Source organism: Coregonus clupeaformis, chromosome 1 (genome assembly GCF_020615455.1).
Source record: "Coregonus clupeaformis isolate EN_2021a chromosome 1, ASM2061545v1, whole genome shotgun sequence".
NCBI classification, from domain to species: Eukaryota; Metazoa; Chordata; class Actinopteri; order Salmoniformes; family Salmonidae; genus Coregonus; species Coregonus clupeaformis.
This window is the reverse complement of record NC_059192.1, coordinates 81,339,908-81,916,623: the sequence shown is the minus strand read 5'-3', so window position 1 is coordinate 81,916,623 and position 576,716 is coordinate 81,339,908. Positions and strand designations below refer to the sequence as shown.

The window sequence follows — 576,716 nt, the reverse complement described above, 5'->3', positions numbered from 1 at the left end:
ATATGTAACTCTGTGTTTTTGTTTTTATCGCACTGCTTTGCTTTATCTTGGCCAGGTCGCAGTTGTAAATGAGAACTTGTTCTCAACTGGTTTACCTGGTTAAATAAAGGTGAAATTAAAAATAAATAAAAACACGTTGGCGTATTGGTAAGCTGAAAGTGTGAGAGCCCAGCGCTGTATCCTTGCTGAAGCCATGGGAAGAATACATCTTGATTCACTAAAAAGGCTCATCAGGGGCTTGTGCTCAGTGCATATGGTGAAATGACGACCGTAGAGGTACTGATGAAAACGTTTTACAGCAAAGACTATGGCTAGACCTTCCTTGTATAACTGTGAATATCCATTCTCAGCGCTTCTCAGCGTGCGCATTGCGAATCCAATTGATTTTTCTGACCCATCTTCCATCTGACGAGAGAGTACAGCCCCGACGCCGTAGGATGAGGCATCACATGACAGGATGATCTCTTTGTCTTGGTCAAAGTGAACCAGTAGTTGTGCTGATTGTAGTAGTGCTTTTACTTCCTTGAAAGCTTTCTCTTGAGCTGGTCCCCACTTCCAATTACAGTATTTGTGGAGCAGCTGGTACAGTGGAGCCAACACTGATGACAGCACAGGGAGGAACTTACCTTAGTAGTTCACCATGCCCAGGAACGACCTAAGCTCGGACACGTTCTTGGGATTTGGAGCATCCTTAATTGCTCTGACTTTGTCCACCACAGGACACGGACCCTGTGCTGTGATTTTGTGACCTAGGTATGTCACACTGTGCTTGGATGGTACACTTGCTACGCTTCAGACGCAGCCTTGCATCAGAGATTCTCTTTAACACCTGGTCCAGATTGCGGAGGTGCTCCTCCTCTTTCTCCCCTGTAACCAGGATGTCGTCCAGGTACACTGCTACATGAGGGTTCCACTGCAACAGATTGTCCATTGTCCTATGGAAATTGCCCGGACTGGACGCCAACCCAAAAACCAAGCGGTTGTATTTGAACAAGCCTTTGTGAGTATTGACTGTAACATACTCTTTTGAATCGTCGTCCAGGAGGAGCTGTTGGTAGGCGTGGCTCATGTCCAGCTTTGAAAACATCTTGCCTCCTGCAAACATCACGAACAGGTCCTCCGCCCACGGCAGCGGGTAAGCGTCCAACTTGGAGGCCTTGTTGATGGTGAGTTTGTAGTTCCCACATATACATGCCGTCACTCTTCAGAATGGGAATGATTGGAGCTGCTCAGCGGAAGAACTGAATGGGTGTAATGATGTTTGTTTCCTGCAGCCGTTCCAACTCATCCTTCACTTTCTTTTTCATGGTGTAGGGCACTGTCCTGAGCTTGAAAAAAAACGAGTCTCTGCTTGAGGATCCACAAACAGCTTAACAGCAGTAACCTGCAGCGTGCCCAGTTCATCTCTGAAAACCTTCAGGGTACTTTTGAATGACATCCACAGTCACTTGTGTGTGTTTTATCTCACCCCAGTTCAGTTGTATTTTGTTGACCCAGTCATGCCCTAGCAGACTAGGCCCATTCCCTTTCACCCCCAGGACCCATGCTCTCGCTTCCTGGCTGTTGTATGAAATGTCCACTTCTAGAGCCCCCAGCAATGGTATGGTCTCTCCAGTGTACGTACGCAGTCTGATCCCTGCCGGTGTGATGGCAGGAGCCTGTTTTGAGTCCCAGGTCCTTCTGTGTGTCTCCTCACTGATGATAGATGCAGAGGCCCTTGTGTCAACCTCCAATCAACTGTTTTCCATCTACCTCCACTGTAGCACAGAATGGGTTCTCGCGCAGCTCACTCACATGAAACATGTTGTAGGAACAATCCTCTTTCTCTTCTTCTGTGCTCTCTTGGTGGTGCGCTGCTGGCTGCGGCTTCTTCGATTTGAACTTGCCCTGCCCAGTCTGCCCACCCTCTGGCTTGCTCTTAGCATCCCTGCACTTTTTTGCTAAATGTCCCTTGTGTTTCTAGCTCCAACAGTGCAGTATATCTAAAAGTAAAATAATGGAATTAAGGATATATAAATATTAGAAATATTAGGATGAGCAATGTCGTAGTGGCATAGACTAAAATACAGTAGAATAGAATACGGTATATACATATGTAAACACAAAAATATGTAAACATTATTAGAGTGACTAGTGTTCCATTATTAAAGCGGCCAGTGATTTCATGTATATGGGGCAGCAGCCTCTAAGGTGCAGGGTTACGTAACCGGGTGGAAGCCGCCTAGTGATGGCTATTTAATAGCCTTGAGATAGAAGTTGTTTTTCAGTCTCTCAGTCCCAGCTTTGATGCACCTGTACTGACATCACTTTCTGGATGATAGCAGGGTGAACAGGCAGTGGCTCAGGTGGTTGTTGTCCTTGATGATCTTTTTGGCCTTCCTGCAAACTACCTGTCCTGGAGGGCAGGTAGTTTGCCCCCGGTGATGCATTGGGCAGACCGCACCACCCTCTGGAGAGCCCTGCGGTTGTGGGCGGTGCGGTGATACAGCCCGACAGGATGTTCTCAATTTTGCATCTGTAAAGGTTTGTGAGGGTTTTAGGTCCCAAGCCAAATTTCTTCAGCCTCCTGAGGTTGAAGAGGTGCTGTTGCGCCCTCTTCACCACACTGTCTGTCTGGGTGGACCATTTGAGATCGTCAGTGACGTGTACACCGAGGAACTTGAAGCTTTCGACCAGCTCCACAGCGGTCCTGTTGATGTGGATAGGGGGGTGCTCCCTCTGCTGTTTCCTGAATACGTCTCGTGTCTGAGCCGTTGAATTGCGACTCCACTTTGTCTCTATACTATTCGGCCATAAATCCTAGTCACCTTGCCATGGTTAAATGCGGTGGTTCGTGCTTTCAGTTTTGCGCGAATGCTGCCATCTATCCACGGTTTCTGGTTAGGGTAGGTTTTAATAGTCACAGTGGGTACAACATCTCCTATACACTTCAAAATAAACTCAGTTACCGTATCCGTGTATTTGTCAATATTATTCTCAGAGGCTACCTGGAAAATATCCCAGTCCGAGTGATCAAAACAATCTTGAAGTGTGGATTCCAATTGGTCAGACCAGTGTTGAATAGTCCTTAGCACGGGTACTTCCTGTTTGAGTTTCTGCCTATAGGAAGGCAGGAGCAAAATGGAGTCGTGATCAGATTTGCTGAAGGGAGGGCGGGGGAGGGCCTTGTAGGCATCCCGGAAGTTGGAGTATTAGTGGTCAAGTGTTTATGCAGCGCGAGTACTACAGTCAACGTGTTGATAGAACTTTGGTAGCGTTTTCCTCATAAATCCCCAGCTACAATAAATGCGGCCTCAGGATATGTGGTTTCCAGTTTGCATAAAGTCCAGTGAAGTTCTTTGAGGGCCGTCGTGGTATCGGCTTGAGGGGGAATATACCCGGCTGTGACTATAACCGAAGAGAATTCTCTTGGGAGGTAATACGGTCTGCATTTGATTGTGAGGTATTCCAGGTCGGGTGAACAGAAGAACTTGAGTTCCTGTATGTTATTACAATCACAATGAGTAGTTAATCATGAAACATACAACCCCACCTTTCTTCTTCCCAGAGAGTATTTTATTTCTGTCTGCTGTATGGACAAAGACAGTTTATCCCAAGAGAGCCATGTTTCCGTGAAATGGAGTATGTTACAATCCCTGATGTCTCTCTGGAAGGAGATTCTCGCCCTGAGCTCATCTACTTTATTATCCAGAGATTAAACATTAGCAAGTAATATACTCGGAAGCGGTGGATGGTGTGCACGCCTCCTGAGTCGGACTAGAAGTCCACTCCGAATACCTATTCTTCGCCGATGGTGCTCTGGAACCAGTTAAATTGCTCTGGAGGGTACAAACAAAGAATCCAATTTGGGAAAGTCATATTCCCGGTCATAATGCTGGTGAGTTACTGCCGCTTTGATATACAAAAGTTATTTCCGGCTGTATGTAATAACACAAAAGATTTCATAGGCTAATAATGTAAGAAATAACACACAAAAAACAAAATACTGCAAAGTTGCTTAGGAGCTAGAAGCAAAGCTGCCATGTCTGTCGGCGCCATTTACTCAGTACTTTGTTGACGCAACTTCTTGGGTATGAAGCTACACGCATGGCACACCTGTATTTTGGGACTCCCATTCTTCTCCGCAGATCCTCTCAAGCTCTGTCAGGTTGAATGGGGAGCGTTGCTGCACAGCTATTTTCAGGTCTCCAGAGATGTTCGATCGGGTAAAAGTCTGGGCTCTGGCTGGGCCACTCAAGGACATTCATAGACTTGTCCTGAAGCCACTCCTGCATTGTCTTGGGGTCGTTGTCCTGTTGGAAGGTGAACCTTCGCCCCAGCCTGAGGTCCTGAGCACTCAGGAGCAGGTTTTCATCAAGGATCTCTCTGTACTTTGCTCCGTTCATCTTTCCCTCGATCCTAACAAGTCTCCCAGTCCCTGCCGCTGAAAAACATCTCACACAGCATGATGCTGCCACCACCATGCTTCACCGTAGGGATGGTGCCAGGTTTCCTCCAGACGTGATGCTTGGCATTCAGGCCAAAGAGTTCAATCTTGGTTTCATCAGAACAGATCATCTTGTTTCTCATGGTCTGAGAGTCTTTAGGTGCCTTTTGGCAAACTCCTAGCGGGCTGTCATGTGCCTTTTACTAAGGAGTGGCTTCCGTCTGGCCAGTCTACCATAAAGGCCTGATGGGTAGAGTGCTCCAGAGATGGTTGTCCTTCTGGAAGGTTCTCCCATCTCCACAGAGGAACTCTAGAGCTCTCTCAGAGTGACCATAGGGTTCTTGGTCACCTCCCTGACCAAGGCCCTTCTCCCCAGACTGCTCAGTTTGGCCGGGCAGCCATCTCTAGGAAAAGTCTTGGTGGTTCCAAACTTCTTCCATTTAAGAATGATGGTGGCCACTGTATTCTTGAGGACCTTCAATGCTGCAGAATTTTTTTATACCCTTCCCCAGATCTGTGCCTCGACACAATCCTGTCTCGGAGCTCTACGGACAATTCCTTTGACCTCATGGCTTGGATTTTGCTCTGACATGTGCTGTCAACAGTGGGACCTTATATAGACAGGTGTGTGCCTTTCCAAATCATGTCCAATCAATTGAATTTACCACAAGTGGACTCCAATAAAGATGTAGAAACATCTCAAGGATGATCAATGGAAACAGGATGCACCTGAGCTCAATTTCGAGTCTCACAGCGAAGGGTTTGAATAAATATGTAAATAAGGTATTTCTGTTTTTATATTAAATACATTTGCAAAATGTTCTAAAAATCTGTTTTCGATTGGTCATTATGGGGTATTGTGTGTAGATTGATGAGGATTTAAAAAAAATCCATTTTGTAATAAGGCTGTAACGTAACAAAATGTGGAAAAAGTCAAGGGGTCTTAATACATTCCGAAGGCACTCTAGATCAACAACAGGAATTTCTCCCAGCCTCCGTGGTGTAGCTTGTTCCTCATTAGCTTGTAAGTTTTAGCCCCACACACACTCAAGAGAATAGAGTGCTGTTTAGTCTCATCTGTAATTCCATTTGCCAAGAAAAAGTGTCCCAACCTTTCCACATATTCTGTCCAGTCCTCGTTTTCTTCCAAAAATGAATTGAGAGTCCCAAACATTGCCATTGTAACGCCAATGTCCTTTATTCTCGTTAGCAATTTTCACTTGTTGCTGCTGATTCTCACCATCCGCGATTCCCTCCGGCAGCTCCAGCGCTCTGTCGCTCAAAAAAAAGAAATAGCTAACTGGCTAACTCACTGTTTCTTGGCTAGCTAGCGCAGCATCACGTACAAGCTGACCTCAGTTTTATCCTCGTCGCCAAAAATATGTGTTAACTTTAAAAGGATTATCCACACACGTTTCAATGTTCTTTGCCTTTACTTGCAAACTACAAAATAAAGGGGTAATACCCACTTCAACATGAGATTGTGTTCCGTTGAATACTGAGCCAACCCTGGGTGATGACATCACAGGAGGGTAAAGGTCACGGTCAACACCAATGTCCATAATAACCATGCTCCCATGAATAGCAATAATACTATACTGCAGTTAAGTACACAACCTATTCAGTAGGAATAATTTATAGTGTCCACACTATAACAGCACCGATTTGCAATTGGAAAACAAGCTGCGCCAACCATAAATATAAAGTACAGGTATCATGATCGTAAACAAATTATAGTGTTCAAAAACCATATAAATAGATTGTTTTTTATTAATAATATTTTGTCATTGCATTTAACTGCTGAAAATGCTGTCATCAAGGTAATTTCCTCATTTGGTCACGTCAGAATTCAGCATGTGGGAGAAGTCGGAACACGGATGATAGACGACATTACCACTAGTAATTACGAGTTGGAGGGGGGTTTAAGTGGATTTTTCCCAGTCGTATGCTCGTATTTACGAATTAATGAGATGTCATGAACGCAGCATAATTGTGTTCATATGAACTATACTACCTGACCTCTTCCATAACACTGGTTACACGTGTCTATAACCATCCCTCAGGAGAGCTTTAGTTCACTAACAATTAATTAACCTCCTCTGATGCAGAAGGATCGTGTTTGGGAACCCTGAGCACATCCCTTCTGAATAGGCCCCTAATACATTTTAGTCTAGACTTTTTAGCACATGTAATATTCTTCAACATCACTGCCAATCAGATACACACTGATTGTATACAGTGGGGAAAAAAAGTATTTAGTCGGCCACCAATTGTGCAAGTTCTCCCACTTAAAAAGATGAGAGAGGCCTGTAATTTTCATCATAGGTACACGTCAACTATGACAGACAAATTGAGAAAAAAAATTCCAGAAAATCCCATTGTAGGATTTTTAATGAATTTATTTGCAAATTATGGTGGAAAATAAGTATTTGGTCACCTACAAACAAGCAAGATTTCTGGCTCTCACAGACCTGTAACTTCTTCTTTAAGAGGCTCCTCTGTCCTCCACTCGTTACCTGTATTAATGGCACCTGTTTGAACTTTTTTATCAGTATAAAATACACCTGTCCACAACCTCAAACAGTCACACTCCAAACTCCACAATGGCCAAAACCAAAGAGCTGTCAAAGGACACCAAAAACTAAATTGTAGACCTGCACCAGGCTGGGAAGACTGAATCTGCAATAGGTAAGCAGCTTGGTTTGAAGAAATCAACTGTGGGAGCAATTATTAGGAAATGGAAGACATACAAGACCACTGATAATCTCCCTCGATCTGGGGCTCCACGCAAGATCTCACCCCCGTGGGGTCGAAATGATCACAAGAACGGTGAGCAAAAATCCCAGAACCACACGGGGGACCTAGTGAATGACCTGCAGAGAGCTGGGACCAAAGTAACAAAGCCTACCATCAGTAACACACTACGCCGCCAGGGACTCAAATCCTGCAGTGCGAGACGTGTCCCCCTGCTTAAGCCAGTACATGTCCAGGCCCGTCTGAAGTGCATTTGGATGATCCAGAAGATGATTGGGAGAATGTCATACGGTCAGATGAAACCAAAATATAACTTTTTGGTAAAAACTCAACTCGTCATGTTTGGAGGACAAAGAATGCTGAGTTGCATCCAAAGAACACCATACCTACTGTGAAGCATGGGGTTGGAAACATCATGCTTTGGGGCTGTTTTTCTGCAAAGGGACCAGGACGACTAATCCGTGTAAAGGAAAGAATGAATGGGGCCATGTATCGTGAGATTTTGAGTGAAATCCTCCTTCCATCAGCAAGGGCATTGAAGATGAAACGTGGCTGGGTCTTTCAGCATGACAATGATCCCAAACACACCGCCCGGGCAACGAAGGAGTGGCTTCGTAAGAAGCATTTCAAGGTCCTGGAGTGGCCTAGCCAGTCTCCAGATCTCAACCCCATAGAAAATCTTTGGAGGGAGTTGAAAGTCTGTGTTGCCCAGCGACAGCCCCAAAACATCACTGCTCTAGAGGAGATCTGCATGGAGGAATGGGCCAAAATACCAGCAACAGTGTGTGAAAACCTTGTGAAGACTTACAGAAAACGTTTGACCTGTGTCATTGCCAACAAAGGGTATATAACAAAGTATTGAGAAACTTTTGTTATTGACCAAATACTTATTTTCCACCATCATATGCCAATAAATTCATAAAAAATCCTATAATGTGATTTTCTGGAAAAAAAATTCTCATTTTGTCTGTCATAGTTGACGTGTACCTATGATGAAAATTACAGGCCTCTCTCATCTTTTTAAGTGGGAGAACTTGCACAATTGGTGGCTGACTAAATACTTTTTTTCCCCACTGTATATGATGTATAATCTGTTCTTGTAACTTATTTTAGGCTACCAATGGAAATAAATACTCACTGTGCCATATGAGTCACTGATCTTGTGTTAGTGAAATGCCAACCTAATGTATTCGGTCAATTTAGCAGTAGTGTCAATTTATAAAACATATACAGTATATTTACATTTTTGTCATTTAGCAGACACACTTATCCAGAGCGACTTACAGGAGCAATTAACGTTTAGTGCTTTTCTCAAGGGCACAGACAGATTTTTCATCTAGTCGGGTTGGGGATTCAAACCAGCAACCTGGTCCAACGCTCTTAACCGCTATGCTACCTGCCGTATATGCTAGACAAGTTTAATGATGTACAGTGCATTCAGAAAGTATTCAGACCCCTTGACTTTTTCCATATTTTGTTATGTTACAGCCTTTTTCTAAAATTGATTAAATTACTTATTCAGACCCTTTGCTATGAGACTTGAAATTGAACTCAGGTGCATCCTGCTTCCATTGATCATCCTTGAGATGTTTCTACAACTTGATTGGAGTCCACCTGTGGTAAATTCAATTGATTGGACATGATTTGGAAAGGCACACACCTGTCTATATAAGGTCCCACAGTTGACAGTGCATGTCAGAGCAAAAACCAAGCCATGAGGTCAAAGGAAATGTCCGTAGAGCTCCAAGACAGGATTGTGTCGAGGCACAGATCTGGGGAAGGGAACCAAAAAATTTACGCAGCATTGAAGGTCCCCAAAAACACAGTGGCCTCCATCATTTATAAATGGAAGAAGTGTGGAACCACCAAGACTCTTCCTAGAGCTGGCTACCCCGGCCAAACTGAGCAATCGGGGGAGAAGGGTCTTGGTCAGGGAGGTGACCAAGAACCCTATGGTCACTCTGACAGAGCTCCAGAGTTCCTCTGTGGAGATGGGAGAACCTTCCAGAAGGACAACCATCTCTGAAAGCACTCAGGCCTTTATGGTAGAGGGGCCAGGCGGAAGCCACTCCTCAGTAAAAGGCACATGACAGCCCACCTAGAGTTAGCCAAAAGGCACCTAAAGGACTCTCAGACCATGTGAAACAAGATTTTCTGGTCTGATGAAACCGAGATTGAACTCTTTGGCCTGAATGCTAAGCATCACATCTGGAGGAAACCTGGCAGCATCCCTACGGTGAAGCATGGTGGTGGCAGCATCATGCTGTGGGGATGTTTTTCAACGGCAGGGTCTTCAAGACTAGTCAGGATCGAGGGAAAGATGAATGGAGCAAAGTACAGAGAGATCATTGATGAAAACCTGCTCCAGAGCTCTCAGGACCTCAAATTGGGGTGAAGGTTCACCTTCCAACAGGACAACGACCCTAAGCACACAGCCAAGACAACGCAGGAGTGGCTTCGGGACAAATCTCTGATTGTCCTTTAGTGACCCAACCAGAGCCCGGATCGAACCAGATCGAACATCTCTGGAGAGACCTGAGAATAGCTGTGCAGCGACGCTCCCCATCTAACCTGACAGCGCTTGAGAGGATCTGCAGAGAAGAATGGGAGAAACTCCCCAAATACAGGTGTGCCAAGCTTGTAGCGTCGTACCCAAGAAGACTTGAGGCTGCAATCGCTGCCAAACGTGCTTCAACAAAGTACTGAGTGAAGGGTCTGAATACTTATGTAAATGTGATATTTCGGTTTTTTTGTTTTTATAAATTTGCAAAAAAAAATCTAAAAACCTGTTTTTACTTTGTCATTATTGGGTATTGTGTGTAGATTGATGAGTGGGGGAAAACAATCTAATACATTTTAGAATAAGGCTGTAACGTAACAAAATGTGGAAGAAGTCAAGGGGTCTGAATACTTTCCAAATGCGCTGTATATGCAGGTGACTGGGAAAATAATGGAAACGCTTGAGTAAATGAGGGATACAAAGTACTGTATAATGAAAGCAGGTGCTTTCACACAGGTGTGGTACCTGAGTAAATTAAACAATTATCATCCCATCATGCTTAGGGTCATGTATAAAAATGCTGGGCAGGACATTATTTTGGCTACCATGGCTATGCCCCATAGGATGACAATGCCCCCATCCACAGGGCACGAGTGGTCACTGTATGGTTTGATGAGCATGAAAACTATGTAAACCATATACCATGACTGTCTCAGTCACTAGATCTCAACCCAATTGAACACTGGAGCGGTGCCTGAGACAGGGTTTTCCACCACCATCAACAAAAAACCAAATGTCGCATCCAGACACTTATAGAATCTATGCCAAGGTGCATTAAAGCTGTTCTTGCTCGTGGTGGCTCAACACCCTATTAAGACATTTTATGTTGGTGTTTCCTTTATTTTGTCGGTTACCTGTACATCCTTAGACATGTTCCATTTGGTGAGATGTTTGGCCTAGTGCGACTGCCGTAACCAGGGTGGATCCTCTTTGGTAGTCCACTCCCCCTCCTCTGAAGTCCTCTGTCTATGATTGAAATGTGCCCTTCCCCTTCCGAAATTCTAAAGATGACAGTTGTAGGTGCAACCCCGCGAAATTGTGATTCATCCAAATAATCAGTGACGCAAAAACCAGCACACCTGTAGGATTTTTCCTCAATCCTTTTATCCCACAGCTTCCTGACAGACATAACATTTTGTTACGGATGTTAGGAGAGACTATTTATATTTTAAATGTGTTTTTTAAAGGGGCGTCGTCCCTACCACGTCGTCCATTATTTCCAGATAACATACAGACCGTCTGGGTTTGTCCCATACCTAAATGTCACAATAGGGATACACACATTCTTATCTTAAGCACAACACAGTTGAAGGAGTGGAGTCCCACAGCTCTATTGTGCTTACGTCAGCGTTGGTAATGACAACACCTGTCGGGGCATGCTCACGCATAGAGTCAGACCCAGACACCCTGCCAGTCACAGATAAGGATAACATCTTAGCAGGGCTTGAATTTCCCAGGGTGACTCACTAGTAATGCAGCTTCAGGGGAAGAACTCTGAGTTAATTACAAAATACGTATTTTACATGGCCTAATTAAGAATACAACCACTTCCAGATTATGGCTGAACAATGCAAGATCATATTTTGTCCTTTCAGGTTCAGCATTGGGGAACCTACCACCAGAGGCATTTCAGACACATTATGAGGGTTTGGTACGAAACTTCCCACGGGGGGCCAGTATATATAAAAAAAAATAAAAAAAATATTGATTCACTAACTGTAAGTCGTTCTGGATAAGAGCGTCTGCTAAATGACTAAAATGTAAAAAATGAAACCTGTTATGTACGTACAGTGCCTTCGGAAAGTATTCAGACCCCTTGACTTTTTCCACATTTTGTTAGGTTACAGCCTTATTCTAAAATATTAAATTGTTTTTTCCCCTCATCCATCTACACACAATACCCCATGATGACAAAGCAAAAACAGGTTTTCAGAAATGTTTGCTAATTTATTAAAAATAAAAAACAGAAATACCTTATTTACATAAGTATTCAGACCCTTTCCTCAGTACTTTGTTGAAGTACCTTTGGCAGCAATTACAGCCTCGAGTCTTCTTGGGTATGATGCTACAAGCTTGGCACACCTGTATTTGGGGAGTTTCTCCCATTTTTCTCTACAGATCCTCTCAAGCTCTGTCAGGTTGGATGGGGAGCGTTGCTGCACAGCTATTTTCAGGTCTCTCCAGAGATGTTAGATCGGGTTCAAGTCCAGGCTCTGGCTGGGCCACTCAAGGACATTCAGAGACTTGTCCCGAAGCCACTCCTGCGTTGTCTTGGCTGTGTGCTTCGGGTTGTTGTCCTGTTGGAAGGTGAACCTTCAACCCAGTCTGTCCTGAGAGCTCTGGAGCAGGTTTTCATCAAGGATCTCTCTGTACTTGGCTTCGTTCCTCTTTGCCTCAATCCTGACTAGTCTCCCAGTCCCTGCCACTGAAAAACACCCCCACAGCATGATGCTGCCACCACCATGCTTCACCGTAGGGATGGCGCCAGGTTTCCTCCAGATGTGAGACTTGGCATTCACGCCAAAGAGTTCAACCTTGGTTTCATCAGACCAGAGAATCTGGTTTCTCATGGTCTGAGGGTCTTTAGGTGCCTTTTGGCAAACTCCAAGCGGGCTGTCATGTGCCTTTTACTGAGGAGTGACTTTCGTCTGGCCACTTTACCATAAAGGCCTGATTGGTGGAGTGCTGCAGCGAAGGTTGTCCTTCTGGATGGTTCTCCCATCTCCACAGAGGAACTCTAGAGCTCTGTCAGAGTGACCATTGAGTTCTTGGTCATCTCCCTGACCAAGGCCCTTCTTCCCCGATTGCTCAGTTTGGCTGGGCGGCCAGCTCTAGGTAGAGTCATGGTGGTTCCAAACTTCTTCCATTTAAGAATGATGGAGGCCACTGTGTTCTTGGGGACCTTCAATGCTGCAGATATTTTTTGTACCCTTCCCTAGATCTGTTTCTCGACACAATCCTTTCTCTGAGCTCTACGGACAATTCCTTCGACCTCATGGCTAGGTTTTTGCTCAAACATGCACTGTCTACTGTGGGAGCTTATATAGACAGATGTGTGCCTTTCCAAATCATGTCCAATTAATTGAATTTACCACAGGTGGACTCCAATATAGTTGTAGAAACATCTCAAGGATGATCAATGGAAACAGGATGCACTTGAGCTCAATTTTGAGTCTCATAGCAAAGGGTCTGAATAATTATGTAAATAAGGTATTTCTGTTTTTATTTTACATACATTTGCAAAAATGTCTAAAAACCTTTTTTCACTTTGTCATTATCGGGTATTGTGTGTAGATTGCTGAGGATTTTTAAATGTTTTATTCCATTTTAGGAATATGGCTGTAACGTAACAAAATGTGGAAAAAGTAAAGGGGTCTGAATACTTTCCGAAGGCACTGTATATGTCAGGACAGAAAGACGTGGTTTGGACGAAAACTGAGATCTTGTCTGATTCACTGTCCTAGCGTTGAACATGAGTCAAGATGTCATGCTTTGAATTTTACACATGCATTCGATGATAAAGCTCAATATTCATAGGAACCTTTTGAGGGACAAGACACAAAAAACAACATTTCTCAATGTATTAATGTCATAGATAATGGGGAAAAAACAACAACGTATAATCAGTCAACATTCATGTTTCAGTTGAAAAAGTGTATTTATTCTACAAAATGTATCCATTACAAGCCTATTATAGTTATAGTCCAAGCAAGACATCCAACTGTGCCAGAAATGTAATACTTCAGAAAATCCACTACAATCATGCTATCCAACAACCAATGCCACAGGCATCAACACAATCCTTATCTGATAATAGATAGAAAATAATAGATAGAAGTGTGTTCAATTAGTAGTGTGATGATTAATTAGAAATAGATGTTTGAAAGAACTAACGAGCAGGATCATTGTAGATAGACAGATAATCAAAAGACAAAGCAAGCTGTTATTCATTAAATAAATGTGTTCTATGTAAATAGCTTAGTAAAATGGAAATAAGGCGAGTCACTGAAATCCAGAAAGTGGACCAATTTACTGAAACAGCAGTCTGTCGAGCACACTGAGTGTCTTTGTCAGGAGTCTAGATTGTATTTTGTCAACAACAACAAAAAACATTTGACCTCCCCAGATGAGTTAATTTAACCAACTGTGAATGACGTCAAGGCCCCGTCTCTGCAAAACATTGGTAGAATAAAGGAATAGTGGTATATTGCCCATAGGCCTGCTACTGCTATAACACAGCCCACGTAGGAATTTATCCCAGGAGCTCAAGCTGTCTAATGAGTCTAGAATGCTGACGAAACTTTTTCTCAGAGTTTCTCAGAGAGATTGGATCATTTAATTATTTGAAATACATTTCAGATAAGTGTAAAATGTTCTTTTTTTATGTTTGAAATGACCACAGGAAGCGTTTTTTTTGTTTTAGGCATAATTTAAAATATAAGGTTTTAATATTTCTCAAATATTAGTTTACATTTGATGCAGTGTTAATGCTTAAACTATTTGCCTTAGTTATTTCTAAAATGCTCTATTAGCTAGGTTAATATAATTAATGGAATAAAGACCCCCCTCAGATACTTTCTATTTCTGACCAGGCACTGGTGATGAAAGACTGTGGCTGCTTGCTGTTTTCAACAGCTTTTCAGTTAGCTCCAGTTACACTTATCTAAGTGGTATGAGATCTGTCAGCTGTTCTATTTCCATTTATATTTTACCATGCTAAAATCACAAACATACAAACCAAATAGAAAACAACAGGGGCACAGGAAGTAATGCAGGACAGCTCTGTGACTCTGATTGGAGTGCAATGTTTAAAACTCATTTTCCCCTTCCACACTCCCCTTGCTGAATCTGGAGAGGCAACTTCTGACCATAATGAGATCATGTCAATACTAGCCTTATCGCAGTGTTTCTGGTTACACAAGAATGACAGTCATGTTGACTGGATTTTATCTGCTTGGGATGGGAACACATTTTTGAAATGCTTTGGATTGTGGTAGGTTTGGGTCAACAGAAACCCAATCCCTTAAAACTATGGGATACAGTGCAGGTAGACTGCAGGTAGAGCTTCTTAGTACAAAATAATAAACTCTCACAGATAGCATCGGTGATTGACACTACAAATAACATTACTATTAGTCTCAAAGTGTGTGACTGCATAAACTTGTCAAATGCACAGTAGGTGAAAAAGCAGAAACGTCCGCTCTCGTAGCGTAATAATAGTTAATATGGTAAGGAACACAGTAGGTGCTTGATATGGTTGCCAAGTAAGAGCTGTTCAGTGGAGCACATAATTGCAGTGATTATTAATCAACTAGAAGAATCCCTGATGCACAGAGAATTATAGGTAGTCTCAAAGATATAAGGAATTTAATATCCATTTGATTAATATTGTAAAATATTAAGCATTGTAAAATAACCCTCTGTTTAATTAATTTGTAACAAAGGCTCCCCCAGGCCCTATTGGCTTGTTGACAACCACACAGAAATTACTAATCGATATACAATCTGTTGGATTGCTTCAGACTTCACATGCACCACAGACTCCACATGCACCACTGGTATAAGCCTGATAATACTAGCCTACAGTATAGTGGTTATTGTCAAAATTAATGGTGGAAAATGTACAAGTTCTTCTGGATCTGGGTTGAGCAGGCAGAGTGAAGTAGAGGCAAACACAAATGGCCATTTTTGTAAGATTTTCTTTTAAGGTATGGGTTTCTCCATAAAACATTACAATAATATAATAATAATAATATGCCATTTAGCAGACGCTTTTATCCAAAGCGACTTACAGTCATGCGTGCATACATTTTTTTGTGTATGGGTGGTCCCGGGGATCGAACCCACTACCTTGGCGTTACAAGCGCCGTGCTCTACCAGTTGAGCTACAGAGGACCAATCCATATTCATAGTTGAGTTGTGCATACTTTGCTTTCACTTTATCAGTTGTTCTATTTCCATTTATCTTTTACCATGCTAAATAAAATCACAAACATACAAACCAAATCGAAAACAAAAGGGGCACAGGAAGTGGGGTAGCCCTGCAGGCAGGTGTCCATTTTCTCATTATTCATCTAAGCATAAACTCCATTTGCCATTTTCTCTCACAAACCTAGCTCTGCACAAAGGATCCAGCCACCTGGAACACAAAAACAGGGGGGTTTAATGCAGAGTTCATATGCTCGTCGAAACATTCTATTTCCTAGTTGTGATGTTGGAAATATGACTTTGTTTTATTCATTTGCATTTTGGTTGGAACAATACTTCAACCAATACGATTCTGGCTAGCTTGATAAGCTATCTTACGTTGCTAATAATAATAGTTAGCTAGCTTGCTTAACATTATGGTCAAACTAGCTACATTATCCATATTGATAAGGCTGTAGTTGTCAAAAACGGATTTGTTGTCATCTTTTGGTTGAAAAGGTGAAAGGTCAGTGGTGAAACGTCACAACTTGGCGATTCGGGCAACAACATTTTTCACAGTTTCGCACTTTCCGACTTGGAGGGTCGTTCAAGTGAAACTTCCCAGTCGGAACTAGGAATTTCCGATAACTCCGATAGCATGTGAACATGGCGTCAATACACACATCTGAAATCACATGACACATAAATTACTCAATGGGCGCTCTTGGTTGACAATGAGGGCAATTAGTCACAGCCGTGACATTATCATTTCTACTCAAGTGCTTTAAAGGATATAGGGGCTAGACATTGATTTGAGATTCAGGGTTATAATAATAATAAATAATATGCCATTTAGCAGACGCTTTTATCCAAAGCGACTTAAAGTCATGCGTGCATACATTTTTGTGTATGGGTGGTCCCGGGGATGGATCGAACCCACTACCTTGGCGTTACAAGCGCCGTGCTCTACCAGCTGAGCTACAGAGGACCACAGGGTTCAAATGTCAATTTCCTCGATGCAGTTAAGTCCTGCTTCATGGGTTCCCAGGGGGGTCTTCAGAAATCCCTTGCCAAAAACTCTACGGTAATGAGAAAAGAAGACACACGGATTTCACTCTGAAGTTTTATGAAGGATATTCTAGCAATGTGTGACTGTATGATAAGACTATGTGATGGCCATGTGTTACCATGGATATAGAAATAGTATTTTTAATTCCATGTGAAGGATAAAATACATTTACATTTACGTCATTTAGCAGACACTCTTATCCAGAGCGACTTACAGTTAGTGAGTGCATACATTTGTCATACTGGCCCCCCGTGGGAAACGAACCCACAACCCTGGTGTTGCAAGCGCCATGCTCTACCAACTGAGCTACAGGGGACTATACATGGTTTTGGGATGTTAACAATGTGTACAGTACACATATTGCACATACTAACAACTAAATATTCAGCTCTGTTTCTTGAGTATTACTTTGGACCTAATAGTGTAGGATGATTGTTTGAATGAAATAAGAACAACTGTTTGAAACAAATAGGTCAACACAGGGACAGACCGTGTGTCAGGGACAGACCGTGTGTGACATAGTTCCAGTGTTTTAGATGGTATCATCATATTACAAGGAAATTACAAAGTGGTTACAGTGTACAGATGAGATCATGAACAATGTTCCCTCAAATGTTTTGGGGCACTGAGCAAATGTTTGTCTTGTGAGCAGAAACTTGAATGTTGTGAAAATTAGGGCAACTTCCAGCGCGCATTTACAGTGAACGCTGAGGCTGTAACCTTACAGTTTTAGACATTAGCCAATAGGCTATTGCTGCTATTTGAGCATAAAATCCCATAACATTTTCACATGGAAATAGCTTTTGATTTCTATGATAGTCTACAGTAGCCTATATGTGGTGTTCAACACAGGCCTACATTGCATGAGACTTTTTAAAACGTTTTTACATTATGAAGGGCTTGACATTAATTAATGATTATTTTACTTGGTCTGTAACACCATGGGCCAAATATATGACTGTAAATCGCATTGTATTGTGTTATATGATGCAAGGAACCACTTTACAAAATACAAGTAATTATTATTACCATACAGAGAATTAAATAATGTAGGCTATTTAGATATTCAAGCCTGTCTCAAAATACAACACTGCCCCTTTAATTAAGACAATCTTTTTACCTGACTGGCTTTTCAAAGAAATGTAGCCTACACATTTTTTGCTCTTGTAGGAAGCAGTAACTCCCCATTGCTGACCTATACTTATCTATAACTGGAATAATAACTCGCTAACTAGCAAAGAATATCAACAAATGTTCACACGCGCGGCTCTGTGCTCTGATCTGATATAATTCTACTCCATTGCACTCTTGCTCTGCCTACAACAAAATCACAGACTCAATCTTGCAAAGTTAGATTTGTTTTGTTTTGTTGCATTGAAAAGGGGCTGAAATAATGTTCCAACCGGAAGTGGTTCGAGCCCTGAATGCTGATTGGCTGAAAGCTGTGCTATATCAGACCGTATACCATGGGTATGACAAAACATTTATTTGTACTGCTCTAATTACGTTGGTAACAAGTTTATAATATCAATAAGGCACCTCAAGGGTTTGTGATATATGGCCAATATACCACGGCTAAGGGCTGTGTCCTAGCACTCTGTGTTGTGTCGTGCTTAAGAACAGCACTTAGCCGGGGTATATTGGCCATATATCACACCCCCTCGGCCCTTATTGCTTAATTCGATGAAAGAAAAAACTTTGATCTATATAGTGCAAACTAATGGAGCGAACTCAGTGAAGTTCTCAATCTCTTGCGTCTGTGCAGCCTGGCATTTCCTCTGCGTGGCAGTCCTGGAGGAGGTGTTTAGAGGGAACATTGATCATGAATTGCCTCTACTCTATCTATTCAATAGCTTCTAAATTGTGTTATATTCCCTATATGCTGACCCAATGCTGGACTGGATGTCACTAACAATTTTTAGTTGAAGAATGTTCATAGGCCTACCTATCTGTTTTCTTGCATAGTTAATTATGAATAATGAGCTAGAGAACAGCTCACATCCCTATGAGTTAGAGTGGAGGAAATGGCTCATGTCTAAGTCATGAAGAACGTATAGTATTTTCACTTGTGTGAATATAAAACATATATAAAACATATTCACACATCAGACAGAACTAGTGCAGTGCAGGTGTTTTCCAGCAAGACCCAGTACCATCAATTCAGCTTGCAAGGGGGACTAAACAAAGGTAGTCAAGAATGACCTGGGTTGGGTTGTATTGTATACACACTGTCTAGACATGACAAATGCCTACATTTTATCATTTTTATTTGGTACACAAATACTCACAATGCTTATACTATATACACTGAGTGCACACAACATTAGGAACACCTGCTCTTTCCATGACAGACTGACCAGGTGAATCCAGGTGAAAGCTATGATCCCTTATTGATGTCACCTGTTAAATCCACTTCAATCAGTGTAGATGAAGGGGAGAGAACAGGTTAAATAATGATTTTGAAGCATTTAGACAATTGAGACATGGATTGAGTATGTGTGCCATTCAGAGGGTGAATGGGCAAGACAAAAGATGTCAGTGCCTTTGAATGGGGTTTGGTAGTAGGTGCCAGGCACCCCAGTTTGTGTCAAGAACTGCAATTACTGCTGGGTTTTTCACACTCAACAGTTTCCAGTATCATCGCTTTTGCATACTGGCATAGAGCAGTAGAGTAGAGGCGCTTGCAGAAGTTGCACACATGGGAAAATTTGGCCTTTTATAAACACATTTCATGCAATTCTACATCATTTTAGCAGAATCTTTTTTAATACCTCACAAATGATCGAAATGACCGGATACTTTGACACTGACAAACTGAGAATCCGAGATCAATAAAAACAACCTTATCTTGAATCCATCAACAGCCAAGGCCTATATGTGTGGAGACACATATTGTACAATATGAGGAGGAAATTAGAGTCCTAAAAAAACTCTCCAGTCTCACTGACTCAAATCAAATCAAATCAAATGTTATTGGCCACATGCGCCGAATACAACAGGTGCAGACATTACAGTGAAATGCTTACTTACAGCCCTTAACCAACACTGCATTTATTTTTAATAAAAAAGTAAAATAAAACAACAACTAAAAAGTGTTGAGAAAAAAAGAGCAGAGGTAAAATAAATAACAGTAGGGAGGCTATATATACAGGGGGGTACCGGTGCAAAGTCAATGTGCGGGGGCACCGGCTAGTTGAGGTAGTTGAAGTAATATGTACATGTGGGTAGAGTTAAAGTGACTATGCATAAATAATTAACAGAGTAGCAGCAGCGTAAAAAGATGGGGTGGGGGGGCAGTGCAAATAGTCCGGGTAGCCATGATTAGCTGTTCAGGAGTCTTATGGCTTGGGGGTAGAAGCTGTTGAGAAGTCTTTTGGACCTAGACTTGGCACTCCGGTACCGCTTGTCCGTGCGGTAGCAGAGAGAACAGTCTATGACTAGGGTGGCTGGAGTCTTTGACAATTTTGAGGGCCTTCCTCTGACACCGCCTGGTATAGAGGTCCTGGATGGCAGGAAGCTTGGCCCCAGTGATGTACTGGGCCGTACGCACTACCCTCTGTAGTGCCTTGCGGTCGGAGGCCAAGCAGTTGCCATACCAGGCGGTGATGCAACCAGTCAGGATGCTCTCGATGGTGCAGCTGTAGAATTTTTTGAGGATCTGACGACCCATGCCGAATCTTTTCAGTCTCCTGAGGGGGAATAGGCTATGTCGTGCCCTCTTCACGACTGTCTTGTTGTGTTTGGACCATGATATTTCGTTGGTGATGTCTCCCGAGTGGCGCAGTGGTCTAAGCTGTGCCACTAGAGATCCTGGTTCGAATCCAGGCTCTGTCGTAGCCAGCCGCGACTGGGAGACCCATGGGGCGGCGCACAATTGGCCCAGCGTCGTCCAGGGTAGGGGAGGGAATGGCTGGCAGGGATGTACCTCAGTTGGTAGAGCATGGCGTTTGCAACAGCAGGTTTGTGGGTTTCGATTCCCATGGGGGGCCAGTATGAAAAAATAAAAAATAATAATAATGTATGCACTCACTAACTGGAAGTCGCTCTGGATAAGAGCATCTGCTAAATGACTAAAATGTAATGTAAAATGGTGATGTGGACACCAAGGAACTTGAAGCTCTCAACCTGTTCCACTACAGCCCCGTCGATGAGAATGGGGGCGTGCTCAGTCCTCTTTTTTTTCCTGTAGTCCACAATCATCTCCTTTGTCTTGGTCACGTTGAGGGAGAGGTTGTTATCCTGGCACCACACGGCCAGGTCTCTGACCTCCTCCCTATAGGCTGTCTCATCGTTGTCGGTGATCAGGCCTACCACTGTTGTGTCGTCGGCAAACTTAATGATGGTGTTGGAGTCGTACCTGGCCATGCAGTCATGGGTGAACAGGGAGTACAGGAGGGGACTGAGCAGATGTGTTGTTCTCTACCCTTACCACCTGGGGGCGACCCGTCAGGAAGTCCAGGATCCAGTTGCAGAGGGAGGTGTTTAGTCCCAGGATCCTTAGCTTAGTGATGAGCTTTGAGCGCATTATGGTGTTGAATGCTGAGCTGTAGTCAATGAATAGCATTCTCACGTAGGTGTTCCTCTTGTCCAGGTGGGAAAGGGCAGTGTGGAGTGCAATAGAGATGCATCATCTGTGGATCTGTTGGGGCGGTATGCAAATTGGAGTGGGTCTAGGGTTTCTGGGATAATGGTGTTGATGTGAGCCATGACCAGCCTTTCAAAGCACTTCATGGCTACAGACGTCAGTGCTACGGGTCGGTAGTCATTTAGGCAGGTTATCTTAGTGTCCTTGGGCACGGGGACTATGGTGGTCTGCTTGAAACATGTTGGTATTACAGACTCAGTCAGGGACATGTTGAAAATGTCAGTGAAAATGCCAGTTGGTCAGCACATGCTCGGAGTACACGTCCTGGTAATCCGTCTGGCCCTGCGGCTTTGTGAATGTTGACCTGCTTAAAAGTCTTACTCGCATCGGCTACGGAGAGCGTGATCACATAGTCATCCGGAACAGCTGGTGCTCTCATGCATGCTTCAGTGTTGCTTGCCTCGAAGTGAGCATAGAAGTGGTTTAGCTCGTCTGGTAGGCTTGTGTCACTGGGAAGCTCGCGGCTGTGCTTCCCTTTGTAGTCTGTGATAGTTTTCAAGCCCTGCCACATCCGACGAGTGTCAGAGCCGGTGTAGTACGATTCAATCTTAGTCCTGTATTGACTCTTTGCCTGTTTGATGGTTCGTCGGAGGGCATAGCGGGATTTCTTATAAGCGTCCGGGTTAGAGTCCCGCTCCTTGAAAGCGGCAGCTCTACCCTTTAGCTCAGTGCGGATGTTTCCTGTAATCCATGGCTTCTGGTTGGGGTATGTACGTACGGTCACTGTGGGGATGACATCATCGATGCACTTATTGATGAAGCCAGTGACTGATGTGGTGGACTCCTCAATGCTATCTGAAGAATCCCAGAACATGTTCCAGTCTGTGCTAGCAAAACAGTCCTGTAGCTTAGCATCTGCGTCATCTGACCACTTTTTTATTAACCGAGTCACTGGTGCTTCCTGCTTTAGATTTAGCTTATAAGCAGGAATCAGGAGGATAGAGTTATGGTCAGATTTGCCAAATGGAGGGCGAGGGAGAGCTTTGTATGCGTCTCTGTGTGGAGTAAAGGTGGTCTAGAGTTTTTTTCCTCTGGTTGCACATTTAACATGCTGGTAGAAATTAGGTAGAACAGATTTAAGTTTCCCTGCATTAAAGTCCCCGGCCACTAGGAGCGCTGCCTCTGGATGAGCGTTTTCGTTTTGACTTATGGCCTTATACAGCTCATTCAGTGCAATCTTAATGCCAGCATTGGTTTGTGGTGGTAAATAGACAGCTATGAAAAATATAGTTGAAAACTCTCTTGGTAAATAGTGTGGTCTACAGCTTATCATAAGATACTCTACCTCAGGCGAGCAAAACCTCAAGACTTCCTTAGTATTTGATTTTGTGCACCAGCTGTTGTTTACAAATATACACAGACCGCCACCCCTTGTCTTACCGGAGTCAGCCATTCTATCCTGCCGATGTAGTGTATAGCCCGCTAGCTGTATGTTATCCATGTCGTCGTTCAGCCACGACTTGGTGAAACATTAGATATTACAGTTTTTAATGTCCCGTTGGTAGGATAACCGTAATCTTAGGTCATCCAATTTATTTTCCAATGATTGAAGATTGGCTAATAGGATTGATGGGAGCGGCAGTTTACTGGCTCGCCGTCGGATCCTTACAAGGCACCCCAACCTACGTCCACGATATCTCCGTCTCTTCCTCATGCGAATGAAGGGGATTTGGGCCTTGTCGGGTGTCTGTTGGATATCCTTTGCGGCCGCCTCGTTGAAGAAAAATTATTCGTCCAATACGAGGTGAGTAATCGCTGTCCTGATATCCAGAAGCTCTTTTTGGTTATAAGAGATGATGGCAGAAACATTATGTACAAAATAAATTACAAATAACGCGGAAAAACACACATAATAGTACAATTGGTTAGAGGGCTGTAAAACGGCAGCCATCTTCTCCGGCGCCATTCTTAATGGTGATGTCTGATTCGCTCGTGCCAAAAGCTTATCGCTCTTGATTTACTTTGTAAAACAATGCTGTTCGCTCAATAGGCCTATTTGGAAGTTGATAACTTGGTAGCCTACAGGCAGATAGATTAGTCTTCTCTTTTCAGCAGGATCCATTTGCTTTCCAACCTGTGTTTTCCTACGATTGTATTTGAAATATTGCAAAAGGCCTGTTTTGGCTGCATGCAGTACACTGACAGATTTGCAGGGCATTCCCGATTGTATAGACATGCCTTGTGAAAGGGCTACACACAATCCACAGCTAGGCTATTAAAAAATAAAATAAGCTGTTGATCCTCTGTGGCTAAATTATAGGCCAACTCCTGCTGTAGCCTAGTATTTGGAATGAGTTCATTTCTTTCTGAACAGACAGCAGTAATTCCATGACTTTGGCAAATGTGTTTCAATTTATCAGGGGTGCTGCGGCACCTCCAGCACCCTTCCCGCGGCAATGATTCTATAAGGAAATAAATTATGAAGTGCAACCCTGGAGAGATTAATGTTGCAGGCTCATGTCTATCAGAGCGGAGAGAGATCATAAAAAAAGTGAATCTCATTCTAGTTCTGGAAGAGATAGGCCTACAGATAGGCTTCTCTCTCTTACCAGAGCAATGGCAAGGCTACAATGTTACGCAAACCATATAAGCTAAACCCGGGCCGGCCCAACAGGAATCAATTCTTAGAATATCAGGCACGTTTTCACATTACGTTTTTTAGGGGGCAGGAGAATTACAGAGGAGTCAACTTGAATTAACTCTGGTTGCTTTTATTATAATTTTTACATTGCAAACAGTGAAAATTATTTTTCATGCCACGAGAGGTACTGGATCCTGGCAAATGGGTTCCGGAACCAAACAGTCCATAACTGAGATGTGCCAGATCCTGTTTTTGGCAGAATCCGGTTCAAATGAAGCACTGCCCGTGTGTATCAAGAATGGTCCACCACCCAAAGGACATCCAGCCAACTTGAAACAACTGTGAGAAGCATTGCAGTCAACATGGGCCATCATCTCTGTGGAACGCTTTCGACATCTTGTAGAGTCCATGCACCGACGAATTGAGGCTCTTCTGAGGGCAAAAGGGGGTGCAACTCAATACTAGGAAAGTGTTCCTAATGTTTTGTAAACTGTGTAAATGTCATCAAGTAAGTTAACAAGCACTGTTAAAGCTTACTTATATATTGCCATATTATATGTAAAAAGTGCAAAGCCTCCTTTAAATTTGCTAGAAAAGATAGCTGACTATCAGAACCTCCATTGTCCAAGACACAATTGAACTTTGAACTCTCATAGAAGAAGAGGTGGGTGTGGCTACCCATCTGAAACAGGTTTATGGCAGCCCCTGTGCTGTGAGCAAGTTTGAAGCCTGAGCTATTTGCATGTGAACTGGAATCCACACCCTCCATGCACAGAGTGCTTCTCATGTTGAGACACCTCCTTGTCTTTGTTACTTTCAGGTGGCATATATCAGCTTTTCCTCCAATACGGCTAAACAGTCAACAGAATACATTGAAAGATGCCGGACTGGGATTTATTGGGCAACTACAAGATCAATTTTCTATAACTCGTACTTTTAATGTAAGTAACTACGATAGAGTTTAACATTAGACTGTTGTGACCTGGAATGTAGAATATGCTTTCAAAGAATTCAGTGGAATATGAACAAATAACAATAGACATATGAGCCAATAAGCATAATAATGAGCATAATCTCTATTCATTTAAATATTTTCTCATAAAATGTAATGTATGTATGTTGAAGAAACTGTTTAAGTTGATATACAATCAACCTGTTTGTTCAAAATGACACATTGCATCATCGCACAATAGCAGTGAAAGGCAGATTCCAAAACATTGGTTTAAAAGCACAATAGGGAAAACTTTACTAAAATTACGAATAAAATACCATTTTATTTGTTACATCCTTCGTAAACAACATGTGTAGATAACAGTGACATGCTTATTTACGGGCCCTTCCCAACAATGCAGAGAGACATAATAGAAAAATAGTAAAACAAGGAATAAATACACATGGAGTAACTATAACTTGGCTATACTGTATACAAGGGGTAGCAGTACCAAGTCGATATGCAGGGGTATGAGGTAATTGAGGTAGATATATACAGTGGGGGAAAAAAGTATTTAGTCAGCCACCAATTGTGCAAGTTCTCCCACTTAAAAAGATGAGAGAGGCCTGTAATTTTCATCATAGGTACACGTCAACTATGACTGACAAATTGAGAAAAATATCTAGAAAATCACATTGTAGAATTTTTTATGAATTTATTTGCAAATTATGGTGGAAAATAAGTATTTGGTCAATAACAAAAGTTTCTCAATACTTTGTTATATACCCTTTGTTGGCAATGACACAGGTCAAACGTTTTCTGTAATCTTCACAAGGTTTTCACACACTGTTGCTGGTATTTTGGCCCATTCCTCCATGCAGATCTCCTCTAGAGCAGTGATGTTTTGGGGCTGTCGCTGGGCAACACAGACTTTCAACTCCCTCCAAAGATTTTCTATGGGGTTGAGATCTGGAGACTGGCTTGGCCATTCCAGGACCTTGAAATGCTTCTTACGAAGCCACTCCTTAGGTTGCCCGGGCGGTGTGTTTGGGATCATTGTCATGCTGAAAGACCCAGCCACGTTTCATCTTCAATGCCCTTGCTGATAGAAGGAGGTTTTCACTCAAAATATCACGATACATATACATTACATATACAATACATTCATTCTTTCCTTTACACGGATCAGTCGTCCTGGTCCCTTTGCAGAAAAACAGCCCCAAAGCATGATGTTTCCACCCCATGCTTCAAAGTAGGTATGGTGTTCTTTGGATGCAACTCAGCATTCTTTGTCCTCCAAACACGACGAGTTTAGTTTTTACCAAAAAGTTCTATTTTGGTTTCATCTGACCATATGACATTCTCCCAATCCTGTTCTGGATCATCCAAATGCACTCTAGCAAACTTCAGACGGGCCTGGACATGTACTGGCTTAAGCAGGGGGACACGTCTGGCACTGCAGGATTTGAGTCCCTGGCGGCGTAGTGTGTTACTGATGGTAGGCTTTGTTACTTTGGTCCCAGCTCTCTGCAGGTCATTCACTAGGTCCCCCGTGTGTTTCTGGGATTTTTGCTCACCGTTCTTGTGATCATTTTGACCCCACGGGGGTGAGATCTTGTGTGGAGCCCCAGATCGAGGGAGATGATCAGTGGTCTTGTATGTCTTCCATTTCCTAATAATTGCTCCCACAGTTGATTTCTTCAAACCAAGCTGCTTACCTATTGCAGATTCAGTCTTCCCAGCCTGGTGCAGGTCCACAATTTTGTTTCTGGTGTCCTTTGACAGCTCTTTGGTCTTGGCCATAGTGGAGTTTGGAGTGTGACTGTTTGAGGTTTTGGACAGGTGTCTTTTATACTGATAACAAGTTCAAACAGGTGCCATTAATACAGGTAATGAGTGGAGGACAGAGGAGCCTCTTAAAGAAGTTGTTACAGGTCTGTGAGAGCCAGAAATCTTGCTTGTTTGTAGGTGACCAAATACTTATTTTCCACCATAATTTGCAAATAAATTCACAAAAAATCCTACAATGTGATTTTCTTGATTTTTTTTCTTCTCAATTTGTCTGTCATAGTTGACATGTACCTATGATGAAAATTACAGGCCTCTCTCATCTTTTTAAGTCGGAGAACTTGCACAATTGGTGGCTGACTAAATACTTTTTTCCCCACTGTACATATAGATAGGGGTAAAGTGACTGGGTAACAGGATAGATAATAAACAGTAGCAGCAGTGTATGTGATGAGTAAAAGAGGTAATGCAAAAAAGGTTAATGTAGATAGTCCAGGTAGCTATTTGGTTAACTATTTAGCAGTCTTATGGCTTGGGGGTAGAAGCTTTTCAGGGTCCTGTTGGTTCCAGATTTGGTGCATCGGTACCGGTTGCAGTGCGGTAGCAGAGAGAACAGTCTATGACTTGGGTGGCTGGAGTCTTTGACAATTTTTAGGGCCTTCCTCTGACACTGCCTGGTATAGAGGTCCTGGATGACAGGGAGCTCAGCCCCAGTGATGTACTGGGCCGTACGCACTACCTTCTGTAGCGCCTTGCAGTCGGATGCCAAGCAGTTGCCATACCAAGCAGTGATGCAGCCAGTCAAGATGCTCTCAATGGTGCAGCTGTAGAACCTTTTGAGCATCTGATGTCCCATGCCAAATCTTTTCAGCCTCCTGAGGGGGAAGAGGCGTTGTTGTGCCCTTTTCACGACTCTCTTGGTGTGTTTGGACCATGATAGTTTGTTGGTGATGTGGACACCAAGGAACTTGAAGCTCTCAACCTGCTCCACTACAGCCCCGTCGATGAGAATGGGGGAGTGCTCGGCCCTCCTTTTCCTGTAGTCCATAATCATCTCCTTTGTCTTGATCACATTGAGGGAGATGTTGTTATCCTGGCACCACACCGCCAGGTCTCTGATCTCCTCCCTATAGGCTGTCTCATCGTTGTCGGTGATCAGGCCTACCACTGTTGTGTCATCGGCAAACTTAATGATGATGTTGGAGTCGTGCTTGGCCACGCAGTCATGGGTGAACAGGGAGTACAGTTGGGGACTAAGCACGCACCCCTGAGGGGCCCCCGTGTTGAGGATCAACGTGGCAGATGTGTTGTTCTCTACCCTTACCACCTGGGGGCGGCCCATCAGGAAGTCCAGGATCCGGTTGCAGAGGGAGGTGTTTAGTCCCAGGGTCCTTAGCTTAGTGATGAGCTTTGAGGGCACTATGGTGTTGAACGCTGAGCTGTAGACAATGAACAGCATTCTCACATAGGTGTTCCTTTTGTCCAGGTGGGAAAGGGCAGTGTGGAGAGCAATAGAGGTTGTGTCATAGAGGTTGCCTCAAATCCTGTCACATTTCCATTGACTTTCATTTAACTAAATAGCCGAATATCCATCTGTCCCACCACAGAATAATGAGAAGTTTATAACATAAATAATATGATATACTGCTGTGCTCAATTAGCTGGTCCTAGTGACCATGGGTTGTTTTATTATAGGGATTATTGTTTTATTTTTTAGTATGGGGCAGCAGGTAGCCTAGTGGTTAGAGCATTGGGCCAACAGAAGTATCTTAAATGTAATTTGATAGCTTGAGGTGAGGTGAAAATCAGAGGGTGTCAAATAAACACCTTTAATAATTTCATCACCCGAACCTTTGATGTTTCTAATCAGGCTCGATTTTGAGTTGGAATGCTTGTATTTGTCTGCTGTCAATTAGAGAATGCTGCCATGCTCTACATCTATGGTTAATAATATCTGAGTTTAAAGGAGATCTTAAAGGGACAGTTCGTGATTTTGGTAATTAAGCCCTTTATTTATGCGCTACTTCCAGTCTTTGCGCTAAGCTAATTAGCATTGGCTCACAAAAGTACCTCTAACTTCCTGCATACTGGACACAGAGACAGAAAATGGTATCCATGAGTTCATATGACTTTGGGGATGTAGAAAAAGGGCTTCATGGCCAAAATCCCAACTATCCCTTTAATGTATCACAGCACTGGTCGTTGGAAATACACACCTTTTCCTTTGACTTCATTGAACCTCTTATATAAGAAATTATATTCCGTTAAGCCAGAGGCCTGTGTGTCAGTGAATGCCACCTACAAATGACTAACAACATGGATGATATTTGTTTTCATATGATAATCCACACAATGGCATGTGTCTGCCTTAATATTGTACTCTTTGGTCCTAGTATTTCAGCATTTCTGAAGGAATCTGATTTGATTTTTTTTCTGCATAACCCTTCTTTACTTCCAACATTACTGTAGGAAACTGTGATAATATAGCCTTATTCATTTTAGAACTCTTCTTATACCAGCCCATTTAAATGTACTTGAAAGTTCACTAGGCATTGCGAATCACACTTGAGAAGCTAAATTCCAGAGTTGGCTTCCCATTATATTAATCAACAAGTCTGTACAAGCTGGGCCAGCTGCAGCTAATAGTTTAGAACACAGTGTGCTTCTGACAACATGAACACCTATTTCTGATGTGTACAGTCTGACAGCTAGAATGATGTCTATGTATTGAAATGAGCTAATTACATACTCTGAAAAGTTCTTGATTAACCAAAAAACGAACTAAGGGAAACTATTACAACAAAACATTACAAGTGTCATTCTACTAATAGAGTGCCTTTTGGGTAGTGTAACTTAAAATATATATATATATATATATATATATATATATACAGTGGGGGAAAAAAGTATTTAGTCAGCCACCAATTGTGCAAGTTCTCCCACTTAAAAAGATGAGAGAGGCCTGTAATTTTCATCATAGGTACACGTCAACTATGACAGACAAATTGAGAAAAAAAAATCCAGAAAATCACATTGTAGGATTTTTTATTAAATTATTTCTAATTTATGGTGGAAAATAAGTATTTGGTCACCTACAAACAAGCAAGATTTCTGGCTCTCACAGACCTGTAACTTATTCTTTAAGAGGCTCCTCTGTCCTCCACTCATTACCTGTATTAATGGCACCTGTTTGAACTTGTTATCAGTATAAAAGACACCTGTCCACAACCTCAAACAGTCACACTCCAAACTCCACTATGGCCAAGACCAAAGAGCTGTCAAAGGACACCAGAAACTAAATTGTAGACCTGCACCAGGCTGGGAAGACTGAATCTGCAATAGGTAAGCAGCTTGGTTTGAAGAAATCAACTGTGGGAGCAATTATTAGGAAATGGAAGACATACAAGACCACTGATAATCTCCCTCGATCTGGGGCTCCACGCAAGATCTCACCCAGTGGGGTCAAAATGATCACAAGAACGGTGAGCAAAAAACCAAGAACCACACGGGGGGACCTAGTGAATGACCTGCAGAGAGCTGGGACCAAAGTAACAAAGCCTACCATCAGTAACACACTACGCCGCCAGGGACTCAAATCCTGCAGTGCAAGACGTGTCCCCCTGCTTAAGCCAGTACATGTCCAGGCCCGTCTGAAGTTTGCTAGAGTGCATTTGGATGATCCAGAAGAGGACTGGGAGAATGTCATTTGGTCAGATGAAACCAAAATAGAACTTTTTGGTAAAAACTCAACTCATCATGTTTGGAGGACAAAGAATGCTGAGTTGCATCCAAAGAACACCATACCTACTGTGAAGCATGGGGGTGGAAACATCATGCTTTGGGGCTTGTTTTCCGCAAAGGGACCAGGACGACTGATCCGTGTAAAGGAAAGAATGAATGGGGCCATGTTTCGTGAGATTTTGAGTGAAAACCTCCTTCCATCAGCAAGGGCATTGAAGATGAAACGTGGCTGGGTCTTTCAGCATGACAATGATCCCAAACACACCGCCCGGGTAACGAAGGAGTGGCTTCGTAAGAAGCATTTCAAGGTCCTGGAGTGGCCTAGCCAGTCTCAGATCTCAACCCCATAGAAAATCTTTGGAGGGGAGTTGAAAGTCCATGTTGCCCAGCGACAGCCCCAAAACATCACTGCTCTAGAGGAGATCTGCATGGAGGAATGGGCCAAAATACCAGTAACAGTGTGTGAAAACCTTGTGAAGACTTACAGAAAACGTTTGACCTGTGTCATTGCCAACAAAGGGTATATAACAAAGTATTGAGAAACTTTTGTTATTGACCAAATACTTATTTTCCACCATAATTTGCAATAAATTCATAAAAAATCCTACAATGTGATTTTCTGGATTTTTTTTTCTCATTTTGCCTGTCATAGTTGACGTGAACCTATGATGAAAATTACAGGCCTCTCTCATCTTTTTAAGTGGGAGAACTTGCACAATTGGTGGCTGACTAAATACTTTTTTCCCCCACTGTATATATATATTTCTTTCAGCTAATTTTAATATTCTGTCATAAATAGCACATGTTCAACCTTATAACAAACATGTTTTCCCATCTCATGAGGTTAAATTAAGAAAGAATACTATAAAAGTGACTATTAAAGTGATATTGTTGATGGAAACAGGGTTGACGATTTCATCTTAAATCAGTTATAACTCCCCTTGTGATAGGGGAATGGAAGCATGTTGTGTGCAACAGGGAGGGGCTATTGAATGCATGCTTAACTTGGTAAAACATGATTAGCCTATGTATCTATCTAACAGGGTTAACGTGTTATGCCCACAAAACATCAGAAAATTGCCAAAAATTGTAGAACCAGCTCACCTGCTTTTACACTATGATTTGAGTATTAGATGTTCAATGTTAAGTTAGAAAACATAATTTGAAAATGAATAGTTTTACCATATTAAAACGAGAGTTTAGTTCACATAACAGGGTTGACCTTATTGTAAATTAATCACTAATCACATTAAATAAGTACAAATCTTTTAAAAAGTACTCAGAAATGAATTCCCCAAAACAACTATAGCTTTACAATGATGGTGAAAACTTGGGAAAATCTTTGGGTTAAGTGGGTTATAATCTTCCTAGAAGTTGGACAAACATGAACTGGGGAAATACCAAAATGGGGATTTTCAGTGAAAACACATATCATTTATTTATATGAAAACACTCGCTATCACATAGTTTTTCTAACACCTTGCTTCTTGTCCATTTGACTTCTAGCGTCCACCATCTGTAACAGGACTCGCTTAGCCACTGTGATGATGGAATCCCAACAACTCTCCCTGCTGTCCTCCTTGAAGGGAGAGTTGAAGGCTGAGGATTACATTCATCCCCACTATAAGGAGGCCTATCGCCTTGCTATTGATTCCCTGGTGAATGGTGGCAGAGAGAGCTACCAGGAGTTCCTCAAGGCCGAGCGGATAGGGAGCTTCCTCTCAGAAGATGAACTCCACTTCATCATTACAAACACCTCACAGCCATTGCATAGCAACCACACAGAGGAAATCAATGGCCCAGCTCCGGACACTCCGGTCAGCAAGTCCTCAACTGGGACGTACTGGCCTGTGCACTCAGACATAGCAACACCCGATCTGGAGTTAGGATGGCCGGAGGTCATGCATGATAGACTGCAAACTAATATAGATCTGATCTTCCATCCACCCAGACTAAACAGCCCCACCATCAAAGAGGTGATCCGTAAACAGATTCAGGATGCCAGACAGGTACTGTAATCCTGCAATGCATTGTGTCCACAACAATGGCAACGTTAATGGTTGTTTATGGAATTCAAATCACAAAATGTGTGTTTTTTTAAAGCTGCTGAAAGCACCTTTGTGGACTAATAGTAGAAAGCCTCATGTTTTGATAATATTGCCTGCTCCCCAACTGTGACTGTCTCTTTGTGTGTGAATGTGATAGCTCAAGAATCACAAATGTAAACTATTACAAGACAAAATGACAAATATAATAACCAGATTCCTGGCCCAATTTTTTTTTACAGAGCAACTCCCTTTCCTCCAAGAGAGAAATTATACACACTTTTCCTTTCCACTAGTCAAGCATGTCTGAGGTGGTGTCAGGGCGGGTCTACAAAATCAGGTTTTGCAATTTACCTTCATAAGTATAAAGTATAGGTGCCGCTGCAAATTAAACTTTAGGTTACTTGCATAACCCCGGTTCTATGAAAATGTGAGTGTGATGTGTCACTTATGGGAAACGCTTAAGGGTCGTTAACAAGCTTGAAGTATCCATTCACACTGTGTCTGTTGGTGACAGACAGATCGAGTGGCGAATGAGGTGAGCCCCTCTCCTCCATAAAGTGAGCCACTCGTCCACCAACTGTTAATTCTCGACAATGTCTCTCTTCCTTGTACTCTTGCAAGCAGGGAAAAGTGGTGACACATCTCATTCATATTCTCATAGAACCGGGGTTCCGTTTCGTTTCAATGTGTCACTAAAGGCATATGGCCAACTCCCATAAGGCAGACATGCTCTCCAAAGCCAGGGTAGTTTCAACAGCATCACCGCTCAGAGGCTTCAACACTGAGGGAGAATGCCCCACGAAGGTGCAGTGACATCCAGTCGGTAAAGACTTCAGAAACGTATGAGGGGTGGCCCAACATGCCATAGCGTAAATCTCTCATAAGGAGATGTCTTAGAACAGTGCCTAAGAGGTAGCCATACCTCTGGTGGAACGAGCCATTCTGGGCTGTAACCCTTGCTACTATATTTTCCAATAGAATAGCCTCCACTATCTCAAGATAGCCATTAATGAGGTAGGGGACCTCCCTTTGCAGGGAGGTGCCCAAAAAACACAAAGGTCACTGTCACTCGAGCAATACTCTCGCTTTTATCCAAGCAAATGCAGCAGGCACATGCTGGACACAAACGGTGGAGAAGCTCTACTTCCGTAAACTGGGTGAGAGGTGGATGTAACCACAAGCTCCAGGGCACAACAACACAGTTGTAAATGACCCTAGGCATGCAGGTGGGATTTTGGGTACGAATGTACCCAGCAGGACCCCGGTTAAACTGAAGGCATGAACGGTGGGTTGACAGTGAGTGCAGCCCACTCACTTGCTTTGCAGGCGTAGGGCAGACAGTAAAGTGGGTTAGAAACATAAGTATTATATCTCCCTGCTTTCCAGCGTCTCAAGAGGCTGCCATGAGAAAGCCTCAAGCACAATAGAAGGGTCCCAGTGACGGAGCTAAAGGCTTGGAGACTGGTTTTGTGTAAGTGACGCACATCCTAAAAGCAACATAACAGAGGCTGTTACCCTACTGTGTAACTGTCGAGGCCTGTGTGACAGGCGAGATAGCAGTTAACTGTTCCTTTAGAGATCTTCACTCTGTCCAAAAAGGTCCTGCAATGAAGCATAGAAACCTTGCAAACAGAGGGTTAGGGTTAGAAAGGGTTATGAATGATCTGTGTACGTCACACCACTTCTCCAAAAAATGCATTGTCTCTTTTTCCAAAAAGTGGACGTATAGGAGTGGCACCGGCACTCTGGATCGTGAAAGATCTTGAGTGGCCGGCTTGTCGCATTCAGATTTATCCTCCCACTGGCCATGCCCAAAGGGCCATGGCTACTGGGTGAGGGTGGTAAATCTTTCCGTACGTTTGGGTCTGCAGATCCCTGCGTAACAGTGGCTATCAGGACTGATTATAAAGCAGGAGAGTGATCACTGCTAACCAGGGCCTTCCTGGTCATCACATGCGTTTCATCCCTGTTTATCATTATAAAAACGGGGGATTGTGTCATATCTCTTCTGGCACCTGGTAGTAAGGAGGAGCTGCCCACGTGGGCTTGTTTTTACTGTGTTGCTCACGCAACAGACGGTTAGAGGTGAAAATGCCGTAAGGCGAGGGAAATGGGGGGTCATAGTAAAAGGGCAAATGGCAATCTGTCATCCAGCTTTGTATGTCCGAAGAGACCCAAGGGAGAGCGGACATGCTGACTTTCGTCCCTGCCTAGAACCTGAGAAGGTGCCGAGGGGAGAGTCCAAGGGGGTAAGAACACTTGGGGGTAACAATGCACATCCTCCATCTTCCCATGTGAGCAATGTCATGCAAGTGTGCTGTTACAAAGGGATTTTTTTTTTCTCCCACAACGCAGACGTTCCTCCCCATTGTCAGGCGAGGCGGATGGCTTATGTTAAACCAGAGAAAGAGGGTAGGGCAAGGAAGCAGTAGGCTTTGCAAACTATCCTGCTCTGCTGCTTAGGGCTGTGCCCTAGATTGGCTGACCCATCCTGCCCCCTTTAGGGTGGTTAGGAGGGCGGAACTTTGCTGCGGCCACAGCAAAGGACTGTTTAACTCCAGGTTGCCTTTGTTCAAGATCTTAGCCTGGGAATTGTCAGTCTGCTGTGTTGCCATGGGGTCTTGGGCCAGCTTGGTGCCCCCTCCCTGCTGTGAGGCTTGGGCAAGTTGCAGTGACCAACGGGCTGCCACAGGGCCCGGGTTTGCAGGGCAGGCAGAGGTTGAAGGCTTCGCCTTCTTTCTTATGCATGTCACACTTCAAATAACATTTTTAAATAACATTTTATTTTATTTGTCACATGCGCCGAATACAACAGGTGTAGACCTTACAGTGAAATGCGTACTTACAAAGCCCTTAACCAACAAATAAGTGTTAAATAAAAAATAGATAAGTAAAACATTTAAAATAATTAAAGAGCAGCAGTAAAATAACAGTAGTGAGGCTATATACAGGGGGTACTGGTACAGAGTCAATGTGCAGGGGGCACAGGTTAGTCGAGGTAATTGAAGTAATATGTCAATTTTTTACATTTTAGTCATTTAGCAGACACTCTTATCCAGAGCGACTTACAGTTAGTGAGTGCATAAATTTTTTCATACTAGCCCCCCGTGGGAATCGAACCCACAACCCTGGCATTGCGAGCGCCATGCTCTACCAACTGAGCTACAGGAGGCAGAGTTAAAGTGTTAAAGTGACTATGCATAGATAATAAACAGAGAGTAGCAGCAGCGTAAAGGGGGGGTGGGGGGGGGTGGTAGATGATCTGTTCAGGATCTGTTGGGGGTAGAAGCTGTTAAGAAGCCTTTTGGACCTAGACTTGGCGCTCCGGTACCGCTTGCCATGCGGTGGCTGGAATCTATGACAATTTTTAGGGCCTTCCTCTGACACCGTCTCGTATAGAGGTCCTGGATGGCAGGAAGCTTGGCCCCAGTGATGTACTGGGCCGTACGCACTACCATCTGTAGTGCCTTGCGGTCGGAGGCAGAGCAGTTGCCATACCAGGCAGTGATGCAATTAGTCAGGATGCTCTCGATGGTGCAGCTGTAGAACATTTTGAGGATCTAAGGACCCATGCCAAATCTTTTCAGTCTCCTGAGTGGAAATAGGCTTTGTCGTGCCGTCTTCACAACTGTCTTGGTGTGTTTGGACCATGATAGTTTGTTGGTGATATGGACACCAAGGAACTTGAAGCTCTCAACCTGCTCCACTACAGCCCCATCAATGGGAATGGGGGTGTGCTCGGTCCTCTTTCTCCTGTAGTCCACAATCATCTCCTTTGTCTTGATCACATTGAGGGAGAGGTTGTTATCCTGGCACCACACGGCCAGGTCTCTGACCTCCGCCCTATAGGCTGTCTCATCGTTGTTGGCCTACCACTGTTGTGTCATTGGCAAAATTAATGATGGTGTTGGAGTCGTGCCTGGCCATGCAGTCATGGGTGAACATGGAGTACAGGAGGGGACTGAGCACGCACCCCTGAGGGGCCCTCGTATTGAGGATCAGCCTGGCAGATGTGTTGTTACCTACCCTTACCACCTGGGGACGGCCCGTCAGGAAGTCCAGGATCCAGTTGCAAAGGGAGGTGTTTAGTCCCAGGGTACTTAGCTTAGTGATGAGCTTTCAGGGCACTATGGTGTTGAACGCTGAGCTGTAGTCAATGAACAGCATTCTCACATAGGTGTTCCTTTTGTCCAGGTGGGAAAGGGCAGTGTGGAGTGTAATAGAGATTGCATCATCTGTGGATCTGTTGGGGCGGTATGCAAATTGGAGTGGGTCTAGGGTTTCAGGGATAATGGTGTTGATGTGAGCCATGACCAGCCTTTCAAAGCACTTCATGGCTACAGACGTGAATGCTATGGGTCAGTAGTCATTTAGGCAGGTTACCTTAGTGTTTTTGGGCACAGGGATTATGGTGGTGTTCTTGAAACATGTTGGTATTACAAACTCAGTCAGGGACAGGTTGAAAACTTAGCATCTGCGTCATCTGACCACTTCTTTATTGACCGAGTCACTGGTGCTTCCTGCTTTAGTTTTTGCTTGTAAGCAGGAATCAGGAGGATAGAGTTATGGTCAGATTTGCCAAATGGAGGGAGCGAGGGAGAGCTTTGCACGTGTCTCTGTGTTTGGAGTAAAGGTGGTCTATAGTTTTTTTCCCTCTGGTTGCACATTTAACATGCAGGTAGAAATTAGGTAAAACAGATTTAAGTTTCCCTGCATTAAAGTCCCCGGCCACTAGGAGTGCTGCCTCTGGATGAGCTTTTTCCTGTTTGCTTATGGCCTTATACAGCTCATTGAGTGCGGTCTTAGTGCCAGCATCGGTTTGTGGTGGTAAATAGACAGCTATGAAAAATATAGATGAAAACTCTCTTGGTAAATAGTGTGGTCTACAGCTTATCATGAGATACTCTACCTCAGGCGAGCAAAACCTCAAGACTTCCTTAATATTAGATTTCGTGCAACAGCTGTTGTTTACAAATATACACAGACCGCCAACCCTTGTCTTACCGGAGGCAACTGTTCTATCTTGCCGATGCAGCGTATTTCCCGCCAGCTGTATGTTATCCATGTCGTCGTTCATCCATGACTCTGTGAAACATAAGATATTACAGTTTTTAATGTCCCGTTGGTAGGATATCAGTGATCGTAATTAGTCAATTTTTTATCCAATGATTGTACGTTGGCTAATAGGACTGATGGTAGATGCAAATTACCCACTCGCCGTCGGATCCTTACAAGGCACCCCGACCTACGTCCCCGATATCCTGTCTTTTTCTCATGCGAATGACAGGGATTTGGGCCTTGACGGGTGTCTGAAGAAAATATTTCGCGTCCGACTCGTTAAGGAAAAAATATTTGTCCAGTACGAGGTGAGTAATCGCTGTCCTGATATCCAGAAGCTCTTTTCAGTCATAAGAGACAGTGGCAGAAACATTATGTACAAAATAAGTTACAAATAACGTGAAAAAACACACACAATAGCACAATTGGTTATTAGCCCGTAAAACGGCAGCCATCTCCTCCGGCGCTTGGTGGCGACAGCGGGGCAGTGGGACAGTGGCGACAGCATGGCTGAACAACACAGGGTCATCCAGGAGGTCTACTTTTTCTTTGTCTGTTAAGAGCCCTTTCTCCCACCACCGCCAGACTCATGGTACGACCACAGCCTTGGATGGCATTACAGGAGGCACGGAGGTTTTGATCCGTAATCCCAAGCATCTGGATTCAGGGTCGTCATCCTCGTCATTCCCTAACTCACCTTCCCCCCTACACTGTCGTCAGAAGAAAGGAGGGGTTAGAGACAGCGAAGTGTTTTAACCTCCTTCTCAAACCCGCTCTAAAGAGCAATTTACAATGCTTACAGGACTCGGGGTTGTCGAGTGCTTCCTGAGTATGTTACCTTTCCAGGCAATTGATGCATAGAAGGTGAAAATCCTTCCCTGCAATCATGGAGCTGAAAGTACAAGAACATGGGGGTTCGAGTGCTTTTCTAGGCTCGTCTTGGGATGGGGACGCAGTGGCCATTATGCAGAACAGGGCTATGCTAAGATGGCTGTTGTAAAAACAATGTGTAAGCTCTTTGGCATTAGTTAGGTGTAAGCTAGCTACAGTGAGGGAAAAAAGTATTTGATCCCCTGCTGATTTTGTACTTTTGCCCACTGACAAAGACATGATCAGTCTATAATTTTAATGGTAGGTTTATTTGAACAGTGAGAGACAGAATAACAACAACAAAATCCAGAAAAAAGCTTGTCAAAAATGTTATAATAAATTGATTTGCATTTTAATGAGGAAAATAAGTATTTGACCCCTCTGCAAAACATGACTTAGTACTTGGTAGCAAAACCCTTGTTGGCAATCATATTGTTGAGAGTGAAAAAAACAGCAGCATTACAGTTCTTGACATAAATCGGTGCGCCTAGCACCTACTACCATACCCCCTATTCAAAGGCACTTAAATAATTTGTCTTGCCCATTCACCCTCTGAATGTCACACATACACAATCCATGTTTCAATTGTCTCAAGGCTTAAAAATCATTCTTAACCTGTCTCCTCCCTTTCATCTACACTGATTGAAGTGGATTTAACAAGTGACACCAATAAGGGATCATAGCTTTCACCTGGATTCACCTGGTTGGTCTATGTCATGGTACTGTACATCTGATGGCCAGGGTATAATATAGGGATATAACATGAAAATAATATGAAATCTAAAACAACAATTAATAAACACCTATACATTTTATAACGGTAGTAATGCATTATTCTTTAAAAAATATTTAAAACATTTACAGTGGGGAAAAAAGTATTTAGTCAGCCACCAATTGTGCAAGTTCTCCCACTTAAAAAGATGAGAGAGGCCTGTAATTTTCATCATAGGTACACGTCAACTATGACTGACAAATTGAGAAAAAAAAATCTAGAAAATCACATTGTAGGATTTTTTATGAATTTATTTGCAAATTATGGTGGAAAATAAGTATTTGGTCACCTACAAACAAGCAAGATTTCTGGCTCTCACAGACCTGTAACTTCTTCTTTAAGAGGCTCCTCTGTCCTCCACTCGTTACCTGTATTAATGGCACCTGTTTGAACTTGTTATCAGTATAAAAGACACCTGTCCACAACCTCAAACAGTCACACTCCAAACTCCACTATGGCCAAGACCAAAGAGCTGTCAAAGGACACCAGAAACAAAATTGTAGACCTGCACCAGGCTGGGAAGACTGAATCTGCAATAGGTAAGCAGCTTGGTTTGAAGAAATCAACTGTGGGGGCAATTATTAGGAAATGGAAGACATACAAGACCACTGATAATCTCCCTCGATCTGGGGCTCCACGCAAGATCTCACCCAGTGGGGTCAAAATGATCACAAGAACGGTGAGCAAAAATCCCAGAACCACACAGGGGGACCTAGTGAATGACCTGCAGAGAGTTGGGACCAAAGTAACAAAGCCTACCATCAGTAACACACTACGCCGCCAGGGACTCAAATCCTGCAGTGCCAGACGTGTCCCCCTGCTTAAGCCAGTACATGTCCAGGCCCGTCTGAAGTTTGCTAGAGTGCATTTGGATGATCCAGAAGAGGATTGGGAGAATGTCATATGGTCAGATGAAACCAAAATAGAACTTTTTTGGTAAAAACTCAACTCGTCCGTGTTTGGAGGACAAAGAATGCTGAGTTGCATCCAAAGAACACCATACCTACTATGAAGCATGGGGGTGGAAACATCATGCTTTGGGGCTGTTTTTCTGCAAAGGGACCAGGACGACTGATCCGTGTAAAGGAAAGAATGAATGGAGCCATGTATCGTGAGATTTTGAGTGAAAACCTCCTTCCATTAGCAAGGGCATTGAAGATGAAACGTGGCTGGGTTGAAAGTCCGTGTTGCCCAGCGACAGCCCCAAAACATCACTGCTCTAGAGGAGATCTGCATGGAGGAATGGGCCAAAATACCAGCAACGGTGTGTGAAAACCTTGTGAAGGCTTACAGAAAACGTTTGACCTGTGTCATTGCCAACAAAGGGTATATAACAAAGTATTGAGAAACTTTTGTTATTGACCAAATACTTATTTTCCACCATAATTTGCAAATAAATTCATTTAAAATGATTTTCTGGAGAAAAAAAATCTCATTTTGTCTGTCATAGTTGACGTGTACCTTTGATGAAAATTACAGGCCTCTCTCATCTTTTTAAGTGGGAGAACTTGCACAATTGGTGGCTGACTAAATACTTTTTTTTCCCACTGTATTTGACACTTTTACTGAGAGGGGGATACAGGTAGGTGGGAGCAACAGTGGGAATTGTGGACACGGTGATTGAACTCCCAGTTTCCAATGGGGTGTCATATGTGACATGTGCTGGGGAGTGTTACCACTACACCACAGCTCGGCACAATGCCTCATACCCTAATTCACAAAATATCACAAAATATCCAAAAGGTGGGTCCATCAACACTAAGGTGTTACAATGGTATGCTAATTATTTTAATAAATCATTGTTTTTGTTATTTTCCCTTCTTTCATTACAGGTTATTGCAATTGTAATGGACATTTTTACAGATGTGGATATATTCAAAGAAGCGGTTGATGCCTCCATCAGAGGAATTCCAGTTTATGTGCTTCTGGATGAATTTCATCTGCAAAGCTTTCTCTCAATGGCTGAGAATCAAGACATCCAAATCCAAAAACTTAGGGTAAGTTCACATACTCTCTTACAATGGTAATGCATGTACTTAGAGGTTTATATTTAAATGTGCCGACTGATCCTTCTCTCATCGTATACACAGTATTGATTTGTTATTCATTTATTTGCACCAAAGTGATTCACTTGAAGTTATTGAGGGATGATAATGTTTTGGCAATGTGAAGATAAGAATTCCAGAGTAAGGTACCTCTATATCTGATAGAGAATTTACTGTGAGGTGTGGCAGTAGGGAGGGTTAAGGTTATCGCAGTGTCTTGTGTTATATACTGTAGATGGATTTCAGAATTAACCTGAACCACTGACAGTAGGCCCCCAAAATGACAGACTGAAAACGTAATTCTCACTCTATCTTGCAGGGCGAGGTAGTTTACAGGGCGAGGTAGTTGTTACCAGAGGTATAGCTATGCTTTCTTATCATAGCATTTGTTTAAGGCCGCAATAAAGCTCTCTCGTTATTTCAGAGAGTCAATATACCTTTCATGAGAGAATACTGATAATATTCAAGCTTTGCATAAAACGGTGTGTTACCGTAGAATGGCCTTGCTAAGATGCCACTTTGACTGTCTTGGTCTACAGAACATGAGAGTACGCACAGTGAAGGGTCCGGATTACGTCTGTCGTTCAGGAGCTACATTTCATGGAGCAATGGAGCAGAAGTTTCTATTGGTGGACTGCCAAACAGTGGTGTACGGATCATACAGGTAAATGGAACTAGGAGCCCAGTGGTTCAGAATAAGGCTTTCCCAATATTGATTAAAATGTTCTTTAGCTTTAAATGCAATCCACTTTATTGAGTCATTTTGATGTTCTTTCTTTGTATTGTAATTGTGACTATTTGAACAGGCTAAGGCTTATATGGATGTTTTCTTTTAAATCCACAACTTGAATCCCTCCACAGCCTCATAGAGGATCTAGATACATTTTCTAACCTCTCTGGATTACAACCAAATTATGATAAATGTACTATATTACATATTGGATCACTAAAAAACACAATTTTTTTACATTACCATGTAGTTTACCAGTACAATGGTCTGATGGTGATGTGGATATACTCGGAATACATATCCCAAATGAAATAAATGATCTCACTTCAATACATTTTAATAGAAAGTTAGCAAAAATAGATAAGATCTTGCTACCATGGAAAGGTAAATACCTGTCAGTTTGTGGAAAATACACCCTGATTAACACTTTAGTATTATCCCAGTTTACCTATTTGCTTATGGTCTTGCCTACGCCTAGCGAACAGTATTTTAAAATTATATGGAAAAAAAATATTCAATTTTATTTGGAATGGCAAGCCAGACAAAATTAAACGGGCCTATTTATATAATGAATATGAATTCGGAGGACAAATGATTAAATATTAAAGCATTAGACCTATCACTAAAAGCTTGTCATACAAAAGTTATACTTAAATCCGAACTGGTTCTCAAGCAAATTAGTAAGATTGTCTCACCCAATGTTCAAGAATTACCTTTTTCACTTTATTCAGGTTACAACCTCTCACTTTCAATTATTTGAAAAGGAAATAATCTCCCAAATATCACTATTTCTAAAACAAGCCATAGAAAGTTGGTTGCAATTTCAATTGAATCCTCCAGAAACGACAGAACAAATAATGCAACAAATATTGTGGTTAAACTCAAATATACTAATTGATAAAAAACATATGGAAATGTCTGCTCTACCCAAAATTACAACCAAATAATTGCAGCATTACCGCAAAAATGGAAAAGGAAAGTGGAAGGGGGAAAAAGTAAGGAACTTGTCTGTCGGCCTTGCCTTAAAGAATATTATTGGTTAAAGAAAATTGTGATAAATAAAAATGTGTACCAGTTTCATTTAAGGACCAAAGGATTGACAGCCGTGTCATATAGATTGCAAAATAGTTGGGAAGAGATTTTTGACGTACCGATCCCATGGCATAGTGTTTATGAATTGATACGCAAAACGACGCCGGATTCAAAACTTAGAATTTTTAAATTTTAATTATTACATAAATTCTTGCTACCAATATAATGTTATTTTTATGGGGGATACAATCTTCCTAGCTCTGCAGATTTTCCTGCGAAGAGACAGAATCATTAGATCATTTGTTTTGGTACTGTCCATTTGTAGCTTGTTTTTGGATGCAGGTCCAGGAATGGCTAAAGGATTGCAATATTTACCTGGAGCTAACCCTGCAGATAGCACTACTGGATGATCTGAAAAGTCATAGTGAATCGATCAATAATATAATAATACTTTTAGCAAAAAAAAATATTTTCAATTTACGATCTGTAGAAACAATGAGAATAGAAAGGTTCAGAACTTTTGTAAAACATCACAGTACAGTTGAAAAATATATGGCAAATAGAAATCCAATATGGATGGTGTTAAGAGATAGATGGGAGGTGTTGAATGGAGCTGAATGATGGGACTAATAACAACAACAAATAACAACAAGATAACTAATGTAAAGCATACTGTGTCCATAATAAGTATATACAGTGGGGAGAACAAGTATTTGATACAATGCCGATTTTGCAGGTTTTCCTACTTACAAAGCATGTAGAGGTCTGTAATTTTTATCATAGGTACACTTCAACTGTGAGAGACGGAATCTAAAATAAACATCCAGAAAATCACATTGTGTGATTTTTAAGTAATTAATTTGCATTTTATTGCATGACATAAGTATTTGATACATCAGAAAAGCAGAACTTAATATTTGGTACAGAAACCTTTGTTTGCAATTACAGAGATCATACGTTTCCTGTAGGTCTTGACCAGGTTTGCACACACCGCAGCAGGGATTTTGGCCCACTCATCCATACAGACCTTCTCCAGATCCTTCAGGTTTCGGGGCTGTCGCTGGGCAATACGGACTTTCAGCTCCCTCCAAAGAGTTTATTTGGACAGTGAGAGACAGAATGACAACAAATAGATTCAGTCTCTCACAGTTGAAGTGTACCTATGATAAAAATTACAGACCTCTACATGCTTTAGAAGTAGGAAAACCTGCAAAATCGGCAGTGTATCAAATACTTGTTCTCCCCACTGTATATATACAGTGAGGAAAAAAAGTATTTGATCCCCTGCTGTTTTTGTACGTTTGTCCACTGACAAAGACATGATCAGTCTATAATTTTAATGGTAGGTTTATTTGGACAGTGAGAGACAGAATAACAACAAATAAATCCAGGAAAACGCATGTCCAAAATTTTATAAATTGATTTGCATTTTAATGAGGGAAATAAGTATTTGACCCCTCTGCAAAACATGACTTAGTACTTGGTGGCAAAACCCTTGTTGGCAATCACAGAGGTCAGACGTTTCTTGTAGTTGGCCACCAGGTTTGCACACATCTCAGGAGGGATTTTGTTCCACTCCTCTTTGCAGATCTTCCAAGTCATTAAGGTTTCGAGGCTGACATTTGGCAACTCGAACCTTCAGCTCCCTCCACAGATTTTCTATGGGATTAAGGTCTGGAGACTGGCTAGGCCACTCCAGGACCTTAATGTGCTTCTTCTTGAGCCACTCCTTTGTTACTTTGGCCATGTGTTTTGGGTCATTGTCATGCTGGAATACCCATCCACGACCCATTTTCAATACCCTGGCTGAGGGAACCCAAGATTTGACAGTACATGGCCCCGTCCATCGTCCCTTTGATGCGGTGAAGTTGTCCTGTCCCCTTAGCAGAAAAACACCCCCAAAGCATAATGTTTCCACCTCCGTGTTTGACGGTGGGGATGGTGTTCTTGGGGTCATAGGCAGCATTCCTCCTCCTCCAAACACGGCGAGTTGATGCCAAAGAGCTCGATTTTGGTCTCATCTGACCACAACACTTTCACCCAGTTCTCCTCTGAATCATTCAGATGTTCATTGGCAAACTTCAGACGGGCCTGTATATGTGCTTTCTTGAGCAGGGAGACCTTGCGGGTGCTGCAGGATTTCAGTCCTTCACGGCGTAGTGTGTTACCAATTGTTTTCTTGGTGACTATGGTCCCAGCTGCCTTGAGATCATTGACAAGATCCTCCCGTGTAGTTCTGGGCTGATTCCTCACTGTTCTCATGATCATTGCAACTCCACAAGGTGAGATCTTGCATAGAGCCCCAGGCCGAGGGAGATTGACAGTGCTTTTGTGTTTCTTCCATTTGCAAATAATCGCACCAACTGTTGTCACCTTCTCACCAAGCTGCTTGGCGATGGTCTTGTAGCCCATTCCAGCCTTGTGTAGGTCTACAATCTTGTCCTTGACATCCTTGGAGAGCTCTTTGGTCTTGGCCATGGTGGAGAGTTTGGAATCTGATTGATTGATTGCTTCTGTGGACAGGTGTCTTTTATACAGGTAACAAACTGAGATTAGGAGCACTCCCTTTAAGAGTGTGCTCCTAATCTCAGCTCGTTACCTGTATAAAAGACACCTGGGAGCCAGAAATCTTTCTGATTGAGAGGGGGTCAAATACTTATTTCCCTCATTAAAATGCAAATCAATGTATAACATTTTTGACATGCGTTTTTCTGGATTTTGTTGTTGTTATTCTGTCTCTCACTGTTCAAATAAACCTACCATTAAAATTATAGACTGATCATTTCTTTGTCAGTGGGCAAACGTACAAAATCAGCAGGGGATCAAATACTTTTTTCCCTCACTGTATATATATGTGTGTGTATGTATGTATGTATATATATATATATATATATATTTGCGAGAGAAAAAAACATATCGGGGATTGGAAGTGATGAAGACAATTACATAGATGGAAGTTACAATCTATCTGAAATATTAAAGCTGATCTACCCCACAAAAAAAAAAATTCTGGCTTTTGACCCCAATCTTAATTGTGTTTTTTTTACTTCTGTAAAGTAAACAGTGCATGGAATATAAGTATGAAAGCTTGGACAATTATATATATATATTTTTTTTTGTTCTGTTCAATGTTACTTCACAGGGCTTTCTGTAGAGACTGTATTTGATTTCTAAGTTGAACACGGAACTTCTCTTGAGATATGAAAACATTTAAGATTCGGGATTTGTCTCTGAAAGGGTTAACTTTTCAAAAAGAGCATTTCGGTGAGGTAGAAGCCTAGAATACCTAATGAGTAACAGATAAGGCAATATTAATGTTTTACTTTAGACAGCCAAAGGCTTATCTTTGATAGAAAAATGTGCCATAACTTAGAGATTAATTAGAGATGCTAAGGGTTGACAGCAGACAATTTATTGATAATGCAAAACTGTTTACCTCAGTTGACCTTGTGTATAGACTGAGCTAGAAATGTCTGTTAGAGTTTATATTTGACACTGAAGTAATTGCTGCTCTATGTTTCTTCTTCTCCACCCAGCTTCATGTGGTCCTATGAGAAAATCAACCTGAGTATGGTGCAGGTCATAACAGGCCAACTGGTGGAGTCCTATGACGAGGAGTTTCGAACGCTCTTCGCCCGCTCCTCCGTGCCAGCAGTTCTCGCCCCTCCCGAGGGTGTGTTACTAGAAAGGAATGGAAGACATGCTCTGGCAAAGTATGCTTCTCAATCCAGCCAAGCCTTTGAGAGGAAGGACCAGTTGAGACATACCCTCGACACAGTGTACAGGAAAGCCTGTGAGAGACAGACGGGCATGACGAGTCCTATCGGAGAGATGGAGGAGAGATTTTATGAGGAGGAGCCATTTGAACACAGACCCATGATCAATCATGGTGTGAGTGTTCAAAACCCCATCCATCAGTTCCAGTCTGCAGAGACTGTGAACTTCCTGAAAAGGCACAGTTATGCTGGGGAGAGACAAGAAGTCTTGTATGTTCCACACAACACAAGGTATGGGGCAAGCAACTGGAATGTGGCTGGAGATGGAGGTTATCACTGCGCCCCTGGAAGAAGCCACTTTTCCAATGCCATGGAGGACCATTCTCAGGGGGCACAGATGTACAGAGGTCACAATATTCGGCAGTCCTACCATGGGAATGACAAACAAGTCCGCTCCATGCAGCAGAACATGCCAACTTTGGAGCACACGGCTAAGTCCTTCTTGCGCACATATAGGATAGAGTCTTACCTCAATAACACTGACACTCCTATTGGGGAATCCTGTGATTATCTGGACCAGTATGAAGCTCAGGAAAACAAAGCTAGCTCATTCATTCCCTCCAGAGTTAGGTCATCTCTTGTTTTCAAGTCCATTATTCAAGAGCAACCGGAGACAAACAGTTACTCAAACAATGCTTCCATATGTCAGGTCGATCCCTCTGCAAGGCCAAACAATAAACCGTATTACTCATCAATGCAATGGAATCAAGCAACATCAATGGAAAACAGAATGAGACAGGATGAGTTTATAATGAAGAAGCAAAGTCTGCAGATTTTGGATGATCCTAGGAATAACATTGGCTATGGCCCAGGAAGAGACCCACATCAGTCTGTCTATGCCAGCCTGGGCAGAGCCAAAGGGGGACTGGTAATCAAAACCCCTGAGCTCCTCCAAGACAACTGGCACAAAAGGCACAGTGTGGCAGACCCAAAGTCCAACATAGACTACAGAAACAATAAAGAGTCCTCCAGTCACATGTATGGTGGGGCCTTTGTGAGGAAACAGGCAGATGGTGGTGGAATAAGAGTGGGTGTACAGAATGGAGGATATTCTTCAAATCTGAACAAGGATCAGATATCTGTCTCTCATTATGACGTCAAAAACACTGTGGACATAAAGAGCCATCCTGTTTCCATTTGGAAAGACCCTCCCTCCAGAACTGTGTCTGCAGCAGCCCTTGATATGAACAGCAAAGAGCCCACTTACAAGTCCACCAGTACAGCAATGAGCTCACCTCGTTTCCTCAAGAAGAGCTCCAAGAAAATCAGATCATTGCTCAACATACCAGAGAAAAAAGAGGGTTCCCCTCTAACCAAGGAAAAACGAATTCCAAAAAGGGGTGGTAGCTCAGACACCATAGTGGCTGAGGAAGAGGAACAAAGACCAAACAGAGAGACAAAGGTTGCACCGCAGATTGGCACCGCAAATCCAACCAGATCCCCTACCAGGCTAAAGATGGACAAGAACCACTTTGCTGATGATATAGGAAAATCATCAGCCCCTCGTTTTAGCACTGACGAGCTGCAGCAAAACCCTCCTGTCAGAGCTACATCCATTAGGACACAGGGGCAGCGTACTGCCATTGATGAAAGGCATGAAAGGACAAGCCTTGCATCAGGAACCTGGCGTAACGATCGGGGCGGCAGTAGTCGTTTGTATAGCAGATTTGAGCCTTTCTGCTCATTTGAGAAGAAGCAACCCCACTCCTCTCAATCTGCAACAGGCCCTGCACCAATACACGCCCCTGAGAGGACCAAGAGCATGCACTCTGCTAAAAGTAGCTCCACCAATGAACAACACAACCACACTGGCCAGCAGACAACTAGCCACCATGAAAACAAACTGGGCAAATTCATACAAAGAGTGGGGAATTTCATTCACAAAAATAAGTAGTAGAAAATAATGTTAGCATAGTGAACCAATCCAACATGGATTACTGGTCAAATTTACAATTATTTTCAAGGGGCCAATCAAATGGTAGGCAGAGTAGAAACAGTGTGCTGCACCATTTAACTTGAAAACTGTTTACATGAAGATCTGACATCCATTCATGACTATTTAGGGCAATGGCAAACTGATCATTACTTCAATTAAATATTGATGATATGATTATTGGTAACACTTTCTACGAGGCACAAACATATGGGGGGGGGGTCAATGAGCAGGGTCAAGGTGAAATCAAGTCAGGGGTCCACAGCTGAAGTAAGAACAACAGAACTGGGTCAGCAGCACGGCCAGGTGAACAGGGGACAGCCAGGTATCGTCAGGCCAGGTTGTCCTGAGGCACGGTCCTAGGGCTCCGATCCTGCGGTAGGCGAGACATAGCGAGAGAAATAGAGGGCAATAAGTGGTCAGATGCAGGGAATCCGAGTGGGGAGCCGGCCATGCAGAGACGCCAAGGGGGGCCACTGCCAGACTACGCTCAATCAGACGCTTAATCATAGGACTAACTGAAGAGATAACCCACTGGGCACAGACGTCAGTTCAATGTCTAGTTTTAATTTACATTTGGTTGAGTTGTCAACTAATATGAATTCAATGTGAAATCAACAAAACATTTCACCATGTCATTGGATTTAGGTAAAAGGTTGGGTGAATAAAATACAAAATTCCATTACGTTGATTACTTTTTTCAAATCCAATCAGTTTTCCACGTTTATTCAATGTCATCACATAGATTTTTTTTTTATGACGTGGAAACAACATTGATTCAACCAGTTTTCAGTCTAAGACCAAAAGAGATAAGCTAAAAGAGTGTGCGTGTGTGTACACTGCAGTGTGGGGAAACACTGAACACAATTTGCTAAATATTATTTGCTCCTCCATTTAATCTGTTATGAAGAAGTCATACATCAAATGCATGAGCCTCATAGAAAGTGTTATCAGATACATAAAAAAAAAAAACTCAGATCTAAATCAGCTACTCGATGGCTGTGACGAGAGCTTAAAGGTTAAGTGTGTTAAATAGGATGCATTCACTTTATAGTAGCTTCATTTCCATATAAAACACATTACATGTCATCATTCAATTTTAAAAGATGTCTGTCACAATAAAAGCTGTGACCACAGACAGTGGAAAAGAGACAACAAACCATTTTCTGTCACAATATTTGACAAACATATCCAGGGTATAGGATTTACAATGCGTACATGTGCATTGCATGAATGGGTGAATTAGTTAATTTGTCAAAACCTACTTGCAGTTTTTGGCATCATTGCAGTGTCTCGAGTGTTTTAATGAATAGCTTTCTTGGAAAAAGGCTTTGGGAAAATATGCTTGAAAATGAAGTTCTATTTTGTTCTACTGTGGCTGCACGTGCAGTGGATACAGATGTTGTGGGAAATGCAATGGTATTATGAGGGGAACGTTTTAGGGAAATGTACATTGTATGTCTTTGTAAATATAGTTGCTTTTTCCAAACAAATGTCATTGTGTTTCCTTTGATCTGTTGCTGTATGTGACATAGACCTACTGGGCAGCAAGGTTATTATAGTTTTGTGTTTTTATATTAGTTTTTACTTCTAGTAGTTGTAAGATTTTTATTAGAAATTCTGTTTAGTTTCAGTTTGTTTTCAGATCCACTTTACACTTTTTTATTTAGTTTAAGTTTTATCAAAACATTTCAATTTCGTTTTAATTGATTAAGTTAAAGTTTTAGTGTTAGGGACAGAGTGTAACCTATGTGTGGAAGGGTAGGAGCCATGTATGTGTTGTACAGGTTTTGTGTTTTTGGGGATGTCTCTTCTTGCCACTGTGGGGTAGTAATGCATAAGGTGATGGGTCAGGTCATAGGTTAAGTTAGCTTTAAAGGTAGACTAAGTGAGATGAGGTAGATCAGTGGTCACCAACCGGTCTTCAAGGCATTCCTAGTCGATCACCAAACATTTCTGTAGAAAAGCCAATGATAAATATATAAAGGCTTGCGCTCCTCTTTTTTTCGTGTTGCGCTGTTGGCGGTAGGTGCATTTGATTCAGAAGCCCTGCGCACCGGGTAGACAAAGTGTTCCCATTTTTAACCACTTAATTTGTCTGAAAATACGAACTCTGCCTACCCGGCAGACTGGGAGATCTGTGGCTAAATCGAGTGTGCCTACTGCACTTGCCAATCTGATTTTTTTTTTGCCATCAGGTGGAAGACTGGTCTCGCTGGTCAGTCTCACCGGAGGAAAGGAAGGAAAGAGCAGGGACCATGCTAGGTGTACCCCAGTGGAATGGCTCATAATAATGGCCGGAAGGGAGCAAATGGAATGGTATCAAACACCTGGAAACCATGTGTTTGATAAATTTGATACCATTCCACCTATTCTGCTCCAGTCATTATAATGAGCCCTGCTCCCTCCCTCCCTCCGCTGAGACTAATGCCATGTTCAAAACAACTCGGAACTCTGAAATGTCCAACTTCAGTGCATTGAAGACAACTGGGAACTCTGATAAAACGGAGAACCGACTGGGGAAAAGTCATCCAACTCGGAAACTCTGGCATTCTTCTAGAGCTCTGACTTTCTGACCTGAAGTTCACTTACGTCATGATTTTACCTTGTTTTTTCAGAGTTCCCAGTTGTCTTGAAAGCACCATTACCATCAGATGCAGGTACCATCAGTCCAGTAAAATAAAAAAGCAAATTATTTGCAAATTATTTCAATTTATGCTCAGCTGTGCCTCGCAAGTGCTACACCAACTGATCTATTTTGTTGTCAAAGCTCGATTTTTGAAATATAATATGGTCTGAGAATAACAATATTTGTAGGCCAGGCATATAGCCAATATGCTGTGATAATGTATTAGGCCTACTGCACAAAGATCGTTCCTACAGAACTGTTTTTATTAAGTTAAGTTAAAGTAAAGAATCTGAGCGGTAGATCTCGGCTTGCTTTTTGACTGTGAAAGTGATCTTGACTCAGAAAAGGTTGGTGACCACTGACGTAGATGTACGAAGTAAACAGTAGTAGTGGGTCAATTTCCCCAACAACCAGGAGCATTGAAGTGTGAGGCTAAACTTCTCCACTGTTTTGGTCCCATAGCTACATTTACATTTACGTCATTTAGCTGACGCTCTTATCCAGAGCGACTTACAGTTAGTGCATACATTATTATTTTCATACTGGCCCCCTGTGGGAAACGAACCCACAACCCTGGCGTTGCAAACGCCATGCTCTATCAACTGAGCTACCTCCCTGCCTGCCATTCCCTCCCCTACCCTGGACGACGCTGGGCCAATTGTGCGCCGCCCCATTGGTCTCCCGGTTGCGGCCGGCTACAGCAGAGCCTGGATTCGAACCAGGATCTCTAGTGGCACAGCTAGCACTGCGATGCAGTGCCTTAGACCACTGCGCCACTCGGGAGACACGTTGTAGCAGCGCGACGCACACCCGTGCACATTTCAGATACTCTGTGTGACTGTGTGAGAGCAAAGTTTTGCATCGTGCTCATCTCAATGGCCACGTTAGAGCTGATCACTTTTGTCAACTGTATGAACTTTACAAAAATCTGCAGTTGCTCTTCACCAACTTCATCCTACAGCCATCATTAGGGTGTTTTTGTTTGACCCACGTGAACGTGACCAAAGACATGACTGAAACAGGAACCAATTTTACCCGATATATCAAATAAAATAAAATTGCATTTGTCACATGCTTCGTAAACACCATGTGTAGACTAATAGTGAAATGTTTACTTACAGGCCCTTCCCAACAATGCAGAGAGAGAAAAAAAAAACATACATTGAAATATAATAACATGAGGAAAAAATACACAATGAATAACGATAACTTGGCTATATACACAGGGTACCAGTACCGAGTCGATGTGCAGGTGTACGAGGTAATTGAGGTAGAAATTTACATATAGGTAGGGATAAAGTTAGGCAACAGGATAGATAATAAACAGTAACAGCAGCATATGTGATGAGTGGAAAAAGGGTCAATGCAGATAGTCCAGGTAGATATTTAGCAGTCTTATGGCTTGGGGGTAGAAGCTGTTCAGGGTCCTGTTGGTTCCAGACTTGGTGCACCGCTTGCCGTGTGGTATCAGAGAGAACAGTCTATGACTTGGGTGGCTGAAGTCTTTGACCATTTTTAGGGTCTTCCTCTGACACCGTCTGGTATAAAGGTCCTGGATGGCAGGTAGCTCAGCCCCAGTGATGTATTGGGCCAGATGCACTACCCTCTGTAGCGCCTTGTGGTCGGATGCCAAGCAGTTGCCATACCAAGCGGTGATGCAGCCAGTCAATGGTGATGCAATGCTCTCAATGGTGCAGCTGTATAACCTTTTGTGGATCTGAGGGCCCATGCCAAATCTTTTCAGCCTCCTGAGGGGGAAGAGGCGTTGTCGTGCCCTCTTCATGACTGTGTTGGTGTGTGTGGACCATGATAATTCCTTAGTGATGTGGACACCGAGGAACTTTAAGCTCTCAACCTGCTCCACTATAGCCCCGTTGATGAGAATGGGGGCGTGCTCGGCCCTCCTTTTCCTGTAGTCCACGATCATCAACTTTGTCTTGCTGACATTGAGGGAGAGGTTGTTGTCCTGGCACCACACTGCCAGGTCTCTGACCTTCTCCCTGTGGGCAATCTCATAGTTGTCGGTGATCAGGCCTACCACCGTCATGTCGTCGGCAAACTTAATGATGGTGTTGGAGTCATGCGCAGTCGTGGGTGAACAGGGGACTAAGCGTGCACCCCTGAGGGTGGAAATAAATACATAAATATAAATAAATATGAGGCTTTCTCACTAATTGATTGTACAATGTACACACGTAATATTATATTATGATTTCAGTTTGTGAGTGGGTGATATGTGGGTTATTTGGACATTGTAACGAAAACAAACAATGGCAACATTGCCATGTTGATCTGAGCCTTGCTGTTGGAAAACCACAGAAGTGTACAATTTTCGGCTGTCGCGGATGTACATTCCCCGACTTCACTCATAGACTTTCGTCTACAGTCGGTTGCTTTAGCATTACCACTCAAACTTGCCCAATATCTGCAGTGCTGCTTGTGGAAAACTGAGTCTACATTTAAATTATAAAGTAAATCTCAATGTGACCAGACAGATTGAGAAGCTTGAAAACCCATTTAGAAGAAAAAAAAGATTGAAAACCCCATTAGATTTTTACCCCCCCAAAAATCTAAAACTGAACATCATGATGATTTTTATTTAGTTTTGGAGTCAACAGCCTTTTGGGGGCCCTAAGCGAGATTTGGTTGGGGGACCCTCCACCTCGCTGCAAAACATTTTAGTGGCCCCCCTCTTGGCGGCGAAGAAAGTTAAAAAAGTTAATTTCCTGCTATTCTAATCTTTTTCCATGGGGCGGAGAGAACATTTTTGCAGTTTTACAGCTAATTCCCTGCAATTCTACTCCTTTTGCCATGGGGTGTAGATAAAAAAAATTCAGCTGAAAGACGATGCCCATACCTTACCCAGGATGTTGCACAACGATTTAAGTCAATAAGTCATTGTTTTAGTTAATGTATGATATATTTGGGATTGAAGCTGGAAATCCGAATTTGGATATTTTCCTAGCCAATGCCATGTTTCCACTGTGATATGACATTTGTTGTGGAAATTCACCACAAGGACCTCAAAGTCAATCTTAAATGAATCATTGTTTATTTACAGCAAGCTGGAGAGGTCACAGTCAAACTTAGATGCATAAAGTACCGGTCTGAAGTGAGCTCCACTGGGGCAGTCCCGTTAGTTCTCTTATATACTGCTCACACAGACAACTTACATTTGCAAGATTTAGCTTATTCATTATTCATAATTAATTCATCAATAACGTTTGGTTCATGCATGTGACAGACCAATACCTCATGAGGCTTCTTCTCTCCAAGCTGAGACCTTGATACTGAGATATCCCTTTCGTTCTCAAAACAAGGTTCTGGCCGTACTGCCAAATTGCAGACACTGATAGTGAGAATTCCTCCCAGGAACGTTCAATCAGTCACTTGCATGAACACAGAAATTGGTTATTAGAAAAGCACAAACATAGAACACAGAAAGGGCTGCAGCGGTCTAAGGCACTGCATCTCAGTGCATCTCAATGCTAGAGGCGTCACTACAGACCGTGGTTCGATTCCAGGCTGTATCACAATCAGGCTGTGATTGGGAGTCCCATAGGGCGGCGTCATCCGGGTTTGGCCGCGGTAGGTCGTCATTGTAAATAAGAATTTGTTCTTAACTGACTTGCCTAGTTAAATAAAGGTTAAAAAAAATAAAAATCAATGGTTATTAGAAAAGCACAAACATAACATTTTTCATCACACATGCTAATACTTTTCAGTCTGTTTCTTTTCAGGGCTGGGTTTTATTTGAATGTTACCACCCACCAGCATAGCATTGTTTATTAATCAGAAACACCTGCAAAGTTCTTCTTCATGAGTAGTGACTGAGCTGAACAACATAATAGATCATCTTTGGCTGAGCCAAACAGCTTTTCGCTGTAGCCTACATCTGGCCGCCTGAGCCATGGAGCAAATTAAAATAGGAGGTGCAAACTTATGTTTTTGCACTTCCACTTTTTTCCTAGCAAATTATCATACTCTTTTGGATAATTTGTGAAGTTTAACAAATATTTTAGCTAGTCTGTATTTTAAAAAATTGCGTGTGATATGGGTGCATTTTGGAACCCCACTACCGCCATCGCCCCAAGATGAATGGTTTTTGACCACGCTGATTTGAATGGTGCAGCTAGAAATCACAAGTGTCTATCCTCCAATGAGAAAGCACCCACGAACAAAAAACGTTTTTTTATCTATTTTGTGCTGTTACATTTTTATTGGTGTTTCGTTTCGTGTCTGATGTGCTCAGTGTGCTGTTACATATCATTTGCGGCTTGCATCATGAGCAAAGTCATTGTAGCCTATCATTTCCCTTCCCCAAGCTCTGAGAACCATGGCATCAGCATGGGCTGACTTGGCATGGGCTGACTGCCAGGAGCCTACCAAAGTTTGCACTGTGCCCATTACATTGTAGAAAAACATGTCTCTAGTCCAAACCGTTCAATAGTTAGGCTATCCATATTACTGGAGCTTCATCTTATTCTTTCTATCTCTATGGAGGATTCGCGACCACAATTTATGGAACATGCCAAAACATTGGAGATAACAATAGATGGGCAATGTCAAAGATACTGGTTCCCCTATCCATCTGTGGCAAAGTGTTCCCTAAATGCTTATGACAAATCCAGCTCCAGAACCAGCCATAGCCTAGCCAGCTGGCTAATCTTTTGAATACGGTGTAGCAACGACAGATAACATTAGCTAGCTAGATAAGGTTAGCATGATAACTAGCTACACTGACAGCTGTCAGTGCTCTACTTGTTGTTATTTCTCCACTCCACTTGGAAATACCACAAAGTTCCCACCCCCAATTTGTGAATATGTATTAGCAGCCTGCGTCATTCTTTGGAGGTGGAACCTAAACGAGAATTTCCGTTATAGGTCAGGAATTACGTAGAAATAGGGGCAGTATTGCCCTTTGGTGGGGCCTTTAAAGCTAAATTCCTACAATTCTACACATTTTGCCATGACTTATGCCATGTTAATATGATATCTGAGTGAGATTGACTAACAAAATCAATGGGGGCCCCCTGGAGGTCAGGGCCCCTGGGCACGTGCCCGATCAGTATTCGGCCATGATCACTACAAGTTTAGATAGCTGGCTAGACTAACTACCAATCTAAAAATGTACACGGCTCATTGTCAGCTAATTGAGTGACTGACATAACAAGAGAGAAACTGCTGATGCAAAACCAAATTTCGAAATTGCACCTCATGTATTTTACTATTCTTACTCTCAATAGTAAGTTGAGACCCTGACTAAGTTCCTAAGCGACTGCTTATGTCGCTTATGCCTGGAGCTGTCCCTGGGCGTGAAAGATAGTTTCAGTATAGTTTTAGCTTTTTAAACGGTTTGTTAATTATATTTCAGTTTACAAAATAATTATTTCCATGATTAGTTTTCGATTTCGTTTCAGTTTTAGTTTACTATAATAACCTTGCTGGGCAGTGCATCCTACAGTACCACTATTGGATTAATTATTTATTTCAGTCTGTTTATGCTAGGGAATCATTTTTTGGTCAGGTTTTTTTGTTAATGTTCAACCCAATCCTCTGACAAACTAAAGACATTTTCACAGTCAACATGGAATAGAAGCATGACTTGAATTTTTGTTTTGCATTCCACTGACTCGGAATTACAGTGGGGAGAACAAGTATTTGATACACTGCCGATTTTGCAGGTTTTCCTACTTACAAAGCATGTAGAGGTCTGTCATTTTTATCATAGGTACACTTCAACGGTGAGAGACGGAATCAAAAATCCAGAAAATCACATTGTATGATTTTTAAGTAATTAATTTGCATTTTATTGCATGACATAAGTATTTGATCACCTACCAACCAGTAAGAATTCCGGCTCTCACAGACCTGTTAGTTTTTCTTTAAGAAGCCCTCCTGTTCTCCACTCATTACCTGTATTAACTGCACCTGTTTGAACTCGTTACCTGTATAAAAGACACCTGTCCACACACTCAATCAAACAGACTCCAACCTCCCCACAATGGCCAAGACCAGAGAGCTGTGTAAGGACATCAGGGATAACATTGTAGACCTGCACAAGGCTGGGATGGGCTACAGGACAATAGGCAAGCAGCTTGGTGAGAAGGCAACAACTGTTGGCGCAATTATTAGAAAATGGAAGAAGTTCAAGATGACGGTCAATCTTCATCATTCGGTCTGGGGCTCCATGCAAGATCTCACCTCGTGGGGCATCAATGATAATAATAATAATATAATATAATATGCCATTTAGCAGACGCTTTTATCCAAAGCGACTTACAGTCATGCGTGCATACATTTTTTTTTTGTGTATGGGTGGTCCCGGGGATCGAACCCACTACCTTGGCGTTACAAGCGCCGTGCTCTACCAGCTGAGCTACAGAGGACCACATGATCATGAGGAAGGTGAGGGATCAGCCCAGAACTACACGGCATGACCTAGTCAATGACCTGAAGAGAGCTGGGACCACAGTCTCAAAGAAAACCATTAGAAACACACTACGCCGTCATGGATTAAAATCCTGCAGCGCACGCAAGGTCCCCCTGCTCAAGCCAGCGCATGTCCAGGCCCGTCTGAAGTTTGCCAATGACCATCTGGATGATCCAGAGGAGGAATGGGAGAAGGTCATGTGGTCTGAAGAGACAAAAATAGAGCTTTTTGGTCTAAACTCCATTTTGCCGTGTTTGGAGGAAGAAGAAGGATGAGTACAACCCCAAGAACGCCATCCCAACCGTGAAGCATGGAGGTGGAAACATCAGTCTTTGGGGATGCTTTTCTGCAAAGGGGACAGGACGACTGCACCGTATTGAGGGGAGGATGGATGGGGCCATGTATCGCGAGATCTTGGCCAACAACCTCCTTCCCTCAGTAAGAGCATTGAAGATGGGTCGTGGCTGGGTCTTCCAGCATGACAACGACCCGAAACACACAGCCAGGGCAACTAAGGAGTGGCTCCGTAAGAAGCATCTCAAGGTCCTGGAGTGGCCTAGCCAGTCTCCAGACCTGAACCCAATAGAAAATCTTTGGAGGGAGCTGAAAGTCCGTATTGCCCAGCGACAGCCCCGAAACCTGAAGGATCTGAAGAAGGTCTGTATGGAGGAGTGGGCCAAAATCCCTGCTGCAGTGTGTGCAAACCTGGTCAAGACCTACAGGAAACGTATGATCTCTGTAACTGCAAACAAAGGTTTCTGTACCAAATATTAAGTTCTGCTTTTCTGATGTATCAAATACTTATGTCATGCAATAAAATGCAAATTAATTACTTAAAAATCATACAATGTGATTTTCTGGATTTTTGTTTTAGATTCCGTCTCTCACAGTTGAAGTGTACCTATGATAAAAATTACAGACCTCTACATGCTTTGTAAGTAGGAAAACCTGCAAAATCGGCAGTGTATCAAATACTTGTTCTCCCCACTGTACATGTATTTGAACCATGCCTTTTCATGCTTTCAGTAGACGAGGTACCTGTCACTAAGTACTTCAAGACCTCAATCTTTCACATTACCATTACATAGAAAGCTTATCATTCAATGTGAAGGTCACAGAGTGCATGCATACAGCTTCTTCTTATTCATAATAGTTGTCATTGCATCAGCGTATAAAAGCATTGTATTCATGTACTACCTGACAAATTATTTCTGACCTGAGTAGCAGGTCCAGTGACATGTCAAGTGGTCGATGGCAAACAGAGGTTGCAGAAGACTGCTTTCAGTCTGACAGTAAAAATTTACCTACTTTGTCATATTCCTAAAGGAAGATGAAAACATGAATACTGCTGTCATGAACAATCTTGAATTGACTGTTGAGAAAATAAGAATTGATTGAGATGTTGGCTATCAAAATTCTTAATAAAGTACAAATAAGACAGGCATAATACATGTTTTATCTAAATACAGTGAAAACAGATGAAATGCCATTCAGAGAACCATCTGAATACCTAACTTATAAATCAACGGCTAGTCCGATGTTGCTAGCTGTTCCAGCTTGCGGTTGCCAGTGGATACAATGGTAGTGTTAAGGTTAAGCAGCAGATCTTCGACCAAACTTTACTTGGCAATACTTCCTCAATTCCTGACATGGAAGCCATGGCTAGTTGCAGGTGGAACATAGAAATGTAGAAAATGCGCTGTTATTAAATTAAATAAATATTTTAATGCATGAAGTAATCCAACAATGTATACGCCGCCATCTTGTCTATTTTACTCTTCTCTCGATGATCGAGACAGGAGAGTGTCATTCAAAGCGACGCTTGATTTCTGAGTCACGCTCATGACAGCACTTTGAGTTTTGACAAGGTGGTATAGAGCTACGATAGGAAGTGACTTTTTCATTGCAGGTTAGGAGGACTTACGCAGAAGGTTAGGATAATGAATGTAGAAGGTTAGGAGAATTAGATTAAGGTTAGGAAAAGGGTTAGGGTTATCTAAAATGCTCTACTAACCTGCTATGAAAAGTCACTTCCGGTCGTAGCTTTACTCCATCTAGTCACAACCAGCACTTTGGGGTGGTCCCCTCCAAGCTCATCACCAAGCTCGGGACCCTGGGACTGAACACCTCCCTCTGCAACTGGATCCTGGACTTTCTGATGAGCCGCCCCCAGGTGGGATAGGATAAAGTAATCCTTCTACCCCCCCTTACCCCACCCCACAAAAAAAAAAAAAAAAATACATTTTGTAAAGTGGTTATCCCACTGGCTATAAGGTGAATGCACCAATTTGTAAGTCGCTCTGGATAAGAGCGTCTGCTAAATGACGTAAATGTAAATGTGGTGAGTGTAGGTAACAACATATCTGCCACGCTGACCCTCACCGCCCCGTAGCACTCACGTCGGTAGCCGTGAAGTGCTTTGAAAGACTGGTCATGGCTCACATCAACAGCATCATCCCGGATACCCTAGACCCACTCCAATTCGCATATCGCCCCAACAGATCCACAGATGACGCAACCTCAATCGCGCTCCACACTGCCCTTTCCCACCTGGACAAAAGGAACACCTATGTGAGAATGCTGTTCATTGACTACAGCTCAGCGTTCAACCCCATAGTGCCCACAAAGCTCATCACTAAGCTAAGGACCCTGGGACTAAACATCTCCCTCTGCAACTGGATCCTGGACTTCCTGACGGGCCGCCCCCAGGTGGTAAGGGTAGGCAACAACACGTCTGCCACGCTGATCCTCAACACTGGGGCCCCTCAGGGGTGCGTGCTTAATCCCCTCCTGTACTCCCTGTTCACCCACGACTGCGTGGCCAAACACGACTCCAACACCATCATTACGTTTGCTGAAGACACAACAGTGGTAGGCCTGATCACAGACAACGATGAGACAGCCTATAGGGAGGAGGTCAGAGACCTGGCAGTGTGGTGCCAGGACAACAACCTCTCCCTCAATGTGAGCAAGACAAAGGAGCTGATCATGGACTACAGGAAAAGGAGGGCCCAACTGGCCCTCATTAACATCGACGGGGCTATAGTGGAGCAGGTCGAGAGTTTCAAGTTCCTTGGTGTCCACAACACCAACAAACTATCATGGTCCAAACACACCAAGACAGTTGTGAAGAGGGCACGACAACACCTTTTCCCCCTCAGGAGGTTGAAAAGATTTGTCATGGGTCCCCAGATCCTCAAAAAGTTCTACAGCTGCACCATCGAGAGCATCCTGACTGGTTGCATCACCGCCTGGTATGGCAACTGCTCAGCATCTGACCGTAAGGCACTACAGAAGGTTGTGCGTACAGCCCACTACATCACTGAGGCCAAGCTCCCTGCCATCCAGGACCTCTATACCAGGCGGTGTCAGAGGAAGGCCCGGAAAATTGTGAAAGACCCCAGCCACCCAAGCCATAGACTGTTCACTCTGCTACCGCACAGCAAGCGGTACCGGAGCGCCAAGTCTCGGACCAAAAGGCACCTGAACAGTTTCTACCCCCAAGCCATATGACTGCTGAACAGTTAATAAAATGGCTACCCGGACTGTTGCATTGACCCTTTTTTGCATTGACTCTCTTACACTGAATCTATGCACACTCACTGGACTCTACCCATACACACACACACACACACTACATACACTCACACACAAAACACACACACATATGCATATTGACGACACGCACACGCACACACACACACACACAGACTCTCCACATATGCTGCTGCTATTCTGTTTATTATCTATCCTGATTGCCTAGTCACTTTTACCCCTACCTATATGTACATATTACCTCAACTACCTCGTACCCCTGCACATTGACTCGGTACCGGTATTCCTTGTACATAGCCTTGTTATTGTTATTTATTGTGTTACTTATTTTCTATTTTTATTTACTAGTTGTCTTACTTTTTCATTGTTGGGAAAGGGCTAGTAAGTAAGCATTTCACGGTGAAGTCTACACCTGTTGTGTTAGGCGCATGTGACAAATAAGATTTGATTTGACACCCACCTCTCGATCAATGAGAGAAGATTTGAAATAGACAAGATGGCAGCAAATACATTGTTGGATTACTTCATGGAGCAAAACATTTATTTTATTTAATAACAGAGCATTTTCTAAATTCCAACGTTCCACCTGCAACTAGCCATGGAAGTTTAGAAAACAGTGGTGGCTTCCAAGTTGGGAATTGAGTAAGTATCGCCAAGTAAAGGTTGGCTGAAAATCTGCTGCTTACGCTTAACACTACCATCGTATCAACTGGCTAATCTGTCTTTACGAGAAACTGAAAATTAACAGTTGAAGTGAAGACATTCAAAGAATACTTGTCTGTGTGAAAACGGACAGACCCAGTTGTCAGCAGAGGATGCTCTTCCTTTAGATCACCTCAGCATTAATGTATGCGCTCAGAGGCTCTTGAGAGGGTGTGCCAGACCCTTACCCCCAGTAAATATGGAGGAGTGCATGAGGCGATGGCCAAGTTTAATGATAGGCGCCAAACCAATGTCAACCACTGGAGTATGTGACCCCATTTAACTGCTGTAGACATTATTTGGGAGTAATTAACAGCTAGTCTCTGTCACAGTGAAGCCTCGGTGTCCGAGGCTAATGAACAACAAGTGCCAAATAGAAAAGGGAGAGTGAGTCACAGGTCAACAGGGATTGACAATTATCTATAGGATTTTCTGCCGGAATCACTGAATCACTGGACCTTAACACCGGATCATCGCAACTAGCTAGCTGCAACCGAATGGCTGTTGTCGTTGTTGGCTAATCACCACTGTCCTGAAGCTAACCCCAGTTAGCCTTGAGCTAGCCTCGAGCCAGGCCCATCTCCCGGCTATCTACCTCTCTGTCAACCGGACGGGACCTCCTAGTGTTGACATGGAGCCCCGCCGATCCATCACGACTGGTCTGCCGACGTAATCGTCTGATGTGGTTTCAACAGGGTTCCCGTTGCGACGATCACGAAGATCCATCTGCTAGCCCCAGCCCGCTAGCACACGCAATTAACAGCCGTGCCTGTAGCGTAGCAGCCACTGAACTGCTCCCGGACTGACTTATTGCTGTTCACTGGACCTTATGAACACTCAGCTACACAGCTGATGCCTGCTGGACTGTTCCTTTATACGGTACCCCATCCTGTTGATCTGTTTAGCCTCAGCTCAAATTTTCATCGCCATTACCAGCTGTTGTCTTAGCTCTCTCGAATAACACCTGTGACTGCTTTATGCCTATCTCCCATGTCAATATGCCTTGGCTATTGCTGTTTCGGTTAGTTCTAACTGTACTTTTTCAATGTAGAGCCCCCAGTCCTGCTCAACCTGTCTCAGATAGATCCTTTGTCCCACACCCCACACACGCGGAGACCGGCTCAATCAGTGCCTCCAGTGATGCTATTTCTTTCATCTTTACCCAACGCTTAGGTTTACCTCCACTATACTCATATCCTTCCATATCCTTGTCTGTACATAATGCCCTGAATCTATTCTACAACGCCCGGAAATCGGCCCCTTGTTTTCTCTGTACCCAACACACTAGAAGACCAGTTCTTAAAGCCTTTAGCCGTATCCTTATTATATTCCTCCTCTGTTCCTCTGGTGATGTAGAGGTTAACCCAGGCCCTGTAGCCCCCAGTATCACTCCTGCTCCCCAGACGCTATCATTTGTTGACTTCCGTAATCGCAAAAGCCTTGGTTTCTTGCATGTTAACATCAGAAGCCTCCTCCCTAAGTTTGAGTTATTCACTGCGTTAGCACACCCAGCCAACCCTGGTGTTCTAGCAGTGTCTGAATCCTGGCTTAGGAAGGCCACCAAAGATTCTGAAATGTCCATTCCCAACTACAACATTTTCTGTCTAACTAGAACTGCCAAAGGGGGCGGAGTTGCAATCTACTGTAGAGATAGCCTGCAGAGCACTATCATACTATCCAGGTCTGTGCCCAAACAGTTTGAGCTTCTACTTCTAAAAATCCACCTTTCCAGAAATAAGTCTCTCACTGTTGCCGCTTGCTACAGACCCCCCTCAGCCCCCAGCTGTGCCCTGAACACCATATGTGAATTGATTGCCCCCCCATCTATCCTCAGTGTTCGTATTGCTTGGTGACCTAAACTGGGATATGCTTAACACCCCGGCCGTCCTACAATCTAAACTAGATGCCCTCAATCTCACACAAATTATCAAGGAACCTACCAGGTACAACCCTAAATCAGTTAACATGGGCACCCTCATAGTTATCATCCTGACTAATTTACCCTCTAATTACACCTCTGCTGTCTTCAACCAGGATCTCAGTGATCACTGCCTCATTGCCTGCGTCCGTAATGGGTCCGCGGTCAAACGACCACCCCTCATCACTGTCAAACGCTCCCTAAAACACTTCAGCGAGCAGGCCTTTCTAATTGACCTGGCCCGGGTATCCTGGATGGATATTGACCTCATTCTGTCAGTAGAGTATGCCTGGTTGTTCTTTAAAAGTGCTTTCCTCTCCATCTTAAATAAGCATGCCCCATTCAAAACAATTCAGAACTAAGAACAGATATAGCCCCTGGTTCACCCCAGACTTGACTGCCCTTGACCAGCACAAAAACATCCTGTGGCGTACGGCATTAGCATCGAACAGCCCCCGCGATATGCAACTTCAAAGTCAGGAACCAATATACACAATCAGTTAGGAAAGCAAAGGCTAACGTTTTCAAACAGAAATTTGCATCCTGTAGCACTAACTCCAAAAAGTTTTGGGACACTGTAAAGTCCATGGAGAATAAGAGCACCTCCTCCCAGCTGCCCACTGCACTGAGGCTAGGAAACACTGTCACTACCGATAGATCTACGATAATCGGAAATTTCAACAAGCATTTTGCTACGGCTGGCCATGCTTTCCATCTGGCTACCCCTACCCCGGCCACCAGCTCTGCACCCTCCGCTGCAACTTGCCTATGCCCCCCCCCCCCCGCTTCTCCTTCACCCAAATTCAGATAGCTGATGTTCTGAAAGAGCTGCAAAATCTGGACCCCTACAAATCAGCTGGGCTAGACTATCTGGACCCTTTCTTTCTAAAATTATCAGCCGAAATTGTCGCAACCCCTATCACCAGCCTGTTCAACCTCTCTTTCGTATCGTCTGAGATCCCCAGAGATTGGAAATCTTCTGCGGTCATCCCCCTCTTCAAAGGGGGTGACACTCTACACTGTTACAAACCTATATCCATCCTGCCCTGCCTTTCGAGAGTATTTGAAAGCCAAGTTAACAAACAGATCACTGACCATTTAGAATCCCACCGTACCTTCTCCGCTATGCAATCTGGTTTCAGAGCTGGTCATGGGTGTACCTCAGGAACGCTCAAGGTCCTAAACGATATAATATCCGCAATCGATAAAAGACAGTACTGTGCAGCCATCTTCATTGACCTGGCCAAGGCTTTTGACTCTGTCAATCACCGCATTCTTATTGGCAGACTAAATAGCCTTGGTTTCTCAAATGACTGCCTCGCCTGGTTCACCAACTACTTCTCAGATAGAGTTCAATGTGTCAAATCGGAGGGCCTGTTGTCTGGACCTCTGGCAGTCTCTATGGGGGTGCCACAGGGTTCAATTCTCAGGCCGACTCTATTCTCTGTGTATATCAATGATGTCGCTCTTGCTGCTGGTGACTCTCAGATCCACCTCTACATAGACGACACCATTTTGTATACATCTGGCCCTTCATTGGACACTGTGTTAACAAACCTCCAAACAAGCTTCAATGCCATACAACACTCCTTCCGTGGCCTCCAACTGTTCTTAAACGCTAGTAAAACTAAATGCATGCTCTTCAATCGAACGCTTGCACCGGCCTGCCCGACTAGAATCACTACTCTCGGCGTCTCTGACTTAGAATATGTGGACAACTACAAATACCTAGGTGTCTGGTTAGACTGTAAACTGTCCTTCCAGACTCACATTAAGCATCTCCAATCCAAAGTTAAATCTAGAATCTGCTTCCTATTTTGCAACAAAGCCTCCTTCACTCATGCTGCTAAACATGCCCTCGTAAAACTGACTATCCTACCGATCCTTGACTTCGGCGATGTCATTTACAAAATAGTTTCCAACACTCTACTCAGCAAATTGGATGTAGTCTATCACAGTGCCATCCGTTTTGTCACCAAAGCACCATATACTACCCACCATTGTGACCTGTACGCTCTCATTGGCTGGCCCTCACTACATATTCGTCGCCAAACCCACTGGCTATAAATCACTGTTAGGCAAATCCCTGCCTTATCTTAGCTCATTGGTCACCATAGCAACACCCACCCATAGTATGCGTTCCAGTAGGTATATCTCATTGGTCATCCCCAAAGCAAACACCTCCTTTGGTCACCATTCCTTCCAGTTCTCTGCTGCAAATGACTGGAACGAACTGCAGAAATCTCTGAAGCTGGAGACACTTATCTCCCTCACTATCTTTAAGCATCAGTTGTCAGAGAAGCTTACTGATCATTGCACCTGTACACAGCCCATCTGTAATTAGCCCACCCAACTACCTCATCCCCATATTGTTATTTACATTGTTATTTATTTTGCTCATTTGCACCCCAGTATCTCTATTTGCACATCATCTTCTGCACATCTATCACTCCAGTGTTAATACTAAATTATAATTGTAATTATTTTGCACTATGGCCTATTTATTGCCTTACCTCCATAACTTACTACATTTGCACACACTGTATATAGATTTTCTATTGTGTTATTGACTATACCTTTTGTTTATTCCATATGTAACTCTGTGTTGTTGTTGTTTTTTCCGCACTGCTTTGCTTTATCTTGGCCAGGTCGCAGTTGTAAATGAGAACTTGTTCTCAACTGGCTTACCTGGTTAAATAAAGGTGAAATAAATAAAATAAAAAACATCAATATTCTGGAAAAAAACCAAATGGAAACAAAACGCTGTCAGACAATGCTGTCAGTATGCTCATACAGTGCATTCAGAAAGTATTCAGACCCCTTGACTTTTTCCACATTTTGTTATGTTACACACTTATTATGAAAATGATTAAATTGTTTTTTCCCCCCTCATCAATCTACACATAATACCCCATAATGACAAAGCAAAAACAGGTTTTTAAATTATATTTAAAAAAAACAGAAATATTACATTTACCTAAGTATTCAGACCCTTTACTCAGTACTTTGTTGAAGCACCTTTGGCAATGATTACAGCCTCAAGTCATCTTGGGTATTACGATACAAGGTTGGCACACCTATATTTGGGGAGTTTCTCCCATTCTTCTCTGCATATCCTCTCAAGCTCTGTCAGGTTGTATGGGGAGCATCGCTGCACAGCTATTTTCAGGTCTCTCCAGAGATGTTCGATCGGGTTCAAGTCCAGGCTCTGGCTGGGCCACTCAAGGACATTCAGACACTTGTCCCAAAGCCACTCCTGCATTGTCTTGTCTGTGTGCTTAGGGTTGTTGTCCTGTTGGAAGGTGAACCTTCGCCCCAGTCTGAGTATCTCTCTGTACTTTGCTCCGTTCATCTTTCCCTCGATCCTGACTAGTCTCCCTGCCACTGAAAATCATCCCCACAGCATGATGCTGCCACCACCATGCTTCACTGTAGGGATGGTGCCAGGTTTCTTCCAGATGTGACACTTGGCATTCAGGCCAAAGAGTTCAATCTTGGTTTCATCAGACCAGAGAATCTTATTTCTCATGGTACTGAGAGTCCTTTAGGTGCCTTCTGGCAAACTCCAAGCGGGCTGTCATGTGCCTTGTACTGAGGCGTGGCTTCCGTCTGGCCACTCCACCATAAAGGCCTGATTGGTGGAGTGCTGCAGAGATGGTTGTCCTTCTGGAAGGTTCTCCCATCTCCACAGATGAACTCTGGAGCTCTGTCAGAGTGACCATCGGGTTCTTGGTCACCTCCCTGACCAAGGCCCTTCTCCCCTGATTGATCAGTTTGGCCAGGAAGCCAGCTCTAGGAAAATTCTTGGTGGTTCCAAACTTCTTCCATGTAAGAATGATGGAGGCCACTGTGTTCTTGGGGACCTTCAATGCTGCAGAAATTGTTTGGTAGCCTTCCCCAGAGCTGTGCCTCAACACAATCCTGTCTCTGAGCTCTACGGACAATTCCTTCGACCTCATGGCTTGGTTTTTGCTCTGGGATGCATTGTCATCTGTGGGATCTTATATAGACAGGTGTGTGCCTTTCCAAATCATGTCCAATCAATTGAAATAACCACAAGTCGACTCCAATCAAGTTGTAGAAACATCTCAAGGATGATCAATGGAAACAGGATGCACCTGAACTCAATTTTGAGTCTCATAGCAAAGGGTCTGAATACTTATGTCAACAAGGTATTTCTGTTTTTTACTTTTAATACATTTGCGAAAAATTCTAAAAAACCTTTTTTCGCTTTGTCATTATGGGGTATTGTGTGTAGATTGATGAGGAAAACATTTAATTTAATCAATTTTAGAATAAGGCTGTAATGTAACAAAATGTGGAAAAAGGGAAGGAGTCTGAATATTTTCCGAATACACTGTATGTGTAGGGAACCATTAGTCTTTATATTAGTTCACATACAAATGTGATAGACGTTTCTCTCCTGTCAAGAGTGGTCAATTGAGATTCTCATCAAATCCTGTAATTCAAATCCAATGTCCACCTCCTGACTTTTTCTAACTTTTTTGTAAGACAATGACCTGACTTCAACTCTGGTGCTTGGTGGATCAATAAGGAACCTTGAGGAAGAAATATATGTGACTCGTTTTAGGAAACTTGGCCTATGTCGCGTGTCACTACTTCACAGGAGAGGCATTTGAACGTTTCTTATTTTTTGGGGGCCGAAATGCCTTCTGGAACATGTGAACGTTCATGTGCCTTAATAACAAACCTGTATGCCATTTGTAAATACGAATAAAAATGTAAAATTACGAGCCTAGTTGGTTTAGCCACGGAAAAAGACAGGAACCGGGCTGTACATGCCGAGAGATGCCATACTCTAGCATCGATGAGGATGATGAACTTCTGAAGTATATCTGGAGGGAATATTTGCATCCCAAGCAGTATGAATGGGTTCTTATTGCAGGATACATACTTGTGTTTTTTGTTTCTCTCATTGGAAACACACTAGGTAAGTTTTGGTGACGTTTTATTGTCACAGGCTTGATTAATTGAGACAATATAATTTCTAAAATGTCATCCTTATTTTCAAGTGCATGTAATTAGATCAAGTCTGCACAGCTATTTGGGCTTCATTGAACATAACGGTAGGCCTACTTTTGAAGGAGTTAGGCTACTGGTGAGTCGATTGTAGGTCTATATTCATGTGGTGTTCACTGATGCAGTGAAACGTATCAGTAGACTACAGTGTATTAATAAAACATGAGGTTGACACTGGCATTTATTAAGGACCTTATCCCAAGCGCCAGCCTGGTCTCATGGACTAGATGTAACATAGTAAATGTGAATCCAGGACACTCAAATCATTATGATATGTTTCATTTGGTATGGTTACATAAGACATAAGGTTAGTTAAGGGAAAAAAATGAAAGTAGGGTTGTTGGGAGAGAGCTTATAATGTGAACGTCTAGTAACACAAAGGTTACGTGTTCGAATCTCATCACGGACAACTTTCAAATGTTTTTCTTCTAATTAGCAACTTTGCAACTACTTACTACTTTTTTAGCTACTTTGCAACTACAGTGAGGGAAAAAAGTATTTGATCCCCTGCTGATTTTGTATGTTTGCCCACTGACAAAGACATGATCAGTCTATAATTTTAATGGTAAGTTTATTTGAACAGTGAGAGACAGAATAACACGCTGATATACCGTGTTTTATAGGGAAATAATGCACACTCTAGGATGCCCTTCGAGCCAATCAGAAACGAGTATTCAACATCCTCCCGAGTGGCGCAGTGGTCTAAGGCTCTGCATCGCAGTGCTAGCTGTGCCACTAGAGATCCTGGTTCGAATCCAGGCTCTGTCATAGCTGCCCGCGACCGTGAGACCCATCAGGCGGCGCACAATTGGTCCAGGATAGGGGAGGAAATGGCCGGCAGGGATGTAAGCTCAGTTGGTAGAGCATGGCGTTTGCAACGCCAGGGTTGTGGGTTCGTTTCCCACGGTGGGCCAGTATGAAAAAATATATAAAATAATAATAATGTATGCACTCATTAACTGTAAGTCGCTCTGGATAAGAGTGTCTCCTAAATGACTAAAATGTAAATAATTAAGCAATAAGGCCCACAGAGGTGTGGTAATGGCCAATATACCCCGGCTACGGGCTGTTCTTAGGCACGACGCATACAGCCCTTAGCCGTGGTATATTGGCCATATATCATAAACCCCAGAGGTGCCTTATTGCCATTATAAACTGGTTACCAGCGTAATTATCAGCATATAGGGTAATGACTGAGAAGACAATATTGACTGTATTCATATCCATTTTTATTTTACCTTCCACATTATTTAGGAGTAAATTAGAAATATGTTTATGACAGTTTTATCACAGATTTAGGCCTATTGTAGCTACAGATTGTACTCCAGATAATGTGATATAACCAAAGATTTTTAATGTCCGTTACAGGAAAGCCCCATACAAACCTCTGCCATAGATTTTTCAACTAACCTTGGCAATACTTTCTTCGATCTACACACATCTTACTAGATACAAAACATGAACTAACATGTAAAACATGTACTTCATACTGACTATCCAATTCAATTGCTACAGAGCTGCTAGCTGCTATTTAGGTGGTGTGTGTTTTATAACTTGTATTGCATTTGATTTAGACCAATCAATCACAGGAGGTTGGTGGCACCTTAATTGGGGAGGACACGCTAATGGTAATGGCTGGAGCGGAATAGGTGGAATGGTATCAAACACATGGTTTCTATGTGTTTGATGCCATTCCATTTGCTCGTTCCAGCCATTATTATGAGCCACCCTCCCCTCAGCAGCCTCCACTGCAATCAATGTCATTCATGTCTACATCATGTGTTCCTAATGGCAGCAATCCTTGGTTGTGTCTTGTTGTCAGTTTGTTTTGCAGTGTGGAAAAACCATCACATGCGCACAGTGACCAACTGTTTCATTGTGAAGCTCTCCTTTGCTGATGTCCTGGTCACGATCACCTGTCTCCCGGCAAGTCTTGTGGTAGACATTACAGAAACATAGTTCCTTGGAAAAACTCTTTGTAAAATACTGCCTTACTTACAGGTAAGAGGATGTCTCAAGGTTTTTATTTACTTTACTTTGCATTCAAGCTTGATAGTTGGTACAGAACTCCAGGATACTGAACAGTATTCTTTGAAACGCCTTTGAAGGGACCCCATGGTGATCCTTGTGCCACGGGAAAGGATTTTGCTTTCCCACCTCAACGGCCATGGGCTTTATCTTCAATAGATCAACATCATAATTCTCTGTACAGAATACAAATATTCCAAAATATGGATCCTGTGTGCAATAAGGCACTAAAGTAATACTGAAATTAACTTTTTGTCCTGAATACAAAGCATTATGTTTACACTGGGGTTGCTGTAACTAGGCCATTGAGTGGCCTAGTTACAGTTTTGACTTAAACCGGCTTGAAAATCTATGGCAGGACTTGAAAATGGCTGTCTAGCAATGATCAACAACCAACTTGAGAGAGCTTGAAGAGTAAAAAGAATATATTGTACAATCCAGGTGTGCAAAGCTCTTAGAGACTTAACCAAAAAGACTCACAGCTGTAATCACTGCCAAAGGTGATTTTAACATGTATTGACTCAGGGAGTTGAATACTTATCTAATCAAGATATTAGTGTTTTATTTTTCATTAATCACCCCAAAAAAAGGGAATCTTTCTTCCACTTTGACATTTTAGTATTTTGTGTAGATCGTTGAAAAACTAAATACAATTAAATCCATTTTAATTCCAATTTGTAACACAACAAAATGTGGAAAAAATCAAAGGGTGTGAATACTTTCTGAAGACACTGTAGGTGATTGCCAAAACATTGAGAAAATTACATTGAAATTACATGGAGAGCCTCTCCATCCATTTCTGACTCACATGATTTTGCATTCATGCTGGGGATAAATATAGTGCACAGTGTATTTTCATATTTGCAATGCTGCCTGTTAAAAAAAATATGGTGGACAGGAGACTGAGAAAAGGTTTATCAGGTCAGATCATCTTTTAACTGTATCCAAAAGCCTCGAGCCCTATCAGTAATCTCCTGGCTTGAATTACTGTGTTATCATCAATGTCTGTCTGGAAGACAGAGTTGAGAGGACTACAACTACCAACAGAGAAGAGGCAGCTGGTGCTTCATCTTCACCCCATCAAGAGATAAATTAAAACCATTTATAAAACCTTTACCTGATGAGCAGCAGAAGCAGAATATTAACTGGTTTTCTCCCCCGGCCGACTTGCAGTGTGACATTGGTGCTCTACCAAGGAAGGTCAATTGTAAATGCTGCACAAACTTAATTGACATCCCATTAGTTACTTAAAAATTTACTAAAGCTCTGTGTGTACATCTGGACTCTCCTAATGGTTGAGTGAAGCAGTGCTGAGGTGAATTGGAATAACTGTAGCAGCTGTAAGGCCAATTTGATGTGTCCATTTGCTATATGATGTTAGTTTTTATGAATCACATCAAGCAATTTTTGGAATCCATTGTAATTATCATAACTCCTCTACTGTCTACAGCAGTGATCGTCAACTGGCGGCACATGGGCCAAATTTGGCCTCCCAAAGTTGAGCAAAAGAAAATGTAATACAAACCAATTTTGGGGTCATAAAAGACTGTAAAATCACTACGAATTCAGCTCAAAATTATTTTAATTTAGGAAATCTATTCCCAAGTATTTCCACTCAATAAATAGAGAGACATACAATGCATTCGGAAAGTATTCAGACCCCTTCACTTTTTCCATATTTTGTTACGTTACAGCCTTATTCTAAAATGTATTAAATACATTCTCTTTCCTCATCAATACCCCATAATGACAAACCAAAAACAGGTTTTTAGACATTTTTGCTAATTTATTCAAAATAAAAACAGAAATACCTTATTTACATAAATATTCAGACACTTTGCTGTGAGACTCGAAATTTAGCTCAGGTGCATCCTGTTTACATTGATCATCCTTGATGTTTCTACAACTTGACTGGAGTCCACCTGTGATAAATACAATTGATTGGACATGATTTGGAAAGGCACACACCTGTCTATAAAAGGTCCCACAGTTGACAGTGCATGTCAGAGCAAAAACCAAGCCATGAGGTCGAAGGAATTGTTCGTAGAGCTCCGAGACAGGATTGTTTCGAGACACAGATCTGGGGAAGGGTACCCAAAAATATCTGCAGCATTGAAGGTCCCCAAGAACACAGTGGCCTCCATCATTCTTAAATGGAAGAAGTTTGGAACCACCAAGACTCTTCCTAGAGCTGGCCGCCCAGCCAAACTGATCAATCAGGGGAGAAGGGCCTTGGTCAGGAAGGTGATCAAGAACCCGATGGTCACTCCGACAGAGCTCCAGAGTTCCTCTGTGGAGATGGGAGAACCTTCCAGAAGGACAAGTGGCCAGACGGAAGCCACTCCTCAGTAAAAGGCACATGACAGGCCGCTTGGAGTTTGCCAAAAGGAACCTGCCAGGTTTCCTACAGACGTGACGCTTAGCATTCAGGCCAAAGAGTTCAATCTTGTTTTCATCAGACCAGAGAATCTTGTTTCACATGGTCTGCGAGTCTCTCAGACCATGGTGGTGGCAGCATCATGCTGTGGGGATGTCTTTCAGCGGCAGGGACTGGGAGACTGGTCAGGATCGAGGGAAAGATGAACAGAGCAAAGTACAGAGAGATCCTTGATGAAAACCTGCTCCAGAGCGCTTAGGACCGCAGACTGGGGAAAAGGTTCACATTCCAACAGGACAACGACCCTATGCACACAGCCAAGACAACACTGGAGTGGCTTCGGGACAAGTCTCTGAATGTCCTTGAGTGGCCTAGCCAGAGCCTGGACTCCAACCTGGTCTAACATCTCTGGAGAGACCTGAAAATAGCTGTGTAGCGATGCTCCCCATACAACCTGACAGAACTTGAGAGGATGTGCAGAGAAGAATGGGAGAAACTCCCCAAATAAATCAAATCAAATGTTATTTGTCACATGCGCCGAATACAACAGGTGTAGACATTACCGTGAAATGCTTACTTACAGCCCTTAACCAACAATGCATTTATTTTATTTTTAAAAAAGGAACAACAACAAAAAAGTGTTAAGAAAAAAAGAGCAGAAATAAAATAAAATAACAGTAGGGAGGCTATCTACAGGGTGGTACCGGTGCAGAGTCAATGTGCGGGGGAACCAGCTAGTTGAGGAAATATGTACATGTGGGTAGAGTTAAAGTGACTATGCATAAATAATTAACAGAGTAGCAGCAGCGTAAAAAGATGGGGTGGGGGTGGGGGGGCAGTGCAAATAGTCCGGGTAGCCATGATTAGCTGTTCAGGAGTCTTATGGCTTGGGGGTAGAAGCTGTTGACAAGCCTTTTGGACCTAGACTTAGCGCTCCAGTACCGCTTGCCGTGCGGTAGCAGAGAGAACAGTCTATGACTAGGGTGGCTGGAGTCTTTGACAATTTTGAGGGCCTTCCTCTGACACCGCCTGGTATAGAGGTTCTGGATGGCAGGAAGCTTGGCCCCAGTGATGTACTGGGCCGTACGCACTACCCTCTGTAGTGCCTTGCGGTCGGAGGCCGAGCAGTTGCCATACCAGGTGGTGATGCAACCATTCAGGATGCTCTCGATGGTGCAGCTGTATAACTTTTTGAGGATCTGAGGACCCATGCCAAATCTTTTCAGTCTCCTGAGGGGGAATAGGCTTTGTCGTGCCCTCTTCATGACTGTCTTGGTGTGTTTGGACCATGATAGTTTCTTGGTGATGTGGACACCAAGGAACTTGAAGCTCTCAACCTGTTCCACTACAGCTCCGTCGATGAGAATGGGGGCGTGCTCAGTCCTCTTTTTTTTCCTATAGTCCACAATCATCTCCTTTGTCTTGGTCACGTTGAGGGAGAGGTTGTTATCCTGGCACCACACGGCCAGCTCTCTGACCTCCCTATAGGCTGTCTCATCATTGTCGGTGATCAGGCCTACCACTGTTGTGTCGTCTGCAAACTTAATGATGATGTTGGAGTCGTGCCTGGCCATGCAGTCATGGGTGAACCGGGAGTACAGGAGGGGACTGAGCACACACCCCTGAGGTTCCCCCGTGTTGAGGATCAGCGTGGCAGATGTGTTGTTACCTACCCTTACCACCTGGGGGCGGCCCGTCAGGAAGTCCAAGATCCAGTTGCAGAGGGAGGTGTTGAGTCCCAGGATCATTAGCTTAGTGATGAGCTTTGAGGGCATTATGGTGTTGAACGCTGAGCTGTGGTCAATGAATAGCATTCTCACGTAGGTGTTCCTCTTGTCCAGGTGTACCAAGCTTGTAGTGTCATACCCAAGAAGACTCATGGCTGTAATTGCTGCCAAAGGTGCTTTAACAAAGTACTGAGTAAAGGGTCTGAATACTTATGTAAATGTAATGTTTGCGAAAATTGCTAAAAACGTGTTTTTGCTTTGTCATTATGGGGTATTGTGTGTAGATTGATGAGGGAAAACAACAATTTAATCAATTTTAACGTAACAAAATGTGGAAAAAGTCAAGGGGTCTGAATACTGAGTGTACAAAACATTAAGAACAGCTGCTTTTTCCATAACATAGACTGACCATGTGAATCCTGGTGAAAGCTATGATCCCTTGACGTAATTCGTTAAATCCACTTCAATCAGTGTAGATGAAGGGGAAGAGACAGGTTAAAGAAAGATTTTTAAGCCTTGAGACAATTGAGACATGGATTGTGTATGTGCGCTATTCAGAGAGTGAATGGGCAAAACAAAATATTTAATTTTGCCTTTGAACAGGATATGGTAGTAGGCCAGTCGCATCAGTTTGTGTCCAGAACTGCAATGCTGCTGGATTTTACACGCTAAACAGTTTTCCGTGTGTATCAAGAATGATCCACCATTCAAAGGACATCCAGCCAACTTGACACAACTTCGGCAAGCATTGGAGTCAACATGGGCTAGCATCCCTGTGGAATGCTTTGGACATCTTGTAAAGTCCATGCCCCAACGAATTGAAGCTGTTCTGAGGGTAAAAGGGGGTGCAACTCAATATTAGGAAGGTGTTCCAAATGTTTTGTACACTGTGTATATTACAGAGGGTATTCATCAGAGCCACGTAGGTGATACCTTTTTATAATTTGAAATTGCGAAATTATCTCTAGAAAGTGTTATGGTTAATATAAATCCATAAACCTAATTACTGAGTGGAAACTGATTTTACATGTAGTGTTATTGTCTATCAGCAAGTATCTATATTAAGTCTAGTACTTTTTTTACTGTTTCACTTTGTGCTTAATCATTTTGCATCTCCTCTTTTTCAATCTCCCAGACATTCTCTGTATCTGTGTCAGTCCTGACTCTGAGCTGCATCGCCCTAGACCGCTGGTATGCAATCTGCCACCCGCTGATGTTAAAAAGCATGGCCAGGTGCGCCCGCAAGAGTATCATCCTCATCTGGGTGGTCTCCTGTGTCATCATGATCCCTCAAGCCATCGTGATGGAGTGCAGCAGCCTGCTCCCTGAGCTCACCAACAAAACCAGCCTTTTCACTGTGTGTGATGAACACTGGGGAGGTAGGCAGGCATCCACAAAATCCCTCCTCTCAATGCTATGGAATCTCGCCAAGGCACTGTAACCCCAGATTAGACCAAGTACTAATACTCTTGCTCTGATGGATTGATTTGATTGAGATTGCCTGGAGCAATTGAGTACTCCACTGGACTAGTCCCAAAAGTACAAATCCTGCCCATTAGTGGTGCCCAGGTCAGCTGTTTGTTCACACGCCCGCAATTGCTAATAACCTATCTGTAACCGCCCGACTATACAGTATGTAATAAAGTGAAAATCTGACCCGCCAACCCTAACCCGCTAATATAGAAAATGGGCTGTAGGCTACAGTCAGAGATGGCGGAAAGATTTTTTGACAGGGGGTACAGGATTTTTTTGTTGTTGCCTGATTGAGATATGTTTCTGCTTATAATTTTCAACATTTTGGTAAGCTATTTGTTAGTCAACTTGTCTATAATTAGATACATGCAGCTTCTCCTCTGTCATTAGATGTAGCCCTAGAAGACTAAATAAACCCTTGCTCACCAGAATAATGTCATAAATCGGTAGAATGAATGCTTCAATCTAGTTGACATCGGTAAAGTTCTGTCATCCATGAAGAAAATACAATAACTAAGCAACATTTCCAAATGACATCAGTTTGACCGGTTGTAAGGAAATAGAAAGCTGTGAAAACAACCCAGCATGTTTCTGATGAGATATCATTTCAGCTTGGATGCATATTTTATGTGGTTGAAATATTATCAGCTTCTATGATGCTGATAAAGATAGCACCTTTAGAGACAGTATCTAACTACGCATTCGCATTCTCTCAAGATGCTGAAAGAAAGAAACCATATTTCTCCACTCCTGTTTCCGAGTTGAAACATAGCCTACATTTGGTATATCATTTTACTGCAAGAAATGCTTAATTCTGCAGGAGTTAATATTAAGGTTATGTGAGAGGTTATAGACCTACAGTCAGTGTCCAGATTTCATTTAACCCATCTGAACAGTAGGCTACAGTTCCCTTGATGTGCCATAGGCCTATTTGAAGTCCCCATCTTGTGACTGTCAAATTTGTATAGTGCCTCACAATCATCACACATAACATACCCCGCACTGATATCATAATCTTTTACCACTTCACCAAATCCCCAAACATTACTCTTTATTTTACTCTCAATTTTTTTTTTTTTTTTTTTTACCTTTATTTAACTAGGCAAGTCAGTTAAGAACAAATTCTTATTTACAATGACGGCCTACACCGGCCAAACCCGGACGACGCTGGGCCCTATGGGACTCCCAATCACGGCCGGTTGTGATACAGCCTGGAATCAAACCAGGGGGTCTGTAGTGACACCTCAAGCACTGAGATGCAGTGCATTAGACCGCTGCGCCACTCGGGAGCCCAATTAAACTGCAACATTGTCATTTTTGCCTCTGTGGATCAACGTTAACTTTTTCTGTCCGTTCCCAAAAGCATTTGGCAATTGGTGTGCCAGATAGCCTAAAATAATTAAAGAAAAACCTCAATGTAGCCTATAGATATAAATTGCACATGAATTATACATAATGGATTTTTTAAGTGCAAACAGAAAGCATAGGTTTCGGCGCCATGCCAACATCTACTGTCAAGCATGTAATTAAATAGCTAAAATATTTCTATCTAGGCCTCCTGCAAGTTATTTCTACATGGGCAGGTACCTTTTGAATTCTACTCAATTAATAATATACATGCTACATCCATGCTGACTCGATATAGAAAAAACTGTAATCTACCTAGACCCTATGTTTAGGGACATGCATGTTTAATTTATTGTAATTCTCTGATTTGTGTTTTTTATTTGACATGGTAAAATAACTCAAGCATAGATTGATAACTTTTTTTCCTAATTTGTCACACAGAAACTACAGGCCATGAGTAACTTGGTCCCAAAGAATGGCACCAATTGGTGTATAGGTGGCGCTATTATAACCAGTCTCACTCAAACCCACGTATCTGTCACCTAGTTTGACCTAGAGACTTGAAACTTTGTATGTAGGTGTCTTTCCTCATGCTGAACAAATTTGCCTCAAGGACCCATAAAGTCAGTCAGTCAATAGATTTTCCTCCATCTTGGAAAACCTTTGAAAAACATTCTCATGAACCATGAGTCCAAATAACACCAAATCAATCAGGTAATCTGATTTTACATGTCCATTAAAATCCTTTCTAAATCCACTCCTCAATGGCCTATTTTAAAGAATAAGGAAGCTGTTAACAATGTTTTTTAAAGTCACATTGTAACGCTAAAGCTTAAAATAATCATAGAAAGTTGTCTTCTCATGGATTAAAAGTCAGATCCAAATGTGGTCTTTGGACTCATCACCATATTCACAAATAACGTTGATGCATTCAAAGATGGCCACACTATACCAGTAGATGCATATTAGCACATACGCTAATATGTTAAATTACGCTAAAAATACTTCATAAATATTATTCCATTTAAACAACTGTAAATCCACTCCACAGTAGCCTATCAACTTGAAACGTGTCATTGATATCATGGACGTCCCTAAAATAAAGCAAACTGAATTTGGTATGGATATCTCAAAAAACAAGGAAACTATTAACAACTCATTATTTGCATGTTTTTTTATTTTATTTTTATTTCACCTTTATTTAACCAGGTAAGCCAGTTGAGAACAAGTTCTCATTTACAACTGCAACCTGGCCAAGATAAAGCAAAGCAGTGCGATAAAAACAACAACAACACAGAGTTACATATGGGGTAAAACAAAACATAAAGTCAAAAATACAACAGAAAATATATATACAGTGTGTGCAAATGTAGCAAGTTATGGAGGTAAGGCAATAAATAGGCTATAGTGCAAAATAATTACAATTAGTATTAACACTGGAATGATAGATATGCAAGAGATGATGTGCAAATAGAGATACTGGGGTGCAAATGAGCAAAATAAATAACAATATGGGGATGAGGTAGTTGGGTGGGCTAATTTCAGATGGGCTGTGTCCAGGTGCAGTGATCGGTAAGGTGCTCTGACAACTGATGCTTAAAGTTAGTGAGGGAGATAAGAGTCTCCAGCTTCAGAGATTTTTGCAATTCGTTCCAGTCATTGGCATCAGAGAACTGGAAGGAATGGCGGCCAAAGGAGGTGTTGGCTTTGGGGATGACCAGTGAGATAAACCTGCTGGAGCGCACACTACGGGTGGGTGTTGCTATGGTGACCAATGAGCTAAGATAAGGCAGGGATTTGCCTAGCAGTGATTTATAGATGGCCTGGAGTCAGTGGGTTTGGCGACGAATATGTAGTGAGGACCAGCCAACAGGTACAGGTCACAGTGGTGGGTAGTATATGGGGCTTTGGTGACAAAACGGATGGCACTGTGATAGACTACATCCAATTTGCTGAGTAGAGTGTTGGAAACTATTTTGTAAATGACATCGCTGAAGTCAAGGATCGGTAGGATAGTCAGATTTACGAGGGCATGTTTGGCAGCATGCGTGAAGGAGGCTTTGTTGCGAAATAGGAAGCCGATTCTAGATTTAACTTTGGATTGGAGATTCTTAATGTGAGTCTGGAAGGAGAGTTTACAGTCTTGTCCACATACTCTAGGTCAGACCCGTCGAGAGTAGTGATTCTAGTCGGGTGGGCGGGTGCCAGCAGCGTTCGATTGAAGAGCATGCATTTAGTTTTACTAGTGTTTAAGAGCAGTTGGAGGCTACTGAAGGAGTGTTGTATGGCATTGAAGCTCGTTTGGAGGTTTGTTAACACAGTGTCCAATGAAGGGCCAGATGTATACAAAATGGTGTCGTCTGCGTAGAGGTGGATCTGAGAGTCACCAGCAGCAAGAGCGACATCATTGATATACACGGAGAACAGAGTCGGCCCAATAATTGAACCCTGTGGCACCCCCATAGAGACTGCCATAGGTCCAGACAACAGGCCCTCCGATTTCACACATTGAACTCTATCTGAGAAGTAGTTGGTGAACCAGGCGAGGCAGTCATTTGAGAAACCAAGGCTATTTAGTCTGCCAATAAGAATGCGGTGGTTGACAGAGTCGAAAGCCTTGGCCAGGTCGATGAAGACAGCTGCACAGTACTGTCTATTATCGATCGCGATTAGAATATCGTTTAGGACCTTGAGCGTGGCTGAGGTGCACCCATGACCAGCTCGGAAACCGGATTGCATAGCGGAGAAGGTACGGTGGGATTCGAAATGGTTGGTGATCTGTTTGTTAACTTGGCTTTCAAAAACTTTCGAAAGGCAGGGCAGGATGGATATAGGTCTGTAACAGTTTGGATCTAGAGTGTCACCCCCTTTGAAGAGGGGGATGACTGCGGCAGCTTTCCAATCTCTGGGGATCTCAGACGTTACGAAAGAGAGGTTGAACAGGCTGGTGATAGGGGTTGCGACAATTTCGGCTGATAATTTTAGAAAGAAAGGGTCCAGATAGTCTAGCCCAGCTGATTTGTAGGGGTCCAGATTTTGCAGCTCTTTCAGAACATCAGCTGTCTGAATTTGTGTGAAGGAGAAGTGGGTGGGGCATGGGCAAGTTGCAGCGGAGGGTGCAGAGCTGGTGGCCGGGATAGTGGTAGCCACGTGGAAAGCATGGCCAGCCGTAGCAAAATGCTTGTTGAAATTCTCGATTATTGTAGATTTATCGGTGGTGACAGTGTTTCCTAGCCTCAGTGCAGTGGGCAGCTGGGAGGACGCCACAGGATGTTTTTGTGCTGGTCAAGGGAAGTCAAGTCTGAGGAGAACCAGGGGCTATATCTGTTCTTAGTTCTGTATTTTTTGAATGGGGCATGTTTATTTAAGACTGAGAGGAAATTACTTTTAAAGAACAACCAGGCATCCTCTACTGACAGAATGAGATCGATATCCATCCAGGATACCTGGGCCAGGTCAATTAGGAAGGCCTGCTCGCTAAAGTGTTTTAGGGAGCGTTTGACAGTGATGAGGGGTGGTCGTTTGACTGCGGACCTGTTACAGACGCAGGCAATAAGGCAGTGATCGCTGAGATCCTGGTTGAAGACAGCGGAGGTGTATTTAGAGGGTAAGTTAGTCAGGATGATATCTATGAGGGTACCCATGTTTACGGATTTAGGGTTGTACCTGGTAGGTTCGTTGATAATTTGTGTGAGATTGAGGGCATCTAGTTTGGATTGTAGGATGGCCGGGGTGTTAAGCATATCCCAATTTATGTCACCAAGCAGTATGAACTCTGAGGATAAATGGGGGGCAATCAATTCACATATGGTGTCCAGGGCACAGCTGGGGGCTGAGGGGGGTCTGTAGCAAGCGGCAACAGTGAAATACGTATTTCTGGAAAGGTGGATTTTTAGAAGTAGAAGCTCAAACTGTTTGGGCAAAGACCTGGATAGTATGATAGAGCTCTGCAGTCTTTCTCTACAGTAGATTGCAACTCCACCCCCTTTGGCAGTTCTATCTAGACGGAAAAAGTTGTAGTTGGGGATGGACATTTCAGAATGTTTGGTGGCCTTCCTAGGCCAGGATTCAGACACTGCTAGAACATCAGGGTTGGCGGAGTGTGCTAACGCATTGAATAACTCAAACTTAAGAAGGAGGCTTCTGATGTTAACGTGCAGAAAACCAAGGCTTTTACGGTTACAGAAGTCATCAAATGATAGCTCCTGGGGAGTAGCAGTGATACTGTGGGCTGCAGGGCCTGGGTTAGCCTCTACATCACCAGAGGAACAGAGGAGGAATAGAATAAGGATACGGCTAAAGGCTTTAATAACTGGTCTTCTAGTGCGTTGGGTACAGAGAATAATGGGGGCAGATTTCCGGGCGTTGTGGAAAAGATTCAGGGCATTATGTACAGACAAGGATATGGAAGGATATGAGTACAGTGGAGGTAAACCTAAGCGTTGGGTAACAATGAAAGAGATAGCATCACTGGAGGCACCGATTGAGCCGGTCTCGGCGTGTATGGGGGGTGGAACAAAGGAACTATTTGAGGCAGTTTGAGAGGGACTTGGGATTCTACAGTGAAATTGTATAATAATAACTATCTGGAACAGCAATAGGCAAGGCATATTGACATGGGAGAGAGGCATAAAGCAATCACAGGTGTTATTAGAGAGAGCTAAGACAACAACTGGTAATGGCGATAAAGTTTGGGCTGAGGCTAAACAGATAAACAGGACAGGGTACCGTGTAAAGGAACAGTCCAGCAGGCATCAGCTGTGCAGCTGAGTGATCATAAGGTCCAGTGAACAGCAATATGTGAGACGAGAGCAGTTCGAATTGGTGCTTCAGCACAGCGAGCAGGAAGCACGGTTGTTGTTTGCGTGTGCTAGCGGGCCGGGGCTAGCAGATGGATCTTCGTGGTCGTCGCAATGGGAAGCCTGTTGAAACCACAGACGATTACGTCGGCAGACCAGTCGTGATGGATCGGCAGGGCTCCGTGTCGACTCTAGGAGGTCCCGTCCGGTTGACAGAGAGGTAGATATCCGGAAGATGTGCCTGACTCAAGGCTAGCTCAAGGCTGATTAGCTAACAACAACGTTCATTTGGTTGCAGCTAGCTAGTTGCGATTATCCAGTGTTAAAGGTCCAGTGATTCAGTGATTCTGGCAGAAAATCCGATAGGTTCTGGGTTGATAACGCGCTGTGCAGACAGTGCAGACTGGCCAATAATAGTCCAGGCTAGAGCTGGCTGGTAGGTAGTGCAGGCCACGGACAATGGAGAAAATCCGATAACGGTGGCTAATAGCAAGTAGCTAGTTAGCTGGTTAGCTGGCTACTCCCGTCCGTAAGACAGAGAGGTAGATAGCCGGGGCTAGCTCAAGGCTCAAGGCTAACTGGTGCTTCGGGGGCAGTGGTGATTAGCCTACAGCAACATCCATTCGACATCCATTCGGTTGCGGCTAGCTATATCCGGTGTTAAGGTCCAGTGATTCAGTTATTCCGGCAGAAAATCCGATGTTCTGGGTGAAAACCGCTAATGGTGGCTAATAGCAAGTAGCTAGTTAGCTAGTTAGCTGGCTGGCTAGTTTCAACTGGAGATTATAGATAAAGGTGAGGCGGCAGGTAGCTTAGTGGTTAAGAGCGTTGGTTAAGAGCGTTGTGCCAGTAACCGAAAGGTCGCTGGTTCTAATCCCCGAGCCGACTAGGTGACAAATCTGTCGATGTGCCCTTGAGCAAGGCACTTAACCCTAATTGCTCCTGTAAGTCGCTCTGGATAAGAGCGTCTGCTAAATGACTAAAAAAAAAAATAATAATAATAATAATAGAATCCGTTCCACATTGAGTGAGGCGGGTTGCAGGAAAGTATATTCAGTAGAAGGATGAAAAGTGTGATAGGGAAATATATACGTAAAAAAAATACAAAAAACAGGCTATTTACATGGACACACAAGAGAACACAACCGCACTGCTTCGCCATCTTGGAACATGTGTAACGCTAATGCTCAAAATCATCTGTAATCGTCTTCTCATGAACCATACATCAGATTCACTCCAGATTTTGTATTCAGATTCATTACATTAGTCTTTAACGGTTTTGAGATAAAAAAAATTCCTGCATTCAAAGTAACGCTGAAAATAACATGAACCATTAGTCAAATTGACCCCAGAATAAAATACAATTAAATTGTATTCGTCACAGTCTTCGTAAACAACAGGTGTAGACTAACAGTGAAATGCTTACGGGCCCTTCCCAACAAGGCAGAGAAAAAGAGAATAGAGAAATAATAGAAAAGTAATAACTCATAGTAATAAATACACAAGTAATGATAACATGGGGTACCGAGTCGATGTGCAGGTGTACGAGGTAATTGAGGTAGATATATACATATAACTAGGCATAAAGTGACTAGGCAACAGGATACATAATAAACAGTAGCAGCAGCGTATGTGATGTGTCAGTAAAGTTAGTGCAAAAAGGATCAATGCAGATAGTCCGGGTAGCTATTTGGTTAACTAATTAACTAACCATTTTGCAGTGTTATTGCTTGGGGGTAGAAGCTGTTCAGGGTCCTGTTGGTTCCAGACTTGGTGCATTGGGCTTGCCATGCGGTAGCAGAGAAAACAGTCTATGACTTGTGTGGCTGGAGTCTTTGTAGGGCCTTCCTCTGACACCACCTGGTATAGAGGTCCTGGATGGCAGGGAGCTCAGCCCCAGTGATGATGAATTGGTACATAAACTCAATACATTAAGTAATGACTTTACCTGCTGCATTCAAAGATAACCAATCTACAGCACTAGACTAAACTTCACTTGAGTCATCCTTGTGGTATTGAGAGATTAACATTGCCTGTCTGATTGCTACAGACAAATACTCTCACACAGAAAACCTTTCAACTACTGGCAGCAAAATTGTTTAGATAGAAGAGAAATTAATGTGTCAAGGCTATCGATTGAATGAGTTTAAAATACTTAATCTCTCAAATTCATTTTAGGGTGGAAAACCTTTGCAGGAATGTGTCCTCATGTAAACTCTGTCAACTTCAAAGCAGGGGCGTAGGCATGGGTGGCCCTGGGTGGACACAGGCCCACCCACTGGGGAGCCAGGCCCTGCCAGGCCAACCCAATCAGATTGAGCAAAACATATATATTTTTTGCCATATGGCACTTGTCAAACTCATTCCATGAAGGGCCGAGTGTCTGCCAGTTTTAGCTCCTCCCTTGGAATTGGTTGATGAATTAAGGTCACTAGTTAGTAAGGAACTCCCCTCACCTGGTTGTCTAGGTCTTAATTGAAAGGAAAAAACAAAAACCAGCAGACATTAGGCCCTCCATGGAATGAGTTGGACACCCCTGCTATATGGGGACAGTTATATTGCCAGCAATGTGTCAAACTCATTTCATTTTTGTTATTAAATATTTCGTTTTTTATTTTCATTGTGAAGCACATTGTGTTGCATTTCATGTCTGAAATGTGCTGTATAAATAAAGCTTGATTTGATTTGATTATTTCCTTTCAATGTGCCCAATTAAGACCTACAACCAGGTGAGGGGAGTTCCTAACTAATCAGTGACCTTAATTGATCAATCAAGTACAAGGGAGGAGTGAAAACATGCAGATGCTCGGCCCTCCGTGGAATGAGTTTGACACCTGTGGTCTAAAGTTACAGTATTCCTGCTTTGCAGTTCATTCCTGTCAATGATTCAATTGTTATTTCTTAAAGTGTAGAATGTAATCTTTGTTCCGCTGAACCTTTCTGTAATAGGCCCTTTTCACGTGACGTCAGACAACTTCCGTTCTGCCGCGATGCAGGTTATGTTTACATCCGGTGTCGCTTAGGAACGCTTAGCTAGTAGCACATCATTATGGAGTTCACCCAGTCCCTTTCACATCTGCCACCAATACGACTTAACGACGTAGAACGACTTGCTGACAAGTGGTCCCTTACTTCAAGATCGAAGCTTGATAAAGGCTACAAGTTCTTCGTTGAAGGTTACCTGTTTGATTATGAAGGTACGTGTTTATCTTTATTTAGCTTAAATTAGCCCTATGCTAGCGAAGGTTATGAGCTGACGAGTTTCTGTTTTGCAGCCTCTTTTTAATATTACTGCTGTTTGTATCGACCGTAAGATAAGAGTCAGTAATGTATTAATGGCTAATGCTGCGCCCTTTCTCCCAATCACTGTATTGAAACAGTCTCAAGTGTAGTTAACGGTGAGGTGACAGTGAGAGGGCGATGTTACAGGTCCATGAAGAAAAATGAGGAGGCTCATCGGCTTCAGGTTTCTCAGATAAACAGTTCTCTAACATTATGATAAGATAGGTTAAGATAGATAAGTTTTCTTTTGTTGTGTTTTGCTGCGGTTGCAGATTTAATAAGAATGATTCCACAATGTTCCACTGTGGATCAGTTTGTTTCTCAGTCTGAGCTCTGATTTTGTATCATTAAACTTAATACACAACGAAATTCTAACAAACCGATGTGGGTTGTTGACGGCAATAAAGACTGGGAAAGATTCTGTGATAACTCAAAATGTTCAAATTTTCGATAAGTGTTGGCACTACTTGTCAAAGGTTTCAGAACAGCCAATTTTTCTTAATTAAAAAAGAAATTGGGTTTTGAAAATTGTGTACAGTAGTTTATAATGAAACGCAGAAAAAATGTTTTGTAAGTACAGCACTAATTGTTATGTCTCTATGAACAGGTTACACTAGACTCTGCAGAGGTTCCTGTGGTACTCAATCACATGTCATGTTCCTGCTCTGCTGGGAAAGCACTATGTAATCACATAGTAGCACTTCTTTTCAAAGTGCTCACTATGTTACCATGGGCTTTAAGACAGTGCCATTGCCTCTGTCATGCACCAGCGCACTGCAGACCTGGCACCGGCCTAGGACACAGGTCAGACATTATTTGTTACACTGATGCAGAACTTTGCAGTTTGTATTGACTTTTGACAATGTATTGTTCATCATTATTATATCACAGGGAATTGTACCAGAGGCCACCAATGATATGGCGGTGTGTAAACCAGCGGCTAAGAAAAAAACAAGTGTCAGAGCTGGTGTGAAGTGCACACTGTACCGAGCCTATGATGGTGAGTCTGAATGAGCCCCCGCCTGTACTAGAGCACAAAGACTTTAGTGCATTTCTAAAATAATACAAACATAAAAGTGATTATTATTTGTTACTTTTTATATAGACTTTCAGTGGATATTTTTTTATTTGTATTAGAAGCATGTACGAGACTGGATGAGTGTGGTTGTCTTTTTAGTGAAAAGATAAGGTGGCATTTAATGAAATCTAAACTTGACATATCTCACTTTCATGCCAGGGCCTATTCCGGATCCTCACGTCATGGCCAGTGCTGAGAAACTGAAAGACATCCGTCCACAACCAGGGATTTGCAAATTGCTGCACGGGCTTGAGGGCCTTAATTTGGTGGACTCTAAATTTGGCCCTGTGCCATTTGGGTCTGTGCTTTCTTACCAGTGCCCTCTAGAATTAAGTAGAGATATTATTAAACACCCTGGTGCCAGTGAGTTTCCTCAGTTGCCTATTGAAGGTTACAACTTTAAATTTCCCATTGATTTTGAGCCCAACTACATACAACAATGTCATTTGGACAGCCTGATTGTGTCAGAGGAGATGTCTGCTGCTATTGAAGCAGAAACAAGAATGCAGTCAGAATGCCAGCTGTGGAGCCAGGTACGCAAACCCCGACTGACAGCCAGCAGATTCCGTGAAATATGCCATGTTCGTGGGGAGTTGTCTGCCAAGGCTTTGGCAACCCGCATTCTGAGAGGAACTCCTCAGACAGCTGCTATGAGAAGAGGGTTGGATCTGGAACCTGAGATACTGAGGCAATATTCTGATTTTTGTGATGTCTCTCTGAAACAATGCGGGGTCATCATCCACCCTGATTCACCTCACCTTGCAGCCAGCCCGGATGCTAAAGTCTTCTGCCCAACAGAAGCACCACCATTTGGTCTTGCTGAGGTTAAGAGTTGCGATGTTGAAAATGTTACCCAAGTTAAACACCTGATCACAGTTAAAGGCCAGGCCTGCCTTAAGAAGAGCCACAAATACTACTATCAGGTTCAAGGCCAACTCGCCTTAAGCGGACTTCAGTGGTGTGACTTCATTACAGATACCCGCACTGACTTCACAGTTGAGAGAATCTTTAGGGATGAGGAGATTATCCACTCAATGCGACAGAAGCTTGATCATTTCTATTATAACATCTACATGGATGTCTTCTTAAGTTATAAAACATAAGGCAGAATTTTATGTGTAAATAGTGTTAAGGTAAATGTGGAAGGTGAACCTTTGACATTTTTTTCTTTAACTGCAAATTAACTTGTCATATACTGTATATCTCCTATGTACTGAAACACACATTTTGAAAAGGATTGTGATGTAAATGTCGACATGTTTTTCTTTAACTGCAAATGAACTTAATTGTGTTGTATATCTATGTATTGAAATACAAATTTTGAAAAGGATTGCGATGTTGTAAATGCTCTTACCAAAATCAAAAAGGATTGGAAGCAGTTGCTTGCAAACATATATTTAATAGTTCCATCAGTGCCATGACACATAAGCACATAACATGGTTAATAGTTGGATATTTTTACAATATATCACATTAGGTTCATTAATAGCTATGAAAAAGTTATTACCCTTAACAAAAACATACAGTATAACATTAGATCAATTAAATTACCAACAAAGTTAATTCATATTTACATTTTTTTGTACATACAATACAGTAATATAAAAGTACTTCTATTTACAGCCCATCTAGCTTACTCAGGAAATATACAACTTCCAGTTGACAAAAACATCAGACTGGTTTGTCTCCTTTAATGTCAAGAGGTCCCTGATAGTTCGACATGAGGCAGCAGATGGCCCACAGCTGATTCACTGAACCCACTGTGGAAAGAGGAACAAGCCCATCCCAGATATGGTACTCCTTCACCCTCCGTATGGCCCTCTCGACTAAAATCCTCAGCCGGGCGATGGCCTGGGTCTTAAGAGTGTCCTCCCTGCTGAGCTGAGGAGATTTTTACGGGAAGATACGGGAATTTCTGTTTGTTGTTTGAACAAAATGGTACACTGCAATAGCATCTTCTCGAAGATTGTGCCATGCTTCGGTGTTGGATGGGATACTGTTGCGATACAGACACCGGGAGAAAAGAAACAGCTAAATTAACATTCAGCTTTGACCAGGAATCAATATTTATCTAGCTATCATGCACAACAGTATTTGAATAGGTGAGTTACTATACATTCATGAATAAACTAACTGCCTAACAAAGGGTTAGATAGCTAGCTAAGTAAACTTGTTACATTACAGCCAGGCAGCAATGTAACGCTACCTTTTAACGTTATCGGTATCTGGTACTAAGTTGTTGTTAGCTAACGTTAGCCCACTTTTAAGTAACTAAGGCAGTGAACAATTATGAATTAACAATAACGTTAGCAAGTTACAAACCATTGCATATACGTAAACATTATTACTCTTAACTTTACTAATTTAACTTAAACGTACCTCAGAAGAGAAGTCTCAGGTTACGGGCGAACGGAAGTGAAGTTAACCTGCTACGCGGAAAGGCGGAAGTTAGATGACGTCATCGTGAAAAGGGCCTATAGGAACCATATTTCAGCACAATCTCATCATTTCCTTTGACAGGCTCTGATACACAGTTCTGTCTTGCCACTCATTTTAGATTCATGCAGTAACTACAAGCTCATGCATGTTACTGATAGATATGTACATAAATGTAGACATTGTGTAGTAAATATTTCTGTTTTTCTTTTAATAGTTTTTTAGTCTTTTTCTGTGAAGCACATTACATTTACATTTTAGTCATTTAGCAGATGCTTTATCCAGAGCGACTTACAGTTAGTGAGTGCATACATTTTCATTTTCATACTGCCCCCCCGTGGGAAACGAACCCACAACCCTGGCGTTGCAAGCACCATGCTCTACCAACTGAGCTACAGGGGACTGAAATTAGCCCACCCAACTACCTCATCCCCATATTGTTATTTATTTTGCTAATTTGCACCCCAGTATCTCTATTTGCACATAATCTATTGCACATCTATCATTCCAGTGTTAATTACGAAATTGTAACTATTTTTGCACTATGGCCTATTTATTTATTGCCTTACCTCCATAACTTACTACATTCGCACACACTGTATATATATTTTCTGTTGTATTTTTGACTTTGTTTTGTTTACCCCATATGTAACTCTGTGTTTTTATCGCACTGCTTTGCTTTATCTTGGCCAGGTCGCAGTTGTAAATGAGAACTTGTTCTCAACTGGCTTACCTGGTTAAATAAAGGTGATTTGATGTTTGTTTCCCCTTTGCATTTTACAAATTACCACCACGATTCCTACAGTAAAGCCTCCCTATCCAGCTGTCTACATCTATGTCACAATCATTTATAAGTCATATTTTGTTCTCTCAACAGCTGATGTCTACCCCAAGGTGTTTATTTTATTTTTTTATTTCACCTTTATTTAACCAGGTAAGCCAGTTGAGAACAGGTTCTCATTTATGTTTCTTCATTGCCACATACTTTGCGCCGCTCTGTCTTATGGTTCTGGCAAACATCCAAATATGTCATAAGCTGTGGTGTCAACAGGTATGTATGTAAATTCATGTTTGTGAACAATATCAGACAACATTTGCACTGTTTTTTGGCAATATGGCTATTTGTTTGTTGATTCTCCAAATGTATTTCTTGATCATGCAGTCACCAAGTTATCAGTGTCCATTATCCTTGTAGTTATTTGACAATGCATTCTCAGATCATGAACCCCAATGTTCAGATCCATTCCATTGAGCGTTTTGAATGCTTTGTCTGTCAACCAAAAGCTCTTCAATGAACACAGTCTGATGTGCTGTGGGTTGTGTGTTCTGTAAACAGATCCCTGGGGTGTCATCTGTGCTGCAGAGGAAGTGAAGATCTCTTCAGGGCTCCGCTTATCCACCAGGACCTGGGGAGTCAGTCAGGGTCCGGACCAGCAGTGTCCGCTGAGATCAAACAGGTTCTGGCCCGCAGGAAGACCGCCCGCATGCTGATGGTGGTGCTCTTTGTCATCTGCTACCTGCCCATCAGCGTCCTCAACATCATGAAAAGGTAACAAACAGCATCTTTGGGGGCTGTTACAAACCCTGTGGCTTTAAAAGGCTAGGGTGGATAGAAAAGAGACCCGTAACATAACTCATGCGAATTAGAATATTGCCATGGAACAGTGAGAACAAAAATACACCGACAACCAAAAAGCTACCGTCAAACACAAAAATGTTTATTATAAACACACGGTAAAGGTTTGGGGAAAAGGGGCTGAGCAGGACCCAAGGAATGAAACAAAGTCAACAAAAAAAACTAAGCTGAGCTTGCCTGCCTCAAGAACCGCTAACCATACAAAATACAGTGGGTGGTCCGCTCAGGTCTAACTAGTGTTTTTAGACAAGGTTTTCCTACGGGTAATGTATGCCCAAGGGCGACTTGCTAAAAATCCCCTATTCCCAGGAACAAACAAACAGTGTAAACAGCAAATGAGTGAGTACACAAAAAACAAGACACCACAGTATCCATACTCACAAACAAAAAGAGTGTCAGAAAACACAACTGACTGGCTTTTAAAGCAAGAGGATGTGCGATGTGATTAGGTATGAAAACCAGAAAGCAGGTGGTGCAATCAGGAGAAGTGGCTACTGCTTGGTCCACCTCAGCAATCAGCAGATGAACTGGTGACTGACAGGTGAGACACACCAACGACCTCCAATCAGGAACACAAGGGACACCTGTGATTAGGACAGAAGGAGAGGAAAAACACAAAAACACATACAGGATACCTGTATCCGTAACACTCCCAACCACAATGGTTTGCGATTCAAGTACTATCACAATACACAAAACAAATTCAAAGAGCAAAAACATCCTCAGGGATAGAAAATAAATCCTATATCTCTAAACACGAGACAAAGCATCTGCCATCACATTATCCGAACCCTTTTTGTGGCGGATCTCCAAATTATAATTTTGCACAACAAGTGCCCAACGCATAAGGCGTTGGTTCTGGTTGTACATACGGTGGAGAAAAATTAAGGGGTTATGGTCAGTATACACTATCACTGGTAGTGCACTGGAACCAGCAGACTTCGAAGTACTGCAGAGCTAACAAAGCTAGAGCTTCTTGTTCAATGGTTGAATAGTTAGTTTGACATTTGTTAAATTTCCGCAAAAAACAACAGACAAGATGGTCCACTCCACTCTGGTCTGGCTGCAGTAGAACAGCACCAGCACCTCTGGCACAGGCATCTACCTCAAGTTTAAACAGCCGTTCAAAATCTGGAGCAGCAAGAACAAGAGTGTTTTAGCAGTGTTGAAAGCAGTATGACAATCCGCAGACCATACACATTTTCTCGCAGGACTGAGCGAATCCGTAAATGGAGCAACTACCGCAGAGACATTTTTACAGAAACTACAGTAGTAGCCAACCATCCCTAAAAAGCGGCGTAGCTCTCTTCTGGTGGTAGGTGTGGGAAATGCAGTTATAGCCGAGACTTTGGAATCAACAGGGCGCACCTGACCATGGCCGAGATAAGTAACAGTGGCCTTCCCAAACTCGCACTTTGCTAAGTTCAGGGTTAGAGAAGCGGCTGCTAGACGTTCACACACTACCCTTAGAGGGTTAACATGATCTGACCACTCAGTTGAATAAATTACCAGATCAACAAGGTAGGCACTACAATTAGGAACTCCAGCCAATACTGTGTTAACCAGGCGTTGGAAAGTGGCTGGTGCGTTCCTCATCCCAAATGCCATGACAGCATATTGTAGGAAGTGGTCTGGGGTCACAAAGGCAGAGATGTCGGAGGCTAACGGCACCTGCCAGTAACCTTTTAGAAGATCTAGTTTGGTTACATAAGTAGCAGCACCCACAGTGTCAACAGCACCCACAGTGTCAATACAGTCATCCAGTCTGGGTAAAGGGAACGAGTCGGGCACTGTGACAGAATTTACATTTCGATAGTCCGTACATAACCTGGATGTCCCATCAGTTTGGGAACCAGAATGCACGGAGAACTCCAAGGACTTGAACTTGGCATAGCCAGGTTATTCTCCAGCAAATATCCGACCTCATCCCTCATTATCTTTCTTTTAGAGACGTTGACACGATTAGCATGTTGCTTGATAGGTGCAGCGTTTCCAACATTAATGTCATGTTCTAACACATTTGTGCGTGTAGGAACATCATTAAAAAGACATGGAAAGCTGTAATAGCCTCACAATATCATCTGTCTGTCCGTCCAATGAATCAGGCTTGACGGGAGAGACAGCAGCATCTCTGAATTGGTCAATCTAGCACACTGCTGCTGAGTATTGCGCAACTCCAAACCATCTCCGTCCACATCATTAACATGACCTCCCACTACAGCCGCAGCAGCAATAGAGACAGCCGTCTCGGCCAGTTTCTCTGGACTGTCTATCTAGGTGATGGGTCTGGTATGGTATGTCTTCAACATGTTAATGTGGCACACACGAGATTGGTGTTTTCTATCGGGAGTCTGTATCACATAATCAGTGTCACTTAGTTTCTTTTCAATTACATAAGGACCAGAGAAACGTGCTGACAATGACGCTCCTGGCACAGGCAATAATACAAGAACTTGGTCACCCGGCTGCAGCGAACGAGAATCAGCCTGGTTGTCATAGTGCTGTTTCACACATCTCTGTGAGGAAGACAGCGCTTCCTTTGCCAGAGCACAGGCACCATGTAGGCGCTCACAAAAGTGACTAATATAGTCCAACACATTTTCTTTCACACACAACTCTTGTGATAAAAACTGATCCTTAAGGACTTTCATAGGTCCTCTCATTGTGTGTCCAAACATCAGTTCAGCTGGGCTGAACCCTAGGGATTCCTGTACCGTCTCACGGACAGCAAAAAAAACTAGAGGAACTCCTTCATCCCAATCCTTCTCAGATTCCAAACAATATTTACAGAGCATAGACTTCAGTGTCTGATGCCAACGTTCAAGCGCACCCTGAGACTCTGGGTGATATGCGCTTGACACACAGTGTGTAACTGACAAGGATTTTAACACCTGTTTGAAAAGCTTAGAAAGGAAATTCGTACCTTAATCAGTTTGTACCACCTTAGGTAACCCAAAAGTTGAGAAGAATTTGATCAAAGCTTTACTCACCACCGGAGCAGTAATCCTTCGCAGAGGAATGGCCTCTGGGTATCTGGTGGCCACACACATAACTGTCAACAGAAACTGGTTACCAACTTTTTATCTTCGGTAATGGTCCAACACAATCAACAATCACATGTTCGAATGGTTCACCTATGACAGGTATGGGACAAAGAGGAGCGGGAGGAATAACCTGGTTCGGTTTCCCAGTTACTTGACAGGTGTGGCATGTCCGACAGAACTGAGCCACATCTTGTTTTAAACCAGGCCAAAAGAAATGTCGCAAAATCCGATCATAAGTCTTGGTGACTCCTAGATGTCTGGACCACTGGTGATCATGAGCGAGGGATAAAACATTTTGTCGAAAGGCTGTAGGAATCACTATTTGGTAAACAGCATTCCAATCTCCGCCAGCGTCAACATGGGATGTCCATTTACGCATGAGGAGATTACCATCAATGAAGTATGCCATGTTTTTCTTCTTTAGCTCCTCCTCTGAGACAACACTAGAGAAACGTTTAGCCAGGCAAATTTCAACCTTTTGGTTAGCAATCAGCTGCTCACGAGTGACTGGTAACTGTTTTGCATCAGCAAGAAGTTCCACATACTTCTCCCCTTCCCTGGGCTGTTGGTCAGACCGCACCACCTTACCAGAGGTAGCACACAAGCTATCCTCTGGGTCAAAACGGGGCAATGTGGCTGGAGCCTTAGCCTCGCCCTCGTCCTCAGACACTGACGGGCTTACAGGAGCAGCAGCCACATCCCCTACAGGAGCTGCAGGCTCAGGCGGCGGTAACTCAAGCACTCGCTCGTTCAATAATACCTCTAACACCACTTTCCTAACTTCCGCTTTAACTAAAACCCTCGCTATGGGTATAGAAAAGTGGGCAGCCAAAGCCTGTAGATCCACTCTACGGCAATTATCAAAAAACCTCCCACGTAGGGTTATTCAAAAAGGCATCCAAATCAAAAGTAGCCATCTTAAGCTAGCAACACGAGCCGACAAATACTGTACACGAAACCAGCTAGTCACAGCTGCCAAGCTCAACACTGAACCAGACACTAAACCAATTTGCATGAGTGGCATTGGTATCAATGAGAGATCCCAGACGAACCCCCACATTATGTTACGAACCCTGTGGATGGAAAAGAGACCTGTAACATAACTCATGCGAATTAGAATATTGCCATGGAACAGTGAGAACAAAAATACGCCGACAACCAAAAAGCTACCGTCAAACACAAAAATGTTTATTATATACACACGGTAAAGGTTTGGGGAAAAGGGGCTGAACAGGACCCAAGGAATGAAACAATAAAGTCAACAAAAAAAACTAAGCTGATCTTGCCTGCCTCAAGAACCGCTAAGCTACTGCTAACCATACAAAAATACAGTGGGTGGTCCGCTCAGGTTTTCCTACGGGTAATGTATGCTAAAAATCCCCTTTTCCCAGGAACCAACAAACAACATAGTTACCATATGGCGTAAACAGCAAATGAGTGAGTACACAAAAAAACAAGACACCACAGTATTCATACTCACAAAGAAAAAGAGTATCTGTCAGAAAACACAACTGACTGGCTTTTAAAGCAAGAGGATGTGTGATGTGATTAGGTATGAAAACCAGAAATAGGTGGTGCAATCAGGAGAAGTGGCCACTGCTTGGTCCACCTCAGCAATCAGCAGATGAACTGGTGTCTGACAGGTGAGACACACCAACGACCTCCAATCAGGAACACATGGGACACCTGTGATTAGGACAGAAGGAGAGGAAAAACACAAAAACACATACAGGATACCTGTATCCGTAACAGGTGCTCTGTCTGTCTGTCTTCAGGATCAATAGCCATTACAAGTAGGATTCATCATAGAGGTTTCAATGAGTCAGGAGTTTACTCTGGGTTTGGAGAGGAGTCATTTGACTCAAATAACAGTTGTCATTCACAGCAGTCCCTGGTAAACATTGTGTTTACAGAAAAAGGTGATCACATACTGAGAACTAATCTGTAAACATTAAATTAGCATACCTAGATCAGATATGTTCTAATCTATGTCAACGCGATAAGTAAACATATGTTTGATGTCTGACTCTCAGGATGCATATTACTTTCTAGTTATTCAAAGAATTAGGTAGAATTTAAATTTGGCTGAAATCTAATATTTGTTCCCCCTCTCCATCTAGTAAATGTATGTACACTTGCAAACATCAATAAGCTATAGCTCCATTTACAGTTTCAACACACTTCATTTAACAGCCTGGTGTCATTAATGATGAGGTCTCACTGATGTTACCTTGTCATTGCAGAGCGCTTGAGACGATTAAGAACACAAACAGCAGAGAGACTGTGTACGCCTGGTTCACATTCTCAAATTGGCTGATATATGCCAACAGTGCTGCAAATCCAATCATCTATAACTTTTTAAGTGGTGAGTTTGTGGCAGTCTCAATATACACTGAATGTACAAAACATTAGGAACACTTGCTCTTTCAATGACATAGCTTTCACCTGGTCAGTCTATGATCCCTTATTGATACCACCTGTTAATTCCACTTCAATAAGTGTAAAGTGCATTCGGAGAGTATTCAGACCCCTTGACATTTTCCACATTTTTCTACACACAATACCCCATAATGACAAAGCGAAAACAGGATTTTAGAAATGTTTGCAAGTTTAATAAAAATACAAATAAGAAATACCTTATTTACATAAGTATTCAGACCCTTTGCTATGAGACTCGAAATTGAGCTCAGGTGCATCCTGTTTCCATTGATCAACCTTGAGCCGTTTCTACAACTTGATTGGAGTCCACCTGTGGTACATTCAATTGATTGGACATGATTTGGAAAGGCACACACGTGTCTATATACAGTGGAGAAAAAAAGTATTTAGTCAGCCACCAATTGTGCAAGTTCTCCCACTTAAAAAACATGAGAGAGGCCTGTAATTTTCATCATAGGTACACGTCAACTATGACAGACAAATTGAGGAAAAAAATCCAGAAAATCACATTGTAGGATTTTTAATGAATTTATTTGCAAATTATGGTGGAAAATAAGTATTTGGTCACCTACAAACAAGCAAGATTTCTGGCTCTCACAGACCTGTAACAACTTCTTTAAGAGGCTCCTCTGTCCTCCACTCGTTACCTGTATTACTGGCACCTGTTTGAACTTGTTATCAGTATAAAGACACCTGTCCACAACCTCAAACAGTCACACTCCAAACTCCACTATGGCCAAGACCAAAGAGCTGTCAAAGGACACCAGAAACAAAATTGTAGACCTGCACCAGGCTGGGAAGACTGAATCTGCAATAGGTAAGCAGCTTGGTTTGAAGAAATCAACTGTGGGACCAATTATTAGGAAATGGAAGACATACAAGACCACTGATAATCTCCCTCGATCTGGGGCTCCATGCAAGATCTCACCCCGTGGGGTCAAAATGATCACAAGAACGGTGAGCAAAAATCCCAGAACCACACGGGGGGACCTAGTGAATGACCTGCAGAGAGCTGGGACCAAAGTAACAAAGCCTACCATCAGTAACACACTACGCCGCCAGGGACTCAAATCCTGCAGTGCAAGACGTGTCCCCCCTGCTTAAGCCAGTACATGTCCAGGCCCGTCTGAAGTGCATTTGGATGATCCAGAAGAGGATTGGGAGAATGTCATATGGTCAGATGAAACCAAAATATAACTTTTTGGTAAAAACTCAACTCGTCATGTTTGGAGGACAAAGAATGCTGAGTTGCATCCAAAGAACACCATACCTACTGTGAAGCATGGGGGTGGAAACATCATGCTTTGGGGCTGTTTTTCTGCAAAGGGACCAGGACGACTGATCCGTGTAAAGGAAAGAATGAATGGGGCCATGTATCGTGAGATTTTGAGTGAAAACCTCCTTCCATCAGCAAGGGCATTGAAGATGAAACGTGGCTGAGTCTTTCAGCATGACAATGATCCCAAACACACCGCCCGGGCAACGAAGGAGTGGCTTCGTAAGAAGCATTTCAAGGTCCTGGAGTGGCCTAGCCAGTCTCCAGATCTCAACCCCATAGAAAATCTTTGGAGGGAGTTGAAAGTCCGTGTTGCCCAGCGACAGCCTCAAAACATCACCGCTCTAGAGGAGATCTGCATGGAGGAATGGGCCAAAATACCAGAAACAGTGTGTGAAAACCTTGTGAAGACTTACAGAAAACGTTTGACCTGTGTCATTGCCAACAAAGTGTATATAACAAAGTATTGAGAAACTTTTGTTATTGACCAAATACTTATTTTCCACCATCATATGCCAATAAATTCATTAAAAATCCTACAATGTGATTTTCTGGATTTTTTTTCCTCATTTTGTCTGTCATAGTTGACGTGTACCTATGATGAAAATTACAGGCCTCTCTCATCTTTTTAAGTGGGAGAACATGCACAATTGGTGGCTGACTAAATACTTTTTTTCCCCACTGTAAGGTCCCACAGTTGACAGTGCATGTCAGAGCAAAAACCAAGCCATGAGGTCGAAGTAATTGTCCGTAGTACTCCGAGACAGGATTGTGTGCGAAGAGCCTTGGCGTGACCCTGTACAACACCCTGTCGTTCTCCGCTAACATCAAGGCGGTGACCCGATCCTGTAGGTTCATGCTCTACAACATTCGGAGAGTACGACCCTGCCTTACACAGGAAGCGGCACAGGTCCTAATCCAGGCACTTGTCATCTCCCGTCTGGATTACTGCAACTCGCTGTTGGCTGGGCTCCCTGCCTGTGCCATTAAACCCCTACAACTCATCCAGAATGCCGCAGCCCGTCTGATGTTCAACCTTCCCAAGTTCTCTCACGTCACCCCGCTCCTCCGCACACTCCACTGGCTTCCAGTTGAAGCTCGCATCTGCTACAAGACCATGGTGCTTGCCTACGGAGCTGTGAGGGGAACGGCACCTCCGTACCTTCAGGCTCTGATCAGTCCCTACACCCAAACGAGGGCATTGCGTTCATCCACCTCTGGCCTGCTGGCTCCCTACCTCTGCGGAAGCATAGTTCCCACTCAGCCCAGTCAAAACTGTTCGCTGCTCTGGCACCCCAATGGTGGAACAAGCTCCCTCACGACGCCAGGACAGCGGAGTCACTCACCACCTTCCGGAGACATTTGAAACCCCACCTCTTTAAGGAATACCTGGGATAGGATAAAGTAATCCTTCTACCCCCCCTTACCCCCCAAAAAAAAAAAAAACATTGTTAAGTGGTTATCCCACTGGCTATAAGGTGAATGCACCTATTTGTAAGTCGCTCTGGATAAGAGCGTCTGCTAAATGACGTAAATGTAAATGTAAATGTGTCGAGGCACAGATCTGGGGAAGGGTACCAAAACATTTATGCAGCATTGAAGGTCCCCAAGAACACAGTGGCCTCCATCATTCTTAAATGAAAGAAGTTTGGAACCAACAAGACCCGCCTGGCAAAACTGAGCAATTGGGGGAGAAGGGCCTTCGTCAGGGAGGTGACCAAGAACCCGATGGTCACTCAGACAGAGCTCCAGAGTTCCTCTGTGAAGATGGGAGAACTTTCCAGAAGGACAACCATCTCTGCAGCACTCCACCAATCAGGCCTTTATGGTAAAGTGTCCAGATGGAAGCCACTCCTCAGTAAAAGGCACATGACAGCCTGCTTGGAGTTTGCCAAAAGGCACCTAAAGGACTCTCAGACCATGAGAAACAACATTCTCTGGTCTGATGAAACCAACATTGAACTCTTTGGCCTGAATGCTAAGTGTCACGTCCTGAGGAAACCTGGCACCATCCCTACAGTGAAGCATGGCGGTGGCTGCATCCTGCTGTGGTGATGTTTTTCAGCGGCAGGGACTGGGAGACTAATCAGGATCGAGGGAAAGATTAACGGAGCAAAGTACAGAGAGATCCTTGGTGATAACCTAAGGACCCTAAGCACACAGCCAAGACAACGCAGGAGTGGCTTCGGGACAAGTCTCTGAATGTCCTTGAGTGGCCCAGCCAGATCCCGGACTTGAACCCGGTCGAACATCTCTGGTGAGACCTGAAAATAGCTGTGCAGCGACGCTCCGCATACAACCTGACAGAGCTTGAGAGGATCTGCAGAGAAGAATGGTAGGAACTCCACAAATACAGGTGTGCCAAGCTTGTAGTGTCATACCCAAGAAGACTTGAGGCTGTAATCGCTGCCAATGGTGCTTCAACAAAGTACTGAGTAAAGTGTCTGAATACTTATGTAAATGTGATATTTCAGTTTTAATTTGTAATACATTTGCAAAAAAAACATTGCTTTGTCATTATGGGGTATTGTTTGTAGATTGATGAGAGAAAAAACAACAATTTAATCCATTTTAGAATAACGCTGTAACGTAACAAAATGTGGAAAAAGTCAAGGGGTCTCAATACTTTCCTAATGCACTGTAGATGAAGGGGAGGAGAGAGGTTAAAGTAGGATTTTTAAGCCTTGAGACATGGATTGTGTACGTGTGCCATTCAAAGGGAGAATAGGTAAGACAAAAGATTTGTGCCTTTAAACGGGGTATGGTTTGTAGGTGCCAGGCACACCTACTGCAACGCTGCTGGGTTTTTCATGCTCATCAGTATCAAGAATAGTCCACCACCGAAGGACACCCAGCCAACTTGACACAACTGTGGGAAGCATTGGAGTCAACGTGGGCCAGCATCCCTGTGGAACGCTTTCGACACCTTGTAGAGTCCATGCCCCGACGAACTAAGGCTGTTCTGAGGGCAAAAGGTGGTGCAACTCAATATTAGGAAGGTGTTCCTAATGTTTTGAACACAGTGTACTTCATGATTTTATTGCCCCATCTGCTGGACAGTACAGCATATCACAAACTTAGTCAATCAGTCTATTGTAATGGTTAAACAGAATACTGTAGTGGTAGAATTAACAGAATTGGCTGATTGAATTAATTAACGATGTGTCATTATGGACTAACATTTTTATTGCTCTTCACATACTATATATTTTAATGAAATCATTTAAAATCCATTATTTAAATTAAAATGTGAATAACAAATACCCTTAGGCCTCAATGTAATAATTGCAGATAAAATAAAACTGTACGTACTGTCAACTGTACTTTAGAAACCCCTAGAGTCTATGTACGCACCCGCGTGGAAATCTAATTAGCATCATCAACTAAATCCCCATCAGAATCTCTGTTTAAGCTTGAGATGTGTTTTTTGCATGGGCTGCGTCTCAATCCTCCGCATCCGCCAATATTGGCCTTCTGCATCTGCAGTGGAAGGTGGCAGAGCTACAGTGGCGTTTGTCAGACCAGGAGACATCCCGAAAATTGGTCTTATCATGAAAACATCTGCAGTCCTAACAGTTTGGGCTTTTTATGTTCCCCAATAAGAAACCAAAAATCGTTGCTCAACAGAAAAAGAGAACTAACAAATGAGCCACTGACAACCAAAATGAAACAGACAGGGTTTTAACATGGGTTCTGAAAGGCATCTATGGGGGGCCTACTGAATGCTGCCCAAGCAACTCCAGTTGGTTCTTAAAAGATCCCCACCATGGACACCCTCTGGATTTGCCTGATATCAGTCAAACTAAAAGAAAAAACACAGGGAGTGAGAACAAAAGTGGTGCAAACCCAAACACGGGAAAGCAAAGGTAAAGGCTCTGTTCCACAACCTAAAGCGGAAGAGCTAAACAGAGGTGTAACTCTTCCAACATCTCTTTTTCCACCTGAAGCACTGGGCCACAGCTCTTAAATATCAGCTGTGCCAGCACATGTGAAAAACCTTCTGACTAACTTGCTGACCACACCGCTCGTGTCGCGTGAGGGGGTTGCAAAATACATGTACATATACATGTTTTTCAATCATTGCACCCACACTGCTCGCGCACATCAATGAGCGTCTGCCTAGCCAGGCGCTAAAATAGAACTTGGTTCTATTTGTGACACTTGATGCGCTGCAAGTCCCTCAACTCCCATTTCATCATTGGTTTTTAGGAGCATATACCCACTTGGGTGATTGAAAGATGAACTGAGGTTCACACTCCAGTCCAGTTGGTGGTGGTAATGCACCTTAAAGTTGGTTGCCAACCGCCACATAATGTCCAAAGAAGAAGAGGAAGAAGCCTGAAGGAGGAGTGATTACTAGAAATGAACTCGGTTTGCCCTTTTATCTGTGGATTAATTGTCAGAGTAGAGGACCTTGTGCATTTCAGGTAAAATAACAACCCAATGTTTATATCACAGGACAAATTAGCTAGCAACAGCAAGCTAGCTAGCTAAATTGACATAAATGTTTAATGCTTTTCGACCTGTCCCCAAATGAATGTAGTTGGTTCAGAGTTCGTTTTGATATTTCAACCAGCGTGTCCTGATCGTGTCTGGTGTGGGTGGACAAAATCAACATGCGCCCGAGCGGTCTGGTCAGCATGTAACGAAGACAACAGGTGCAACACATCCTGACCAACGAAGATGATTCTAATCAGTACACCACACCCAAAGAGAAACAACCACAAAATTGAAAATGAAATCGAGAGAAAAAACAAATCCTGTAACAGGCTAGAAACTAATATGACACCACTAATATGACCCCACTATGTAAAGCTGAGACTCTCACGAGCACAATGGTTTATCTCCACGACCCCCACAAGCTTCACGGGACTCGTCTGAAGTTGGTACTGCAGATGTGCCAACTTCTGTCTGTAGCGTCCAAACGGTTTGACCTATAAAACCAAATCGAAAGCTGAGACTCTCACGTTCACGAACACAATTGTTGTGCTCTACGACGCCCACAAGCCTCACAAGACTCATCTGAAGGTAAAAATGTATAGAAGTGAATAGGGCATTTCCACATCAAAGGTATACGGGTCATTCCACGATAAAAATATAAAATCCTGAGCTTTCTTATATCTCAGATATAGGACAAACACTTCAAAACATACTTACTTTTTTTACTTTCTGTTTTTCCATGTATGAATGTGTTATTTAATGTGTGTCTATGGGCTAATAGCAGTAAGGCCAAATTCAATGTTTCAACAAATAATTTGTACATCTTTTTTTTATACCTACAGGGGTCCTAAAATTCTAAATCAAATAGCTAAATGATCCTTGGTATGACCATCTTAAAACCAGTGGAGGCTGGTGGGAGGAGCTGTAGGAGGACAGGCTCATTGTAATGGCTGGAATGGAAGACTCAAAGTTGTGCTTTTTTCCACAGGGAGATTTCTAGTGGAATTCAAGGCAGCATTTTCCTGTTGGTGTTTTGGCCGATGTCACAACCAAACAGAGGGAATACGGACAAGAACAAACACTGACAGCTGTAAATCCTTGTCCACTCAAGTCAAAACATGGACAATGTCTCATGGATATCTGACCATGTGGTTTAATCCTATCCTGTGGCATGCTGGGCATTTGCATTATTGCACCATGCCACCCAGGACACACTGGCATTCACTGTCACCATTATAAGTACAAAGGTCACAATTACAATTCATACACATTGTAACCTCAAGCTTTTCATAACAGACATATTGAATGAGACCACATACTCTGAATGGCCTGGAAGCAATCAATATCCACCACCCTGTGTGAAAGCAAATCCCTCACCTGCTAGGACTTCTACCCAGGGATAAGGAAAAAATATCTCATTGTAATGAGTCATTATCTGTTACAGATGGATAACTCTTATATCAGCTCCAGTCTTTGATTATCTTCCCACCAGAGGTTGAAGATAACAAAGGTTTTAAGACAATGTAATAATTCCATGCGGAAGCGTTAAGAAATAAAGGAATTAATTGAACCGGCGCCGTTGCTGATTCTACAGGATTAGCGAGTGAATGTAGCCTGACTGGAAGGGACCTAGACCAGATGAAAGAAGGAGCACCCCATGTTGTCGTACACTTTGTGTTAATTGTATTGTATTGTGCTTTTACCTCATAATATACCTCATTTGTACATGTGCCAGGAAATAAACATAAAATTGTATAAACCTAAAAAGGAGAAATACATTTGGGAAGCATTAACTTTTCCATAATTGACTAACCAGGTTGCAATGGCTATTTTTTCAATGACTGAATATACCCACCTCTTACATCACTGTCCTTATCCCCGACCCCTAATCATAACGTTGATAAAATAAACCTGGAGACAATGCTGTGTTTTCTTACACCACTCATTTATTAGTGATGTATATATTTCACCCTGTCCTAAACATATTTTGTCATGTCAGTAACCATGAGTTTGACTTTTAACATCTTACATTACAATGAACTTACATTTGTCTCTGAGTATTCTAAATAAAAGACGTCATAGCGATTGGTATGCAACAGGGGTAATCGCTGCTGCAAAGATCGGAGCTGTCCACTTAGAGGAGCTAACCGAAAGGGAAGGGATAGTGTTACCATGCAGCGAACGACAGGTGTGAAAACTGCGGTTGTAATTGGTGAGCATTTAAAGTCTGCCGGTGATGTGAGATATTTTTTGCTTCTTTTCACTGTGCCTCAAATGGGTAAGTAAGGGACAAACTTCCCTTTATAGCAGAAACGACTACTTCTGTGATAACTGACCTATTTAGACAGTCTGAAGCTTCCTACTGAAGAGTAGCACAAGTGGTGAAGTTAAATAGAGGTATGATTATATCCATATGTTTAGTATTTGCATTTTCCAAACAAATGAGTGAGTAGGCAGCCTACATTGAACTTTGTTGAAATAATGCTACAGGATCTAGTTTTAAAGAGGAACATAAGCAATAAAGTTTTGTATTCAAAGTCCATCAGTAGCCTACTTTGCAACTTACTCTGTGTGAAATTCACTAATAAGAGAAGGATGGGGAAGGTGTTCTATTGACCAAAACATTTACATTTACATTTAAGTCATTTAGCAGACGCTCTTATCCAGAGCGACTTACAACGTTGGAGAAGAGTTAAATCCAAAGCAGATAACTTTATAATGGTTGACCTTAAAATGTTTTTGTAAATATCTTCCAGGTGTTATTGTTTACCAGATAACCAGCATCTAGATTTAATCCAGATCCACAGGCAGTTTGACTTTTATGGACACCTGCATGTCAGAGTCAGATTTCTGTGAGAAGACACCCCTCAGTAATATCTGTGATCCTAAAGGTAATTGTTTACTGTAGGGGAATTAATCTGTTTTTTGTGATTACTGGGACTTATCCATATTGCCATTATTTGAGTGAATAAAATCAAAAGCCATGCAACATAAATTAAATTACAGTAGACAATGTTCAATTCCACCTCTGTGCGATATTGAGGAAACATAATAATACTGAAGCAATAGCCTCAAGCCTATAGTCTTAGGTGAAAAATGTATTTCCCACCTGCTATTTCCTAGAGCAGATGAAATTGTTCTCTCAAGGGAGGGGTAAATAGATCCTCAATTACTGTAATTCAGGGAGCTGAAATACACTACATTGTTGTGGGAAATGGATTTGACATTTACATGTTTGTCTTTCTTTGGACTCCCACAAAGCTAAGTCAAACCTCCCCAGAAATGATTTGTGTTTATTCTGAGAAAATCAAACAATTCCTTTTTTGCCAATTACATGGTGGGTGGTAGCCCAGCCTGAAAAAAAAAAACACTTGTTGCACAGAATACATATCAGTGCAAATGTGCATCTATTTAAAAGCCTTTTAAAATCCTGCTTTCCTATCTCTTCTCATTTGTGCTTGATACCTAGATGAACGCTGCCAAATAAAAGGCTCAAAGGTCTGTAACATGACCATCCACGCTATTCTTGACCAATATCCTACCATGAGAGGGTGTCTGTGTGCATGGCAGTTACCTCTCTTGAACTACTCACTTCACAATGCCTCCCTGAGACAGGTGCACTCCTTCTCTCATACACAGTACATGTCGTTTTTAGTTGTACCATCAAGATAGGCAACACTTAAAAGGAATCAATGAAGTACAAAATGAACTAAAGTTAGTACGGTAAATGTAATACTCCTTTGGCAGTTTTTTTGTGTGTGGCTTATTATGTCTATTTACTTTTTTAATTCACAGACAGCATTTAGAAGCTCTCCTGTCAAAATGCTGGTATACTGAAGACACCATGCAGTGACTGTGCTATGGATGAATGTACTAGTCTCCTGGATTCTGCTCTTATTCTTGGACGAGATGCAGAGTGCAGAATGGCCTTGACTGCTACCAAAAATTCCAAGATGGCGTAGCAGTGCGTTCGTGTTTTCTATAGTGTCCTCATGTAAATAGCCTTTTTTTTGTTTGTCTTTTTCCTATATATTTTCGTATATATTTCTCAATCTCACTTTCCATCCGTTAACTAAATATACTTTCCTGCAACCCACCTCACTGCAATGTTATATGTCTTATGATAATACAGAACCTGTCTAATTTAGATTTGTTGGTATCTAATGGCTTTTGAAAATAATATTTTCCTCAACCTTTACTTAGTTATACTAATATGCCAAAACATGACTCAGTATTAAGATAATTTTGTGCATTTAAAACAAATGTACGGTCATAAGCCCAGGATACTTGCTTGCGTGAGTGTCAAAACACAGTGGCATAGTTCACGTGATTACTCCTGGAAAAAGCGGATAGCACTCTCATAAGTGGTGTGGAACACAGTTAGTAAGTGACATCATACAACTGGTTAAGTCAACAAGGCAATGATGGTCAAATATTGAGTCATCACTATTAAGTTATTTTTTTCTCCCCTGCCTCTATTGTCACTCCAATGCTGTAGAGCTGATTCAGCCTAATTATAAGAAAAATAATCATACTTTTTTTACAGACTTGTTTCAGCTAATTTTTACCTGGTATTTTATGAAGTAACAAGGACCTTGTAGCTTGCATTGCTACTTATTTCAAAGAGATGTGTTACGTGACGTCTTTCAAAGAAAATTAAAAACCTTGTAAGTAGCAGACTGTAGAATAAACGCTAACCATCCAATTTTCCCAAGGGAGCAAAGACAGCAAGATCTTTGTTGTATTATACAATACGTGTAATGTCTTACCATTAGTTAATTATATTTGCAAAATGCTAGCTGGCTACATGTATACAGACTGTGTTAGAGAATTGCATAATTAGGTTGATAAATGAGGGCTGATGTTGGTATGTAGCAGATGTTTATGTTTAAGGTCATGTCTTTACCCTGTCTCAAGTCTGATAAGATGCATTGCTTTGTCATGTCCCCCTTTTCATTGAACCACAACACCTTAATCCAGATGTCTACAAAATGTATGATGTGTCTCCTTAAGCCCCCATAAGCAATGGGGAAAAAATATTATATTCTAATATTCATAAAATATTTTGGTAATGCGTATTAAACAACGATTGTATGTTTTATCCTGTGATCAAGTAGATACTCTTACAGGAACATATGTAAAGGGTACTAAATGTTTGGACTTATCTTAAGTAAAATAATTATTAAAGTAATACAATATTCTCGCAAGATTACAATAACAATTGTCTTCATGTAGGGGAAAGGTTGGGCTGTAGGGGCCGTATGCAGGCAGCACTTTAATGAGAGTTTAGAATGTCATGTGTAATCTGAAACCTACAGTAATCTTGCTCTGTAAACAACTTCTGTAAACATGTTGTAAACATGTTGGATTAACAGTGGTTTACCACAACACTCTTTAGTGTATTTCTGTTGATATTTTCTCCAATCCAAGTATTGGGATACCATTATGTATGTTACCTTGGTTTGCAAAAATTATCAGACTTACTAAAACCACCTTTCTAACAATTTATTAGCTATTATAAACTGGGTGGTTCAAGCCCTGAATGCTGATTGTCTGACAGCCATGGTATACCACAGGTATGACAAAACATTTATTTTTACTGCTCTAATTGCGTTGGTAACCAGTTTATAATAGTAATAATGCACCTCGGGGGTTTGTGGTATATGGTCAATATACCACGGCTAAGGGTCCTATCCAGGCACTCTGTGTTGTGTTGTGCATAAGAACAGCCGTTAGCCGTGGTATATTGGCCATATACAGTGGGGGAAAAAAGTATTTAGTCAGCCACCAATTGTGCAAGTTCTCCCACTTAAAAAGATGAGAGAGGCCTGTAATTTTCATCATAGGTACACGTCAACTATGACAGACAAAATGAAGAAAAAAAAATCCAGAAAATCACATTGTAGGATTTTTAATGATTTTTTTTGCAAATTATGGTGGAAAATAAGTATTTGGTCAATAACAAAAGTTTCTCAATACTTTGTTATATACCCTTTGTTGGCAATGACACAGGTCAAACGTTTTCTGTAAGTCTTCACAAGGTTTTCACACACTGTTGCTGGTATTTTGGCCCATTCCTCCATGCAGATCTCCTCTAGAGCAGTGATGTTTTGGGGCTGTCGCTGGGCAACAACTCCCTCCAAAGGACTTTCAACTCCCTCCAAAGATTTTCTATGGGGTTGAGATCTGGAGACTGGCTAGGCCACTCCAGGACCTTGAAATGCTTCTTACGAAGCCACTCCTTCGTTGCCCGGGCAGTGTGTTTGGGATCATTGTCATGCTGAAAGACCCAGCCACGTTTCATCTTCAATGCCCTTGCTGATGGAAGGAGGTTTTCACTCAAAATATCACGATACATGGCCCCATTAATTCTTTCCTTTACACGGATCAGTCGTCCTGGTCCCTTTGCAGAAAAACAGCCCCAAAGCATGATGTTTCCACCCCCATGCTTCACAGTAGGTATGGTGTTCTTTGGATGCAACTCAGCATTCTTTGTCCTCCAAACACGACGAGTTGAGTTTTTACCAAAAAGTTCTATTTTGGTTTCATCTGACCATATGAAAATTCTCCCAATCCTCTTCTGGATCATCCAAATGCACTCTAGCAAACTTCAGACAGGCCTGGACATGTACTGGCTTAAGCAGGGGGACACGTCTGGCACTGCAGGATTTGAGTCCCTGGCGGCGTAGTGTGTTACTGATGGTAGGCTTTGTTACTTTGGTCCCAGCTCTCTGCAGGTCATTCACTAGGTCCCCCCGTGTGGTTCTGGGATTTTTGCTCACCGTTCTTGTGATCATTTTGACCCCACGGGGTGAGATCTTGCGTGGAGCCCCAGATCGATGGAGATTATCAGTGGCTTCCATTTCCTAATAATTGCTCCCACAGTTAATTTCTTCAAACCAAGCTGCTTACCTATTGCAGATTCAGTCTTCCCAGCCTGGTGCAGGTCTACAATTTTGTTTCTGGTGTCCTTTGACAGCTCTTTGGTCTTGGCCATAGTGGAGTTTGGAGTGTGACTGTTTGAGGTTGTGGACAGGTGTCTTTTATACTGATAACAAGTTCAAACAGGTGCCATTAATACAGGTAACGAGTGGAGGACAGAGGAGCCTCTTAAAGAAGAAGTTACAGGTCTGTGAGAGCCAGAAATCTTGCTTGTTTGTAGGTGACAAAATACTTATTTTCCACCATAATTTGCAAATAAATTCATAAAAAATCCTACAATGTGATTTTCTGGAATTTTTTTACTCAATTTGTCTGTCATAGTTGACGTGTACCTATGATGAAAATTACAGGCCTCTCTCATCTTTTTAAGTGGGAGAACTTGCACAATTGGTGGCTGACTAAATACTTTTTTTCCCCACTGTACCATACCCTCTCGGGCCTTGTTGCTTAATTAACTATTAACTCTTTATTTAATTGATAATATATGTTGCTCCCTACTTGCAAGATGAACCCATAGAATAAAGGCACTACATACAGTACCTTCAGAAAGTATTCAGACCCCTTGACTTTTTCCAAATTTTGTTACGTTACACCGTTATTCTAAATTCCTCAGCAATCTACACACAATACCCCATAATGACAAAGCGAAAACAGGTTTTTAGCAATTTTTGCAAATGTACCAAACATTAAAAACAGAAATACCTTATTTACATAAGTGTTCAGACCCTTTGCTATAAGACTCAAAATTGAGCTCAGGTGCATCCTGCTTCCATTGATCATCCTTGAGATGTTTCTACAACTTGATTGGAGTCCACCAGTGGTAAACTAAATTGATTGGACATGATTTGGAAAGACACACACCTGTCTATATAAGGTCCCACAGTTGATAGTGCATGTCAGTGCAAAAACCAAGCCATGAGGTCGAAGGAATTGTCCGTAGAGTGCCGAGACTGGATTGTGTCAAGGCACCGATCTGGGGAAGGGTACCAAAAAATGTCTGCAGCATTGAAGGTCCCCAAGAACACAGTGGCCTCATCCAACCTGACAGAGCTTGAGAGGATCTGCAGAGAAGAATGGGAGAGACTCTAGGCTGTAATCGCTGCCAAACGTGCTTCAACAAAGTACTAAGTAAAGGGTCTGAATACTTATGTAAATGTTTTTATTTATTTTTAAATATAAAATAGCAAACATTTATAAAAACCTATTTTTGCTTTGTCATTATGGGGTATTATGTGTAGATTGATGAGGGAAAAAAACAATTTAATCAATTTTAGAATAAGGCTGTAACCTAACAAAATGTGGAAAAAGTCAAGGGGTCTGAAGACTTTCCGAAGGCATTTGGTCAATATATGACTTATTATTATAGTACGTTGTCACATAGCACTTTGTCACATAATACATCATATTCACATATTTACTATTACTACTTTGTCACATAATACATAATACTCACGTAATACATATTACTACATTCATTACTATTAAAAAGCAAATTAATAAAATACTTTACTCATGGATATTGACATTTGCTCAAATTATTTGCAAGAGTAAGGCGTTTAAGAAGGAGGACTGTCTAGTGGAAGGGAGATTACATGCTTTGTTATACAGCTAAGTTAATGTAGGGATTTAATTCACCAATATTTTATATTGTTAGTGTTCTTAGAGATATGTTCAGAAGGCCTACTTCAACCAAAGGTAGAGGTTTAGAGACTTCACCAGCTAAAAAACATGTGTCCCTTCTGACTATTGCACAAACAATAGTTAAACATAAAGTCGCCGACTGCAGTCCATTTAACTCTACAGAATAAAATGAATGGTTTCGACCATCTCTATGGTTTCGACCTGATCCAACTTATGGAATGGGGTCATGCACTGGTGAGAAGGATGAAGAGAGAAAAAACATATACATATTTCACATCCATACTTCCATCTTGACAGAGCAAGGGACTTAGGAAATGAAAATACATTTTGAGGGAGATAATGATCGACCCACACTGGTTTTAAACCCAGCAGGACTCCCTTGACCCTCTCAGGTCCCCTTGTCTAATTGTAACCACATTGAGCCGGAAATGAATGGGAAGAGACCCCCACAGAAACATCATGAATAACTTTCACAACTTAGTGAGGAGTCATCTCTCTCTTTTACCTCCTATCAGACAGACTATACGTGAAAGTTATTAACCAACTTATTTGGTTTAAAAAGTTTAGTTATTTATTGAATTTAGTAGGCCTTATCCAGCAATGCTTTAATGAAGTGCCTCTGCTAAATGGCTATACATTTTTGTAAAAAAATATAAGTATAGTGCATTTTGTATAGCGTAATTTGCAATCTATATGTAGCATCAACAGGAATAAACACTGTTCAAAAGGGAAAGGTGTCAAGTTTTTATCTTCTTCATGCAGCAATGCTTGGAGTAATCGCCTCTTGCTTGGGCTACCTTGGAGTTGGTCTTGCGGTTTAAGGCTTTGCAGATGAAGTCACCTGCCTCGATTACTTTGGAGAGATCCACTCCCTGGAATGAAAGAAACAAGGGATCAAAGAAGCAAGAATGCTACCCTGCCAGCAGGGGGAGCAATTGCAAAAGAAACAGCAGGCCTACCCATACACATGAAAGTTATGAAAAAATCACTTTACGTACATCTCATTTAAACAAGACCCTATCCTATGTTTGAAGCTTTCTCAGATGAATGGGGGGGTGAGCTGTATATCACTAGGGATTACAAAGCTGTTTTAAAAGTCTATTTTCAGGTTATGTGAAGCGACACTCACGGTTTTAATGCCCATCCCATGGAGCATATAGAGAACATCTTCTGTTGACACGTTGCCAGAGGCACCCTGGGCATATGGGCACCCTCCCAGACCTGCTACAGACGAGTCCACTGTACAAATCCCCATCTGAGGTAGACATACAGACAGGAGAGACATTCAGTAACCACACGGACAGGGCAAGCAGAAGGTAAAATCCCATGCCGAACAATGTCCCCTGTTCTCCTGTATTGTAATGTGTTGGTACAGTGTGCCCTGCCAGGGTTGTGGTGATTTTTTTACGGCCAGTTAGGAGAACTGTGGCTTCGTTTCTCGGAGATGAGTGGGCGCAACAGCCTGGTGTCCCCCCACAGTTCAGCTTACTCATCCTCTTTGTCATACTAAAGCAGTGGCACATCATTTGCGGCATGTTTTTGGTAATAGCAGACTTTGTAAATGCAGAAAATTCCAGATTGTTGTGTCATGTTTTCTGATCCTCATGGTAACTTGTGTTTTTCTGCACCACCTCACAAAATATACATTTGCATACATACCTTTTTGTTACTAGCACATATCTTCATATACAACAAGTGTTACTCAATTGTAACAACACTTCTCTTGTTACAATCCATTCACTGGATAATTAGCCTTCTCCTTATGGTACATTTCTAAATGGGTAATTCCAAAGGTGTGTAAGCTTTGAAAAAGCTTTGAAAAAGGGGTTGTTTAAATTCAAGGCTATAACTCAATTTCAATGACACCCTCTGATGTCCTTGAGCACAATGTCTCAGTCTTTTCCATGTCCTGAATAAATAGAATGCACCCATATGTTTTGTTTAACGTCTCCGAGTTCAATTTGGTTCATGCAATGTCCACAATAAAAGTAATTGTCATAGAGAGTTCAACTTTCTGTGGGGAAATGCTTTTTACTGCCTGGCTACCAAGTGTCTGGCCTCCATATGAGAATTAATGATGCGTTGTGGGTTGTTCCCCTGCATGTCTGCGCTTTTGTTGGACCACGGTACCAAACAGCCAGAAAATGTTGCTTAGCAAGGGATAGGCTTACTGTTTTATGGTTGAACTTCAGTGTTGCAGAGGGAAAAAATGCTTTATCGCTGTAAAACATTCCCAAAACATCCACCTCATGTGGTCCTGGGGAGAAGAATCTGCTTGCAACATCTCCGTATAAAGAGCGCAAAAAGGCATAGCGAAATGTTGTCCCTTCAGACGTAAGCAAAGGAGACAGTAGGCCTAAGTAGAGCTGAGAGTGACAATTATTACATTCCAAGTTATGAAGACTACAAAATGGTTGAATCAACGTTGTTTCAAAGTAATTTATCAACGCATTGTGACGTGGAATCTACATGGAAAATACATTGGATTTGAAAAAAGTATACGTAAACTGTTGTTTTGAGGGTGAAATTTGAGGGTGAAATTTCAACCACAGGATTGTCATCATTGTAACCCATTTTTAACATAGACAAACCTTGAATTTGTACCTTTTAAACAACGTCAGATCTCCAAAGTTACATCCACTATCAGAAAAAAAACAATAGGCTTGGCAGCACCTCCTACTGGAAAGTTGATCTATCTACAGCTATTAATTTGGTCTCCCATCCAAAGATTTAACCCAGCCTTAGCTTTGATATTTGTCAATGACTACTACCAATGTGCTATCGTGAGAATGATTATTGAGAGATCTCTTAAAAACGAAATGTGTTCACTGTTGCTATCGAAGTCATTCCAAAGGGTAGGTTTAACAGTGCAAATGAAATGTAACCATACTTTATAAGTCATAAGTTAAGTTGAAAAGTTATCAACAGCTATTGTTTCAATTCAACCCAGGGTTCAACTAACAATAGACAATACATATAGGCCTAAGGTTTCAAACTTTGGTTGATTTCAAATTTAACCTTCAAGTTAATCATTAATATGTTGGATTCATGTCTCCATCTCCAACAGAGCGGCACGTCTTGCTCTTCATTGTAATCAGAGGGCTAATATTAATATTATGCATGCCCGTCTCTCTTGGCTAAGAGTTGAGGAAAGACTGACTGCGTCACGTCTTGTTTTTCTAAGAAACATTAATGTGTTGTAAATTCCAAATTGTTTGCATAGTCAACTTCCACACAGCACCGACACACACACTTACCCCACCAGACATGCCACCAGGGCTCTTTTCACAGTCCCCAGATTCAGAACAAATTCAAGGAAACCTACAGTGTTATACAGAGCCATGAGTGCATGGAACTCCCTTCCATCTTATATAGTGCAAGTGAACAGTAAACCTGGTTTAAAAAAACAAATAAAGCAACACTCATGGCACAATGCCTCTCCCCCATGTGACCTACTTGTTTTGTGTATGTACTGACATATATGTGTAACTGATAGATGCACACACACCCTACATGTTCATGTTTTTAAATGTATGTAAATTGTAAAGTATTTTGTCTGTAATGTATTTTTTGTTATACAGTGGGGAAAAAAAGTATTTAGTCAGCCACCAATTGTGCAAGTTCTCCCACTTAAAAAGATGAGAGAGGCCTGTAATTTTCATCATAGGTACACGTCAACTATGACAGACAAATTGAGAAAAAAAAATCCAGAAAATCACATTGTAGGATTTTTTATGAATTTATTTGCAAATTATGGTGGAAAATAAGTATTTGGTCACCTACAAACAAGCAAGATTTCTGGCTCTCACAGACCTGTAACTTCTTCTTTAAGAGGCTCATCTGTCCTCCACTCGTTACCTGTATTAATGGCACCTGTTTGAACTTGTTATCAGTATAAAAGACACCTGTCCACAACCTCAAACAGTCACACTCCAAACTCCACTATGGCCAAGACCAAAGAGCTGTCAAAGGACACCAGAAACAAAATTGTAGACCTGCACCAGGCTGGGAAGACTGAATCTGCAATAGGTAAGCAGCTTGGTTTTAAGAAATCAACTGTGTGAGCAATTATTAGGAAATGGAAGACATACAAGACCACTGATAATCTCCCTCGATCTGGGGCTCCACGCAACATCTTACCCCGTGGGGTCAAAATGATCACAAGAACGGTGAGCAAAAATCCCAGAACCACAAGTGGGGACCTAGTGAATGACCTACAGAGAGCTGGGACCAAAGTAACAAAGCCTACCATCAGTAACACACTACGCCGCCAGGGACTCAAATCCTGCAGTGCCAGACATGTCCCCCTGCTTAAGCCAGTACATGTCCAGGCCCGTCTGAAGTTTGCTAGAGTGCATTTGGATGATCCAGAAGAGGATTGGGAGAATGTCATATGGTCAGATGAAACCAAAATAGAACTTTTTGGTCAAAACTCAAAGAATGCTGAGTTGCATCCAAAGAACACCATACCTACTGTGAAGCATGGGGGTGGAAACATCATGCTTTGGGGCTGTTTTTCTGCAAAGGGACCAGGACGACTGATCCATGTAAAGGAAAGAATGAATGGGGCCATGTATCGTGAGATTTTGAGTGAAAACCTCCTTCCATCAGCAAGGGCATTGAAGATGAAACGTGGCTGGGTCTTTCAGCATGACAATGATCCCAAACACACCGCCCGGGCAACGAAGGAGTGGCTTCGTAAGAAGCATTTCAAGGTCCTGGAGTGGCCTAGCCAGTCTCCAGATCTCAACCCCATAGAAAATCTTTGGAGGGAGTTGAAAGTCCGTGTTGCCCAGCGACAGCCCCAAAACATCACTGCTCTAGAGGAGATCTGCATGGAGGAATGGGCCAAAAAAACAGCAACAGTGTGTGAAAACCTTGTGAAGACTTACAGAAAACGTTTGACCTGTGTCATTGCCAATAAAGGGTATATAACAAAGTATTGAGAAACTTTTGTTATTGACCAAATACTTATTTTCCACCATCATTTGCAAATAAATTCATAACAAATCCTACAATGTGATTTTCTGGATTTTTTTTTCTAATTTTGTCTGTCATAGTTGACGTGTACCTATGATGAAAATTACAGGCCTCTCTCATCTTTTTAAGTGGGAGAACTTGCACAATTGGTGGCTGACTAAATACTTTTTTTCCCCACTGTATGTCGGACCCCAGTAAGACTAGCTGTCGCCATTGGCGTTGGCTAATGGGGATCCTAATAAATCTAATTAAATCCATCTTAATCAAAACTCTAAGTTAAAGAATTAGACTAAATCAAATCAAACTTTATTTATAGTGCATTGAAAGTTTGGTTAGAAATAGATTTAGTCCTATTCATTAACTTTGTTTTTTTGGTTGAGCTGGAGACATGAATCCAACATATTAATTATTAATTTGTAGACCAACTGGACATTGAATTGTGTTTGGTTGTCAATGCAAACAAATGTCAACATTTCTGCTTGGATAGTTCCATCTGTGCCACTGACTTAGTCTGGCTTTAATTCCAATTTGTATACATATTAATAATTGATATGTTGGATTCACATCTCCATCTCACCAAAAATCAAAGTTAAATAATAGGACGAAAAACTAAATAAAATACAACTTTAAATGCACTTTAAATAACATTTTATTTGATTTAGCACTATTCTTTAACTTTGATTATTGGTTGAGATGGAAACATGAATCCAACATATCAATTATTAACTGGAATTAAAGCCAGACATGTCAGTGGCACAAAATAAATATCTCCTTCAAATGTTGATACTTGGTTGCGTTGACAACTAAACACAATTCAATATCACTTTTGCAATCCAGTAAATAGCCTATTGAGTTGTCAACAAGTTAACAAAGCATATGTTGCATTCACCTCTCCAGCTAAACCAAAAATAAAAGTTATAGAATAGGATTAAGCCAGTGGCTCAGATGAAACTATCCAAGCATTAGAAATGTTGATATTTGGTTGTCAACCGTATTTATTCAACCTTAAAATGAGTAACATCTATGGCCATATTTTGAAGTTAGCCTACTGTAACTATAAATGTCTTCTTATGTAATCATAGTGCATGTTCAAGATAGCATGCAAAGGTTGCAGGTCTGTGGAGATCTTTACAATTGCTATATGCTCGACCAGCATTGATCACTTGCACTATATGTAGGCTACTTTTAATTTAATGTAATCTCAACTGCAATCCAGGTCATTTGGTTGTGCTATTAGATGAAGCACAGTGATAACACATTATGTTGTTGTATACTGTAAATACAAAATATCTGACATTGTATTCCCATTTGAACTTTGTTGTGCTTTTAAATGGTTGAAAGCGCAGTGATAACACATTGGGAATTCAACAAACTTCTGGCTGATCAATGTCTCAACCAAATATTACCCCAATTTCCATGTTTAAATGATGTGGTGTGCCCATTTGCCTTCAATCCACTTTGCTAATTTGTCTTCCATTAAATGTTAACCCTGCCTTTCAGAAAAAGATCATGAGCTTGCTTCGTCCAAAATGTTGATGACATAAAAACATCTTCAGTCTGCCAGATAAGTTTAATTATTCTTGTCGAATACCTTTACGTTTCATTAAGACATTATGAACCATAGATACGTTTTACCAGATGTTTTTATGTTGGCTTTTAAACATGATTTATATGCTCCAATAGAGAACCTGAGTTTTCTACAGCTTATCAACTGCCATGTGATAAAAACGTTGTAGGCCTGCCTACACAGCTTCGCTTGTTACTTTCAGGATGGGGGAAAACGACTAATGATATGCCTCTGAGGACCTCAGGCCTCAAAGCCATCAGGTTATTTACAACAGCCTTGGAACCTTGCGTCTTCATCGGGACAAATTATGAAGCCAAGCATCTATTTTTCAGAAGCATCGCAGATAAAATTATCCAAAAGGTTTTCCACATATAACAACGACCATCAGGAGAATATTAAAGACCTTTTCCTGCTTCCGTGGCAGAGCCAGATGTCAGAGGATCCCACGGTGAGACAAAATTAACGCGCTTATCCTCCCACTGACCCTGCTGTGGCACAGGGACACAGACTGAAACCATGAAGGACTTCTCTCCCTGGGGGACAGACCCAAGCAAACAACAATAATGGAAGCACCGTTTACTCTCTGAACAATGTTCCTAATTGGTGCCTTTTCTCAGAGAAAAGGGTCTATTTCATCCTGGGCCTGTCTCAGCCGCCTGTAATTGCTGTTTGTGTTGGCTAAGGTGATCCACTCCGGTGTGCACTGCGCAAGAGATTTCCAGACCTTAGTTAACTCCAGGGCAGGATATTGTACTGGGCAGACTTTTTTTGTTGTGTAAACACAGAGTTGTAATTTACCGTGCCAAACCTCTCGCATTCTGCCGCTAACTGTGAGTGTGCCAGAGGGTCTCTGGTGGACCAGGGTACACCAAGAGCACAGCGATCCCTTTCGACAGCACGTCTGATTCCTGCTGCTCTATGGGACGCAATACGCACAGGGACTGGTGGTCAGAAAGTCCAAATTGCCAGCGTTCAATTAGCCTCTCACAGCTCAGAAACCAGATGTGGACTGGCTGTTAAAGAGCCACATTCAGTGAGCCATGGACGTATAAAAACAATGCATTCCTGGCAAAATAAACTTTATAGTGTGCTCTGGCTGTTCACATCACATGATATGGGATTATGGAAGGCAGTTTATACACTGTAAGTGAACAACTTGAGAGATGGCCACACTCTTATCCAGTATTGTTTGTTTTAAGTGTGGCCGTGCGTCAGTTGGGGCAGAAAGGGTATGTTCATTGAAGGGTTTGAGGCAGCAAGGTTTCGCCAACTCAGCCTTGACATTTCTCTACATAAACTGTGGAACTGAAGGAGATTGTATTCAATGGTAGCTTGCAAGGCTGACCCATTTTTAACCTGGAGCAGCCCTTTCCAGCAATAAATAAGTCCTGCCACTGTAAAGCCACAACCTCTTCCTTGATATTTGTGGCTAATAGGGAGGTAGACAAAAACATACATGGATTACTAAGAAGACCTTAAAGCATGAAAACCGTCTATTGTCTTGTTGGACTATGGAGGTCATTGGCCAGGTAGAGACCTCACTCTTAAAGAAAGCACCTCTTACATTAGAAACCACTCAAAGCATTTGACTACCAAGGTTTGTACAGTAAGCTGAAGGAGTAAGTCACACTAAATTCAATAAATACTAAATTCACCTGCCTCATGGGCTAAACCACTTCCTGTGCCAATCTATCCTTTGTTGTTTGTAGAGTTTACTTTAATATGCATGGTTTTTAGAATATGAAAATACACATTTTCCACCTTGGGATGCAGCAAGCACCTCATGTTAACATAATGTTGATTAATTGATAGTGCTTTACTCTTTAATAAGGCACCATTTCTTTATGTGTTCGTGCTCTAAAGAGACCATGCAGAGGGGAAAGTTGTCTTGGGGCTGGATTCAATCTGCATTACGGACGTATCGTGGAAGATCCCCATTAAAATATAAAGGTAATTTCCAATTGAGCAGACATATGCAACGTTTAGCGTGAATGCAGTCTCTGGGAACGCGGGAACATTGCCTTTAAATCTAAATTGAGCTATTAAGTGGATCTTCCTTGATACTTCTGATACGGATTGAATCCAGCCCTTGATCTCAAGCGCACATGGAGAGGAATATTTTCCACCAAGTTACTGGCTTTCATCACCTGGCACATACACTGACTCCTGCACCACGCTCTAGGGCACAGGCCTTTTCTAATAAGCTAATATCCTCAGCAGGCAATTAAATGGGAGTTCCTTGTAGTCTGTCATGTCGGCAATGTTGCCAGATCACAAGCCATTCTTTTTGTTTACCACTGACAGGTCTTTACACCCATCTCACTTCACTTTAATGACGCTCAACTTTATACCTACACAGCTCAAATGTACTGTCCTCTGGATTGTATGGGTTAACTCAAAACTATACGTTTTATTGGACAACATGCCTGTTTGATTTGTCATAACCATGGTTATGAAACATTATCATTCTAATTACAACTTTGTCTCTGTCACTAGTGGTTCTCAAACGCTTTGGTTCTGGGACCATCTAAAGCTTTGGGAGGTTTCTTGTAAACCACAAGTAAACATAAACATCTCTATCCTGGACCCTGGCACAAACCACTACCCAGCAGGAATTAGCTACAACCCATTAGTGGGTCTCTCAAGCCACCATTTGTAAAACACTCATCTAGAGTATTTAGAAGTATTGGACAAGATGGAATGGTGTCCCTTACTGACCCACTTACACCCATTATCAGAATAACATCCATACTTTCCACTAAATATTTAGAGAGAGTCACAAGATTAAAGCCCTGTCAATGAGCTTTGGCTCAGACTTGCTTTGCTTAGTGTAGAGGAGCTAACCGTGAGTACAGATGTAGGATCTTAATTTGATCTATATTGTCACAGCAAAATAATCCTGAAGAAACCGAATGTTTAGTCCATAATGTTGCTTGATCGGTGGTTAGGCTATTAGCTGGCCAAATGTAGGCTACATGAAAAGTGAAATACTGTTAATATAACCGTGTGTTAGTGTGGGTTTTCAGTGAATTTATGTAAATCCCAAAGCTCATCCGCATTTCCTGCGGTGCAGGAAAATTCTCAGCAAGATCCTACATCCGTAAGAACAGGTCTGAATTCTCAGCCAAGAGCATCTGGCTACACTGAGTTCTATCAATAGCCCAACATTCAGCTGCAGTTTACATGGAAACGTTGGGCCGGATCCAATCTATTTCCCAGCAAAGTCTGAAAAATAAAGTACATACTTTCTCATTGTGTGACCTACCAAAGGTGGGTTCGTAACAAAGGCCCCCAGAACTTCTCAAACGAAAAGTACAAAGAGCATGGAATGTCTTTATCATGAACAAAAGCAGAGGTAACAAGGGTCTGACAGGGTATGGTGGAATTCATTTCTCTCCCAGTTGGTGGTGTGGACTACTGGCACTCAGTAATGAAAAGTCTATGATAAAATCTTTCATTTCCACTGAAGTTGTTGAGATGGGAGGAGGACAAATGGTTGTCTACATATCCACGCTGCTGTTATTATTTTCAGTGGTCACTGGGCAGCTGCGATAAATCAATTTCAATGTGATCCACAGAAAGGAATTTCACCCACCCTCTGGTTCTTCTCACCACTTGTCAAAAGTGCCCAACATTAGGATCTGTTGTAACACTATTTTTAAATGAAAACCAAAAAGCTGTTTGGTGAACATGTACAATTCCTTGAACATGGAAGTAGATAAATTAATAAGTAAAGACTTTGGGTTACTTAGGGTAAGTGGGATTGCAACACAGCCATGGAAATGGTCATAGATTTTCTTAAAGTGGAAATCTGCAGTTTAAACAATAACAAAGCCACTGATTTGGTATATAGCTGAGGGACGGGGCTGAGAAATGTAACTATGTTCAAATTCATAGACGGAGCTATGGAAGCAAGGACTGACCATCCATGAAATCAAAATGATAGTTTTAACCATGTTTTGAGGCTATAGAGTGTTTGTTTACAATTACTTTGTTTACAAACAAATGAGTAAAACAAGCTTATATTTTGGGTTGTGATGAGGTAAGATAATTGAACGAAGCTCATTATGCATTTATAAGTTATATTCTTCAAGAATGAATAGCTATATATTATTCATTTAAAAATAAATCCCAAAATGGATGTAGCAATCACAGATTGCCGCTTTAAGTGAATGATTCCTTATTCTTCACATTTAGATTTTTTCTCTTTTTGAAATGTCTTACACACTTGACCGTGACTCACATATCTCAATGAATCCAGCGATAGTCACTGCATCCTGCCTGTCTCAGTTACATAGTTGCTGCTCAGGACGGGTTTCTTTCGCATTCTCCATTTGCCATGTGTTTCTTAGCGGGCCAATGAAAGGATCATTTTCCCTGTGCCTTTTAAGTGCAGCATTGTCAGATAGTTCAACAGCCAAGCGACAGATGAGTTGGGAGCCCCTCAGGGCTGGCCTGTCTCCCCCCTCGCACTCAGTACCTTTGTCAAGGCCAGGGCACTGTCATGTGAAACAGACACCGAATAGGTGAGCCTTTGTGTGGACACCCTCACATCTGCTGACCCACCCAGCCCCCAAGAGCATCCCTCCACTGCCGAGGATGACAAACTGGTAGACAGAGCACAATGGGCGCCCCAGAGAACTGATACAGCCATGTCTACATTACCACTGGTTTATGTCCCGACTGACTCTCAGGTTATAGGTTCCCTCCAGAGAGGTGGTGAAAAACACCATAGAAAGAGGACTATTACAGGAAGCTTTTGTACAACTTAATTAGATTTTGTGGTCTAAGGAAAGGATAAAGCTTTATTAATGATCCGTGAAAGACTCTTTTATTCTCTTTAATGTAGGTGCTGGTAATAGGAGAGCCCAGTAGACCTATCTTATGTTCATTATGATTCTGGGATTTTTTGGGGTGGGCAGTTTTTGTATTATTTTCCTTTGTAGGGGACTCCCAGATCATGTTCCCAATTCCAAATTGAGTGATATGTCCTCTCCTATTTTCATATGTCGTATTGTAACATATACCTTTGTTTTTGCTATTTATTAATATATTTTCAGTCACGCAAACAATGCCTCCTCAATTCTCACATAAAACTGAGCACATAAGTTTGGCACACAAAATCATTTATGATACCATCTATGGCCGACACTTGATAATGTCACATTGCCACATTGTTACTTAAAAAAAAAAAGAACGTATGTAGTTAGTTTATCAGGGTCTCCAAAAAATAACATGATTGACATAAACCATATTGCGCCTTACTGTCAGTGGTTACCTGCAGTGCAGTTAGGATGTTGGTCAGGGCCTGGCCGTAGGTGTCGTGGCAGTGAACGGCCAGAGCGCTGCTGGGTACCTCCTTCATGACGCTGTGTAACATCTTGGCCATGGAGCCTGGGGTCCCCACACCGATAGTATCCCCCAGAGACACCTCATAGCAGCCCAGTTCATACAACCTCTTCACCACCTACAGCCAAGAATAGAGCAACTTAACAAAACAAGTCCCTTGAACATACAGGAGAAACAGACAGGAGCTCATAGCTACAGCATTACAGACATTTGAATGTTTTCTCTTTGTCTAGAAAATAAAAACGATCCTTATGGAGATTTGACATTGTTTAGATTACATGTACACATATAAAGTAGGCAATGCAGAAGTTGTGTCTTACCTCTGCAACTTTAGTGGGATCAATGGGTCCCTCGTATGGACATCCTAGTGCACAAGAAACATATCTAAAAGAAAACATACATGGGTCATAAACACACATGGCATATATTAATACATGGGTCATAAACATGCAAACTTTGGCAAATGTCACAAAGTGAATTGTACTGAAATGTAATATCTCTCCTGTCAAAAACTCATAATTTATTCTGTCTGTCATTAGAATTAAGGTAGAGCATAAAATGAACAGCTCTTTTTGCTCGATTCACTAGCCACTAACTGCCAGTGCAATATAGACTTCACATTTTATATCGAATTGGTGTTGAATATTTTGTTATATGTTCCTTATGTTGTTGACAGTATTAATGAGAAATGATGCAGGGGATGAAGTCAAACTATATGTCTATTCCATATGTGTAGGAAACGTTCACCGCTTGAAATAGCGGACAACATGTGAAAAGTAGAAAATGTTTCTCTTGGGCTCTCGGTCGTTAGATGATACTTCAGTTTGCAACCGGAATTTCCAGCAAGTTCTAGCTGGACTCCAGGGAAGGGAGTTCTGCCCTAACCATCTCCAACAGCAGGCATTAAGTCACATTTGCCAGAACGCCTGTGTCAAACTGATGCGTTGTCATGTCAATGTGCCGTTGTTTGGCTAAAAGGGGTGCTACTGTACCGCTGAATTTAAACATGCTTCATGTCAGCAGTTCTGTACTGTACATCTGGACTTGTAGTTGTAGTAACACATAGAGCGATGCAGTGCACATCTGGAACTTCGCTTATTAAACTATTATTTCTGGAGTCATTTAACTCTGTGTTCCTTTGCTAATAGAGAGAGTAACAATAGGCCTATGAAACATTTTACTGTAGTTTATTTTTTCAAAGTCTCAAATTGTTAACGTAAACATACAGTATTTCAGAACACACCTGCGAAGTGAACACACATGTTGAACAAACTATTTTGTTTATCATCAACATCAACTCTTGCACAGATAACTTGATTGTAATTTGAGCAAAGGAATTGCATGTTGCATTGTTCATGGTTAACATCAGCTATATAGCCTAAGGAATTAATGTAAGATATTAAAGTAAAATCGTTTTACTCTGGTGAAGAAGTGAGAAATGATACAAACCCACGGACTGGAATCTGTTGTTGTTTGGCAGCGTAAATGACTTCCTCAAACCTCAGAATGCTCTCATCTATAGAGCAGTTTATATTTTTCCTACTGAAGGTCTCAGAGGCAGACCCAAACACGGCCACTTCAGTAGCACCAGCTGCAACCTTCAACAGGACAGAAGGAAGTTGCAACAGAGATCGATTCTGTACATGTAACATTATGCAACAAACAATCACTGTAAATCGTTTCCATTAATCTCAGGCATAAAGTGTACTCTCAGCTTTGATGTACACTACCTGTCAAAAGTTTTAGATCACCTACTCATTCAAGGGTTTTTCTTTATTTTTACTATTTTCTACATTGTAGAATAATAGTGAAGACATCACAACTATTAAATAACACATATGGAATCATGTAGTAACCAAAAAAGTGTTTAACAAATCAAAATATATTTTATATTTGAGATTCTTAAAATAGCCACCATTTGCCTTGATGACAGCTTTGCACACTCTTGGCATTCTCTCAACCAGCTTCACCTGGAATGATTTTCCAACAGTCTTGAAGGAGTTCCCACATATGCTGAACACTTGTTGGCTACTTTTCCGTCACTCTGTGGTCCAACTCATCCCAAACCATCTCAATTTGGTTGAGGTCGGGGGATTGTGGAGGCCAGGTCATCTGATGTGGCACTCCATCACTCTCCTTCTTGGTAAAATAGCCCCTACACAGCCTGGGGGTGTGTTGGGTCATTGTCCTGTTGAAAAACAAATGATAGTCCCACTAAGCCCAAACCAGAAGGGAGGTCGTATCGCTGCAGAATGCTGTGGCAGCCATGCTGGTTAAGTGTGTTTCATCATAGTGTTTGATGGTTTTTGCAACTGCACTTGAAGAAACGTTCTTGAAATGGTCCATATTGACTGACCTTCATGTCTTAAAGTAATGATGGACTGTCGTTTCTCTTTGCTTATTTGAGCTGTTATTGCCATAATATGGACCTGGTATTTTACCAAATAGGGCTATCTTCTGTGCACCACCCCTACCTTGTCACAACACAACTGATTGGCTCAAACGCATTAAGAAGGAAATGAATTCCACAAATTAACTTTTAAGAAGGCACACCTTTTAATTGAAATGCACTCCAGGTGACTACCTCATGAAGCTGGTTAAGAGAATGCCAAGAGTGTGCAAAGCTGTCATCAAGGCAAAGGGTGGCTTTTTGAAGAATCTCAAATATAAAATTTGTTTAACACTTTTTTGGTTACTACATGATTCCATATGTGTTATTTCATAGTTTTGATGTCTTCACTATTATGCTACAATGTAGAAAATAGTACAAATAAAGAAAAACCCTTGAATGAGTGTTCTAAAACTTTTGACCGGTAGTGTAGCACTATACATATTAACGGTAGTCGTATCGGGGGAGCCTGGGGAGATATCTGTTAATTTTAAAGAGTGTGATTTCTTGCATGAATAATGAAACGCTTACAGCATCCTGAAAGCCATGCATGTTGGGTGTCAGAACTGGATAACGAACATGAGAAGATCTGTGGATGGCTTGAAGTACTTCAGTGTGGTCCGCCATCTTGACAACAGACAAAAGAGGCAAGTGAGACTAGTATGTAGAACTCATATAAAAATAGAGCTAGCTGTTCCACATCATATGTCTCAATACTAAAAAAAACGTAAAGATATAACACAGTCATCTGTAGTTTATTTAATGAGGTGAGATGTTGTCACGGTTTCGGCCGAGGCAGCTCCTCCTCCTTGTTCGGGCAGGTTTCGCCGTTCGTCGTCTCCGGAGTACTAGCTGCCACCGCTCCATGTTTTCTGTTTGACTAGTTTTGTCTGATTAGTAACACCTGTCTTGTGTTATGTCTAATTAAGCTCCCTATTTAGTTTCCCTGTTATGAGTGTTGTGTTGTGTGTAATTGTTTCGTGTTGGTGTCGTTTCGTACCTGTGTTTTGGTACGCCACCTCTGTATTGCCTACTTCTCGATTTAGAGGAGTTTTGCGCGCCTGTTTTGGGCGCTTGTGTTTCACGCCTGTGTGCGTTTTGCCTCTGGCTATTTTGGATTATTGCATTGCATTTTCCAGTAAAGTATTTTGGACTCTCCTTCTGCTTCTGCACTTGATTCCACACCACACCATTTCTACACGGCCCTGACAGAATTACACACCACTTCGATGGAATCAGCAGGAGCACAAGTCGACAGCGTGGAGGGGACGTCTCCAGGGACAGGAACATCGCATTAATCGGATCGGGCACGCGTTGGAGGGCGTCATGGACACTCTTCGGCGCTGGGAGATCAGCGGTGTTCCCACAGCCCCACCGATCGCTCCATCACCACCAGAGAACCTGCCTACTCATCCACCGGAACCCAGTGGGATTCGGCTCTCGCTCCCGAGGGCGTACGACGGCTCCGCTGCCGGGTGTCAGGGCTTCCTTCTGCAAGTGGAGCTCTACCTAGCCACTATACACCCGGCACCCTCGGGATACGAGGCGTTTCCGCCCTCATCTCCTGTCTCACCGGCAAGGCGTTGGAGTGGGCCAACGCCGAATGGAGGGGAATAGACTCCGCCACAGTCACCTATGCGGAGTTCTCCCGCCGCTTTCGTGCGGTCTTTGACCATCCACCAGAGGGAAGAGCGGCGGGGGAACGTCTATTCCACCTTCGACAGGGGATGAGGAGCGCTCAAGAATTCGCACTGGAGTTCCGGACTCTAGCGGCTGACGCGGGGTGGAATGAGAGGGCCCTCATAGACCATTTTAGGTGTAGCCTTAGGGAGGACGTCCGCAGGGAGTTAGCGTGTAGGGACGCTACGTTAACTTTTGACCAGCTTGTGGACATGGCTATTCGTCTGGACAACCTATTCACGACCCGCGGACGTCCCAGATGGGGGCCTCCCATTCCACCCTCCAGCACCTCCGAGCCTAGTCCGATGGAGCTGGGAGGGGCTGGCGCTAGAACTAAAAGAGGAAGGAACCCGAGGGGAGCAGTCTCCTGCACCAAGTGTGGCCGCGGAGGACACACCGCGGCTAGGTGCTGGGGAGGGTTCCCTGAGGAGGGAGATGGCAGGCCATACAGTGGGGAGTCCACCCAGGTGAGTAGGCGCCCTACTTACCCAGAGCTTTCTGTCGTCCACTTTACATTGCCTGTTTGTTTTCCACAGGTTGCACCTCGTTCCCAGCATAAGGCGCTAGTCGATTCAGGCGCAGCTGGGAATTTTATAGATCGCAAATTTTGTGTTAAGTTAGGGATTCCCCTCCTTCCAGTCGATAAACCTTTCCCGTACATGCTTTAGATAGTCGTCCGTTAGGATCTGGGTGGATTGGGGAGCTCACAGCGCCACTTAGGATGATGACGCAGGGGGGTCATGAGGAGACGATTCAACTCTATCTGATTGACTCTCCTGCGTATCCGGTGGTACTGGGGCTTCCTGGTTAACCACCCATGATCCTACTATTTCGTGGCGAGAGAAGGCTCTTCAAGGGTGGTCTGCTCAGTGTGAGGGGTTTTGTCTGGGTGTTTCCGTAGGGGCGACCTCGGTGGAGAGTCCGAACCAGATGTCAGCACTGCACATTCCTCCTGAGTATGAGGATTTGGCACTTGTGTTTAGTAAGACCCGAGCGGCAAGGTTGCCACCTCATAGACAGGGGGATTGTGCGATAGACCTCCAGATAGGAGCAGCGCTCCCGCGGAGCCATGTGTATCCTTTGTCACAGGAGGAGAAAAAAGCAATGGAGACGTACATTGCCGAGTCTCTGAGACAGGGATACATACGGACCTCTACTTCTCCCGTGTCCTCGAGCTTCTTTTTTGTGAAGAAGAAGGATGGAGGTCTGCGTCCGTGTATTGATTACCGCGGTCTCAATCAGGTGACTGTTAAATACAGTTATCCACTCCCGCTGATTGGGACTATGACGGAGTCATTACACGGGGCACGGTTCTTCACAAAATTGGACCTCAGGAGCGCATATAATTTGGTGCGCATTAGGGAGGGCGATGAGTGGAAGACAGCATTTAGTACTACATCCGGCCATTACGAGTATCTGGTCATGCCATATGGGTTAATGAATGCTCCATCAGTCTTCCAATCATTTGTAGATGAAATTTTCCGGGACATGCAGGCGCAGGGGGGTGGTGGTGTACATTGATGATATTCTGGTGTACAGCCCTACCCGGGCCGAGCATGTAGCCCTGGTGCGCAGAGTATTGAGGAGACTGTTGGAGCATGACCTGTATGTCAAGGCTGAGAAATGTCTGTTCTTTCAGGAGTCAGTTTCCTTTTTGGGTTACCAGTTGTCTGCGTCAGGGGTGAGAATAGAGGTGGACCGAGTGTCCGCCGTGCGTAATTGGCAAACCCCAACGACAGTTAAAGAGGTGCAGCGGTTTTTGAGGTTTGCGAATTACTACCGGAGGTTTATCCGGGGTTTTGGTCAGGTGGCAGCTCCCATCACGTCTCTTCTGAAGGGGGGTCCGGTGCGCTTGCAGTGGTCGGCTGAGGCGGACAGGGCTTTTGGTAAGCTGAAGGACCTGTTTACCTCGGCTCCGGTGTTGGCGCACCCGGATCCCACTTTACCGTTTCAAGTTGAGGTAGATGCGTCCGAGGCTGGTATAGGGGCCGTTCTATCTCAGCGCTCGGGTACACCACCTAAGCTCCGCCCCTGTGCTTTTTATTCTAAAAAGCTCAGTCCGGCGGAGCGGAATTATGACGTAGGGGACAGGGAGCTGTTAGCCGTAGTCCAGGCCCTAAAGGTGTGGAGGCATTGGCTTGAGGGGGCTCAGCACCCTTTCCTTATTCTGACCGATCACCGTAACCTGGAATATATTCGGGCAGCTAGGAGACTAAATCCTCGCCAGGCTCGATGGACTATGTTTCGCCCGGTTTGTGTTTAAGATCACTTACATCCCTGGGTCCCAGAACGGGAAGGCAGATGCTCTGTCCCGCCGGTATGACGCGGAGGAGAGGTGCGTGGAGCCCATTCCCATACTACCGGAGTCGTGTCTGGTGGCACCGGTGGTGTGGGAGGTCGATGCGGAGATCGAGCGGGCGTTGCGTACCGACCCTAGTCCTCCACAGTGTCCGGTGGGTCGGACGTACGTCCCGCTCGAGGTCCGGGATCGGTTGATTTATTGGGCTCACACGTCTCCCTCCTCTGGACATCCGGGTATTGGCCGGACGGTGCACTGCCTTAGCATGAAGTACTGGTGGCCAACATTAGCCAGGGATGTGAGGGTTTATGTCTCCTCCTGCTCAATATGTGCCCAGTGTAAGGCACCCAGACATTTGCCCAGGGGTAAATTACAGCCCCTGCCCGTTCCACAGCGACCCTGGTCACATCTATCGGTGGATTTTGTTACCGATCTTCCCTCCTCCCAGGGGGAATACCACCATCCTGGTCGTTGTGGATCGGTTCTCTAAGGCCTGTCGTCTCCTTCCCATGCCGGGTCTTCCTACTGCCCTACAGACCGCTGAGGCTCTATTTACTCACGTCTTCCGGCATTACGGGGTACCCGAGGATATAGTGTCTGATCGAGGCCCCCAGTTTACCTCCAGAGTCTGGAGAGCATTTATGGAACGTTTGGGGGTCTCGGTGAGTCTTACCTCGGGTTACCACCCGGAGAGCAATGGGCAGGTCGAAAGAGTCAACCAGGATGTGGGTAGGTTTCTGAGGTCATACTGTCAGGACCGGCCGGAGGAGTGGGCGAGATATGTGCCCTGGGCCGAGATGGCACAGAACTCTCTCCGCCACTCCTCCACTAGACTAACCCCCTTTTCAGTGTGTCTTAGGGTATCAGCCGGTTCTGGCACCGTGGCATGAGAGCCAGATCGAGGCCCCCGCTGTGGATGAGTGGGTAAGGCGCTCGGAGGAGACGTGGAACGCTGCTCATGTCCATCTGCAGCGTGCCATACGTCGACAAAGACGAGCGCCGACCTACGCCGCAGTGAGGGGCCAGTGTACGCACCTGGAGATCGAGTCTGGCTCTCAACCAGGAACCTGCCCCTCCGCCTGCCCTGCCGGAAGCTGGGTCGGCGGTTTGTGGGGCCTTTTAAAGTCCTGAGGAGATTGAATGAGGTGTGTTACAGGTTAGAACTACCTATTGATTACAAGAATATTAACCCCTCATTCCATGTGTCTCTCCTCAGGCCGGTGGTAGCTGGTCCACTCCAGGACTTCGAGATTGAGGAGACTCCTCCGCCCCCGTTGGAGATCGAGGGGGCTCCGGCGTACACTGTTCGGACCATCCTGGATTCCAGACGCCGGATGGGGGGTCTCCAATATCTCGTGGAGTGGGAGGGGTACGGTCCGGAGGAACGGTGCTGGGTGCCGAGGAGGGATATTCTGGATCCGTCCCTGATGACCGAATTCCATCGTGGTCATCCTACGCGCCCGGCGCCGCGCCCTCCGGGGCGTCCCCGAGGCCGGAGTCGGCGCACGGCTGGAGCCGCGCGTCAAGGGGGGGGTACTGTCACGGTTTCGGCCGAGGCAGCTCCTCCTCCTTGTTCGGGCAGGTTTCGCCGTTCGTCGTCTCCGGAGTACTAGCTGCCACCGCTCCATGTTTTCTGTTTGACTAGTTTTGTCTGATTAGTCACACCTGTCTTGTGTTATGTCTAATTAAGCTCCCTATTTAGTTTCCCTGTTATGAGTGTTGTGTTGTGTGTAATTGTTTCGTGTTGGTGTCGTTTCGTACCTGTGTTTTGGTACGCCACCTCTGTATTGCCTACTTCTCGATTTAGAGGAGTTTTGCGCGCCTGTTTTGGGCGCTTGTGTTTCACGCCTGTGTGCGTTTTGCCTCTGGCTATTTTGGATTATTGCATTGCATTTTCCAGTAAAGTATTTTGGACTCTCCTTCTGCTTCTGCACTTGATTCCACACCACACCATTTCTACACGGCCCTGACAGATGTCTTATATTTTACACATGCAAACAAAATAAAGTGCTTGCAGAACATGTTCCGGAATAGGCCTATATCTCAAGGATTTCCCCCCCAAAACATCTGCGAGTCCAGGGCATAACTGGGATGCTGGAGGAGCAGCTTTCCCCTCAGTAGTGCTGGGGAGAACAATAAGAGCCTAATAAAATCACTCAGCACACTTTCTGGGCACACAAAGAAGAGTTATTACCTGCGGTACCCACTTTGAAGACACAAAGCTGGTGGCCTCGATCACAGGCAGGCCTGTTTCTGAGAGCATGTCTATCAGCTGGATTTTGACTCCTGTTGGAACCATTTCCTGGAAAACAATGAAATGTAGACCGGCTCTTTCAGGATCTGATTCTGATCCCCTCTCAAGATTGGAGGTATACGTGGAGTGGACATCTGGACAATTCAGCTGCAATGTCTTTGCAATCAGAGTAATTTACGGCACTCACCTGCTACGTCTGCTTATTCCAAACATATTTCCTACAATTACAGCGTGTTGTACCCCCAGAGTTTGACTTTGTCATCATGTCAATCTGTACAGCTACAGCAGACTTGAATATGGGAACAATAAAGTTGTGACATACTGTACTCATACTGAACATACAACATATGAGCCATCTGGTAAAATTATGTCATGTTTCCCATAGAATTCAAGGGCAGTTGGTGTTCATTTGATCAATCACTTTTTTGAGAAGAAAATGTGAAACACATGCCTGGGGTAATCATAGAAAAATAATCCATATGTTTAAGGGGATCATAAAATCAACCAGGAATCAATCAAAATGATTGTTACATAATACAAAACTAAATGTGGGCTTGCCACAAAGAAAGTAAGCTTTCAGCTTTCATATGTCATATTGAGTTTGTAATGGTGTAGTGTGTAGTGAACATAAATCATTTGTAGGGGAGACCGGGATTGGTTTTCACACGTTTTACACTCATGTGTATTTCTCAGCACCAGTATATCTTACAAGACTCTTTTCAATGTTAGGAGAAAGACCAAGGTCTTGGGTTGAAATTGGGACCTTTTTATCCTCATATATTATTCCAACATGTAGTTTTTAGCCATCAAACACACTCTGTCAATTTGTGACAACCAGACCCATTGCGGGGTTGGATGTCACCCAGTATGGGGTTGGTCGTCACAATGTTTGCTAGTAGCTTATTCCTTTTGCAACAGGAAATGAAGCAATATAGAAAACCGAGTCTTAGAAATAGCCTTTCTTTGATCGAACGATATTCCTAACAAAATTCTGCATTTTATGCCTTGAGAATAACATGACATTTTGAATAGATTTGTGTATGCATGTGTTCAGCTTTTATGCATGTGTGCATGTGTGGTTGTGTAACAGAAAAAATATGTGCTTGAAAGAGAGGCAATGAAGGGAGCTCTATACAGCACAAGCACAAAAAAGCTTGGGATTTATTGTATACTGGCAGTGGTAATGTTGATAGTGACAACCAACCCCATATTCCATGTGACAACCATCCCCTGAGACACAGGGCCATAACTAGGATTTGAGTTTTAGTGAGGTCCAGAAGGGGGGGACTTTCTCAGCCTCACCACTGAGCGCCACATCACTGTCTGTCTCAGGAGCCTACTCTCTGTAAAGCAAAGTTATTATTACAACTTAATAGCGTATTTTTTGCTCCTGCTGAGGTAGGCTCCGTTTAACGTTAGCTTCTTATTTAATCCTTCTAGCTTGATAAGTAATACTAGCCAGAGCCCTTCAACGTTACTGCAATATAAGTCTCTGCTGGCAGATAGCCACCTGACTGACATATCTATAAACGACTATTTACCAGTTGGGCACTCATTTATGTATGTTTGGGGGATGTCTGTAGACACGGCAGAAGTGTCAGGATGGCTTTAAAATTGCTTTTTGTCCAGCATCTCGCAAACACTCCGTCAGCAGCGTCTCTAGACTAGTTGCCTGTTGAGCTGACTGCGAGATGGGGTAGTTTGTTTCATGTCTCCCTCGGCCTGTGCCGCGAGAGGGCAGAGTTAGCCGCTTGAGATTGGTGAAAGTGCTGCTAAAAGGGCAACTCTGGGAGGCAAATATATTGGGATTTATATATACAGTGGCTTGCGAAAGTGTTCACCCCCTTGGCATTTTTCCTATTTTGTTGCCTTACAAACTGGAATTAAAATTGATTTTTGGGGGGTTTGTATCATTTGATTTACACAACATGCCTACCAATTTGAAAATGCAAAATCATTTTTTGGGTGAAACAAACAAGAAATAAGACAAAAAAACAGAAAACCTCAGCGTGCTAACTATTCACCCCCCCCCCCCAAAGTCAATACTTTGTAGAGCCACCTTTTGCAGCAATTACAGCTGCAAGTCTCTTGGGGTATGTCTCTATAAGCTTGGCACATCTAGCCACTGGGACTTTTGCCCATTCTTCAAGGCAAAACTGTTCCAGCTCCTTCAAGTTGGATGGGTTCCGCTGGTGTACAGCAATCTTTAAGTCCTACCACAGATTCTCAATTAGATTGAGGTCTGGGCTTTGACTAGGACATTCCAAGACATGTAAATGTTTCCCCTTAAACCACTCAAGTGTTGCTTTAGCAGTATGCTTAGGGTCATTGTCCTGCTGGAAGGTGAACCTCTGTCCCAGTCTCAAATCTCTGGAAGACTGAAACAGGTTTCCCTCAAGAATTTCCCTGTATTTAGCGCCATCCATCATTCCTTCAATTCTGACCAGTTTCCAGTCCCTGCCGATGAAAAACATCCCCACAGCATGATGCTGCCACCACCATGCTTCACTGTGGGGATGGTGTTCTCGGGGTGATGAGAGGTGTTGGGTTTGCACCAGTCATAGCATTTTCCTTGATGTCCAAAAAGCTCCAATTTAGTCTCATCTGCCCAGAGTACCTTCTTCCATATGTTTGGGGAGTCTCCCACATGCCTTTTGGCGAACACCAAACAGTTTTGCTGATTTTTTTCTTTAAGCAATGGCTTTTTTCTGGCCACTCTTCCGTAAAGCCCAGCTCTGTGGAGTGTACGGCTTAAAGTGGTCCTATGGACAGATACTCCAATCTCCGCTGTGGAGCTTTGCAGCTCCTTCAGGGTTATCTTTGGTCTCTTTGTTGCCTCTCTGATTAATGCCCTCCTTGCCTGGTCCGTGAGTTTTGGTGGGCGGCCCTCTCTTGGCAGGTTTGTTGTGGTGCCATATTCTTTAAATTTTTTTATAATGGATTTGAATGGTGCTCCGTGGGATACTCAAAGTTTCTGATATTTTTTTGTAACCCAACCCTGATCTGTACTGCTCCACAACTTTGTCCCTGACCTGTTTGGAGAGCTCCTTGGTCTTCATGGTGCCGCTTGCTTGGTGGTGCCCCTTGCTTAGTGGTGTTTCAGACTCTGGGGCCTTTCAGAACAGGTGTATATATACTGAGATCATGTGATAGATCATGTGACACTTAGATTGCACACAGGTGGACTTTATTTAACTAATTATGTGACTTCTGAAGGTAATTGGTTGTACCAGATCTCAGGGCTTCATAGCAAAGGGGGTGAATACATATGCACACACCACTTTTTGAAACAAGTTATTTTTTTCATTCCACTTCACCAATTTGGACTATTTTGTGTATGTCCATTACATGAAATCCAAATAAAAATCAATTTAAATTACAGGTTGTAATGCAACAAAATAGGAAAAACGCCAATGGGGATGAATACTTTTGCAAGGCACTGTATAGTACACAATAAATACATAGTACATAATAAAGAAAATCAATTAAGGGTCAACATCTAAATATTGCTCCCAGCACTGATCAAAGTGCTGAATGCTTATATTCTTGTCACGGTTTCGGCCGAGGCTGCTCCTCCTCCTTGCTCGGGCAGGCTTCGGCGGTCGTCGTCCCCGGAGTACTAGCTGCCACCGTTGTATGTTATCGATGTTCGTTTGGTTTTGTCTTTATTGTACACCTGTTTTCCATTTGGGTTGATTATGTCCCCTATACGTTTCTCGATTTGTTTGTCAAGTATTGTGTGTTATTGTTCGCCTGTCATCAGGTGCGGCTCGTCGTTTGTATTTTGTATTTCCTGTCGTCGCACTGTACTGTTTTCGTGCGCTTTGGATTACTTGTGTTTTGCGCATTGTTGCGCATAGTCCGCCTCCTATTTTGTTGAGGCCAGTGTCTCTATATTATTGTGTTCAGTAAAGTCGGTTGGACTTAGCTTCTGTGTCCTGCGTGTGACTCCTCCACCACATCCACATCAGCCACTGTGACAGAATAACACACCATATGGAGTCAGCAGGAGCAGCAGCAGCACCCGAGTCTCTGGAGGAGCGCGTCCGCGGGCAGGACGATCGGATCCATCAGCTCGGGACTACCCTGCAGGACGTAATTAACACTCTGCACCGATGGGAGACCAGAGGGGTACCCACGCCTCCGCCTACCCTACCATCACCATCGGTCAGTCCTCCCATCGGTGCTCCGGAACCCAGTGGGATTCGGCTCTCGCTCCCGAGGGCGTATGATGGCACCGCTGCCGGGTGTCAGGGGTTCCTCATGCAGGTGGAACTCTACCTGGCCACCGTACACCCGGCACCCTCGGGACACGAGAGCGTCTCCGCCCTCATCTCCTGTCTCACCGGCAAGGCGTTGGAGTGGGCCAACGCCGAATGGAGGAGGATAGACGCTGCTACCATCACCTACGCAGAGTTCTCTCGCCGCTTCAGGGCCGTGTTCCACCATCCACCTGAGGGGAAAGCGACGGGGGAGCATCTATTCTACCTCCGACAGGGGAAGAGGAGCGCACAGGAGTTCGCCCTGGAGTTCCGGACTCTAGCGGCGGATGCAGGGTGGAATGAGTGGGCCCTCATCGACCACTACCGTTGTAGTCTACGGGAGGACGTCCGTCGAGAGCTGGCCTGCAGGGATACCCACCTCACCTTCGACCAGCTGGTGGACATGTCCATCCGGCTGGACACCCTGCTGGCCACCCGCGGGACGTCCGAGTGGGGGTCGTCCATTCCACCCTCCAGCACCTCCGAGCCGAGCCCTATGGAGCTCGGAGGTGCTGGCGCTAGAGAGAGGGGGAGGAGGAGCCCGAGGGGGGCTGTCCCCTGCACCAACTGTGGTCGTGGAGGGCACACTGCGGCTAGGTGCTGGGGAGGGTCTCCTAGGGGAGAGGACAACAGGCCACGCACTGGGGAGTCATTCCAGGTGAGTAGGCGTCCCACTTACCCAGAGCTCTCTGTTGTGCACGTCTGTTTACCTGTACATTTTCCTCAGGTAGCACCTCATTCCCAGCATAAGGCGCTAGTAGATTCAGGCGCAGCTGGGAATTTTGTTGATCGAAATGTTTGTTTAAAACTAGGAATTCCCCTTCTTCCTGTCGACGCCCCATTTCCTGTCCATGCTTTAGACAGCCATCCATTGGGATCGGGGTTGATTAGGGAGGTCACAGCGCCACATAGGATGAGGACGCGGGGGGTCATGAGGAAACTATTCAGCTATATCTGATTGACTCTCCTGCGTATCCGGTGGTGTTGGGGCTTCCCTGGTTGATTACCCATAATCCTTCTATTTCGTGGCAACAGAGGGCTCTTAAGGAGTGGTCTGCCCAGTGTGTGGGGCGATGTCTAGGTGTTTCCGTGGGGGCGACCTCGGTGGAGAGTCCAAACCAGGTGACCGCACTGCACATTCCCCCTGAGTATGAGGATTTGGCAATCATGTTCAGTAAATCGAGGGCGACGCAGTTGCCTCCTCATAGGCAGGGAGATTGTGCGATAGACCTCCAGGCAGGAGCAGCGCTTCCACGGAGCCATGTGTATCCTCAGTCTCAAGAGGAGAAGAGAGCTATGGAGACTTACATAGCCGAATCTCTGAGACAAGGATACATACGGCCATCCACTTCCCCTGCGTCCTCAAGCTTATTTTTTGTGAAGAACAAGGACGGAGGTTTGCGCCAGTGCATTGATTACCGTAGTCTCAATCAGAGCACTGTGAAATACAGTTATCCACTCCCTCTGATTGCGACTATGATGGAGTCATTGCACGGGGCGCGTGTCTTCACAAAACTAGATCTCAGGAGCGCATACAACTTGGTGCGCATTAGAGAGGGCGGTGAATGGAAGACAGCATTTAGTACCACCTCAGGTCATTACGAGTATCTCGTCATGCCATACGGGTTGATGAACGCTCCTTCAGTCTTCCAATCCTTCGTGGATGAGATTTTCAGGGACATGCAGGGGCAGGGTGTGGTCGTGTACATTGATGACATTCTTGTGTACTCTCCTACCCGAGCCGAGCATGTAGCCCTGGTGCGCCGAGTGTTGAGGAGGCTGTTGGAGCACGACCTGTATGTCAAGGCAGAGAAATGTCTGTTTTTCCAGGAGTCTATCTCCTTTTTGGGTTATCAGTTGTCTGCGTCAGGGGTGAAGATGGAGGTTGACCGGGTGTCAGCCGTGCGTAATTGGCAAACTCCAACCACTGTTAAAGAGGTGCAGCAGTTTTTGGGGTTTGCAAATTACTACCGGAGGTTTATCCGGGTTTTGGACAGGTGGCAGCTCCAATAACGTCTCTGTTGAAGGGGGGTCCGGTGCGTTTGCAGTGGTCAGCCGAGGCGGACAGGGCTTTTGGGAGACTGAAGGACCTGTTTACTTCGGCTCCGGTGCTGGCGCATCCGGATCCCGCTTTACCATTTCAGGTAGAGGTTGACGTGTCAGAGGCCGGTATTGGGGCCGTACTTTCGCAACGGTCCGGCACGCCACCTAAACTCCGCCCCTGTGCTTTTTACTCCAAAAAGCTCAGCCCGGCGGAGCGAAATTATGACGTAGGGGACAGGGAGCTGTTAGCCGTGGTACAGGCCCTAAAGGTGTGGAGGCATTGGCTTGAGGGGGCTCAACACCCTTTTCTCATTTTGACTGACCACCGTAACCTGGAGTACATCCGGGCAGCTAGGAGATTGAACCCTCGCCAGGCGCGGTGGAACATGTTTTTAGCCCGGTTCGTATTTAAGATCACGTACATCCCTGGGTCCCAGAACGGTAAGGCAGACGCACTGTCTCGGCAGTTTGACACGGAGGAGAGGTCCGTTGAGCCCACTCCCATACTGCCGGAGTCTTGTCTGGTGGCACCGGTAGTGTGGGAGGTCGGTGCTGAAATCGAGCGGGCGTTGCGTACCGACCCTAGTCCTCCACAGTGCCCGGTGGGTCGGACGTACGTTCCGCTCGAGGTTCGGGATCGACTGATATATTGGGCTCACACGTCACCCTCCTCTGGACATCCTGGTATTGGCCGGACTGTGCACTGCCTTAGCGCTAAGTACTGGTGGCCAACGTTAGCCAGGGATGTGAGGGTTTATGTCTCCTCCTGCTCGGTGTGCACCCAGTGTAAGGCGCCTAGACACCTGCCCAGGGGTAAGTTACAACCCCTGCCCGTTCCACAACGACCATGGTCTCACCTCTCGGTGGATTTCGTCACAGACCTTCCCCCCTCGCAGGGGAATACTACTATACTGGTCGTTGTGGATCGGTTCTCTAAGGCCTGTCGTCTGCTCCCAATGCCGGGTCTTCCTACTGCCCTACAGACCGCCGAAGCACTATTCACCCACGTTTTTCGGCACTACGGGGTACCCGAGGATATAGTGTCTGATCGAGGTCCCCAGTTCACCTCCAGAGTCTGGAGAGCGTTTATGGAGCGTTTGGGGGTCTCTGTGAGCCTGACCTCGGGTTACCACCCGGAGAGTAATGGGCAGGTGGAACGTGTGAACCAGGATGTGGGTAGGTTTCTCAGATCTTATTGCCAGGGCCGGCCGGAGGAGTGGGCGAGGTATGTTCCCTGGGCAGAGATGGCCCAGAACTCTCTCCGCCACTCCTCAACCAATCTAACCCCTTTCCAATGTGGGTTAGGTTACCAGCCGGTTCTGGCACCGTGGCAGCAGAGCCAGATCGAGGCTCCTGCGGTGGATGAGTGGGTGCGGCGCTCGGAGGAGACGTGGAACGCTGCACACGTCCACCTGCAGCGGGCCATCCGTCGTCAGAAAGCGAGCGCCGATCTCCACCGCAGTGAGGGGCCGGTGTACGCACCTGGTGATCGAGTCTGGCTCTCTACCAGAAACCTACCCCTCCGCCTGCCCTGCTGGAAACTGGGTCGGCGGTTTGTGGGGCCTTTTAAAGTCCTGAGAAGATTGAACGAGGTGTGTTACAGGTTACAACTGCCTAGTGATTATCGTATTAACCCCTCGTTCCATGTGTCTCTTCTCAGGCCGGTGGTAGCTGGTCCACTCCAGGACGATGAGATCAGAGAGACTCCTCCGCCCCCACTGGACATCGAGGGGGCTCCGGGCGTACACAGTTCGGTCCATCTTGGATTCGAGACGTCGGATGGGGGGTCTCCAATATCTCGTGGAGTGGGAGGGGTACGGCCCGGAGGAACGGTGCTGGGTGCCGAGGAGGGACATCCTAGACCCGTCTCTCCTGACAGAGTTCCACCGTGGTCAACCCACGCGCCCTGCTCCGCGTCCTCCTGGTCGTCCCCGAGGCCGGGGTCGGCGCACGGCTGGAGCCGCGCGTCAAGGGGGGGGTACTGTCACGGTTTCGGCCGAGGCTGCTCCTCCTCCTTGCTCGGGCAGGCTTCGGCGTTCGTCGTCCCCGGAGTACTAGCTGCCACCGTTGTATGTTATCGATGTTCGTTTGGTTTTGTCTTTATTGTACACCTGTTTTCCATTTGGGTTGATTATGTCCCCTATAAGTTTCTCGTTTTGTTTGTCAAGTATTGTGTGTTATTGTTCGCCTGTCATCAGGTGCGGCTCGTCGTTTGTACTTTGTATTTCCTGTCATCGCACTGTACTGTTTTCGTGCGCTTTGGATTACTTGTGTTTTGCGCATTGTTGCGCATAGTCCGCCTCCTATTTTGTTGAGGCCAGTGTCTCTATATTATTGTGTTCAGTAAAGTCGGTTGGACTTAGCTTCTGTGTCCTGCGTGTGACTCCTCCACCACATCCACATCAGCCACTGTGACAATTCTTGATCTGACTGAGATTTATTTGCGCCTGCCTCTTTGCGAACGAGTAGAATCATGAACAGTGGTTTGTCTGTTATGTTCGCCTGCATCCCCTGGATTTTCCTCCCAGATTTGCCTTTTTAGCAGCACATTCACCACTCTCTCAAACAACTAACTATTTTATAAATTAAATTAGAAATATGTAGACAACCAACCCCAGTCTCCCCTAAATGTACATTACTTATTTGGGTGTTCATGGGTGGTGGGGGGGTTCTGTGTATGTCAGATGGGTGACTGTGATTAAAATATATACCTTTTCATTTTGAAGTCCGTCTCTTGGCCCGACTTCAACAATTTTAACATACTCTGGGTATTCATGTGTTAAAGCTCGCTAAAAACGAAAAAATGAAAATAAATAGTAATGTTAGATGTTGAACACATTATTTGATATCTGTTGTCACATACACTAATCAATCAATCAAATGTATTTTATAAAGTCCTTTTTACATCAGCAGTTGTCACAAAGTGCTTTACAGATACCCAGCCTAAAACCCCCAAAGAGCAAGCAATGCAGATGCAGAAGCACAGTGGCTAGGAAAAACTACCTAGAAGGCAGGAACCTAGGAAATAACCTAGAGAGGAACCAGGCTCCGAGGTGTGACCAGTCCTCTTCTGGCTGTCTCTTCTGGCTGTACCACTAACACATGATTATTTGCACACTCAACTCTGTTTCTCTTCTACCATAATGTGTGTTACAACCTTAAGCCCTTAAGCCCAGAACACTTCAGCTTCAGGTCACTGCTGGCACTTTAATAATGCATGAAATACGTTTTCTTTGAACAGTGAAATGTGTGTCCGTTTTGAGTATCTAAAAGTATCTACAGTCTATTTGACAGTTGACAACAAAACCAGTCCACCAACAACAATATTACAGATTTGGGGATGTTATATCTGAGTAGTAACTCATCTAACAGTGGTAGAGGGAACAGATGAGAGGAGGAGAGGAAGTAACCGGGTTCTCACTTTATGCACTCTCTCTACCTGATAATAAAAATACTTCAGACAGTGGGGGAGGAACAGGATCCTGCTTTTAGGCCTCAAGTCAACAGTGGTACAATATTAAACAGATTGGTTATTACTTAATAGGCATACAAACTATTGTATATGCTCTTATCACAACAATGGAATGTATTCAGAAATAGAGCATAGAGCATTTGCACAATGTGATGTCACTTAATATAGTGCCTGTCACAAGCATTTCGCTACACCCGCAATAACATCTGCTAAATATGTGTATGTGACCAATAAAATTTGATTTGATTTGTTTCTACGTCCCTGGCTGATTCCCCCTCTCTGTCCTTTCACATGTCCCCGCCCTTCACCCTCCCTCTATGTCATGAGTGAGTCATGTGCGCAGAGCAGCAAAATCAAGACAACGACTCCCACCTTCTCCTCCTGCAGCCAGCGTGCTAGCCATGGATAATCCTGGATCAGTTCCTCGTAGCTCAGGCAGTGCTTCACCGTGGTGGGAAAGTTGCCCATCTGAAAGGATCCCGTTAGGTTCGGCCTGTAGAGCTCCCCCAGGATCCTCTGGCTCCGACACCCGCAGCGATGGATCTTTACGTTCGACTGAATCGACTGCAACAAATGTACGTGTTGGAGTACTCTGATCAATATGCTCACGCATGCAGACAGGGTGGATGACTGAGGGCCTGGCTTCCCCCCTCACTGAAACAATCACATTAGAGGACGGCAGCTGAGAGCAGAGAGCCGGGAGTGACTCAGCAGTTGCTATGGCAGCCGCATCCCTAGCAGGGAATGGATGGAGACTGAGAGAGAGGAGAGAGAGAGAGAGTCAGCAAGAGAGAGGGAGAGATATTAAAAGAGGGGGTGAGAGTGAGTGGCACATGGATGGGATGGGAATGTCAGTGGCTAGCTAGTTCACTGGGGACTGAAGTGTGAGCAAGTGTTTTGTCTGGACTAGTCTGACAGTGTTACAACCGACTGTGTGTGAGCTGAGCAGTCAGGAAGTGCTCAAAGGGGGAAGTACTTGCCTGCCGAGTCTCTGGGCTCTAGAATAAGAACAGTCACACACTGCTTATTCTAGGTCTCCCACTTCCCCGTTTCAGGATGAAATCTAAGGCTTCAGGGAAACAGGCTGCTTTGATTGATCTCCTGTGACTGAAACAGCTGAAGGTTTTCCATTGCCAGGCGTGCCAGTAGCTGCCAATGTCAACGCCGTAGCGTAATAAAATCCCTTTGTAAAGCCGGGACACAATTTACCAGAGAAAGAGCCATTCTTTCTCACCCAGATGTTAACAATAGAGGGGCTTAATGAAGTCCTAGAACTGAACCCTTTCACCACAATAAGCTGCCCTGCGATGAGAGACCCCTACCCCCCATTCAGGGGGAGAGAGGGAACTTGTATGACCGTCCCATGAAAGGTCTCCAGGTCTCTTTGTGTCCCTGGGCTCCCAGGTTTATGTCCATCACTTGTCACCTCCGTAAATTTGAAAACTCCCTCATGGCAGATCATTTAGAATCACGCCCTCACAACCTTCTTCCGGGCCACTGAAAATAGGGAAAGGTTTCAGCAGGGAATGCCAACCCTGCCATGTTTGCAGATGGTTTCCATGATAGGTGCATAAATCACTGTTAAATAGGAAGGGAGAGTTTAAATGAAATTGAAAGGTTGCTATTGTCATTTTAGTAATCTCAATAAAAACAGTTTGGCTGAAGGTTTACTATTCTGTAGAGTTTCTGCGGCAAGAATCAGGACACATACAGTTCCTTCAAAAACTATTCACACCACTTGACTTTTTCCAAAATTTGTTGTGTTACAGCTTGAATTTTTATTTTATTTTATTGAGATTTTGTGTCACTGATCTACACACAATACCCCATAATGTCAAAGTGGAATTCTGTTTTTAGAAATGTTTACAAATTAATAAAAAGTGAAAAGCTGAAATGTCTTGAGTCAATATGTATTCAACCCTTTTGTTATGGCAAGACTAAATAAGTTCAGGAACAAGTCACATAATAAGTTGCATGGACTCAACTTGTGTGCAATAATAGTGTTTAACATGATTTTTAAATGTCTACCCTATCTCTGTACCCCACACATACAATTATCTGTAAGGCCCCTAAGTCGAGCAGTTAATTTCAAGCACAGATTTAACCACAAAGACCAGGGAGGTTTTCCTATGGATCGCAAAAAAAGGCACCTATTGGTAGATGGGTAAAAAATAAAAGCAGACATTGAATATTGCTTTGAGCATGGTGCACTGACTCATTTTATACTTTGGATGGTGTATCAATACACCCAGTCACTACAAAGATACAGGCGCCCTTCCTAAATCAGTTGTCGGAGAGGAAGGAAACCGCTCAGGGATTTCACCATGAAAATCAGTTACATAGTTTAATGGCTGTGATAGGAGATACCTGAGGATGGAGCAACAACATTGTAGTTACTCCACAATACTAACATAAATGACAGAGTGAAAAGAAGGAAGCCTGTACAGAATAAAAAATATACCAAAACATGCATCCTGTGTGCAATAAGGCAGTGCAGTAATACTGCAAAAAATGTACAGAATAATACGAAATGCTCTGAGATCAGGTTGTAAGCACAGGCAAAATCCTAGAGGAAAACCTGGTTCAGTCTGCTTTCCAACAAACACTGGGAGGCAAATTGACCTTTCAGCAGGACAATAACCTAAAACACAAGGAGTTGCTTACCAAGATGACAGTGAATGTTCCTGAGTGACCTAGTTGCAGTTTTGACTTAAATCAGCTTGGAAATCTATGGCAAGACTTGAAAATGGCTGTCTAGTAATGATCAACAACAAACTTGACAGAGCTTGAAGGATTTTTTAAAGAATAATGGGTAAATATTGTACCATCCAGGTGTGCAAAGCTCTTAGAGATTTACCCAGAAAGACTCAAAGCTGTAATCGCTGCCAAAGGTGATTCTAACATGTATTGGCTCAGGGGGTTGAATACTTATCTAATCAAGATACAGATACGTTAATGTTTTATTTTAATTTAATTTTTTAATAGACACATTATTCCATTTTGACATTACTGGGTATTTTGTGTAGATTGTTGACCAAAAAAAAGACAATTAAATCAACTTTAATCCCCCTTTGTAACACATCTAAATGTGGAAAAAGTTAAGGGGTGTGAATACTTTTGAAGGTAGATGTAGGTACAGCATCATTATAATGTATACCTGCATTAATACTCAATTTTAGATGAATGCATTAAATGTAAAGTATTCCCACAACAATGTGTTGTTGCCAAAGCAAGTTTCCTATTCTACTCTACAGTACAATGTTATTATCTGGGTCATGGACTAACAAGAATAGCCTCTACAGAGTACAATTTCAAAAGGCTGGTGCTGAATCTCTGGCAGCTGGAGTAAACTACATAAGTTCGATGTCCTTAACTGGGCATTTAATGTTTCCCTTACATGAGAGCTATGCAGCTAAAAGCACACAAATGTAGGCTCATCTTGACAAATGCCAGCTGCTGAGGGTAACTTTTAAAGGGGAAAAAAGCCCCTTAGGGGAATCCCTGCTTATTGAAAGCAATGCAGTGCAGGTGAGTGAGGAAGTTTTATGTTCAAGATGCATATCAAAGGGATTAAAATAGCTTTTAATGATTCATGCCATAATTAAGAAGGGAAATTAGACATTCTTCAGATCTATTGCAAGTGAATTTAAATCTATATCTAATTACACTTATTAACAATGCTTTCATACCAAGTATGTATATATATAAATTAATCAATGGATATGTCTGGTAACAGCACAGAAGCAAATTGGCAGTATATTAAACATTTTCTGCACTGTTGTACTGATGATTCCCTTGTGTGTAGAGGATTAATCTCCAGTTTAAACACAAGTATTATACAGAAATCCCAATACACCTCTTACCGTAAAACATAAGGCACAGTATTAATCTATTAGGGGAAAAAATATATGTTTTACCATCTCACACACTGAAGAGTAATTGATGATACAACTAATGCCATCTTGAATATTCATGCAAATGTTTGGTCTGAAAGGAGTCCTCTTTTCCAAATGCTTTAATTAATAAATGTTTCTCAACTTTTGTGCCAAAATAAAGATAATTTTCTGCACAAAAACGTATAGAAAACAAAATAAATGAATCTCACAAAACAAGATGACTTTTCTTAATTCCTACACTTATGCAACCACTCAGCACAGCATGGGCTATAACATAACATCATAACAGGAAAAATATGCATCTGCCTTCTTTTGTGTATCTCTTATGCACAATATATTTTAAGCATTAAAGTCTTGGAGAGCAAACAGATGATGAACAAATGTAGTAAAAACTATACGGTAAACGCCAACAGTTATCCTCTTAAATACCCATCTTATCTGGAAAATGTTGCTTATGAGAAATTGAGAGTATATCTTTTTATCTTCAGAAAGAAACAGATGTGGAAAAACACACTTTATAGGGAGCAGGTTTTTCACATGGCATGAAAGGGTTTTGAGCTCTCAGAAAACAAAATGGAAGAAAGAAAACAGGATCCAGATTAAATCAATTTTCATCCCTCCACCCGTCTTCAATTCTAAACCTTGGATTTTATTGAATTGCTTAAAAGCACTGGTTGCAACAGAAGAGCCTTGTTCATTTTACAACTGTGAATGCTAGAATAAGTTTCAACAATGTCCGTTATTTATGGGCAGCAGGAAAGCCTTATAAATGTACTGTTCAACCATGGAAAATTAGCACTAAATTAGCTTCCCAGTGATTATCTGGTTGCAAAGGTATGTATCAGCACAATCTGGTCAGAATGGATGGATTGAGATGTGTATGTAGGTGGCATCAGATATACTGAATAGATATAATGTGATAAAAATAAATCGATCTGTGATACATTTGTCAGAACACGTGAGAATGCATTAAAAAAACGGAATGGTTCTTAACTATTTCACATTCTACCCCGGAACTCAACTGTGTGTAGAGAGAGAGAAAAATGACCTCAGGGAAATATTATTTTTTGCAAACGTAAAAGCCTTTATAAAAACAGCGGGTTACCTTATACAGTTCCTTCAGGAAGGTCGACTGGCCGGGGCCAACTTTCCACAGCTACCCTCAGAGACAGCATGTGTGTTAAAGATTACTTTGTAGTAGTCACATTGCCTAGCACCCCTTGGTTTTTGGTTACAAAAGTCACTGACCTGTGCATTGGGGCCACTGTCCCCAAATGACCATCAAGTGCAGGGCTAAGAGGGTCACGTAGGACATTACAAAGTCATTTCTCAACAGATTTGGATGCTCATTCCACTAAGCCGTAGTTGGCTTTGAGGCCCCTCGACTGCTTGGCATGGCCTCTATGACAGCTCTATGTACACAGCAGCAAAATGTTGACTATTAAAGTACTGTTCAGCAGGTGGGAACGCAGAATAGCTTACCGTGCGTTGCATCATTAAAGCTTGGAATCGGAATTGAAGTTAATTTTTTGCTTAAATATGATGGATTGGCTGTAAGAGTTCTACAGCATGGTCGATTTGATTCCTGAGAAGACTGCTGGCTGGCTAATAAATAGAACACTACTGTAGGTAACAACAGGTTTGACATTGATGTAACTGGGCAGATGTTTTAATGCAGTTTAGGATGTATTGTGCAGATTGATTAATTGTACAGTAAAGGGTCCACTTGGGTTATAAATGATGATCTCTCAAACTGTCCCATCTCTTTGGTGGAAGAAATTATATTTCACAGCATTCTTTACAAGAAGCTGAACAGAAATGAAAAGAGTTAAATGGCAGCTGTTGATATCTCTATTTACTTTCTAAGTGACTTGAATATCTTTTTCCAAAACAAACATTTCTTCCTCAGGTGTTGTGAGAGGATGAAAAGACAGTAGAGAGCATAACTCATCTCTTCTGGTGAGGTTTAATGCATTTTACTGACCTTCGTAACTTCACAAGAAATTGACCTGATTGATGAGGACCCCAATGCACAATGTATTTTGTATCCAATGCAACAGTTTTATTCCTTGTGCCTAGAACAACAGAAGCTAGAACTCCTGCTAGCATCCCCTAGCATGGTAAATTCATTTTACTCCACCTATCTGTCTTACACAACATCGACACATTTCGGTGAAATATTTGTCTTGGCTACCACGACAGTGATGAAGATTGACTAAGGAAATGATATTTTCTTATTTTATCCAAAGACTGAAACAACAAATTCTGTTTCAATACACATCCTTTTGGGATACTGTTGGTCATCAGGTCTCTGTCTTCAAGGATGTTACTTCTGGATGTATGATCACTGACAGGCAACAGTGCTTTTTCATTTCACTTGGGCCCAGAACTAAAACCATGTGTGTTTGTCTTCTGATGGACTCTGGAAGGAGATCAGCCATCAGCTTTTGAGTCTTGATGATAAATCAGTATGATTGATACAGGGTAGCGATGTCTGGCCTCGTTTTAAACCATTTCAGAAGAAAATGGTTAATATTCTATACAGCAGATTTAGTCTTTTTTTTTTCTTACTGTCTTTTTCTTTCTAGGTATTCTCCACTGCAAAACACAAAGCTAATGGTCATGTTGTTCTGTCCTGGGGTAGTATTGGAGAACATGCATACTGTATAAAAGCCCTCTTTGACTGCAGGCTTATGACCATGGCTGATTGTGAGGTGCAGTAGCAGCCCTACAGCCTTGTGAAGTAAGACGAAAGCACACATTCTCTTCCCAAGTACCCATGATGTGGTCAGGAGCTCCGACTTTGTTCCTGTTGGAATACAGGAACAAGTGAGAGGATCCAGAGGCTAGCCTGTTTGACTTCAGACATGCACTGACCACCCTGCCTCTGATAACATTATAGAGTGAGTGTAGCATTTTTATATTTCGAAGCATTCGATGTTCCCGTTAAAAGCCTCAATGTTGGACTTTAATTTGAATGGCAGGTTTACGAGAACACGAAACAGAACAGCAGTCTACAACACCTTTACAGCATTGTACATACATTTTCATGGCATGCTTCCTGTATTTGTCTCAACAATAGTTTACTTTTATTTTGATGAAAACCATAACAAAAACACAGCATTCCGTAACTGAAAGTAAATCCCGAAATCTCCTATCATTACATGGCAGCAGAATCTCTTCAATATTGTAGTTGCCAAGGAGACTACTCTAAACATGAACCCATACAGAACATGTTTACATTTTTATACAAGCAATAAACTGACAGATACATTTGTCAGGTTCAGCTATTCAGTTTAGAGTTAAATGGGGAAATATATGGCATCATTTGGAATCATTTGGTAAGACATTCTCAAGAATAAATGACTGGCAAACTGTTGTTCAAGATTGATAGCAAGATGTTATCCGCTGATCTTTAAACAGTACTGTAGGCTGATTAACATGAAAGAAGGAAATTCACATAGAGCCTTTGTAATCCTCAATTTATGTTTGTAGCTATAGAGGGGAACCTTGAGTTTGTCCAAAATTTACAACAAGACACAAGTTGACCTTGGGACAACGCTTGCTTCTCATGAAAGGATGGCTGAAGATGAATCACAGGGCAAACATTGCCAGGGCACAGGTGTTTTATTTTACAATGATTGGAGAAGACATTTCAGGTCAAATGCAGTTTTCTGCAACTCAGGGAACACAACACCACCCCATTTTGCTAGTTCAGGAAACAAATGTGCATGCCAGCACACATACATATAGAAGTATTAGGAGACATTACTTGTGTGTCTTGCCTTGTCATACCAAACAACATGTAAAAATCTGACCCAGATGTACGTGCTGTTCAAGAGACACTGATTGAGCTGTAATGGAAGTTCCAGCCCACCCACAGAAGACAAATATGGAGAACCATATGTGGAACGATGACTAAAGTAAACTGCAAAACATTGTTATTAGATACAATTTCACCAGCCTTGTGGACAGAGTGCAAGCTGACACTTTGAAAATAAACTGTGAGGCAAAGAAAAATACAAAAAATCCTGTCGTTTACTGAAGGGAAACAGAAGTGGGAATTACCCAACAGAATGTACAATGGCTGTTGTTTTGTGGCCATTCATTTACATGTATTCATTAGATCACTGAGAAACCAGTGTTAACCCTAAAAGCGCCAACAGGGGTACATTTTGACCCCAAATGGTCAAAAATGTAATAATTTCTCAACCTTTTTTTATCCTTCAGAAATGTTGGGACTTTGTCAAGCAACTAGTTACCAACAATAATACACAACTTACAATTGTTTCTGTGTTAATATGGAGGAATTAAACAATGTTTTGTATACTAGCGGTGTGTGTCTAAACTTAAAATGTAGACTCAATAGTAAACTTTGTGATAAAAGCACCAAATTTGGCTCAGAGGTAGATGTATATAACCTGAAAATATATAGATATGGAGCCATCCCAGATTTGGCCTGGGGGCGTGGCAGCCACTATAACAAAAAAATTAAAATACATATTTAGCTTCCAGTCAATGTATTTGACCAAGTAGAGAGTATCATCTTTCAAATGCAATTGGAACTGAATTGATAGTCCATAGGGTTCCAAAGTTAGAGCTAAAAGTCTAATTGCACCGGCGCATATACCACCTATACCGCCCAAATTGGTGGCCATCTTAGGTCATACCGGTATGTCCGATTAGTTTAATTGCCAAATTCTCAGCCTCTGAGTATTACAGAAATGCAACACTCACATCAAATTTGACTATAAATGTGTGTTTCATATATAGATATATATCTGCATCTATATATACATAGAGTAGCAGTCAATAGCTTGGACAAACCTACTCATTCCAGGGTTTTCCTTATTTTTACTATTTTCCACATTGTAGAATAATAGTGAAAACATCAAAACTATGAAATAACACATGGAATTACAGTGACTTGCAAAAGTATTCATCCCCCTTGCCGTTTTTCCTATTTTGTTGCATTACAACCTGTAATTAAATTGATTTTTATTTGGATTTCATGTAATGGACATACACAAAATAGTCCAAATTGGTGAAGTGAAATGAAAAAAATAACTTGTTACAAAAAATTCTAAAAAATCAATAACGGAAAAGTTGTGTGTGAATTTGTATTCACCCCCTTTGCTATGAAGCCCCTAAATAAAAAAAATAAAAATCTGGTGCAACCAATTACCTTCAGAAGTCACATAATTAGTTAAATTAAGTCCACCTGTGTGCAATCTAAGTGTCACATGATCTGTCACATGATCCCAGTACATACAGTGAGGGAAAAAAGTATTGGATCCCCTGCTGTTTTACACGTTTGCCCACTGTCAAAGACATGATCAGTCTATAATTTTAATGGTAGGTTTATTTGAACAGTGAGAGACAGAATAACAACAAAATCCAGAAAAACGCATGTCAAAAATGTTATCAATTGATTTGCATTTTAATGAGTGAAATAAGTATTTGACCCCTCTGCAAAACATGACTTAGTACTTGGTGGCAAAACCCTTCTTGGCAATCACAGAGTACAGACGGTTCTTGTAGTTGGCCACCAGGTTTACACACATCTCAGGAGGGATTTTGTCCCACTCCTCTTTGCAGATCTTCTCCAAGTCATTAAGGTTTCCAGGCTGACGTTTGGCAACTCGAACCTTCAGCTCCCTCCACAGATTTTCTATGGGATTAAGGTCTGGAGACTGGCTAGGCCACTCCAGGACCTTAATGTGCTTCTTCTTGAGCCACTCCTTTGTTGCCTTGGCCGTGTGTTTTGGGTCATTGTCATGCTGGAATACCCATCCACGACCCATTTTCAAAGCCCTGGCTGACAGAAGGAGGTTCTCACCCAAGATTTGACGGTACATGGCCCCGTCCATCGTCCCTTTGATGCGGTGAAGTTGTCCTGTCCCCTTAGCAGAAAAACACCCCCAAAGCATAATGTTTCCACCTCCATGTTTGACGGTGGGGATTGTGTTCTTGGGATCATAGGCAGCATTCCTCCTCCTCCAAACACGGCGAGTTGAGTTGATGCCAAAGAGCTCGATGTTGGTCTCATCTGACCACAACACTTTCACCCAGTTCTCCTCTGAATCATTCAGATGTTCATTGGCAAACTTCAGACAGGCCTGTATATGTGCTTTCTTGAGCAGGGGGACCTTGCGGGCACTGCAGGATTTCAGTCCTTCACGGCGTAGTGTGTTACCAATTGTTTTCTTGGTGACTATGGTCCCAGCTGCCTTGAGATCATTGACAAGATCCTCCCGTGTAGTTCTGGGCTGATTCCTCACCGTTCTCATGATCATTCCAACTCCACGAGGTGAGATCTTGCATGGAGCCCCAGGACGAGGGAGATTGACAGTTCATTTGTGTTTCTTCCATTTGTGAATAATCGCACCAACTGTTGTCACCTTCTCACCAAGCTGCTTGGCGATGGTCTTGTAGCCCATTCCAGCTTTGTGTAGGTCTACAATCTTGTCCCTGACATCCTTGGAGAGCTCTTTGGTCTTGGCCATGGTGGAGAGTTTGGAATCTGATTGATTGATTGCTTCTGTGGACAGGTGTATTTTATACAGGTAACAAACTGAGATTAGGAGCACTCCCTTTAAGAGTGTGCTCCTAATCTCAGCTCTTTACCTGTATAAAAGACACCTGGGAGCCAGAAATCTTTCTGATTGAGAGGGGGTCAAATACTTATTTCCCTCATTAGAATGCATTTTTTTTTGTTATTCTGTCTCTCACTGTTCAAATAAACATACCATTAAAATTATAGACTGATCATTTATTTGTCAGTGGGCAAACGTACAAAATCAGCAGGGGATCAAATACTTTTTTCCCTCACTGTATACACCTGTTCTGAAAGGCCCCAGATTCTGCAACACCACTAAGCAAGGGGCACCACCAAGCAAGCGGCACCATGAAGACCAAGGAGCTCTCCAAACAGGTCAGGGACAAAGTTGTGGAGAAGTACAGATCAGGGTTGGGTTATAAACAAATATCAGAAACTTTGAGTATCCCACGGGGCACCATTAAATCCATTATTAAAAAATTGAAAGAATATGGCACCACAATAAACCTGCCAAGAGAGGGCTGCCCACCAAAACTCACGGCCCAGGCAAGGAGGGCATTAATCAGAGAGGCAACAAAGAGACCAAAGATAACCCTGAAGGAGGTGCAAAGCTCCACAGCGGAGATTGGAGTATCTGTCCATAGGACGACTATAAGCCGTACACTCCACAGAGCTGGGCTTTACGGAAGAGTGGCCAGAAAAAAGCCATTGCTTAAAGAAAAAAATAAGCAAACACATTTGGTATTTGCCAAAAAGCCATGTGGGAGAGTTCCCAAACATATGGAAGAAGGTACTCTGGTCAGATGAGACTAAAATTGAGCTTTTTGGCCATCAAGAAAAACGCTATGTCTGGCGCAAACAAAAACATCTCTCGTCACCCCGAGAACACCATCCCCACAGTGAAGCATTGTGGTGGCAGCATCAAGTTGTGGGGATGTTTTTCATCGGCAGGGACTGGGAAACTGGTCAGAATTGAAGGAATGATGGATGGCGCTAAATACAGGGAAATTCTTGAGGGAAACCTGTTTCAGTCTTCCAGAGATTTGAGACTGGGACAGAGGTTCACCTTCCAGCAGGACAATGACCCTAAGCATACTGCTAAAGCAACACTCGAGTGGTTTAAGGGGAAACATTTAAATGTCTTGGAATGGCCTAGTCAAAGCCCAGACCTCAATCTAATTGAGAATCTGTGGTAGGACTTAAAGATTGCTGTACACCAGCGGAACCCATCCAACTTGAAGGAGCTGGAGCAGTTTTGCCTTGAAGAATGGGCAAAAATCCCAGTGGCTAGATGTGCCAAGCTTATAGAGACATACCCCAAGAGACTTGCAGCTGTAATTGCTGCAAAAGGTGACTCTACAAAGTATTGACTTTGGGGGGGTGAACAGTTATGCACGCTCAAGTTTTCTGTTTTTTTTGTCTTATTTCTTGTTTGTTTAACAATATAAAATAACAAAATATTTTGCAAAATATTTTGCATCTTCAAAGTGGTAGGCATGTTGTGTAAATCAAATGATACAAACCCCCCTAAAATCAATTTAAATTCCAGGTTGTAAGGCAACAAAATAGGAAAAATGCCAAGGGGGTGAATACTTTCGCAAGCCACTGTATGTATAAATCCCAATATATTTGCCTCCCAGAGTTGCCTTTTTAGCAGCACATTCACCACTCTCTCAAGCGGCTAACTCTGCCCTCTCGCGGCACAGGCCGAGGGAGACATGAAACGAACTACCCCATCAGCTCAACAGGCAACTAGTCTAGAGACGCTGCTGACGGTGTGTGTGCGAGATGCCGGACAAAAGGCCATTTTAAAGCCATCCTGCAACTTCTGCCGTGTCTACAGACATCCCCCAAACATACAAATTGAGTGCCCAACTGGTAAATAGTTGTTTATAGATGTCACGCCCTGACTCAGGGGACTCTTATATGTTGAGTCAGGGTGGGTATATTCTATGTTGTGTTTTCTATGTTGGCCGGTGTGGTTCCCAATCAGAGGCAGCTGTCGCTCGTTGTCTCTGATTGGGGATCATACTTAGGCATCCTATTGGCACTAGTTAGTTGTGGGATCTTGTTCCGTGTGGAGGCGAGTTTTGTGTTCAGCCATGTTTCGTTTGGTTTGTTGTTTTGTCATGTGTTTATTCGTTGTAAATAAACATGTATGCATATCACGCTGCACCTTGGTCTGACCCGTCCTTAAACGAACGTGACAGAAGATCCCACCAAACACGGACCAAGCAGCGTGCCCAGGAGCAGACAGCCTGGACATGGGAGGAGATCCTGGACGGAAAGGGATCCTGGACATGGGAGGAGATTCAGGCTGGGATGGCTCGCCGTCCTTGGGAGGAGACAGTGGAGGCCCGGTATAGAGAGGAGCAACAGCAACGCAGAAGGCGCCGGCCGAGGAAGAAGCCAGAGAGACAGCCCCAAGAACATTTTTTTGGGGGCTAAAAGGGTGGTCGGGGAGCGATGGAGAAGAGCCCCGACCACTGCACTCGTGGGGGCTCAGGGTGGAGTCCTCACGGGAGGAGGACTGGGCGCGGAGAGTGAAAGACTGGTACAGTCGGAGATCTCTGACGTCAGTTCCCAGTTCGGTACACCTCGTGCCCGCGTCTCGCACCAAGCCAGTGGTGCATGTCTCTAGCCCGGTACGGCCCGTTCCTGCTCCCCGCACCAAGCCAGTGGTGCGTGTCGCCAGCCCGGTACGGCCCGTTCATGCTCCTCGCACCAAGCCAGTGGTGCGTGTTCCCAGTCCGGCCCGGCCCGGCCTGCTCCTCGCACCAAGACAGTGGTGCGTGTCGCCAGTCCGGCCCGGCCTGTTCCTGCTCCTCGCACCAAGCCAGTGGTGCGTGTCACCAGTCCGGCCCAGCCCGTTCCTGCTCCTCGCACCAGACCAGTGGTGCGTGTTTCCAGTCCGGCCCGGCCCATTCCTGCTCCCCACACCAAGCCAGTGGTGCGTGTTCCCAGTCTGGCCCAACCTGTTCCTGCTCCTCGTACCAAGCCAGTGGTGCGTGTCGCCAGTCCGGCCCGTTCTTGCTCCTCGCACCAGACCAGTGGTGCGTGTTTCCAGTCCGGCCCGGCCCGTTCCTGCTCCCCGCACCAAGCCAGTGGTGCGTGTCCCCAGCCCGGTACGGCCCGTTCCTGCTCCTCGCACCAAGCCAGTGGTGCGTGTTCCCAGTCCGGCCCGGCCCGTTCCTGCTCCTCGCACCAAGCCAGTGGTGCGTGTTCCGAGTCCGGCCCAGCCTGTTCCTGTTCCTCGCACCAAGCCAGTGGTGCGTGTCGCCAGCCCGGTACGGCCCGTTCCTGCTCCTCGCACCAAGCCAGTGGTGCGTGTCGCCAGTCCAGCCCGGCCTGTGCCTGCTCCTCACACCAAGCCAGTGGTGCGTGTCGCCAGTCCGGCCCGGCCCGTTCCTGCTCCTCGCACCAAGCCAGTGGTGCGTGTTCCCAATCCGGCCCGGCCTGTTCCTGCTCCTCGCACCGAGCCAGTGGTGCGGGTTCCCAGTCCGGCCCGGCCTATTCCTTATCCTCGCACCAAGCCAGTGGTGCGTTTTCCTAGTCCGGTTCGGCCCGTGCCTGCTCCTCGCACCAGACCAGTGGTGCGTGTGTCCAGTCCGGCACGGCCCGTGCCTGTTCCACCGGTGCCTGGTCCGGCACCAGTCAGCTGCTCCACTCCGGAGCTAGAGCAGTCCGCTCCACCGGTGCCTGATCCAGCTCCGGTCAGCTGCTCCACTCCGGAGCCAGAGCAGTCCGCTCCACCGGGGTCCAGTCCAGCTCCGGTCAGCTGCTCCACTCCGGAGCTAGAGCAGTCCGTTCCACCGGTGCTAAGTCCAGCTCCGGTCAGCGGCTCCACTCCGGAGCCAGAGCAGTCTGCTCCACCGGGGTCCAGTCCAGCTCCGGTCAGCTGCTCCACTCCGGAGCCAGAGCAGTCTGCTCCACCGGTGCCTAGTCGAGCTCCGGTCAGCGGCTCCACTCCGGAGCCAGATTAGTCCGCTCCACCAGTGCCTAGTGCAGCTCCGGTCAGCTGCTCCACTCCGGAGCCAGAGCAGTCCGCTCCACCGGGGTCCAGTCCAGCTCCGGTCAGCGGCTCCACTCCGGAGCCAGAGTAGTCCGCTCCACCGGTGCCTGATCCAGCTCCGGTCAGCGGCTCCACTCCGGAGCCAGAGCAGTCCGCTCCACCGGTGCCGAGTCCAGTTCCGGTCAGCGGCTCCACTCCGGAGCCAGAGCAGTCCGCTCCACCGGTGCCCATTCCAGCTCCGGTCAGCGGCTCCAGTCCGGAGCCTGAGCGGTCCACTCCACCGGCGCCCGGTCCAGCTCCGGTCAGCGGCTCCAGTCCAGACCCAGACGTCAGCCCCTCTCCAGGTTCAGGGTCTCCGACACCAGGGTCCAGACAGGGCTTGGAGTATCGTGGGAGGAAGGGACCAGACCAGGGGCGCAATAGGGAGGCGGAGAGTATGTGGTCGTCACGCCCGGAGCCGGATCCGCCTCCGAGGCGGAATGCCCACCCGGCCCCTACCATGTTATGTAAAGGTTGTGCGGTCGGAGTCCGCACCTTTGGGGGGGGGGGCGGGGGTACTGTCACGCCTTGACTCAGGGGACTCTTATATGTTGAGTCAGGGTGGGTATATTCTATGTTGTGTTTTCTATGTGGTTCCCAATCAGAGGCAGCTGTCGCTCATTGTCTCTGATTGGGGATCATACTTAGGCAGCCTATTGGCACTAGTTAGTTTTGGGATCTTGTTCCGTGTGGAGGCTAGTTTTGTGTTCAGCCTTTGGACTTCACGTTTCGTTTGGTTTGTTGTTTTGTCGTGTGTTTATTCGTTGTAAATGAACATGTATGCATATCACGCTGCGCCTTGGTCTAACCCGTCCTTAAACGAACGTGACAATAGATATGTCAGTCAGGTGACTATCTGCCAGCAGAGACTTATATTGCAGTAACGTTGAAGGGCTCTGGCTAGTATTACTTATCAAGCTACAAGGGGGGTGAATACTTTCGCAAGTCACTATATGTAGTAACCAAAAAAGTGTTAAACAAATCAAAATATATTTTATATTTGAGATTCTTCAAATAGCCACCCTTTGCCTTGATGACAGCTTTGCACACTCTTGGCATTCTCTCAACCAGCTTCATGAGGTAGTCACCTGGAATGCATTTCAATTAACAGGTGTGCCTTCTTAAAAGTTAATTTGTGGAATTTATTTCCTTCTTAATGCATTTGAGCCAATCAGTTGTGTTGTGACAAGGTAGGGGAGGTATTCAGAAGATAGCCCTATTTGGTAAAAGACCAAGCCCATATTATGGCAAGAACAGCTCAAATAAGCAAAGAGAAACAACAGTCCATTATTACTTTAAGACATGAAGGTGAGTCAATACGGAACATTTCAAGAACTTTGAAAGTTTCTTCAAGTGCTATCGCAAAAACCATCAAGCGCTATGATGAAACTGGCTCTCATGAGGACCGCCACAGGAATGGAAGACCCAGAGTTACCTCTGCTGCAGAGGATAAATTCATTAGAGTTACCAGCCTCAGAAATTGCAGCCCAAATAAATGCTTCACAGAGTTCAAGTCACAGACACATCTCAACATCAACTGTTCAGAGGGGACTGTGTGAATCAGGCCTTCATGGTCGATTGCTGCAAAGAAACCACTACTAAAGGACACCAATAAGAAGAAGAGACCTGCTTGGGCCAAGAAACACGAGCAATGGACATTAGACTGGTGGAAATTTGTCCTTTGGTCTGGAGTCCAAATTTGAGATTTTTGGTTTCAACCGCCATGTCTTTGTGAGACGCAGTGTGGGTGAACGGATGATCTCCGCATGTGTATTTCCCACCGTAAAGCATGGAAGAGGAGGTGTTATGGTGTGGGGGTGCTTTGCTGGTGACGCTGTCTGTGATTTCTTTAGAATTCAAGGCACACTTAACCAGCATTGTTACCACAGAATTCTGCAGCGATACACCATCCCATCTGGTTTGGGTTTAGTGGGACTATCATCAACAGGACAATGACCCAACACACCTCCAGGCTGTGTAAGGGCTATTTTACCAAGAAGGAAAATTATGGAGTGCTGCATCAGATGACCTGGCCTCCACAATCCCCCGACCTCAACCCAAATAAGATGGTTTGGGATGAGTCGGACCGCAGAGTGAAGGAAAAGCAGCCAACAAGTGCTCAGCATATGTGGGAACTCCTTCAAGACTGTTGGAAAAGCATTCCAGGTGAAGTTGGTTGAGAGAATGCCAAGAGTGTGCAAAGCTGTCATCAAGGCAAAGGGTGGCTATTTGAATTATCTCAAATATAAAATATATTTAGATTTGTTTAACAATTTTTTGGTTACTACATGATTCCATATATGTTATTTCATAGTTTTGATGTCTTCAGTATTATTCTACAATGTAAAAATAAAGAATAACCCTTGAATGAGTAGGTGTGTCCAAACCTTTGACTGGTAGTGTTATATATATATATATATATATATATATATATATATATATATATATATATATATATATATATATATATATATATATATATATATATATATATATGTATATATATATATATGTGTGTGTGTGACTAGGAAACTAGGCGGATGTCGCGCGTCACTACTTCACAGGAGAAGCATTGATAATAGATGGGCTGGACATGCCGAGGGATGAGTTCGGATTGGTCTGCCATGTAGCACACTTCTGTCTATAACATGAGCTGGTCAGTATGTGTAGGTAATCCTTTCTATCACAGCTTTTTTTTTTAAGATATCACATAGTAGAATGCAAAAGTGTTGCTCTCCACTTTCTGGAGGACCAAGTTTTGAAATCAGTGGACTGCCCGGTGGAAGCAGAGTATGATAGCTAAGGAGATGGAGAAAATTCTGGCGTTTGATTGCAAATATGCAGAGGAAGTCGTAAAGAGAACACACAGAGGGCTGTTGTATAAAACACCTGTCTCCGGATTACATCTTCAAACTAAGGGAAACCATGGCATCCGTGACATAGAGGGAGAAGTGTTCATCCATGTATATGGGTAAGAGTCTAGCTAGCTACATTTTCAGATATTATACATTTCTAATTTTGTTAGAAAGTTGTTTTCATTGCATGTTAAAGCGTACTGTTAGCTAAATAGCTAACGTTAGCTGGCTGGCTCGCTAGCTAACATTGCATGTATGATCTGTGTAGCAATATTATTTGTATCTCAGAGCCATTTGCATTGCTAGTTATAGCCTAATGTTAGCTAGCTAGCTAACATTGAACGTCGTTGGTTAGCTACCTGCAGATTAATTTGGGGTAGTAACGTTATCAAATCAAATCAAATGTTATTTGCCACATGCGCCGAATACAGTGAAATGCTGACTTACAAGCCCATAACCAACAATGTAGTTTAACAAAAAAAAAAAAATAGCTAATAATTAAAGAGCAGCAGTAAAAGAAAATAACAGTAGGGAGGTTATATACAGGGGGTACCGGTTCAGAGTCAATGTGCGGGAGCACCGGTTAGTCGAGGCAATTGAGGTAATGTGTACATGTGGGTAGAGTTAAAGTGACTATGCATAAATAATAAACAGAGTAGCAGCAGCGTAAAAGAGGGGGTTGGGGTGGGGGGGCAATGCAAATAGTCCGGGTAGCCATGATTAGCTGTTCAGGAGTCTTATGGCTTGGGGGTAGAAGCTGTTAAGAAGCCTTTTGGACCTAGACTTGGCGCTCCGGTACCGCTTGCTGTGCGGTAGCAGAGAGAAAAGTCTATGACTAGGGTGGCTGGAGTCTTTGATAATTTTTAGGGCCTTCTTCTGACACCACCTGGTATAGAGGTCCTGGATGGCAGGAAGCTTGGCCCCAGTGATGTACTGGGCCGTACACACTACCCTCTGTAGTGCCTTGCGGTCGGAGGCCGAGCAGTTGCCATACCAGGCGGTGATGCAACCAGTCAGGATGCTCTCGATAGTGCAGCTGTAGAACATTTTGAGGATCTGAGGACCCATGCCAAATCTTTTCAGTCTCCTGAGGGGGAATAGGCTTTGTCGTGCCCTCTTCACGACTGTCTTGGTGTGTTTGGGCCATGATAGTTTGTTGGTTATGTGGACACCAAGGAACTTGAAGCTCTCAACCTGTTCCACTACAGCCCCGTCGAAGAGAATGGGGGCATGCTCAGTCCTCTTTTTTTCCTGTAGTCCACAATCATCTCCTTTGTCTTGAGCACGTTGAGGGAGAGGTTGTTATCCTGGCACCACACGGCCAGGTCTCTGACCTCCTCCCTATAGGCTGTCTAATCATTGTCGGTGATCAGGCCTACCACTGTTGTGTTGTCGGCAAACTTAATGATGGTGTTGGAGTCGTGCCTGGCCATGCAGTCATGGGTGAACAGGGAGTACAGGAGGGGACTGAGCACGCAGTTTGGATTATGGTTCATTGTTTAGCGAGCTAGCTACATGTCTAAACAAAAGAGTTCACTATGCAAGTAACCATTTCACTGTACCGTTTACACCTTCTGTATCATGTGCGTGTGACAAATAAATGTTGATTTTATTTGATATAGTATGTGTTTACCAGAGACGGTAATGTGAAGAACAACATGGCCTGCACCAAACTCAAGTTAGGATATAACGTTAGGCCAACGAGACAGTGCCCAAGTTCTAAAATTCACCCTGTAGAATGCCCTGCTTTTATTTCGTCACAATCACAACCGTAAGCTATTTTCTGTAATTGGATCGCCATTAACTTATGAATAATGATCTTGTTGTGAGTTTATTTTCCTGTAAAATGTAATACAAATGAGCTAAAGTGAAAACGATGTCAGCTATACAGTGAGGTAAAAAACTATTTGATCTCCTGCTGATTTTGTACGTTTGCCCACTGACAAAGAAATGATCAGTCTATAATTTTAATGGTAGGTTTATTTGAACAGTGAGAGACAGAATAACAACAAAAAATCCAGAAAAATGCATGTCAAAAATGTTGTAAATTGATTTGCATTTTAATAAGGGAAATAAGTATTTGACCCCTCTGCAAAACATGACTTAGTACTTGGTGGCAAAACCCTTGTTGGCAATCACAGAGGTCAGACATTTCTTGTAGTTGGCCACCAGGTTTGCACACATCTCAGGAGGGATTTTGTCTCACTCCTCTTTGCAGATCTTCTCCAAGTCATTAAGGTTTCGAGGCTGACGTTTGGCAACTCGAACCTTCAGCTAACTCCACAGATTTTCTATGGGATTAAGGTCTGGAGACTGGCTAGGCCACTCCAGGACCTTAATGTGCTTCTTCATGAGCCACTCCTTTGTTTCCTTGGCCGTGTGTTTTGGGTCATTGTCATGCTGGAATACCCATCCACGACCCATTTTCAATGCCCTGGCTGACGGAAGGAGATTCTCACCCAAGATTTGACGGTACATGGCCCCGTCCATCGTCCCTTTGATGCGGTGAAGTTGTCCTTTCCCCTTAGCAGAAAAACACCCCCAAAGCATAATGTTTCCACCTCCATGTTTTACGGTGGGGGTGGTGTTCTTGGGGTCATAGGCAGCATTCCTCCTCTTCCAAACACGCCGAGTTGAGTTGATGCCAAAGAGCTTGATGTTGGTCTCATCTGACCACAACACTTTCACCCAGTTCTCCTCTGAATCATTCAGATGTTCATTGGCAAACTTCAGACGGGCATGTATATGTGCTTTCTTGAGCAGGGGGACCTTGCGGGCGCTGCAGGATTTCAATCCTTCACGGCGTAGTGTGTTACCAATTGTTTTCTTGGTGACTATGGTCCCAGCTGCCTTGAGATCATTGACAAGATCCTCCCGTGTAGTTCTGGGCTGATTCCTCACCGTTCCCATGATCATTGCAACTCCACGAGGTGAGATCTTGCATGGAGCCCCAGGCCGAGGGAGATTGACAGTTATTTTATGTTTCTTCCATTTGCGAATAATCGCACCAACTGTTGTCACCTTCTCACCAAGCTGCTTGGCGATGGTCTTGTAGCCCATTCCAGCCTTGTGTAGGTCTACAATCTTGTCCCTGACATCCTTGGAGAGCTCTTTGGTCTTGGCCATGGTGGAGAGTTTGGAATCTGATTGATTGAATGCTTCTGTGGACAGGTGTCTTTTATACAGGTAACAAAATGAGATTAGGAGCACTCCCTTTAAGAGTGTGCTCCTAATCTCAGCTCGTTACCTGTATAAAAGACACCTGGGAGCCAGAAATCTTTCTGATTGAGAGGGGGTCAAATACTTATTTCCCTCATTAAAATGCAAATCAATTCATAACATTTTTGACATGCGTTTTTCTGGTTTTATTTGTTGTTATTCTGTCTCTCACTGTTCAAATAAACCTACCATTAAAATTATAGACTGATCATTTCTTTGTCAGTGGGCAAACGTACAAAATCAGCAGGGGATCAAATACTTTTTTCCCTCACTGTATGATATGGTCATTATTTGAACTGTCTAGCCAGCCAACTAGCTAGCTAGCTAACAAACTAGAAACAAACCAAAACATTGTTTAGAAAGTTGCTTTTAGTTGCCTGGTTTGCTAGATTGACATATACTAAATTCATTTTTAAACAGGTGGGGTTATTGGTGTTAAAATACACCAGTTATGCTAATTTGGACCACCGGGCTGCTGATGTCATGCAGCCTGTAGTTTTTGTGTTTATACTTTTTCATAACGACAATGACAAGTTTGATGTCGGACAACAATAGAATGTTCATGATGTCACTGCGACAACTGTCGATAGACGTAGTATAAATCAGCCTTTAGTCTTGAAATCTTTGGTTGTTTAGTACATGGCCTCATATGTGAATCCTTAAAGACATGCGTGGGCTAAGGTGTGAACGATGCTGAATGGGTGTAGACAAAGAAGAGTTCTCCAGTAGGTGTACCAAAACATTCAAGGGCCGTTTTTTCAAAAGTGGGGTTACAAGTTTATCAACTTTCAAAGTAGAATTAGTTGTTCTTCAAATGTAGTGTATGATGCCCAATTTCTTTGCTCTGAGCCTCTACTTTTATCCAACGTATAAAACACAATTTCAAATTTTGCTACATAAGACCGAATTGAGCCGGTCACATATGCTTATTTTGGGGAACGTAAACCATTTACTTGCGTTACAAAAGGTTAAAACAATAAAAAGCCTTACTGTTTGACAGAAAGTGTATTTTTGCCATCATTTACAATTTTGGGTAAAAAATTGCGCTTTTAGGTCGAAATATGTTGCCGCTTTTAGTGTTAAGGATATACTATTTGACTCATAACCTCACACGGTGTTGTTTTCCCCTTTCCCACGTATTATTCTTCGTAACACCTTCCACCGTCTATAGAGGGGATATTACGCACCCTCCGAAATGTTTCTGCCAGCCACGTTGAGGCATTTGGTGACACTTGTTCTGTTGTTATAAAATAATGTATATCTGCATAAATAATACATTATGATGAGATTTATATAAAAAAATGATAGCACAGGCAAGAGATTACCTGTCATGTTACTACTGCACTTCACCAGGTTCAACAAGTACAATCTAATAGCATTGTGCTGTTTCACGATTCCACGATGCACAGGAAAAAGTAATCCTTCTCCCTAACGGTCTTCAATTCCAACATTGAAACTGAGGGATTGGAATTGAAACAGCAAAACAAATGTCCCTACCCTACATGCGCCTTACAAGGTTACAAAAACCCCTGTGTGTTTGTTTTCTGTGTTCAAATACATCTGTTTTGATGTAGAGACACATGCTTTCTGTGACTTATGTTTTGAACATTACAGAGAGAACCACCCAATCAACATGTAGCGCTTCAGACCATCCCCATGTGATGGATGGGCCATCTCAGGAGCAGCTTCCTCTGCTCAGTATAACACATTTGCTGAACAAGATGAAACTATGTTCCTAAACAATTGCTGGTACTGGTGGGTCTGTTTAATCTATTAAATCAACAGAGTAACCATACTGCGAGCGCTGAAACACAAAACTGACATTTCATCAGCACTCTGTGTGCAGTTCAGAATTGCTAATGTGTAGTGGCTTACATTTACATTTTAGTCATTTAGCAGACTCTTGTCCAGAGCGACTTACAGTTAGTGAGTGCATACATTTTTCATACTTACAAGGAATTAGATATAAAGGAGCTGATTGACATCTTCAAAAGCCAGAATAAGATTATAGAATAACTTAGAATATTAAACAGCAATATATTCTGTTATCCATTGTCTGAGTTATTTCAAAAGGCATAACATGCTAAATGAGGATAATCTAAGTTAACCATGACCATGAAACCATAGGAATATGAAGGTTGATTCATTATTGTAACATTCTTCGGCAAAGAAAGAAAAACACCCTACACAAACTTTAGAGGGTTGTCATGGGTTGTTTTATGGCTGTTTTCGGAGCAGCCATTTTGTGGTGTGTCTCAGAAGTAGGGGGTTGTTGATGTGATGAGTGTCAGGGCACCTCTGACTCACTGCAGGCTGTAATTCAGCAAGGGGCCCTCCCAAGGGGAAGGGGGCAGTGTATCAATCTGCCCTCAGTATGGCAACTGTTTCCCCTTCCTTTCATGTGGTCAGGGGGTTTACGCTAAGAGGCCTGTATACTTGCTGAGAGTTCCTTAAAATAGGAGCTCATTCATCCTAGCCCCATACGTTATAGAGAGGGAGAAATGTAGCTGGATTGGAAAGAATCCATGATATTAAACAGTAGATGGGATTGTAAAGTGCTAGAAGTAATCATGCCAGGCAACAGGCCACAGGAATGCAAATCATCCTCCACGCCATGAGTTAAGTTAGCAGGTGGCCTCTTATATTCATTGAATGTCAACACTCTTTTTCGATGGAGTGCACATAACATCTGGGCAGGCAGGTCACTGCTTTTAATTAAGTGAAACACAGTCACTCAATGTTCCGCCACGTGAGAAAAAATGCTATAAAAAGGGGAGGGTGAGGGAAGAAAAAGTATAACTGAGTACATATCCTGTGTTCGGTGAATGTCAACACAGTTGTGTAAATACATATTAATCTTTAACCTAATCCCTTTGGTTACCTACATTTCCAAGTTTACTGAACATCCCTGGGCAACCAAAGGACTTCTCTGAAAGTGGCACGTTCTCTCACACTCTTCAGGAAGCCCTACTTGGACTGATTTGTCAGACCAGGGGTGAATGCAAGACCTAGTCATCCCAGGTCTCTGCTCTCATTTCATAAGTGAGCTGCTATCGTGAGATCTTGCATTAGTTAGGGGAATGTATGCTCCTGTTAAAATAACCTTCTTTGATTTTACACTGGTCGGCTCACTTTAAAGGTGCAAGCTTCCAGCTTTCAGAATACAATTTCTGTGTGTGAGAAGTAGATGAAGATGACTTTATTCGTCCAGTTGTACAGAAGGTCCAACGGATATTTCACTTCCGCTTTATCCCGACCCCTCCGAAAGCCACGCATACACACACTGTACATGTTGAAGAGGTTGGAGCAGCGGGCTGCCAAAGCCTACTATGGTGCCCGTGGAGAAGTTGTTGTGGGGTTTTAAGTGCCTTGCTCAAGGGCACAACCGCATGCGATGCCATCTAGGATTTGATACAACTCTCTGGAGAGGCTCGCCTCTCTAACCGCTAGGCTACCTGCCGCTAAACTACTGCATAAATAATAAACAAATAAATATACTTTATGTATACTGCATAAACTTGTCTAAGTTTCAATGAATCCAACTCTTGGTGTGTTAGTGGTTATTAGGGGCTATTTCCTCAATGGTTAACTATGTGTTCATTTTTCAGTTTGAGCTAAGTGGGAGCTGGAATGGCAACTATGTCAAATATCATAGCCCTGATAAAAGAGGTGTTTCTCTTTTTATCTCGAAAGACTGGAGGAACTGTCTTGAACTGAATTGTGTCTCCAAAGTGTTTGTGTGTACAGATTAAACAGAATACATTTAGATATTCTCCTTCTTGGCAGTTATCGTTCTAATAGCTTGGATGTCCTAGCTAGTTGATTTAAAATGGTCACTTCCCTTTGGCAACCCCATGCACAACGGTGCTTACCAACAGCTGCTTGGCAGGGCTCAAGTACCTTTCATGATTTAGTGCTAGCAAAGATGAGCACAGCACAACAACAAGCATTGCTATCCCACCACCGTAACTCAAACCCTGATGTTACTGATATATACTATGCATCAAACAATAATGTAGCGGTAAAACATTTGGGCACTGTATGGTCTAAGCAATATATTTATTCTACATTCTCCAAAATAGGAGGAATGCCTCTTTGGTGCCTAGTGACAGTAGATCACCACACACAGCAACAAATGGGATGTTGTAATCCTCCCTGTCAGGAGAGAGCAGAGCTCTGCTGAAGCTCCCAGCACCACTAAATACTATCATTCTCTCACTACACCGGAGATTTACAGGCTCCCTGGGTGGACCCCTATGTTTAGATCATACTTGTCAAACATTTATACATCTCAGACGGTATTCCGGCAACAGTGGATAAAACATCCATAGAATTCCAAACACTAGTACACGAAGACAACCTGGAGGCCTGCAGCTGGATGAAAAAAGAGGCATTGAAGTCTATAGAATAAATATATGTTTGTCAATGGAGTTTCTATAAGGTGGGCTTGGTGTTTTAGGGTCCTTGAGGGTGGGGAAAATATGGTTATTTTCAAGTTAAAATTGAAAATATTTTAAGGAATGTAAGTTGTCTGTTTACTTTTTAAAGTGTTTTGGTTTCTTTTATTATAAAACATTGAAAGTATTTGGAAGCAATATTTTCAAAAAGATCATTTAATAATATATAAGCCACACTCTAATAATACAGTAACGTGTACTTTTCCCAAACATATATTACTCAAATTATTATGAAGCATAACAACATGACAATAATAATATAATATCCTTAATAATACAAAAATAACAGTGATATAACCACAATTGGGCAAACAATGTATTTTCTTAGGGTGGTTTCATTCATTACGTATTGAGTATGTAAAATGAAAATATATACTGGCCGTAAAGTACGTTTTCAGGGAGCTACTCCACAACTTTTGCCTAGTTTTCATATATTCCTACAATAGACTGTTATTGAACTATGACATTTCCTGGGTCTGAGAATATAGCAGGCCAGTCCTCATGTTTTTTCAGTGAGTGCTCTGGAAAGATATATTCAACAGAATGTATGACATATTTGACGTAGAGGAAGTACCTTTCAGCATAACTTATTTGATAGAAAGCATGATATATACATATATTTTATAGCCAGAAGTCTAAGGATAGGTTTTATGATAGACTGTTTGAAGCCTGTGTACAGTGTAAACATGATTAACATCAAGGCCAGAGGAAAAACCCTAGAGTGTTTTCAAGGAGTCCTATTTGAAATACTTAATTTACTATTTTACGTCATAACTTTAATGTGATTAATGTTGTGCCAGGCTGTTACTCAAATTACATGAATACAGATTCTGCTTTTAACACATCTGAAGGAGAAATCAAAGAGAGTGTTGCAAGTTGCATAGGCTAGTATAGGTTACAATGTGCTTACAAAACCATAATAATACAATGTTGATGCAATAATTGACACTATATCTAAGTAAGATAGCTATACAAAACATTTTCAACTGGTATGTCCTAAAATATGACCTCATTTAACTGTAGCAGCATTATGTAAACCTTTTTTGAGTGGTTAGAATGGTTTAAAACAATGGTTTGAAAATGAAATCCAATGTAACAGTTTGAAAAACAGTGTGCTTGAATAAAACAATATGTTGGAAAAATTGGTATACATTGTTGAACCGTATCCAATAACAATAAGATCCAATAGATCGATATTGTACCTAGAGGTTTCCTTTTACTAAGATGTACAATGAAATGCTATAACTATTGCAATGTAATTGAATATGTTCGCTATGGCCTATAGGAGAGAGTGCTAAGTGATGTCAAATATACATGGACTAATATTAATTGTACAATATTGAGTGTTATCACAAAAATAGGGGGAAATAAATAAGTTAATAAAACTAATATATACATAATACTGTACAGCACATCACACCTCAGATCTATCTATATTGATATGAACTTTTCCAGCAATACCACATATCTGAAATACAATCCCGCTTGCCCATTAATGGCAACCACATGACCTAACAACCATGTTTCTGTATTTCTTGAGGATGACATTTGAGCTGTCATCAAAGTAAAGCACAGATATAGCGTTCAGCTTGGTCGGTGCACAACATGGCTTTGGCACATTGTCAGGGAACATCAGATGGACCTGTGGAAGCAAATAGAAAGGACTGAGTATACAAAGGAGATGGGTAATTCCCGTGGAAATAGTGCCTTTTGCATCCCTTTTGATATTTTAAGTAGAAATTGTGCACCAATATTGATTTTAAAAATTCTGTTATATTAAATGAAGTGCCCTTTAATGAAGACTTGCTTAAGTGCCAACATTCTGCATTTTGACATGTCTCTCCGTGCACCCTCTGTGACTTCTAGGAAGATTTTAACCCACTTAACCCCAAAATGTCTCCAGGTTTTCACCATCGTTGTAAAGCCCTAGTTATTATGTGGCTTTGACAAAGTCAACCCTGTTACGGTCAACCCTGTTACTTTATTTGGTACTTAATTGGCACTTACTATAGTAATTTACTTTTTTCACCTCTTGAGCTGGTAAAACTTGTTAAACTTGTTTTTTATTAAGTTGAACTCTTTATGACAGAATATTCAAATTAGGTGAAATCAATTTATTTTTAAATTTTTAACAAGTTACCCTTCTCAAAAGGCACTGAATTGGTGAAATGACCCAGATAGCATCAAAGCTGCAGTTTGAGCAGCTCAGAAAATCCATATGGTGTGGAATTAATTATTACCATATTGGTAAAGCAATTCAATATGAATTCATGGGAAATAAGCAACTTGTGAGGGTTTGCACATACCAGGGTTTGCACAATGGCGTGATTTGTCGCATTCATATGTGCATTGAGTGGAAAGGAACATTCCCCATCGCAGTAAAAAGCAGCATAGCCTTCCGGTGCAATAATCCAGTCCTTCAAATAGAATAAAGAAAATACAAAATAAGCCTCAAAGTGCTCCTCTTTAAATATTGAAGACACTTCATTGACACTTGATGTGTTTTCTTAAGTCTGTCATACTGTCTGTCTGTTTCTTGTCTACTGCATTTAATACCATGGTTGAAACTAAAAGAGGTGCTTTTTACACACACATATTTGTAACACACATGTTATGACCATGCTTATGTAGAGTAGATATAATATGGTTCAAATAGTGTTCCATCTTTCCTACCTGCCATCCTAAGTCTCGGAAGCTGACGTAAAGTTCATGCTTCTTGCAGGCTTGTTTTTGCTCACTGGTGTTATGATCTGAAAACAACAAAGAATTAATTAATCTCTCAAGTCTGCAAGTTTATCATTAGGCTATTATATACTGTAGTTGTATACAGAAGACATGGGGTTTTTCTTTCATTGAGCACCTGTGAGCACTGTGGTATATTGTTTGCCCACAGTACAATTATTTTTGGACAATAGGAAATGTACACCAAATCAATTATTCATGAAATATTAACAAACTGTTAACAGCAAATGGCAGCACCAACTCATTTATGGTTATTACATTCATGTGGCCACTGAATGGGTGTTGACTGGGTATCCCTAATGCTCTGAACCACATCAGTTAAAAACAGATGCCAAGCTGAAGCAAGTGCACAAAGACTTCTATGCAATTACAACCAAATTAAAATAATTAATTAAGATGGTCATTGTGGATGTTGTGTGTAGTTTAGCTAGAGTAGTTGTATTAGTACATATTCATATCCATGTGCCATCTTCATGAGGAGCTGAAAGAGGTCATAGATTAGGCAGGTAGGTTTACTATTTTGAAAATGTATCTCTTTTATATCGATCTACATCAGGGATGGGCAGCTTCAGTCCTCGGGGCTGAAGTGGTGTCACACATTTCCCCCATCCCTAGAAAACACAGCTGATTAAACTAATTGCATTCTAAACTGAAGATCATGATAAGTTGAATATTGGAGTCAGGTGTGTTGGCTGTGGCAAAAGCGTGACACCAATCGGGCCCCTGAGGACTGGAGTTGCCCATCCCGGAGCTACATGTATACTGCAGTTGATTATTAAGACGTTTGATCCATGAATTGGAACAGCATGCAGCCAAAACAAGGCTCCTTGGCAACAAGAGGCTGCTTGAGTAGACATAACATCCTGGAGTGTGTAACATACTGTTTTAATGCACTAACAGGGAATAACAAATGGGACTGTAAGGAGTTTCATTATCTGAAGTTAAATTGCCAACTTACTCCAGTCCAAACCCAAAACAATGTCAATTATGGTTCACTCTCAGAAAACAAGGATACAGTTAAGGTACAGTATTGTTTCCTGTGGTACAAAATATCAAAATACACATAATGTACCTTCAGAGGTACACATTTGATCTCACATGGTACTGTTCGGCACTTTTTAGGGTACATGTGCAGATAATGCTACATTTTTGTACCCAATATTTTGAATATAAAAGTACAATCATTGGAGGTGTGGCTTATTGGGGTTGTGGCTTTCAGATAGTTATTTTGGGCCACCTGTGAGTGGAAGTGCTGTACCAGTTTAAGTGGTCTATGGTTATGTTAATTAAAGTTTGAGTGTGTCTGCTGCCAGTTCTGAAGTCTTTATAAAGGCTTACATATGAGCATGTGACAATAAAGGTCCTCTGTAGCTCAGCTGGTAGAGCACGGCGCTTGTAACGCCAAGGTAGTAGGTTCGATCCCCGGGACCACCCATACACAAAAATGTATGCACGCATGACTGTAAGTCGCTTTGGATAAAAGCGTCTGCTAAATGGCATATTATTATTATATTATTAAAGGAGCTGTAATTAATATTAACCCTACACTGAGTGACCTTGTCAAGTGGTACGGACCTCGTGGTGTAATGGTTAAGGTGTTGGCTTGACAGTTGCTGGATTCATGTTTGAGTCCTGGTCAGGCTACCCCCTGAATTAGCTACAATTGTGTCAGAGGTGGGTGGAGAGACGTGTACACGTGAGGGCCTTGTTATAGAAAACAAGTACATTTTTGCCACTTAAAAGGAACAAACGGCTTTGTCACTGTGGTGGTACCCTAAAAAGGCAAATGCTACCTTTTGGCTCTTTTAAGGTACAAACTGCAAGGGTACAATTATTTACCTATAACTAATGGTACAATGGATGTACCTTACAGGGTACCACTACAGTGGCAAGCGTTTGTACCCCTTTAAGTACAATTCTGTACTTTTTTTTCTGAGAGTGTAGTTTAATAAGCCCACCTCCAGTTTTGGGTGCCCGTGATGATTCCTGTTGACCACCTGATTTGTTGCGATTGTGATTCTTTCTCTTTCCACCAGCGGCCCTGACAGAGCGCAGCAACACTTCACTGGCCTTGAAGAATGACACTAGGAATGGCTGTTTGGATTGTGGCCCATTCCTTCCAACGATGCCAGCAGACTTCATGTTTATACTCCGTCCTTTTAAAACAACAAGCAATGTGAATAGCAGCAAACAGAAGCATAATTAGATACGATATAGGGGAGCAATTGCACAAGCCAAAATTGGGTAAAATGGTGTCAGTATAATATATTAATGTAAGCTTGCATTGTTGATATGAGCAAAGACGTATGATAATTTCTGTTTTCCAATTCGTATTATATGTTATGACCGGGTAAGACGTATGATACTATACGTCACCAATTTGTATGATATTGTACAACTGCTATATGACCGCTATTCCATTCATAATTTAACCTAAGCTAATGTCTCTAATTCATAGATCATCCCAAAGAACATTTCATCAATGTCTTGTGGTTTTAAAGAAGATACCAAATATCCGTCTTCATAGTATTCTTGTCATAATTGTTAAAACAGTCAGGTACTCCTTTGGGTTTTGAACTGTTTTCCTCATTTCCCCACACACACAAAAAACTTCTACCAAATGAAAAAAATGAAAAACATTTGATGTTTCTCCAATCATAGATGCAGTGATTATGGCTCAATTTATGATAGTGAGCATGCATTATTTTCCAAACAAACGTTGTAACATGAACATTATTCTTTAAAAAAAGAACAAATTAACTAAAACTGCCTTCATCGTATAAGCTCTCTATCCTCAGTTGCTTTTGACACGTGAAATATCAGATCCTGCTCTGAAGCCCCACCTCTATGAGGGATGGGCATCTCAGGATGATCACTCCTACTACGTGACATGAAAAGGTTCTGTCCTCACCATGAAGCCAAGCAACAGGTGTTCCCCTGGGCTCAGTTCTCCTTCCACTGTTGATCTCCCAGTCAGTCACTGGGCTCTGTTTTCTTTTCACAGGGCTTATCCTACCTTTGCTATGCATAGGGCACACAGCGCTGTCTGTCCTTCTCTCGTCTGACACACAGGTTATGATATGGTATGTATCTCTTCATGTCTGGTAAACATCAACATCTCAACCTCAAACCTTGACAACACAGACCTGACCTCTCCTCTATGGACAGCTGTGTCTCCCTCCAAGACGGCAAAGAACCTGGGTGTGACCTTGAAGACCAGCTTTCTCTGTCTTTCACAGAGAACATCAATGACTCTGTCCGGTAGAGACTGCCTCTAAAGCAGGGGTCCCCAATTACATTCAGCCGTGTGCAGATTTTTCCTTGAGCGGCTGGTCAGGGGCCGGAACATATCAATAATTTGTACACTGCAAATTGACCGCAAGAATCCCAAAAATATATAGTATTTGACAAAAACAGAATAATTTCAAACCTTGATTACATTGGGATACGATCACATATGCCTCTATTTATGCGTTGGAATACTTGGGAACAGATTTCCTAAATTAACATCACTTTGACCTAATTTCCTGGTGATTTTACAGTCTAAAATCACCCACGGGCAGAATTTGGCACACAGGCCGCCTATTGGGGAACCCTACTCTAAGGTATCAGTGAATATCTACTCATTCCTCACAAGCTATTAAATACAGCTCCTAGACCAGTCACTCATCATCTTGCTTGGATTACTGCAACTCTCTCCTAGTCTGGCTCCCCGCTCGTGCCATCAGAGCTGTGCCGCTCATCTAGTATAATGACAGTTTATCCAGAATGTCACCCCATTTCTCAGCACTTTCACTGGCTACAGTTGGCAGCTCACAGCAGATTTGGCCAGATGTTTTTCGGCCCTCCAGGACTGACATTGAACAGCCCTGGTCTACATTGTTTTGATGGAAATTGCTCTTTCCAATCTGTATGCAAAGTCAATTCCTGGCTTGACCAAGGTTGGTTGTTCCTTATCTGGATAAGAGTGTCTACTGAATGACTAAAATCATTTCAAGGCAAACTACTTTTGAAGCCTGAGGTAACTACAACGTTTAACCTCTTAAGGATCAGACTATTTTTTTCAATTTTCGCATAAAATGACATACCCAAATTTCCACAATCGTTAGTGAGTGCATACATTTTTCATACTCCATTTGAAAGGAAACACTTTGACGTTTGTGGAAATGTGAAATTAATGTAGGAGAATATTACACATTAGATCTGGTAAAAGATAATACAAACAAAATAACATGCGTTTCTATTTTTATTTTTTTCATCATCTTTGAAATGCAAGAGAAAGGCCACAATATAATATTGCAGTTTAGGCGCAATTTAGAGTTTAGTGTGTGTGCAAAGTTTCAGATTGATCCAGTGAAGCATTGCAATACTGGACTATTTTGTGTCAAGTCTGCCCAAATGTGCCAAATTGGTCAATTGATACATTTTCAAGTACATAACTATACAGAACATACAAAAATGATATGGTAATACAAAATGTAAGTTTACACACTCCCAGGAAATGTCATACATGATGGATCATTAGCTTATACACTAACTTTCACACATCTAGATGGCCGGGCCGGGTGGGTGTGGTGCCAGAGACAGCAGAGGTTCAAACTGTAGAACCCAGTTCCTACATTTTAATATAAAAATGGATTTTATCAAACAAAACTATGCTACATTTTATCTCTGGGACCCTCAGGATGACAAATCAGAGCAAGATTACTGAATATAAGTACATGATTTACCTTCAGAGGTGAATGTATCAAACCAGTTGCCGTGATACATTTGTTGTTGTTGTGCACTCTCCTCAAACAATAGCATGGTATTTTCTCACTGTAATAGCTACTGTAAATTGGACAGTGCAGTTAGGTTAACAATAATTTAAGCTTTCTGCCCATATAAGACATGTCTATGTCCTGGAAAGTTTGCTCTTACAACAGTCATGCTAATCACATTAGCGCACGTTAGCTCAACCATCCCATATATGGGACACCGATCCCGTAGAGGTTAATTGCTTTTCTATATTTAATTCCCTGCAACAACAAAGGCGGATTAAAAATACTGCTTCCCTTACCATCCAAAGTCTCCACAGAGAGCTGCAGACCCATGTTCTGCAGTGGGTTCAGCACCCAGTGGTTACTGGTGGCTGTGATGTCAAAGACCAGCCAGCCCCCATCAGAGGCCTTGATCTTTTTGGAATCCAACAAGAATGTCTCTGCATCCCTGTTAAGGAAAAAAAGTATATAAAATCGATAAAAAATAACAGGTGAATGCATGTGATAACTTGACACATGGCAATGCACATACATTACTATGAGTAAACTTTGATTTACTGGATAAAAAATATTTAACACAGGGGTGATATAATTGATGGATCTTACTCTCCTCTTTCAGCTCTGGAACTAATCATGAAATTCCTGTTTATCCACTTTAATGTTGTTAAAACTTGCATGGGCCACACAAAGAGAGAACACATGCTTCCTCTGGGTCGTTTAGACTTGGAAGCAGTCAAACAATTAATGAGGCCCTGACCTGCCATATTGGAAATCATTACATAAACAAAGTATCATTGAATAATCACTACAGGATGCAATTTATTCCAGCGTTCTCTCTTAGATCTGAGCCAAAAACATCCTTTGACAAAAATGTATCTTACTATTTAAATGTGTTGTTCCATGTGCTCTATCCTTTGAGCCCCATATTTTGAAGTAAATTCCTCTGAAAAATACTCCTCTCTCAAAGGAGTGCCTAGTGACTCTTTAGCCGGATTAGAGACAATCTGTTTTCACAACCGCACAAAATATGGATAAGTTGGATATTAATCAACCAGTCACGTACTCAAGGCCATAATTGCCAAGCAGTGAAAAAAACATTTAAGTAACACATTTGTCTTTACTCTACCACCCATTTTAAATCATATTTGGCTGAGCTGCTGAGCAGTTCAACACCAGCTTAATGATAGCTCCTTGGGGGAGGAGCAGAGAAAAGGGTGCTGAACTGTGAAACTCTGAATAATGTTTATCAAGCCGAAAAGTCACAGTTAGGAGCTGAGGAGCTAAATGTGTGATGGCTCCAGACCTCGGTGAGCCATAAAAGAGAACGCGATGACTGTGGCCTGGGGCTTCAGATGGGAGAGTTCAATGACTAGGACCTCCAGAAAAGCCCAAGAGGGTCATATCTCCCCTTCAATCACCCGCACACATATTTGGCCAGTGAATGTGGGCCCTGCTTTAAGTAGACCCCTGTGTGTTCAGCTATGTCACGGCTTCCAACTTCCGGAACATTGTTAAGAGAAGCAGGTGGGCATGAGGGTTACCATGGGAACCCCCTAGGCAGCCCCTAATGGGCCCACATGGCTTCTACTGAACTGGGATGCAACAAGCCGCCTGACAGGCAACACATAGACCAGGAGGAGTGATAACTGATGGACTTCCGAGGCTTCACAAGTGGTGAACTTGCTAATGGAAAAGCTTTATCCGTGGACTATATTTGTAAGGGCCTGGTGTGGTGAGAATGAGGCGGAACAAGGTTGGAGATACAAGGATGAGGTTCACAAATAGTCAGTCAGATGAAAGGAGAGCAATATAGACAGTGCTTGACTTGGAGTGAAATAGGTTCCGGTACTCATTTTGGGTGTCGGTACTGTTTATATTTTGGTGCAGGAGCTCCACAATACTTTTGAGCTAATATTCTATAAGAGGAACAGGAGCCCAAGCAATATAACATTTTAGGTGCCGGTACTCAGCTCCGGTGAGCTCCTGCCCAAGTCAAGCACTGAATATAGAACACTTGTAGACCAGGCAAAGATAAACTGTAGAATTCATTGTTGAAATCGATTTATTTAGTTAACATGTGCAAACGTTTGTTCCAAAGTTTCAATATCTTATTGAAAACATATTATTCATGCCCAAATGCAAATAAAGTAAAAAGGTATGTTTGGTCTTAATCAAAGGAAAAACATATTTGGACCAGAATGTATGCCTAACCATGTTGCTGAGTCTGTTTACACAGGCAGCCCAATTCTGATCTTTTGTCAATAATTGGGCAAAATATCAGATTTGGGCTGCCTGTATACAGCCTTATTGCCTCCTTTCTAGTTTGTTTCATTTTAAAGGATTGTTTCATCATACACCAAGCTGTGTAGGCTACTGACTGTGTTTACCACAGCTACCACTCTGATTTCCATAGAAGACATATAAGATAAACAGCACAATGGATGTTTTTAGTTAATAAAAAGTGTCTGCTAAATGACTAAAATGTAAATGTAAATGTAAATAGGGCAGAATATCTAGAAACTTCTAGATTTTCTCCCCCATTTGGAATCAAAGTTAAGATAACACAAAAGTATAGTTAATCTTCTAAATTATAATATATTTGTGACAAGCTTCCATTTTGTGGCATTTCTGCTTACTTTGTGCCACTTCGTTCTCTGCAATATCAATCTATCGCCAAAATGTGCATATCAGGTCATGATTTGATCATTCAAAGGAGACAAATGGCCTTCTTGAAGACACTTGAAATAAGCACATTAATCAGTATAAAGTCCTTCCAAACTTCCATGATGTGCTAGTGTAAACAGGATGTCCTTTATTTTATGCCTAATTGCCTGCCTCAAGTGTTTCCCAGACCGTGCAGGTTTTAAAGGGACATTTGAAAGCCTCCCTAGGATTAAGCTGACACAAGCATGTCCCCAAGGGCAGATGCTCAACTTTAGACAATGTTATCTAAAGACAGCCACTTTCAAATTTGAAGCTAATTTAAAGTGGCAATCAGAGTGGAGCTGAAGGATGGGACTAAAAACAAACAAAAGATTACTATTGTAAAATATAATGTGTCCGTAAAATAATAAGCTGGAAGCAGAAGCCTAAGTGTTGTTGTCCATTAGTTTACTCCAATTGGGGGAGGGGTGGTAGGGTTAGGGGAAACTAATAAAGGAATATATATATATATATATTTTTTTATATATATATATATACACAAAACAAATATATGGGGGATTGGAAATTATGCAGACAATTACATTGATGGAAGCCACAATCTATCTGCAATATTAAAGCTGATCTACCCCCCCCCCAAATATTTTTTTTTATATTAATAATAATTGTTTTTTTTAAAGTGGCAATCAGAAGGAGAAACAATAACAAAGCGGTATCTCCGCCTCTGTTTCGGTAAAAAGCTGAGGGATGGGCTGGAGAACTCTCAAATTCATAGACAGAGCTATGGATGCAAGAACATCCATGATATCAAAATTATAGTTCTAACCATGTTTTGAGGCTATATACATATATACATATATGTTTGTTTACATTTACTTTGTTTACAGACATTAGAATAAGAGAAGCTTACAGTGAGGGAAAAAAGTATTTGATCCCCTGCTGATTTAGTACATTTGCCCACTGACAAAGAAATGATCAGTCTATAATTTTAATGGTAGGTTTATTTGAACAGTGAGAGACAGAATAACAACAAACAAATCCAGAAAAAAACGCATGTCAAAAATGTTATCAATTGATTTGCATTTTAATGAGTGAAATAAGTATTTGACCCCTCTGCAAAACATGACTTAGTACTTGGTGGCAAAACCCTTCTTGGCAATCACAGAGTACAGACGTTTCTTGTAGTTGGCCACCAGGTTTACACACATCTCAGGAGGGATTTTGTCCCACTCCTCTTTGCAGATCTTCTCCAAGTCATTAAGGTTTCCAGGCTGACGTTTGGCAACTCGAACCTTCAGCTCCCTCCTATTTGACCTCCTCTCAATCAGAAAGATTTCTGGCTCCCAGGTGTCTTTTATACAGGTAAAGAGCTGAGATTAGGAGCACACTCTTAAAGGGAGTGCTCCTAATCTCAGCTTGTTACCTGTATAAAAGACACCTATCCACAGAAGCAATCAATCAATCAGATTCAAAACTCTCCACCATGGCCAAGACCAAAGAGCTCTCCAAGGATGTCTGGGACAAGATTGTATACCTACACAAGGCTGGAATGGGCTACAAGACCATGGCCAAGCAGCTTGGTGAGAAGGTGACAACAGTTGTTGCGATTATTCGCAAATGGAAGAAACACAAAAGACTGTCAATGTCCCTCGGCCTGGGGCTCCATGCAAGATCTCACCTAGTGGAGTTGCAATGATCATGAGAATGGTGAGGAATCAGCCCAGAACTACACGGGAGGATCTTGTGAATGATCTCAAGGCAGCTGGGACCATAGTCACCAAGAAAACAATTGGTAACACACTACACCGTGAAGGACTGAAATCCTGCAGTGCCCGCAAGGTCCCCCTGCTCAAGAAAGCACATATACATGCCCGTCTGAAGTTTGCCAATGAACATCTGAACGATTCAGAGGAGAACTGGGTGAAAGTGTTGTGGTCAGATGAGACCAAAACGGAGCTCTTTGGCATCAACTCAACTCGCCGTGTTTGGAGGAGGAGGAATGCTGCCTATGACCCGAAGAACACCATCCCCACCGTCAAACATGGAGGTGGAAACATTATGCTTTGGGGGTGGGGGTTTCTGCTAAGGGGACAGGACAACTTCAACGCATCAAAGGGACGATGGACGGGGCCATGTACAGTCAAATCTTGGGTGAGAACCTCCTTCCCTCAGCCAGGGCATTGAAAATGGGTCGTGGATGGGTATTCCAGTATGACAATGACCCAAAACACACGGCCAAGGCAACAAAGGAGTGGCTCAAGAAGAAGTGTGTGCCAGTCAGTCTCCAGACCTTAATCCCATAGAAAATCTGTGGAGGGAGCTGAAGGTTCAAGTTGCCAAACATCAGCCTTGAAACCTTAATGACTTGGAGAAGATCTGCAAAGAGGAGTGGGACAAAATCCCTCCTGAGATGTGTGCAGACCTGGTGGCCAACTACAAGAAACGTCTGACCTCTGTGATTGCCAACAAGGGTTTTGCCACCAAGTACTAAGTAATGTTTTGCAGAGGGGTCAAATACTCATTTCCCTCATTAAAATGCAAATCAATTTATAACATTTTTGACATGCGTTTTTCTGGATTTTTGTTGTTGTTATTCTGTCTCGCACCGTTCAAATAAACCTACCATTAAAATTATAGACTGATCATTTCTTTGTCAGTGGGCAAACGTACAAAATCAGCAGGGGATCAAATACTTTTTTCCCCCACTGTATATTGTGGGTTCTGATAGGGTATGACATTTGAACTAAGCTCATTAGGCATTTATAAGTTATATTCTTCAAGAATCAATAGGTACACAAAATTAATTTATAAGTCCAAAAATTGTTGTAGCAACTGCTGACTGCCCCTTTAAACTGTGTTCAATTTCACAATGTGTTAGGTTCCCTCTCATGCTATGGTGATTCGTAGATTGGTTGGTTGATTGATTGGTTAATTGATTGGCTAATTTACGTATTGATGAAATAATTAATTAATTCAATCATTAATTGATTTATTCATCCATTAATTTGAAAATACATTTACAGCCATATCACTGAGAGACTACATCTCACATATGATAAAGAGTTCTTCCATTCTCAAAATATCCCGCATAAAAACCCAAATCAGCAACCATTGTGGTTCTCTATCTGGCAATAAGGCCAGGGTAGAACAAGGCAAACTGGTTTGTAAACTCACATGGCTGCACCTTTTATGTACAGGGATTCAGGATGCCTATAAACAATAATAGGGGACATTTGAGATGACTGGTTCCTCTCAGTTAAACAGAATAAGATGTGCTTTCCCTTCCCTTCGTATAGGTTTTTGATTGAGGAATCCACCACTCTAAACCATAGAATGATCAATTACATACAAAGTTCATAACATAGTTTGATTTAGACAAAATTTACAGTGACATTCTAAAGAGGTGTAAAACTGGATGTCAAGGATACTCTACAGTATATAGTACTGTTTTAGAGAAAACAACCTTGTGGAACATAAAGAATATACAGGTCAGCTTATTCTATAGGTAACCTTCAATATATTATGTTCCTTCAGAGAGACTTTAAATGCCCATGGCTGAATTTCTATCCCATTTCAAATCAAATCAAATTTCACAAGAATTTACAAGGTGATGATGTACTTTATATATAAAAAATTGAATTGGGATGATTTGGCGGGTTGAAATGAAGGTCAGCTGGTGCTTACTTGTTTTGATATTCCTTGATGACCTGGTGGATGGTGACCTTCAGGGTAAAGTTCTCAAAGCGGGCATGACTGCCATCTTTATAGATCCGAAACTCAGCAGCAGTCACCGCCTCTCCCTCCGGGATCTGAGTCAGGTCGAAACGGAACTCCTTGAAGTGTCTTCGCTGATGGGAGAAATCTTTGTCTTTCTCCACTGAAAAAGAAGACAGGCTGGTCCATGAGGACTAAATAGAGGATTTGCATAACTGCATAATATTTAGAGAGGCAATGCAAAAACCTTATTCAGATCAGTGACTAATATTACAGATACCTTCCCTGAGCCACAATAGATACAAAATGTGTTGCACAGACAGAATGTGGTGAGCCAGCATTAACCTGCCTAACTGAAAAAAAAGGTAATTTATCAAATGTTTTCACATTCCAAAAGCCAATCCAAACATTTTGACTCCAACAAAAGCACTCTCCAGTCCATTTAATCAGTCAAGTGAGTACAGGTAGCAGTTTCCAGACAGGCCCTCCACTGTGTGCAGAACTGCATTCTCTGCCCATGATGAATGGGCTGTCAGTTAAGAAAAACAGGCTGATTTCAATTAAAGACACTTTCGTCTGCCCTTCAACGTGACAAAAAGAGACCAGACAGCCTTTTTTGACAAGATTTGAGTGACTGCTTTGACCTCATTTGCCAACCTAATGTTGACCTCCTGTAGTTCCTATACAATACATTGGCCGTGAAACCTATATTTATCTTTCTCTGACCAATTTGTTTTAACTTGTTTGATGATGAATGAGTTTATACTGAATATAAAAAGTGCACATAACAAAATATACAGAACTTATCAATACAAACACAAACAAAGAAGAGCAAAGACAAGCAGAGTGCATTTTCAACCCTGTCTGCAATCAAAGGCATGCCATTATGCAGTCAAGAAGACACAAAGTGACAGCTAACCATCCAACACTGTTGCTAAATAGCAGCATAAAAGGATTGGGGTTGAGGTGTGTTAGTGTTCTGGCACAGCCAGTGAAATCATAGAGTCAGTGAGTCCATTTCACTGATAGTTTATCTACAGTGAAAGTCTGTGGTTGCTTAACACACACAGGTCAGGGGTCAGGTCTGCCAGTTACAGATTGGGCTTGCACCATGATTAGCTATGGGTAGTAATGTGAAGCAGAAGTGAAGTTGAGTATATCAAGCATTTCAAGTGTCAGATAGCTGCAGATTAATTGGGAGGGTGGTTTGACTCACTAAAAAGTGTCTGCCACAGTTTTAGTGAATTAACTTTGTTTATGGAATTCATTTTTGATGTCAATTTGGAAGAAGAGGAAGTAGAGAAAGTATACATCTTTTGTATAATTTTTCATCGTAATGTCGACAAGAGTGAATATGCATTTTTCTGAATACCTCACATAAATGATCTAATAATCAATAATAATCACAACATTCTTCTATGCTACCACTATTAGTATTATAGGAGTTAGTGGTAGCATTAGTGTAGTGAAGTCAATTATTGCTGTAGTAGTAATACTTGTGTAAATAGTTTCATTGAACACTTTACCACTGACTGTCCCCAGAATGAGAGCACAGAGCTTTCAAGGCTGACTGTGTACATGCCATGCAGCTCTAATTGGAAACAGATGGGACTGACCAAGGTGAGGAATTTTAAATCAAACGGCACCTTCACACCCATATATTTGACATGCTCATGCTATATCTCTTATAAGCCTATTTTTTGTAAGATGTGTCCTCTGTAACTGTCGTTTCTGTTTATCATAATGGCACATGTCAGCAAGTATAACATTTCACTAGCTCCCTAACAACAGATCTTAGACTTTATTGTTTTTTACTGCTGGTGTACTAGCCCTTAAATATATATTTCACTCTCCATTGGGACGTAATGTTTAATGAAAAATGACACAAAGACGAATGAACAATGCTACTGCTTTTACATATAACTGCCCAAACCCAGTGCCATGAGGAATAAGTGCTGAAAAAGCTCAGGCCTCACTCAATCGCTTTCCTTTCTTTAACAACAGGAAATAATTAAGGTCAATTTAACCAAGGTCAGACAGTCATCTGATAAGTTATTATGAACTTCTGGGTCAAAGGTTAGAGCTACTGATGAAACATAGTGCAAATCATTCTTATCAGAAAGCCTTTCTTTACGCTACAATAAATGTTGACAATTTCAAAACATATAAATACTCCATATGAAGTATTTTGATAAACATCTATTTATTCAAAATACATGGCCTGTTTCCTAGGTAAATCAAATATGAAGGTTTAAGAGAAAAGTCATGTATTTTAGGGGAAGTATGACATGATAATATTGCAGTTTAATATTTTAAGATCTCCTTAGAGTTGAGAATTTCAAGAATGTCCATACAAACAGCTTTTTTGCTTATTCAAACCTTATTCAAAGAGCATGGATATGGTCTTCAAAATGTGGATTGTTTGTGCTTTTACCGCTGTTTTAAGGTGTAAATATGGTCCTGTATTAATATCAGGCATCTCAAAGTCTGAAATAGAATCTGATATTGAAAACGAAAAAGACTTCAAACATCAACAACAGTATCATGAAATGTGCAGCATTCAGACAAACAGCACTGTGACCTTTGAAGAGAATTTGCAAACATATTTGTGAGCAGTGTGCCACTGTTCTTGCTATAGGTGACAAACGGGAAATGAAGGCCTGCTACTATAGGGATAGCCTATAACTTTTATTAATTGGAAATGTAATTGAATATCATCATTTTCTGCAACAAAATGAATAGGCTTACATAGGCTACTGTGGAAACATTTGTTTAACATGTTTAGGGTTTTTATTGTAGTCTAATGATTTAGATCAAATTGAAGAAAAACAAATAATCATTAATTTTAATATAATCAAGGTTGTTAAATTTACATTTTGACGAATCTATCTGGTATTTTTTATATATAAAAACATGGTCTAAGCGTATGTTTCCAGCACTGAAGGAAATTGTACATGGACAATATACATAAAATAATATAATATATAAACAAATCTAAACCTTTATATATTAGTAGTGAGAAGGTCATGTGACAATTCTAAGGCTTAAAATACTGTGGTTTATTAGTGGCCACAATATTTTGGATTTTTTTGGTGCTGGAGCACATGGCATAAATCAGGCAGCTTAAAACTTTTCTCAAGTCAATTCACTTACTTACCTAAGTTGACAAAGCTCATAATCATATCAGCATCGTTGAGAAAGTTGGTGTCGTGAGATGTAGTGAGTGGAGGGCTTTGGCTCGTCAGAGGGGCCGCGCGGTAAGGTTGCGCCACACGAGTGTATCCCTGCGGATAGCCGTAGTAACCTTTACGTGAGTTTCCGTGAGCCTTCCCGCTGAAACCTTTCCCTGTAACCTCTTGTATTCCCAATCCTTCTTCCTCCTCAGTAGTCATGGCATTGTACAGGTCAAGCATGAACAGGGGTGCTGAGGATGCTTGTTTTCCTGGAGAAAAGGGCCTTGGACGATGTGGTAAACCCAAAATAGAGAGAATCTCTCTTTGAATCTCTCTCCGTTCATGGTTACGCAATCTCCTGTAAATAAAACTAGAATGCACATGGTTGTCGCCTAAACCACAATGAACGCAGTGTAGAAAACTCAAGCAGCTCCATAAAAGTCCAAATGTGGCCCGGTTCAAAGGAATGAAGGCGCTCATCTTACAAGGATGTTTTTGATGAGGATGTTACACAGGTATACAGTTGTTACTCGTGTATAAAGTGTATCTCCATTTTAATGCAAATATCACAATTTCTGAATGTTTTCTTGCAGTATAACATAAAGGTTACTATGTCACATCACTTTTTAGGAGAACGCCTGCCTGCAATGATGTTCTTTGAAGTCTCACATCAATCTATGCTGTGGAGCTGTCCCTTCTCTTCGGCGTGAGGTCCCAGTTTTCTCCAGTCCTCCACTTAAATCCAATGTCTCACTGTCACATGTTTCAAAGTAGGCGCATCAAATGTGGAATTGTGACCTTCTCTCGCACCTTAACTCCACTTATACACAATAGCATGCAGGTACGCCCATAAAAGTCGAAAAAGCCCAACACCTTCATTGAATAGAAAGATAACAACCCCTTTGAGTGATGTCGAGGAAATCAGTAGACTATATAATAGCACCCGTTGCCACTCGTTACCACAGCGCTTAACGTTTCTGGAAAATGTGTTGAAGCTTGTTGTCCATCCAATGAGTCCATCCCACCCAGCCAGGACCAAGTTTTTGCATCCACCTCTAGCGGCCGCAATAAAACTTAACCGACATGAAGACGAATGTGGCAGCTCGTATGTGTAAGGTGAGACACTTGAAATCGGAAACCTGTCTTAACGAGTCAAAGAATAACAACATGGCCATTTAATTACCTCTACAGGGTTGGCCAAATCCGTGCGTTTTAGGAGAGGACATTTGGACAAATGCGTAATTGGATTATGTGTAATTAATTGAATCTAGAAATCTATCAATCAACGTTCATATTTGACCACATACAACATTTACATTTTAGTCATTTAGCAGACGCTCTTAACCAGAGCGACTTACAGTTAGTGAGTGTATAAATTTTTTCATACTGGCCCCCCGTGGGGGAAGAACCCACAACCCTGGCGTTGCAAGCGCCATGCTCTACCAACTGAGCTACACGGGGCACATAGATCGATGTGTTATTTGGATAGGCCGATCTATTTTCAAAAGGTAACATTTTTCTGATTCCCTGAAAAAATAACAATGATGCTCGTTTTAGCTCCATGAAGTTGGGAATAATTGTTTTCTTCATGAGAAGACAATGGGCTGGTGAGGTGTGACATGTGTGCATGTTATCCTAATGCCTCAACCAACACCTGTCCTACCTGGGGCTATGGTCCTAATTACAATGGTAAATAATGGGATTCAAAGAGGATTTTTTTTCAGGCATGTGTAAGCCTGTGTATGCTGTGAGAAACGGGCTATTCATGTGCTATGCCCTTTTATTTTATATAAAATATAAACTTTTTAAGGAGTTGATTGCAATAGTTACATGCAAAAACAACCTGTAACCACTTTGTAGGCCTACCTCAGCTTTATTATTATTATTATTATTATTTTTATTTTTATTTTATTTTATTTTATTAGGCCCTCCTGTAGCTCAGTTGGTAGAGCATGGCGCTTGCAACGCCAGGGTTGTGGGTTCGATTCCCACGGGGGGCCGGTATGAAAAATGTATGCACTCACTTTAACTGTAAGTCCAGAGCATCTACTCTGCCTTCAAGTTATCATTTTTTGCTCGGCTCAGGTGCAGTAGCTGTCAATATGATCCTCAAGACATATTGCAGCATAAGGAATGTTTTATAAAGTATTTATTTTTCATTAAATCGACTAAGTATCCCCGTTGATTAAATTATTTCACAGCTCAGTTGCAGAATTATAACCGCATTGCGCCATCTAGTGTACATCACCTGTTAACACAGACGGAGAATGAGACACATACACACACCGAACGCACGCTAGCTCGCACGTACACACGTACACACGCTAGCATTTATAAGCGGATAATTTACCTCATCACTAGAGCACCCACTGAGAGTTGAACTTGCTAATTGATAGCGAAAACTTTGAGCATTAGGCTTAGATCTCAATAGCCTAGCCTAGCCTAGCCTAAATAATAGTCCTTTATGATGGCATGTTGACATTACGAAAATACTCACCATAACCTCGTTTGAGGGATTAAATTTCTTTCTATCAAACATTTTCATTTTATTTCATTAATCAACTTGTCACAAATTGGGTTGCAGGGTGTTTGATGGTAGACTGTGTCATCAGGCAGGTTTGATGGGACAGTTAATCAAGATCTTACAAAGATGTGTGGTGAGAGTTTCAGGGCCATAATTTATGATCCCTAAATACCCCAATGACAATTCTGTAATTCCACCACTTTTTAACGTGATATGAATTATCTCCAGAACCATACCAGTGTCTACATACAGTGCCTTCAGAAAGTTTTCATACCCCTTGACTTATTCCACATTTTGTTGTGTTACAGCCCGAATTCTAAATTGATTATTTTTTACACACATGCCCCATAATGACAAAGTGAAAACATGTTTTTAGAAATTTGTACTGATTAATTGGAAAATGAAATACAGAAATACCCCTGAGTCAATACATGTTAGCATCACCTCTGGCAGAGATTACAGATGTCAGTCTTTCTGGGTAAGTCTCTAAGAGCTTTGCACACCTGGATTGTACAATATTTGCACATTATTATTTAAAAAATACTTCAAGCTCTGTCAAGTTGGTTGTTGATCATTGCAAGACAGCCATTTTCAAGTCTTGCCATATATATTCAAGCGGATTTAAGTCAAATCTGTAACATGGCCACTCAGGAACATTCAATGTCATCTTGGTAAGCAACACCTGTGTATATTTGGCCTTGTGTTTTAGGTTATTGTCCTGCTGAAAGGTGAATTTGTCTCTCAGTGTCTGTTGCAAAGCAGACTGAACCAGGTTTTCCTCTAGGATTTGGCTGTGCTTAGCGCTATTCTGTTTAAAAAAGACACCCTAGTACTTGTCGATGACAAGCATACCCATAACATGATGCAGCCACCACCATGCTTGAAAATACGAAGAGTGTTACTCAGTGATGTGTTGTGTTGGATTTGCCCCAAACATAATGCTTTGTATTCAGGACATAATGTTCAGTTAAACTTTAGTGCCTTATTTTAGTCCGTACAGGCTTGCTTCTTCCACTCTGTCATTTAGGTTAGTATTGTGGTGTAACTACAATGTTGTTGATCCATCCTCAGTTTTCTCCTATCACAGCCATTAAACTCTGTAACTGTTTTAAAGTCACCATTGGCCTCGTGGTGAAATCCCTGAGCTGTTTCCTTCCTCTCCGGCAACTGAGTTAAGACGGACGCCTGTATCTTTGTAGTGACTGGGTGTATTGATATTCCATCCAAAGTGTAATTAATAACTTCACCATTCTCAAAAGGATACTCAATGTCTGCTTTTTTTGGAGGGAAAACATAATTCCACTTTGGCATTATGGGGTATTATGTGTAGGCCAGTGACACAAAATCTCAACTTAATCAATTGTAAATTCAGGCTGTAATACAACAAAATGGTGGAATTCCCCTTTAATTTGCATGACACAACACACAAGGAAATAAAACAAAAAAAACTTCACAAGTCATAAAAAAGGTTTTAATTAATAATACCAAAAATCAACGCAAAAGTCACAATTACACATACATTTTTTTATATAAAATTAGACAGCAAAAATAAAACAGACCAAGCTCTCACAGGTAAAGCCCATTAATACACAGTAAATTAGTTCAGTTTTATAAATAACAAAAAATACTTGCTTGGCTAAGGTAACATTAGGTACGGTATGGAAAGGTAAGGTAACTCAGGCACATAACAGCAAATAATTTGCAACAGACACAGCAAACTTCAGATGAAGTCGAGATGTCAACATGTTTCTTTTTGCCCTCGCTCTTTTGACAGAAAGTAGCTAGGATTTCCCAGGTTTACATTTGTTATACTAGGTATCCTTCATGTAAGAGTTAGAAAAAAAAGTATTTCTGTATTTTCATTCAATACACAAACTAGTTATTATAAAAATAAAAATAAAAGGAATATAAACTGAAATTGCAGTAATGCTCACAAGTTTATGTTTTAGATGATAAAATATTTGGCTTTTGTTTTATGTTTATTCAACAAATTGTTTTATGAACATAGCAGCCTCCATTATAGAGATAGCAAGCTCACAGATTTGCCCTGAAACTTTGTAATAATTCTTTAGACGTTGTTTACAATAACTGCATTTATCAATTTACAAATGATAATACATTACACGGGTCTTTAAACATTGCATATATAACTACAAACAAATTTGGTAAACACATTTAGGGTTGACCAATTCTGGGTGACCATTCAGAAAGTATGGTGCAACAAAGTAACAACAGGGGGCAGTATATAGCAAGAAATTGGTATAGCAAGAAATTGTACCATCAGCATTGTCCAAGTGGAGCTGCAGCCCTTTATTCCTGTGTACTTGTGTGAGCAGTGCAGAATTATTTACATTGGATGCTTTGGATCAGAGATGGCATCCATTGGTTAATCTGACTCTGGGTAAGTAGAAAAAAGTGCTTAATGTCACAATGTCCGTTTAAAGCAAAATGGAGCCTGTGACATTACAAAGCAGAATGTGAGAAGATCAAAATGAAGAAGTTTTTACTCTGAAGTCCTGTTTATACCTGGCGCTAACATTGTTCCTGTGTCCTGATCTTGTCCACATTCTGATTGTGACCAGATTTTCAGAAATGTAATTCATCTCTTATCACGACCATATTTCCTGGTCCCTCCCTTTATGCAAATGTTTTCACAGCTATTCTTTCAAAATAATATTTATTTATTTTAAGACACATATTGATGGCATAACCCACTGGGCACAGACGTCAATTCAGCGTCTAGTTCACGTTGGTTCAACGTAATTTAATTGAAATTATGTGGAAACAACATTGATTCAACCAGTGTGTGCCCAGTGGGAAGTCAATGGTGCCATCTGTCAATGATTTTAGAGGGCGGGATAATGATGATTTAAAGGGTTTCACTGTCCAGATCCATCTACACTTGTAAGATATCCAGACACAATGTGTTCCTGGCTATCTAAGGGGGTCAGGAAGATCTGAGCACAATCATATCACAATGCATCTTTTAATCGTCTACACCTGTCTAAAAATGTGGGCACAACCAGAATTTAGACAAGATCAGGACAAAGGACGCATGTTAGAACCAGGTATACACAGGGCTTGAGAAAGCTCATGAAAGGACGCACATGGATATCTTTACTATATACCGTACATGTTAAGAGGTACTTCCTGTTTCCGTGACTGAGGGGAAACACTGTAAAAAATGTGATCTTCCTGAGATTGGAAAGATTTGCTGTTTTTCTTTGAGCGCTATGCATCAACTCCAGACTGTTTGATTGCCTGCCTGCTGCCATGTTGGGTCAATAGTTTGGTCCTTTACTAAAAGGATCCCTGCTCCTCATCATGACACCGTAACACATGGATAGATGGCACACCCCTGGCTGGCCCGGGACCCCAGGGTTACCTCTCTTCCCCTCCTCCCCGTTTAGGCCAGGGGGTCCTGGTTTCCCTGGATGACCTGGTTTACTATCTCCCTGAGGACCCATTGGACCTGGGAAAGTAGACAATGACAAATTAGGTGTTTCTCTTGTGGTTCCAAAAAAATTCCTACTGGTTGCCAACAACTCCTAATCCTGTTATTTGATCAGTTTTTATTGAATAGGGGTAACTAAGGTCACAAAAGACTAGCAGTGTATTTATCTGCAGAAGAGGGAAAACAGGTTGCAATAGACATGAAATGACTCCCAGAAAGAGCTCTCAAACAACTTGGACTGAGGACGTGATTGGAGCACTGTGCAGTGACCCAGACGCATCAATATTAAGAGAATTGTCCTGATTTAATTCCTATCTTGATTAAATAACCAAATAGACATAATTATACTACATACACTGCATTCGGAAAGTATTCAGACCCCTTGAGCTTTTCCACATTTTGTTACATTACAGCCTTGTTCTAAAATGGATGAAATCTACACACAATACCCCATAATGACAAAGCAAAAACAGGTTTTTTAGAAATGTTTGCCAATTTATAAAAATAAAAAAAACGGAAATATCACATTTACATAAATATTCAGACCCTTTACTCATTACTTTGTTGAAGCACCTTTGGCAGCGATTACAGTCTCGAGTCTTCTTGGGTATGACGCTACAAGCTTGGCACACCTGTATTTGGGGGGTTTCTCCATTCTTCTCTGCAGATCCTCTCAAGCTCTGTCAGGTTGGATGGGGAGCGTCGCTGCACAGCTTTTTTCAGGTCTCTCCAGAGATGTTAGATGGGGTTCAAGTCCGGGCTCTGGCTGGGCCACTCAAGGACATTCAGAGACTTGTCCCGAAGCCACTCCTGTGTTGTCTTGGCTGTGTGCTTAGGGTCGTTGTCCTGTTGGAAGCTGAACCATTGCCCCAGTCTGAGGTCCTGAGCGCTCTGGAGCAGGTTTTCATCAAGAATCTCTCTGTACTTTGCTCTGTTCATCTTTCCCTCGATCCTGACTAGTCTCCCAGTCCCTGCTGCTGAAAAACATCCCCACAGCATGATGCTGCCACCACCATGTTTCACCGTAGGGATGGTGCCAGGTTTACTCCAGACGTGACGCTTGGCATTCAGGCCAAAGAGTTCAATCTTGGTTTCATCAGACCAGAGAATCTTGTTTCTCATGGTCTGAGAGTCTTTAGGTGCCTTTTGGCAAACTCCAAGCGGGCTGTCATGTGCCTTTTACTGAGGAGTGGCTTCTGTCTGGCCACTCTACCATAAAGGCCTGATTGGTGGAGTGCTGCAGAGATGTTTGTCCTTCTGGAAGGTTCTCCCATCTCCACAGAGGAACTCTAGAGGTCTGTCAGAGTGACCATCGGGTTCTTGGTCACCTCCCTGACCAAGGCCCTTCTCCCCCGATTGCTCAGTTTGGCCAGGCGGCCAGCTCTAGGAAGAGTCTTGGTGGTACCAAATGATGGAGGCCACTGTGTTCTTGGGGACCTTCAATGCTGCAGAAATGTTTTGGTATCCTTACCCAGATCTGTGCCTCGACGCAATCCTGTCTCGGAGCTCTACGGACAATTCCTTCGGCCTCATGTCTTGATTTTTGCTCTGACATGCACTGTCAACTGTGGGACCTTATATAGACAGGTGTGTGCCTTTCCAAATCATGTCCAATCAATTTAATTTACAACAGGTGGACTCCAATCAAGTTGTAGAAACATCTCAAGGATGATCAATGTAAACAGGATGCACCTGAGCTCAATTTCGAGTTTAATAGCAAAGGGTCTGAATACTTATGTAAAGAATGCATTTCTGTTTTGTGCAAAACATTTCTAAGAACCTGTTTTCGCTTTGTCATTATGGGGTATTGTGTGTAAATTGATGAGATGTATTATTTATTGAATCCATTGTAGAATAAGGCTGTAACGTAACAAAATGTGGAAAAACTAAATGAGTCTGAATACTTTCCCGAATGCACTGTATATCAAATTTGATGTGCAGTAGCATACCATATGGAGTAAACATATTTCATATTTATATTTTTACCTGGAGGCCCTGATGTTCCTGGATCTCCGATCTCTGCTCTTCCTTGATTCCCCTTCTCCCCCTTTATTCCTGGATCTCCTGGAAACACAAATAGAATGCAATGTGTTCCAGTACAAATCCAATGTTTACTACTACTCTACTGTTTACCGTACATACTGCACAGACTAATTGAGTCCTACCCTTCAAGCCATACATCCCAGGACGCCCAGGTCGACCTGGATGGCCCGGCTGTCCAATGGAACCAGGGTTCCCAGTAAAGCCCCTCGATCCCTGGGGCCCAACTGGGCCTGGTGCCCCCGGAGTCCCATCCCTGCTTTGGCAGTGGTCACAGTTACTCTGCTGCTGGTTACTGAGGAGTAGCGAAGGCATCTCCACTGGGATAAAAAACACAATGGAGGGGGGCACAGATATAGGTGTAGTATAAAGAATACAGCAATTATCAAACATAATCAATACTCACATCTAAGTACCTCTCTGCATATTTGCTGAATGATTTGCTTGGACATCTCCCTTCCCTGTGGAGATTTGACATAATTGATGGCATCATGCAAAATGTCTAAGTCAATTCATACAATCGGCATAGACATTGATGGAACAATTACGATGATTGTTGATCAATGTACAGTAAGAGCAGTTGAATGTGAGACCATGCATGGTGGGTGAGTGTACTCGTGGGTTACATACAGGTCTACCCTCTAGTCCAGGTGGCCCAGGAGGGCCAACTTCACCGCTCTGTCCTCGAGGCCCAGACGGGCCTGTCTGCCCTGATAATCCTGGCTGGCCTTGGTGACCTTCCAGTCCCCTCTGACCAGGGTCTCCTGTTGTCCCTTTCTGGCATGCACAAGAGCATAGTATAAGTACACACATTGCTATACTCTAGATGGGGACGTATGCTTGGCTATTCAGGGCTACAGCAACTGTCACACCCTGGCTCTGGGACTCTATATGTTGAGCCAGGGTGTGTTCATTCTATGTGTTCTGTTTCTTTGTTGGGTGTTCTAGGTTGGTTATTTCTATGTTTGACGGAATGACTCCCAATCAGAGGCAACGAGTGTCAGCTGTGTGCTGGTTGTCTCTGATTGGGAGCCATATTTAACTGTCTGTGTTTCACTTTGTGTTTGTGGGTTTTTGTTCCTTATCGGTCAGTGTCACCGTGGACTTCACGAGTCGTTTATTGTTTTGTGTAGTGTGCTTATTATCACTGACGGTAATAAAGTCAATCATGTTCGCTCAACACGCTGCGCCTTGGTCTACTCACTCCTACGACGATCGTGACAGCAACTTACAGTAGTCAATGACAGACTTACCCCCCCTTTTTGTCCCGATGAGCCATTAGAGCCCTGTCAATCAAAGTGATGGTGGCTGATTAGTAATGTTGATTAATCACAATTCAATCACAACTTTAATTTGAGAGTTGTTCCCATACTTCCACATTTCCAATCCAACTCCTGTACATGAGTGTATTAGAACATAGTCAATGCTAGTCTACAATATGAAATGAATACATTGTGACAAGAGGAAAATATTCCCAGTTATGAATTATATAGGCTATGGAATAATCACTGTAATGTGGTTAGAACAGTTTCACATAGAAAAATCCTAGCACTTGCAAGCATTAAGTACTATGTAACTGGGCTTCCGAGGCTACTGGGCAATCAACTGTCCAATTGGACAAAATACTTTAATATTTAAGCCGGAATTCATTCATTGATATACAGTGCATTCGGAAAGTATTCAGACACCTTGACTTTTTCCACATTTTGTTACGTTACATTTTTTCCCCTCATTAATCTACACACACTACCCCATAATGACAAAGCAAAAACAGGTTTTTTGTATTTACATAAGAATTCAGACCCTTTGCTATGAGACTCGAAATTGAGCTCAGGTGCATCCTGTTTCCATTGATCATCCTTGAGATGTTTCTACAACTTGATTGGAGTCCACCTGTGGTCAATTCAATTGATTGGACACGGTTTGGAAAGGCACACACCTGTCTATATAAGGTCCAGTTGACAGTGTATGTCAGAGCAAAAACCATGCCATGAGGTCGAACAAACTGTCTGTAGAGCTCCGAGACAGGATTGTGTCGAGGCACAGATCTGGGGAAGGGTACCAAAAAATTCCTGCAGCATTGAAGGTCCCCAAGAACACAGTGGCCTTGGAAGAAGTTTAGAACCACCAAGACTCTTTCTAGAGCTGGCCGCCCGGCCAAACTGAGCAATCGGGGAAGAAGGGCCTTGTTCAGGGAGGTGGCCAAGAACCCGATGGTCACTCTGACAGAGCTCCAGAGGTCCTCTGTGGAGATGGGAGAACCTTGCAGAAGGGCAACCATGTCTGCAGCATTCCACCAATCAGGCCTTTATGGTAGAGTGGCCAGACGGAAGCCACTCCTCAGTAAAAGGCACATGACAGTTCGCTTGGAGTTTGCCAAAAGGCACCTAAAGGACTTTCAGACCATGAGAAACAAGATTCTCTGGTCTGATAAACCAGCATTGAACTCTTTGGCCTGAATGCTAAGCGTCACATCTGGAGGAAACCTGGCACCATCCCTACGGTGAAGCATGGTGATGGCAGCGTCATGCTGTGTGGATGTTTTTCAGCGGCAGGGACTGGGAGACTAGTCAGGATCGAGGGAAAGATGAACGGAGCAAAGTACAGAGAGATTCTTGATGAAAACCTGCTCCAGAGTGCTCAGGACCTCAGACTGGGTCGGAAGTTCACCTTCCAACAGGACAACGACCCTAACCCCACAGCCAAGGAAATGCAGGAGTGGCTTCGGGACAAGTCTCTGAATGTCCTTGAGTGGCCCAGCCAGAGCCCAGACTTGAACCCGATCTAAAATCTCTGGAGAGACCTGAAAATAGCTGTGCAGCGACGCTCCTCATCCAACCTGACAGAGCTTGAGAGGATCTGCAGAGAAGAATGGGAGAAACTCCCCAAATACAGGTGTGCCAAGCTTGTAGCTTCATACCCAAGAAGACTCGAGGCTGTAATCGCTGTCGAAGGTGCTTCAACAAAGTACTGAGTAAAGGGTCTGAATACTTACGTAAATGTGATATTTCAGTTGTTTTTTATTATACATTTGCAAACATAAAAAAGCTTTTGCTTCATCATTATGGGGTATTATGTATATAATGCATTTTAGTATAAGGCTGTAACGTAACAAAATGTGGAAAAAACCAAGGGGTCTGAATACTTTCCGAATGCACTGTAAATAATATTACATGTAATCATAGGAAGCGCAACTTACATGATTCCCTGGAATCCCCATATCTCCCTTTTCACCTCTCAATCCCTGTAGGGAAAATTCAACTAGCAATTATGGTGTTTGTTTTTAGTTGTACAATGTTTCTGTAATTTGTGCTTGTGGTTAAACCTAAGGTCCTCAGTAATCAAATCATCGTCCTTCAGAGCAGAGTTAAAATTTGCCAGTCATGATTTTAGAATGAGATTTTACATAAAGGTTGTTGCTACGTCCATGACAGTCAGTTTAATGGATATTTTACATCCAGAGACACAGTCCAAGTGACTTCTTAACCACAGTCCTGTGGTGACATTGTCATTTGACTCGATATGCTTCCTAGTTTTTCCCACAAAGATCATTGCTGTCCCTGTTTTCCATGACATTGAATTAAGAGGTTGTTCAACATGATTCCACTCTGGCTAAATGAAAGCAACCACATTTGGAATGAGGTAGTGAGCCGAGCATCCGATTACACCCCAAGCGATCGTTTGTAAATTGAAAACATAGCATCCTCTATTTATGTTTTCCAAAGCAATCTCTTGTCCATAAGTAAAATGAAGGTTTCAATATGTTCTACAGTTACAGTATGTTCAATTTCATTCTTTGCTGTTTACCATTATTTGTTCTCTTGGACTGAGCAACATGGCAAAATACAATCAAACTAAATACTTGAAATGTCTGGAACATGAAATACCCTGAGAGGACAGACGCTCCATCCAAAGCCTCAGGTGTAGCTAATGGGTTTGAATGATCATCAGGAGTTACATAAGAAAACCCCAATTAAATGTTATGAATACCTCCCCTCCTCGTTCACCTGGATCTCCCCTTTGTCCCTGGTGAGATAGAAATGACATGTTATTGTTATGGGTAGTAGGAGAATACAGAGTTACGGTTCCAAATGTTTCAACTTCAATACCCACATACTGCACCACATCCATGACACATGCTATGGATATGACAGATGACAGTATGTTAAACATTATACAAGCCTCTTGTAGTGTTTCACTAGTTTTTTCAGATATTTTGTAGTAAGATTGCAACTTGTCCTGAAGTGGTAGAAATGAAATGAAAGGCAAACTGAAAAGTACTGTTTATTATATTTATGAAATGGTAAACTATTGTCTCTACGGTGGAACATCAAAGAATGTCTGCGAAACAAATAAAATAAAATAAAATTTTATTTGTCACATACATGTGTTTAGCAGATGTTATTGCGGGTGTAGCGAAATGCTTGTGCTTCTAGCTCCGACAGTGCAGTAATATCTAACAATTTCACAACATATACCCAATACACACAAATCTAGTAAGGAATGGAATTTAAGAATATATACATATATGGACAAGCAATGACAGAGCAGCATGGACTAAGATACAGTAGAATATTATAGAATAGAATACAGTATATACATATGAGATGAGTAGTGCAAGATATGTAAAATTATTAAAGTGACTAGTGTTCCATTTCTTAAAGTGGCCAGTGATTTCAAAAAAGTTCCTGTAAACAATACTGTTAGAGATCAATTATGTATTTTACTGCATTCGATTAACCCTCACCTGTAAATTGCAGTCCTTGGGGTAATTAATTAATTAAATCCCATGAAAGACTTGCTTGTTTGCTGTAGTATAAATTAATATTCTTTATTGAAGTTAACGGAGGTAAATCTGGAAACACAGCTCACCATAAAGTAGGTTTCTGGCTCCAAATTCTTCATCAAAATGCAACGTCAGTATTTTTCCTTTCTCATTAAATAAACAAAATGTGATCGGGATGGCAACACTGAAAACATTTGCAGAAAACATTCTAATGCTCAATCCCAGCTCAATTGTACACTACGCCTCAGATGAAGAAAACATTTACAGTGCCCTTGACTTTTTCCACATTTATATTACGTTACAGCCTTATTCTAAAATGAATTAAATAAATAAAAATCCTCAGCTATCTGCACACAATACCCCATAATGACAAAGCGTGAACAGGCTTTTAGAAATGTTTGCCAATGTATTAAAAATAAAGAACATAAATACCTTATTTACATAAGTATACACACCCTTTGCTATGAGACTAGAAATTGACTTAGGTGCATCCTGTTTCCATTGATCATCCTTGAGATAATTCTACAACTTGATCGAAGGAATTGTCTGTAGAGGTCAGAGACAGGATTGTGTCGAGGCACAGATCTGGGGAAGGGTACCACAGAATTTCTGCAGCATTGAAGGTGCCCAAGAACACAGTGGCCTCCATCATTCTTAAATGGAAGAAGTTTGGAACCACCATGAGTCTTCCTAGAGCGGGCCGCCAAGAAAACGACCCTAAGCACACAGCCAAGACAACGCAGGAGTGGCTTCGGGACAAGTCTCTAAATGTCCTTGAGTGGCCCAGCCAGAGCCCGGAATTGAACCCGATGGAACATCTTTGGAGAGTCCTGAAAAAAGCTGTGCAGCAATGCTCCCCATTCAACCTGACAGAGCTTGAGTGGATCTGCAGAGAAGAATGGGAGAAACTCCCCAAATACAAGTGTGCCAAGCTTGTAGCTTCATACACAAGAAGACTTCTGTAATCGCTGCCAAATGTGCTTCAACAAAGTACTGAGTAAAGGGTCTGACTATGCGATCACGCTCTCCGTAGCCGATGTGAGTAAGACTTTTAAGCACGTCAACATTCACAAGGCCGCAGGGCCAGACGGATTACCAGACGTGTACTCCGAGCATGTGCTGACCAACTGGCAAGTGTCTTCACTGACATTTTCAACATGTCCCTGACTGAGTCTGTAATTCCAACATGTTTCAAGCAGACCACCATAGTCCCTGTGCCCAAGGACACTAAGATAACCTGCCTAAATGACTACCGACCCGTAGCACTCACGTCTGTAGCCATGAAGGGCTTTGAAAGGCTGGTCATGGCTCACATTAACACCATTATCCCAGAAACCCTAGACCCACTCCAATTTGCATACCGCCCCAACAGATCCACAGATGATGCAATCTCTATTGCACTCCACACTGCCCTTTCCCACCTGGACAAGAGGAACACCTACGTGAGAATGCTGTTCATTGACTACAACTCAGCGTTCAACACTATAGTGCCCTCAAAGCTCATCACTAAGCTAAGGATCCTGGGACTAAACACCTCCCTCTGCAACTGGATCCTGGACTTCCTGACGGGCCGCCCCCAGGTAGTCAGGGTAGGTAACAACACATCTGCCACGCTGATCCTCAACACGGGGCCCCTCAGGGGTGCGTGCTCAGTCCCCTCCTGTACTCCCTGTTCACCCATGACTGCATGGCCAGGCACGACTCCAACACCATCATTAAGTTTGCTGATGACACAACAGTGGTAGGCCTGATCACCGACAACGATGAGACAGCCTATAGGGAGGAGGTCAGAGACCTGGCCGTGTGGTGCCAGGATAACAACCTCTCTGTCAACGTGATTTAAATTTTTAAAATTAAAAATTAAATTTTAGTCATTTAGCAGACGCTCTTATCCAGAGCGACTTACATGAGCAATTAGGGTTAAGTGCCTTGCTTAAGGGCACATCGACAGATTTTTCACCTAGTCGGCTCAGGGATTAGAACCAGCGACCTTTCGGTTACTGGCACAACGCTCTTACCCACTAAGCTACCTGGGAGATGATTGTGGACTACAGGAAAAAAAGAAGACTGAGCACGCCCCCATTCTCATCGACGGGGCTGTAGTGGAACAGGTTGAGAGCTTCAAGTTCACCAACGAACTATCATGGTCCAAACACACCAAGACAGTCGTGAAGAGGTCACAACAAAGCCTATTTCCCCTCAGGAGACTGAAAATATTTGGCATGGGTCCTCAGATCCTCAAAATGTTCTACAGCTGCACCATTGAGAGCATCCTGACTGGTTGCATCACCGCCTGGTATGGCAACTGCTCGGCCTCCAGTACATCACTGGGGCCAAGCTTCCTGCCATCCAGGACCTCTATACCAGGCGGTGTCAGAGGAAGGACCTCAAAATTGTCAAAAACTCCAGCCACCATAGTCATAGACTGTTCTCTCTGCTACAGCACGGCAAGCGGTACCGGAGCGCCAAGTCTAGGTCCAAAAGGCTTCTCAACAGCTTCTACCCCCAAGCCATAAGACTCCTGAACAGCTAATCATGGCTACCCGGACTATTTGCACTGCCCCCCACCCCCCTCTTTTACGCTGCTGCTACTCTGTTTATTATTAATGCATAGTCACTTTAACTCTACCCACATGTACATATTACCTCAATTACCTCGACTAGCCGGTGCCCCCGCACATTGACTCTGCACCGGTACCCCCTTGTATATAGCCTCCCTACTGTTATTTTATTTTACTGCTGCTCTTTAGTTACTTGCTTGTTGTTGGTTAAGGGCTTGTAAGTAAGCATTTCACTGTAATGTCTACACCTGTTATATTCGGCGCATTTGGCAAATCAAATTTGATTTCATTTGATTTGAATATTTATTTAAATCTGATATTTCTGTTTTTTATTTGTAATAAATTAGGCAAATATTTATAAAAACCTGTTTTGCTTTGTCATTATGGGGTATTGTGTGTAGATTGATGAGGGGAAAAAACAATTTAATTAATTTTAGAATAAGGCTGTAACCTAACAAAATGTGGAAAAAGTCAAGGGGTCTGAATAGTTTCCGAAGGCACTGTATATCAATTTCAAAAGGGTGTGAGACCCTCTTTGAACAGAACATTTAGTGAAAATGACTTTAATTGCTATTTCCAATAATCCAGTAATTGCTAAATAGGCCTACACACAGGTAAATCCCTATCAAACTGTTAAGACACAGTATTTTCCCAGCAGTTAAGAGTGATTTTGTAGGAGCCTGTAAATACCTTAGGTCCTGTCAAGCCTGGCATTCCTGGGTGTCCTGGCTGACCTGCTATTCCAGGGTCACCTGACTTGCCCTGGAATAACATTCATTCAATCAAGCATCATTCTGTACATAGTAAGAACATATGGTAAGAACATGGTAAGGACACTTTGTCTTTTAGACGTTCTGTAGCTTACATCGTACTGTAAGCAGATCTAAACTATGTCATGTATCACCTTTACTGTCTATTTACAGTACCAGTCAAAAGTTTGGACGCACCTAATCATTACAGGTTTTTTTTTATTTACTATTTTCTACATTGTAGAATAATAGTGAAGACATCAAAACTATGAAATAACACATATGGAATCATGTAGTAACCAAAAAAGTGTTAAACAAATCAAAATATATGTTATATTTGAGATTCTTCAAAGTAGCCACCCTTTGCTTTGATGACAGCTTTGCACACTCTTGGCATTCTCTCAACCAGCTTCATGAGGTAGTCACCTGGAATGCATGTCTTTAAGACATGAAGGTCAGTCAATACGGAAGATTTCTATTACTTTGAAAGTTTCTTCAAGTGCAGTCAAAAAAAACATCAAGCGCTATGATGAAACTGGCTCTCATGAGGACCGCCACAAGAAAGGAAGACCTAGAGTTACCTCTGCTGCAGAGGATAAGTTCATTAGAGTTAACTGCACCTCAGATTGCAGCCCAAATAAATGCTTCACAGAGTTCAAGTAACAGACACATCTCAACAGCAACTGTTCAGAGGAGACTGCATGAATCAGGCCTTCATGGTCGAATTACTACAAAGAAACCACTACTAAAGGACACCAATAAGAAGAAGAGACTTGCATGGGCCAAGAAACCCGAGCAATGGACATTAGACCAGTGGAAATCTGTCCTTTGGTCTGATGAGTCCAAATTTGAGATTTTTGGTTACAACCGCTGTGTCTTTGTGAGACGCAGAGTAGGTGAACGGATTATCTCTGCATGTGTGGTTCCCACCGTGAAGCATGGAGGAGGAGGTGTGATGGTGTGGGGGTGCTTTGCTGGTGACACTGTCAGTGATTTCTTTTGAATTCAAGGCACACTTAACCAGCATGGCTACCACAGCATTCTGCCATCCCATCTGGTTTGTGCTTAGTGGGACTGTCATTTGTTTTTCAACAGGACAATGACCCAAAACACACCTCCAGGCTGTGTAAGGGCTATTTGACCAAGGAGAGTGCTGCATCAGATGACCTGGCCTCCACAATCACCCAACCTCAACACATTTGAGATGGTTTGGGATGAGTTGGACCGCAGAGTGAAGGGCAATTAGCCAACAAGTGCTCAGAATATGTGGGAACTCCTTCAAGACTGTTGGAAAAGCATTCCTCATGAAGCTGGTTGAGAGAATGCCAAGAGTGTGCAAAGCAGTCAGGATGGATGGCTACTTTGAAGAATGTAAAATATAAATATATTTTGATTTGTTTAACACTTTTTTGGTTACTACATGATTCCATATGTGTTATTTCATAGTTTTGATGTTTTCACTATTATTCTACAATGTAGAAAATAGTAAAAATAAAGAAAAACCCTTGAATGAGTAGGTGTGTCCAAATGTTTGACTGGTACTGTACATTCACAATATACATAATCAACAGATATGAAATGTTAAATGTTGACCTCTGGTCCTGAAACCCCTGGTTGACCTGGCAGTCCACTTTCACCTTTGTTGCCCTTCATTTGAGAAAAGTTAATTAGTTGAAGGAGTAATTTTATAGTAAGAAATAGCACACAAACCACAGCAGATACTGATATGGAAATACTATTCTGCTTTGAAATCATAAAATACTGCTGTGAAATAAAAATAAAAGCTCATAATCAGCATTAGAGGTTTAGGTGACTATAGACTGACCATAATGATAGAAAAGTGTTTTTTTGCTTTTTCTAAACGAATGTGCTCCAATAACTGCTGTTTGAAACTAAACCATGAATATGAAAACACTGCTCATGTCCATAAACTACTATTTCACTCCTGTGCCATTAACCAATACACATTGGCTCTCGTTAATGCGAGATCAGCTAATAAAAAGTGACTGGGAGTCAGAGAGTCGAGACCAGAGAACCAGACCGCTTTTGATTTACATCCCAAAATTCCACTGACGAAGGCAATAGTAGTACAGTAGGCTTGGACCACCACTTCATTTGGCGTCACTAGTATAACCATGGCACTGCTCTAAACAACATACTCGCTAGAAGTTATATCACTGTAGAAAATGCTGACCCAAGCTAGGGTTGCAAAATTCCAGAAACGTTCAATAAATTCCTTAGTTTTCTAGAAATCCTGGTTGGAATCTTTCAACCCTAACCCTAATGCATCTACAATAACGCTGAGTTTTGTTGCATTTCTCAGTAGGCCTATACTGTTGCACTGTAACACCACTAGAGGAACTGATTTTACACACCAATAGACAAGGGACTGATATTCACAGCGCAACTATAAAGTCTTGCCTTGTAAGGACAGATGAGGTAATGCAGCCGGCAGCATTTGGGATTTCATAACACTGCTCAGCAGTATTTGGGATTTCGTACCACTGCTCAATGTCATTCAGGGTTTTATAGTTGCTCTGTGTGGTCATCACTGCCTCTAGTGGTGGTGTTGCAGCACTGCATGGTCTGAGGAGTACATTCCCTGACACAGTACCAGTAAGATAGGGGTCAGAACACTCAAATTGCTCCACACATACCTTTATTGGTTCACAATGTTTCAATGCTAAAATTGTGTAATAAAGGTATGTGTTGGAGCAATTGAGTGTGCAGGTCTTTACTATTGCTATTTACTATTGAGATTTTCTCAGCCCAGCACCCCATGAAAAGTACATTTGACTAATGCAAATAGTATTCACATAGACATTGGGCAAAACTAAATTGACATCATTCCTGAAAGGGTCCATTGACAGGATGTTACATTTCTTGAACAGAAGAGAAATTACTGTTACCTTAGGTCCAGGTTGCCCTGATGATCCAGGTTCACCAGGAAAGCCATTATCACCCTAAAGAAGAAAAACAAGAAAACAACATCAATTATAAATGTTCCCCGTATCTCTACACATCTGTTGTCATTGAGTAAGTGTGAAAATGACTTAGGACTATGTTCCATACATATTTAAGCCACATATACTACTGTAAGTGTTATCCTGAATACATTTGAATAAATTGAAACTGGATTTATTGACTGCAGCCAACTTACAGATGTTCCAGTTGAACCTTTGGCACCCTTCAGTCCTGACGAACCAGCTTCACCCTGTAATTATAATGATATAATTAATAACATATGTAGTAACTTTTTTTTATTGTAATTTTGTGCAACAGTTTGCCAATGATATACCAACTTTCTTAATTGATTACATGTGTTTTCTTTCTCTCTGTCACATGACAGTTTCATTAAATATTATTTATGTATTTCAATGTCAAAACTCGAACCATAGTGTATAAAAGTCTGATGTTATGGGAATAAATTAGTCCCCAGAATACTTTTGAAAATGTACTTCGTTGTGGGCTTGACTGAAGTATTTTAACATTTCAGTAATCCAAAAATAATTTGTGCATTTTCCAAAAGCCATCACAAACACTTTCTTATCTTCTTATTTATTTTAGTCTATACTTTATAACGGTGCATGTAAACTGTGGTTGAACACAGCATAATGTTCATTCATAGTTTTAGACATACAACAAGGGAATGTGAAATAAAGGAGTACAATAACATAATAGCCTTTCTTGCAAGCACAAAACGTTTGCAAAACTTGCTGGAAAGGAGATTGTGACTTTGAATCAATGTTTTTATTTAAAACACCATAATGTCAATTTAATGGACATGTCCTGATATAACAGCAGACCTTTATGAGAATAACAGGAGCTCACCTTAGTTCCACTCTGGCCCACGTTTCCAGGCACGCCAGGCATACCCTGGAAACAAAGACAGAGCAAATTAGGGTTAAGTGCCTTGCTGATTTTTCACCTTGGTTATTTGAACCAGCGACCTTTCGGTTATGGGCTCTAACCGCTAGGCTACCTGCTGCCCTTACTCTATATGACAGCAAGGTGACAGCACACGTATGTCACTTTTCATTTACCATGATCATGGTAATAGCCTATGCATTACAATTGTATTCAATGCATTTGTATTCAATATATAAATGAAAGACAGACAGTGCAGAGTTTCCTCCCCCTCTAATGTAGCTAACATACATGGTTCACAGATGTATGGTTTTGTTTTCTTGCTTCTGAGAGTCTGGATTAATCACATATAAAATGTATTTCCCCTGAGCTTCGCTTGCTTTATCAGCCAGCGGGTTTAATGGCTTCCACAGGATGTTGTTAAAACAAATGCAAATACAGCCCTAATGCAGAGAACAGTGGTACTATACACTGTATCATTGGGTATCACAATGAATGGACAGGAAGAAAGCGTCTTAAAACCATAAAACCTCATTGTATTGATAATGCATCAGAGAGATTATTGTACCAATCTATATAACATACAATATGTGTGCGTTAACCCTTCGTTTATCTCTTCATAAAATGTTGATTGATTAACTTGTTGACTCCTAAAAAATATAAATGTAATAGTACAAATAGGTTTGTTGTCCAAGAAATACACTACCTTGAGAGAAATCATAAAGTTTGAATAGAAGAAAATACACATGTTTATGTGCACCTATAAGTGTTGTCTGCACACAACAGTTTTCACTTGGATATAATCAGTCATTTCAACATGGAAAATGTATCTTGGACACTTTCAGAGTCTCATACCTCAAAGCTATTAAAGCCACTGTATATACAGTAGATGGTTTTAAATTAAGTGTGACACAGTCCCAAAAATACTTTAGACAAGTTACTACTAATTGAAATCAATAATAGGTGTTTCAAATGCTTGAGGATACGTTCCATGAAATGGAATGGATGCATTCCAGTTCCATGCAAGCTACCCATTTTATCTGACCACTCGGTGTAGAAAATCGACAGTTTATAATCAGAAGCATGTGTGTAGTGAACAAATATGCAATGTTTATGGAAATACTAAACAAGGACTACTACATTTAGTGATAGCAAATATCTCTGATAATTCACTGTGAAAGATGAGGCCAATGGCAGACTATTGTGTACAGGCCAAGGTCAGTTGATACGTCATCTTTTAGTAGTCCCAGAGACGACTATGTATCCTTTATCAAGTATGATCTACGTATGTTCATGGCTGCATGCATATTATCTGTTGAAAACATGTCCTCCTTTTCAAAGATTTTAAACAGACATCTGTCACACTTCAAACAAATAATAACTTCAAAGGCTATACGGATATGGGTGACGTAACAGGTACTTACGTAGTTGGTGTTTTGGCGGAAAATGTAGAATAACCAACAATGTTACATCCCAAGCAGGGATTGAGCGGCATTTTGCATTTAGATTTTTTTATAAACATTGAGTGATGCTCCAGAATTTCCCAGAAATCTCTTACATTTTAGTCATTTAGCAGACGCTCTTATCCAGAGCGACTTACAGTATTGAGTCCATACATTTTCATACTGGTCCCCCTTGGGAATCAACCCCACAACCCTGGCGTTGCAAGTGCCATGCTCTACCAACTGAGCTACACTGGACTACATACCTGTCTGTTTCCCTTTAAGTGATTATGTCATTCATTCCTGATCTTCCTTGCCAATAGCATCTACTTCTCCATCAGTCTCAACACTGGCAGGCTCCTTGTTTTACAAAAGAACTACCATCTTTAAAAATCATGCTTTCCTTGATTTTTCGCTGTGTGAAGGTGCCTGGACAGGGCCTTGAAATAGTTTTTCTGTTTTTTTAACACTTCCTATTCAGAGGTATGCTGCTCTGTCCTTTCTAAAATGCTTCCCTTTCTTGCCTTTGATGTTCAGTGGTAGACTAACTATATAAACAATGTTACTTGGCCATATCACTACATGCAACACTGTACCAAAACTTCTCATACCTCAGATGTTTTTCATATAGCTAGCACATTTCTTAGCATTGACTACCTCAGTGGTAATCCCCCTACGATTTTCATTATCGAACACAGGTAATCACACAACCATCAGAACATAATGTTAGCCAAATTCTGCATATTCCGTTACACCTCACAGCATAATCTGATCTCCTCATTGGTCTTGCACTCTAAAAACCTTCCCACTGGGCACACACTGGTTGAATCAACGTTGTTTCCACATCATTTCAATGAAATGACGTTGAACCAACGTGGAATAGACGTTGAATTGACATCTGTTCCCAGTGGGATAGGTCTATGTTTGGCAGTTGAGAGTCACAATATTTGTTGTTAACAGTCTAATGGGAAAATACCCCGGCAATACAAATTACTGAGCTCAACCAAGCTACTAATCCTCACAATGAACAATCACCCACAAGGACAAGGGGGGCAGAGGGAACACTTAAACACGTACTAATGAGGGGAATATGAACCAGGTGTGTGTAATTGACAAGACAAGACAAATGGAATGATGAGATATGGAGCGGCAGTGGCTAGAAGGCCGGTGGCGACGAACGCCGAAGCCTGCCCGAACAAGGAGGGGAGGCAGCTTCGGAGGAAGTCGTGACACATAGATGGTCCCAAATAGTAACTCTGTTAGTTTGTGAATGTACAGTTGAGTAAATAAACAGTTTATAATTGTTGAGCATATCCAACAAAACTACTTGGAAATGGCTCTTTAGTCGGTTTATCATGATAAACGGGTGCAGATGTTTGGCAAATGACAGAGACTATATCTTGAGGGGATTGTAAAGGAACAGGGAAACATGTTGCAAAAGAACTCCTCAAGAATTCTCAGATGCTGCAAACATATTAAAAGCTGTTACCTAGACCATGCTATTGCATGATAAATTACATCACTTAATAAAGATCAGGACAATTAGCCACATTAGTTAAGACAATGAAAATCCATTGACGTGTCATATAAGACAGGGAATCAGATGAGCCAAAAGCTAATGTATGTGTAAAACAGCAAAGACGTTCTTGGAATAGGCAGAGTAGTACATCATGGTCAACTATGGTATGTGACACGTATTCTTGGATCACTGATGGAGTATGGGGGAGATAAGTGGAGCTATTCTATGAACAGGTTGTGTCTGTGAGGCTTATATGACTCATGGCTCATTGGAGGTGATAAATACATATTTCTTCCAATGGAATTCTTTCTTTTTGGCATATTAAAGAGTTGCCTATCCATGAAAGTGTCCAAGAGCAGCCTTTGTTTCCTTCTCTTTACTTCGTTACATTGTGTTCTACTCATTTGAAATTTGACTGCAAAGAACATCAACATCCTTTCAATTCCAAACACTAAATACGCCCCGAAGGACCTTTAACACTGCATGAGCTACAGTATGTCATCTTCAAACAGTGATATGCAGTGCTTACATCCTGCTTGGTCAGCAAAATGCTCACATGCAGGTTTTGCTATACTGAATCTATCTGTTGGCATCTATCTGTTGGCATCTATCTGTTGGCATCTATCTGTTGGCATCTATCTGTTGGCATCTATCTGTTGGCATCCATCTGTTGGCTTTGGATCAGTCCTGTAAGTGATTTGGAGGGCCAATAGGAGGTGGTCATCCATCTAATCTAAAAACCCTCCAATGGCTCAAGGTGACATCTTTCAGATACAACACTCATGATCTTCATTGGTTATTAAAAATACCATGACACTTGTCTCAAGAGTAGGGGTGTTAACTCTGGTGACCTGGCTACAATTCCTTTGGTCACCCAATACAGTATGCCCATAGCCACCTAATCTTCCACAGCATCCAACTGGCTCATTCAACCCATTCCTCCTCCCATGCCATTAATGCCATTGTCACCAACACATCTGGTAAAATAATAATTAAATAAATACATTGAAAATAAATAGAGAAAAATAAAAAAATACTATCATTTCTAAAGACACTAGCTTTGAGGGGGTTGCAGGCAGCTACAACTATTGTGCGCTTTAGTCCATAAAGACAAAGCTCATTGGATGGTCTGGCAAACTAAATGGCTTACAGCCATGTGGAGCAACTGACTAATTGTAGAACATTTTAGTTCCATCACTCGGCTTCTGTGGCCAAATCGGCAGAATTGCACATCAATGGAGATTCCCTTGTGTAAAACTTTATTTTTCATATAAAAAAACATTCTGTCCCCAAATGACTATACAATGTTTGCTCCCAGCATCACATAAAGTCACGTATATCCATAATAGGGATAATATCTTGGGATGAACTACAGGGGAACCACTCCAAATGTACTAGATGTCAGAAATACTTTCATGTTCCATGGTGTCTGCTTTGATTCAAGTAGCCCAGATGACATAGACTGTCATAGACTGTTCTCTCTGCTACCACACGGCAAGCGGTACCGGAGTGCCAAGTCTAGATCCAAAAGGCTTCTTAACAGCTTCTACCCCCAAGCCATAAGACTCCTGAACAGCTAATCATGGCTACCCGGACTATTTGCATTGTACCCCCACCCTACCCCACGCCCTATTTTACGCTGCTGCTACTCTCTGTTTATTATCTGTGCATAGTCACTTTAACTCTACCCACATGTACATATTACCTCAATTACCTCGACTAACCTGTGCCCCCGCACATTGACTCTGTACCGGTACCCCCTGTATATAGCCTCCCTACTGTTATTTTATTTTACTGCTGCTCTTTAATTATTTTTTATTTTTTTTACTTATCTATTTTTTACTTAACACTTATTTTTCTTTAAACTGCATTGTTGGTTAAGGGCTTGTAAGTAAGCATTTTACTGTAAGGTCTACACCTGTTGTATTCAGCGCATGTGGCAAATAAAATTTGATTCGATTTGACCAAGACTGTTTTGGATATTCCCTGCTAAAGTCAAGGAACTTTTTGAGGGGGTGGGGGGCAATTCTGGCATTTTTCATATTTTATAGAAACCCAAGCACACAAGAAAATAGACCATTTAGAGTGCATGGAATGTAAAGTATAAATAAGCAATGGTTAAAGAAAGGAAATAAGTGTTCATGACTTACAAGATGGCCCTCCCTTCCGTCTAGACCAGGTATGCCAGCTGCTCCAACTTCTCCCTATTGATAAAAAGAATGCATCAAAATATCATAAACACAGACATCATGCCTGATGATTCAGTGTACCCATTACAGGTACAGCTCAAATGAGATAGCAGCACTCCACCATGTATTTGCTCATTGGATACTGTCGAAACTATCTTTGATACATAAAGTTAGCAGCAGAGGTGTTAGATGAGGTATCAGTGTGTTTGTATAGCTCTCCATTTATCCAGCATGTCAAGCCATGATTTGCAATAAACTGGCAATCAGATTTGCAACAAACTGGCAATCTAAAGACATTAGGAACATGCAATGAAGCACTACTTAAAAATAAAGAAAGATGCTATATGTGAAACAAAAAGAAGAATATAAATCCAGAATTTATAACCACCTAAATGGTGATGAACTGTTGTTAAGATAATGAAAACCATGTGTCAGAGAAACCTGGGAACATAAATTACTGCTGAGCTGAGAAGGAACAAGAGGAAACAATGGCGCCAACCCATTTATAGATCACAATGTGTGCTAACACCAATAATATATTTCCATTGTTGGGGAACTGCCAGACAATAACAGCAAATCCTTTGGGAGTTCAGTTCAGATCGACTATGCCAAGTCAACATGATGGTCCATGTTTGCATACATCAATCACATCCCTCAGCGAGTTAACTTTCCTTTGATTAAATAAGACATCTCAGTCTTATTCCTCCCCCTGTCACGACTTCCTCCAAAGCTGCCTCCCATCCTTGTTCGGGCAGGCTTCGGCGTTCGTCGTCACCGGCCTTCTAGCCACTGCCGCTCCATATCTTATCATTCCATTTGTCTGGTCTTGTCAATTACACACACCTGGTTCATAAACCCCTCATTAGTACGTGTTTAAGTGTTCCCTCTGCCCCCCTTGTCCTTGTGTGTGATAATTCGTTGTGAGGATTAGTAGCTCGGTTGAGCTCAGTATTTTGTATTGCCGGGGTATTTTCCCCGTGTGCATGTTTGTTCCAGTGCGCCTGTTTTGCGCACTGGACTGGTTACGCTGGATTACGGAATAAACTCTGTATACTGTGAATTACCCTGCTGCGCCTGACTCCTTCAAATCACGCATCACAGAATTGACCACTTCTGGTGCCATCTGCGGGAGGACGTCCGAAGGGAGCTAGCCTGCCGGGACACCATGTTGTCCTTCATGCAACTGGAGGACATGGCCATCCGTTTCGACAACTTGCTGGCGGCCAGAGGACGTTCTGGAGGGGGTCTGCCCGTTCCAACCCCGGCCGACTCTAATCACGAGCTGATGGAGGTGGGTGGAGTCGCGATCCGAGAAAGCGGAGGACGACAGTGCCAGTGTCACTCTGGTGGCACAAAGGGACATTAACGGCACGAAGACATCAGCGTTCTTTTGGGTCTGGAGGCGGCAGGCAGGGCACTCTCTCATCACCCCAGGTATCGAAAACCCACACTTGTTCAGAGCCCTCTGCTGCGCACTGTACCCTACCCATCCACTTTCCTGATCACATTGTAGTTCCCCAGTGTAAGGCGCTAGTCAATTCAGGAACAGCTGGGAACTTTATGGACAGGGCATTCTCACACAGTCTAAGCATTTCATTGGTTCCCCTATCCATTCCACTCCCCATCAGAGCACTTGACAGTCAACCATTAGGGTCTGGGTTTGTTAGGGAAGTTACCGCATCAATCACCATGGTTACCCACGAGACTCATTGCAAGCAAGTCACATTTTTTATCATTGAGTCTCCTGCTTTCCCTGTGGTACTAGGTATCCCTTGGTTAAAACTCCACAACCCCACATTCTCATGGCCACAGAAGGTTCTCACGGGGTGGTCGCGAGAGTGTCAGGGTAGGTGTCTCGGTGTTTCTGTTGGTGCAACCACGGTGGAAAGTCCAGACAGTACCTCCACTGTGGACATTCCCCCCGAATACCTCGATTTGGCGCTCGCGTTTTCCAAAACGCAGGCGACCAAGTTACCACCTCATCGGGCGGAGGATTGCGTGATAAACCTCCGGGTAAACGCTGTGCCACCCAGGAATCATGTGTATCCCCTGTCACAGGCTGAAACGGAGGCTATGGAAACAAATGTCACTGAGTCCCTGTGCCAGGGGTTTATACATCCCTCCACTTCACCCGCCTCCTCGAGTTTATTTTTGTGAAGAAGAAAGACGGCGGTCTGCGCTCGTGCATTGATTATCGATCACTGAACAAGGAGCCGATTAGATTTAGTTATCCTCTCCGCCTCATTCCTTCAGTGATCGAGTCAACACATGGGGCGCGCTTCTTCACCAAATTAGATCTCCGGATTGCACACAACCTGGTGCGTGTCCAAGAGGGGGATGAGTGGAAGACAGCATTCAGCACAACCACGGGGCATTATGAATACCTGGTGATGCCCTACGGTTTGATGAATGCTCCATCCGTCTTCCAGTCCTTTGTGAACGAGGTGTTTTGGGACATGCTTGGTCGCGGTGTCGTGGTCTACATCGATGACATTCTGGTGTATTCCACTATGCGCACCGAGCATGTGTCCCTGGTTCGCAAAGTGCTGGCCTGACTGTTGGAAAATGACCTTCATGCCAAGGCAGAAAAGTGTCTGTTTTTCCAGCAGTCCGTGTCCTTCCTCGGATACTGCATTACCACCTCAGTTGTGGAGATGGAGGGAGATCGCATTTCAGCCGTGCGTAATTGGCCGACTCCAACCACGGTTAAGGAGGTGCAGCGCTTTATTGGCTTCGCCAACTACTATCAGAGGTTTATCCGGGGCTTTGGCAATGTCGAATCTCCCATTACATCTCTGTTGAAGGGTGGGCCGTCCCGGCTCCGCTGGTCTGCTGAGGCGGACAGGGCCTTCAGTAACCTGAAGGATCTGTTCACCTCAGCCCCGGTACTGGCCCACCCCGATCCATCACTACCGTTCATAGTGGAGGTGGATGTGTCCGAGGTAGGGATAGGCGCTGTCCTATCTCAACGCTCGGGCACACCACCCAAGCTCAGCCCCTGTACCTTCTTCTCTTCGAAGCTCAGCCCGGCGGAGCAGAACTACGACGTTGGTGATCGGGAGCTGTTGGCTGTTGTCCGAGCCCTGACCATGTGGAGGCATTGGCTCGAAGGGGCGAAACACCCTTTCCTCGTCTGGACGGACCACCGTAACCTGGAGTATATCCAGGCAGCGAGGAGGCTGAATCCTCGCCAGGCCAGGTGGGCCCTATTCTTCACCCGGTTTGATTTCACACTATCATACATCCCGAGTACGAAGAACGTGAAGGCAGACGCATTGTCACGGCTGTATGATACAGAGGAGAGGCCCAGAGACAACACCCCCATACTCCCGGCCTCCTGCATTGTGGAGCCGGTAGTATGGGCGATGGACGCTCATATAGAGCAGGTGTTAAGCACAGAGCCATCTTCACCTCAGTGTCCAGCTGGGCTGCAGTACGTGCCTGCTCTTATCCGTGACCGTCTGATCTAATGGCCACACACGTCACCCTCCTCTGGTCACCCAGGTATTGGTCATACAGTGCGCTGCCTGACCGGAAAGTACTGGTGGCCTACCTTGGCTAAGGACATGAGGGTGTATGTCTCCTCCTGCTCGGTGTGCGCCCAGAGTAAGGCACCTACGCACCTCCCAGCGGGTAAGTTACAACCTTTACCAGTTCCACAACGACCATGGTCTCACCTGTGTTGATTTCCTTACCGATCTTCCCCTCTCCCAAGGTAACACCACCATCCTAGTCGATATGGACCGCTTTTCCAAGGCCTGCCACCTCCTTCCTCTTCCCGGTCTCCCCACGGCCCTGCAAACTGCGGAGGCCCTGTTTACACACGTCTTCCGGCACTACGGGGTACCAGAGGATATAGTGTCTGACCGTGGTCCCCAGTTCACATCCAAGGTCTGGAAGGCGTTCATGGAACGTCTGGGGGTCTCGGTCAGCCTGACCTCTGGTTTCCACCCCAAGTCAAATGGGCAGGTGGAACGGGTAAATCAGGATGTGGGTAGGTTCCTGCGGTCCTACTGCCAGGACCGGCCGGGGGAGTGGTCAGTGTTCTTGCCATGGGCAGAATATGCCCAGAACTCTCTCCGTCACTCCTCCACTAACCTATTGCCATTCCAATGTATTTTAGGCTACCGACCGGTTCTGGCACCGTGGCACCAGAGCCAGACCGAGGCTCCTGCGGTTGATGACTGGTTTCGGCGCACGGAGGAGACGTGGGACGCTGCCCACGTCCACCTATAACGCGCCGTGCATCGTCAGAAGGCCAACGCTGACCGCTACTGCAGTGAGGTCCCGGTCTTCGTACCGGGTGATCGGGTCTGTATCTCAACCCGGGATCTGCCCCTCTGCCTGCCCTGCCGGAAGCTGAGCCCACGGTTTGTGGGGCCGTTCAAAGTCCTGAGGAGAATCAACAAGGTTACCTATAGGTTATTACTCCCCCATGATTACCGTATTAACCCCTTGTTTCATGTGTTCTCCTCAGGCCGGTGGTGGCTGGTCCGCTCCAGGAGTCTGAGGTGCGGGAGGTCCCTCTGCCTCCTCTGGACATCGAGGGGGCCCCGGCGTACTCCGTCCGTTCCATCCTGGATTCGAGGCGTCGGATGGGGGGCCTTCGGAGTGGGAAGGGTACGATCCCTCCCTGTTGAGGGTTTTCCACCGTCGCCATCCGGCTCGCCCTACTCCACATCCTCCTGGCCATCCCCGAGGCCGGGGTCGGCGCGCTGCTGGAGCTCCGTGTCAAGGGGGGTGGGGTACTGTCACGACTTCCTCCGAAGCTGCCTCCCCTCCTTGTTCGGGCAGGCTTCAGCGTTCATCGTCACCGGCCTTCTAGCCACTGCTGCTCCATATCTCATCATTCCATTTCTCTTGTCTTGTCAATTACACACACCTGGTTCATGTTCTCCTCATTAGTACATGTTTAAGTGTTCCCTCTGCCCCCCTTGTGATTGTTCGTTTTGAGGATTAGTAGCTCGGTTGAGCTCAGTATTTTGTATTGACGGGGTATTTTCCCTGCAATAAACTCTGTATACTGTGAATTACCCTCCTGCGCCTGACTCCTTCAAATCATGCATCACACCCCCCAATGTTTTTTTTGTTTTTTTAATCTTGCACTTGACATTTTCTACTATCACTGACTGCTGATAAATTCTTTATTGAGGAAAAATGTACTTACTACGACTGTGATAATTGGTTGTCTCACCTAGCTATCATAAGATGAATGTACTAACTGTAAGTCGCTCTGGATAAGAGCGTCTGCTAAATTACTAAAATGTCAATCTAAAATTACACTGAAAACAAACCTTTTGACCGATTCGTCCTGGAAGTCCATTCTTTCCATCTCTTCCAGGTAAACCCTGAGTTGAAGAATGGGAGAAAGAGATGTTTTCAAACTTAAAGGCACGTCAGCTCCTGGTTTGACACCAGAGTACCTATACGTACTGGTTCTCCTGGATGTCCTGCTGGCCCAGCGTGTCCCCTGCCTCCTTTTTCTCCCTGAAATCAGCAAATCATCAAGATTACCAAGATTGAAATGACCAGTGAGGCCAATGTATTGTATACATTTGTCAATATATTTGTCAACTTGAAAGCCTAAGCAAGTGGCCAGTTAACTACTACCTAACCTATACTGTTTACTTAGCCACTATTGTATATAACCATGTGATAAATGACAGTATTGTGATATTTTTACCACTTGGCCATCTTTGCCGGCAAGTCCTGGTATCCCTGAAAGACCTAAAGAGCCCTGGGAAAGAAATGAAATATACTAAAAGTTTGATAACAAGTTATTACCATGCAACGCCCCTTGCCTACCTTTCTCTGAAAACATTTAATCAAGTGCCTCCGGAAACTGAGGCAGTGAAAGTATTTGAAACTTCACCTGTAACATCTGCATCAGCAAAATTACAAGTGATGATGTGCTGATAATAAAACAGACACTGCCTCATAAAAAGAGCTGGTCTCTTCAATTCAAATGGAAAAATGGGCTGTACTGTCACATACATTGACTGTGCATTAATATGTTCATAATATCACAGGTAAACCCTTACTGTACATGTAATAGTCATCAGATGAGTTATAGATACTATTGTATGCCTACAACATACTGTATGTGGTTCATATTCAAAGATCCTGTGGTGTACCTAGGAATGTCCTGGGAAACCATCTTGCTGTTTTCCTTATAAACTACAATGTTTCATCCATGTGATGTTCTCTCTTATTTCCTTTGGTCTGCTCTCATAAAATACAGGGCATATTATCATATTTGATGAGGGATTCAGTTCAGCAGCTGTTTATTTCCATTGAAGACAGTTCTATTAGGATACTTCAGAGAGTGCATTTATCACTATGGATTACCAATGGCTTCCTTTTCTGTTCTGGATAAGAGCGTCTGCTAAATGATGTAAATGTAAATGTAATAATTTGACTGTATGTCGTGTTGATTCATTATTTTGGTCAAATTATGAACAGAAAAGGAAGCCATTGGTAATCCATAGTGATAAATGCACTCTCTGAAGTATCCTAATAGAACTGTCATGTTGAGATGTGCTGGTTACTCTGGTAGCAGAGGTAACTCTGTTACAGGAGGGGTTCGCAGTTCCGGAGCGACCCACTAGGTGTCATCCTCTGACAGCCTTAGGCACCTCCTCACTCACAGTCTGGACTAATCATTATCCTATTGGTGTCAACTGTGTCTACCTGTTCACCTGTGTATTTATGCCCTCACTTCCCTGTGTTCCCTTGCTCTGTTTTCTCTGCTAGTTTCTCGATGTCGAACAGCACTAATCAGTGTCTGATCGTGAGACGTATGTACAGGTACTTGAGAAGTGTTCTCCCTGTTTCATTGTTGTTTTCAGTCGTAGTTAGTATTTCGTATGTTTGCTGTCAGCCTGTTTTTGGAAACCAATTTGCTTCTCCTTTATTTTATCGTGACAAGTCCGTTATTTTGTATCCTGGTTTTGGGACCACCAGTAAAGATCCTTGTTTCACCATCTCTGCCTACTGCCTACTGTATATCCTGCACCGCACCTTGGTGTCACGACTTCGGCCGAGGCTGCCTCCCCTCCTTGTTCGGGCAGGCTTCGGCGTTTGTCGTCACCGGCTTACTAACAACTGCCGCCCCAATCATCACCACATTTGTCTTGTCTTGTTAATCACACACACCTGGTTCTAATCCCCTGATTAGTCTGTGTATAAGTGTTCCTTCTGCCCCCTTGTCCTTGTGGGTGATTGTTAGTTGTGAGAGTAGTATAGCTCGGTGGAGCTACTTCTACATTTGTAGATTTTCCCTTGTGCCTATGTATTATTGGATTCTACCGTTACAGTGTATTTGCCAGGGATGAGAGTTTCCCCTGTGCCTGTTTCGTTGATCGCTATTTGAGTGCATTTATGTGTCAACGAAGGAATAAACTCTGTATACTGTGATTTACCCTCCTGTGCCTGACTCCTTTAAGTCACGCATCACAGAATCACCCACCCGCTATGGAGTCAGCGGGAGAGGAGCGCATGTCTGGAGTCGTGGCACGGGTCCAGGAGAATTCAACAATGCTAGCCAGCTTGGGAGAAGCGATGGATCGGGTTTTCCAGGTTGTCCAACGCCTGGAGAGGAGAGGACCTGATCTGTCGAGACCAGCTGGTCAACCGGATCCAGCCCCCTACACCCCAGCACCCGGAGGGATCCAGATATCCCGACCACGGGCGTTTGATGGGACGGCGGCGCTGTGCCAGGGATTCCTCCGCCAAATGGAGCTGTACTTCACCAGCATCAGGCCGGCGCCATCGCAGCGGGAGAAGGTGTCCGTCCTCGTTTCCTGCCTCTGTGGGAAAGCCCTGGAGTGGGCCAACGCGGTGTGGAACGAAGGAGGAGCCACTTTGGAGGACTACGGGGAGTTCGCTCGCCTCTTTCGGGCGGTCTTCGATCACCCGCCCGAGGGTCGAGAGACGGGCGAGTGGCTGGTCCACCTGAGGCAGGGGACGAGGACCGCGCAGGACTTCACGTTGGAGATTTGGAGCTGGCAGCAGGGTCCGGATGGAACGAGCGGGCCCTGATCGACCACTTCCGGTGCCATCTGCGGGAGGACGTCTGACGGGAGCTAGCCTGCCGGGACACCATGTTGTCCTTCAATAAACTGGTGGACATGGCCATTCGTTTGGACAACCTGCTGGCAGCCAGAGGACGTCCTGGTAGGGGTCTGCCCGTTTCCACCCCGGATGACTTGGATCCCGAGCCGATGGAGCTGGGTGGAACCGCCGGCCGAGAGAGCGGAGGAGGACAGCGACAGTGCCACTCTGGTGGCACGAAGGGACAGTACACCACACGTGGTAGTCAACGTTCTTTTGGGCGTGGAGGCGGCAGGCAGGGCACTCACGCATCACCCCAGGTATCGAACACCCACACTTGTTCAGAGCCCTCTGCTGTGCACTGTACCCTACCTATCCACTTTCCCGATCACATGATAGTTCTCCAGTGTAAGGCGCTAGTCGATTCAGGCGCAGCTGGGAACTTTATGGACAGGGCATTTGCACGCCATCAAGGCATTTCATTGGTTCCACTATCCATTCCACTCCCCATCAGAGCACTCGATAGTCGACCATTAGGGTCCGGGTTTGTTACGGAAGTCACTATACCAGTCACCATGATCACCCAGGAGACACCTTGTGAGCAGGTTATTTTTTCGATTATTGAGTCTCCTGCTTTCCCTGTGGTATTAGGTATCCCTTGGCTAGCACTCCACAACCCCACCTTCTCATGGCCGCAGAGGGCTCTCACGGGGTGGTCGCGAGAGTGTCAGGGTAGGTGTCTAGATGTTTCCCCCGAATACCTCGATTTGGTGCACACATTTTCTAAGACGCGTGCGACTAAATTAACACCTCATCGGGCGGGGGATTGTGCGATAAATCTTCAGGTAGATGCTGTACCTCCCAGGAGTCATGTGTACCCCCTGTCGCAGGCTGAAACGGAGGCTATGGAAACATACATCTCCGAGTCCCTGGGCCAGGGGTATATACATCCCTCCACGTCCCCCGCCTCCTGAAGGTGGTGGTCCTCTGGTCCTCAGCTGGTCCCGTGGTCCTCTGTAGCTCAGCTGGTAGAGCACGGCGCTTGTAACGCCAAGGTAGTGGGTTCGATCCCCGGGACCACCCATACACAAAACATTTTTTATGCACGCACGACTGTAAGTCGCTTTGGATAAAAGCGTCTGCTAAATGGCATATTATTATTATTATTACGTTTCTTCTTTGTGAAGAAGAAAGACGGAGGTCTGCGCCCATGCATTGATTATCGTTCACTGAACAAGGAGAAGATTAGATTTAGTTATCCTCTCCCCCTCATTCCTTCAGTGATTGAGTCAATGCATGGGGCGCGCTTCTTCACTAAGTTAGATCTCAGGAGTGCATCCAACCTGGTGCGTGTTCGGGAGGGGGATGAGTGGAAGACAGCATTCAGCACAACCACGGGGCATTATGAATACCTGGTGATGTCCTACGGTTTGATGAATGCTCCATCCGTCTTCCAGTCCTTTGTGAATGAGGTGTTTCGGGACATGCTTGGTCGTGGTGTGGTGGTCTACATCGATGACATCCTGGTGTATTCCAGTACTCGCACCGAGCATGTGTCCCTGGTTCGCAAAGTGCTGGCCCGACTGTTGGAAAATGACCTTCATGCCAAGGCAGAGAAGTGTCTGTTTTTCCAGCAGTCTGTCTCTTTCCTCTGATACCGCATTACCACCTCAGGTGTGGAGATGGAGGGAGATCGCATTTCAGCCGTGAGTAATTGGCCGACTCTAACCACGGTTAAGGAGGTGCAGCGCTTCCTTGGCTTTGCCAACTACTATCGGAGGTTTATCCAGGGCTTTGGCAAGGTTGTAGCTCCCATTACATCCCTGTTGAAGGGTGAGCTGTCCCGGCTCTGCTGGTCTGCTGAGGCTGACCTGATCTTCAGGAGAATGCAGGGTCTGTTCACCTTAGCTCCGGTACTGGCCCACCCCGATCCATCACTACCGTTCTTAGTGGAGGTGGATGCGTCCGAGGTAGGGATAGGCGCTGTCCTGTCCCAACGCTCGGGCACGCCACCCAAGCTCCGCCCCTGTGCCTTCTTCTCTAAGAAGCTCAGCCCGGCGGAGCAGAACTACGACGTTGGTGATCGGGAGCTGTTGGCTGTTGTCCGAGCTTTGACCGTGTGGAGGCATTGGCTCGAAGGGGCGAAACCCCCTTACCTCGTCTGGACGGACCTCCGTAACCTGGAGTACATCCGGGCAGCGAGGAGGCTGAATCCTCGCCAGGCCAGGTGGGCCCTATTTTTCACCCAGTTTGATTTTACACTGTCATACATTCCGGGTACGAAGAACGTGAAGGCAGACGCACTGTCCCAGCTGTATGACACAGAGGAGAGGCCCAGAGACAACATCCCCATACTCCCGGCCTCCTGCATTGTGGCGCCGGTAGTATGGGTGATGGACGCGAATATAGAGCAGGCATTACGCACAGATCCATCTCCACTGCAGTGTCCAGCTGGGCTGCGGTACGTGCCTGCTCTTATCCGTGATTTATTATTTTATTACGTTTGCAATCGCAACAAATAATCTGCTCAGACCCCAACCAAGGAGCATCAAAAGTCGTGCTATAAATTCTCAGACAACACAAAAATTCCTTGATGCCCTTCCAGACTCCTTCTGCCTACCCAAGGACGTCAGAGGACAAAAATCAGTTAACCACTTAACTGAGGAACTCAATTTAACCTTGCGCAATACCCTAGATGCAGTTGCACCCCTAAAAACGAAAAACATTTGTCATAAGAAACTAGCTCCCTGGTATACAGAAAATACCCGAGCTTTGAAGCAAGCTTCCAGGAAATTGGAACGGAAATGGCGCCACACCAAACTGGAAGTCTTCCGACTAGCTTGGAAAGACAGTACCGTGCAGTACCGAAGAGCCCTCACTGCTGCTCGATCATCCTACTTTTCCAACTTAATCGAGGAAAATAAGAATAATCCAAAATTTCTTTTTGATACTGTTGCAAAGCTAACTAAAAAGCAGCATTCCCCAAGAGAGGATGGCTTTCACTTCAGCAGTAATAAATTCATGAACTTCTTTGAGGAAAAGATCATGACCATTAGAAAGCAAATTACGGACTCCTCTTTGAATCTGCGTATTCCTCCAGGGCTTAGCTGTCCTGGATCTGCAGATCTCTGCGAGGGCCTGGGATCGGGAGAGACACTTAAGTGTTTTAGTACTATATCTCTTGACACAATGATGAAAATAATCATGGCCTCTAAACCTTCAAGCTGCATACTGGATCCTATTCCTACTAAACTGCTGAAGGAGCTGCTTCCTGTGCTTGGCCCTCCTATGTTGAACATAATAAACAGCTCTCTATCCACCGGATGTGTACCAAACTCACTAAAAGTGGCAGTGATAAAGCCTCTCTTGAAAAAGCCAAACCTTGACCCGGAAAATATAAAAAACTATCGGCCTATATCGAATCTTCCATTCCTCTCAAAAATTTTAGAAAAAGCTGTTGCGCAGCAACTCACTGCCTTTCTGAAGACAAACAATGTATACGAAATGCTTCAGTCTGGTTTTAGACCCCATCATAGCACTGAGACTGCACTTGTGAGGTGGTAAATGACCTTTTAATGGCGTCAGACCGAGGCTCTGCATCTGTCCTCGTGCTACTAGACCTTAGTGCTGCCTTTGACACCATCGATCACCACATTCTTTTGGAGAGACTGGAAACCCAAATTGGTCTACACGGACAAGTTCTGGCCTGGTTTAGATCTTACCTGTCGGAAAGATATCAGTTTGTCTCTGTGAATGGTCTGTCCTCCGACAAATCAACTGTACATTTCGGTGTTCCTCAAGGTTCCGTTTAGGACCACTATTGTTTTTCACTATATATTTTACCTCTTGGGGATGTTATTCGAAAACATAATGTTAACTTTCACTGCTATGCGGATGACACACAGCTGTACATTTCAATGAAACATGGTGAAGCCCCAAAATTGCCCTCGCTAGAAGCCTGTGTTTCAGACATAAGGAAGTGGATGGCTGAAAACTTTTTACTTTTAAACTCGGACAAAACAGAGATGCTTGTTCTAGGTCCCAAGAAACAAAGAGATCTTCTGTTAAATCTGACAATTCATCTTGATGGTTGTAAAGTCGTCTCAAATAAAACTGTGAAGGACCTCAGCGTTACTCTTGACCCTGATCTCTCTTTTGACGAACATATCAAGACTGTTTCAAGGACAGCTTTTTTCCATCTACGTAACATTGCAAAAATCAGAAATTTTCTGTCCAAAAATGATGCAGAAAAATTAATCCATGCATTTGTTACTTCTAGGTTAGACTACTGCAATGCTCTATTTTCCGGCTACCGGATAAAGCACTAAATAAACTTCAGTTAGTGCTAAATACGGCTGCTAGAATCCTGACTAGAACCAAGAAATTTGATCATATTACTCCAGTGCTAGCTTCCCTACACTGGCTTCCTGTTAAGGCAAGGGCTGATTTCAAGGTTTTACTGTTAACCTATAAAGCGTTACATGGGCTTGCTCCTACCTAGCTTTCCGAGTTGGTCCTGCCGTACATACCAATACGTACGCTACGGTCACAAGACGAGGCCTCCTAATTGTCCCTAGAATTTCTAAGCAAACAGCGGGAGGCAGGGCTTTCTCCTATAGATCTCCATTTTTATGGAACAGTCTGCCTACCCATGTGAGAGACGCAGACTCGGTCTCAACCTTTAAGTCTTTACTGAAGACTTATCTCTTCAGTAGGTCATATGATTGAGTGTAGTCTGGCCCAGGAGTGTGAAGGTGAACGGAAAGGCTCTGGAGCAACGAACAGCCCTTGCTGTCTCTGCCAGGCCGGTTCCCCTCTCCACTGGGGTTCTCTGCCTCTAACCCTGTTGCAGGGGCTGAGTCACTGGCTTGCTGGTGCTCTTTCATGCCGTCCCTGGGAGGGGGTGCGTCACTTGAGTGGGTTGAGTTACTGACGTGATCTTCCTGTCTGGGTTGGCGCCCCCCTTGGTTTGTGCTGTGGTGGAGACCTCTGTGGGCTATACTCGGCCTTGTCTCAGGATTGTAAGTTGGTGGTTGAGGATATCCCTCTAGTGGTGCGGGGGCTGTGCTTTTGGCAGAGTGGGTGGGGTTATATCCTTCCTGTTTGGCCCTGTCCGGGGTTTCTTCGGATGGGGCCACAGTGTCTCCGGACCGCTCCTGTCTCAGCCTCCAGTATTTATGCTGCAGTAGTTTATGTGTCGGGGGCTGGGGTTAGTTGGTTATACCTGGAGTACTTCTCCTGTCTTATCCAGTGTCCTGTGTGAATTTAAGTATGCTCTCTCTAATTCTCTCGTTCTCTCTTTCTCTCTGAGAACCTGAGCCCTAGGACCATACGTCAGGACTACCGGGCATGATGACACCTTGCTGTCCCCAGTCCGCCTGGCCTTGCTGCTATTCCAGTTTCAACTGTTCTGCCTGCGGTTACGAAACCCCTACCTGTCCCAGACCTGCTGTTTTCAACTCTTAATGATCGGCTATGAAAAGCCAACTGAGAGACCTGAGCCCTAGGACCATACGTCGGGACTACCGGCCGTGGTGACTCCTTGCTGTCCCCAGTCCGCCTGGCCTTGCTGCTATTCCAGTTTCAACTGTTCTGCCTGCGGTTATGGAACCCCTACCTGTCCCAGACCTGCTGTTTTCAACTCTTAATGATCGGCTATGAAAAGCCAACTGAGATTTATTCCTGATTATTATTTGACCATGCTTGTCACTTATGAACATTTTTGAACATCTTGGCATGGTTCTGTTATAATCTTCACCCGGCACAGCCAGAAGAGGACTGGCCACCCCTCATAGCCTGGTTCCTCTCTAGGTTTCTTCCTAGGTTTTCGCCTTTCTAGGGAGTTTTTCCTAGCCACCGTGCTTCTACACCTGCATTACTAGCTGTTTGGGGTTTTAGGCTGGGTTTCTGTACAGCACTTCGAGATATTAGCTGATGTAAGAAGGGCTATATAAAATAAAATTGATTGATTGATTGATCGTCTGATCTTCTGGCCACACACGTCACCCTCCTCTGGTCACCCAGGTATCGGTCGTACTGTGCGCTGCTTGATCGGAAAGTACTGGTGGCCTACCTTTGCTAAAGACGTGAGGGTCTCCTCCTGCTCGGTGTGTGCCCAGAGTAAGGCACCTAGGCACCTCCCAGCGGGTAAGCTACAACCTTTACCAGTTCCACAACGACCATGGTCTCACCGGATCTTCCCCTCTCTCAAGGTAACACCACCATCCTGGTCGTTGTGGACCGCTTCTCCAAGTCCTGCCGCCTCCTTCCTCTGCCCGGTCTCCCCACGGCCCTGCAGACTGCGGAGGCCCTGTTTACTTACGTCTTTACCCGGCACTACGGGGTGCCAGAGGATATAGTGTCCGACCGAGGTCCCCAGTTCACGTCCAAGGTTTGGAAGGTGTTCATGGAACGTCTGGGGGTCTCGGTCAGCCTGACCTCTGGGTTCCACCCCGAGTCAAATGGGCAGGTGGAATGGGTAAATCAGGATGTGGGTAGGTTCCTGCGGTCCTACTGCCAGGACCGGCCGGGGGAGTGATCGGTGTTCTTGCCATGGGCAGAATATGCCCAGAACTCTCTCCGCCACTCCTCTACTAACCTAACACATTCCAATGTGTTTTAGGTTACCAACCGGTTCTGGCACCGTGGCACGAGAGCCAGACCGAGGCTCCTGCGGTGGATGACTGGTTTTGGCGCGCGGAGGAGACGTGGGACGCTGCCCACTTCCTCCTCCAGCTCGCCGTGCATCGTCAGAAGGCAAACGCTGACCATCACCGCAGTGAGGCCCTGGTCTTCGTACCGGGGGATCGGGTCTGGCTCTCGACCCGGAATCTGCCCCTCCGCCTGCCCTGCCGGAAGCTGAGGCCGCGGTTTGTGGAGCCGTTCAAAGTCCTGAGGAGAATCAACTAGGTCACGTATATAGGTTATTACTTCCCCCTGATTACCGTATTAACTCCTTGTTTCATGTGTCTCTCCTCAGGCCGGTGGTGGTTGGTCCGCTCCAGGAGTCTGAGGTGCGGGACGTTCCTCCACCTCCTCTGGACATCGAGGGGGCTCCGGCGTACTCTGTCCGCTCCATCCTGGATTCGAGGCATCGGGTGGGGGGCTTTCAGTACCTCCTGGAGTGGGAGGGGTACGGTCAGTAGGAACGGAGCTGGGTCCCGGTGAGGGATACCCTCGATCCCTTACTGTTGCGGGATTTCCACCGTCGCCATCCGGCTCCGCGTCCTCCTGGCCGTCCCCGAGGCCGGGGTCGGCGCGCTGCTGGAGCTGCGTGTCAAGGGGGGGGGGGTACTGTCACGACTTCCTCGAAACAGCCTCCCCTACTTGTTCGGGCAGGTTTCTGCTATACTCATCATCACATTTGTCTTGTCTTGTTAATCACACACACCTGGTTCTAATCCCCTCATTAGTCAGTGTATAAGTGTTCCCACTGCCCCCTTGTCCTTGTGGGTGATTGTTAGTTGTGAGAGTAGAATCGCTCGGTGAAGCTACTCGTACATTTTGTTGCCAGGGTAGATTTTCCCCTGTGCCTATGTATTATTGGATTCTACCGTTACAGTGTATTTGCCAGAGATGAGAGTTTCCCCTGTGCCTGTTTCGTTGATCGCTATTTGAGCGCTTTTATGTGTCAACGAAGGAATAAACTCTGTATTCGGTGATTACCCTCCTGCGCCTGACTCCTTTCATCACACTCATCACACTTGGTCACACCTCACACCAACCCTTACATTTTTTTATTTGTATTAATCTTATCCAGAGCGATTTACAGTTAGTGAGTGCATACATAACTCTGGGTCAGTTTCATCGTAGAGCTTGATGGTTTTTGCGACTACAGTTGAAGAAACTTTCAAAGTTCTTGGAATTTTCTGGATTGACTGACCTTCATGTTTTAAAGTAATGATGGACTGTCGTTTATTTTTGCTTATTTGAGCTGTTCTTGCCATAATATGGACTTGGTCTTTTACCAAATAGGGCTATCTTCTGTATAACACCCCTACCTTGTCAAAACACAACTGATTGGCTCAAACGCATTAAGAAGGAAATAAATTCTACAAATGAACTTATAACAAGGCACACCTGTTAATTGAAATGCATTCTAGGTGATTACCTGATGAAGCTGGTTGAGAGAATGCCAAAAGTGTGCAAAGCTGTCATCAAGGCACAGGGTGGCTACTTTGAAGAATCTCAAATATAAAATATATTTTGATTTGTTTAACACTTTTTTGGTTACTACATGATTCCATATGTGTTATTTCATAGTTTTTATGTTATTATACAATGTAGAAAATAGTAAAAACCCTGGGATGAGTAGGTGTGTCCATACTTTTGACTGGTACTGTATATATTTATATTTTTTTGCTCAGTTGGGGAACCCTGTTCTACAGAGATTTATACATTTGATAACCTCATTCAGTGAAACCACTTTTATGGCGTACCTTTTCACCTGCTTGGCCCGATGGCCCAGGTAATCCCGGAACCCCTCTTTCACCCTGAAAATTCAAGAGATTTATACATAAAATGTGTGTTTGATAAAAGTGATTATAGATTATTAAAGTAGCTTTTGATCAGTTGGCTGGAATCCATTCATTGGTGATAATGCTTCAAAGCGGGTCTTCAGTGTCATGAAATAGATAATGCCGATAAAACGTAATACTAATGCCCTTTTTTGACCTTCCTACCGAATCACCAGGCCGTCCTTGTTCTCCCTTGTTACCATCAACCCCACGTCGCCCCTGAAATAGAGAACAGAAAAAGCAGCTCCATAAATTTACCATCAAAAACCCTAGTCTGATCAAAACATAATTTGTTTTAGAGTGCAACTGATACCTCTGTCCCAGTTGGACCCTGTGGCCCAGGAATCCCTCGGTTGCCAGGGATGCCCTTTAATTAAAAAAGCGGAGAGATGAGAAGTCATGAGATATTCACCCTTTATTAATGTTGCTCATAGATAAAACACATCTGTCAGCTGTGTTAAATTAAATTATTAACTTTTTTAAACATTCATACATACACCCTTCATAGGCCTTCATAAGCCCTTTTTAAGGCCTATACTGTACAGATGCTTCAGAAGTCATTCATAAGCAAATGCTATATGAAGGGTGCCAAACAGGTTTTGATACATTTGACAAAGCATCAGATGTAAGGACCTTTTACTATATCACTCTTTATATAGTATGACTTGTCTTATAAATTATTTGTACGGCTTCTATAGTGCTCTATAAAGCCTTTATAAGTTGAAACGTGTTTCTGCTATACTCAAGGTAGTTGGTATCCTGTAAAAGTAAAGGTTATAAGGTTATGGGTAAAATATACTGTTGTCCTTCTCACAGCAGGCCAACTAAAATGTATATGAGGATATGACCTCCAGCCAGCTTTCAATTGTAATCTGTTGAAAAATGCTAATCAATTTAATCAAACATCAGGCAACATGTTTTCTCCTCCAAATCGTATTCCTACATGCCCACTGGACACAGACAATTCAACGTCTATTCTGTGTTGGTTCAACGTAATTTCATTGAAATGACATGGAAACAACGTTGATTCAACCAGTGTGTGCCCAGTGGGTGAACCCCTTTTTCCATTGCTTTTAGGAGGTCTACTTTTATGTGCATGAGATGAAGAGTGGTGAGCGCTGTTGCCAAGCACTATACACTTCATAATTTCACGTCAAGAGAGCATATGAAACGCATTAATGAATTAGTGCTCATGCTCCTGCTTTGCAGCTGTGATGGAAAACTTGAGCCTCTGCCCTATATATGAAGTACTACATAGATAGCAATCTACCATTCACTGTCTAATAGCTACAATATACTGTAGTTCCATGCTGCATTTCACATGATTTAAATATCATAACCTGACAAAGGAAAGGCAAGGTCCTTTTTGGCTTATCTGCATGTCTACAGTATATTCACCATAAGAAAAAATAGTCCGGAGAAAAGTCTGCCTTCAAATCAAAATAAAATAAAATGTTATTGGTCGCATACACATATGTAGCAGATATTATTGCAGGTGTAGCATGTGTTCCTAGCTCCAACAGTGCAGTAATATCTAGCAATACACAACAATACACACAAATCTAAAAGTAAAAGAATGGACTTAAGAAATATACAAATATTAGGACGAGCAATGTCGGAGTCCAGAGTATATATATATATATATATATATATATATATACACTACCGGTCAAAAGTTTTAGAACACCTACTCATTCAAGGGTTGTTCTTTATTTTAACTATTTTCTACATTGTAGAACAATAGTGAAGACATCAAACCTATGAAATGACACATATGGAATCATGTAATAACTAAAAAAGTGTTAAACAAATCAAAATAGCCACCTTTTGCCTTGATGACAGCTTTGCACACTCTTGGCATTCTCTCAACCAGCTTCATGAGGTAGTCACCTGGAATGCATTTCAATTAACAGGTGTGCCTTCTTAAAAGTTAATTTGTGGAATTTCTTTCCTTCTTAATGCGTTTGAGCCAATCAGTTGTGTAGTGACAAGGTATGGGTGTTATACAGAAGATAGCCCTATTTGGTAAAAGACCAAGTCCATATTATGGCAAGAACAGCACAAATAAGCAAAGAGAAACGACAGGCCATCATTACTCTAAGACATGAAGGTCAGTCAATACGGAACATTTCAAGAACTTCGAAAGTTTCTTCAAGTGCAGTCGCAAAAACCATCTAGCGCTATGATGAAACTGGCTCTCATGAGGACCGCCACAGGAATTGAAGACCCACAGTTATCTCTGCTGCAGAGGATAAGTTCATTAGAGTTAACTGCACCTCAGATTGCAGTCCAAATAAATGCTTCACAGAGTTCAAGTAACAGACACATCTCAACATCAACTGTTCAGAGGAGACTGTGTGAATCAGGCCTTCATGGTCGAATTGCTGCAAAGAAACCACTACTAAAGGACACCAATAATAAAATGAGACTAGCTTGGGCACAATAAACACAAGCAATGGACATTAGACTGGTGGAAATGTGTCCTTTGGTGTGGAGTCCAAATTTGAGATTTTTGGTTTGTCTTTGTGAGACGCGGTGTAGGTGAATGGATGATTTCCGCATGTATATTTCCCACCGTAAAGTATGGAGGAGGAGGGGTTATGGTGTGGGGGTGCTTTGCTGATGACACTGTCTGTGATTTATTTAGAATTCAAGGCACACTTAACGAGCCTGGCTACCACAGCATTCTGCAGCGATGCGCCATCCCATCTGGTTTGGGCTTAGTGGGACTATCATTTGTTTTTCAACAGGACAATGACTCAACACACCTCCAGGCTGTGTAAAGGCTATTTTACCAAGAAGGAGAGTGATGGAGTGCTGCATCAAATGACCTGGCCTCCACAATACCCCGACCTCAATCAAATTGAGATGGTTTGGGATGAGTCAGACCGCAGAGTGATGGAAAAGCAGCCAACAAGTTCTCAGCATATGTGGGAACATATGTGTGCAAAGCGGTCATCAAGGCAAAGGGTGGCTATTTGAAGACTCTCAAATATAAAATATCTTTTGATTTGTATAAAACTTTTTTGGTTCCTACATGTTTTGATGTTTTCACTATTATTCTACAATGTAGAAAATAGTAAAAATAAAGAAAAACCCTTGAATGAGTAGGTGTTCTAAGACTTTTGACCGGTAGTATATACAGTGAGGGAAAAAAGTATTTGATCCCCTGCTGATGTTGTACGTTTGCCCACTGACAAAGAAATGATCAGTCTATAATTGTAATGGTAGGTTTATTTGAACAGTGAGAGATTTTGTCCCACTCCTCTTTGCAGATCTTCTCCAAGTCATTAAGGTTTCGAGGCTGACGTTTGGCAACTCAAACCTTCAGCTCCCTCCACAGATGTTCTATAGGATTAAGGTCTGGAGACTGGCTAGGCCACTCCAGGACCTTAATGTGCTTCTTCTTGAGCCACTCCTTTCTTGCCTTGGACGTGTGTTTGGGGTCATTGTCATGCTGGAATACCCATCCGCAACCCATTTTCAATGCCCTGGCTGAGGGAAGGAGGTTCTCACCCAATATTTGACGGTACATGGCCCCATCCATCGTCCCTTTGATGCGGTGAAGTTGTCCTGTCTCCTTTGCAGAAAAACACCCCCAAAGCATAATGTTTCCACCTCCATGTTTGATGGTGCGGATGGTGTTCTTGGGGTCATAGGCAGCATTCCTCCTCCTCCAAACACGGCGAGTTGAGTTGATGCCAAAGAGCTCCATTTTGGTCTCATCTGACCACAACACTTTCACCCAGTTCTCCTCTGAATCATTCAGATGTTCATTGGCAAACTTCAGACGGGCATGTATATGTGCTTTCTTGAGCAGGGGGACCTGCAGGATTTCAGTCCTTCACGGCGTAGTGTGTTGCCAATTGTTTTCTTGGTGACTATGGTCCCAGCTGCCTTGAGATTATTGAAAAGATCCTCCCGTGTAGTTCTGGGCTGATTCCTCAACTTCTCATGATCATTGCAACTCCACGAGGTGAGATCTTGCATGGAGCCCCAGGCCGAGGGAGATTGACAGTTATTTTGTGTTTCTTCCATTTGCAAATAATCGCACCAACTGTTGTCACCTTCTCACCAAGCTGCTTGGCGATGGTCTTGTAGCCCATTCCAGCCTTGTGTAGGTCTACAATCTTGTCCCTGACATCCTTGGAGAGCTCTTTGGTCTTGGCGATGGTGGAGAGTTCGGTATCTGATTGTTTGATTGCTTCTGTGGACAGGTGTCTTTTATACAGGTAACAAGCTGAGATTAGGATCACTCCCTTTAAGAGTGTGCTCCTAATCTCAGCTCGTTACCTGTATAAAAGACACCTGGGAGCCAGAAATCTTTCTGATTGAGAGGAGGTCAAATACTTATTTCCCTCATTAAAATGCAAATCAATTTATAACATTTTTGACATGCGTTTTTCTTGATTTTTTTGTAGTTATTCAGTCTCTCACTGTTAAAATAAACCTACCATTAAAATTATAGACTGATCATTTCTTTGTCAGTGGGCAAACGTACAAAATCAGCAGGGGATCAAATACTTTTTTCCCTCACTGTATATATATGATAGGATGTATAGACATTATGGACAGTATGTCGCAGTTGTAAATGAGAACTTGTTCACAACTGGCTTACCTGGTTAAATAAAGGTGAAATAAATAAAAATTAAATTAAATGTGGATAGAATATGTAGTATATCTGAAGAATACATGGATATAATAGTATACAGTGAGGGAAAAAGGTATATAGTCAGCCACCAATTGTGCAAGTTCTCCCACTTAAAAAGATGAGAGAGGCCTGTAATTTTCATCATAGGTACACGTCAACTATGACAGACAAATTGAGAAAAAAAAATCCAGAAAATCACATTGTAGGATTTTTAATGAATTTATTTGCACTTTATGGTGGAAAATAAGTATTTGGTCACCTACAAACAAGCAAGATTTCTGGCTCTCACAGACCTGTAACTTCTTCTTTAAGAGGCTCCTCTGTCCTCCACTCGTTACCTGTATTAATGGCACCTGTTTGAACTTGTTATCAGTATAAAAGACACCTGTCCACAACCTCAAACAGTCACACTCCAAACTCCACTATGGTCAAGACCAAAGAGCTGTCAAAGGACACCAGAAACAAAATTGTAGACCTGCACCAGGCTGGGAAGACTGAATCTGCAATAGGTAAGCAGCTTGGTTTGAAGAAATCAACTGTGGGAGCAATTATTAGGAAATGGAAGACATACAAGACCACTGATAATCTCCCTTGATCTGGGGCTCCACGCAAGATCTCACCCCGTGGGGTCAAAATGATCACAAGAACGGTGAGCAAAAATCCCAGAACCACACGGGGGACCTAGTGAATGACCTGCAGAGAGCTGGGACCAAAGTAACAAAGCCTACCATCAGTAACACACTACGCCGCCAGGGACTCAAATCCTGCAGTGCCAGACGTGTCCCCCTGCTTAAGCCAGTACATGTCCAGGCCCGTCTGAAGTTTGCTAGAGTGCATTTGGATGATCCAGAAGAGGATTGGGAGAATGTCATATGGTCAGATGAAACCAAAATATAACTTTTTGGTAAAAACTCAACTCGTCGTGTTTGGAGGACAAAGAATGCTGAGTTGCATCCAAAGAACACCATACCTACTGTGAAGCATTAGGTATACAATGTGATTTTCTGGAGAAAAAAAACTCATTTTGTCTGTCATAGTTGACGTGATGATATGATGAAAATTACAGGCCTCTCTCATCTTTTTAAGTGGGAGAACTTGCACAATTTGTCACGGTTCAGACAGACGACCAGAGGACCACAATTGCGTCACACCAGAAAGTTTATTAAACTTAAGGGAAAAGGGAAGTAGGGAGTGAATGAAGGCTCCAGGGGTAACAGGGATCCCGTCCAATGTGCTGGGTCTGTGCCCCCAGTGGCAGCGATGCGTCCTATGAAGCCGGTGGTGGGTGGTCCAGAAGTCCTGGGGGGAGACACAGACACAACAGGGCGGAATGAAACCAGGCAGCAGTACAGTTCAAGGGAAATCCAAAATACGTAGTAGCAAGGCAGAAGGCTGGTCAGAGTTACCGGGATTGAAGAGTAGTCAGGAGTCGTAATGGCAGAAGCAGGTCTGGATCTCCTGAGGCAGAAGAGTATCCAAAAAAACAGGCAGGTCCGGGGTCACAAAACCAGGGTGAGCCAGAAGCGCGAGCAAACAGGTTCCGGGTGTGAGCTTTGCAGACGATCTGACACCGGAGAGCTGAAAGACAGGGCCTTAAATACTGGGAGAGGTAGTGGGTAATGCAGCGCAGCTGGCAGAGTAATTAGAGCAGAGCAGAGCAGGGACAGGTGGAGCTAGTTAGGCTGAGTAGAGAGAGTGGTGAGCAGAGTGGAAGAAAATTAAGGTGGTAACCCGGTGGAGTGAGAGGCCCATGACAGAACCCCCCAAGGGACGGCCCCAGAAGTCCCAAGAGCAACACCACGCCGGGCGGGAGGAGGGGAGCCGGAGGAGGGCTAGAACTCCTCCCGAACGGTCCGAGTGAACGTCCTCATCCTCGGAGGAAGCCGGAGGGCCGTGGTCGGGGAGATGGGACAGGTCCCGAGACAGGATCAGGCACAGGACAGGAAGCCGAGCGGGCAGGACGGTTAGGGACCCTCTGGGGCGGCCCCCTACGGATTGCAGGTTGATCAGGATGCCGTTGGTGGAAAGCGGTGATGAGAGTCCTATCCACAATCCGACTAGCTGGCACCCAGGTCCTCTCCTCAGGTCCATAGCCCTCCCAGTCAATGAGGTACTGGAGACCCCTACCCCTCCGTCTGGACCGAAGCAGGCGGCGGACGGTGTAAACCAGACCACCATCGACGAGCCGTGGAGGAGGAGGACCAGGCGCAGCAGGGACCAGCGGACTCTCATGGATGGGCTTAATCTTAGACACATGGAAAGTGGGGTGCACCCTCAGGGAATTAGGCAGTTGGAGCCGGACAGCAGTTGGGCTAATCACTCTTATGATAGGGAATGGGCCAATGAACCGAGGTGCCAGCTTCTGCGACTCCACCCTGAGTGGCAGGTTCTTCGATGACAACCACACCCTTTGACCAACATGGTAGGTGGGAGCAGGAATTCTCCGACGGTTGGCCCCGGTAGTGTAGCTGGCAACGGATCTGAGGAGTGTGGCTCGGGCTTGTGACCAGGTGCGGCGACATCGACGGGCAAAAGCAAGTGCAGATGGGCAAGTAACCTCCTCTTCCTGGCTGGCAAATAGAGGAGGCTGGTATCCATAAACACATTGGAAAGGGGACATACCGATGGCAGAGCAGGTCAGAGAATTGTGTGCGTACTCCACCCATGTCAATTGCTGCGACCAGGAGTGGGGGTTGCGTGAAGTCATGCATCGCAGTGCCTTCTCGAGCTCCTGATTAGCCCGCTCTGACTGCCCATTGGATTGGGGATGGAATCCGGAAGTCAGACTGACTGTGGCTCCCAGCAGGTGACAGAACTCCTTCCAAAAAGCGGAGGAGAATTGTGGACCACGGTCAGAAACTACATCCCTAGGCAGTCCGTGGATCCGGAAGACGTGTTCCAGGACCACCTGGGCGGTCTCCTTGGCGGTTGGGAGCTTGGGGAGGGGAATGAAGTGTGCCATCTTGCTGAAACGGTCAACGATGGTGAGAATGACGGTCATGCCACTTGAAGGGGGCAGCCCCGTGACAAAGTCAAGGGCGATGTGAGACCAGGGACGTCTGGGCACAGGCAGGGGCTGCAGCAATCCGGCTGGGGGCTGGCAGGACGACTTGTGTTGGTTGCAGATGGGGCAGGCTTGGACGAATCCCCGTACATCCTTCCTCAGAGAGGGCCACCAGAACCTCTGGGCGAGCAGGTTGTAAGTGCGGGTGGAGCCAGGGTGACAAGCTAGGCGGGGAGTCATGTCCCCACTGAACGACCTGGGACCTCAGGTCTTCGGGGACAAAAAGGCGGTCAGCTGGGCAAGTGCTGGGACCTGGCTGGTTACGGAGAGCCTCCAGCACCTGTTCCTCAACAGCCCAGGTCAGAGCTGCAACGATGCAGGGACTTGGCAGAATCGACACAGGGTCCTTGGAGGGGGTGTCATCCTTCTGGAATTGACGGGAGAGGGCGTCTGGCTTGGTGTTGCGTGATCCAGGCCGGTATGACAGAGTGAAATTAAACCTGGTGAAGAACAGGGCCCAGCGGGACTGCCTGGAGTTCAACCGTTTGGCCGTGCGGATGTACTCCAAGTTCTTATGATCGGTCCAAACGAGAAATGGAATGGTGGACCCCTCCAGCCAGTGACGCCACTCCTCCAAGGCAAGCTTCACAGCCAGCAGCTCACGGTTCCCTATGTCGTAATTGCACTCAGAGGGGGGACAACCGACGTGAGAAAAAGGCACAGGGATGGAGCTTCCTATCCTCCGCAGCCCACTGAGAAATCACAGCACCAACTCCCACATCCGAGGCGTCCACCTCCACAATGAATTGCCGGTCCACATCAGGCATCTGGAGGATGGGAGCGGAGGTGAACCTCACCTTGAGGGTACTGAAGGCTTTGTCGGCTGCTGGGGTCCAGGTGAAGGGTTGCTTGGTGCTCTGCAGGAGTGAGAGAGGCTCGCCCAATCTCCATAGGCTCAGACTGATCAAGCTGACCTGGGTGAGTGGCAGTAGATGACAGGAGCCCAGTCGGATCTCTCCGAATGCCGGTAGTAGGTGGACCTTGGCGCCCCCTCTCACGACGACGGGTCTGTATCCTTCTGTCGATCCTGACAGTCAGTGCGATGGCTTCATCAAGAGTGGAAGGCAGTTCATGGGAGACCAACTCGTCCTTGATATAATCAGCCAAACTATGGAAGAACGCGTCCACCAACGATGGTGTGTTCCAAGAACTTCGTCTAGCCAGGGTTCGGAAGTCGATGGAATGGTCTGCGACTGTACGTCTGCCTTGTCGAATACTGAACAGTTCACGAGACGCCTCTGCGGTGGGTGAATCCAGGTCAAACACCTTCAGCATCTCCTCAGCAAACAGGTCGAAGGTTGCACATGCGGGGGTTTGACGTTCGAACTCTGCTGTTCCCCAGAGTCGAGCTCGGCCCGTCAGGTGAGTGATGGCATACCCAACTTTAGCCCCCTCCGTGGCGAAGGTCCTTGGCTGCAAGGAGAAGTGAAGTCGGCAGCTAGTCAGGAATGGCCGGACCTGGGTTGAATCGCCGTTGAACCGCTCGGGGTTCCCAATCTTGGGTTCGGAGCAGCGGCTGCAATGACCGGGGCAGGTAACTTGGGGGCAGGGCTGGTGGGCAGACTGGCTGGGGTAAGGTTGGTGAGGAGTTGAATGATCATGGCGAGTTGTTGTTGCCGCTGCTGGAACTGCTGCTCATGCTCCTCGGTTTCCATGTCGGGAAAGTGTGCGCTGAGTCCATAATGGTCAGATCGTACTGTCACGGTTCAGACAGACGACCAGAGGACCACAATTGCGTCACACCAGAAAGTTTATTAAACTTAAGGGAAAAGGGAAGTAGGGAGTGAATGAAGGCTCCAGGGGTAACAGGGATCCCGTCCAATGTGCTGGGTCTGTGCCCCCCCAGTGGCAGCGATGCGTCCTATGAAGCCGGTGGTGGGTGGTCCAGAAGTCCTGGGGGGAGACACAGACACAACAGGGCGGAATGAAACCAGGCAGCAGTACAGTTCAAGGGAAATCCAAAATACGTAGTAGCAAGGCAGAAGGCTGGTCAGAGTTACCGGGATTGAAGAGTAGTCAGGAGTCGTAATGGCAGAAGCAGGTCTGGATCTCCTGAGGCAGAAGAGTATCCAAAAAAACAGGCAGGTCCGGGGTCACAAAACCAGGGTGAGCCAGAAGCGCGAGCAAACAGGTTCCGGTGTGAGCTTTGCAGACGATCTGACACCGGAGAGCTGAAAGACAGGGCCTTAAATACTGGGAGAGGTAGTGGGTAATGCAGCGCAGCTGGCAGAGTAATTAGAGCAGAGCAGAGCAGGGACAGGTGGAGCTAGTTAGGCTGAGTAGAGAGAGTGGTGAGCAGAGTGGAAGAAAATTAAGGTGGTAACCCGGTGGAGTGAGAGGCCCATGACACAATTGGTGGCTGACTAAATACTTTTTTTCCCCACTGTATGTACAGCAATAGTTAAATAGGATAGGCCTTGATTAGAATACAGTTTATACATACTGTATGAAATGGGTAAAACAGTATGTAAACATTATTAAAGTGACCAGTGTTCCATGTCTATGTACATAGGGCAGCAGCCTCTAAGTGCAGGGTTGAGTAACCGGGTGGTAGCCGGCTAGTGATGGCTATTTAACAGTCTGATGGCCTTGAGATAGAAGCTTTTTTCAGTATCTTGGTCCCAGCTTTCATGCACCTGTACTGACCTCACTTCTGGATGATAGCGGGGTGAACAGGCCGTGGCTCAGGTGGCTGAGGTCCTTCATGATCTTCTTGGCCTTCCTGTGACACCGGGTGCTGTAGATGTCCTAGAGGGCAGTCAGTGTGCCCCCAGTGATGCGTTGGGGAGACCGCACCAACCTCTGGAGAGCCCTGCCGTTATGGACGGTGCAGTTGCCATATCAGGTGGTGATACAGCCCGACAGGAAGCTCTTAATGGTACATCTGTAAAAGTTTGTGACGGTCTTAGGGGCCAAGCCAAATTTCTTCAGCCTCCTGAGGTTGAAGAGGCGGTGTTGCTCCTTCTTCACCACACTGTCTGTGTGGGTGGAACATTTAAGATTGTCAGTGATCTCAGGTTTGCTTTGTTAAAGTCCCCAGCTACAATAAATGCGGCCTCAGGATATGCGGTTTCCAGTTTGCACAAAGTCCAGTGTAGTTCCTTGAGAGCCGTCATGGTATCGGCTTGAGGGGGAATATACACGACTGTGACGATGACCGAAGATAATTTTCTCAGGAGGTAATGCGGTCTGCATTTGATTGTGAGGTATTCTAGGTCGGGTGAACAAAAGGACTTGAGTTCCTGTACGTTACCACAATTCACATTCCGTGAAACAGAGTATGTTACAGTCCCTGATGTCTCTCTGGAAGGAGATCCTCGCCCTGAGCTCCTCTACTTTATTGTCCAGGGACTGAACATTAGCAAGTAATATACTCGGAAGCGGTGGAGGGTGTGCACGCCTCCTGAGTCAGACTAAAAGTCCACTCTGAATACCTATTTTTCGCCGGTGGTGCCTTGGAGCAGCCTCTGGGATAAATTCAGTCGCATTGGGGGGTACGAAGAAAGGATCCCATTCAGGAAAGTTGTATTTCTGGTCGAAATGCTGGTGAGTTTCCGCAGCTCTGATATCCCAAAGTTATTTCCGGCTGTATGTAATAACGCAAAAAACTTTCTGGGCTTCACTTAACTTCTAAGTGAAGTTACAATTCTGCATGGATCTTTGCCCTTAGTGCCATGGGAAACTAGGCTACTGTACAGGGTATGGTGCCAATTCTGTAATGCCTTTTACACTTTCACACCCATACTTGATTACACTACAAGTGGGCACTGTAAAATGTGCCATCAAATTCATTGGGGAAAATGTTAGGGTTGTCCGAATAAGATAATTATTCTCTACATAATTGCCCAATTCTATTTAATGACTCAAACTACTAGAGGACGTTTATTGAACTCAAAGATTCTTAGTTGCTAAGGACGTTAACATATGCAATAAAACAGCCCCCATGTTTTGGAATAACCCCAAATGTAACATCTGCCCTAACTTCAGTGGTAGGATGACATGTATAGGTTTCATTGTTACATAGTGTAGAATTTGAAATAAACTGATATCTTTCCTCTGATTACAAGGGATGACTTCACAAAACACTTGTGAAAGACACTCTCTCATCAATTTATGGCACTTTTGGAGGAAGATTTGCTTCAACAATGCACTGCCAGTATTCAAAGGCCACAGTATGTTCACAAAGAACATATTGTATTGTAAACTGGTCTACACTTCTCATGACCTCAGTCATCAGTAGAGATCAGTATTGAGTGCAAGTTGAACACCCCACACAGACCAATTTACGGTATTTCAAAGCCTCTAATGGAAAAAGCAATGAAAATATATGACTTCAAAATGTCATCCGAACAGCGAGTTGATACATAGTTCATTGACAGAAAACAATGAACAAATTGAAGTCATAAAAATGACTGAAACAATGGGTCTTTTATCCATGATATAGTTTAGGCAGAAAATGACACAACTTGACCTTGAATAATGATGATATTCAAAATTGAATTCATATGCCACTTGGACGAACAATACTGAAACATACGGGGCGGTTTCCCGGACACAGATTAAGCCTAGTCCTAACCTAAAAATAACTTTCAATGGAGATTCTCCATTGAGATTGCTTTTTAGTCCGGGACTAGGTTTAATCTGTGTCTGGGAAACCGCCCCTACAAGTTCAGTGTGATAGTAATAGAGCTGGTACAAGCAAACAAGCAATATCAAGGTTATTATGTGAGTATTCATACAGAGACTGTTACCTTTCATGCTGATTTCAATGAAATCTTACTGCTAACGCACAGCCTTCTAAATCAAGTTACAAGATTTATCCTGTTACAGTGACGGTCCCCTGCGAGGTACGATGTACTGTACTGTTTCATGGAAACAATGACCATGCATCCCCCTAAAACATTTGCTTCATTCATACAAATGTAATATCATCATGTTTTCATCATAGCTAGCAATCTAAACACACTCGATTCAATCAATTCTGGTAAGACAATTCTGCTCCAACACAAAGAAACCATGCACCAGCATAGAGCGAAGATATGTAGGCACTTTATCGTTAACCTACACACTCTACTGTATGTCAGAGCGACATTCACCTTTGCAAATGAAATTACACATTCCTCGCTTTTCCTTTCTGTTTGATATTAGAGAGCATCTCAGGGAGGACTTGCTTCAATGTCTATGTTCATGGTCTGTTTCATAATCATTATATTCTGACTATAGAACACTTAACATATAATCAGGTGAAGATCCAATATGTTTCAACATCTTCAGTGGCAACCAGATCACTATTTCAAAGTCTACTCTCAGTCTCTGCAGATGTATGTAAAAAAAACAGTGGCAGCAATGATTACTTACGTTTGACTACAATCTAGTCTAGATATTGTAGATCTGGACTTATTATTTTCAACACAAAGCTTTCCTGCAAAAAATGAAATATGAATGGTCTCCATCTGGCCCTCCTCGTGTGCCCAGTTATCACACCGGTAGGAGTAATAAAGTTTTTCTACTGCCACCCAGTAGGAAGCAACAGCCTTTAGAGTTAGCTAAGTGCTCTTGCCAAGTACTGTACTTTACTTAAGCAATAAGGCCCGAGGGGGTGTGGTATATAGCCAATATACCACGGCTAAGGGCTGTTCTTAAGCACGACGCAACACGGAGTGCCTGGATACAGCCCTTAGCTGTGGTATATTGGCCATATATATATATATTGCTATTATAAACTGATTACCAACTTATTTAGAATAGTAAAAATACATGTTTTGTCATACCTGTAGTATATGGTCTGATATACCATGTATGTCAGCCAATCAGCATTCATTCAATTTATAAACTGAGATATACCCTATATATGCAAAAGTATGTGGACACCCCTTCAAATTAGTGGATTCGGCTATTTCAGCCACAACCGTTGCTGACAGGTGTATAAAATCGAGCACAGCCATGCAATCTCCATAGCCAAACATTGGCAGTAGAATGGCCTTACTGAAGAGCTCAGCGACATTCAGCGTGGCACCGTCATAGGATTCCACCTTTCCAACAAGTCAGTTCGTAACATTTCTGCCCTGCTAGAGCTGCACTGGTCAACTGTAAGTGCTGTTATTGTGAAGTGAAAACGTCTAGGAGCAACAACAGCTCAGCCGTGAAGTGGTAGGCCACACAAGCTCACAGAACGGGACCGCCGATCTGTCCTCGGTTGCAACACTCACTACCGAGTTCCAAACTGCCTCTGGAAGCAACGTCAGCACAATAACTGTTTGTCGGGAGCTGCATTGAATGGGTTTCCATGGCCGAGCAGCCGCACACAAGCCTAAGCTCACCATGCGTAATGTCAAGCATCGGCTGGAGTGGTGTAAAGCTTGCCGCCATTGGATTCTGGAGCAGTGGAAACGCGTTCTCTGGAGTGATGAATCACACTTCACCATCTGGCAGTCCGACGGACTAATCTGGGTTTGGCGGATGCCAGGAGAACGCTACCTACCCCAATGCATAGTGCCAACTGTAAGGTTTGGTTGAGGAGGAATAATGGTCTGGGGCTGTTTTTTATGGTTCAGGCTAGGCCCCTTAGTTCCAGTGAAGGGAAATCTTAAAGCTACAGCATCACAATGACATTCTAGACGATTCTGTGCTTCCAACTTTGAAGCAACAGTTTAGGGAAGGCCCTTTCCTGTTTCAGCATGACAATGCCCCTGTGCACAATGCAAGGTCCATACAGAAATGGTTTGTCGAGATTGGTGTGGAAGAACTTGACTGGCCTGCACAGAGCCCTGACCTCAACCCCATCGAACACCTTTGAGATGAATTTGAACGCAGACTGCGAGCCAGGCCTAATCGCCCAACATCAGTGCCCGACCTCACTAATGCTCTTGTGGCTGAATGGAAGCAAATCCCCACAGCAACGTTCCAACATCTAGTGGAAAGCCTTCCCAGAAGAGTGGAGGCTGTTATAGCAGCAAAGGGGGGATCAATTCCATATTAATATATATATATATATATATATATATATATATATATATATATATATATATATATATATATAGCAATGCATCCATTATTGATTCATTTATTTTCTCCAAAAGTGTTGGATTCTAATGATTGTTGAGTGAGTGGATGTTTGAATATAAAACGATGGAGTACTCACAGGCTTACCAGCAGTACCAGCAGTACCAGCTTGACCGGGCCTTCCCATTGTCCCTGCTTCCCCCTGAAAGAGAACACAGCAGGTTATTGACTGGACCATTTGGACCTTTAAACAATGCAAGTGCACCACTCATGAAACCGCTGAACTACTCAGAAACCGTTTTTCAATGTCGTTTTAAAACATGTTCTTTGTGAGGAGCATCAAACAGTAATGGTTTTGACCTTTCCTGGAAAATACCCTTTAAGTCAAGGCTTTACTCAGTAAAACACATCTTTCCAAGTGCATGTCTCAGCAGGACAGGTTTAGCTTTACTTTATTCAAGATGCCCTTTATTACAATTCCTGTTAATATATCAGCCCAAAATGTCCATATGTGAACAAGCCATGCTTGTAGCATTTTGGATCTATCATTAAAACCTTTAAGAGCAATATTTTCCTGTTAAAAAACAGGATTTGTACCCATGCATGACTATGCCCTTATAAACACAAACATGCCTGCAACCTTGTACACTCTTATAGAATAAAGGGATCTGTTGCTATGGTAACATTGCTTAAAGGTAGGCTACTTCAAAGTTTTAGTGTTAGTTTTAACATCTTATAGTTCTTTGGCACATGCTCTGTGAACAATGAAATGGGTCACAGGGCATTTTATTTTGTGGCCCATTTCAGTCAATTTCATTTTGCCTAGGAGCCAGTCTGTTTCTACTTTTAGTCAACTAGTCATTCTCTTGACAAACAGTCTGGAACTAGTCCCTATTTCAATGTTTAGTTCTTTCCATCAAAAAGGACGTAGGACAGTGGGGCGGGTCTTATTGATAACATCTCCCAACCACAACCCAATCACATGCATTGCTGTCACGTGATGTACTGTAGGCAGAAAGCCACATCCGCTTGAACCTTATCTTTCTATTTGGCTGTACGTACATGGTCTTGGACGAATTTCTCATGCAAGTTGCGGAGAGACAGAACAATTTGTTACAAAACTGTTCAAAAGTGGAATGCTTTCAGAAGTGTATTTGATTTGCACAGCAGCATGTTCCGGATGGAAGGAGTTGACACTGGATTTAGAAACTGGCAAGTCTATGGGTGTAAACCTTCTGACTGACCTTCATGCCTGGAAGGCCAGGGAGTCCGGGAGCACAGGTACAGGGTTCTGGAGTGGGGTCCACGTCGATATCACCAGGGCCGTTGGAGCACTGGAATAAACAAGAAACACACCATTTACTAATGACACTTTACATAGCTTTCACTAAGCTATACTATTAATCAATATTATGTCTGATTTCCTGCTAACAGACATTCTCAGACAACTGAAGCCAAGAGAGTGCATTCAGTTCATGTCTCTTAGCAGCCGTATCATTTAGCATTTAGCAGCCCAGTAGCATTGACACAGCAGACACTTCCAGCAAAATGTCTTAGTAAACAGAATTCTAGAGACGAGGGGCTATATTGCATGTTTATAGCAAGAACAAAAACACCTTGACTGCATATTAATTCAAATATTGTTGCTTGACGCAAGCAAACAATATTAGCTTGGACTCACTTACCCTGAAATCCATAACATTCCATGTAACTACAAGTATGTGAAACCTAATGTAAAGTGTCCCTAAACGCTATTACCATGTGATTACAAAGCAGTTACTTTGTAACTACAATTATTCCTGTGTAGTTACATAGGTATAAGGGCAACTTAAAGTAAAGTGTTACTGCAAAAGACCATGCAATAAAATACAGTCTTACCTCTAGCGATGAAAATGAAACTAGGGGTTACTTTGTAATAAAGCAAAGCCATCAGCCAAAATACATACCTCTCCGTCCTGGAAATAAAAGGAGCAAGATTATGTAATGGAAGCGCCTGACAACCTGTAATCTCACACTAATTTGCTAATCCATTAAGACAATAACACTGGTTGAATTTAAGGTAAATTAAGCGTTGGAAGTCATGCCGGGAGAGACAGAAAGAGAGAGATATGTTGGCATGCGGAGGTGTATTTTCAGTGCGTCGCTCTATCTCTTTGTTTCTTCCAAAATGAAATCCAGAAACCACAGATGCAAAACAATGGTCTGGCATTGTGGGTTAGTAGTGAAAGCAATAGCCAAGCCAGTGGAGCATTTGGCCACTGCTTCACAAACAGAATTGCCGTCAGACAGTAAAATAACAGGGAGAGCAATGTGCATGAGGTAAGCAGAGGTAAAGGCGCTCCACCACAGCACACAGAAAGCAGGATGAAGCAAAAGACAAGTGATACATGTAACAATCTATAAAACAAAGGTAATATAATGGTGAATCATATTCCTGGTACCATATGCTTCAATGCACAACTGATAGAGGAAAAATAAGAAAGTAACTTTTTGACAAATGTCATCAGATTTCAAAATAAACATTTTGAATGGGGTGGCCAAGGTGGGGCACAGACCCAGTTTAGGGGGGCCATAACATTTTGAACCTTAATCGATCCAAGGTGGATTTTTTTTCCATATATTTATGATGGTTCAACACATGAAATGCTTCAGCTTAGGTTTGGTACATTTCCCTGTTCAAATAAATCATAAATCAATTCCAAAAGTTTTGTTACAGTGTTTGCATTCAAGGTAAGATTTTATATAAGGGTATTAGCATACAGCAGTAAATTCACTTGTAATTGGCATCCAGAGTGCGAATTATACCGCTACTTTCAAGGGGGGCTCAATTTTTTTAAGGACCTACTAAAATCAAAAATGTGTTATGGGCTTTATAGTAAAGACGTAATTTAACTGTAAAAATCTATTACCTTTTAATGTGTCATGAACACAACCAGTCATGATGTTTTCATCTGATTTTTAAACAAATCAATTAAAAAAGTAGGTTAAGTAGGGTACATGAGCATGTTCATCTACTCCAAAATAAGTCCAACATCTGAACAGTGCACTGTGTACCCGCCATTTGAATGGAAAGGGATATCTATCACAAACTCCATAAGTGTTATGACATTCAGCATACAAAGTGGCGTATATTAATAATAATAATAATAATAATAATAACAGGATCCAGAACCCTGTACCTATATTCATGGGTGCCAGGCTTTCCCCAAAATGTTAACAATAAAAGAAGAAGGCACAGTGATGCCGAAACGTTGGTGGTTTACCCAAAAAATTACTGGGAGTTTATACATAGAGTGTGCGACTCTCTTTGTTTTTATATCAATAAAAAAGAAACATACAGTGGGGAAAAAAAGTATTTAGTCAGCCACCAATTGTGCAAGTTCTCCCACTTAAAAAGATGAGAGAGGCCTGTAATTTTCATCATAGGTACACGTCAACTATGACAGACAAAATGAGGAAAAAAAATCCAGAAAATCACATTGTAGGATTTTTTATGAATTTATTTGCAAATTATGGTGGAAAATAAGTATTTGGTCACCTACAAACAAGCAAGATTTCTGGCTCTCACAGACCTGTAACTTCTTCTTTAAGAGGCTCCTCTGTCCTCCACTCGTTACCTGTATTAATGGCACCTGTTTGAACTTGTTATCAGTATAAAAGACACCTGTCCACAACCTCAAACAGTCACACTCCAAACTCCACTATGGCCAAGACCAAAGAGCTGTCAAAGAACACCAGAAACAAAATTGTAGACCTGCACCAGGCTGGGAAGACTGAATCTGCAATAGGTAAGCAGCTTGTTTTGAAGAAATCAACTGTGGGAGCAATTATTAGGAAATGGAAGACATACAAGACCACTGATAATCTCCCTCGATCTGGGGCTCCACGCAAGATCTCACCCCGTGGGGTCAAAATGATCACAAGAACGGTGAGCAAAAATCCCAGAACCACACGGGGGAACCTAGTGAATGACCTGCAGAGAGCTGGGACCAAAGTAACAAAGCCTACCATCAGTAACACACTACGCCGCCAGGGACTCAAATCCCCCCTGCTTAAGCCAGTACATGTCCAGGCCCGTCTGAAGTTTGCTAGAGTGCATTTGGATGATCCAGAAGAGGATTGGGAGAATGTCATATGGTCAGATGAAACCAAAATATAACTTTTTGGTAAAAACTCAACTCGTCGTGTTTGGAGGACAAAGAATGCTGAGTTGCATCCAAAGAACACCATACCTACTGTGAAGCATGGGGGTGGAAACATCATGCTTTGGGGCTGTTTTTCTGCAAAGGGACCAGGGACGACTGATCCGTGTAAAGGAAAGAATGAATGGGGCCATGTATCGTGAGATTTTGAGTGAAAACCTCCTTCCATCAGCAAGGGCATTGAAGATGAAACGTGGCTGGGTCTTTCAGCATGACAATGATCCCAAACACACCGCCCGGGCAACGAAGGAGTGGCTTCGTAAGAAGCATTTCAAGGTCCTGGAGTGGCCTAGCCAGTCTCCAGATCTCAACCCCATAGAAAATCTTTGGAGGGAGTTGAAAGTCTGTGTTGCCCAGTGACAGCCCCAAAACATCATTGCTCTAGAGGAGATCTGCATGGAGGAATGGGCCAAAATACCAGCAACAGTGTGTGAAAACCTTGTGAAGACTTACAGAAAACGTTTGACCTGTGTCATTGCCAACAAAGGGTATATAACAAAGTATTGAGAAACTTTTGTTATTGACCAAATACTTATTTTCCACCATAATTAGCAAATAAATTCATTAAAAATCCTACAATGTGATTTTCTGGATTTTTTTCCTCATTTGTCTGTCATAGTTGACGTGTACCTATGATGAAAATTACAGGCCTCTCTCATCTTTTTAAGTGGGAGAACTTGCACAATTGGTGGCTGACTAAATACTTTTTTTCCCCACTGTACGTATAACATGATTTCTCCTTCATATCTATCCAGAGTGATGTCATACTATTTTTGTCCAGACATCATCAGATACATGGGCTACACATACTAAGACAGAGGGGCGGTGTTTCGCTCGCTCGGATGCTTTCTCCAGTGATATTGAGTCTTGCTGTCGGTGCACATCTTGGTAAAAAAATAATTTATATACAAATATATTCAGAGACGACCTATTAGATAACATAATTTCTGGGGGGGCCACCAATTTTCCCATACTGAGTCCTGGTGGTATGGTGGCATATAGTGGTGCATTGTGATCAAGAACAGATCAAGAAAATATGTGATCCCTTAAAAAATAGAGCTTGGTTTTAATGTGGCACATGTACTACAAGCACAGATCCAAACAGGTGTTTGTACTCACAACTCCAGGTATTTCACAGGCAGTCTCACGGTTGTTCTGCTCGGGGTCACAGTAGATCCTGAGTTTCATGATCTCAAACTGTTAAAGATAGGAATTATCCATGAGTTTGGGGGAAAAGCATTTAATCCCTAGCAAAGGCTACTTTATCTTGCTAACAGTTTTCTAATGATTAATGCGTCATAAGTCATAAGTCTGTATCATCACCGTACAAGGAAGTTATTTCTTTAGACTTAAGCGACACCTTCATTATATTTACGATAGTTTTATGGGTTTAAAAACAAATCCAGCAGCATTCTGGTTGCACGTCTCAAATTAGCTTAGCCAAAAGTGGTTTTAATACTGTAAGATAGATCATGTCAAACAAATTAAAACACAACATCATTATGATTGATTGCAGGTTGAGCATGTTTGGCACACCAATTATCAACATGGCCAAATAAAGCAAAGACTAAATAAGACGTAGAGGACAGAGAGGATTTTCATGCCAAGATTTTCTAATTTAAGGTCAGTATGTTTCAGAGGACAATGCAGACTCTTGACTCTTGACATCCTACTGTTAAACAGTTCAACCGGTAGCTGTTCAAATGTGATCCAATATAAACAGTCGTCTTGCTCAAAGAGGCACGAACGCAGGTTATTGGTTCTGAAAATGGTCTCTGGATAAACTTACTGGTACAGTTGTCTCTTTGCTGACATACTTTCCGATCTGGGTCTTTCCATTAATGAAGATACCAACAGGAGGTTCCAACGGCAGGGTTTCAATTTCCAGGTCATCAACATACAGGATAACATCCTGCTCAGTGACCAGTAGCCTAAACTGGTGCCAGTTCTCATCAAATAGTTTCTATTTGACCAAAAAAGAGGATAAGGAATTATTATGTATACAAAGGCAGAGGTGTAGTGGGGGCTATACGCAGGAATACGTTGTATACCCACTTTTTTTCAGTGGGCTTTGCGTATAGGCCTACTCACTTCTTGCATCTTAATCCCCACTGATGCGTATCAAAATATTATAGTATAATAGGCCTACGCTGTTTCAATTATGTAACAATCATGTAGGGTGAATTCAGAAAGAATGGGACATTATATAAACTGGGACAGCTTAATCCTGAACCGTTTATTTATTGGTCTGACATGAGAAAATCTAAACTATTGTTACTAAGCCCTTGCAGAGAAACCAGATGATCAAAATCACATCACTTAATTTGTGTGACATCATAGAGGGGGGCGGAGCAAGCTTCAAACAGGAAGCTCACCCCGCGAAGCAAACGGTAAGATCAGTGACATTGCTTTTTTTTCTGTTTTGATGTTAAGGTTATAAAACTGTCATAAATAATGTACTGTGCCAAATTGTGATGTAAATGTGCATACTATGTACTGGTGCATCAAAATACATTTAGAAAAGTTGCCAATATTATGTTTACATTTTGTTGTTGTCCCACTTTACCAACCATAGCTAGCTAAAGTAGGACAGCATGGAGTAACTAAAGTGGGACAGTCTTATAGGCTTTTGCAATGGAGGAAAGAGATCCAGTTTACATTAGGGATCCCCTGTACTTAGGTTAGGCAGGGCTCTGGTTCTTGTAGTACTATATCCTGTTATTTTTTTCTTGTAGTACTGTTATTAGTACTGTTATTTGAGTGAATTCAGAAAAAGTGGGACTGTTTGCATTTCCATCTTCTGTAACCTCTTCAGACATCTATCCAACATATCAGCCCATCCCTCAGAGGAAAAAGGGAGGACCATCCTCCTCAGTGAGTTTGATTTTCTTTTTTAAATAGTGAAACATTTAAAAAGTTCTGCTTTTTAGATAAAACTATACTAAATATACTGAACAAAAATATAAATGCAACATGCAACAATTTCAAAGATTTTACTGAGTTACATTTCATATAAGGAAATCAGTCAATTGAAATAGATTAATTAGGTGCTAATCTATGGATTTCACATGACTGAAAATACAGATATGCATCTGTTAGTCACAGATACCTTAAAAAAAAGGTAGGGACATGGTTCAGAAAACAAGTAATTGACCATAATTTGCCTCATGGAGCACGACACATCTCCTTCGCATAGAGTTGATCAGGCTGTTGATTGTGGCCTTTGGAATATTGTCCCATTCCTCTTCAATGGCTGTGCGAAGTTTATGGATACTGCCGGAAACTGGAACATGCTGTCGTACACGTCGATCCAGAGCATCCCAAACATGCTCAATGGGTGATATGTGTGATGAGTATGAAGGCCTTGGAAGAACTGGGACATTTTCAACTTCCAGGAATTGTATACAGATCCTTGCAACATGGGGCCATGCATTGTCATGCTGAAATATGAGGTGATGGTGGTGGATGAATGGCACAGTATCTCTGTGCATTCAAATTGCCATCGTTAAAATGCAATTGTGTTTGTTGTCCGTAGTTTATGCCTGCCCATACCATAACCCCACCGTTGACATCAGCAAACCGCTCACCCACAAGACGCCATACACGTAGTCTGCGGTTCTGAGGCTGGTTGGACGTACTGCCAAATTCTCTAAAACGACATTGGAGGTGGCTTATGGTAGAGAAATGAACATTCAATTCTCTGGCAACAGCTCTAGTGGTTAGCGGTTATGATATGAAGGTTTGGTTTGGAAAGGTTTTTCAGACAGCTGATGTGTTGTGCACGTAGATGCGAGAAGAAATTATACAACGAGAAAAGTGACCATGCTGTTTGTATGTGGCTGTTATGAAAGTGAACTGTGTTTGTGTGTGATCAGGGGTGTATTCATTCCGACGATTCTGTTGAGAAATGTTTTTTAAATGGAAGCAAACGGAAGCAAACGGAACTAAACGGGGATAAACATACCTGAATTTGTCCAATAGAAACTCTCGTTTGCAACTGTTGGACTAATGATTACATCCTAGATCAGCTAGATGCAGGCAAGAGTGTGCGAGGCGGTATTGAATGTGTCACTGTCTACTCAACATTTTCTCTTGACCTGTGCACCTACGCTGTAAACTTTCATTTATAGGATTGGTTGTAGCAAGCTCATGATGGGTAGTAGCCTAAACCTGTCGATGTTACATTGAGCTGGGTGAATGGAATATGAAAGACAGTCATCCAATATGCTGTAATAGAAATAAGGCCATGCTCATAAAAAAAGTTTTTGTCCTCCCTCATCTTAAACGGCACCGACCGCCACTGTCCAACACATGATACATTTCTGAAATCCTCAGATTATTCCTAGTCACACAAAATTGAATTGTACAATTAGGCTATAATTTTGTCCCAGTTTATCTAACCTGCTGTCCCAGTCTACCAAATCCGAACTGAAAATATGGTTTTGACTCAGTGCACACAAATGGGTGTGTCATGCCGCCTGTGAATATGATATGGGGGGAAAATGGTGTGTGTGTGATTAGGAAACATCTTGAGGATTTTGGAACTGTATCATGTATGAAAAATGTATGCACTCACTAATTGTAAGTCAATCTGGATAAGAGCGTCTGCTAAATGACTAAAATGTCAATTGGATCACTAAAAAAAATGTGTTGGGCTAATATGTTGGATAGATGTCGAAAGAGGTTACAGAAGACCAAATGCAAAAAATGTCCCACTTATTCCTAATTCACCTCAGTACAATAGAGAAATAATGCACAAAGTAGCCTACACAATCGCAAATCATGTGAAATATATTCACATTCGCCCTGCACACATAGCTAGTTCCAGCAGAACATCAGGCAGCAATACCGCTCAGCTCATATACCTCAAGACACATGGAGCAGTTCACAGAATTTAACAACATCGGTAGCCGGTAATGTAGAAAATACGTTTCAATTTATAATATCTATCAGTAAATGCTAAGGCAACAATGGGCAAAACCAGGTATGGAAAAAGTTTTGTCTGAAAGTCTTGGTTGAATCTTTGCAAAGCACAATTCAGTCATCATGCACTGTTTGATTGAACATTTCTAAAGGCTTTCCCAAAAAACCTTCCCAATTAAATGTTGACTACAAAGTAGGCCTACCTGGCAGAATGATATCATGATGATTTGTATCAATGTGGAGGGCATTTGTTTTGCAAACTCTGCAATCACATGAAGCCTACACTGTAGGCCAGGGTTCTTCAATTCCGGTGCTGGAGGGCCGAAACACCTCTGTTTTTCATCCTCTCCTTCTAATCAGGGGCTAATTCAGACCTGGGACACCAAGTGAGTGCAATTAACTACCAGGTAGAAATAAAAAACAGAAGTGTTTCGGCCCTCTAGGACCGGAATTGAAGAACCCTGCTGTAGGCCTACATTGTACAGTACAGAAACACCGTTAGCCAAAATGGTCTCTTACTAGGTGCGCAGTTGAATTAAAGGGCAACTAAAAATATATGTATATCTTTTGACTCAAACATTGTCTCCTGATGTGGTTTAAGCATCGTTGTGGACTTAGAACATCCACATTTTTTCTTGTTTTTATTTTATTTTGAGAGTGAAAACCTGAAAAAACTATAGGGAAACTCATAAAATACTATAGGAAAATTAGAGTATACCCACTTCTCCAGGTACCACTACACCACTGTACAAAGGTCAACAAAGGACTAGGAAAATCTAACAACTTGGCAACTATTGAGTACAATGGCTATTTTAATTATTGTTGTGCAATCATTTAAGAAACAAAGAATAAAGAACTTCACATGGAACAAAGACACAGAGCGCAGTAAAGCCTCAGCTTTAGTACATCAGTTTTCTTTTTTGTTAAAATCACTAATCCATATGGTGGTCAGAATTTAAGGAATCCAAGACTCTCAGCTCAGGCAACACAATTCGTGCAAAAATGTACAAAAAGTATTTCAGCAGATTTTGTGCGTTTTTGTGTGGCTTAATTCTTGGGAAAAGACACACATTTTTGTACGACTTAATTCACAGGAAAATACACATTTTTGTGTGACTTCGTTCATAGGAAAATACATTTTGGGGGGCAAACTTCAAAAAAATAATCATTTGAAAGTTATTAGAGCAATGCATGATGGGCAATGGTGTTCTACACTGCCTTTTTTTTGTAGCCCACATTTATTTATGTAAAAAACAAACGTGTTAACAACCCAATATTGTTAATCAACCAGGTTGTCACCGAAATAATTATAATATAATAATAGCCTTACGTAGTTTATTTATTTATCAATGCCAATACTGTTTTCAATGCTTGTTTTCACTTAATACTTTGGGATACTGGTGCACTTGTAGTCAGAAAGGCCCTTTTTTCATATAGGCAACAGTAGGCCTATACGATTTTCTTCATAACGCATTTCATATTTCGTGGAGCCTACATTGTACAATTTTCTTCATAATGCATTTAGTACAAGGCTCCACTTTTTCGTGTACATTACACCATTTCTTTCATAATGCATTTTATACAAGGCTAGAGTATGTCGAATTTTATATGAGGAGGTCGTCGAAGGAGGAGGTCGTCGGGTAAGCTTGGCGTCGGGGAAGCTTGGCTTTATACATAGCTTGGGCTTTGTCGAGTAAGGCTTAAACTATGTATTTAGATTGTAGTTAGGTATTGTAGGTAGTTATCGTGGGTTGTTGTATGTAATTATTGTAGGTTAGTATTGTATTCGGCTGTGCCGGGTGTAGCACGAAGCTAGCTAGCTAACCCACCACCTGGACTAGCTGGCGAGTAGCTATTAGCAACGGTATAGTTATTTCACGCCTGAAAGTGCCTGTAATTACGCCAGCTGGCTGCCTACAATAATTACATACAATAATTGCCTACCATTCAGCTGTTTTCTAACCTCATTGTCTGAACCGTTAACGTTAGGTAGCAAGTGGCTACTGTGCTTGAAATTTAGCTAGCTTGTTGCTACCTGGATAGCTACTAGTAAACAATAGCTGGAACGACCGAGCGAACAGACGCGAACTGGCTGAGTCAATTCAGTGGCTAGCTTTGCACTTGGCTAGCTAACAGTAGCTGCTAGGGGTAAGTCATAACCTAAATTTTTTTTTTACATATTGATAGCCCGAGTCGTTCAAGGAATTTGGGACATGGGTGACTAGTTAACGTTAGTTTGGCTCTCTCTGTGTGTTCGTGCCGTGAAAGGAGGGGTTCTTCTTTGTCTGAAAGCAATGGCTAGCTAGTTTGCTAACTATTCTAGCTAACTAACTGGCTGAATAAGTTGACGACGGACTCGCTCAAGCTGTCGGGACTAACCCACAACGTTAGACACGGACACGAACGATCTGCTTGCGTGTTGATACACTGGTGGTTTGTTGTGGCCGGCATGCTAGCTGGCTGTGGCGTCTTATGACGAGGTGCCCGGACGATTTTCACGGAATAATACTGCACCTAGTTAGCTAGCTGAATAAACTAAGTTAGTCTATTCCTAGAAAACATTGAACCGCTGTAGTTTACAACAATTATAGTTTCTGAGGTGGAAGTTGGGAGAGTTATATTTGGGGGTTGTGGTGAGGGGAGGCCCCGCTCTCTCCTTTCCCAGATGTTTAGTTCATTTCATTCCGATCTCCTCTGCATTATTGTAGCCATCTGCTGCAGCCTGTCAACTATGCCTCTGCCTATCCCTGTTCTCTCCTCTCCGCACAGGCTACACAAACGCCTCACACCGCGTGGCTGCTGCCTCTCTAACCTGGTGGTCCCTGCACGCACCTCCCACGTGGAGTTCCAGGTCTCAGGCAGCCTCTGGAACTGCCGTTCTGCTGCCAACAAGGCAGAGTTCATCTCAGCCTATGCTACCCTCCAGTCCCTCGACTTCTTGGCGCTGACGGAAACATGGATTACCACTGAAAACACTGCTATTCCTGCTGCTCTCTCCTCGTCTGACCATGTGTTCTCGCATACCCCGAGAGCATCTGGTCAGCGGGGTGGTGGCACAGGAATCCTCATCTCTCCCAAGTGGACATTCTCAATTTTTCCCCTGACCCATCTGTCTATCTCCTCATTTGAATTCCATGCTGTCACAGTCACTAGCCCATTTAAGCTTAATATCCTTGTCATCTATCGCCCTCCAGGTTCCCTTGGAGAGTTCCTCAATGAGCTTGATGCCTTGATAAGTTCCTTTCCTGAGGATGGCTCACCCCTCACAGTTCTGGGGGATTTCAACCTCCCTACGTCTACATTTGACTCATTTCTCTCTGCCTCCTTCTTTCCACTCCTCTCCTCTTTTGACCTCACCCTCTCAACGCCCCCCCCTACTCACAAGGCAGGCAATACGCTTGACCTCATCTTTACTAGATGCTGTTGTTCTACTAATCTCACTGCAACTCCCCTCCAAGTCTCCGACCACTACTTTGTATCCTTTTCTGTCTCCCTCTCCTCCAACACTACTCACTCTGCCCCTACACAGATGGTAATGCGCCGTCGCAACCTTCGCTCTCTCTCTCCCGCTACTCTCTCCTCTTCCATCCTATCATCTCTTCCCTCTGCTCAATCCTTCTCCCTCCAATCTCCCGATTTTGCCTCCTCAACCCTCCTCTCCTCCCTTTCTGCATCCTTTGACTCTCTATGTCCCCTATCCTCCCGGCCGGCTCGGTCCACCCCTCCAGCTCCGTGGCTTGATGACTCATTGCGAGCTCACAGAACAGAGCTCCGGGCAGCCGAGCGGAAATGGAAGAAAACTAGACTCACTGCGGACCTGGCATCTTTTCACTCCCTCCTCTCTACATTTTCTTCATCTGTTTCTGCTGCTAAGGCCACTTTCTACCACTCTAAATTCCAAGCATCTGCCTCTAACCCTAGGAAGCTCTTTGCCACATTCTCCTCCCTGCTGAATCCTCCCCCCCATCCTCCCTCTCTGTGGATGACTTCGTCAACCATTTTGAAAAGAAGGTTGACGACATCCGATCCTCGTTTGTTAAGTCAAATGACACTGCTGGTCCTGCTCACACTGCCCTACCCTATGCTTTGACTTCTTTCTCCCCTCTCTCTCCAGATAAAATCTTGCGACTTGTGACGGCAGGCCGCCCAACAACCTGCCCGCTTGACCCTATCCCCTCCTCTCTTCTCCAGACCATCTCCGGTGACCTTCTCCCTTACCTCACCTCGCTGATCAACTCATCCTTGACCGCTGGCTATGTCCCTTCCGTCTTCAAGAGAGCGAGAGTTGCACCGCTTCTCAAAAAACCAACACTCGATCCCTCTGATGTCAACAACTACAGACCAGTATCCCTTCTCTCTTTTCTCTCCAAAACTATTGAGCGTGCCGTCTTTAGCCAACTCTCTTGCTATCTCTCTCAGAATGACCTTCTTGATCCAAACCAGTCAGGTTTCAAGACTGGTCATTCAACTGAGACTGCTCTTCTCTGTGTCACGGAGGCTCTCCGCACTTCTAAAGCTAACTCTCTCTCCTCTGCTCTTGTCCTTCTAGACCTGTCTGCTGCCTTTGATACTGTGAACCATCAGATCCTCCTCTCCACCCTCTCCGAGCTGGGCATCTCCGGCGCGGCTCACTCTTGGATTGCGTCCTACCTAACCGGTCGCTCCTACCAAGTGGCGTGGCGAGAAGCTGTCTCCGCACCACGTGCTCTCACCACTGGTGTCCCCCAGGGCTCAGTTCTAGGCCCTCTCCTATTCTCGCTATACACCAAGTCACTTGGCTCTGTCATATCCTCACATGGCCTCTCCTATCATTGCTACGCTGACGACACACAACTAATCTTCTCCTTTCCCCCTTCTGATAACCAGGTGGCGAATCGCATCTCTGCATGTCTGGCAGACATATCAGTATGGATGACGGATCACCACCTCAAGCTGAACCTTGGCAAGACGGAGCTGCTCTTCCTCCCGGGGAAGGACTGCCTGTTCCATGATCTCGCCATCACGGTTGACAACTCCGTTGTGTCCTCCTCCCAGAGTGCGAAGAGCCTTGGCGTGACCCTGGACAACACCCTGTCGTTCTCCGCTAACATCAAGGCGGTGACCCGATCCTGTAGGTTCATGCTCTACAACATTCGGAGAGTACGACCCTGCCTTACACAGGAAGCGGCACAGGTCCTAATCCAGGCACTTGTCATCTCCCGTCTGGATTACTGCAACTCGCTGTTGGCTGGGCTCCCTGCCTGTGCCATTAAACCCCTACAACTCATCCAGAATGCCGCAGCCCGTCTGGTGTTCAACCTTCCTAAGTTCTCTCACGTCACCCCGCTCCTCCGCACACTCCACTGGCTTCCAGTTGAAGCTCACATCTGCTACAAGACCATGGTGCTTGCCTACGGAGCTGTGAGGGGAACGGCACCTCCGTACCTTCAGGCTCTGATCAGTCCCTACACCCAAACGAGGGCATTGCGTTCATCCACCTCTGGCCTGCTGGCTCCCCTACCTCTGCGGAAGCATAGTTCCCGCTCAGCCCAGTCAAAACTGTTCGCTGCTCTGGCACCCCAATGGTGGAACAAGCTCCCTCACGACGCCAGCACAGCGGAGTCACTCACCACCTTCCGGAGACATTTGAAACCCCACCTCTTTAAGGAATACCTGGGATAGGATAAAGTAATCCTTCTACCCCCCCTTACCCCAATTTTTTTAATTAAAACATTTGTAAAGTGGTTATCCCACTGGCTATAAGGTGAATGCACCTATTTGTAAGTCGCTCTGGATAAGAGCGTCTGCTAAATGACGTAAATGTAAATGTAATGAGGGTTACCAGATTGGAGAAAAAATACAGTACTTGGTTTTGTGTGTGTGTGGGGGGGGGGTATTTGATTGGGGAATGGGGATACATTTTTATGACGGGAAATGATAATACACACTAAAATACACACAAACGATCTTTAACTAGTTATATGTTTGTAGTTTGCATGTTTCAGTAATGATTAACATGGTTAAATAGTCGTAAATCTGCTTGATTTAGCTTTTGGTATATTTGCCATTTTTATACATATTCTGTATTTCCACTGAAGAAAGCAATAATGAATCAACACACTACTGTAAATAAATAGACGCTACCTGTTATAAAATGGAAAATGCTCTCCATAAATGAATGGTGATAAATGCTCAGTCTGAAGCTATTCGACTATGGGTTTCACAGCCCTATAATAATGATACAAGGTATATCACCTTAAAAAGGGTTTATTTACAACCTATGGGGTATAAGATCTTGGGAATAGCGGCATAGGAGAGTCTGAAATGAATTAAATACACTAACTCTAAGCTATGTTCTGTCACGGACAGAAGAGGACCCAAGAGCGCAAGTTCAAATTCAGAGTTCTTTATTCAAGGTTACAGGCGGGAAGAGGAGTCCCAGGGGTGTCAGGGGTCTTTCAGGGTCCTCCTGTGGGTACCTGTGCTCCGGGGGTCACCAAATGTCCGGGGGTGTCCAGTCCAAGTGCTTAGTGTGTGTGTTCCCCAGTGATGGAGCGGCGTATCGGGCTGAGGGTGGTGAAACGTCTGGGCACGCTCATCTGGTGGTCGGAGACCTGGGGGAACACACACACACAACAGCAATATGAATGGCAGGCAGAAGTACAGATCAGGGCTGGGCAAATATCGTGGTGGGAGACAGAAGGCAGAAACGAGTTACCGGAGGGGCTGAAGATCGGAGAGTAGTCGAGGTCCAGAAGGCAGGTTGGGATAGACGGGGCAGTAGAACAAGGAGGCAGTCAAGAAAGGATCGGTATCACAAACAGGAGTCAGAGCGCAGACAGGCAGGTTACTGGTCCGGGTTTGAAGACGATCTGACAGGGCTTGGCTGAAAACCAGGGCTTGATATACTGGGAGAGGTAGTGGGGAAATGCAGTTCAGCTGGCAGAGTAATTAGAACAGAGTGAGGCAAGGTGAGGATGGTGAGTGGGAAATGCAGTGCAGCTGGCCAGGTAACAAGAGCAGAGCAGGGCAGGTGGAGCTAGTTAGGCTGAGTAGAGAGAGGGAGGTGAGCAGAGTGGAAGATAATTGAATGCAATTAATGTTGCTACCAGGGAGAGAGAGTGCTCATGACAGGACCCCCCCCTCCAAGGGACGGCCCCAGAAGTCCCAAGAACAACATCATGCCGGGAGGGTGGAGGGGAGCAGGCGGCGGGTCAGAACTCCTCCGAGCGGTCCGAGTGAATCTCCTCATCCTCAGAAGGAGCTGGAGGGTCACGGTCGGGAGACAGGACAGGCACTGAGACAGGAGCAGGGCGGGCCGGACGGCTAGGAACCCCTCTTGGACGGCCCCTACGGATTGCAGGCTGATCAGGATGTAGTCGGTGGAAGTCAGTGATAAGGGTCCGGTCCACTATCCTCCTGGCCGGGATCCAGGTCCTCTCCTCTGGACCATATCCCTCCCAATCAACGAGGTACTGGAGACCCCTACCCCTTCGCCTAGAGCGGAGCAGCCGCCGGACGGTGAAGACAGGACCGCCATCTACGAGGCGCGGAGGAGGTGGCGCCGGAGCTGCAGGGACCAGGGGACTTTCATGGACCGGCTTGACCTTGGAGACGTGGAAGGTGGGGTGGACCCGCATGGAAGCGGGCAACTGAAGTCGGACCGCCGTTGGACTGATGACTTTCTGCACAGGAAAAGGACCAATGAAGCGAGGGGCCAGCTTTCGTGATACAACCCGCAGCGGCAGATCCCGGGCAGACAGCCAGACCTTCTGACCAACCCGGTAAGTAGGTGCTGGGGTCCTCCGTCGGTTGGCACCGACGGCGTAGCTGGTTCCAGACTTCAGGAGCACAGTGCGAGCCTGGGCCCAAGTGCGGCGGCAGCGGCGGGCATACGCAAGAGCAGACGGACAGGTGGCATCCGCCTCCTGGCTGGCAAACAGTGGAGGTTGATACCCGTAGACACACTGAAAGGGGGAGAGCCCGGTGGAGGAACTGGTGAGTGAATTATGGGCATATTCCACCCAGAGCAGGTGTTGAGCCCAGGCCCGGGGATTTTGGGAAGCCACACACCTCAGTGCCTTCTCCAGCTCCTGGTTCATGCGTTCAGTCTGGCCGTTTGACTGCGGGTGGAATCCAGACGATAGGCTGGCGGTGGCCCCAAGGAGATGACAGAACTCCTTCCAAAAGGTTGCTGAGAATTGCGGGCCCCGGTCTGACACTATATCCTGGGGTAGGCCATGGATACGAAACACATGTTCCAGGACCACCTGGGAGGTCTCTTTAGCAGAGGGTAGTTTGGGAAGGGGCACGAAGTGGGTCATCTTACTAAAGCGGTCAACAATGGTAAGGATGACTGTGTGTCCGTCAGAGGGCGGAAGGCCCGTAACAAAGTCCAGTGAAACGTGGGACCAGGGCCTCTTGGGTATGAGTAGGGGTTGCAGCAACCCAGCAGGAGGCTGGTTGGGAGTCTTGTTTCGGTTACAAGTGGGACAAGCTCGGATGAATTCTCGGACATCCCGTCTCATCCCCCGCCACCAGAACCGCTGGCGGACCAGATGAAGGGTGCGAGTGATGCCGGGATGACAGGCCAGACGGGATTCGTGCCCCCACTGAATCACAGGTGACCTGAGATTTGCTGGAACAAACAGACGGTTGGGGGCGCTGGTGCTTGGACCTGGCTGGTCCCGAAGAGCCTCCATGACCTGCTTCTCGATCTCCCAGGTGAGGGCCGCTACGACCAAGTGGCTGGGAAGAATGGGAGCTGTCATGGCGGTGGTCTCGTCCTTCTGAAACATCCGGGGAAAGAGCATCAGGTTTGATGTTGCGAGATCCCGGGCGGTAGGAGAGCGTGAAATTGAAGCGCGTAAAGAACAGAGACCACCGCTGTTGACGGGAGTTCAGCCTCCTGGCTGTTTGGATATACTCCAGGTTCTTGTGGTCTGTCCACACTACGAATGGTTCCTTTGACCCCTCTAACCAGTGCCGCCATTCTTCAAGGGCGAGCTTGACAGCCAACAGCTCGCGGTTCCCAATGTCGTAGTTGCATTCGGCAGGGGTTAGCCGACGGGAGTAGAAGGCACAGGGGTGCATCTTGCCATCCTCAGCTGCTCTTTGAGAAAGCACTGCACCCACTCCCACGTCCGAAGCATCTACCTCCACCACAAACTGCCTTGCTGCATCTGGCATCTGGAGGATGGGAGCAGAAGTGAAACATGTCTTGAGGATATTGAAGGCCTTATCAGCAGCTGATGTCCATTGGTACGGTTGTTTAGTGCTGGTTAGCGCCGTGAGGGGTGCAGCCACTGTGCTATAGTTTCTGATGAATCTCCTATAAAAGTTGGCAAAGCCCAGGAACTGTTGCAACTTCTTCCGAGACTCAGGAACTGGCCAGGAAGTGACAGCCGACACCTTCGTGAGATCCATCTGAATGCTGCCCTCGGTCACCACATACCCCAGGAATGAAACGGTCTTGGCATGGAACTCGCACTTCTCTGCCTTCACGAAAAGAGAGTTCTCCAGCAGGCGGCGCAGGACCAACCGGACGTGGTGCGTGTGTTCTGACAGAGTCTTTGAGAATATTAAAATATCGTCAAGGTACACAAATACGAACGTATTTAGCATGTCCCTGAGGATATCATTCACTAGGGCTTGAAAAACTGCTGGGGCATTGGTGAGGCCGAAGGGCATGACGAGATATTCATAGTGGCCGGTTGGTGTGTTGAACGCTGTCTTCCATTCGTCTCCCTCCCTCATCCGCACCAGATGGTAGGCATTGCGAAGGTCCAGCTTAGTGAATACAGTGGCTCCCTGCAGCAGTTCGAAGGCAGACGAAAGTAAGGGCAGTGGGTAGCGATTCTTAACCGTGATGTCGTTCAGACCCCGGTAATCTATGCATGGACGAAGAGAACCGTCCTTCTTGCCGACAAAGAAGAATCCCGCTCCTGCGGGGGAAGACGACGGTCCTAATTATCCCGGAGGCAAGAGAGTCATTAATGTAGTCCTCCATGGCCTTTCTTTCCGGGGCTGACAGTGAATACAGACGACCCTTGGGAGGTGCTGTGCCAGGCAGGAGATCAATCGCGCAGTCATAGGGTCTGTGTGGGGGTAGAGATGTCGCCTTGGATTTGTTGAACACCTCTTTCAGGCTGTGGTAACAGGCCGGAACATTGGATATGTCGGAGGTAGCGCTAGATCCTTCCCGGTGAACGGGCAGGGTGGCCCCCCTTAAACAGGTCTGGTGACAACTCCTTCCCCACTCACGGACTGTTCCTGTCTCCCAGTCGATGTGGGGGTTGTGCTGACGGAGCCACGGGTATCCAAGAATGAGTGGTTGGCCAGGTGAGTGTAGGAGGTGAAACTGGATGGACTCCTGGTGGTTTCCTGACAGCAGGATTGTCACAGGGGCGGAGATATGAGTGACAGTGCCAAGATGATGCCCATCCAGGGCTCGTGCAGGAATGGGTTGTGTCAGTTGATGATGGTTCACGCCCAGTTGCTGTGCAAGCTCAGGGTCCATGATGTTTGCTTCGGCCCGGAATCCACAAGGGCGGCCAATGTATGAGTCTTGTCAGAAAGCTGAAGGCGGAGATGAAGCAGGGTCTTTCGGATGGAGGGAGACTGAAGGCTTGTTGAGCTCACCCGGATCTCCCCTACACCTGGTGAGCTGCGGCTTTTGCCGGACAAGTAGCGACACGGTGATTCTCGCCACCACAGTAGAGGCAAAGGTTGGAGCTTAGACGGCGCCGACGCTCCTCGGGAGTCAGAGAGGCACGGCCAATCTCCATGGGCTCAGGCTGATTGAGTTGGCTATGGGACTTGACAGGCAGGGGCTGGACAGAAGCGGTATCGACCCGAGTACGGATGGCAGGTTGACTGAGACGGCCCCTTCTCCCTCCTCCGGGTCTGTATACGGCGGTCAATGCGAACGGCAAGGTCAATGGCGGCATCAAGCGTTGAGGGCGGGTCATGGGAAACAAGCTCGTCCTTGATATAGTCCGCCAGGCTATGGAGGAAGGCTTGCACCAGTGCCTCTGGGTTAAACGAGCTTTGACTGGCCAGGGTACGAAAGTCAATGGAGAAGTCTGCCACTGTCCGATTGCCCTGACGGATGGTGAGCAGAGCTTGTGACGCTCGGCTGTTGGCGAGCCTAGGTCAAAGACCTTTAACATCTCCTCCTCAAAGGCACTGAAGGAGGCACAGGCTGGGGTTTGCCGGTCGAATTCGCCGCCCGTTCCCCACAACCGAGCTCGACCGGTGAGATGTGTGATGACATACCCCACCTTGGCTCCCTCTGTTGAGAAAGTCCTGGGCTGTAGTGCAAACTGGATTCGGCAGCTGCTCAAGAATGGTCTTACTTGCTTCTGGTTGCCATCAAAACGTTTCGGGTTCCCAATCCTTGGTTCAGGAGCGTGGGGATCTGGTGGCAGCACTGCCGGGCCTGCAGCATTGGGACCTCCAGCGGAGGGATGAAGGAGTATCGGTGGTACAGGAACAAAAGGACCAGGGGGGTGCAGGTGGAGTAGCCGGGCTTGAGAGTAGTTGCAGGGCTTGGGCTAGCTGTTGTTGCTGCAGTTGGAACTGTTGTTGCTGCTGGTTGAATAGCTGGAGAAGGGAAGCGATGTCGCCAGCCATCCGATTTATGTCTCCCTCAGAGCGTTCCAGTCGCTGTAGGGCAGTCCTCTCTGGCTCTTCCTCCATCGTGGTCAGGGAGTGCGCTGGGTCCATCGTGGTCAGATCGTTCTGTCACGGACAGAAGAGGACCCAAGAGCGCAAGTTCAAATTCAGAGTTCTTTATTCAAGGTTACAGGCGGGAAGAGGAGTCCCAGGGGTGTCAGGGGTCTTTCAGGGTCCTCCTGTGGGTACCTGTGCTCCGGGGGTCACCAAATGTCCGGGGGTGTCCAGTCCAAGGGCTTAGTGTGTGTGTTCCCCAGTGATGGAGCGGCGTATCGGGCTGAGGGTGGTGAAACGTCTGGGCACGCTCCTCTGGTGGTCGGAGACCTGGGGAACACACACACACAACAGCAATATGAATGGCAGGCAGAAGTACAGATCAGGGCTGGGCAAATATCGTGGTGGGAGACAGAAGGCAGAAACGAGTTACCGGAGGGGCTGAAGATCGGAGAGTAGTCGAGGTCCAGAAGGCAGGTTGGGATAGACGGGGCAGTAGAACAAGGAGGCAGTCAAGAAAGGATCGGTATCACAAACAGGAGTCAGAGCGCAGACAGGCAGGTTACTGGTCCGGGTTTGAAGACGATCTGACAGGGCTTGGCTGAAAACCAGGGCTTGATATACTGGGAGAGGTAGTGGGGAAATGCAGTTCAGCTGGCAGAGTAATTAGAACAGAGTGAGGCAAGGTGAGGATGGTGAGTGGGAAATGCAGTGCAGCTGGCCAGGTAACAAGAGCAGAGCAGGGCAGGTGGAGCTAGTTAGGCTGAGTAGAGAGAGGGAGGTGAGCAGAGTGGAAGATAATTGAATGCAATTAATGTTGCTACCAGGGAGAGAGAGTGCTCATGACATGTTCAATGTCAGCAGCAATTTCCAGTGAGAAATGCTCAGTCTGAAGCCATTCGGCTATGGATTTCACAGCCCTATAATAAGGATACAAGTTATATCACCTTAAAAAGGGTTTATTTACAACCTAAGATGTTGGGAATAGTGGTGTAGGAGAGTCTGAAATGAATTAAATATCCTAACCCTAAGCTACAGTGCCTTCGGAAAGTATTCAGACCCGTTGACTTTTTCCACATTTTGTTACAGCCTTATTCTAAAATGGATTAAATTAAATTAAATAAATCCTCAGCAATATACACACAATACCCCATAATGACAAAGCGAAAACAGGTTTTTATATATTTTTGCAAATTTATAAAAAACACAAATACCTTACTTACATAAGTATTCAGACCTTTGCTATGAGGCTCGAAATTGAGCTCAGGTGTATCCTGTTTCCATTGATCATCCTTGAGATGTTTCTACAACTTGATTGGAGTCCACATGTGGTAAATTCTATTGATTGGACATTATTTGGAAAGGCACACATCTGTCTACATAAGGTCCCATATTTGACAGTGCATGTCAGAGCAAAAACCAAGCCATGAGGTTGAAGGAATGGTCCGTAAAGCTCTGAAACAGGATTGTGTTGAGGCACAGATTTGGGGAAGGGTACCAAAAAATGTCAGCAGCATTGAAGATCCCCAAGAACACAGTGGCCTCCATCATTCTTAAATAGAAGTAGTTTGGAACCACAAAGACTCTTCCTAGAGCTGGCCGCCCAGCCAAACTGAGCAATCGGGGGAGAAGGGCCTTGGTCAGGGAGGTGACCAAGAACCCGATGGTCACTCTGACAGAGCTCTAGAGTTCCTCTGTGGAGATGGGAGAACCTTCCAGAAGGACAACCATCTCTGCAGCACTCCACCAAACAGGCCTTTATGGTAGAGTGGCCAGACGGAAGCCACTCCTCAGTAAAAGGCACTTGACAGCCCGCTTGGAGTTTGCTAAAAGGCACCTAAAGACTCTCAGAGCATGAGAAACAAGATTCTCTGGTCTGAGGAAACCAAGACTGAACACTTTGGCCTGAATGCGGAGCGTCACTTCTGGAAGAACCCTGGCACCATCCCTACGGTGAAGCATGGTGGTGGCAGTATCATGCTGTGGGGATGTTTTTCAGCGGCAGGGACTGGGAGTCAGGATCGAGGCAAAGATGAACGGAGCAAAGTACAGAGAGGTCCTTGATGAAAACCTGCTCCAGAGCGCTCAGGACCTCAGACTGGGGCAAAGGTTCACCTTCCAACAGGACAACAACCCTAAGCACACAGCCAAGACAACGCAGGAGTAGCTTCAGGACAAGTCTCTGAATATCCTTGAGCGCCCAGCCAGAGCCCGTACTTGAACCCGATCTAACATCTCTGGAGAGTCTTGAAAATAGCTGTGCAGCAACGCTCCCCATCCAACCAGACAGAGCTTGTGAGGATCTGCAGAGAAGAATGGGGAACTCCCCAAATACAGGTGTGCCAAGCTTGTAGCGTCATACCCAAGAAGACTCAAGGCTGTAATCGCTGCCAAAGGTGCTTCAACAAAGTACTGAGTAAAGGGTCTGAATACTTATGTAAATGTAATTTTTCAGTTTATTATTTTTAATAAATTAGCAAAAATGTCTAAAATCCTGTTTTTGCTTTGTTGAGGGGGAAAAACAATTTAATCAATTTTAGAATAAGGCTGTAACCTAACAAAATTTGGAAAAAGTAAAAGGTTCTGAATACTTTCCGACGGTATGTTTAATGTCAGCAGCATTTTCCAGTGAGAAATACTCAGTCTGAAGCCATTCGGCTATGGGTTTCACAGCCCTATAATAAGGATACAAGTTATATCACATTTAAAAGGGTTTATTTACAACCTATGGGGCCTAACTTCGTCCTTCATGACTGGGAAAGGCCTCGTTTCTAGGCTGTAGAAAATCCTACATCCATCTCATTAGATCAGAACAGGATGGATGAACAGTGATTCATATTACTGGTTGCATCCTAAAAAAAGGATAGTTGTGTTTTGCTGCATAACACACTTACATTATCTGTCTACCCATATCATGTGGATCATTGTCAGGTTATTTGATATATAAGCTTCAGTAAAAAAAAGAACAGCATGGTTATAATAACACTTTAAACAGGTAGTTTGTAAATGTGTAGAATGTGTTTGTTTTGGGTCCACACTGGTATGTTAATTTATGTAAATTAGACAGTCACAGAGTATTTTTTTCTGAATAACTGGTCAGGGCATAGCACCTTCCACTCAGCTTCAGGCAACTTTGATGTAAGGCTTGATCACACCTGTAGTGACTACTTCTATCCGTCACGCCCATTGTTGCTTATCCATTGTTCACTAGATATATCAACGTAATTACACCCAACACTAGCTATATCAATGTAATTATACCCAACACAACGTTGAAAAACAGAATGCTTCCCACCACTAGATCACATAAATCGACGTGAGCTGGACGTGATCCCAACGCTGCCACCAATGTAGTGGAAGAAAGTGAAAGCTGCAACAGGGACTCTAACCAGGGCTCATACGTGGCAAAGTGAGCTCTAACGGCCGTTGCCATTAAAGCCTAGTAGGCCTCTGGGCAGAGGCAGTAGGCCTACAATGCTTTCATATGCCTTGTTACAATAACCTAAGTATGTAACATGGCCTTGGAAGTGCTATAAGTGTAAGCCAACATAATTCATTATATTACATTAACCTGTTTAACTGCATTGATATTGCTTAATTGATCATAGTCCAGACTCATTATAGTTGCAAATTCCATGCAGTTGCACCAGCGGAATTGAAACCAAACAGATTTTCTTTGCAGGTCTTCTTTTTCCCCACATTTATTGATTAATTAATTTCCCATCATGAAAATGTATTCCCATTCCCCAATAAAATACCTTAATCGATAATCCCCCAAAAAAAAAAAAAAAAACCCAGACAAATACAGCTTTTCACTCCAATCTGGAAACCCTCATAAAATTCGACATAGCACCAGTATCCCAAAGTATTAAGCGAAAACAAGCATAGAAAACAGCATTGGCATTAATAAAAAAAAATAAAAAATTCGGTGACATCCTGGTTGATTAACAATATTGGGTTGTTAACACGTTTGTCTTTTTATATAAATAAATGTGGGACACAAAAAAAGGCAATGTAGAACATCATTGCCCAAAATGCATTGCTCCAATAACTTTCAAAAGATTGTTCCGAAGTTTGCCCACCAAAAATGGATCTTCCTATGAATGAAGTCGCACAAAAATGTGTGTATTTTCCTAAGAATGAAGTCGCACAAAAATGTGTGTATTTTCAAACGAATTAAGCCACAAAAAAACACACGAAATCTGCACATATTTGCATGAATTGAGTGTGAGATTGTGTTGGCTCAGGCATGTCAGGAAGCCATTGTAAAGTAGGCCTCGGCTAGCACATGGCCAGTAGGAAAACTTTGGATGATTTCAAATAGTCTGAAATGGTGACTGCTCTCTAGGAAGTGTGATCATCTGACCATATTCAAACATTATTATTTAAATTCTCTACATTCCATTCTCCTCATGTCTTCAATCCCCCCACCTCCCTATCCTCAGATAGTCATGCAAGTTAGTCGTTTTCTTGAAAATGCTTCATTGGAATATAACACCAATGTACAGTGGGGGGAAAAAGTATTTAGTCAGCCACCAATTGTGCAAGTTCTCCCACTTAAAAAGATGAGAGAGGCCTGTAATTTTCATCATAGGTACACGTCAACTATGACAGACAAATTGAGATTTTTTTTCTCCAGAAAATCACATTGTAGGATTTTTAATGAATTTATTTGCAAATTATGGTGGAAAATAAGTATTTGGTCACCTACAAACAAGCAAGATTTCTGGCTCTCACAGACCTGTAACTTCTTCTTTAAGAGGCTCCTCTGTCCTCCACTCGTTACCTGTATTAATGGCACCTGTTTGAACTTGTTATCAGTATAAAAGACACCTGTCCACAACCTCAAACAGTCACACTCCAAACTCCACTATGGCCAAGACCAAAGAGCTGTCAAAGGACACCAGAAACAAAACTGTAGACCTGCACCAGGCTGGGAAGACTGAATCTGCAATAGGTAAGCAGCTTGGTTTGAAGAAATCAACTGTGGGAGCAATTATTAGGAAATGGAAGACATACAAGACCACTGATAATCTCCCTCGATCTGGGGCTCCACGCAAGATCTCACCCCGTGGGGTCAAAATGATCACAAGAACGGTGAGCAAAAATCCCAGAACCACAAGGGGGGACCTAGTGAATGACCTGCAGAGAGCTGGGACCAAAGTAACAAAGCCTACCATCAGTAACACACTACGCCGCCAGGGACTCAAATCCTGCAGTGCCAGACGTGTCCACCTGCTTAAGCCAGTACATGTCCAGGCCCGTCTGAAGTTTGCTAGAGTGCATTTGGATGATCCAGAAGAGGATTGGGAGAATGTCATATGGTCAGATGAAACCAAAATATAACTTTTTTGGTAAAAACTCAACTCGTCGTGTTTGGAGGACAAAGAATGCTGAGTTGCATCCAAAGAACACCATACCTACTGTGAAGCATGGGGGTGGAAACATCATGCTTTGGGGCTGTTTTTCTGCAAAGGGACCAGGGCGACTGATCCGTGTAAAGGAAAGAATGAATGGGGCCATGTATCGTGAGATTTTGAGTGAAAACCTCCTTCCATCAGCAAGGGCATTGAAGATGAAACGTGGCTGGGTCTTTCAGCATGACAATGATCCCAAACACACCGCCCGGGTAACGAAGGAGTGGCTTCGTAAGAAGCATTTCAAGGTCCTGGAGTGGCCTAGCCAGTCTCCAGATCTCAACCCCATAGAAAATCTTTGGAGGGAGTTGAAAGTCTGTGTTGCCCAGCGACAGCCCCAAAACATCACTGCTCTAGAGGAGATCTGCATGGAGGAATGGGCCAAAATATCAGCAACAGTGTGTGAAAACCTTGTGAAGACTTACAGAAAACGTTTGACCTGTGTCATTGCCAACAAAGGGTATATAACACAGTATTGAGAAACTTTTGTTATTGACCAAATACTTATTTTCCACCATAATTTGCACAATTGGTGGCTGACTAAATACTTTTTTTCCCCACTGTAGTTTGCTGTCATCTCATTAGTATAATGTATTCTAATAGTAATATAATTACTCTATGCAATAATAAACCCTTTCACAGTGATAACTTTTCTATGAGCCCTCTCTGTGTTTTATGGACTATAGAGATTATACATCTGCCTTAGAGATTTTCATGATGATTGCCAGTTCTGATGAGAAATTAATGAATGACTTAGCCAGACTATTTTTGTTTCTCTTATCCTTTTTCATTGAGCCTTGGTAAAGTACTATCATGTCATGTGTCTGTTTTGGTGATTTGGAAGCCAATCACTCATGGTGTTCACATACCTTGGCTGGTCCTTGTTGGAAGACCACTTTCTGAGTACCACTTGGTGCTACACTGGTTGTGGTGAAAATGATATTGCGTTCAAATCCATTTAGTGTGACTGCCATTTGTGGTTTCCCATCATTGGTCTGTATCCTCCAAAGGTCCCACTCCTCCCTGAGCAGAGACCCCTTGTACCTTAGTGTGGACACAAAGACATAGGAGGGAGGCAGGCCATCTGGAAACAAGTTTCTGTGGGCCAAAAAATAAAACAATCAGTCAATCACATCACATCACTATGAAACAACCAGAGTGATGTGTACCAGATATTTATAGTAGGCTTGGCAATACAGACATGGCATGATGTTTTAAGCTTACTTTGTGCTTTCACTCAGGTCAACACGAGATGTCACCTGAAAGGCCTTGGCGCCATAAAAAGACCCTTGAGTTTTTTTTACTTTTTTGGCCAAATCCAGATACCGTAGAATATCGAAGCCCTTCACATCACCGTTATCGACTGGGATTCTGCTTGGACAAACAGTCTCTGTAATGAAGCGAATAAGAGAGTGTTGAATGAATTGTAAAGAAATAGAACATGGCAGAGTGAGTTTTTTTGTGTGGCTGGTTGAACACCACAAACACATTTTCATAGAAGTACCACCATACTGTACTTTGCTCAGGTTGGGCTGTATGTTCATTTAGAGTTAAATCCATGGAACGCAATAATTTATTTCATTTGGCCTGGACGCCGAAGTGTAAAAATGTGTTGTAATAAAATACATTGGCATGGAACACTGCCTATATTTAGCAAATAGGCAGTCTGGCTAAAGAACATCCCTCTGATTGGAAAAAACGGACAGAATTTGACCATTACACCCATACCCTAAACACTCATCTTAATTATTAATGAAACTTGCGAAAGCAAAAGTGCCCACTTTAAATATATTTATTATTTAGAACGCTACTCCTCTTACACCGTCTAAGCTAAAAACGCCATTCAAACGTTCAAATGTGTAGACTGTCTGGAATAGTATGCTATTGTACAACTTTTGGATAACATTTATACTTTTTAAAGTATAAAACGTTTTTGTCCTTCTTAAAAAACCTCATCCACTTAAATGGGATTTCTTCAACATTCTAAAGGTTCCATTGTTAAAAACTCCCTTGACCTCCAAAATTCTATTCAAAGTAAACTTGAAGAAACTTTCGAAGTTCTTGAAATGTTCCGTATTGACTGACCTTCATGTCTTAGAGTAATGATGGACTGTCGTTTGTCTTTGCTTATTTGAGCTGTTCTTGCCATAATATGGACTTGGTCTTTTACCAAATAGGGATATCTTCTGTATACCAACCCTACCTTGTCACAGCACAACTGATTGGCTCAAATGCACTACGAAGGAAAGAAATTCCACAAATTAACTTTTAACAAGGCACACCTGTTAATTTAAGTGCATTCCAGGTGACTACCTCATGAAGCTGGTTGAGAGAATGCCAAGAGTGTGCAAAGCTGTCATCAAGGCAAAGGGTGGCTACTTTGAAGAATATAAAATATAAAATAGATTTCGATATGTTTGACACTTTTTTTGTCACTACATGATTCCATATGTGTTATTTCATAGTTTTGACATCTTCACTATTACTCTACAATGTAGAAAATAGTAATAATAAAGAAAACCCTTGAATTAATAGGTGTGTCCAAACTTTTGGCTGGTACAGCACAATTATTAGGCAAGTCAGTATTTTGACCATATCATCATTATTATGCATATTTCCCAACTCCAAGCTGTATAAGTTGGAATGCTTATTGGATTTAAGTGTATCAGGTGATGTGTATTTGTGTAATGAGGGAGGTGTGGCCTAAGGAGATCAACACCCTATATCAAGGTGTGTATAATTATTAGGCAGCTTCTTTTCCTCAGGCAAAATGGGCCAAAATATAGATTTAACTGACTCTGAAAAGTCAAACATTTTAAAAGTTATTTCAGAGGGATGCAGCACTCTTGAAATTGCTAAGATATTGGGGCGTGATCACAGAACCATCAAACGTTTTGTTGCAAATAGTCAACAGGGTTGCAAGAACCGTGTTGAGAAAAAAATATGTAAATTAACTGCCAAAGGTTTGAGAAGAATCAAACGTGAAGCTACCAGGAACCCATTATCCTCCAGTGCTGTCATATTCCAGAACTGCAACCTACCTGGAGTGCCCAGAAGTACAAGGTGTTCAGTGCTCAGAGACAAGGCCAAGGTAAGGAAGGCTGAAACCCGACCACCACTGAACAAGACACATAAGTTGAAACGTCAAGACTGGGCCAAGAAATATCTGAAGACAGATTTTTCAAAGGTTTTCTGGACTGATGTGATGAGAGTGACTCTTGACAGAACAGATGGATGGGCCCGTGGCTGGATCATTAACGGGCACGAGCTCCACTTCGACTCAGACGCCAGCAAGGTGGAGTTGGGGTACTGGTATGGGCTGGTATTATTAAAGATGAGCTAGTTTGACCTTTTCGGGTTGAAGATGGACACAAACTCAACTCCCAAACATACTGCCAGTTTTTAGAAGACACTTTCTTCAAGCAGTGGTACAGGAAAAAGTCTGCATCTTTCAAGAAGACCATGATTTTTATGCAGGACAATTCTCCATTGCATGCATCGAAGTACTCCACTGCGTGGCTAGCCAGTAAAGGCCTTAATGATGAAAAAATTATGACATGGTCCCCTTCCTCATCTGACCTAAACCCTATTGAGAACTTGTGGTCCCTTCTTAACCGGTCGATTTACGGTGAAGGAAAACAGTACACCTCTCTGACCAGTGTCTGGGAGGCTGTGGTTGCTGCTGCACAAAAAGCGCAGCAGCAACCACATATTTATACAGTTGAAGTCGGAAGTTTACATACACTAGGGTTGGAGTCATTAAAACTCGTCTTTCAACCACTCCACAAATTTCTTGTTAACAAACTATCATTTTGGCAAGTCAGTTAGGACATCTACTTTGTGCATGACACAAGTAATTTATCCAACAATTGTTTACAGACAGATTATTTCACTTATAATTCACTGTATCACAATTCCAGTGGGTCAGAAGTTTACATACACTAAGTTGACTGTGCCTTTAAACAGCTTGGAAAATTCCAGAAAATGATGTCATGGCTTTAGAAGCTTCTGATAGGCTAATTGACATCATTTGAGTCAAGGCCTACCTTCAAACGCTGTGCCTCTTGCTTGACAACATGGGAAAATCAAAAGAAATCAGCCAAGACCTCAGAATTTTTTTTTGTAGACCTCCACAAGTCTGGTTCATCCTTGGGAGCAATTTCCAAACGCCTGAAGGTACCACATTCATCTGTACAAACAATAGTACGCAAGTATAAACACCATGGGACCATGCAGCCGTCATACCGCTCAGGAAGGCGACACGTTCTGTCTCCTAGAGATTAACGTACTTTGGTGTGTAAAGTGCAAATCAATCCCAGAACAACAGCAAAGGACCTTGTGAAGATGCTGGAGGAAACAGGTACAAAAGTATCTATATCCACAGTAAAACGAGTCCTATATCGACATAACCTGAAAGGCCGCTCAGCAAGGAAAAAGCCACCGCTCCAAATCCTCCATAAAAAAGCCAGAATACAGTTCGCAACTGCACATGGGGACTGATATGATGTTTTTATGGTATAATGGTCTCATGTCATAGTATCGTGGGGAATAGGTTAGAGTTACTAGATAAGTGGTTAGGAGACAGAAAGTCTACATTCCATTATGTCAAAGGAGATTACTGATGTTTAGGATAGGGACTTGGGGTAAAGATTGATGAACATCAAAGACAGGGAGTTCCCATGGAGACTTGCCAGATGTATGCCAGGAAGAGGGTAATAGAGGGTATATAAGAACTGCAACCTACCTATAGAGAGTGTCTTCTTTGTTGAAGTTAGTTCGTAACACCAAGGGGCAAAGCTCTGGTCATTGTTGTAACGAACCCGGTACCAATCATTAAACATTTGCATTAACTGTCTACAAAGTGTCTAAGTATATCCTTGCATCCTTGATTCTTTGATACCCGAGAAACTCATCAACGGGATGCATTCTACAGCTCAACTAACAGGTAAGCAGACCTTCATTTTTTGAATTATGTCAAAATCTGCTTATCTGTGGTAAAGCTGAACTGTAACGAACTTTAAAATTCAATATTTTAAAGGGGGACGATGAGTGGGTTGAATTATGTAAAGGGATGTAAGGAGGAATATTAAATTGCACAATTACATGATGCTATGATTCAAAACATGGTGTGTTAATAGTAATTTGCATAAATTGGTAAAGAGAGACTATGATGTGTTGTATCATCATAGGAGTAAATTAGATGAAGCTCTAATGTGTTGTATCATCATATGAGTAAATTAGATGAAGCTCTGATGTGTTGTATCATCATAGGAGTAAATTAGATGAATCTCTGATGTGTTGTATCATCATAGGAGTAAATTAGATGAAGCTCTGATGTGTTGTATCATCATGGAATAATTCATGAAATAAGTATTCTGATGTGTTGTATCATCATGGAATAATTCATGAAATAAGTATTCTGATGTGTTGTATCATCATGGAATAATTCATGAAATAAGTATTCTGATGTGTTGTATCATCATGGAATAATTCATGAAATAGAGAGATGTGTAGTATCATTATGAAAAGCGATAAACGTCTTTGGTAGACAAACGTAGAAAGATGCGAGGTTCGAGTCCTCAGCGATAAACGTCTTTGGTAGACGAACGTAGAAAGATGCGAGGTTCGAGTCCTCAGCGATAAATGTTTTTGGTAGACGAACGTAGAAAGATGCGAGGTTCGAGTCCTCAACATGACGAGATTATGGAGTGTACGACATTATAAAATAGAATCAGAGGTTCAAGTCCTTGGTAATAGGTTCGAGGCCTACAGTTGAAGTTTAAAAAATCCTTAATAGAAGGTTATAAATGCCCTATCAGGTATTTTGGTCTAGGTTTGAGGCCTATAGTTGAAGGTTACAGTCCTTAGTGCAGAGTTGTGAGGTTCGAGGCCCCAACAGAGCAGGAATTCTTTATTATGATGTTTAATTCATAATGGTTAAAAAAATATATATTATGAATGAGTGGGTTTAAGGCCCTTTTGAATTAATATTTTAATGAATTACTCAAAATGGCTAGGAGAGGGAGCCAATGACAAGTAACATATTGAATCATAGCACCAAAAATGACAAATAGGAACAACATTTTAATACATTATCAGAAGTGGATATTTGATGCAAGTGTGTAATTACTAACATTGAATGTTACTAACATTGCATGAAATAATAATAGTGATAGGTAAGCATAGAGGTGATAATGAATATCCTCAGGAGAGTAGTTAAAAGGGGTAAATAGAGCTTGATGTTATTTTAGAGAGTAGTGGAAAGTCTGTGTTTTCTGGGACAGGAACGGCAGTGTCCTTGGAAATTACAGTCTGTTTTTTTTGGGTTCCGCTGAGAGAATGAAGGAGAGGCTGATTTGGGTTGAATGAGGATTGTTAAAGTAACTAAAGGATTATTTGATGTGAGTATCTATAAGTTTCTAACGTTCTATATGGAGTTGTGACGATGTGGAAATAGTAATGACAAAATCATAATTAGAGTGTCATGTTTGTATTAAACTTGCTCACCCAAACGTAGACGTACGTCGTGGTGGAAAAGTAATTAATATGGGTTTTCTAAGTTTATACCGTTGTTGGATCATGTGATAGTGGAATAAACTGACCATAAGTAATGTTGTTTTAGATGTGATGTATAATATAGTACAAAGCCAATATAGGGTTCAAGTGAACTAATTATCATGGTAGAGCTAACGTAGTAAAATGATGGAACTTCATTTTGTATCAGAGGGTAAGATGAAAAATCATTGTAATGGCGCTATTTGTGGAATTTATTTATCATTTCAATGGCATGGAGTAACAATCTGCATTCATGAATGTAGATTCCACTGCTGATGTGTTGATTGAATGGGTACGACGGAGTATTTGGTTTGGTGATGTTGAATGTATGATTTGAAGCGTGTGTGGTTTAAATAGCAGGACTCTTGTAGCTCGGTTGGTGGAGAATGGTGCTTGCAACACCAGGGTTGTGTGTTCGATTCCCAAGGGGGGCTAGTATAAGTATAAAAAATGTATGAGCTCACTAATTGTGGGTCGCTCGGGATAGGAGCATCAGCTAAATGACTAAAATGTAAAAATGTTAACGGGTATGGAGAGAAGAGTGCGTGGTAGTAATTTTTTTTGCCCATTGAATAAGGTTTTGCTAGATTAAACAAGTGAGAATGGTGGAATATGTCTATAAATATATTGGATCGTGATAAATGGATGATTTCAATATATGATGGTAAACTAGAGCAAGTGTTTGGTGTTACTTGTAGCCTACTTAGAAAGGATAGTTGACTAGATCTCATTCATTCTGATAATGGCGGAGTGATGGTTTCATTGTGTGGCTATGATTTTAGTTGATTACAAGAGAAATAGGATATAGTTTATGACGCATGGAGAAGTGAATGTCTTATATCGTAATAGATAAACTGAACCAAACATGACGTTACTACGGCAATTTAGGATGGTTAATGTTGTTAAGTTCGTTTTTAAACCCTATGATAGAGGTAAATGCAGAACGCTGTTTGAAAGTGTGTTTTATTAGGTCTGCTAGTAAAAATTGAAGAATTTCAATTTTTGTCTGCGGGTGTTAACCATTGGGGCTTGCTGAAACGTGAGAGTGCTGTAAGGGACATTATGGGTTACGTTAGGTGTACAAGGATCGCGTATTTTGTAGGAAGTCATTGGGGGTTGAATGTTTGGTATGAAATGGCTAGCTAGTTAGCGGTGAGAGCTAGTGCGGTTTTCATTAGGTGACATCACTTGCTCTATGAACTGGAAGTAGTTGCTTTGCAAGGATCGCAGATGTTGTATGGTGTGTCGATGGTGAATGTTGTCAATATGTGTAGAGGGTCCCTGGTTCGAGCCCAGGAAGGGAGAGAAAGCAAATCTTTTACATTGATGCTATTGACGTGAATTACTGGTTCATTACTTCTGATAACGATAATCTGTTTATAGTACATTGAACGATGGGAGATAGTTGTTGCTGTTGGCCTGATGGATTAAGTGGACATCTTTTTGTGGGTTTTGGATTATGAAACAATAGGTTTATATTTAAAACATCAATGCAACAGTTTGCGATTATTAAATTACTAGAAAGGGGTTATAGGTTTATAGTAGAAGGTGTAGTTAACTTAATAAACATGGTATTATCCAGTGTTTTGTGAGGGGGCGTTTTTTTTCTCCAGGATTGATGGAAGTCTCCTATAGTATTATGTTAGGGGTAAAGTAGGAGACAACGTATCAAACAATTTTTTCATCGATGCCGGGGATAAGATAGCTAGTCTTACTTAGGAGGAGTACGTGGTTGTATTGGATAATGTATGAAATTTGACATTTAGAGGGAAGTTAGGAACAAAAAAAGGGGAAACTGATATTTCCTAGTTTGATGATAAAGTAAACAATAATGGATTAGTTGATATGGGATCAAAAGGAGCAGATGTAGGGGTTCTATAATCATGGTGAGATTTTAAAAGGATATGATCTGAAGGGTAATCAATTCAACATAATCATTGTAAACTCAGAGGAATTTTGAGTGGTTTTAATATTGTGAGAGATTATATATTATCTTTTTATGGAGTAGTTATGAGGAATTAGTTTGATATAAACGATTATTGATGAGATAGGACTGTGGATATATGTATCATGTTTTGTGTGTAATTACTATCTTTGGATTTTTGATTATATGTTAACGAAATGTATACTTTCTCTTCCAGGAACATGGGGATTTCTTTATATCTCATTGGGATGTTTCAAAAGTCTGTAGGCTAGGTGGAACAGTTAGTAAAATTCAGTAGTCTCTAATCTGTAGGCTTGATGGAACAATTCGTTGAATGATTTCAATGACCTCTGCAATCTGTCCTGGCTTTATAGTGTGGCTTGATCACCCGCACTGTAAATCCTTGAGGCATGCTGAATTGGGGGTTAGTTATGATAAGGATAATTGTGAAGAAGTTTATAATTTGGTAATAATGTATATGAATCTAACCATAAAATAACTAAAGAGAGAGGGAGCTATACTGAATGAGGGATACCTGTTGCTAGTTAAGTGTACTAATCTTGGATTACTTTACGGGATAGAAGTAAATTGAGGTATTATCAAATTTGGTCATTTTAATTTCATTTTTATTAGGGTTTAATAAACAATGTTGGTGTTTTGTTTTTGAAAGCATGAATCACGTTGTGACTCATGTGTTCAAAAGAGGGGGTAGTAATAATGGTAAGAGGATTTATTGGTATATTTGCATATTGTATTAAGAATATGAGCAGTAGTAAGTAATGTGTTATGGGTTAGATTAAATGTTTTAGGGGAAAATGTATTTGTGGTATAAGGCAGAATTTAGAGGAGGCCTTTCTATTACATTAGTGACTATAACAAGCTGCAAGAATGTGCACTTCCTAATCTAAAAGGCTTAGCAGGACTGATAAGAAGACAGGATGAAGTAGCATGCTGTGTCTCAACTAACAATGTTATGCAGACTTTCTTTCGAAAAGGTGAAGGCTTCTCTGCCAGACCTACCAGGAGAATCAGGATTTTTTTTGCAACTTGGAGACTATGTGGTGGTAAAGGATTAAGGAAGTAATTGATGGACAACACCCAAGTGGGAAGGTTAGTAATAGGTGTTGATGGCTACCTTGATGGAGGGGCAAGTAAGAGAGAGAGTTTCCTAGATCTGTATGTACCATTGTAGGATTTTTCTAACGCAGAGGAGGAAGATGGCACCGCTTCGGCTGAGCATTGTTTTGTTTTGTCTGTGTGTTTTTGCAGCAGAGACTATTGGTATGCTGATAGAAGGACACAACAACAGAGAGATGGTGATAAATGGAGAAGGACTCTGCATGATCATAGAACTAGTGAAGGAAGAAGGTTCATGCATCATCACACAGTCTACACCAACGGAGGTATGGATAGAGGGGAGATTGAACAGGTATCATGTCAACCAATGCAACGGATTGCTACGAGGAAACTGACGATCTAGAGATGAGGGAGATGAGGATACTGTTGATGACGATTATCAGGTGATGGAGGATGATGTTTGAGGAATGATACTGATGAGATGTGGGTTATGGCTGATTACCTCAGTGGAGGAACAGAGCTATAGACCTCCAATAATTTCAAGATTTTCCAGATTTTCAGGAATCAACTGGCTGTCATTCCATTCGGTTATATGTATTTAAAGGGTTTATCTAATAAAAATTGGGAAGTATATTAGGAATTGGTATTAGGAATAATTGTTAAAGCATGATCATTTGTCATATGATAAATGTTTGTATGGATTTATTGGTTTAGAAATGAAATCAATTAAACTGTTGTGTTTTTGTCTTCTAGTGAGGTAAATACAGATGGTATCTTAATGCATAGTAGGGATAATTTGGCCTAGCATGGTGTGGACCTAAATAAGTAAAAGTAACAAACTATGAACCGGCTGAAGATGAATATCAGAGGGCGTTGAAGACGTTTCTGTAGAATACAATTTCTACATGCAACTGGTCTACAACAACCAATCGAAGATATCAAAGGATTTTCTCATGTTTTTATATCGAAGGAGTGGGAAAATAGTTCACCATTGAGTGAGAATGGAGAAAGATCTGTTCAAATGCAACATTTCTCATGTTGTTGGTATAATGGTTGGCAAATGGACATGACATTGAAATTGTGGAGTTGGTGGTGAATCGAATGAGACATTGTAGTTGTGACATTGTAATTGGCAGGTCATTTTGAAATATGAAGCTGTCTGAAGAACATAATGAAGAGACGCCAGAAGATTTAAGTGCTGGGAGGAATAATGGGGTTGCTTGTTGATAATAAAATTGGATTTATCAAAATTTGATAATTTGGGTAGTAGGTATATACACTGCTAAATTAATAGTATTAAGAATGCATTGAGATAATGATCTGTATTTATTATCAGGATGAGGAAGGTCATAATTGAATTATGGATGTTTATAATGTATGATAATATAAGTATACATTCTGAAAGTTGTAATGGAAGTTAAGGTGAGGATTGTGAATGAAATCATGAATATGTTGATTAATTTGGTTAAAGCATTAACATATTAGTAATGATATAGATTTGAAGTATTGGGTGATATTGATATGGATGTTTAGAGTGGTAAATATTTATGTTGATAGGCAAGTACTTAATTGGTTATTATCATGGGGTTATGATATTGTCATATGATCTGAATTTGGTTGAATTATTAAAGCAGGAATAGTTTAGGGATGTAATGATTTAACAGGGAGTGATAATAGAGTGTTATAATGTGTATGTTATATTTGAGGTATATTAGGAGGACAAAGTCGGAGTTGAACGTTGTATATTTTAACAATCATGGGTTTTTAAGAATTGGGTCTGAGATGTTAATCATTAGAATGTGTAATTGATAATCACATGGCATTGGATGTTATTATATTAAGATTAGGAGGATATGGTAATTTGAATGGTGTTGATGTTTTTTTAGTGGTAATTCCATAGGAACATGGATGGCAAGCATTCTAGGTCCTCTAGTGACCATAGTAATTATTGTAGCAATAGTTATGGGGTGATGTTTTCAATTTTTTGGGGGATTGATTTTAAGATCTGTACAAACGATTACTAACATGCCAGTTACTACAGTTAGAGATGTGTCAGTTAATGTTAATGCAAGGAGGGAGAGGACTAATTCTTCTTCTTTGTCATCTTGTTCCAGTTTAGATTCCATTGATAATGTTGATTGAGGACAAGGAATGTTAAATTGGAATTGTATGCCATGGAATTAAGGGTTACAGGAAGAAGATGTGGACAGTCTCAGTCGATCAGATAGATCCCCCAGGTGACCAGTGATAAGCTTGGGGGTCCTCTGACTGCGCGTGGATGATGAAGACGAATGTTTTTGTTATTTTTATATTCATGTGTATAGATTATAATATTCATGTAATTTCGTAATGGTTATGTAGAATTATTGTGTATTGTTGATGTCATGATGGTCACAATTTATTTATATGGATATTTTTTAAATTGCGTGTATCAGAAAAAGGGGTCAATTTAAAAGGGGGGGATGTCTACGTGGGATTTTTCCTTATATATAAAAAATAAGGTTTTGACTAAATAGATTATTAGCATGAATATATAGCAGTTAATTATGTGTTTATCTTTTACTCAGACTGAGTTTATAGAGGTTTGAGAGGTTTGATATCACATAAGATAGATGACTGAGAATTTATACCTTTGTTGATTAAATAAATGGAGAATCGAGTTGGATTCAGGTATGAAAGGTGGAAGGGATCAATTCTCAGTTATCTAGTATAGTTTAGGATCTAGTCAGAGATATATGTACTACTGATTGGAGAATATTGTATTTTACACGAAGTTATATATGAACTTATGGGGGTTAAGTGATCTTACTTACCACAAGATAAGAAAAAAAAAAGTGGATTGATATGATGTTTTTATGGTATAATGATGTCATGTCATAGTATTGTGGGGAATAGGTTAGAGTTACTAGATAAGTGGTTAGGAGACAGAAAGTCTACATTCCATTATGTCAAAGGAGATTTCTGATGTTTAGGATAGCATGAGTGATGTTTAGGATAGGGACTTGGGGTAAAGAGTGATGAACATCAAAGACAGGGAGTGCCCATGGAGACTTGCCAGATGTATGCCAGGAAGAGGGTAATAGAGGGTATATAAGGTAGTGTCTTCTTTGTTCAAGTTAGTTCGTAACACCAAGGGGCAAAGCTCTGGTCATTGCTGTAACGAACCCGGTACCGATCATTAAACATTTGCATTAACTGTTTCTTGATTATTTGATACCCAAGAAACTCATCATAACAGGGACAAAGATCGTACTTTTTGGAGAAATGTCCTCTGGTCTGATGAAACAAAAATATAACTGTTTGGCCATAATGACCATCGATATGTTTGGACGAAAAGGGGGTGCTTGCAAGCCGAAGAACACCATCCCAACCGTGAAGCACGGGAGTGGAAGCATCATGCTGTGGGGGTGCTTTGCTGCAGGAGGGACTGGTGCACTTCACAAAATATATGGCATCATGAGGAAGGAAAATTATGTGGATATACTGAAGCAACATCTCAGTCAGGAAGTTAAAGCTTGGTCGCAAATGGGTCTTCCAAATGGACAAAATACTTCCAAAGTTGTGGCAAAATGGCTTAAGGATAACAAAGTCAAGGTATTGGAGTGGCCAAAGTCAAGGTATTACAAAGCCCTGACCTCAATCCTATAGAAAATTTGTGGGCAGAACTGAAAAAGCGTGTGCGAGCAAGGAGGCCTACAAACCTGATTCAGTTACCCCAGCTTTGTCAGGAGTAAAGGGCCAAAATGTACCCAACTTATTGTGGGAAGCTTGTGGAAGGCTACCCGAAACATTTGACCCAAGTTTAAACAATTTAAAGGCAATTCTACCAAATACTAATTGAGTGTATGTAAACTTCTGACCCACTGAGTGTGATGAAAGAAATAAAAGCTGAAATACATCATTCTCTCTACTATTATTCTGACATTTCACATTCTTAAAATAAAGTGGTGATGATAACTGACCTAAAACAGGGAATTTTTACTAGGATTAAATGTCAGGAATTGTGAAAAACTGAGTTTAAATGTATTTGGCTAAGGTGTATGTGAACTTCCGACGTCAATATATACGTATATATACCGTTCAAAAGTTTGGGGTCACTAAGAAATGTCCTTCTTTTCGAAAGAAAAGCAATTTTTTTGTCCATTAAAATAACATAAAATTGATCAGAAATACAGTGTAGACATTGTTAATGTTGTAAATGGCTATTGTAGCTGGAAACGGCTGATTTTTAATGGAATATCTACATAGGTGTACAGAGGCCCATTATCAGCAACCATCAGTCCTGTGTTCCAACGGCACGTTGTGTTTGCTAATCCAAGTTTATCATTTTAAAAGGCTAATTGATCATTAGAAACCCCTTTTTCAATTGGGTTAGCACAGCTGAAAACTGTTGTGCTGATTAAAGAAGCAATAAAACTGGCCTTCTTGAGACTAGTTGAGTTTCTGGAGCATCAGCAATTGTGGGTTCGATTACAGGCTCAAAATGGCCAGAAATAAATAACTTTCTTCTGAAATTCGTCAGTCTATTCTTGTTCTGAGAAATTAAGGCTATTCCATGCGAGAAATTACCAAGAAACTGAAGATCTCGTACAACGTTGTGTACTACTCCCTTCACAGAACAGCGCAAACTGGCTCTAACAAGAATAGAAATGGGAGTGGGAGACCCCGGTGCACAACTGAGCAAGAGGACAAATACATTAGAGTGTCTAGTTTGAGAAACAGACGCCTCACAGGTCCTCAACTGGCACCTTCATTAAATAGTACCCACAAAACACCAGTCTCAACGTCAAAAGTGAAGAGGCGACTAAGGGATGCTGACCTTCTAGTCAGAGTTTCAAAGAAAAAGCCATATCTCAGACTTGCCAATAAAAATAAAATATTAAGATGGGCAGTCTGAGATATGGCTTTTTCTTTGCAACTCTGCCAAAAGGTCAGCATCCCTGAGTCGCCTCTTCACTGTTGCACAACAGTTTTCAGCTGTGCTAACATAATTGTAAAAGGGTTTTCTAATGATCAATTAGCCTTTTAAAATGATAAACTTGGATTAGCATACACAAAGTGCCATTGGAACACAGGACTGATGGTTGCTGATAATGGGCCTCTGTACACCTATGTAGATATTCCATTAAAAATCAGCAGTTTCCAGCTACAATAGCCATTTACAACATTAACAATGTCTACACTGTATTTCTGATCAATTTTATGTTATTTTAATGGACAAAAAAATTGCTTTTCTTTCGAAAAGAAGGACATTTGTAAGTGACCCCAAACTTTTGAACGGTATTGCCTTCGGAAAGTATTCAGACCCCTTGACTTTTTCCACATTTTGTTACGTTACAGCCTTATTCTAAAATGGATTAAAAAATAAATATCCTTAGCAATCTACACACAATACCACATAATGACAAAGTGAAAACAGGTTTCTATAAATGTTTTGCTAATTTATTAAACATAAAAAACTGAAATACCTTATATACATTCATCTTAAAATAGCTAGGTGTGACAACCATATATCACAGTCATAGTAAGTAAATTTGTCCTCAATAAAGTAGCTATCAGCGAAGTCAGAGCTAGTAAGGGGGGGAAAAGTAACGTGCGATTGTTACTTCACAAAAGGCATTTTATTTATAAACGCTGTGGGATTATTTAAGATACTCTTTGAAGAGGTAGGGTTTCAAATGTTTTTGGATGATGGGCTTGGACTCTGCTATCCTAGCTTCAGGGGGTAGCTGGTTCCAACATTTGGATGCCAGAACAGATAAGAGCTTGAACTGGGCTGACGGGGAGCTGGGTGGTAGGGCGAAGAGTCCAGAGGTGGCAGAACGGAGTGCTCGGTTTGGGGTGTAGGGTTTGAGCATAGCCTGAAGGTAGGGAGGGGCAGTTAATCTTGCTGCTCCGTAGGCAAGTACCATGGTCTTGTAGTGGATGCAAGCTTCGACTGGAAGACAGTGGAGTGTGCGGAGGAGCAGGGTGACATGGGAGAACTTGGGAAGGTTGAACACCAGGCGGGCTGCAGCATTCTGGATAAGCAAGGGTTTGATGGCACAAGCAGGGAGCCCAGCCAACAGCGAGATGCAGTAGTCCAGATGGGAGATGACAAGTAACTGGATTAGGACCTGTACCGCTTCCTGTGTGAGTTAGGGTCATACTCTACGGATGTTGTAGAGCATGAACGTGCAGGAGCGAGTCACTGCTTTGATGTTTGCAGAATATGACAGGGTGTTGTCCAGGGTCACGCCAAGGTTCTTTGCACTCTAGGAGGGGGACACCGTGGAGTTGTCAACCGTGATGTAGAGGTCTTTGAGCGACCAGGCCTTCCCTACAGGTCATCAACTACTTTCATTAAGCTAACTTCCCAATGTTGAATGAACTGCCACGGAACTTACATACATTTCAAATTATACGTTAGGGAAAAGCGCAATGAATAGTGCCACTTTCTAGGATGTCAATATAAATTAATGTATTATGGTTGTTTCAAATTTTGTCTTTTAATAATGATATTTGTTATTGTTTTTACCATCAAGGACCACTTTGGAAAGTGGTGTTTTAGTTTAGTTAATACTTTTAAGTGCTATCCTTTGGGTCCACATTGTACATTTTGTTGAATATGTCTGTTACCCAAATAAATTCATTTCAATTCAGCACTGGTGGAACACATTCTAAACATGAGACAATTAGGTAACAATGTGACTTTTGACACATATCAGCTACTTTGACCACTTTCCCAACAACTTAGACAAAAGCTTAGAGCGCTTGAAATCTTAGTCTACTTCTCCGCTTTTCAAATCTAAAATCAGAACAGACATATATTTTACCAATCTAATGTTACAGCTGTTTTAGTAACTGCATCAACTGCATTTTCTCTATATTTTTCTAGATAACTGAAATGTTGACTACTATCCCAACAAGTTAGACAAAAACTTAGCGCGTATGAAATCTTAGTCTACTTGTCTGCTTTTAAATCTAAACTCAGAACACTACTTCCACTACCACAAAAATACTTTTAAAGAGCTAAAGCAAGTCCCTGTCACAACTTCCTCCGAAGCTGACTCCCCTCCTTGTTCGGGCAGGCTACGGCGTTCGTCATCACCAGCCTTCTAGCCACTGCCGCTCCATATCTCATCATTCCATTTGTCTTGTCTTGTCAATTACACACACCTGGTTCGTATTCCCCTCATTAGTACATGTATAAGTGTTCCCTCTGCCCCCTTGTCCTTGTGGGTGATTGTTTCATGTGAGATGAGTGTAGCTCAGTGGAGCTACCTGTACTTTGTATTGCCGGGGTATGTTTTCCCTATGTAACTGTATTTGTTTTAGTGCGTCTGTTTTGCTCACTTGACTGTAGACGCTATCCAGCGTAACTGTGTACTACGGAATAAACTCTGTATTCTGTGATTTACCCTCCTGCGCCTGACTCCTTCAAATCACACTCTCACAGAATCACCCAGCCGCTATGGAGTCAGGGGGAGAGGAGCGCATGCCTGGAGTCGTGGCACGGGTCCAGGAGCATTCAACGATGCTAGCCAGCTTGGGAGAAGCGATGGATTGGGTTCTTCAGGTCGTCCAATGCCTGGAAAGCAGAGGACCCGATCTGTCAAGACCAGCTGGGCAACCGGATCCAGCCACCCACACCCCAGCACCCAGAGGGATCTATATATCCCGACCACGGGAGTTCGATGGGACAGTTGCTCTCTGCCAAGGATTCCTCCTCCAACTGGAGCTCTACTTCTCCAGCATCAGGCCGGCCCCATCGGAGCGGGAGAAGGTGTCCGCCCTCATCTCCTGCCTCTCGGGGAAAGCCCTGGAGTGGGTCAACGCGGTCTGGAACGAAGGAGGAGCCGCGTTGGACAATTACAGGGAGTTCGCTCGCCTCTTTCGGGCTGTCTTCGATTACCTGCCCGAAGGTCGAGAGGTGAGCGAGCAGCTGGTCCACCTGAGGCAGGGGACGAGGACTGCGCAGGACTTCGCCTTGGAGTTTCGGACTCTAGCAGCTGGGTCCGGGTGGAATGAGCAGGCCCTTATCGACCACTTTCCGTGCCATCTGCGGGAGGACGTCCGAAGGGAGCTAGCCTGCTGAGAAACCATGTTGTTCTTCACGCAACTGGTGGACATGACCATCCGTTTGGATAACCTGCTGGCAGCCAGATGACGTCCTGGATAGGGTCTGCCCGTTCCCACCCCGGCCAACTCGGATCCCGAGCTGATGGAGCTGGGTGGAACCGCTATCCGAGAGAGCAGAGGATGACAGCGCCAGTGTCACTCTGGTGGCACGAAGGGACATTACACTGGACGATGTCGTCAGCGTTCTTTTGGGTCTGGAGGCGGCAGGCAGGGCACTCTCGCATCACCCCAGGTATCGAACACCCACACTTGTTCAGAGCCCTCTGCTGTGCACTGTACCCTACCCAGCTACTTTCCTGATCACATGGTAGTTCCCCAATGTAAGGCGCTAGTCGATTCAGGCGCAGCTGGGAACTTTATGGACAGGGCATTCTCACACAGTCTAGGCATTTCATTGGTTCCCCTATCCATTCCACTCCCCATCAGAGCACTTGATAGTCGACCATTAGGGTCTGGGTTTGTTAGGGAAGTTACAGCATAAGTTACAGCACCAGTCACCATGATTACTAACGAGACTCATTGCGAGAAGGTCACTTTTTTTTATTGAGTCTCCTGCTTTTCCTGTGGTATTAGGTATCCCTTGGTTAGCACTCCACCACCCCACATTCTCATGGCCGCAGAGGGTTCTCACGGGGTGGTCGCGAGAGTGTCAGGGTAGGTGTCTAGGTGTTTCCGTTGGAGCAACCACGGTGGAAAGTCCAGACAGTACCTCCACCGTGCATATTCCCCCGAATAACTCAATTTGGCACACGCGTTTTCTAAAACGCATGCGACCAAGTTACCACCTAATAGGGCGGGGGATTGCACGATAAACCTCCGGGTAGATGCTGTGCCTCCCAGGAGTCTTGTGTATCCCCTGTCAAAGGCTGAAATGGAGGCTTTGGAAACATACATCACGAGTGCCTGTGCCAGGGGTATATACGTCCCTCCACTTCACCCACCTCCTCAAGTTTCTTTTTTGTGAAGAAGAAAGACGGCTGTCTGCGCCCTTGCATTGATTATCGACCACTGAAAAAGGAGACGATAAGATTCAGTTATCCTCTCCCCCTCATTCCTTCAGTGATCGAGTCAATGCATGGGGCGCGCTTCTTCACCAAATTAGATCTCAGGAGTGCGTACAACCTGGTGCGTATCCGAGAGGAGGATGAGCAGAAGACAGCATTCAGTACAACCACGGGGCATTATGAATACCTGGTGATGCCCTAAGGTTTGATGAATGCTCCATCCGTCTTCCAGTCCTTTGTGAACGAGGTGTTTCGGGACATGCTTGGTCGCGGTGTAGTGGTCTACAACGATGACATTCTGGTGTATTCCGCTATGCGCGCCGAGCATGTGTCCCTGGTTCGCAAAGTGCTGGCCCGACTGTTGGAAAATGACCTTTATGCCAAGGCAGAGAAGTGTATGTTTTTCCAGCAGTCCGTCTCCTTCCACGGTTAAGGAGGTGCAGCGCTTTCTTGGCTTCGCCAACTACTATCGGAGGTTTATCCGTGGCTTTGGCAAGGTCGCAGCTCCCATTACATCTCTGTTGAAGGGTGGGCTGTCCCAGCTCCGCTGGTCTGCTGAGGCTGACAGGATTTCAGTAACCTGAGGGGTCTGTTCACCTCAGCCCCGGTACTGGCCCACCCCGATCCATCACTACCATTCGTAGTGGAGGTGGATGCGTCCTAGGTAGGGATAGGCGCTGTCCTATCTCAACACTTGGGCACGCCACCCAATCTCCGTCCCTGTGCCTTCTTCTCTAAGAAGCTCAGCCCCGGCGGAGCAGAACTACGACGTTGGTGATTGGGATCTGTTGGCTGTTGTCCGAGCCCTGACCGTGTGGAGGCATTGGCTCGAAGGAGCCGAAACACCCTTTCCTCGTCTGGACGGCCCTCCGTAACCTGGAGTACATCCGGGCAGCGAGGAGGCTGAATCCTCACCGGGCCAGTTGGGCCCTATTCTTCACCCAGTTTGATTTCACACTATCATACATCCCGGGTACGAAGAACGTGAAGGCAGACGCATTGTCACGGCTGTATGACACAGAGGAGAGGCCCAGAGACAACACCCCCATACTCCTGGCCTCCTGCATTGTGGCGCCGATAGTATGGGCGATGGACGTGGATATAGAGCAGCCGTTACGCACAGAGCCATCTCCACCTCAGTGTCCAGCTGGGCTGCAGTACGTGCCTGCTCTTATCCGTGATCGTCTGATCTACTGGGCACACACATCACCCTTCTCTGGTCACCCAGGTATCGGTCGTACAGTGCGCTGCCTCACCGGAAAGTACTGGTGGCCTACCTTGGCTAAGGACGTGAGGGTGTATGTCTCCTCCTGCTCGGTGTGCGCCCAGAGTAAGGCACCTACGCACCTCCCAGCGGGTAAGTTACAACCTTTACCAGATCCACAACGACCATGGTCTCACTTGAGTGTTGATTTCCTGACTGATCTTCCCCTCTCCCAAGGTAACACCACCATCCTGTTCATTGTGGACCGCTTTTCCAAGGCCTGCCGCCTCCTTCCTCTGCCCAGTCTCCCACGGCCCTGCAGACTGCGGAGGCCCTGTTTACATACGTCTTTCGGCACTATGGGGTACCAGAGGATATAGTGTCTGACAAGGTCCCCAGTTCACATCCAAGGTCTGGAAGGCGTTCATGGAACGTCTGGGGGGCTCGGTCAGCCTGACCTCGGTCAGCCTGACCTCTGGTTTCCACACCGAGTCTAATGGGCAGGTGAAACGGGTAAATCAGGATGTGGGTAGGTTCCTGCGGTCCTACTGCCAGGACTGGCAGGGGGAGTGGTCGGTGTTCTTGCCACGGGCCGAATATGCCCAGAACTCTCCGTCACTCCTCCACTAGCCTAACGCCATGCCAATGTGTTTTAGGTTACCAACCGGTTCTGGCACCGTGGCACCAGAGCCAGACCGTGGCTCATGCTGTGGATGACTGGTTTGGGCGAGCGGAGGAGACGGATATCCTCGATCCCTCCCTGTTGAGGGATTTCCACCGTCGCCATCCGGCTCGCCTTGCTCCGTGTCCTCCTGGCCGTCCCAGAGGCCGGGGTCGGCGCGCTGCTGGAGCTGCGCGTCAAAGGGGGGGGTACTGTCACGACTTCCTCCGAAGCTGCCTCCCCTCCTTGTTCGGGCAGGCTTCGGCATTCGTCGTCACCGGCTTTCTAGCCACTGCCGCGCCATATCTCATCATTCCATTTGTCTTGTCTTGTCAATTACACACACCTGGTTCATGTTCCCCTCATTAGTACATGTATAAGTGTTCCCTCTGCCCCCTTGTCCTTTTGGGTGATTGTTTCATGTGAGATGAGTGTAGCTCAGTGGAGTTACCTGTACTTTGTATTGCCGTAGTAACTGTGTACTACTGAATAAACTCTGTATTCTGTGATTTACTCTCCTGCGCCTGACTCCTTCAAATCACACTCTCACAGTTCCACAATTGTTCTTAACGGAAAATGGCCTTCTATTTCCAGTAGGCTATTCATTTACAAGGGATCCACCTTCCTTATTGTTTGGATATAAGTGGATACAACCTCTCAAATAGGTACCATTTTCCTAACTATTGTTCTATGTTTTGTTCTGGGTGTTGTTGTTCTTGTTCCTACGGCTGAAACTAGCCAGCTAGCCAGCTAACTAGCTACTTGCTATTAGCCACCGTTAGCGGTCTTCACCACTGTCCGTGGCCTGCACTACCTACCAGCCAGTTCTAGCCTGGACAATTATCGGCCAGTCTGCACAGCGTGCTATCGACCCAGAGCATATTGGATTTTCTGCCGGAATAACTGAATCACTGGACCTTAACACGGACCATCGCAACTAGCTAGCTGCAACCGAATGGCTGTTGTTGGCTAATATCCACTTACCGACGTACCAGTTAGTCTTGAGCTAGCCTCGAGCCAGGCCCATCTCCCGGCTATCTACCTCTCTGTCAACCGGACGGGACCTCCTAGTGTCGACACGGAGCCCCACCGATCCATCACGTCTGGTCTGCCGACGTAATCGTCTAATGTGGTTTCAACAGGCTTCCCGTTGCGACGACCACAAAGATCCATCTGCTAGCCCCGGCCTGCTTGCACGCGCAATCATCAGCAGTGTTTCCTGCTCGCCTGTGCTTTAGCAGCCTACGATCTGCTCCCGGACTTACTTAGTGCTGTTCACTGGACCTTATGATCACTCAGCTACACAGCTAATGCCTGCTGGACTGTTTCTTTACACGGTACCCCAACCTGTTTATCTGTTTAGCCTCAGCCCAAAGTTTTGTTGCCATTACCAGTTGTTGTCTTAGCCCTCTCGAATAACACCTGTGATTGCGTTATGCCTCTCTCCCATGTCAATATGCCTAGCCTATTGCTGTTTGGGTTAGTTCTTATTATACAATTTTACTGTAGAGCCCCAAGTTCAGCTCAACCAGCCTCAGAGAGCTCCTTTGTCCCATACACGCGGAGACCGGCTCAATCGGTACCTCCAGTGATGCTATCTCTTTCATAGTTACCCAATGCTTAGATGTACCTCCACTGTACTCATATCCTTCCATATCCTTGTCTGTACATAATGCCCTGAATCTATTTTACAACGCCCCAGAAATCTGCCCCCTTTCTCTGTACCAAATGCACTAGAAGACCAGTTCTTAAAGCCTTTAGCCGTATCCTTATTCTATTCCTCCTCTGTTCCTCTGGTGATGTAGAGGTTAACCCAGGCCCTGTAGCCCCCAGTATCACTCCTACCCCCCAGGCGCTATCATTTGTTGACTTCTGTAACCGTAAAAGCCTTGGTTTATTGCATGTTAACATCAGAAGTCTCCTCCCCAAGTTTGAGTTATTCACTGCGTTAGCACACTCTGCCAACCCTGATGTTCTAGAAGTGTCTGAATCTTGGCTTAGGAAGGCCACCAAAAATTCAGAAATGTCCATTCCGAACTACAACATTTTCCGTCTAGATAGAACTACCAAAGGGGCGGAGTTGCAATCTACTGTAGAGATAGCCTGCAGAGCTCTATCATACTATCCAGGTCTGTGCCCAAACAGTTTGAGCTTCTACTTCTAAAAATCCACCTTTCCAGAAATAAGTCTCTCACTGTTGCCGCTTGCTACAGACCCCTCTCAGCCCCCAGTTGTGCCCTGGACACCATATGTGAATTGCTTGCCCCCCATCTATCCTCAGAGTTCGTACTGCTTGGTGACCTAAACTGGGACATGCTTCACACCCCAGCCATCCTACAATCTAAACTAGATGCCCTCAATCTCACACAAATTATCAAGGAACCTACCAGGTACAACCCTAAATCCGTAAACATGGGCACCCTCATAGATATCATCCTGACTAATTTACCCTCTAAATACACCTCCGCTCTCTTCAACCAGGATCTCAGCGATCACTGCCTCATTGCCTGCGTCCGTAATGGGTCCGTGGTCAAACGACCACCCTTCATCACTGTCAAATGCTCCCTAAAACACTTCAGCGAGCAGGCCTTTCTAATTGACCTGGCCCGGGTATCCTGGATGGATATTGACCTCATTCCGTCAGAAGAGGATGACTGGATGTTCTTCAAAAGTGCTTTCCTCACCATCTTAAATAAGCATGCCCCATTCAAAAAATTCAGAACTAAGAATAGATACAGCCCCTGGTTCACCCCAGACTTGACTGCCCTTGACCAGCACAAAAACATCCTGTGGCATACTGCATTAGCATTGAACAGCCCCCGCGATATGCAACTTTTCAGGGAAGTCAGGAACCAATGTACACAATCAGTTAGGAAAGCAACGGCTAGCTTTTTCAAACATATATTTGCATCCTGTAGCACTAACTCCAAAAAGTTTTGGGACACTGTAAAGTCCATGGAGAATAAGAGCACCTCCACCCAGCTACCCAATGCACTGAGGCTAGGAAACACTGTCACCACCGATAAATCTATGATATTCGAGAATTTCAATAAGCATTTTGCTACGGCTGGCCATGCTTTCCACCTGGCTACCCCTACACCGGCCACCAGCTCTGCACCCTCCGCTGAAACATGCCCATGCCCCCCCCCCGCTTCTCCTTCACCCAAATTCAGATAGCTGATGTCCTGAAAGAGCTGCAAATCTGGACCCCTACAAATCAGCTGGGCTAGACAATCTTGACCCTTTCTTTCTAAGATTAGCCGCCGAAATTGTTACAACCCCTATTACTAGCCTGTTCAACCTCTCTTTAGTATCGTCTGAGATCCCCAGAGATTGGAAAGCTGCCGCGGTCATCCCCCTCTTCAAAGGGGGTGACACTCTAGATCCAAACAGTTACAGACCTATATCCATCCTGCCCTGCCTTTCGAAAGTATTTGAAAGCCTAGTTAACAAACAGATCACTGACCATTTCGAATCCCACCGTACCTTCTCCGCTATGTAATCTGGTTTCCGAGCTGGTCATGGGTGCAACTAAGCCACGCTCAAGGTCCTAAACGATATAATAACCGCGATCGATAAAAGACAGTACTGTGCAGCCGTCTTCATCGACCTGGCCAAGGTTTTTTGACTCTGTCAACCACCGCATTCTTATTGGCAGACTAATTAGCCTTGGTTTCTCAAATGACTGCCTCGCCTGGTTCACCAACTACTTCTCAGATAGAGTTCAATGTGTCAAATCGGAGGGCCTGTTGTCTGGACCTCTGGCAGTCTCTATGGGGGTGCCACAGGGTTCAATTCTCGGGCCAACTCTATTCTCTGTGTATATCAATGATGTCGCTCTTGCTGCTGGTGACTCTCAGATCCACCTCTACGCAGACAACACCATTTTGTATATATCTGGCCCTTCATTGGACACTGTGTTAACAAACGAGCTTCAATGCCATACAACACTCCTTCCGTAGCCTCCAACTGCTCTTAAACGCTATTAAAACTAAATGCATGATCTTCAATCGAACGCTGCTTGCATCTGCCCGCCCGACTAGAATCACTACTCTCGGCAGGTCTGACTTAGAATATGTGGACAATTACAAATACCTAGGTGTCTGGTTAGACCGTAAACTCTCCTTCCAGACTCACATTAAGCATCTCCAATCCAAAGTTAAATCTAGAATCCGCTTCCTATTTCGCAACAAAGCCTCCTTCACTCATGCTGCAAACATCCAGGCTCTGTCGTAGCGGGCGAGACCCGTGGGGCGGCGCCTGGCAGGCTCGTCCAGGGTAGGGGAGGGAATTGCCGGCAGGGATGTAGCTCAGTTGGTAGAGCATGGCATTTGCAACGCCAGGGTTGTGGGTTCGATTCCAGTATAAAAATAAAAATGTATGCTCTTGGATAAGAGCGTCTGCTAAATGACGTAAAATGTAAAATGTAAAATGTAAACATGCCCTCGTAAAACTGACTATCCTACCGATCCTTGACTTCGGCGATGTCATTTACAAAATAGCTTCCAACACTCTACTCAGCAAATTGGATGTAGTCTATCACAGTGCCATCCGTTTTGTCACCAAAGCCCCATATACTACCCACCATTGTGACCTGTACTCTCTCGTTGGCTGGCCCTCACTGGTCATCCCCAAAGCCAACACCTCCTTTGGCCACCATTCCTTCCAGTTCTCTGCTGCCAATGACTGGAACGAACTGCAAAAATCTCTGAAGCTGGAGACACTTATCTCCCTCACTAACTTTAAGCATCAGTTGTCAGAGCAGCTTACCGATCACTGCACCTGTACACAACCCATCTGTAATTAGCCCACCCAACTACCTCATCCCCATATTGTTATTTACATTGTTATTTATTTTGCTAATTCGCACCCCAGTATCTCTATTTGCACATCATCTTCTGCACATCTATCACTCCAGTGTTAATACTAAATTGTAATTATTTTGCACGAATGCCTATTTATTGCCTCCATAACTTACTACATTTGCACACACTGTATATAGATTTTCTATTGTGTTAATAACTGTACGTTTTGTTTTTGTTTATTCCATATGTAACTCTGTTGTTGTTGTTTTTATCACACTGCTTTGCTTTATCTTGGCCAGGTCGCAGTTGTAAATGAAAACTTGTTCTCAACTGGCCTACCTGGTTAAATAAAGGTTAAATAAAAAATAAAATAAAAATAAAAACCATTTTGTTTTAAAAGTATTTCAACAAGGCTGTAAACATCCAGTTCGTATTCTACTATGACTCATTGCCAAGTGCCAAAAGCCATGCACATACTCTACCCCTTTCAGTTTGACAAAGATTAGGTATAGATCAATAGCAGTTGAACCTGGTGCCCTAGTAATAACTTCACTAACCTTTACTTCACCCTGAAGCAGTGACATCACGTTGACATTACTCTCTTGACACAGTTTGGCTAGTCATCCAACACAGTAAACAACTTCAGAAAACATTAGATTCCCAATCATTAGATCTTGAGACAACATTTGATTTCATGACATTTCCTGTTTCTTAAGAGCTTGAATGTTTAGCAATGTGCAAACATGTTAAAATCGACCGAAGGGTCTTTAGAGACCCACACCTTAATTTTGAACAACAACAGAAATGGCAGCCCCACCACTTGGTTTGTTATAAAGCTGAGGGATGGGGCTCATGAGAATCCCCATTTCCTCATAAGAAAATGCCTACCTTCACACAACTTCTGCCTTATGGTCTCACGGATCTTGGAAATAGCTTTATAGTCATGGACATAAAACACGTAGTTGGATGAAGGCTTGTTTCCAATAGCGTTCAACTCCTCCTCTTCCGTCTCGGATCCCACACCAATAGCAAAGATGATTATTCCTCTTCTCCTGGCTTCCTCTGCTGATGCTTTCACCTCATCTTGTGACTTTCCGTCTGTTAGGACCACAGCGATTCTAGCAACGCCCTTTGGGCCTCGTTCAGACAGGTTAAACAGTTTGTCGCTGGCAAACTGTATGGCCGTCCCAGTCCTTGTGTTTCCCCCCATGTAATCGATGGATTCCATGGCTCTGATGAGATCCTTGCTACGAAGGTGCTTCCCTAACGGGATATTTATGATTGGATCATCGCTGTATTGGACCACTCCGACCTGGGTGAACTTCTGGCCGATGTTAAAGCTTGTGGTGATGTTGACAAGCCATCGCTTGACTATTTCAAAGTTCACATCAGCTACACTCCACGAGCCGTCTAGGATAAAGACCAAATCGCTTGCAACAGTTTTACAACCTGTAAGAGAGATGATAAAGATGAGTGGTTTTACACTGCCTTGAAAAAACATGAATGAAGAGTATTCACTTCTTATAAAGGAATGACCTTTACCAATACAGTACATAGAGAGCATTCCTGAACATCCATTCTGTATTTATAGTACAAATGAGCAATAATGGACACCATGCAATGGAAATGTGTCACAAATAACGACGAAGACAGAAGCACGCTTACTGAATCTCATGTCCTCATCTTGTGCTGTACAAGACAAGTGAAGGAGCATGAAGCACAGACACCGCAAGACACAATGCATGGATCTGGTTTTGCAACCCATGATACTGAAGTACCAAACTCCAATTGTGCACCTATAGGGAAAGGGAAACAACACATGCATAGCTGAGATTGTCGTTCCAATTATTCTTATCAGTTAACAAATCAAAGAACTGCAGACAGTTTTGCTTACTCGTCATTGTTCTTACTTGAATTCCATGCAATGCATATCTTGAATATTGAAAGTAGAAAACTGTGACAAAATATGGAGGGTCAGTATATTGCATTTGTTGTAAACAAGATAAAGCAACTTACAATGGAAAATAAGTATGTTAGTGACAATGAAACATGGAATAGCATTCTGAAGTCTCTCTCTCTTTCTCTCTCATTATCTCTCTCATTCTCTCTCTCTCTCTCTCTCTTGCTCTCTCTCTCTCTCTCTCTCTCTCTCGCGCGTGCACTCTCTCGCTCTCTCTCGCTCTCTCAATTTACGGGCTTTATTGGCATGGGAAACGTATGTTAACATTGCCAAAGCAAGTGAAGTAGATAGTAAACAAAAGTGAAATAAACAATAAATATTAACAGTAAACATTACACTCAGAAGTTCCAAAAGAATAAAGACATTTCAAATGTCATATTATGTCTATATACAGTGATGTAACAATGTGCAAATAGTTAAAGTACAAATGGGAAAATAAATAAACATAAATATGGGTTGTATTTACAATGGTGTTTGTTCTTCACTGGTTGCCCTTTTCTTGTGGCAACAGGTCACAAATCTTGCTGCTGTGATGGCACACTGTGGTTTTTCACCCAGTAGATAAGGGAGTTTATCAAAATTGGGTTTGTTTTCTAATTCTTTGTGGATCTCTGTAATCTAAGGGAAATATGTGTCTCTAATATGGTCATACATTTGGCAGGAAGTTAGGAAGTGCAGCTCAGTTTCCACCTCATTTTGTGGGCAGTATGCACATAGCCTGTCTTTTCTTGAGAGCCAGGTCTGCCTACGGCGTCCTTTCTCAATAGCAAGGCTATGCTCACTGAGTCTGTACATAGTCAAAGCTTTCCTTAAGTTTGGGTCAGTCACAGTGGTCAGGTATTCTGCCACTGTGTACTCTCTGTTTAGGGCCAAATAGCATTCTAGTTTGCTCTGTTTTTTTTGTTAATTCTTTCCAATGTGTCAAGTAATTCTCTTTTTATTTTCTCATGATTTGGTTGGGTCTAATTGTGTTGTTGTTGTTGTCCTGGGGCTCTGTGGGGTCTGTTTGTGTTTGTGAACAGAGCCCCAGGACCAGCTTACTTAGGGGACTCTTCTCCAAGTTCATCTCTCTGTAGGTGATGGCTTTGTTATGGAAAGTTTGGGAATTACTTCCTTTTAAGTGGTTATAGAATTTAACGGCTCTTTTCTGGATTTTGATCATTATCGGCCTAATTCTGCTCTGCATGCATTAATTGTTGTTTTTCGTTGTACACAGAGGATATTTTTGCAGAATTCTGCATGCAGAGTCTCAATTTGGTGTTTGTTCCATTTTGTTAATTTTTGGTTGGTGAGCGGACCCCAGACCTCACAACCATAAAGGGCAATGGGTTCAAATGTTTTTAGCCAGATCCTAATTGGTATGTCAAATTTTATGTTCCTTTTGATGGCATAGAAAGCCCTTCTTGCTCGTTCACAGCTTTGTGGAAGTTACCTGTGGAGCTGATGTTTAGGCCGAGGTATGTATAGTTTTTTGTGTGCTCTAGGGCAACGGTGTCTAGATGAAATTTGTATTAGTGGTCCTGGCAACTGGACCTTTTTTGGAATACTTTTGATCATACTTCTTTGTTTCTCTCGCTTTAGGAAACTGTGTATTTCATTGCTGTTTCCAGCAAGTGAAAGTAAGAAACGGCAGACATTAGAAGAAGCTGCTATAAATGAGGAACAGCACAGGAGGTTGGTGGCACCTTAATTGGGGAGGACAGGCTGGAGTGGAATGTGTGCAATGGTATCAGCCATTATTATGAGCCATCCTCCCCTCAGCAGCCTCCACTGAGGAACAGATACTGTATGCTCCATAGAAAGCATTTGTGGAAGGAAGGAAGGAAGGAAGGAAGGAAGGAAGGAAGGAAGGAAGGAAGGAAGGAAGGAAGGAAGGAAGGAAGGAAGGAAGGAAGGAAGGAAGGAAGGAAGGAAGGAAGGAAGGAAGGAAGGAAGGAAGGAAGGAAGGAAGGAAGGAAGGAAGGAAGGAAGGGCCTTTGGTCAGCTCAGTCAATCCATCCGATCAACTTAAAGCAGTGGGTTTTCCTGAGACAATGACTAGACTTGGATAGGTCAATTCTGCAATGACCGAGATCTAAGTCTCATCCACCATATGTAACTGTGCAGTCGGTTTGTTGTCACAGCCATAACATGACTGGGTTTTTCCACTCCCTGACACAGGATTTGAGGCACAGCTCAGTGAGGGGCCAAGCTGCCATGGTAGAGCCGGCCATTTTGTTCCGGCCTTTCCCCCCAACCTGTCCAGAGCACCGGGGGAAGTGACATGAGCCAGTTAGCATGGCTTTTCCCTCTATTGACTTTCCTCCGAACTGGATATTTCTACATTTCTGCCAAAACCACATGGAATTAATTTACGGCGTCAGACAGTGAAATTCCAGCTCTGGACAGTGACCAAACACATGTAGTCATGACAAATGGATGGCAACCATTGTCCAAGAGATAAAGAGACCTGATTGGATGACAAAGTTAACGATGCTCATTCCTGAATGTACGTTAAAATTCTCTAAAATTACCCATTGATGCATTTGTTTTCAGGTCAGTGCAGTGCCGTGCTGTTCACCATATGGCTTTTTTTTCTTCTTCTATGACCCACTCATTGACCTCTGAGTTTATTGGGGCAGTGCAGACACTTTATAGCTCTCCACCTTGGTCAAGATGATGGAATGGCAGGAATAATGACGCTGGTATGCAGTATATTATAACCCTGAGAAAAATACAACATTACCAACATACAGATTCTTCTGCCAGACATATTGCCTAAAACTTGAAACCAAAACATGACTTAAAAATCCTTGGGGGATGTAGTTATTCATCTAGTTTGCAGCAATACTGAGTAAAATATTTATGTCATGCCTAGTGGGTTGTATCCAGCTGGACATGGGAGTCAGGAAGCTCATGTTAAACAGCTGATTCCTCCCACTTTTCCAGAAAAGTTGCTACCACCAGAGTTAACCAGACCACAAACCCATATACATGATAAATTACAGATTTTTTGGTTCTTACCCTACCATCTTTGGTTGCTATTTTCTTCTACTTTATAGAGTTGTTGTTAGGGATAAAAGTTGATGTATCGTTTTCACAACTGCAAAGCTACTTGGTGCACTTTAAGTGCACATACTAAAATGGCTATTTCAAGATTAGCACATGCAGTCTTTTTATTTTTATTTATTATTATACAGTGGTTTGCTTAAGTATTCACCCCCCTTGGCATTTTTCCTATTTTGTTGCCTTACAACCTGGAATTAAAATTGATTTTTGGGGGGTTTGTATCATTTGATTTACACAACATGCCTACCACTTTGAAGATGCAAAATATTTTTTATTGTGAAACAAAGAAGAAATAATACAAAAAAACAGAAAACTTGAGCGTGCATAACTATTCACACTTACAGCTGCAAGTCTCTTGGGGTATGTCTCTATAAGCTTGGCACATCTAGCCACTGGGATTGTTGTCAATTCTTCAAGGCAAAACTGCTCCAGCTCCTTCATGTTGGATGGGTTCCGCTGGTGTACAGCAATCTTAAAGTCATACCACAGATTCTCAATTGGATTGAGGTCTGGGCTTTGACTAGGCCATTCCAAGATATTTAAATGTTTCCCCTTAAACCTCTCAAGTGTTGCTTTAGCAGTATGCTTAAGGTCATTGTCCTGCTGGAAGGTGAACCTCCGTCCCAGTCTCAAATCTCTGGAAGACTGAAACAGGTTTCCCTCAAGAATTTCCCTATATTTAGCGCCATCCATCATTCCTTCTGACCAGTTTCCCAGTTCCTGCCGATGAAAAACATCCCCACAGCATGATGCTGCCACCACCATGCTTCACTGTGGGGATGGTGTTCTCGGGGTGATGAGAGGTGTTGGGTTTGCGCCAGACATAGCGTTTTCCTTGATGGCCAAAAAGCTAAATTTTAGTCTCATCTGACCAGAGTACCTTCTTCCATATGTTTGGGGAGTCTCCCACAAGCCTTTTGGCGAACACCAAACGTGTTTGCTTATTTTTTTCTGTAAGCAATGGCTTTTTTCTGGCCACTCTTCTGTAAAGCCCAGCTTTGTGGAGTGTACAGCTTAACGTGGTCCTATGGACAGATACTCCAATCTCCGCTGTGGAGCTTTGCAGCTCCTTCAGGGTTATCTTTGGTCTCTTTATTGCCTCTCTGATTAATGCCCTCCTTGCCTGGTCTGTGAGTTTGGTGGGCGGCCCTCTCTTGGCAGGTTTGTTGTGGTGCCATATTCTTTCCAATTTTAATAATGGATTTAATGGTGCTCCGTGGGATGTTCAAAGTTTCAGATATTTTTTTATAACCCAACCCTGATCTGTACTTCTCCACAACATTGTCCCTGACCTGTTTGGAGAGCTCCTTGGTCTTCATGGTACCGCTTGCTTGGTGGTGCCCCTTGCTTAGTGGTGTTGCAGACTCTGGGGCCTTTCAGAACAGGTGTATATATACTGAGATCATGTGAAAGATCATGTGACACTTAGATTGATTATGTGACTTCTGAAGGTAATTGGTTGCACCAGATCTTATTTAGGGGCTTCATAGCGAAGGGGACGAATAAATATACACGCATCACTTTTCCGTTATTTATTTTGTAATTCTTTTAAACAAGTAATTTTTTTTATTTCACTTTACCAATTTGGACTATTTTGTGTTTGTCCATTATATGAAATCCAAACAAAAATCCATTTAAATTACAGGTTGTAATGCAACAAAATAGGAAAAATGCCAAGGGGGATGAATACTTTTGCAAGGCACTGTAATTACTTGGGGGGTAGATCAGCTTTAATATTGCAGACAGATTGTAGCTTCCATCAATATAATTGTCAATATAATTTCCAATGTCCCATATATATATATTTTTTAAATATACAGCATATACAGTACCAGTCAAAGGTTTGGGCACACCTACTCATTCCAAGGTTTTTCTTAATTTTTTTACTATTTTCTACATTGTAGAATGATAGTGAAGACATCAAAACCCTCTGATGTCAACAACTACAGACCAGTATCCCTTCTTTCTTTTCTCTCCAAAACTATTGAGCGTGCCGTCTTTAGCCAACTCTCTTGCTATCTCTCTCAGAATGACCTTCTTGATCCAAACCAGTCAGGTTTTAAGACTGGTCATTCAACTGAGACTGCTCTTCTCTGTGTCACAGAGGCTCTCCGCACTGCTAAAGCTAAATCTCTCTCCTCTGCTCTTGTCCTTCTAGACCTGTCTGCTGCCTTTGATACTGTGAACCATCAGATCCTCCTCTCCACCCTCTCTGAGCTGGGCATCTCCGGCGCGGCTCACTCTTGGATTGCGTCCTACCTGACCGGTCGCTCCTACCAAGTGGCGTGGCGAGAAGCTGTCTCCGCACCACGTGCTTTCACCACTGGTGTCCGCCAGGGCTCAGTTCTAGGCCCTCTCCTATTCTCGCCATACACCAAGTCACTTGGCTCTGTCATATCTCTCACATGGCCTCTCCTATCATTGCTACGCTGACGACACACAACAATCTTCTCCTTTCCCCCTTCTGATAACCAGGTGGCGAATCGCATCTCTGCATGTCTGGCAGACATATCAGTATGGATGACGGATCACCACCTCAAGGTGAACCTCGGCAAGACGGAGCTGCTCTTCCTCCCGGGAAGGACTGCCCGTTCCATGATCTCGCCATCACGGTTGACAACTCCGTTGTGTCCTCCTCCCAGAGTGCGAAGAGCCTTGGCGTGACCCTGGACAACACCCTGTCGTTCTCCGCTAACATCAAGGCGGTGACCCGATCCTGTAGGTTCATGCTCTACAACATTCGGAGAGTACGACCCTGCCTTACACAGGAAGGCATAGGTCCTAATCCAGGCACTTGTCATCTCCCCGTCTGGATTACTGCAACTCGCTGTTGGCTGGGCTCCCTGCCTGTGCCATTAAACCCTACAACTCATCCAGAATGCCGCAGCCCGTCTGGTGTTCAACCTTCCCAAGTTCTCTCACGCCACCCCGCTCCTCCGCACACTCCACTGGCTTCCAGTTGAAGCTCGCATCTGCTACAAGACCATGGTGCTTGCCACGGAGCTGTGAGGGGAACGGCACCTCCATACCTTCAGGCTCTGATCAGTCCCTACACCCAAAACGAGGGCACTGCGTTCATCCACCTCTGGCCTGCTGGCTCCCCTATCTCTGCGGAAGCATAGTTCCCGCAGCCCAGTCAAAACTGTTCGCTGCTCTGGCACCCCAATGGTGGAACAAGCTCCCTCACGACGCCAGGACAGCGGAGTCACTCACCACCTTCCGGAGACATTTGAAACCCCACCCTTTAAGGAATACCTGGGATAGGATAAAGTAATCCTTCTACCCCCCCACTCCTTTACTCCAACCCCCCAAACAAAAAACAAAAAACAAACAAAAAAAACATTGTAAAGTGGTTATCCCACTGGCTATAAGGTGAATGCACCTATTTGTAAGTCGCTCTGGATAAGAGCGTCTGCTAAATGACGTAAATGTAAATGTAAATGAAATAACACATATGGAATCATGTAGTAACCAAAAAAGTGTTAAACAAATCAACATCTATTTTATATTTTAGATTCTTCAAAGTAGACACCCTTTGCTTTGATGACATCTTTGTGCACTCTTGGCATTCTCTCAACCAGCTTCATGAGGAAGGCTTTTCCAACAGTCTTGAAGGAGTTCCCACATATATTGAGCACTTGTTGGCTGCTTTTCCTTCACTCTGTGGTCCAACTCATCCCAAACCATCTCAATTGGGTTGAGGTCGGGTGATTGTGGAGGCCAGGTCATCTGATGCAGCACTCCATCACTCTCCTTGGTCAAATAGCCCTTACATAGCCTGGAGGTGTATTTTGGGTCATTGTCCTGTTGAAAAACAAATGATAGTCCCACTAAGCGCAAACCAGATGGGATGGCGTATGGCTGCAGAATGCTGTGGTAGCCATGCTGGTTAAGTGTGCCTTGAATTCTAAATAAATCACTGACAGTATCACCAGCAAAGCACTCCCACACCATCACACCTCCTCCTCCATGCACAGTGGGAACCACACATGCAGAGATCATCCATTCACCTACTCTGCGTCTCACAAAGACACGTCGGTTGGAATCAAAAATCTCCAATTTGGACTCATCAGACCAAAGGACAGATTTCCACCCGTCTAATGATCATTGCGTATGTTTCATGGCCCAAGCAGGTCTCTTCTTCTTATTGGTGTCCTTTCTTTGCAGCAATTTGACCATGAAGGCCTGATTCACGCAGTCTCCTCTGGACAGTTGATGTTGAGATGTGTCTGTTACTTGAACTCTGTGAAGCATTTATTTGGGCTGCAATCTGAGGTGCAGTTAACTTGAATGAACTTATCCTCTGCAGCAGAGGTAACTCTGGGTCTTCCTTTCCTGTGGCGGTACTCATGAGAGCCAGTTTCATCATAGTGCTTGATGGTTTTTGCAACTGCACTTGAAGAAACTTTCAAAGTTCTTAATATTTTCCGGATTGACTGACCTTCATGTCTTAAAGTAATGATGGATTGTTGTTTCTCTTTGCTTATTTGAGCTGTTCTTGCCATAATATGGACTTGGTCTTTTACCAAATAGGGCTATCTTCTGTATACTACCCCTACCTTGTCAGAGCACAACTGATTGGCTCAAATGCATTACGAAGGAAATAAATTCCACAAATTAACTTTTAACAAGGCACACCTGTTAATTTAAGTGTATTCCAGGTGACTACCTCATGAAGCTGGTTGAGAGAATGCCAAGAGTGTGCAAAGCAGTCATCAAGGCAAAGGGTGGCTACTTTGAAAAATATAAAATATAAAATAGATTTTTATGTGTTTAACAAAATTTTGGTTACTAGATGATTCCATATGTGTTATTTTATGGTTTTGATGTCTTCACTATTACTCTAAAATGTAGAAAATAGTAAAAATAAAGAAAACCCTTGAATGAGTAGGTGTTTCCAAACTTTTGACTGGTACTGTATATATATACAGTGGGGAGAACAAGTATTTGATACACTGCCGATTTTGCAGGTTTTCCTACTTACAAAGCATGTAGAGGTCTGTAATTTTTATCATAGGTACACTTCAACTGTGAGAGACGGAATCTAAAACAAAGATCCAGAAAGTCACATTGTATGATTTTTAAGTAATTAATTTGCATTTTATTGCATGACATAAGTATTTGATCACCTACCAACCAGTAAGAATTCGTCTCTCACAGACCTGTTAGTTTTTCTTTAAGAAGCCCTCCTGTTCTCCACTCATTACCTGTATTAACTGCACCTGTTTGAACTCGTTACCTGTATAAAAGACACCTGTCCACACACTCAATCAAACAGACTCCAACCTCTCCACAATGGCCAAGACCAGAGAGCTGTAAGGACATCAGGGATAAAATTGTAGACCTGCACAAGGCTGGGATGGGCTACAGGACAATAGGGCAAGCAGCTTAGTGAGAAGGCAACAACTGTTGGCGTGAGCAGTTATTAGAAAATGGAAGAAGTTCAAGATGACGGTCAATCACCCTCGGTCTGGGGCTCCATGCAAGATCTCACCTCGTGGGGCATCAATGATCATGAGGAAGGTGAGGGATCAGCCCAGAACTACACGGCAGGACCTGGTCAATGACCTGAAGAGAGCTGGGACCACAGTCTCAAAGAAAACCATTAGTAACATTACGCCGTCATGGATTAAAATCCTGCAGCGCACGCAAGGTCCCCCTGCTCAAGCCAGCGCATGTCCAGGCCCATCTGAAGTTTGCCAATGACCATCTGGATGATCCAGAGGAGGAATGGGAGAAGGTCATGTGGTAGTGATGAGACCAAAATAGAGCTTTTGGTCTAAACTCCACTCGCCGTGTTTGGAGGAAGAAGAAGGATGAGTACAACCCCAAGAACACCATCCCAACCGTGAAGCATGGAGGTGGAAATATCATTCTTTGGGGATGCTTTTCTGCAAAGGGGACAGGGACGACTGCACCGTATGGAGGGGAGGATGGATGGGGCCATGTATCGCGAGATCTTGGCCAACAACCTCCTTCCCTCAGTAAGAGCATTGAAGATGGGTCGTGGCTGGGTCTTCCAGCATGACAACGACCCGAAACACACAGCCAGGGCAACGAAGGAGTGGCTCCGTAAGAAGCATCTCAAGGTCCTGGAGTGGCCTAGCCAGTCTCCAGACCTGAACCCAATAGAAAATCTTTGGAGGGAGCTGAAAGTCCGTATTGCCCAGCGACAGCCCCGAAACCTGAAGGATCTGGAGAAGGTCTGTATGGAGCTGAAAGTCCGTATTGCCCAGCGACAGCCCCGAAACCTGAAGGATCTGGAGAAGGTCTGTATGGAGGAGTGGGCCAAAATCCCTGCTGCAGTGTGTGCAAACCTGGTCAAGACCTACAGGAAACGTATGATCTCTGTAATTGCAAACAAAGGTTTCTGTACCAAATATTAAGTTCTGCTTTTCTGATGTATCAAATACTTATGTCATGCAATAAAATGCAAATTAATTACTTAAAAATCATACAATGTGATTTTCTGGATTTTTGTTTTAGGTTCCGTCTCTCACAGTTGAAGTGTACCTATGATAAAAATTACAGACCTCTACATGCTTTGTAAGTAGGAAAACCTGCAAAATCGGCAGCGTATCAAATACTTGTTCTCCCCACTGTATATACTTTTATATATACAATTGCCTTCGGAAATTATTCAGATCCCTTGACTTTTTCCACATTTCGTTGCGTTACAGCGTTATTCTAAAATGGATTATGGACAAAAAAAATAATATTTTTAGCAATCTACACACAATACCCCATAATGACAAAGCGAAAACAGGTTTCTAGAAATGTTTTGCTAATTTATTAAACATAAAAAACAGAAAGACCCTTTGCTATTAGACACAAAATTGAGCTCAGGTGCATCCTGTTTTGATTGATCATCCTTGAGATGTTTCTACAACTTGATTGGTGTCCACCTATGGTAAATTCAATTGATTGGACATGATTTCGAAAGGCACACAACTGTCTATATAAGGTCCCACAGTTGACAGCGCATGTCAGAGCAAAAACCAAGCCATGAGGTTTAAGGAATTGTCCATAGAGCTCCGAGACACAAATGTGTCGAGGCAGATATCTGGGGAAGGGTACCAAAACATTTCTGCAGAATTGAATGTCCCCAAGAACACAGTGGCCTCCATCATTCTTAAATTGAAGAAGTTTGGAAACACCAAGACTCTTCCTAAAGCTGGCCACCCAGCCAAACTGAGCAATGGAGGGAGAAGGGTCTTGGTCAGGGAGGTTACCAAGAACCCGATGGTCACTCTGACAGAGCTCTAGAGTTCCTCTGTGGAGATAAGAGAACCTTCCAGAAGGACAACCATCTCTGCAGCACTCCACCAATCAGGCCTTTATGGTAGAGTGACCAGACGGAAGACACCTCTCAGTAAAAGGCACATGACAGCTCGCTTGGAGTTTGCCAAAAGGCACCTAAAGACTCTCAGACCATGAGAAACAAGATTAAACTCTTTGGCCTGAATGCCAAGCGTCACGTCTGGAGGAAACCTGGCACCATCCCTACGGTGAAGCATGGTGGTGGCAGTATCATGCTGTGGAGATGTTTTTCAGCGGTAGGGACTGGGAGACTAGTCAGGATCGAGGCAAAGATGAACGGATCAAAGTACAGAGAGATCCTTGATGAAACCCTGCTCCAGAGTTCTCATGACCTCAGACTTGGGCGAAGGTTCACCTTCTAACAGGACAACGACCCTAAGCACACAGCCAAGACAACGCAGGAGTGGCTTCGGGACAAGTCTCTGAATGTCCTTGAGTGGCCCAGCCAGAGCTCGGACTTAAACCCGATCTAACATCTCTGGAGAGACCTGAAAATAGCTGTGCAGCGACGCTCCCCATCCAACCTGACAGAGCTTGAGAGGATCTGCAGAGAAGAATAGCTTAGTGGGTAAGAGCGTTGTGCCAGTAACCGAAAGGTCGCTGGTTCTAATCCCTGAGCCGATTAGGTGAAAAATCTGTCGATGTGCCCTTAAGCAAGGCACTTAACCCTAATTGCTCCTGTAAGTCGCTCTGGATAAGAGCATCTGCTTAATGACAAAAGAATGGGAGAAAATCCCCAAATAAAGGTGTGCCAAGCTTGTAGTGTCATACCCAAGAAGACTCGAGGCTGTGATCACTGCTAAAAGGTGCTTCAACAAAGTACTGAGTAAAGGGTCTGAATACTTATGTAAATTTTATATTTCAGTTATTTATTTTTAATAAATTAGCAAACATTTCTAAAAACCTGTTTTTGCGTTGTCATTATGGGGTATTGTGTGTAGATTGAAGAGGTGGGAAAACAACAATTTAATCAATTTTAGAATAAGGCTGTAACCTAACAAAATGTGGAAAAAGTCAAGGGGTCTGAATACTTTCCAAAGACACTGTACACCTGCAGTCTTAAATGACTGTCTTTAATATGTCAACCTTTGCATTTTAAACTTAATTGCTTAAATTAATGCAATAAAAAGTTATTCCATCCGAAAATCAACAACTGCTGTTCCGTATGTACTACAACTTTTCCAAAATAAGGTGGAAATGTATTACTGCCAAGTTCCTCAGGGAACGAGGGAAAAGCCAAAACATTATATCAGCTCTCCCTTGAAATCAAATAAAGTAATGAAAACCATGAACCCATATCATCACAGTGGACTGAACCACTTGGAGCCTGGGAGGGGTATTTCACCGTCCAACATGTTCCTATTTTAGGATGAGCTACAGGCCACGGGTTTACTTTTGGGATTGCCTAGCTTTTGTTTCATATACGTATGTCACAACTGCAGAAAATAATTAATGCAAGCCCCAGGTCTTGGTATCTCTATGGATTTTTTTCCCAACACTTTTTTTTTCGGTTTACAAGGAGACTCAGTCGAGGGCCCAGCAAAGTTCAGTCGAGCTCCCAGCAAAGTTCAGTTAAATAATTCCATTAATTCTTTGCATATGACAGTAGCACAAACAAGGGACTGATAACTACTCTTAATGTCTTCAGTTTGCTACCTGCTGTCTGCCACTGCAGCAGCTTAGATCATAGGAATCTACACACTAGTAGATTATCACATCTATTGAGACATTGATAAAGCACAAAGCTTCAGCGAAAGCTACAACACACCAAAACAAATTGCATGTCAACGAAAATTATTTGAAATTGTACTGAAAGTCCATACTCATCCTATATCCAAATAGGATGCAATAAGGTACTCCAACAGGTGTTACTTGCCTTACAATGCATTAAGCAATTTAATAATAAACCATTTTCAAACAATAAACAATTGATTTAATAATTTCAACGTGAAACCCACTTTAGCATACCGTAGATACACTTTTTGTCATCAAAGGCCCTTGCAGACCCAAATTCAACAAGTATACAAAATGTAGTTTTCACAAAATGGCAAAAGCAACCCCCCGCCACCCCGCCCAACATTTTATTTTACCGGAGGTTAGTGGAGACAGAGTCCTCTTGTCAGTGTCTGCGGTCACCTTCTCATAGGTGCCCTGTGGCCATAGCCTTGGTGAGCTCTAGGCAGAAGAAGAAGCTGGGTTTGGGGAAGAAGTTTCAGCACTGCACCAAATGTTCCTCCTATGAGTGAAAGCCTGCCCTCTCCATCCACTTTCCATCTCTCTCTCTAGCTCTCTCTCTCTCTTTGCCTCTCTCCCCTCTCTCTCTCCGTCTCTCTCTTTTGTTCCTCCCCTCTCTCTCTGTCCTCTCCGACTTTTTAACTGGCCAACAGCCACTCTCGATTATCCTAAAAGAGAGGCAGATAAGAAATATTGAGAGACAGCCCCTTTCTGTCAGTGCCAGGGGAAAATAGTAGTAACAAGGACAGCATGCTTCCAAGCCGCTGAGGGTTTGGATTGTGTACGATGGGTGAGGGTAGAAACATGGAGTCTGGAGGGTTCCGGGAACCAGGGTGGGTTATACATAAGGCTGCATTCGTTCCTTTCCGTTGCTTTGTACCCTAATTTCCTATGGGCCTCCATATCTCCATATTTCCATTGTCATCTCCCCATTATGTGCTAACGGAAGGGACTTACCAAGGTGGACAGCAGGAGATCATCTTCTACAAGTGAGCAATGAACAAGGTGCAAAAAATGACTGTGAAATGGTACCGTTCCTAGTACCCTTACAGCTGAAATTCATCAAAAATGTCCAGCCAAATCTGATATCAGTTGAGAATGTTGTTGTAGACGTCAGTTTTATCATATCTGTTTGAGTTTCCTAACTCTGCAGCATCCTGGCCTGCACCAACTAATGAGACTCCATTTTGGCTTTCTGCACCTAAGTATTACAATGATTAACAGTGGCAGTTTCAGCATACAGGCTGTAATACTCTCAGGGCGGCCCAGTAGACACAATGTTAGGCCTGCAGAATGTAACTCTAATGAGACTAAAAACACACATATTGTACACATCAAGATCACTTCCCAACCTGACCTACTAAGGGAACCAAAGACTCGGTGTAATAACTAAGATAAACTGCACATGAAATGCTGTCCAGATGCTGTAGGAGAATATATGGAATCAAGCATGATCAGCATCTCTTCGAGGAAAAAAGGTGTTTACGCTATTGATACACACTGTTACCTATTAGCTAAATAGTTAAAAAGCTGATGTAATAAAATACTGCTTACTGTTTTGACATGATTGTGCCGTGATAGGGGGGCATCTATGAAAGATAAATGTCTAACATAACCCCATGAAGACAGCTTGCTCATAGAGAGATAAATAATATCAGAAACATGACTGTTTTGTTGAAATGTTGATGATGGAATTTTACAGAAAGTATCTAGCATACCTTTATTTAGTTGTCAAGTCGACAGGAAATTGAGTGGTGCCCTGGAACATTCAGTTAACTCATGAGAGTGGTCTATGAAAAGCACATAGCCCTAAATACATAATCCAACAGAATATTTATTGGTGTTTCACATGGAAAGGTCACCAGCTGATGGGTCAGAAAATAAATCACAAATGATGACGCCATTGTAGTGTACTAGTGAATTTCTAGTATGTTCTCAACATAACAACGTAGTCTGGGCTGTATACTATAAGTGACTAAAATGACAACGTGAAGATCGAAGGTGCCTTCCCAAACTTGACCAGAAATGCTAAATTTTTAAGACTTCACAACTTCAAGGGCCCCAATGAAACTGTTTAATTGCTTTGTCTAATGAACAGGAAACCATTGAGACAGTCGATCATTTCCTCCCAACACTTTGGAGCGTCAATATTAGCTTACATGTACTGGCAGATGATGACATGTCAATTGAAATTCTCCTGACAGTAAATGTCAGGCTGGAATGGTGCACCTCAGATTTGCAGCTGTATATCCCTCTTGGATATGCTCTGATCGAATAGACATGTGGATGAGAGACGTGTAGAACAGGATTCTGTTTCTCCACATGAGATACCTCCATCACCTCCATAACGAAGGCATCATCACCCTCATCCTAAAGGAAAACACTGGAAACTCACAAGCACCATAAGCAAGTGTAGCAAGTTTTGATGTTATACTCATCAAACATAAACCCATCATTAAATTGCTTGAAACAACATACAACCATCTTCCAGCTGCTCAGAGCACTCCAATGCAGCACAGAGAGTTTCTTTGCAAAATCCATTAGACATGTTCCTGTTCTGAAGTCAAGCAGCAGATACTTCCTGAATCAGACCTGTGATACCATGTGTCTCGGCGCACCCTTGTGGTACAGGGCCCACCTGTTGACAATCTTCTGGCAACTGAGTTCCACGCTGGACAAATGGTTAATCTGTGGTTTACACTGCCATGATGGATGACTTTTAAACAGTAACACCTGGAAAACTAGAAAATCCCTGGGAGTCCTGTCGCTCTAGCTATCGAAATGTGAAATGAAGGCTCCTCAACGGGAGTGTTCTGGGCCCGATTTCCCAAAAGCATCTTAAGGCTCAAATGTTCTAACAATGAACTTAGCCTTAAAACACTCGAGTCTAAACCTTTAGAGGGCGATATCTACTAAGCTAACATATGGAATTGTTTTAAGATGGTCATACCATGGATCATTTAGCTATTTGATTTAGAATTTTAGAACCCCCTTGGCTTTACTGCTATTAGCCCATAGAAACGCATTGAATAATACATTCATACATGGAAAAACAGATAGTCCAAAAATAAATCAAAATGAAATATGTTTTGAAGTGCCTGTCCTATATCTGAGAGATATAAGACAACTTTTTAACAAATGTAGACCTATATTTAACCCCTTGAGTTTTGACACATTCTACCCCCTATTCACTTCTGTTCATTTTTACTTCCTGAGTCTTGTGAAGCTTGTGGGCGTCATAGAGCAAAACAGCTGACATGTACGTTTTCGTGAATCCTCTCATGTCTGACAAACACTGATCTCGTGAAGCGACTGTCTACCGCATAGTCGAATGGCCGCCAGTGGCTGATTCAGTGGCTTGAGACGCTGATGTCTTGAAACGTCATGATGTCACTGATTTCAGCGCGGGCCAAATTGATACTCTCCTACATATGGCAACCACTTTTCAGTTTCCGGGTCACGGAAGGGAGGAGGAATTTTGCTCAATTGAGAATCTCCCCTACTCTTCTTACATAGTCTGTAGTATACTTGGGATGGAAGGGCTGGTACCCAAACTGTAGAGAATACCCTATCCCTCTTGCAATGACCACTTTTCCATCTTAATATAATTAATGACATCAATAAGATAATATTATTTTTCTCTTTTGCCCACATAATCCAGGCTCAGACATGTTGGAGTCATTGTAAAATAACACAGGTACATTTTGTTTTGTTGGCTTGTTAGTAATGTGAGCCCATTCCGACGGTTCTTCACGGTTAACTGAAGATGAAATAAAGCATGTCCCTCTCTTTAAACCTTTATTTCACTACCCTCACTTTGAACCTCACCATAACAAACCAGCCTCTTGCTATTGGCACGGTGCATCGGTGGAGTAGTAATGGTTTATAATTCCATGCAATAAACAGCAATTAACATGATCACTTGTGCGGTTAGCCACATACAGTGGGGAGAACAAGTATTTGATACACTGCCGATTTTGCAGGTTTTCCTACTTACAAAGCATGTAGAGGTCTGTAATTTTTATCAAAAATCCAGAAAATCACATTGTATGATTTTTAAGTAATTAATTTGCATTTTATTGCATGACATAAGTATTTGATACATCAGAAAAGCAGAACTTCATATTTGGAAGAGTCTTGGTGTTTCCAAACTTCTTCCATTTAAGAATGATGGAGGCCACTGTGTTCTTGGGGACATTCAATTCTGCAGAAATGTTTTGGTACCCTTCCCCAGATATCTGCCTCGACACATTTGTGTCTCGGAGCTCTATGGACAATTCCTTAAACCTCATGGCTTGGTTTTTGCTCTGACATGCGCTGTCAACTGTGGGACCTTATATAGACAGTTGTGTGCCTTTCGAAATCATGTCCAATCAATTGAATTTACCATAGGTGGACACCAATCAAGTTGTAGAAACATCTCAAGGATGATCAATCAAAACAGGATGCACCTGAGCTCAATTTTGTGTCTAATAGCAAAGGGTCTTTCTGTTTTTTATGTTTAATAAATTAGCAAAACATTTCTAGAAACCTGTTTTCGCTTTGTCATTATGGGGTATTGTGTGTAGATTGCTAAAGATATTTATTTTTTTGTCCATAATCCATTTTAGAATAACGCTGTAACGCAACGAAATGTGGAAAAAGTCAAGGGATCTGAATAATTTCCGAAGGCAATTGTATATATAAAAGTATATACAGTGGGGAGAATAAGTATTTGATACGCTGCCCGATTTTGCAGGTTTTCCTACTTACAAAGCATGTAGAGGTCTGTAATTTTTATCATAGGTACACTTCAACTGTGAGAGACGGAACCTAAAACAAAAATCCAGAAAATCACATTGTATGATTTTTAAGTAATTCATTTGCATTTTATTGCATGACATGAGTATTTGATATATCAGAAAAGCAGAACTTAATATTTGGTACAGATACCTTTGTTTGCAATTACAGAGATCATACGTTTCCTGTAGGTCTTGACCAGGTTTGCACACACTGCAGCAGGGATTTTGGCCCACTCCTCCATACAGACCTTCTCCAGATCCTTCAGGTTTCGGGGCTGTCGCTGGGCATTACGGACTTTCAGCTCCCTCCAAAGATTTTCTATTGGGTTCAGGTCTGGAGACTGGCTAGGCCACTCCAGGACCTTGAGATGCTTCTTACGGAGCCACTCCTTAATTGCCCTGGCTGTGTGTTTCGGGTCGTTGTCATGCTGGAAGACCCAGCCACGACCCATCTTCAATGCTCTTACTGAGGGAAGGAGGTTGTTGGCCAAGATCTCGCGATACATGGCCCCATCCATCCTCCCCTCAATACGGTGCAGTCGTCCTGTCCCCTTTGCAGAAAAGCATCCCCAAAAAATGATGTTTCCACCTCCATGCTTCACGGTTGGGATGGTGTTCTTGGGGTTGTACTCATCCTTCTTCTTCCCCAAACACGGCGAGTGGAGTTTAGACCAAAAGCTATATTTTTGTCTCATCAGACCACATGTCCTTCTCCCATTCCTCCTCTGGATCATCCAGATGGTCATTGGCAAACTTCAGACGGGCCTGGACATGCGCTGGCTTGAGCAGGGGGACCTTGCGTGCGCTGCAGGATTTTAATCCATGACGGCGTAGTGTGTTACTAATGGTTTTCTTTGAGACTGTGGTCCCAGCTCTCTTCAGGTCATTGACCAGGTCCTGCCGTGTAGTTCTGGGCTGATGCCTCACCTTCCTCATGATCATTGATGCCCCACGAGGTGAGATCTTGCATGGAGCCCCAGACCGAGGGTGATTGACCGTCATCTTGAACTTCTTCCATTTTCTAATAATTGCGCCAACAGTTGTTGCCTTCTCACCAAGCTTCTTGCCTATTGTCCTGTAGCCCATCCCAGCCTTGTGCAGGTCTACAATTGTATCCCTGATGTCCTTACACAGCTCTCTGGTCTTGGCCATTGTGGAGAGGTTGGAGTCTGTTTGATTGAGTGTGTGGACAGGTGTCTTTTATACAGGTAACGAGTTCAAACAGGTGCAGTTAATACAGGTAATGAGTGGAGAACAGGAGGGCTTCTTAAAGAAAAACTAACAGGGCTGTGAGAGCCGGAATTCTTACTGGTTGGTAGGTGATCAAATACTTATTAATTACTTAAAAATCATACAATGTGACTTTCTGGATTTTTGTCTTAGATTCCGTCTCTCACAGTTGAAGTGTACCTATGATAAAAATTACAGACCTCTACATGCTTTGTAAGTAGGTGTCACGGTTTCGGCCGAGGCTGCTCCTCCTCCTGGTTCGGGCAGGCTTCGGCGGTCGTCGTCCCCGGAGTACTAGCTGCCACGATCTATGTTTCATGTTCGTTTGGTTTTGTCTTGATGTTGTACACCTGTGTCTTGTTAGTCCTCGTTAGTGTCCTATTTAGTTCTCGTTCAGTGTGTTTGTCTTTGTGTGATTGCTCTTCTGTTTCGTGTTGGAGCTACGTACTTCCCTCCAGTGTTTTGGAGAGGTTTTTCGCACATGTTAGTGCGCTCGTTTGTTTGACGCCTGTGTGCGCCGTTATTTCGCCTTCGGGCTTATTGTGCTTATTTTCTACGTGAATATTGCACTAAAGTCTTTTGGACTGAGCTTCTGCGTCCTGCGCTTGATTCATGCACCACACCCACCTTCAGCGCCCCTTGACAGTAGGAAACCTGCAAAGTCGGCAGTGTATCAAATACTTGTTCTCCCCACTGTAGATTAGTATGATGCGTTGCTGAGGCGAGTGATCAGGCTGACTGAGAAACTCCTAAGTGGAATAACAACCAGATTTTCCATGGAGAGAATTGGCCAGGACAGAACAGAACATTCTCTGAACTGAAGGAACCCCACAGAGCAGAGGAGAGCTCCGCTGCTGCAGCCCAGGATGCAGCAGGCCTGTAGCTACAGCTGAGGTGTCATCAAAAGGATGGGAGAAAAGGATGGCCACCTATGTGGGTCTCTCACAGGGAGAGCTAAGAAACACACTGTAAAGAGGCACAGTACATGAAGACAGGAGAGATCCTTGCATGCTTCCCCACAGGACCTGTCTCTGTCTCCACTCACTGGGCCTGGTATGTGGAACAGAGCAACCCATTTACACTACATAGTAACCCATTTGTATGTTAGGGCTGGATTCAATCCGTTTCGTGGAAGATCTGTGTTAAAATGTAAAGGTAATGCAGCATTTACCGTGAACGCAGTCTCCACTAACACGGGATCATTACCTTTAAATTGAAATCGCTACAGTATAGCAAGGATCTTCCACAATACTTCTGCAATAAGGATTGAATCCAGCCCTTAACCTACACTCAGGAAAGAGATCTGAGAAGAAGAAGAAGAGAAGAAGAAGAAGAAGAAGAAGAAGAAGAAGAAGAAGAAGAAGAAGAAGAAGAAGAAGAAGAGGGAGGAGGAGCAGGAGGAGGGAGAAGAAGAGGCATTACATGATAAATATATGTTTTGATTGTATTTTGCATGTGAGCAAAATACAGATTTCACAACAGAAGCACATCCAACACAGATGTTAATTCATTCTCAAATGTGAGAACAGACCTGTTGATGTTGTGGAAGTTATGATTCGTTTTCGTGTTTGTCTACAATCATAAGCATATTTAGGGCTCCTGAGTGGCGCAGCGGTCTAATGCACTGCATCTCAATGTTTGAGGCATCACTACAGACCCCCTGGTTCGATTCCAGGCTGTATCACAACCGGCCGTGATTGGGAGTCCCATAGGGCAGCGCACAATTGGTCCGGATTTGGCCGGTGTAGGCCGTTATTGTAAATAAGAATTTGTTCTTAATTGACTTGCCTTGTTAAATAAAAAAAATTTAAACATATTTTCACTTAAAGATATGCAAGCAAACATCTTGTGAAATGTACAGGCATTTAGACATTGTTTCATTACAGAATGTAAATAAAACACATGGGACTCATACATTTAACAAGATAGAAGTCTCAATCTACCAGATATAGAGTAATGCATGTCAGCAATAACTGTCTAGGCCTGAAACACAAACAAAAACAGGCACACAATGTGTACTGTTCTTTATTATTCACATTTATGTTCCAGATCTTTCCACTATAATAGGTTGTTTTGTTGGTTACTTCATAATGAACCAACATTATGCCTTCTGGATAACAATTAAACCCTATAGTAACAAGGCATAAAAAAACGTGTTATAATAATCAAATAACGCGGCAGGTAGCTTAGTGGTTAAGAGTGTTGTGCCAGTAACCGAAAGGTCGCTGGTTCAAATCCCCGAGCCGACTAGGTGAAAAATCTGTCGATGTGCCCTTGAGCAAGGCACTTAACCCTAATTGCTCCTGTAAGTCGCTCTGGATAAGAGCGTCTGCTAAATGAATGTAAATAAATAAAATAAAATAAATAATGACTTCACAGCTGATGTCAGTTTATGACAACTGACATTAGGCACTTTCTGACACAAACTGTTATTTTGAAAAGACATTAAACTATATCAGTATACTGCTAGCCATAACAGTAACCGTTGGCTAACGGTAGCTGCTTGCAAGAAGAGTAATCACTGGCTGCTAGCCATAACAGAAACCGTTGGCTAACAGTAGCTGCTAGCCAAAAGAGTAACCGTTGGCTAACATTAACTTCTAGCCATAACAGTAACCGTTGGCTAACAGTAACTGTTATTGATTTAAGTAACTAGCATGCTTCAACAGAATTGTGATAAACACTTTGCTGAACAATTTGTTTAATAATGAATTGTACACTTGATTTGGTATTCCATAATAATATAATATTCTCAATAATATATCATAATAACAAAGAAAACAGTGAAGGAATTGTTGTAGTAAAATAAGTTAGTAATCGTTTTTTGGGCTTCTATTATAAAGAAAAGTGACATTTGAAGACAACTAGGACCAGTTTTAATAAAATGTGTCAAATAAACTTTCTTACATAATATATGGCTATTGGTGTATTTTTCTAATGAACCATGACAATGGAATGTTGTTTTAAGGCCTACAGTACAAGTTTCTAGAGCAGATTTGTTCGAGAAAGTCAAATGGGTGAATCTCAGTTTTTCGGGGTTGAGATTGGATGCATATTTACATTGAAGCATTTTGACTTTGATTTTAATACATTTACAGTATCAACAAAAAATCTCTTCTCTCTCCCAATCCACCTCTCACCCACCCCCCTCTCCTCCTCTCCCCCTTTCATAATCCATCAACGCAGTTTGGTCAAAAGTTTTCTCTTTGCCTCTATGGGCGTCTTCTCAACCTCTGGGGTGCATTCTAAGGTGATCCGTTGGTTGTGTTGTTGTTTAGCAGAGCGCACCCAGTGGTTTGACACATGCCTGGGACTCCTCGGAGTCCTGGGTGACCTCTTAGTCCAGGCCGGCCTACATGGCCTCTCTCGCCCTCTCGTCCTGGTGTGCCATTGAAGGCTCTGCCAGGTCTTCCACGTTGGCCTGGTGGGTAAAGGAGGGGAAATGGCTGTTAGATACTATTGTGGGTAAAGAATGACTGGACCTACCAACTACTACACAGTTTTGAGAGTTTGCAGTAGACTTTATATCGACTTCTGGAAAAAAAATATTATTCAACATGCCCCCTTCTGCTTACCAAGAAACCAGCATCTGTTGTTATATAATAATTACAATAGAACTGGGCCTGTCAAAGCTATTGTTGGATTTCCTTTGATAAGCTGTAAACGATTATTCAGACGATAAAAAGGATGCAATGTGAAATGTGACGTTACCCTTTGGGCCCTGGTCTCCGATATAGCCAGGTAGGCCATGACCCTTCGCTCCCTGGTCTCCTTGGTCTCCTTGATCACCTGGGAACAAGACACAATGTTCTCACAACATGATGGACAACAGGAAAACCCATGAATGTACCACCCCCAAATCTGAATGCCCCCGGGACAGAGCTGGTACACAGGAACACGCTGTTCATGTTGATTAACAACCATGTGTTACTGAGATCATTGCTGGATACATTTATAAAATGCCTTGTAAATATTCTTCAATTTCATTAGCTTGGCTGGGGAAATGTACCATAAGTGTGACTTCATTGTTAGGCCCTAAATCAATACATTAGAATTCACCACGAGAACACACACAATGCCATACTTAGTTATGGCTATACAGTACATCTGCACCATTCAACTTTTGGTTGACATGGTATTTCTTTTCATATTTGTAGGCAAAGTAAGAACCAGTTATGTTGTTTACTTTTAAGCAAATACATATTGATGCACGTCATGACTAATCTAAACATACTGTCATGGGACCGATTCCGACCCTAGTTAAGCGCGTGTAAATGGAACATAATTTTGTTTTTATGCACTTTTCTCTCTATACCTATTCTGACCATGAACTTAAGCATAAGAATAACATTCTATTCACCAGCTATTCATTTGGGGTGGAGATCGAAAAAATGAAGGTGTGGCAGAGGTGGAGATTGAATAAATGAAGGTGTGGCCGAGGTGTGTCTACAGATTTACAGTATTCTGACCTTGACTTAATTCCCTAATAATTCCACCAAGAGACCATGAATAAGGTCTAGCAAACCAAACAGTTCCAAGTGGAAAAAGCATCTACTTTATTTTTTCCGATAGTAATAACACCATTCTCCATGCACTGTAATTTACAACTTGATAAGAGCTATTGATAAGAGCTAGGTAAATTAGTAATCCGTTTGGATAAGGGCATTGTAAATATAAATGATACTTGTTTTAGATATATTTTACCTTATAATCGCTAGAGACAAATGTAAAATCAGTCACATGGCAGCAAACTGAAGCATATCAACATATCAACTTTCCCACAGTAAAGTCTATGAAATGCTGTGCCATTATGCAGAATTTTGATTGTACAGCCTTTTAATTTGCAGGGAAGGGCACTCTCGAATGTGTTAATTATAGGCTACCCCGACTTTCTCTGTTTCCTATTTCTATCATGTTAAATATTAGCCACTATCAGTATCGACACTCAGTAGGCCTAATAACCACACATACAGTGCATTCGGAAAGTATTCAAACCCCTTGACATTTTCCACATTTTGTTACATTACAGGCTTAATCTAAAATGGATTAAATTGTTTGTTTTTTCAACATCAATCTACACACAATACCCCATAATGACAAAACAAAAACTGTTTTTTAGAAATTGTAGCAAATTTATAAAAAAATAGAAAACGGAAATATGCCATTTACATAAGTATTCAGACCCTTTACTCAGTACTTTGTTGAAACACCTTTGGCAGTGATTACAGTCTTGAGTCTTCTTGGGTATGACACTACAAGCTTGGCACAGCTGTATTTGGGGAGTTTCTCCCATTCTTCTCTGTAGATCCTCTCAAGCCCTGTCAGGTTGGATGGGGAGCGTCGCTGCACAGCTATTTTCAGGTCTCTCCAGAGATGTTCGATCGGGTTCAAGTCCGGGCTCTGGCTGGGCCACTCAAGGACATTCAGAGATTTGTCCCGAAGCCACTCCTGCGTTGTCTTGGCTGTGTATTTAGGGTCATTGTCCTGTTGGAAGGTGAACCTTCGCCTCAGACTGAGGTCCTGTGAACTCTGGATCAGGTTTTCATCAAGGATCTCTCTGTACTTTGCTCCATTCATCTTTCCCTTGATCCTGACTAGTCTCCCAGTCCCTGCCAGATGTGACGCTTGGCATTCAGGCCAAAGAGTTCAATCTTGGTTTCATCAGACCAAAGAATCTTGTTTCTCATGGTCTGAGAGTTTAGGTGCTGTCATGTGCCTTTTACTGAGGAGTGGCTTCCGTCTGGCCACTCTACCATAAAGGCATGATTGGTGGAGTGCTGCAGAGATGGTTGTCCTTCTGGAAGGTTCTCCCGTCTCCACAGAGGAACTCTGGAGCTATGTCAGAATGACAATCGGGTTCTTGGTTACCTCCCTGACCAAGGCCCTTCTCCCCCGATTGCTCAGTTTGGCTGGGCGGCCAGCTCTAGAAAGAGTCTACTTGTGTGTAGACTGATGAGGAAAAAGTGTAATTCATTTTAGGCTGTAACATAACATAATGTGGAAAAAGTCAAGGGGTCTGAATACTTTCCGAATGCACTGTATTCAACTGCCAATTTACTGTTAGTTCCCTTCAGTTGGTATAGCCTACATTATCATTCCATTTAATTACATTGTTTAGTTTACCTTCATTTGCTTCCTGTGTAAATGCCGTCACGGTCATGTGGTTGTTGCTGAGGATCATTAGTAACAGTTGATAATATTTAAAAAAGACATGAAGGCTAATTCAATCGTTATGGAGCGGAGCGCAGACCAAGCCATAACAGTTTGAACCCGACGTATGGAACAATATTTGGCCCTGTCGTCACACAGTTCCATGGTTAGTACAGGCAATAGACGAGGGTATAGCCTACTATTGTACACTATTCTCCCTATTATAATTATATGTACACTAATCTTCCAACATTACCATAGGTTGAAGAACTGAATGTGGCAATTTTCAGAATGAATCAAAGCACAGTTCTTTCTTTCATGCGTAAAGGCTCTCCAAAACTGTTTTTTATGATTCATAAATACTTTCCTAAACCTAAAGAATGTATAAGATCAGAGTATTTTTACATCTATCAATTGGTGCTGAAACAGAGACGAATATGCATATACTGTATTTAAATGGCTTTCTTTCATTGATACCAAATATCTGAACCTGTTCTTTCAAGTCTGTTGACAAATATCTAACTAAAAGGTACAGCATATTTAAAGGGATGGCTTAAGATAAATGTACTGAAAACCCTATTGAATGAAAACTCCACAAGAAAATCTGTTGGCCAGCAAGTGGGAGGGTTTTCAGTGGTTGAATTAAATGTATTCAGAGTGCGCAAGGTAGCCACACCTGCAGAGCGTGTTAAATGAGTCTGAATACCAAATACTGAAAAGTGCGTAGGAAAGGTGTGTGTAGGAAAGGAGTTAATTCCTAAGTCGGAATCGGTCCCCATGGTGAACAGCAATGGCTAACATATAGACACATACATTTTCAGCATCAAAGATCAATGCAGAGATCAATTTCGTTCTGGCAGTCATTCATTTGTACAGTATTTCTCACCTGGCTGTCCTTGTTTGCCTGCGTCTCCAGCCTCCCCATAGAATCCTGGTTGTCCGATCTCTCCATTTACACCGCTTATACCATTACCGCCCTAAAATCACAACAATCAATAGACTTGAGTGAGGTGCAGAGCTTTGACAGAGATAAAATGTTATACATCTACACAATCAGATTTGTGGTTCCTGATCGCTGGTTGGTTTTCGAAGATCACAACAGGGGGCTTGACAGAAGTATTTGTATACATTTGTGGTTTCATGAACTTTTATCAGCCTGATAAATTCTGTGGTACACTCTTAGAAAAAAAGGTGCTATCTAGAACCTTAAAGGTTTCTTCGGCTGTCCCCATAAGATAACCCTTTGAAGAACCCTTTTTTGGTTGCAGGTAGAACCCTTTTGGGTTGCATGTAGAACCCTTTCTACAGAGGGTTCTACATGGAACCCAAAAAAATTATACCTGGAACCAAAAAGGGTTCTACCTGGAACCAAAAAGGGTTCTCCTATGGGGACAGCAGAAGAACACTTTTGGAACCCTTTTTTTCTAAGAGTGTAGAAAACGTTATTTTGGGGAACCTGAACAGGGTCTGTCTCATTGCGTAATACATTTGGAAAAAGCTTTCCACTCCAGGGATGCTGGTGAATTCCTTCAAGAACCGTTCAACATAGAGCAAGTGCCTCGTCTGTGACTTCTTATTTGTCTTCACGGGGACGTGGAAAGTCTGAATGTTTTCATTCCAATCTATACTGCCAAATACTATGGCTCTCTCACTCCAGGTTGCTTGCAATATGTAAGCATTTTACTTGGCCTGGGAAACACAGAAACACAATAACGTATGGAGTGTGCACTTCAACAGTGTTCCTGAGCAAAACAACCTATATGTGTAATGTGCTTAAAGTAATATTCTTGGCATCTTCCAGACAAGTAGAGGAATTCTAAGAATAAAACACACACACACACACACACACACACACACACACACACACCCACTGACAGCATAGTAACCCTAACACATGACACTCACTGGAGGTCCCGGTGGTCCCTTCTGTCCTGTGGGACCGGGGGCACCCATGGGGACGTCCCCATAGAGTGGGCACACGGCGGCACACGTCCTCTTCACAGAGTTGGCAAAGGTGGACATCTGTTCCAGCACCACTCTCTTGCAGACCTCAATAACGTGTTGAGCGGAGAGGGTTGGGCCCTGTAGAAACAAATTATGATGGCATCCATTACTTGGAGATTACTCAACAGTGGGACGACGACATGCAATATGGAATATAACATTACAGGACAGGGCAGGCCCAACCAACGGCATGCAAGGCTCTGTGAGGAAATGGGTGGGTGTACGTAATGAACGGAGAGAAACACAGCCAACAATTTTTTGTTAGGCACATTATAGATTTACAGCCATACAAAATGCAACTCTTGCTGTGAGTCACAAAAAAAACAACTCTAATGAGAAACCATTTACAAGCGTTCTCGACACTGTTACCACATATGGTCTATGCCAACCGCTATAATGAGTAAGTCTGTCAGAACAGCTCTGATGACGTTAGTGTGGGGTATCGGTTACATACTTTTTATCAAAGAAAACAGAAGATAGTTGGCATATTAGAGCAATGCAGGTTAGAAATATGGTGGCTTGTTTTGAATGCATCAGTCAGTGGATCAGTCAGTGTAAAATGATGGGAGCCAATAGTGTCACTGTTTGCGCAACACAATTGAAAGCAGGTTCCAGGCTCTCTTATCACTAGTGGTTGTTGGTGAGTCATCCATTGCATGTGTGACTTTTGAGAGTTTTACTATGTGAGACATACAGTATACAGTATATGTAAAGGTACTGGCTTCGTCTTATCTTCCATTTCAAACCCAGACAGTCAGTAAATAGGCCTCCTTTGATATCCAACGCTTGTGTGGCACTCGCCCAAAACAAATTAAGTTACTTGACCTTTTCAGATCTTGCTGAACATGGCACTTTCTGTACTTACCGGTGGCCCTGGTGGACCCTGAAACCCGACTGGTCCTCTGTCCCCCCGGACCCCCTTAGTGCCGACTGGGCCTGTGCGTCCAGGCTCACCCCCTGGCCCACGCGTCCCCCGACCACCGTGGGGACCCTGTGCACCCACGTTTCCAACCTAAAGCACAGACAGAGCATCAACAGAAATGTTCTGTAATACACACACAACATACTGATAGGTTGTTAAATGCCCAGGACTGAACTACAATTCCTCTCACATGGTCCCCATTTGGTAGAGCACACAGACATAACCCACTGGGCACAAACTGGTTGAATCAACGTTGTTTCAACATAATTTGTCTATATATTGTGACGTGGAATCTACATTGAAAATACATTGGATTTGAAAAAAGTAATCAACATAAACTGATGTTTTGTGGGTGAAATTTCACCCACAGGATTTTGTCATCATGGTAACCAAATTTCAACATTGACAAACCTTGTATGAAATATGTTGAATTTGTACATTTTCAACGTTATATCCAAAATCTGAAAAAAAAACAATAGGCTGGGCAGCACCTCCTACTGGATAATGGATCTATCTACAGCTATCCTTTGATCTCCCATCCAAGGTTTTAACCAAGCCCTGCTTAGCTGTGATACTGTATTTGTCACTGACTATTACCAATGTGCTATTGTGAGAATGATTGTTGAGAAATCTCTACTTAAAAACGAAATAGATTCACTGTTGCTATCGAAGTCATTCCAAACAGAGCAAATGAAATGAAATGTGACCATACTTTATCACTTATAGTATATCATTAATGATACTATTTAGGCCTATAACATTTGCAAAGTCATCAACAGCAATTGTTTCAATTCAACCCAGAATTCAACTAAAAATAGACAATACAATAGGCCTAGGATTTCAAGCTCTGGTTGATATTAAATCAAATGATATTTAGTGATATTGAATTGTGTTTGGTTGTCCACGCAACAAAATATCAACTGCTTGGATAGTTCCATCTGACTTAGTCTGGCTTTAATTCCAGTTTGTATACAAATTAATCATTGATATGTTGGATTCACGTCTCCATCTCAACCAAAAATCGAAGTTAAAGAATTGGGCTGATGGTCTGGGGGTAAAAGCTATCTTACAGTTTTGCCATGATGCTCCTATACTGCCCGCATCTGAGTGATGGCAATGGAGAGAACAGGCCATGGCTCGGATGGCTGGCGTCCCTAATGATCTTCTTGGCCTTCCTGCGACACCTGGTGTTGTAGGTGTCCTGGAGGGCAGGCAGTGTGCACCCAATGGTACAGTACGTTCAGCTGAGTGTACCACCCTCTGTAGCGCCTTGCGGTCCGTGGTGGTGGAGTTGCCGTACCAGGCTGTGAGGCAGCCCGACAGTATGCTCTCGATGGTGCTCCTGTAGAACACAGTGAGGGCCCTCTGGGACAGGCCGAATTTCTTCAGAATCCTGAGGTTGACGAGTCGCTGTCGTGCCTTCTTCCCCACAGTGTCCATGTGGGTGTGCACAGCCTGGTTCCTCCTGAAGTCCACAATCAGCACCTTTGCTTTTCTGACTTTGAGGGAGAGGTTGTTTACCTGGCACCACGCCGTCAGAGTGCCTACCTCCTCCCTGTAGGCCGTCTCGTCGTTGTTGGTAATCAGGCCTACTACTGTCGTTGTTATCAGTATGTGCAAAGCTGATGCAGACATACCCAAGACGACTCAAAGCTGTAATCGCCGCCAAAGGTGCTTCTACAAAGTATTGACTCGGGGGTGTAAATACTTATGTAAATTAGATATTTATGTATTTCATTTTCAATACATTTGCAAAATGTTCTAAAACATATTTTCTCTTTGTCATCATGGGGTATTGTGTGTAGATGGGTAAGAGAAATTCAGGCTGTAACACAACAAAATGTGGAATAAGTCAAAAGGTATGAATACTTTCTGAAGGCACTGTAGATATGGTTATGTAGAACACAATTCTTCTTACCAATGACTCTGTCGTCCCCATTTTGTTTTATGTGACTATGGCAACGCAAAGAAAGCATATCTTACCTCTCCTTTGGGGCCCTTTTCTCCTTTTTCTCCCTATGGAAAGTAAGTAAACCCAGAGTGAGTACAGATAGATATCTTGGGCTTCATGAATACTGTTCAAGATGAAGTAGAAACAATTGAATACAATGAAATTATATATATGAAAATCAAAACAATAGTATAAGTACCTTTGCACCGTTGACACCTTGGATCCCTTCAATGCCTGTATCTCCCTGGAAGATACAATTGAAACAAAACAGATGATTAGAATGTCATGGCACATTTGACTTAAAACATATTTTTCACAGACTGTCTGTCTGTCTGAACATGTAGTCCTCGTGGACTGAAACACAACACAGCATGTCCTTGCTACCTTCTTTGACTCTAATTCCTCTGATCTATAGGACAGTGTTTCTCTCACGTCCATTAATCTCTACTACTCTTTGATGGCCCACAAATCTTTGCCATCTTCTTTTTCTCATCCAGGAGCAGGATGTGTGTGTGTGTGTGTGTGTGTGTGTGTGTGTGTGTGTGTGTGTGTGTGTGTGTGTGTGTGTGTGTGTGTGTGTGTGTGTGTGGGTGGGTGTATAGTCAACGTGTCCCCAGAGTCCTTCGCCTCTGTCCTGATGAATGTCAAATGTCAAATGAACATGTACTTCAGAACTACTGCAAAAACAACTTTGTTTTATAGGGGACATCATGTTCCAACAACAGCAGGCCAGTCCATGTCTCCCTTTAGACTCTGTATCAGTCTGATGTCTTCATAACAATTACAAGTACAGTACACAAAGAATGCCAAGAAAATTAGATGCAAAGTGCCAAATGCCTAATTCACAGCAACTCTATTTAATGTTCCTGGGAGAGTGATTAATAACATTTGAATGAAGCATTACTGAGGTTGTGTGTAAAACTAAAGTCAATAACATGATTTAGAATTTTGAAAAAAACAAATAAGAGTTACTAAACAAATAGATTAAGGCTTGTACAAATACTGATTTAACTTTCTTAATCCATGTAGCCTTGTGAGGGCTTTTAAAGCCAGCACGAAAGGCTCTTGAAATAGGTTCTATTCTGATTTGAGAGCTGACACTGGAAAGAGAACAGAGAAGCTCATGGTTTTACTCACACTCCTTGTAGTCTGACGCCAATACGAGCCAACTAATGACGCAGCCAACATGGAGTGTGCTATGCACCGCAGTGCAGTGGGAATTGTCTCTCATCAGACAGGATCAAACTTCAAAAACACGTTGAAAGTCCTATATTTGATCTACACATCCAGGGTTTTATATATACAGCTCTGCAGTCTGCATGAGTGAACATTGTTTTGTGCCGTAATGTTTTTACATGTTTTGAAATGCATGAACAGCTGCATTAATTGATCTCATTGAAAGTCAGATGTTTGATCTAACTACATCCGGGGTTCTATGGAATCTGCATTGTTCTCACTCTACATGAGACAAAGTGGTTTCACGGCGTGAAAAAATGTACATGTTTCCTAATGCATAAACAGACACATTGATTGTATAACGCACATATGATTGAGAGGATTGTAAGAAACCTATCCTGTAACCACCTATAACAGGCCCTGTCCAGACCACATGGTACAAAGAAAGCTTTGAGTTTGGTATCAACAGGCAATTAAACAGCTAGAACCAGCCCTGAACAGGCCCCCGGGGGATTTAGCACCTACGTTAACCTCAGGTTCAGAGGGGGAGAGAATAGGATATTCTGTGAAACAAGTCATGGCTCTGCTGTGAAAGCCAGTTTGTCACCGCTAGTGAACATGCCTTAAGAGCAGAGCAGCCATTTGAGAATCAAGGAGAAGAGGAGAGCCAGTCAGGCAATGAGGACTACAGTGCCTTGCAAAAGTATTCACCCCCCTTGGCGCTTTTCCTATTTTGTTGCATTACAACCTGTAATTTAAATGGATTTTTATTTGGATTTCATGTAATGGACATACACAAAATAGTCCAAATTGGTAAAGTGAAATGAAAAAAATAACTTGTTTAAAAAAAAAAAAAAAGTATACAAAATAAATAACGGAAAAGTGGTGCGTGCATATGTATTCACCCCCTTTGCTATGAAGCCCCTAAATAAGATCTGGTGCAACCAATTACCTTCAGAAGTCACATAATTAGTTAAATAAAGTCCACCTGTGTGCAATCTAAGTGTCACATGATCTGTCACATGATCTCAGTATATATACACCTGTTCTGAAAGGCCCCAGAGTCTGCAACACCACTAAGCAAGGGGCACCACCAAGCAAGCGGCACCATGAAGACCAATGAGCTCTCCAAACAGGTCAGGGACAAAGTTGTGGAGAAGTACAGATCAGGGTTGGGTTATAAAAAAATATCAGAAACGTTGAACATCCCACGGAGCACCATTAAATCCAATATAAAAAAATGGAAAGAATATGGCACCACAACAAACCTGCCAAGAGAGGGCCGCCCACCAAAACCCACAGACCAGGCAAGGAGGGCATTAATCAGAGAGACAACAAAGAGACCAAAGATAACCCTAAAGGAGCTGCAAAACTCCACAACGGAGATTGGAGTATCTGTCCATAGGACCACTTTAAGTCGTACACTTCACAGAGCTGGGCTTTATGGAAGAGTGGCCAGAAATAAGCCATTGCTTAAAGAAAAATGTTTTGGTGTTTGCCAAAAGACAAGTGGGAGACTCCCCAAACACATGGAAGAAGGAATTGAAGGAATGATGGATGGCGCTACATACAGGGAAATTCTTGAGGAAAACCTTTTTTAATCTTCCAGAGATTTGAGACTGGGACAGAGGTTCACCTTCCAGCAGGACAATGACCCTAATCATACCGCTAAAGCAACACTTGAGTGGTTTAAGGGGAAACATTTAAATGTCTTGGAATGGCCTAGTCAAAGCACAGACCTCAATCCAATTGAGAATCTGTGGTATGACTTAAAGATTGCTGTACACCAGCGGAACCCGTCCAACTTGATGGAGCTGGAGCAGTTTTGCCTTGAAGAATGGGCAAAAACCCCAGTGGCTAGATGTGCCAAGCTTATAGAAACATACCCCAAGAGACTTGCAGCTGTAATTGCTGCAAAAAGTGGCTCTACAAAGTATTGACTTTGGGGGGGTGAATAGTTATGCACGCTCAAGTTTTCTGGTTTTTTTGTCTTATTTCTTCTTTGTTTCACAGTAAAAATATTTTGCATCTTCAAAGTGGTAGGCATGTTGTGTAAATCAAATGATTCAAACCCCCCAAAAATCCATTTTAATTCCAGGTTGTAAGGCAAGAAAATAGGAAAAATGCCAAGGGGGGTGAATACTTTCGCAAGCCACTGTAAGTGAATCATCCACTTTTTTTGTTGTTGTTCCGCCCTGGTCATAGGGATTGATGTGGGGTGGTTGACAGGTGAATGGGGGGTAGTGGGCTACAGAAGCTCTGTCTGTGGTGACACATGAACCCTCAAGAACCGTCAGCAGTAACCTGACCATTGTATCCGGCTGCTCTGTAAAATGACCAAAAATGCAAAGAAAGGACAGGTAAACCATTTTGTCTGTGCACATCTCTGGATTTTGATTTAAAGTAGGTCTAGTGTTTCGTCTAGTGTTGTAACATAGTCGTGAAATGTTGGTACTGTATTGAATACAGTAGCAAGTCTCATGATCAAATCAGTTAGTTTAAAGATGTGCTTTTATGTAACATTCTGAAGAACGTCATCTAAACTCACTGACACTTACAGTATATTGGTCACCAGTTTTACCATAGCTTTGAGAACACAGAGATATATGATGCCAATGTTATGTGATCTAGGTGTAGACTCGGACAGGGCTAATGAATGTCTTGATACTTGACTTCATCATTCGAGTGCTATCACACTTCATTATAGAACTTCCTACATGTTGCTCTTCTAGCAGTACAGTAGGTGAAAAACATTGATTACCTTGGGGCCTGGCCGTCCAGCTACTCCCACATGCCCCTGTTGGAGAAATTACATGTTTTAGTGGTTTGGAGAGATTAATTTGTATTTCAAATAGTTTACAAAGAGTCATCCGGAACACTCACGACAGGTCCTGGGGGTCCAATAAATCCAGGTCTTCCTGGCTTTGCTGCTGATCCCTTATAACCTCTGGGGCCCTGGAGAGAGAAGCATTTCTTAAATTTAGCAGAGGGATCACTTAATTTTCACAGTAGAAAATTATCCTGTAGGATGGCAAATGACTGTACACAGACATCTGTTGAGAAGGATACATTTAATAGTGCTACTCCTCAATACTCCTCCTTGAATGCAATGGGTCTTTAAAGTGAGACGTGTGAAGATTTGTATTTGTATTTATTATGGATCCCCATTAGCTGCTGCCAAGGGTGTCCAGCAAAATTAAGGCAGTTATACAAAACATTACAATACATTCACAACAGATTTCACAACACATTAAGTGTGTGCTCTCAGGTCACTACTCTACTACCACAAAATCCATGTGTACGTGTGTATATAGTGCGTATGTTAACGTGTGTGTGTGTATGCATGTGTCTGTGCCTGTGTTTGTGTCTCTTCACAGTCCCTGCTGTTCCTTAAGGTGTATTTGTATCTATTTTTTGTCTGATTCTACTGCTTGCATCAGTTACCTGATGTGGAATAGAGTTCCATGTAGTCATGGCTCTATGTAGAGCTGTATCCCAGTAGTTCAAACAGACAGCTCGGTGCATTCAACAATGTCAATACCTCTCACAAAGTAGTGATGAAGTCAATCTCTCCTCCACTTTGAGCCAGGAGAGATTGACATTCATATTATTAATGTTAGCTCTATGTTAACATCCAAGGGCCAGCCGTGCTGCCCTGTTCTGAGCCAATTGCAATTTCCCTCTTTGTGGCACCTGACCAAACGACTGAACAGTAGTCCAGGTGCGACAAAACTAGGGCCTGTTGATAGTGCTGTTAAGAAGGCAGAGCAGTGCTTTATTATGGACAGACTTCTTCCCATCTTAGCTACTGTTGTTTTGACCATGACAGTTTACAATCCAGGGTTACGCCAAGCAGTTTAGTCACCTCAACCTGCTCAATTTCCACATTATTCATTACAAGATTTAGTTGAGGTTTTTGAGGCATTGTCCCAAATACACTGCTTCTAGCTTTTGAAATATTTAGGATTAATTTATTCCTTGCCACTCAAGCAGTGGCATGTCGTTAGTAAAGATTGAAAAAAGTAAGGGGCCTAGACAGCTGCCCTGGGGAATTCCTGATTCTACCTGGATTATGTTGGAGAGGCTTCCATTAAAGAACACCCTCTGTGTTCTGTTTGACAGGTAACTCTTTATCCACAATATAGCAGGGGGTGTAAAGCCATAACACATACGTCTTTTCCAGCAGCAGACTATGATCGATAAAAAGCCACACTGAAGTCTAACAAAACAGACCCCACAATCTTTTTATCATCAATTTCTCTCAGCTAATCATCAGTCATTTGTGTAAGTGCTGTGTTTGTTAAATATCCTTCCCTATAAGCATGCTGAAAGTCTGTTGTCAATTTGTTTTCTCTAAAATAGCATTGTATCTGTCAAACACAATTTTTTCCAAAAGTTTACTAAGGGTTGGTAACAGGCTGATTGGTTGGCTATTTGAGCCAGTAGAGGGGGCTTTACTATTCTTAGATAGCGGAATGACTTTTGCTTCCCTCCAAGCCTGAGGGCACAGACTTTCTAGTAGGCTTGAATTAAAGACATGGAAAATAGGAGTGGCAATATCGTCCGCTATTATCCTCAGTAATTTTCCATCCAAGTTGTCAGACCCCGGTGGTTTGTCGTTGTTGATAGACAACAATCATTTTTTCACTTCTTCCACACTCACTTCACAGAATTCAAAATTACAATGCTTGTATTTCATAATTTGGTCAGATATACTTGGATGTGTAGTGTCAGTGTTTGTTGCTGGCATCTCATGCCTAAGTTTGCTAATCTTGCCAATGAAAAAATCATTAAATTAGTTGGCAATATTAGTGGGTTTTGTGATGAATGAGCCATCTGATTCAATGAATGATGGAGCTGAGTTTGCCTTTTTGCCCAAAATTTCATTTAAGGCGTTCCAAAGCTTTTTACAATCATTATTTATATAATTTATCTTTGTTTCATAGTATAGTTTTTTCTTCTTTTTATTCAGTTTAGTCACATGATTTCTCAATTTGCAGTACGTTTGCAAATCGGTTGTGCTGCCAGACTTATTTGCCATACCTTTTGCCCATCCCACTCAAGCATACCATTTTTCTATTACTCATCAATCCAAGGGAATTTAACCGTTTTTACAGTCATTTTCATAATGAGTGCATGCTTGTTAGTAACTGGAATAAGCAATTTCATAAATGTGTCAAGTGCAGCGTCTGGTTGCTCCTCATTACACACCACAGACCAGCAAATATTCTTTACATCATCAACATAAGAATCACAACAAAACTTATTGTATGACCTCTTATACACTATATTAGGCCCAGCCTTTGGAACTTTGGTGTGAAAGATGTGAAAGGCGACTGTACTTACAGTTTGGCCTTGAGGCCCCATCTCCCCTGCCGGCCCCAGCATTCCTTTCTCCCCCTGTTGAGGGTAAAACCACACACATTTATTACCATATATGAATCTAATGGAGAATTTTTTTTGTTTTGTTTTATTGGATAGTTCTGTCACCATTATTCCAAATTGGCCGTTTCTGCCCTCCGGGCCCTGTGGTCCTTGATAAGCCTTGAGAAGGGATAGATAATAGAACAGATCAGATACAGACAATAGATATGGTACACATTCCCTGGCTCATCATGTCTCATGAGGGGTATTTGACATGTTGCTGATACACGGTACACAAGGTCAAAGCATTACTGTAAACAGCAACATGGATGATAAAAGACTGTGAACCTACCTCTACTCCTATGTCACCATCTCTCCCGGGTAAACCAGGATCTCCAATAATGCCCTGTAGAGATATGTTGTTATTGGTGTTACTAAAGGTTTGCCAATGCTTGCTCATCTCTGAGATGAAATGTACATTTTAGTCCAAATAACTCACCTTTTGTCCAATGGTGCCATATCTTCCTTTTGCTCCTTGGGTACCCTGGTGTTGACAAACAAGTTGAATAATGAGACTGTTGGTATCACTGATATATGTCATTTCATTTGATATAGCAATATGTCAATTTCTAGTTCTACTGCATATGCAATATATATTGTTGTTGTTGGTGAATAATGTAAAGCGGAGGAACTGTTTGCATGTTTAGAAATGAGAGACGTGATGATGTGACAGACGTACAGGTTTGCCCTTTTCCCCAGCAGCTCCGGTCTCTCCAGGATCACCTACAACACCCTGTCAAGACATAGAACGTCAACGTCAAGACAAACCACATGTGGGATGAAAAACATATGTTTTTACCAATGTAAAACCTCTGTGGCTTCATTGATCCTGTTTATTTATTCTGTTTCACTGAAATGAGACCAACTTTACTTTCAATTCAAATCAAATCAAATTGTATTTGTCACATGCGCAGAATACAACGGGAGTAGACTTTACCAAGAAATGCTTGCTTACGAGCCCTTCGCAACGATGCAGAGGGGAAAACATTTAAAGTAACATAAGTGGAATAAAATACACAATAATGAAGCTATTGTCACACCCTGATCTGTTTCACCTGTCTTTGTGATTGTCTCCACCCCCCTCCAGGTGTCGCCCATCATCCCCATTATACCCAGTGTATTTATACCTGTGTTCTCTGTTTGTCTGTTGCCAGTTCGCTTTGTTTCGTCAAGCATACCAGCAGTTTTCCCCTTGCTCCTGTCTTTTCTAAAGTTCCTGTTTTCTAGTTTTCCCGGTTTTGACCATTCTGCCTGCCCTGACCCTGAGCCTGACTGCTGTTCTGTACCTTGTCACACCACCCTGGATTATTGACCTCTGCCTGCCCTGACCCTGAGACTGCCTGCCGTTCTGTACCTTTTGGACTCTGATCTGGATTACTGACCTCTGCCTGCCCTTGACCTGTCGTTTTGCCTGCCCACTGTTTTTGTAATAAACTTTTGTTACTTCGACACTGTCTGCATCTGGGTCTTCTCCTGAAACGTGATAGCTATATACAGGGAGGGCCAGTACCAGATCAATGTGCAGGGGTAAACGGTATTTGAGCTAGATATGTACAGTGCATTCGGAAATTATTTAGACCCTTTCCCTTTTTCCACATTTAAGTTACAGCCTAAATCTAAAATGTATTAAATAAATAAAAATCCTCATCAATCTACACACAATACCCAATAATGACTAAGTGAAAACAGGTTTGTAGAAATTTTAGCAAATGTACAAAAAATAAAATAAAAAATACCTTATTTACATAACTATTCAGACCCTTTGCTATGAGACTCGAAATTGAGCTCAGGTGCATCCTGTTTCCATTGAACATCCATAAGATGTTTCTACAACTTGATTGGAGTCCACCTGTGGTAAATTCAATTGATTGAACATGATTTGGAAAGGCACACATCTGTCTATATAAAGTCCCACAGTTGACAGTGCATGTCAGAGCAACAACCAAGCCATGAGGTCAATGGAATTGTCCGTAGAGCTCCGAGACAGGATTGTGTCGAGGCACAGATCTGGGGAAGGGTACCAAAAAATGTCTGCAGCATTAAAGATCCCCAAGAACACAGTGGCCTCCATCATTCTTAAATGGAAGAAGTTTGGAACCACCAAGACTCTTCCTAGAGCTGGCCGCCCGGCCAAACTGAGCAATGGGGGGAGAAGGTCCTTGGTCAGGGAGGTAACCAAGAACCCGATGGTCACTCTGATAGAGCTCCAGAGTTCCTCCGTGGAGATGGGAGAACCTTCCAGAAGGACAGCCATCTCTGCAGCACTCCACCAATCAGGCCTTTATGGTAGAGTGGCCAGACAGAAGCCACTCCTCAGTAAAAAGCACATGACAGCTCGCTTGGAGTTTTCCAAAAGGCACCTAAAGGACTCTCAGACCATAAGAAACAAGATTCCCTGGTCTGATGAAACAAAGATTGAACTCTTTGGCCTGAATGCCAAGCGTCACGTCTGGAGGAAACCTGGCACCATCCCTACGGTGAAGCATTGTGGTGGCAGCTTCATGCTGTGGGGATGTTTTTCAGTGGCAGGGACTGGGAGACTAGTCAGGGTCGAGGGAAAGATGAACGGAGCAAAGTACAGAGAGATCCTTGATAAAAACCTGCTCCAGAGCGCTCAGGACCTCAGACTGGGGCAAAGGTTCACCTTCCAACAGGACAACGACCCTAAGCACTCAGCCAAGACTATGCAGGAGTGGCTTCGGGACAAGTTTCTGAATGTCCTTGAGTGGCCCAGCCAGAGCCCGGACTTGAACCCGATCGAACATCTCTGGAGAGACCTGAAAATAACTGTGCCGCGATGCTCCCCATCCAACCTGACAGAGCTTGAGAGGATCTGCAGAGAAGAATGTGAGAAACTCCCCAAATACAGCTGTGCCAAGCTTGTAGTGTCATACCCAAGAAGACTTGAGGCTGTAATCGCTGCCAAAGCTGCTTCAACAAAGTACTGAGTAAAGGGTCTGAATACTTATATAAATGTGATATTTCCTTTCATCTTTTTTATACATTTGCAAAAATGTATAAAAACCTGTTTTTGTCATTATGGGTTATCATGTGTAGATTGGAAAAAGTCAAGGGGTCTGAATACTTTCCAAATGCACTGTATGTACATACATTTACACAATTTGTTCCTGTTTGTTGTGTCTGGAGATGTTTTAATATGTCACTAAGGACTTCTTCATCTACAGTGGAATTTGATGGACAGTACTTCCAGTAAACATCCTCACTGCCTTGTTAGCTGACCTGCAGATAGTCCTCCCACTAGGAAATCACTAGGGCTAAAAGTGCTACTGTTACTAACTCAATTTGTTGTGTCAAGCCTATTCCCAAACCTGGCCAGAGGTACTAATATTGTTTGTGCTGAATAAATTGTTTTGCCCACGCTACAGACGGCCGGTAATACATGACTAGTTAAGGCCCCTACTTTTGTGTAAAAAAATTGTTTTCATTATTATTATAAAAATCAGGGGGTGATGCCCCTACTTCCCGCGGCTATGATTATCATAACAAGTGGGGTTTACTTTGTGGACCCTCAACATACCTGCTTTCCCTGTGCCCCAACCGGTCCTTCAACACCGGAGGGCCCTTCTTCTCCCTACAAACAAGAATACAAGCATACAATATTATTGAAAATTAAATATTTCGTAGGAGAGAACATGGAGAAATAAGACTGTCTGGTGGATTAAATGATATTCACCTTCACTCCTGTATATCCTGGAATTCCTTCATATCCAAGTGGACCTGGATCTCCCTTCAAGAAGACAGATACATTAGTCAATGATGATAAAACCAATCACAATACTGCAATATGTGTCTCCCATCTTTAGAAGAACTTACAGTTTCTCCTTGTTCTCCGGTCTCACCCAGCTCTCCAGGTGACCCTTGAGTTCCCTGAAATCATCAAAACACCCAAATGAGACCCTCTTAATGTTCTATTACATAGTACAAGCACGACACTCAGGAACACACTCATTAAAAGTAGCAACTTTGTTACTTTTCAAATTGACTACATATGCTCGGAGCCATAATTATTCTATATATGGCTCTGCAATCTGCATATGCTGAGTTTGGCAGGCCAAACGGAAGCCTAGGGGATTTGAAGAGACCACATGCTCCATGACGAACCACAACACAACCTACCTTGAAGCCCCCGGCGCCTTGTAATCCCTTCAGACCTTTGGAACCTCTGTCGCCCTGAAACACAGCAGCTCGTTAGCACTCATCTGTCCTGTGACACCACTAACCAGCTAAAGAGATTATGGAAATGTATTCGATAGTGGATTACATCAAGGCCGTGAAGTCCTCTCATCCCTTTGTTTCCTTTGATTCCTTCAATGCCCTGAGGGAGACAGGTTGTTGTCATACACGTTTAATTAATTTTTTTAAACACAAACAAACATTGAAACAAAGGTGTTGACCTCTGAGGGTATGTCTTACCTTAGGGCCTGGCTCTCCAACATGGCCATAGTCACCTGTCTGGCCCATACCTCCCTGCAGCAGAAAAAACATGTAAAATTAGTTACAAAGGAGACTAGGGGAAGAAAGACAATGTGAGCTGTATAGCAAGCAGGTGGAAAACCAGATTATGCTAGATACACTACATGACCAAAGGTATGTGGACACCTGCTCGTCGAACATCTCATTCCAAAATCATGGCCATTAATATGAACATTGCTGCGGGGACTTGCTTCCATTCATCCACAAGAGCATTAGTGAAGTCGGGCACTAATGTTGGGCGAATAGGCCTGGCTCGCAGTCGGCTTTCCATTTCATCCCAAAGGTGTTCAATGCGGTTGAGGCCAGGGCTCTGTGCAGGCCAGTCAAGTTCTTCCACACCGATCTTGACAAACCATTTCTGTATGGACCTCGCTTTGTGCATGGGGGAATTGTCATGCTGGAACAGGAAAGGGCCTTCCCCAAACTGTTGCCACAAAGTTGGAAGCACAGAATCGTTTAGAATGTAATTGTATGCTGTAGCTTTAAGATTTCCCTTCACTGGAACTAAGGGGCCTAGCCCAAACCATGAAAAACAGCCCCAGACCATTATTCCTCCTCCACCGAACTTTATAGTTGGCACTATGCATTGGGGCAGGTAGCGTTCTCCTGGCACCCGCCAAACCCAGATTGATGAAGCGTGATTCATCACTCCAGAGAACGGGTTTCCACTGCTCCAGATTCCAATGGCGGTGAGCTTTACACCACACTAGCCGACGTTTGGTATTGCGCATAATGATCTTAGGCTTGTGTGCGGCTGCTCGGCCATGGAAACCCATTTCATGAAGCTCCCAACGAACAGTTTGTTCGAACAATTTAGCAGACGCTCTTATCCAGAGCGACTTACAGTTAGTGCATACATTATTTTTATACTGGCCCCCCGTGGGAATCGAACCCACAACCCTGGCGTTGCAAACGCCATGCTCTACCAACTGAGCTACCTCCCTGCCGGCCATTCCCTCCCCTACCCTGGACGACGCTGGGCCAATTGTGCGCCGCCCCATTGGTCTCCCGGTTGCGGCCGGCTACAGCAGAGCCTGGATTCGAACCAGGATCTCTAGTGGCACAGCTAGCACTGCGATGCAGTGCCTTAGACCACTGCACCACTCAGTAGTGAGTGTTGCAAACAAGGATGGGCGATTTTTACGTGCTACGCGTTTCAGCACTCGGCGGTCCTGTTCTGTGAGCTTGTGTGGCCTACCACTTCGCTACTGAGCCATTGTTACACCTAGATGTTTCCACTTCACAATAACAGCATTTACAGTTGACCGGGGCAGCTCTAGCAGGGCATAAATTTGACAAACTGACTTGCTGGAAAGGTGGCATTCAATGACGGTGCCACGTTGAAAGTCACTGAGCACTTCAGTAAGGCCATTCTACTGCCAATGTTTGTCTATGAAGATTGAATGGCTGTGTGCTCGATAATATACACCTGTCAGCAATGGGTGTGGCTGAAATAGGCGAATCCACTAATTTGAAGGGGTATCCACATACTTTTGTATATATACTGTATGTAATTCTAGTGAAATGTGCACCTGCGTTGTGCAGAACACGCAAGCTCACCTCAGGGACTTTCCTATTTTTCTGTTTTGCACAGTGTTCAAATCAAATCAAATCAAAGGTAATGGTCACATACACATGGTTAGCAGATGTTTATTGCGAGTGTAGCGAAATGCTTGAGCTTCTAGTTCCGACAGTGCAGCAATATCTAGCAAGTAATATCTAACAGTTCCATAACAAAAAACCTAATACACACAAATCTAAGTTCATGCAGAACCCCGCTTAGTCATGCAAAATCATATGACTGAACTTACAGTAATTAGATGTGAAATAATCAATTATGTCATGAGTGAACTACTGTAGAGCGGTGTATCACAGCCGTCCATGGTGACTGTTATACAGAAGTCTTGGCCAGTGGAATGTGGCTCTGACTGATGGTATAAGACAGACCAGACATCGGAGCAACACATTGGAGTTTCCCAATCTGTCAAGTGTGTGGGCATCACAGTAAGTTATATGGATTTCATTGTGGCCTTTGAATGGAATATACAATATCTATCCAAACACTTGAAGTTATCATAATAACCATAACATTTCCTTGGAGGAGTAGATGTTTACAGAAGGACGAAATCTGAACATGGGCTATTAGGGGTTTCTAGTAGTACATGATGACTATAATGATGTGTCAAATATTTACTTTAGACCGAAGATCTAAGTAGTGCGAGACAGGCTTAGCCCCTGAAACATGGAGTTAGCGTTAACACAGTGTAGGCCACAATTTATGACCCAAGGAAAGATGTGTCATAGCTAAGGGAAAATTGAACAACTTATTCTGGAAGTGTTTCCACACAGATGCCCACATCCTCACTCATATAAGACACTGTTTTGGCCTTTGAATTGGGGTTATTCCACTTAATCAACGAACTCCTTTGATCAAGACCAACAGTCCTCTATTCCATGGCACCAGTTTATTAACCATCTCACCTCAGATCACCCCATGCATAGTCAGCTGCTAAGAGGCTAACCTTGGAGACGCTAAACGCTTTATCCAGAAGCATGACCGTGAACTTTACAACTTTACTAATGGAAGGACCACCCACCCACCGGGATGGTCAGTTCATATATTGGAGCCAGGGAATGCCCTCCTTAGACGCCAGCGGGGGTGGCTGTAAACATGGTCGTGCTCTGTGACTTGCATACTGGCAGGGGGTGAGGGTTCCACTGAGTCACAGAAGGCAGATGTTGGCCTCCAACTGAGCTCCAGAAACAGCGTGTCCCCCTCATCTGCCTGTCTGTGAGTGAGTACCCAGCGTAGTCGTGTGTGTCTGTGTGTGTGCGTGTGTGTGTGAGAGCGAGCCTGTGTGTGTACGAGAGCGCATGTGTGTGTATGTGTGTAATGTGCGTAATATATGGGTCATTTTCACCCAGAGTCTCTCCAGACTAAAGGGCATGTTAAATGCCAAGCCAACAGCTCGTTTCTCATGTACAAGATACGTCCTCTCTTTGAAGACCCACTGCCAGCCTTGCACACTATTGGGCACATGTATTCAGCTCTCTGGGTTGGGTTTAAAAGACATTAAGCATTTTACATCCAGCATACCACTGAGAACTGGAGCTACATCAAAGAGGTAAATTAGTCATAACTCAGTCTCAATGGAAATAATCATGTCTACTGCCTGAAGCCTACAAGCAGGATTATGTTTGCATAGTCAAACATGTAATTGAATCCTGATGCAGTGAGTATGCCATGTCCTTTCATTAAACTGCTTACTAAACATTTTGTCCTCTGCTCTGCGTTGGATGGCTCTCTATTGTACTTTAAGGGGCGTTCTGTTCTCAACTCTCTCCAGTCCTCTGCCAATGACAAAGCATTCTTCCTGAGTGCTAAGTAAATGAAGGGCAGTAGTATGATGTTGATGACTACGATGACTATGATTAAAACAATTATGAAACAATGATTAATACGTATAAAAACATAGGAACCTACCGTAGCAAGTAATAAGTCATTCATTATTAGGCATTTGTAATAATGTTACACAACTGTCTGCTTTCACTGTGCGTGGGATTCAACACATTCAGATTCTATTAAGTATTCTATTAAGCATCTCCTAATGTTAAAGTGAAACCAGACAGTCTACGATCCTTTGCCATATTGATCTAAACCATTTCTCTTCCAATGCAGATAAGCCTTGGTATTGAAACATGTCAAATGGATCTTCCAGCACTCTGCCCTTCTATTACCACTTCTACTTCACATCCATTCTCGTGCGGGGCTCCCCAGGGACAGATGCACACGGCCTTCAGTAGTCCCAACGTGAGTGTGGGCCCAGTGTTTACCATTTCTAGGTGGCACTGCTTCTGCTCCTGTTTCCATCATACCGTTTCTCAGTTATGCTTCCGTTGCCGTTTTCCACAACTTCACTGCTGTCAAGCAAGAAGGGGTTGTCCTATTTCATCCTATTTCATCTAATGTCTGCATACTGTCAAATCTACAAAGACCAACAGAGAGCATACATTCTGAGTGACAATTACCACTTATTATTCTAAGTTGTTTACCCTCACCAAACACATTTCAACTCAACACTGTAGTGAGAACTATAATGAGTAAATGTCCTTACCCAGTTGCCTAGTCTTCCTGGCTCTCCTCTGTTGCCTGGGAGACCTCTGTGACCCTGCAGATGGAGACATACAGTGGTATTAGTTAGCATTAGCCTGGACCACAAGCAAGCCAAGTTGGCTCTCCAGCCTGGTCTCATCCTGTATGTGCTGTAACAAACTCTTTTACCTATCATTGCCAATGAACAAACAGCTCATGATTCAAAGCTGTGGTGCTGTAATAGGAAGTGTAATGGGCCTAGTAGTCACCTTTGGTCCTGGGGGCCCCTGGCTGCCAGGCTGTCCTTGCATACACGTACAGGTGGCCCTTCCTGCTGTCAGGCCAATTTCAGCATACCCTCCACACTGAATAGAATAGAATAGAATAGAACTTGATTAGTCCATCTGCAGGGACAGAAATTATTCTTATGATTGGTGCCCTACTCCCTAGACACACCACACAAACACACAGCACACATTTGGGAGGAGCACGTAGTCACTTCTATGGGAGACAATGAGAGAACAGGCTAGATTAAAAGACATCCTGTACTGTACGTATTGCTCAGTGAGGAACATGAACCCGCTGACAGTCGCACCCAACTCACCACACTGGAGAGCTCACAGCAGCCCTCTGAGTAGGCCTTCTCTGGATCACAGGACACATCCATCTGCTGGAGGTCTACCTACAGTACCAGGACACGAGATATTATGGTCAGTGTGCTTTCATATGAACGCTGAATTGACTGTGCTGCCTTGATCAATGTATACTACAACTGCAAAATACTGTAGGAAACCCAGCATGATTTGGTCTGAACAGCACAGAACTTACTGAGAGGGAGCGGTCTCCCACAGCCCTCTTCACAATGGAGGTGTAACCCTGGCGGATGATGGGTCTGGGATTGTCGATGGGCTCCACGCTCACCTCCTCGCAATCCACCAGCAACTTGACCTTATCGCCCTTGACCTGCAGCGCCAGCTTGTGCCACTCGCCGTTGAACAGCTTTTCCACCCGGTGGAATGTGCGCAGCATCTGGGTGCCACGGGGGCTGGTGTAGAAGAAGTCCAGAGAACGTATGTCGCCCTGGAAACGGAGGCCCACCTGTTCACGTCCATCAGTGTCGATGACCTGCCACAAGTTCCAGGACCTCTTGGCGGCGTCCTTCGTCACCTTAAATGTGGCAATGACGGAGTAGTCGGATGGCAGGCCATCGGGGTACACATCACTGTGGCACGACAATCATGGAGTATTAGGAGACACTGAACATAGTTCAAAACAATACATACTATTTTCATGTAGAACAAGCCCTGGCATTTGTAGTGCAATTTTATTTAGAATAAAATGATCAAATACTTTTGAAACAACACAATCAGTGTTGCACGGGCTTAACATTTGATAGCTTTTCCCACTGCTTTTAAACCTCTGCTTTTGGTTTCAAAGCCACCCTAGTTGGAAACTCTGAAACTGAAACTCAATCTACCAGTAATGTTTTCAATCACAGCAGGCCTGTTGCACAACATAATTGTATACACCCTCTTCTCTCCCTCTGTGGCTTCCTGCCAGGGCAAATCATTCCTGTTGCCTTTTTGATGCTGTACTTTGACATTTCACATAATTGTTTGTTTCCATGATTTGAATTTAATTTACAGTAACACACTTCTGCTTGTCGATATAAACATCTCTTAGTTTTCAGGCATTGAAAGTTCATTGATGACAGCTTTGCTGGCCACAACATAGAGAGGGAAAATACCAAACAAATAGATTAGCTACTGATGTTCAATGCCTCCCAGACAGCATAAATAACTGTGTATAGCCTATCTATACCAAGAAACTGTCAATGAGGGTTTGAGGATGGTTGGGGAAAACACTCCCCTATTGCAATTTAACGATGATGTCTTTATTTCCAAAGGAAACCCTGGATGATAGGCTAATACACTTTAACTAATCATAATGCATTTTGACCAACAACACATCATTATGCTAATCAACAAACGAGTCAACTACTATATTCATCCATTGTGATAACTGAATGAATTCCAGTGGTGTTCCACCTACTGTCCATTGGTGAACATCAAGTGCTGAAGCAAAGGCACATTTGGAGGTTTCCGTGCAGGAGAGGAAATCAAATATATTGTTTGGAAGTGGGCATAATTACACTGAGTGGAAAAACTGTGGAAACCCCATTGGCAAAGGAGCAGTGCAGAGAAGAAACGTAGCTCAATACACGTCGCTATTAACGTCTCATTTGGGTGCATGGTGCTAGCTCATGTTGACTAGCTCACATGGGGGGAAAGTAGGACACCTTAAGATCATCCAAATGCACTCTAGCAAACTTCAGACGGGCCTGGACATGTACTGGCTTAAGCAGGGGGACACGTCTGGCACTGCAGGATTTGAGTCCCTGGCGGCGTAGTGTGTTACTGATGGTAGGCTTTGTTACTTTGGTCCCAGCTCTCTGCAGGTCATTCACTAGGTCCCCCTGTGTGGTTCTGGGATTTTGCTCACCGTTCTTGTGATCATTTTGACCCCACGGGGTGAGATCTTGCGTGGAGCCCCAGATCGAGGGGAGATTATCAGTGGTCTTGTATGTCTTCCATTTCCTAATAATTGCTCCCACAGTTGATTTCTTCAAACCAAGCTGCTTACCTATTGCAGATTCAGTCTTCCCAGCCTGGTGCAGGTCTACAATTTTGTTTCTGGTGTCCTTTGACAGCTCTTTGGTCTTGGCCATAGTGGAGTTTGGAGTGTGACTGTTTGAGGTTGTGGACAGGTGTCTTTTATACTGATAACAAGTTCAAACAGGTGCCATTAATACAGGTAACGAGTGGAGGACAGAGGAGCCTCTTAAAGAAGAAGTTACAGGTCTGTGAGAGCCAGAAATCTTGCTTGTTTGTAGGTGACCAAATACTTATTTTCCACCATAATTTGCAAATAAATTCATTAAAAATCCTACAATTTGTCTGTCATAGTTGACGTGTACCTATGATGAAAATTACAGGCCTCTCTCATCTTTTTAAGTGGGAGAACTTGCACAATTGGTGGCTGACTAAATACTTTTTTTCCCCACTGTAATTATTCACCGTCAGTGAGGAGGAATGACAATAAAGTGTGGGCGCTGGGTCTCGTTCAGGAGGATGCAACATACTGGAAATATTATAAATAAAGCTAATATGATGACTTACTCTACATGTCAGTGAGGCATGTCTATTCTATAACAACATGTTTCTAAAGTTCCACAATGTTGTGCCCCATGTCTATTGGATTCTTTGCTTGTATAACTATTTTTAACTCTTCCCCCTCCCCTTTTCCCTTACACTTTGATTGATTACTTTTATCTGTACATTTGTGCCTTTTTATTTATGTAATTATTTTAATTATGTGTGTTAAGTGTGTATATCAGGAAAATTCAGCTGAGGACCACTTTGGAAATAAGTGTTTTCCTGTGTTATCATGTGTTATCCTCTGAGAATCAAATGCACATCTTGACATTTAAATGTGCATGCAGACAGTACCTCATGGTTTTGCGTAGGTGGATGGCAGGGTTCACACGGTAGGCCACTGAATCAGGTTCAGATCCGTCTACTTTCCTCACCCCTTTGGACTTAGACACCCGGAACTCCTCTAGCATGTCATAACCTCAGAGTAAAAACACGCAGCTCAGTTTTTCAGAAATGTGATGTTCATAGTGTTGAAGTGTTAAAGTAAGGCAGTAAATGATGAGGATCTGGATGCATTTTTAGACATGAAACACGTTATTTGAAAAAGTCACACAGTAAAAAAAAAAGTGATCTATCGCAAAATAAGATCAATCAAACAATGATTATTGGTATTCATGCTACTGGTATTCAACAGCATCAAACTTTTTCAATCTAATGTTTTGTGAAATAGTTATTTGTTCAATCAGTGTTGATTTGCAGTAACTATAACAAAGAACAGTGTAATTGATTACACACTACAAAATGTCATTACACTTGGCACAACATTAATTCAGTTGACTCTCATGATTCTCACTCCCACAGTTGAAGGATGTCATATTTCCTCATTCTATGAGTGTCATTTAATTCAGAAAATGGGAAGTTTGGATGTTTTTGACTTCACAGTAACGTAAGTTGGTTTTAGTAGTGGTCCATTCTGTTAAGCCAAAATCACAGACTGACACAGGAACTACTCAAGAGGGGAAGGATGTGCGAGCTTCTGAGAGTGTTATGGTTTTATGTACCAGTGGTGCCACCTGCTGGTCATACAGAAATAGAAAATCAAATTATATTGCATTGCATGGAACAGTGTTCATAAATTCCCACGCCAACCAACTTTGCCAATGTTGGAAAGAAAGAAAAACTAGACACAGACTTGAGAAAAGCTGAAAATCAATCAAGCACTATTATTAGAACCTCAATAAACAGCAAAAGAAAACAAAGGCATTTTATGGTACTTACTTGGTAATTCCTGGCATTTGGTCAATCCAAAGAAAGCTAGAAGCACTGGGAAAACTAGCAGTTCTTTCAAGGCTGGCATTTTCAAAATGTGATGGGCCAGGGATTATAAGCACCTGCAAAAGTAAAATAAGCAAAGCTCTAAGATCAAGGAAATATCATTTAAATGTTACAAATTTTTCCCAATTATCTATAGTGAGGAACAGTGCACTGTTTTACTTTATGTAAAATTGGTAGGATTAGGCCTATTGTAATCAAATGCAAATAAAAAATACTCAACAATAAAAGAACAGTAGCCTACAGTACTCCATCAATAATAGAAATAACAGCATTCTGGGCTCCTGAGTGTGGCAACGGTCTAAGGCACTGCATCTCAGTGCTTGAGGCGTCACTACAGACCCCCTGGTTCGATTCCAGGCTGTATCACAACCGGCCGTGATTGGGAGTCCCATAGGGCGGCGCACAAGTGGTCCGGGTTTGGCCGGTGTAGGCCTTCATTGTAAATAAGAATTTGTTCTTAACTGACTTGCCTAGTTAAATAAAATAAAAATTCTATAAGAAATGTTGATTACACATAAACACAATAATATAATGTCAGACATATTTATGTAGGTCTATAAATCATGTAAAAATGATGTACTTTTCCATCTGGAATTATATTATGTCCGAAAATAATATGAAATCCAATCAGGCAATTGGTCAGAAAAGTGTCTATAATAACTTAGTCACAGTTAACGGTATCGAAGGAGTCACATATTTATTAATTAACCGTAAAGAAATTCAACATCAACTTCACGATGTCAAAAGAAGATTATCCCAACAAATAAAATCATACAATATCAAATCATGTTCACGTGTGCTCATATCTCTACCATTGAATAGAATTTAGATATTTCATTTCGTCCAAAAAAAGTAGGCTAAAGTTAATTTGGTTCTTCGACATTTTGTTCCCATAAAACTGTATTCATTATGAGATCCAAAACCGGTACAGTAGAATCTACTTTACTGAATTGATGGAGTTATTATCTTAGCCTACTCTTAAGTCAGACAAATTACACTTTTAATTAGATGCCAGTAATATTGATCCACAATAAATCGATGGCTTATTGATGGAGCAGTGGTTATCCTAGCAAATAGTTTCCACCACACACAAAACCCACCATCATATTTCAATTAAATTATTATAAAATCGAAATATACATATATATGAATGTAGACAATATTGTAAAAATCACTCACATATTCCAGAAAACGAGGCCCCGATGTGGACTGCTTTCGGTTCCTTTACAGTTCCCGCAGTGAGGATATAACCAATTTTAAAGTGGCATCCCTAGGCCAAACCATGCCTTAAACAGTAGGACCATTCAGTCTGATAGTGGCGGGTCTCAGGAAGACCTGACCCTTCCTTGCGCTCCACTCTACCTTCGGTCCCCAGGGGATCTGATCTCTCCCGTAGGCCTGTCTCGTCTGCTGAAACACACTTCACTGCAAGGAGAACGCTCAGGACAACCATTCAATTCTTCTTTCCTTTTTTACACACGTTAGGAGCACAAGCAAATTTAAATTATATAATTTTGATGCATTATTGATTGGGATGGGATAAAATAGACTGAATTTAATTTGCAAGGAGCACGGTAGCCTATCCTTTCCTACACCTGTCATCTCCTCTGAAGCCTCCCTTATTCAGCAATAAATAGGTACATTTTTGTTTTCATATTAACTTGTCACAGTTCACATACGTATATTCATTATTTTATGCTACTTTTATAGTCATACTTTTATCAACTAAAACGTGAAACAATTTTTGGTTAGGTGACCCGCTTCCCAGGACAGTCAGTTGCTGTCCCGATTTCCACTGGTAGAAACCTGTAGTATGTCGCGGCCACGCGCGAAGAGCGCTCTGCAAACATTCCCCGCGCAGAGAATGGTGGCACTGGGAATACCATTAACCCAAAACCCGTAGAACACTGCACTGAACCTGGGCATGTAGCCTATGGAGGGTATCTTAGGCCACTGGGGTCTAAAATAAAATTTTAGTTGGATTGGTCAAATATACCCTGGCTCTAAATGTACGTTTTTTTTGTGGCATTAAAGGCACCGTCTGTACATGTTATGTTATTAATTTCAAAAAATATATAACCCAGTTATCTGCTCAACATTTATGATGATCCACAGATAGTATGGGCTGCCTGTAGGCTATAGGCCCATTATTGAGACAAACTTACATTTTACATTTTATATTTTAGTCATTTAGCAGACGCTCTTATCCAGAGCGACTTACAGTTAGTGAGTGCATACCTTTTTTTTCTTCATACTTGTCTCTAACTTGACATTTATGGGATGAGCACCATTATCACAGCTTTTACACAGCTTTTAAATTTGAAAGAGATAAAAGTTTCTATGATCTGAGAGATTCGGAAGGCGATGGAGTGATCTGTAAGAAACACATAGGTAGACCATGTTGAAATGTAACAATACAGTTCAAGTTTCCAAATTTTCTAAAATTCAAGGTTTCTGGGGTGAAACTGTATCACCTGCTCAACTGTAGTTGTCCTATTCAAAGAGCTCAAGTAGCCTATATATCATATAACAACACAAGGAGACATCACTGGACTTTATGAAATACTTCCCATTTCTATATGATGCTAGATTCCTTTTGCCTCCCTTTGTCTCTCCGCTGCATCCTATTGGGTCAATCTACAGAAATTATACATTGTACTGTAATAATAATAATGTATAACATCATATAAAAAAAACAGACAATTATGTGTCCCATGTCAGTATACCATGGTAGCTTTCTGCTAGCAGATTTATTACAAAACGTTAACAGCGATCCTTTCCACTCTAGCAAAATGAACCATACACTGACATGATGAATGCACTAAAGAATGTCTACTCAGGGCCCGGGGAGGCCAATGTTCAAGGTAAAATGGCACACATCGCTGTAAGTTCACCAAACAAAACAGTACTACCTAAGGTAAGGTGGAGTACTTTAAAGCCTGGATATTGAGGGATTTCTGCGTGAACTTGCCTTCAACAGTCTTCTCAGTCAGAACATAATTATTTGCAGTGTTTACTATGTGGTAGGCTACGTGTATATTGTCTTTCCCTTTAAATGCATTTTGGCAGTACATCATTGCACTTTAAATACATAATAGATAATTGAGGTGTCCCACAGGGTAGCGTGATGCACTGTCTGTCACACGTATGTCAGCATACAGAACATTCAGTAACTCTCTCAGAGTACAATGCTGTGTGTTACCATTCATTAGTGTGTCAAATTGTTAGTTGACCATACACTGTAGTCTTTTCCATGTATTTTTTTTCTTTTCAGTTTTTTTAACCTCTTCAGGTTTAGCGTCAATAAAATAAAATAATCATAATAATTTGACATTATTCACATAAAATAAAATACATTAAGACAAACACAAGGCCATTGGCATTCCATTCTCACTTAACAATAACATTTTTTTCTATCTCAACAGAATATTTTACATCTTCACAACACTTTAAATAATCAACAAATAATCAACACGCCAGTCTCTATTGTCACTTTGGGCCAACGTGGCTCCTGTGGTTGTCTCAAGACCGCTGACTATCTCTTGGAGGTCTTGGCCAGTTTGCTGGGGGTCGACCTTCTTTGAGGAGTGGGGATTTTGGAGGGCTTGCCTCCTTGTTGACGTGACGACGAGCGGGGTGTGGCCCGACTGGTGTCCCCCACCGTCTCCGATGTGTCAGAGCACACCGATGCGATATCCGAGATGTCGAAGTCTGAAGCGTCGCTTCCCCTCCGGCTGCTCCCTCGGCTGCCTGCTTTACTTCCAGGTCGGCTGCCAGGCCTTCTCGATTCTGGGGGGCAAAAGATTCCGATTCCGGTTATTGTTAAGGTTACAGCGACTGGCAACTTTAATAGCAGAGCCGAAGAGCAGAGCCCTTTAGCAGACAGGAAGCAGTCACTGCTTTTTCAAAAGGATGCTCTACTCACCAAACCCTATCGCCTGTCCCCGTGCTTTCATCACAGCAGCATTGATCAGGGTTCCCTGCTCTTCTCCCGACTGGAACCCTTTTCCTGACAAGTATCCAGGGAGCCGCAGTTTGCTTCCCTGTATCGGAGTGCTCTGCAAAAGACAGAGCATTTGTTGGCATTTTTCTGTATGTTTACAAACAAATAGCTAGCTACACAATGGTAAAATCACAGAACAAGACAATACTGTCTTCTGTGTTTGAGTTGATTCTCTAGTCTAGTACATTGACTCTTTCGAACACTGGTAATTCTTCTCTAACTAGCATGTTATGCAATGTGGCATTCTGATGAAATCTGATCAAATCCCAGGGACATCCAATGTAAGGGGTTATTGTGTTGAATGAAAAGTTGATGTACTGTATGATGTTTCAGTAACAACCTAAATCTGTACAGTGGATTAACAGATAAACAGTTCAACATGCAACACAGAACAGCGGTTGAGTTCTTAGTTTGAGTTAGTTAGAGATGGTTTTTGACAACAGAAAGAATGTTCCACCACGATCCCCAGTTAGTACTTTAAAGCATTAAAATGAAAAACCCAACTGAAATCGGCCTCTAATAGACAACAAATATACAGTTTATGTACTCCCTTCAATCACAATTTGCTCCCTACACCTCCCCCTTGGCCTTAACACTTTGATGCTAGCAGATCTGTAAGGTGGAAGCAAATATGGTGGAAGCTCCAACAGCTACACAGTTTATACCTATCCAGACCCTTTAGATCATGGTGCTCAAACTTTTGGGCTTGGTTATTTATTTAGACATTTAAAATGTAAACAATATATTTTTAGGGTCTTGAAACAATAACTTTTTTGAAAGTAATCATGAAATTGCAATTCAAACATTAATCCGATCGTAGCCATATAACTTGACACCTAACAACACATTCTGATTACCAATATTAAAGATGTATAAAACATTTGATCATTGTAGCATTTCTATGTTCATCGGGCTACTAACCTGAATAATGTTTTGGGAAAATGTTGCAGTTTTAAAGCACATTTTCTGCAATTCTACACATTTTCCAAGGGGCAGAGGGAAAATGTAGCAGTTTTAATGCCTTTAACATTTTGCCATGACCAGTGGTGGAAAAAGTACCCAATTGTCATAATTGAGTAAAAGTAAAGATTCCTTAATAGAAAATGACTCAAGTAAAAGTCAGTAAAATACTGCTTGAGTAAAAGTATTTGGTTTTAAATATACTTAAGTATCAAAAGTAAATGTAATTGCAGAAATATACTTAAGTATCAAAAGTAAAAGTAAAAGTATAATCATTTCAAATTGCTTATATTAAGCAAACCAGACGGCACAATTTTCTTGTTTTTTATTTATCTACGGATAGCCAGGGGCACAATCCAACACTGAGACATCATCTACAAACAAAGCATTTGTGTTTAGTGAGTCTGCCAGATCAGAGGCAGTAGGGATGACCAGGGATGTATGAATTGGACAATATTCCTGTCCTGCTAAGCATTCAAAATGTAAGGAGTACTTTTGTGTGTCAGGGAAAATGTATGGAGTAAAAGGTACATTATTTTATTTAGGAATGTAGTGAAGTAAAAGTAAAAGTTGTCAAAAATATCAATAGTAAAGTACAAATACACACAAAAACTACTTAAGTAGTACTTTAAAGTATTTTTACTTAAGTCCTTTACACCACTGGCCATGACTTATGTCATGTTCATATGATATCTGAGTGAGAGTGATTAACAAAATCAAATGTGGGCCCCCTGGAGGTCAGGACCCCTGGGCACATGCCTTGGGTGCCTGGTCAGTAATTTGACCATGATTACTACAAGGTTTAGATAGCTAACTTGCTAACTTACCTAGCAATCTATAAAATGTTAGCTGACATGGGCTAATTGATTGACCGTCAATAGCTATGTTTCAATTAACATGTCCAGTGATTTTTTGTCGACATTAGAAAGTTCGCATAGAAAATAGATGTGACAATTGCCTGCTAGGGTGCGTTTCCATTTAACTATCTTGTGTCGATAAAAACTGCTGAATGTAATGACGTCACACCAAAAACCTACAGTGTCAAATAAAAATGTAGTGGTTGAAGTGTTTCCGTTACCCGCATTGCGCATTAATAAATTGGCGACAGCTGTATGCCCTCCCACCTATCTGTTTCATGACTCAGATATTGCGCGAAAGCCAGCATGGATGGAATGCAATAAATGAGTTATTTTTGCAACATTCTAATAATTCTCATGTGCCTAACGTATCGCCACGGCTTTCTAGGCTAGTCCGTGCCATGGTGAAACTTGCACTCCTGTAGATCTGAAATAATTGGATGGTGAAACTTGTCAGCCAATCAGAATAGCAAGGCGAAGCAATTCAGGCATTCTTGAATTCAGGACAAACATTATTTTTATAGTTGAGAAAATTCATTTTGCAAGCAGTAGGCTAGGCATTTAGAATTAAAGCTGCAATGTGCAACTTTGTTTTTGTTATAGAGCTGTCATTATCATTGAAAGAAAGTCTTGTAAGATCTGTTCTATGTGCGCTGTTTCTATGCTTCCTGTTCTTAAGTTTAGTTTTTATTGTCTTTTACTTTCGGATTTGTTCACCAGCATCAAACAACTGAAAATACCATATTTTTGGTTATGGAAAATATATTTCACAGCTGTTTAGATGGTAAAATGACTCTCTACACTATACTTGCTTGTTTTGTCACATAAACTGAAATTAGGCGAACTATTAGAATTTTAGCAACCAGGAAATGGCTGAGCGATTTCTGCATAGCGCATCTTTAAATGTGGAGTGGAAGTTATAGCTATGTCACGTGCCCCCCCCATTTATTCGAAAAACACAGTTTCCATCATCATTTGTAGTTGTCGAACGGATGAAAATGTTGTCAATCTTTAGAAAATGTCTCCTATGTGACTGTCATAACAAGAGGAAAACTGCAGATGCACTTCCACATTTCGAAATTGCACATTGTGTATTCTACTATGTCATTTGTCAATAGTAAGTTGACTTCCTTTTCTCTTTCTCTCTTGTCAGGGTTTGGTTGGCCCTGCTTTAGATATTCAATTATTGTGACGTTAGGGCCAAGGGGAAGGGGTAGGGCTATCTAAGTAGTTATTAGTGTAAAAATCCACTTTATTTCCTTTTTCCTTTTACTCAGACACTATACATTTCAGTTAGATGGTATAGTAGGAGGCAGTAGTTGTTAGGTTCAGAGCTCTGGAGCGTTCCAGACCCTGTTGATTCACTATACCTCGGAGGATGAACCTTGGCTCTCAAAGGAGTCTGATGATTTAAGAGGAGTGGAGGGTTTGCTGTTTGTCAGCCAGGGTTTATCATAATTGCGGGTTATGTGTTGGGGAGTCTGGGGGAATAATGGCAAATCAAACACACAAACACAGGGATTCAGATGGAGAAATCAACAACTAAAAGGAGCACAGGTAGACTAAATGAAGAGCTATGATATGACAAAACAAAGGAATAATCTAAATATATCAGAAAACAAAAAACAACATATATAAACATATGATAATAATAATAATAAAATAAACAAATGAAAAATCATAGATATGGCTGGGAGCATATGGGGAATGGCAGACAAACCAACACACACCGTTTCTGTAGAAATTGTTCAAATACAACTAGCTTCCTATGGTAATTAAATACAAGTCATTAGCCAATTTTGCTCTGTTGTCAGCCAAGTTATTACATGTATTTGCTGTGGAAGAAGAAGCATGTAGTCAAAAGCTGCAGCTCCCAGACCGTGGATGTCTCTTACCTTGGGTGTGCTGGGCAAGGCTGGGTTATTATGCTGGGCTGGACAGCTATGGCTAGAGTTTGACCTGTTGGGAGAGGCAGCCCGTGACGACGGCCGCGACCTACGACCTCTATACCGGAAGCTGGCCATCACCTGAGTGGTGCCTTCTGGGAGGATGAACTTTTCGCGCAGCTCCATGTTTGTCCTGCCTTTGGCTGGGGGGTAAAATATTACAACATACAGTAAGACATATGCATGGTTGTTGGTGTATGACTGATTATAAGTAAGGTGAACCTAATTCATTTCAGTGGGGTGAGTAAATGGATGATGAGTACCTGCTTTTGGAAAAAGCAGACCATTTGAAATGAATACAGATTGTTGTTTACATTATTTGTGATCGGACTATTGTGCAAATAAAAGCGTATGAATGAAGGACATGCAGTTTCACATCACTTAGCCACACTGGCAAACTCACTGAAAACAAACAGTCCCAATAGTAGGTGCTGTGAAAAGGACGCTCCTTTAACCGATAGAGATTCATATGAACAGAGTGCTTAATCTACAGTACAACAGACTCACTCTGCACATACAAATCAATAAACGCGCCCGTCACCCCAACCTCCCAAAACAAAACAAAACCAAATAAAGTCGGAAGTTTACATACATTGGAGTCATTAAAACTCGTTTTTCAACCACTCCACACATTTCTTGTTAACAAACTATAGTTTTGGCAAGTCGGTTAGGACATCTACTTTGTGCATGACACAAGTAATTTTTCCAACAATTGTTTACAGACAGATTATTTCACTTATAATTCACTGTATCACAATTCCAGTGGGTCAGAAGTTTACATACACTAAGTTGACTGTGCCTTTAAACAGCTTGTGGCGAGAGAGAGCGAAGAGAGAGAGCGAGAGAGAGAGCCAGAGAGCGCGAGCGAGAGAGAGAGACCATATTAGAGACACATATTTCCCTCAGATTACAGCGATCCACAAAGAATTTGAAAACAAACCCAATTTTGATAAACTCCCTTATCTACTGGGTGAAAAACCACAGTGTGCCATCACAGCTGCAAGATTTGTGACCTGTTGCCACAAGAAAAGGGCAACCAGTGAAGAACAAACACCATTGTAAATACAACCCATATTTATGTTTATTTATTTTCCCATTTGTACTTTAACTATTTGCACATTGCTACAACACTGTATATATACATAATATGACATTTGAAATGTCTTTATTCTTTTGAAACTTCTGAGTGTAATGTTTACTGTTAATATTTATTGTTTATTTCACTTTTGTTTACCATCTACTTCACTTGCTTTGGCAATGTTAACACACGTTTCCCATGCCAATAAAGCCCTTAAATTGAAATTGAATTGAATTGAGAGAGAGCGAAGAGAGCGAGAGAGAGCGAAGATAGAGAGAGCTACCCGAAACGTTTGACCCAAGTTAAACAATTTAAAGGCAACGCTACCAAATACTAATTGAGTGTATGTAAACTTCTGATCCACTGGGAATGTGATGAAATAAATAATTCTCTCTACTAGTATTCTGACATTTCACATTCTTAAAATAAAGTGGTGATCCTAACTGACCTAAGACAGGGAATTTTTACTAGGATAAAATGTCAGGAATTGTGAAAAAACTGAGTTTAAATGTAATTGGCTAAGGTGTATGTAAACTTCCGACTTCAACTGTAAATTAGCTGACTTTTTTTAAATCTCTACCAGAGTAGAAGAATATATGGTCACCCCAAACAATTGATGATGAATTCCAGTGGCTTAGAATATCAGCCATATAACTATAAGTAACTATTTCCCCCCAGCATAGCCTTTAGGTGAAAACAGTAAATTGCTGGGAAACCCAGTGATTGTCAGCGGCACTGCAAAAAGAAAAGGTGCACAAAGCCACTGGCTGCTTCATAGATAGATAGATAGAATAGATAGAATAGATAGATAGATAGATAGATAGATAGATAGATAGATAGATAGATAGAGAGATAGAGAGATAGAGAGAGCGAGAGAGCAAAGAGCGAGAGAGCGAAGAGCGAGAGAGAGCGGAGAGAGAGAGAGAGAGAGCAAGAGAGCGCGAAGAGAGAGAGAGAGAGCGAGAAGAGAGAGAGAGAGAGCGAGAGAGCACGAAGAGAGAGAGAGAAGAGAGAGAGAGAGAGCGAAGAGAGAGAGAGCGAAGAGCGAGAGAGAGCGAGAGAGAGTGCGAAGAGAGAGAGAGCGAGAGAGCGCGGAGAGAGAGAGCGAGAGAGCGCAAGAGAGAGCGAGAGCGTGAAAAGAGAGAGAGAGCACAAGAGAGCGCGAAGAGAGAGCGAGCGAGAGAGATTGAGCGAGCGAGAGCGAGAGAGAGCGAGAAAGCGCGAGCGAGAGAGAGAGAGAGAGTGCGAAGAGAGAGAGAGAGAGAGCGCGAGAGAGAGCGAAGAGAGAGCGAGAGAGCAGAGAGAGAGAGCGTGAAAAGAGAGAGTGAGAGCGTGAAAAGAGAGAGAGAGCGCAAGAGAGAGCGAAGAGAGCGAGAGAAAGTGAGAGAGAGCGAAGAGAGAGAGCACGAAGCGAGAGAGAGAGCGCAGAGAGAGAGAGAGCGCGAAGAGAGAGAGAGAGCGCGAAGAGAGAGAGAGAGCGCGAAGAGAGAGAGAGAGCGCGAAGAGAGCGCGAAGAGAGAGCGAGAGCGCGAAGAGAGAGAGCGAAGAGAGAGAGAGCGCGAAGAGAGAGAGAGAGCGAGAGAGCACGAAGCAAGAGAGCACGAAGAGAGAGAGAGAGCGCGGAGAGAGAGAGCGCGAAGAGAGAGAGAGAGCGTGAAGAGAGAGAGAGAGCGAGAGAGAGCGAAGAGAGAGAGAGCGAGAGAGAGAGCGAAAGAGAGCGAGAGAGAGAGAGCGAGAGAGAGAGAGCTAAGAGAGCGAGAGAGAGCAAAGAGCGAGAGAGAGCGAAGAGCGAGAGAGAGCGAAGAGAGAGAGAGAGTGAAGAGAGAGAGAGAGCGAAGAGAGAGAGAGCGAGAGAGAGCGAGAGAGCGAGAGAGAGAGCGAAGAGAGAGAGAGCGAAGAGAGAGAGAGAGAGAGAGAGAGAGAGAGCGAGAGAGCAGAGAGAGCGAAGAGAGAGAGAGAGCGAAGAGAGAGAGAGAGCGAAAGAGCGAAGAGAGAGAGAGCGAAGAGAGCGAAGAGAGAGCGAAGAGAGAGCGAGAGAGAGAGAGCGAAGAGAGAGCGAGAGAGAGCGAAGAGAGAGAGAGAGAGAGAGAGAGCGAAGAGAGAGCGAAGAGAGAGAGAGAGAGAGAGAGAGCGAGAGAGAGAGAGAGCGAGAGAGAGCGAGAGAGAGAGAGAGAGCGAAGAGAGAGAGCGAAGAGAGAGAGAGCAGAGAGAGAGAGAGCGAAGAGAGAGAGAGCGAAGAGAGAGAGAGAGAGAGAGAGAGCGAGAGAGAGAGCGAAGAGAGAGAGAGAGCAGAGAGAGCGAGAGAGAGCGAGAGAGAGAGAGAGCGAAGAGAGAGAGAGCGAAGAGAGAGAGAGAGAGCGAAGAGAGAGAGAGCGAAGAGAGAGCGAAGAGAGAGAGAGAGCGAAGAGAGAGAGAGCGAAGAGAGAGCGAAGAGAGAGAGAGCGAAGAGAGAGAGAGAGCGAAGAGAGAGAGAGAGAGAAGCGAGAGAGAGAGAGCGAGAGAGAGAGAGAGCGAAGAGAGAGAGAGAGCGAAGAGAGAGAGAAGAGAGAGAGCAGAGAGAGAGAGAGCGAAGAGAGAGCGAAGAGAGAGAGAGCGAAGAGAGAGAGAGAGAGAGAGCGAGAGAGAGAGAGAGAGAGCGAAGAGAGAGAGAGAGAGCGAGAGAGAGAGAGAGCGAGAGAGAGCGAAGAGAGAGAGAGAGAGCGAAGAGAGAGCGAAGAGAGAGAGAGCGAAGAGAGAGAAGCGACGGAGAGAGAGCGAAGAGAGAGAGAGAGCGAGAGATAGCGAGACAGAGAGAGAGCGAGAGAAAGTGAGAGAGAGCGAGAGAGCGCGAAGAGAGAGAGAGCGAGAGAGCGCGAAGAGAGAGAGAGAGACGGAGAGAGAGCGAAGAGAGAGAGAGAGAGTGAGAGCGAGAGATAGCGAGACAGAGAGAGAGCGAGAGAAAGTGAGAGAGAGCGAGAGAGCGCGAAGAGAGAGAGAGCGAGAGAGAGCGAGAGAGCGCGAAGAGAGAGAGAGAGCGAGAGAGAGTGGAGAGAGAGAGAGAAGAGAGAGTGAGCGCGAAGAGCGAGAGAGAGCGCGAGCGCGAAGAGAGAGCGCAGAGAGAGCGAGAAGAGCGAGAGAGAGCGCGACAGAGATAGCGAGAGAGCGAAAGCGAGAGAGAGTGAGAGAGAGCGAGAGCAAGAGAGCGCGAAGAGAGAGAGAGCGAGAGAGCGAGAGCGCGAAGAGAGAGAGAGAGCGAGAGAGCGAGAGAGAGCGAGACAGAGAGAGAGATAGCACGAGAGAGAGCGAGAGAGAGCGAGAGAGCGAGCTGGTGATAGCCTGGAGGTCAGTAAGTGAAGAGTGATTCAGAAGCAGATGATGTGACTCAGAGAAAATGACGGCATGCATGAAGACCCACAGACTGCTGGACAACAGGAGAGTGTGAGTGGAGTTGCTTTATGGGAATGCCATTCACAATGAGCACTCCAACACACCCATTTTGTACATACACCCACACACTAACACCTGCACACACAGTGATGCAGACACACATACCACTTGGGGGTTCATGGAGCAAGGTGAGAAAGTGTGAGATTTGTTGCCAACCTATAGGAGACTGAGTAATTGAAGAGTTTGATTCCGAGCGCAACATTTTACTCCCGTGGTGATGAACTGGAGAGGAAGGCGTAGGAAGGCATTTTTTAGCAGGAAAATTGAAATACACAAACAGAGGAACTTACAGTTACAGTTTAGTCATTTAGCAGACGCTCTTATCCAGAGCGACTTCCAATTAGTGAGTGCATACATTTTTCATACTGGCCCCTGTGGGAACTTGACAGGCAGAGTACAACAAGCTTTCAAAACCAGCCATCCAGAAAGCATGGCAGTAGGATCTGATATTGTAAGAAATACAGTAGCAACATACACCCAGACACACACTTAGACGTATACTCTACATGCCACATTCAGCCTTATCCATCCAAAACACATAATTTAATCAGAGCGAAAACCATTACACAACATAACATAAAATCACATGGTAATAAATACTGAATGAGCTGTAGCACCGCTATCTAAAAATAGACGATTAAAACATAAGTGACACACGAGTGAAACCGAATCCAGAGATCTGCCTTTCTTAAAATGAATTACATTTTATAACATTTCCCCTCCAGTGTCCTGTCTGGTGCCTTACCTCGACACGGGTCGTTCTTTACAAGGAACTCATCCAGAGCCATCCAGCCTCCACCAACGCGCACCATCACAGTGCTCCGCAGGATCCGCACCAGACGCAGCTGCTGGGAGTCTCCAAACTGCAGAGGGAGTAGGGAGGACAGAGAGGAAGATGAGGCCGGGAGTCACTGAGCACTACTCTGCATCAACAACACTGGACAAGACTTGAAGCTGTGCAACACCAGAAACCAGCAGATGCTACAATTTGGAGATTGTTAGGAGGAAGTTTCTCCTTCTATGAGTTGGTGCCTGATTGCCTGATTACATTGCATGTTCTGACTTGTAGAGTACAACGACTAGTTATACATATGAAATATGACTTAACTAAAATGGATTTCACTTAATCACTAGATGAGAGGAGATGGTTTTGTTGTCTGGTTTCTTTCTTTTGTTGCTCAGCTAAGCCCATTGATTGAGACACAAAGCAACAACATCAAGGTTTCATTCTCATAGACACAAATGAAGGGTCAATCCAACTGGTTTAACCTTCTCAGAATGTATTAGTGCATTCATCATTGTCAACAACGTGGGATTGGTGTGACTTGTGAAATTGGGATACATTGATTTGTAATTGAGGTGAAATGGGTAAAACTTTACTTGATACCCCCTGTCAACAGGCTTATCGTAGCCTACATACATCTGTCATAATCATGATATAACAACTGGTATTTTGACTGGTTAGGGCATGTGTTGTCAATATCAATGTTATGACAATGTTATGTATCACTTATGATTAAGTTTTCAAGTAAACTTAATAATTAGTAAGTTAATAATTTGTCACAAAGGGTTGCAATATTTTCATTCATCTCTATATAATCTAATAATGGAATGTTTACTTATTTTCTCATCTAATAATTTTTTTTGCTATTAGAGGCTGTATAATATAAAGAGCATTAGACTGAAGAGAGGATACTCAACCACTAGGGTGCACTGTAGTGCTGTGGTCTATCCTTACCTTCTTTTGGGATATTTTTGTTATTTTCGACTTTACTATGGGATGTTTGCATGTATCTTGCAAAGCTTTCAAACAAGCCTGATATGGAGGGTGAACAAACAGCCAAGCGTCATAAGATGAGGATTTGCAGGAGAAGTCAGCCAGTTGGATATGGCCATGGGGTTAGCAGATTTGACAATACAACAATCATGGCCTCATGCCTTCCATCAAACATTGTCACATCATAGCACAAACAGACAAAACGGACAAAATCTCCTGCAAACCAACAACGTGAACAGTTGCACTTTCTATCACTACAGTACAAACCACCATATTCATAGAGGATGCATTGACATTGATGGAGGAACCAATGCAGCTAAGCGCCAATGAGGAACATGGGGGATGGCATCTTATCATCTCTCTAGTCAACCACGGTGTAACAATCAAACATGACCACACATTGATGAGCCTCCAGTTAGGTGCCTATTGTAACAATCTCATTTAAATTTAAACTTTGCACTACGTGATTCCCATAATGATTGAATGCCACTGGTGAATTTTGTGATCAAGTACAGTAAAAGTGATGAATTGAATTGGAGAATGATCTGGAGAATATAAAGAGTCACAACAAATGGCTTAAGAATGCCCATTTACCAGAATACAGCTTTCCAAAACCGCAACGTGTAGGTGGGGGGTTAGATTTAGACTGTCCCTGTTTGCTATTATCTCATCGTCATGTAAGCAGTGAACCAGACCAAACTGTCAAAAGAATTGTTTCAGTTGATTTTGAGTAATAAATTAATACAAACTGGTGCAGAACACACAAAATCTTACAAATACATACTGTATATGTTTCCCCCTATATACCCCTATTAATTCTCCACAACAAACACCCCCAACACCGTTTTAAATCCATCAAGATTCAGAAAGTGAATGGCCCTTACATTTTATATGAGTTATGTATCCTGTATTGCAACATGCATTTCTTTGCACATTAGAACTAAATAAAATTAAATCAAGCAAGATAATACCCTAACAATGGAAAGGTGTTTGCCCATCTTTAAAAGGAAAGCAGTTAATGTTTGTTGAACAAAAAAAGCTGTTACACAAAGTCATGTCAGCCATTATTGAGACAAATCATTCCCAGGAAATAAAAGAGAAGCAACAGACAAGCACACATTAAAAGCATTCTAAATCCCAAACTGCCCAACGGTTAAATTAAAGCACATGAAGGGGTACAAATGTAGAAAACCTATTCTTTCTTATTGGAAACTCAAAAGCAACTACAAATAAGAGGGAATAATTTAATCAGCATTGCACTTCAAAGCATTATAACACTTGACTGCCTTACATGTTGGTTTTTAGTTTTAGAAATGATCACAAGCTCAATGTTATTTCCTACCTATCTAAACAAGAGCATTACTGCCACTATGTTTATCAGCACAATCAACCAGTGCAGGTTATATATACAAAGGTGCATTTTATGACACCGTGGCCACAGTCCTTCCTAGCAGGCTACTACGTCAATGATCCTCCACCTGCACCAGTTATAGGCACCAGCAGCTTTCCCACGCCAGCCAGCCACACTCAATCCAATATCCCAACTACTTATGCCGGTGGAACTACCCACATAGCTATTATTATTATTATTATTATCATAGACTAATAAACAAATTAAAAGTGAGCCTCTTCATGATCAGGTGAATGAAAATGTCTGAAAGCATTATTGCTGTCTAGTGTATCTACTTCTGAGTTCCATTGTGATTATGTCTTGGAAGACTCTTAGCTAAATGTTAATGTTAATTGGAAAAGAAACAGGGTGAACAAAAAAGAGAGGAGGGGTTGATTAGGCACCACATCATAGATAACAACAAAGAGCGGCCTGAGCCTGTCATATGTACCTGGTTTCCAAGGTAGAACTGGTCGTAGAAGGGACAATGAAAAAAAGTTACAAATTAGTTTTTCATAAAGCACAAGTTTCACTGAACACTTGAGGTAAAGTATAGGGTATAGACAAAATCCTCTTACCCTGTATTTGTTGGCACCAATTTGCTCAACTTGGAATCGTTTAGGACACTTGCATTTTGCCACTTGGCGTGTAACCTACAAAATAAAAAAAACGACATTATTTAGACATCATTTATATTGAGGGAAGGTAATACATTAGTTCCAATGATTTACGGCAGGGATCATCAACTAGATTCAGCCGTGGACCGATTTTTTCTTGAGTGGATGGTCGGGAGGCCGGAACATAATTGCAAATAATTTGTAGATTGCAAATTGACCGCAAGAAGCCCAAAAATATATAATATTTGACTAAAACATAATCATTTCAAACCTTGCTTTCATTTGTATACAACCACGTGTCTCTCTATTATGTGTTGGAATACTTGGGAACACATTTCCAAAATAAAAATCACATGGAGCTGATTTCCTGGTGTTTTTACAGTCTTTTATGTCTTAAAATGAAACAATGTTTTTGCTCAGAAAATGTTGGGGGCCAAATAAAACCACCTGCGGGCCAAATTCAGCCCGCGGGCCGCCAGTTGGGGGAACCCTGATTTACGGTCTGAGTTATATGTCAACACATATAGTACCTCATCTTCAATTTTGTCTGCATCTGTGAGGGGTTTGTATGCCTCTTTGTTGGGGTGAAGGGCAGCCACAAACTCATAGTAGTCGATGTAGCCGTCACCATCCCGGTCAAATATGTCTGCCACCGCACTCATCTCCAGCCGACTGGTAGGGAATTCTGGAATGTAAAATAAAAAACGGAAAATAATTCTCTCATTTCTGGGAAACTTGACAATAACGCATTTTCACACTAGCGTACTGAACTGAATCGTACTGTGCTGGCTCAGATATTTTCTTTTCGCATTGTTCTTTCCAGCATTGTTACAACATCTATGGTGAATGTGTTACCAGGCCAGCCCAGTGCAGCTCAGTTTTGCTCTATAATGTGAAGAGGTTATAGGTCAGGGGTGTGAGGGTATAGGTCAGGGCGGCAGGTAGCCTAGTGGTTAAGAGCGTTGGGCCAGTAACTGAAAGGTTGCTGGTTTGAATCCCCGAGCTGACTAGGTGAAAATTCTGTTGATGTGCCCTTGAGCAAGGCACTTAACCCTAATTGCTCTTGTAAGTCGCTCTGGATAAAATGTAATTTTGCCCTGGGGGCTACATTCGGTCTTCAACAAGGTCCGGAGGGCCGCACTGAAACTGTGTTATATTTCAGCATTTGCCAAAAATGTTCCTCTATCCATCGTTTTTCAATGCTCCCTGACTGTCTAGCTTTCATTTCGGTGATTATTAGAGAGCTGGGCACAGTCAAGAAACTGTATGTATCATCTCTACACAGTTTCAATTTGGTTTGAGTCATGTTAAAGTATAATGAGTTTGCCCCCCCCAATATTATTTTCTAATTTGTTATTATAATAATTTATTTAAAAAATATATAATTTACTCAAACCACCTGCAAGCCGGATTGGATCCTCTCACAATACTTACTGGAGGAGAGGATGCCTTCAATGAACTCCTGTCTGGTGACCTTTCCATCCTGGTCCTTGTCAATGCGTCTGAAAAAGTCCATGACACGTGACTTCTTATGGTTCATCCATCGCATGTAGCGCTTCCGCCACACATCAAAGTCAAAGTTGGCAAATTCCTTCAGCTGAAATAAAATAAATCACAATACATTGTACACCATGATATACATTGTATTGAACATAGTGATAGTCTCTCTCTCTATGGACATTCACAGGCTAGCTAGCACAATACATTGGTGATGGCTTGCAAGATCATTTTGAATATGGAATCTAGTTAATTTCTGAATGTCTCCATAAAGCACATAAAGTAATTAACATTTAGCTAACATAGGGTTAAATTATCAAATGTACCTCCTCAAGTCTGTCCATGGCATCATTGAGTTTCCTCCTCCTGTCCAGGGCCAGTAGCCACACCTGCTGCCACTTGCTGACCAACAGGTTGACCCTGGGGTTCTTGGTCTCTATGGGAGGCTGTGACGCTGACGGGTACATGGCTTGTGTGGGAGAACGCTTTCCTGTAGGTGAAAAACAACCTCCTGTTTAGTGATACCGCTTTTCCATTGTATAACTTTTGTTCCATACCAAAAAAAACATAGGAATGATATCATTTCGGGGACACAGAGTGAGGTAAGCTATGAGGATGTTGTGTCATGGTGCAGGCAGTGCATCAGAGCAGGGCCAGATGGCTGAGGTCAGGGCGTTTAGGGGAGCCCTGGTATGGGTACATACTTCCACCTCTTCCTTTCTCCAGGACAGGGATTTGGGACTGGATGGCAGGCTCGCTACCACCCGCAGCCTTTCTTTTGTGTGTCTTGGTGATCGTGTCAACATCTGGTTGCTTCCTGGTCATTTCCTCCATGAATGTCTGCAGGGCCACACAGAAACAACACGTTTTCAGTTTGTACTGTATACTGTATTTACTTCAAAGGCAGTGTACTGCATGCACAGTACACATACAGTAACTCATGTTACTAGAAAGAGTGAGCTACTCTATCTAGAATAGTATCTTCTAATAACATTTCTAGTACTACTAGACTGGCAGTGATCAACCAAGCACCAAGTAATACACCAAACTCTACCTTTACATCATATAGTAAAGGAGGATAACACTGTCAAGCTCCTGGTCACTCTGTACCTGGTGTTCAGCGATGAGGGCTTTGACCTCGTCTATCTCCTGAGGCAGGACCTCCTTGTCCTTGTCGTTGAGTGTTGCCTCAGCCCACTGCAGCCAGCCCAGCAGACCCTCCAGCAGCTCCTGAGTGGCCAGCAGATCACTGAGGGCCATGGCCAGGCGCTGCTGGTGCTGCCGTGCCCACGCTTGGACCTGATATGTAGAAACCATTTAATACATCTGGTCATTTAGCAGACGCTTTTATCCACAAAAAAAACACAATTGAAAGTGATACATATTCAGTAACGTGGTCCATGCGGATTCAAACCCACAACTCTGGTGTTAGCAACACCATGCTCAAACCCACTGAGACATTTGAACAACCCAGTGAGTCATTTGAACCCCCAACAACAAGATTTACATTCATGGCCTTCCACTTAAACTATGATTAGTTACAGCCAAGTGAGAAAGTACTCTATCTGTATGACTGAGAAACGTGATGAAACATCCTGGCAAGCATTGAGGTCATGCAAGTGATATTTAAGGAGTTGGCAGACTGCTTTGCCATGATATAGGCCTATGCTCTCTCACCCTCCATTATGACGCACAGCAAACATGCATGTAAGTGTTCACTGACCTCCTCGAAGCGGGCTTTAATGATGGTGTTCCAGTGTTTGATGGTGGTGATAGAATCTGGATGGCAGATGGTCAAGATGGCCTCCCCCATACTGGTGGCTTTGTTCAGGCCTACTCTCTTCTCCTCCTGCTTCTTCATAAACTCCTGAAAGAGAACCATTGGTTTCCATTAGCAATCGACAATGTTTGCGTCAAAATAGAAATACAAAATAAACCTAGCAGCCAGTATCTCTGTTTCTCTGTTCCTCTGTCAATACCTGATCAAGTGGAGATGAAGAAAGTAATGTTATGTGAAGTCAGGGGAAACTATTTTAGATTCAGTGAGATCATGCTTGAGGAAAACTCAATATTGTGAAGTAGTTGGAATGGAATAGCAAACCACCATCTAAAATCCATGTATGGCATTTCTACTTTTACTGGCAAGCATGATAGACGTGTAAAGACTGTCAAAGTGAAGTGTGTTTTAAATGTCGATACTACATTATGAGAGTACCTCATCAGAAAAGAATGATAGTCGAGTGGAGAAACATACCCACATTCTCTGCAAATAGCTGCCTTAACGGCCATATGTTTGAGCAAGGTACTATTTTGCTCAGAATTAAAATAGTTAATGCAAGCCTCATCCCTAAAGCTTATACAAGCCTTTAAATAGCCCAGAACAACTATTCATCTATGGCCTGATATTGCATTTCGCATTTGGTCAGCTTTTATCTTAAAGCTTTATTCTATATTTTGGATATTGCTGGATTTTTCTTTAGGGACCATTCTGCCCCGCCTGGAAGATAGTCTGTAGGGAAACACTGTGTTGTTCTATAGGATGACGATGTTCCAGGTTAAATGTCACTTGCCTTGTGCTGCTCGATAAGAGCCCTGAGGGCCTCCTCGTCGTCGGGCAGGGTGCCATGGAAACGGAGGCTCTGCTCGGCCTCGGCCAGCCACTCCAGCAGGATATGGACCGTAGAGTGGAACTCCTCAGCCTGCAGCGAGGGGACAGGGGACAGTTCATCAACACACAGGTCTCCAAAAAGCATTCCTCTAAGCACTCAGCCAGGTCCTAATGATGGCGTTCCGGGATAGTGTTTTTTGCAGACACACTGCACTACTCAGAAGATTGCTATGATCATATGAATGATGTTCCTGAGACATTTAACAGATTTGTTAAAATCTTTAATTTTTTTTAACCCATCCAACACCCCCCAAGGCTTTGTTAAATCTGATCATCTGTGAAACTGCATAAAAAGATGACCTGGAACACCACTAATGTAATTTTAATAGGTGATATAGAGAGGTTTGGCATAGTGAGAGTCCTACCTGACACAACGCCTGTTCCAGCCGGGTCTGTTTAGATACTGAGCGGGCGCACACAGTCTCCCAGCGAGCGCTCAGCTCCTGCATCTGAGCTTTAACCCAGGATGAGTCTTCATGGCTGCTCTCAATCAGGTCCTTAGCCGAACGCTTCAGGGCCGCAACGCTCCCCGTCCTCTTCCCCAGCTCCTTCTGGAACACCTGGAAGATAGGGCAGAGAGAGAACTAATTAGACACTACACACAGACGCAGTGTAAACAAAACACACACACACACACACACACACACACACTCACAGATCATGTTTCCCAATAACCACAAACTCCATCTATCCATTACTGAATATACAGCACTTTGCAGTACCACATCACAAGTAATTATTGCTAGAATATCCCTAGTGCCAATATAAATTAGACCAAGTTATACAAACAGTCATCTAGCCCCATTTCCCTCAGGGCTAAACTGTAGTCCAAAACATACGAACCAAAATCAACACTGATTGTGAAAAATAGGGATTAATACAGTTCGACAGGGCTGAAACCTATCCAGCTAATACACTAATATTGTGCTAAAAGCACTTCCAATTTGAACAGTGTTGGGTAGGTTACTTTTTAAATATAATCTGTTACAGTTACTAGTTGCCTGTCCTAAATTGTAATCAGTAACGTAACTTTTGGATTACCCAAACTCAGTAACGTAATCTGATTACTTTCAGTTACATTTGGATGACTTTCCCCTTAAAATGCATTAGAAGAAGACTAAAAGGATCCATCAAACACATTTGGTGTGTCATCATAGTGGTCTCTGACTTGTGATCAGACTCGCTCAGGTGGAACAAACTTAAACATGCGCCTTTTTTCAATTCTGAATTGAATGTGATGGAGAAAACAGAAATGTGTCATGTATTTTTTTTGCAAACATCCAAGAAGTAATCATCTAGTTTTTCAAAAGTTTCTGTAATCTGATTACATGTAATCAGTTACTCCCCAACCCTACTTCTGCACCCCAATGAAGTCATCTGGATGAATCTGAAGGCCATATATGGAGGGTGACTAAACCAAGCTCTTGACTGTTGATCTACTTCAGTGCAGTGACTCAGATATCCTGCCAGGCCACGCACCCTTTATTTCTCTGTGCCTCAGCAATCTCGTGTCTCCGCCAATTCAGAACAGCGTTTTGTCACTTAACACAATTTCCATTTCCGACAAACAGCTATGGGGGGAAAATAAATTACCGCTCTTGGGGCCATAATCGTATTTCATATATTTAGCCTGTGAGCCACAGGAAGGAGAATAAAGTACGCTGAACAATATACACAGTATAGCTTCTAAATCTTGACTTCATTCAACTCCTATTACATGGGACACAAATAGGATATGTTTGAGCTTTAGAATCAAGTTAAATACATTTGCTTAGGCCCAGAGTTTGGGCAGATATACGCTGTAAGTAGGCACCTACTGCCATTGTGCCCTTGAACAAGGCACTTAACCCCCAAACTGCTCCAAGGGTACTGCTCTGTGGCTGTACAATAAAGATCTATTCTACGAATGTTTCTTTTTTTACCTTGTGACTGTCAATGAGATTGAGGACGAGGTCTATATCGCCATGTACCGGCTGGTCCTCTGCCAGCTGAGGTTCCACTCTGTACAGCCAGTCAATCAGGGCCTGCAGGGCATCAGTAAACTGACCAGAGAACAGCAGCGCCTCCTCAAGCTTGTTTTGCCTGAGAGGAAATACAAATATTTATTAATGAACATACGTAATGACCCCTGACAGCAGAATCTATCATTGTTTTCTATTATACAGTTGAAGTCGGAAGTTTACATACACCTTAGCCAAATACATTTAAACTCAGTTTTTCACAATTCCTGACATTTAATTATAGTAAATATTCCCTGTCTTAGGTCAGTTAGGATTACCCCTTTATTTTAAGAATGTGAAATGTCAGAATAATAGTAGAGAGAATTATTTATTTCAGCTTTTATTTCTTTCATCACATTCCCAGTGTGTCAGAAGTTTACATAAACTCAATTAGTATTTGGTAGCATTGCCTTTAAATTGTTTAACTTGGGTCAAACGTTTCGGGTAGCCTTCCACAAGCTTCCCCCAATAAGTTGGGTGAATTTTGGCCCATTCCTCAATTACCTTGACTTTGTTGTCCTTAAGCCATTTTGCCACAACTTTGGAAGTATGCTTTGGGTCATTGTCCATTTGGAAGACCCATTTGCGACCAAGCTTTAACTTCCTGACTGATGTCTTGAGATGTTGCTTCAATATATCCACATAATTTTCCTTCCTCATGATGCCATCTATTTTGTGAAGTGCACCAGTCCCTCCTGCAGCAAAGCACCCCCACAGAATGATGCTGCCGGGATGGTGTTCTTCAGCTTGCAAGCGGCCCCCTTTTCCTCCAAACATAACGATGGTCATTATGGCCAAACAGTTCTATTTTTGTTTCATCAGACCAGAGGACATTTCTCCAAAAAGTAAGATCTTTGTCCCCATGTGCAGTTGCACACCGTAGTCTGGCTTTTTTATGGCAGTTTTGGAGCAGTGGCTTCTTCCTTGCTGAGCGGCTTTTCAGGTTATGTCGATATAGGACTCGTTTTACAGTGAATATGGATACTTTTGTACAGGTTTCCTCCAGCATCTTCACAAGGTCATTTGCTGTTGTTCTGGGATTGATTTGCACTTTCCGCACCCAAGTACGTTCATCTCTAGGAGACAGAACGCGTCTCCTTCCTGAGCGGTATGTCACGAACAGAAGAGGACCCAAGAGCGCAAGTTCAAATTCAGAGTTCTTTATTCAAGGTTACAGGCGGGAAGAGGAGTCCCAGGGGTGTCAGGGGTCTTTCAGGGTCCTCCTGTGGGTACCTGTGCTCCGGGGGTCACCAAATGTCCGGGGGGTGTCCAGTCCAAGTGCTTAGTGTGTGTGTTCCCCAGTGATGGAGCGGCGTATCGGGCTGAGGGTGGTGAAACGTCTGGGCACGCTCATCTGGTGGTCGGAGACCTGGGGAACACACACACACAACAGCAATATGAATGGCAGGCAGAAGTACAGATCAGGGCTGGGCAAATATCGTGGTGAGAGACAGAAGGCAGAAACGAGTTACCGGAGGGGCTGAAGATCGGAGAGTAGTCGAGGTCCAGAAGGCAGGTTGGGATAGACGGGGCAGTAGAACAAGGAGGCAGTCAAGAAAGGATCGGTATCACAAACAGGAGTCAGAGCGCAGACAGGCAGGTTACTGGTCCGGGTTTGAAGACGATCTGACAGGGCTTGGCTGAAAACCAGGGCTTGATATACTGGGAGAGGTAGTGGGGAAATGCAGTTCAGCTGGCAGAGTAATTAGAACAGAGTGAGGCAAGGTGAGGATGGTGAGTGGGAAATGCAGTGCAGCTGGCCAGGTAACAAGAGCAGAGCAGGGCAGGTGGAGCTAGTTAGGCTGAGTAGAGAGAGGGAGGTGAGCAGAGTGGAAGATAATTGAATGCAATTAATGTTGCTACCAGGGAGAGAGAGTGCTCATGACAGGACCCCCCTCCAAGGGGACGGCCCCAGAAGTCCCAAGAACAACATCATGCCGGGAGGGTGGAGGGGAGCAGGCGGCGGGTCAGAACTCCTCCGAGCGGTCCGAGTGAATCTCCTCATCCTCAGAAGGAGCTGGAGGGTCACGGTCGGGAGACAGGACAGGCACTGAGACAGGAGCAGGGCGGGCCGGACGGCTAGGAACCCCTCTTGGGACGGCCCCTACGGATTGCAGGCTGATCAGGATGTAGTCGGTGGAAGTCAGTGATAAGGGTCCGGTCCACTATCCTCCTGGCCGGGATCCAGGTCCTCTCCTCTGGACCATATCCCTCCCAATCAACGAGGTACTGGAGACCCCTACCCCTTCGCCTAGAGCGGAGCAGCCGCCGGACGGTGAAGACAGGACCGCCCTCTACGAGGCGCGGAGGAGGTGGCGCCGGAGCTGCAGGGACCAGGGGACTTTCATGGACCGGCTTGACCTTGGAGACGTGGAAGGTGGGGTGGACCCGCATGGAAGCGGGCAACTGAAGTCGGACCGCCCGTTGGACTGATGACTTTCTGCACAGGAAAAGGACCAATGAAGCGAGGGGCCAGCTTTCGTGATACAACCCGCAGCGGCAGATCCCGGGCAGACAGCCAGACCTTCTGACCAACCCGGTAAGTAGGTGCTGGGGTCCTCCGTCGGTTGGCACCGACGGCGTAGCTGGTTCCAGACTTCAGGAGCACAGTGCGAGCCTGGGCCCAAGTGCGGCGGCAGCGGCGGGCATACGCAAGAGCAGACGGACAGGTGGCATCCGCCTCCTGGCTGGCAAACAGTGGAGGTTGATACCCGTAGACACACTGAAAGGGGGGAGAGCCCGGTGGAGGAACTGGTGAGTGAATTATGGGCATATTCCACCCAGAGCAGGTGTTGAGCCCAGGCCCGGGGATTTTGGGAAGCCACACACCTCAGTGCCTTCTCCAGCTCCTGGTTCATGCGTTCAGTCTGGCCGTTTGACTGCGGGTGGAATCCAGACGATAGGCTGGCGGTGGCCCCAAGGAGATGACAGAACTCCTTCCAAAAGGTTGCTGAGAATTGCGGGCCCCGGTCTGACACTATATCCTGGGGTAGGCCATGGATACGAAACACATGTTCCAGGACCACCTGGGAGGTCTCTTTAGCAGAGGGTAGTTTGGGAAGGGGGCACGAAGTGGGTCATCTTACTAAAGCGGTCAACAATGGTAAGGATGACTGTGTGTCCGTCAGAGGGCGGAAGGCCCGTAACAAAGTCCAGTGAAACGTGGGACCAGGGCCTCTTGGGTATGAGTAGGGGTTGCAGCAACCCAGCAGGAGGCTGGTTGGGAGTCTTGTTTCGGTTACAAGTGGGACAAGCTCGGATGAATTCTCGGACATCCCGTCTCATCCCCCGCCACCAGAACCGCTGGCGGACCAGATGAAGGGTGCGAGTGATGCCGGGATGACAGGCCAGACGGGATTCGTGCCCCCACTGAATCACAGGTGACCTGAGATTTGCTGGAACAAACAGACGGTTGGGGGCGCTGGTGCTTGGACCTGGCTGGTCCCGAAGAGCCTCCATGACCTGCTTCTCGATCTCCCAGGTGAGGGCCGCTACGACCAAGTGGCTGGGAAGAATGGGAGCTGTCATGGCGGTGGTCTCGTCCTTCTGAAACATCCGGGAAAGAGCATCAGGTTTGATGTTGCGAGATCCCGGGCGGTAGGAGAGCGTGAAATTGAAGCGCGTAAAGAACAGAGACCACCGCTGTTGACGGGAGTTCAGCCTCCTGGCTGTTTGGATATACTCCAGGTTCTTGTGGTCTGTCCACACTACGAATGGTTCCTTTGACCCCTCTAACCAGTGCCGCCATTCTTCAAGGGCGAGCTTGACAGCCAACAGCTCGCGGTTCCCAATGTCGTAGTTGCATTCGGCAGGGGTTAGCCGACGGGAGTAGAAGGCACAGGGGTGCATCTTGCCATCCTCAGCTGCTCTTTGAGAAAGCACTGCACCCACTCCCACGTCCGAAGCATCTACCTCCACCACAAACTGCCTTGCTGCATCTGGCATCTGGAGGATGGGAGCAGAAGTGAAACATGTCTTGAGGATATTGAAGGCCTTATCAGCAGCTGATGTCCATTGGTACGGTTGTTTAGTGCTGGTTAGCGCCGTGAGGGGTGCAGCCACTGTGCTATAGTTTCTGATGAATCTCCTATAAAAGTTGGCAAAGCCCAGGAACTGTTGCAACTTCTTCCGAGACTCAGGAACTGGCCAGGAAGTGACAGCCGACACCTTCGTGAGATCCATCTGAATGCTGCCCTCGGTCACCACATACCCCAGGAATGAAACGGTCTTGGCATGGAACTCGCACTTCTCTGCCTTCACGAAAAGAGAGTTCTCCAGCAGGCGGCGCAGGACCAACCGGACGTGGTGCGTGTGTTCTGACAGAGTCTTTGAGAATATTAAAATATCGTCAAGGTACACAAATACGAACGTATTTAGCATGTCCCTGAGGATATCATTCACTAGGGCTTGAAAAACTGCTGGGGCATTGGTGAGGCCGAAGGGCATGACGAGATATTCATAGTGGCCGGTTGGTGTGTTGAACGCTGTCTTCCATTCGTCTCCCTCCCTCATCCGCACCAGATGGTAGGCATTGCGAAGGTCCAGCTTAGTGAATACAGTGGCTCCCTGCAGCAGTTCGAAGGCAGACGAAAGTAAGGGCAGTGGGTAGCGATTCTTAACCGTGATGTCGTTCAGACCCCGGTAATCTATGCATGGACGAAGAGAACCGTCCTTCTTGCCGACAAAGAAGAATCCCGCTCCTGCGGGGGAAGACGACGGTCTAATTATCCCGGAGGCAAGAGAGTCATTAATGTAGTCCTCCATGGCCTTTCTTTCCGGGGCTGACAGTGAATACAGACGACCCTTGGGAGGTGCTGTGCCAGGCAGGAGATCAATCGCGCAGTCATAGGGTCTGTGTGGGGGTAGAGATGTCGCCTTGGATTTGTTGAACACCTCTTTCAGGCTGTGGTAACAGGCCGGAACATTGGATATGTCGGAGGTAGCGCTAGATCCTTCCCGGTGAACGGGCAGGGTGGCCCCCCTTAAACAGGTCTGGTGACAACTCCTTCCCCACTCACGGACTGTTCCTGTCTCCCAGTCGATGTGGGGGTTGTGCTGACGGAGCCACGGGTATCCAAGAATGAGTGGTTGGCCAGGTGAGTGTAGGAGGTGAAACTGGATGGACTCCTGGTGGTTTCCTGACAGCAGGATTGTCACAGGGGCGGAGATATGAGTGACAGTGCCAAGATGATGCCCATCCAGGGCTCGTGCAGGAATGGGTTGTGTCAGTTGATGATGGTTCACGCCCAGTTGCTGTGCAAGCTCAGGGTCCATGATGTTTGCTTCGGCCCGGAATCCACAAGGGCGGCCAATGTATGAGTCTTGTCAGAAAGCTGAAGGCGGAGATGAAGCAGGGTCTTTCGGATGGAGGGAGACTGAAGGCTTGTTGAGCTCACCCGGATCTCCCCTACACCTGGTGAGCTGCGGCTTTTGCCGGACAAGTAGCGACACGGTGATTCTCGCCACCACAGTAGAGGCAAAGGTTGGAGCTTAGACGGCGCCGACGCTCCTCGGGAGTCAGAGAGGCACGGCCAATCTCCATGGGCTCAGGCTGATTGAGTTGGCTATGGGACTTGACAGGCAGGGGCTGGACAGAAGCGGTATCGACCCGAGTACGGATGGCAGGTTGACTGAGACGGCCCTTCTCCCTCCTCCGGGTCTGTATACGGCGGTCAATGCGAACGGCAAGGTCAATGGCGGCATCAAGCGTTGAGGGCGGGTCATGGGAAACAAGCTCGTCCTTGATATAGTCCGCCAGGCTATGGAGGAAGGCTTGCACCAGTGCCTCTGGGTTAAACGAGCTTTGACTGGCCAGGGTGCACGAAAGTCAATGGAGAAGTCTGCCACTGTCCGATTGCCCTGACGGATGGTGAGCAGAGCTTGTGACGCTTCGGCTGTTGGCGAGCCTAGGTCAAAGACCTTTAACATCTCCTCCTCAAAGGCACTGAAGGAGGCACAGGCTGGGGTTTGCCGGTCGAATTCCGCCCGTTCCCCACAACCGAGCTCGACCGGTGAGATGTGTGATGACATACCCCACCTTGGCTCCCTCTGTTGAGAAAGTCCTGGGCTGTAGTGCAAACTGGATTCGGCAGCTGCTCAAGAATGGTCTTACTTGCTTCTGGTTGCCATCAAAACGTTCCGGGTTCCCAATCCTTGGTTCAGGAGCGTGGGGATCTGGTGGCAGCACTGCCGGGCCTGCAGCATTGGGACCTCCAGCGGAGGGATGAAGGAGTATCGGTGGTACAGGAACAAAAGGACCAGGGGGGTGCAGGTGGAGTAGCCGGGCTTGAGAGTAGTTGCAGGGCTTGGGCTAGCTGTTGTTGCTGCAGTTGGAACTGTTGTTGCTGCTGGTTGAATAGCTGGAGAAGGGAAGCGATGTCGCCAGCCATCCGATTTATGTCTCCCTCAGAGCGTTCCAGTCGCTGTAGGGCAGTCCTCTCTGGCTCTTCCTCCATCGTGGTCAGGGGAGTGCGCTGGGTCCATGATGGTCAGATCGTTCTGTCACGAACAGAAGAGGACCCAAGAGCGCAAGTTCAAATTCAGAGTTCTTTATTCAAGGTTACAGGCGGGAAGAGGAGTCCCAGGGGTGTCAGGGGTCTTTCAGGGTCCTCCTGTGGGTACCTGTGCTCCGGGGGTCACCAAATGTCCGGGGTGTCCAGTCCAAGTGCTTAGTGTGTGTGTTCCCCAGTGATGGAGCGCGTATCGGGCTGAGGGTGGTGAAACGTCTGGGCACGCTCATCTGGTGGTCGGAGACCTGGGGGAACACACACACAACAGCAATATGAATGGCAGGCAGAAGTACAGATCAGGGCTGGGCAAATATCGTGGTGAGAGACAGAAGGCAGAAACGAGTTACCGGAGGGGCTGAAGATCGGAGAGTAGTCGAGGTCCAGAAGGCAGGTTGGGATAGACGGGCAGTAGAACAAGGAGGCAGTCAAGAAAGGATCGGTATCACAAACAGGAGTCAGAGCGCAGACAGGCAGGTTACTGGTCCGGGTTTGAAGACGATCTGACAGGGCTTGGCTGAAAACCAGGGCTTGATATACTGGGAGAGGTAGTGGGGAAATGCAGTTCAGCTGGCAGAGTAATTAGAACAGAGTGAGGCAAGGTGAGGATGGTGAGTGGGAAATGCAGTGCAGCTGGCCAGGTAACAAGAGCAGAGCAGGGCAGGTGGAGCTAGTTAGGCTGAGTAGAGAGAGGGAGGTGAGCAGAGTGGAAGATAATTGAATGCAATTAATGTTGCTACCAGGGAGAGAGAGTGCTCATGACACGGTATGACGGTTGCATGGTCCCATGGTGTTTATACTTGTATACTATTGTTTGTACATATGAACTTGGTACCTTCAGGCGTTTGGAAATTGCTCCCAAGGATGAACCAGACTTGTAGAGGTCTACAATTTTTTTTCTGAGGTCTTGGCTGATTTCTTTTGATTTTCCCATGATGTCAAGCAAAGTGGCACTGAGTTTGAAGGTAGGCCTTGAAATACATCCACAGGTACACCTCCAATTGACTCAAATTATGTCAATTAGCCTATCAGAAGCTTCTAAAGCCATGACATCATTTTCTGGAATTTTCCAAGCTGTTTAAATGAACAGTCAACTTAGTGTATGTAAACTTCTGACCCACTGGAATTGTGATACAGTGAATTATAAGTGAAATAATCTGTCTGTAAACAATCGTTGGAAATATTACTTGTGTCATGCACAAAGTAGATGTCCTAACCGACTTGCCAAAACTATAGTTTGTTAACAAGAAATTTGTGGAGTGGTTGAAAAACGAGTTTTAATGACTTCAACCTAAGTGTATGTAAACTTCCGACTTCAACTGTATATGTCATATCATTACGACTTGACAGCAAAAACTCTACTGGGGCATTCTGCATTTTGAGAGGAATTATAGTTGAATCACAGTATATCGAAAGTCTTCACAGAGCCCACAGTTTCAGTATCCATCATCATCATCAAGATTAGATGACAGTAAAATATATAACAATATGCATATTATGTGTCCATTACACAGCAATGTGCAGGTCATGTCCCCTTACCTCTCGACTGACTTGCCACAGACAGTGTCCCACTTGTCCCTAAGTTCACTCAGCATGTCATCCAGCTTCTGGTTGTCGTCCTGCAGTGACGTTTTGTCCTTCAGGGCGCGTCCTGTACGACTGGTGGTGTCATACACTGAGTGCTTGCTCCCCAGCGCCTTCTGGAACTCCTGCGTGAACCAATGGTGGAGAGACATGGTCATTATTTAGGCTAGTTTATCCTATCCAAGTCAGTCTGTGGCTGGTTTTTAGCCTCGTCTCCAGCCGTTCAAGGTTTTTTACGGTGTGTCTGGCAAAGAGAAACTAGTCGATTTTAGACTAGACAGCTGCACAGCCAACAGTGAAATGTCAGAAATGTAACAGTAGCATAAGCAATTTGACCATGGTCTTACTTTCGGTCTTGTTACAAATCGTCAGCAGCACAACTGAGAAACCACAGCTGAGTTATTTCTGGAGCACTACGTATGATTTAGCGGGTAGATTCCTTCACAGAGGATTGTCCCCCTAAACTACAGTCTACATTCTGTCATGGATTGAAATTTGTGAGTGGCATGTGTGACCTATTTGCTTATAAAGGACACTAAGCAGTGGCTGAAACAAAAACAAGGGGTCAAGCGTCTTTCATCCACACGGATTAAAAGTATCCAAAATCAGGGCCATCCCTAATACATTCTGTACATCCAGGGATTATGAAAGGATTAGCAAAAGCGCCTCACACACAACAGCTCAAGGACAACAACTGAATAGCCTAGTCTCTGACACTAAAAGCACTAATGCATACCGTATACTATAATTCAAAACAAAAAAATAAATTTTAAGTGAGAAGTAGGCATTGGTCTGAAGCCGAAAAATAAAGGAAATTCACATGAGCACCACAATGCCTACTCCACCCATGCTCTACCACGGCTTTCCAGCACACAGTTTTGACCTACTACAGTAGCTATGTTGGTCTACTGTATTTCAAACAATGTGTAGGCAGGTTGCTTAGGATTGAAACCTTCTCAAACAGCCTAATTCATACTCTTAGAGGAGGTGCATCCATAATAATGTGATTTGTACCGCATACAAGTTCAAGTATTGGATTCTTCACGCACCCCACTAATCCCATTCCACTACCTTTTCAAGCTTTTTTTTATTATATGAAAGCAAGCTTTGCTTTTATACTCACAAGACAATCATGCTTGATTGGGCAAGCTATTTTGTCATGTAGTAATGTGGTGCTTGCCTGTATTTCCTTAAACCTTTATTTTAGCAATACATCTCATTGAGAAAAAATAAATCATAATATTTTTTTGGTCAGTAGGTGCCCAACATAACAACAGGTGGTGTGTTGGACACAGTCAGTCATATATAGAGGTCTACAGAGCCTGTCTCCATTCCTGATTTCGGTAACCATTAGCTTACCTGTGTAATATTGACATAAGCTCAGAAACACTTGTTTTGCAAACATGGTCCTGTTTTATCAATTGCTGTGCTGATCAATAGGCAGTTCATTACCTCTCTCAAATGAATGTAGCTTAAAGTTTTGTGTATTTGTATAGATTTTTGCAATAAAGACGGTGACGCTATAATAATGCACACTTACAATAGGCCTATATCTAAAAAGAACATACTGCCTAATGATGTATACAATAGGCCTATATCTTAAAATACATACAGCCTAATGATATATATACAGTGGGGGAAAAAAGTATTTAGTCAGCCACCAATTGTGCATGTTCTCCCACTAAAAAAGATGAGAGAGGCCTGTAATTTTCAACATAGGTACACGTCAACTATGACAGACAAAATGAGAAAAAAATTTCCAGAAAATCACATTGTAGGATTTTTAATGAATTTATTTGCAAATTATGGTGGAAAATAAGTATTTGGTCAATAACAAAAGTTTCTCAATACTTTGTTATATACCCTTTGTTGGCAATGACACAGGTCAAACGTTTTCTGTAAGTCTTCACAAGGTTTTCACACACTGTTGCTGGTATTTTGGCCCATTCCTCCATGCAGATCTCCTCTAGAGCAATGATGTTTTGGGGCTGTCGCTGGGCAACACGGACTTTCAACTCCCTCCAAAGATTTTCTATGGGGTTGAGATCTGTAGACTGGCTAGGCCACTCCAGGACCTTGAAATGCTTCTTACGAAGCCACTCCTTCGTTTGTTTGGGATCATTGTCATGCTGAAAGACCCAGCCACGTTTCATCTTCAATGCCCTTGCTGATGGAAGTAGGTTTTCACTCAAAATCTCACGATACATGGCCCCATTCATTCTTTCCTTTACACGGATCAGTCGTCCTGGTCCCTTTGCAGAAAAACAGCCCCAAAGCATGATGTTTCCACCCCCATGCTTCACAGTAGGTATGGTGTTCTTTGGATGCAACTCAGCATTCTTTGTCCTCCAAACACGACGAGTTGAGTTTTTACCAAAAAGTTCTATTTTGGTTTCATCTGACCATATGACATTCTCCCAATCCTCTTCTGGATCATCCAAATGCACTCTAGCAAACTTCAGACGGGCCTGGACATGTACTGGCTTAATCAGGGGGACACGTCTTGCACTGCAGGATTTGAGTCCCTGGCGGCGTAGTGTGTTACTGATGGTAGGCTTTGTTACTTTGGTCCCAGCTCTCTGCAGGTCATTCACTAGGTCCCCCCGTGTGGTTCTGGGATTTTTGCTCACCGTTCTTGTGATCATTTTGACCCCACGGGGTGAGATCTTGCGTGGAGCCCCAGATCGAGGGAGATTATCAGTGGTCTTGTATGTCTTCCATTTCCTAATAATTGCTCCCACAGTTGATTTCTTCAAACCAAGCTGCTTACCTATTGCAGATTCAGTCTTCCCTGCCTGGTGCAGGTCTACAATTTTGTTTCTGGTGTCCTTTGACATCTCTTTGGTCTTGGCCATAGTGGAGTTTGGAGTGTGACTGTTTGAGGTTGTGGACAGGTGTCCTTTATACTGATAACAAGTTCAAACAGGTGCCATTAATACAGGTAACGAGTGGAGGACAGAGGAGCCTCTTAAAGAAGAAGTTACAGGTCTGTGAGAGCCAGAAATCTTGCTTGTTTGTAGGTGACCAAATACTTATTTTCCACCATAATTTGCAAATAAATACATAAAAAATCCTACAATGTGATTTCCTGGATTTTTTTTTCTCAATTTGTCTGTCATAGTTGACGTGTACCTATGATGAAAATTACAGGCCTCTCTCATCTTTTTAAGTGGGAGAACTTTAATACACATAAGTGAATTTGTCCCAATACCTTTGGTCCCCTAAAATGAGGGGACTATGTACAAAAAGTACTGTTGCTCAACCCAGTTAGATAGAACTCTGCGATTCGGCTAAAAATATGTTAGCATTGTCAGAATTCTACAAAAAGGTAGCACATCATTGGTTCTTAATGGACGGAAATGAGCATGTGAGAGCGATTAATTATAAATATAATAACAAATGTTGCACCTACAAACTTAGTCAATCCAAAATAAATGAAGTCCAACGGTCACTTTATGGACGCTATAGTCTCATTTTAATCCGTCATCTAGAATTTGAGCTAGGAAGGTGCAGAAAATACTCTGAAAACTAAATTTCTAATGACCCTGTTAAAAAATCCGGTATGTGGTTGTCGGTAACAGCTCATGACGAGAGGCGGAAAAACACAAAGCTGTGGTTTTAAAGACAGCTGTGTCTGAAATTCACCGTTTTTGATAAATCTGCTGCTGCAGATGTTTTGCTGTGCTAAATGACTCTCCTTCATAAAAGCCTGACTATCAGAGGGGTCTCGCCAACTCTTTCATTAACACCCCCCCCACCTCACAAGGAAAAGGATTCAACAAGGTTCAGTTAGTTCAGTCACCTTGTGCTGGGCCAGCTGCATCTTGATCTTGTCAGGGTCGTTGGCGATTTCCAGCTCAGAGTCCAAGGCCTTCTCCGACTCGTCCAACCATTCCGTCAGCTTGTTCCAGGTTTCGTGGAACTGAGGGGAGAGATGTAGCAAATGAGGCTTGCGTAAACCACACTGTGATATATGACTTCCTTTGATTTATTGTTCTATGTTCGGATGAGTCTAATTTCAGCGCCAAGAAAAGTGATGGGTCCGTACTAATGAAAGAGCTCTGAGGCCAGTTTGGAATCAACATGTAACACCAGACTCTCTGTAATACTGATACAGCTTTCCAGCGATAATAAGCACCATAAAGTAGTTGTGACACATCGTCTAGTCGACTTTTGTCTGCAAAGCATTCATGTACTGTACGGTATTTGACCTCACACCTCGTTAGTGACCTCACTTCTCTGTTTCTCTATCAATGCCTATTGCCCAGTTATGTGGAAAGATGATGACGTCTAATACAGTCCACCTCTCTAACTTCTTCTGTCACACTCTCGCTCACTGCCTCTCTCCCTTTCTCTCCATCTCTCCTTCCACTATGACTCTCTCTCTCACTTACTTTTTTCGACCTACATCAATTTCATATCCCACTTCAGTGTGGCTAGACTGCTGACTCCTAGCATATCAGTTTAGGCACTGTGTACTACTGTGTAATACTGTACCAACTGTGTAGTACATCAAGTGTGCCCAGTGTGCTGTACCTGTTTGGCCCTCTTCCTGGCATCATCCAGCAGACGGCCCCTCTCCACAGACCTCTGCACCACCTTCTCCCAGCGGCCCTGCACACTGATCAGCAGGTTCTTGATCAGTACCACGTCCTGCTTCTGGCTGAAGTACTTCAGGTGGGTCCCTGTCTTATCCAGCTCAATGATCTGCTCCCTGTGGGAGTTCACCTCTGTCACAAACACCTGCCAATACACACACATCAGAGGATCATGACAAATGTTACAATAGTGTTACACAGTGGCATTGATCTTTTTTGGATACCATTTTTTAGGTAGAATGTTCACTTGACTAATGAACAGAGTTCTGGATGAGAGTCAAATGGCCTTGTTGAGTCGTGGTTGGCTTGCTTGCACTGCAAGCTGTCTCCGCTATGGAACCTAAGCCCATCAATTGTTTGTGCTATTGATATCATTAATACTAAGTAAATCAGGATAGGAGGCTGTTTAGGTTAATTATTAGATAATACTGAACACTGAAATGACAAATCATGAAAAACCTATCAACATGTAAATCGATGTGTTATGTTAATTGTCTTCACACCGACACATACCTTGTGCTCATCTATCTGGAACATTATGTTTTCCAGGATGAGGGAGGCAGGAGAGGACATAGTGAGAGTCTGTTCAGCTTGGGTCAGCCAGTTGATGAAGTCCTGGAGAGAGTTATGGAACTCTGTGGCCAGAGTCAAGGCCTCCTCCAGTTTCACCTGAAGCAAAGAGAACGAAGCCACCTGAGAAACATGGCACTCTTCCTACTGACACAAACATTCACACACGGATGTGCACACACACAAACTGATAGACCTACACAGACACAGACAGGCTCGCCTAGCACGCGCGCGCGCGCGCGCACACACACACACACACACACACACACACACACACACACACAAGCAAACACACAAACACTCACCAAAAAACACACACAGGTTGTTTGTTCATTTGTTGCCACAGCATTAGGTAATGATTGTAATTGGTCCAAACATGACTGACCTCTGTTTAGACAGAGGAAGTCAGCATCTCTGGACTACCTCAAGGGAAGAGGATGAGCTATCAAAACGATGCATCCTCTACAGTTATAAAAATAGCATCAATTAGTCTTTGATTGAATCAAACAGATGTATTTAGTGTGGTCGGTCCAACAGCGAAGATCTGTTTTGCCAGGCAAGCAAAAGAGTACGGCTAATGCTATATCCTCATCATGATAAACAATGGGGTAATAACATTACAGTCATTACAAGCCTGATGGCAAGTAAGTACTGTCTCTGGTATACAGTGTTGTCTCTTTCTCCATGTTGGCTAATTTAGCTTTAATTGTGAATGAAGTGTGCTATCTTGACAAGCTAGCAAAATGCAGAGAAACTTGTGAGTTAAGTCGTAGAGTATGCATGGCATACAGTACAGTAAATTACACCATAGTTGATTAAGGGACTTGACTGAGTTAGGAACAAACCCACATCCAATCCCAGCATTCCCTTTACATCCCATCCAACGTTTCAGCTGTTCCTTAGAGAGTGTCTCTGAAGATAAGAGGACTGTTCCATGGTGACTGATGACTGATGAGTCAGGCACTTCCCAGTAGAGATCTGATCTGCTGGGTGACCACATCCTATGTGCTTGCCAACCTTATCTGCTGTACAGCATTTATTACCGCCTCATGGATTAGAGGCTTAAAATGTACAGTACAGTACAGGGTATGGAAGGGGAGTGACCAAGTGCTGAGCAGTAACGTCCCACCGGGGATATAATACATCTCAACATTATGAATCATCAGACAAGTTCAGACCACTTGGTCGGGTGTGATCCATTCAGGCGGAGCACAATGGCCCCCAAATCATCCCAAACATCCAGGGTTTCTCAAATCAACATTTCCAATTGAAACCAATTTAAGCCACTTTTTTTTACACAGTCTGGGCAGAGCTAGAAATGGTGGCCCATTCTGAAAGGGAAACACTTGATTCATCCCATCTTAGCCCAACAATGCTACTCCCTGTCGCTTTACACTCCCTACCTTTCTCTCAGCCACCTTGACCTGTACCGACTCCCTCTTGTCCTGCAGGTTCCTGAGGTCCTGCTCTGTGTTGCTGTCCTGGCCGGAGGGGCTCATGGTGAGCAGCTGCTGACCTTTGTTCATCAGCTCCTGGTAAAGCTCCTCCTTGGCCTCCAATGTAGAACATAACTCCTGCAGGAGACAAAAACATGAGGAGCTTAGAAAAGATGTCTGCTGTTATATTAGTGTCCATTATAAACGAGTTGTTTGGATCCTGGATGCTGATTGGACGAGCAGCGTTCCAAGCCATGCTGTATTGGCTGTCAAAGACACACCTATGCCTGCTTAAAGTTCCATCTGAAAATGATCACTGCACCGCCATAAGAATATTATGTTCATGTTGCTGTCCGAATCATCTCTTGTATTTATCTCAACTTGCACATTATCTCCTCTTGCTTCCAGCCTAGCATTTAGTTTGGTATAGCGGGTTAATATAAGCCTCCCTGACTGATCTCGGAAGATTTGTTTCACTTTTGAAATGCAAACTCCCCTGTAGAGAAAGAGTGAACGGTGCGCACTGAGCAGATGAGACGAGACACATTTTTCTAAGCCAGGCAAAATCACGCATCAACATCATTATCATGGATATATCCAAGTAAATGCCATTAGAAGAAAAGCTAAAATAAATGAAAATGCAGCTAGTCACTGTCATTTCAGGTGCAATGTTCCACGTGACTGCTTCCCATCTGAAACATTTTGTGACGTTTGTTCATGCACACAAAACATTTTCCTGAGGCAAGCCGAATTTTGGTAGTCAAAGTTTACGCCCCTCCGTCGTTGATTGGTCAACAGTAGGGATTCTTCAATGAAGTGTTTGTTGTCATTCAACAAGAAACGACTCATTTTCATGCAAATTATTTCACTTGAGAAGTACTGCACCAAACATCTTAGTTAGATGTACAATTGCATGACTAAGACCTCCTCGGCAAAAACGTCAAAATGAATTACAGATTTCATGAGATATCTTAGATTAATTCAAACTATTTTGAGGAAGAGTATACTGGCTACAAACAGTACTATTGCCGATTTCTTCTCATTTTTCAAACGAAGGTCTTTTAAGGGAGTATGCGAGGCACAGACGTTCACTTCGCCTAGCCAAATTCTGTTAGGCGCAAACTGAACCTAGTTAGAGACGCCTTTAGTTGAAGTTGGCTAGCTAGCTAGCTAGCTAGCAAGTGACAAGAACGTTAGCCAGCCTGCAGAGCAAACACTCTGGATAACCAGTCCTTTTACATAGCAACTATGCAAAAATAATTAACGTCTGTGGCAACATGAGCAAAATAACTAACAACCTGATTTTTGTCCGGACTATATCTTCTGGTGGAAGAATAAAAATGGTATGAATTTACTTATCCAAATAACGTTTTAATGAAAATATGCAATTCATTGTTATTTTTATATGTTGGTAACGTTTTATAAAAGCAATAAGGCACACGAAGCCGTGCTGTATCATGAATACAGTCACGCTAGTCACTGTTTTCAGCACATAGCACGGCCTCTTGTACCTTCTTGCTTAAATAATAGCACTGAAACTACTGTTTTACATTTAATTTCTGTTTTACAGTCCAGTTTACTTTTATTGTTGCTATTCTGTCAGTGTCCATGTCTGCTTTGTTCCTGCTTCTTTACCAGTTTATTTTGTAAACTAATATAATCCAAATCAAGTCCAAACACAATGAAAAAATGAGAGTAGTAAGGGCAAACATAGCCAAGCTTTTCCACACGCAAATTCAAACCTTCAAATCCCAAGTAAATTCAGAGTCTTATAGTATCATTTTTTCTAAACAATCTCTGTTTTGGTTCCCATAATGCTAAATGGACGGAGTGTTCATAGTGAGAGCGTCTGGGTTATCCAATCAGAGGAAAGTCAAACAATAACAAAACAAAGGAAGATGTCCCCTCCCAACATTCTCTGAGCACTGTCAGGGTTTAATCAATTTGTACACTTTCTTTGGGGCTTTAATGAGTCCTTTGATGAGTCTTTCAGTAGGACACATTATTGTAAATTTCGCAAACATCATTTAATTTTCACACTTCAGAAAGAAACTGCAGACAAGGCCTGAATTGGGCCCTTACAAGCCTACCATCTGTATGAGGCCTTTTATATGGCTTCATACATACCAGATGGGCGTTAAGCTGCTCGCGGGCCGTGTCTGGTAAGCCTCCCACAGCCTTTGATGCTAACAGCTGACGCTCTGTGTCTTTCAGCCATTGCTGCATGTCTTCGATCTCGCCATGGAAACCTTGGGCCTGCAACACAATACAGCCTGAGTCAGAACAATGGACCTCATAGATGTATTGTTTGGAATTCACAGGTGGGAAAAGGGAATGTTATGAGAAGTTATTAATTCCTCAGATACATTAATGGCCAAACATGTATTGGCCTGAGGTTATTTGACAGAGTGAATGATGGTGTCTGTGAACAGTCTAATCGATGAACATATTCAATGCTTAATTGCCTGAAACCAGCATGGCCTTATCCTTCTAATTGTTTTCGTTCATTTAATTCCCCATTTGAACCAGATAACAATGTCTACGCTCAATGTTACAATGTTGTCTACGCACCATGTTTTACATATTAATTGTACAGTATGCTTGTTTTGGAAATCCACTTTTGTCCGTAAAATGCTTTTGACATAGCTTTGTAGGTTTACTGGGTACTAAAGTGAAATATTATTGGAAAATAAATTGATTTCATTTTTGGCAACCCTCTCCAAAAATCAAGAGGGCTTACATTTCGGAAAGTTTATTTCATACTCTTTATACATTCCTTATTCCTGGCCATAAAACCGTTCAAATAGCAATAGTAGAAATATACTTAATAAAAATACATATTCACTGTTCATTCACATTCCTTACATCACTCCTTTGACACCATACATCAAAGCATTCCCCTAAATGTCAAAATGATGAATAAGAGCACCTATATCTGGGTTAGGAAAGGGGAGGCAGGAGGTGTGGAGGTGGAGGGCTTACATTATTTATCCGTACCTCATCTTCCCACTCCTCTAAAACATTCTTTATACATTTTGAAAAACAACATTCTTACGCTCCAGCAGAGAACATCAATCATAGCTTCATTTTCAGATTTTAGTCATTATGGTGCCAGATTCCAATACGGCAGCTGGGTATGGTGAAGGGGTGAGGCAGACTGAATATGAATAGCTGACATCAGGGTGAGGTACAGATGTAGGATCTTAATTTGACCTATATTGTCACAGCAAAAGTAGGCTACATGAAAAGTGCAATACTGTTTATATAACCGTGTGTTAGTGTGGTTTTTCAGTGAATTTATGTAAATCACAAAGCTCATCTGAAAATTCACAGCAACAAAAGATTGATCAGATTAGGATCCTACATATGTAGGTTTGTGGAGGTATAACTAGATACATACCTGAAGCAGAGCACTGTCAAGCTGGTGTCTCCTCTGCTCTGTCTTCTCCAGGATGTTCTTCCAGCGCTGGGTGAGGTTCTCCAGTTTGCTCTGCAGTCCAGAGGCTTCCTCTCCAGAGGTGGACTCCACCAAGTCAGTACCAGCCTTGTTGACCGCCTCCACTGTGGTCTTATGGGCCAACACATCGTTCTGGAGGACCTGGAAACACCACAGTACAGGGATGGTTAAACACTAGGCCGATGGGATCAATTAAATAAACACGGCCCAAAGATCAGATAGCAATAAAATTCAAAAATAATAATAATTCTAATAAGAGTGATAGTGTCATGTCGGAAACTCTGAAATATCCGACTTGCTTACTCCTTGTAGAAGGATGATACCCGAGTTTCCCACTTGGGAAGTATCAGAATCAACCAATAGGAAGCTCTACGCAAATAACTTACGTTCATTTTAATTCAGAGGTCCTGAGTTTCCGACATGACGTGAACGCGACATAAGTTTCTCCGACTGTCTATTTATTCTAATGGATAAGTTAAAATATGGTATAATCTGCTAAACTCTTATGGGACATACGTTTAGTAATGGCAAGGAGAAGACTAGATAAATATAATGCATGGTGGTTTAAATCCCTGCATGGTGGTCCTCAACAAGACTGGTCAGACCCACATAACTTCCATTTTCCACTGTCTGTGGATGATAGCTAAAAGTACACACAGGTGTCAGATAGATTATAATTTATAGGGGCTTTTGGAGAAGGGAGTGAAATAGATCAAATGCATTTGACATACTGTGGTCTGGGCGGATTTGTATGTGCTTATAATACATGTTGTACAGTGTCGTGTATGCAGGCTGTGTAGGGTTGAATTTTGATGTTTGTTGTTTGTTGTTGTTGTGGTTAATCCAAAATGTTGTGAGGGTCAGGAGGTCATGAAAGAGTCACGCCAAGCTGCTCTGCAGTTACTGTAGTTGCATGAAAAAATACTGAAATAACACTTTATACAAACAAGAGGAGATTTGTCTTACGTGGTGCTTGGCGAGCTCGATCTCGATGGCTTTGGGGTCTCCTGCAGCCTTCCTCTGCTCGTTTAGCAGCTCTTCTGTGTTGCTCATCCAGGCCAGAAGCTCGTCCAGCGCATGCTGAAACTGCCCCAGAGCCAACAGCGCTCCCTCTAGTTTGTGCTGCACACAATCAGGATAAACACAAGTTTATACAAGAGTCACATGAAAACACTCCTCATGTGAACTGACCCATAATCAGTCTCTCTTTCATGGGAATGAGAGGGAAAGGGGCCTTTTTCAATTAAAGAAACAGTACACTGCTCATTGTCTTTAAAAGGTTCTGATTAAGCAATAAGGCCCGAGGGGGTGGGGTATATGGCCAATATACCACGGCTAAGGGCTGTTCTTATGCACGGCGCAACATGGCGTGCCTGTGTGCAGCCCTTAGCTGTGTTATATTGGCCATATACCACAAACCACAGAGGTGCCTTATTGCTATTATAAACTGATTACCAACGTAATTAGAGCAGCAAAAATAAATGTTTTGTCATACCCATGGTATACAGTCTGATATAACACGGCTTTCAGCCAATCCGCATTCAGGGCTCGAACCACCCAGTTTATAATTGCGTTTATACAACGGGTGGGTCTAATCCTGGAGGCTGATTGGTTAAAACCGCATTCCAGCCAGTGTCTATACATAATAAGACAAATGTCTTATCTTCAACAAGTATAGCACACACTCTAGAAATAGCATTGAATTATGCTTATAAGGTTCTGCCATTTTTAATCACCCGCCCCCCTCCCTCACCCTACTATAGTACACCTCCAGCCCCTGTCTGACCCACCTGTCTGTTGATTATATTTTCGTCCAGGTTGTCCCAGAGCATTTTGAGCTCGGTCATGGGCTCTTGGATGGCACAGCGGTCGTACTCCTCCGTCACCTTCTTCAGCAGCAGGCCCGCCTGGTGGTTCAGACGCTCCATCTCCATCTGCAGCTGATACGCCTCACCTTTGAACTCCTGAAACACCACGCCACACAAGGGATTGTCAAGGAAACCTGTCAATATAACTACAGGGCTATGATCTGGAAAAAACATCTGACCCTTCCAGCCTCTCACAGTGAGGTAGTGCTCATTGATAATGTACTTTCCCCACTGTTTTCTGCTCCCAATAAGTGATATTTTTATATACACTGAATAAAAATATAAACGCAACATGTAAAGTGTTGGTCCCATGTTTCATGAGCTGAACAATCCCAGAAATGTTCCATACGCAAATTTGTTTACATCCCTGTTAGTGAGCATTTCTCCTTTGCCAAGATAATCCATCCACCTGACAGGTGTGGCATATCAAGAAGCTGATTAAACAGCATGATCATTACACAGGTGCACCTTGTGCTTGGGACAATAAAAGGCCACTTTAAAATGTGCAGTTTTGTCACACAACACAATGCCACAGATGTCTCAAGTTTTGAGGGAGCGTGCAATTGGCATGCTGACTGCAGGAATGTCCACCAGAGCTGTTGCCAGAGAATTGAATGTTCATTTCTCTACCATAAGCTGCCTCGCCTCCAACGTTGTTTTAGAGAATTTGGCAGTATGTCCAACCGGCCTCACAACCGCAGACCACGTCAGCCCAGGACCTCCAGATCGGGCTTCTTCAACAGCTGAGGAGTATTTCTGTCTGTAATAAAGCCCTTTTGTGTGAAAAAACTCCTTCTGATTGGCTGGGCCACCCATGGCTTCACCCCGGTCCAGTCATGTGATGCCCATATAGATTAGGGCCTAAAATATGTTTTTATTTTACTAAGCAAGTCAGTTAAGAACTAATTCTTATTTACAATGACGGCCTACACCGGCCAAACCCAGACGACGCTGGGTCAATTGTTCGCCTCCCAATCACGGCCGGTTGTGATACAGCCTGGAATCGAACCAGGGGGTCTGTAGTGACACCTCAAGCACTGAGATGCAGTGCCTTAGACCACTGCGCCACTCGGGAGCCCAATTAATTTATTTCAATTGACTGATTTCCTTATATGAACTGTAACTCAGTAAAATCTTTGAAATTGTTGCATGTTGCGTTTATATATTTTTTAAAGCTCAAAAGCTTTATTAAAAGATCCCTTACTGGGAGCATGGGAATCACAGGAGGTTGATTGCACCTTAATTGGGGAGGACGGGCTCGTGGTAATGACTGGAGCGGAATAGGTGGAATGGTATCAAATACTTCAAACACATGGTTACCATGCGTTTAATGCCATTGAATTCACGCCGTTCCAGACATTATTATGAGCCATCCTCCCCTCAGCAGCCTCCACTGATGGGAATAGCAAACAGTGAGGGGACATGACTTTTGTCTATTTGTTAAGCCCCTGTGCAAAGGTAGATGTGCCTAAAACCACCTTCATTAACTATTCCTTTTGAGAGACACAATAGCTTTGTCTTGTTGTACATCAAAGGAGAGAAGTCTATTGCATTGCTCGCTGGAGTATTAATGACACTGCTGGAGCGTTACTACACTGTTGTTCAATAAGGGCAGGGCATGAACTGAACATTCACAGCAAAAAAACAGCTGCTGTTGGCTCTGTAATGTTGACATGAATTAAATCAACACAATAACTTGGGTGAGAACAATTAAAAGTTATTCATGATGTTTCGATCAGATACATGTGGGAATACAGTGCATTCGGAAAGTATTCAGACCCCTTGACTTTTTCCACATTTTGTTACGTTACAGCCTTATTCTAAAATTGATTAAATTGTTTATTTTCCTCATCAATCTACACACAATACTCCATAATGACTCCATAATTGGTTTTTGGTCTGACATGCACTGTCAACTGTGGGACCTTACATAGACAGATGTGTGCCTTTCCAAATCATGTCCAATCAATTGAATTTACCACAGGTGGACTCCAATCAAGTTGAAGAAACATCTCAAGGATGATTAATGGAAACAGGATGCACCTGAGCTCAATTTCGAGTCTCATAGCAAAGGGTCTGAATACTTATGGAAATAAGGTATTTCTGTTTTCTATTTATAATACATTTGAAAACATTTGAAAACATGAGGGAAATTTTAGAATAAGGCTGTAACGTAACAAAATGTGGAAAAAGGGAAGGGGTCTGAGTACTTTCTGAATGCACTGTAGATCAGTGGTTTGGTCTAAGATTGCTCATACAGCTAGTGCATTCTATATAATACAGGAACACAATACCTTGAGTTCTTCAATCTGCTGCTTGACAGTGTCCAGGTCTGTGCCCACAGGTGACATAGAATCCAGTTTGTGCTCCACGATATCCACCCAGTCAAACATACCCTGTAGATAGAGGAAGTGGGCACCATTGTCACTGGGAGAACACAATGCTAGCTTAAAACAGCTCAGATTTCACATTCATTATAATTAGTATATCACGTAATCCACCAATTATTCTAATGTAAAACCAACACTGTCAACAAAAAATAGTTATTAGCATATGGTGAAATAGAGACGGATCTCAATTTATTCACTCAAGTCTAGGATGGGTGTAAATGCGTAGTCCATTTATAACCAACAGTCTACATCTAAGCCTTTTAAAACCCCTTCATTAAAAGAGACACATACACCACTACAAACAATCACAACCAATATAAAGAAAACAACAACTTACAACCAATATAAACAAAACACATAAATTAAGGATATCCAAATATAGCAACACTGCCTGTTACATGACTATTTACTTTGATCTATCTGTGCCTAGTAAACTACTCAAAGTCATTGTAAACTCTGTGCCTTGATTCTGTCTGAGCGGTGTGAACGACGATGCAAAGTGGCAACATTAGATGGCAAACACTGATTAACATTAACACATTAACATTGCTTGATTAATAGGATCATTGATCATACGAATAACACAAAACCACTGACACTTCAATCAACATGAATTAAGACGTGAATGTGTCTTGAGTAGTGGGGGTGACTTTCTCTTTCCTATGAGTAAATATAGAGGAGGCAGAGTGAAACTTCTGAATTCATTGAGTAATGAAACCTCAAACTACTCAGAAGCTTCGCATTACATGCAAACAATGGTATTCATCTCCTAAGAGTCCAAACCACAAGCTGCTTAGTGTTAGTCAGTGTATTCAATGACAGCAAGGCAGTGTTCAGTAGACAAGGAATGGGAGTTTATGTTTTATCTGATTTTGACCAATAAGAACAAAGATTTTCTATTTCTGCTGCAAAACATTTTCCCATTGTGTACCCTACTGAACAGGTCCTGGTGTATGACAAAGAATAGCAGCTAACCCATAATGAACAGTAATGTACCTGCAGGCCATCCTGGAACTGCACAGCAGCCTGCATGGCCTCATCCAGTCTGTCCACTCTCTCCTTCCACGCCTTGTTCAGAGTCTCCCATGCCGAGTTCACCTGGGGAAAACCACAACAACAAAGGTCAGGGAATAGGATCCATGCACAGCTGTTGGAGACAAATACTCCTCTATATACAAATACAAATAAAGAAATCATGATAAAATTTGATATTTGATTTACCAGCATTACATATATCCTTATGTAAGTCAATAAGATATCTACAAGTACTAAGGTATCTGTCATTTTAGTTTGCCTTTGTAGAGTCCTTGAGCAAAGTGATTTGTTTCCTCTTTTTTAAAGGTGATGTTGATATCATTGATTACCTCATCAATACTCTTCTTTATGACTGGCTTATCTGGTTCGCCACAGGCAGCCATAAGCTCCGCCCCCAAGTTCCGCACCACATCAAGCTCCTCCTGAAGCCCGTCAATCTCCTCCTTGAAGCTCTGGGAGAAAAATCAACTATCAGTCCCGTATATAAATCTACTATCACATCAAACTGTATATAGATTACATTGGCCATTGTATCTTGTTTAAGCTACTCCAATGGTTACATGTTACATAAATGTAAGGAACTTTATTTAACATAGCAAGATAAAAATAAATGGCACACTGTAATGCTCCTAATTCCATGTTTTGATGCTCTTTTACCTCCAGAGACTCCTGCTGCTGTTTCACCACAGAGGGGTCGACTCCAGGCTCCTCCCGCTCCCTCAGCAGGTCCTGGGTGTCCTTGATGGTAACGATGAGGGCACAGTGGTCACACCAGAACTTGTCTGCCAGGTCCATTACATCCAGCAGCTTGGCCTCCCTCTCCTCCATCAGGGCATGGATCTCATTCCAGGTGAACACCATCTGGTCCAGCTTGTCTTGCACAGCTTGGAGACACAGAGAAGTAACAGTCATATTTATTTAGGTATTCTAGCCTTGACCCCAACTGTTCTGTAATATGTTGTGATATCTGGCAGCTTGAGACTAGGTCTTCGGCTAACTAATTTATTTGGCTAGAGAGAGAACTTCAGCTGATTTTGATTGGCTCAGCTAGCCACCCAAACCATACACCTCAACAACAGCTGAAGAGGGTAAACAATGGGTTGACCTGTAGTAGTGTGAGGCTACAGTCATGTGCTGTACAGTCTTCCCAAACATCTACAAAACTAGCAGTGCCAACAAGCACTTCCCACAATGATAGGTACAGGGGAAACAATAGATGTTACCTTTAGCAGATATGTCCTTGTCAGCTCCCGCTGAGCGAGCGATCATCTCCTCTCCGCGCTGCTTGAGCGTGTCGTAGGAAGGCTGCAGTTTCTCCAGGTCCACGGACATAGCCTTGTTCTCTGTGATCTGCTCCCTGATCTTCTCCACCTCCACAGAGATGGAGGGAGGCTGACGAAGGCGCTCAGCGATCCGCTCCAGGGACTCCAGCATGGGCTCGATCTTGTCATGGAACTAGAGGGAGAGAGGAACATGGTCAAACTGTCTGCGTGGGTCTAAACAATCTCCATCTAATTATCAAATTAAGTACTTAAGTATTTATCCAAAGTACTTTTATTTTGTGAAATTCTAAGGGTTAAGAGACTCAATCATTTAGCCACGAGAACCAGCAATCTACTACATCAATGATCATTACATGCTCCTGGAACGACTTCTAAAAAACTAACCCTAACCCTAATTCATTTTCAAACTTAAAAATCAATCAACCTAGGACAACAGGGCAATTGTCTACTTTAATATAGAGATGCAACCCTGTTGAACCCAACTGACTCTGCAGGTGAAATCCATTCTGTCTGAACCAGACGTGCCCTGCTGCTACCCTTGGTATTTTTGTCCTGTTTTCAAAGGAAGGATATGAATAATGTTTCCTTTCCCTCTAAGGACTTTTATAATGCCGTTTCAGCTTCAGATTTCATTAGAGCGATGTCATTATTTTGGCAGGTCATCAAACAATTCCATCCCAAAAAACATTTAAAAACATCCTTTTATCCCCACTCAGTTGCATTAAGTGAAACAACATAAGCCATCTTAAGACCAAAGTCAAACTCACATACTTGTGCGTCCATAGGGATTTTTACCTGTATAAACAAAGGTATATAAACTAAATAAAATAAGTGAATGTTTGTTACCTGTGTGGATTTGGAGATGGCCTCATCCAATGTGGCAGCCCTCTGTTTGACATCAGCTTTGAGCTGGGCGTACAGCTGGTCTGTGGCTGTGTACTTCTCCCTGATAGGGATCCCCTCCACAGGACTCAGCTCTAGAAGCTGGGGACCCGTCTTGTTCATCTTGTCGATGTGGGGCTTGTGCTCTGCAATCAGCTCTCGCATTTGCTGTGGTGGATATATGACATTGTCAGTCAGAGAAACACAAAGACACTGAGGATTTTCCCTAAAGCTTTGTAACACTCAAATTATCCTTCGTCCATTTCCTTCATTGGTGTTAAGATGATCTTAGTGTGAAACTCACCCCTGGTTTCACAATCAATAGTATTAAAATCCATTGGCACAGAGACAACTAGCTAATAGACTTTACGTTGGGCTCACCCTGAGCTCTTCCTGTTGCTGTCGGAGAGCTTCGTACTCAATGGCCAGCAGTGGGAGCTGGCTGAAGCTGGTGCGGGTCTCCTGGAGCCAGGGCCACAGCTCCTCGTAAGTCTCCCAGAACTGGCTGGCCAGAGACTGGGCTCGCTCCAGCTGCAGGCAGCGCTCCGAGTTCAGCTGACTGACCACACCGTACTTCTCCAGGAGGGCTTGGATCTTGACCTGAGAAAAATAGAACATAAAAAAACTGAGTTGATGTATGCTTCTTAGGAAAAAAAGCAAGGCAGCTGCACACGCTGGTGCAATTGATTTATCATTTTGACAGCAAGCTGCCTTGGTCAGGATTTCTTCTTGACAGAAATCTCTATCAAAGGCCCATATGCTATGTTCATGGACGCACAAGGTTACCCTGGAGGTATTCAACTTTTTTTACCTTCAAGGCTTGCTTTTCCTCCTCATCCTTGATGTTCATGATGGCCTCGCCTGTTTTCACAATCTCATCCACAGCATCCTTGTGTCTCATGATGTCCATGGAGAAGCCCTGGTCAATCAGAGGAGGATGTTTGAATGGTAACTAACACACAGTGAACACACAGCTGCAGCACACATCATTGTTTGCATGGCGGTGGAGGTGGCCAATGTCTCTACAGGCATATATACAGATACACAGTACAGGTACATGACAGACAGACTGACCTTCTGGGACTGGAGCTGGGCTGTGGTCTGGTCCTGTTCCAGCCTGATCTCCCCCAATGACAACATCTTCCTCTCTGCTTCAGTGAGCCAGGCCAGCAAAGTGTCAGCTGCTTGTTCAAACTGCACAAAAAACATCCCATCATGAATGGTACAATAGGCCTAATTAAAGGAAGATTGAGCAATATGACGTCATTATACACAGCGGGGCAACTTCTTGTTCCCAATGTGGGGATGCCTCAAGGGGGAGCATAAATTGGGAAGAATTAATACGGGCGGTCCTGGTAGGTTTCAATTCTATTGTTGTTTATGCCTGTAAGCAGGAAGTCGCCCGCTGAATATAATCATGAAATATTGCTTTATTTTATCTTAACATATATAAAAAGAAGTAAAAGAATATCTGTATTTGGGACGTAAAATCCAGTCATGAGTTTGACAATTCATTGACGACGATGCAACATTATACCCTACTTTCTTAGGTGTCTGCACTACAATCAAAAATGTTAATGAGCAAATAATCAGATGCAAATGTAGTCATCCTCAATAACAGTTCCCAGTGTTTAATGAACAATAATGACAGAAAACAAAGCTCCCTAGAGGCCAAAAAGAGGCTAAACGAGGGAGGATTTAGTGCTGAAAGCAGATGGGATTAAGACTATAATAGCCCCAATCACCCAGAACACAAATTAGCATTCTGGTAAGCGGTTCCCTTTGTTGTTAAACGCATTTCAATGGCTGTGTTCCCATTTAGTATTTTATGTCTGTTCCTCTGTTTACAGTGGCCTACTGTAATAAGTGGTTGTTTTACTATACCTGCTGTGATTTCAATATGGCGGCATTGATCTGCTCCACATGCCGTGCGATGGTGTCACTGGCGGCCTTGTAGCGGTCGTTGTCCTCTGTCACCAGCTTGTCCAGGCCCTCCCGGGCCCTCCATGGGACCAGCTCCAGCAGAGAGCTGCTCACCTCGTTCAGTTTGTCCACCTGGGGCTTGTGATCCCTGGCCTCTTTCAACAACGCCTGGGTAACACAAAGGGCCATACAGTGAGCAGTGAGCACCAATCTATCTATCCATGCACTGTGTTTAAAGTGATGTAATATGGCTGTCGTAATTCTATCCTGATGTTACAGAATATTCCAAGTAATACCATTTTGCTTGGAATACCGTAATACCATATGACGGATTAAAACTAACAGGGGTCACATGGCAAGTCCACATATCTGACATACCCACTAAAAAAACGAACACAAGCAATACTTATACAGCAACTTAATAACTAGTGCTAACTGCTTCCCACAACAAAGTGTCAAGCAAAAGAGTCCTATCATTACCTTCTGCCTGTCTTGTGCCTGGATGAGCTGCTCTCCTACAGGCTCCTGAGCAACGAAGGCAGTGAGCTCAGCCTCGACATTCTTCAGCCAGGAGCTGAGGTCTTCATGGGTGTGCTGAAGCTTGGAGGCCAGGGTCAGGGCCTGGTCCAGGGTCTTAGACACGTTCCCACTCATGGAGTTGATCTCAGCATATCTCGTCTTTATCCCGTCCAGCTTGCCTTGGATGACAACCACCTCATCACCTACAGAAGGTAAAAGAAGATACATTCATTCAGATTGATCAATAATTCTGAAGTGTTTAAATTCACATTATAGGTGTAGTATTCAACATATTGTCTCACCTGTCGTTTGTTTCAGCAGCTCCAATCCATTGGAAATGGCTTGATCAACATTCTGCTTCCTCAACTCAATGTCTTCATGTAGCGCCTGTCAAGACACAATACATTAGCAACAACTCATCTGACTTAAACAGCATTGTGAACCAAGAAGGAATGTAACTTTTTTCACACAAACTAAACTAAACACGAAACTGAAAGTAACAAAGTAGTTAGATGTAACTTAAAATTACTTAAAAACGATGTAAAGGGATAAAGAATTAATGAATGTTAGGCCTGAGGAGCAGTGTGACGGTAGTAGTACCAGTTGTTCTGCACACTGCTTTTCAAGAACGTCCGTCTTGTAGTCTTTGACGGACACTTCGCTCAGCCTAGTGTGCACTTCGTTGAGCCAGTTCATGAGGGCCACCTCGTCCTCTCCAAAGAGCTGGGCATTGGCCAGAGCCTGCTGCAACATCTCTGCCTTTCTCCTACAGCGCTCCTGCAGCTCTATGTAACTGGCTTGGGTGAAGTCCAGCTTAGACTGCACCAGCTCCTTATCGTCCACTGAGCTGACCGGCTTGAGCATCTGACCCAGGCTGACGGCCTGAACCAGGTCTTTACTGTGACACATTATCTCCTCCTCTAAGGCCTGACAACATCACCACCACACATGGAACACACCAGGGGGATAAATTAAAAACACACACACAAACACAGTTGGGGGGAAAATGAATACTGAATCAATAAGAAACTTAAAATTACAAACATCAACTGAATGCAAATCATGATAAAAAAAAAAAGGCAATACAACAAACAGAACAAATCATGAGAAACTGAAAACAAAGGATTGGGCGACTGAAGTAACATCAATGACTGAAACATGAAGTATCTTACCTTGTGCTGGGAGATCTGCTCTTCCAGCTTGGAGGTCTGTGTGCCGATGGGTTCAGATTTGGCCAATCGTTTCTCTGTGGCAGAGAGCCACTCAGACAGAGGCTCCAGTGTCTCATGGAACTGCTGAGCCACAACTAGAATACTCTTCAGCTGTTTGTGCCTACATTACCCAGCATGCCAAGAGAGAACAGAAGAGGAAGGACAGGTGAATAATGAGACAGGTTTAAGGAATACCTGGGATAGGATAAAGTAATCATTCTACCCACCCCCCCCCAAAAAAAAAAAAAACATACAGTGGGGAAAAAAAGTATTTAGTCAGCCACCAATTGTGCAAGTTCTCCCACTTAAAAAGATGAGAGAGGCCTGTAATTTTCATCATAGGTACACGTTAACTATGACAGACAAAATGAGAAAAAATAATCCAGAAAACCACATTGTAGGATTTTTTATGAATTTATTTGCAAATTATGGTGGAAAATAAGTATTTGGTCAATAACAAAAGTTTCTCAATACTTTGTTATATACCCTTTGTTGGCAATGACACAGGTCAAACGTTTTCTGTAAGTCTTCACAAGGTTTTCACACACTGTTGCTGGTATTTTGGCCCATTCCTCCATGCAGATCTCCTCTAGAGCAGTGATGTTTTGGGGCTGTCGCTGGGCAACACGGACTTTCAACTCCCTCCAAAGATTTTGTATGGGATTGAGATCTGGAGACTGGCTAGGCCACTCCAGGACCTTGAAATGCTTCTTACGAAGCCACTCCTTCGTTGCCCGGGCGGTGTGTTTGGGATCATTGTCATGCTGAAAGACCCAGCCACGTTTCATCTTCAATGCCCTTGCTGATGGAAGAAAAACAGCCCCAAAGCATGATGTTTCCACCCCCATGCTTCACAGTAGGTATGGTGTTCTTTGGATGCAACTCAGCATTCTTTGTCCTCCAAACACGACAAGTTGAGTTTTTACCAAAAAGTTCTATTTTGGTTTCATCTGACCATATGACATTCTCCCAATCCTCTTCTGGATCATCCAAATGCACTCTAGCAAACTTCAGACGGGCCTGGACATGTACTGGCTTAAGCAGGGGGACATGTCTGGCACTGCAGGATTTGAGTCCCTGGCGGCGTAGTGTGTTACTGATGGTAGGCTTTGTTACTTTGGTCCCAGCTCTCTGCAGGTCATTCACTAGGCCCCCCGTGTGGTTCTGGGATTTTTGCTCACCGTTCTTGTGATCATTTTGACCCCACGGGGTGAGATCTTGCGTGGAGCCCCAGATCGAGGGAGATTATCAGTGGTCTTGTATGTCTTCCATTTCCTAATAATTGCTCCCACAGTTGATTTCTTCAAACCAAGCTGCTTACCTATTGCAGATTCAGTCTTCCCAGCCTGGTGCAGGTCTACAATTTTGTTTCTGGTGTCCTTTGACAGCTCTTTGGTCTTGGCCATAGTGGAGTTTGGAGTGTGACTGTTTGAGGTTGTGGACAGGTGTCTTTTATACTGATAACAAGTTCAAACAGGTGCCATTAATACAGGTAACGAGTGGAGGACAGAGGAGCCTCTTAAAGAAGAAGTTACAGGTCTGTGAGAGCCAGAAATCTTGCTTGTTTGTAGGTGACCAAATACTTATTTTCCACCATAATTTGCAAATAAATTCATAAAAATCCTACAATGTGATTTTCTGGATTTCTTTTCTCATTTTGTCTGTCATAGTTGACGTGTACCTATGATGAAAATTACAGGCCTCTCTCATCTTTTTAAGTGGGAGAACTTGCACAATTGGTGGCTGACTAAATACTTTTTTCTCCCATTGTATATATTGTAAAGTGGTTGTCCCACTGGCTATCATAAGGTGAATGCACCAATTTGTAAGTCGCTCTGGATAAGAGTGTCTGCTAAATGACGAAAATGTAATGTAAATGTTTACTCCCTCAACTAAAGTCTGGCCTGGATGCCAAGATACTGGGTGCCAAGATAATTGTCTCCTTAAAGACCTCTGTGTCCAGATAACGCAATTGAAGAATTATACCTAACAACTGTCACTTACGGATAGCGGGGGAGGGTCAATTAATTATGTCTTTAGGGAATTTATCCACAATGCAACACCTCATTTGGCTGTATCGTCCAGTCCTTTACATGAACCCTTTACACTTCTGGGAATTGGCCTATATGGATAGGGTTAAATTAAAATGTTTCTTACAGAAAAAATATGCAAGGCATAAGCATGGTAGCAATTGAAAGGGAACAGTTTGGAGATTATGGGGAAATTATTAGACTAAAGGTGAGGACACAAGACTGAATCCAAACATTACACAATTGATTTTATGTGCATTTTACATTTACTGTACCTTTCGCTGCATTTGTTGATTACGAAATCAGAAAATACTCTGGATACATTTAGTAACATGATAGGAATATTCCTGGAAAATGTGCGGTAGGTGCAACATAAGACAAACAAATGACAAGGGTTTGAGTGAGAGGACTAACTGGTGTCTCCAAGTGGCCATGCACCTCTCCAAAGTGTGCACAGTTCCTAAGTCATTTCAATGAACTTTTATGACTCAAAGAAGAGTCTTCATCTATAAGATGTTTTTTTTAGCTCTCCTAGCTGGGCCGTGAGGAACTTAAGCATGCAGGCTTGTAGTTGTTTGGTTTGGAACACAACCCTGCATCCCCACCATTACACAACTACTGTTGTTGTTTACGCAACCCAAAAACGGCCCATTATAAATCGCAATCTGGGTCAGGTGGGCATAATTTGAAAGCTTGTTCTATTGCCAACATGACTAGCTAAGTTATAAAATATGATCTTACAGTGTTAGGCTTTCACAGGGCATTTCAGAAAAACAGATTCTAATTTTGGTGCGCATAGAAAGGAGTCATGCGTGCATTCAGGTTCATGATTCACCTGCGAATTTTCTTCACAATAGGCAAATGTAGGCTCATTCTTTTCAGAACTACCCAGGGTATGACGCCATGTCATCTTGTAACTGTACATCAAACATTGTGATCATAAACAGTGACACTGTACATGACATGAGTTTTATGATATGGAAATGTGAAGTGCACATTTGGACTCACAGGTGTTTGGCTTGCTTGTATGACATCAAAGCGGTATTTATTATAATCCTCAACATCTCATCTTTCAAAACACATCGAGTCCTCTTAATTTACAACATTTCCCTCACTCAGAAAACAAAAGATTTGCAAAGATTGCCCAATTAGCGGGAGGGATGGGAGCAACATCTTGTCGCGTGCGGTGCTCAAGTTCAAAACGTCTGTCAGTCAAAACACATACAGCGCTGTGAAGCACAGAGCCTGAGCTCTGACGTCATTAATAGCAAGGTTTTCCAAACTCGGTCCTGGGGCCCCTTCCTGGGTGCACGTTTTGGTTTTTGCCCTAGCACTACACAGCTGCTTCAAATAATCAAAGCTTGATGACGAGTTGGTTATTTGAATCAGCTGTGTAGTGCTAGGCGGACCAGGACCGAGTTTGGGAAACCCTGATTTATGGCATGTTACTGTACAGCCACTGCGTTCCAATTTAGGCGCTTATCAGTGCCCAAATCTGCCATTTTCAACCTGTATACGGGTACGAGTGTAAAGAGCTAGGACTGAGGCAAGGGATGGCATTTCCGTAGAGAAAATCAAATCAGCAGATTTTCCACAATGAATCGCAACTATAATATTCATTTAATTTTCAGACACTTTGCTTAAATAAATCTCTCAGGGAAGTTTTACAAAAGAGTGTTATAAAAGATGGGTGTAAGATTTCAGGAGGTTGTGCAGACAGACCTGTTCTCAGCCTTCTTCAGCAAAGCATCCCACCTCTGCCCCAGGCACTCAATCTCCTTCCCAACCTTCTCCTTGTCCACAGACTCTGCTCCCAGCTCCGCAACCTTGCCTCCCTCCTTCTTAATCAGCTCCACCGTAGGCCTACGGTCATCCAACAGCCTCTGGAGGAGCTGTCCAGGACAAATAAAGGTGAAGAAGTTACGATGTTCAACATGCTCCGAGCACAATTATTGCTTAACGTGCGGTATAGGGAAATGATGCACGCTCTAGAATGACCTTCAAGCCAATCAGAAAGGAGTATTCAACAATGTCATGGTATAATAAAGGTTCATTCAACAGAAGCTTTAGGATCGCCCTTAATAATGCTCCACAATGGACGCCAATAAAAATGATGAATGGCTAAATCATTAAAGCCTCTCTGAATGGGTTAGAATGTGTAAATTAGCAGCTACTGATGTTGTGTGTTGTAATCAGTTCTCTAGTGGCTTACTATCTGCTCCTGTATCTGTGCCTTGACGACTTTGAACTCAGCAGAGGGAGGTTTCTGATTGGACACCAGCTGCTCCGTGTCCGTCAGCCAGCTGAGCAGGGACTCCAGAGCATCCTGGAACCTCCCACAATGCAATAGGGCCTCGTGCAGCTGCGCTGACCGCTCAGCAATCTATGGAAGACCATTTAAATATAGGCATCACATGTATTATGATATAGGCGGTAAGTATTATGGCCAAGTAAAACTCAGGTTCAGTAACTAATTATAGCTATCATAACATTAAGCAAGAACCGCTTGGGAGTATTATTCGTCAAACTTGTCTAAAGTTTGACCTCTTTCACCTACGTAATAAGCAATAAGGCCAGAGTGTGAAGTAGATGAATAACCCAGAGACAAGCTAACCTTTTTGTTGAGAGTGTTCCATCGAGTGTTGCCATCCTCCAGGTCATGTTCAAGACCCTTGGTGCTGGTACCTTTGGCAGCGTTCTGAATTAGGCCCTGGCCCAGCCAGTTGATGTCTTGCAACTGCGTCTTTAGTGGATCAACCTCCTCTTTCTGGAATACCTGTGGCCAGAGATAATAAATGTACAATAATAAAATAATAATAAAATACTTTGTGTATTATCAGACGCAGAACAACTTAGACCGGATGAGACATAATGATTTCTCTCAATAAGACAGATGATGTCAGAGGTTCATAAGGGCAAGACTTCAATAAAGGCAAAACAAGAGATGTTTGATGTTGCTTTTAAAGCAATATTCCTACCCTACATTTTAAGAGAGCTCTCGGGAATGAGATGTTGCTTTCAGGGTGTTATCTAAGGGTGTTATCTGGATGTTATCCAAATTGGACTGAATAAAGTCCTTGATTCATGCCATACTTTTACATTTTCAAATGTCCTATGAAGAAAGATATTCTGTTTGTTTACACAAATCCAGCCATTGGCAGGATATTTTCAATTTTTCAGATATCTCTGTTTGCCCTCCTGATAAACATGAGTCAGTTCATTGAAATGCATTGGTTATTTGTGAGCCATGCATTACCCGTAAAACAAAACAAAGACAAGTCAAAATGGATTATCAGTTAGGCAATTTGACTGTCTACAATTAACAATAATGTTTAGAAAATGCAGCTGAGCATTACAACATGTTTTGCCAGTCCCTGAAGAGTGATTGTATAGACAGGCTGCTGGCCTAGTCCACAGAGCTGGCATAACAACAACCTCTTTCTGACTGGTCAGCACTGCAGCTTCTAGAAAGGAAAGCACGGCAATTAGTTGGAGCACAGCTGTGCAGCATCACACCAGACAGACTCACAGGCCAGGCTGGGTACTAAACCCAATTCAGACCTTATGTAATCTTATTAACAAGACTAGCATCCCAGGAAACACTAATCAAAAGTGCTGTATTTATTTGGCCCAATTGAAGGTAGAAACACCCTGCAATGCTGGAGTTGGAGGATACTATTTTGGGGTACCTGGGGGGAGGAGAAGCCCATGAGGTCCATTTCAGAGCATGCGGCTATAGCAGTTAACAGGCTCTCGATCTCGTCGTCCCCTATTTCTTGGTACGCCCGTGGCTCACTGCCGTTGGCCAAGCAGGCCTCCCTTTCCACTGACAGCAGGAAGTCCTCCAGGTCCTCCATGCTGTATTTCCGTGGTTCTATAGCTCTGTGGTGTTGCATGTCAAACGGTTTAACACCCATATTCTGTCTACACTCTGGCCGTGGCCCAGAATTCACATAGGGCTCCGGCTGTGTGACAACCACGCTGACCAACTCACAGTCTGACTGGGAGGACATGTCCTCTAGCAGCTCGGTGGTGGGGAGCTCATCGTAGCTCGCTAGCATCCTAGAGACACCATTTTGGACCCTACTGGCTGGCCTCGAGGACCTCCTGCCAGTCGAGTCCCTACTGTTTGATCTTGAGGAGCACCTGCCTGTGGAGTCCCTATATTCCCCATTTGTGATGGTCAACTCTGTTTCACTCAAGTCTGTCACACAGGTGTCATTCCCCTCCTGGGACTCCTGTACATGGTTGTTGCTCTGTCCTGGGTTGTACAGTGCCCTGGGTATGTTGTCCCTGACAGGGGAGAAGGGGAACTCCTCCTGCCCTGAGCTGTGGGAGCAGCTTGGTTTTAGCTCCCCAGACACGTGCATGGCCTCGGAGGAGGAGAGGCTCCTGGTGCCTGGGCCTGGTTTCCTGGAGGCCCGGTGGGAGCGGCGCTCCCTCTCTGCAGTGGGGCTGCACAGGCCCGAGTCCTCCTCTGATGTCAGGGAGTTGGTGACACTCCGTCCCCTCCTGCCACGGGCCAAACCATGGCTCGACCTATCCACTCCGTCTGAACAGAGGGTGCCACTGCGACTGGCGTACTCCCCTATGTTCGTGGGAGCGAATGTCCTCCAGGAGCGCCGGTGGTGCGGGTGCTCCTTCTTCTCCCCTCCCTGCCCCAGACAAGTCTTAGGGAGTACCGTCCCCGCTCCCCTGATGATGTCACCGTTCAGTTTCAGGCCATCAAAGACGGCACACTCCAGTCTGGCTGCTTCGCGGGTGCGGAGCTCAAAGGCGCTGGAGGAGGTGAGGACTCCGTTGCCACACAGGCTGCTCATGTCCAGGGTGCGGTGTGTGTAGGGTAGGGTGCCAGTGAAGTGCCTGGAAGCCAGGCTGCCCTTCGAGCCACAGTCAATCTGCTCATTGAGACGGACAGTGTCATAGATGGATCTCTGGGGAACGTAGCAGTCATCAATGTTTAGGTCCTCCTCCTCCCCTTTGCCCACACAGGAGGGGTTCTGGCGGAGGCAGTCTGGTCTGCTGAGAGGTTTCCCCATCTTAAATCCAACTGCACTGACTCAGAGATAATAAAATAATACTAATGTGGTCTGAGGTACAGTATATGTTGTTTCAGTGCAAATATTTGCTGCAAAAGCAACAAGCCAAAAAATACTACTAAAAGTGCATGTTCTATATTCACTTTTTTAATTTACTTAATTTGCTGTATCAAAACCTATTTGTTATTTAAACATAAATTAAAAAATCACAATAATTTGTGCAATTACTTAGACAAATTCAGAACATATAAAACAGACCTATTAATAAAATATATTTCTCCCAATCGTGATAATCCAAACAGCAAAAATAATGGACCTCAATAACACTAAAGCAACATATCACCCTCACTCAGAAAGTGCACCGGCTGTGCAATCAGTATCTGGAACCGTCCAATCCGTCCATTGAGTCACCTATCCTCAAAGAATTCCCTACTTGGTGCTGTTCTCCCCATTGTCAAAACGTCATTATAATTGTTCTTTGCTCGTCCGTTCTTTGGCTCCACTATAAATAACCCTTAAAAGTGCTTATCTTCTCCCTTAAATCCCGCTGGTATCCATGTAGGCTGTGGGAGAGCTTCAGTACAAAGTGGCATATCCTGATACAAATCCACAGGGCTCTATGAAAACAAAGGGCGAGAAGAGCCAGTGCTCCTGGATAAACAAAAAAGCCTGCCCTGCCTCTCTGGTGGTTCGCCCTGCAATGACAGACAGACACCCTCCTGGCAGAGAGGCTGCAGGCCCCGCCCCCGCTAGCTCATTATTCAGGCAACATCTGCCACAGAGGGCTGCTCCGGCACATGTTGATTGGTCGGACGCTTGACCCTTTTTTTCTCTCTAATTCTCCCCTTCTGTCTCCTCAGTCCATATGACTTAACTTCTTAGTCATCTTCTGTGTCCTGGCACCATCACTCTCTCTCACTCTCTCTCTCTCTTTCTCTCTCTCTGACTGAGGGGATGGGAGAGGATGGGGGGAACACTCAACACGCACTAGCTTTCCTCCTCTGAAGGAAGAAACATTTGATCACACCAGACCAGTAGGCAGCGGCAGCTCCCACTTTGGTGACATCACGCTGGGCTGAAATAGATCTCTGTTTTCCCTTTTTTTTCTGTTCCCTCTCTGTTGTTTTCCTGTGGATGGTTGCTGTGGACCGTGCAGATATTCTTAATTACTCTGGAATGCTGAGGGAGGCACAGGTCCCAGGTAATTTAACACCCACAGCTCTGCCAAGTCCATGGCATGGTGTGTCTTTTTTATGGCGAGTGACCCGGGTCGTGTGAGAGAAGAAAGGAGGAATGAGAGAGAGAGATAAAGTGAGAGGAATTAATTTTGTGTGCAGCACAGAAGGCTGATAACAGAAAGAAGATGAACCAGCCCAACTCCTTCCACCACCACTACCCCTTTCCATGGTGAGAGGAAGGCTGGCAGAGATAAATAAGCGGTTAAAGAGATATTTTGGGTTTAGAGAAAAGATATTCAGCAGCTGAATCCCACATAATTTGGACATAATCCAGGCATTGAATTAAGGGAGGGCAAAGTGTTCCTCTCTTCGTTCTCCCTTTCCAGCACCAAGGCTGTTTCAGTTCTCCTGGCCCACACTAACTGGTTTGGCATATGGAATGTGATTTTAGTAAACTGGGGGTTTGATCTCAGAATGAGATTTATGAAAAAAGTGTCATAATGAGATTTTTTTTGAAAGAGAGTGACTTCACTAATGCCCATTCCAACCAACATAGGATAAACCTTAACCAATCAGAATGGCTCGAATTTCTCCCTCGAAACATATTGAGCACTTACACAGAACTCTTATTACATTGCATGTGAGTAAGGTTGTTCACAAGGACAGGCTATTCAGACCAAAGGTTGCAGAAGGGCCACACTTCTTTGTGACATTATCTGCAGAAAAATCTCTTTCAACAGAACTAGTCATCAGTCACTCCCAACAATGGGTGTGAATGAAACGAAAACCATTATCAAGGACTTGACAAAGAATTCAATGAGACAAATTCAAAAGCTTCTCTTGATTGTGTATAAGTGCACTCCTAGTATGAGGGCAACTACAAAACACAGGAACAAATGAATCTCTTAGGTGTTTTAAGTGAAACACAATCCCAAAACACAAAGGAAAAATGCAATGTGTCACCATGAAAAGTGATCTGCCAATCCCAGAAAAACAACGTGTTACCAACTCAGATCCTTCTGGGACATTCCTGGTGTCATGTTCCACCTTGGGGAGAGTGATTCGATTTGAGTGTATCATCGCTGAGGTAAGTGAGTAAGCTAGGCTACACGATGAGGTCTCCCCAACAGCCCTTTTCCCCTCATTTTTCCCTCATTACCTTCAGTGAGAGGAATAGCTATGATTCAGGAGGTTGAAATTCCTTTTCATAGGAGACACTGATGTAACGTCTGAGTAGAAACGTTAAAAAGACGCCCCGACACATCCCACCTCCCCAACCCCCAGCAGGTTTTGTCACTGAGCTGAGCTCACACTAACTATCACAAAGGACTACATACACCAGATCATTCCCAGCAAACCTTCCAGATCCCCTAACTACAACAACAATATGAGTGAAACCCTGGACTCGGGAGGGGGGGGGGATCCTACAAACCGTGACCTAAAATGGTAACGCATCATAATGAGTTCACTTATTGCTTTTTATGTTTATTTCTTTCACAACAGCTGCCAATGAAACCCCAAAATACACCAAGTACCAGATCTACGAATAAACCGAGCAGGATTATTATAGACTACATGAAACCCCTATTCACACTGCAGACATCCCATTATGTTCAGTCTTGGTCTGTGTCCACAGGTTTCTGAGCATCAAAACAGGTTTTTAGACACCAATTAAGAAATACCTTGTGCTGTAATGGAATTAAGTAGGGTTCTTTTTGTGATTCCTTATTTTCAGGGAACTTTCTCAGAGAGAGTAGCTAGTGGCCTGAATGAGTACAATGGTGATTTTCCGCTAGCAGCTGATGTGTCTGTGTGCAGGCCTACCCAACGAGACTTAGAGATGGGACAATGAGAGGGTGATAGGGTGAGCACAACCAGCTGGGAACACGTTGCTCAGCAACAGCTGGTAGTAGTCAATATTATGGGATGGTTCATGGTTACCAATCAAACCATCTTAACTCTATCAGTCCCGAGGCTTTTCATTTATCTGCATGTCCAGTCTTTATATTTAGCCTCACAATTAAGTATTTTACTATTTTCTTTTCAGGACAACCAGGGCTACAAGTAGAATACAAAACAATTTGACATAAATAGTTGCATTCATGAGTTTTATTGACAAATGTCAATAAAATAATAAGGTCTCCCAAAGCAAAAACCTAATAAAAATGTATTTATATGAATGATGTAAGTACAGAAATTGTTTGCTGACCGAGAAATTAATATCCAACTAGTCAGTGACAACTGTGTGGAGATTGGAGTTTGTGAGCGTATTACATTATTATAGACACTATGTCCTGAGATTTCCTATTATCTTCTATGTAGAATAAGGACTTTTGTGTAGCTCTTGAGCATTATAGAGCAAAACATGTTCCATTTGCATTTTCGTGAGAGTCTCAACTTTTCATAGATAGATTTTAATAGCGTGTAGCTCAAACCATTCGGATTCTACAGACGTTGTTTGTAAAAAGACCTGGCCCGGGCCCCTTAGGGATTCGCCCTTGTCTCACAAACCCTGCTCTAGCTCAGCCCCCTTTAATCACACAGACTAATGGTTGATATCTACGAATGAAATAGACAAATCCAACGGAACAACCCAGAAGCCTGTAGCTCAAACACACAATGTTTAAATTGAGTTAACTGGCACAAAATTACATTATTTATTATTTAAATTCCAGCTACCATTCAGAACATGACTGGAGTTCTACTAGACCTATATTTTGATATCACATTTTAAGGTATTTATCTGAAGGCTGATGTTTGTGAATGTACTTGTGATTAAATAAAAGAACACCAAAACAAAATTAAACAAATTCCTTTGGCCTATATTTGCAAATAGATGTGTGTAATGCTGTAGTATGAAACATTTGATTGAAAGTAAGTAATACAATGTTTTGATATGATGCTTTCAGCGTATAAATAACCATTTTAATTTTCCCAAATCTGAATATATGTTAATCCCCTTCCATCAACTCTAACGGCATTTACAGGCTTTTAGAAGGCTTTTTCTCCCGCTATAAGTCTTGGTAATGGGTATCCCTGTTTCATCCACCACTGATATACAGTCCCAACAAAAGCCTTGATAATATTATTACACAATTATGCTGTTGTTAGTGTTCTATTTATATTCCCTCATATCTCTCGTATTAAGATAGTGTTTTATAAAATAATTGTTGTTTAATTTCATAGAGAGCATAAACACTTTTTATACATCCACGCTAACATGGTGGAAATCAAAGAAAACTTGACTGAGGAGAGAAAACCTAAATAATGTTGACTGAGGAGAGAACCTATATAATGTTGACTGAGGAGAGAAAACCTAAATAATGTTGACTGAGGAGAGAAAAAACAATAATGATGAATGATTAAAAACTCCTCGAAGTGGTGTTGGTTGGAGAAGGAGTCTGTAGAGTTCAGTATATGTAGGGGAATGAAGTTTGCACTGCAGGAATATGGTTTCTGGCTAGTGGTTACTATTCTGTCTCCCTTTCCATTTCTGTAGAATCCAGACATTCCAAATACAGCGTAAGCATGCACTACTGGATGCCTTTATTGTTAACAGCAACGGTATGATATATAGTAACCACCACCTCAAGATGTTCCACAGCTAGAAAAGCAATGCCCTGTATACTCTTAAATTCAACAAGGGAAAGTTCAGGGAAGCAGATACAGCAAAGTCATGCACACCAATGATGACCATCTAAAAACATCCACAGACAGGCTAACACACCCTTTAAGACTTTTAGTCAGCTCCTTTTAAACAGGAAGAGCAGATGCTCAAACACCTGTGAATTAGCTGGTAGGGCTGAATAATGAGACAAAGCACTTGTTCACTCTTTCATGCCAACGAGTGAGTGACCACTGATCAGGCCAGGCCACATTCATTCTTAAAGGGGAGGAGAGGGAGAGGGAGAGGGAGAGGGGACCTGGAGTCAGGCTGGGTAATGCTCGTTACCCTGGGCCACTGCAACATAGGACACCCCACTGGTTCTCAGCTGGCCCCTGGGTCGCCCGTCACCCACCACAATGGCTGCTGGGCTAGTCAGAGCTCCTTTGTCTGGACCAGATGCTCAGCAACATACTGAAGCAGTATTCCCCAGAGGAGGTGCACGCACATGGCCACCAGGCCCAGCAGAGAATTAGAGAGCCCTGCTGTTTAACTTACAATACCACTGGGGTTAATGCAGCAAAAAGCATCACGCAACATCCCCATTGGAACTTATTGCATTAAGATAGTGATGTGGATTTATTTCCAGAGATTTCTTTGGAAACTACAACAGTAGATCAGTAGATGGTGGGTGAAACTGAAATGGTCTAATGGTTTTCTACTGCACTTTGTTTATTGATGCTTTGTGTCTTAACTGTTTATCTGTTTTTAAAGTACTTTGATTTAATGTGGTACTTGTACTTGCTGTATGTTTTTAAACTGTTGCAACCGAATTAGCCAGGAATGGAACTTTTTGTTGTAGTGAGTTCAGTAAATCAAAATAATATTTTTCATATAAATAATTACACGTTGGGGATACTGTATACAGCCTGAGTTCAATAAGGTATTTTGCCTTTGTCAGACACTCATGATCCTATTTTACTCCAGGTGTTATAATTCCTATTAATGGTTACTTTAGGGTAGTACTGTGTGTAAGGATGATATCTCTCTGGCAGGGTTATGTCATCCAGTTGAGTGGTGTGGCTGGTGAAAGTGATAGCGCTAGAGTACAATACTAACGCATGAGCTGAAATAATATGATACCATAATGTAGCCAATGCGTGAGACATGCCATGGAAAGTTCATGGGCATTATTTTCCATCATCAAAACCATGATTAATCACTGTTAGTGGTGGCAACCAAGTTTGATAATACAGTATCAGCCTTTGCATTACATTTACTTTACTGTAAAATGTTTACAAAATGACATCTTACCTTGAAAGCTTCCAGCTGTTGGTTGATGACATCTGTCTCCATGCCAACTGACCCTTGACTCTCCTCCTTGACCTCGGCACCGCCCAGTTTGTTAGTGAATTGCTGTAGCTTGGAGTAAAGCTCATCCAGACGGGTGAGTGTGCTCCCCACCTGTTCCTCTCTCCCTTTGGCTCTGTCCATCAGCTTGCCACACTGCTTACTTAGAACATCCAGGTCTCTCTTCAGCCCCAGAAGGTCTGGGGAGGCCTCAGTTTCCAGCATCTTCTTACATCTGTCCCCTCCTCGAGCCGTGTCGGCCATCAGCTCCTGCAGTTTCTCCACAAAAGCCCTTGATGCCGCCCTGCTGCTCATTCAGAATGGCCAGGTCGCGGCCCACAGGAACCATGCTGTCAAGCTCATCATCTAGGTCTGCGAAGCGGGTGAACATTTCACGGATGTTGGTCTGGAACTGCCCGATGCCCTGCAGCTTGCCCTCCAAGGTGGAGCAGGTCTTCCCTACATCCTTCCTGAGGGAGCCATACTCTTTCTCCAGGCTGTCGGCCTGAAGGAGGAAATCTGTCACCCCGTCTGCTTCGGGGACGTCGGCCACCAGGCCCTGGGCAAGGCTCTTCAGGTGCTCCACCTGGATGTTGACCCCATCGAGGTTCTTCTGTTGGGCCTTCATGTTGGTCAGGTTCTTGTTGCTGTAGGCCTGGACCCCCAGTGATGAGTAGGCGACAAGCTGCTTCTTAGCCCCTTCGAGCTGGCCCTTGGCCTCTTTGTGGGTGTCGTTGAACTCCTTCAGCCTCTGTGAGATCTTCTCCAGAGACTCCCTCTTGTTCTGGACCCTCTCTGTGACCCGGTCCACATTCTGCCCGATGGCCGCCTTCTCCTCCCTGACGGCCTCTGTATCTGTATTGGCCACCTCCAGGAGGCTGTCGGCTGCAGTGTTCAGCTGCTCCACCAGGCCTCTGTGTTTGTCCACGTCCTTCTGGATGGCCTTCAGCTGGGAGATGGAGCTCTCCAACTCCGCTGGGTCCACGCTGAGCCTGACGCTACCCTCCCTGACATCACTCTCCTGGACCCAGGACTGGAGCTTCTCAGCATGCTCGTGGTACTTCTGGGCCCTCTGTAGCGCCCCCTGCAGCTTATCCTGGTGCTCGGCTGAGCTCTTCTTCACGTCGTCCCAACTGGAACGCAATACGGCCAGCTGGCCCTGCAGCGCCACCTTCTCTGCCCCATCTGTGTTCTGGAGGAGGGTCTCTCCCTCCCTGACGATGGTGCTGTATGGTTCCTCATGTTCACTGAGGGCCTTCTGCAGGGCACTGTGCTCTTTCAGGCTCTGCCGGAGGGTCTCCACCTGGGCCGAGATTGCCTGGGGTTTAGACTGCTCCTGGAGCGTCTCGTTCATCCACCCCTGGAAGTCTTTGGAGGTCTGGTGGAACTGCTGGGAGCTGGCGAAGGCCGAGTTCAGCTGCTGGATCCGCTTCCCTAAAGAAGAGCATGTACATTAATGGCATTTAGAGGCAGAGGAACAAAGCATACATTTATCATTCAGAATGACAATGTCTACCTCATCATGAAACTCCTTCAACGGCTGTCAAAGTTCCAGACATTAAACCACAGTACAGCCTGAAGCTTCTCATTAAAGAGAAAAAAAACATATGAAAGCAAATTAAATCAAAGTCCAACCTGCTTTGTCCTCCAACTGTTGGAAGGGCTTGGTGACCACCTCCAGCTGCCTGGCTAAATCTGTTTTCAGGTAGTCCTCTGTGACCAGGGCAGAGAGCTCTGAGCAGAGGGTCACAGCCTCTTTCAGTCTCTTCCTCTCCTCCCTCAGCTGGCCAGAGATGGTGTTAGCCTCCTCCAGCTGCTTCTTCACTACGTCAGGCTGACTGCTAAGGGCCTGCTGGCTGTTGAGCTGGGTCTCCAGTGAGGCGGCGCTCTGGCTCAGGCTCCTCAGCAGATCCTGGAACTGGCCCGTCTTCCCCACGGCCTGGTCAATGAGGCCGGCTCGCTGTCCCAGCTGCCCAGTCAGGCCCTGCCATTTCTGGGTGACGGCGGCCAGTTGGTCCTTCACCACCTTCCCACCAGAGGAGGGGTTCTGCTTGCCTGATGTGCTCAGGATAGCAGCAGCTGCCTCATTAAGCTGGTCATACTGTGGCTTACGACTGTCAAATTCGTTCAGGAGGATCTAGAGGGGAAAAGTCAATATGACCTTAATAAATAGCAATGCTGGTGTTTAATAATGCACATAATGTGCAAAATGGTTCAACCTTTTCAATCTTAATCATCTTGATTTTGATTAATTCTGGCAAGCCTCAACATTTGGCCAGCAGACAAAACAATGACTGTCTTTAATATTAGTTTACATGTGAAGTAGGTGACATTGAACTGTACATGGTGGTAATAATTTCAACGCTAACTAATATGCCCCATAGTGAAGTACCTGGACTTGCTGCCTCTGTGTGTTGAGCATGTTGGGGTCCATGGAGAGGGGCCCCAGGACACTGAGCATCATCTCCTTCTCTGAGAGCCACTGGCGGAGCTGCGGCTCAGTGGTCTGGAACACGTCCAGGTTCCTGTTGGACTCCCTCAGGTGCTGCTTCCTGTCCTCCACCGACCCACTTACATCCGCCCAGGCAGCATCTGAGGAACAAACATCAGTCAGCACAAAACACCCCTGCAACTTGAACTTTGCACAGCCCCTACTGATTAGGGCTTAGCTGTAGGAGTCTGCCAAGTCTGTAGGTATGGGGGAGGCCAGGTATTCTGGCATGAAGCCTTGGACAAGGGGGAGCGGATGCGTGGACTGGACTGACACTAGGTAAAGCTCTCTGCATTGATGCAGTAGATATTAAAACATTTGGAGACAGACAGATCGGATGCTGCATACTGCATACCTATCTGTGCCAGCATCTGCTTCCATTTTGCTGCTTCAGGAGAGTCTGGGTGATTCTCAATCAAGTGGAGGAGCTTCTCTCTCAGCTTCTGGAGCTGCTCACGCTTTTGTTTCATGTCCTCCTCAAAGGCCTGAGAAAAATAGAGATATATTGCTTGACTAAAACCATAATATATTTGATTAATTGGCTCTTCATGCACTCTGAGATGCACAGAGTAGATTCCCACAGAGCATTTTGCATACCAAGAATGATGTGAGATATTTAATATGATACCACTGGATGTATTAAACCACTACTGTAATAAGCCATAGGGACAACAACTAGTACAATGTAGAAACAGTCTATGCAGACCAGGCCTTGGCTGAATCTACCTTCTGTTGCTCCAGTTGTGTTTTCATGTCATCTTTCTCTGTGGACGCAGAGTTCCAGGATGCTGCTGTCTTCTTCATGTCCTTCAGCCATGTTATCATGGCGTCTGTCTCCTTCTGGGCCTCTGTCACCTTTTGCACCAGGCCAGAGAGCTCTGCAGCCCGGTCCTTCAGTAGCTCTCCCAGGCTCTCATGGCCCTTGTTGATATACGACATGTTCTGCTGTACCACCATCAGCTCTGTGGATGGTTAGAGGTTAGAGGAGTGTTAGACACCAGACAGTTTACCTTTCATAACAACAATAACTTGGACAAGGCACTACTGTAAATGGTCACATCAAAAATGAGTTTGTGAATTTATTTTGTTATATTGTTTCGCAGTGTGGTCTAAACACAGCTGGGTTGAAATGTGTTTTCATGCTATTGAACGTATATTGAAAGTATATTGAAATCATGTTCTTAATACATTGGAATGCAAAAATAATGTGACATTTGCAGTAGGGAGACAGTACAGTATCCTTCCCAGCTTTGGGGAGGATTTCTAAACTTCCTTTATATCAAGACGAGGCCTCAAACATACAATTTCAACCTAACAAGCCATTAAATGTAGCTTTGTGATGATAAGTTGTTATGATAATGTACAGGTCTGGAACACTGTGTTTATACATTCCTAACATGACATACTGGTAAAGGAAAAGTACCTTTATTGGTTAGGTAGGCATGGTTTCTGGGGCCACCACCGTTAGTAACAGCTGATCACAAAACAATAAAAAATACATAAGATCATGCTTATTTGTTAAGTACAAATGTCAAAAGCAAACTAAACTCCATTGGGGTGTTTCATACATGGAAAATATCATTTTATGATCCCTGTGGTTACATTGAGATCAGGGTCATGTTCTGTACAGTACAGCGTAGCAAAACGTGTTGCAACAGATAACGAGTATCTCCCGTTTCATTGTTTTCTCATTCCTGAACACAACCCTTTGCTTAAAAATATCTCTCTAACAAACTTCTTTGAGATAGTCAAATCTTCTGAAAGCGTACCTGACTTGTGTGACATCTTGGTCTTGGCTGGAGATGTGAGAACACTGATGAGGCTACATAGCGCAGATCCTTTGCTATTTATATCTTGGATGGCAGAACCTTTGGTTGTCCATTCCTCCATTAGAGCCTGAGAAGAGATCAATTACATTTACATCAATCAAACCAATAACATAGTTTACACAACGCTGTCCTGAATAGGGCTGCAATTTGTATACCTACATTGAGAGAACACTGAATGATTCTGTCTTGACTGTTTATTGTGAGAAGCAGGGCCAAGCAAAATATATTTGGAGCAATGCAGAATCGAGACTAAAATCTCCTCAAAGGAAATCCTTTTCAACATCAAGTCCTGATTCATTTAATTTTAAACTGTGATTTTTCTCGTGGCACAAACAAATTATTCAATATGCAAATGTATTATTAAGTGTTGAGGGATTTGTGTTTTAATCTTTGATGTTTGACCTATTTACTTAAGTTTTTTACTATTTTCTTGCCTTTTAGCTTTTTTTCTGTGACACTGTACCAGTTCATCTCTGATTGGAAGTTTTTTCTGGCAGGGAGTCAGTTATTTAGAGTTCACTGACGAGTCCTATGTAAAACACTCCCCATCCTTTTATGACTTTGGCATGGAAACTACTGTGAAGTCAGGGAGGACAAAATAGTGATGGTGTGTTGATATCCCTCTGGTGGTGTGGGGGCTGTGCTTTGGCAAAGTGGGTGGGGTTATATCCTGCCTGGTTGGCCCTGTCCGGGGGTATCGTCGGGCGGGGCCACAGTGTCTCCCGACCCACCCGTCTCAGCCTCCAGTATCTATGCTGCAATAGTCTATGTGCCGGGGGGCTAGGGTCAGTCTGTTATATCTGGTGTTATTCTCCTGTCTTATCCGGTGTCCTGTGTGAATTTAAGTATGCTCCCTCTAATTCTTCTCTCTCTCTCCCTCTCTCCCTCCCTCCCGGAGGACCTGAGCCCTAGGACCATGCCTCAGGACTACCTGGCCTGACGACTCCTGGCTGTCCCCAGTCCACCTGGTCGTGCTGCTGCTCCAGTTTCAACTGTTCTGCCTGTGGCTATGGAACCCTGACCTGTTCTTCGGACGTGCTACCTTGTCCCAGACCTGCTGTTTTCGACTCTCTCTTGATCTACCGCACCTGCTGTCTCAACCTCTGAATGCTCGGCTATGAAAAGCCAAGTGACATTTACTCCAGAGGTACTGACCTGTTGCACCCTCTACAACCACTGTGAGGATTATTTGACCCTGCTGGTCATCTATGAACGTTTGAACATCTTGAAGAACAATCTGGCCTTAATGGCCATGTACTCCAATAATCTCCACCCGGCACAGCCAGAAGAGGACTGGCCACCGCCTGGTTCCTCTCTAGGTTTCTTTCTAGGTTCCTGCCTTTCTAGGGAGTTTTTCCTAGACACCGTGCTTCTACATCTGCATTGCTTGCTGTTTGGGGTTTTAGGCTGGGTTTCTGTATAGCACTTTGTGACATCTACTGATGTAAAAAGGGCTTCATAAATAAATAAAATTGAAAAAATAATTAAGAGCATTGGGCCAGTAACCGAGAGGTTGCTGGTTTGAATCCCCGAGCCGACTAGGTGAAAAATATGCCAATGTGCCATTGAGCAAGGCACTTAATCCTAATTGCTCCTGTACGTTGCTCTGGATAAAAGCATCTGCTAAATCACTAAAAAAAAATAAAAAATACCATAAGTTCATTAAACAGCGTTTTCTTTCAAGGCCATTTGAAGAACAAGCTGCACATTCACCTGCACCTTTGTAACATAGCTATGCAGTTGTCCTTCTTTGCACTAAGAACAGAGGTAGAACATACCATTTCCATAATGTAAATAAGTAAGGGGGGCTAGCTAGTACCAGACCAGTCTGTCTGCTGACTCACATTGACTCTCTGCAGGTCCTTCAATAGACTCTGTTCACTGCTGGTTGGCTGAACCACAGGGACTTTCTCTGTTGTCTCCTCCAGCCACGTCCTGAGAGCTCCGGCTGCATCCCTGAAGTCTCCCAGCTGGTTCTGGCAGGAAGACACCTCCTCCTCTCTGTGTCGTAAAAGGGAGAAGACAACCACAGTCACATCACATCACAGAGACATATCAAATATGCCAAAACATGATTATCAACTGACACAAGAAAATAATTGTTTCTTCTGTGTCAAATGAGAACAAGTATCCCCACAAGTAGACGATACATGAGGACTACAATGTAGCTCTGCAACCGTCATCTTCACGTACTTCTCTTTCACAGTGTCTTTGAAGGCATTGAAGGTGTTGGAGAGGTTGTCCATCTTGCCCTGAATCTGGGCCATGCTTCCCTCTGGACCCATATTGGACAGCTCCTTTGACAGCTTTTGCAGCATTTCCACATCCTTGTCATGTTCAGCCAACTCAGTGTTAGTGTCCTACAGAAACATTAGAACAGTTAGAACAATTGGAAGATCACTATTGAGCAATGTGTGGTTGAAAATGAGCCATTAAATTAACATACAGTATATCCTTTTAGAAAGGACGTTCCGCTGAAAACATGTTCAAAGGATGAAGTGAAACATATTTGATGACTAGCTACCTGCATGAGCTGCGAGAGCTCGTTTACATTTTTCCCCGGCCCGTCTGTTTCGGAGAGGGCCTGCGAGCGCTTGAGCACAAACTGCTGCACCTTGTCTGAGGTCTTCTCGAACTCCTCCACCTTGTCCTTCAACTGCTCCAGCTGGCCCACCTTCTGCTTGTGCTTGTCACAGGTGTCAGAGAAGCGCTGCGACAGGGTGTCCATTTTGGACTGCAGCAGAGCCGCGGCGGCGGGGTCAGCTGTCTCCACAAACTTCTTCACCTTGGCCTTCATGGCAGAGATGCTACTCTGGCGACTTGAAATATCCTGCTCCAGAGCCTTGAAGAGAAACACAATGGATTACAAAAATATATTTTAGAGCCATTTTAATGTTTTTCAAGTTTTTTATAATTTAGGTTTCATCATCTGTAGAAGATCATGCAGAGACAAATCACAAATTAAATGTTAAATCACAAAATAACCAGTTACAATAAGATGAATATATGGTGATATGTCTATTTGACTGGTAAAAACAGTTACACAAAGTTAATGTTTACAGTACATACTGCCTCTTTGCTGAGCACATCTCCAATGACTGCAGAATCCAGAGGGACTTGACCTTTCTCCTTCACACTCTTCTCTACTCCCTCCATCCAGCTCATCATCTCATCCAGGCCATCCTGGACGCTCAGGGAGCGGGTCAGGGTGATCTGAAGCTTCTCATTACGATCACTCACTGACTTGGACACGTTGTCATACCTTTCCACAATATCATCTGAAAGCAAAGACACAATGCAATGGTTCTAGGGTCAATGCTTAGCACTGGTGAAAGTTCATACCACTTGGGAATAACTATTCTGAATTATGAGCAAATCAAGTCAGGGTTTTCACTGTTCTCTCTGTAAGACCTTTCAGCTAAGGTCATACATATGGAAAAGATTACTGTATCATAAATATACAGCACATACAAAAAATATGTTAGAATCGGCCAAGAGGAATATGATTAGGGACAAGGTAAAACATTTTTACATTCAGCATCACTCCGTCAAGGGAAATATAGTATTCTTTCTAACAAAGACATCTACTTATATTTCAGGATGTTGTGTATCCCGTATTAAAATATTCAGAATTCATGTAAATATTACAGTTTTGGAAACATAGTTTGTCCAAAAACATTGGTCTCTTGGCTAAACTTACCCCATACCCGGGCCAGGGTAAGTGGTGCCAAGAGACCAATTTTTTGGGACAAACTATGTTTCCAAAACTGTAATATTTACATGAATTCTGAATATTTTAATACGGGATACACAACATCCTGAAATATAAGTAGATGTATTTGTTAGAAAGAACACTATATTTCCTGAATTACATTTGCTGAATGTAAAAAAAAAAGACCTTGTCCCTAATCATATTCCTCTTGGCCGATTCTAACATATTTTTTGTATATGCTGTATATTTATGATACAGTAATCTTTTCCATATGTATGACCTTAGCTGAAAGGTCTTACAGAGAGAACAGTGAAAACCCTGACTTGATTTGCTCATAATTCAGAATAGGTATTCCAAAGTGGTATGAACTTTCACCAGTTCTCTCTGTTACACTGGACAGGGTCACCTACACATTTCTGTACTGAATGAAATATTACCACTATCTTTTAAAAACCTTTTCCATCTTAATTTCCCAAACACAATTCAACGCAATCACAATAACTGTTTTGTCTTTTAATCATTTTAAGCATGTTTTAACACAGGCTTAACACCTTACAAACACTATGTACTTTTAAAAAACACGTTTAACATAGGCCAGGAACTGCTGTTACCTCATATCCCCGCGATAATGCCTTGCATTACGCCTGAGAAGAAAACACTTACATTTGCTCAACTTACCATTTGCTCAACCATTGGCTCAACTTACCACAAGGCAAACAATTTGAATATATTAGCCCACACAGCTACAATGATGCACTTTCATGCTAGGTTTAGGACCTCATATTGAAGCTTATAGAGACCCCAACTGATGTATAGAACAATCTTTAAATTATGTACTTTGATACAAGCATCATGAAACCTCTAGAAAAATAAATTAATTTGACCTGGTGAAAACAATGTTTTTGGACCTAACTTGCTTACCACTTTTCCCATGTGGTTTCTTCCTTCACATACTCTATGATATGATGACCACTTCCTAAATATTTGGTCAAATTATTAATTGTGTGTATGGTTTCCTAGAAACAAGGGGTGGCTCAACTTACCCTTTGGCTCAACTTACTACACTCTCCCCTACTACTATTTCACTCCAACAGTCATGAATCACTATTTCACTGTGTGTCAATGATAGTAACCACACATTGGCAGTGGGACTATTTGTCAAGTATTTCATTATAGAAACATTTCTATAAATAGCATTGGATGAGAATCTATACTTAAGACTGATTACTCACCTACTGTCTCCTGGATCTCGTCCTGATTGGTCAACAGGTCCCCCTCGGCGGTGACCAGAGAGTCAGCTGTTTTGCGGAGTGTCTCCATAGCAGTCTGATGACCAGTAGTCTGACCTTGCAGAGCCTGACCAAGACGAACACAGACACACAGAAGATTAGATCAATGACAGTCAACATGTCTAACAGACAAACCACACCGCTCCATATAGCTATATCAATCAACTCCAGCTATATCTTTATAACAATGCTGTAATTATACAGATTTAAAGCTGGAGACAACTATTTTGTAAAAGCATCTAAAAACAAATTGTGTTATTCAAACACACAAATACTAGAACTCCTCTACTGTAACTGTACATATACCTGATTGGGTGCACTCAGGGGGAAACTTATTATTTTCCTGACATAAACTACATTCTTCGAGTTTTAGGCGCCTCTAATCTTTCTATATCTCTGAGCCACTGCAATGCAACTCCATAGAGAGATGTAATGGAACATGACTTTACTCCCACTCTTTCTCTCCCTCTACACTACATACTTTCAGTTGCAAGCCAGCTGGACTCAATCAGAGTGTACTGCAGGGACATAATCTATTAAAGGATACTAGGCATTCTCTACACCTCTGTCCAGTCCAACTCCAATCGTAACCCCCACCCTCCCCCCTCCTCAAAAGGCATACGCAAGCAAATGTATCCATGGTTAAGATATTCATGTCTTGGGGACTGCTTTGAGGTTTGAATTTGGACCTATAAATAGCAGTGTTGTTTTAAAGTGAGTGGAAACACTGTATATGGAGAGGGAAGTTTGAACAGTGTAATGACCTCTAAACCCATTCAGTTCTCAGAGCCGTCAGTGAGTAAACTCTGAAAAGAGGCTGTTCTGTAAACAGCTATTCCTCCACTGGCCCTCCTCTAGCCTGGAGTCTGTTACACTGTGGTAATGTGCTTTGTGTTGATAAAACTCATACTGATTTGGTGAGCATTTTTAGAGTTTTGTCATACCTTGGTGTCCTCCAGCTGTTTCTGTAGGGTTTGAGGGTCGGCAGCGATGGCCTCAGACTGTTGCCTTCTGGCCTCCTCCTCTGAGTTGTTGAGCCACTTCAGGAGACCAGCGGTCGAGTCCTCGTACTTCTTGTACTTGTCCACCACGTCTTTGAGGTTGTTGCCAAGCTCATTGCACTGAAAGAAATGAGTTGTGATGTTGATCGCTATGGTAGTTACTAACTTGGAATGCATGCAGTATGACCGCCTACTCTCTTCTGTATCTCAACCTATAGAAAAGCTGGCCAGCTTTATAACCTGAATTATTTTTAAGATGCATGGTTACACAAAGTCAACCTTTACCTCTCAATATGAGAGTGAACCAGTGTTGTGATACAGAACAATGACTCATTTGTTTTCATTTTGTTTAAACAGAAACACTTCCTCCGTGTGGTAAGAGTAAGATATTACATCCATTAAAAAAAGAACATTCAATCAGCCTGAGATGTGTGTCTCATTCAGCGTTCACCCTACTGATTTAAATGGGTATGCCTCCTGGTGTTACCAAGGTGGTTCAGTGAACAACATGTATGTGATCAGTACCCTTGCTGAAGACTTCGAGACTAGGCTTTAGTTCAGCGGGCTAAAACAGTCTTGTGGTACTGGAATATAAAGTTTACCTGAGAGTGCAGGGCTTTGTAGCGGCTAGCAGCTGAGTCCAGCTTCTCCTTCACAGCAGCACAGGTTCCAGTGGTATCCACCTCCAGCTGGGCATCTTTCCCCTCAGGGTCCATGCGTCCGCAGGCTTTTGCCACGTCCAGCACCTTCTGCCCTGAGATGGTGATGAACCGCAGGTCCCCCTTGTGGGAGATGACGTCCTCAGAGAAGCTCTTCTGTCTCTGGAGCTTCTCTGTGAGGATGTTTAGAGCTCCAGCAGGGGCTCCCAGCTCCCCCACCTCCCCCTCGGCCTGCTGCAGCCAGCCCTCAAACTCCTCACAGTCTCCCTGGAATTTCTTCAGCTCCTCCTGGACCTGGATCACCTGTTTCATCTGCTGTTCTGCCTGGGTAAGGGAAGCGTCGTACCGGCCCTTCAACTCCTGGATGTCCATCTGCAGCTTGTCCTTCTCCGTGGATGAAAGGTCATGGGCCTGGTGGTCCAGCAGAGCCTGGGCTGACTGGGTGGCCATGATCAGGTCCTTCTGCTGGGACAGGATCTCCTGGTGACGAGCCTGGAAGGGGAGAGAGAGTCCATTCAAATTCAAAAAGCTTTATTGTCATAATTGACATAGTACGGAAAATTGCCACATGACAAACCTACAACATTTTTACATTACATTTTAGTCATTTAGCAGACACTCTTATCCAGAGCGACTTACAGTTAGTGAGTGCATACATGTAATTTTTTTCATACTGGCCCCCGTGGGAATCGAACCCACAACCCTGGCGTTGCAAGCGCCATGCTCTACCAACTGAGCTACACAGGACAAAAGATGGATATCGAAAATAAAATAAAGTGCAAATATTGCAGAAGATAGCCCTATTTGGTAAAATACCAAGTCCATATTATGGCAAGAACAGCTCAAATATGCAAAGAGAAATGACAGTCCATCATACTTTAAGACATGAAGGTCAGTCAATCCAGAAAATTTCAAGAACTTTGAAAGTTTCTTCAAGTGCAGTCACAAAACCCATCAAGCGCTATGATGAAACTGGCTCTCATGAGGACCGCCACAGGAAAAGAAGACCCGGAGTTACCTCTGCTGCAGAGGATAAGTTCATTAGAGTTACCAGAGTTTAAGTAACAGACACATCTCAACATCAACTGTTTAGAGGAGACTGCGTGAATCAGGCCGTCATGGTCGAATTGCTGCAAAGAAACCACTACTAAAGGACACCAATAGGAAGAAGAGACTTGCTTGGGCCAAGAAACACAAGCAATGGACATTAGACCGGTGGAAATCTGTCCTTTGGTCTGATGAGTCCAAATGTGAGATTTTTGGTTCCAACTGCCGTGTCTTTGTGAGACGCAGAGTAGGAGAAAGGATGATCTCCTCATGTGTGGTTCCCACCGTGAAGCATGGAGGAGGAGGTGTGATGGTACTTTGCTGGTGACACTGTCGTGATTTATTTAGAATTCAAGGCACACTTAACCAGCATGGCTACCACAGCATTCTGCAGCGATATGCCATCCCATCTGGTTTGTGCTTAGTGGGACTATCATTTGTTTTTCAACAGGACAATGACCCAACACACCTCCAAGCTGTGTAAGGGCTATTTTCCCAAGAAGGAGAGTGATGGAGTGCTGCATCAGATGACCTGGCCTCCACAATCACCCAACCTCAACCCAATTGAGATGGTTTGGGATGAGTTGGACCGCAGAGTGAAGGAAAAGCAACCAGCAAGTGCTCAGCATATGTGGAAACTCCTTCAAGACGGTTGGAAAAGCATTCCAGGTGAAGCTGGTTGAGAGAATGCAAAGAGTGTGCAAAGCTGTCATCAAGGCAAAGGGTGGCTACTTTGAAGAATATAAAATATATGTTGATTTGTTTAACACTTTTTTGGTTACTACATGATTCCATATGTGTTATTTCATAGTTTTGATGTCTTCACTATTATTCTACAATGTAAAAAATTGTACAAATAAAGAAAAACCCTGGAATGAGTAGGTGTGTCCAAACTTTTGACTGGTACTGTATATATATAGTTTGGGTATAATGTGTGTATTTATGTTGTATATTCAGGGTGCATTTGTAAAAGAGACCTAGGTCTCAATATGTCTTCTCTGTTAAAATAAAGGTTAAATAAAAATAAAAATTCAAAAAAGTACAAAAGTATTTTGTGACAATGTGATTTGAAAAGAATAAGGAAAAAGTAAATGCAGCTATTTGAAAACGGGACCTGAGCCATGAGTATCCAATGAATTTAACAACAAGCCACTATGAATCAAGCACCACCAGAGAGAATAGGTTAATTTACCTTGACCCTATCATACTGCATGTCCAGGTCCAGTTCTGGGGTCTTCTCTGTGGCCTGTCTTCCAGTGTCGTTATCTGTAGTCTGGAGAGCGTTTCCATTGTTTCCATTGGGGTCATCATCCTCTCCCAGAATGTTCTTGGCTGAGGTCTCCGATGGCAACGGCATGTTCCCGTTCTGTTTGCCCATATGGTCTGTCTGATCGCCCCCCATCCCTTTCTCATTCCCTATATTGTTGATCCAGTCCAGCAGACCCTCGATCTTGTTCTTGCTCTCCTCAAGCTGCTCAACAGCAGCCTCCTAAACAGGTAGAATATAGTGAGTTATATGATGTTGGCTAAATTATATGATTAAATAGATAAATATTTTTTTTAAATACATATATTTTTAGAATAGAAAGTTGAATTGTCATGATTCAGATGCAGTACCGAGTCATGCTATATGGATAATGTTGATGCATGCAAAATGTAATATGTTGTCCAACCTTCTTAGTCTCCTCTTTGATAGCAGTGGTCACAGACTTCTCAAGGTCTTTCCTTGACTCCTCGGCCCGTTGGTTGATGAGTTTGGCCTTGCTCTTGGCATCCTCCAGCTTGCTCTCGATGGCAGCGATCTGATCTGGGGTTAGCTTAGAACGGTTCTCATCCAGGAACTTCTTGGTGCTGCTGATGACCTCATTCAAGGCACTGCCGTTGGTCAGGACGTCTTTCTGCAAGGCCTGGACATTTAATTTTTAACACACAGAGACACAGACGCAGACACAGGCACAGAAAGCATGATAACAGAAATATTAGGTGATAAATTAGTGAACCCATCAAAAAAGATTCAGTATAATAGCAATACATGTGTAATACAATGTGCATAATTGTGTATGCGATAAATGTGTAGCAATGACATCATACTTAAAATAAAAGAATATAGCCATACATTCTATAGCTCAGATGCAATTGATTTATTAGATAACCAACATTTCGTAAGCAAGCTACTGTACTGTACCTGATGCTCTTTCTGCACCTGCTGCAGGTCTTCCACACTCTCTACACTCTTGGCCTGCTGCTGATGGCCTATCAGACGGTTCTCTGTATTGGTCAGGTTGTCACACAGCTCCTGCAGCTTGTCTGAGAACTCCTTCTGTTTGTCCACCAAGCACTGCACACACCAGAGAGCAATGTTACAATGTTACAATGTTATAATGTTACACTCCTCCCAGTAGCATACACTACATAGTATGCATTAATCATACTGGACGTTCATAGACAGTCAACCCCCGATGACAATGGTCTGAGTATGCTGTAAACATGCTGACATGGTAAAGAATGAGGACGGGTTCAGTAGAGATCAATAGGACATTTGTTCACAAGTGTGTTAGTGCTGAAGTTGGTGGGGGAAAACGTTCCCACACTGAAGATGCCTTTGGAGTTTGTCCTCTGGAGTTTAGAGTTTAAAGGTGTCTTGAATCCTGTGAAACGTGAACACGACCAGGAGAAATGTTAGGGTTTGGCAGTGGTCAAGCAATGGTCTTTGTGGTGTTAAAAGAAACATGCAATAGACTAATTTCTCATTAAAACACATTCAAAATAATATAATTATCAATCTGACTTAATGCATTCTAGTGACATTATTATTTTATATATATTCTAAAATATATATCATGACCATAATTAGTTTATGTAGCCATAAAATACACACACAGCCACACTTCACTTCAACCAATACATTTCATAGTTTTCTCAACAAACTGAAATCGACTCTTTCCAAGGTGCAATGGCCCTAAGCCCAGTCATTTGGGTCCAAACCTTCTGTTGACTCTCGTTCTCTCTGATCTCCAGGTGGAGTTCCAGGGTGCGTCTCTGATTGGCCACCCTCTCCATCTGTTCCTTAAATGACCTCTGGGTGGCGCTGAGAGACTTGAGGAGGTGCCTGCTCTGGGCCGGTCTCAGGAATTGGGCATGCTCTGAGATAAAGTACTGGATGTCAAACGCAGTGTCCTCCAGATGCCTCTTGGTTCCTGACACGTTAGTCTCCATGTCCTAGAAACACAGACCGAGGTCATGGAAGGGGGCTGAACGAATCAACACAACTCACTGGATGTATAAATGTAAACCATAATATATTGTGTTATTGGTTAATTCTAGGGAAAAACAGTATCAACTTTTATTTATTTTAGTTTCATATAACCTTAAAATATTATGTATTTTATTCATATATACTTAAAATACACCACTGTAGGTGAATAAGGAACATAAGAAGAATAAGTTATGAAAATATACCTTATTCTTCTGGATCATTTCTTTCACTGTGTCCACGTCATATGTGTTCAGGATGCCGAGGTTGCAGGTAATCTCAGAGTTGTCATGAATACAGCCTGATAGTTGATCAAGGGTACTGAGGAGCTCCTGGTATGTTGACTCCAAATGGACCTGAAAAACACAGTACATACAATGACGATTCATTGAATTTACTTTGTATTTACTGCAGTTTAGTAACATAATTTCCTAGATCACAACAATGAGAAACAAACACTGACCTTTCCTTTATCAATAGCCTGCGTTAGAACATAATTCCTTTCTGCAGACATTTGGCAAACGTCTGCAAAAGCTGGCTGCAACTCTCGAAAGGCTGAAGCCAGATCTTGGTGGATATACGTGGGAATGAGTTCATTGGCAGACTTTAACAGCTGCTTGGCTATGTCCAGATCTCTGGTTAGAAAGCTAGCCAGTGTAGACAGATGTGTTTCCAACAACTAAAAACAGAAGTGGGTGAATGTTGAGACAGATGCTCATGCAAGGAGGGGACACTCAGAAACAGAAATAGTGAGAAAAATGTAAGTGGCTAGAAAGTACTCAAGGTGCCACATTCTTTCAGGGATGCATAGTTATTATAATGTATTCAAGCATATGTGCATTTAAGTATATGTGATACAAACCTGAGATTCCTCCAGCTGACTGTGTAACTCCTCCATGTTGTTACTCAGAGAGCCCTGCGGGGATGACAGGTCGTTCCTGATTTCCACTAGAACATCTGCATGATCCTGAAGTCTGCCAACACACTCCAGATAATCCTGGGTGGAGTACTGTTGCTGAAAATACATAAAATACAATATATATATGAATAATTTAAAAATAAATACATATGTCATAGAAATTAGGAATAGTTATTTTTATAGGCATTTATATGAGTTTCGAACATAAAACTTACCCTGACTTTAGATTGAACTGCTTCAGCATTGCCTGTGTCTGAAATGGTTTCAACCTCAGTAGATTGATATAGGTCAAGACCTTCCATGGGATCTGCCACGGCACCTTCAGCCTCATCAGACGAGCCCTCCTCCTGGATGATCTCCAGGTTGTGTGGCCTGTCCTCGTCAGGAGCACCCCCCAGAATACTGCTCAAGGCTCCTATTACATCTCTGAGCATGGCAGGGTCTTGGCTTGAGGATACACTTTGAAGAACCTGCAGAAGCTGAGACTGAATCTGGGTCATATCAGATGGAGGTGTTTCTTCATGGGGTGGTTTCCCTCCCTCCAGACTAGTTTTACCTGAACGGAGAGCCTCCTGCTTCAACAGATCCCTGAGGAGATCTGGGCTACTACTTTTCATAAGCCCAGAAGCTGCATCTGTCTCATCACCAAAATCACCAGAACCTCTTCCATGGGACTGTGGATTGTCCTGTATCAGGTTGATGATGCCCTCCACTGCTTGGGTCTCAGCCTTTTGCAATTCATCGACATCTTCCCCCTGCACTCTCATTCTCACCAGCTCACCTAAACCGGACCTTAGAGCACTATAGATGGCCGACGCAGGTGGAGGGACACTATCATGTGTCATGGAGTCTGGTTGAACATCAACAGTCATCAGATCTGTATGATTCTCATCAGCAATGCATTGATTTTGCCTATTTCCATCCTGTGTAAGATCTGATCCTAGGCCAGGCTCTTTACACTTTACCGGATGCTCTGAGGTAATTTCTGATGTTGAGGATGTATTGGAGGAAGAGTCTGGTTGAACATTAGCAGCCATCAGCTGGGGATGATTCTCAACAGCACCCCATTCATCTTGTTTAATATCTGATCTCATACCTGGCTCTGTTGCCTTTAATGGATGCACTGGGGTCATTTCTGATGCTGATGACGAACTTGTATCGGGCAACTTATCAGACACACCTGAATTACGTTTGTCAGTACCTGTCTGTCCTGTCTGTGATGTCTTGGACAAAGTGGGTGAATCAGCTTGATCAGTAATCTGTGAGAGACTACCATCAGATGAATCTTCTTGTCTCCCTGAGGATGGCTTACTGTCACCACCTCTGCTTGATTCAACCCTGTCATTAGCTTTAGCTTTAACATTAGTGTTTGAATTTGACAGATGTTTATCAGTCAGTGTCAGATCAGGGGTAATTCTGCTAGATATCACTTTGGTGGAAGCAGTTTTTAACTGCTCTTGATCACCTATATCATAGCTGTCATTATTGTCACAGCGTGTTTCTATGCTCAGTACACTGGATACAATAGCTAAATCAGAGGAGTTAGTCAACTGCACTGGAGTCTTTTTTTGACCTGTGGGCTTACTCTGACTGTACCTGTTTTGAGAGGATGTGGGCTCGATATCTCCACCAATATCCCTGTCTGACTTCACTAGTGGTTGCTGAGGTGGCACAGTGTGAAACGATGAAACTCCATCACTGTTTATTACCATTTTATCCACATTGACACCCACGACGCCGGACATTGTGCTTGTTACATCACTAGACAAATCTCTCAGTGATGAGCTATATATTCTCTGGTCTGACTCCTTGACTAGCTGGCTGGCTGGCGGCTGAACAGCGTTCAACACATTCTCCATTTTCCTTTCATCAGACAACAGATCACAATGTGATGAGCAGGACACGCCCGAGTCACTCTGTACAGGACTGACAGTCTGGTTCCCCACTATCTCACGGTATCCTGCTCCCAGCTGCCCATCACCCAGAGTGAAGCCGACTGCCTCACAGGACAGATCTGTGTCTCTCCTCAGAGAACTGTTACCATCTTCCTCTGTCTGTCTCACCTCTTTAGCCTGGGCCTGTCCACCATCGCTCAAACTGAGAGAGTTTGATCTGTTTGACAACATGTCATTTTGGATGGAATTTCTAGACCCAGGGACTATGTCTGACAGTGGACTGGTGGGGGCCTGTGAGGCACCAGCTTCCCTTAATGAAGATGATGTGTCAGGTTGATGGATGACACGTTCCCCTGTTACCCGATCTGACAGAATAGGTGATATGATCTGTCTACATACAGGCCCATGACTAATGGTGAACGAAGGTAGTAAGGACTTCTGGGAATCGCAGTTCTGTTCTCTTTTTCCTTCTGCATCCAAATCTTCCCCTGCATGTCTATTCCTATTCTCTTGACCTTCTTCTCCATTGACGTCCTCATCAGGGGAATCAAGGACCAAAACCGCCACCTTTTTGTCTGTTTGACGTTGACGTATATTCTCAGCCTTGTTGTTGTCTATGAGGCCCAGACTCTGTGAATAAGAAATGCTGTGCGTGCAGTTTCTATTAGGGTCGATGATTGTGTTGTGTACTGGGTCTGAGTGAAGGATCTTTTGAGCCAAATCATCATCAATCAACCCTGACTCCAGTGCTTCATTTACACTAATAGTGCATCCAGACTTGGAGTCATATACACCACCCAACAGGCTCTGCTGTTCCATGATCTGCAGGGCTATCTGGGAGGATATGGAGCCTTTAGACACAGCTTCTTTCAGGGTTGCCACTGTGCTTCTCTCATCCCCTAAAACCTCTCCCTTGTGGAGCTGCAATGCTAGCACCTCTAACACAGTCTCCTCATCCACAAGGCCCTTATCAAGAGCTGCATCAAGGTCATAGCGTTTCCCAGAGATGATGTCCAAAATACCACCCTCCTCTAGTTGGGCTCTGAGAAGGTGGATCGCAAAGCCTCTCTCATCTTCATTGTCCCATGCTTCTTCTTCAGTGCATGGAAACTCTGTGGTCATGTCAAGGGTGTCTGCCAATAAAGTGGACAATGGAGATGATTCAGATTTGGTGTTGTTGTCTGTCTCACAGCCAGGTGTAACTGGATATTTGGGACGTTGTGGGGAATCCTTTGCTCCCGAGGGCAAGCTCAGGCTTGTGTCTTTCACTGAGCACAAAGTAGAGGTTTTTAATATGGTTTGTGTGGCTGAACCTCCATTGAAATTCCCTTTAGGTTGATTATCTGAAGCAACATCTGTTTCTGAATCAATTTTAAATGGTGTTGGGCATGTACTCATTGTGTTTTTTTGACAGATTCTGTCAGGCAAAACACCCATTTCAGACGCATGCTGCCTGGTATTCTTTTCAGAGTCAATAGATATGGAAGATTCGTCTGTGAAACTGTGCGCTTCCTCTCTTTTGGAATTTTCTGCTGGCATCCTTTTGGAATCCTGCACAGCTGAGGGGAAACTTGTGTCTGTGTCATTCACCGAGCACAATCTTTGGTGAGTTGACCTTTCCAAAAGGATTTGTGTGGCTGACCCTTCATTGAAAGTGAAAGTCTCTTTTGGTTGATTATCTGAAGCTGAGGTTTTTAAATTAAATGCAAATGGTTCTGAGCTTGTGTTGTTAGTGTTCTTTTGATAGATACTATCACACAAAACACTTCTTTCAGAATCAGACTGTCTGGTATAATTTTCAGAGCTAGACGATTTATCTGTAAAACCTTGTACTAGCACCCTTTTGGAGTCCTGTACACATGAGGGCAAGCTAATATCTGTGTCATTTACAGAGCATGATCTAGGAGGAGTTCCGCTTTTCAAAATGGTTTGTGTGGCTGAACCTCCATTGAAAGTCTCTTTTGGTTTATCTGAAGATATATGTGAGGTTTCTACATCAATTTCAAAGGGTACTAGACTTGTGTTGTTTGTCCTCTTCTTCTTCTTTTTCTTCTTCTTTGAAACGCTTGCTTCAGAATCAGGCTGTCTGATAGTCGTTTCAGAATCAACTGAGCAGGATCTAGGAGTTGAGCTTCCCAAAATGGTTTGTGTGGCTGAACCTCCATTGGCTGTCTCTTTTGGTTGATTATCTGAAGCTATTTCAGGGGTTTCTAAATTAATTTCAATTAGTGCTAGGCTTGTACTGTTAGAGCTAATCTCTACAGATGCTTCCACTGTGAGGCCTTGTGCCACCGCCCTTTTGGAATCCTTGGCACCTGATGACAGGCTCATGTCTGTGTCATTCACTAAGCACAATCTAGGACGAGCTGAGTTTTCCAATATAGTTTGTGTGGCTGAAACTCCATTGACAGTCTCTTGTGGTTGATGATCTGAAGCTATTTCTGAAGTTTCTACATCAATTTCAAACGACGATGGGCTTGTGCCGTGTCTGTTCTGTTGATAAATGCTATTAGACAAAACATTGGCTTTAGAATCATATTGTCTGGCATTCATTTCAGAATGAACAGCTACATATGCTTCCTCTTTGACACATTGTGCTAGCAAGCTCATGTCTTTGCCAATCACTGAGCATGATTTAGTAGGGGTTGAGCTTTCCAACATGGCTTGTGTGGCTGATTCTCCTTTTGGTTGATTATATAAAGCTATATCTGAGGTTTCTAAACCAATTTCAACGGGTGATGGGCTTGCATTCTTTTGATAAATTCCATAAGACAAAACACTTGTATCAGAATCATGCTGTCTGGTATTCTTATCTGAGCCAGATAACTCCTCTGTGAAATCTTGTGCTAGCATCTTTTTGCCAACCTGTACACCTGAGGGCAAGCTCATGCCTGTGACATTCACCGAGCACGGTTTGGGAGGAGTTTGTGTGGCTGAAATTCCATTGAAAGTCTCTTTTGGTTGATTATCTGAGTTTCCTACATCAATTCCAATGGGATTTATACTGATTGTGTTCTTTTGATAGATGCTTATTTCAGATTCCGGCTGTGTGGTATTGTTTACACAGTCAATAGCTGAAGCAGACTCCTCTGTTCCATCTTGTGCTAGCACCTTTACCACATTATTATTGTCAGATTTATTCAAATTTGACTTATCCTCCCTGAAGAAATCGGAAGCATGATGATCTTTCATTGTTTCATCTGTTTCCTCGGTAATGTGCAAATATCCAAAATCCTCAGTATTGCTTTCAAAGGACATCACTGAATCTTCAGAAATATCTTCTTTCAAAGAAATATACCCAAAAGTGGCCTTACCAAGTGCAGTGTTTTGTAGCTGGTTTTCAGATGTCTCTACTGAAATGCCAACTAAAAGTTCAGCCATTTTAGTCAACTGTCCATCGAATATTAAAAGCCTTTGTCCTGATTTAGGATCCATGTAACTATTCATCATGAGGTATGAGATGAATAACTGTTTTGCCTCGATGGGAGATGGGGTATTTATGTTCTCATCATCAATCTCATTATCATCTGTAGGGCGATGGGATCCTCCAATCTGAAGCTCCCTCAACATCAGCCAGCTAGAAAATCTCTCATTAAGCTCATCAACATCAGGAAAAACATCTGGTATTTCAATGGTTTTCAACACCTCTGCTGTATGTGTGTCAATGAAACCATTTTGAGTAGCAGAGTTAATATCCACTACTTCCGAGTTTTCTGGTATGTAAAGGGCAGCTATATTCTGTCTATTGCTGAGCAGTTTGAATGCCAGCTGATTGGTGATGATTTCATGCTGCAGAGAGGTGGACACGGTCAAGATTTCACCAGAGTGAGGCCATAATAGTCCCATGAACCCCTTCTGTTTCTCCAGCACCAAGAGTGCACCACTAGAGCTCATCAAATCACACTGAACAGCCTCATCCACTGTTAGCCTTTTGCCATTCCGAGGGTTCACTATGCCTCCATTTTGGGCCTGTTGGCTCAGTATCCCAGTGGCAGTGCCTTGATCAATCAAGCCTTCAGACAGGGCTTCCTCTACAGTGAGCTTACGGCCTGTTTTGGGGTCGACGATACCGCCTGCAAACAGCTGAGCCCCCAGCAACCTCAACGTGGTCTGTCTGTCAATCAACCCCTCATGAACTGCCCTAAGTACACTAATCTCCCTCCCAGATGTCAACTCTATGCTTCCATAGTGGCTTTTCTTCACCAGCAGCAGTCGCAGACCAGTCTCCTCATCAGCCACGCTCCTCTGCACCAGCTGGGTGAGCGAGACCTTCTCTGCCGTGCTGGGGTTGATCAGGTCCTTCCATGTGTCCTGTCTTTCCAAGAGCTTGACGTACAAAGGGGCAGGGATCAGGCCAAACTGAAAGGCCCTCTCCAGGGTCAGTACATCGCCCGTGTAGGACACCCTCAACCCACCTGTAGCCAGCTGAATCTCTATAACCTTCATGGCCAGGCGCTCAGAGATGGCCCCCTCTCTAACCGCTGCTATCACAGGGAGAGGTTCTGAGGAGAACAGCGGGCTCAGGATGCACTGGTTGGCTTCGTTGAGCTCTCTGAGCTGCTTCCAGGTGGGCTCGTCAATGAGGTTGTGATGGAAAGCATCGTCCAGCTCCAGACACATCCTGAACTGAGGCAGAACGAGGCCAGAGGTGATGAGCTGAGCCTCCAGGAGACAGAGCCCAGTGGTATGGTCGATCAGGCCGATCTGAACAGACCTAAACACAGAGTAGACCTCTGCACTTCCCACTTTGAGAACCCCCTCAATGGTTTGAAACTCCTGTGGAAAAGTAAATTAAGCATAATGAGTAGACATATTCTCCATCAAATTGTAAAATCCAAAATGTTATGATACAAATAATATAGTTGATTTATTATTGACAAATTGTCATAACTCATACTGTATTCTAAAGCAAGGTGAAACATGTACTCACCCCTCAGACAAGCATGTGAATGTTAACAGTTCATACGCAACAGTGCAAGGCTGTGTCAATGTGATTCAACAGTAAGAAGAAGTAGACACACTAAAGGCTGGCATGCATCTGGGAACAGAATATTCAGTATCTTGCAAAACAAGAGAGCAAGTTAGACACGACACAACAAGGCTGTTATGTTTGGTTGTTGGTGACCACCTGTAAGAATGAAAAGGAGATCACCAAAGCTTGGTTTCAATGATGGCTGTGAAAAGTCAGAATGAGGCTGGGTGACGTGAAACACTCATGCTCCTAGACATAGAAGCATGTTTACAGCATACTCAGTTTCATTGGGTTTTGAAGAAAAACCTACTTTCCCTTCTCTTGAGAAACCTACTTTCCCTCACAAGTCAATACAGTGTTTTTAAGATGACAATGAATGTGGCACAAGAGAAAACCTATCACACCATGCTAGAGACCATATAGGAAAAAGGGTTAGTCATGCAGTTGAACAGTAGATGGCACTTGTGCATAACTTCTCACACCACACTGTAAACTCCCATCCAGTGGTTCAGAGATGAAGTCCAGTATCTAACCTGCTCGGTAGATGGCGTCTGATCAGAAAACTGCTGGGAGAGATCACTGAAGGCCTGGTGGAGGGATTTCAGCTGCTCCTTGGCTTCCTGCTTCTCCTCCTCAGTCATCCTGCAAATCAGGACATCAGAGGCATTTTAGTTCTCTTATCATAATCATATCATTAAATAACTTAAGGCATACAAAATATTATTTAAATTATTTACAGTGCAGAGAGGCATGAACAAAAGTCAGCCTTAAAAACCTCACTAATATATGTAATGATAATTCAACTCACTTGTCACTGTGTTTACTTAGCATCAGCTGTGTAGTCCTCAGTGCTTCTGCAATTTGCTCTTTCTTTGTTACCATTTCTTCCATTGAAACCTGAAATAACAATGTATATATATCTTACTGATGTTTACTCTTATCACATGATATGCCACTTTGTAGCATAATATTTGTCACAATAATATATACTGACTTTTCACAAAAGGTATCGGAGTTGGGTTTGTGCTGTATATTAAACTCAGATATCCAGTTCCTGATTTTCATTCATTTGATTTGCACAGAAATGTTTATTTGATTTGTTTTTATTTTCTTATCATATAGTTATCACTTAAAATAACTAGTGCCAGGAGTTTTTCCTGACTACGTGAACCTGACCAGGGGAAACTAGGTCATAGCAAGTCAGACTGGGGCGCAGACTTTTTCATCGCCCTGATCATAAAAATATAATTTTCTAAGAGAAACTGTCCATCCACAATGTAATGCTTTTCAACGTAAAGCCCATGTAATAATTGTATGCAGAAAAAGTACTTTTCATTTTAATCCATATAAAAAGTGTTAATGGTGCAAAATGTTCAAGCCTTGCATATTAAATACAATAACATTTTCAAGGAGTAGGGGGTGTTTATAATGAAGTTATATTGAAATACTAGAATGCTTATGTAACTGTGTCATCTTTGGTTCTATCGTGAGTTATGGGTATAATTACAAAAGCCCTGAGGGTGAGGACTGAGGAGTCACCAGGATGACAGAGACCATGGGCTAATGATTCAAACTTGGGGCAAATAATTTTCTGCTCATAGTCAGATGTCAGGGATTTACCCAAATTTATATCACATATTTGTAATAGGGTAAAGAAATAATTAGAGAGTATTAAAAGCATTGTCTTTATTAGAACTATGCACATACAGTAGCAGTGAAAGGTTGAGCGACTTTTTGCTTTTTATTGCATATTCTTGAAATTGAGCACGACCATCAGTATATAAAATGCTATTTTTGCATGACAGGTTATACACACATAATTGTGGGCATAATGATATACTGTATACAACGACAATATGCGTACAACAAATATACAGGAAATGAAACCGTAAAATAACAGTAAATGCATGTTTGCACACAGTATTTACCTGGGGCTTACTAGAGGCCTCTGTGCTGGCTTTACCATCTTTGCTCTGGCCAGGTTTCACACTGGACATCCAACCCAATAGCTTGCTAACTTTATCACCATGCTCTTTCTTCTCCTCATCAACACATCTCTAGGATTTGAGGAAATAATTTTAAAAAGACTGTTAGGATCAGAGTTTTGAAATAAGGAAATGGGGTTATGCAGACATTCAACAACAGATAAACCTCTAGGGAGACCCCCAGCCATATTTCAGACCTCTATTTGTTTAAGTTTACAACACAGTTTAAGCTTACAACACACAAATCAGTGTTTGATTCATGAAGTTTATTGCCATGTGGATCATGATGTTTATGTGTTATGACAGTTGGCGATAAAAACATGTAATTGTTTATTCATTGACTTTACACATCATGCTAAAAGCATAATTCATCCCTGATTTAATGAACTCCATATTCATAATTTAATTAACATTCATATAATTCCAAGTCAAATAAAATTAACATGTAATTAATTATTTCTTATTTTAAGTGTAGAACATTTCAGTCCAAGAACTTGATTGAGTCAGGCTTTGCATTGTCAATCAAATATTCTGTTATCCCTATTTACAAGCCATGAAGAACCAAATACTGTTCACTCAAATGTGGCGATAGGTCCATAAATATTGGAAAGACGCCTTAGCCCCAACACTAAGAACCTTTGTCGCCTCCAGTAGCCTGAGCCCAGTGTGACCGTCATAGACACCCTTTTCCAGGGCTTCCATGAATGAGATTTTCCTCTTCGTCTTTGGGCAGGTGAGGATTTTGGGGTGAGACTTCTCATCTTTCAGGAATGAGGCAGTGGCTTTGTCAACTAGGAAACTCTGAACAGCCTCATCCAGTGAGATTCTATCATGAGTCTCTGGGTTGATCAGTCCTCCAGTCAGGAGCTGGAATTCCAGGCATCGAAGGCCCACGTCTTTGGGGAACAGGTTCTCCTGAATGGCCTGAGCTACACTCAAGGTCTTTGCTGTCTGGGGATGGATGATGCCATAGTAGGCTTGCTCACACTGTTGGAGCTGGCGGGCAAACGTCTCGTCTAGGAGACCTCTACGCAGAGCCTCGGTGACTGGGGCTTTCTCCCCAGAAGCAGGGTCACAGATGCCCCCGGTGCAAGCCTGGGCCTCCAGCAGCCTCAGTGCAGTGAGTCTATTGATAAGGCTCTGCTGAAGTCCCTGGAGAATGGTCACCCTCCTCTTCTGAGTGACATCCCACAGACCAGCCACCGGGCTGTTAGCGTCCTGAACAACTACCATCCTCGAAAGGATAAGGTCTGCCAGCTCGTAGATGCTGATGAGCCCACTCTGATAGCTTACCAGTTCAGTCATTTCAAGGAACTTCAGATCTAAGGCAGTTTTGATGCAAAGCCGCCGTCCACTTTTGATATCTGTGATGATGTGTAAAGGGCTTCCGTTGACATCGACAGTGGACTTTTCCTGCCATTCACTGTCCTGCTGAGAGAGAAACAGGTAGGTCAACTTATCGATGTGGTTGCCCTTAAAGGCTTGGTATGTGGACATTTCCATACCAGAAGCACTGTTGATGACTGATACTCTGTGAGAACTGGAGAAGGAGAAACTGGAGAGATTCTTCTCACCAAAAGGCAGGAGATAGACACCACCATCTGTGTCATACAGACACGTTTTCAGCAGTTCACAGTAATAGGCCTTCTGTCCTGAATCAGGGTTGTGGAAGCCTTTGGGGTTGCTAACTGGGTCATACAGACTCTGTAGGGTAGCTTTGTTCAAGAGACTCTGATCAACAGCCACGTTAAGCTGCACCCTAACACCAATCACTGGGTGAACTAATCCTCCAGTGGCTATCTGGGCCTCAATGATCTTCTTTCCTTTGAGCCTGTCAACAATCCTTTCCTCCATGGCCTGAAATACAGACAGTGTTTTACTGCCGTGGACATAGCCAGTGGCTGCTTTTTCAGCATCCATCAGTTTGTCTTTCAGATCTAACCCGACAACTCCCTTCTCCAGAGCAGCTTGAACTGAGAGAGTTTGTCCAGTTAAAGGATCTATAACACAGCCAGTTGCAGCTTGTGCCTCCATATACTCAATAGCATATGTCTTAGCTAAAAGGCCTTTCTCTGCAGCCTCCAAGAAGGATATCTTTTTCTTGCTCGACTTCAAGTAGATTCCAGCGATAGCAGTGGGTTTGCCGATGAACTGAGCGAGTGATGCTTGGACCTCTTCTAATGTCACAAGACCAGTTTCTAACTTCTGGAAGGTTTCTCTATCCAAAAGTTTGGTTTTGATCAACTTCCTGATACTGATACTGCCTCTGAGTCCTTGGAGCTTTGGGGAAAATCGAAGGGATGTTGTCTCCCTCTGCTTCAAACTACTTTCTTTTGACATAAAGGCAGAATGAGATGCTTTGGATGACATGTCTTTGACATTATATGAGCTTGTGCTGGTGTTGCTTGTAACATTTTGACTTTTCCCTACCTGACCATCCAGAGACACTAACTTCTTTGGTATTGCCATCGCTTCAGTTTTTTTACTTTGGTTCTTAGCAATCCAATTCTGAGACTGTTTCTGTTGGACTGTTGTGGTCTGCACAGTAGAAGAATTGGTTTGATTCTGTAAACTGCTTTGATCGCCGAAAATTTCAATTTTGCCTCTCTTCACTCTTCGCAGTTCTTCTAGTACTTTGTCTTTCTCTGCTGTTGCTATCTGTTGGCATAAGATGTGAATATTCATTAGATATAGGCAATATCTTGAGATCATTTATCCTTGCCTATTGAGCGAAGGAAATGAGCTCAGCAAATGTCACATTATCATTATCATTATTATTATTAATTTGTCATACAAATATGAATTTTACATTTCAATTGTGTCTTGTTTAGTTTCTACAAATACTATGCAGGTTTTTCATGAATGTAAAAATCTAAATATTATAGTCATGGATATATACCTCCAAAGACACTTTAATTTTGATAAGCTCCTCCTCCAGACTGCGCTTTGCCTCTTCATATGATGACACTATTTTCTGTGTTAACAAAAGCTCAGTCTTCAGTTTGGCAACCTCATTGCCTTTGTCACACTTATGATTGGTATGACTTGTAGTCTCAACTTCCTTTACAGTCCTATGTTCAGTCTTAATCGTGACCTCCAGCTTCAATACCTTTTCCTGAAGACCTTGGACCTCCTTGGCATAGGAAACAACCTGCTCATTGAGGGATCTTGCTTCCTTTTCCTTTATTCCTAGTTTCTGCTCACTGTCTGTCAACATTTGTTTGAGCTTTGTGACATCTTTTGAGTTTTCCTTATGGATGTTTTGCAGCTGAGTAATGCTAGAGTTAAGTTGCATTTTCTCTGTTTCTAATTGAGCAATTTGAGATTTTGCATTCAGCAGGTCATGGCTAATAGTGGTTCTCTCATTTTTCACTTGCTCCATTTTAATATGTAGTTCATTTATTTGTTGTAGAGCATCCTGCTTTAACTTTAAAGTGCTCTCATTTAATGTTTTCAACTGTGTAATTTCTTGCTGGAAAAACTTGGTGTTATTCTCAGTTAATTCTGTACTGTGTGAATGCTCTCTGGATTTCTGCTCCATTTCCAGTTTGATATGAGACTCCTGTAATGTGAGCGTTTGACTCATCTCAGTCTGCACTAACTGCAGCTGTCTCTCATATGCCTGCTTTTGCAGTTCAAGTTTTCTTTTCAAGTCTTCCAGCATCCGTTGACAGTTCACAAGTTGGTCTTCCAGCTTCTGGGACTTCAGCTGCAGGGCTGAACTTTCCATTTGCTTTCGCTTGACCTCCTCTTCGGCTTCTTCCAGCTTTCCCTTGAGCATGGTGAGGTCAGATGCCAACGAAAGGGTTTTCTCTTGGGCTACGCTTCTCTCCCTCTGAAGGACATTTATTTTCTGTTTGAAACTTGATGAGAATTTGTCATAGCTGGCGGTGATTTCTTTTATTGTCAACCTACTCTTCTGAAGGTCTGCCTCAAACTTTTTGACTTTAGACTGGCTGATTTTCCCTTCCTGGGTCACTTTGATTAATTCATATTTTGTTCTTCTCAGGGCAGAATTCCTCTCTTCGAGTTCTGCTTCCAAGGTAACCAGTTTTTGGTGAGCCATTTTCTTGTCCTTTTGAACGGCACTAGTTTCCTGCTTCGTATTCACTGTCTTTTCCTCCAGCATCCGCTGACAGTTCTCAAGTTGGTCTTCCAGCTTCTGGGACTTCAGCTGCAGGGCTGAACTTTCCGTTTGCTTTCGCTTGATCTCCTCTTCGGCTTCTTCCAGCTTTCCCTTGAGCATGGTGAGATCAGACACCAACGAAAGTGTTTTCTCTTGGGCTGCGCTTCTCTCCCTCTGAAGGACAGTTATTTCCTGTTTGAAACTTGATGAGGATTTGTCAGAGCTGGTGGTGATTTCTTTAATTTTCAACCTACTCTTCTGAAGATCTGCCTCAAACTCTTTGACTTTAGACTGGCTGATTTTCCCTTCCTGGGTCACTTTGATTAATTCATCTTTTGTTCTTCTCAGGGCAGAATTCCTCTCTTCGAGTTCTGCTTCCAAGGTAACCAGTTTTTGGTGAACCATTGTCTTGTCCTTTTGAAGGGCACTAGTTTCCTGCTTCGTATTCACTGTCTTTTCCTCCAGCATCCGCTGACAGTTCTCAAGTTGGTCTTCCAGCTTCTGGGACTTCAGCTGCAGGGCTGAACTTTCCGTTTGCTTTCGCTTGATCTCCTCTTCGGCTTCTTCCAGCTTTCCCTTGAGCATGGTGAGATCAGACACCAACGAAAGTGTTTTCTCTTGGGCTGCGCTTCTCTCCCTCTGAAGGACAGTTATTTCCTGTTTGAAACTTGATGAGGATTTGTCAGAGCTGGTGGTGATTTCTTTAATTTTCAACCTACTCTTCTGAAGATCTGCCTCAAACTCTTTGACTTTAGACTGGCAGATTTTCCCTTCCTGGGTCACTTTGATTAATTCATCTTTTGTTCTTCTCAGGGCAGAATTCCTCTCTTCGAGTTCTGCTTCCAAGGTAACCAGTTTTTGGTGAACCATTGTCTTGTCATTTTGAAGGGCACTAGTTTCCTGCTTCGTATTCACTGTCTTTTCCTCCAGCATCCGCTGACAGTTCTCAAGTTGGTCTTCCAGCTTCTGGGACTTCAGCTGCAGGGCTGAACTTTCCGTTTGCTTTCGCTTGATCTCCTCTTCGGCTTCTTCCAGCTTTCCCTTGAGCATGGTGAGATCAGACACCAACGAAAGTGTTTTCTCTTGGGCTGCGCTTCTCTCCCTCTGAAGGACAGTTATTTCCTGTTTGAAACTTGATGAGGATTTGTCAGAGCTGGTGGTGATTTCTTTAATTTTCAACCTACTCTTCTGAAGATCTGCCTCAAACTCTTTGACTTTAGACTGGCTGATTTTCCCTTCCTGGGTCACTTTGATTAATTCAATCTTTTTTCTTCTCAGGGCAGAATTCCTCTCTTCGAGTTCTGCTTCCAAGGTAACCAGTTTTTGGTGAACCATTGTCTTGTCCTTTTGAAGGGCACTAGTTTCCTGCTTCGTATTCACTGTCTTTTCCTCCAGCATCCGCTGACAGTTCTCAAGTTGGTCTTCCAGCTTCTGGGACTTCAGCTGCAGGGCTGAACTTTCCGTTTGCTTTCGCTTGATCTCCTCTTCGGCTTCTTCCAGCTTTCCCTTGAGCATGGTGAGATCAGACACCAACGAAAGTGTTTTCTCTTGGGCTGCGCTTCTCTCCCTCTGAAGGACAGTTATTTCCTGTTTGAAACTTGATGAGGATTTGTCAGAGCTGGTGGTGATTTCTTTAATTTTCAACCTACTCTTCTGAAGATCTGCCTCAAACTCTTTGAATTTAGACTTGCTGATTTTCCCTTCCTGGGTCACTTTAATTAATTCATCTTTTGTTCTTCTCAGGGCAGAACTCATTTCCTCGAGTTCTGCTTCCAAAGTAACCACTTTTTGGTTGGCCATTGTCTTGTCCTTTTGAAAGGCACTAGTTTCCTGCTTCATATTCACTGTCTTTTCCTCCAGCATCCGCTGACAGTTCTCAAGTTGGTCTTCCAGCTTCTGGGACTTCAGATGCAGGGCTGAACTTTCCGTTTGCTTTTGCTTGACCTCCTCTTCGGCCTTATCCAGCTTTCCCTTGAGCATGGTGAGATCAGACACCAACAAAAGGGTTTTCTCTCGGGCTGCGCTTCGCTCCCTCTGAAGGACATTGATTTCCTGTTTGAAACTTGATGATGATTTGTCAGAGCTGGCGATGATTTCTTTCATTTTCAACCTACTCTTCTGAAGATCTGCCTCAAACTCTTTGACTTTAGACTGGCTGATTTTCCCTTCCTGGGTCACTTTAATTAATTCATAGTTTGTTCTTCTCAAGGCAGAATTCAACTCCTCGAGTTCTGCTTCCAAGGTAACCCGTTTTTGGTCAGCCATTGTCTTGTCCTTTTGAAGGGCACTAGTTTCCTGCTTCGTATTCACTGTCTTTTCCTCCAGCATCCGCTTACAGTTCTCAAGTTGGTCTTCCAGCTTCTGGGACTTCAGCTGCAGGGCTGAACTTTCCGCTTGCTTTCGCTTGATCTCCTCTTCGGCTTCTTCCAGCTTTCCCTTGAGCATGGTGAGATCAGACACCAACGAAAGTGTTTTCTCTTGGGCTGCGCTTCTCTCCCTCTGAAGGACAGTTATTTCCTGTTTGAAACTTGATGAGGATTTGTCAGAGCTGGTGGTGATTTCTTTAATTTTCAACCTACTCTTCTGAAGATCTGCCTCAAACTCTTTGAATTTAGACTTGCTGATTTTTCCTTCCTGGGTCACTTTGATTAATTCATCTTTTGTTCTTCTCAGGGCAGAATTCAACTCCTCGAGTTCTGCTTCCAAGGTAACCAGTTTTTGGTCAGCCATTGTCTTGTCCTTTTGAAGGGCACTAGTTTCCTGCTTCATATTCACTGTAATTTCCTCCAGCATCCGCTTACAGTTCTTAAATTGGTCTTCCAGCTTCTGAGACTTCAGCTGCAGGGCTGAACTTTCCATTTGCTTTCGCTTGACCTCCTCTTGGGATTGTTCCAGCTTTGCTTTGAGCATGGTGAGGTCAAATTCCAAAGAAAGGGTTTTCTCTTGGGCTGCGCTTCTCTCCCTCTGAAGAACAGTGATTTCCTGTTTGAAAGTTGATGAGGATTTGTCAGAACGGGCAGTGACTTCTTTTACTATCAACCTGCTCTTCTGAAGATCTGCCTCGAACTCTTTGACTTTAGACTGGCTGATTTTCCCTTCCTGGGTCACTTTAATTAATTCATCTTTTGTGCTTCTCAGGGCAGACCTCATCTCCTCGAGTTCTGCTTTCAAGGTAACCAGTTTTTGGTGAACCATTGTCTTGTCCTTTTGAAGGGCACTAGTTTCCTGCTTCATATTCACTGTCATTTCCTTTAGTATCCGCTGACAGTTCTCAAGTTGGTCTTCCAGCATCTGCGACCTCAGCTGCAGGGCTGAACTTTCTGTTTGCTTTTGTGTGACCTCCTTTTGGGCTTGTTCCAGCTTTCCCTTGAGCATGGTGAGATCAGACGCCAACGAAAGGGTTTTCTCTTGGGCTGCGCTTCTCTCCCTCTGAAGGACAATGATTTCCTGTTTGAAACTTGATGAGGATTTGTCAGAGCGGGCAGTCATTTCTTTTATTGTCAACATACTCTTATGAAGATCTGCCTCGAACTCTTTGACTTTAGACTGGCTGATTTTCCCTTCCTGGGTCACTTTAATTAATTCATCTTTTGTGCTTCTCAGGGCAGACCTCATCTCCTCGAGTTCTGCTTTCAAGGTAACCCGTTTTTGGTCAGCCATTGTCTTGTCTCTTTGAAGGGCAATTATTTCCTGCTTCATATTTGCTGTCATTATTTCAGAACTTCCAGTGATTCCTTTCATACTCTGCTTGCATTGCAAAAGCTCACCCTCTAATGCCTTTACCTTAGTCAGATACCTCTGGCCCTCATTTGACTCATTCTGCAGCTCTGCCATTGCTTTCTTCAGTGAGATGTTCAGATCATTCACTTCACCCTTTTGCTCTTGGACTTTCTTATTGGCTAAATTCCTCTCAGTGCCAACAGAGCTAAGCTCAGACTTCAGATTCATGATTTCCTTTTCATAGTTGGTGAGGTTAAAGCTGATAGCTTTGTTTTTCTGCTGGAGTTCAGCTGTTCTCTTCACCTCCTCGTTGTAGTCCCTCAGTTTGATCTGAAGCTCGTGGGACATCTGAGATTTCTTCAGAAGCTCCTCCTCAATGATTTTCACCTGAGATTTGGTGCCATCCACCTGAGACTTGAATATGTTGATTTGCTGGTCTTTGATTCCAATTTCCATGGTTATCTTCTCGAGTTGAGCTCTCATCTTCTTCATGTTGACTTCCATCTCCATGTTGACCTTCTTAAGCTCATCTACTGTTTTCTGCAGTTGCGCGACCACCATTCCACCTTCCTGAAGTTCTGCTTCCAGGTTTTTAGATTTGCGTTGTACATCCTGTTCAGATCTTGTCTTTAAGTTTAATTCTTCCTTGGCTTTTTGAAGCTGCTGTTTCCAGTTCTCCCTCTCACTTTTTAATGATTTTACCTTTTGTTCAGAGAAATATTTTTCTTGTTGTAATGACTCCACACTGACCTTAAGACTTATGACCTCATTGTCTAATGACACATTCATTCTCATCAGTTCATTGATCTTGAACATCAGCTGGTCTGCCTCAGCCTGTTTGGAGGCCAGCTCTTCCTCTAAACATTGCATCTTGTGACTACTCTCCTGTTCCCTGGAGTTCCTCTGGAGCAGTTTTCCTTGGTTGATCTTTAACTGTTCCTTCAGGCCTTCAACCTCTGTCTTGTGGAAAATAGCTTTCTGTTCCAATAAAGACTTATCCCTCTGGAGAGATTTGATTTGCTCTTGAAAGACATGGATCGATGTTCTTAGCTCTGAAGATTCCTGTCTGAGTTCCTCTGACTTTTGTCTCATGCTGCTTCTATCCGATTCCATGTCCAGCTGAATTTTCTTCAACCTGGTATTGGCATCGTCAAACAGCTCTTTGAATTGTTGCGCTTTCTCCTCTGCTATCTTTTTATGCACCAGCACAGAGTTCAGCTCTGACTTAAGCGTCTTGATCTCGGTCTCGGCTGTTTTCTTCATCATGGCCAGCTCCTCCTGTTTCTGCTGCAGGATCTCTGCCTCCACATCTGCATGGATAGTCTGGATGCTGTTGGTGACAGAGGAATGTTGTATCCTCTGCAGTGTGCGATTGTGCTCCTCAAGATTCTGAACGTCGCTGTTCTTCCTCTTCAAGTGGTCCTCCAGTTTCTTCCGGGCCAGGGTGCTCTCCTCGATGTTCCTCTTCAGCATACGAAGACTCTCCTCAAGAGTAGACTGTTTGGCCACTGACTGCTGGACCAGCTGTCGTGCGTTACTTAACTCTTGCTCAATGGCTGCTTTGCCCTTCACAACCATGTCTAGTTCCGCACAGTACTGCTGAGCCTCATCCTCGGCCTTAGACTTCTGGAGGGTCAGGTCCTCTATGGTACTCTTCTGTGTCTCTACCTCTCCCTGTAGACTGGTCAACTGGGTTGTTCTGTCAGCCAATGAGGTCTCCAGTTCTTTTACCTGCTGCCGAAGCTGTCCATTCACCTCCTCCCCTGCTTTCTTTTGGAGCTCCCAGCTCTCTGTCCAGGTGAGGTACTCTGTCTTTTCTGATTCTTTCCTGTTCTACAATGCAAAAAATAACAAGTCATCCTCTACCTCATACTTAAAAGGAAAACTCCACCCAAAAACGATATTTTTGTTGTTGTTTCATTAGTCCATTGTTGATATAGTCCCAAAGTGTTTTGCATGTCAGCAATCAAGTTTTCAAGATATGTAACTTTCAAGATACAGAAATTTGGCCCGTATGATACATGTTGCAGTGTGTAACATTTTTGTATTTTGAAAGTTACATATCTTGAAAGTTACATATCTTGAAAAAAAAAAAATGTGCTGACATGCAAAATAAATTGGGACTATATCAACAATGGACTAATGAAATAAATACCAAAAGATCGTATTTGGGTGGAGATTTCCTTTAACATTGAAATAAAGCGAAAGTTGTGTTTATGTTATGGTTATTCTAACATGCTTACCAAAGTAAGGATTGTTGCAGTGCTGTTAATTGTCCCCAAGAAATGCCACCATGAGAGAGTGTTTCAGATTCAATGAGAGAGAGGAGACAGCTTCTTCTTCCAAGAAAAGTCACCATCACCAGCAATGATACAAAATAATGGCTCTTTGTATCAGCATTACAGCTGCATATGACACCATATCGCATTATTTTTCTTGAACAAAGCAAAACATCTACATTAATCAGCGCTGAATAGATGACACACAGCAGTGAAGAGAAATAAACCCTTTTAGTTGAAGCATCATATTTATGGCTTTAAAGGTGAGGTTCCTGTTAATTCAATATGGCTGGGAGGAAACCCTCTTAACACAATCATGTGAGGGGAAAAGAAAAGTCAAACCAAAGTATGCACAGCGTTTTGCACAATGTAAATCCGATAATTCACCAATCTCCTACCTCTTCGCCTTCTGTTCTCTTCAACGTCTCACTGGCAAACTTTACATACTGCGTCATGGAGGTGACTACGGCCGTGTAGCGAGTTCGGAGGTCCATGAACTGAGGTGGGGGCAGAAAACAAGGGTCACTTTCTTTAGCACACACATCACACTCAGCACCTAGTCTACTACTGTTCCATTCTCACCTCCTGAGCGATGGCATCAGCAGAGTTCTGCATCCTCCGTCTCTTGAGTGGGGACTTGTGCTGGGAGTCAACCATTGCTCTGTAGGTCATCAGCTGTAGCTCATAATCCTGAAAACAGATTAGGGAATATTACTCTGGTGTTCAAGTGCTCTTCATGCAGACATATCTGTCAATTTTTTTCAGGTCAAAACAGTTACAGATATAACTTACTTTAGCGCCAGATGAGTACTGCTCTGAGTACTTTTGGCATTCATCAATTCTGCTCTGCTTATGTTCCATTTCTGCAACGAGGACCTTCTGTTGGTTGAGCAGCTCAGCGAGTGCCTTGCTGTCCTCTGGCTGGTTCTCCTGGGTCTTGAGCTGAGCAGCCTCCATCTCTCCCACCCACTCATTTAGACTGCCGTAGGAGTCTTTGTAGTACTTCAGAGATTTACCGATGCCCTCCAGGTCCCGAAGTCTGAAGCAGATATCATAAAGAGTCAGTATCTTGCCTTAGTATCCGTAAAAGGTAATTTTTTACATTCCCCTTGTTCACATACATTGAGCATACATAGTGTTTCTCACTACTCTTTACTGGTGTATGGAATCAAACTCTGTCCCTAAACATTTGAGTTGATCTGAAAACACTAACCTGCTGTCAATTTGGGAGTGGACATTGTGCCACCTCTCTTCCAGCTGGTCAGCCTTCTCTTTGTGCCAGTCCAGGTCAAAGTCCCGCTCGTTGTGGGCCTTGAACATGCGGTCGCTGATGCCACGGGCCTTTTGCAGCCCATCCTCCAGGTCATGGAAGACCTCCCGCTGTTCGTCAATCTCTGAGCGCCATTGCTAAAATAGAGTAGAGGAAAGACATGGCTCAACATCAATCATAGCGTGATAGTGGCTCTCGAGGACTGGGTTCCACAAAATAACAATTCATCTCCAGCAATCATTTTGCCAACCATACAGAGAAAACCAAAAGATTGAATACCATATATTACCATTTGAAATGTTTAAAAAAAACTACTACCGAGGGAACTTACCTTGAGTGTGCTGACGACTGTGTCAATGGACCTCAGGTCAGAGTTCACAGCGTCTTCCTCAGAGAGTTTGGCCTCATAGAGCTTCACTAGAGCCTCGGCACTCTGGCTGTGCCTCACCACCAAGCTCACTGTCTTTAGCCTTCAAAGACACCACAGAGACCATTTTTAAATTTAACCTTTATTTAACTAGGCAAGTCAGTTAAGAACAAATTCTTATTTACAATGACGGCCTACACCGGCCAAACCTGGACGACGCTGGGCCAATTGCGCGCCGCCCTATGGGACTCCCAATCACGGCCGGTTGTGATACAGCCTATAATCGAACCAGGGTGTCTGTAGTGACGCCTCAAGCACTGAGATGCAGTGACTTAGACCGCTGTGCCACTCGGGAGCCCCAAACTGAGTTGTAATATGACAGAGTAATGATACAGTCTGGGGTTCTCTATATCAACATTTTGTAGTGCATCTATGAAGTCCTTATAAAGGGTTTATGAAAGCTTCATAAAGCCTTTAAAGTTGCTTCACAGGGACCATAAAAACTAATTGCAAATGCCTTGTTGATTTTTAATGTGTTGAGCATATTCTAGCCTTCCACTGAGGAGGACCATAACAGTGTCTGGGGCCCACTTACTTCTCCAGGTAGATGGAGGACATAGAGTAGACCTGGCTCATGTTTTGGATGAGGACGTAGAGGTCAGAGGAGAGGGTGGGGACAGAGGGAGAGGCCGCGGCCTGTCTGAGGAACGTCTCACACTTCTCCTTCATGGTCTCCAGATCCTCCTTTAGCTGATCCAGCTCTGCCTTCTTCTTCTGCAAGGGACGAAGTTGGAGGAGTTAAGTTAATATGAACAGATCACACCTAGGTCAAATACATACAGTTCAGTACAATAAACACTTAATAATTTAGGTGTGCTTGGTTTGTCTTGAAGTTCACACTTATGATATTATTCTGTTGGTCTCATCGTACCTGGAAAAGTAAATCAAGCACATACGTATTTGACATAATGTTTTTGACCCATGTCTGGAAAAGATACGATGAATAGACAGAGAGATACATTCTGTAGCTCAGTTGGTAGAGCATGGCGCTTGCAACGCCATGGTTGTGGGTTCGATTCCCACGGGGGGCCAGTATGAAAAATGTGTGCACTCACTAACTGTAAGTCGCTCTGGATAATAGCGTCTGCTAAATGACTAAAATGTAAATGTAAATGAATAGTGAGTTGTAATATGACAGAGTGATGATACAGTCTGAATAGTGAATTTTAATATGACAGAGTGATGATACAGTCTGAATAGTGAGTTGTAATATGACAGTGATGATACAGTCTGAATAGTGAGTTTTAATATGACAGTGATGATACAGTCTGAATAGTGAGTTGTAATATGACAGTGATGAAACAGTCTGAATAGTGAGTTGTAATATGACAGAGTAATGATACAGTCTGAATAGTGAGTTGTAATATGAAAGAGTGATGATCCAGTCTGAATAGTGAGTTGTAATATGACAGTGATGATACAGTCTGAATAGTGAGTTGTAATATGACAGAGTGATGATACAGTCTGAATAGTGAGTTGTAATATGACAGTGATGAAACAGTCTGAATAGTGAGTTGTAATATGACAGAGTAATGATACAGTCTGAATAGTGAGTTGTAATACGACAGAGTGATGATACAGTCTGAATAGTGAGTTGTAATACGACAGAGTGATGATACAGTCTGAATAGTGAGTTGTAATATGACAGTGATGAAACAGTCTGAATAGTGAGTTGTAATATGACAGAGTAATGATACAGTCTGAATAGTGAGTTGTAATATGACAGAGTGATGATCCAGTCTGAATAGTGAGTTGTAATATGACAGAGTAATGATACAGTCTGAATAGTGAGTTGTAATATGACAGAGTGATGATCCAGTCTGAATAGTGAGTTGTAATGATACAGTCTGAATAGTGAGTTGTAATATGACAGAGTGATGATACAGTCTGAATAGTGAGTTGTAATATGACAGAGTGATGATACAGTCTGAATAGTGAGTTGTCACCCTACCTCTTGCTCTGTGATGCGCAGGACACTCTGCTCCAGGTCGTCTCTGTCCAGTGGGGTGCGGATCTGTCGGATCAGGTGCTCCTCCTGGGCCTCCAGACGCATGCGGAAGTTACGCACCTCAGAGATATACAGGTTGTACACAGACTCCTCGTGTTCCTCTGTTCAATACAAGACCATAGAATTAGTAAAAACCTCTGTTAAACACAAGACAATATAATAATTAACAACCAAACGATGAGAGGACATCAAGTCTATGTGTCAAAAACACTTGGGATTCTTCTCGGTCACTGGTTTACTGCTAGCTGTGTAACAGTAACATCAGTGCACAATCTAAATGAATATGTACAGTGCATTCGGAAAGTATTCAGACCCCTTGACTTTTTCCACATTTTGTTACATTAAAGCCTTATTCTAAAATGTATTAAATTAATGTTTTTCCTCATCAATCTACACACAATGCCCCATAATGACAAAACAAAAACAGGTTTTTATACATTTTTGTAAATGTATTACAAATAGAAAACAGAAATACCTTATTCACATAAGTATTCAGACCCTTTGCTATGAGACTCGAAATTGAGCTCAGGTGTATCCTGTTTCCATTGATCATCCTGGAGATGTTTCTACAACTTGATTGGAGTCCACCTGTGGTAAATTCAATTGATTGGACATGATTTGGAAAGGCACACACCTGTCTATATAAGGTCCCACAGTTGACAGTGCATGTCAGAGCAAAAACCAAGCCATGAGGTCGAAGGAATTGTCCGTAGAGCGCCGAGACAGGATTGTGTCAAGGCACAGATCTGGGGAAGGGTACCAAAAAATGTCTGCAGCATTGAAGGTCCCCAAGAACACAGTGGCCTCCATCATTCTTAAATGGAAGAAGTTTGGAAACACCAAGACTCTTCCTAGAGCTGGCCACCCGGCCAAACTGAGCAATCGGGGGAGAAGGGCCTTGGTCAGGGAGGTGACCAAGAACCCAATGGTCACTCTGACAGAGCTCCAGAGTTCCTCTTTGGAGATGGGAGAACCTTCCAGAAGGACAACCATGTCTGCAGCACTCCACCAATCAGGCCTTTATGGTAGAGTGTCCAGACGGAAGCCACTCCTCAGTAAAAGGCACATGACAGCCTGCTTGGAGTTTGCCAAAAGGCACCTTAAGGACTCAGACCATGAGAAACAAGATTATCTGGTCTGATGAAACCAAGATTGAACTCTTTGGCCTGAATGCCAAGCGTCACCTCTGGAGGAAACCTGGCACCATCCCTACGATGAAGCATGGTGGTGGAAGCATCATGCTGTGGGGATGTTTTTCAGCAGCAGGGACTGGGAGACTAGTCAGGATCGAGGGAAAGATGAACGGAGCAAAGTACAGAGAGATCCTTGATGATGGTCCTGCTCCAGAGTGCTCAGGACCTCAGACTGGGGCAAAGGTTCACCTTCCAACAGGACAACGACCCTAAGCACACAGCCAAGACAACACAGGAGTGACTTCGGGACAAGCCCGGACTTGAACCTGATCAAACATCTCTGGAGAGACCTGAAAATAGCTGTGCAGCGAAGCTCCCCATCCAACCTGACAGAGCTTGAGAGGATCTGAAGAGAAGAATGGGAGAAACTCCACAAATACAGGTGTGCCAAGCTTGTAACGTCATACCCAAGAAGACTCAAGGCTGTAACCGCTGTCAAAGGTGCTTCAACAAAGTACTGAGTAAAGGGTCTGAATGTGATATTTTATTTTCAATTTTTTAATACATTTGCAAAAATTTCTAAAAACCTATTTTTGCTTTCTCATTATGGGAAATTGTCTGTAGATTGATGATTTTTTTCTTTTTTTATCAATTTTAGAATAAGGCTGTAACTTAACAAAATGTGGAAAAGGTCAAGGGGTCTGAATACTTTCCGAATGCACTGTATATACTGTATAATTCAAAATGCATCTCTCCTGGACATAGCAGAGGGAGTTTGAAGTGAATGAGTTAACGAATCATGAAAACTACTGTATTAATCTCTGGCATCATTAATAGAATCTGGCACCATTATTGCAAAGTGTTTGCAAACAATCCGCTTATTATTAATTATGCTGATTAATTGGTGGGCAATCAAGCAGATCAACACCTCCTTAAAGTCCTCCGCAGGAGATTCTAGTACCTGTGGTGACATAAGACCAAGTATCTAAACAGACATAATCATAAGACCAGGGGAAACATATAGGGAAAATGTACACACACCCAGACACACGCATCAGTATGCCCACACACACAAACACACCCTTTCCTACAGTTCCTACAGTTCAAACATAATTCCAAAATATATTAACTTTATGCCTAATAGGTTTAAAGAACCATGTGTTTACCTCGAGGACTTCTGCCAAAACATGTACCAGCGAGCTCCTGAGTAGAAGTTAGCTAATAGTTTAGCCTTGCTGCAGACTAGCTTAGCTTAGCCTTGCCTCTGTCTGCAGACTAGCTTAGCTTAGCCTTGCCTCTCTCTGCATACTAGCTTAGCTTAGCATTGCCTCTCTCTGCAGACTAGCTTAGCTTAGCCTTGCCTCTCTCTGCAGACTAGCTTAGCTTAGCCTTTCCACTCTCTGCAGACTAGCTTAGCATAGCCTTGCCTCTCTCTGCAGACTAGCTTAGCTTAGCCTTGACTCTCTCTGCAGACTAGTTTAGCTTAGCCTTGTCACTCTCTGCAGACTAGTTTAGCTTAGCCTTGCCTTTCTCTTTAGACTAGCTTAGCTTAGCCTTGCCTCTCTGCAGACTAGCTTAGCTTAGCCTTGACTGTCTCTGCAGACTAGTTTAGCTTAGCCTTGCCTCTCTCTGCATATTAGCTTAGCTTAGCCTTGCCTCTCTCTGCAGACTTGAGCAGCTCCTCGTAGTACTCCTTGCAGACCAACACCTCCCTCTCTAGCTGGGAACAGTCTGCCACCGTGAACACCTCCGACTCCTCGCTGTCCTCCAGGAAGTCCTCAAAGTGGGACTGCAGGTTGCTAAGGACCTGCTGGTGCTCGCCTGGCAACATGGTCTTAATCTGGGGAGAACAGGGGAAAACACACGAGACAGATACACACCTTGAAACCTTCTAGAAATGTTCTCTGAAAAGGTACAGTCAGTACCAACTATAATGATGAAATGACAGGTAAAGTCGGTGAGTATAGGAAACATTAGACTTAATAACAGTAATCCCTCTCTTCTTATGAAGACCAAAATCAGTAGAAAAAGCATAATTATACCTCTATCACTTTAAGTGTTGCTAATGGGGTCTAGTAGTTGATTAAGTAGATAAGTGTAAACGTACTGAGGACACGTTCCAATTGCGGATGGCTCTGACGTCTGCCATCAAGTAGTGCCAGGAGACCACGCTCTTCATGTTGATGTGTGAGTGGTGCCACAGAGCCAGGACATTCTGGTACAGCTGCTCAATTCTGCTGGCCTGGTCCACAGACTCCTTGTTGGGTGGAGGCACAGTGAAGCAGACAGAGGGTACCATGGCCTCATTCCCAGATGGACTGATCACCTTCCACTTGGCCCGGTGAGAGTTACTGGCCAGGACACACTCATCATCCTTATAGATGGTGATCTAGGAGCGAGACGAAGTAAGACATCACAAATCAAAATGACTACCATTTTACTTTGAAATCTATCCAAATCAACTCAAAGTATCAACCTTTTGATCCACTATCTAAATAAATATCCCTCGATTTAACATGGCCATACATGTTCCTTAGAGAGCTCAATGCAAATATTGTTACTACAGAAGAAAAGTTTGACAACTCAATGTAAAGTATGCGACTTGTGATGAACTACTTGAATAAATAGAAAAAGTGCAGTAGCACACAGGGACGCAAATTTGATTTTAGAAGTGCGGGGAACATCATAAAAATATTATATAATATCCGGTCGGATAAACACTCCAAACAGCCTACCCGACCGCACGGAGGCGTCCGCATGGTCCTAAAGCACACAGTTGCCTTATTTTGTATCACTTTCCAATGATAACATTTTTGGGGACAAAAATGCCATTTCAGAATGTGGGGGGGACATATCCCCTCCCATCCCCAGTGAAAGTTGCGCCCCTGGTAGCACATATCTATAACAAGAGACTCAAATAGCACCTCTATTTGTCGGTAGTCACAGATGGCTTTGACGGGTATGGAGGACCTGACAGGGGTGTCTGGGGATCTGGGCTTGAGCTGGACGATGGCATTGGCCTTGCCCACCAACCCAGCCACTGTGCTGCGATACTGGAGGAGCTGCTCCTTTTCATCCTGGGGACAGACAGACCACACCCATGTTCCAGCATCAGTCAAACACACAGGTGGATTATGATACTTCACCAGCTCAGCATAAGCAGAATCTGCATAAGCAGGTAGTTAGTTAATGTTTAATGGTGGGGTATTCATTTGGAACCTCTAGGAATTCATAATTGGATTTCTGATCATGTCAGTCTTTGGGATTGGTCCAAGTGTCTCCTTTAACAACATAGTTTGGGAATGTGGCTATTGATTGTGTACCAACCAGTTCTTATTTGCCAGCTTACCATGGACTCCTGGATGTGATCCTCCAGCTTGTGTATGCTGCTTGTCCGATCACAGCCATACTTTCTTTGGATGTCACCTTGTAGGCTCTTCAGGTAGTCCATGGACTCTTTGGCATCATTGAAAAACTGTTTGGGCGTGAGGAAAGGAGATCAGATTAGCTTTTCGCAACTAGCAGGCCTTCAAAAACAGATAACTAACTCACCTCAAAATAGACTGCGTTGTCTTTCAGGTGCTGCTCCACACAAGAGCAGAGCTGTAGGATCCAACTCCACTGGGTCTGCATGGCTGCTCTATATGCCTAGAGGATTCCACACAGAAACATATTACAATAAAAAATACCATATTATTGTTCTTGTAGGAACAAGTTAGTGAAGCAATTGAAACGTACAATATTCAACTATTGAGCACAAATTTGTCATAGTTTTTATATTTTAATGGACAAATTACCACATTATCTGAGACGTACAATCTAACTGATTTATCATATAAAAAAGATTGGATTTGCACTAAAGGAGTTTATATCACATGGTTATGGAATGGTTATGTGACATCTGTAAACACAGACAGGGCTTACTTCAATAGTTAGCCTGGCAGGGTGGTTCTCCTGCAGAAGGTTCTCTGCATTATCCTGCACAGACTTGATCACCTTCTCCTTGTCGTCCAACTCTCTCATCAGATCCTACAGAGAGAGAGAGAGAGAGAGAGAGAGAGAGAGAGAGAGAGACACCCGAGATGTAACACAGCGTCCTTGGCATCCAACCATGGCCTGAGACCAATCCCTTCCCCCCCTAGGTATCCTACACCATGACTTGCAAGGGGTACGTATGGCACATTGGTAAAATAGCAATATCCATGTGTTTAAATGGTATGATGTAAGCCCCAAACAAGCCCCTATAACTCATTTCCACCCATACGTTATGTAGCTTTTGTAATTTGTTTTCAGAGAAAACATATCACCCTCAGAAATAAGATTTCCACAAGATATTGTTTCACCAGAAGGAAATGTGTTAATCCCTTTAGGTCAGCTGAGTCAAACCCACTTCCTGGTGGGAAGGCTATACATGCCAGCGGTGAATCCATGCCAGAAATGCATAGCTCAAATGTTTAGCCTCACAAAAGTCACCAACGACTGGCTAATAGAATGACTCTCTAAACATAACTATAATGTTAAAGTCATTCTAAATTGTCTACAAGAATGAATAGGAACTGAATAATGATATTATATTCTGCCAGCAAAATAAGGAAATAGAAATACAATGAGCTGAACAGTGGAGGGACTCACAGCGTGGTACTCTCTCTTCTTGGAGATTTTGCCGTTGCGCTCGCTCCAGTCGAAGGCGACCTCCTCCTCCTCTTTCTCGTTGAGCCAGATTAGTTCCATGGTGGCCCGCGACACAAAGTCATGCAGGCTCTCCAGGTTCTTCTGACGCTCCCATGAACATTTCTACAGAAGCCCAGAACCACAGGAAATAGTCAGGTTGTCCGTGTGGTATTCAACATAGTAGTGAAGTGATTATTTTGTTAGTTAGAACTACCAAATATTTTAACAGGAAACTTACCAGTAACTTCCCATACTGGTTTTCTAATTTGCCCAGCTTCTCAGAATATCTTAGTTTTTGCGCTTGGGTCATCTGAATCTGAGATAAATAGACCATACGTTTTTATTAGTTGTCATATAAAAACTTTGCAGCATTGAGGGGTTTGCACTCAAAACAAAACAATTGAATGTGATGAGATATGTCTAAGTTTGTCCAGATAAAAACTTGGCAGAACAGGCTGACTGTTGCTTGTACATACCTCACTAAGTTTGGCTTCTTTAAGGCTCATTTGAAATTCTTCGATGGCTCTGTGAACACTTTTGTGGTTCTCTAAATGTGTTTCCACACTTGGCAAATCGGATCCCCAATCTCCATGATCCAATTGCACCTTCAAAGGAAGAGAAAACAATTATGAATTGGTCTCAAAATGTCTAAATCACAAATATCAAAATGTACAGGATTATACTAACTGTACAGTGAATGAACGTAGTTCTCTTGTAAAATATACTTTTAATCTCAATGAGACAACCTGTATAAATAAAGGGTAAATAAATATAATTGGCAGTCTGACACCGGAGCTTCACTAAGTCCTCACCTGCATCTCCTCCACCCAGTTGATCAGGTCCTGCACAAAGTTCATGTTGACCTCCTCCTCGGTCATGTTGGGGTCCACTAGCGAGGACTTGCCCAGGGGCTTGCGGATCTGCATGTGTTTGAGGTGCTGGAGGGATCCCGTGTCCATGCCTCCTCCTCCGCCCCCCATGTAGGCCTGGACTGAGCCGGGCTGCATGCCGCCGGAGGTCATGGCAGGGCTCAGGCCAGGGGTGAGGCCCGGGGTAAAGCTGGAGGTGAAGGTGGAACCGGGAGTTCCCAGGCCTCCAGGGGTGAGGGCTGGGGTGAGGCTGGAGTTGTGGTTCGATGAAGAGAAGCCTGAGTTGAGACTCTGAGTGATGTCTGAGATCATCATCTTGGTCTGTTCGGTGGTCAGGGTGCGTCCTTGACTGTACACAGAGGAACACTCTGCCCTCAGCCCCAGCAGGTCGTCACGGAGCTTGGATACCCTGGATCATACACACAACACACAATGATATGTTTATAAATATAGTTACATAATTTTTCAGTTTAATAAACATTTCATAACAAATGTTATGTTTATTTCTATGTATTGCGTGACATTTAGAGAAAGCAGTGAGTTTGCACCTTTGAACAAGCCGATCGGAGTAGTGGAACTTCCCGTCCAGCAGAATCTGGATGTCAACCACCTGCTGTCTCAGGTGGTTCTCACATTCCAGAAGGTACCCAGACACCTCTGCTTCATTCTGGAACTGGACCCCAGACTCTAATCTCTTAGCATCCTGAGAAAAAAAGAAAATGTCCAAACAGTTGGTGATGTACTTTTCTATTACAAAATTCAATAACAATAATTATATAAAAAAATAGACACACAAAATTAGCCTCATCAAATAAACATCAGTAAAAGCAGGACCTGGAGTATTCTGAGCTTTTGTCATGAATACGCTGTTCCAATTTTTTACATTTTACATTTTAGTCATTTAGCAGACGCTCTTATCCAGAGCGACTTACAGGAGCATTTAGGGTTAAGTGCCTTGCTTAAGGGCACATCGACAGATTTTTCACCTAGTCGGCTCGGGGATTAGAACCAGCAACCTTTCGGTTACTGGCACAACGCTCTTACCCACTAAGCTACCTGCCGCCCCAATGTGGTACTTACAGACTGCAGGGCAGTTCGCGCTAACGCTAGTTTGTCCTCTCCAGTGACACAGTCCCGCTGGACCCTGGTTGCAATCTGCTGCAACATTTCAAGCCTAAAAGACAAAAATAAAATAATTGACATTAATATTTTAAAGAAGTAATTTGACAGAATAAACAACAAAGAAAATACGTACAAACAAACAAAAAAAGCTCTGACAGCCCTGACTTCTAATAGTTAACATCACCTCGGTCCATACACAGAGTTGTTATTGAGAAACATTGGAAAGACTGGGGTGCTGGAGAGCAGCGGCTCTATGGCTGGTCCGGAGAGAGTGCTGTTGCTCACAGACGAGACACTGCTGTATCCCATGTTGTATGCCATGTTGCTGTGCATGCTAGAAGACTATAGGACTATACAGAGCCACTCAGAGAATCACACTAGCTAGCTAACTTTGCTTCCATCTGAAACAGGAACTCCAGCACAGACATACACACACTCACAGATCCAACTGACACAGAGTGTTTTCCTCTCCCCCTTTTATAGGCCCGTCCTTGTCATCATGCAACCAGGTGAAGGGCCAATAAAATAGAACCCACCCCTTAAAGAACATGTTGCCCTAGGCCAAAGAAGCTCATGGCATTATTTGTACAATCCATTACAGGTTCAGACAGTAACAGTCAGAGTTGGGTAGGTTACGTTCTAAATGTTATCCGTTACAGTTACTAGGTACCTTTCCAAAATTGTAATCAGTAATGTACCTTTTGGATTACACAAACTCATTAATGTAATCTGATTACTTTCAGTTACTTTCCCCTAAAGAGGCATTAGAAAAAGACAAAAATAATTATTACCAATTGATCGACATCTATTGCAGGATAAATCAATGATAGAGTTTACATAGCTGGCCATAAATGGATATTGTATTTTACTTTATGGGTTGGTTATGTAGGATTCTTCCAACCCATTGCTTTCTACTACAGATTATAATTTGATTAGGCTATATCTTTACATAAAAAAACTGTCTGTCAGATTTACAGTCATTCCAATTAATGTAATACCCCCTGATCTTCAATAATAGGTATTGGAAATATAGATTAGCCTAATTGTTTTACCTGAGCATAACCCCAAAAAACGAAGGATTTATTAGCCTACTCTGTTGTTTATGATGTTGTTGTCATGGAGCACTGATTGTGCTCATTGCTTCGAGTTGAAAAATAAATGCTGCTCTCATGGAATGGCATGCTTTGAGCACTACCGAAAAGTGCTATTTGCATGTGAAAAATGTATGCCATATGACGCATTTGCTATAGGCCTATTGTTTACGAATTTGTTGGCGACACTTCGATATCTCCATAATTTGCCGCTGATTAAGTCTATCAAAAGTGTGCCAATTTGAGCATGTGTCCGTGAGGCCTATGCACATTCTTTTTTTATCAACACAAATTAAATTGAGCAATAATAGCTCCATTCATGGTCTTCTTAAATTAAAGAAGATGGTCTTCTCATTTTTGACAGTATAGAGCACAATGCCTTGGAGGAGTTTAAAAGGGAGGAACTCCCTCAAACTTTTATTCCATAGGCTGGGTACCGCACTATGCAGCTGTTGCAAGAGCGCATTTTTTACTGGCTGTGCACTGGTCGCAAAAACAATGATTGATAGGCAGCTTAAACTTCTTCAATTCAACCATTATTGGGTTAAAATACATATATACAGTTGAAGTCGGAAGTTTATATACACCTTAGCCAACTACATTTAAACTCAGTTTTTCACAATTCCTGATATTTAATCCTAGTAAAACTTCCCTGTTTTAGGTCAGTTAGGATCACCACTTTATTTTAAGAATGTGAAATGTCAGAATAATAATAGAGAGAATGATTTATTTCAGCTTTTATTTCTTTCATCACATTCCCAGTGGGTCAGAAGTTTACATACACTCAATTAGTATTTGGTAGCATTGCCTTTAAATTGTTTAACTTGGGTCAAACGTTTTGGGTAGCCTTCCACAAGCTTCCCACAATAAGTTGGGTGAATTTTGGCCCATTCCTCCAGACAGAGCTGGTGTAACTGAGTCAGGTTTGTAGGCCTCCTTGCTCGCACACGCTTTTTCAGTTCTGCCCACACATTTTCTATAGGATTGAGGTCAGGGCTTTGTGATTGCCACTCCAATACCTTGACTTTGTTGTCCTTAAGCCATTTTGCCACAACTTTGGAAGTATGCATGGGGTCATTGTCCATTTGGAAGACCCATTTGCAACCAAGCTTTAACTTCCTGACTGATGTCTTGAGATGTTGCTTCAATATATCCACATAATTTTCCTCATGATGCCATCTATTTTGTGAAGTGCACCAGTCCCTCCTGCAGCAAAGCACCCCCACAGCATAATGCTGCCATCCCCATGCTTCACGGTTGGGATGGTGTTCTTCAGCTTGCAAGCAACCCCCTTTTTCCTCCAAACATAACGATGGTCATTATGGCCAAACAGTTGTATTTTTGTTTCATCAGACCAGAGGACATTTCTCCAAAAAGTATGATCTTTGTCCCCATGTGCAGTTGCAAACCGTAGTCAGGCTTTTTTATGGTGGTTTTGGAGCAGTGGCTTCTTCCTTGCTGAGCGGCCTTTCAGGTTATGTCGATATAGGACTTGTTTTACTGTGGATATAGATACTTTTTTCCTTGCTGTTGTTCTGGGATTGATTTGCACTTTTCGCACCAAAGTACGTTCATCTCTAGGAGACAGAACGCGTCTCCTTCCTGAGCGGTATGACGGCTACGTGGTCCCATGGTGTTTATACTTGCGTACTATTGTTTATACAGATGAACGTGGTACCTTCAGGCATTTGGAAATTGCTCCCAAGGATGAACCAGACTTGTGGAGGTCTACAATTCTTTTCTGAGGTCCAGATTAGGAATTTAGCCAGGACACCGGTGTTAACACCCCTACTCTTACAATAAGTGCCATGGGATCTTTTAGTGACCACAGAGAGTCAGGACACCTGTTTAACGTCCCATCCGAAAGACGGCACCCTACACAGGGCAATGTCCTCAATCACTGCCCTGGGATTTTATTTTAGACCAGAGGAAAGAGTGCCTCCTACTGGCCTTCCAACACCACTTCCAGCAGCATCTAATCTCCCATCCAGGGCCCAACCAGGACCGACCCTGCTTAGCTTGAGTGGCAAGCCAGCAGGGTGGTATGCTAGTACAGTATGCTGCTGATTACATGTAATGGATTACAGATGAACGTGGTACCTTCAGTAATCCGTTACTCCACAATCCTGGTAACAGTTTGTGATAACAGGGGGTGTGGCACATACTGTACTACTGAGCTTCTACTGGTCTGCAAAGCCAATAGTTGTCTACATAATATCACAAAACATTACCAGATATCAACAAGCCAGGTGATTACCAACATAAATAGTAACTGCAGTCCAAAAACCATTCATGCGAGATGGCATGATAAGAGTACAATCTGCCTGTGACTGTGCCAGAATGTCAGCTTCTAAACAACCTGATGTTGACAAGAAATGATGGGAACACCCACCATCAGCACTCTAAAGTACCTGAAAAACATCTGAATAACTGAACAACTTGAGCCGATAAACTAGGCATGGAATCACAGCACAATTAATGCCTACAGAGCCGATAAACTAGGCATGGAATCACAGCACAATTAATGTCAACAAACCTGACAAGAGACATGGAAAGTGTATTTTAGAAATAAATAGATACAAGAAAGATTTAGGATTTTCCAACACCTCAGTTTGAAGAACATTTACCTAACCAAACCACAGAATGTACAAGGGTAAAGACCATGACATTTCATGAACCACAGAAGAATCCAATTACTGCACATCCTTAAACAGAAGTTTAGACACAAAAGTATAATAATAATAATAATATGCCATTTAGCAGACGCTTTTATCCAAAGCGACTTACAGTCATGTGCGCATACATTTTTACGCATGGGTGGTCCCGGGGAACGAACCCACTTCCCTGGCGTTACAAGCGCCATGCTCTACCAATTGAGCTACAGAGGACCACATAGTATAATTATAAAAGAGGGGGACTTCATGTAACACAAATAAGCAGATCACCAGAGCACTCACCATTGACTCTGAAACCAATCATTATATACCGTTTTTCATCGTCATTCTAATCAGGCAATTGGGTAAAATCTTCAATCTTAGTTAGCTTATGTACTTATAGCTGTCATGTAAGTACAGGATTAGTATTACAAATCCCAATAGTGTGTGGTGCTCCAGCAGTACCAGAAGGATGACCCTTCATACCTGTCCACTTCAGGCCTCAGGCTCTTCTCTCTCTCCAGCATGGCCACGATCAGCTTGCCCCATTCCTTCTCCACATCGTTGGGGTGAAACCCCTGAGGCAGCTGGATACGACCAAACTCCATCCACACCTGTCCCCCAACACACACACAGCAACATCTTAGTTAAGTTCATTGTAGTTTTCTGGTTCGAAAAGAGCTTATGAGGACAAATGAGTCGCGGTAGCATACCTCAAGCATTTTGTAAAGATGCTTGATTTTGCTCTTCTCGGTTTCTTTCAGCGGGATTTCATTCTCTTTAAACTGCAAGTACTGTGTATAAAGTGCCTGTAAAAATAAATAAAAATAAACATTAGTTCAGTGTAAACGTAGCAACATATCAGAGAAATATAGAATCAATACATTTTGTCTATGCTAATACACATTCATCTAATATCTGTGTATACTCACACTAGTCTGCTTTGAAATGACTGTACCACACAGAGCTCCTGTCGTATTAGCAGCTTAAGGACTATTTGAAGTAAACAGAGCTGCTCTCTGACACCTGTCAAAATCGCTCGCTTTAATATTTAATTTCATTAACATGACACTACTTATGGGCTATTTAGCCTCAGGCTTTCAGGTCCAAGTACTGTAAACTGATTTCCAGTTTACTGAAAACCAACCAGACAAACATTCCAGATATTGGAGGCTTATTGGAGGTTAATTCTTGATCAAACTACAGTGGCTTGCGAAAGTATTCACCCCCCTTGGTATTTTTCCTTTTTTGTTGCCTTACAACCTGGAATTTAAATTGATTATTGGGGGGTTTGTAGCATTTGATTTACACAACATGCCTACCACTTTGAAGACGCAAAATATTATTTATTGTGAAACAAACAAGAAATAAGTAAAAAAAAACAGAAAACTTGACCGTGCATAACTAGAGACACCTTTTGCAGCAATTACAGCTGCAAGTCTCTTGGGGTATGTCTCCATAAGCTTGGCACATCTAGCCACTGGGATTGTTGCCCATTCTTCAAGGAAAAACTGCTCCAGCTCCTTCAAGTTGGATGGGTTCCGCTGGGGCACAGCAATCTTTAAGTCATACCACAGATTCTCAATTGGATTGAGGTCTGGGCTTTGACTAGGCCATTCCAAGACATTTAAATGTTTCCCCTTAAACAACTTGAGTGTTGCTTTAGCAGTATGCTTAGGGTCATTGTCCTGCTGGAAGGTGAACCTCCATCCCAGTCTCAAATCTCTGGAAGACTGAAACAGGTTTCCCTCAAGAATTTCCCTGTATTTAGCGCCATCCATCATTCCTTCAAATCTGACCAGTTTCCCAGTCCCTGCCGATGAAAAAATCCCCACAGCATGATGCTGCCACCACCATGCTTCACTGTGGGGATGGTGTTCTCGGGGTGATGAGAGGTGTTTCTTTAAGCAATGGCTTTTTTCTGGCCACTCTTCCGTAAAGCCCAGCTCTGTGGAGTGTAAGGCTTAAAGTGGTCCTATGGACAGATACTCCAATCTCCGCTGTGGAGTTTTGCAGCTCCTTCAGGGTTATCTTTGGTCTCTTTGTTGCCTCTCTGATTAATGCCCTCCATGCCTGGTCCGTGAGTTTTGGTGGGCGGCCCTCTCTTGGCAGGTTTGTTGTGGTGCCATATTCTTTCCATTTTTTAATAATGGATTTAATGGTGCTCCGTGGGATGTTCAAAGTTTCGGATATTTTTTTAGAACCCAACCCTGATCTGTACTTCCCCACAACTTTGTCCCTGACCTGTTTGGAGCTCTCCTTGGTCTTCATGGTGCCGCTTGCTTGGTGGTGCCCCTTGCTTAGTGGTGTTGCAGTCTCTTGGGCCTTTCAGAACAGGTGTATATATACTGAGATCATGTGACAGATCATGTGACACTTAGATTGCACACAGGTGGACTTTATTTAACTAATGATGTGACTTCTGAAGGTAATTGGTTGCACCAGATCTTATTTAGGGGCTTCATAGCAAAGGGAGTGAATACATATGCACGCACCACTTTTCCGTTATTTATTTTTTAGAATTTTTTGAAACAAGTAATTTTTTTTCATTTCACTTCACCAATTTGGACTATTTTGTGTATGTCCATTACATGAAATCCAAATAAAAATCCATTTAAATTACAGGTTGTAATGCAACAAAATAGGAAAAACCCAAGGGGGATGAATACTTTTGCAAGGCACTGTAGGGATCTTTCTACCATTCAATATGGCAGGAAGTGTGCTAATTCAAGCTGCATTTGATGTACAGTGGGGAAAAAAGTATTTAGTCAGCCACCAATTGTGCAAGTTCTCCCACTTAAAAAGATGAGAGAGGCCTGTAATTTTCATCATAGGTACACGTCAATTATGACAGACAAATTGAGAAAAAAAAATCCAGAAAATCCCATTGTAGGATTTTTAATGAATTTATTTGCAAATTATGGTGGAAAATAAGTATTTGGTCACCTACAAACAAGCAAGATTTCTGGCTCTCACAGACCTGTAACTTCTTCTTTAAGAGGCTCCTCTGTCCTCCACTCGTTACCTGTATTAATGGCACCTGTTTGAACTTGTTATCAGTATAAAAGACACCTGTCCACAACCTCAAACAGTCACACTCCAAACTCCACAATGGCCAAGACCAAAGAGCTGTCAAAGGACACCAAAAACAAAATTGTAGACCTGCACCAGGCTGGGAAGACTGAATCTGCAATAGGTAAGCAGCTTGGTTTGAAGAAATCAACTGTGGGAGCAATTATTAGGAAATGGAAGACATACAAGACCACTGATAATCTCCCTCGATCTGGGGCTCCACGCAAGATCTCACCCTGTGGGGTCAAAATGATCACAAGAACGGTGAGCAAAAATCCCAGAACCACACGGGGGGACCTAGTGAATGACCTGCAGAGAGCTGGGACCAAAGTAACAAAGCCTACCATCAGTAACACACTACGCCGCCAGGGACTCAAATCCTGCAGTGCGAGACGTGTCCCCCTGCTTAAGCCAGTACATGTCCAGGCCCGTCTGAAGTGCATTTGGATGATCCAGAAGAGGATTGGGGAGAATGTCATATGGTCAAATGAAACCAAAATATAACTTTTTGGTAAAAACTCAACTCGTCATGTTTGGAGGACAAAGAATGCTGAGTTGCATCCAAAGAACACCATACCTACTGTGAAGCATGGGGTTGGAAACATCATGCTTTGGGGCTGTTTTTCTGCAAAGGGACCAGGACGACTGATCCGTGTAAAGGAAAGAATGAATGGGGCCATGTATCGTGAGATTTTGAGTGAAACCCTCCTTCCATCAGCAAGGGCATTGAAGATGAAACGTGGCTGGGTCTTTCAGCATGACAATGATCCCAAACACACCGCCCGGGCAACGAAGGAGTGGCTTCGTAAGAAGCATTTCAAGGTCCTGGAGTGGCTTACCCAGTCTCCAGATCTCAACCCCATAGAAAATCTTTGGAGGGAGTTGAAAGTCTGTGTTGCCCAGCGACAGCCCCAAAACATCACTGCTCTAGAGGAGATCTGCATGGAGGAATGGGCCAAAATACCAGCAACAGTGTGTGAAAACCTTTTGAAGACTTACAGAAAACGTTTGACCTGTGTCATTGCCAACAAAGGGTATATAACAAAGTATTGAGAAACTTTTGTTATTGACCAAATACTTATTTTCCACCATCATATGCCAATAAATTCATTAAAAATCCTACAATGTGATTTTCTGGAATTTTTTTTCTCATTTTGTCTGTCATAGTTGACGTGTACCTATGATGAAAATTACAGGCCTCTCTCATCTTTTTAAGTGGGAGAATTTGCACAATTGGTGGCTGACTAAATACTTTTTTTCCCCACTGTATAATCACGTTTCCTTTGTGATTTACCTTGAGTTCCACTGGGTTGTTTGGGAACGCTCTGTCTGACATCACTCCCACGTTGTGTTTGATCCACTGGCTCAGGTAATTCACCATGTTCTGGTACTCTACCCATTTGATATCAACATCCTGTTAAGAATACAAATATACGTTTTAATCAATACATTGGCTCATGTAGGGATGTGTGCATTTTCTAAATGGAGCAAGTTCTTGGGGTAGAGCGTACTTTGAGTGTATTTCAAGTCGTTCAAGCAATACATGTTAGATCTATAGGGCATCTGCAAATATTACCACTGTACAATGTGCTAAACACCAGCTTGTCATAATATTTATTTGAACAGTTGGTGCTATACAAACTAAACTACAAAAATAAGTAGTTACGGCTCTTTGCTGTGGTTATTAGTGTACACACATCTCAGCATTCTTCCATAGCCTTTAAAACAACATTTCTACAATGTTCTAACACCTAAATACTGCCTTTTAGCATCCTGCTCAGACTTATTTGCCTCAACAAAGCCAGACTGAATAAAATGCCTTCTCTTAGACATATGAGTTATGCAATGGAATGCATATTTGCATATAACATCCGTGCCCAATCACAGCCAAGAATCAAGTTTAGAATCAAAGTCGAGATCCAAGTGAAGAATACAGTCAAGAACGTATGCCAAAGGTAAGGCAAAAATACTCGTTACTTGATGTGAATCCAAAGGATCTGTGTGAAATATACAGTGAGGGGAAAAAGTATTTGATCCCCTGCTGATTTTGTACGTTTGCCCACTGACAAAGAAATGATCAGTCTATAATTTTAATGCTAGGTTTATTTGAACAGTGAGAGACAGAATAACAATTAAAAAATCCAGAAAAACGCATGTCAAAAATGTTATAAATTGATTTGCATTTTAATAAGGGAAATAAGTATTTGACCCCTCTGCAAAACATGACTTAGTACTTGGTGGCAAAACCCTTGTTGGCATTCACAGAGGTCAGACGTTTCTTGTAGTTGGCCATCAGGTTTGCACACATCTCAGGAGGGATTTTGTCCCACTCCTCTTTGCAGATCTTCTCCAAGTCATTAAGGTTTCGAGGCTGACGTTTGGCAACTCGAACCTTCAGCTCCCTCCACAGATTTTCTATGGTGGATTACGGTCTGGAGACTGGCTAGGCCACTCCAGGACGTTAATGTGCTTCTTCTTGAGCCACTCCTTTGTTGCCTTGGCCGTGTGTTTTGGGTAATTGTCATGCTGGAATACCCATCCACAACCCATTTTCAATGCCCTGGCTGAGGGAAGGAGGTTCTCACCCAAGATTTGACGGTACATGGCCCCGTCCATCGTCCCTTTGATGCGGTGAAGTTGTCCTGTCCCCTTAGCAGAAAAACACCCCCAAAGCATAATGTTTCCACCTCCATGTTTGACGGTGGGGATGGTGTTCTTGGGGTCATAGGCAGCATTCCTCCTCCTCCAAACACAGCGAGTTGAGTTGATGCCAAAGAGCTCCATTTTGGACTCATCTGACCACAACACTTTCACCCAGTTCTCCTCTGAATCATTCAGATGTTCATTGGCAAACTTCAGACGGCCCTGTATATGTGCTTTCTTGAGCAGGGTGACCTTGCGGGCGCTGCAGGATTTCAGTCCTTCACGGCGTAGTGTGTTACCAATTGTTTTCTTGGTGACTATGGTCCCAGCTGCCTTGAGATCATTGACAAGATCCTCCCGTGTAGTTCTGGGCTGATTCCTCACCGTTCTCATGATCATTGCAACTCCACGAGGTGAGATCTTACATGGAGCCCCAGGCCGAGGGAGATTGACAGTTATTTTGTGTTTCTTCCATTTGCGAATAATCGCACCAACTGTTGTCACCTTCTCATCAAGCTGCTTGGCGATGGTCTTGTAGCCCATTCCAGCCTTGTGTAGGTCTACAATCTTGTCCCTGACATCCTTGGAGAGCTCTTTGGTTTTGGCCATGGTGGAGAGTTTGGAATCTGATTGATTGATTGCTTCACAGGTGTCTTTTATACAGATAACAAGCTGAGATTAGGAGCACTCCCTTTAAGAGTGTGCTCCTAATCTCAGCTCGTTACCTGTATAAAAGACACCTGGGAGCCAGAAATCTTTCTGATTGAGAGGGGGTCAAATACTTATTTCCCTCATTAAAATGCAAATCAATTTATAACATTTTTTACATGCGTTTTTCTGGATTTTTTTGTTGTTATTCTGTCTCTCACTGTTCAAATAAACCTACCATTAAAATTATAGACTGATCATACAAAATCAGCAGGGGATCAAATACTTTTTTCCCTCACTGTACATGCAGTGATTTATTTAACATGGTGATAATCACATTCATAAAAGCACATTTTACTCCTTATGCTTTCAAGAGGAATGTACACTGCAGTCAATTGCTTAAAAGGTATAAGTCAACCCATGCTGTTAATATGAATATGCTGCTTTGTATTGAGATGTATTTTGCTTTCATTATATTGTTTTTTAAATACGAAACTCTTCTTAACTCTAATTGCATAGGACATTTAAGTGCACTGTACAATAATCTGTTCATCGTGTACGTACATTTGCATTGATACCGTCAACACCATCAGGTACTTTAGGGAAGACATCATACAGTGTGGAGACGTATGTGATGACTGACTTCTCATCAGGAGACTGCACATCCACATCTGGTGAGAAAAGGTGAAATTAGATCCAATACACAACATGGTCATCATAAGTAAGTATTTAAAATCAGACATGAATACTATGTGTGATTTGAATCCTTTATATTCCATTTGCTTGTTGTGTTGTTTTAATTTTGAAAAGCATTTAATAAAACAAATAACAGTCAGTATAAATGTAGGATCTTAATTTGAATCAGTTTGCTACAACAGGAAAATAATCCTGCAGCAAACTGAAATGTGATTTATTATGTGGATTTCAATTAATGGAAATATTTTTAGGGGTTGATACATTTTTCATTAGGGAAAATACATTCTGAAATTGGAAATTACAAAGTTCAGAAGCCTTTTTAAAGCTTAAATACACTACAAGTTTAAAATGTCCTACACTGCAGGAACGTCTCCTGCAACAGGGTGATCAAATGAAGTCTGTAAGTAAAGTGGTGCTTAGAAGTCATCTCCCTGCTCGGGCAATAATGCATTGCATTTCTTCAAGCTGACTTACTCTAGCAAAGAGGTGTTAATGGCTTGGTGAATGTTTATCTGCTGTGTCAAACAAACCGTTAGAGATGAGCATGTGGATCAACAGAACAACTCACCCTCAGGGTCCAGTAGTCTTGCCACCCCAAGCCGTTCAGCCACACCAAAGGCCTGTTCTAAGTTTGACCGGCTAGTCTGGGCCGACACCCTGCCCATATCCACCAGATCAGGTCTGCAAAGGAAGAGAACATACTAATGGGAGCTCATCTGTTTTATGAAATGTTAATATGTGATACTTTTGGAAGAGGCAGAGCACAAATGTAGTATATTGGCAAATAATCATTTAGGGTGGTTTGCATTGTTATGTTTCAGGTTATTTCAGCTATTTCAGCACACACTATACTTCTTGAAATATGTTGGTATTAGTAAGGAACTTCTCATTGAAAAAAAAAATGTTTGTAGGAAAGTTTTAGTGTGATGAAAAAAGAATTAGCAATGTAATATCAGCCTGTAATATATTGTAATATAAGACTGTAAATAGTAAGCTAACTACAGAGGAAATGCCTAGGGACGCAGTGCAGTCCCAGACTTTCCAGTGAAATAAATATGTGTTTGCTCAAGAGCCAAAGACAGTCAGGCCAGCCAAACAGAGGTCAATGGTTACGTTAAACAATTCCACGTGACCCACACATACGTCAATAACTTGTGTTGGGTTATGTGTCCATTGAACTTGAGAAGGCTAGGACTGCAAATAGTGATGTGACATTGACCATAACAAACAAAAGGGAGGTGGGAGAAAGGAGAAATACCTTTCCATCTACTGCAGTCTAGTTAATGTCATTTTAGGTCAGTCCAACAAGGTAGAATATACAGGGTCTTACTGAAATCCGATACTGTCTAACTGAAAATCCAACCACTAAGTGCTGCCTTATTGGGTTGATGGGAAACAGAGAAGTCCTAAATTGAATTGGTGCATCCTAAGTTGAATGCACCAATTTGTAAGTCGCTCTGGATAAGAGCGTCTGCTAAATGACTTAAATGTTAAATGTAAAGTCCAAGATTCAAAATGTGGTGGTGAATCACAGACGTGACTCAGCAAAAGACACACAAGTCAACAGAGGAGGAAAATAGTTTGGTTCTTATGTAAATTGTTGTTGTTATACACTGGAAAAATACTCATATAAGGTGATATTCCAGTTAAACCCTGATGAAAGACTAATGACGGAAAAATTGCTTTTAATATCTTTATTTTTATTTTTACGTAGCGCAAACAAGAAGGCCACTGTGCTGGAAGTTATATTTCAAATTAAATATATGGATTGGTGATATAGGCGTCTCTTTTTCAGATACAGGTTCTGTATCTCAAGTGTTAGCTGTATTTGTAAATGGTGTTGTACCTGTATTTGTGAATGATGGCATTGAACAGCCTCCCGTCCCTCCAGGAGGTGGTGAAGTTGTTACAGCGTACACCCACGTAGCCTTCTGTCATCTGTTGGGACCACATCAGCAGCCGCTCCTTGGCTGTCATGTCCTCCGACTCCCCGCAAACATGGATTTCAGAGATCTGGAAAGGAACAACACAAACAAGATATTATTAGGAACAACACAAACTAGTCATTACACCTTCATTACCATCAAACACCTAAATTACCATCAAACATGTGGGTGAGACAGACCATATCGGGGAGAATAAAGTATATCATATCATACCTCATGGAAATGGAAATACTTCAGATGTTAGGAACATATGTTTGAATTGGAAGCCTTTCTAGAGTCACAGACTGAATAACTAATAACAACATACATTTGCTAAATTCATTATATTGTGTTGAATGAATACACACATGATAAATGTCTGCACCAAATTCCTATAGCTACACCTCAATAATTCCTTATTTGGTTCATACTGAATCACAGTGTCCCTATTGGAAATGTTAAACATGTAAAATTGCCAGCTGGATAATAAATAAGCCATTAGTTGGCACAGGTTTAAGAGTGAGGGTATGATGATCTTAAACCAAACACATCCCCCTGTCGTTTCAACACAGTTGACATCAGGAAGCAGTTCCATGTATCTATAGCTGGAGGAAAAACATGATCACCTCTGACCTTGACAACAGGAAGTGGCCTTTGAATCCCCTCCTGCTGTGTTGTCATGCTTCATGTTTTGCTAGGCAATGCTGACCTAGCTACACTTTAACAATAGTTGAGCAAGCAAAATGATGGTAGCACTTTATTTGTAAAGTCCCAAATATATGGTTTGTACAGTCGTGGTCAAAAGTTTGCAATTAATTGCAAAGTCCCTCTTTGCCATGAAAATGAACTTAATCCCCAAAAAACATTTCCACTACATTTCAGCCCTGCCAAAAAAGGACCAGCTGCCATCATGTCAGTGATTCTCTCGCTAACACAGGTGAGAGTGTTGACGAGGACAAGGCTGGAGATCACTCTGTCATGCTGAATGACTTAGAATAACAGACTGGAAGCTTTAAAAGGAGGGTGGTGCTTGAAATCATTGTTCTTCCTCTGTTAACCATGGTTACCTGCAAGGAAACACGTGCCGTCATCATTGCTTTGCACAGAAAGGGCTTCACAGGCAAGGATATTGCTGCTAGTAAGATTGCACCTAAATCAACCATTTATCGGATCATCAAGAACTTCAAGGAGAGAGGTCCAATTATTGTGAAGGCGTCAGGGCGCCCAAGAAAGTCCAGCAAGCGCCAGGACCGTCTCCTAAAGTTGATTCAGTTGCGGGATCGGGGCCACTTCTCTCCAGGAAAAACATCAGGGACAGACTGATATTCTGCAAAAGGTACAGGGATTGGACTGCTGAGGACTGGGGTAAAGTCATTTTCTATGATGAATCCCCTTTCCGATTGTTTGGGGCATCTGGAAAACACCTTGTCCGGAGAAGACAAGGTGAGCGCTACCATCAGTCCTGTGTCATGCCAACAGTAAAGCATCCTGAGACCATTCATGTGTGGGGTTGCTTCTCAGCCAAGGGAGTGGGCTTACTCACAATTTTGCCTAAGAACACAGCCATGAATAAAGAATGTTACCAACACATCCTCCGAGAGCAACTTCTCCCAACCATCCAAGAACAGTTTGGTGACGACCAATGCCTTTTCCAGCATGATGGAGCACCTTGCCATAAGGCAAAAGTGATAACTAAGTGGCTCGGGAACAAAACTACGAAATTTTGGGTCCATGGCCAGGAAACTCCCCAGACCTTAATCCTATTGAGAACTTGTGGTCGATCCTCAAGAGGCGGGTGGACAAACAAAAACCCACAAATTCTGACAAACTCCAACCATTGATTATGCAAGTATGGGCTGCGATCAGACAGGATGTGGCCCAGAAGTTAATTGACAGCATGCCAGGGCGGATTGCAGAGGTCTTGAAAAAGAAGGGTCAACACTGCAAATATTGACTCTTTGCATAAACTTAATGTAATTGTCAATAAAAGCCTTTGACACTTATGGAATGCTTGTAATTATACTTCAGTATACCATAGTAACATCTGATAAAAATATATCATAACACTGAAGCAGCAAACTTTGTGAAGAACAATACTGGTGTCATTCTCAACTTTTGACCATGACTGTAGATGTTCAGTATACTGTATGTTCAACTAACTGTCAACAGAATTGAAACTATCAATTAACCTTAGCCCTAAATCTGTCCCAAACCGGTGAGTAAGCAAAAATGGACATTGAAATTGGGGTTGAATGTGAGTAACATGACATACAGTGAGGGAAAAAAGTATTTGATCCCCTGCTGATTTTGTACGTTTGCCCACTGACAAAGACATGATCAGTCTATAATCTTAATGGTAGGTTTATGTGAACAGTGAGAGACAGAATAACAACAAAATAATCCAGAAAAACGCATGGCAAAAATGTTATAAATTGATTTGCATTTTAATGAGGGAAATAAGTATTTGACCCCTCTGCAAAACATGACTTAGTACTTGGTGGCAAAACCCTTGTTGGCAATCACAGAGGTCAGACGTTTCTTGTAGTTGGCCACCAGGTTTGCACACATCTCAGGAGAGATTTTGTCCCACTCCTCTTTGCAGATCTTCTCCAAGTCATTAAGGTTTCGAGGCTGACGTTTGGCAACTCAAACCTTCAGCACCCTCCACAGATTTTCTATGGGATTAAGGTCTGGAGACTGGCTAGGCCACTCCAGGACCTTAATGTGCTTCTTCTTGAGCCACTCCTTTGTTGCCTTGGCCATGTGTTTTGGGTAATTGTCATGCTGGAATACCCATCCACAACCCATTTTCAATGCCCTGGCTGAGGGAAGGAGGTTCTCACCCAAGATTTGACGGTACATGGCCCCGTCCATCGTCCCTTTGATGCGGTGAAGTTGTCCTGTCCCCTTAGCAGAAAAACACCCCCAAAGCATGATGTTTCCACCTCCATGTTTGACGGTGGGGATGGTGTTTTTGGGGTCATAGGCAGCATTAGTCCTCCTCCAAACAGGGCGAGTTGAGTTGATGCCAAAGAGCTCGATTTTGGTCTCATCTGACCACAACACTTTCACCCAGTTCTCCTCTGAATCATTCAGATGTTCATTGGCAAACTTCAGACGGGCATGTATATGTGCTTTCTTGAGCAGGGGGACCTTGCGGGCACTGCAGGATTTCAGTCCTTCACGGCGTAGTGTGTTACCAATTGTTTTCTTGGTGACTATGGTCCCAGCTGCCTTGAAATCATTGACAAGATCCTCCCGTGTAGTTCTGGGCTGATTCCTCACCGTTCCCATGATCATTGCAACTCCACGAGGTGAGATCTTGCATGGAGCCCCAGGCCGAGGGAGATTGACAGTTCTTTTGTGTTTCTTCCATTTGCGAATAATCACACCAACTGTTGTCACGTTCTCACCAAGATGCTTGGCGATGGTCTTGTAGCCCATTCCAGCCTTGTGTAGGTCTACAATCTTGTCCCTGACATCCTTGGAGAGCTCTTTGGTCTTGGCCATGGTGGAGAGTTTGGAATCTGATTGATTGATTGCTTCTGTGGACAGGTGTCTTTTATACAGGTAACAAACTGAGATTAGGAGCACTCCCTTTAAGAGTGTGCTCCTAATCTCAGCTCGTTACTTGTATAAAAGACACCTGGGAGCCAGAAATCTTTCTGATTGAGAGGGGGTCAAATACTTATTACATTTTTTATATGCGCTTTTCTGGATTTATTTGTTGTTATTCTGTCTCTCACTGTTCAAATAAACCTACCATTAAAATTATAGACTGATCATTTCTTTGTCAGTGGGCAAACGTACAAAATCAGCAGGGGATCAAATACTTTTTTCCCTCACTGTATTGTAGCAGTCGTGTTCAGTAGATTTGGGGGCATACTAAAAGGATGATGCTATGTGCTGCCAGATTGAACCACTAATTTGTGTAAAAATGGCTCAAATGAACCACATGTCCACAAGGTTGTTGCACTTTCCTATACTTGGAATTACGTCATGGAAAATAGTGGTCTCGCCGTTATAAGCTGCTTCCTTTGGTATTTTCCTTTAGAAAAAAAGCGGGGAAATCTAGTAGCAAAACACAGACAATGATATAAGCTGTGTCTGAGAAGTAAGGAGTGGGCGAGTTGCATGGACCTGGGCAATCAAATCAACATTTCAAGGAGAATCAAAGAGAACAAATAACCTTTCCAAATGCCAGCTGTTTATCACTGAGGTACACTAAATCTTTAAGATCAAAAACCTGTTTAGAATCTGGTTTGACATAATGGGTAGAATCTTAGTACCAAGCTTGAGCTGAGGTGAGGCTCACAAGAAACACTGCTGAGTGAAATATCTTGTGAGGAGAATCATAGCAGTGAAACAAGTTAGTTAACTACTCAGCACTTTGTAATTATCTTGTAATATTACAGCTCTACATCCCAGCATGTGATGATGCCAGTTATGTTTGACTCAAAGGGAATCTTACACTATGTCATAGTATAATTATAGTTGTCTTCTGAATGGTTTTAGAGAGCAAATGGTGGTTAGGAGTCTGCCAGTACAGCATATGGAAAGATTGTGCTGTGAAATCAAATCACACATCAACTCAAAACATGTAACACCAATGCAATCGAACAACACTTCACAGAAGAGCGAAAACATACGAAAGCACTGACCATTCATGACTATTCAAAAGATCATGTTTGCTATTTTAAATAACAGTGCATCTGTATCATGTAAGAGCAACCAAACCAAGCCACCAGTTGTACAGTATTACAGAGTTACAGTAGCAAGCTACTGATACGGTAGCACATTACATTTTGGTCCACACATGTTGTCTGGCTATAAATAGCCTGCACTTGGTTTACCTCTTGTTGGGCAGACGTACACTTGGCAGACGCTTGGAGAGGCTCCATATAATCTGGAGAGAGGGACCCTCCATCAGAGCAGCTGTGGGACCTCCTCCTCCTCTTCCTGTGCACTTGAGTGCGCCATATGATTTTGGGGAGCCCTTCTAGGTTCCCAGATTGGTTGTAATCTCCGCCTCCTCTCAGGGTCCGGAGCATATGCTCCACGGCTCCGAATGTCACGGCCCGCCTCAGCTGCCTATGTAGCAGCTTCTTTTCCAGCAGACCATCCTTAGGAGTGATACTCCTGGAGGTCTTGGTGATGCCATGGAGCTTTGCCTCTCTGTCTGTCTGGTGAGCAGAACTTCGTCCAGATCGCAACGCTAACTTCTTCCCAAGAGGAACTTTGGGGACCTCCCCAACATACACCCCTTTGCTGATACTTCCCAGCCTAGGTCTGGGTGTCTCCCCTTCCGGTGCTCCCTCCATCCCAGCCTGGCTCTCCCTGATGCCCCTGTCTTCTCCATTCTGGAGCTCTACCCTCCTGGGGATATCCTCCTCACTCTGGACACTCTCTCCTCCTCGGCTCCGGAGGGATTCCGGCCTCTGAAACTCCCCCGATTTCCTCTTCTTCTTCCTCTGGAAGTAGCGCCGGCCACTGAGCTCTTTGGACTCGGGGCTGAGCGGAGCTTTGGTGGGGTCCACATAGCATTCCTCTTTTGGGCCCCGTACACAGCCACAAACGTTGCCCATGACTGTCAGTCATGCATTCCCTTTCTATAAACAGTGTTTAGTTCCTTCTAACTGTAGTTTTCATGCTGGGATTCTGCAAGTGAACTTAACTTGATCTAGAGCTCCGTTATTCCACCAAGAGGCAGCCATACTTTCCCTCCAAGGGGGCAGAGAGGAAGCGATGGCAGGCAGCCCGGCAGCAGACACAAACACCCCTCCCCTCCATACAGAGCTGGGTTGGCTGGGGAGAGAGAGTCTGTCTGTCTGTCTGTCAAAAACTCCCAGAAGAAGCTGAAATGTCCCAGGCACTTTCTTCCGTCACTCCTTTCTTCAGTGACTGCTCTCCTCTCCTCTCGACTCTGCTCTCAGGAATCGTCTCTCAGACTCTGACCTTTGAAACGTTTCCCTGGCCCGGCTAATTCAACACAAGCACCATAAATGCACCGCAGGAGAGGCAGAGGCAGAGGCACAGCCATGTCCCACACATTTCTACCTCACAGCTGAAAGAGAGAGAAACAGCTCTGGTTCCTGTTTTGGTCCGTTCCTCCTGTGCTGTCCTCCTCATCTGAAGTGTAAACACGGGCACCTCCAGACCCCCTCCGGGTGTTAGGTTTCCCCAAATGTGCCTGTCTGAGGAGGGTGGAGGGAGCGAGGGGGAGCAGCGGGACAGGATCAGATGGCTGTCGGTTTTCTGCTCTGCCGGCTGATGGCCACTGATTACACCGTATGGGAAAACTTTGCTCAGCAAGTTGGACTACCCTGATAGGCCGTACCAAGCAGAGAGAATCCCTGCATATCATAGGGGCTTTAGAAATAACAGGACTGCATGGGTCAACAAAAGCAGCCAATGCAAATCCTGCCAGGCTAACAAAGCACTTTCACTTTGCCTATTAATCAGACTGTATACAATCGCAAAGCCAGAGGTGGGGCTTGAGTCCAATGGTTTAAACAAACACTATTATCCAGTCGGATCATTGCCATCCCATTTCAAATGGGGGCAAATACAGTATACACTTTGCACAAGAAGTGACTCATGTATATGACCTATGGAACAAACGTAATGATTTGATTATATGTCATTATATATGTGACGTGTAGCAAGTACGGTCCATGAAAGGCATATAAAGGTTTATTTTTTATTTTTTTATTTATTTTTATATTCAACAAAATGTTCCTAACAACCACAAGTGAGTTGACAAATGGAGTTAAATTGGCAAGGCCACGGGATGAGCGTTGATTGAAATAGTAGATATAATTCCTTTGCACAGCCCAACTAAAAATAACTGTCCCACCAGGCTCTGGCACTATTCTGACGACAGTGACATTTCCCCTGAAGGTTACAGTCTGCTAGGCCCTGCAGTTTACATACTGTATACCTGGCTGGCTGCAGTATATACACAATACACAGTATACTGCACAAAAGCAAAACTACTTCAATAACCATAACACAAGAGCAGCCTATTTTTACTTTCATAGAAAATCTACTTACTATGTAAATGTTCATATTCATTCATGTGGTGTTTCAATAATATCAGAGTTTTGACAAACTGTAATTTGTCATTCATTGCAAACCAATGTGGAAAATATAATTACAGTCTTCCAGCATCGAATAAAGTCTTAAAATATAGGCCTATATTTTGCTGACTCATCTTAGCCTTTTTTTGCAACGTCATCATACTGTATCCTTTCATTGTTTTTATCCACCCGTCTAACAGGATGTTAGTGCTCCCTGCAAATGGCTCTGTCTTTAATCTCTTGTTTGATCGGCAAATGACAAAGGCTAGAGACGGGTGGAAGGACAGAAGGAGGGAAGAGAGAGAGACGTGTACATTATATTGAGATGAAGACTCCATCCTGTCACATTCGCCTGTATTATCTACCCTGGTGAAACAAGTCAAAGCCTCCGTAGATTGGTTTCTGTCAGTGGGATTTGTCATTTGTTTTCGTGTGCCTCTCCGTCCCCAGTTTATTGAGACATCTGACAGGACCTTGACTGTCAGTCAGACGACACTGCAGAGACCAAAGAGCTACAGTATGGAGCATCGTCATTGCAGTGTATTCAGGTTTCACTGCAGTTATTCACATGAAAGGAAGGCAATGCACCAGCCTTCTCAATATGCATCCCATTGTAGGAAATACAACAGGGACTTCAATGTATACAGTATGTAAACACACCTGGGAGACACCTTTGTAAACTAATTCTTAACAAGAGGTAATAGTCTTAACTTCAAATCGCTACAGTCTTTAGCTTCAGTTCCTATCAAACCATAGCAAGTGATGGATGAATGACACATTCTCAGAAGACATTCTTAAAAGGAAAAATATCAGAGAAGTAATACAATGTCATTGGATGAGCATGACCGAATGGCTGGATCATCATAACTTGGTCCTCCCAAAACCTTTCCGATAGAGTCACGTAGCATCCAAACAGGGTTGGGTTCATCGCTATGTCACATTGTGTTTCTGCCAGCTGGGCTTAAACCCCACACGTAACTGATCAACATTTTCTCCCTCTGTGCCCTGCAACCCTGAAAAATCAAGAAGCTACAGGTCCATAGCTACTAGCTAGTACAAATGCCCAACGGCTTGCATGAGTGACAGGGGCAGGTGTAGGCACACATCACCCAAGCTACCTGTCAGCATGTTTTATGATTCCAAGCCATAAGAAAAAATGTAAATGATTGCATTTTTTCACCACTTCTTCAACAAGCACTTCAAATGATTCACTTTCAAAATATTCAGTCTTTTATTGTGTTTTTACCAGACCTCGAGGAGTCTGGGCTGTGCAGGCAACAGGGGAGAGAGAGGGTAGATGTTGAAGCATGCAACTGGACATATCTGCTCTCTGTCTGTTGGATTGTACAGTACACTCACAGAGAAATATAAGAATTCGGTCAAGGAGTTTTCGATTGTAGATTAACTGTGGCTAACTATCAGTGCTTATTTTTCCATGTCCTTCTACCATGGTCTGGTTCTAGGTCAGGGTGTCATAACGCTAGCTACTGCTAACATTCCTCTCCCATACTGTAACCCAGTAGTCAAGCCTGCAGACTGTGCCAGAGATATTAATAATCCATAGCAGGGGCCTGAGAAAGAGAGAGAAAGAGAGAGAAAGAGAGAGAGAGAGAGAGAGAGAGAGAGAGAGAGAGAGAGAGAGAGAGAGAGAGAGAGAGAGAGAGAGAGAGAGAGAGAGAGAGAGACTGGTGTGCTTCACTAGGCCTCAGAAATGCAACACTAGATCCTCCTAGTGCTGCTACTGATGAAGCCAAACACCCCCCAGTGTGCAGGCGTGTGTGTGTGTGTGGGTTTACGGCTTGACGGCAAGCCTATAGCTTCCATATGCATGTTGGAGAATGTACAGCTGCAGCAACACAGTAAAAACTGTGTGGTACTAGACAGACATGGGCACAAATGTTCTCAGGGTGTGGGGTCTGCTGTAGCCTGTGAAAACAATGGAAGGAGGGACACCGAAAACGGATTAACATTAGGCTATAGGCGGGATGAAGAAAGGGACACTTACTCTACACCAGGACTGCCCAACCATGTTCCTGGAGAGCTACCGTCCTGTAGGTTTTTGCTCCAACCCTAATCTAGCACACCTGATTCTAATAATTAGCAGGTTGATAAGATGAATCAGGTTAGTAACACCTGGGGTTGGAGCGAAAACCTACAGGAGGGTAGCGCTCCAGGAACAGGGTTGTGCAACCCTGCTCTACACAAACAAACTATTTCCTGCACTCATCATCACACAACACATAACGCTGGAGGGAGGGACGTGTCCAACGTCTTCCCTCCTTTTAATTCAACACTGAAGCACAAACAGTACAAACACCTAATTACCATTTAGCCATTTCAGCTCAGATAGCCATTAGCTCGTGGAGCTAGTGCAAGTCTTCAAGTGTCCAGCAAGGTTACTAATCACACCATTACAACACCATTCTCAACATCCACCTGTCATTGTCACTGGGGAGCTTTTACACTTGTAAGTGCAGAACTGGAAAGAGACCATCGCTCTCAGGAAAGGACCCATTACTACCCTAAGTGAATATCGACACATCTGAATCACCAGCCATCAATAGAATATGTGCAGAGTGGGTGATCATTCTTATTCTGTCACTTTTAACAGCCATAATAACTGAGGCATAATAATAACTATAATAACTGAGGCATGTACATGTCATTGCCAAAATAAAGGAAACAAAGTACACTACCGTTCAAAAGTTTGCGGTCACTTAGAAATGTCCTTGTTTTTGAAAGAAAAGCATTTTTGTTGTCCATTAAAATAACAACAAATTGATCAGAAATACAGTGTAGAAAATAAATAAAAATAAATATGCCATTTAGCAGACGCTTTTATCCAAAGCGACTTACAGTCATGCGTGCATACATTTTTGTGTATGGGTGGTCCCGGGGATCGAACCCACTACCTTGGCGTTACAAGCGCCGTGCTCTACCAGCTGAGCTACAGAGGACCACAGACATTGTTAATGTTGTAAATGTCTATTGTACCTGGAAACAGCTGATTTTTAATGGAATATCTACATAGGTGTACAGAGGCCCATTATCAGCAACCATCAGTTCTGTGTTCCAATGGCACGCTGTGTTTGCTAATCCAAGTTTATCATTTTAAAAGGCTAATTGATCATTAGAAAACCCTTTTGCAATTTTGCCATATCTCAGACTGGGCAATAAAAAGAAAAGATTAAGATGGGCAGTCTGAGATATGGCTTTTTCTTTGCAACTCTGCCTAGAAGGTCAGCATACCAGAGTCGCCTCTTCACTGTTGACGTTGAGACTGGTGTTTTGCGGGTACTATTTAATGAAGCTGCCAGTTGAGGACCTGTGAGGCGTCTGTTTCTCAAACTAGACACTAATGTATTTGTCCTCTTGCTCAGTTATGCACTGGGGCCTCCCACTCCTCTTTCTATTCTGGTTAGAGCCAGTTTGCGCTGTTCTGTGAAGGGAATAGTACACAGCGTTGTACGAGATCTTCAGTTTCTTGGCAATTTCTCGCATGGAATAGCCTTCATTTCTCAGAACATGAATAGACTGACAAGTTTCAGAAGAAATTTATTTGTTTCTGGCCATTTTGAGCCTGTAATCGAACCGACAATTGCTGATGCTCCAGATACTCAACTAGTCTCAAGAAGGCCAGTTTTATTGCTTCTTTAATCAGCAGAACAATTTTCATCTGTGCTAACATTATTGCAAAAGGGTTTTCTAATTATCAATTAGCCTTTTAAAATGATAAACTTGGATTAGAAAACACAACGTGTAATTGCAACACAGGACTGATGGTTGCTGATAATGGGCCTCTGTACACCTATGTAGATATTCCATAAAAGATCTGCCATTTTCAGCTACAATAGCCATTTACAACATTAACAATGTCTACACTGTATTTCTGATCAATTTGATGTTATTTTAATGGACAACAAAATTGCTTTTCTTTCGAAAACAAGGACATTTCTAAGTGACCGCAAACTTTTGAACGGTAGTCTATTTTGAAAGCAGGTGCTTCCACACAGGTGCGGTTCCTGAGTTAATTAAGCAATTAACATCCTATCATGCTTAGGGTCATGGATAAAAATGCCCAGTTGCCCATTATTTTCGCTACCATGGCTAGAAGAGATCTCAATGACTTTGAAAGAGGTTTAAAGGGTGTGTGTGTGTGTGTGTGTGTGTGTGTGTGTGTGTGTCAGTCACCAGATCTCAACCCAGTTGAAGACTTATGGGAGATTCTGGAGCAGCGCCTTTATTTCCACAACCATCAACAAAACACCAAATGATGGAATTTCTCATGGAAGAATGGTTTCGCATCCCTCCAATAGAGTTCCAGACACTTGTAGAATCTTTGCCAAGGCGCATTGAAGCTGTTCTGGCGGCTCCTGGTGGCCCAATGCGCTATTAAGACACTTTACGTTGGTGTTTCCTTTATTTTGTCAGTTACCTGTATGTGCCAGCAGGCAAACAGCCACAGACATAGGCCTATGTTAAAATAACCATTGGCATGACACTTTGTTAGACTGGTTTGACATCTTGTGGCCAACGAGGGAACAACAGCTATAAAAAGAGAAACTGACAGTTTAGTGGTCGCCAACCTTTTCTGAGTCAAGTTCACTTTCGCAGTCAAAAAGCTAGCTGCGCTCTACCGCTCAGATTTTTTTTTAAACATAACTTAATTTTTTTTTACATTAACCTAATAAAAACAGTTCTGTAGGAATGAGGTTTGTGCAGTAGGCCTAATACATTATCACAGCATATTGGATATAGGCCTGGCCTGCCTATTGTTCTTCTCAGACCATATTATATTTCAAAACTCAAGCTTTGACAACAAAATAGATCAGTTGGTGTTGCACTTGCGAGGCACGGCTGAGTATAAATTGAAATAATTTGCAAATAATTTCCTTTTTTATTTTACTGGACTGACCTGCATGGTGCTTTCAAGACAAGAGGGAACTGAAAAAAAACTAGGCCAAATTATGACGTCAGTGATCTTCAGGTCGGAAAGTCGGAGCTCTAGAAAGATGCCCAAATTCCCGGCTTGGAATTCTGAGTTGGATGATGTTCAAAACTATTTTTCCCAGTTGGATCTCATTTTATTCAGAGTTCCCAGTATTGAATGCACTGAAGTCAGATGTCTGAGATTTCCAAGTTCCCAGTTCCCAGTTGTTTTGAACACAGCATTAGTCTCAGCAGAGGGATGGAGAGAGCAGCAGAAGGTCTGCCTCTCATGGTCCCTGCTCTCTCCTTCCTTTCCTCCAGTGAGACTGACCAGAGAGGGGACACTGTCTTCCACCTGATGGCGAAACTCGAGTCACACTGTATCTGCCTCATGCACAAATTCATCTTGTTCCTATGACCAGAGAAAGTGAAATATTCCTCAATATTAAAATAAACACTACGAGCTGCTAATACACTTGGCTACTCATTCATTGCAGCTGCTGTGTGAGTGGAAGTAGGGAGAAGCGTGTTTTATGTTTTGTAATAGTGTTGAATAAAAACAGTGTTGACAGTGCTGAATAAAAACGTAAAAATGAACTCACTCATAAAAACAGCAGCTCTTTGCTGTATTCTTCGACAGTCTCTCTCTGGTTATGTTTTTAAAAGTTATGAAATCTCACATAGGCTAGTATCAAACTTTGTGGCCAGGTTTGTGGAAGCTTTAGGCACGGTGATTTGAGCTATCCAATTGGCCAGTGCTGTTGGCGAACTCGATTTATCCACAAATCTCCCGCTCTTTTCAGACAAATGAAATGGTTCAAAATGCTAACATTTTGCCTACCCGGTGCTCAGGGCTTCTGACTCAAGTGCACCTAACGTGAACAGCAAAACACAAATTTAGAAAAAGGAGCGCAAGCCTTTATCATTGGCTTTTCTACAGAAAAGTTTGGTGATCGACTAGGAATGCCTTGAAGATCAACCAGTCGATCACGATCGACCGGTTGGTGACCACTGGTTTAGATGGTTCAAACTGAACCAAATGTCACAGTCTTGTGCAAGTTAATCCTAAAACATACAGAACTGTAGCGAGTTTAAGCAACACGCTAGCTTTTCAATCACACTGGCTTCAATATACTATAATTTACTGTAAAATGTAAGAGAAACATAATACCTCAATCCAGAACCTTTTAAATGACAGATATCTAAATTTGGTCGAAACAAGAGACCTCATCTCTCAGCTCCATACATGACATAATATAGCTGGATATGATCCTCCTATTCCTCAACCAAATTAACAATAATAACACAATGGCATATGAACACTGATTATCATTTGCTAAGAAAAAAATAACAGCAATGGAGAAAGGATACTAGCACACTGATTCACATAGCCGCAAAATGAAAAACACAGTATGAACAAAATGTGTGATTTGTGATGAACTCTTACCTGAAAGTGCAGAATTATGGTCCATATCAATCCCAGTGTCAATTTGGGATTCCCGTCTGTGATGTCATCATTCCTGATGTTGACTAGTTTGACCTGAAGAAAACAGTTATAAACAGTTGTATAATAAGCCTGATACACAGAAGTGATGCATTCCAAATCTACATCAGCTTAAGAAATGTTTTATATTGATCCGCAAAGCACCTTTATTCTTAACAGTGTAGGTTAACATCCCTGAAGAACAGCTGAATACGTCTCTATTTCAACTGGTAATAAACAGTGTACATATACATGAGTGAGAATTTGAATTTGTTCATCAGTATTAGTGTCATCATACTCACTGTAACAGATCATTTAGAAATCCCCTTTTAAATTAAGCATAAAAAAAGCATAAATATTATGAGGGTAATGTCTGAGTGGAAATCCCCAAAACAGATGCTACCATCAACTGGTAACGAAGTTGTCCTAGTAAATCACAGTTTTACACCTTTATACCACAAGAGGGCACTATAGTTTATAGTAATGTGCTGAAATATCATGTTCTCATTCTAATAAACTAATGCAGTTTGATATTGTTCCAAATAAATATTCATCATTCCATATGCAAATACTTTATTGTGGTCCGTTGTCTGAAATTGCCATGCTTGGTACTCTACCTAATTTGATTGAAAATAATATGCCATTATGTTTAAATCATGGCCTTTCATTGATATGCATGACAATCCCTGTCATGTGCAAATAAACGCAATTTTATTTTATTATGAGAGAGGGAAGCAAGCAGTGAAACCAAAAGCAGAGGCAATTTTCTTTCACCCTTTAAAATGGTGCTTTTTCAAGTCTGGGCATAGCTATTTGTAATAATATAAGATCTAATCTATCCTTCCCACAGTTCATTGCAACATTGATGCCACCTCCACCCTTATTATGATACATTACAGCCTTAAATCAACAGCAGGGTAGAAAAAAAGCATGTGAATCTTTCATTTGTCTGTTTATGAATATGAATGAGGTGTGAATGGGCCTGGTATGTCATTAAAACAATGGCACAATTTAATGATCTATGAATCCTTTGTCTCAGGCCTTGGGTTGCTTTCACTGACGTCATCTCTGGCAGGCTGTAGCTGGGCAGTGAGCACTGTTCTCCATCTCTATCACTTCCTGACTGTGGTGGATGTGGGGGAGGGGCAATCAGAGACGTAACCACCCTTGGTAGATGGATTCAGCATGTCCTCTATTGTGAGTCATGATGAGGGAGGTATTGAACCCTTTATGAGGTAATGATATTAGTTATCCCTGTCATGGTATGAGCAGTGTTTCTGTTTTGATGTGGGCATTCAGTGTGCTTTTCAATAGCTTCACATGGTGAATTGGTTATCAGAAATTCCTCTACACGTATGTTCTAGCATTCCGGGCAAATGTGATTGATTCTTACCTGCCGCCTCTTTAAGTAGTCCAGTGCTATCTGTACATTCTGGAGTCTGTGGAACCGCATCCTCCCTTTTTCCCGAGGCTGTGGGCGTAGAGGAGGAACGGGAAGAGGTGGACATGTTAGTGACGTTGCCATGTGGTTTCTCCCTTTCCAAGGACCAGGGACTCACCAGACCATTAGTAGTATGAGGACACAGGCAATGCTTCTGCCAGGGTCTTACCCACTCATCTGCTGAGGGAAATAGAGAAAAACCAAAAGGGAAGGAACCAACAAATCCGGAGCCAGGGTGGTCATTGCTACAAATCACTGCTATTACTACACACCAGGGGCGTCAATTGGGTATGGTAGTCGAACATACCCTAGCTCAATACGAACAATTTAAAATAGGCTACTCAAATAATTCCAATCCTGATTAAAAGGCAAATGCAGTTTAGCGGTATTACTGGGCTGACTTCAGGACCATGCGGACGCCTGGGAGAGGGAGGAAAGGCTGTTTGTATGGCTGGCTGGCTTTATGAAGAGCGCATCTATGCAGCTGTAGGCAACAGCACAACTTTTTCTCAAAACAAGGTAAAGATGGCTGTAGTAGATGGCTTTAGCTAGGTAACTGCAGTTTGACTTGACATGAAACTAAACTAGAGTGTAGAAATGCAGTAAATGAGCTTCAATTTGATCAAAATTCACTTGAGAGGAATTTTCATCAAATGTCAAATGTTTGTATCACTTTGCCGTAACCTAGGTTTAGCTGAAATGACGCAACTGTTACACACTGTATTTACTAGATAGAAAATGCATGTATCTATGCACTCTCAACTGTGAACTGACAGAACACATCATCTGATAGAATCAGTGCTGACTTGGGCAGGAGCTTACCGGAAATGAGTGAAAAACTCATCCCAATGAGGACTAATCACACAAACAATAAAGGCCTTTCCCTAATCCAAAAAGCATTTAGGTTTCATATAGCTGTGAGGACTGAGTGTCATAATATGAGCAGAGAGCCAAACTCCTGTGACAATGGAGGGCCACAGCGTGAAATAATGAGATGGAAACTGAGTCACAAGCCAGCCAGTCCCCTGCCGATCCACAACAGCAGAATACGACCCAGGGATGAGCTGCAGCACAGCCCTCTGGATTCAGTAATTACTCTCCTGGCTAGCCAAGAGAAGAGGCAGAGGAATCCCTTTCACTTCAATAGCAGAGTGACAACATTCAAAAAGCATTTTCCTCAATGGCTCACTCTCATTAACTTGGCACAATCAGTCAAGTGGCCTTCTGTTGGTATACAATGAATACAATAGAAAGCCACTATCTGATGAAAAATGTCCAGTGGTTCATAAAGTTTGACATTCAGTTTGATTGAATGGCTCAATGATGCACAAAGCTATTGAGGTTGGACTTAAACACCCAGGCCGAGATCTTGTGAATCACACAGTAATGTGTTGTGTTTCAAATGTGATTGATTTGTACATGCTCTTGCAATCCAAGATGAAAGTGCATGGTGAGGTTCTTTTACTTTACTATGGCATGCACAATATATGTTTTTTGTGTTGAGAAAAAACAATGAATTGAACATGATCTTGGGCCTTTAGTTCATAAGCCAAGCACATTTCAATCATGTAATCCATCTCTGCTTCTCCGCTAGAATTTCTAAAGCAATACATTGGGCCACTCCCTATTCTACACAGCAGCATCAAGCACAGTGTTGCACACAAACTTCTATCATAAAATCGAAGAGAATGCAACTTGACCTAACCATATAAACAGATTACTATAGTGCTTACTACGGTCCACTAAAGTAAAAAGCCTGCGGTGGGATTGTTGTTCCACTCTCGTTAAGGTCCACGGAACGCGCTGCATTAGTTGTGTTACAAGGGGGAGGATGGCGAACCACACCTACCCCCTTATCATCATCCTGCGCATCTCCATGCTGCTCAACCGCACATGCTTCTGCCGAACTCACCAACCGCAATGTCTTGAGGTAATCACGCTCCCTTGGCTTACCAGGCCGAGTATACGTGAGCGCATGAAAGAAACACAAGGGGGAGACAAATAGACACGGACACAAGTTGGACAAATGAAAAGGAGGACATAAAATGAACAGAACAAATCCAAAAGAGAAGAAAGGAGGAGGAAGAGAGTAGAGAGGAAACAGGATGTAAACAAAAGAACGTGTGGGCTACTTCAAGGAGAAATATTAGCTACACCTATTTTAGAGGGAACCTCATTTTCTCCTCACATGAGTTACAGAGAACTCATGCTGCAGCACCCTACCAAACAACAGTGACATCAAAAGACTGCTATGATTATGATTCATTTTCATATTCCCTAATGTGATGACATTTGAGTATGACATTTGAGGGATAACAAACAGCCTTAATCAAAATTCCTTGTCTACGTCTCCAATCCAGCCATAATTTCTATCAAGTCGTGTTTTGTTTGGAACGCAATGACATTACAAACATTGAAAACAAGCATTGTAATGTTGTTAGTTTCTCCCTAGCCTCGAAGCATAAATTGTCCTGGGGCGTTTTCACATATCAGATTGTCTAATTCATGCATCTGATTGACACTATAACTGTAGGATATACTGTATATGTGGGCTTTAAGTGTATATAAAAACAAAATATATTCTTGCCCAAGAGGTTGCTTCAGGATCTAGGACCTGATTGATAAACAACAAAGTGATATAATACACTCGTAGAAAAAAAGGTGCTATCTAGAACCTAAAAGGGTTTTTCGGCTGTCCCCATAGGAGAACCCTTTGAATAACCCTTTTTGGTTCCAGTTAGAACCCTTTCGAGTTCCATCCCACTGGGCAAAAACTGGTTGCATCAACGTTGTTTCAACAATTTAAAAAAATCTGATGACTAAAACTGAATGGAAATGCAAAAAGTCATCAACGTAAGGGAATTTCGTCTTTTTTTCCTCTAACTTTTAACCTAAATCCAACGACATGTTGACATGTTTGTTTGATTTCACGTTGAATTCCCATTAGTTGACATCTCAACCAAATGTAAATCAAAACTAGATGCTGAAATTACTTCTGCGCCCAGTGGGATGTAGAACCCTTTCCACAGAGGTTTCTACATCGAACCCCAAAGAGTTCTACCTGGAACCAAAAAGGGCTCTCCTATTGGCACAGATGAAGAACCCCTTCAGGTACCCTTTTTTCTAAGAGTGTATGTGTCTGGAAAAGTGGACCCTGAACTCTTATTTACATTTCTTGCGTGAAGGAAATTGTACTTTTCTGGAATTCTCATAAATGCACCGCGATACTGCACCAGGGTACAGAAATCATATATGAAAACTCCCTTTACATTAATCAGAATCACACAATGGAATTAATTGTGTTATCTTGGGGTTTAGAAGCAAGGCAAACCATCGCTTATAATGTCACTCTCTGTTCTAACCTTTCTTTCAAGAATACAAGCACATTTCCAAAAAGTAAACCATCTAGCACAATGTCTTGAAAAATGGCACCCTATTCCCTACGATATTTGAGCTCTGGTCAAAAGTATCCTATGGAATAAGGTTCCATTTCAGACATACCCTCTGACTCATAACGTATACATGATGAGGGGCGATAACAGGCTAGCGCTACATTACCATGACAACACACTACTCACCAATGACTCGCCAGACAGGACCTCCAGCAGTGATATCAGGTTATGTCCATCTCGTAGGTCTTCATACAGGTCATTTACATGCTTCCGTACCTAAGTGCAGAGGAAAGGAACATCATTATCTCTTCCTGTTGAAATAATTAAGGCACTGGGGGAGGGCAGTATTAAACATGATGAGGGTGCATATCTACTGGAATATTGAAATAAGACCTGTGTCAAATAGTATGTCAATTTAGCTTGGAGTTTGCAATTTTGAGCCTATTGCATTGGTTCCATTGAAGTGGGCAAACTAAATCAAGTGCAGCTCCGGTATTCTGAAGTACTTGACATAATGTATTTGACCCAGGTCTGATTAGAATCTCAAAGCATATATATTGCCTGACTTAAACTACAATTAGGCTAGCTTAAATTACCTTATGTTGTATATTTCCTGACCCTATTTTTTAAAAGACTGATTTATCGCCATATAAATGAGTATCTTTTACCTACAGGCTGAGCGAGAAGTCACCCATAAAATTGTAATGTAAACTTTGACATCCAAAGTAGGCCTAGAAATGTAACCTTTTACATGTGCCCTTGCTTAAAGTTAGGGTAAAACCATTATACTGCTATCATTCATGTGTATACAGAGAAACTGCCCCTCCCCCTTCCTATAATTAAATCTGAGCCTTTGATAATACCTCCACTCTGTCAAAAACAAAGAACATCCACACGTCTCCATGTGCTTATTTTAACACACGCTGACTTTTTGAGTTATGCATAACCTGTTTCAGAAAACCTTACTGACAGTGTTTGCCTGTCTTTCTACCCAAAATGGTTGTAATGACAATGTAAGCACAGTGCGGAGTTCGTCATATAGTTAAATGCAAAGAAGAAGACGTGCTAAAGGCAATGTATGATATAGATTAGCATGTCTGTCACGACTTCGGCCGAGGCTGCCTCCCCTCCTTGTTCGGGCAGGCTTCGCATTCGTCGTCACCAGCTTACTAACCACTGCCGCCCCAATCATCATCACCTTTGTCTTGTCTTGTCAATCACACACACCTGGTTCTAATCTCCTCATTAGTTCATGTATAAGTGTTCCCTCTGCCCCCTTGTCCTTGTGGGTGATTGTTATTTGTGAGAGTAGTGTAGCTCGGTGGAGCTACTCATACATTTTGTTGCCAGGGTAGAGCACATTTGAGCTATTTGAGCACATTTGTGTGTCCACGAAGGAATAAACTCTGTATTCGGTGATTACCCTCTTGCGCCTAACTCCTTCCATCACAGTTATCACAGAATCACCCACCCGCTATGGAGTCAGCGGGAGAAGAGCACATGCCTGGAGTCATGGCACGGGTCCAGGAGCATTCTACGATGCTGGCCAGCTTGGGGGAAGCGATGGATCGGGTTCTTCAGGTCGTCCAACGCCTGGAGAGGAGAGGACCCGATCTGTCGAGACCAGCTGGCCAACCGGATCCAGCCACCTACACCCCAACACCCGGAGGGATCCAGATATCCTGACCACGGGCGTTTGATGGGACGGCGGCGCTGTGCCAGGGATTCCTCCTCCAACTGGAGCTTTACTTCGCCAGCATCAGGCCGGCGCCATTGGAGCGGGAGAAGGTGTCCGTCCTTGTTTCCTGCCTCTGTGGGAAAGCCCTGGAGTGGGCCAACGCGGTGTGGAACGAAGGAGGAGCCGCGTTGGAGGACTACGGGGAGTTCGCTCGCCTCTTTCGGGCGGTCTTCGATCACCCGCCCGAGGGTCGAAGGGCGGGTGAGCGGCTGGTCCACCTGAGGCAGGGGACGAGGACCGCGCATGGCCATTCGTTTGGACAATCTGCTGGCAGCCAGAGGACGTCCTGGTAGGGGTCTGCCCGTTTCCACCCCGGACGACTCAGAGCCCGAGCGGATGGAGCTGGGTGGAGCTGCCGGCCGAGAGAGCGGAGGACGACAGCGACAGTGCCACTCTGGTGGCACGAAGGGAAAGTACACCACACATCGTAGTCAACGTTCTTTTGGGCCTGGAGGCGGCAGGCAGGGCATGCACGCATCACCCCCGGTATCGAACACCCACACTTGTTCAGAGCCCTCTGCTGCGCCCTGTACCCTACCTATCCACTTTCCAGATCACATGGTAGTTCCCCAGTGTAAGGCGCTAGTCGATTCAGGCACAGCTGGGAACTTTATGGACAGGGCATTCGCACGCCGTCAAGGCATTTCATTGGTTCCTCTATCCATTCCACTCCCCATCAGAGCACTCGATAGTCGACCATTAGGGTCCGGGTTTGTTACGAAAGTCACTATACCAGTCACCATGATCACCCAGGAGACTCATTGTGAGCAAGTTATTTTTTCGATTATTGAGTCTCTTGCTTTCCTTGTGGTATTAGGTATCCCGTGGCTAGCACTCCACAACCCCACATTCTCATGGCCGCAGAGGGCTCTCACGGGGTGGTCGCGAGAGTGTCAGGGTAGGTGTCTAGATGTTTCCGTTGGTGCAACCACGGTGGAAAGTCCAGACGGTACCTCCACCGTGCGCATTCCCCCCGAATACCTCGATTTGGCGCACACGTTTTCTAAGACGCGTGCGACTAAATTACCACCTCATCGGGCGGAGGATTGCGCGATAGACCTACGGGTAGACACTGTACCTCCCAGGAGTCATGTGTACCCCCTGTCGCAGGCTGAAACAGAGGCTATGGAAACATACATCTCCGAGTCCCTGGGCCAGGGGTATATACGTCCCTCCACTTCACCTGCCTCCTCGAGTTTCTTCATTGTGAAGAAGAAAGACGGCGGTCTGCGCCCGTGCATTGATTATCGATCACTGAACAAGGAGACGATTAGATTTAGTTATCCTCTCCCCCTCATTCCATCAGTGATTGAGTCAATGCATGGGGCACGCTTCTTAACTAAGCTAGATCTCAGGAGTGCATACAACCTGGTGTGTGTTCGGGAGGGGGGTGAGTGGAAGACAGCATTCAGCACAACCACGGGGCATTATGAATACCTGGTGATGCCCTACGGTTTGATGAATGCTCCATCCATCTTCCAGTCCTTTGTGAATGAGGTGTTTTGGGACATGCTTGGTTACGGTGTGGTGGTCTACATCGATGACATCCTGGTGTATTCCGCTACTCGCGCCGAGCATATGTCCCTGGTTCGCAAAGTGCTGGCCCGACTGTTGGAAAATGACCTTAATGCCAAGGCAGAGAAGTGTATGTTTTTCCAGCAGTCCGTCTCCTTCCTCGGATACCGCATTACCACCTCAGGTGTGGAGATGGAGGGAGATCGCATTTCAGCCGTGCGTAATTGGCCGACTCCAACCACGGTTAAGGAGGTGCAGCGATTCCTTGGCTTTGCCAACTACTATCGAAGGTTTATCCGGGGCTTTGGCAAGGTCGCAGCTCCCATTACATCCCTGTTGAAGGGTGGGCCGTCCCGGCTCCGCTGGTCTGCTGAGGCTGACCTGGCCTTCAAGAGACTGCGGGGTCTCTTCACCTCAGCTCTGGTACTGGCCCACCCCGATCCATCACTACCGTTCGTAGTGGAGGTGGATGCGTCCGAAGTAGGGATAGGCGCTGTCCTGTCCCAACGCTCGGGCACGCCACCCAAGCTCCTCCCCTGTGCCTTCTTCTCTAAGAAGCTCAGCCCGGCGGAGCAGAACTACGACGTTGGTGATCGGGAGCTGTTAGCTGTTGTCCGAGCTTTGACCGTGTGGAGGCATTGGCTCGAAGGGGCGAAACACCCTTTCCTCGTCTGGACGGACCACCGTAACCTGGAGTACATCCGGGCAGCGAGGAGGCTGAATCCTCGCCAGGCCAGGTGGGCCCTATTCTTCACCGGTTTGATTTTATACTGTCATACATTCCGGGTACGAAGAACGTGAAGGCAGACGCACTGTCCCGGCTGTATGACACAGAGGAGAGGCCCAGAGACAAAACCCCATACTCCCGGACTCCTGCATTGTGGCGCCGGTAGTATGGGCGATGGACGCGGATATAGAGCAGGCATTATGCACAGATCCATCTCCACTGCAGTGTCCAGCTGGGCTGCGGTACGTGCCTGCTCTTATCCGTGATCGTCTGATCTTCTGGGCACACACGTCACCCTCCTCTGGTCACCCAGGTATCGGTCGTACAGTGCGCTGCTTGATCGGAAAGTACTGGTGGCCTACCTTGACTAAGGACGTGAGGGTGTCCGTCTCCTCCTGCTCAGTGTGCGCCCAGAGTAAGGCACCTAGGCACCTCCCAGTGGGTAAGCTACAACCTTTACCAGTTCCACAACGACCATGGTCTCACCTTAGTATATATTTTTTGACTGATCTTCCCCTCTCTCAAGGTAACACCACCATCCTGGTCGTTGTGGACCTCTTCTCCAAGTCCTGCCGCCTCCTTCCTCTGCCCAGTCTCCCCACGGCCCTGTAGACTGCAGAGGCCCTGTTTACTCACGTCTTCCGGCACTACGGGGTGCCAGAGGATATAGTGTCCGACCGAGGTCCCCAGTTCACGTCCAAGGTTTGGAAGGCGTTCATGGAACGTCTGGGGGTTTCGGTCAGCCTGACCTCTGGGTTCCACCCCGAGTCAAATGGGCAGGTGGAACAGGTAAATCAGGATGTGGGTAGGTTCCTGCGGTCCTACTGCCAGGACCGGCCGGGGGAGTGGTCGGTGTTCTTGCCATGGGCAGAATATGCCCAGAACTCTCTCCGCCACTCCTCTACTAACACCATTCCAATGTGTTTTAGGTTACCAACCGCGCTGTGCGTCGTCAGAAGGCCAACGGTGACCGTCACCGCAGTGAGGCCCCGGTCTTCGTACCGGGGGATTGGGTCTGGCTCTCGACCTGGAATCTGCCCCTCCGCCTGCCCTGCCGGAAGCTGAGCCCGTGGTTTGTGGGGCCGTTCAAAGTCCTGAGGAGAATCAACGAGGTCACGTATAGGTTGTTACTCCCCCTGATTACCGTATTAACCCCTCGTTTCATGTGTCTCTCCTCAGGCCGGTGGTGGTTGGTCCGCTCCAGGAGTCTGAGGTGCGGGAGGTTCCTCCACCTCCTCTGGACATCGAGGAGGCCCCGGCGTACTCTGTCCTCTCCATCCTGGATTCGAGGTGTCGGATGTGGGGCCTTCAGTACCTCGTGGAGTGGGAGGGGTACGGTCCGGAGGAACGGTGCTGGGTCCCGGTGAGGGATATCCTCGATCCCTCTCTGTTGCGGGATTCCCACCGTCGCCATCTGGCTCGCCCTGCTCCGCGTCCTCCTGGCCGTCCCAGAGGCCGGGGTCGGCGTGCTGCTGGAGCCTCCCCTCCTTGTTCGGGCAGGCTTCAGCGTTCGTCGTCACCAGCTTACTAACCACTGCCGCCCCAATAATCATCACCTTTGTCTTGTCAATCACACACACCTGGTTCTAATCCCCTCATTAGTCCGTGTATAAGTGTTCCCTCTGCCCCCTTGTCCTTGTGGGTGATTGTTATTTGTGAGAGTAGTGTAGCTCGGTGGAGCTACTCGTACATTTTGTTGCCAGGGTAGATTTTCCCCTGTGCCTATGTATTATTGGATTCTACCGTTACAGTGTATTTGCCAGGGATGAGTTTCCCCTGTGCCTGTATCGTTGATCGCTATTTGAGCGCATGTATGTGTCAACGAAGGAATAAACTCTGTATTCGGTGATTACCCTCCTGCGCTTGATTCCTTCCATCACATTCATCACAATGTCCATTTAAACAAGAAGTAAAAAAGCTCCACTGACTGTGACTGATATGCTGTAAAGAGGCTGGGAATCAGGGTTATTTGTCCCAACATTTCTCTCAAAGATGCAACAGCAAAGGGACACTGTAAAGAGACACACACACAGGCACAGGCACAGACACACGCATACACATACACATGCTAACACACGCACTCTACACACACGTACACATGGATTTTGTATTGTAGATATGTGGTAGTAGAGTAGTGGACTAAGGGCACACACTTAATGTGTTGTGAAAAGTGTTATGTAATGTAATTTAATATTTTTTATTGTATATAACTGCCTTAATGTTGCTGGACCCCATGAAGAGAATGGTGATCCTTAATAAATATAAATACAAAGGCCTTATCAGCATAATTCCCATCAGGTTCCCTACCCCTCCCTTCAGACACTAGTGCCCTGCCTCTGAATAACAGAGGGAGCACATGGCTATGCCACATATCCATGGCCGTCAAAGAACTTCATCCTGCCCCACACTCAACAACTCCAGTCCCAGGCTTTCTCCTCCCAGTAGGCCCATCTCCCCTTCTTCCTGTCCTGAATACCACCAGGCCTGTGAAATCCCCTGGCTGCCCGTTGACCTGCTTTTAGCCAGGCAGCAGGCCCCTCTCCTCTCTCCCACATAACCCCAGCTAACAGCCACAGCTGTGGGGCCAAAATAGAACCGCTCCCTGGCTCCCCTGTTACTAGTGGGTCAGCCAAATATTTCCTCCCACTATTACTCAGCACTTTTAAACTCCCCCGAACAATGTCACAGGGGATGAGGCATGTTGACCCTGGCACTAGAGATACAGTAGTTAAAAGGCCTTTCTTTGGGTACAGTTTACTCTCAAATTCAGATATTGTATTACAGTTTGTTGTACCGGCATCAACATATAAGACGATGGGGAAATAATGAAATATGACATAATTGAGCTCATATAGCCCAAATATTTCACCTCCATCTGCAGTATAAACAAAGTTGAGCCTTGTAACTCATGCCATCGTTGCAACATTACTCCAATAATCCTGCTCCACTGAAGAAGGCACAGTGATGCCGAAACGTTGGTGGTTTTTCACTCAATAAATTACTGGGAGTTTATACATAGAGTGTGCGATTCTATTTGTTTTTATAGCTTACAGTTTATTCTCCATTGGTCAGCACCTCTACACTAAGTGATGTTCTCTGGGTGTGCACCAGCTCATGCTTTTTATTAGACCACTGCCCTAGCGACATTAAATGTCATTCCAAACAGTATCACATTAACACACAGCTGTGCTATGTTTTAGCTTAGGGGGTTTACAACACTTTTGCCTTCGATCAAATAAATCAGGCTAAATCACTTGAATAAATGACAAAAACGGGATTATAACTCGCTCCCTAAGCACATTACACAATAAACTGGCATGGATTTGCATGCATAATAAACACCTTGTCTTGATATATTTTATGCTTGTTCATATACTGTTTCACAATATGGGAAAGTGGGAAATTAATAATTTAATCAGTTGCTCTGCCTCTGACTAGGTGATCCCTAATTCCATAGCAGATGAACCAAAGCAATTTCGTCTCCTGCCGAGTCAACAAAAACGACTGGGTACATGTACACCGCACCATGGGATGGGTGGAAGAAGATATGCAGTTAGTACAAACTCTGGCAAGCTAGCAAAAGCCATCTCCCATTGGCACCTCTGCTAAACATCTATCATCAGTTTGGCAAGATGTAGCCCAGGATGAAAGGCGGTGATGGTTTGCTGATCACTCTTTAATGGGTTATTCACCTCATGATGTAATGACACAGTATATTTAATCTTCATGGAAACTGACAGGACTAAAACATAAAACAGCCTGTCTTCAGTTACATATGGCAATATTATTTTTGAACGACATTATATCGATATTTGACTTCAAGTATTGATTTTTTTTGCTACTGTAGGTAGCGTTAGCTAGCGCTAGTCGGCTGTACCTGCGCCAAAACTCAAGTATTTTTCATCTTATAGCTTCTTTTTAAATAGTGAGTGAAAATATTTTCTGCAATTTTATTTCCTTGACTGATCAAAATGTGTTTTCTCATGCTCCCTCTTGTCTCTCAGCAGCAGACATCTGGTGAGCAATACGTTTGGAACATGGAATTGCAATATCGAATCGCAATACATGTAGAATTGTGAAACTCCTGAGAATCGCAATACATATCGTATCGGCACCTAAGTATCGTGATAATATCCTATCTTGAGGTCCCTGGCAATTCCCAGCCCTACTGTCTTTCCATTATCATTACCATTATATCATCACTCTTGCATCTGTACGTTGTAAAAACAGTAACCATTTCAACACAGAATGGCTTAAAGGTGACGACAGAGAGGTGGAGGTACAATACACTAATTAGGCAATGAGGTATGTGAGAAATCATCTGGGACCGGATTCATACTTACCAAGAGTCCTAATGCCATGGAAAAATTAAGAGATGTTAATGATGAATGTGCATGCCTAGACTGAACGTACAGTTGAAGTCGGAAGTTTACATACACTTAGGTCATTAAAACTTGTTTTTCAACCACTCCACACGTCTTGTTAACAAACTATAGTTTTGGCAAGTCGGTTAGGACATTGAAATGCAAATCAATTTATAACATTTTTTACATGCGTTTTTCTGGATGTTTTTGTTGTTATTCTGTCTCTCACTGTTCAAATAAACCTACCATTAAAATTATAGGCTGATCATGTCTTTGTCAGTGGGCAAATGTACAAAATCAGCAGGGGATCAAATATTTTTTTCCCTCACTGTATATCCACAGTAAAACGAGTCCTATATCGACATAACCTGAAAGGCCGCTCAGCAAGGAAGAAGGCACTGCTCCAAAACCACCATAAAAAAAGTCAGACTACGGTTTGCAACTGCACATGGGGACAAAGATCGTACTTTTTGGAGAAATGTCCTTTGGTCTGATGAAACAAAAATAGGACTGTTTGGCCATAATGACCATCGTTATGTTTGGAGGAAAAAGGGGGTCGCTTGCAAGCCGAAGAACACCATCCCAACCGTGAAGTACGGGGGTGGCAGCATCATGCTGTGGGGGTGCTTTGCTGCAGGAGGGACTTGTGCACTTCACAAAATAGATGGCATCATGAGGAAGGAAAATTATGTGGATATATTGAAGCAACATCTCAAGACAATCACAAAGCCCTGACTTCAATCCTATAGAAAATTTGTGGGCAGAACTGAAAAGGCGTGTGCGAGCAAGGAGACCTACAAACCTGACTCAGTTACACCAGCTCTGTCAGGAGGAATGGGCCAAAATTCACCCAACTTATTGTGGGAAGCTTGTTGAAGGCTACCCGAAACGTTTGACCCAAGTTAAACAATTTAAAGGCAATGCTGCCAAATACTAATGGAGTGTATGTAGACTTCTGACCCACTGGGAATGTGATGAAAGAAATAAAAGCTGAAATAAATCATTCTCTCTACTATTATTCTGACATTTCACATTCTTAAAATAAAGTGGTGATCCTAACTGACCTAAGGCAGGGAATTTTTACTAGGATTAAATGTCAGGAATTGTGAAAAACTGAGTTTAAATGTATTTGGCTAAGGTGTATGTAAACTTCCGACTTCAACTGTAGCTAGTAGCTACCACTGTAACTGTGATACAAGTCCATAATATTAAAACATAGGCCTAACTCTCTCTCTCATATTACAGTAAGTCTCTACGTAGATCATTGAAATGAAAGGCCAAATAAAGTCTCCCCAATCCCAAAAAAGGAACGATGAATTGGGAAATAAAATGAATGGTACAGCATGTTTCTAAAAGAAGCTCTGCGGACAATCAATTCTTACCTTCAGGAGATGTTGGTTTATCCATTTTGTAAAAGTCTTTTTCTGCACTCTGTCTCTTTCATCTAAAGAAAAAAAAGAAAAAATACATTTAGGAAAGTACTTTACATACATACAGTAAGCATGGTGTAACTTTAAGACACACACATGCACACACACACACACAAACAAACAAACACACACACACACACACACACGGGATGGTCATTTGTATGACAAGTGGAATTGTGATTTACTACTACAATGAGCCAGCCGTTCATTCCTCTTATCAATGTACTGCATATGCTTCACTCGGCGTAGCCAGTTCAGAAGGGAAATCCGAGTGTGGTGGCATCAGCTGATCGCATCAGCGGATATTGCACCAATTGGATTCACACTCTACTTACATGCGGTCTATTTAAGTTGACCAGTTCTACACATGCTTCCTCGATGGCAGATGTCACGCGCACGCATGAGCTGGTGTCTCTTGCTGCTGTGCTGCTGTAACTAGCTGTTACTCGCTATGCTTGCTGTTTCTGATGTTCCACCACCACCCTGGCCTCCACCTGTGGGTTCTGTGTTTCTTCCTTTGGGGGATTTGATTTAGCATATCGTGTAGGGTTGACTCCATTTAGTCGACTGTCGATTGTTTGGTCGATAGGCTGTTGGTCGACCGAGATTTTTTTAGTCAAGCAATTTTTAATCACAGTGCTTAAAGCAGCAGACAAGCTCAGTAGCCTACATATAGTTGATTTTATTCAAACACAGGGTGTGTCTATATATGGAAAAATACACTTAAAAAAAATTGGACTAACATTTTTCTTTGTCGGGGACAGCCCTAATATCGTGCACACTGCCTGAACTTATATTATCATCTTAATATGAGGCTTGGCTCTGGCAGTGAGCTACCCTGAAGGAGCAGAGCCCTAACACCAAGACTATGGATTGTTATCTTTTCTAATAAATGGTTAAATGTACACATGGTGTTTCCTTTCTGAATTAATGCATACATATGATTTGATAAAAGACTATCCTAATACTCTTACACATGTGGGTTCATTTCTAGTGAATACAGTAGTCTCCAGAGAGATTTATATTTTTGGAAGCGTAATGAAAAAGAATGAACTTCTATGCATGAGGCATAGCTTCCATTACTCATGGTTCAGTATTGTACACTGTCTACCACATTATTTTGTGTTTCCTGTATCCATGACAACCAGACTGGCTGCTTCCACATGCAGCCTCTCACAGGCATGAGTCTCTCTGGGATAGAAATGGAAACATAAAGGCTCAATTGTGAGCTGTCAAGGCAAACTTTCGCCAGGTATGCTACACAGACCAAAATGTTTGCTCAGAGAATCTAACAACACAGACAAAATCCCTATACTATATTTCTGTACCATTAGTCTAACAAAATCCATTACTGTACTGCAACACTGCACATGGCGGTAGGATACTGGTCCTGAGACACAAAGCTTGTGGGGAGAGACCCTCCTTACTTCTCTCTGCATCACCTGTCTCACACAGGAAGATTAAGAGAGAAAGCTGCCAAGTGGGACTCAGGATTCAGGCCAGATACCTGTCTGTCCTACTTTATCTCTCTGCCTAAAGGTCCATCTGATATAAGCCTTCAAAGGCATTATTTGATACCAATCACAAGCCCAGTAAATCACATTAAAAACCTAACATGAAATACCTGACATTATAAAAATAAATACCTCACGAAATTTTCTTGGACTTTGGAACCAAAATGCAAATAACACAAGATAACCTCCTCCTTTTACAACACAGCATAACACAACAGGTTTTAGCTTTGGGAGGTTTTAAAGTCCCCCTCTAAATGAGAAACTAGCGGCAAGCTTCCATGCTCAGTCAGCAATTGAAATTCCCAATCCTCGGATTCTCGATGGGGATTGGAGTAAAGTGAAACAGGAAGAGATACTGACCCATGCAGCACATCAACGTCACCAGGTGAGCGCTGAGCTCCCCGTCACGCCCCAGCAGGTGCCACATCTCCCTAGCCATAGTTAGCTCCCGGGGGCTCTGGAGAGAGTGCATCATGGTCCCGACAGAGGGACTGCATGTGTGTGAGATACCGACGTTACTGAATGAGCAGCAACAGACTCCTCCTGCCTGCCAGCCTGCCTGCTTCCCTACCTCTAGTGCAGCCTGCCACTACTCCCCTTCTCGCCAAGCATCCGGAACGAGTCCTGTCAGATTTTCCACGGCAACTCAGAGGTTTTCTTACATGTTTAATGTTTACTTAAGGACACAGCATAACGCGGCTCAATGCCATTAAGGGACTAATAAGGCTCCTTAAGAAAAGGAGCACAGGTATTTCTCTGATTATTAACCTTTTTTTTATGACACTTTAATCTGAAACAGGAGGGGGCATCAGTTTGGAGAATACTATTGCAGTAGCCTGTATGCAACTACAGTATGTTAAAGCTGGTTTGTTTAATTTAATGTTGAGTAGAACATAGGAATAGATCTAACAATTAAATGTCTTATAGGTATTTAACTGATGGATAAATTAGATTCAATCTACTAAGGCAATTCAAGTTTATGTGGTGTCTTTTGGCAGAGAGCAGTTAACTAGTAATGTAATGTAATCAACAAATTGATGTATCTTGTGCAATAACATGCAATAACGTCAAACAACCAACAGACTCAATTTCTACAAATATAAACACTTTCTTTCCCCTCAGACTCGCAAAACTTTTTCTTTCAGCAGAATTACAAAATCTGGACAAAAACTCCATTCATCAAAACAATCAACCTCCGAAAAAACATCATATTAAAATGGCAATTAGTCACGTTGTCATAATATTAGCTCTTAACTGAAGAGAACAACATGGGTTATTAACTATTTTCCGTCTTACTCTGAGGTCAGTAAATGAACTAGACAATCAGTATAATTTTAGTCAGATCCTTGACAAATCTAATTTTCTCTGCAATGAGTGGTATATCCCAGAGGAGTGAACCCATGCTAATAAGACAGTTATAAATAGATGAGACAGTATGTTCTATGTCAGATGTGACACATTTGTGAGGCTGATGTCCTTGAATTTCCTAAGGCAAACATATTTAATGAATTCTGGATCCAAAAAAATCTGTCTGCATTTTTACTGTAGTACTGCATGTGCAGTGTCCTACACATTTTGCACATCCTACTGTGCATCACCCACAACAATGTCAATCACTATTTCATCAAACACATCTAACACACCGAGCACACTCAATTGCGCTCACTGGGCAATAACTACAACACCAACTGAAATGAAGACAAACACACCCTTTACTTAGGGCTATACAACATAAAATATTTCCCCCCCCGAAATTACCATACAAAAAACAGGCAATAACATGAGGTCATACATGGTCAGTTTTGAGGCAGAATACTCATGGGTGATTGGTAATTTAGGCCTATCCCTAATCCAGATGTGTCTCAATGGTGCTATCACTGTCAGTGGTTCTCAGCTGCCTTTGCCATTTGGTTAATATATAAATAGTATGTGTGTAAAGCTGCAGAGAATTCACTACTGGGCTGGGAGTCTGGGACTGGGAATTGCTCCAAATGTTAGTGGACAGAACTGCACCTGAGAGAGGACAAAATATCCATCCTGCCTATACCCTTCTTAATAAAAAAGTACAGCGTTTTAAATCCACCACCGCCATAGTAGTGTACCAGACACTTTTCTCTGCAGCAAGACTGCAGTGCTGCTATATCCTTCTCTCTCTCTCTCTCTCTGAACATATATCTCCTGTTCCCTCGCTCTCTATCTCCATAACCGTTAAGTAAATCACAAGAGCTGAGCTGAGCTAGGCCTTCAGGACGTTACAATGCGTGATCCTAGTGGCCTCAGGCTGCTTACTGCATAATACATGAGTGTAGCCAGAGACTCATTAATACAAATGGGGTCTTCAGGGAGTGTCCAAGGATACACTCGTCCCTGCTCAAGGCCCAGAGACAGGATGAATTTGCTGTATCATTGACCACCAAGGCTCATTATTATGGTGCAACTAAGGATGACAGTTTAAGTTTGAAATAAATCCTTCCTTATGAACATAACATCAAATGACCATGGGGAGCAGTTTATAAAAAATATAAAAAGATCGGTCATGTATTCACATGCCATCATGAATGGAAATTGCACTCTGAGACTGTAGTACTGAGGGGATATAGTAGTTGCTGGTTCGATACAGTAGTAGCTGGTTGGATACAGTACCAGTTTGTGGAATGTGTGTAAGAGAGGTTATCTTTAGAGAATGGTGCGCTCTTGAGGAACAGGTTGAGAGAACATGGGCATACACTCATATCACTTATTATAAATCTTTATTCAATCTTCTAAAATAGTGAAGATTCACTTCATAAAAACACAATATTACTTACCAAAATGTGTGATGAGGTATATTACATACAGGGTAATCAGAGGCTACTTTTACATTTACATTTTAGTCATTTAGCAGACGCTCTTATCCAGAGCGACTTACAATTAGTGAGTGCATACATTTTCATACTGGTCCCACGTGGGAATCGAACCCACAACCCTGGCGTTGCAAGCGCCATGCTCTACCAACTGAGCTACACGGGACTACACACTTTTACAACCATATTATTTACACCAAATTAGTAGTATAGGTCAGGACTGGAGCTCATAAATACCAGTGCTGGTTTTACAGCTGAACACTCCATTAAAGTCAGGGAGAATAGTTCCAGTCCCATCTGATCTACTCAGGCCTGCCTTGCTTCCTACTGTAACAATAAACATGATGTCAGATTAAACATTATGACCATCAGCTGATGACTGCAGTACCTTATCACAACCTACTGGCACACAGTCATCACTCACACTCACCAACACATTATTATAACATTTATATCCAATAAACCTTGTGATGTTGGACTTGGACTTCTATTTAATATTTTATTCAACCAGGAAAGTCCCATTGAAATTGACAAGTGAGCCCTGACAATTCCTCCTCATATATTCTCCATTGCCTAGCAAAACTAATGACCCTTACTTGAGCCCTTCTCCGCGACATTGAAGTTGATCCAGTTTTCAGTTTAGTCATTTAGCAGACGCTCTTATCCAGAGCGATTTACAGGAGCAATTAGGGTTAACTGCCTTGCTCAAGGGCACATCGACAGATTTTTCACCGAGTCAGCTTGGGGATTAGAACCAGTGACCTTTCGGTTACTGGCACAACGCTCTTAACCACTAAGCTACCTGCCGGTACTCTGCAAGTTAAACACAAATGCACACACTGCAGGACAGGCAAACCAAAATATACTCATTGGCACACATGGTCTGGATCCTCTACAAAACAAGGACCTAGACGAACAGAGTGTGTGGAATCCAGGCCCTCTTGGTTTCTCATTAACAACTTAAGGTTATGCTAACTGTTGATGTTTGGAAGTGCTACAGTCCACCCAGGGCCATGGGAGCGTGAAATGTGTTACCTAATAGCTCTTGACCTCTGACATGACTGGGTTGATGTTTGCAGTATCACAGACAAGTCTTCATTAATCTGTTTCACTTTCTCTGTTGCCAGGTTCCACTTGGAAGGTTACCCTTTGGAGTCTAAAACCAAAGGAGAGGAATACCTCTGAAAATGACTTTTTAACTGGTCAAACATTGGAACATCATGTGAGGTGGCAAAATGCCAGATGGGAATTTGTTGAATAACATTGTAATAACTACACGTGTCGTCGGCCATATATAATTATTTAATTGATTTATAGATGTTTTAATGTGATCATATATAGTGCCTTCAGAAAGTATTCACAGCCCTTGACTTTCTCCCCCAAAACATTTACAAATTGGGATTCAAATTGATTCAATTGTTGTTGTTTTTTTCAACAATCAAAATACTTTGTAATGTCAAAATTATATATATTTTTTTAGATTAATGAAAAATGTAACACTAACATATCTTGATTAGATAAGTATTCAACCCCCTGAGTCAATACATGTTAGAATCACATTTGGCGGAGATTACAGTATTTTTGGGTAAGTCTCAATATTTGCCCATTATTATTTTTTAAACTCTTCAAGCTCTATAAAGTTGGTTGTTGATCAATGCTAAACAGTTATTTTCAAGTCTTGCCATAGATTTTCAAGCCGATTATGTCGAAACTGTAACTAGACCACTCAGGAACATTCAATGTGGTCTTGGTAAGCAACTCCAGCACAGGAGGTTGGTGGCACCTTAAATGGGGAGGACGGGCTCGTGGTTAGGGCTGGAGTGGAATCAGTGGAATGGTATCAAATACATCAAACACATGGTTTCCATGTGTTTGATGCCATTCCATTTGCGCCGGTCCAGCCACTATTATGAGCCATCCTCCCCTCAGCAGACTCAACTGAACTCATTTGTGTATATTTGGCCTTGAGTTTTAGGTTATTGTCCTGCTGAAAGGTGAATTTGTCTCCAAGTGTCTGTTGGAAAGCAGACTGAACCAGGTTTTACTCTAGGATTTTGTCTGTGCTTAGCTCTATTCTGTTTATTTTTATCCCCAAAAAAACTCCCTTGCCAATGACGAGCAAATACAATGTTGTTGATCCATCCTAAGTTTTCTTCTATCATAGCCATTAAAATCACCATTGGCCTCATGGTGAAATCACTGAGCGATTTCCTTCCTCTCAGGCAACTGAGTTAGGAAGGACGCCTGTATCTTTATAGCGACTAGGTGTATTGATACACCATCCAAAGTGTAATCAATAACTTCATCATGCTCAAAGGGATTATTCAGTGTCTGCTTTTTTTTTTACCCATTTCCCAATAGGTGCATTTCTTTGTGAGGCATTGGAAAACCTACCTGGTCTATGTTGTTGAATTTGTGCTTGAAATCCAATACTCGACTGAGGGACCTTACAGATAATTGTATGTGTGGGGTACAGAGATGGAGTAATCATTCCAAAAGTCCATGCAACTTACTATGTGACTTGTTAAGCAAATTTGACTTCTGAACGTATTTAGGCGTGCCATAACAAAGGGGTTGAATACTTATTGACTCACGACATTTCAGCTTTATTTTGTTTATTAATTTGTTAAAATTACATAAATTCCAATTTGACGTTGTGGGGTATTGTGTGTAGATCAGTGGCACAACATCTCAATTTAATCCATTTTAAATTCAGGCTGTAACACAACAAAATGTGGGAAAAGGGCTCAAAGGGGTGTGAATACTTTCAGAAGGCACTGTACCTCATGTGAACTTTGATATCACTCACAGACAAATCCCAGCTTGTCCAGCATTGCATCATGTAAGGGATAAAGTTCTGATAAGAGGTGTCCATTTCAGGGAAGAGGATCATAATGACTGACAATAACAAAAGGACTGTGACCATTTAACCTTACAGTACAACTGGTTTCACTTACAACTACAGTCATAGCATAATATATTTTAACTTATCATGTTTACTGTACTTCCACTCGCTCAAGTAATGTCACATCAGTCCTCCATTCAAATCATGTTCATGTTCATGTTCAGTAGGGAGAAAATGCTTTGAAACATTTAAAAATAAGGATGTACTACCTGAATTTGTCCAATAAGAATAGAGGCTTTCATTTTCTGTTGCATAACGTTTCGCTCTGGCATGTGTGCCCTACTGAATATGACCCTGGTCAGGCATCCCAGCAGCGTGGTCAAACCTGGACAGCCATTGATCCGGTGGGACAGTTGGTGTTCATTTTGGACTTCAAAGAAGTGTATCGGCACGGCTATAAATAGCCACTACAGTTAAGGGTCAGACACACCGAGAAATCTGACTGCCGATAGGTACTTAGCACCACTGCCCAGAGTGTCAGCAGTTAACTTTTTGTTGTTCACATAGAACAGTTTTACCTCTGTTTTACTTCGTTTAAATACTCCAGGCCACAATGTGGCAGTAGTGTGTTTGGCTTGTTGCTGCTGTAGCTAATATAAGCTAACTAGCAAGCTGTGCTAATGCTGTTGCTAGCTAGCTAGAATTTGTAGTAAGCCCTTGTCGATACTAACCAGATGGCCACAACTAGATAACAACCGTAGCTTGCAACATTACATCATTCAATTACAATGGATTTGTTTTTGAATGAAGCAGCTACCTGTTAGCTGTCGAGAGTCGGAGGAATAGCTAGCTAGCTATGTTGTGCTAAATGGCAATGCAAACCGTTTAGCTCACATTAGCTAGCAAGCGAACTGGCACGGGAAGTATGGGATAATGTAGAGTGAATTAAATTATTTATTCATCATCTTGCTAGATAGCTAGCTTAGTAAAGCATTTAGTGTTGTGTGCATTGTATTGCACTTACCACCCCATTCGTTTAATTTGAAGTGTGTGTGACTGCCTTGCTCAGTTAGCAAACTAACGTTAGCTAGCAAGCTAAATAAATGAGCAGGTGCACATTATCAAACTGAACCTGACAAAAACATCCTTCTTCAAGCGCAAAACTGCTTAGCTAGATGCAAAATATGTAAAGACTTGCTCTAGAAAAGAAGTATGTATTATGCAGCTTTATTGTTTTAGATATTTTTTAAATTGTTTGTTCAATTCTGATGAAAAGGGGATAGATTCATTTTTTTTGTCCCTTCTATCAACTCGCTCACGTGACGGTTTGTGCTCTCTGATTGGCTCAAAGTGAAGTTCTCGGCTGACGAGCATTGCGATTCTACAAGTAGATTTAGTTTATTTAATCAAGGTCTGGGTAATTAGTATGTTTTATAGCTTATAATCAGTCATATACTGTAGGTAAGTCTTTAAAATAGAAACCACTGGGAGAGACATCTAATTCTAGGAGCTATGTCTGGTGTTATCTACACAATATAGCTACCCTGACTATCTGCATTGACCCTTTTTGCACAAACTCTTTTGACTCATCACATACGCTGCTGTTACTGTTTATTATCTATCTTGTTGCCTAGTCACTTTATCCCTACCTATATGTACATATCTACCTCAATTACCTCATAGCCCTGCACATCGACTCGGTACTGGCCTTGTAAATTATGTAATTAATGAATAAGGTTTAGTTTAGTGTTTAGTTTAGTCTATTCCAAGGTTCCTCTCTTCTGTCTCTCATTCTGACTTCTGAAAAAACCAACACTCGATCCCTCTGATGTCAACAACTACAGACCAGTATCCCTTCTTTCTTTTCTTTCCAAAACTATTGAGCGTGCCGTCTTTAGCCAACTCTCTTGCTATCTCTCTCAGAATGACCTTCTTGATCCTAACCAGTCAGGTTTCAGGACTGGTCATTCAACTGAGACTGCTCTTCTCTGTGTCACGGAGGCTCTCCGCACTGCTAAAGCTAACTCTCTCTCCTCTGCTCTTGTCCTTCTAGACCTGTCTGCTGCCTTTGATACTGTGAACCATCAGATCCTCCTCTCCACCCTCTCCGAGCTGGGCATCTCCGGCGCGGCTCACTCTTGGATTGCGTCCTACCTGACCGGTCGCTCCTACCAAGTGGCGTGGCGAGAAGCTGTCTCCGCACCACGTGCTCTCACCACTGGTGTCCCCCAGGGCTCAGTTCTAGGCCCTCTCCTATTCTCGCTATACACCAAGTCACTTGGCTCTGTCATATCCTCACATGGCCTCTCCTATCATTGCTACGCTGACGATACACAACTAATCTTCTCCTTTCCCCCTTCTGATAACCAGGTGGCGAATCGCATCTCTGCATGTCTGGCAGACATATCAGTATGGATGACGGATCACCACCTCAAGCTGAACCTTGGCAAGACGGAGCTGCTCTTCCTCCCGGGGAAGGACTGCCCGTTCCATGATCTCGCCATCACGGTTGACAACTCCGTTGTGTCCTCCTCCCAGAGTGCGAAGAGCCTTGGCGTGACCCTGGACAATACCCTGTCGTTCTCCGCTAACATCAAGGCGGTGACCCGATCCTGCAGGTTCATGCTCTACAACATTCGGAGAGTACGACCCTGCCTTACACAGGAAGCGGCACAGGTCCTAATCCAGGCACTTGTCATCTCCCGTCTGGATTACTGCAACTCGCTGTTGGCTGGGCTCCCTGCCTGTGCCATTAAAACCCCTACAACTCATCCAGAATGCCGCAGCCCGTCTGGTGTTCAACCTTCCCAAGTTCTCTCACGTCACCCCGCTCCTCCGCACACTCCACTGGCTTACAGTTGAAGCTCGCATCTGTTACAAGACCATGGTGCTTGCCTATGGAGCTGTGAGGGGAGCGGCACCTCCGTACCTTCAGGCTCTGATCAGTCCCTACACCCAAACGAGGGCATTGCGTTCATCCACCTCTGGCCTGCTGGCTCCCCTTCCTCTGCGGAAGCATAGTTTCCGCTCAGCCCAGTCAAAACTGTTCGCTGCTCTGGCACCCCAATGGTGGAACAAGCTCCCTCACGACGCCAGGACAGCGGAGTCACTCACCACCTTTTTTTTTTTTTTTTTTTTTTGTAAATTTTATTTCACCTTTATTTAACCAGGTAAGCCAGTTGAGAACAGGTTCTCATTTACAACTGCGACCTGGCCAAGACAAAGCAAAGTAGTGCAACAAAAACAACACAGAGTTACATATGGGGTAAAAAAAAACATAAAGTCAGAAATACAACAGAAAATATATATACAGTGTGTGCAAATGTAGCAAGTTATGGAGGTAAGGCAATAAATAGGCTATAGTGCAGAATAATTACAATAGTATTAACACTGGAATGCTAGATGTGCAAGAGATTATGTGCAAATAGAGATACTGGGGTGCAAAAGAGCAAATTAAATAACAATATAGGGATGAGGTAGTTGGGTGGGCTAATTTCAGATGGGCTGTGTACAGGTGCAGTGATCGGTAAGGTGCTCTGACAACTGATGCTTAAAGTTATTGAGGGAGATAAGAGTCTCCAGCTTCAGAGATTTTTGCAATTCGTTCCAGTCATTGGCAGCAGAGAACTGGAAGGAATGGCGGCCAAAGGAGGTGTTGGCTTTGGGAATGACCAGTGAGATATACCTGCTGGAGCGCAGACTACGGGTGGGTGCTGCTATGGTGACCAATGAGCTAAGATAAGGCGGGGATTTGCCTAGCAGTGATTTATAGATGGCCTGGAGCCAGTGGGTTTGACGACGAACATGTAGTGAGGACCAGCCAACAAGAGCGTACAGGTCACAGTGGTGGGTAGTGTATGGGGCTTTGGAGACAAAACGGATGGCACTGTGATAGACTACATCCAATTTGCTGAGTAGAGTGTTGGAGGCTATTTTATAAATGACATCGCCGAAGTCAAGGATCGGTAGGATAGTCAGTTTTACGAGGGCATGTTTGGCAGCATGAGTGAAGGAGGCTTTGTTGCAAAATAGGAACCGATTCTAGATTTAACTTTGGATTGGAGATTCTTAATGTGAGTCTGGAAGTTGAGTTTACAGTCTAACCAGACACCTAGATATTTGTAGTTGTCCACATACTCTAGGTCAGACCCGTCGAGAGTGGTGATTCTAGTCGGGTGGGCGGGTGCTAGCAGCGTTCGATTGAAAAGCATGCATTTAGTTTTACTAGTGTTTAAGAGCAGTTGAAGGCTACTGAAGGATTGTTGTATGGCATTGAAGCTCGTTTGGAGGTTTGTTAACACAGTGTCCAATGAAGGGCCAGATGTATACAAAATGGTGTCGTCTGCGTAGAGGTGGATCTGAGAGTCACCAGCAGCAAGAGCGACATCATTGATATACACGGAGAAAAGTGTCGGCCCAAGAATTGAACCCTGTGGCACCCCCATAGAGACTGCCATAGGTCCAGACAACAGGCCCTCCGATTTGACACACTGAACTCTATCTGAGAAGTAGTTGGTGAACCAGGCGAGGCAGTCATTTGAGAAACCAAGGCTATTTAGTCTGCCAATAAGAATGCGGTGGTTGACAGAGTCGAAAGCCTTGGCCAGGTCGATGAAGACGGCTGCACAGTACTGTCTATTATCAATCGCGGTTATAATATCGTTTAGGACCTTGAGCGTGGCTGAAGTGCACCCGTGACCAGCTCGGAAACCGGATTGCATAGCGGAGAAGGTACGGTGGTATTCGAAATGGTCGATGATCTGTTTATTAACTTGGCTTTCGAATACTTTCGAAAGGCAGGGCAGGATGGATATAGGTCTGTAGCAGTTTGGATCTAGAGTGTCACCCCCTTTGAAGAGGGGGATGACCGCGGCAGCTTTCCAATCTCTGGGGATCTCAGACGTTATGAAAGAGAGGTTGAACAGACTAGTAATAGGGGTTGCGACAATTTCGGCGGCTAGTTTTAGGAAGAAAGGGTCCAGATTGTCTAGCCCAGCTGATTTGTAGGGGTCCAGATTTTGCAGCGCTTTCAAAACATCAGCTGTCTGAATTTGTGTGAAGGAGAAGCGGGGGGGCATGGGCAAGTTGCAGCAGAGGGTGCAGAGTTGGTGGCCGGGTTAGTGGTAGCCAGATGGAAAGCATGGCCAGCTGTAGCAAAATGCTTGTTGAAATTCTCGATTATTGTAGATTTATCGGTGGAGATAGTGTTTCCTAGCCTCAGTGCAGTGGGCAGCTGGGAGGAAGTGCTCTTATTCTCCATGGACTTTACAGTGTCCCAAAACTTTTTGGAGTTAGTGCTACAGGATGCAAATTTCTGTTTGAAAAAGTTAGCCTTTGCTTTCCTGACTGCTTGTGTATATTGGTTCCTAACTTCCCTGAAAAGTTGCATATCGCGGGGGCTTTTTGATGCTAATGCTGTACGCCACAGGATGTTTTTGTGCTGGTCAAGGGCAGTCAAGTCTGAGGAGAACCAGGGGCTATATCGGTTCTTAGTTCTGTATTTTTTGAATGGGGCATGTTTATTTAAGATTGAGAGGAAATTACTTTTAAGGAACAACCAGGCATCCTCTACTGACGGAATGAGATCTATATCCATCCAGGATACCTGGGCCAGGTCAATTAGGGAAGGCCTCCTCGCTAAAGTGTTTTAGGGAGCGTTTGACAGTGATGAGGGGTGGTTGTTTGACCGCGGACCCGTTACGGACGCAGGCAATAAGGCAGTGATCGCTGAGATCCTGGTTGAAGACAGCTGAGGTGTATTTAGAGGGTATGTTAGTCAGGATGATATCTATGAGGGTACCCATGTTTAAGGATTAAGGGTTGTACCTGGTAGGTTCGTTGATAATTTGCGTGAGGTTGAGGGCATCTAGCTTGGATTGTAGGATGGCTGGGGTATTAAGCATATCCCAATTTAGGTCACCAAGCAGTACAAACTCAGAGGATAAATGGGGGGCAATCAATTCACATATGGTGTCCAGGGCACAGCTGGGGGCTGAGGGGGGTCTGTAGCAAGCGGCAACAGTGAGAGACTTATTTCTGGAAAGGTGGATTTTTAGAAGTAGAAGCTCAAACTGTTTGGGCACAGACCTGGATAGTATGATAGAGCTCTGCAGGCTATCTCTACAGTAGATTGCAACTCCACCCCCCTTTGGCAGTTCTATCTAGACGGAAAATGTTATAGTTGGGGATGGAAATTTCAGAATTTTTGGTGGCCTTCCTGAGCCAGGATTCAGACACTGCTAGAACATCAGGGTTGGCAGAGTGTGCTAACGCAGTGAATAACTCAAACTTAGGAAGTAGACTTCTGATATTTATGTGCAAGAAACCAAGACTTTTGCGATTACAGAAGTCAACAAATGATAGCTCCTGGGGAGTAGGAGTGATACTGGGGGCTACAGGGCCTGGGTTAGCCTCTACATCACCAGAGGAACAGAGGAGGACTAGAATAAGGATACGGCTAAAGGCTTTAAGAACTGGTCTTCTAGTGCGTTGGGTACATAGAATAAAGGGGGCAGATTTCCGGGTGTTATAGAAAAGATTCAGGGCATTATGTACAGACAAGGATATGGAAGGATATGAGTAAAGTGGAGGTAAACCTAAGCGTTGGGTAACACTGAAAGAGATAGTATCTCTAGAGGCATCAATTGAGTCGGTCTCTGAGTGTATGGGTGGAGGGACAAAAGAGCTAACTAAGGCAGGTTTAGCTAGGCTGGGGGGTCTACAGTGATATAGTACAATTAGAAATAACCGAAACAACAATAAACTAACCATGTTTGGGCTGAGGCTAAACATAAACAGGATGTAGTACCGTAAAAGAAGGAACAGTCCAGCAGATATCAGCTGTATAGCTGAGTTATCATAAGGTCCGGTGGTGAAGTGCTAGTGAGTAAGAGGCCACGGCTAGCGTGTGCTACGTCCGTTTTGTTGTAGCCAGCTGGTAGCGAAGAATCCGGAGTTAAAGGTCCAGTGATTCCGGCGGAAAAACTGATATGTTCTGGGTCGATAACGCGCAGTGCTGACTGGCCGAATATCCGGTGATCAAAGACCAGTGATTAAAATTAATCCCGCGGAAAAAAATCAAATGTTCTGGGTGAAACACTGCTAGCTGTGGCTAATAGCAAGTAGCTAGTCCAGTAGCTAGTTCAGTTTAGTGAGTAAGCGTGTGCTAACGGGCCAGGGCTAGCAGATGGATGGAATCTTCGTGGTTACGTCGTAACCACATCAGACGATTTCGTCGGCAGACCAGTCGTGTAGGATCGGCGGGACTCCGTGTCAATACTATGTGGTCCCGTCCGGTTGATAGAGAGGTAGATAGCCGGGAGATGGGCCTAGCTCAGGTTGATTAGCCAGACCACAGCGTCCGATTTGTTGTAGCCAGCTGGTAGCGATTAATCCGGAGTTAAAGGTCCAGTGAATCAGTGATTCCGCGGAAAAACTGATATGTTCTGGGTCAATAACGCGCTGTGCAGACTGGCCGAATATCCGGTGATCAATGTCCAATGATTAAAATTAATCCCCGCGGAAAAAATCCAATGTTCTGGGTGAAAACACCGCTAGCTGTGGCTAATAGCAAATAGCAAGTAGCTAGTTAGCTGGCTAGCTAGTTTCAACTGGAGATTCTAGATTCTAGATAAAGGTAAGTCAATAATAGAATCCGTTCCACATTGAGTGAGGCGGGTTGCAGGAAAGTATATCTTGTAGAAGGATGAAAAGTCTGATAGGGAAATATGTACGAAAAATGTACGAAAATAGGGTATTTACAGGCTATTTACAGACAGACGATAAAAACACAACTGCACTACTTCGCCATCTTGAAACGCCACCTCTTTAAGGAATACCTGGGATAGGATAAAGTAATCCTTCTACCCCCCTCTTAAAAGAAAAAAAAATTGTAAAGTGGTTATCCCACTGGTTATAGGGTGAATGCACCAATTTGTAAGTCGCTCTGGATAAGAGCGTCTGCGAAATGACGTAAATGTAAATGTAAATGTGAGTACATGGAAGGAAAAGCCATCATGAAATCACTTGACGTGTGCCCAGAGCAGTACTTATAAACACCTAAAAAGTCAGATTATTCTGAGGGTGTCATGAGCACTCTCTCTCCCTGGTAGCAACATTAATTGCATTCAATTATCTTCCACTCTGCTCACCTCCCTCTCTCTACTCAGCCTAACTAGCTCCACCTGCCCTGCTCTGCTCTTGTTACCTGGCCAGCTGCACTGCATTTCCCACTCACCATCCTCACCTTGCCTCACTCTGTTCTAATTACTCTGCCAGCTGAACTGCATTTCCCCACTACCTCTCCCAGTATATCAAGCCCTGGTTTTCAGCCAAGCCCTGTCAGATCGTCTTCAAACCCGGACCAGTAACCTGCCTGTCTGCGCTCTGACTCCTGTTTGTGATACCGATCCTTTCTTGACTGCCTCCTTGTTCTACGGCCCCGTCTATCCCAACCTGCCTTCTGGACCTCGACTACTCTCCGATCTTCAGCCCCTCCGGTAACTCGTTTCTGCCTTCTGTCTCTCACCACGATATTTGCCCAGCCCTGATCTGTACTTCTGCCTGCCATTCATATTGCTGTTGTGTGTGTGTGTTCCCCCAGGTCTCCGACCACCAGATGAGCGTGCCCAGACGTTTCACCACCCTCAGCCCGATACGCCGCTCCATCACTGGGGAACACACACACTAAGCACTTGGACTGGACACCCCCGGACATTTGGTGACCCCCGGAGCACAGGTACCCACAGGAGGACCCTGAAAGACCCCTGACACCCCTGGGACTCCTCTTCCCGCCTGTAACCTTGAATAAAGAACTCTGAATTTGAACTTGCGCTCTTGGGTCCTCTTCTGTTCGTGACAGAACGATCTGACCATCATGGACCCAGCGCACTCCCTGACCACGATGGAGGAAGAGCCAGAGAGGACTGCCCTACAGCGACTGGAACGCTCTGAGGGAGACATAAATCGGATGGCTGGCGACATCGCTTCCCTTCTCCAGCTATTCAACCAGCAGCAACAACAGTTCCAACTGCAGCAACAACAGCTAGCCCAAGCCCTGCAACTACTCTCAAGCCCGGCTACTCCACCTGCACCCCCCTGGTCCTTTTGTTCCTGTACCACCGATACTTCTTCATCCCTCCGCTGGAGGTCCCAATGCTGCAGGCCCGGCAGTGCTGCCACCAGATCCCCACGCTCCTGAACCAAGGATTGGGAACCCGGAACGCTTTTGATGGCAACCAGAAGCAAGTAAGACCATTCTTGAGCAGCTGCCGAATCCAGTTTGCACTACAGCCCAGGACTTTCTCAACAGAGGGAGCCAAGGTGGGGTATGTCATCACACATCTCACCGGTCGAGCTCGGTTGTGGGGGAACGGCGGAATTCGACCGGCAAACCCCAGCCTGTGCCTCCTTCAGTGCCTTTGAGGAGGAGATGTTAAAGGTCTTTGACCTAGGCTCGCCAACAGCCGAGCGTCACAAGCTCTGCTCACCATCCGTCAGGGCAATCGGACAGTGGCAGACTTCTCCATTGACTTTCGTACCCTGGCCAGTCAAAGCTCGTTTAACCCAGAGGCACTGGTGCAAGCCTTCCTCCATAGCCTGGCGGACTATATCAAGGACGAGCTTGTTTCCCATGACCCGCCCTCAACGCTTGATGCCGCCATTGACCTTGCCGTTCGCATTGACCGCCGTATACAGACCCGGAGGAGGGAGAAGGGCCGTCTCAGTCAACCTGCCATCCGTACTCGGGTCGATACCGCTTCTGTCCAGCCCCTGCCTGTCAAGTCCCATAGCCAACTCAATCAGCCTGAGCCCATGGAGATTGGCCGTGCCTCTCTGACTCCCGAGGAGCGTCGGCGCCGTCTAAGCTCCAACCTTTGCCTCTACTGTGGTGGCGAGAATCACCGTGTCGCTACTTGTCCGGCAAAAGCCGCAGCTCACCAGGTGTAGGGGAGATCCGGGTGAGCTCAACAAGCCTTCAGTCTCCCTCCATCCGAAAGACCCTGCTTCATCTCCGCCTTCAGCTTTCTGACAAGACTCATACATTGGCCGCCCTTGTGGATTCCGGAGCCGAAGCAAACATCATGGACCCTGAGCTTGCACAGCAACTGGGCGTGAACCATCATCAACTGACACAACCCATTCCTGCACGAGCCCTGGATGGGCATCATCTTGGCACTGTCACTCATATCTCCGCCCCTGTGACAATCCTGCTGTCAGGAAACCACCAGGAGTCCATCCAGTTTCACCTCCTACACTCACCTGGCCAACCACTCATTCTTGGATACCCGTGGCTCCGTCAGCACAACCCCCACATCGACTGGGAGACAGGAACAGTCCGTGAGTGGGGAAGGAGTTGTCACCAGACCTGTTTAAGGGGGCCACCCTGCCCGTTCACCGGGAAGGATCTAGCGCTACCTCCGACATATCCAATGTTCCGGCCTGTTACCACAGCCTGAAAGAGGTGTTCAACAAATCCAAGGCGACATCTCTACCCCCACACAGACCCTATGACTGCGCGATTGATCTCCTGCCTGGCACAGCACCTCCCAAGGGTCGTCTGTATTCACTGTCAGCCCCGGAAAGAAAGGCCATGGAGGACTACATTAATGACTCTCTTGCCTCCGGGATAATTAGACCGTCGTCTTCCCCCGCAGGGAGCGGGATTCTTCTTTGTCGGCAAGAAGGACGGTTCTCTTCGTCCATGCATAGATTACCGGGGTCTGAACGACATCACGGTTAAGAATCGCTACCCACTGCCCTTACTTTCGTCTGCCTTCGAACTGCTGCAGGGAGCCACTGTATTCACTAAGCTGGACCTTCGCAATGCCTACCATCTGGTGCGGATGAGGGAGGGAGACGAATGGAAGACAGCGTTCAACACACCAACCGGCCACTATGAATATCTCGTCATGCCCTTCGGCCTCACCAATGCCCCAGCAGTTTTTCAAGCCCTAGTGAATGATATCCTCAGGGACATGCTAAATACGTTCGTATTTGTGTACCTTGACGATATTTTAATATTCTCAAAGACTCTGTCAGAACACACGCACCACGTCCGGTTGGTCCTGCGCCGCCTGCTGGAGAACTCTCTTTTCGTGAAGGCAGAGAAGTGCGAGTTCCATGCCAAGACCGTTTCATTCCTGGGGTATGTGGTGACCGAGGGCAGCATTCAGATGGATCTCACGAAGGTGTCGGCTGTCACTTCCTGGCCAGTTCCTGAGTCTCGGAAGAAGTTGCAACAGTTCCTGGGCTTTGCCAACTTTTATAGGAGATTCATCAGAAACTATAGCACAGTGGCTGCACCCCTCACGGCGCTAACCAGCACTAAACAACCGTACCAATGGACATCAGCTGCTGATAAGGCCTTCAATATCCTCAAGACATGTTTCACTTCTGCTCCCATCCTCCAGATGCCAGATGCAGCAAGGCAGTTTGTGGTGGAGGTAGATGCTTCGGACGTGGGAGTGGGTGCAGTGCTTTCTCAAAGAGCAGCTGAGGATGGCAAGATGCACCCCCTGTGCCTTCTACTCCCGTCGGCTAACCCCTGCCGAATGCAACTACGACATTGGGAACCGCGAGCTGTTGGCTGTCAAGCTCGCCCTTGAAGAATGGCGGCACTGGTTAGAGGGGTCAAAGGAACCATTCGTAGTGTGGACAGACCACAAGAACCTGGAGTATATCCAAACAGCCAGGAGGCTGAACTCCCGTCAACAGCGGTGGTCTCTGTTCTTTACGCGCTTCAATTTCACGCTCTCCTACCGCCCGGGATCTCGCAACATCAAACCTGATGCTCTTTCCCGGATGTTTCAGAAGGACGAGACCACCGCCATGACAGCTCCCATTCTTCCCAGCCACTTGGTCGTAGCGGCCCTCACCTGGGAGATCGAGAAGCAGGTCATGGAGGCTCTTCGGGACCAGCCAGGTCCAAGCACCAGCGCCCCCAACCGTCTGTTTGTTCCAGCAAATCTCAGGTCACCTGTGATTCAGTGGGGGCACGAATCCCGTCTGGCCTGTCATCCCGGCATCACTCGCACCCTTCATCTGGTCCGCCAGCGGTTCTGGTGGCGGGGATGAGACGGGATGTCCGAGAATTCATCCGAGCTTGTCCCACTTGTAACCGAAACAAGACTCCCAACCAGCCTCCTGCTGGGTTGCTGCAACCCCTACTCATACCCAAGAGGCCCTGGTCCCACGTTTCACTGGACTTTGTTACGGGCCTTCCGCCCTCTGACGGACACACAGTCATCCTTACCATTGTTGACCGCTTTAGTAAGATGACCCACTTCGTGCCCCTTCCCAAACTACCCTCTGCTAAAGAGACCTCCCAGGTGGTCCTGGAACATGTGTTTCGTATCCATGGCCTACCCCAGGATATAGTGTCAGACCGGGGCCCGCAATTCTCAGCAACCTTTTGGAAGGAGTTCTGTCATCTCCTTGGGGCCACCGCCAGCCTATCGTCTGGATTCCACCCGCAGTCAAACGGCCAGACTGAACGCATGAACCAGGAGCTGGAGAAGGCACTGAGGTGTGTGGCTTCCCAAAATCCCCGGGCCTGGGCTCAACACCTGCTCTGGGTGGAATATGCCCATAATTCACTCACCAGTTCCTCCACCGGGCTCTCCCCCTTTCAGTGTGTCTACGGGTATCAACCTCCACTGTTTGCCAGCCAGGAGGCGGATGCCACCTGTCCGTCTGCTCTTGCGTATGCCCGCCGCTGCCGCCGCACTTGGGCCCAGGCTCGCACTGTGCTCCTGAAGTCTGGAACCAGCTACGCCGTCGGTGCCAACCGACGGAGGACCCCAGCACCTACTTACCGGGTTGGTCAGAAGGTCTGGCTGTCTGCCCGGGATCTGCCGCTGCGGGTTGTATCACGAAAGCTGGCCCCTCGCTTCATTGGTCCTTTTCCTGTGCAGAAAGTCATCAGTCCAACGGCGGTCCGACTTCAGTTGCCCGCTTCCATGCGGGTCCACCCCCACCTTCCACGTCTCCAAGGTCAAGCCGGTCCATGAAAGTCCCCTGGTCCCTGCAGCTCCGGCGCCACCTCCTCCGCGCCTCGTAGATGGCGGTCCTGTCTTCACCGTCCGGCGGCTGCTCCGCTCTAGGCGAAGGGGTAGGGGTCTCCAGTACCTCGTTGATTGGGAGGGATATGGTCCAGAGGAGAGGACCTGGATCCCGGCCAGGAGGATAGTGGACCGGACCCTTATCACTGACTTCCACCGACTACATCCTGATCAGCCTGCAATCCGTAGGGAGCCGTCCAAGAGGGGTTCCTAGCCGTCCGGCCCGCCCTGCTCCTGTCTCAGTGCCTGTCCTGTCTCCCCGACCGTGACCCTCCAGCTCCTTCTGAGGATGAGGAGATTCACTCGGACCGCTCGGAGGAGTTCTGACCCGCCGCCTGCTCCCCTCCACCCTCCCGGCATGATGTTGTTCTTGGGACTTCTGGGGCCGTCCCTTGGAGGGGGGTCCTGTCATGAGCACTCTCTCTCCCTGGTAGCAACATTAATTGCATTCAATTATCTTCCACTCTGCTCACCTCCCTCTCTCTACTCAGCCTAACTAGCTCCACCTGCCCTGCTCTGCTCTTGTTACCTGGCCAGCTGCACTGCATTTCCCACTCACCATCCTCACCTTGCCTCACTCTGTTCTAATTACTCTGCCAGCTGAACTGCATTTCCCCACTACCTCTCCCAGTATATCAAGCCCTGGTTTTCAGCCAAGCCCTGTCAGATCGTCTTCAAACCCGGACCAGTAACCTGCCTGTCTGCGCTCTGACTCCTGTTTGTGATACCGATCCTTTCTTGACTGCCTCCTTGTTCTACGGCCCCGTCTATCCCAACCTGCCTTCTGGACCTCGACTACTCTCCGATCTTCAGCCCCTCCGGTAACTCGTTTCTGCCTTCTGTCTCTCACCACGATATTTGCCCAGCCCTGATCTGTACTTCTGCCTGCCATTCATATTGCTGTTGTGTGTGTGTGTTCCCCCAGGTCTCCGACCACCAGATGAGCGTGCCCAGACGTTTCACCACCCTCAGCCCGATACGCCGCTCCATCACTGGGGAACACACACACTAAGCACTTGGACTGGACACCCCCGGACATTTGGTGACCCCCGGAGCACAGGTACCCACAGGAGGACCCTGAAAGACCCCTGACACCCCTGGGACTCCTCTTCCCGCCTGTAACCTTGAATAAAGAACTCTGAATTTGAACTTGCGCTCTTGGGTCCTCTTCTGTTCGTGACAGAGGGAGTGGAAATAGCAGCAGCACTGCTTTCAATGACAGGAGCTTCCAAAGATAGAGGTGGGAAAAACAAGCAAAGTCAAGGAGACACTACCATGGCACTAAACAATGGAATTTCCCTCCCTTCACTGGCCTCCCATTCACACAAATGTTGAAGTAAAGAAATGGGTCAATGTCACAGGGGCCTTTCCCTTACAAGCTACTGTATACACTCAGTGGCCCGTTTATTAGGTACACCCCCCTGTTCACGAAAATGGATCGCTCCTACAGACAGTGAGTCACGTGGCCGTGGCTTGCTATACAAAGCAGGCAGACAGGCAGAGGCATTCAGCTACTGTTCGAGAGACCTAAGCGACTTTGAGTGTGGTATGATTGTCGGTGCCAGGAGCGCCGGATCCAGAATCTCAGAAACGGCCACCCTCCTGGGCTTTTTTAAACTGTGTCTAGGGTTTACCGAGAATGGAGCGACAAACAAAATAAATCCAGTCAGTGGCAGTCGTGTGGGCGAAAACAGCTTGTTGATGAGAGAGGTCAAAGGAGAATGGTAAGAATCGTGCACGAATCGTGCCAGTTAACAGAACGGCATCTCGGAATGCACAACTCGTCGACCCTTGTCACGGATGGGCTATTGCAGCAGACGACCACACCAGGTTCCACTCCTATCAGCTAAAAACAAGAAGAAGTGGGCACACTATCACCAACACTGGATAATTGAGGAGCGGAAAAACATCGCCTGGTCCGACGAATCCCGGTTCCTGTTGCATCACGCTGATGGCAGAGTCAGGATTTGGCATAAACAGTATGAGTCCATGGCCCCATCCTGCCTGGTGTCAACAGTACAGGCTGGTGGCTGTGGGGTAATGGTGTGGGGAATGTTTTCCTGGCACATGTTAAGTCCCTTGTTGCCAATTTAGCAACGACACACCACGTAGAATCCATGCCCCGAAGAATTCAGGCTGTTCTGGAGGCAAAGGGGGGTCGGACCCGGTACTAATAAACTGGCCACTAAGTGTATGTCTGCCTTGGGCTCCCAAGTGGCGCAGCGGTCTAAGGCACTGCATCTCAGTGCTTGAGGCGTCACTACAGACCCCCTGGTTCGATTCCAGGCTGTATCACAACCGGCCATGATTGGGAGTCCCATAGGGTGGCGCACAATTGGCCCGGCGTCGTCCGGGTTTGGCCGATGTAGGCCGTCATTGTAAATAAGAATTTGTTCTTAACTGACTTGCCTAGTTAAATAAAGGTTAAATAAAAAATTTAAAAATTGCACAGCCAACCACTGCCACCCTTTGGCAGCCATTTCAGTCAGGAAACCTAAAATAACTAACAGCTCAGTGCAGAAACAGGCACATCCTCTCATTCACAGCCAGGAACAGAGCACAGCCCAGTAGAGTACAGCCCCCCCACACACACTGTGCAAGAGTCAAGATCCTCTGAGGTAAATCAAAAAGAGCGCAAGAAACAGGGCCTAACAATAACACAACAACCCTATAATTTCCTTACAGCGTAGACAAAACAACAGCGTCACAGTTGGCTTTACTGAACCGTCTTGTTAGACAGCTCTCTCCCCTCAAGTTTCCAGCCATGAATCTCAACCCGCCCTGTCTGCATTACATAGTCAGAATTACAAGATGATGCGCTAATGGACATGTTGTCAACAGCGTGAGGAATCCAGATGAGAGGAAGACAAAGGGACGGGGGACAGAGGGTGAGGAAATCAACAGGAAATCAAGCTACAAGAGAAGTGTGCTGCCTCTCTCTCTCACTCTCTCTCTCGCTCTCTCGCTCTCTCTCCATCAATCTCATTCTCTCCCTCCCTCTCTATCATTCTCTTTCTCCCCCCTTTTTCTCTCAGAGTCCCCACAGAGATCCAGTCAGCAGATCCTGTCATACATCTCCCCGGTCAGAGCCGGCTAACTGATTAGGGAGGAGGTTGTGTGTAGAGTAGATATGAGCCATAGCTGCTTGTAATTTTCCACATCCTCCTACTGCCAACAGTCTTTTCCTCAGCTACTACACTGAGATGTCATTAGGCAGCCTGTTATGATTCTGCTGATTACACAAGAAAGTCTGATCAAAGCATTACATAATGGCTATAAGAATCAATCCAGAATGAGCGCCTGCTTTAATGAAGCCTGGCTGAGGAAAACACACACAGACACACACAAACACAAATACACACACACAGACAAACTAAGTGACCCCACCTGTGTCTAGGCAGTAGCAGCTGTGGGAGTGTGTGTGTGTATGTAAGTGTGTGTGTATGTATGTGTATGTGTGTGTGTATGTCTGTGTCAGCATGTCATAACTAACTCAGCTGTTTCGGAACACACAGTCCTTGTCAGGTCACCCATGAAGCTTCTACATAAGCTTCAGTCCCACTGATCAACTTCCTTTTTGAATTGTGAATTGGGAGATAATTGTGTGATAACTTCAGTGCTTCATGTACAAAGTGGAAGACAGTTTGGGGCCAGAGTATAGTGATGTGTATTGATTTTAGACTCAAGCCATTAGATCAGCCATTTAGCTCTTTGTATATAGCTAGTTTTATTTCTCATGTGTTTTCATTTTTTTCTTATTTAACTCTGCATCGTTGGGAAAGAGCTTGTAAGTAAGCATTTCACTGTAAGGTCTACTACACCTGTTGTATTCGGCGCATGTGACAAATACAATTTGATTTGATTTGAGAGGCTATAGGACTGAGTGCTAGATTTACTAACCTTCCAGCACATAGACTACAGTGCACACTGGCAGTAGGAGTAAGATCTTGTAAGGAGAGCAAAACATACACCTGTCTACAATCATGGCAGAATTTGGTTGCTATTTCCAATGACTATGTCCAATGTCACTCATTGTGCAGGAATGAGTTGATTGACAACTGCAGAGCAAGGACGGTTTGACAGTGAATTGTATCTGTTCCACTGGTCCCTTAATCTTATCACCAGTATTGGTTTGTTTTGACAGACACAACGTTAGGTAGGAAAATAGATATGGCACGCGGTCACTGTTGTCCTTGACTAAAGAAAACATCATTGCTTCAGAGTCTTGTATTTTTTTATTTAACCTTTATTTAACTAGGCAAGTCAGTTAAGAACACATTCTTATTTACAATGACGTCCTACCACGGCCAAACCCGGACGACGCTGGGCCAATTGTGCGCCGCCCTATTGGACTCCCAATCACGGCCGGATTGTGATACAGCCTGGAATCGAACCAGGATCTTTTGTGATGCCTCTAGCACTGAGATGCAGCACCTTAGACTGCTGCACCACTTGTAGGAGCTGGGTAAACTTGAATTGCTACACCCAGGTTCCCTTTTTCTTATGTAAGCAATTGTTCAGACCAGTGGGGTGATGGAGTGCCGTAAACACATTTTAAAGCATTACATTTTAGACATGCATCTCATGCAATTCTGGATTTTCTTATTCATGAAAGCAAAAAAACAGCACTGCTGATACCACACTGATACTAGGGGACAAATAACCAAATAATTAAGTAAAAGAAGTAGCATCTTCAATATTGTTCTGTATTCACTCGCTGCTTCTTCCAAACAGAGAAAACAACAAAGATGATTAAATCATTTCCAGCAATTATTATTTGCTCCTAAGTGCCAGACAGACCAGAAACTGAGAATGGAGAAAATGTATTTTCCACAGCTGGGATGGGAGTGTTTCCTTTCCACCATCCTCAGCTGTGTGAAGAGCAGGGCGTAAGGCATTAGCCCAGAGGGGAGGGACAGTGACTCACCATATGACCTCACAGAGACAGAGCTGACACTGTGAGCCAGCCAAGGCCAAAGAGGGAGGTGCCGTCAAGCTACCATGACAACTCATAAACACTCATTTGTCCACATTAGCAAACATGTACCTAAAAAGACACTGGCCTATCAAATCCCACTCCGCTCACTACATGTCCAAATAGACAATTATAGGTTATATTCTACAAACTGAAATATCTGTGCACTCTTAGAAAAAAGGATTCCAAAAGGGTTCTTAGGCTGTCCCCATAGGAGAACCCTTTTTGGTTCCAGGTAGAACCCTTTTGAGTTCCATGTAGAACGCTCTGTGGAAAGGATTCTACATGGAACCAAAAGGGTTCTACCTAATACCAAAAAGGGTTCTACAAAGGGTGCTCCTATGGGGACAGCCGAAGAACACTTTTAAGTTCTAGATAGCATCGTTTTTCTAAGAGTGTGGTGTGTCCATTCACCACTGTCACCCAAACTAAACTGATAAACTACAGCTGATTTCCCTTACTTCCAGACTATCTACTGAATTTTCACTCTTCTCATTAATAAAGTCACTTTCAACAGTATCTCCTCAATCAACAGATTGTAATCAATAGAATGGATTTCTATTCAGCTAAAGAGAGCTTGGTTGTATCAAAACATTGTAATCTTCTCACAATACATTACAATGCCTGTGACACTCTGGCTCTATGGACGTTTATATTGAGCCAGGGTTGTTCATTTTCATGTGTTTGGGTGTATTTCATTTGGTGGTGTTGGGGATGGGTGAGTTTCATTTTGTTTGTGTCATGTGGTGATTGGTCGATGACTCCCAATCGGAGGTAACGAGTGTCAGCTGTCGGCTCGTTATCTCTGATTGGGAGCCATATATATTCTGTGTGTTTTCTCCTTTGTGTTGTGGGTTATTGTTTCCGTGTTGCTGTTAGTCTGTATCAGGAGTTGAACTTCACGTATCGTCATTTGTTGTTTTCTTCGTGGTTGCTTTAATTAATAAAGTCATCATGTTCACTCCACGCGCTGCGTATTGGTCCGCTCCTTTAGACGATCGTGACAGAATAACCCACCCCAAGAGGACCAAGCGGCGTAACAAGCGGCAACAAGACCTACCTACGCAGGATTTATGGACGCCTCCTAAGGATTTTTGGACATGGGAGGAGATTCGGGCTGGAAAGGGTCCTTGGGCACAACCGGAGGAACATCATCGCCCTCGTGAAGAGCTGGAGGCAGCTGCAGCCGAGAGGAGGTGGTCTGAGGAGGAATATCACCGCCCTCGTGAAGAGCTGGAGGCAGCTGCAGCCGAGAGGAGGTGGTATGAAGAGGAAGCGCGGAGTTGAGGCTGGAAGCCCGTGGTTACTCCCCAAAACATTTTTTGGGGGGCACATGGCTTAGGCGCCTGGGCAGCAGGAGGCTGCCACAGGGAGAAAAGGAGAGAAGGCTATCGGATTACGGGAGCCATTGGCGAGTAGAGGGAGGGAAGTTGTTGTGGCACGGCATGAGAGACTGAAGTGTGTTCCCAGTCTGGTCCGGTCCGTTCTTGATCCCCAGTTAAGGCCAGTGGTGGGTGTTCCCGGTACGGTCCGGCCTGTTCCTACTCCACGCACCAGGTCCACGATGTGCGTCGCCAGCCGGCCTGAACTGGCCGTCTGCCCAACGCCGTCTGAACTGCCCGTCTGCCCAACGCCGTCTGAACTGCCCGTCTGCCCAACGCCGTCTGAACTGCCCGTCTGCCCAACGGCGCCTGAACTGCCCGGCTGCCCAACGCCGTCTGAACTGCCCGTCTGCCCAACGCCGTCTGAACTGCCCGTCTGCCCAACGCCGTCTGAACTGTCCGTCTGCCCAACGCCGTCTAAGCCGCCCGTCTGCCATGAGCTTTCAGAGCCGTCCGCCAGACCGGAGCCGCTAGAGCTCTCCGCCAGACAGGATCAGCCAGAGCCTTCCGCCAGACAGGATCAGCCAGAGCCTTCCGCCAGACAGGATCAGCCAGAGCCTTCCGCCAGACAGGATCAGCCAGAGCCTTCCGCCAGACAGGAGCAGCCAGAGCCTTCCGTCAGACCGGATCAGCCAGAGCCTTCCGCCAGACAGGATCAGCCAGAGCCTTCCGCCAGCCATGAGCAGCCAGATCCGTCAGCCAGCCATGAGCAGCCAGACCCGTCAGCCAGCCATGAGCAGCCAGATCCGTCAGCCAGCTATGAGCAGCCAGATCCGTCAGCCAGCCATGAGCAGCCAGATCCGTCAGCCAGCCATGAGCAGCCAGATCCGTCAGCCAGCCATGAGCAGCCAGATCCGTCAGCCAGCCACGAGCAGCCAGACCCGTCAGCCAGCCACGAGCAGCCAGATCCGTCAGCCAGCCATGAGCAGCCAGATCCGTCAGCCAGCCACGAGCAGCCAGACCCGTCAGCCAGCCATGAGCAGCCAGACCCGTCAGCCAGCCATGAGCAGCCAGATCCGTCAGCCAGCCATGAGCAGCCAGATCCGTCAGCCAGCCATGAGCAGCCAGATCCGTCAGCCAGCCATGAGCAGCCAGATCCGTCAGCCAGCCATGAGCAGCCAGATCCGTCAGCCAGCCATGAGCAGCCAGATCCGTCAGCCAGCCGCGAGCAGCCAGATCCGTCAGCCAGCCACGAGCAGCCAGATCCGTCAGCCAGCCATGAGCAGCCAGATCCGTCAGCCAGCCATGAGCAGCCAGACCCGTCAGCCAGCCATGAGCAGCCAGATCCGTCAGCCAGCCATGAGCAGCCAGATCCGTCAGCCAGCCATGAGCAGCCAGATCCGTCAGCCAGCCATGAGCAGCCAGATCCGTCAGCCCGCCAGGATCCGCCAGATCCGTCAGCCCGCCAGGATCCGCCAGATCCGTCAGCCAGCCAGGATCCGCCAGAGCCGTCCAGCCAGGATCCGCCAGAGCCGTCCAGCAAGGATCCGCCAGAGCCGTCCAGCCAGGATCCGCCAGAGCCGTCCAGCCAGGATCCGCCAGAGCCGTCCAGCCTGGATCCGCCAGAGCCGTCCAGCCTGGATCCGCCAGAGCCGTCCCGCCAGGATCCGCCAGAGCCGTCCCGCCAGGATCAGCCAGAGCCGTCCCGCCAGGATCCGCCAGAGCCAGCCAGCCAGGATCCGCCATCTAGTCAGGTACTGCCCCTTAGCCCGGTGCTGCCCCTTAGTCCGGTGCTGCCCTTTAGCCCGGTGCTGCCCTTTAGCCCGGTGCTGCCCCTGAGTCCGGTGCTGCCCCTGAGTCCGGTGCCGCCCCGTAGTCCGGTACTGCCCCTTAGCCCGGTGCTGCCCCTTAGCCCGGTGCTGCCCCTTAGCCCGGTGCTGCCCCTTAGTCCTGTACTGCCCTTTAGTCTGGTACTGCCCCGTAGTCCGGTGCTGCCCCGTAGTCCGGTGCTGTCCCTTAGCCCGGTGCTGCCCCTTATCCCGGTGCTGCCCCTTAGGCCGATGCTGCCTCTTAGTCCGGGGTTGCCCCTTAGTCCAGGTGGGGTTAGGTGGAGGGTGGTCATTGGGAGGCTACCGAAGCAGGTTGTGACTGTGGTGGGGTGGGGATCACGACCGGGGCCAGAGCCGCCACCATGGACAGACGCCCACCCAGACCCTCCCCTAGTCCTGATGTTGGTGCGCCCGGAGTTCGCACCTTTAGGGGGGGGTACTGTGACACTCTGGCTCTATGGACGTTTATATTGAGCCAGGGTTGTTCATTTTCATGTGTTTGGGTGTATTTCATTTGGTGGTGTTGGGGATGGGTGAGTTTCATTTTGTTTGTGTCATGTGGTGATTGGTCGATGACTCCCAATCGGAGGTAACGAGTGTCAGCTGTCGGCTCGTTATCTCTGATTGGGAGCCATATATATTCTGTGTGTTTTCTCCTTTGTGTTGTGGGTTATTGTTTCCGTGTTGCTGTTAGTCTGTATCAGGAGTTGAACTTCACGTATCGTCATTTGTTGTTTTCTTCGTGGTTGCTTTAATTAATAAAGTCATCATGTTCACTCCACGCGCTGCGTATTGGTCCGCTCCTTTAGACGATCGTGACAATGCCATAGGATGACCCCATTTAGTCGATTGGTCGATTGTTTGGTCGATAGGCTGTTGGTCAACCGAGATTTCTTTAGTCGAGCAGTAACAATTGTTATTTTTTTCATGGTGCACAAGACACCTGTCTGATTGGCTCCTGTCTCAGTGGACTAATCCATTGTGGAGGCCACGGGGATGGCACAGTCCATCACTCTAAGACGTGTGATACTGAAATTGTTTATGGTTATATTATGTAAAAATAATGGTGCAACACTAATAAATCTAATATTATTTTTAACAAATGCGCTTTCTCCCGCGTTGGATACGGTCGCTGTCCGCGGTTCTGAAACATAATCTTCAGTGCACCGTAGAATTGGTGCCTTTCCCTATGTTGCTATGTGCATAATAGCAAAATTAACCAGCGTATTGGGATTGAGAACAATGCGGCGGAAGCAGGAGCAGCAGAGACGAGGAAACAGCCCTTGTCTAAGCCTAATTGTCTAAGAAAATTGGGGAGAGAGGAAACCCCAACTTAATTAGGTCTATAATCAATAGCGTAACTGTTAAATGTGCCTAGCTTTATAAAACATCCATATATATCTACAGAAATAAGACAGATCCTGCTTCAGTTGCCTGTTTGATTGTTTGTTTAACAGCCTACTGATTGTGTGAGCACAAAGCCTCATGCAATGGCAAAATGTTGGATAAAGCAATTTCACAGATTCGGCTGTTTATAATCTTTGCTATGCTGTAATAAAGCTTTACAATTTGTTTTCGTTAGACCAGCCTCTCTGGTATTACTTATAATTTATTTAGTGTTTACACTGTTCCAACAGGCAGAAAAATTATATCGTAATCTAACAGCACCTATTTGTCACACAGCTCTCGTTCCTATACCATCCTTTTTCTTGATCTCCTTCTTATTGTTATTATTACAATTATTATTATGATCATCATTATAATAATAAGTAATGTCGTTATCATTAGTAGCCTTGTATAACCACCATCGTCCTGATTAGTCTTAATACCGTAACTTATTTAGGCCTATATTTCAATATATAGGCTACTGTATCAATCAATCATTCATTCATTCATGCCATCACACAGCATACGAGACATTCATGCTATGAAATCTAATCAAGCATTTTAGTTTTAAAAATAAATAACAAATGGAGCTTTGAATAATTAGCCTAAACAATAAATAAACCGCAATTCACAAACGCATGCAGCTGTTGCAACTGTTTAGTCTGCTGTAATATAGGCTTCATATATATTTTTTCTAGTCAGAACAGACTCTCTGATACACTTTTTTTTATTTAGTGTTGTTTACACTGTTCCAAATGGTCAGAAAAAAGAATAATATTGTAATCTAACAGCAACTGTTTGGCACACATAATACCCACACAATGCTTGCTCCTATACCCTCCTTTTTCTTGACCTCCAGTAGTTTCCACAACTAAGTCAAATGTCTTCCACATATCTGACTTCCGCTTTTTCACCTCCTCCGCATCCATTTTGCTGTTACGTGTTACTGTGTTCTGAGTTTATTATAACCAATGTATTGATGTGATTATGATAGGCTATAGGTCAGGCACTATTGGTCACATGCATGCGATGCTTACATGTTTCACGTAAAGAGAGCAAGGGTTGAGGGAATAGGGAATGTTTTTCCTAAACAAATTAGGGATTTCGGTAACATAACTTTTCTGCCAGAAACAAGTAAGAAACTAAATGGCTGAAATGATGTTGCAGCTTCAGCACGGACAGCACAATAAACACTTGCTGTGCTGTGGTGCCTTTTTGCTGCAGTAGGGAGGTGAGCGAGACAACGTGCGCCACTCACACAGTGTGACCATCGGGCTCTTTCTTGAGTTGTTTGTGTGTCTTAATTATTTAATCAAACAGTGTGCTTGAAGCATCAGACAAGCTCAGTGCATACAGTATGTAGTTGATTTTATTCAAACACATAGGGTGTGTCTGTCTATATATGGAAAAAATAAGTTTAAACATTTCAACCAATCGATTGTTCAAAAGAACAGGACGACTCTCGGTCGACCAAGATTTCTTGTAGTCGGGGACAGCCCTACAATGCCATGACTCTTCACTTTCAGAGACAAACAGAATGAGATCAGCTCCACGTGTTCACAGTGAATGACAAAAACATCATTAAAATTGAAAATGATTTAAGCCCTTAGCAATTATATCAAGACAACCATAGGCTGCCCTTATTGATAATGTCAGTTATCATTGATAGAACCAGAACAATAATTGCTTTACTCATCTTTCTTCTCGGAAGCTATTGATGTCTAAAGCAGTATACTGTAAAATTTCTTAACTAAGAGCTCAGAGTCTGACTCATTCCTCCCACACTAGATGTAGTTATTGTAATAGGTTCCTCCAGATCAATACAGGGCTGGAAAGTAGGCTTAATGGAACAGGGTGGTGTACTGGCTCAAATGTCAGGGGATTCACTGATCAACGTAATATTGCTGCCCTGTTGTCTGCACTAGTTATCTTTGATGTTTTTGTTTGTTTCCCTTTTGTATTTGTATTTATTATGGATCCCCTCTTCCTGGGGTCCAGCAAAATTAAGGCAGTTCATACAATTTTAAAAACATTACAATACATTCACAGATTTCACAACACACTGTGTGCCCTCAGGCCCCTACTCCACCACTACCACATATCTACAGTACAAAATCCATGTGTACAAGTGTTTATAGTGCGTATGTTATCGTGTGTATGCATGTGTCTACACCTATGTTTGTGTTGCTTCACAGTCCCCGCCATTCCATAAGGTGTTTTTGTATCTGTTTTTTAAATCTAATTTTACTACTTGCATCAGTTACTTGATGTGGAATAGAGTTCCATGTAGTCATGGCTCTATGTAGTACTGTTCGCCTCCCATAGTCTGTTCTGGACTTGGAGACTGTGAAGGGACCTCTGGTGGCATGTCTTGTGGGGTATGCATGGGTGACCGAGCTGTGCGCCAGTAGCTCAAACAGACAGCTCGGTGCACCCAACATGTCAACACCTCTCATAAACACAAGTAGTGATGAAGTCAATCTCTCCTCCACTTTGAGCCAGGAGAGATTGCCATGCATATTATTAATATTAGCTCTCTGTGTACATCCAAGGGCCAGCCGTGCTGCCCTGTTCTGAGCCATTTGCAATTTTCCTAAGTTCTTTTTTGTGGCACCTGACCACACGACAGAACAGTAGTCCAGGTGTGACAAAACTAGGGCCTGTAGGACCTGCCTTGTTGATAGTGCTGTTAAGAAGGTAGAGTAGAGCTTTATTATGGAAATACAGTGGCTTGCGAAAGTATGCACCCCCCCTATTTTGTTGCCTTACAACCTGGAATTAAAATAGATTTTTGGGGGGTTTGTATCATTTGATTTACACAACATGCCTACCACTTTGAAGATGCATTTTTTTTTTATTGTGAAACAAACAAGAAATAAGACAAAAAACTTGAGTGTGCATAACTATTCACACCCCCAAAGTCAATACTTTGTAGAGCCACTTTTTGCAGCAATTACAGCTGCAAGTCTCTTGGGGTATGTCTCTATAAGCTTGGCACATCTAGCCACTGTGACTTTTGCCCATTCTTCAAGGAAAAACTGCTGTCACGGATTCAGCCGAGGCTGCTCCTCCTCCTTGCTCGGGCAGGCTTCGGCATTCGTCGTCCCCAGAGTACTAGCTGCTGCCGATCTATGTTTCGGTGTTTGTCTTGTTTGGTCTTTATTGTTTACACCTGTTTCCCATTATGTTTTATTGTGTTCCCTTTATAACCCTCTGTTTCTCATTGTGTATTGTGCGTAATTGTTTTGGTCTTTGCGGCAGTTGCCCATGTGTGCGGGTCGTATTATTTCCTCTCTGTATGAGGTTGCCTTTGTACTTTGTATTTGTACTGTATCCAGTAAAGTATCTGCCAGTAGCTCAGTGTCCTGCTCTTGACTTCGCCTACCGCATACACGTCGCTGTGACAACTGCTCCAGCTCCTTCAAGTTGGATGGTTTCCGCTGGTGTACAGCAATCTTTAAGTCATACCACAGATTCTCAATTGGATTGAGGTCTGGGCTTTGACTAGGCCATTCCAAGACATTTAAATGTTTCCCCTTAAACCACTCAAGTGTTGCTTTAGCAGTATGCTTAGGGTCATTGTCCTGCTGGAAGGTGAACATCCGTCCCAGTCTCAAATCTCTGGAAGACTGAAACAGGTTGTATTTAGCGCCATCCATCATTCCTTCAATTTTGACCAGTTTCCCAGTCCCTGCCGATGAAAAACATCTCCACAGCATGATGCTCCCACCACCACGCTTCCTGTGTGGATGGTGTTCTCGGGGTGAGAGGTGTTGGGTTTGCGTCAGACATAGCGTTTTCCTTGATGGCCAAAAAGCTCAATTTTAGTCTCATCTGACCAGAGTACCTTCTTCCATATGTTTGGGGAGTCTCCCACATGCCTTTTGGTGAACACCAAACGTGTTTGCTTATTTTTTTCTTTAAGCAATGGCTTTTTTCTGGCCACTCTTCCGTAGAGCCCAGCTCTGTGGAGTGTACGGCTTAAAGTGGTCCTATGGACAGATACTCCAATCTCCACTGTGGAGCTTTGCAGCTCCTTCAGGGTTATCTTTGGTCTCTTTGTTGCCTCTCTGATTAATGCCCTTCTTGCCTGGTCCGTGAGTTTTGGTGGGCGGCCCTCTCTTGGCAGGTTTGTTGTGGTGCCATATTCTTTCCATTTTTGAATAATGGATTTAATGGTGCTCCGTGGGATGTTCAAAGTTTCTGATAAAATAATTTAACCCAACCCTGATCTGTACTTCTCCACAACTTTGTCCCTGACCTGTTTGGAGAGCTCCTTGGTCTTCATGGAGCTGCTTGCTTGTTGGTGCCCCTTGCTTAGTGGTGTTGCAGACTCTGGGGCCTTTCAGAACAGGTGTATATATACACTGAGATCATGTGACAGATCATGTGACACTTAAATAAAGTCCACCTGTGTGCAATCTAACTAATTATGTGACTTCTGAAGGTAATTGGTTACACCAGATCTTATTTAGGGACTTCATAGCAAAGGGGGTGAATACATATGCACGTCCCACTTTTCCGTTATTTATTTTTTTGAAACAATTTTTTTGAGACTATTTTGTGTATGTCCATTACATGAAATCCAAATAAAAATCCATTTAAATTACAGGTTGTAATGCAACAAAATAGTTGTATCAACATGTTTTGACCATGACAGTTTACAATCCAGGGTTACTCCAAGCAGTTTAGTCACCTCAACTTGCTCAATTTCCACATTATTTATTACAAGATTTAGTTGAGGTTTAGGGTTTAGTGAATGATTTGTCCCACATACAATGCTTTTAGTTTAGAAATATTTAGGACTAACTTATTCCTTGCCGCCCACTCTGAAACTAACTGCAACTCTTTGTTAAGTGTTGCAGTCATTTCAGTCACTGTTGTAGCTGACATGTGTAGGGTTGAGTCATCCGCATATATAGACACTCTGGCTTTACTCAAATCCAGTGGCATGTCATTATTAAAGATTGAAAAATGTAATGGGCCTAGACAGCTGCCCTGGGGAATTCCTGGTTCTACCTGGATTATGTTGGAGAGGCTTCCATTAAATCAAATTCAAATCAAATGTTATTTGTCACATACACATGTTTAGCAGATGTTATTGCGGGTTTAGCGAAATGCTTGTGCTTCTAGCTCCGACAGTGCAGTAATATCGAACAAGTAATATCTAACAATTTCGCAACATATACCCAATACACACAAAACTAGTAAGGAGTGGAATTTAAGAATGTATGCATATACGGACAAGCAACGACAGAGCGGCATGGACTAAGATACAGTAGAATATTATAGAATAGAATACAGTATATACATATGAGATGAGTAGTGCAAAATATGTAAACATTATTAAAGTGACTAGTGTTCCATTTCTTAAAGTGGCCAGTGATTTCAATAGGCAGCAGCAGCCTCTAATGTGCTAGTGATGGCTATTTAACAGTCTGATGGCCTTGAGATAGAAGCTGTTTTTCATTCTCTCGGTCCCAGCTTTGATGCACCTGTACTGACCTCGCCTTCTGGACGATAGCGGGGTGAACAGGCAGTGGCTCGGGTGGTTGATGTCCTTGATGATATTTTTGGCCATACCAGGCGGTGATACAGCCCGACAGGATGCTCTCAATTGTGCATCTGTAAAAGTTTGTGAGGGTTTTAGGTGCCAAGCTGAATTTCTTCAGCCTCCTGAGGTTGAAGAGGCTCTGTTGCGCCTTCTTCACCACACTGTCTGCATGGGTGGACCATTTCAGTTTGTCGGTGATGTGTACGCCAAGGAACTTGAAGCTTTCCACTGCGGTCCCATCGATGTGGATAGGGGGGGTGCACCCTCTGCTGTTTCCTGAAGTCCACGATCATCTCCTTTGTTTTTGTTGACGTTGAGTGAGAGGTTATATTCCTGGTACCACACTCCCAGAACCCTCAACTCCTCCCTGTAGGCGGTCTCGTCATTGTTGGTAATCAAGCCTACTACTGTTATGTCGTCTGCAAATTTGATGATTGAGTTGGAGGCGTGCTTGGCCACGCAGTCATGGGTGAACAGGGAGTACAGGAGGGGGCTGAGCACGCACCCTTGTGGGGCCCCAGTGTTGAGGATCAGCGACGTGGAGATGTTGTTTCCTACCTTCACCACCTGGGGCAGCCCGTCAGGAAGTCCAGGACTCAGTTGCACAGGGCGGGGTTCAGACCCAGGGCCTCAAGCTTAATGATGAGCTTGGAGGATACTATGGTGTTGAATGCTGAGCTATAGTCAATGAACAGCATTCTTACATAGGTATTCCTCTTGTCCAGATGGGATAGGGCAGTGTGCAGTGTGATGGCGATTGCATCGTCTGTGGATCTATTGGTGCGGTAAGCAAATTGAAGTGGGTCTGGGGTGACAGGTAAGGTAGAGGTGATATGATCCTTGACTAGTCTCTCAAAGCACTTCATGATGACAGAGGTGAGTGCTACAGGGCCATAGTCATTTAGTTCAGTTAACTTTGCTTTCTTAAAGAACACCCTCTGTGTTCTGTTAGACAGGTAACTCTGTATCCACAATATAGCAGGTGGAGTAAAGCCATAACACATACGTTTTTCCAGCAGTAGACTATGATTGATTATGTCAAAAGCCGCACTGAAGTCTAACAAAACAGCCCCCACAATCTTTTTTATCATCAATTTCTCTCAGCCAATCAGTCATTTGTGTAAGTGCTGTGCTTGTTGAATGTCCTTTTCTATAAGCATGCTGAAAGTTTGTTGTCAATTTGTTTACTGTAAAATAGCATTGTATCTGGTCAAACACAATTTTTTCCAATAGTTTACTAAGGGTTGGTAACAAAGCAAACATCAGCCAAATAGTGAACAACTTTCACATTATAGGCCTACTGTATTTATAAGAGATAAACAGACAAACATGATCAGGACAAAGTGTTCTGTTCTATCATTGTGTACTAACCAAGGTGGCTTCACTGGCTTGGTAATGCAGACTTGAAACTCCTCTCTCTGCCCAAACCGAATATGTTTGGGCAGAGAGAGGAGTTTCAAGTCTGAATTACCAAGCCACCATGCTTAGTAGGCCTATAATGTGAAAGTTGTTCACTATTTGGTACAACCAAATAGCATGTTTTAAAAAGAATAAACAAAACATTTTATAGTCTACTAAATACTTGTGTCACTGACTGTACACATGAGGAGAGATATGTTAACAGATTCAAAGAGGAGGATCTGTTAGCCTAGATTTTACTGCAGTACCATGGTGCACCAAACTGACACATTAGAGGTGGGAACCGCTCCAGGAATTTGATGGACTGAAATAGCCGTTACCACTCAAGACTTTCAACTGGCGCAGTTCTCAAATGACCCTTGAATAACAGCTAATTCAACATTAATCCAAATGCTTTTCATTGAACAACCTTTGGGTAATATTTACCTCTACATTATACTATACCAACTGACAACTGAACATAAATGAGAACAGAACACTGCCTGCCCAGTCAGCTGACCAGTGTTTGCCTGAAAACCGGATGCATCCGGTTGTGTACGACCCGCTGAGGATGGCTCACTTGTGACTAAGCACTAAAATAGCAAATACTCCTGTCAAGCAAACACGTTATCTATAAAGTGCTCCTAAACTGACTCCATGGCATCATCTCAACAGTCCTCTGAAATTGAGCTTTAGAGAGTTGAGTGAAGAGAGGATTTCAACAGCCAGACACACTCAACCTAATCTGACAGAGAGTTAGCCTAGCCGCCACTCGTCTACAGTACGCACGCAGTGTTTTCATTTGTCTCTCTCAGCACCACGGTCACATGGTCGGGGAGCGAGTGAGCGGAGCGGAGGGTCGAGGCGGCCTCGCGGGTCTGACAGGATTAGGAATGTTATGGCCTAGTGCTGAGTATGCACCCGGCTTGGGTTTCCTCTGGGACTGCCAGTGTTAACCACGGAGCCTGTTCCAGCCTCCAGCACACTTCAGACCATCACAGTGTGGCCCAGACAAAGGATCCTCACCACAATCACATCGGGAGCAAGGCACACAGACAAGTCTCTGACCAGGATTTGGATGCGGCCTCTCCTCTGTCTGGACACAATGTGTATTTTGTACAGTAACAGAGTCTCCATAGATGGAGCCTGCTCTGCTGTATGTGTGGGCTTGGCCTGGCCTGGCCATTTGAATGTGATGAGTGGGCTGTCAGACTCGGAGGAGAGCGGGAGGTTAGGTTCGGCACAGGGGACCAGGCACAAAGATAGTGACTGTGCAAAAATCTCCTCCTTTACTTTTTTCAGTCAATCAGTATTTGTACCAGTGGATGAGTTACCTATAAATATTGTGGTTTGAGATCCTGCAGCACACTTGCAGGAAAACATTATTAAGGGCATTAATCTGCGAACCATAAGGGAATGGTGATCTGCAGTAGCCAGACCACACCCTAGCAGAAAACAAAGGACCAACATCAGACAGAGAGACTCAAATGTCATTATCCTCTGCAGCAGAGGGAACTCTGGGTCTTCCTTTCCTGTGGCGGTCCTCATGACAGCCAGTTTCATCAAAGCTCTTGATTGTTTTTGCGACTGCACTTGAAGAAATGTTCAACGTTCTTGACATTTACCGGATTGACTGACCTTCATGTCTTAAAGCAATGATAGAGTGTCGTTTCTCTTTGCTTATTTGAGCTGTTCTTGCCATAATATGGACTTGGTATTTTACCAAATAGGGCTATCTTCTGTATACCACCCCTACCTTGTCACAACACAATTTATTGGCTCAAACGCATTAAGGAAAGAAATTCCACAAATTAATTTTTAACAAGGCACACCTGTTAATTGAAATGCATTCCAGGTGACTACCTCATGAAGCTGGTTGAGAGAATGCCAAGAGTGTGCAAAGCTGTCATCAAGGCAAAGGGTGGCTACTTTGAAGAATCTCAAATAAAAAATATATTTTGATGTGTTATTACATAGTTTCGATGTCTTCACTATTTTCTACAATGTAGAAAACTGTAGAAATAAAGAAAAACCCTGGAATGAGTAGGCGTGTCCAAACTTTTGACTGGTACTGTATATTCAGAGTCAAAGTCATAAAACAACATCTGAAGTTGAACAGATGAACGTATTATATAATGCAGAGTTGAGGCCCACATTCTGGGAATATTTGAAGACCTACTGGAATCTGTGTCCTGACCTTGTGAGGCTTTTCTTGAGGGTAGGAAAAGCTTGGGTGAGGAGGAAGTGCCATCTTTACAGATTTCTTGTTAAGAATAGAAATCACTTTGTTTATAAGACCTTGTTACACAGTACAGTTCCTGTGCTAATAAAATTGCATGACTAACTACACCATGATGCGCTTTCAGAAACCTGTCTCCGAGACAGTATCTGTAATAGAGAACGCATGAGGTTATTGCTGAGTCACTGAAAGGCTTTACGGCACTTGCTGCGCAGCTACTGTACATGGGGTCAGAGAGAAAACCTGGGAGGGGAGACAAGAAGACAAGGTTCTCCTCCTGTGGATGTGATGCTTCATATTTGTTTTGGTAACTTGCTACGTAGCCACCTCAATCAGCCAGTAAGCCAATTTGAAAGTAGGCCTACTCCACTAGATATCTGTGCTGGTAGCATTTGAATCAATTTGCCTTAGCAGTTTGTTACTGTAACCGCATAAAACAACACTACACTGATGCCATTCGTCAATATACTTACTCAACTAACTTCGTTTTCTTTGAAGGTAACTTTTTTTGCTATGTGATTTCATTCGACATTTCAAAACGTAAGACCAGTAAATGAGTAAAGACAGCCCTGTGCATGATGTACCTAAACTGAAAAAGTCCATTCCTGTCCACACACACATTCAATCCCTACAAGCCCCCAGTCCAAACTCTAACACAGCCATTCAATGAACACTGGCTTGATGTTTTGCCACAACATCTTTGAATTGAATGAAAGAGCACATTGACATGTTAGGAGAAACAGTCGATCCACAACAGAGAAACATTAGGCACATGCCCACTCCCAATAAATCTTCAGCATTCTTAACTACGGTAGACGATCAACTGTTTGAAAAGACCACAATAGCTCCCATAATTCATCCCCACTTCCCATCTAGAGGCTTTACAAGAACACTGTGCTCGCATACATCCACTCACTGTCCTATGCAACAGCCATTGTATATATCCAAGAAACTGTGGGTTGAACTCTAAACTGTGCTCAAATTTACAGATATTTTGTAGCGGGCTGTATTTGATTCCAGTTCAAACGTCTGGGATTACTACATTTGAAAAGAAACAAGGTCTAATCCTTACATCTTTGATAAAACAGCGGTGGATTAGTGGAGTACCGATCCAAAGAAACCCGTTTTTAGTGTGTTATTAAATCAAATGCCCAATTAGTGACGTATGGGGACGGACATTCTTACAGGGCTTGAATAGTAAATATGAGTGGTGCCTATTACACTGCATAACCAATGTGCAAACACCCAAATTATTTCCTTTCAAACACATTATTAGAATCATTGGTTAGTGAGTCATTTCTTCTCAGATTTGAGTTTCCCATTAACGGTTGATATGAACCGCTGACTTTCCAATGGCAGGTCACAGTGCCACTGCGCCAAAGGCTGTAACACTGGCCTCATTAAAACCAAAGCATGTATCCCTCCACACAGAGGCTGTCGCCAAAGCATACTCAGGATGCGATAGCTAAGGGAATTGGGAAATACAATGTACAGTATCTGATATCACTAGCAATGTCAACATCCGCACAGCAGATGGGTGACACCTGACTTCCAATAATTTCGGTGAGAGGCATATAACAGGTATACTGTGACAGTTGCATTGTGAAAACCTAACTGTGCATTGATGTAGCCTAACTGTCTGCACAATGGACAAGCAGTCACAGTATCTGCAATGAGCTATGGTTATTTCTCTCCATGGTTTTGGTGGGGAGCAGTAATACCCATCAAGAGGGATACAACTTGAAGATCACAGTAAAAGCTATTTTGTTGGAGAACAGCTTCTGTACTTTCCAACGAGCTGCCAATCAATTTCAGGAATGTTTCAACCGCACAATATTAAATAATTTGCTGACTTTGTCCATTACACAGCTACAGTACATGCAGACTAGTAGTGCATGAATTTCAGCATCCACCATAGACGAATATGTAACTTTAATGTTTGATTGTTTGCCAAAAGCTAAACAATTAATGACAAGGTGACATAGTGCACCCTGAGTAGATCTACATCTTTAGCATGTTAAACAGGTTTGACCACGCCTGGTGTTTCTATTCATACTAATGTAAGGGACAGATGAAGGTGTCACATGCAGGATGTGAACTTGTGGAAATCCATCCTCCCAACTGGGCTGTTAATTGTTCCATTGTATAATTTGTCCTTTAACTTCATATTTCACTATTACTCGGGAGAGGAAGCATATAAGCCACACCTTGGTATAAACCATCCTAATGATTAATACTTTTATTTTAGGGGAAAAACTACTTCAATGCTGGGGCTAAGTTTATTTTCCTATAGACAAGGATATGATTGAGGATATGTTGCTAGTTTGTTTTTCTTACTCAATGTTTGTTTTGTTTTGTTTGAATGAGATTGAATAAGATATAGCTATAGTGCCTTCAGAAAGTATTCATACCCTTTGACTTATTCCACATTTTGTTGTGTTACAGCCTGAATTCAAAATGGATTAAATAAATGTTTTCCCTCATCAATCTACACACAATACCCCATTTGACATTTTACATTTTAGTCATTTAGCAGACGCTCTTATCCAGAGCGACTTATAGTTAGTGAATGCATACATTCCTTAGACCACTTCACCACTCAAAGCAAAGCAAAGCAAAAACAGGTTTTTAGACATTTTAGCAAATAAAAAACCAAAATACCATATTTAAATAAGTACTCAGACCCTTTGCTATGAGACTCAAAATTGAGCTCAGGTGCATCCTGTTTCCATTGATCATCCTTGAGATGTTTCTACAACTTGATTGGAGTCCACCTGTGGTATATTCAACTGATTGGACATGATTTGGAAAGGCACACACCTGTCTATATAAGGTCCCACAGTGGACAGTGCATGTCAGAGCAAAAACCAAGCGATGATATCGAAGGAATTGTCCGTAGAGCTCCAAGACAGGATTGTGTTGAGGCACAGATCTGGGGAAGGGTACCCAAAAATGGAAGGTCAGCATTGAAGATCCCCAAAAACAGAGGGTTCTACATGGAACCCAAAAGGGTTCTACCTTGAACCAAAAAGGGTTATCCTATTGGGACAGCCAAAGAACTCTTTTGGAACCCTTTTCACTAAGAGTGTATGATTCAGTATTGAACTTCCTCCTTAGTCCCATTATAACTTTGTACTGAGTCCTCAAAAAGGTGATTTCCAGCTATGTGTCACATCAAACATAACTCAGATCTTTAAGTGACGAATGTCATTGTCACATGCAACCAGGGAGCTGTGCTGGAGTTTTAAATGACAGACCAATGGCCTTGCAATGCATAGCCAGCCACTTAAGGGAAATCCCTGAAATTATCACAAGGCATATCTTAGTATTCAAAGGCTGGGCTCAAATCAATGTTGGGCTCAAATCAATGTTGGGCTCAAATCAATGTTGGGCTCAAATCACTGGAAACACTTTACAATAACTTCATTTAATAAACTATTGATAAGAAGTGTACATACTAAATTAGTATTCCTGTATTAATAAACATTACAAACATTTATAATGATTTATACATTGAGAAGTATTTACAGTATAAGCATTTACAATTATTATCACCAACAAATGCATGTAACATTGCACTTCCTCAGATGAACTGTTAGTTCAGTACTGAAACCTGTCTAACCAGTGTAAGAGCTGGCATGAAACAGAATTGGATGAAGAGTAGGCCATCAGTAGGCTACATACTCAATCTATCAAAGTAAATAAATAATATTGATATGATATCGGTTTAGCGTGGTTGCAATTCATAACATTATGGTAATAATAAGTGTGGACCGAAGTCAGAATTTTTGGGGGGTAAAATTGTAAGTAGAAGCATGTAGCCGTACGGAGCACCAATGATAAAACACCTCATTGTCTGACCTAGTGCCTGGAGACAAAAGTCAGACACAGATTCCAAATGATGCTACATCATATGATTCCATTAGGCTCTAGTCAAGGGCCGTTAAGCAGGCCACAGCTGACTGTCTGTTGCTGTGATACGCAACAGCTGAGAGAGAAAGAGACCACGTAAATATCCATTGTTAGTGACTGACCACTGGTTAACAAGGAATCACAGTAACATACACAACTAACCCATTCACACGAATGACCTTTTCTCATTCACTGCTCATTCAAATGCTGCAGATAATGTCGGAGAGATTGAAAAAATAAAAGGGGGAAAACAATAACTGTAAGAGACGAAGTCTTTTCGGGTTTCACACTATAGGCCTGGAAAGGGACTACAGATGTTTAATTTGACCAGTTTCTCACAGAAGGGAAATAGGAAATGTGAATTATTGTGTGGATTATAATTCATGGACATTTTTGTAGGGGTTGATACATTTTTAGTTAGGGCAAATTTGGGAAATTACAAAGTTTAGAAGCCTTTTTAAACCTTGAATGCACTTCAAATGTGCATGAAACAACAGGGTGATCAAATTAAGATCCTACATCTGTATGTGTAGGGGGGTGATGTCCTCCAGCTAGTGGAGAATGCTTTGCTGTAGACAGGATATTGAAAATGTAATGTCTTCTGCAGGTTTCCAGTAATAATTGACTTGGCCTCAAGCCCTGTCAGCCTGAATGTAATGCTTGATGGACTAATGCAAGATAATAGGCCTGCTGCATCTTTGGCTGATGGACCATGGTCCAAAGAGTTGTGTCAGCCTGTATTAATAACAACTTGGTCAAATGGTCAGACTAGAGTTAAAACAAAAGAGGGGTCATCAACTCTACAATATTCAATCCTTCATAGACATGTTCATTTAAATAACATCTCCTGCGTAGCCAAATATTTCATCTAAATAAATAAACATCTCCATAATTAATAGGCCTACCAAAATATAGCCTATAGTCATTTTGAGACTGCTTTTCTCATGTGACAAAAGTGACAGTAAAACGTTGAGACAGCATTATTTTTTACATTGAGGAACACTCCTCCTCCAATCAATGCATTTGCCAACAGAAACAAAATTCTAAATCATTCTAGTACGATGTCCCACAAATCCAAGTCAGTTTGGCTATTTACAAGTGCTAAACACAAACTTTAGAATTCTAATATAAACTGACAAGGCTATAGACTACAATCAAATAGCCTAGACTGTCATGTTTCCATTCACTCTGACTCGCTGTCCTCTAGTCATCAAAGCTCAGTGGCTTGCTGACACACTTGTTTAGGGCTTTAGCCTACCACGGGGCAATTGTCCCATACAGGGCTATTCCCTCATTGTTTTATGTCGAATCATTGTAGACCTACCAATTAAGGCCTATCCAATCGGTATAGGCGGCCAAAGTAATTAGCATACCTTTGTATTTTTCGAGGACATCCTCATATGCTTGAAGGTATTCCTTTTCGTCGGTGAACATATAACCCGCCGGTGTCGCGTTGTAGTGAGCCATTACCGGAGCTCCACCATAAGGCTCTCTATAGGCTGGACATTCACCAGCCGCTGGGGCGAGTGTGTAGCCTAGTTGCGGGACAGGGATCCGGACAGACGAGTGATAAGCGCCGTTGTTACATAGAAGGAAACGCCCCTATACCCCTACCCCCGGTAGATCAAACCACCAATAGGCGAGACTTCCTCTCCAGTTTCATGAGAAAATCTCGGCTGTTCTGTGACAGTCTGGGAGGGATTGAGGGGAGAGAGGGTTGCTGGACATAATAAATGCCATCCCATATCAAGCGGGCGCGCCTGAGCAATACTAATGCACGCGGCTCCCCTCCCTGCGGAGTCTCTCTCTCTGCGGAGTCTACCATGACTCCCATTCCAGTAATACCAGCACACTAACGCGACGATAACAGAATCACTCAGCGTCAACTGCTGTGCTTAATAATCATTAATAAGCACTGATGCCAGAGTTTTAAAGACAGCCCACAACGTTTCCATTCCATGAAAAGTAGCCTATAGCTAGATAACTTAAGCATAGTAATAGGATACTCACGATCCAATTGTTTCACTTGGTTGGCTTTGCCTTATTAGGTAGATCTATTTTCAATCCAACACACCTCACTCAATAGAGGCAAGAAACGAGAAAAGGATGACAACTGTCATAATTCATAAATCAAGGCCTATATTGTGTATTCGTTATAACATAGAGATGCTTCAAAATAATATCACACTGATTTAAAAAAAGTATTATTTGTGTTATACATATGATACACTGAGCTGAAAGATTGTATACACTGAGCTGGAAGATTGTATATTTGTCCATCTCTGTTGCATCGAGTCTCTGTTGCATTGTGTCTGCGGGTAGTCCAGGTGCTACAGCAGGCAGAGGAGATCTCCTCACAGGGTTTAATTCCAGAGGAAATGCAGTCTAGAATATACAGATGGTGCTGATGATGATGCATTTCAACACAGTCTCGGTTCCATTCAACCAGATTCTTTCCATAAAATATAGAGAATCCATTTCTAAGGAGAAGTGATCAAGACTGGTATGGACTGGTATGGACATCTTAGGGCTGGGCGATATGGCCTAAAGATCATATCTCGATTTTTTCTAATTTATGGGCGATTCACGATATATATCTACATCTTTTAAATGTTTTCTCTATATAAGCTTTGTTGTACAATTAAAGGTCAAGTACACTGCATTTCAAACAGTTAGCAATAATCGAATGAATTCAGGGCTTGTGAAATGATACATAGGCTAAATATAAGCCTTCCACAACCATAGGACCCACAAATAATGTAATTATTTTTTGAAATAATCACTGATCTGGCTTTCAATTCTGTCTATGAAAATGCAATTTTTGTTACAGATTTAACCAGAACCATGCATAATGCACATTCACTAATAATGACTAACTTATTGTAGCAGGCATTATAGCAAATTATTAACACAGGTCTCATAAACAATTTCTCAAGCACAAGCCCATGTAGAGTAGAGTACCCATCTTTATATTTAAAGTTTATCCAACTTGGATCCATTTGGTAGCTAACAAGGCAGAACAGTCAAATTGTTATGAACACACCATTCTGTCCGTCTCCAACTGTTTGAACAGCATGCTAGCCTGTCCACTTTGTTCAGATGTTGAAATCAAGTAACCTACCCAGGGCCGGCCTGCTCATTAGGCAGGATTAGGCGGCAGATTGACGAGGGCGGCATTTTCTGAGCCAAACTGACCAAGACGCACCTCCAATAACACATAAAACCTTACATAATTCTGCCCAAAAACAATGACAATTTCTCTCAACCAGTGGCATATGGGTTTTTTAGGTGATGCCGCCCTGCAGTGCCCACTTTGTCAAAGGCAGGGACACAATATATTTCTTGTCCATTCCCCTCTCCAGGGTGCTGTTGGAGAGACGCATCGCTGCGGCGCTCCACCAACATTCCGTCCAAAAAAGAATATAACATAAATCCTGAAGCAGATATAGCATATGGTAGAAAGAGTATTTGGCCTTTTCTGTAGCCTACAGGCTGGAGATAAAATGTATGACAGTGTAATGAGATGGACAGTTTTTTCATCATGCAGGTTTCTCCGATCAAATAGCCTAACCTAAATGTCGCCCAATCAAATATAAAATGCACTGACATGTTAAAAAACAACATATCCTGAAAACAGAACAGTTCAAAGTAAAATGGACAATATGGAATGGACAATCAGGCTGTCCAGGAGTTTCATTCAGTGGGCTAAATTGTCATGATCAGTGGTTTCAAGTTTGTATCCATACAATTTTTTATGAGCTGATCATAGCAAAAAATTAAATTATTCTGCATTTCCCACTGTGTAAACACATTGCAAATAGGCTCAGGATAACTCCTCCTGATAATGTTGGGTAGCTGATATTCAGAGCTTAAATAGCCAAATTGATTAGTCACAGGAATCAGGACTAATAAAGCCAATGCAATGGCCTGTTTTACAAACGGTGGGCCTACCACATGGATGGGCATTCATAAAATTCCATTGTAGGCCGACATGGTTGGCTACACCCTAGTAAGCACGGACTGACGCCGGCGTCTTTTGGACGTCTGTTTTTTGTTCTGTCCGGACCTGTCGTCTTTTTTATTGGGTGTTTTACAAACGGTAGGCCTATCACGTAGATGGGCTTTCCTCAAATGTAATTTCAGGTGACACTGTAGGCCAGGGATGGGCAACTCCAGTCCTATGGGGCCTGATTGGTGTCACACTTTTGCCAACACATCTGACACTAATAATCAACTAATCATGATCTTCAGTTTAGAATGCAATTTGTTTCATCAGCTGTGTTGACTAGGGATGGGGGAAAAGTGTGACACCACTCCGGCCCTGAGGACTGGAGTTGCCCATCCCTGCTGTAGGCTATACCTCAGTAAGCACGGACCGACGCTGTCGCCTTTTGGACATCTTTCTTTTTTTGGTGCAGTCCGGACCGGCCTTGATTTCCACGTCCACGGACATTGCTTTTTGGTCTGGACCGAACCAAATCTGAACCAGTCATAGACGTCTATGTTTGGTTCAGATTTTGTCCGGTCTGGACCTGCCTTGATTTGGCCCACCAGCATAGACGTCTATAAATTACATATTTTCAACTTTCATTCAGAACCAAAAATGTACCTTATTTCAACCTCTGTAAAATAAGTATTTTCACCTTTCATTCAGAACCTAAATTGAACCTAACTTCAACGTTAGGAAAAATACGTATTTTAGACATCTTTTCAACGTCATTTTGCTTACTGGGACTATTCTTGTAGGGGCGCAATTTTTTTTGTCTCGCCAGGACCGGCCCTGAACCTACCTTATTTCTCAGAATGAGAATGAGTTGCCAATTCCTTATATAATTGTGCTTTATGCTTATTGCACATTTATAAAAAACAGACTAGACAGCTAGTATAACAGTCTTTGGCTAAAATGCTGCTTGCGGTACGTGGTACTGCAATGCTATGCGTGACAACCTGAGCATTAATTTTCCAGAATCAATATTCATTTATACTCCCATTTTAGTAGTGTCTGCTCTGCACGCAATTTGAGGAGTTAAGACATAAAAAGGGTATTGTTAGAAAGGTTAACTTGTCCTCTATTACAGTAAAATAATGTCTCAATGTTTATGGTGTCCATATGACCGATTCTATTGGACCAAACCTCAAATGCAAATAGTGAGTTGATACCGCTTGTCAGAGAGAAAGAAGTGATCTCTCATCTTTGTTGTTGTGAGTGGCAGGGGGAAGGGGCTTGGGTGTGTGTGTGTGTGTGTGTGTGTGTGTGTGTGTGTGTGTGTGTGTGTGTAAATGGGATGGCGCACAGTCACAAAATATTGCAGTTTTGAAACTGCAGTAAAAGGTGAAGTAACTGCAGTTACACTGCAAAGATACTGCAGTAAAAAAACGGTGTTACTTTGGACACAGTATTTGCAGCATACTGCAGTTATACTGCACTCTGACTGCAATCAAAAAAGACAACATGAGAACAAGCGGACATAAAGCACATACAAAATTAAAATAAAATACAACTAGATTCTTGCGATACAGGCATTTGGAATATCGCGCAAAAACATACATTTTAATTAATCAAATTAATTCGATACATCACCCAGCCCTGGGACAACTGTCATAGACATATGAATAAGATTAACAAAATGGGCGAAATCAGAGGGCAAATATTCAACAATATCAGGCATCACTAGGAAAGGGACAGATGCATCCACCTGAACAATGACCACATCCTACCATCAGGCAGATTCAGGACCCGTGAATTGAAGAGCTAGTAATCTATGGATCCTGAGATTCAGCTAACAAAAAATATCGGTTTTAGGCCTACTCACAGGACCCCTGCTAGAAACATCAAATAGCATTTCAAACCAAGCAACACGCTAAAGGTTGTACATGTGATAGGTAATAGCATATGTAGCCTATTACATGTAATAACACAATGTTTGTTCTATGATTATATCAGGTTGGATTATGATATGATAGTTTACTGTTTCCATTTTTTATCAAAGCCAAAATATTCTGTTGATGAATGTCAACAGCAAGATTATGAGAGGTCACCAAGAAGGGCTAAGCAGATGTGCCAAGTGAGTCCATACCATTCCCAACCAAATACTCACCTTTTATGGTCCTGAGCATATGACTAAGGATTAATTGCTGAATTGACAAGTGCATGGGCCTATCATAGCCCTGTCTATGCTACTGAATTGAAACTACGGTCCAAGAACAGTCTTTTTGCAAAAAATAAAGAAAAAAACTATGCATTTAGCAAGGTCGCCCCTGGAATGTATCATTACTACTCTCATTTGTTTCACAGACTACATTTACAGTAAATCACACGGTTCAAGTACTACAATAGCTTGCTCTCCTGTGAAATTCTTAGTTTATGGCACAGAAGTTTGTCAAATAATTCCAATCACATTTAAAATATTAAAACATTTTGTAATCTAATAAACATCATCAACCCAACTTAAAAGTTGCAATCACAAAGGCCCTGCAGCTGGTGTCAGCCCATGTAATACATGATTAATAAACCCATGTATTAGAGGATTACAATGAATAATCAAATTCAGATTCTAGTAGCCTAATGCACAGCATATGCATAGGCCATGATGACCGCTCTTTGCACTTTCACCTAAAGAACTTAATCTCAACAGCCATCTCAACAGCCAATCTTGGGTCGCCCCCAGGTGGTGAGGGTAGGCAACAACACCTCCACCACACTGATCCTCAACACGGGGGGCCCCCAGGGGTGTGTGCTCAGCCCAGTCCTGTACTCCCTGTTAACCCATGACTGCGTGGCTACGCACGACTCCAACTCTATCAACAAGTTTGCTGATGACACAACAGTGGTTGGCCTGATCACCAACAATGATGAGACAGCCTACAGGGAGGAGGTTAGTGCCCTGGCAGAGTGGTGCAGGGGAAATAACCTCTCCCTCAATGTCAACAAAATGATGGAGCTGATCGTGGACTACAGGAGACAGCAGAGAGAGCACGCCCCCATCCACATAGACGGGGCCGCAGTGGAGAGGGTCAAAAGCTTCAAGTACCACATCACCAAGGACCTGAAATGGTCCCACCACACTGACACCTTAGGAGGCTGAATAAATTTGACATGGCTCCTAAGACCCTCACAAACTTCTACAGATGCACCATCGAGAGCATTCTGTTGGGCTGCATCACCGCCTGGTACTGCAACTGCACCACATGGCTCTCCAGAGAGTGGTGCAGTCAGCCCAACGCATCACTGGGAGCACACTGCCTGCACTCCAGGACATCTACAGCACCCGGTGTCATAGGAAGGCCAAGAAGATCATCAAGGACCTCAGCCACTCGAGCCATGGCCTGTTCACCCTGCTACCATCTAGCAGATGGAGACAGTACAGGTGTATCAAAGCCGGGACCGAGAGAATGGAAAACAGCTTCTATCTCCAGGCCATCAGACTGTTGAACAGCCATCACCCATCACTAGCCGGCTACCGCCCAGTACTCTGCCCGGCACCTTAGACACTGTCACTAGCCGACTACCGCCCAGTACTCTGCCCTGCACCTTAGAGACTGCTGCCCTATGTACACTGCTCAAAAAAATAAAGGGAACACTTAAACAACACAATGTAACTCCAAGTCAATCACACTTCTGTGAAATCAAACTGTCCACTTAGGAAGCAACACTGATTGACAATAAATTGCACATGCTGTTGTGCAAATGGAATAGACAACAGGTGGAAATTATAGGCAATTAGCAAGACACCACCAATAAAGAAGTGGTTCTGCAGGTGGTGACCACAGACCACTTCTCAGTTCCTATGCTTCCTGGCTGATGTTTTGGTCACTTTTGAATGCTGGCGGTGCTTTCACTCTAGTGGTAGCATGAGACGGAGTCTACAACCCACACAAGTGGCTCAGGTAGTGCAGCTCATCCAGGATGGCACATCAATGCGAGCTGTGGCAAGAAGGTTTGCTGTGTCTGTCAGCGTAAAGCCCAGAGCATGGAGGCGCTACCAGGAGACAGGCCAGTACATCAGGAGACGTGGAGGAGGCCGTAGGAGGGCAACAACCCAGCAGCAGGAACACTACCTCCGCCTTTGTGCAAGGAGGAGCAGGAGGAGCACTGCCAGAGCCCTGCAAAATGACCTCCAGCAGGCCACAAATGTGCATGTGTCTGCTCAAACGGTCAGAAACAGACTCCATGAGGGTGGTATGAGGGCCCGACGTCCACAGATGGGGGTTGTGCTTACAGCCCAACACCGTGCAGGACGTTTGGCATTTGCCAGAGAACACCAAGATTGGCAAATTCGCCACTGGCGCCCTGTGCTCTTCACAGATGAAAGCAGGTTCACACTGAGCACATGTGACAGACGTGACAGAGTCTGGAGACGCCGTGGAGAACGTTCTGCTGCCTGCAACATCCTCCAGCATGACCGGTTTGGCGGTGGGTCAGTCATGGTGTGGGGTGGCATTTCTTTGGGGGGCCGCACAGCCCTCCATGTGCTCGCCAGAGGTAGCCTGACTGCCATTAGGTACTGAGATGAGATCCTCAGACCCCTTGTGAGACCATATGCTGGTGCGGTTGGCCCTGGGTTCCTCCTAATGCAAGACAATGCTAGACCTCATGTGGCTGGAGTGTGTCAGCAGTTCCTGCAAGAGGAAGGCATTGATGCTATGGACTGGCCCGCCCGTTCCCCAGACCTGAATCCAATTGAGCACATCTGGGACATCATGTCTCGCTCCATCCACCAACACCACGTTACACCACAGACTGTCCAGGAGTTGGCGGATGCTTTAGTCCAGGTCTGGGAGGAGATCCCTCAGGAGACCATCCGCCACCTCATCAGGAGCATGCCCAGGCATTGTAGGGAGGTCATACAGGCACGTGGAGGCCACACACACTATTGAGCCTCATTTTGACTTGTTTTAAGGACATTACATCAAAGTTGGATCAGTCTGTAGTGTGGTTTTCCACTTTAATTTTGAGGGTGACTCCAAATCCAGACCTCCATGGGTTGATACATTTGATTTCCATTGATCATTTTTGTGTGGTTTAGTTGTCAGCACATTCAACTATGTAAAGAAAAAAGTATTTAATAAGATTATTTCATTCATTCAGATCTAGGATGTGTTGTTTAAGTGTTCTCTTTATTTTTTTGAGCAGTGTATATAGAGTCATTGAACACTGGTCACTTTAACAATGTTTACATCCTGTTTTACCCACTTTATATGTAGATACTGTATTCTAGTCATGGCTCAACCTATATAACTACTGCACACCTTTTCTATTCATATAGTGTCCATACTGTCTATACACACCATTTTTTTGTTTTGTTTTTATATATTTATATATACTGTGAGGGAACATTTTATTGTCTGAAGAGATAAGCCTTGAATTGTACACAGCATCTCCTCTCACTCTATCTTGGTTCGTGCAGGTGACTGTGACTTCCTCCTCAGACCAATTGGCAGTACGCCCAGAACATTGCTCTGGGAACCAAAAGGAGTATCTCTGTTTCAAGAGCCCAGCTTTGAGAGAAGAAGCCTCGTCAGTCACATGCAGGAGCCAATGTTAATAATGAATAATGTAAAACATGCTTATATTACTTGTTTGTGTAGCCGTATATAAGGACTGAAATGGAACGCCCTCTTGTGAGTTTTCATCAAGCTTGGATTGAGTTTGTGAACCTCTCCGGCCGTGATAATAAAGATTGTTCATTTACATTGAGTTTGAGTCTTTAGTGGTGAATTTCCACAACAATACATTGAGTGTACAAAACATTAGGAACCCCTTACTAATATTGTGTTGCACCCCCTTTTTGCCCTCAGAACAGCCTCAATTCATCAGGGCATGGACTCTACAAAGTGTCGAAAGCATTCCACAGGGATGCTGGCCCATGTTGACTCCAATACTTCCCACAGTTGTGTCAAGTTGGCTGGATGTCCTAGGGAGGTGGACCATTCTTGAAACACACAGGAAACTGTTGAGCGTGAAAAACCCAGCAGCATTGAAGTTCTAGACACACTCAAACCGGTGAGCCTGGCACCTACTACCATACCCCATTCAAAGGCAATTAAAATATTTTGTCTTGTCCATTCACCCTTTGAATGGCGGCACACATACACAATCCATGTCTGAATTGTCTCAAGGCTTAAAAATCCTTCTTTAACCTGTTTTATCCCCTTCATGATTGAAGTGGATTTGTCAAGTGACATCACTAAGGGATCATAGCTTTCACCTGGATTCACCTGGTCAGTCTGTCATGGAAAGTTCCTAATGTTTTGTACACTCAGTGTATTCCGGACTCTGACAACTGTGTATTCGTATTGTATTGCTAGATATTACTGCACTGTTGGAGCTAGAACCATAAGCATTTCAGTGCACCTGCCATAACATCTGCAAATCTGTGTAGGTGACCACTAAACTTTTATTTTATTTTATTTTATTTGGATGGACAATAGAGGATGTAATGTGAGCCTTCCCACACAGCAAATAACACACCTCAGCTATACAGATTTTTCCAGTAGCCTAATTTGTTTATTCACTTATGACACAAAAGCTTAGTTGGGCCTAATTATTGGCTACTGAAGCCTATAGTACAAACGTGTCTTTGTCTGAATTGGACATGCATCAGAAGTGACAGCGGCTGACATATGGGAGTGTCCACTGTCCAGCAGCCGCGTCAGTCTACTGTAATTATGTACAATAAATAAAAAGCCTGTAGCTTACTTGTAAAAATCTACAATGTATCACATCGCAGTTACTAAATGTGCCATATCTGGTAGATTTGCATAATCAATTGGTCTATTTTATGTTATATTTTCAGTGGCATCACAAACAATGAAATATTGACACTCACCTGCAATCCTGAGCACGGCTCTCTCTGCTGGATCCAAAACGGATCCTCCCTGAATTTTTCGCTTATGTCGCTCGTGCCTGGGTAGGTTCCAGGGTAACGTGTCCCCTGGTGCCGGTGAGACCGACCCAGATTTAATACTATAATCATCTTCGTCCGAGAAATCGGCCGATGAAGACATGGAACAGTGAAAGGAAGCGTTGCCCGAACCGGAGCTCTGTTAAAACAATAGAAATAAATGATGAATGTGTTGCTCGCTCCCTCGCAACACAAATATGACAACACACATACGAGCACAGTCAGACAGACACAATGTAACATTTCTCACCATCGCTGCTCCTACGATTGCCTAAACTGATGCGCGTAGCCTAATGTAAATGCACATTGATAGCTCCAGGGAGGCACCGTAGCGTGAGCCACCAGCTCGCCTAGCAATGATCTCTGATTCAACAATAAAAAGAAAAAGCACACGCAGGCAGCAAGAATGAAAATCTATTGTATCTGGCTCCCCCGCCAGGCCAGAAATAAGACTTACCGCTGTATACATGGTATCGGTTGAATAATATCGAAATCCTTTATCCATTTGCTGCAAGCTCAGACAGCGGCAGGCTATGTCAACCACACCCTTCTAGCGATGCACTCTGCCCATTAAATTAGTGAAGTCTCCCCTTTGGGATGAGACCCCGAAATGATGTCAAGTCCCCAGAGCAGGTGTGAATAGATTGGGCCAGGGAGGGTAGAATACGATGCGAGAACTGTAGCATGTCAACGCGCCACCATCCTAGGATACAGAAGAGGAGGGATGGAGACTAGAGGATCCCAGCGCTCTAGTCCTGATTATTCAATCGGCAAACTGGCCAATGTCGCGGTGTTACAGCGCCATCCTGGGTGGGTGGGTGCGTGTCTAGTGGTGACTGCGTAGCCTCCACGTTTACGGTCGAAAACCAATCAGAAATCCAGACTGGTACATGAACATCCTTTTATCATCAGCCTGGTCTCATCAGCCATGCACAGCCGGGTTGTTGTTTTAGTGCCTGGTGCGCATGTGCCTGCCCTGTGTGCCATTGATTAGTTGCTAGTTGACAATGAATGTGCAATTTTAGAGCACTATCCTTATCATCAATATAAATGAAAAAATATCTGGGTTCTGTAGGCTTATTCATTACAACCTTGCTCTGTCTCCCTGTGTCTGTGTGTCTGCCTGGCTCTGTCTGTAGGCTGTCTGCCTGGGCCCTGGGATAGGGTAATGGAGCAGGTACATAACAAATACTTAGCCACAGCATGTGTTGACACATCCAGACATGGTGTGTCTGGTCAAATAGCAAAAGGGCATACCAGTCACATGTTGACTTCGATTGCAAAATTATAGAACATCATTGCTGTTTGCAATCTGAACAAGAGTAGGACATTGACAATTACCTTTGGGTGATTTCACAATCACCAACCTGTTCCCACCATGGATTGTGACCATTTACTGTGGCTTGAGGGTCTATCAACAAAGTATTCTCTTGCTCAATGGTGAGAGCAATCGTGCTTGAAATGGTGCAAACAATGCATGATATGACTTGTAAAATATGACTTAAATATAACGATCCATGAACTTTGGCTTTGAATTTATTGCATTTGAGTGATCATCAATCTTTGTTATACCCTCCAAATATCAATAGTAAAATAGTTTTAGACTACTGAGTCATGGTCATATCCTATTGTAGCGAAATCAGGGGGTTGCCCTGACCAGGACCCAACACCTTAACCGTTAAGACAAGAGGTACAAACCTCTTGATGGGGTCGCTAGGTGTTGGGTTAAAGTAACTGTCCAGTGAAAATCTCACTTTTGAAATATCATATTCTGTTAACTCATACCCAAACAATGGAGGTGACTCATCCTATATTCATATTTGTGGCCAAAGCATAAATTGGAGAAAAAACACTTCAAAAACCTCACCTCAAACTGGTATCTCAAACAGATTGTTTAAAAAATGCTTGCTATTTCCTCATGGAGGATGATGTCATCCTCCTGAGGAGGATGAGCTGGCCAATCAGCGGTCTACTGGCATTAATATTTTTAAGGCTGTGGCTGCAGAGCCGACTTTTCCAGACCGCAGCCACTCCATATATTTTTAATGACCGCTATATGGCCACACCACTGTTGTTGGGGTACGACAACACACCATTCCAACACAGAAAAGCTGCTTTTTAACATACTTAATTGCCATTTATTGGATGGAAAACTATTTAACTCATATTTTAATTAAATATAGGTCATATTTCATAGAAATCTGGAAAGACTGGACAGCTACTTAAAGGTCCTACAACGCTTCGGCCCATATTCTCTTTATTGTGACCATAGCATCAGGAGAAACCCACCACCTCAAACAAAGCATAACTAAACACTTGTTTTAAGAGATTGCCAGGCCCGCCCGCCACATACTTGGTGAGTCACCATTCACCAGCAACCAGCAAGCCTTACTCAACTTACTTTTCCTCGGTTACAAGTCAATAGCGTTGAATATTGGTAATAACTTTCTCCATATACCTTCCTACAAGACTACAACACCCAGAATTATGTCAGAAACAAGACATAAAAAATTGCAATTATGTGGTGGGTTAATATTTGCTTCATACTTTCTTACCTGTGAATTGAAAAAGTCCCATAGCAATTTAGAATATTTTTTTTTTAACTGTTCAATGGTAGTCTATTGCTATTACCATCCATTGAATAATAAATTAAGAATCAAGATATTTCTTGAGAACTTGAGGATACAAGAGAAAAGGATCTATCAGTAAATGTTAATGTTTACAGAAACCAAACATTATACATTTGGGAAAATAAACATTCAAATTGACACTGAGGATCTATTACTAATAGGCATACACTATATTTTTTTATTCTAGGGGTAATTGTAATATTGGCCATTTGAAACAACGTAATCATAACACAAAGAGGTCTATACATCGTTTCAGTAACTTCATGATAGTCAGTTGTAACTTGAAAGTCCATACTGAGCTAGATTTATACAGAGTAAACTAAGAAAATGTAGACATCAAAAAACACACATGCACCAACATTCATTTTATAGGACTACATCCTGTTTCCCCCCCAGTAGCCTAATGAGTTTGGCATATGGTGAGGTTTAAGGGTTGTAGCCTACAATGGAGATGATTGTTAATATAAATAATCGAGAATAATTCAGTTGCAGCAACATTATGGCATGGTATATGTCAAATGTTTGTTTGGTGCGTGTGTCAACATGCAAAATGACAACATGGGCAATATCAAAAAGTTGCATACATTTCAAGGCTTTAACTTTAACATTTGTCAGTGTTCATAAAATGTCAAGCTGCAATAGCTTTTTGAATAACAGCGTACCAAGGCCATGATGTGGTACAGAAGGCCAAACTATTGAAGGCAAACTGCCGCGTAAAAACCATCCATTGCATCGATGTCAATGGGGATTATGAGCGCATTTTAAATTGGTTACTTGATTGGTAATTCATTTAAGGACCCATATAATCGATGTAGCCTATATTTGTAAATTGAAAAATATAAAATAAATCAGCCTAGTGTTTATTGACCATGGCAGATTTAATTTAGAATGGATAGCATAAATGACTATGGCTGCTGGCATTAGGCAATATTACCCAATAATATACCTACGGGTTTGCGTGTTGGGGTAACTTGTACAGAGTGATAGAAGTCTGGAAGGACTCTCTTCTTCACTTTTCGTTTTCTCACAGTTGTGGATGAGTCACTCTGATGATCACTCTCGGGAATTTCGACAAGAGGCTTTTCCTCTGCAACTCGAGCGCGCGCCCTCCTGGCATGGCGCGGGCTGTGCCTGAAGCCCTGTAAAAACATGGCACATCATGTCCAAAAGGAGAGAGAAGAATATGCTGAAATCGTTTAATATGCTTGAGACATTTAACCAGTTGGATGAACAATGTATTATTATGGATCACACTGACACATATTCCAATTCATGGATGAAACTAGGGTTTCGTATTGCTATAGGGCCTAATAGGTTAATCGTGTAATTAAGTACACTGAACAAAAATATAAATGCAACATGTAAAGTGTTGGTTCCATGTTTCATGAGCTGAAATAAAATATCCCAGAAATGTTCCATTTGCACAAAAAGCTTATTTCCCTTCAATTTTGTGCACACATTTGTTTACATCCCTGTTAGTGTGCATTTCGTCTTTGCCAAGATAATCCAACCACTTGACAGGTGTGGCATATCAAGAATCTGATTAAGCAGCATGATCATTACAAATCAAATCAATGCAAATAGTCTGGGTAGTCATTTGATTAGTTGTTCTTGAGTCTTATGGCTTGGGGGTAGAAGCTGTTAAGAAACCTTTTGGACCTAGACTTGGTGCTCCGGTACCGCTTGCCGTGCGGTAGCAGAGAGAACAGTCTATGACTAGGGTGGCTGGAGTCTTTGACAATTTTTAGGGCCTTCCTCTGACACCGCCTGGTATAGAGGTCCTGGATGGCAGGAAGCTTGGCCCCAGTTATATACTGGGCCATACACACTACCCTCTGTAGTGCCTTGTGGTCGGAGGCCGAGCAGTTGCCATACCAGGCAGTGATACAACCAGTCAGGATGCTCTCGATGGTGCCGCTGTATAACTTTTTGAGAATCTGAGGACCCATGCCAAGTCTCCTGAGGGGGAATAGGCTTACACAGGTGCACCTTGCGCTGGGGACAATAAAAGGGCACTCTAAAATGTGCCGTTTTGTCACACAACACAATGCCACAGATGCTTCAAGTTTTGAGGGCGCGTGCAATTGGCATGCTGACCGCAGAGCTGTTGCCAGATAATTTAATGTTAATTTCTCTACCAGAAACATTGTTTTAGAGAATTTGGCAGTACGTCCAACCGGCCTCACAACCGCAGACCACGTGTAACCAAGCCAGCCCAGGACCTCCACATCTGGCTTCTTCACCTGCGGGATCGTCCGTCTGAGACCAGCCACCCGGAAAGCTGATGAAACTGTGGGTTTGCACGACTGAAGAATTTCTGCACAGAAACAGTCTCAGGGAAACTCATCTGCGTGCTTGTCATCCTCACCAGGGTCTTGACCTGACTGCAGTTCGGCGTCGTAACCGACTTCAGTGGGCAAATGCTCACCTTCAATCTGCTCTTCATGGATTAATCCCGGTTTCAACTGTACCAGGTAGATGGCAGACAGCGTATACGGCGTTGTGTGGATGAGTGGTTTGCTGATGTCAACATTGTGAACAGAGTGCCCCATGGTGGCGGTGGGGTTATGGTATGGGCAGGCAGGCATAAGCTATGGAAAATTAACACAATTGCATTTTATTGATAGCAATTTGAATGCACAGAGATACTGTGACGAGATCCTGAGGCCCATTGTCGTGCCATTCATTCGGCGCCATCACCTCATGTTTCAGTATGATAATGCATGGCCCCATGTCGCAAGGATCTGTACACAACTCCTGGAAGCTGAACATTTCCCAGTTCTTCCATGGCCTGCATGCTCACCCATTGAGCATGTTTGGGATGCTCTGGATCTACAGTACCAGTCAAAAGTTTGGACACACCTACTCATTCAAGGGTTTTTCTTTATTTTTACTATTTTCTACATTGTAGAATAATAGTGAAGACATCAAAACTATGAAATAACACATATGGAATAATGTAGTAACCAAAAAAGTGTTAAACAAATCAAAATATAGTTTATATTTGAGATTCTTCAAAGTAGCCCCCTTTTGCCTTGATGACAGATTTTCACACTCTTGGCATTCTCTCAACCAGCTTCACCTGGAATGCTTTTCCAACAGTCTTGAAGGAGTTCCCACATATGCTGAGCACTTGTTGGCTGCTTTTCCTTCACTCTGCGGTCCAACTCATCCCAAACCATCTCAATTTGGTTGAGGTCGGGTGATTGTGGAGGCCAGGTCATCTGATGCAGCACTCCATCACTCTCCTTCTTGGTCAAATAGCCCTTACACAGCCTGGAGGTGTGTGTTGGGTATTTGTCCTGTTTAAAAACAAATGATAGTCCCGCTAAGCGCAAACCAGATGGAATGGCGTATTGCTGCAGAATGCTGTGGTAGCCATGCTGGTTAAGTGTGCCTTGAATTCTAAATAAATAAATCACAGACAGTCTCACCAGCAAAGCACCCCCACACCATCACACCTCCTCCTCCATGCTTCACAGTGGGAACCACACATGCGGAGATCATCCGTTTACCTACTCTGTGTCTCACAAAGACATGGCGGTTGGAACCAAAAGTCTCAAATTTGGACTCATCAGACCAAAGGACAGCTTTCCACCGGTCTAATGTCCATTGCTCGTGTTTCTTGGCCCAAGCAAGTCTCTTCTTGTTATTGGTGTCCTTTACTAGTGGTTTCTTTGCAGCAATTCGACCATGAAGGCCTGATTCACGCAGTCTCCTCTGAACAGTTGATGTTGAGATGTGTCTGTTACTTGAACTCTGTGAAGCATTTATTTGGGCTGCAATCTGAGGTGCAGTTAATTCTAATGAATTTATCTTCTGCAGCAGAGGTCACTCCGGGTCTTCCTTTCCTGTGGTGGTCCTCATGAGAGTCAGTTTCACCATAGCGCTTGATTGATTTTGCGACTGCACTTGAAGAAACTTTCAAGTTCTTGAAATTCTTAAAGTAATGATGGACTGTCGTTTATCTTTGCTTATTTGAGCTGTTCTTGCCATAATATGGACTTGGTCTTTTACCAAATAGGGCTATCTTCGGTATACCACCCCTTCCTTGTCACAACACAACTGATTGGCTCAAACGCATTAAGAAGGAAAGAAATTCCACAAATTAACTTTTAACAAGGCACACCTGTTAATTCAAATGCATTCCAGGTGACTACCTCATGAAGCTGGTTGAGATAATGCCAAGAGTGTGCAAAGCTGTCATCAAGGCAAAGGGTGGCTATTTTGAAGAATCTAAAATATATTTTGATTTGTTTAACAATGTTTTGGTTACTACATGATTCCATATGTGTTATTTCATAGTTTTGATATCTTCACTATTATTCTACAATGTAGAAAATAGTTTTAAAAAATAAAGAAAAACCCTGGAATGAGTAGGTGTGTTTTTTTAAGGTACAAATCTGTACTCCCAGTCATGTAAAATCCATAGATTAGGCCTAATGCATTTATTTCAATTGACTGATTTCCTTATATTGTCATGAGCCCTCTCACTCCACCGGGTTACCACCTTAATGTGTTTCCACTATCTTCCACTCTGCTCATCTCTCTCTCTCTACTCAGCCTAACGAGCTCCACCTGTCCCTGCTCTGCTCGGCTCTAATTACTCTGCCAGCTGCGCTGCATTACCCACTAACCTCTCCCAGTATTTAAAGTCCCGTCTTTCAGCTCTCCTTTGTCAGATCGTCTGCAAAGCTCACACCCGGAACCTGTGTGCTCGCGCTTCTGGCTCACCCTTGTTTTGTGACCCCGGACCTGCCTGATTCTTGGATACTCTTCTGCCCCAGGAAAACCAGACCTGCTCTCTGCCATTACGACTCCTGACTACTCTTCGACCCCGGTAACTCTGACCAGCCTTCTGCCTTGCTACAACGTATTTGGATTTCCCTTGAACTGTACTTCTGCCTTGTTTCATCCGCCCGTTGTGTCTGTGTTTCCTCCCCCCCCCCAGGACTTCTGGACCACCAACCACCGGCGTCATCGGACGCATCGCTGCCACTGGGGGGGGGCACAGACCCAGCACATTGGACGGGATAACCCCTGGAGCCTTCACTCACTCCCTACTTCCCTTTTCCCTTAAGTTTTAATAAACTTTCTGGTGTGACGCAATTGTGGTCCTCTTGTCGTCTGTCTGAACCGTGACAGTACGATCTGACCATCATGGACTCAGCGCACACTTCCCCCGACATGGAACCCGAAGAACCTGAGCAACCCACCGCCATGCTACGCCTGGAACACACTGAGAGAGAGCTAGGTCGCATGAGCGGCGACATCACCTCTCTGCTTCAGGTCGGCCACCAACAGCATCAGCAGTTCCAGCAGCACCAGCAGCAGTCCCAGCAGCAGCAACAACAACTCGCCAGGATCATCCAACTCCTCACCAACCTTACCCCAGCCAGTCTGCCCACCAGCCCTGCCTCCGAGTTACCTGCCCCGGTCATTTCAGCCGCTGCCCCGAACCCAAGATTGGAAACCCCGAGCGGTTCAACGGCGATTCTACCCAGGTCCGGCCATTCCTGACTAGCTGCCGACTTCAGTTCTCCTTGCAGCCAAGGACCTTCGCCACGGAGGGGGCTAGGGTCGGGTATGCCATCACTCACCTGACGGGCCGAGCTCGACTCTGGGGAACAGCAGAGTTCGAACGTCAAACCCCCGCATGTGCAACCTTCGACCTGTTTGCTGAGGAGATGCTGAAGGTGTTTGACCTGGATTCACCAACCGCAGAGGCGTCTCGTGAACTGTTCAGTATTCGACAAGGCAGACGTACAGTCGCAGACCATTCCATCGACTTCCGAACCCTGGCAAGACGAAGTTCTTGGAACACACCATCGTTGGTGGACGCGTTCTTCCATAGCTTGGCTGACTATATCAAGGACGAGTTGGTCTCCCATGAACTGCCTTCCACTCTTGATGAAGCCATCGCACTGACTGTCCGGATCGACAGAAGGATACAGACCCGTCGTCGTGAGAGGGGGGCGCCAAGGTCCACCAACTACCGGCATTCGGAGAGATCCGACTGGGCTCCTGTCAGCTACTGCCACTCACCCAAGTCAGCTTGATCAGTCTGAGCCTATGGAGATTGGGCGAGCCTCTCTCACTCCTGCAGAGCGCCAGCGCCGCTTCACCTCAAACCTCTGCCTCTATTGTGGAGGTGATGGACATCGTGTGGTAACCTGCCCTTTAAAAAGCCGAAGCTCACCGGGCATAGGGGGAGTCCGGTTGAGCTCAATGACCATCCAGTCCTCCGACCGCAAACCCTTGCTGCAAGTTCACCTCCGCCTCTCTGACTCTACTCACACCCTGGCTGCTCTGGTGGATTCTGGCGCCGAAGCCAACATAATGGACATCAAGCTGGCACGCCAACTAGGACTGGAGAACCTCCGTTTGACACCTCCTATTCCTGCCCGGGCACTGGACGGACACTTACTCGGATCGGTCACTCATGTCACGGCCCCGGTCTTGATGGGTCTGTCCGGAAACCATCAAGAGACTATCCAGTTTCACCTGCTCCCCTCTCCAGGCCAACCCCTCATCCTGGGTTACCCATGGCTCCGCCCGGCACAACCCTCAGCTCGACTGGGTGACCGGGGTGATCAGGGAGTGGGGAGAGGACTGCCACCGAACCTGCCTGCTTGCTGCCGCACTACCCCCTCGGCCAGTACCTACTAACTCCGCCCCTGACCTCTCCCATGTCCCAGAATGCTACCATGGTCTCAGAGAAGTGTTTAACAAAGCAAGAGCCACATCTCTGCCCCCTCACCGACCGTACGACTGTGCCATCGACCTCCTCCCTGGAACAGCCCCTCCAAGGGGCCGTCTTTATTCGTTGTCTGCTCCTGAAAGAAGGTCCATGGAGGACTACATCAATGACTCTCTGTCCACAGGATTGATCCGTTCATCTTCATCTCCGGCTGGTGCTGGCTTCTTCTTTGTGGGGAAGAGGGACGGATCTCTTCGCCCTGCATCGACTACAGGGGACTCAACGACATCACAGTGAAAAACCGTTACCCTCTCCCTCTGCTCACCTCTGCTTTTGAGTTGCTCCAGGGAGCCACTGTTTTTACCAAGTTGGATCTCAGAAACGCTTACCACCTAGTGCGGATCCGGGAGGGAGATGAATGGAAGACCGCATTCAATACACCAACAGGCCACTACGAGTATCTGGTTATGCCTTTTGGCCTCACCAATGCTCCTGCTGTGTTCCAGGCTCTAGTGAATGATGTACTGCGGGACATGTTAAACAAGTTTGTCTTCGTTTACCTGGATGACATCTTAATCTACTCCAGAAACCTGTCTGAACACACCCGCCATGTCCAGCAAGTCCTTCATCGTCTTCTGGAGAATTCCCTCTACGCCAAGGCAGAGAAATGTGAGTTTCACGTCAAGACAGTGGCCTTCCTGGGGTACATAGTGGCAGAGGGAAGTATCCAAATGGATCCTGCCAAAGTATCAGCAGTCACGTCATGGCCAGTTCGGGAGAACAGAAAGAAGCTGCAACAGTTTCTGGGGTTTGCTAACTTCTATAGAAAGTTTATCCGGAACTACAGTACCGTTGCTGCCCCTCTCACTGCTCTAACCAGCACCAAGCAACCCTTCACCTGGACCCCAGCAGCCGACAAGGCCTTCAGTACCCTCAAGGTAGGTTCACCTCCGCCTCCCATCCTCCAGATGCCTGACGTGGACCGGCAATTCATTGTGGAGGTGGACGCCTCGGATGTGGGAGTTGGTGCTGTGATTTCTCAGTGGGCTGCGGAGGATAGGAAGCTCCATCCCTGTGCCTTTTTCTCACGTCGGTTGTCCCCCTCTGAGTGCAATTACGACATAGGGAACCGAGAGCTGCTGGCTGTGAAGCTTGCCTTGGAGGAGTGGCGTCACTGGCTGGAGGGGTCCACCATTCCATTTCTCGTTTGGACCGATCATAAGAACTTGGAGTACATCCGCACGGCCAAACGGTTGAACTCCAGGCAGTCCCGCTGGGCCCTGTTCTTCACCAGGTTTAATTTCACTCTGTCATACCGGCCTGGATCACGCAACACCAAGCCAGACGCCCTCTCCCGTCAATTCCAGAAGGATGACAACCCCTCCAAGGATCCTGTGTCGATTCTGCCAAGTCCCTGCATCGTAGCAGCTCTGACCTGGGCTGTTGAGGAACAGGTGCTGGAAGCTCTCCGTAACCAGCCCGGTCCCAGCACTTGCCCAGCTGACCGCCTTTTGTCCCCGAAAACCTAAGGTCCCAGGTCGTTCAGTGGGGACATGACTCCGCCTAGCTTGTCACCCTGGCTCCACCCGCACTTACAACCTGCTCGCCCAGAGGTTCTGGTGGCCCGCTCTGAGAAAGGATGTACGGGAATTCGTTCCAAGCCTGCCCCATCTGCAACCAACACAAGTCGTCCTGCCAGCCCCCAGCCGGATTGCTGCAGCCCCTGCCTGTGCCCAGACGCCCTGGTCTCACATCGCCCTTGACTTTGTCACGGGGCTGCCCCTTCAAGGGGCAAGACCGTCATTCTCACCATAGTTGACCGATTCAGCAAGATGGCACACTTCATTCCCTCCCCAAGCTCCCAACCGCCAAGGAGACCGCCCAGGTGGTCCTGGAACACGCCTTCCGGATCCACGGACTGCCAAAGGATGTAGTTTCTGACCGTGGTCCACAATTCTCCTCCGCTTTTTGGAAGGAGTTCTGTCACCTGCTGGGAGCCACAGTCAGTCTGACTTCTGGATTCCATCCCCAATCCAATGGGCAGTCAGAGCGGGCAAATCAGGAGCTCGAGAAGGCACTGCGATGCATGACTTCACGCAACCCCCACTCCTGGTCGCAGCAATTGACATGGGTGGAGTACGACACAATTCTCTGACCTGCTCTGCCATCGGTATGTCCCCTTTCCAATGTGTTTATGGATACCAGCCTCCTCTATTTGCCAGTCAGGAAGGGGAGGTTACTTGCCCATCTGCACTTGCGTTGCCTGTCGATGTCGCCGCACCTGGTCACAGGCCCGAGCCACACTTCTCAGATCCGTTGCCAGCTACACTACCGGGGCCAACCGTCGGAGAATCCCTGCTCCCACCTACCATGTTGGTCAAAGGGTGTGGTTGTCGTCAAGGAACCTGCCACTCAGGGTGGAGTCGCAGAAGTTGGCACCTCGGTTCATTGGCCCATTCCCTATCATAAGAGTGATTAGCCCAACTGCTGTCCGGCTCCAACTGCCTAATTCCATGAGGGTGCACCCCACTTTCCATGTGTCTAAGATTAAGCCCATTCATGAGAGTCCGCTGGTCCCTGCTGCGCCTTGTCCTCCTCCTCCACGGCTCGTCGATGGTGGTCTGGTTTACACCGTCCGCCGCCTGCTTCGGTCCAGACGGAGGGGGTAGGGGTCTCCAGTACCTCATTGACTGGGAGGGCTATGGACCTGAGGAAAGGACCTGGGTGCCAGCTAGTCGGATTGTGGATAGGACTCTCATCACCGCCTTCCACCAACGGCATCCTGATCAACCTGCAATCCGTAGGGGCCGCCCCAGAGGGATCCCTAACCGTCCTGCCCGCTCGGCTTCCTGTCCTGTGCCTGATCCTGTCTCGGGACCTGTCCCATCTCCCCGACCACGGCCCTCCGGCTTCCTCCGAGGATGAGGGCGTTCGCTGGGACCGTTCGGAGGAGTTCTAGCCCTCCTCCGGCTCCCCTCCTCCCGCCCGGCGTGGTGTTGCTCTTGGGACTTCTGGGGCCGTCCCTTGGGGGGGTTCTGTCATGAGCCCTCTCACTCCACCGGGTTACCACCTTAATGTGTTTCCACTATCTTCCACTCTGCTCATCTCTCTCTCTCTACTCAGCCTAACGAGCTCCACCTGTCCCTGCTCTGCTCGGCTCTAATTACTCTGCCAGCTGCGCTGCATTACCCACTAACCCTCCCAGTATTTAAAGTCCCGTCTTTCAGCTCTCCTTTGTCAGATCGTCTGCAAAGCTCACACCCGGAACCTGTGTGCTCGCGCTTCTGGCTCACCCTTGTTTTGTGACCCCGGACCTGCCTGATTCTTGGATACTCTTCTGCCCCAGGAAAACCAGACCTGCTCTCTGCCATTACGACTCCTGACTACTCTTCGACCCCGGTAACTCTGACCAGCCTTCTGCCTTGCTACAACGTATTTGGATTTCCCTTGAACTGTACTTCTGCCTTGTTTCATCCGCCCGTTGTGTCTGTGTTTCCTCCCCCAGGACTTCTGGACCACCAACCACCGGCGTCATCGGACGATCGCTGCCACTGGGGGGCACAGACCCAGCACATTGGACGGGATAACCCCTGGAGCCTTCACTCACTCCCTACTTCCCTTTTCCCTTAAGTTTTAATAAACTTTCTGGTGTGACGCAATTGTGGTCCTCTTGTCGTCTGTCTGAACCGTGACATATATGAACTGTAACTCGTGTTGCGTTTATATTTTTGTTCAATGTAGTTGGTTTTTAATGTTCCATTTGTTATAGCCTATATAGGCATATTTTGTCATTTTTCATTACAACGTGGATATTTTTTTCAGAATTACAGTCAAGCTGCAGAAAGTGCAGAATTAGTCACTTGATTTATTGATCACACATGCGCAATGCGCATGACTAAGTCTAACAACAGCACAACTCCAAAAAGTATACCGGTAAAGTATAATAAAAGTAGCACAGAGCACCATTATACTTCCTTCACAATCTTGTATTTGGAGTAATAAAAAATGGCTACCTACTGACCTTGACAGAAGTAATTGTCTAACCAATGATTGATTACCTCTGATCGAAAATGATGCTTCCGGAGACCAGCTTCTAGGACAAATGAAAATATTTTCTAGCACACTCGGATACCTTCAAACACATCCCATATGACGCTTATTGTCTATGGCTACATTTAGGATATCATAGGCTACCATTAGACAAATTAAGACTGTGTACGTTACAGTACACCTGTGAATAAGGTGGACACTGACAGTAGCCTAATAGATGATTTCATCCTCAAGGCTATGCACATAGCAGTCTAAACTGTAGCCTGTCGGCTATGTTTATCTGCTGAAAATAATGGCAATTCAAGTGTAACAAGTCGCTAAAAATAGCACAGGGTACAGTTTAGGTTGTAACCTATTTAACAGGTTATCGTGTGAATATGTTTGAAAATATTACAGACATGCCACGCATTTGGTTTGGTGGATTAGCCGCACTACTTGGAGATGCTGACGCCTCTACTCACCGCGACTCCTTGAGCGCCCTGAAAGCACAGATTTTATAGGATGTTTCCCGTTACGAAGCCTCCGATGCCAGCAACAGAAAAAGAGAATTGTTGCAATAGTTCCCAGCAATAGCAGCAATAATAACAAAACAACTTGAATACTATACGGTCTCAATAAGACCAAAAACGCCGCAGCAATCATCATAAAACGCGTTGTAGGGCAGCGCCTCCTGCGCACAGATATCCGGCTTTACGCTTGCTGCCCAAATGCTGAACGTGAACCTAATATATTGACATAGGATATAGTGAATGTCTCATCGCAGTCTGAAACATACGCTAGGCTACAGACTATTCCACAGTTCTATTGATTTCAATAACGTATTGTAAAGCATCAACCCATGACTCAGCCGAACTGCTTTTTTTAGAGCTCAAGCAGCGGGAGTAAGCATCATGCATCTCTGAGCTCAGCACAGCAAAGATGCTGCAGATGGCAAGATATTTAAAGGCGTCAGCCCGGGAATCATGATCAGTCTCTAGCATTAACCTGCTTAAATGTAAAGTCTTTGATACATTATTAAAATATTGTAGGATGAAAAGGGCTATTTAGGCTATAAGGCTAGACTGTAATAACACATAGGCCCAATTGTCATGAAATTACTCTGCTAAATAGAACATTGCTAGTAGGCCAGCTGGCTAAGCTAAAGCAGAGAGGACGTTTTGACATTGAATATTTTACATGGAATGAAAATGATGTTCAATAATTTTAAATTTAATAAATAAAATGTGTAATTTTTTCTCAGAAAAAGAATTGCCTTCATAATTAATTAATTAATTAAGACGACGAATTATTTTCCTATTTTCCTGCCAATACGACTGCAGCCCCGCCGTGCGCTTTTCATTAGAACTCCACATCCCAGGATCACCCGCAGAAGATCAACATCCCTTTTGCGCGAAAACGCAACTTGGTGAGTGTCTGCTCGTGCTTATTATTTTCATAATTTACCCTAAGGAGAATTAGCTAGCTAGTTATCTATCAAACTAGTTAGCTAGTTACATTGTTTACCGAATATTTGCACGGTAACGTTATAGCTACCGAACTGCTTGTGGTGCACTAACCTGCCAACTAACGTTAGCTAGCTAGCTAAGTACAGTAAGCAAGCTGTCTAACGTGTTTTCTTCGATAATGTTTCAACTAGCTAGCTAGATAGTCAGCATAAGTGTTGGAGCAGTCATTCACACTAGTGCTAGCAGGGATTATAACTAACTAGTCTTGAACCCACATGTGATGGCAGATTGGAGTAGGCTTGCATTAAAACAAACAATTGTTATATTGTAGCTAGCTAACGTTATCATTGTCACATTGTAGTTAGCTAACATTGGAACAATGTAGCTATTCGTCATCAGCCCAGCCAGACATAATACTGAAGAAATGGATAGATAATGATTTTGACAACGTTGTTGATTATCAGTGCAATTCGATTTGGTTGAGTTTTTATGTATTTTTTCTCTCCAGATAAAATCAATGTCCTCCCCGACTGGAGCAAATGATGAAGATGAGGTGGAGTTTGTGTCAGTAAGTGATTTGTCATTTGTATGAACAAGGTTCAAAGGTTTCTTTACTAGCTATGTTGGCATTCACCTTTGCAGGAAGTTAGGGTTAGTAATTTACATTAAACATTTTCGTACAATGCATTAGTTTAAATTAAATTGACCCAAACTTGGATAGTGTGAGTCAGTATATTTTTATACAACTGTCATGAAAAAACAGACGTTTTCAGACCGGTCCAAAAGAGTCAACAGTGTCAGAAAGACACAGTGTCTCCTCCATTTAACTATCTCGTTTTAGGAGGCTCCGCTTAGACCTGTACTGGAATGTATTGATTTACTGAGTGATGGGGAAGACGATGGAAGTTTACCCACAGCTGAGACAGTGAGTGTGTCAAGTGAAAGATAAGACATTTAATACAAACTGTAATGACATGGAAAGGTGGTTGAAAAAGTGACATGTTATTGTTATGTACATAATATGTTTTGTGTACCTTTTTTGTATTGTTGTTAAGATTGAAGATGAGATTGACCGACAGAAAGCTCAGGTCACCTCAACTTTGGACAGACTAGCTCGCCAAGTGGCTGTGGAGAAAAAGGAAAGAGCAGAGAAGTGTAAAGCCTTCAAGGTAAGGAGACTTCAAGTTCAAACTGGTATGATAATCATATTAGCCATTGCAGCTTGTTGTGTATTTTGTCTTTTGTGGGAGCTATTGTCTCTCTTTGCACAGTTCTTCATATTGGTCATGTCTCTGCTTGCCTTATTTCAGGAGAAGCAAATCTCACAAAAGGCTCATGGGCGGCAGGAGCTGGCATTTAGTCCCAATGGTAACGCATATGATGCCAAGCGCTGTGTAGACATGTGGTTAAAGATGCCAGGTAATATAGTCTAGTTAGTCTCAGAAGGCATTTTTAAAGTTGAGATCTGGGCCCCATATTCATAGAATGTCTCAGTGTAGGGCTCAACTGATCCTAGATCAGCACTCTTACACTGAGACGCTTTGTGAACACGGGCCCTGGAGTCAGTGCTAGAGGCACACAAGACATTTCATTTAATTTGGTAGAAAAGCAGGATCTCAGTCTTACCATTGTCTGTTCTTAGGTGTGACACCTGGGGTCATCAATACTGGAGCTAGCTGGAGACGCAGACAGGTCCCCTTTCCCACCAGTAGCTCATCTACACATACCTGTCCAGTGATCAACTGTGGTCGGGTTTATGACAACGTACCTCTCCTGGAAGGTCACTTGAAAAGGTTAAATTATGAGATTTATATTTCTATAACCATTATACATAATAAACAACCTACTTGTAATTTATCCCTGAGAACCATTTTTTCTGTCTGCAGGTTTGACCACTCTCCTTGTGACCCGACCATCTACCTGAAAGGAAGCCCAACTGAGCTGTTTGCCTGCGTTGCTTGTGGTGTTCATTTTGACACCAAAGAAGCTTGGAAGGTGCATCAGCAGTCAAAGGTTGGTTATGCCTGTAAAATCAACTACTGTTGTTAGAAATTATGCACTTTCAATTGTGTTCAGTCACCGCTGTCATTCAAATGTGCTCTATGCAAGAATTCTACCTACCAATCAAATACCATGAGGGATACATTGCCGTTTGAAGCTATAAAGTAGCTTTTTTACCAGCGAGTAGTCCGCCCAGTCAACCACCTTCACACAGTAGGGCCTTCCTGTTTCACAATTGGTTCTCACTAGGAGGTTGAAAACATAAACAATGCAGCAATACTTCACAGTAGGCCCTGTGTAGCTCAGTTGGTAGAGCATGGTGCTTGCAATGCCAGGGTTGTGGGTTTGTTTCCCACGGGGGGCCAGTATGAATAAAATGTATGCACTCACTAACTGTAAGTTGCTCTGGATAAGAGCATCTGCTAAATGACTAAAATGTAAATGTAATTCCTGCAACAGATTTTGTTATTGGATGGAGGACCTCAAAATTATCACTTAGAAAATAGTGTTGACGTTTATCACTACCAAAGCAGTAGAGGGCAGCATTTAGCTGTGATCCCCAAAAAAGTATATATCTATTTTATTTGTTACGTGCTTTGTAAACAACAGGTGTAGACTATCAGTGAAAATACTTATTTACGGGTCCGTTACCAACCATGCAGAGTTAAAGATAAAATAGAAATAGTGACACGAGGAATAAATACACAGTGAATAACAATAACAACTACAAATAACAAACTTGGCTATATACAGGGAGTACCAGTAGCAAGTCGATGTGCAGGGGTACGAGGTAATTGAGGTAGCTATGTACATATTGGTAGGGGTAAAGTGACTAGGCAACAGGATAGATAATAGACTTAGCTGTAGCAGCACCGTGTATGTTTGGCGTCAGTGTGCATGTTATGTGTGTATGGGTGTATGTAGTGCTCGTGTATGGGTGTATGTAGTGCTCGTGTGTGTGTGTTGGGGTGTCAGTGTGAGTGTGTGGGTAGAGTACAGTGTGTGTGCATAGAGTCTGTGCAAGAGAGTTAGTGCAAAAAAGGGTCAATGCAGTTAGTCTGGGTAGCAATTTGATTAGCTATTTAGCAGCCTTGTTAAGCAGTCTTATTTATGGATTGGGGGTAGAAGCTGTTCAGGGTCCTGTTGGTTCCAGACTTTGTGCACTGGTACCTCTTGCCGTGCGGTAGCAGAGAGAACAGTCTATGGCTTGTGTGGCTGGAGACTTTGGCCATTTTTTGGGCCTTCCTCTGACACCGCCTGGTAGAGCCGACCCATATGGGTTTTTGGGTCTGATTTTTTTGGGGGGACAACTTAACGATATATCTGCCGATATACTGTTTTACAGCAAGGAAATTAAAAACAGCCGTTTTTCCCACACTGAATTCTCATAAATTGCCATCCAAAAGAGCAATTGTCCAATAACTATGCTTCAAATGTTGATTTCATACATTGTGATCATAATGACACCTCATGAGAATGGCCACAAGTGTTCAGATAAGCATGAGATTCCCTTTTTTCATTCTATTTATTGAATATCGGTTGAGTTATCGTCCGATAGCGGTAAAAGGCCAATATATATTGGTCAGACTCTACCGCCTGGTATAGAGGTCCTGGATGGCAGGGAGCTCGGCCCCAGTGATATACTGGGCCGTACTCACCACCCTCTGTAGCGCCTTGTGGTCGGGTGGCTTGCAGTTGCTGTACCAAGCGGTGATGCAGCCAGTCAAGATGGTCTCAATGGTGCAGCTGCATAACGTTATGAGGATCTGAGGGCCCATGCCAAATCTTTTCAGTCTCCTGAGTGAAAAGAGGCACTGTTGTGCCCTCTTCACAACTGTGTGGGGGTGTGTGGACCATGTTAATTCCTTAGTGATGTGTGGACACACTCCACTACAGCCCCATCGATATGGATGGGGGTGTGCTCTCCCCACCGTATCCCGTAGTCCACGATCATCTCCTTTGTCTTGCTGACGTTGAGGGAGAGGTTGTTTTCCTGGCACCACACTGCCAGGTCTCTGAACTCCTCCCTATAGGCTGCCTCATCGTCGTCGGTGATCAGTCTTACCACCGTTGTGTCGTCAGCAAACTTGATGGGAACCCTGTGTTGATGTTGCCTACCCTCACCGCATGGGGGCGGCCCGTCAGGAAATCCAGGATCCAGTTGCAGAAGGTGTTCAGTCCCAGGGTCCTGAGCTTTGTGCTGAGCCTTGAAGGGACTATGGTGTTGAATGCTGAGATGTAGTCAATGAACAGCATTCTTACATAGGTATTCCTTTTGTCCAGGTGGATGAGGGCAGTGCGGACGCAATCTCTATTGCACTCATCTGTGAATCTGTTGAGGCGGTATGCGAATTGGAGTGGGTCCAGGGTGTTTGGGATGATGGTGTTGAAGTGAGTCATGACCAGCATTTAAAAGCATTTCATAGCTATAGATGTGAGTGCTATGGGGCGATAGTCCAAACGAGCTTCAATGCCATACAACACTCCTTCCGTAGCCTCCAATTGCGCTTAAACGCTAGTAGAACTAAATGCATGCTCTTCAATCGAACGCTGCTTGCACCCGCCCGCCCGACTAGAATCACTACTCTCGGCGGGTCTGACTTAGAATATGTGGACAACTAGACCGTAAACTCTCCTTCCAGACTCACATTAAGTATCTCCAATCCAAAGTTAAATCTAGAATTGGCTTCTTATTTCGCAACAAAGCCTCCTTCACTCATGCTGCCAAACATGCCCTCGTAAAACTGACTATCCTACCGATCCTTGACTTCGGTGATGTCATTTACAAAATAGCCTCCAACACTCTACTCAGCAAATTGGATGTAGTCTATCACAGTGCCATCCGTTTTGTCACCAAAGCCCCATATACTACCCACCATTGTGACCTGTACGCTCTCGTTGGCTGGCCCTCACTACATATTCGTCGCCAAACCCACTGGCTCCAGGTCATCTATAAATCACTGTTGGGCAAATCCCCGCCTTATCTTTGCTCATTGGTCACCATAGCAACACCCACCCGTAGTATGCGCTCCAGCAGGTATATCTCACTGGTCATCCCCAAAGCCAACACCTCCTTTGGCCGCCATTCCATCCAGTTCTCTGCTGCCAATGACTGGAACGAACTGCAAAAATCTCTAAAGCTGGAGACTCTTATCTCCCTCACTAACTTTAAGCATCAATTGTCAGAGCACCTTACCGATCACTGCACCTGTACACAGCCCATCTGTAATTAGCCCACCCAACTACCTCATCCCCATATTGTTATTTATTTAGCTCATTTGCACCCCAGTATCTCTATTTGCACATCATCTTCTGCACATCTATCACTCGTGTTAATACTAAATTGTAATTATTTTGCACTATGGCCTGCTTAAAACAAGTTGGTAGTACAGACCGAGTCAGGGATATGTTGAAAATGTCAGTGAAGACACTTGCCAGCTGGTCAGTACATGCTCTGACTACGTGTCCTGGTATTCCTTCTGTTGTTTAAAGGTCTTACTCATATCGGCTATGAAGAGCGAGATCACAGTCGTCCGGAACTGCTGGTTCTCTCATGCATGGTTCAGTGTTGCTTGCCTCGACGCGAGCATAGAAGGCATTTAGCTCGTTTGGTAGGCTCGCTTCGCTAGGCAGCTCGCGGCTGGGTTTCCCTTTGTAATCTGTGATAGTTTGCAAGCCCTGCCACATATTTGTTTGATCGCTCGTCGGAGGTCGTAGCTGGATTTCTTATAAGTGTCCAAATTAGTGTTTCGCTCCTTGAAAGCGGCAGCTCTAGCCTTTAGCTCAGTGCGGATGTTGCCTGTAATCCATGGCTTCTGATTGGGGTATGTATACTGAACAAAAAATATGAACGCCACAATTTCAAAGATTTAACTGTGTTACAGTTCATATAAGGAAATCAGTCAATTGAAATAAATTCTATGGATTTCACATGACTGGTCAGGGGTGCAGCCATGGGTGGGCCTTGGAGGGCATAGGCCAACCCACTTGGCAGCCAGGCCCACCCACTGGGGAGCCAGGCTAAGCCAATCAGAATTAGTTTTTCCCCACAAAAGGGCTTTATTACAGACCGACATACTCCTCAGTTTCATCAGCTGTCCGGGTGGCTGGTCTCAGATGATCCCCCAGGTGAAGAAGACGGATGTGGAGGTCCTTGGCTGGCGTGGTTACATGTGGTCTGCGGTTGTGAGGCTGGTTGGTGGTACTGCCAAATTCTCTAAAACAACGTTGGAGGTAGCTTATGGTAGAGAAATTAACATTAAATTCTCTGTCAATAGTTCTGGTGGACATTCATGCAGTCAGCATGCCAATTGCACACTCCCTCAACTTGAGACAAACTTGTGTTGTGTGACAAAACTGCACATTTTAAAGTGGCCTTTTATTGTCCCCCGCACAAGGTGCCCGTGTGTAATGATCATGCTTTTTAATCAGTTTCTTGATATGCCACACCAGACAGGTGGATGGATTTTCTTGGCAAAGGAGAAATGCTCACTAACAGGGATGTAAACAAATTTGTGCACAAAATGTGAGAATATTTTCTTGTGTATGGAAAATTCATGGGATTAAAAAAAAAAAAAAATCAGCTCATGAAACATGGGACCAACACTTTACCTTTATATTTTTGTTCAATGTATGTATGTCACTGTGAGGATGACGTTGTCGATGCACTTAATAATGAAGCCGGTGAGTGATGTGGTAAACTCCACAATGTTATTGGATGAATCACAGAACATATGTGGTAGCGAAACAGTCCTGTGGCTTAGCATCCGCTTCGTTGGACCACTTCCGTATTGAGTGCTTCACTGGTACTTCCTGTTTTGATTTCTTTCTTGGAAGCAGGAGGATAGAGTTATGGTCTGATTTACCAAAGGGAGACTGAGGGAAGGTCTTGTGTGTGGAGTAAAGGTGATCAATAGTTTTGTCGCCTCTAGTTGCACAGGTGACATACTGGTTCAGCCACGACTCTAAGAAACATAGGATATTACTGTTTTTCAGGGACCGTTGATGGGATAGTCTCGAACTAGTTTGTTCTCCAGTGATTGCCATACTATTTTGTCTCTTAAACTAAAATAAGGATATTAAAGTATGAATTTATTTTCAACCACATATTGGATACACATTTCAATCCAGCCGAAAAAGTCTTAAACTTGTACTGTGTGTAACAATTCTTATTTTCTTTAGCTGTCCTCCCCTGATGAAGACCATGACCACACTCAGACCTGCCAGACGATCGTGTGCTTCGCCTGCCCTGCCTGCTACCTGCTCTTCTACATCAGGGACGAGTGCCTCCAGCATATGTCGGCCAAAAACCACTTCTTTCAGTCCATCATCATGAGTGGTAAGCCTTAACTGCCTGTTCCACTGTAAATCATCTTCAGTCATGTATACAATATTAATCAGCATCAACGCTAGATATTATGCCCAGGGAAATTGTATTTAGGCAGCGAGAACAAAGATTAGCGGCATATGGACTCTTTTTATGCTGTTTGTGGCATTTCTATAGAGCAAATATTTTGTGTGAATGAATAGTGCTTGGACAGGATAACCTGCCAATACACTGCTATAACTTTGTATCCTCCATTGAAATGTGTAACGAGATATTTTGTTCTCTTTCTGGATAAAAGAAACTAAAGGGACAGCATTGCCAGTTCCCATCCCACGATATGCAAAGAATCGTCTCATTGCTTTGTGTAAGGAGGTTTCATTCAGCGTGAGATGTACAACATGCCAAAAGGGGCTTAACTCACACATGGAAGCACAGGCCCACTTCAAGTAAGTTTATATCTGTATGTGTTATTAGTGTACTTTTAAAGTCAGTATGGTGTTAGTGTACATGCATGGTTGTTAAATAGGCAGGTAAAATGTAATTACAGTGTAGGTACATATTGTTACATACACATTGATTTATTGTCTTATACACAGACAAACAAAAATAACCGTAGACATACAGTACCAGTCAAAAGTTTGGACACACCTACTCATTCCAGGGTTTTTCTTTATTTTTACTATTTTCTACATTGTAGAATAATAGTGAAGACATCAAAACTATGAAATAACACATATGGAATCATGTAACCAAAAAAGTGTTAAACAAATCAAAATATATTTTATATTTGAGATTCTTCAAAGTACCCACCCTTTGCCTTGATGACAGCTTTGCACACTCTTGGCATTTTCTCAACCAGCTTCATGAGGTAATCACCTGGAATGCATTTCAATTAAAAGGTGTGCCTTGTTAAATTAATTTGTGGAATTTCTTTCCTTCTTAATGCGTTTGAGCCAATCAGTTGTGTAGTGACAAGGTAGGGGTGGTATACAGAAGATAGCCTGAGTGGCGCAGTGGTCTAAGGCACTGCATTGCAGTGCTAACTGTGCCACTAGAGATCCTGGTTCGAATCCAGGCTCTGTCGCAGCCGGCCGCGACCGGGAGACTCATGGGCGGCGCACAATTGGCCCAGCGTTGTCCAGGGTAGGGGAGGGAATGGCCGGCAGGGATGTAGCTCAGTTGATAGAGCATGGCGTTTGCAACGCCAGGGTTGTGGGTTCGATTCCCACGGGGGGCCAGTATAAAAAAATAAATAAATGTATTCACTAACTGTAAGTCGCTCTGGATAAGAGCGTCTGCTAAATGACTAAAAGGTAAAATAGCCCAATTTGTTAAAATACCAAGTCCATATTATGGCAAGAACTGCTCAAATAAGCAAAGAGAAATGACAGTCCATCATTACTTTAAGACATGAAGGTCAGTCAAGCAGGAACATTTCAAGAACTTTGAAAGTTTCTTCAAGTGCAGTCGCAAAAACCATCAAGCGCTATGATGAAAATGGCTCTCATGAGGACCGCCACAGGAAAGGAAGACCCAGAGTTACCTCTGCTGCAGAGGATAAGTTCATTAGAGTTAACTGCACCTCAGATTGCAGCCCAAATAAATGCTTCACAGGGTTCAAGTAACAGACGCATCTCAACATCAACTGTTCAGAGGAGACTGCGTGAATCAGGCCTTCATGGTCGAATTGCTGCAAGGAAACCACTAGTAAAGGACACCAATAAGAAGAAGAGACTTGCTTGGGCCAAGAAACACAAGCAATGGACATTAGACCGGTGGAAAGCTGTCCTTTGGTCTGATGAGTCCAAATTTGAGATTTTTGGTTCCAACCGCCGTGTCTTTGTGAGACGCAGAGTAAGTGAACGGATGATCTCCGCATGTGTGGTTCCCACTGTGAAGCATGGAGGAGGAGGTGTGATGGGGTGGGGGTACTTTGCTGGTGACACCGTCAGTGATTCATTTCGAATTCAAGGCACACTTAACCAGCATGGCTACCACAGCATTCTGCAGTAATACGCCATCCCATCTGGTTTGTGCTTAGTGGGACTATCATTTGTTTTTCAACAGGACAATGACCCAACACACCTCCAGGCTGTGTAAGGGCTATTTGACCAAGAAGGAGCGTGATGGTGACCTGGCCTCCACAATCACCCGACCTCAATCCAATTGAGATGGTTTGGGATGAGTTGGACTGCAAAGTGAAGGAAAAGCAGCCAACAAGTGCTCAGCATATGTGGAAACTCCTTCAAGACTGTTGGAAAAGCATTCCTCATGAAGCTGGTTGAGAGAATGCCAAGAGTGTGCAAAGCTGTCATCAAGGCAAAGGGTGGCTACTTTGAAGAATCTCAAATATAAACTATATTTTGATTTGTTTAACACTTTTTTTGGTTACTACATGATTCCATATGTGTTATTTCATAGTTTTGATGTCTTCACTATTATTCTACAATGTAGAAAATAGTAAAAATAAAGAAAAACCCTTGAATGAGTAGGTGTGTCCAAACTTTTCACTGGTAATGTACATATTTAACACATCATTGATTATACGGAGTGGCACCCTCTTTCCAATAGCTAAAGATCCGAAGCTTCTGCGCATGTGCGGGATTCCCAACTTTACACAGTCTCTGCTCTACTTGTTTGGCTGCCCAGAGAACAGGCTACTCTGGTGAATTTCAGTGATGAATGAATGGTGCTTGCTTAATAAAGTTAGATCAAAGCTGAATCCTTTGGTACCGCAGCCTCGGCCTTGACTATAACCCTCACTTCCATCATATGGATAATAGGGCTTTGAAGATACCAGTATTGCAATATTTTTCGCATGGCAAAAATGAAAATATGTAATATATTGTGTGCTGTAGCTTAGAAGATAAATACATGTGACTGGATCACACCATAATGATTTTTGGTTCCAACATTCGGCCTGTTTTCCTAAAGAAGTTTTGTTTCCTTGCCACGATACTAACGAGAATCGCGATACTGGTATTGTTCCGGCCCTAATGGATAGATGATCTCCTTTGTCATTTTGTTAATGTTATCTCTGCTTGTTTTTTGTTCCCTTCTCCCTCAGTGTGCAGTGCAGACAGGGCGCTGCTAGGGCTGAGGCAGAGAAAACAGTGGTGCAGGTCATGAAACAACTACAAGTGCTGGGCCAGTGCGCTGTGTGTTGCAAACTGTTCCTCAACCAAGGTGATGTTGAGAGGCATAAAGAATTGAGTCAGCACAATACTGAGGTCAACGGCACCATGGAAAAGGCAATTCTGCACTACAGCAATTTCTATGAAATTCAACACGCCAAGAGGGCAACGGCTGCAGCGAAGTCACGGCCCAAACAGTCAAAAGATCCTGTAACCCCCTCTCGGAAGAGGGACAAGAAGAGAGGTGATTCTGTTGGATCCCCAGCCAAGCGCCAGAGACGCGAGGGAACTTTGAATGGCAGCGCTGGGCCTTCAAGGAGTTGCTTGATAGTGGCATGGTTTTGTGAGTGTGGCCAGCGCTTTTCAGAGGAGGCCATGGCCAGCAAGCACCTTTTTGCTGCCAATCAGATCTTCCATCAATGTGGCGTGTGTGGAAAGCATATGGGCGAGTCGTCCATCACTCGCCTGCACATGAGCCGTTTTCACGGCGGTGCCCACCTCTCAAACTTCCTCTTCCACTGCCGGCTGTGCAAGGTTGACATGCCGCGTCACGAGGACATCATGTTGCATGTGTCAGAGGCCCACAGTGGACACACTTACTTCAGGGAGAGAGCGGTATCGGACGAGGAGCCTGCTCCCATTCCCTATGCCAAACCCTCCACCAGCGGCAGACCCAGACCCAGCACCCTCACTGAGATCAGGACTAGAACTACATCTCCCACACCTCCCCCCAAACAGGACGAGAGGTGGATGTGCAGGATGTGTGAGGACATCTTTAACTCGGAGCAAGCTGTGCACAAACACTGCAGAGACGTGAGCAACCACAGTTTCCAGAGGTTTGCCTGTGGCCACTGCCCACAGAAGTTCTTCAAGGAGGCCACATTATACAGGCACTGTGTGAACGAGCACAGCAACCAAATAGTGACACGCTACTTCTGCGGGCTATGTGACAGCATGGAGTATGACACTGAGGGGGAGTTCCAGGAGCACTATAGGGGCATGCACAGTAAGGACTACTACCGCATGGATGAGCCTGAGGTTGATGGACCCACCGAGGCCGAAAACTCCAGTCAACTGGCAACAGCCAGTGAAAGGCGTGAATGTCTGTGTCCATGCATGTTGTCAGAAAAGGACAAAGACGAAAGGAAGGCTACCTTCACACGATGCATGAAGTGGCTATCCAGTGAAGACAAATGCAGCTACGTGTGTGCACCATGCGACATCCAGGTGTCCTCGTTTGCCCAGATAAAGACTCATGTCCACTCTCAACACAAAGCCTTGGGGCTAGAGAATACCTTTGACGTGGTGTGTGGATCCTGTCAGGAGAGTCATAAGGACGTGCCCAGTTTCCATAACCACTACCACTCCCAGCACTGCCCTCTGGAGCCTTGCTCCAGCTCCAGGGATGGAGGTGAGAGTCATACAGAGAAGGCAGCAGCTTCCTCTGCGGTCAAGACACTGGCCGCTGTGGAGATCAAACCAGAAGTGAATGGCAAGTCTGCTTTGGACTATCTTCCATTATTAATTTCCACTGCATTAACCTTCCTGGTCTTAGAAAACTGATTTGATTTATTACTGTATTTTATTTTATAGCGGAGGAGTTTGAAGATGTGAAACATGCCATTGCTATGAACTTGGATGAGGTCAGAGATGACACTGAAGCCCATGGAGGTGATGACTATTTTTTTGTCTTCCGATGTGTTCATTGATTTGCCGTAGCCATTATATAGCTATAGAAGGTTTATTGGAAATGTTTTTCTAAACAGAGAATCTAATTTTTTGTCCATTTACAATGCGTTTCAGATGAATCTGATGAGGAGATGAAGCGTGCCTTGGCTTTAAGTGTGGAAGAAGCAAGAGAGCCAACTGACTTTGATATTGGTGTGTAACACCTTTACTTATCTTTGTTTGAGGACCTTTTCATTAGTTACATTTGCTTTAATGGTTTGCATGATACCTTGTTTGAATGGCCAGAAAGGTTCTGTCTGTCAGCTTTGAAGCTGTTGCCCAATCAGGCCATGTAGGTGTAGCAAAATAAAAACAAGATGATACCTCTCTTTTTTTACCAGCAATACATGCTAGAAGAATAACATCAGTGTGAGTATGTCTAATCAAATCACAGTATCATTAAATGCACACTGGGACATTCAGATAGTTGGTGGTTTGTAGTTGCTGTAGAGAACTGCGTGAATGCTTTTGAGATGGTCAGTGTCTAGTGTTTACGTGACAGTTATGTGCTGCAGCATGTCTTATTGAAGTTGACATTATTTGATATTTTTTCTGTTTCCCCCTCCTCCCCAACGAATCTTCACAGAGATGGAGGAAGCGCTCAAAAGAAGCCTTCTTGAATACTGATCAGTGAATGTTACTTTCAGGGAACCTGTCATTGATTTGGTTTATGGCATTTTATGTTTTGTTTTATGTGTAACATATCAGCTACTTTCAACACTTTAAGACACGCTTGTACCTATGTGATTACACAGTAATAACTGTAGTAACAACATTTCTGAACTGTAAATATTATTTTGAGGCATACCTTTATCACGTTCAGAGCTTTTTTTTTTTTTTTATGTAATAAAGATGTGAATTATTTTCTTTGTCTCTTTCTTTGAACTTTTAACATGAATCATTGGATGTCTGGATATTGTCAAATAAATTATATTTTATTTCAGCTCATGAAACATGGGACCAACACTTTCCATGTTGCGTTTATATTTAGTGTATATTCCTTCCTCCAGCCCAATCACAGGCAGGCCTTTGTAAATATGAGCAAATTAGCCATTCTATGCAGTATTCTATTATACAGTGAACATTGTGAAGTTAAATTCAGTACGTGTTGCATTGAGTAGAAGTGTGAATATCAGTGACGTTTTTTGTGAAGCGCATAACATTTTGAAAACGGGAACAAGTGTCGGGGGACGGGGCGAACAGGACGCTAGGCCAATCTGATTTTTTTTTTTTTACGATACTACTCTGTATAGTGATACTTGGCCTGGTATCATATCGTTAGTAAAATGTTGGTATCGTGACAACACTAGCCTATTGTTTTATTGGTTTTTAATTTCCTACAACAAGAATTGTCCACCTCAAGGTTCAGCTGTCAGATTTGAGCACAACATGCATCAGGGCAGTGCCTTCGGAAAGTATTCAGACCCCTTGTCTTTTTCCACATTTTGTTACATTACAGCCTTATTCTAAAATGGATTAAATATTTACTTTTTTCTCAGCAATCTACACACAATACCCCACAATGACAAAGCAAGAACAGGTTTTTAGAATGTTTAGCAAAATTATTTACGTAAGTATTCAGACCCTTTGCTATGAGACTCAATTGAGCTCAGGTACATCCTGTTTCCATTGATCATCCTTGAGCTGTATCTACAACTTGATTGAAGTCCACCTGTGGTAAATTCAATTGATTGGACATGATTTGGAAA

At 43.6% G+C, this 576,716-nt stretch overlaps 7 protein-coding genes, 1 non-coding gene and 1 pseudogene across 11 annotated transcripts; 3 read left to right on the top strand and 6 right to left on the bottom strand.

The window, feature by feature from the left end:
* Positions 1–24,777: 24,777 nt before the first annotated feature.
* On the top strand, positions 24,778–49,248 carry LOC121584180 (protein FAM83B). The gene is made up of 5 exons (XM_041900018.1): positions 24,778–24,883; positions 31,909–32,411; positions 40,983–41,147; positions 41,735–41,859; positions 46,494–49,248. Exons 2-5 carry the CDS (start codon positions 31,947–31,949, stop codon positions 48,625–48,627), a joined length of 2,889 nt encoding a protein of 962 aa, XP_041755952.1. The 5' UTR covers positions 24,778–24,883; positions 31,909–31,946; the 3' UTR covers positions 48,628–49,248.
* Positions 35,550–35,623, bottom strand: trnaa-cgc. The gene has a single exon. It is a non-coding gene; the product is annotated as a tRNA-Ala (tRNA).
* A 19,464-nt stretch (positions 49,249–68,712) lies between the features above and the next one.
* LOC121567910 lies at positions 68,713–103,482 on the top strand (annotated as a pseudogene).
* Positions 103,483–110,554: 7,072 nt separating this feature from the next.
* Positions 110,555–141,968, bottom strand: LOC121584170 (3-hydroxy-3-methylglutaryl-CoA lyase, cytoplasmic). Its single transcript, XM_041900008.1, has 9 exons — positions 141,576–141,968; positions 140,443–140,520; positions 131,367–131,474; positions 125,725–125,820; positions 124,254–124,402; positions 123,125–123,188; positions 122,734–122,922; positions 112,038–112,163; positions 110,555–111,780 (listed from the first exon to the last, which is right to left on the bottom strand). Exons 1-9 carry the CDS (start codon positions 141,669–141,671, stop codon positions 111,646–111,648), a joined length of 1,041 nt encoding a protein of 346 aa, XP_041755942.1. The 5' UTR covers positions 141,672–141,968; the 3' UTR covers positions 110,555–111,645.
* Positions 141,969–166,386: 24,418 nt separating this feature from the next.
* LOC121575100 (bone morphogenetic protein 5) lies at positions 166,387–184,346 on the bottom strand. Its single transcript, XM_041887951.2, has 7 exons — positions 183,275–184,346; positions 180,088–180,280; positions 174,042–174,190; positions 170,941–171,138; positions 168,914–168,990; positions 168,547–168,657; positions 166,387–167,882 (listed from the first exon to the last, which is right to left on the bottom strand). The coding sequence occupies exons 1-7, from the start codon at positions 183,768–183,770 to the stop codon at positions 167,733–167,735; spliced, it is 1,374 nt and encodes a 457-aa protein (XP_041743885.1). The 5' UTR covers positions 183,771–184,346; the 3' UTR covers positions 166,387–167,732.
* Positions 184,347–188,663: 4,317 nt separating this feature from the next.
* Positions 188,664–305,873, bottom strand: LOC121575089 (collagen alpha-1(XXI) chain). Of its 2 annotated transcripts, XM_041887930.2 has the most exons (30): positions 305,667–305,873; positions 292,914–293,044; positions 292,137–292,697; positions 267,122–267,287; positions 266,767–266,995; positions 245,698–245,871; positions 245,028–245,105; positions 241,653–241,661; positions 240,951–241,040; positions 239,846–239,908; positions 225,303–225,356; positions 225,155–225,208; positions 224,912–224,965; positions 214,105–214,158; positions 213,855–213,908; positions 213,716–213,769; positions 208,383–208,436; positions 203,236–203,280; positions 202,565–202,618; positions 202,314–202,367; positions 200,998–201,051; positions 199,346–199,417; positions 195,299–195,334; positions 194,508–194,552; positions 192,562–192,594; positions 191,939–192,085; positions 191,715–191,769; positions 191,434–191,628; positions 191,255–191,332; positions 188,664–189,286 (listed from the first exon to the last, which is right to left on the bottom strand). In XM_041887930.2, exons 2-30 carry the CDS (start codon positions 293,011–293,013, stop codon positions 189,096–189,098), a joined length of 2,907 nt encoding a protein of 968 aa, XP_041743864.2. In that variant the 5' UTR covers positions 293,014–293,044; positions 305,667–305,873; the 3' UTR covers positions 188,664–189,095. The 2 variants fall into 2 exon arrangements, with proteins under 2 accessions (XP_041743864.2, XP_041743873.2); XM_041887939.2 differs by lacking the exon at positions 241,653–241,661.
* An 8,132-nt stretch (positions 305,874–314,005) lies between these two features.
* Positions 314,006–343,436, bottom strand: LOC121575083 (collagen alpha-3(IX) chain-like). Its single transcript, XM_041887916.2, has 27 exons — positions 343,205–343,436; positions 341,969–342,081; positions 341,045–341,168; positions 338,364–338,757; positions 338,140–338,217; positions 337,805–337,900; positions 337,558–337,611; positions 333,383–333,436; positions 333,231–333,284; positions 333,086–333,139; positions 332,783–332,836; positions 332,643–332,696; positions 332,487–332,540; positions 329,628–329,681; positions 329,388–329,432; positions 329,241–329,294; positions 329,015–329,068; positions 328,871–328,924; positions 326,408–326,479; positions 326,286–326,321; positions 322,548–322,592; positions 322,381–322,413; positions 320,341–320,487; positions 319,377–319,553; positions 318,358–318,448; positions 315,033–315,110; positions 314,006–314,742 (listed from the first exon to the last, which is right to left on the bottom strand). The coding sequence occupies exons 2-27, from the start codon at positions 342,045–342,047 to the stop codon at positions 314,567–314,569; spliced, it is 2,265 nt and encodes a 754-aa protein (XP_041743850.2). The 5' UTR covers positions 342,048–342,081; positions 343,205–343,436; the 3' UTR covers positions 314,006–314,566.
* A 1,306-nt stretch (positions 343,437–344,742) lies between these two features.
* Positions 344,743–538,678, bottom strand: dst (dystonin). The gene is given in 100 exon segments (XM_045222968.1): positions 344,743–345,814; positions 345,951–346,083; positions 349,216–349,326; positions 349,741–349,934; positions 354,401–354,517; positions 355,041–355,158; positions 356,667–356,771; positions 357,914–357,931; positions 358,041–358,115; positions 358,610–358,764; positions 359,514–359,676; positions 359,903–360,066; positions 360,281–360,416; positions 360,687–360,875; positions 361,300–361,443; positions 362,147–362,275; positions 362,610–362,804; positions 364,167–364,326; positions 372,290–372,459; positions 376,137–376,256; positions 376,871–377,077; positions 377,446–377,601; positions 378,906–379,076; positions 381,066–381,194; positions 382,339–382,536; positions 383,362–383,517; positions 384,186–384,359; positions 386,558–386,659; positions 387,650–387,751; positions 388,018–388,140; positions 388,346–388,572; positions 388,912–389,143; positions 389,818–390,021; positions 390,235–390,453; positions 390,665–390,772; positions 390,928–391,047; positions 391,738–391,944; positions 392,257–392,498; positions 392,598–392,682; positions 392,896–393,222; positions 393,468–393,627; positions 397,259–397,428; positions 397,749–397,919; positions 398,151–398,312; positions 406,672–406,998; positions 407,000–408,141; positions 408,343–408,844; positions 409,100–409,299; positions 409,554–409,683; positions 409,925–410,160; positions 410,622–410,672; positions 410,968–411,094; positions 412,872–413,028; positions 413,221–413,387; positions 413,552–413,869; positions 414,097–414,305; positions 415,972–416,095; positions 416,973–417,149; positions 417,632–418,180; positions 419,928–420,224; positions 420,409–420,642; positions 420,921–421,073; positions 421,721–421,954; positions 422,195–422,344; positions 422,452–422,667; positions 422,851–423,003; positions 423,123–429,578; positions 430,308–430,416; positions 430,583–430,671; positions 431,703–431,831; positions 442,283–442,381; positions 442,467–442,574; positions 442,677–442,923; positions 443,098–443,291; positions 443,486–443,624; positions 444,117–444,295; positions 445,533–445,690; positions 448,379–448,562; positions 448,830–449,111; positions 449,647–449,799; positions 450,072–450,197; positions 450,275–450,370; positions 450,647–450,751; positions 451,355–451,516; positions 451,632–451,709; positions 451,870–451,998; positions 452,206–452,671; positions 452,811–452,965; positions 453,343–453,436; positions 457,616–457,743; positions 457,843–457,938; positions 461,496–461,615; positions 464,057–464,163; positions 464,757–464,869; positions 466,035–466,201; positions 479,569–479,661; positions 480,998–481,075; positions 484,624–484,713; positions 494,164–494,225; positions 538,463–538,678. Coding segments are annotated over 100 exon segments (23,940 nt in total). The 5' UTR covers positions 538,557–538,678; the 3' UTR covers positions 344,743–345,560.
* Positions 538,679–562,694: 24,016 nt separating this feature from the next.
* LOC121575036 (E3 SUMO-protein ligase ZNF451) lies at positions 562,695–575,871 on the top strand. 3 transcript variants are annotated; one of them, XM_041887821.2, is made up of 14 exons: positions 562,695–562,778; positions 563,327–563,386; positions 563,660–563,743; positions 563,874–563,987; positions 564,129–564,237; positions 564,461–564,611; positions 564,705–564,831; positions 570,001–570,157; positions 570,444–570,591; positions 573,213–574,771; positions 574,873–574,950; positions 575,083–575,160; positions 575,349–575,376; positions 575,594–575,871. In XM_041887821.2, the coding sequence occupies exons 2-14, from the start codon at positions 563,336–563,338 to the stop codon at positions 575,625–575,627; spliced, it is 2,718 nt and encodes a 905-aa protein (XP_041743755.2). In that variant the 5' UTR covers positions 562,695–562,778; positions 563,327–563,335; the 3' UTR covers positions 575,628–575,871. The 3 variants fall into 3 exon arrangements, with proteins under 3 accessions (XP_041743755.2, XP_041743774.2, XP_041743764.2); XM_041887840.2 differs by lacking the exon at positions 563,660–563,743; XM_041887830.2 differs by lacking the exon at positions 575,349–575,376.
* Positions 575,872–576,716: the final 845 nt, after the last annotated feature.

Bases quoted from the DNA above. Each gene is read 5' to 3' on its own strand.
- LOC121584180 (XM_041900018.1), top strand. From the start codon at position 31,947: ATGATGGAATCCCAACAACTCTCCCTGCTGTCCTCCTTGAAGGGAGAG. The intron at 41,148-41,734 runs GTAAGTTCACAT...CTTGGTCTACAG, and splicing joins TCCAAATCCAAAAACTTAGG to AACATGAGAGTACGCACAGT. The intron at 41,860-46,493 runs GTAAATGGAACT...TTCTCCACCCAG, and splicing joins GTGGTGTACGGATCATACAG to CTTCATGTGGTCCTATGAGA.
- LOC121584170 (XM_041900008.1), bottom strand. From the start codon at position 141,671: ATGGGCAACTTTCCCACCACGGTGAAGCACTGCCTGAGCTACGAGGAA. The intron at 140,521-141,575 runs GTGGGAGTCGTT...TTTCGTTTTTAG, and splicing joins GCTGGCTGCAGGAGGAGAAG to CGAGCTTTAACACATGAATA. The intron at 122,923-123,124 runs GTAAGACACAAC...TCTTGGCTGTAG, and splicing joins ATCCCACTAAAGTTGCAGAG to GTGGTGAAGAGGTTGTATGA.
- LOC121575100 (XM_041887951.2), bottom strand. From the start codon at position 183,770: ATGAGCGCCTTCATTCCTTTGAACCGGGCCACATTTGGACTTTTATGG. The intron at 171,139-174,041 runs GTAAGGGAAGCA...TTGTTTTAAAAG, and splicing joins CTCTGTGGAGACTTTGGATG to GACGGAGTATAAACATGAAG. The intron at 167,883-168,546 runs GTATGTGCAAAC...TTGCTTCCACAG, and splicing joins ACGCCATTGTGCAAACCCTG to GTCCATCTGATGTTCCCTGA.
- LOC121575089 (XM_041887930.2), bottom strand. From the start codon at position 293,013: ATGGGTTGCAAAACCAGATCCATGCATTGTGTCTTGCGGTGTCTGTGC. The intron at 267,288-292,136 runs GTAGGCATTTTC...GCTTCATTACAG, and splicing joins AAGGCAGAAGTTGTGTGAAG to AGACTGTTTGTCCAAGCAGA. The intron at 213,770-213,854 runs GTACGTATAGGT...TCTTCAACTCAG, and splicing joins CAGGACATCCAGGAGAACCA to GGTTTACCTGGAAGAGATGG.
- LOC121575083 (XM_041887916.2), bottom strand. From the start codon at position 342,047: ATGCCAGCCTTGAAAGAACTGCTAGTTTTCCCAGTGCTTCTAGCTTTC. The intron at 338,758-341,044 runs GTACTGTCTGCA...GTCGTGCCACAG, and splicing joins CACCTACGCAAAACCATGAG to TGATGTGTACCCCGATGGCC. The intron at 318,449-319,376 runs GTGAGTGTCATG...TTGTGATTTTAG, and splicing joins AGGGACCACCGGGACCTCCA to GGCGGTAATGGTATAAGCGG.
- LOC121575036 (XM_041887821.2), top strand. From the start codon at position 563,336: ATGTCCTCCCCGACTGGAGCAAATGATGAAGATGAGGTGGAGTTTGTG. The intron at 564,238-564,460 runs GTAATATAGTCT...GTCTGTTCTTAG, and splicing joins CATGTGGTTAAAGATGCCAG to GTGTGACACCTGGGGTCATC. The intron at 575,377-575,593 runs GTGAGTATGTCT...GAATCTTCACAG, and splicing joins GCTAGAAGAATAACATCAGT to AGATGGAGGAAGCGCTCAAA.